Raw genomic sequence first — 565,283 nt, 5'->3', positions numbered from 1 at the left:
TGAACCACTGGCTAAGGGTGTCTTCTTTTTTCTACCATATTGAGACTCATAGAAAGTCACCATATTGTCCAGAGGAAATATGTTGGTAGCTGGGAGTGAAGTGTGGGATGAGGGAAGATAAAGAGGACAGATGTTCTTCTGTATCGGAGGTAAAATGAACAAGACTTGGTGAAGATTTGGGAGGTATTTACATTGGCCTTGGTTTCTAGGTTTTGTAGGGAAGTTTATGAACTCATTTCCCCCAATGTTTTATTATGAAAAATATAAACTAAGAACTCATTTTTGGGCATATTGATTAGGGATGCCTTGAAGTCATCCTAGAGATAGCAAGAAGGCCACTGGATAGTTGAGTTTTGAGATTGGTGGGGAGGTATGGGATACAGATACACATTCCTGAGTCATCTGTGGGAACAGAAGCCAAAGGCTTCTGAGTTTGTTTCCAGCTTGCTTCCTTAAGAAAGCCTTTCCTCCCACTTCTCTATGCCACTCCTGTAAACTAGGTCATGTGCCCCTGTACTAGTATGTTATTGTACCACTTATCACTTGTGTGATTAGTTGTTAATGTCTGTCTTCCCAAATAGAATTTAGTCACTATGAAAGTAGGGACCTTATCTTAGTATAATATCCCAATATATAGCACAATACTTTGTATCTAGTAGAACCTTTTAAATTATTGAATACCGGTAAATAAACGAACCAACCAGTGTCTGGACTGCTTTGGTACATTGGAGCTGACAGCCACTTACATGCTCTGAGGCTCAGGTTTACCCAGGACATTTACGTCCTTTTAGCATCATGGTTAATGATTCTGCTTGGTTGAGGCAGTGTTTTATAATTTAGTGCATTAGACCAATAGTTAAACTAAAAACACAGTTAAGATTTATAGCCAGGATACAAGATTCAAAAGTTAGAAGCTGTATACTGGAATATAAATTAAATGTTGGGAGCATGAGCTCAAGATCTGCCTGGAAAGATTTGAGACTGCCCTGTTGCTTTTCCTCAAGTCATTTGGTGTCTTCTGGAATGATTTCTAATCCCATGATTCTTACATCTTTGGAGATCATATGCAATTTTGAGAGTTTGCTAAAAAGCTTTTTTTCCCCTCAGAAAAATTTTAATGTGCAATATATATATATATATACATATACATACACACACACACACACACACACACACACACACACACACACACTCTAGAGGCCCAGTGCACGATTGAAATCGTGCGAGAAGGCACCTCGCCTCCCGCCATGTGAGGAGGCACCCTGCGGGGGGCCGGGACCCGCACCTGACTTGCACAGCGCCGGCTGCTGTGGGAGTCAGGCCAGACAGTGCCGTGGGAGGCCGGGACCCGTGCCTGACTCGCAGTGTCTCCAGCGCCCCTGCCTATGTCTGCTCCGGGGCTGTAGGGGGCCAGGACCCGCGCCTGACTTGCACAGCGCCGGCTGCCGTGGGAGTCAGGCCGGACAGTGCCGTGGGGGCCGGGACCCGTGCCTGACTCACAGCGTCCCCTGGCCCCCCTGCCTGTGTCTGCTCCGGGGCTGCCCGAGCCCCCGCGCCGGCTTGGGCAGACCCCCCTGCCTCTGTCTCCGTCTCCGCTCTGGGCCTCACCTGCGCATGCAACCTCCTCCTGTCTGGTCGTGACCCGTTACAGAGTCCCGGCCTAATTTGCATATTACCTCTTTATAATATAGCATACATATACATATGTGTGTGTGTGTGTGTGTGTGTGTGTGTGTGTGTGTGTATATATATATATATATATATATATATATATATATATTAGAGGCCTGGTGCATGATATTCGTACACTGGGGGAGTCCCTCAGCCCGGCCTGCACCCTCTCACAGTCTGGGACCCCAAGGGGTCCTAAGCACTTCTGCGGAGGTGGGAGAGGCTCCCACCACCACCACCGCGCTCACCAGCTGTGAGCCCAGCTTCTGGCTGAGTGGTTCTCCCCCTGTGAGAGTGCACTGACCACAAGGGGCAGCTCCTGCGTTGAGCATCTGCCCACTAGTGGTCAGTGCGCGTCATAGCGACCGGTCGTTCTGCCGTTGGGTCTATTTGCATATTAGGGTTTTATTATATAGGATATATAATTTTATCAGAAGCATTCCAGAACCTTTCCAAGGATTTCAGGTTAAGAATCCTATTTTTACCTAATTCAGAACCAGCTTCCCACACTTGAGTGTCCAGCTCCTTCTGTTGCAGGGCCCTGATGATCCTGGAAGTTGTTGGTTAACTAGGGATAGTGAGGTGCCTGGCTGAACAGCATCAAGGAAAGTAAAGCATGGAACACAGAGAAAATGGAATTGAGCCACAATCTTAGCATTTCCCACTGAAACTTTAAAAGAATCTGCAGTGTTCACTTTAGTCAAAATAGCTTAATTTAGGAAAGAAAGAGCCCACTTCTTTTTCTTTATAAAATCCTGATTTTATTGCTTCCTGAATGTTTTTCCCTTTAAAGGAGAAATACAAACCATATGTTACAGGGGCCTCAGCTTGACAGCTTAATTTAGGTCATGCTGGGATTCAGATATTTCTGGTCATGCCAGGAAGACTAGTGGAACGGGTATGACAAGGGTCTATTGGCAGCAATGACTAAGAGAGCCCCTTTGGAATGATCTCATTACAAGGAAGAAAGACTTGGTTTGAGGCAATGTGCCAGGTTTGAGGGTCAAGTGTGCTTTTAATACAGTACAGTGTCAGTCAATTATTGCCCTGACCCAAGTTGAGAAGTGGTAGTGATTAGTACGCTAAAAATTTGTTTCATTAAAATCTCTGTAAGGCATTGCAGCAGATGTTAGTGGTGCCCCAATCCATTTGCTTATTGTGAACACCTATGACTTTCTACCTGAGCACTTTCTTTTCTGGAGCAAAGGAAGCAAGCTCAGGCCATGAGCTGGGTAAGCTGGAAATGCCAGAAAGTAATATCCCTGGATGCAGCCCTCAGTCAAGGACAGATGGAAATTTGGTGAGAACGCAGCCCTTAGCAGATGGTGGAGAGCTCCCTCATCCCTCAGGTTGGGATAATTCTGAGGTGTGTTCTCCACTGTCTCCCTGAGTCCTCCAGAAGACTTGGGTTCCAGGCTTGATAGCACACCCTCTATTAGCTTCCTTCCCATCACTTACTTTTCCTACTCCCTTTCCACTGTTCCTGGGATTGCCTCCCAAATACTAAACTGCTTGCACTTAAATATTTGTTTCAGAGGCTGTTTCTGGGGTATGGAAACTCCATATTAAGATAGGCATTGAGCATACAAGGCAGCACAAATTTGGAGTAAAGCAAAACTGAATTCAAATTCCTTCTCACCAGTGACAATGAACAATTTAATTTATTTAAGACTGTTTCATCTATAAAATGGGGATAATAAATGACCTCATTAGGTCAGGTTATAAAAAAATATTTGAGAATGTATGGGAAGTATTGTGCACTATGGCTTGTACATAGTAAGTGCTTTAATAAATGTTGACTATTGTCAATAATCTATATATATAAAAAGCCAGCAACTGAAATGCTGTAAAGACCAGAATGACTGGTCGCTATGACGCCCACTGCGGCCAGCAAATTGGGGGTGGGGCCAGCTGGCCAACCTCCCGCAGCCCTTCCCCCTGGCCAGCCCTGCCATCCTGATCGGCCTGCAGCCCCTCCCCCACTGGCCCCACCCCTGATCAAGGGGGCGGGGCCAGCAGCCAACTTCCTGCAGCTCCTCCCCCTGCCCGGCCCCACCCCAGATTGGCCCCCCCACCCTGATCAGGGGCAGAACTGGCTTCGGCCCCTCCCCCAAGCTGACCCTGTCCCCAATGGGCCCCCACCACCCCAATCAGCCCGCGGTCCCTCCCCCCAGCCATCTCAACCCTGTTCAGCCCCTCCCATTCCGATCAGGGGCAGGGCTGGCAGCCAACCACCTATGGCCCCTCCCCCAGGCTGCTGGCCCCTGATCGGCCTCCCTACCCTATTTGGGGCCAGCCAGCCCACCACCAACAGCCTCTCCCCAAGGCTGGCCCCACCCCCGATTAGCCCCTACCCCCCTGATCGGCCTGCAGCCCCTCCCCCCAGCCAGCTCTGCCCCTGATCGCCTCCCCCCACACACACACCAATCGGGCTGGGGCTGGCCGGCCAACCTCCCATGGCCCCTACCCTGGCTGCTGACCCAATCGGCCTCCCACCCCATTTGGGGGCGAGGCCCGCCAGCTAATCACCCACGGCCCCTCCCCAAAGCTGGCCTGGCCCTGATTGGGCCCTGATTGGGGCAGGCCGGCCAGCCAACCTCCCACCTTATTCTCCTCCCAACAGGCCCCACCCGGATCTGCCCCAATTGGGGCTGAGCTGGCCGGACCCCACCTGTGCACAAATTCATGCACTGGGCCTCTAGTATATTTATACTATTGTTAATACAGCATAGTGCAGGTTGAGGGCAAAACTGTTTTCCAACCTTGGGATGACTGCTGGAGGAGGTTTGGAAGATGTGCTGTAGAGGCTGGGTGTCTAATGAGCATATGGGGCTTAGCAATATCAATGACTTAGAGCAGTGGTTCCCAACCTTTTTTTGGCCATGCACCACCTAAGCAGCTCTAGAATCCTGATTCCCCCACTGTGACATATACATGTAATTCTTTTTTTTTTTTTTAATATATTTTATTGACTCCTCACAGAGAGGAAAGGAGAGGGACAGAGAGCTAGAAACATCGATGAGAGAGAAACATTGACCAGCTGCCTCTTGCACACACCCTGCCGGGGATGTGCCCGCAACCAATGTACATGCCCCCGACCGGAATCGAACCTGGGACCCTTCAGTCCGCAGACCGACGCTCTATCCACTGAGCCAAACCGGTTTCGGCCATATACATATAACTAGAGGCCCGGTGCACGAAATTCGTGCACGTGTGTGTGTTTGTGTGTGTGTGTGTGTGTGTGTGTGTGTGTGTGTGTGTGTCTCAGCCCAACCTGCACCCTCTCCAATCTGGGACTCCTTGGGGGATGTCCGACTGCCTGTTTAGGCCCGATCCATAGGATCGGGCCTAAACAGGCAGTCGGACATCCCTTTCACAATCTAGGACTGCTGGCTCCCAACTACTCGCCTGCCTGCCTTCCTGATTGCCCCTAACCACTATGCTTGACAGCCTGATCACCCCCTAACCACTTCCCTGCCAGTCCCTGATACCCCGGTCACCCCCAAATGCCCTCCCTTGCATATTCCCTCTTTATTAGATAGGGTTTTTTCTTTAGCATATTGGACAGTCCTGTTTTGGCTCAGCGGATGGATGAAGCATTGGCCTGCAGAATCAAGGGTCCCAGGTTCGATTCTGGTCAAGGGCATGTACCTTGGTTGGGGGCACATACCCAGTGGGGTGTGTGCAGGAGGCAGCTGATCAATGTTTCTCTCTCATAGATGTTTCTAGCTCTCTATCCCTTTCCCTTCCTCTCTGTAAAAAATCAATAAAATATATATTATAAAAAAAAGAAACATTTAAGGTTCCTCCATATCTGCCTGGCTGATGTGACTCAATGGTTGGGACCCCAGGCTGCCACCGCTGGCAGGGGATGGGGCCCTGGCCAGGCTGAGACCCCAGCCCAGGCTGCTGCCTCAGTCCAGCCAAGCTGAGACCCCTGCCCAGGCTGCCATCTCAGCCTGTCTGTGGATAGTCCGGTGGGGGTGTGCGTCTCCAGCCCAGGCTGCCTTCACTGGCCTGAAGATAGCTTGGTGGGGGTGCACCACCCTGCCGTTGCTGCTGGCTGGGTGATCATGCAGTTGGGTGCCTGGCCCTGCAGGAATGAGACCCCAGCCCAGGCAGCCGCCTCGGCCAGGGATCATGCGGCTTGGGTGCCAGGCCCTGGCGGTCTGAGACCCCAGCCCAAGCAGCTCGGCTTGGGGGCGTGGCCCTGGCGGCCTGAGACCCCAGCCCAAGCCTGTGTGGCTTGCCAGCCATCCCGCGGCTTGGGGGCATGGCCCTAGCAGCCTGAGACCCCAGCCCAAACCGGCGGGGCTTGAGAGCCATCGCGCTTGGGGGCCATGCCCTGGCAGCCTGAGACACCCCCAGCCCAAGCTGGCTCGGCTTGGGGGCGAGGCCTGGCGCCCTGAGACCCCAGCCCAAACCGGCGGGGCTTGCGAGCCATCAAGCGGCTTGGGGGCGAGGCCTGGAGGCCTGAGTTACCCCAGCCCAAGCCTGTGTGGCTTGCCAGCCATCCCGCGGCTTGGGGGCGTGGCCCTGGCAGCCTGAGACCCCAGCCCAAACCAGCAGGGCTTGAGAGCCATCGCGCTTGGGGGCCAGGCCCTGGCAGCCTGAGACACCCCCAGCCCAAGCTGGCTCGGCTTGGGGGCGAGGCCTGGCGCCCTGAGACCCCAGCCCAAGCCTGTGCGGCTTGGGGGCGTGGCCCTGGCAGCCTGAGACCCCAGCCCAAACCGGCGGGGCTTGAGAGCCATCGCGCGGCTTGGGGGCAAGGCCTGGAGGCCTGAGTTCCCCCAGACCAAGCCGGTGTGGCTTGCCAGCCATCACGCGGCTTGGGGGCGTGGCCTAACGGCCTGAGACCCCAGCCCAAACCGGCCTGGCTTGAGAGCCATCGCGCTTGGGGGCAGGCCCTGGCAGCCTGAGGCACCCCCAGCCCAAGCTGGCTCGGCTTGGGGGCAAGGCCTGGCGGCCTGAGATCCCCCAGCCCAAGCCAGCTCGGCTTGCCAGGGATCACTTGCGAGTCTCCGCTCCCAGCTCCTCCTGCCAGCGCGATTGGCACACCAAGTCCCGCCCCCGCGCCTCCTGCTGGCCCAATCGTGGGCGTAGCGGAGTGATGTATTTGCATACTTCCCTTTTATTATGTAGGATTCTTATTATTCAAAAGGTGAACTCCTGCCCTGGCCAGTTTGGCTCAGTGGATGGAGCGTTGGCCTACGGACTGTAGGGTACCCGGTTTGATTCCGACCAAGGGCACATGCCCGGGTTGTGGGCTCGATCCCCAATAGGGGGCGTGCAGGAGGCAGCCAATCAATGATTCTCTCTCATCATTGGTGTTTCTATCTCTCTATCCCTCTCCCTTCCTCTCTGAAATCAATAAATATATATATATATTTTTTTTAAAAAAGGTATTCACGTGGAGGAAGCCTAAAAGCCATTAACTTGGTCTAAACAAGCTTCCAAGGAACATAGCATCCATGAAAGAGAAAAATAAAAGGACAGTTGAAGTACTGAGGAAGAAATCACTAAGAAATTGTTAAAAAATAATAATAATATGAAATGATATAAAACATAGCAAATAAAGTTTCAAAACATATAATAGAGAACTGAAATGCATAAATATGCCACAGTTTATATTTATAGACTGTATATGAGGCCCCTAGAACCATAAGAAATGCAAAAAATTCACTGTTAATAACTCATTCTCGAATTGCTCCCCTTAAAAATCAAATTGCCCCCCTGTGCGGCATGTGCCCCAATTGGGAACCACTGACTTAGAGGAAACACTGCCCCAGAAACATTATTAAGTTTATGAACTTAATTTGCTGTCTAAGGGCCTTTCAAATTGGGATTGTTCCCTTTGCTCCCTTTCACTCCCCACTCCCAAGCAAGATCATATTTAATTTAAAAAATATATATTTTTATTGATTTCAGAGATGGAGAGGGAGCGATAGAAACATCAATGATGAGAGAGAATAACTGATCAGCTGCCTACTGCATGCCTCCACTGGGGATTGATCTCACAACCTGCAACCCAGGCATGTGCCCTGACCAGTAATCGAACTGTGACCTCCTGGTTAGTAGGTCAATGCTCAACCACTGAGCCATGCTGGCTGGGCCATATTTAAATGTTTGATCGTAATGAAAGAGAAACTGAGGCAGGTTAAAGGGTTTCATTCATTCTCTCAGCCCGATTAATTACACTGCCAAGGTCATCTGCAGTGAGTCAGCCCTTTCAAACAGCCGAAGGCCCAGGTGGGAATGACGGGCCACTTTGGCTAAGATGGCAGACAGAGGGTGAGTTGTTGCCATGCCCTTGCAGGAGGATCGGGTTGACCTTGGTTATGGAATATGTTTCAGCTCTTTTTATTGTTTTACTCTAGCTCAGAATCAAGGGCCTATGGTGATATCCCCATTACAATCTTCTTTTACTTATTTGGACACTAATTTCTCCCCAATTCAGTAGAGAGATATGTATTTTAAAACGTAAGTAACATGCTTTTTATTCAAAAATAACTTTTAAGAAGGGATAGTATTACAGTTAGAAGGGACCCAGGTGTACTTTGGTACACCTGGGCTTGAGAACAGTAACCACAAGGCCTGTTAATCTCATCTGTTTCATGGGAAAAAGAAAAACCTTTCTGTGACCTTGTCAGCCAGTCTCTTAAGCTCAGGCAGGAGGTATTCCCAAGAGGGTCCCATTTCATCTGTATGTGTTGTCAGAAATCTGTTGACATTGACTAATACTGATCTCTGGGCCATTTGCATTAAAGTGATTGAAGTTCATGTCTTGTCTTAGTGTTAAACTGTGAGCTCCTTGAGGGCAGAATCCAGATATGATTTATTTTTATATGCTCAGAAGCCAGCATAGCTCCTGCCTAGGGTTGCCAAGTTTAGGGGGTGGGGTGGGAAATAAAAATATTATTTGTTTATCCAAAATTCAAAATTAACCAGTGTCCTGTATTTTACCTGGCAATCCTATCCCTGGCATATAGCTCACCTCAGTAAATATTGGTGAGTGAGTGAATGAATGAATCATACCAACAAATGTGGAATTAAACTGGTAAAATCATGGATTGACCATGTAAAAGATACTCATCTAAATTATGCCTAACAATCTCACAATAGCAAAACTGTGGCTGGTTAACATTCTATTTTGAAAGTCTGACAGTCTGGTTTTGATTTGAGATGCATTTCCTATCCATGCTTCCTCAACCCCTGTTACTTAGTATCCATGTGGGAAGAATATTAATCTTCTGTTAATGTGTTTTGTCCCAATAATTTTATGTCTTAATTCCACACACTTCAGATTTCATGTTGGTCTAATTGTTTATTAGTGTGTACCAGTTGTACAAGAAAATGGTAATCGGATGGTGTGTGGGGTTCAGCTATTCGAAGCACAATCATCTCCAAAATTGTGCTTTTACTCCAGCCGAACCCTTGGGTTTTGAGTAAAGTCAATCACCTTGATTAAACCATCAGGACCAATTCTGTTTGGAAAAAATATATATATCTGAGATTAGTCCATTTAACAATTCATCTGAAGAAAGATTACATAAACTTTCCAAATGAATTCTGCTGCGGCTCCCACCCTCATCACCCCCTTTTTCTCTCAACCCTTGACTGTCTGCCCCTCCTCCTCCACTCCTACCCACTGGAGACACCTGAACAGGAGTTGGCATCACTTGGAGGACTTGTAAGATACGGATGCCTGGGCCCTGCCTCCGAATGACTGATTGGGAGGTTCAGGATATAGCCTGAGAAACTGCATTTCTAACAGGTTCTCAGGTGATGCTATGCTGCTGGTCTTGGCAACACTCAGTCACTATCCTATACCAGTGGTCGGCAAACTCATTAGTCAACAGAGCCAAATATCAACAGTACAACTATTGAAATTTCTTTTGAGAGCCAAACTTTTTAAACTTAAACTTCTTCTAACGCCACTTCTTCAAAATAGACTCGCCCAGGCCGTGGTATTTTGTGGAAGAGCCACACTCAAGGGGCCAAAGAGCCGCATGTGGCTCGAGAGCCGCAGTTTGCCGACCATGGTCCTATACTATTCTTCCCTTTCCCTTGCCCCTTCTCTTTTAGATCCTTATCTCTTGTTCTTCACAATATATCTCTGTTCCCAGATCAGTATAATACAGTAACATCAGTATGCCTTGGCCTACTAGATTTACAGTATTTTCCTGGTAGTCTTTCCCCTCCTGTTGGTAAAAGCTTACTTACACTTCCTGTTCAATGTAGTTCAGCATTCGGCTGACGTGTGATGCAGAGATCTCTCCGTCCACTTCAGCAATATATGTGTAGAGAAACTGGAAGGTGCTGAAAGGGATCCGGGCAGGTCCAGTATCATGGTCACTTGATAAAACTTCACATGCTATCTGGAGAGTTTTGGAAATGGTCTATAAAGCCATAAGATTAAATAAGGAGAGAGTCACTGTTCCAGAATAGATTCCTCAGATCAGTTTAGATACAAGAAAGAAAACAAAAATTTTGCTCTTATAAAATGAAGTGGGAATGATATAATATTCTGGCAAGTTTGAATTTTTTACACCCAAATGCTATTTAATTCAATAAAAAAATCTTGGTCTACTGGGTATCTTTATTTATTTTTTTTTAGAGAGAGAGAGATAGAAACATCAATGATGACAGAGAATTATTGATTGGCTGCCTCCTGCATGCCCCCCACTGGGGATCAAGCCACCCGGGCATGTGCCCTGACCAAGAATCAATCATGACTTCCTGGCTCATAGGTCGACACTCAACCACTGAGCCATGCCAGCTGGGCCTGGGTATCTTTTTTTATTTTCCTTTTCTTTCTTTGTTGGAGGGATATTCTCAAGGAATTAAGTTTATAAACTGATGAATACTTAAAAATATTTATTATCATAATACTTTAAAATATTTATTATTTTAATCAGAACTTTATTCAAGAATTTGATTTGCATTTTACAAAATTAAAATGATTATTCTTATTGTTCTCCAATCTTCTCTCCAAGGGGACGAGGTCATTATCAGAGAGATACTTTGAGCAAATGCCACAGGAAGAGAGGAGAACGGAGTAGAAGAGTAATGCCCCAGGGAGATCAGAGTCCCCGATCAGGAAAAATGACACTGACCATCACAGTAAAACTAGTTCTTCTACTAAAACACGTGAGTCCGTATAATCAGAACCACCCAGCACTTTATATGACATAACACTAACCTGGTAGTTGCTGGGAAAAATTAGTAGATGATGAATGCCAGCTACGGCTTACTTTGTCTTTAAATACACCTACCCTTTGAATAAGTTTCACAAGCAAGAGAGTTGTGAAATGATGGGATAAAGGAAAGAAATGATTCAAAGAAAGGATTGCTTAGCTCTGAGTTAGCAAAGACAGGTCAGCATGTTTATCTTGGTGGTTTACTAAAACAGATGATGTGTAGATTCTCCTGACATACTCTCCCCGGATCAGGGAAAAGTTAGTCCCAAGCGGTGAAACGGGGTGAAGGAAGCCGCAGCTGCTATAACTCTCCAAATGGCTGGCCAGCATTGTTCTTCACTTGCAGCTTCTGTTCGCTGTTCTGCTGCCTTCCCCTCCCTGAGTTATTATGAATGTCTAGATGGTGTTCCTTGAACTGTGGCGCGTGTTACCCAGGGATGTAAGTCTGGATGTCGGGAGGTATGTGAAGATGCTGAATAAACTAGGCCCATCTTCCTGGAGTGACAGTTTTACCTGATGCCAGGTAATTTCAACATTATTTGCATTAATTAATTATAATTGATTATTAAATTTTTTTACATTTACAAACATGGCTATTTTATGAAATAAAATCTTCAACCTATATGAGTTTTAAAATGATACACTGCATGATGTAAAAGAAATTTTATGTTTGCAGCAAGCCACTTGCATTTATTCTTCCCTGCCCTTGGGAGTCCTCTTCTAGAAATCGCTGTGAAGCACGGAGTGAGCCAGGCATCACCACGACGGAGGGTGGGAGGCCATGCATGCAAGGAAGTGGGGTGAGAGGCTGTCAGTGAGAATGGAGAGCATGCATGTAGGTGAGGTCAGCATGATAATGGTTTTGGGTAGATTTGCAGGCATATATGCACTGAACTTCATAATTTCCATCCATAGCTCATTCTCTCTGCTTCTCTTTTTTTTTTTTTTTAAAAAAAAGGAAAAACAAAAAACAAACAAAAAAACACCCTACTCCCGTGCTGCCTTTGTCCTGTTGGTCTCTTCCTACAGTCTCATCCAAATTGAGGTGTTGTTATGAGATGAATTGTGTCTCCCCAAAGTTCATATGTTGAAGCCCCAACTCATATTTGGAGACAGGGCCTTTAAAGAGATAATTCAGTTAAAATGAAATCATTAGAGTGGCCCTAATTCCATATGTCTGGTGTCCATATAAGAGGAGGAGGGAGGGAGGGAGGCAGGGAGGGAAGGAGGGAGAGAGAGAGAGAGAGAGAGAGAGAGAGAGAGAGAGAGAGAGAGGATACGTGCATGTACACAGGAACAACCATATGCAGAAAGAGGGAGACATTGGCCATTTACAAGCCAAATGAGACTGACCTCAGACACACCTTGATCTCAGATTTCCAGCCTCCAGAACTGAGAGAAAATAAATTTCTGTTGTTTAAGCCACCCAGTCCATGGTTCTTTGTTATGGCAGCCTTAACAAACTAATATAGATGTTTTCTACCCCAAAGAACCTTCAAATTCTACTGCCCTCATAAGATTTTAAAATATTTAATATATGGATGAATAGAGAAAGAACTCCCTGGACTGGAGCTTTTTGGTAAACTTAAATAAATCTAAAGTCAACAGCAATCTGCATTCCGATGCACAGATCTTTTTGGTCAGATGGAGATCCACTTCATAGAGATAGCCTTTCAGCATCTTATGAGCCTTGTTTTCGAATTTAGAGGTGAAAGTCTGAGAAAGTGAATTATTTGCTAACAAAATATGTCATTCCTTCCAGGAGCACAATTTCACAACCTCTTCTTTTATATAATTGGTCTCAGTGGAACAGGAGGTGGTGTAGGCTATTCTAGAAGAAGGGGGTGCTCAAAGGGAAGAGGAATACATGTCTTCATGTAGCATTTTGAATCGTGTGTGTAGACTCAGAGAGCTCACGACTGAAGTTCCTGCTACCTAAAATCTCTGCCATTAGACTTTTCTATGAGGAGGAAACTGGATTTTCTAGGTGGTACAGAGATCATGGCTGGCTGGTGAGTTGGCAAAGAAAGGAGGGATTTCTGGGCTTGCCTCTAAGGATATATGGATTAACTAGAATGCAAACCCTCCTCTTGCTGGCCACTGACCACTCCCACACTTACGTTCCTAGCAATAGTCTAACATGAAACAAATGGCTATAACAGTATTGGTTCCTGGATTCACACAGTGCCCTTTACTTATGGACTAGACCTTCAGGCTGACTTCTGGATGTCCTTTGACGTAGAAATGATGAGGGGGCAAGTCATCTACCTCAGGACCTCCCAGAATTGGAGAGGTCCATTGCTCTCCAGAGTGAGGCCTGAGTGTCTCAGAGGAAGCAGGGAAGGGGGAATAGAGATGCAAGAATCTCATGGAACATCTAATCTAACGTCATCACTTGGCAGGGAGGTAGAAAGATATAATTCACTTCATGGTTTCCCCTCCCCAATTTGGGAGGCAGCCATATTAAAGTCAACCTAGTAGCTGCACAGTGAGCAGAGCCGAGGGAGGGTTGGAATGTGGCTTTCCAGAGTCTTTCTTGGTTACTGTGAGGTATGTGGACGAGGAGAGGACACAGGCATCTCACGAGGTGGTGAGGGGCTGTGAAGTAGACCAGCAAAGTCAGGGAGCAGGTGAGGGCAATCCGGAAGAGACTCCAGGAGGCCCTGAGCACCAGCAAGAATGTAGATGAGCCAGCGGGGACTGCTGTGCGGTGAGAGAGGCGGGACCAAAGATTTACATTGCAGACAGCTAGCGACCACAAAGATGAGTATTTAGTTCCAGGCAGATCCTCTGATTCAAAGTACCTTTTCATGGTTTTGCCAGAGGGGATCAAGGGTTGTGGGAAGCCTTTCAGCTGGGTGTTCTAAAGTCCTAGAGTTACCCCTTTCCTAATATCCTCAACTGCTATCTTTTTTTTATATAGTCAATTGATTTAATACTTTTTTTTTTCAATTACAGTTGACATTCCATATTATATTAATTCAGGTGCACAGTATAATGGCTAGACATTTATATAACTTATGGAGTGATCCCCCTGATAAGTCTAGTACCCCCTGATACCATACATAGTTATTACAATATTATTGACTATATTCCCTAAGCTGTGCTTTATTTACATCCCAGGGACTATTTAGTAACTGCCAATTTACTGTCATCTTAAAGAGAGGAGCAGTGAGGAGAAGCCCGAGGGACTGGACAATTTACCTTAAAGCTGTTTCAGTTATTGCATCAGACGAAAATTCCAGAATTGGATTGAATCTACTTATTTTCTTACTTCACCCTTTGTGGGTGGTGTAGATCAGGAAAGTTGGAATTGCCTACAGATAAACTAAAATAATTCTCCCCACCCCTGAACATCTCTGAATGTGCTATGAATAAATTTGTGACCCTGTGAGACTTTGATAAAACTGTCAGCTTTTGTATTTCCCCCCTGTGATTTCCCCCAATCCTTGGGGCTGTTTCCACAGAAGTGTGATGGTGCTGAATGGCAACTCACCTGCCCAGCTCACCTGCCCCTGCTGCGTTTCCTCCACTCTCTGGAGGAGAACACTTATTCATTATACAGTGTTGCCATAAAGAACAACGAAGACAAACCACAAATGGCCTCTCCTCTCCTCCTCTCAAAGAAATGGTTAGGAGGAAAGTTGCGGGGAAATCCATAGGAAAAGGTGGACTACAATATTTCTGGTACTTTTCCCCAGAAACAAAAGCGTCAAATATGCATTTCAAGCATATTGGAGAAGAAAGAGTAAAATCGTGCTTAGATACACTGAATGATTCAAACTACCTTTTCATACCATTTGGTTTTGGCAGAGGCAATACTTTTCTCATTAACTTTTAAACTTGTATGTATTTCAGGGATTTTTAAAAACCATGTTTCTGATTAATCTTCATTTAAGTTATAACTTAAATGAAGTGTTTAACAAGAGTGAGTCACATATAAGAGGATACCTAAAGCTTTTAAGTATATATATATACACACTATATGTGAACTGGTTGCAGTATCTTCTTCTTTAAAACAGGAAAATGATTTTTCAAATTGTAAACCAAGTTAAATTTGGAGAAGGCATACATTTGTATGAGCATATTGCATCCATGATGATATCATGACTATAAGTATAGACACAGCCTCATTTTTCCTTTCTTGCTCTCTTATCTCTGATTTTTTATCCAATAATGCTTATCAAATAGTTTTATATAAAGTTGCACCTCTTTTTAACAGTCTCTCGTGTATATCTTCTAGGTGACTGGAACCCACAGCTGGGTCTTGGTTATCTCTAGGAATATGAATGGAGGGGGTAAAGTAGTGATGGAAATAAATCCAAGTGCAAGGATTGACATTCATAAATAATCCAAAAGCCACGTTTTAGTCAACCTCTCCCAAGAGACTGGCGACAGTTTTCCTCCCTTTTTCCTCCTAAGCCCTGCTTCTGGCTGATGAGCCAGGAAGTGACTAGTTGGGACAGGCGAGGGGGTGGACAAGAGGAGGCATGCTCATCACCAGACTGTGTGTACAGATGTATTGCCCGTTCAGGCCCAAAGACAGGCTTTCCCTTAAGGACAAAAAAGCATTAAAGCTAACTTACAACACCAAGAGAGCTGCAAGCAAGGGCTAAAAACTTCAGCCACTCAATCTCCTCCGTGAAGCGGCCCACATTCATCACACTATTAAACAGCTCTGTTGGGAGACTCAGCACCTTCCACATTTGGGCCAGCTCTTCGACATGGACAATCAGTCTGCCACCAACCTGATGGTTGAAGACAGAGAATGAGGGACAGGGTCAGAGCATGCCCTGAGAAATACCTAACCAGCAAAGGCTCTGTGTCCTCCCAGCATCCTAGTAAAAGACAGGGGGTGTCAGGGCATAAAAGGGACTCTGATTGGCAGTTATCCTTGCAAGGGTAGAGAAATATTCAGCCAATGAAGAGCATGCTACGGTAAATTTAATCATTTTAACTTCAGATGTCAGAATTGTGAGAAAAATGTACATTTACATTATATTTTAATTTTTTTCCGATGCTTTTATTATCTGCTATTTCACTCCTAGGTTGTCCCTAGAAGGCAGATAGGGCAGCCTGAAATGAAACCAAGGGGCAGAAGACTGTTTGAGACCCAGATTCGTGGTGAAACTAGGACTAGGTGGTAAGTCTCTTGCTGCTAGACTTCATTCAGTTCTCTGCACTAGACTTCACGTGCACCCCTCACCTTTCCTAGGAATAACATCGGGGTGGTGTCTAGATGCTTCGTGTTGCTTGGCCCCAGTTCCCCCAGATCTCTGCCATGCCCACTGCACAAGGCACTGGGTGGTTAAGAGGAAAAAGGAACAAATGGCCAGTGTTGGCCAACAGTGCGATAAGGGTACAGACGCCCCAGTGAAGTGTCACTATGCCTTCGCAGGCCCTCTGATTCTAGTGAAATGCTAAGCTACGTCAGTCCTGAGTCACCCCGAACTGCTCTGTCCCGGATCCTAAAGCAGGGTCTAGGGTGCTAAACCATACTGCCTCATCCGTTCACCGGACAGCTCCCAGGGTAACGCGGCAGAGAGGAGAGCCAGGGCTGTCCTGAAAGTTAGTCTATGGCCACACCTGAGATATCTGGGAACTACAGTATGCCCCCCTCCCCCACCCCAACCTGCGATGGTCCTCATCTTGTGATCCTGATCAGTAAGGGAGACGCTGTCACGGGGGGGGGGGGGGGGGGGGGGGGGGGACCTGCACTTTCTGGAGAGAAGGGATTAGCACTGCATGGAGCCCCTGGACGGCCCACCAGCTTCAGGGAAATCTGGGATGACCCCACTGACAACTCAGCTTACTGCCCATTTCAACATCATTCCTATTTCCCCCGGGGAAGAGTTGCTTTCAGTGCACGGTTTAGTGAGCTTTAGGGTGCTGCTGAGTGGCCAGCTGACTTGCCAGGGGGACAGTGGGCTTCTATCCGAACCCGCCCAGCCTCGACATTGTCCCCACACTTCCGCTGGGTGCTGCAGCGTGACCCTTACCCTTGCATGCAGGATCTTCAACAGCTCAGGTGTAAGCTCTGCCCAGTTAGACGAAGGGACTGGCTCAGCCCGCTCTCTCACTGAAGGAATCTCTCCGCGGCACATAGCCCCAAAATAACTACAAGAAAAATGTGTTTTCATTGACGGCACATATGCAGGAAACTCTTGCTTGTGATGAATTAGACGTGTATTTTGTGGAGTTCTACGCTCTAAAATGCTGCAGATTTGTAAGTCACATGAAACCATGTGCCAAGAGCTTTCCAGTGTCTGAACAGCGAGTGCTCGTAGGTCACGCTCTCCTTTCTCACTGCAGGGAACTACAAACGGACGCTTCGTGGATCGCTAAAAAGTTTATAGCACACAATACAGTACGGGAGCAAGCAGGCTATAGCAGCGGAGTGTTTTCTTACATAAATGTCAGGGACAATACCAAGGAATGTCATTTTTCTTGCTATAAAACAGCGGCACAAGAATAATAAAATGAGATTCTAAACCGTTGTATAGTATGAAACAAAGCCTGCCTGTGATGCCTAAGAGAAATTAGTTTTCTGACGCTTAGAGGTCATACATAACACGTAGAATGGAGAACCAAACGGGCCTCATTTCTAGCAAAGCAGCCGCCTTTCTGTCTCTTTTTATGAGCACCACTGGCTCCTTCTCCTCCCATTTGTAAAAGCGTCATGGTGGCCTAGCCCAAGGGCACGAGTGCACTGGCTCAGCGCCTCTGGAAGGCTCCTCTTAGATTCTATTTGTGTGCCTTCTCAAGGTGTCCACACCTCTTTCCCGCCACCTGCTCAATTCACCTGCTCAACCTCACCTCCCTCCCCCAACCCACCAGCTCCACTCCACAGCTACTGGCTAGCTACTAGGAGGCCCTGGCACAGCCGGAAAATGGTCTGGGAGGTCTGGTTAGCTCCCAACTCCTGCCTCAAGTGCCAGTTCCCCAGTTTCAAGGAGGCATTTGGTCTAAAAAGCAATTTCAAAGCTGAGAGGCTTTCTGTGTTAAGCTGTTTCAGTCCGGGCCAGCAGCCTCTGTGTAAGCTCCTTCCATTGAGCAGCCTCGGGGGCACCTGCCTGACAGAAGGCACCTGCGTCTGAGGCACGTTTTCAGCCAGGCCAGGTGCTCTCCAGCCCTTATCACTGTTTTACCTAATTTCTCCAGAATGTAATGTGTACTGTATGGATAAGTCAGTTCAAAGAAACACGAAAGAGAATAACATTTTCCCCAGTGACAAAATGCAAAAGGTCACTGGTTGGGGCGAGGAAGCTGTCTCATGAAAGGAGTGGACCAGCTTGGACTAGTCCCACGCTACCCACCGCGTGGGCTGATGGCAGCCCTACCCTCGGTGCACTGCTGCCACCTAGTGGTGAGGCCGGGGAACGAGGCCCTGGTTTACACCTGGTTAGGCCGGCCAAGCTCCCAGATGTTGAATTTTTCTTTTCCCTGGCAGAGGGGTTGGGGTGCAGAGTCCGGGTAGAGTGTGCGTATGCTGATGTGATGTGATAATCTAACATGTTAATTGCCCCAGGAAACTTTGCCTATTGTCCTAACTTCCTATTGTTCAGTCTGGTTCGCTTAAGGGCATTTCATCTTCAGACCCAGTTTGATGGATTTATGTGTGGAGTTTAAAGCACCAAAGCAATGTGAGAGCTGAACATCAAACAGATTATGCTAACCAACTCCCAGGCTGCAGCCATGACAACCTCCTCACAGTTTTCCAAGTCCCTCCCTCCTCCACCCCCCATCTCCACCTCCAACGGGAATGGGTGGCCGAAGGTGAGAAAGGAGCACGTACTCCGCCGCCCATTGGATGAGATCCGGTGGCTGGGTCCGAATCGCGGCTTTGGTAAATTGCTTCAGCAATTCCGGCAGCTCCGGGGGAATGCATATTTGCTTATCGGTCTGAGGCATTGATTGGTTGACCTATTGGCAGACAAAAATAAATAAATAAAATGGTAATCTCTGAGTCACAAAATGACAGGAATCCTGGACAGGAGGGCACCCAGCCTATTGGACACTCTCAATACTGGGGAGTTCACCACCCACAAGACATACATTCTATAGTGACACAACTGAGACTGAAACGTGGTTTACTAACCCTTCTATTTGTTGTTGTAAATAATTCTGTCCTTTAACATAAAAACACGCACAGAATACTTAGTCATTTAAAAAGTAGAGATCAACAAGGAGTAAACAAAATGATGTCACCCCAAAATATTGGATATCTCCTTTCAGAATTTTTTCAATGTAAATAGTATATATTTGTATAAATAAAAATGGGGTCATGCAAAACAACTTATTTACTACACAGCATTTCATGAACGTCTTTCATATCATGCAACTCTTATTGGCCAAGTAAGAGTGTAGCAAAACTTACTGTGTAATTCCTCTGTTATTTGACATTAAGTTATTTCCAAATAAAAATAATCATTAAGCAGGCATTTGATGAACATCTCTCTTTACATCTGTATGTACTTATCTATTCATATTGTAAAAAAAAAAGAAGACATGTACATTTCACTCAAAAAGTTCCAAGACAAATTGAAACAAAATATGAAAATCCATACATGGTATAAAGCTCTATACACAAACAACAGTTTAAAATATTTTGTTTGCTTTTTAGTAGAGAAAGAGTCTAGGTATTCTGAAAAGCCCCTCCTCAAAAAACACCTAGATGTTAGGCAAATCCCGGCAAACTGTACCTTTCAAATTACCTTGTTATGTTGCAGGAAAGCAGGAGAAATTAAGTGCCAAGTGAATAAAGCAGAAACCAGAATGACAAATGACAAAATGAGGGGCAAGTGTAGATGCCAGAAACTTGAAGCTTTCAGACAAATGGCCTAGTAAGTTGGAAATAGACCAGGTCTTGGGCCTACATAATGTAAACAGCTGAACTGAAGGACTCTCTTATCACTGATCCCCTCCCCAACCTGAGACCCTCCAAGGTTCACACACCCTCAGTGTGAAAGGGTGGGATTGAAAACGTCTGCTTACTGGCAGCGGAAGTGACATAGAAATATGTTTCCATTGTTGCTTCTTGTTGAGGGCAAGATAGTCTCCCATGAGTTTGTAGCCACAAACTAGGTCTAAGTTTTAAATTTATTCCATCCACTAGCCTGGTTGGAAAATCCCAAGACAAAAAATTAAAGTGGTCTCAGGTTGGTGGTACTCCATTCTATTTTACTTTACGTTCTTTTATTTGTAGGAAGCGGAATATAAAGATATTTTAGACTTTGTAAAAAGTCAAGTATGCAAGTATGCACAGTAAAATTTCAAGGGTAATTACTAAAAATGTAATATCACCACCAAACCAGTAAAGAAGAGATAGGAATTAAAAACAACAACAGCAAAACAACTTGATCAATAGAAAAGAAGGAGAGAGAAAAGCATAGAAAAAAATGGATAAATAATGCAACAGAAAAGAATCCATATAGTATATCAGTAATTATGATAAAAAGAAACAGTGATAAATGTCCCAGTTAAAATATAAAAATTATCAGACTGGATTTTTAAAAAAATCCTCACCTGAAGATACCTTCCCATTGATTTTCAGAGAGAGTGGAAGAGAGAGGGAAAGACAGAGAGAAATATCGATGTGAGAGAAACACATTGATTGGTCGCCTACTGCATGCACACGGACCAGGGGAGGAGCCTGCAACCACGGTGCATGCCCTTGACCAGAATCGAAACTGGGACTCTTCTGTCCACAGGCTGATGCTCTATCCACTGAGCCAAAGCGGCTAGGGCTATCAGAGTGGATTTTTAGTAACTTTAACTATAGGCACATATGAAATGACATAAGGACACAGGAAGATTGAAGGTAAAAGGATATATGATTAAATAGGCAAATAATAACCAAAAGAAAGTTGATGTAGGCATGTTAATACCAGACAAAAGAAACTTTAAGGCAAAATGCATTATTAGGAATAAAGAGGGCCACTGCAGAGTGGTGAAAGCTTCATTGATTGGAAAGATAGCAGAGATCTCCATGAACATGCTGCAAACGTCACCGTGGGTGAATCTCACGATGCTGGCTGGAAAGGAGATACATTGTTTAGGGTTACATACAGATGTCATAATCCTATATAATAAAAGCCCAGCGACCCAAATGGCAGAACTACCAGAACAACAGAGACCAGAACGACCGCGGACCCTCGCCCCAGCCGGCCCCACCCCCCAGCAGGGACCCCCACCCTGATGGGGGGTGGGTATGGCCAGCATGCAAACTGCCTGCAGCTCAGCTCCCAGCAGGGACCCCCACCCCGATCCGGGTGTGGCCGGCCGACAAACTACCCTAGGCCCCTTGCCCCAGCCAACCCCACTCCCCCAACGGGGAGCCCCACCCTGATCCGGGGCCCCCATCAGGGCAGGCCGGCCAGCCCCCACCTGTGCACCGGCCAGCCCCCACCTGTGCACCGGGCCTCTATAGAAATATGAAACCCTACCCCACCACCACTCCAACCCAACCTGCCCAAGGCTCCTGAAACCATGCAATTAGATCACTGATTCAGGCTAGCAGTTCAAAGTGTAAAGCCTCATTCACACGTGAGGAATTCGCACCTCTCTCCTTCCCCTGGGACTCTGTGTCTCAGAGGAGGCCTGCACGGTATGGATGTGCAAATGAAAGCTCAGAAGAGTCACTCTTTTGGGGTCCTGTGGTGCATCCAGGCAGAGACAAACTGATAACCAACAGCCAAGCACCAGACTCTGTCCCTTCCTCACCCAGCGGCCTCAGCTCCAGACAGGCACTCCCGGGGCAGGATACAAGGAGAGCCCCTTCTCGAATCTTCACAGAGATGGGAATGCTCAGGAAGCCAAGATAACAGAAACCTAAGGACCCAAATGCTGGGGCCCATGCCACCAGGGCCTGCTCAGCCCCAGCTGGCCAGCAAAGCTTCTTTGCTGGGGTGGGATCGCAGGGGGCAGGCTGGGGGAGGGGTGGCCGGCCGAGGCCTCCTGTGGCTATTTGCACACATGTAATTAGCTCTAATTATCCAGGGCTTTCAGTTCACGGAGGACTCCAGGCCTGGGAGCTGCGCCAGGGGTGAAGGTGCCCACGGAGCCACTGCTCCACCAAATGAGCCCTCTCACCGGGCCAGGAAGCTCTATCCCCGTCCACAGCACCCTGTGTCGAGTGTCTGTCTCGCCCTGTGCCTCTCTCTCCCTGTTCCTTGCTCTCTGATCCTATTTCCTCATTCCCCATGTCTCACTGGGCCTTTTGTCTCTGTCTCTCATAGGATCTCTGTCCGTGCCCCCGCAAAGGAACACACACCAGCAGAATCTGCCTTTTCAATAAAAAACGACAAGTGGGAAACAGAGTGAACTGAAAAGCATTAACTTAAAAACAATCCACGTGTCTGCAAATGCGTTCCAAATGGCAGCACTTCCGCGGGGTGGCAGGGGCGGGGCGTGCTGGCCACATGTTCTGGAGCCTCAGACACAAAGTGTAGGGGGCTCAGCACCTCGCTATGGGCCCCTCCCACTAGCCACCTGGGATGGCAGGGTCTGGGGAAGGGACTTAGTCTATACTCACCCTTGCGGACCCCCGCCTGATTCCATAGACCCTTTCCCCTGTTCTGGCATCTGCTGGTCCCCCTTACCCCCCCCCCAGTACCTCCAAACCTTCCTATGCCGACCCCAACTCTCCTTCTGCACCAGCGCCCCCCCCCCCCACACACACACACAGATTTCACCCTCTCCCTCTCCCACCCCCCAGGCTGCTACCCCATACTTCTTCCTGCCCTTCCCCACCTCCATTCTGCCCTCCTGCCTCAGACCACCCAGCAGCCCTGGCTCTGGGGCAAATGGTTAGAACAAAGCTTTCCTTGGCCGTAAGAGACTCTCCAATGAGCTGCATGTGAAAGGTGCTGCCAGTTCTGTACCTGCAACTGTTCTGTCCTGCCAGATGCCAATCAGAAATTGTGTCTCTGGAGACAGAGGGTAGCAGAAGTAGGCTGCTGTCCTTTGAAGCCCCTCATCAGGAGGAAACTCTCCCCGCCCCCCCTCCCCCAAAAAGTTCACCCTTCTGCCACCCTAATCACTTTCACTACACTCCTTTGCCCTTTTCCCTGGAAGTGGAAGGATTGGGGCACATCTACATATATAAAAGAGTAATATGCAAATCGACTGAATGGCAGAACAACCAGAATGACCACTTGACCAGTCGCTATGAGGCACACTGAACACCTCCCGGTCCCTCCCCCCAGGTCAGCAGACTCTGATCCCCCATGGTGAACGGGAAACTGGGGGAGGGTGGCAGCAGGGGGCCGGGCCAGCTGCTGGCAGCTGGGGAAGATGGCCCTAATCACAGGCCAGGCCTAGGGACCGTACCTGCAAATGAATTTTGTGCGCCAGGCCTCTAGTGTTATAATAAAGAACAACAAGTAATAAACCCAGATTCAGAATGGCTGTTATCCTGTGTCAGGGAAGGAGAGGGATGTCATCAGGAAGATGAAATAGGGGTCCTGACACTATTAGCAATGTTCTATATTTTAAGCTCAATAGTGGCTGCCTCGATGTTTGTTTCATTATTTTTATGCCTATATTTACATTATGGATTTTGTATTGTGAAATATTTCATAATTTAAAAAGTTACTAATACAAGTTGATTGTCTGCATATACTGTGGAACCTCGCTTCTCAAACTTAATTCATTCCTGAAGGCTGTTCAAGAAATTATTTGTTTGAAAACCTTATTTTCTCCCAACTAAGAAGGTATATATGCCTTCATCATCCTTATCATCATTATCATCATCATCGTCACTGCTAATAAAACATAATTGATTTTGTTCACTTTTAAAGTTGTGCCTTGATTTATATTTGTTTTTATTCTTGGCTTTTGATGTAAAATATCCAAAATCTGATTCTTAATGGATTTCATAATTATATTACTTATAGAAATAATGTTTTCTTCTAAAATAAAAAAATAATGGAAAATAATTTAATTGGTTTAATAAAGGGGACTTAGGCCTTTAATATATATGGAAAACATTTTTCAAAAATTTTTAACTATATTGAGATAAATAATATTTATATTTTGTGGAAAAGCTAGCATTTCAATTATTAAATTCAATTATAATATTTCCAAAGTTCCCCCTTATCAAATGCTTACTTTTTCAAAAATTTAATGATTTAAAATAGCTTAAGGAAATGAACCTTATTTCCTTGAATATTGATTTGTTGTAGTCAAAAAGGCCTATGTTTCCTTAAGTACTTTAATATGGTATTCATTTTCCCACCATAAAGTATAATTTAAATCTAAATATTAATAATTTTTAAAATATTGAATTATTGTTGAATACCTTTTAGAGATTCACAAGACATATACAGGAGTTAAAAAAATAAAGTCACTTATTAGGTAATATAGTGAAGATTATTTCAAATTTGGATTTGTTTGCCTTGATAATTTTTTTTGTCTGCCTAAATATCTTATTTTCATTGAAAAGGTATCACATGAAAAAAAAAAAAATGGTGCCAGGTAAATTATGCCAGAGCCTTAATAGAAAATATCTGTGTTCTACAGAGCCTCTTAAAACAGTAATTCTTAAAGGTTTTGGCATCAGCACCCTTTTACATTCTTCAGTTATTGAGGACCCTAAAGAACTTTTGTTGATGTGAGTTATATCTATCAATATTTATCCTTTTAGCCCTGACTGGTTTGGTTCAGTGGATAGAGCGTCGGCCTGCGGACTCAAGGGTCCCAGGTTTGATTCCAGTCGAGGGCATGTACCTTGGTTGCAGGCACATCCCCAGTAGGGGGTGTGCAGGAGGCAGCTGATCAGTGTTTCTCTCTCATCGATGTTTCTGACTCTCTGTCCCTCTCCCTTCCTCTCTGTAAAAAATCAATAAAATATATTTTAAAAATATTTATCCTTTTAGAAATTTAAAAATATTTATTAAAAATATAAAGAAATCTTTTACTTGTTACATAAGTAATATAATTTTATGAAAAATGCAATAGTGTCCAGAAACAAAACTCCTTACTGAGACATTGTTTTATATTTTCACTAATCTTTTAATGTCTGGCTTAATAGAAGGCACCTAGATTCTTATATCTGCTTTGCATTCAATCTGATATGATATCACATATCATGTAGCTTTTGGCAAACTCCATTGTACATTCTTAAGAAAAGAGAGAGTGAGAAAGACATATAATGCCTTAGCATTATTACAAAAATAGTTTTAACTTCATAGACTCCTACCCACCCAAAGTCTCAAGGATCCTCAGAAGTCCCTGAAACTACACTTTGAAAACCACTGTTTTATGAAACTGTTTACAACAGTATATACAACTACAAAAAGAGTTTACATCAGATTGGGTCTGGCTTCAAGAAGCTAATTAAAAGGTCACATAATTAAGAACTACAGCCAAAATGACTCTTACAATTACAGAATCACCATTTACCAACCTGCCTGGGAAATTAGCACGTTTGGGACTACATGAAGTGAAGGAATTATAAGTGCCATTCTGGAATATACTATTGGAAGATGCATTGATGACACTCTCTACACGACTAATTAATCACAGCATTTCCTTGCAGAGAAGTGAACCGGCAGATGTCAGTAACAGTGTTCAGGTTAACAGCACTAGTTAGAATCCTTAGAAAGGAATGCTTGGAAGAATATGTTTTGCCAAAAATAGTTTTGCTAATAATACTATTTTGCCAAAAATTACCAAAATAAACTACTCAGGATGAAGTATTTGGAATACTTTATGTACTTTAAAACAAAAAGTTTTCTGGATGAATACAACGGTTTCTGTGCCGATGGGAAAGCTGTGATGGCAGGGAGGTGGGAAGGTTTTACTTGCTATCTGTTCTCCATGTTCTGCACACCTAGGAGGCAACCAAGACATCGTTTGGCTCACATAGAGTTCTCGTCTCTATGTTTGCTTGTAGATGTAAGTTCCACATTAGAGGATGTTACTAACAAAATCCAGGCTGCTATGGTTCTGTCAATCTGTTTTCAGCTTTATGTGGAGAAACAGTCTGATGTTTCCTACCAAGGTATTAGCAAAATAAAAGGTTTTCTGGAGGTTAGGAGCTAAGAGAGGAATTGTTAAAAAAAAAAAAAAAGTCAGTGATCCTTATTGCAGAGTTGGTGAGGAGAATTTATTGTTTTCAGAAAATTGGCTCACTTGACATTTTTGAGCACAGGACTGAATTTAATCAAAATTGCAAGGAATGTGTGAAAACATAATAAAGTATACCAACAATGCTCATGAATTCAAAGGAATGTGAGGTTAGAATTACTTCATTGGGGAGTTTAACTGATATTCTAACTTCAAGTCTAAAGAAGCCTAATAGCAAAACATCTGTTAAGTGTCACATTATTTGGAAATACATGATAGGAAAAGTTTAAGTACAGTGGAAATCCATTCACATTATCACAAGAACTTCAGTGAAAGAAGAAATCACATTATCCAAATTCTGGTTAATAGTGAGAACGGAGTTTCTGCCAATTGGAGAAAAATCAGTAAGTACCCTCTTATCGTTTGCAAAGATCCATCTGTGAGGCCACCTTTCTCACTGATGATGACTAAAAGAAGAGAAGAGAACAGCATTACAATGTTTGCTTTTCAGCTTTACGTGAAAGAACTGCATATAGTCATCTCAACATAAAACAGTATAAAGCAAACTCAGGATAAGAAAGCAAGCTTGATTTCTCCTTTAAAAATTTTGAGGGGGTGGGGGGAGATTTATTTAAACCTAATGTTTAATATCTTCACTCTTACTCTATATTTTACTTTTTATTATAATCCTATATAACAAAAGGCTAATATGCAAATAGACTGAACGGCGGAACAACCAGAACAACCAAACCACCGAACAACTGAACAACTGGTCACTGTGATGTGCGCTGACCACCAAGGGGTGTGCGTGGAACATGGCAGGCGTCGGCCGTGGCGGGATGGTGGAGCAGGTGAGCAGGGGCGCCAGACCAAGGCAGGGTGCCGGACGCTGCCATGGGTCGAGCCTCTGGTAGTTACTGAAAATTATTTGCTCCCACGCACCGCGGTCCCACCTGGTGCTTGCACCTGTTGCCAGTGCTAGCCCCGCTTGTACCCACTGCTGGCGCCTGGCGCCGGCCCCGATCACTTGGTACCATCAGTGGGTGCAAGCGGTGGCTGCTGGCCCCAGTCGCCCCTCAGGGCTTCTCCACCGCCCCCTGCTCCTGAGGGGAGATCGGGGCCGGCAGCTGCCTCTCGCCCCCACTGCCAGCACTGGCCCCACTCACACCCGCAGCCAGCGCCAGAGCCGCCGCTCTCACCCAATGCTGGCGTTCAGTGCTGGTCCCGATCGCTCGGCACCAACAGTGGGTGTGAGCAGCGGCTGCCAGCCCTGATTGTCCCTGAGGGCACTCCACCTCCCCCTGCTCCTGAGGGGCGATCCAGACAGCAGCCACCTCTCACCCGCTGCTGGCGCCGGCCCCAATCACTTGGCGATGGCGGGAGCTGGGCTGCTGGCAGACAGGGGACCGGGGGCTGCGGTGGATGGGGCAGGGAGCGGGTGCGAAGGATGGGCCGAGACCTGCCCCCGTGCTTACTGCAGCCTTGCGGCCCACAGTTCCTTTCAAGGTGCACGAATTCGTGCACTGGGCCCCTAGTTATATAATAAATATATATGTTGACTTTCTTTGTAAGCACCATATATACCATTAATACCCTATAGTTTACTCTGGTGTGCTTTACAAATATTTTCTCTGTGCGCCATGACATGAAAAAGTTGGGGGACATTTTGCTGTGCCAAGTACTTCTGTTGAAAAACAGTTTTGCTTCAACCTTTTAAGATTATGTGTTATAGAAGAGATTCTTGTGGTTATTGAAATCAATTTCCAGTAAAATCTGAGATTCATATAATTTAAAAGGAATATTCATTAGAAAGTGAACTATAAAAAAACTTGTTGTTAAGTGAACAATTAACTTCTAATTTAAATTACTCAACTAAGATATTGATTAGAAGCCAGGAAGAAAGTTTGAGACAAATTAGCAAAGCAGATGAACTTCTTTTTGATTACAGAGAAATTGTGATTGCAGAGTTCATAGAATGTCACACAGGCCAAAGGCACCTGGTACTTTCTAAAGAAGATGGAAGCCAAGAGAAATAAGTAGGAACATCTAGCTAAGAAAGAAATAGCAGTTAGCTAACCACTAACTCTCTTACTGGAGGCAACATGATAAAGGAATGAAACGGTATTAGTTTATAAATAGGAGCTGGGATTCCCTCAGGAGAAATGATGTTGCTTGCTGGGGTTGGTAGAGATGGGGTGGGGGAAGGTGTCTTTAAAATTTCTGATACCTATAAAACACCAAAGCATAAACAAATTTTAAGATGGTCATATGAGTCTAAGATTGAGATAAACTGAGTGAGTTTGAAAGAATCAGAAAAGCAGGCTTATATCAAGTGAGGCTTCACTTAAATGGCAATCATATTTGGATTCAGGTTATTCTTTAGGCCTCATTCTATTTTTAATTTGTAAAACAATAACATAATAGTAATATTTACAGTATCACCCAGTGTAACAAACTCCAACCTTACATCACCTCTACTCTCGTAGTGATCTCTGCCATTCCCCAACAACACAATTCTATTTCTTTCAATTTTATTTTTATTTTTAATCCTCACCTGAGGATATATTTTTATTGATTTTAGAGAGAGAGGAAGGGAGAGAGAGAGAAACAACGATGTGAAAGGACTTAATTTGGCTTAAAATATAGTTCAATATCTTCAATTTACAAATGAGGGAACTGATGTACAGATAAGTGAGGTGTTTGGCACAAGCTAACAGCTTTTGTTAGAGCTGAATCAAGAACTCAGGTCTACCTCATTGCTCTTTCCACACTATGACATACTGCCCCTCTCTGAATAAAGCAATGACACATCTTCATTTCTTCTCTTATCAACATGATGGTCTGACTTTCAAGCTCTCCATAATTTGTCTTATTCATATTATCTTGCCTCTCCAAGTTTATTTCACAGAAGTCTGGATCTTTTTCTATCCTCAGCCAATCTATGATCCAGCAAACCCAGCATTTGGATGCCAACAACAAAATTGCTAAGAGCAGTCCTACCTGACCTTGTTCCTTTTTTTTTTTTTTTTTTTTTTTGAGTAGAGCTTTTGGCTCTGTTATTAGCAAATTTCCCAAAATTGCTTGTATATCATGCTGGTACCATCTCTTGGAAGTTATTGGAAGTTATGAGGTCCACATTTATTATTTAACAAGTGAACCTCTTTCGATTTATCTTAACTTAGGCATGCTTGTATTTCAATGATTTCCTCATGTTCACATCATGGTCCACAAGTCCCAGGCTACCATTTACAGTCTGCCATGTTAACTGTGTTCCCTATAGCTGTGTAGCATGTCCTCTGATCTGGAAATCTGGTATACAAATCTGGGGTCACCTTAACCTTGTCTTTCCTAAGTATATGAGAGTCTTCATTTTTCAGAGTGAAGTGTCAGAATACTCCCACATCATTTCCACCCATTTACTTGTCCTTCCTACTTCTGATTTCATTATAGCATGTCTATGATCCAGGGACTCGAAGTATAAAAGGGCTCTGAGGGGGGGGGGATGCACCATAGTTTTCAATATAAGATCAGGGCTATGTTTTTGTCCTATTTCTGTTACCATTCCTGATGATGCTCAACATTGACTTGTCTTTTTCCAATAGACCCCATAGGGTGGATTAGGCTCTAGTTGAGAAGCTCTCTTGACTATAAGGCAGGACTTTGACTCATTATATGATCCTGGGCAAATATTAATCTAACAAAACTCAAGTGTGAAGAATAGTGCTGAATACTGGGATATAGAAACACACGAGTCACACGACTGCCCTCAGAGAGCTCATAGGCTAGTGGAAGAGCCTAATAGGAAACTCAATGATTACAACAGGGTATGATAAATGTCAACAGGTCTGCACTAGATATTGGTGACTAGAAACTTCTAGATGAGGAGTTTAACCCCTCTGAAGGTAGGAGAAGGAAGTTGAAAAATACTTCCCAAAGGGTTATGATATTTGAACAGAGACTTGAGGAAGCCTGGTTTGTCCATTGCTGTATTCCCATCTCCCAGAACTGTGCCAGGTACAGAGAAGCTACTTAATAAGCATCTGCCTACTGATGAGAGCAAGAAGGGAGTTCTTTGTGGCTATGACTACTACTAGTACAGTACTTAGACAAAGGTGTGGAGGTAGAAGAGAACATGGTGAATTCAGGGAACTATGAGTAAATGTGATGGGCTAGAGGGGACAAAGGGAGAGTGGTTGGGCCTAAGGCTGAATATAGAGCCCAAGATCAGAATATAAAATAGGCCTGGTATGCCCTGGTAAAGCTTTTGAACTTTATATTAAATACAATAGGGTAGAATTTAAGCACTAGAGTCATACATCAGATTTTGGTGTTAGCTTGATGCTCCAAATCCACCCTGCATTGCCTCCTCAGCAAAAACAGAACTAGACCCTTAAAATATTTCTCATTTTGTCAGTGGCCATAATGTACAGCTTCCTCAGTAGAGGGTGCTGGAGGGATCCTGGAGGAGGAAGGGGTTTCTCTGTGGGTTCCACAGATGTATCTTTTTGCTAGGTGCAGGAGTGTGCAGTTTCTCCCGTGCTGGGATCCGGCAGTGCACAGCTTCTCCAGCAGCTGCAGTATGTGACCTCCTAAGTGTCTGACTGCAGTTCCTAGCTTCCCCTGGCATCCATCTCTCTGGGGAAGCTTCGTAGCAGAGTGTAGCCAGTGAGTCTGTCACCTTTCATGAATGGCTTCTCTGGCATCCCAGACAGATTTTTGCCTCCCTGGCATCTCAGCAATTTCTCTGCCATCCAGGGAGATGTGGGCACACCCTCTGCAACAAGCTCTGAGGAGGCTGTCTCTTTCTCTGCGTAATCCATCTCAAGGATTGTGGTTGCTTCTTATATCTCTGTATGCTTTAGATCTCTTTATGTCTTGCCAATCTTCCATTACTCCAATCCCATTATAGTTAAAAATTCTTCATATTGCCCTCTGTTTGTTAGACTTGTTATATGATTTCTTTCTCTTCATTGGACTCTGAAATATTCGTTGATTGACAGCTGTGTAGATGGGCTAAAGGGAGTGGACTGAAGCTTCAGGCAATGATTTCTTTCTCTTCATTGGACTCTGAAATATTCGTTGATGGACAGCTGTGTAGATGGGCTAAAGGGAGTGGACTGAAGGATAATATGGCAGCACTTTTGGCAAGCACTCTTGAGCATCATTGCCTTGAAAAGCAGTTACAATGGGAAGGGATAGGAGAGACAGGAGCTACCAGATTTGGTGACCACTGAGGGAGGAGGATGAGGAGAGAGAATAATTTAGGGTGACTCCCCACTTTTCAATCGTGGGTGACTGGGTAGATGGTAGCATCACAGTAGAAATGGAGAGGACAGAAGGAGGGGCAGGTCAAATTCTTTCATGCTCCCATATACTCGACTTAGAATCATAGGCTCCTTAAGTTGGAGAGGCCCCAAAGCCCAGCCTTTATGCCTTTGAGTAATATGGATCATTTGTTCACATCAGATAAAAGAAGTGGAGAAAGGCCCATTTCACCTTACCATTCCATGATTGCAATGTTTTTGTAACGTTCTTTTCCATTCTTAAAGTATGGTAGGCCCTCCTCAGTGATCCATTCTAGTCCCCTTACCCTCAGCTCTTTAAAATTAAACAGATTTCCCTTTTTAAAAACTCATATCCTTCCCAATGTGGAATTGTGGCCAACACATACATTCTCAGTGCTGAAGAAAATAGGTCTTATCCTATATGGAATAGAGATGGTTCTGGAATCTCTCATTTTGTTTTATTGGTGTGGACTAAACAGGGCTTCAGTTATATAAATGAGGTCTCCAGTTACATGAATGAGAGGATCCAGACACCACAGCCCCAGAGGCAGTTTCTATGAACAGCTCTTGGAACCCAAGACCAGGCAACTGCCTGTACTTGTCTGAGTTTGGAATGGGAGGTGGTGGGTTTTGGACACATGGTTACCTTTGCTTGGAATGTACTCCCCACCTTTCCACCGGTTCTTCAGATCTCAGCTCAGCTCTCCCTCAGCTGTTAGTTTCATTATATCTTCTCAGAGCACCACTTTACCCAACTCTCATTGCCAGCACTTAGCTCTAATTTTACACTATTTGCATGATCATTTGATTAACACCTGTCTCTCCAAATGGACTGTAAACTTGAGGGCAGGAACGATCAGTTTCTGTTCACTATAGAATTCCCACTACCTAGCCTGGTGACTGGAATAGTCAGTGCTCAATAAATATTAGGAAAATGGATCGATGATAGCCGTTTATAAAGTACTAGTCACGCTCATTGGTCCTGATGACAACCCCTCCCTAGATATTCTTATAGCCATGTCACAGAAGAAAAATAAAAGGTTTGGTTAGTCAGTAGGGTCGGGGGCTCTGGTCTCAGAATATGTTGTGTTCCCAAATCACTATCCTCTGTGTAAGAAATCATAAAATAGTAATTCTTGGTACAAAAACATAGATATAGGATGGACAGAGGGCAATAATCACCCATGGTCATATCCTCTTAAAGATCATAGTCCCTTCCTCTTGCTCTGTAGACAGAATTCAGGTGGGCCCATGGGCAGGACTCTTCCCTCAGACCCACGCAGCCATCGGGGAAGCCCCCTCCCTCCACTTCCCCTTCGGGGTTGCTACCTGAGGTTCGCTCCCAGACAAGCTGTCAGGCACCAGGCTGGGAGTGTGGGGAGAGATTCAGGGCCTGGCACCCTTGGAGAGGGAAAGCAGCAGAACTTGGGTGGGGAAGGGCCGTACTGGGCCTTGGCTTGGAGAGATAGGAGAGGTGGAGCAAGACTGGCTTTGTTAGCGCGCAGCCTTCGCCTGGCAACCCTGACGCCGGTTACGCTGCCTGGGCAACCGCGGCGGAGGGGCGGGGCGCTACGTCACAGACCCCACGCCCCGCCCACCCATCTGGCTCCGCCCCCTGGGCCCAACCGCCTGCAATGCAGAGTCGGGGTTCCCAAAGTCCTGCCAGGACGGGGCTGGGAGACTGAAAACAGCTTTGGGGGGTGGGGGGGAGGGGGGTTGCTTGCTGTGGGAGGACCAGCTGTCCTGGCGGTTTAAGGGCGGGATGTATGTGAACCTGGGGGGATGTATGTGAACTTACAACGGGCTTTTGTACATTAGAGAGTGGAAGTGGAGGAACTTAAAATGACCCTTTGGCTTGTGGAAGGTGGACAGATGAGAAACCCTCGGGGGAATAGTTGTAGCAAGCATTCCTGCAGTGCGTTTTGTGTGGGAGCCAAAAAGATTCCTAAGTGCTTGACACATATTAACTCAATCCTTACGACCACCCCATGAGGCAAGTACTACGTGTTGTATCATCTTCATTGACAGCTGAGGAAGCAGCCGAGCGGTCAAGTAACTTGCCCAAGGTTACAGTTAGCAAATGATAGAGTTAGGATTTGAACCCACGTCAGGTGGTTCTAGAGCCCTCACTCTTATTCTCTATAATGCTAAGAAAGGGGACAGAGTTACTGTGGATAGGAATAGAGCTCGAGATGCCTGAAGCAACCGAGAAAGAAGGAAAATATTCACCGTGCAGAATGGCATCAAAGTCTCACAGTAACTCTGGAGGCAGGTATTTAGGTAGGTTGCAGAAATAAGAAACAGGCTCAAAACTTTGAGTAACTTGCCTGTGGAGGAACAGCTGGCAGTAGAGCCAAATAGGACTCCAGGTCTAATGATTTTTAAGATTTTTTCTTTTTCAAGTTCTCAAGGAGGCAAGAAAAGCCCCACCTTTCTCTGGTACACCCTTTGTCACTTTACGCCCATTTTTAAAGATCGCCGCGGCCCCCTCCCTCCACTTCCCCTTCGGGGATGCTACCTGAGGTTCGCTCCCAAACAAGCTGTCAGGCCCATCCAATCTTTCAACCCCTTTATACAGTACTGTGCACTACTCTAAATCAATGAGTTCATCCAGGGTCATCAAAGGTTTCTCTAGTTGTGAGATGAAAGCGGTTGTCTCTCCTTAAAGCAATTTCAAGCATCAGTGAACAAGGGTGGGGGAAGCTGGGTTTTGGGTTTGTGTATGCAGAGGGCTTTTCAGAGCCTGCTGTCATCCATTTGTAAAGGGCCCAGCCTGTTGTCAGGTCAAACTCTGGAGAATTCTGGATGATCTGGGGATGACCACTAACCCACAGGCGATTTGGGGATGAAAGAAATCTAACCCCTGGCCACCAATTGCCTTCCAGCGCCTTCCGTGGAGGTGCCACCAAGTGGTGTAGGCACCTATCCAGCAGGGTGTGCCTTAGGACTAGAGAGGGAGGCTAGAGGTTTGAGGGCTGCAGGTGTATCTTCCAGGAGAAAAAGGCCAGTGGGGTCTGTTCTGTGTGTGCATGAAGGAAGAAGGTATTCTGGTCTCTTCCTGCTTTCATGTAGAGTAAGTGATGCAGGCAGGAATGAATGAATAATAATCTTCACGTAGAAGAAGGGGTGTTTCTGGTACACTAATAGCCAGCTGGAGATGGAAGATGAAAAATACAATCTTAGTGTGGCAGGTTAAATGTGAGAAAGGGATTTCATGATACCGTCTGACCCAAGTGGTCTGATGTCTGTCTGCAGGAGGCCAAGTTGAGGGACAGAGGTGAGGTTATCCTTGATCTACCAGTCAATAAATGCAACAGAATACAACGAAGAGGATAACTTTACAAGAAAATGATAATCACAAAATTTTGAGAGGCAAGGGAGTGGAAAAAGGAGGGGCATAGAGATAGATGTGGTTGGTGGTGATCTAGTTCTTGGTGTGGATGCTGGTTTTGTGGGTATCCATTATGGGTCAGAGCTTATAGATACTCTTTTATATGAGACTAAGAAACCCTCCTCTATGGCTAATCCTCCATGCTTCCTGAATATTATAGTCTGCCTCTTCTTAGGAAAATGTACTCTGCACACATTAGCTGGCTGAAAAATGTTATTTTAGACTTAGACAGCAATAAGTTATTAGACAGAAAAATGTTATTGCCCATTTCCCATACAAACACGTCTTCCTCTGTCCTCCCCCTTCCATTTCTATGCCAAGAAAGCTCCCCTTTCTCTTAAAACCCACAGGAAGGTGTCTAGCCTGTGTGCTAGGCTAGTCTCCATTTGTCCCCCTATGCCCACTCCCCGCTCTTCTCTCTTCTGATCTGTGCCCCCAAACTGCATCTTCTGGTTCCCTTGCCCTCCAGTTTCTGGTTGGGTTTGGCCTGTGGGAGGCATCAGCCAGTGAACAGAAGTTGGGTATTTACCCCCCAACTCTCATCCTAAGCATCCTGCTCTGCCTTTGTAGCCTCAGCTCCTGTCTAGTATCCCCTCTTCCATGGCACCGGCTCTCAGTGGGGCTCCAGTAAAGTCATTCCTTGCCCTGCCTCGTCAGGCCCTGGAGTGGTAGTGTGGTTGTTACAGAATTTACCAGGCGACCGGAAAATACATACACAGGAGTACTTGGAGATACAGGAAAACCCCATTTATTTCCAGATGTACTAGTCCCGTGACTCAGGGGAGCCTGTTTCCAAAATCCTGAGCAAACCAATATGGAGGAACTTTCTCTTTATACCCTTTGGTTTCTTTGACCCCATATATGGATCAGACTTCTGAACCTTTCATGGGCTTTGCAAAAAGCCCCTTGTGTTGGGATGGGGGATGTGAGACCACACCTAAAGGCCTGGCCTGGCGCCAGCGCTGATAACGCCCTCCAGGGGTTGTGTATTGTTCATGGTTTATGGCCTCTGTAAAATGTGAGTATTTAGGTAAATAGGTCTTGCAAGACCAGATAATTAAGGAAGGGGCAGTGACTTGATTATAGGCCAACAAGAAGGTGCATTAGGGATACAGACTAGGTACAGAGTCAGGCTGCTGGTCTCCCCCCAAAAATGTCTTATTTTCCTCACCATGGTAACTGCTTCCCAGTGTTTCTAGTACCCAAATTCACCACTGACAATTAGTTGGCTGAGCTCAGTCAGTATTTTCTTAGTTAAACTCTTTTAGTTAAATCCTTTGAGTGTGCCATCTGCTTCCTGTGGATCCTCAGTGATACATCAGTCACTTGAGGATTCGCCTTTCTCTTGGCTCTCATACAGAGCTTATAGTCTGGACCGCTCCTGTGCCATTTGTCATGTGTATGCCCCGCTACCACTGTGATCCATTTTCATCTAATATTTCCCATGTTTCCCAAACACATTGCAGACTTCTGTGGGTTGGGACTATTTAATGCATCCTTTATACCCTCTTGGCATAGTGGCATGCTCAATATATGTTTGCCAATGACAATTATAAAAAACAATCACCTGATTTTATAAACAAAGTTTTCTGAATTTAAATGGCTTGTTTTATTTTGTACCACAGGTATTTGGGGTGACTTGCACTCAATAACTTTTCCACGATGTTATAAAACTAACTGAGGCATGGGCTTTGGGACTTGAGGTTGGCCACGCAGCTGCATTGTTTTGCTTGCTTCCTGGTACTTGATGGAATTCTGTGTATTTGTGGCTGCTGGACAAAGGACTGGAAGTAAAATTGGGGGTTTCTGTTTTGGGGTCTTCCCTTGAAACCATCATTCTCTTCCTTCAAACTCTTTGCTGCATCATTACTATAATTCTGGTCTGCAGGGACTGAAGGTTCTATTGCTGCCTAAGTCTAAAACTTGGTGCTGCATTGTGTCCAAATATGTGCTTTGTAAATGCCTTTTTGTCCCGCAATTCATTTGGAGTTTTTATTTAAATATTTAATGATGCAAAAACTGTGCCTCCTTAGGGAATCTTGGGAAAGTACAGGGATGTAATCAAATGGTTTGCAATTATACTTATATATTTATGACTCTGATTTGAAAAGAAAGAACCCAAGTTATTAAAGAGGATGTTCACATATTTTTTTAAAATACATATGTTTTTGTTTCAGAGAAAGGAAGGAAGAGGGAGAGAGAGATAGAAACAACAATGATGAGAAAGAATCATTGATCAGCTGCCTCCTGCATGCTGACCAGGAATGAAACTGTGACCTCCTGGTTCATAGGTCAATGCTCAACCATTGAGCCACACTGGCTGGGCGAGGATGTTTACATCTTACAGAAACATTATCCTAAGGAATGAGGGGGTAATCATTCTTTTTTCCCCCAAAATATATTTTTATTGATTTCAGAGAGGAAGGGGGAGAGAGAGAGAGAGGGAGAGAGAGAGAGAGAGAGAAACATCAATGATGAGAATCATCTGTTGGCTGCCTCTTGCATGCCCCCTACTGGGGATTGAGCCTACAACCTTGGCATGTGCCCTTGACTGGAAACGAACCCAGGTCCCTTTAGTCCGCAGGCCGACACTCTATCCACTGAGCCAAACCAGCTAGGGTGAGGGGTAATCATTCTTAAAAAGAAAGAGGGAGCTGATGCCCTGGCTGGGTAGCTCAGTCAGAGCATTGCCCCAATAAACCAAGGTTTCAGTTTCCATCTCCAGTGAGGTTAGGACACATACAAGAAGCAACCAGTGAATACACAAATAAGTGGAACAACAAATCTCTCTCTCTCTCTCTCTCTCTCTCTCTCTCTCTCTCTCTCTCTCTCTCCCTCTCTTTAAAACTCAATAAATAAAAATTTAAAAAGGGGAGTAAATGCCAAGTCATTTCCTAGAGTTATTGCTTCTTATCCTTCCTGTGTTGTAATGGTTGTTTGTGTGGGCAATTAAAAAAGCTATTTCTTTGCTCTCAGCTAAATATGTCTCCAGTTGCCTAGTTCTGCTGTAGGGTCTCAGTGTGACCTCATGGTTCTGGGTATTTTCATGCCAAAAATCCAGACCAAAGTTCCATTTCTTTTGTATTAGAAGGATAAAGAAGATGAATAGAGAGGCGTGGTGGACATTCTGGTCCACAATCACCTTGATAGTTTCATGGAAGGGCTTGGGGATAATGAAGCTGATATAGGCTGAGTAGAGCCACAGTGTGACTTTCATGGATCTGAGGCACTTTTGCTTTTGTAGACCACTTCTTTCACTGCAAATATGAAAACTTATCTATATAATAAAAACCCAGTGGTTGTAACGCCATAACGACCAATGACTGGTCACCAGGAGATGCCATGACGCTGTGTCCTGCGGAGCCAGCAGGACTTGACACTTCGTCCTGCAGCACGCTGGGTCTGGGTCTCACAAGATTTCACGTGCTGGGCCCCTAGTATTTCATAACTGTGTTGACATGTAGCAAATACATTAATATTGCATATTAAAACATTTTTGTGGATCCCTAAACATATTTTGATCCCTAGGCACTGTCTCTCCTCTGCTTAATGTATAAGTCAGCTGTAAATGAACAATGGAAAAAGAAAGTCGCTTGACTTCTTTTCTCAGGGTTTAAAGATACCTGGGTTCCAATCTGTTCTCAATGATGGCTCTGCTGGGGGAGGTTATGATCATAAATAAGGTGAATGAATGGGATGGGAGGATTGTGGAGAATTGACCAGCTGAAGCTCAACCACCTCCCAGATAAAGGCTGCTTATTTATTTATTTATTTATTTATTTATTTATTTATTTATTTATTTTTAGATATATCTTTATTGATTTCAGAGAGGAAGGGAGAGGGAGAGAGATATAGAAACATCAATGATGAGAATCACTGATTGGCTGCCTCCTGCATGCCCCCTACTGGGAATCAAGCCCACAATCCAGGCACGAGCCTTTGACCGGAATTGAACCTGGGACCCTTAAATCCACAGACCGATGCTCTATCCACTGAGCCAAACCGGCTAGGGCTGAGCTGCTTATCTCTTTACCTTCTCTGTGTGATACAGATGGTGTTACGGTCTCGACTCCGGAAGGGTCCAGGGTGATCGTCCCATTTCACAGACGGAGAGCCTCAGGCATTGTGAGAGGAGCCTGGGTGGCTTGCTCTGCTGCAGCGAATTCAGATTCTAATGCCTTCCTGCTTTCTTGGCAGCAGAAAGAAGAAACACTTAAAATGTTCTGACTATGAAAGTCAGAAACATTATATAAAAATGTGAACATAAAGGAAATTGAGGGAAGATTTAAAAAAAACCAACAACCTTTTAAAACCTTAGAGCCAACCAACCACTGTCCACTGCCCCATGAAGGTATGTAAACGGGTGACTCATACCACCCTGGGAGCCGAACCAGGACTACTGGCTGCTGCTGCTATTTCTGCCTGATGTCACCCTCAACTGTAAAATGGCTGGATTTTACTACACCCCCCTTCTCAAGGCTTATAAACTACAATGTTAACCGAAGAGGGCAGATTGCAACATTTGCATACAATATGACCTTAATTGTATAGAAACATGCATACAGATTTGAGGAAAGTAATAGATAATTATGTCAACAGTGGTATTAGTCCAAAGAAGCTCCTGTGTGGGTGAGGGACAGCTTTTTTGGGGGGATGGTAGCTTTTCAGCACCATATAAACCCAGCCCGCAGGCAATTTCCTATGCAATTTCCAGGCTGTTTCCTATGAATAATGTTGCTGCTGTTTATGCTCCTGGAAGAGGGCAAGGGGGATGGTGATCCTTCCATGCCAAAACCCGAACCTTTGGAGGTAGCTGTCCTTCCTCACCTCTTTTTCCCTGTGAGCAGGAAGCAGAGTTTCTGCAGGCTCCCTTTTGTATTTGAGGCTGCCAGTGGGTTTTTGGAGCCATTCCCTTGGGAACACGCTTCCATTCTCTACCTAAAAGCAAGGATACAATTAAAACTACGAATCAGAGAACAATCAAGGGAGCTAACAACTCCACATGACTGTGAAGAGGATGCCATTGAACAGGCAGTTTCTGCAGCAGCCGCTCCTTACTGTGGCCACAGATGCCGAAGAGCAGCTCCTGGTGCCTCTGCAGACCCTCAGAAGCAGAGCCTTCCCAGCAGGCAGGCGTCTGGCTCCTCCCAGAGAGATAGGGATCATCTGCAGACAAAATATTTTGTCTTCCTCAGTGGCCGGGCCCAGTGTCTTACAATGTTTTCCTTAGTTCTAACCTCAATCCTGCCTACTAAGGTTTCCTCCCATATCTGCTTTCCTTGGTGAAGACAGAGAACATTGGCTCCTGTGTCCCCATCTGATAACCTTCTGAGGCTCGATGCTGGGTTTGGCTGGGTGTCTGTGTCAAGCCCTGTATATTAGACTAATACCAGGTTAACAAACTGAGTCTAAATGGCACATTCAATAATGTAATTTAACCAATATTTGGGCACCTACTACATGCCAAGCAGGAAAGAAATAGGCACAGGCTGAACTAGAGGTCGTCATGTGCGACTCAAATACTGTATGCAAAGGCTCCAAATATGCTTTCCGTTTTTTGTGAGCTTCAGGCAGATAGATGGACGTGGGTTGAATCTAATTACTATTTATGTTCCCTAGGGCAAGCTACTCACCTATCTGAGTCTCAGTTTTGTTATCCACAAAATGGGGACAATAAAACCCATTTCAGAGGTTTTGGAATAAATGAAATAATTTAAGCAAAGCATAATTCCTAATAGTGGAAGTCACTTTATAAATGCTGCTCCTTCATTCAGATTTTATAATGATTTGGTGATGGGGACATCAGAGATATTGGGTATAATGTGAAATTGATTTTTTAAATGGTATATATATATATATATGTATATATATATATATATATATATACACATACACACACACATATATATATACACATATATATGTATGTATGTATATATATGTATATAAATATATATATATATATATATATATATATATATAATTTTTCACTATTTGAATTAGCTACAATTCCATATTGGCTTCCTAAAAACTCACTTATGACCTATTATTAATATACCAACATTTATTTACCCAACAAATATTTCTTAAGTATCTTTTATGGTATAGTCAATGTATGCGAAAGGAATAAAAACCCCTGTTAATATAAACGTGGTCCACACATCACCAGGAAGGGAAATCTGCTATGAAGAAAATCCTATGTGGAAGGACTTCCCAGGACAGAGGAAGACGGGCTCAGAGAAGCACAGCTGCCAGCAGGGACACTTCTCAAATGCTGGCAGAGAAACGCCGAACAAGTGCCTGGCTGCAGAAGAATCCCGGGAGCCTGGATTTGCCTCTCATTCTTGAATTGCCTTTATTCTGGGAAGCAAGCAGAGTGCTGTGTCAATCTGCTAAGGAGGAGGCAGAATTATAAATAGGATGTGTGCTGGAAATAGGAAATAAGATGAAAGATGGCATTTAGGGCTTTCTCGGCTCTTCCTTCCTTAAGCAGAGGGAGAAAGCCATCGCCTTTTGGTGGGGACAAGAAATTCAGGAGTCATCATTCCGAGAGACGTGGCAGGGAGAGAGGAAGTGGAAAGTATGAAAATGGTGGAAAGTAGAGAGATGGAAAGAACTGAATGAGACATGAACAGAGGGGTGCGAAGGTAGACTGGCTCCCCATGGCAGATGAGATGAAACCGAGGAGAAAAAGCCAGTGCTAAAACCAAGAATGAAGATTTACCTGGCTGGAGAGATGCTTGAAATAACAAGATGGTAATCACACATGACCAGAAGAGGAATTGGGGAGGAAAATAATTAAAAAGTGTAAGCCATAAAAATGGAATTAGGTGGAAGGCTGATATGAATGAGATGAAAGGCCAGGCCTCCTCAGTAGCATTCCCAGGTAGCTCCATTTACCCCAAAGCTGACATCGACCCTCAGCACTCAAGGTGAGTATCTTCAAAGACATTAGTGAATCCATAATGAGGTGTCTTATTCAGGGGTGGGAAAGGGTCTTCTAACTATGGCTGAGGGAGGCGATAGCAGGGAAAAAGTCTTGTTGAAGATGGGTTTTAGTCCCAGTGTCGCCATTAAGCAGACAGGTAACCTTCCACAAGTCACCAGACTAACCTCTGTGAGCTGGGTTTGAACAGGGACTACCACGAATTGCCTAGTTGATCTTGATCTATTTACTTTCCTTCTCTAGACTTCCTTTTCCTTTTCCAAACAGTGATGGATATCAGGCTCTGTGTCTTAAAAGCTGCTGCCTGCTGTACAATTCTACATTTTTTTCCTTGAAGTATAATGGACATACAACATTATATCATTTCCAGGTGTACAACATAATGATTCAATATTTGAAAATTCTACTTTTTAATACTTGGGTGAATGCTTTGGATGGGAGAGAATAGTGACACCCCTCCCTCCCACTTAATTTGTTCTGCAATAGGAAACAGCTCTCCTGGAGAACATCCAGCCATGGGTGCTAGATCGGGGTGGGGAACGTCTAGCCCGAGAGCCATATAAGGCCCCAGAATCAACTGCAGGAAGGACTTGAAATTCACTAAATCTAGGAGCTTTTTTCACAGCCACATAAATTTATATGAAATACATTATAGTAAGTGAATGATGTTATAAATATCCAAATGGCCCTTGGCAGAAAAAAAGGTTCCCCACCTCTGTGCCAGATGAATGGGTGGCCTTAAATCCTGGGCTAGCCAGAGTCCATCTCCTTCTGTACTGCAGAGATTCATGCCTTCGACCACTTCTCTGCATTGCAGTTTGGATCTATGCTGCTTGTGTCAGGGAGCTCCAGGAGTCAGGCCACGCAAGAGCGTTTTTAGCAACTACCCACCCAAGATAAAGTGGGAAGGAAGCCTATAGATGACATAAAATGAAGGTTCTTCAAGGAGGTCTTGAGAGAAACAGTATACCAGCGCTCTTCAGAGATGAGATGAGATGTACCTAATCTTCCAAGTAGAAGGCATGTAACCGTAGGTATGGTTCTGCTTCACTTACCTGAAGTAACAGGTCTTTCTGAGGCTAAAATAAGAATTTGGGGCCCAGCTATTGAGCATCAACCTATGAAGGTTTCTGGTTCAATTCCTGGTCAGGGCATGTGCCTTGGTTGCGGGCTCCATCCCCAGTGGGGGGCGTGCAGGAGACAGCCAGTTGATGATCCTCTCTCATCACTGATGTTTCTCTCTCTCTCTCCCTCTCCCTTAATCTCTGAAATCAATAAAAAATATATTTATTAAAAGAAAATGAATTTGGGGAAGTCATAGGGACACCAAAGTACATCAGTGTCAGAACTGTACTATGACATGATATTGTCCAAACTCATTAATTAGGAACAGCCATGTGATATATATAGGAATTTGCATTCTTCTTCCTTAAAAATTACATGACAAATTCACCTTGAGGCAACAATGTGTCCTCCCATGAGCATTACTAAGGTTGTCTTGGCCAGAGGTCCCTATAAAGATTATCTAAGTTACTGTAGAGATTCTGTTGCTTCTGCTCTGCCCTCCTGGTCATCTCTTCCCCACCTCCTCATCCCCCCACCCCCACCCCTGAAAAAATTAGTATGCAGAACCCCACCCCATTAGAGAAATAAATTGAATGTTATCAGCCTTTATTACCTTGTCCATTAGGGGAAGTCTGAAATAGCTCAAACCTTATAAATTTCCAACAAAGGTATAAAACCAGGAACTGGGTCACTGGGTCACTCAGTGTTTGGGTGGGTATAAGCCTTGGATGCTGGGAATCCTGGTCCAGTAGACAGGAGACTCATTATTATATCTAAGGTTATAAAAAGTATTCTCCATATCTCTGGGGATGAATGTGGGTCTTGGTCAGAAACTGTCCTCATGGAAAACCAAGACCATTACCAGGAGGCGGATTGTTCCCTCTGCTATGAATGTTTTGTTAGTGACAAAATGTGGTGTTTTGGCAAACTGATTGACTACCATAACTTCTTTGAAGGAGGCAAACGTTTTGTATGGATAAGTTGATGGCAAAGTCAGACTGAGTATTGCTCAGGATTAGAGCTTTATTTGAATTAGGGCCTGGCTCCTCTACCTGCTGCCCTAGACAGGCAGTATCAGCATCTCCTGGGAGCCTGTCGGGACTACAGAGTCTCAGGCCCACACCAGCCCTCCTGGGTCAAAGCTGCATTGACAAGGTTCCAGGGTGACTTGTATGCCCATTCAAGTTTAAGAAGCACTGGGTTGGTGCTCTTTTTAAGAAAAATCTAAATGTCTCTTCCAGAAGGCTACCATAGGCCAGTCATTTACAATGTAATGACTACAGCTTAATCAGACTATTTTTCATTTATCCCTTAGCTAAAACGAGCCAGAATGGGCATCTTGTTTGAAAGGGGAGGGGGAATCATCAAACCCCCCATCCCTGACCCCTACTTAACCTGAGCTCTTACCACAAGGATCTGGCATATAGTAGGACTCAACACATTTTGTTGTTATTATTTAGCTGAATAACAAGTGATTCACAATAATAAAGAATATGTGGTTTTCACTATCTGCCATGCCCTAAAATCCATGTCCTAATCCCTGGAACCTGTGAATATGTTACCTTACCTGGCAAAGGAGAATTAGTCAGCTGATTTTAACACAGGGAGAGTATCCTGGTTTATCCAGGTGAACTCAATATAATCACAAGGGTTCTGGAAAGCGAAAGAAGGAGGCCAAAGAGGTCAGAATCAGAGAAACCAATGTGAGAACTAGAGCTGCCCTTGCTGGCTGTGAAGATGGAGGAAGAGGGCCATTAGTCAAGGAATGTGGAGATGGAAAAGGCAGGAATGGATTCTGCCCTGGAGCCTCCAGAGAGGAATGCAGTCCTGCTGACCCTTGGACTCCCCCCTCCACCCCCGTAAGATCTGGGTTGGACTTTTTACTTAGAGGACTGTATGACAGTAAATTTATGTTATTTTAAGCCATTAAGTTTGTGGTACATTGTTATGGAAGCAATAGGAAACTAATACATGATACTAGCAAACAGTTCATTCATTTTGAATATGAAAAACAGACAAATAAAAAACTTTCTCTAATTTTTAAAATATCCTTTGGAATTCAGGTGCCCACGCTTCAGTTAGTCCCATTCTCAGTTTATGGACTATCAGCGTCTACACATGAAAGAACCCTCTCTCTTTTTCAGAAAAAAAATTTCATGTTATTGTTTTTTTTCTCTTCCCTTTCCTTCCCTGTTTCCTCCACCACTCCCAATCCCATTGCCCTCCTCCCATAGGAATTCACTCTAATATATTTAGTATAGTCCTTTCAATCCATCTGATAGATGCTTATTTAGATATATGGGCACCTGTACAGAAGCATACAAGGCTGTTTTATGTAATACATTGCATTATAAATCTCATTCTTTTTTTTACTTTTCTCTCTCAACTCTGTTTTTTAGATCAATTCAGGTTGCTTATATAAAAATCTAGTTTATTATCCTGTCGTATGCATGCCCCATGTTTTACTTGCACACTCCTTAGAGATGGACACTTAGGTTACCCTCAGCAGTGTGGCACTAAACTTCCCTATGTCCACCTCCTTGTGTTCCCAGAAAGAATTTCCCAGGTGTACACTCAGGGGTCAACTTGCTGGATTTTAAGTACTTGATTGTCCTTCAGAATGGCTTCACCAGCAGTGGATGAGGGTCCTATTTCCTCACTTCCTTGCCAACATTTGGTAATAATATCTGACCCAAAAAGCACATATAGCTGTTGGCAACAACTAGCTGTGAAAGGAAGTATAAGATGACTTAGTGGAAATCATGCTGTGAATGCAGAGTGGGCAGAGAGAAATTAGAAAATAATTCTTCGAGAAAGTGAGTCTTATAAGAAGTGACAGATGGGCTGGGAAGGTGAAAGCTTTCTAGGCAGGATGTGTGCAGGGCTCGCAGGGTCTCAGACTAATCACCACTGAATGGTCCTTACGGACGGGGAGATTTCTGACAATAGCTCTCTGGCACTCAGTCCAGTCTGCTTCCAGCCTCCCACTCACCTTCCCACCCAAGGAAATAAGTCTTTTCTGAATTTCCCTGGGGATCGGAGGGGCTCTTGGCTCCCAACCCTCTCTCTTCTTTAAGTCTCTTTGCCACTTTGTACATTTATACAATTTATAAAATTGATGAGTGTTACCAGATGCATATCCCTAGGACTACTCACCACTGTAATCAACACATAGAACATTTCTTTCATCCCCTAAAGTTTTGGAAATGTTTGCTGTCCATCTTGCCCTCTGCCCCATGGACCACTGGTCAGTTTTCTGTAACTATAAGGAAGTTCATTTTTTTTCCAGAATTCTGCATAAGTAACATTTTATAGTATACTAGGGGCCCAGTGCACGAATTCATGCACCTTGAAAGGAACTGTGGGCTGCAAGGCTGTGGTGGGCATAGGGGTGGGTCTTGGCCCATCCTGCTGTGGCCTCCTGTCCCCTGTCTGCCGGCAGCCCCGCTCCCACCACCACCGCTCCCACATGCTGATGGTGCTGGCCCCCTTGCACCCACTGACAGCACGGAGTGATTGGGGCCAGCACCAGCAGCAGGTGCAAGTGAGGGCTGCTGCCCGATCACCCCACAGGAGCAGGAGAAGGTGGAGAAGCCCTGAGGGGTGATCGGGGCCGGCAGCCACTGCTTGCACTCACTGACAGCACCAAGCGATTGGGGCTGGTGCCAGGCGCCGGCAGCAGGTGCAAGTGCCGGAAGGGACTGCGGAGAGTGGGAGCAAAGAATTTTCAGTAACCACCAGAGGCTTGCCCCAATGACAGTGACCGGCGCTCCACCTTGGTTTGGCACCCCTGCTCACCTGCTCTACCATCCCACCACAGCTGATGCCTGCCATGTTCCACGCTCTGCAGCCTGCCACTGATGCCTGCCATGTTCCGCATGCGCCCCCTGGTGGTCAGCGCACGTCATAGTGAACAGTTGTTTGGTTGTTCAGTTGTTCCACCATTCGGTCTATTTGCATATTGGCCTTTTATTATATAGGATACTGGAAGCCTAGTGCACGAAATTCGTGCACAGGTAGGATGCCTAGCGACTGCCTGCTGCCAGCCGGGGCCTCCCTTCCCGCGGTTGGCTGGCTGGTCCCGCCCCCTGTCAAACTCCTGGTAGAGGGGACAATTTGTATATTAGGCTTTTATTATATAGGATTCTTTTGTGTCTGGCTTTTTTCACTCAGCATAATTATTTTGAGATTCATTCATCTTATAGAAATATCAATAATTTATTCATTTTTATTGCTGAATAGTATTTCCATTGTATGACTTTATCACATTTTGTTTATCTACTTGTTGTGAGACATTTGAGTTGTTTTCTGTTTGGGGCTATTCTGATTAAAGCTGAATATGAATATTCATGAACAAACTTTTGTATTTGCTTTAATTTTCTCCAGTAAATAGGAATTCCATGACTAGATCAAATTACAGGTGTATATTTAACATTTTTTAAAACTGTCACACTCTTTTCCCAAGTGGCTGTACCACTTTACATTCCCAATAGCATTGCAGGAGAGTTTCAGTTGGTTCACATCCTTGACAACAGATATACGGTCAGTCTTTTAAGTTTTTTTTACTATTCTAATGGGTGTGCAATGGCATTTCATTATGATTTTAATTAGCATAATGACTAATGCTCAACATGGTGAGCATTTTTCATGTGCTAATTGGCCATTCATATATCTTCTTTGGTGAAATGTTTCTTCAATATTTTTTGCCCATTTAACATTTATATTGTTTGTATTTTTATTATTCAGCTGTAAGTGTTCTTCATATATTCTGAATATAGGTCCTTTGACAGATATGTGTATTGAAAATATGTTTTCCCATTCTGTGGCATAACTTTTCATTTTTTAAATGGTGTCTTTTCATATATATATATATATAATATTTTTATTGATTTCAGAGAGGAAGGTAGAGGGAGAGAGAGATAGAAACATCAATGATGACAGAGAATCATTAATCGGCTGCCTCCTGCATGCCCCCTACTAGGGATTGAGCCCGCAACCCGCATATGCCCTTGACTAGAATTGAACCCAGGACCCTTCAGTCTGCAGGCCGATACTCTCTCCACTGAACCAAACCAGCTAGGGCTAAATGGTGTCTTTTCAAAGAGCAACCTTTAACATTTTGATTAGATCCAATTTATTAAGTTTTTTATCATTATTTTTTTTTTTTTGTATATTAAGAAATTTTGTATATTTGCCTAACTCAAGGTTGCATGTTTTCTCCAGTGTTTTCTTCTAAAAATTGTATGGTTTAAAATTTTACACCACTTGTGCATAATCAGCTTCCTCCTTTGATCTCTGAGATCCAGGGGTTTTTCTTGGAAAGGTCAAAAGTATCTCTCTTTTTAAGAAAAAAATTTTTAAATTTTTTTTAAAATATTGTTTCTTTTATTTCTTTTTTTAAAAAAATATATTTCATTGATTTTTTACAGAGAGGAAGGGAGAGGGATAGAGAGCTAGAAACATCGATGAGAGAGAAACATCGATCAGCTGCCTCCTGCACACCCCCTACCAGGGATGTGCCCGCAACCAATGTACATGCCCTTGACCGGAATCGAACCTGGAACCTTTCAGTCCGCAGGCCGACGCTCTATCCACTGAGCCAAACCGGTTTCGGCAAATTTTTAAATTTTTAAAAATATTTTTAATTGATTTTAGAGAGGAAGGGAGAGGGAGATAGAAACATCAATGATGAGAAAGAATCATTAATTGGCTGCCTCCTGCATGCCCCCTACTGGGGATCGAGCCCATAACCTGGGCATGTGCCCTTGACCAGAATCGAACCCAGGACCCTTCAGTCCACCTGCCAACGCTCTATCCACTGAGCCAAACCAGCTAGGGCAGGAAATTTATTTTTCAATTACAGTTCACATAAATATTATGTTAGTTTCAGGTGATTAGACATTTATATACTTTACTAAGTGATTACCCTGGTAAGTCTAGTGCCCATAGTGAAATATAGTCAATTTTATTATAATAACATAAGTGTCTCTTTTTATCCATCATGGGAATAAACCTTAAGACCTAGCTGGAGTCCTTTGATTACATGATAGCCATTTGGGCTTACAGCCATACAGACACATAGAAGAAAATTTGGAAATTTTACTGAGTGTTTCTCCCTTAGGTACTGTAATGTAGACTATGACTGGTTGTCCCATCTGGAGCTTAAAGGAGATTCATATCCCTCTGGAGGAAAGTGGGCATGGGTGCTAGGAGCTGATTTGGCTAAAGGAAGTGGGAAGGTGTTTTTGCTCAGGCACCTAGGGAGAAAAGAGGGATCTTGAGAGAGCAAGGTGTCTACTGGGTATTTATAATGAGCCAAGTTCTGTGACTCAAACAGAAATGGAAGGATATGATTTCGCCACTGATGCTGTATGCAGAGGAGCCCAAACAGAGGTGTCACTTTGGCATCTGGGAGAGTGTGTCCTACAGAGGTCTTCTTCTCCACTTCACATCGACTCAGCATGGCTTTAACCAGGGACGACTCTGGGGATTACAGGGCCTCTTGGGCACTATGGGAATCTGTAGTTTTGGAAGCTCCATGGGCCACCCACCTTGGCACAGATGTTAGCATGGTCACAGAACAAAAGAAGTGTGGCTCAGTTGGTTGCAGCATCATCTTGTGCACGGGTTTGATCCCCAGTCAGGGCACAGGCCCAGGTTGAGGGTTCAATGGCCCATCAAGTGTGTACTAGAGGCAACCGCTCAATGTTTCTCTACCACATCAATTTCTCTCTCTCCTTCCTTCTCCCTCCTCTCTCTCTACAATCAATGAGAACATATCCTTGAGTGAGGATTTAAAAAAAAAAGTGGGGGCAGAGATGAAAAACAGGAGAGAAGTTCTTGAGTACATGAGAGACATACCTTGGAAACTCTAAAAAATGCAGAAATGGCCCTTGCTGGGTTTCTCAGTGGTTAGAGCAACAGCCCTGGGACTGAAGGGTTGTGGGTTTGATTCCTGGTCAAGGGCATGTATCTTGGTTGCAGGTTCGATCCCTGGCCCCAGTTGGGGTGCATGCCAGAGGCAACCAATTGATGTGTCTCTCCCTCATATCAATGTTTCTCTCTCTTCCTCTCTTTCTCTCCCTTCCACTCTCTAAAAATCAATGGGAAAAAATATCTTTGAGTGAGAATTTTTAAAAAATGCAGGGGTGGAGGGTTAATGCCAGTAATAAGACTGGAAAGGAGACCTGGGTAAGCTTTAGGTACAGTTACTGTTACTTACAGCCATTAGGAAGGGTGATGGGGGAAAGGGCAGGCATAGCATGTTCTCTGACCATTGCAGCCATGAAAAAGTCAAGGGTAGTTATCTGAAATGCCTTCCTTAAGAGGGTCATGCATTTAGGATGCGACTCCTTGGTTATAGCCTTAGTGTTGCTCTGTCAGTATTGGTTTCACTGAGGAATAACTGGTATTAACGTCTGATGATATTTTAAAAGGTATTCTGCTCTCAAAGTATTATCTCACAAATTATTTAGAAGGGAAAAATGTACTTTATAATCCAGATATCTGGAAGTTACTACTTTAACCAGATGATCAAACTTAGCATCATTTCTAGTAGGACAGCCTGATTTTATAAACCTGCTGGGATACATTATGTAGTACACAGCATTGCCTAGGAGGTATTCTTGCCAAAAGTGAGTTTAATCAAGCTTCCAGACCAGCACTCTCCAACGGAAATATAATGTGAGCCACATGTAATTTTAAAATTTCTAGTAGCTACCAAAAGCACAGGCGACAGAAGAAAATAATAGCTAAATTGGACTACAGCTAAATTAAAAATTTCTGTGCATCAAAGGACAAAATGAACAACGAAAAAATACTAGATTAAAAAAAATGGGCAAAGGATTTGAATAGACATATCACCAAAGAAGATATTCAAATGGTCAATAAGCACATGAAAAGATGCCCAATAATATTAACCATTAGGGAAATGCAAATCAAAACCACAATGAGATCATACCCATTAGAACGGCTATTAGCAACAAGATGGACAATAACAAGTGTTGTTGAGGATTAGAACCATTGCTGATGGGAATGTAAAATGGTACAGCCTCTGCGGAAAACAGTATGGTAATTCCACAAAAAATTAAACATAGAATTATCACATGATCCATTAGTCCCACTTCTGGGTATACACCCAAAAGAATTGAAAACAGGAACTTAAACAGATATTTGTATAACTGTTCAAAGTAATACATTTATATTAAGGTGTACATATTTATAGTGTGGATCTCAAGAAAAAAGGTACATACTAAAAAGGGCTCCCAGTGGCTAACTGGGATCAAATTAAAAACAAAACACAGCCTAACAGTCATTTGTACACAGGGGCCTTTCATGCAAACTGCACCTCAGGGAGAAGCCTGCACTGAACTACCTGCCTGCACTGTGTTTCTGCCAGCTGAGCCAGCCCTTATAAAGGAGCTCCTGAAATCCTATTTCAACCAGTAGGACTGAGGTTTTCCCCATCCAATTGGAGTTGCACAGCTATATCCCCATCAACTTCTTCACCAGCCAGCCAATCATAGCAGCCTCTTTCCTACCAATCAGGATGGTATCTTTTGGACAAATCAAACTGCAAGAATTTGGAGTTCTCATTTGGATGAGGATGGACCAATCAGGGACTAGGGATGAGATCATCTGTCTGTATAAGTCAGCTGCCCTCTGACTCTGGGAGTGCACTTTCCTTTTCCACGAAATACTGCATTTTCCTGGCTGGAGCTAAAACACCAAAGATGTCTGCTGGAGCAGATAAGAGCAGGCCAATGCAGGCCAGAGCAGAGCAGAGCAGAGCAGACCAGACCAGACCAATGAGGAGCAGAGCACAGCTGTCTAGCCAGAGAGGCCTGGCTCTAGGGCAGGCTCACAGCCATGCTGATCATGCTGGCTGTGCTGTATCACAATTGAGCTGTTGTGCACTGAATAAAGTTTCCTTCTTCACTGCACCCCAAATTGTGGATTCCTGTTGGCATTGAATTGGTGCCAACAACCATTGGTTGATATTAGCAACCTTAATCACAGTAGCCAACAGTTAAGTGGATGAATGGATAAACAAAATGTGGCATACATATAACAGAATATTATTCAACCCTAAAAGGAAGGAAATTCTGACTTATGCTACAAAATGGGTGAACCTTGAAGACATTATGCTAAGTGAAATAAGCCAGACATCAAAGGAAAAATATTGTATGATTCCACTTATATGCAGTCCCTAGCATAGCCAAATTCATAGAGACAAAAAGCAGAATGATAGTTGCCAGGAACTGGGGGGAGGAGGGAATGTGAGGTTAGTGTTTAATGGGTATAGTGTTTCAGTGGGGGAAGATGAAAAAGTTCTGGAGATGGATGGTGTGATGGTTACACAATAATATATATGTACTTAATGCCACTGAACTGTACACTTAAAATGGTTAAGATGGTAGATTTTACATCCTATATACACTGAGTGGCCAGATTATTATGATCTCTGAACGCATAATAATCTGGCCACTCAGTATATATATATATATATATATATATATATATATATATATATATATATATATATATATATATATTAGAGGCCCAGTGCATGAATTCGTGCATGGGTAGGGTCCGGCCAGCCTGGCCAGGGGGAGGGGACATGGGCAGTTGGCTGGCCTGCCTGCTGGTTGAACTCCTGGTTGAGGGGACAATTTGCATATTAGCCTTTTATTATAAAGGATATACACTGAGTGGCCAGATTATTATGTGTTCAGAGATCATAATAATCTGGCCACTCAGTGTAATAGAAGGGTAATATGCAAATCGACCAAACAGCAGAGCGACCGGTCGCTATGACGCACACTGACCACCAGGGGGCAGACGTTCAATGCAGGAGCAGCCCCCTGGTGGTCAGTGTGCTCCCACAGGGGGAGCACTGCTCAGCCACAAGCTGGGCTGACGGCTGGTGAGCAGTGGAGGTGGTGGGAGTCTCTCCCACCTCTGCAGCAGCACTAAGGATGTCCGACTGCAAGGGCTCCCTGACTGCTAAAGGGCGCAGGCCGGGCTGAGGGGACTGCCCCTCCCCACCCCCCCAGAGCATGAATGTCATGCACTGGGCCTCTAGTTATGTATATTTTACCACAATAAAAAAAATTTATAAATGGTATTTTTGCCATAATTGGGGATATTTGATATTATGGAATTATTAATTTTTATAGGTGAAATAATGGTATTGTGGTTATAGAAGACCAACATTCTTATACTTTGGAGATGTATTCTGAAGTATTGGGATAAAGTGTCATTATATCTATGACTTATTTTCAAATGGCTCAAAACAATTAAAAAAAACACACCAAAATACACATGCACACACACTACCCATAGAGATAAAGTAAATACGGCAAAATGATAACAATTGGTAAATTAGGAAGAACATATATAGGTATTCATTGCTTTATTCTTATATTTTCCTGTTTGTTTGAAATATTCATAGTAAACATGGGAGCAGGAGAGAGAAAGTGACCAGGAGACCCCAAGAAATGCCCAAATCCCATCCTCAAATAAGGGACATAATCTTCTCTCTCTTTCTCATAAAGTTCCTAAGGAAGATATATGTAAAGGGAGCAATGACAAAGGAAAGTAGCTCTTCTGAGTTTGTGTTTGGAAGCTAGGTGCCTCTTTCTTGGTTAGATGGCCCAGAGCACATGGCCTAGGCCAGAGGCTTACCTATGCCTCTCCTTCCTCTAAGCATCAACCCAAGTTTGGGGACCTTCTTCATGGAACAAGACCACAAAAAGATGAGTGTACAGAAGCAAGCCTCAGAGAAGAAGACTGTAAGCTAGATGCCCTCTTCAGTAATACAAATGGGAGAGAAAGAAAGGAAAGTGGCGGAGAGAGGGATGCCATCCTTTACTAAGCAATTGCCCACACAGTATGCTAGGATCTCTCCATCATATTGACATGATTTCTCCTTGAGCTACAGAGGTGAGGAGTCTGGGGAGAAGTGAAGATGGCTTGAGTTCTTTCTCTTCCCAGGGGCAAAGGTGGGTGGGTGGAGGCTCTTAGATAGTCAATATCTAAAGTTCAGACTTCTGCCCTTGTAAATATCTTTAGCATTATAAATATTACTAGAGGCCTGGTGCACAAAATTCGTGCATGGAGGGGGGGTGTCCCTCAGCCCGGCCTGCACCCTCTCCAATCTGAGACCCCCTCGAGGGATGTCCGACTGCCTGTTTAGGCCCGATCCCAGTGGGCAGTTGGACATCCCTCTCACAATCCAGGACTGCTGGCTCCCAACCGCTAGCCTGCCTGCCTGCCTGCCTGATTGCCCCTAACCACTTCTGCCTGCCAGCCTGATCACTCCCTAACCACGCCCCTGCCAGCCTGATTGATGCCTAACTGCCCTCCCCTGCTGGCCTGGTCACCCCTAACTGCCCTCCCCTGCCAGCCTGGTCACCCCTAACTGTCCTCCCCTGCAGTCCTGGTTGCCCCGAACTGTCCTCCCCTGCTGGCCTGGTCAACCCTAACTGCCCTCCCTTGCCAACCTGGTTGCCCCCAACTGCCCTCCTCTGCCGGCTGGTCACCCCTAACTGCCCTCCCCTGAAGGCCTGATTGCTCCCAACTGCCCTCCCCTACTGGCCTGATTGCCCACAACTGCCCTCCCCTGCAGGCCTGGTCCCCCCCAACTGTCCTCCCCTACAGGCCTGGTCGCCCCCAACTGCCCTACTCTGCTGGCCCAGTCACCCCTAACTGCCATCCCCTGCAGGCCTGATCACCCCCAACTGCCCTCCCCTGCATGCCTGATTGCCCACAACTGCGCTCCCCTGCCGGCCATCTTGTGGTGGTCATCTTGTGTCCACATGGGGGTGGCCATCTTTGACCACATGGGGGCGGCCATCTTGTGATGGTCTATTTGCATATTACTCTTTTATTAGATAGGATTTGTCTATAGAGGAGTTGTGAAAAGGAGAAGTTCAAACCTGGAGAGGTCAGAATTGGGCAAAGCAGTATTGTTGCTGCCTTCCCTAACGCTGTGTCCTGCAACAAACATGTCAACCAGAAGCGAAGATACTTTTGAGTTAAAATGCTTAGGAGCTTGGAGAGAAAATTATAAGCATCAATAGTGACTTTTATTAGGGGCCAAAGAATCATACGATGGAAGAATCATCACTCCTGGTCCTTTCTAAAATGCTCTTTCCTTCTCTTGGGGTTATTTTCTATAACTTGACAAATAGACGTTCAGACCATAGGTATAATTCAGGTCCTGTAATCTGGAGTACTGAGGAGATAACGTAACTGGGTTCCCTTTGGTATAAATTATTAACATTTTACTCCTAATTTAGCCTCATCTGTAAACGTTTTATTAATAGGGATAAATTCATGGAAAGAGGAAGGGAAGCAGGTGAAATTTTGGGGGAAAGGGGAACAGAAAGTAGTAATACCTTGAAGTAGAACAGGGGAACTCTGACTTCCAACTGAACTGGATGCTGAATGATGGTCTCAAGTTGAACTACTGTAAGTGGCTCAATAACCGTAACTTTGCTTTCACCTCCCCTCAAACTCTGGTCTTATGCCAACTTCCTGAAACATTCATACCATCCTTGCTTCAAAGTGAAAACTACTTCTTTCAATGCCTCACTGTATCTTTTCTTACATGTTTAGGAAAAAAGGCAATGCCTTCAGCTGAAATAGTTGCTGTTTCAGAGGCACATTGACTTACTTCATCTGAACAGGAATTAGTCCAACCTATGTGGCTATTACCACTCCTCACAATGACCTAGTATCATGGTGAGGGAGTCAGGCAGTTGCAAATATTTTAAAAGCAGACTTTGTCATTTCTGGATTTCATGCACCACCAATGGGGGAATGTGACTTACGCTCACCTTCAGCTGAGAAATATTACTGATATGGAGCCAGAAAAAAGCCTGACAGCCACCACAAGCAGGGGAAAAGAAGGAGGTGGGGTCACCTGTATCCTCAGATAGTTATCTTGTTGGCATGGGACTATGGACTCAAGGTCATGTTCAGCACAGTCTTGCACCTCAAAAATACCTGGAACAGTAGCTCAGGGGTACACAACTTCCTTCAAACTTAGTTTTCCCATCTGGAAATATGGAGCCAGTATGAGAGACACTGATGCAGAACCATGTCCTTCAGGATTTACTATGTCAGTGTGTTCCAGACATTTTCCAACTGCCAGTATCTGTGTCTTAATGCTGGAGGACTTTACCTGGAACTCTGGAAGATCACTAGGCCAAAGATAATGGAAATTCAGAAGTTCTGGAAAATCAGTGGCCCTGCGCCCTCTCAGCAACCTTGAACCAATGAATGATGGGAGATGATGTATAAATATTTTAGCAACCTCATCCCTTGGGTAGAATAATTCTGAGTTGTGCGTTTTACAGTGTATTAAGCTAGAGTTGTCCACTGTGTAGTTGGCTTAATAATTCACTTTTACTGGCTGTCTTCCCCTCCCTGACTCACTTCCTCATTCTCTTACTGGTATTTCCTTGGATTAACTCCCAAATAAATTATTTGCTCTCAAACTCTTGTTTCAAGGTCAGCTTCTGGAGGACCCCAAGACTAAGACAATTCTCTAGTATAAGTTAGATTCGCTAAACATGCATTGCTAGAGAGCTGCTAAATGAGACACCCTCCTCCTCTTATTCTTCTCATCCAAGGTAGGAGGGCCTGTACCCAGAGATTTGTGGGGTGTGTACTCTCCTCTGTGAAGAGCCTGGTATTATAAAAACATGTTCGCAGGCTTTGGGGAGTATTCTCATTGATATGAATTATTAAATGAAAGAACATTGGTCACAATGGAGAGTGGATCAGATACTGTATTGATGGTGGGTAAAAGAAGCTATCTTTATTGAGAGTAGCATTTCCTAAACTATGTTTCCTGGTTTTCTGGAAGATTCTTAATAGATGGAAACCCCAAAATCAAATTCCTGTAGTCAACTGTTTGGGAATTGCTGGATTGAGCAGAGACTATTTAATGTAAGACTTCCCAGGACCTTCAATAAGACAAAGTACATTGTGATTCTCACATATATGGTATTTTCCAAATCTCTCTGACTATAGACCTTTTGAGGAAACATCTGTACTAATAAAAGGGTAATATGCTAATTAGACCGGGTTGACCGAACATCTCCCGGACGTCTGACTTCCTTCCAGACAAAGCCACGGTGGCGGGGGCTGAGGCAGAGGTGGTTAGGGACAATCAGGCTGGCAGGGGAGCAAGCAGTTAGGGGGCGATCAGGTCAGCAGGGGAGCAGTTAGGGGGCGATCAGGCTGGCAGGCAGAGGTAGTTAGGGGTGATCAGGCAGGCAGAGGCAGTTAGGGTCAATCAGGCAGGCAGGCAGATATGGTTCGGGGCTATCGGGCAGGCAGGCAGGCAGGCAGGCTAGTGGTTAGGAGCCAGTGGTCCCGGATTGTGAGAGGGATGTCCAACTGCCGCAGGGATTGGGCCTAAACCAACAGTTGGACATCCCCCAAGGGGTCCCAGATTGGAGAGGGTGCAGGCCGGGCTGAGGGACACCCCCCCATGCACAAATTTCATGCACCGGGTCTCTAGTCTACTAATAAATAGCCTATTGAAAACAGTTTTGGAAGTGATGGTAGAGAGACATCTATTTTCTTTTTTGACAATTAAAAGTCTTTATTGCAAAGTTACATATATTTTCAAAATAAAATACAGTATTTAAGGAGAGAATAAAATATAAATATTCACTTGGAAGATTAACATATATATGTAAATATATATAACTAGAGGCCCGGTGCACGAAATTCGTGCACGGAGGGGGGTTGTCCCTCAGCCCAGCCTGTACCCTCTCCAATATGGGACCCCTCAAGGGATGTCCGACTGCCCGTTTAGGCCCGATGGGATCGGGCCTAAACGGGCAGTCGAACATCCCTCTCACAATCCAGTACTGCTGGCTCCCAACTGCTTGCCTGCCTGCCTTCCTGATTGCCCCTAACCACTCTGCTGCCAGCCTGTTTGCCCCCAACTTCCCTCCTCTGCCGGCCTGGTCACCCCTAACTGCCCTCTCCTGCAGGGTTGATCACCTCCAACTGCCCTCCCTTGCAGGCCTAGTCCTTCTCAACTGCCCTCCCTTGCAGGCTGGGTGCCTCCCAACTGCCCTCTCCTGCTGGCCATCTTGTGGTGGCCATCTTGTGTACACATGGGGGCAGGATCTTTGACCACATGGGGGCAGCTATATTGTGTGTTGCAGTGATGATCAATCTGTATATTACTCTTTCATTAGATAGGATACCTCCAAAGCACAATGAGTAAGAATCTGAAGGTTTATGTGGCTTCTATTTGGTTTCTAGGACAAAGTTCTTTCCTTTACCCACCACTCACTTCTCTCCTTTTACTCTTGAATGTTAATTTCAACATAATTTTTGTAACACCTCTTGAAAAGGATCCCACCAAGTTTTTGATAGTCCACATGATAAAACTTACAGAATAATACAGCATGAGACTTTCATTCTCTCACTAACTTCTTCATATAACTGTAATTCCTCAGCCTCTAAAGAATGAAAAAGGAAAATAAAAGTGCCTTCTCTCATTCCAAGGCCTTTCTCAGTCAGGCAACCACAAAAAGAAAGAATGAGCCTACAATTCATGTCATGAAATCTCTATCAGGCATAATTCAAATCAAATCCCATCATGCAAAGTCTGGGATACTTAAAATGTATAAGAGAACAGTGGTGACCTGGGGGAGAACTTATGAAACCTTGTCTCCTGCTTTTGCTGACTATTCTTTTCCTTATGCTAGACTCCAAGTCCCTATCGGGGACTTGGTCAGGCGGCTGTGGGTGCTAACCCACGCCACCTGGATCCGTGATCCGGTACCTGGGCAGGCCTCTGCGGGTGCTAACCCATGACGCCTGCTATGGTCTGTGATCCATGATCGTGGACCTGGGCAGCCTGCTGCAGGCTTTAACCCACGCTGCCTGCCCTGCTCTGAGATCGGTGATCACGGACCTGGGCAGCCGGCTGTGGGCTTTAACCCACGCTGCCTGACCTGGTCCATGATCCCTGATAGGGGCTTTAAGTCAGCTGCCACTGGCAATGGCTGACTCGAAGCCCTTATCCAGGACCTGGTCAGGCGGCTGTGGGCGCTAACCCAAGCTGCCTGCCCTCATCCGAGATCGGTGATGGCGGACCTGGGCAGGCAGCTACGGGCGCTAACCCTCGCCGCCTTCCCTGGTCCGTGATCCCTCATCATGGACCTGGGCAGGCGGCTGCAGGCCTTAACCCACGCTGCCTGCCCAGCTCTGAGATCAGTGATGGACCTGGGCAGGCAGCTGTCCTGGTCCGTGATCTGTGATCGTGGACCTGGGCAGCCGGCTGCCGGCCTTAACCCACGCCGCCTGCCCAGGTCCGCGATCGGGGATGGCGGACCTGGGCAGGCGGCTGCCTGCGTGAACCCACGCCGCCTGCCCAGGTCCGCGATCGGGGATGGCGGACCTGGGCAGGCGGCAGCGGGCGTGAACCCACGCCGCCTGCCCTGGTCCGCGATCGGGGATGGCGGACCTGGGCAGGCGGCTGCCGGCCTTAACCCACGCCGCCTGCCCAGGTCCACGATCGGGGATGGCGGACCTGGGCAGGCGGCAGCGGGCGTGAACCCACGCCGCCTGCCCAGGTCCACGATCGGGGATGGCGGACCTGGGCAGGCGGCAGCGGGCGTGAACCCACGCCGCCTGCCCAGGTCCACGATCGGGGATGGCGGACCTGGGCAGGCGGCAGCGGGCGTGAACCCACGCCGCCTGCCCTGGTCCGCGATCGGGGATGGCGGACCTGGGCAGGCGGCTGCCGGCCTTAACCCACGCCGCCTGCCCAGGTCCGCGATCGGGGATGGCGGACCTGGGCAGGCGGCAGCGGGCGTGAACCCACGCCGCCTGCCCTGGTCCGCGATCGGGGATGGCGGACCTGGGCAGGCGGCAGCGGGCGTGAACCCACGCTGCCTGCCCTGGTCCGCGATCGGGGATGGCGGACCTGGGCAGGCGGCTGCCGGCGTGAACCCACGCCGCCTGCCCAGGTCCGCGATCGGGGATGGCGGACCTGGGCAGGCGGCAGCGGGCTTGAACCCACGCCGCCTGCCCAGGTCCACGATCGGGGATGGCGGACCTGGGCAGCCGCCTGCCGGCCTTAACCCACGCCGCCTGCCCAGGTCCACCATCATGGCTTGGATCTCACTGACATGGGTGCTGCCCTTTCCCCCCCGCCATCTTTGCTGGTTTAACGTGTATATTTGCTCCTGGTTGGCCGGTGGGCGTGGCCGGTGGGCGTGGCTTATGGGTGTAGCGAAGGTGCGGTCAATTTGCATATTACTGTTTTATTAGATAGGATGCTCACAAAACACCAAGAAACGTAGTTTGATGAAGATTCAATTTGAGTAAAAGGTGCATCTCTTTTTTTTTTTTTTTGTGGTCTTTATTTTTAATTTTTTTAAAATTTCTTTATTGATTAAGGTATTACATATGTGTCCTCATCCCTCCTTTAACCCCTCAACCCCCTCTCCCCATTCATGCCCTCACCCCTCTGGTGTTCATGTCCATTGGTTAGGCTTATATTCATGCATACAAGTCCTTTGGTTAATCTCTCCTCCTTTCCTCCACCCTTCTCTACCTTCCCTCTGAGGTCTGGCAGTCTGATCGATGCTTCTCTGCCTCTGGATCTGTCCCTGTTCATCAGTTTATGTTGTTTATATTCCACAAATGAGTGAGATCATGTGGTATTTGTCTTTCTCTGACTGGCTTATTTCACTTAGCATAATGCTCTCCAGTTCCATCCATGCTGTTGCAAATGGTAAGAACTCCTTCTTTTTTACTGCAGTGTAGTATTCCATTGTGTAGATGTACCACAGTTTTTTAATCCACTCCTCGGCTGATGGGCACTTAGGCTGTTTCAAAAAAACAAATGCATCTCTTAATTACAGCATTTCTTTCATTGCTGTCAAGAGAGAATCCAAACATTCTGTGATTATAAAGAAGCCCCTCTTTCTTGGTATGTTGTGGGAAGTCTCTTGTTCTTTATACTTGCGGGGATTGTGCCGTGCAGAATTTAACTGCTGTCTTTGGTTTATGAGGAGGAGGAACCCCAGGAACCCCAGCCGGGGGAGAGGGCCCTCCTGCATCCACTGGCCTCAAGGATTGTACTGTGGAGGTGCGGGTAGGCGGCACAGCTGGCAGCTGGAGAGGCCCAAGTGGAGAGGAGGGAGGGAACATTGCTTCTTTAAGACCCAGGTCCACTCCTGAGGAGGGAACCACGAGGGCTTAGCTCTTGGCCTTCTGGAAGCTTTGGAAAAGCAGCTTGTGAAGTAGAGATTTTCACGACCTCTTCCGGGGACTTGAGTGTCTTGAGCATCACCTCCATCCATCTCCTCCTCTAGCCCTGAGCGTTTGGACCTCTCTTCCTTCAGTTCGTGAGCCAGGGAGGTAACTTCCGGTTTCAGCGTCCAGTAGGTCCTAGTCACCTTTCTGTAGGTGTCGCTAAGGCAGGGTATCTTGAATGACGCTCTCTCACGCCTGGCATCATCTCAGGATGACTCGATCCCCGTGCACTCCTCTCCAGCTGCGCTGTACTTGTCAATGACGTGACATTTCGCCTCCATCTGTGTGGCCAGTGTTTTTGCGAGCGGCACTTCACGTCTTACATGACGTCGACTCTGCATCCAACAAACAAGTCTGACTATAAATACGAGACCCACCAAGAAGCCGAGGACAGGTGGACACGCCAGTGTCTCCCACTGGAGGATGTGGGCAGGGAGGCGTGGACTAAGGCCGTCGGGAAGCCGTTCCACCGCCACCTCTCGCCAGCTTCCCAAGGATGGGCCCAAAGCCCAGCTCCGCAGAGGACCGCAGCCCTCCATGGACCATCCGCACAGGGACTGCCTGTCGTCAGGGAGCCTCCGGCCATAGCAGACCGGTGACATCCGACATTCCACCCAGAACCCGGCCGGTAAATGCTACCCTCATTGGTCTTCAGTGATATCGTTGGGGTAGGGGGAGTTTTGTATGTAAACTGTCCTCATCTCCATGACTACCGAATGATCATTCTCCTTCACCTCTATATGTATGTTTTTGTATCAGTATACATTAAAATATAGTGAAAATAGCAATCTTAAGTGTATGACATGATACATTTTTAAAACTTTATGCTTTCCTATGGTATCCACCAACCCTGTCTATGCAGTCATACCTCTCAGATGTGGGTTTGGTTCCACACCAGTGCAACAAAGCCAGTACCACAGTCAAGCCAGTCGTAATTGTTTGCTGGTGGAGAGTCTTGCCTTTAATTGGTAAAAAAGACATCTTCAGAGCACAATAAAGTGAACTTAATAAAACGACTGACGTCTGTACATAGATCTTGTCTAAAAAATATTTTTTTGTTTTTGTTTTTCAATTACAGTTGACATTCATTGTTCTAGTAGTTCAGGTATACAGCATGCTGGTTAGACATTTACTAGTATATAATTTGCTAAGTGATTCTTCCCACATATAAGTCTAATACACACCTAGTACCATACATAGTTATTGCAACATTATTCCCTGTACTGTACTTTACACCCCTGTGACTATTTTGTAATTACTAATTTTTACTTCTTTTTTTAAAAAAACTAAAAATTTTAAATTATCTTTATTTTTCAATTACAGTTTATATTCAATAGTATTCTGTGTTAGTTTTAGGTGTACAGCGCATTGGTTAGACAGTTATGTACTTTACAGAGTGGTCCCCTGATATTTCAAGTACCCACCTGGCCCCCTACATACTAGTTATTCTGATATTATTGACTATATTCCGCATGCTGTAATTTACTTCTCTGTGACTATTCTGTAACTCTCAATTTGTACTTTGTAATCCCTTCACCTTTATCACCCAGTTCCCCAACCCGTCTCCCCTCTGTCAACCATCAGTTTGTTCTCTGTATCTGTGAGTATGTTTCTACTTTATTTTTTCTTTGGTTTCCACATGTAAGTGAAATCATATGGTTTTTGTCTTTCTCTGTCTGACTTATTTCACTTAGTATAATACTCTCTAGGTTCATCCATGCTGTTGCAAAAGGTAAGATTTCATTATGGCCAAGTAGTATTCCATTGTGTATATGTACCACAACTTTTTTATTCACTTGTCTATTGATGGGCACTTGGGCTGCTTCCATATCTTGGCTATTGTAAAGAATGATGCAATAAATATGGGGGTACATCATATTTTCTTTTGGATTAGTGTTTTGGGTTCCTTTGGCTATATTCTCAGAAGTGGAATTTCTGGCTCATAAGGCAATTCCATTTTTAATTTTTTGAGGAATTTCCACAGTGGCTGCACCAATCTGTATTCCCACTAACAATGCACTAGGGTTCCCTTTTCTCCACATCCTCACCACACTTTTTTGTTGATTTATTGATGATAACCATTCTGAAAGGAGTGAGGTTGTGATTTGCATTTGAGAGACATATATTTTCATTCTCCCAAATGCATATCTTTCAATCATGAGTGTTTTGAAATGAGTTTTGTTGTTCATCCCAGTGGTTGAAATGTCTTCTTCCTTCTCTCTTCTATGAAGCTGGACTTTACTGGGGCTACTACTCCTAATTATATTGAAGGTACCATAATAATTATAAACCATCGCCTTGTCTTTGCAGTCTCCAGACTATATTCCAACACATTAGTCCTCATAATAGCCCTTAAGTTAGATCATACAGATCCTTGTTTAATAGGTGAGGAGTCTAAAGTTCAGAGATTTTCCCAGGATCACTTGGTAGTACATTAGTGCAGGAAAATTGTGTTCTGAAGCAAGCAACACAATCAGGGGACTCTTCTTTTCTCTATGTAAACTGAACTTGGAGTAAAGATTCAGTTAATATAGCCACCTTTTTTTTTTTTTTTAAGACTTTGGGGTTTGAAAAGATTGGACCAGGTCAAGAAAGAGGAAGATGAAAACACATCAATTATCAGAGTGTGATACACTAAATTTGTCCAGGTGATCTGTGGGCTGGCTTTACTACATCACAGAAGGTATCCTGGATAACACTGGGTCTTCCAAAGCAAACTCTGGGTTTGAATTTTTGCTCCATAACTTACCAGTTGTGTGATTTGGGGTAAGTTACTTAAACAGTCTGAACCTTAGTTTCCTCCTCATCTGTAAAGCAGAGAGAATATTATTTCTCATGGGGTTATTGTGAGGATGAAATTAGATCATATAACTAAACCTCTTTACACAGGAGATGCCTGGATTATAGTAGGAATGAAAAAGAAAAGGTAGTTATTGTTAGTAGAATAGTATACATAACTTTTACTCTTTGGCATGAATTAATCCTTTAACAAAAACCAGACATCACTTTGTTGGTGCCTTACTACAAACAGTGCTGTTTTCTAATGACTTCTGGCAGTAGTTTTAAAAATTCTTGTTTGTTTTTGGTTTTATTTTATGTAAAAATAGAACTAAATAAGATAGATCTTTGCCATTTTTTTTTCTCTCCAGCTAAATAGCACATTAGCACTCCCTCACACTCCTCCCTACCCTATTGAAAAGAAAAAACACACACACACACACACAAATTGAGAATGTATGGAAGCACAACTCAGAAACTTGAACGTTTTCCATTTCAGCTTTTCTTGGAATAATTTGATGAAAGTCTGTGCTGTGGTTTTAAATGGCATTGGGATGCCCATCTTCTGTCCCTACCCATAAGCTCCTGAACATGATTGATGTTTCTCAATTTTAAGCTAGTGCAGATTTATGAGAATTTAAACACCATAGTTGAAGTTATGAAAGGTTTAAAGGGATTAAACAGGTTCGGCAGCATCTAGAAATATATAGGTGTTGTGTGTTTTTTAAAATCAGCATTTCCATGTTAAAATATTTTCAAGGATTCTCATAGCCTGGGTCAGAATCTATTTATTTTGGGCAGAGGAGTGAATTTTTAGGATTTTTCTTAGATGGAAAAAAGCTCTATCCCTCTATTGCTTCTGCTTTGTTTTCTGGCCTATGCCTCTGCTCTTTACCTCATCTTTCATGCTTAGCTTGCTCTGTCTTCTCTGAGGTTTCCCTTCTCTGTTCCTGTCCTCTCTCAAGTGGTTGATCTCTTAGTGTTTCTCTTATGTTCATGTATTTACAAGCTCAGCCTCTGACCCGTGTTCCTAACAGCAGCTGGAGGGAGCCTGACATTTACTTGCCCTTGGCTTCTTGGTGAGGGGAGCCGAGGGATCCTGCTGGCAGGGGAAGGCTGTGGTAGATGATAGCTGCTTGGGTGGGAATGCCTCATGCCACAAGGGTGACAGATCCCCATGTTTACACCAGAGGGTGCAATGACTCCGTGCTGAGAGGGGATGGTTGGAGTCAGGAGTTTCCAAGAGCCCATTCAAGACAAAGCACACAAAATTCCTAGGCAGTTAGGTTTAGGAGAAGCTGTACTGAGCGACATTGAAAAATAGGTTCAAGGCACAACGTGGGCACACACTCATTGCCATATTCTACCAATGTTTGGAAAAACCAACATTCTTCTCAATGCCAAGAAGTATTCTCATCTGCCTCTGTATGTCGCCTCTCAGGTTTCTTCCAAGTCCTAGCTCTGCCCACCCTGTCAAATCAGTGTGGGTGTGGGGAACATGAATTCATTTTAATATCAGCCTGAACCAGACATCACTGGGAAAGAAATCAGAGAAGCTAATAAAAATAATTTTGGTGAGTACATACCCTATGATTCTACTTATATGAAACCCTAGAAAAGACAAATCTAATCTAGAGTGACAGAAAGCAGACTGGGAGCCACGGTAGGGGAAGATTGACTGCGATGGGGCACAAGAGAACTTTGTGGGATGCTGGAAATGGGCTTTGTCTTGATTATGGTGATGATTGCATAAGTATATAAAATGGTAAAAACTCAATAAAATGTACAATTACAATGGTGTATTTATACATTGATTTTAAAAATACATCTGCTGGGCATCTATACTCCTCATCCCCTCTATTAGCATGGACAATGGAGAGCTGAGTATAAACCTCAGAATGCACCTCAATCTGTGAGTGGTGTTCATCTAGCGGCTAGATTCTAGCCTATACTATGTATCCCTACAGGGCATGGGGATCATCCAAGCAGTGGATAAAATACCTAATTAGTTGTAACTGACTTTGGAATGCCTCCTGTGCCTTTTCATTCCCTGGGTACCACCTGACTGACAGAGACAGTCAATAAATATGGAAAGGAAGCCAGATTAAACACTTATCAGGCAACAAAAAGGTGAATGACCACACAGATGATAAAGAACAGTTGACTTTGTGTGAACTGTGCATCATATCAAAGTGTAAAGTGATTGGTGATGTGCGGCAGATGCTCATTAGAAATTAAACCAACCACACAGAATGATCCTGGCATCTGGATAACAGGGGGTTTTCACAAACGCCATCTTTTCCAAGTCTCTAATTAAATTTTTGATCTTGCTTAAGTCAGGTACAGTGCCCTATTCATTCTGACATCCAAATATTCATTTTAAAGTTGGCCAGGCTACCCAGAGGATGATGTAAATAGATCAAGGCTGGAGCTTAGATTTAGGAAATTGGATATTTCCCCCCTGTTGTGTGACCTTCTGAAAAATCACTTAGTTTGTTTATTTATTTGTTTACTTATTCATTTATTCAATGAAATTACCAAGTACTTGCTACAGATCAGGCAGTTTTCAAGACACTGGGGGTATGACTCTGGGCTTTGCTTTCCTCATTTGTAAATGCTGATTCTTGGATCCCTGCACCACCCTACCACTGTGCTGATAGATAGCATGGGTAGTGAGGTGGTCAGGCTCTGAGATCCTCAATGCTCAAGCTCTGAGATCTTCAATGATAAAGCTACCTAGGTGGTATAACAAAGATATGACTCCGTAACCTCTTTGCTCTTTATTTTTCCAAAAAGTAATTTTAGGCCACATAAAATATCTTTGCAGCTGCTCTGTCTGTGGAGTAGCCTTCTTTCTGTTCCACTGCTTCACTAATAAGCTCTCTTTCACTTTTAACTCTAAAAAAAAAGCATCTTTGTCATAAAAATTTTCATGAAAATGAAATTAGGCATTTTAGTTTTGTTTGTAGAAAAATGCCCGTAAAAAAACTTCTAAGGCAGTTTGAAAATTGATTCCTGGTTGCTTCAAAGCACAAACTCACATACCGTTATAAATTAGAATTGGGTCTAGTGCAGGGCGGCAGACCAAGGCTTTTGTCCAGCATTTCTCCTTAATTTGCAGTGTTCCCAGCCCCACCCACCCCGTCTTTAAGCAAAATCTAGACGTCAATAGACGCAAAATTACTTCTCTTTTTGAAGTCCTTCTTACACTTATCTGTAAGCATACAAGATCTTCTGCCTTTTGGATTATCAAAGCAACTCCCAGAAAGGTCTGATAGAGTTGGATTCAAATTCTACTCTGCCCATTTATAACATGTGATCCAGGAAAAATGATGTGGATCAGTTTCTTCATCTAGAAGTGAAAATGAAAATATCTACTTTAAGTTTTTGTGTAATTTAAATAAGATAATAAATATAAAAATACATATCATGAGCTCGTGCTGGTTTGGCTCAGTGGATAGAGCATTGGCCCGTGGACTGAAGGGTCCCGGGTTTGATTCTGGTCAAGGACATGTACCTTGGTTGCAGGTTCCCCAGCCCTGGTCGGGGTGCGTGCAGGAGGTAACCAATTGATGTGTCTCTCACATCCATGTTTCTCTCTGTCTCTCCCTCTCCCTTCTACTCTCTCTAAAAATCAATGGAAAAATATCCTTGGGTGAGGATTAACAACAACAACAAAATGTATAGCATGGTGTCTAGCCAATCATAGAAAACCAACTAATTGGTGGTTGTTATCAAAGCCTAGCAGAAATTAAGTCTGGGGTTTGCAGAGAAAAAGTCCACCACAGAGTAAAAAGTATTCCTTTGATTCTTGGAATAGAGGAACCTGGAACTTCAGCCTTTGCTGAGTGAATGGCTACTGTTGGGGGATAGCATCTTTAGATTATAAAGTTCAGGAATATAGTATATCTATTTGGGAGAAGGGTTGGAATTTTAAAGGGGAAAATAAACTATATACATGCCCTTGACCCAAGCATGAGAGAGTTTTCTTTATAACCCAACATTCAGCTCTAGGAAGAATTCATCTGGAACAATGATTGAGAAGAAGTCATGTCCCGTCTGGCTCTGATGGCTACATCAGCAGATGCCACAGTCAGATTACCTCTACATTACCCTAGGGAAACATTGACATCTCCTGGCCCTTTTCAAAGTTGACACTGTTCCACACAACAGGTCTTAATCAATATCACAAAGAGAGATGAGAACTTGAAGATAGAGTTTGCCTGCTGTTCCAAGAACAACAGACAACTGGCTCAGGCTGTGATTAAAGCTGGTTGGAATTCACAACCAGTAGAACAATGACCACACTCATGAATTGAACTTCTGCTTACTCTCCTATTCCAATGTCCTTCATCTTTCCTCCTCATGGACAGCCAGCTGTGCTGAGAGATTTGTGGTGTCAGCACCTGGACGTGTTGGGTGGACTTGAATACTGTGCAATAAAATCTAATATGAATGACTTGAAAATATGATTAAAGGATGCAAACCTACTTGTAATGAAGAGCTCCACATAAAGTCCACAATTTATTGTAAGCTCCACATGGGCAGAGTCCATATCTGTCTTTTTACTGATTTATATCCAGTATCAAGCACAGAGCTTCTTGGGTAACCAAACTTTTTGGTTTTCCCAGGATTCCCCTGGTTTTGGCACTAAAAGTCCTGTGTCTCTGGGAACTCCCCAGTCACTGGCAAACTGGAATGGTTGGTCACCCTAGGCCTGGAACATATTAAGTGCTCAGTAAATTTTTGTCAAACAAAATAAATAAATAAGCAGTAGAAGTGTAACTGGAATTATAATGCAACAAGTTGGATTAACTGCTGTGGATAGGGGTATACCTCCAGCAGATACTGATTTCAGGTTGAGCTTGGTGAAACCAGCACATGAGTTTGATGGTATGTAGGACCAGTCTTGGGTTTTAAATACCATCTCATTTCTGTCCCTTCTTCTGACCTTAATTTATATTTCTTGGCCATTAGTCAGAACAAGCTGTACAGTTTCAAAATTGTCAAAGCATGGTCCAAACATGACTAGTATTACTTTTCTTTTTTTCAATTTTTTAAAATTTATTTCAGAGAGAGGAAGGGAGAGAGATAGAAATATCAATGATGAGAGAGATTTGTTGATCGGCTGCCTCCCACACACCCTCCACTGGGGATTGAGCCTACATTGAACCATGCCACACCAGCTGGGCCATGATTAGGATTTCTAAGGTCTCTTTTTTTGCTTGGTAAATTTCCTACCCTTTCTACATAGAAGCTTTGGGTTATATACACTTAGGAAGGGAAGAACATTTCTCTACTCAAAGTAATTCAATAATCTTTTATTGAGTGACTGCTCTGGGCAGTACTGCAGGGCATTCAAAGTGAGTGAAATAGCATCTTTGCCCTTAGCACTGATCAATCTAGTGGGGGTAGGTGTGATTAAACATACATAATTATTTATGACATGAAGTGGGCTTGCTACATGCATGCTAGTTTAATGATTTTAATTGTGCCCTATGGGAGAGAGGGAGATTAATTTTGAGATGTTATGGAATGCCTTATTGAAAGAGGTGGGATTTAAGGTGGGCTTTGAAGAGAGCATAGGACTTCAAAAACTGGCTATGGGAGAGGTGACTTACCAGGTTGAAGAAAGAGTATGGGCATGACAATTAGTTGGATTAGGCTACTCATTACAAACACCTGACTATAAGGGCTCAACTAAATGTAGTCATATTATTCTCACATAACAAGCAGTCTGAGCCTGATGCAGCAGCTTCAAGGTGTCACCAATGTTCCAGGCTTCTTTCCTCTTTCTGTACCTCAGTTCTTAGCTTATGGATTTGTTGCCTCATGCTTTCAAGATGGCTGCCCCACTCAAGTGTTCTGTTTGTGAAGCAGGTGGGGAAAAAGAAGAAAGAAAGGGAGGAAGGAAAGAAAGAAGAACAGAGAAAAAAGAAAGGTATGTGAAAGGGAAAGACAGGATATATATGAGGAGGACAAACACTTTCCCCAACTCCTTACCACACTTTCTCTGAGTCATATATCACGACAACAAGCAAGTTACACGGCCACCCTAGCTGCAAGGGCATCAGGGAATGTGAGCATTTTATCTGGACACATTGCCCTCCTGAATAATATTGCAGTTATTTTAGTAAGGAGGCATGGGAGAATGTATTTTGGGTAGGTAATCACCAGTGTCTGTGCCTTTGAGCACTAGCTTAGGGATGGGAACAGGGCAGGAATTGCTGGATAAATGAGAATGAAGAGCAAAATCTTGTGCGTGGAATGAAATGTGTGTGTGTGTGTGTGTGTGTGTGTGTGTGTGTGTGTGTGTGTGTGTGTAGGCAGGACATGATAGAATGAAATGGCTTTATGGAGTATGGAGAGGAATAAGATGACGAAGATAAGATTGGAAAAAGGTGAGCCAAATGCTAGAGTCATGTGGCTTTCACCTGGCTCTTTAATTTCTCTGAAAAAGCTCAAGAATAGCCTAGATGACTTTTTCATGTTTCACGGGGTGGCATTCATCCTTTACTCCCAGCATTTTCCCTCCTCAGTCTCATGTTATTCAGCACTTTGGATAGGGATATAAAAAACACCACTTTTGAACCTGTACCCTCATGTCAAGATCAGAAGAAGATGATGGAAATACTTAATTCGTTTTATTTCCCTAAATTCACCTGTTGTTCATATTTCAAAATTTTATTGTTATCCTATCTAATAATAGAGTAACATGTAAATTACCATCACTCCGCTATGCCCACGATTGGGCGGTGGGAGGCTGGGGGGCGGGACTCGGGGTGGCCTATCCGGCCATTGAGAGGCACAGATCTGCTGCCACTGAGGGCGGCTACCCTGCTGTTGAGAGGCGCAGGGGGCGGGACTCCCGCCCCCTGCGCCTCTTAACAGCCAGATCCGCAGCCGCTGAGGGGGCCTGCCGCGGACACCCAGCTGCGCCTCTCAACGGCAGAGTAGCCAGGTGTCCGGCAGAGTAGCCAGGTGTCCACGGCAGCCCCCCTCAGCGGCGTGGGGGAGCTGGGTGCCTGTCTGCTCCAGCACCAGGCCTTTCAGAAGCCTCCGCCGAGCCGGAGGCTTCTGAAAGGCCTGGTGCACCAGTGGAAAAGGCACCCAGCTCCACCGCGAAAAGCGAAAGCATGTAGGGGACCCTACACGTGCATGATTCAATCATGCACTGGGCCTCTAGTACATATATATATATATATATATATATATATATATATATATATATAAACTTCATTAATTCCCTTGGGAATTATACATATCAACCTTTTATTATGAAACGATTGTAATTTTAGTATTGCTAAATACTAATCAGAAAAATGCAAATACAGGAACATCTACACTGAGTGGCCAGATTATTATGATCTCTGAACGCATAATAATCTGGCCACTCAGTGTATATCCTGTATAATAAAAGGCTAATATGCAAATTGTCCCCTCGATCAGGAGTTCGACCAGCTGGCAGGCCGGCCAACTGCCCATGTCCCCTCCCCCTGGCCAGGCTGGCCAGACCCCACCCATGCACGAATTCATGCACTGGACCTCTAATATATACTGAGTGGCCAGATTATTATGAGTTCAGAGATCATAATAATCTATAATAATAAAAGGGTAATATGCTAATTAGACTGGACGTCTTCTGGAAGGAAGCCAGCCTGGGTCCTGGGTGCCTGAGGGCGGCCCAGGTCCCGAGTGCCTGCAGGTGGCCAGAAGTAAGCAGCCCAGGTCCCGGGTGCCTGCCAGTGGCCGGAGGAGGGAAGCTGGTGCTGGCAGCCGGGGGAAGGAAGGCCTATTCTTGCATGAATTTCATGCATCAGGCCTCTAGTAATTCTTATAAGAATATACACACATACATATTTCTGTATTTTATACACATACACAAATATATATACACACACATATATTTTTCATCTGTAGGCAACTTTTTGTGAGTCTGATTTGTGTTTTTTTAATTGAATTTATTGGGGTGACATTGGTTAATAAAATTGTATGTTTTAGGGGTACAATTCTATAATACATCATCTGTATATTGTACTATGTGCTAACTACCCTAAGTCCAATATTTTCCATCACCATTTATCCATCCTTTACCCTTTCCTATCTCCCCCCAGAGAGTCACATTTGTTCTTCAGCTTTGTGATTTCTTTTGTATCTTGATGCAATTTTGCTTTGGTCACTCCCTAAGCTGCAGCTCTGACCAATTTTCCCATTGTTTGGCTTTAGCCTTGGTTTCTTTCAAAATAATAGTTTCTGTAGATAACTAAACATAACAAATAACTGAAGAAGTACAAAAAGCTTACTAGTATTAGAGAAAGTTATAATGTTATTATTTTAAGTCAGCAAACCTCTTTTTTGTAAAGGGTCAGATAGTAAATATCTTTAACTTTGCAGGTCATATGGTCTCTGTCACAACTAGTCATCTCTGCCATTGTAACACAAAAGCAGCCATAGACACTAAGTAAATGAAGGGGCATGGCTGTGTTCCAATAAAACTTTACTTACAATCTAAGTGAACAACAGAAAGAGGTTCTTTCTCTTTCTCTACATCTCTCTCTTTCTCTCCCCCTCCCTCCCTCTCCTTATCACCATCTTTCTTCCACTTTTGTCTTTATCCTTATCTCATTTTAAACTCTCTGTTTCTCACCTTTCCCCCCACATTTTTATTCCCCTTTTGTCACTTGCTGCAAGACACATCCCTGAGGGATGCTTGGCAGATCCTCCTAGACTCTTGAGATGGCATTTGAGAGGAAACTTAACTCTTCCTTGAGTCTACTTGGTGACACAGAGAGGCTCTGAGGCTGACTGGATTGTGTGTCTGGTTACTTCTTAAGCACATGTAACTCTTCTTGGGTAGCTTAAGATATACTTTCGTTTCCTAGCTGTGGAATTCTTTCTGGCTTCCTCAGATCTGAATCCCTGAGATGACCAAAGGGATAGTTCTGTCACAATATTAGTGGAAATGAGTTATAATTGGAAGGTCTTAAGTATTTTTGAGTGCCTCCCTATCTTCATGAGAGGCAAGGCTAAGGGGGAAACACGAACGTAGAATCTAGGAGGACAACTTCCTTAGGATCTGGAGGAAATCCATATTACTTTACCTGCTGCAGACTGCCTTATCCAAGCAGGTTTTTTTTTTTTTTTTTTTGCTACCACATGCTATTCCCAAAGACAGGATGAGAGGGAATGGGCTTCAACTGCAGCAGGAAAGATTAAGGGCAGAGGTCAGGAAGAACTTTGGTTCTGTGACAACTATATATCAAGCAAGGCCAAGACCAGGGGATGTTTTGGCATTCCCTTGGAATTGTTAAAAGAACAGGACAGATTACTTCCTATGCTCACTCTAAACAGAAAATAGTGTGACAAAGGAAACAGCTTTGTGTTAGAAATTTCCTGTGCAGTACGAGCTGAGGACTGGGAATTGAGATTTGAGGCCGGAATATCTACCAGCAACTTCCTCTATGCAGACCAACCCTCAGGATGCCAACTGATCAGGGCAACAGGGAAGGCCATCCACCCTTCCAGTTTCTGAGGGATGCTCATAGTTTCCCAGCTTCAGAATTTTCTATCCCTTGCTTTTCCTCTCAGCTTGTCTTTCAACTCTGCATAGCTAGCTCCATTAAAAAAACAAAAAACACAACACAAAATGAAATAAACATTTGGAAACTTGACCATCCTGTCTAGCCACTGTCTTTTCTTCTTCACTGCCAAAAATTGGTGAACAGATGATTCAGTGCCACTGCTTCCATTCTCTCACCACAGGCTCCTGTACTGTTTCCAGTCAGGTTCCACCCTTCACTTCACTCCCTCACCCACATGCTCTCTCCTACAATTGGGGTCCACCTTCCTCTTTCTCTCTCAGGTCCCTTGTAACCTACCTGTCTCCATGTCCCAGTCCGTGTTGCCCCTCACGTCTCTGTGGCATCCTATGGACTCCTAACTGCCTCTGGATATCCTCTTGTCTCTTGTCTCCATGGCCAATATGTTCCTGTGACCGGTCTGTCTCCCTGGCCTATCTTATTTTCCCCAGGCATTGGCTTAATGTCCTCATCTTGCCTGGAGAAGCCAGTTGGCAAGCTGTTCTAGAAGTTCAAGATTACAGCGCTGAAGGCTCCACTAGGATGGCGTCAGAGGGAAAGGGACAATGGATGTCATTTCAAAGGAAAACTTTGGCAACATGGAAATATGAATGCAGGAAGTAGAGGAGGCTGATGAGCCAAGCAACTCTCCCAGGGTTCTAGTGTACGAAACTGGATTAATGAAGTCAGGAAATTCAGCAAGAGGTGCTGGTTCTAAGGCAATTTTATTTGAGTAGAAAGCAGGGCATACAAGTGGATAATATATCTAGAGAGGAAAGTTAATGGAAATGAATAGAAAACCTTTTATCTCATTTGCTCTTGCTGCTTCAGCTGCTCCTAGCTCCTTAATCAATATTTCCAGCTTCCAAGCTCTCCCAGGCTCTGCGATGACAGTTCTGATTGCTGATTGGACATTACCACCTGAATGCCCATCATCACTTCAGACTCCTCAGGTAAGGGTAAATGTGTTACAGGGAAGTAGTATGAAAAACTGGCTTAAGAGTCATGGGTTCTAGGGCCTCTGGTCATCTCTAGACAACTGCTGATCTGCTTTCTGTCAGTATAGATTGCTTTGCATTTCCTAGAATTTTATATAAATGGAGTGATTTAGTATGTATTCTTTTTTTGGTCTGACATTTCATTCAGCATAATTATTTTAAGATGCACTCATGTATTGTTGGTATATCAATAATTCACTCTTTTTTACTACTGAATAGTATTCCATCATACGTATATATCACAATCTGTTTATCCTATCACTTGTTGATGGGTTTTGGATTGCTTCCAGGTTTTGGCTATCTCTCTCTCTATCTATCTAAAAGCCTAAGCGACTGAACAACAGAACGACTGAACGACCAGTCGCTATGACACGCACTGACCACCAGGAGGAAGACGCTCAACACAGAAGCTGCCCCCTGGTGGTCAGTGTGCTCCCACAGCCAACCTCCCCCAAGTTGGCCAGCCCTGATGGGCCCCGATCACTGGCCAGGCCGAGGAACCCTACCCATGCACGAATTTGTGCACAGGCGCTCTAGTTATAAATAAAGCTGTTATGACAATGTGTGTACATGTCACTGCAAGAAAATATGCTTTTATTTCTCAAGAATGGCTAGTACATGCCCTGACTGGGAATTGAACCTGCAACCTTCCAGTGCACGAGACAATGCTCTAACCCACTAGCCGGGCTGAACAAGTCTTTTTCTTTCTGCTCGGGGACAAGGCTCGGGACATGTCTGTCTATTCCACCGCCATTTTTTCGGTCTTCTCTGAACAAGTCTTTTGAATTATAGACATAGATTGTGGTATCTCACTGTGGTTTTAGTTTGTATTTCCCTAATGACTATTGATGTTGAGCATCTTCTCAAGTGTTTATTTGCCAACTATATATATGCTAAGGTGTCTATTTAAATCTTTTGACCAATTTGTAAAAATCAGACTATTTTCCTATTTTAAAAGTTTGAGAGTTCTTTATATATTCAGAGTATAGTCCCTCATCATATATGTGTATCTCCAATATTTTTTCCCCCAATGGCATATCTTTTCATTATCTTAACAATGTCTTTTGAATAGCAGAATTTTAATTTTGAAGTCAAGTTTGTCCTTTTTTTTTTAAATTTATGCTTTAGGTGCCATATCTAAGAAATCTTTGTCTCCCTAAGGTCACAAATATTTTTTTTCAATGTCTTCTATAAATTTTATGGTTTTAGGTTTTACATTTAGGTCTATTGTCTTTTTGGGTTAATGTTTGTATATGGTGTGAGATATTGATCTAAACTCATTTTCTGTTTGCATATGGATATTATGATAGACAGAATTATGCTCTTCTCCAAAGATGGTTATGTCCTGATCCCCAGAACCTATGGCTATGTTAGGTTACATGGCAAATGGGAATTGATGTTTCAGATGGAATTAAGGTTGCTAATCAAATGACTTTAAAAATAGGGAGATTATCCTAGTTTTATCTGAGTGGGCCCATTGTCATCACAAGGGTTCCTAGAGGTGGGAGAGGGGAACTGAAGAGAGATCCAGAGAGATGGCAGTATGAATATTGCTGGGTTTGAAGATGGAGGAAGGGGGACAGAAGCCAAAAACAAGTGCAGGTGGTTGCTAGAAGATAGAAAAAGCAAAGAAACAGATTATTCTTTAGAGTCTCTGAAAAGAATGTATATCTCTGCTAGCACTTTGATTTTAGCTCAGTAAGACCCATTTTGACTTCCAGAATTGCAAGATAATAAAAATTTTGTTATTTTTAAGTCATTAATACTAAGTTTGTGGTAATTTGTTATACCTGCCATAGAAAACTAATACAGATATTTTAGTTATTCAAATACCACATAGAGACTATCCTTTTTACACTGAAACCCCTTTGATCTTGGTTGAAAATCAATTGACCATAAATGTGTGAGTCTGTTTTGGGACTCCATTCTATTCCATTGATCCATTTGTCCATCTTTAAACCAACATCACATTATCTTGATTACTGTAATTTATAATAAGTATTGAAATTGAGTTGCATAAGTCCTCCAACTTGCTTCTTATCTTAGTTATTGGCTTTTCTAGTTTCTTTGCATTGAATCAGCTTGCCAATATCTACAGAAAACCTTCGGGGACCTTCACTGGAATTTTATTGAATCCACAGGTCAATTTGGGGAAAATTGATGCCTTAAAATTGATATCTTCTGATCAATGACCCAGTATATCTCTCTATTTACTTGTCTTCTTTAATTTCTTTCATCAATGTATTGTAGTTTACAATGTATAGGCCTTGTATATGTTTAAGCAGATTTAGCCTTCATATTTCATGTTTTAAGCTTATGTAAATAGTGATTTTTTAAATTTCCATTTCCAAATCTTCATTGCTAGTGTATAAAAATAAAATTTATTTTTTATATTTGTTTTATATTTTGAAATCTTGCTAAACATGATCTTAGTTTTTGTGGCATTTTGGTAGAATTTCTAAAAGGACAAGTATGTTATCTGTGAATAAAGCAGTTTTACCTCTTCTTCTCTAATTTGTATACCTTTAATTTCTTTTTCTTCTCTTATTGTTAAAACATCCAGTATAATGTTGAATAGGAGTGAGAGTGAACATCCCTGCTTTGTTCTTATTTTGGGGGAGAAGAATTGTCTTTCATCATTAAGTATGATATTAGCTATAGGTTTTTTGGTTAGATGCCCTTTATTAAGTTGAGGAAGTTCCTTCTATTTCTAGCTTTCTGAGAATTTTGATCAAAAGTGGATGCTGCATTTTGTCAAGTGCTTATCTTGCATCTACTAAGATGACCATATGGTTTTTCTTTTTAGTATGGTATGTATATTTACTTTCTAGGACTGCTGTAACAAAGTACCACAAACTGGTAGCTTAAAATATATTTATTCTGTCACTGTTCTGGGAGCTGGAGGTCCAGATCAAAGTGTCAGCAGGGCCATTCTCCCTCTACGTCTATGGCTTGAATCCTTTCTTGCTTCTCCCTAGCTTCTGGTGGTTGCTGTTAATCCTGGGTGTTCTTTCGCTTGCAGTAGTATCACTCCAATTTCTGCCTCTGTTGTCACATTGTGTTTTCTCTCTGTCTTAACATGGAGCTTTTCCCTTATTAGGACACAAGTTATATTGGATTAGAGCCCACCCTAATGTCCTCATTCAAAATTAATTACATCTCTAAAGACCTTATTTCCAAATAAGATCACATTCACAGGTACTGCATTTTAGGACTTCAATGCATCTTTTTGGGGGACAAAATTCAGCTCATAACATATTGTACATTACACTGATATATTTTCAAATGTCAAACCAATCCTGCATCCTTGGGATAAGCAACTTGGCCATGAGGTATTATCCTTTTTATATAGTACTAGAGGCCTGATGTATGAAGATTCGTGCAAGAATGGCTCTTCCTTCCCCTGGCTGTTGGCACCGCCTTTGCTCTGGCCCGGAGCCGCCTTTCTACCTTCCTATGCTGCCCAGAGGCCCGGAGCTGCTGGGGCGGTGCGGAATGCTTGCCCTGCCCCCGGCTGCTCAGCGCCTGCATATGCAAACTAACCCGCCATCTTTGTTGGGTTAATTTGAATACTCACTCCTGATTGGCTGGTGGGCATCTCAAAGGTATGGTCAATTTGCATCTTTCTCTTTTCTTAGTGTAGATTGGGTTTGCTTTGCTAAAATTTTATTAAGAATTTTGCATATATGTTTATGAAAGATAGTGGTCTGTAGTTTCTTTTCTCTTAGTTGGCCTTTGTTTAGTTCTAGCATCAGAGTAATGCTGGCCTTATAGAAATAATTGGGCAATAATTCCCTCTTCTTTATTTTTCTGGAATAGTGAGTGTGGATTGCTATTATTTATTATTATTGCCTTAAATGTTTCACAGGATTTACCAATGAAGCCATATGGGTTATGAGAGTCTTTTTAATAGGACGCTTTTAAGCTAAATTTTTTATTTCTTTAATAAATGTATGGCTATTTGAATTATCTATTTCTTCTTGAGTAAGCTTTAGTAGTTTGTCTCTCAAGGAACTTGTCCATTTTATGGAAATTGTCAAATTTATTATAATATCCCCTTATTATTTTTTTACATCTCTATAATCTATAGTGATGCCACCTCTCTCATTCCTGCTAATTATAATTTGATTCTTCTTTCTTGTTGCCTTATTCCAGTCTAACTAGAGATTTATAAATTTTATGGATCTCAAAGAGCTCAGTTTTGGATTCATTGATTTTTCTCTTTTGTTTTTCTGTTATTTCATTGCTTTGGCTCTGCTCCTTAAACATGTTTGTTTTTCTGCTTTGGGCTTAATTTACTCTTAAGATAGAACAGGAAATAATTGATTTGAGACCTTTCTTTTCAAAATATTTAGGAATCAAAATTTCCTTCTAACTGCTGCTTTAGCTATATCTCACAGCTATTCATATGATGTGTTTTCATTTTTATTCACTTTAAATTCTAATATCCCCTTTGAGTTCTTCGTTAACCATGGATTATTTAGAAGTGTGTTATTTAGTTTGCAAATATTTGGAGGGATTTTCCAGATATTTGTTGTTGATTTGTAATTTAATTGTGTTGTGCTCAAGAACATACTTTATATGATTTTTTTAAAAAACAACTGAGGTATAATTTGCATAATACTGTGCATGGTGAATCCTTTTAAATTTACTGAGACTTATTTTATGTCTTAGCATATGGTTTATCTTGAAAAATGTTACCTGTGCACTTGAAAAAAATGTGTACCTGCCACTGTTGAGTGGAGTATTCTATAAATGTCAGTTAGGTTAAGTTGGTTGATATCATTGTTAATATCTTTCTAATTATCTCTCTTCTTATTCTACCAATTATTAAATGAGACAGATATTAAAATCTCTACTATAGTTATAAATTTGTCTATTTCTCCTAGTAGTCCATCAGTTTTGCTTCATATTTTTGAAACTTTTATTAAATGCAAAAACTGTTAGGATTTTGTATGTCCAGTTAATAAATTGAAATGTCCCTGGTAATATTTGCTCTGAAATATATGTCTGATTAATATAGCTAAGAACATTCAAATTTTTAATAGAAATCACCAAATTTCCTCTCAAAAATCAATGTCATTATGTAAGGTTATCCCCCATTCTGGTCCATATTTATTGAGATTTTAATATGAACCTCGCTCTAAACATGTAATGTTCCTTCTCAGTTTGGGATGAGATAGTATTCTTGCCATGACTCTGGTTCTCTATCTGCAGATTAGTGGCAGTTAATAGCAGCTCTGTCATCCTGTGTGTGGGGGTGGCAGCCGTGGGGAGGGGGAGTACAGGCCAGGGTTTTGTCATGGGGTTAATTTAGGGAGGCAAATTTTAGAAAAGACAAATGAGAAGTACTTTCATTGTTAGAGGAGGTGGTAAGTAGGGGGCACTTGACTGCTTTAAGGCAGTTCAAGATATCAGGGCCAGATGAATTAGATCTCATGGCAGTTAACTTGTGATCGGAGTCACTATTAAAATTTTTTAAGAAATGGGGTCTGATAGATATACCCAAGATTGGAGACAGGTAACTGTACAACAAACCAACCAACCAACCAACAAACAAAAATTGTGACACTCAGTAAAGGAAGTGATGAGTCCACGGAGCCAGAAAGGGTTCACTAAAAACTTACTTAATTCATTCTATTTGCTGGTAGAGTTAGCCAGTTGGTAGATTTGGAAAGGTCCCAGGTGCTGTGACCCAGAGAGTGGTAGAAAGAACTAGGTAGGCTGTCCGAGACAAACAGACCCAGAAGGTTCTGGCTGGTGGGTAGCAGGCCATCAACTTTAGACTAGGACCTGGTTTTCCTATTATGTGTGTTTAACACATTAGGTCAGGCCACAGCCTCTCCATTTGCCTGGACAAGGCAGCAGCAACAGCCCCCAACACACCACATTAAGTACTCAGGTTAAAGAGCCTCTATTTTATAGTCTCTGCAGTCACTAGAACTATAAACAGAATACTGGCTAATTATTGTTTAATTATTGCTTAAAAACCAATTGGCACAATACAATCACTGCATTAATTACCCCATACAGCATCTGCTTTCTTTCTTTGCTGTCATCCCCATTCCTCTCCAGCCTTTCTCCCCACTTTAATTGAAATTCAGCTTGCTGTAACACCTCCCTTCTCCTGGCCAACTGGATCTCTCCATTCAAACGAGGAAGAAGAACAAAACAGAGCCCCAGGGATCAGGGAGTTTTGACAGCTGTCCAAGAGAAGCGCTGAGCTACGGGCCGAGCACCGAGGCAGGACAGAGACGAATGGGAGACAGAAGAGTGACGGAGGGAGGGAGGGATAGGCAGGGGGACGTCGCAAGAGGAACGAACTGGACAAAGAGTCACGGAGCCAGGCAGAGATGTGTAAAGGGGCGCTGAAAAGGGGGAAAAGGAAGAAAAAGCTAGAAAAGAACTCTGGGGAGGTCGGGAGGAAAACGCAAGAGGTTCCGGAGGGGAGTAAGACAGGAGAGAGCTTATCGGGAAGGCGGGAGGAAAAGTCCAGCCCCTAGGGACAGGTCAGTCCAGCCCGGGGAGCGGTCTGCAGAGGAGGCGGACTAGCAGCTTGGGGTTCCCCCTCGCACACCTGGAAGCGGGGCGCGGCGCGGAGCCCAGGGCGAGCCCGCGTGCGCCGGGCGGCCCCGCCCCTCCGGCCGCCCCCCGCGCGGGGCTTTCCTGCGGGGGCTCAGGAAGCCGGCCTAGCGCCGCGGGAACAATAGCTCGGGGCGGCTCTCGGCCCCCCGAGAGGCCGGCGCCGGGCCGCGGGGCGAGGAGGCGACCGCGCCGCCGGGGGTCCGCGGCCAGCCCCGGCCCGGGCCGGAGCCTCAGCGGAGCTCGGCGCTGCCCGGTCATTGTTGGCCGGGACTGGGGAGCGGGAGCCGGGGGAGGAGCTGGCAGGCGGCGGCGGCGGCGGGAGCCAGAGGGGGAGCCAGAGAGCGGGCGAGCGAGCGCGGGAGGGAGGAGGTAGAGAGACAGGGAGGGCGGGAGGGAGGAGGAAAAATAAAGAGGAGAGCCGAGCAGGGCTGAACAATAGAGACAGGCAGACGGGCGAGGAGGAGAGCCAGCTGCCGCCGCCGAGCAGGAGCGGGCGCCCAGGCAGCCCGGACCCCGGCCCGGGCCCGGCCCCGGCAGACAGCAGGCGGCCAGCGCCCCCGGGGAGGGGGACCATGGGGGAGCCGGCGGCAGGCGCCCCCAGCCCGCCGCGCGCCTCCGCTTGAGGGAGGCTCGGCGCTCCCTGCCCCAGCCCCGCCGCCCAGCCTCCAGCCCCCGGAGCCCGGAGCCCAACGGGTCTGCGGCCGCAGCCGCTGCGCCCCGCGCCCTCCGCCCACCCGGCTCCGGGCAGCCCTCGGCCCCGGGCTTCGCCGGCCCCCGGCTGCTCGCGGACGCCCTCCCCCAGTCATGAACCCCCCGGAGGGGGCGGCGGAGGAAGGAGGAGCAGCCGACTCGGACGTGGACGCCTTTTTCCGGACAGGTAGGCTGGGCAGGGCGCGGGCGGCCGGGGGCAGGGCCGCTGCCTCGGACGCCGCGTCTCGGACAAGTTTGGGGAAGCAGGGCTGTTGCTGCGGTGTGCATGTCGGGGAGCAGCCCCCCTCGTCGTCCGGGCTGGAGTTGCCGAGATTCCTGTTGTGATGGCAATGCTGGTAGCGTTTCGGGGGGTGAGTGGGGGCTGGGAGCGCGGCGCCCCTCGGTGTCCACCCCACTTGCGGGAGTCTGTGGTGGGGAAGCGGGAGGCGGTGCCCTCGGCTGCCTTCCCCGGAGCGCGGGGATGGGGCGATGGGGGATCACTTTGCAGCGCGCCGCTCGGGCTCCCGGCGTCCCCGGCCCCTCCCTCGGTCGGTCCCCCTTCTCCCAGCGCCTGTCAGCCCGGCTCCGGCCGCCCTGGGCTGGCACCCCTTCCCGTCCAGGGGCCCGGGGTCCCGATGGGCAAAGAGGGCCGTGGGGACCCGGAGTCACGAAGGCTGCAGACTGACAGGCAGGAGCGGGGCGGACCCAGGACGGTCAAGCCGGGTGTGTGCGGGGAGCCAGCGTCTTAGACTTGAGAGGCAGATCGTGTTGGGAGGGCGGTGGGCGCCTCGGACCTCCTCCTTGTCCTCCTCTCTTCCAGTTCTGGAAAGAGATAAGCTTTTCATAAGAACCACTCATTCCTGGAAGTGTGAGTTAGCGTCGTCCTCATACACACCCACTGGATCTTTGCTTGCCCGTGGGTTGTAAAGCCCCCAGATTCGTCTTCCCAGCGTTTGCAGCCTCGCCATCTCCCATCCCCCAGGCCTATAGCTTCTCCTGTTCCTTGGCTACAGAGTCCCTTCCCAGAACAGACACCTACCGCCCTCATTTCCCCACCACCTGTGGCCCTGTTTTTCTGATGGCTAGGGATTCCCCAAGTCCCTTTTACCTGTGGCTTCCACCAACTCGGGAGATAGAGCTCCCCATCTCCCATGTCTGGAACCATTTTGTCTGGAATCTTTGTCCCACGGAGTCCAGTAAGTTATGGGGACTGGCGCTTCTGCCCTCTCCTTCAGTAAGTTGGATTAGAGGTCAGGGATCAGGATAGCTCTGAAGCTCTCTGCACATCCATCTGTTTCCTAACCTCACTGCCTGGCCCTGGAGGTCATCTCTAGGAGTGCTTTGTTGGGGAGGCTTGTGGCTTTAGAAGTCAAGACTTGATTGGCCCATATGTTCATTTTCTAGTGGGTCTGGAAAGGAAAATGCTGGAGTACAGGAGCAGATGCCAGGACGGGGGAAAGCAGAGGGAGCCCCTGTTACCCTATCCTGCTTCCTAGGGATCAGCCTTGCCTCTCTCCCTCCTTCCTTTCCCCCAGAGGTGGATTCTACACACACATTCATATTCATTCATATTCTCTCTCTCTCTCTCTCTCTCTCTCTCTCTCTCTCTCTCTCTCTCTCCCTCCCTCCCTCCCTCCCTCCCTCCCTCCCTCTCTCCCTCTCTCCCCTCTCCCCCTGGGAACCAAAGCATGGATTCTAAAGTGCATGTAGGGAGCCATCATCTCAGACTTGACTTGAGTTTGTAGCCTGCCATCTAGGGTCCGATTTCTGTGAGCTAAATGATACCAGAAAACATTCACCAGGGGGTCTTCCTGAACCCTCTTGCCTCCCATCTGGGGCAAAAGTCTGACTTTTCTTAGCTTGAGGAAAACTCTTGAAGTGGGAGCCTTCCCACTTTTTCTTTTTATTTTTTGGCGTTCACTCCTCCTTTCCCTTTCCAACCACCTAAACACTGGTTCCTGTCTATTCTCTGTCCCAGGCCCTTGGAGCGGAGCTTAGTTTCTGGAGGCTTGCTAATTTCTGACAAATGAATTCACACAGTGTTAATGGTGTTAATGGCCTCTAATGGTCCAATGTGTTACTTTTCCCAGGGCCTTTCAAAACACAACACGGAGCTTACATTGTCTATCCCAGGCTCAAATCACAGAGTGAATAGCAGACTCCTGGGGACTCCTGTTAGGGATATTCTTTCCTCCTTGTGCGGCCTTGTTGAAGGGGGGCTAGGTCTGATGTGCTCTTAGAATCAGAGAAATGTGAAAACCTTAATGCCTATGGCTGGAAATGACTGGTTACCTGTAACAAGTTCCAAAAGGGAGTGCAGGCTGGCCCTCTGTGCTGGCTTCTTGATCTTACCCTTCCCAATCTTTAGCCTGGGCTTTTGCTGGGGATTCTTGAGCCTGGAAAAGGCCATATTTCTTAACCTTTTTCCTTCTGATTCCCCTGTCTATGGGACATAGCACTACACCTGGTAATCAGGACATTATGAATTTATTCAACTGAACAACTGGGAAAACCTTCAAACAAATTCTCCAAAGGCCCCAGTGCCAGGATTACCTCCTTCTTTTTGGTGGAAAATTTTGCATGCACTAAGACCAGACTGGCAATTGCTTTGTCAAAACTATGGCATACTGTGCCTCTAATCAGGCATGTTTCAAAGTATTCTATCATTTTGGTCCCTTACTTGTCATCTTCCAATTATTTTGGTATTTCAGTTCTCTCGACCAACTGATTAAGCTAGAATTCTTAAATCTTACTTCCCTGCATGCATGTGGAGACACACAGACACCACCCCAGCACACTATTCTTACAGACTGGTGGACTCCTTATCAACTACCTGGGAATTCTCTGTTCCAACCTGGGAAAGTGTGTCTCATTAATTTTATTGATCATGGTTATGAGGCAGAGAAGGGGAAATATGGAAACTCAGAACTGGGAATAGGAACGAAATGGAATAGACAGCCAACGAGGATTTTTCAACTCCTAGAAGCCTTTTGCTGTCCAGGATGCTGTGGAATACTAACAAAATATTCAAAGTGCTTTCTGCCCTTGAAGAACTTTAAAAAAGGTGTTTGACAGTTACTTCTCAGAGAATAATTAATTGCTAAACATTATGGTGCTATAAGATAAAAAGTTGACAGAACCGCAGAGGAGTGGAACTGAGGATTACCCTTGGGGAGGGCTGTGGATGGGGAGTGGGAAGAGCAGCGTGGGCACAGGGAGGTTGGGGCATTGACACTGAGGATTTCTGGCTGGCCGAACGGAAGGTGTAGTTTGGGGAGGAAGAGGAAACAGGATTGGTAAGTAGGGCAAGGCCAGATAGGAAGAGCCTTGGGAGCCCAAGAGAAGTGTCTGGATTTGATTCAGGGTCAGTAGGGAGTCATTTAGGTTCTTGAGCAAGGGCATATCCTGAAGAAAGTGATATTTGGAAAGTTTAACCTGGAGGTAATATTACTGATGAAGTGGAGAAGAGAGAGAGAATCCAGGGAGATGCAAAAGTGATCCAGACCCGGGGGTGGGGTGGGCGGCGCCGGAGGCTTGGTGGCAAAAGGATGGGGAATCAGGAACAACACAGAGACATTTTCAAAGGTGGAAATGTGGGGATTTGTTGACAAACTAGCTATAGGGGGAAAAGAAAATTAAGCCCATGAAGAAGCAGAAGTAGCTGGGCTGGCATTGCAGAGGACTGACAGTGTCCCTACTGACGTGGTCTGGTTGAAGACAGGAGCTGGTTTTGCAGGTAGTGATGTTAGCTTCACATGTGGATAATTGGAGGTGATTGAGGGACATCCAAGTGGAGTTGTTTTTGGGAAATGTGGCCTCAAGACAGGAGCATAGGCAGAGGTTAGAGTTGGCAATGTAGGTGTGGAAACTTTCTGCGTCAAGAAATTGGGGAGAAACCCTTATTTAGGAAGTGACAGCAAAGGAGACTTGATCCTGGGGACCCCAGAAAGTCAGCATGGGTTTTGATGTGATGACAGGCTACAGACATATTGAGTAGGAGGAACGCAGGAGCAACTGGATGTCACTGGATGTGATAAAAAGAAGGCCACTGGGAGCTCTTGGGAGTATAGTATTAAAAGAGGAATTTAGAATAGGGACTTGGGATGGTGGGTAGAAAGCAGTTACTTGCAGAGTTTATCCGTGAAAGGAAAAAGAGATTGTATGCTCATCATAAGGGATGTTAGTATCAAGAAGAGCAGTGTGTGTGTGTGTGTGTGTGTGTGTGTGTGTGTGTGTGTGTGTGTTTCAGAGTCAGAACAGGTTTGGAGGTGGAAGGGAGCAAGCTTGTGGATAGGACAAACTGAAGATGTGAGATTGATTGTTGAGTTAGATACCTGAAGAGGTGAAGTAAGAGTGGGTTTTCTAACAAATGTAAGAACTTAGCTTTGGTGACATAGGAGAAAACTATTTCTTTAAGATTCAAGGGTAAAACAAGAAGATAAATGAAAACAGAATGATGTGGAAATATCTTCCACCTCTGTCTTTCTGTTGAGCTTTGTCCTGTGAATCCAGACATTTTTAGCTGGAGTGTTTGCTGTCACTTGGACTTCGGCCAGCCTCAAAATCAGCTGTGTATGTCTTGATAACTCCCCAGACTAGCTCCCAGAAACTTGTGGGGAGTAGCAAGAGGACTTTGTTGTTCTGGAGAGGGAAAGTTGTTAATATTTCTAATATTGCATTTACATCAGCTGTTTCTATATTAGTGTATTTTAGAACGTATCGATGACATCCAGGCGCATCTCCGTAAGATTTTGGAGGCTTTGCTTCTTTCCTTGTTACTTATAGTCTGTGAGGAATCTCTCCTCTGACAAGCCCGATTGAATTGTCTTTCATAGTTAGCCCAGTTGTCCATCTGCAGGGCCTCTTCCCTAGGCCAGGACCCATCATGCCAATCATGGACTCATGTAGTGGCCTTCATTCTTGTCCCTTGGAAACTGATCGCCCCCGCCCCCCTTCAAATTGCCAACCTGCAGGCAGATTGTACTTCACAAAGTAGATTACACTACTTGCATCACATTACTGCTTGGTCTCTGGACCTACAATAACTCCCCAGTGCCTTTAGGGTCAAGTTCTTACAGCTCAGCTCCAGCCTGACTGCTTTTCTCACTATCCAAGGGCATCTTGATTCATGTTCTCCTTGAATCATCCACCCTGGCACCCCCATTCTCCAAATCCTGCCCTAGCCAGTTTGGCTCAGTGGAGCGTTGGCCTGTGGACTGAAGGCTCCTGGGTTTGATCCTGGTCAAGGGCACATACATCCCTGGCCCTGGTTGGGGTGCGTGCGGGAGGCAACCAATTACATTGATGTTTCTCTCTGTATTTCCCTCTCCCTTCCATTCTCTCTAAAAACCAATGGAAAAATATCCTTAGGTGAGGATTAACAACAACAAAAATCCAACTCATTCTTTAAAACTTGAGCCCCACCTTCTTCTGGGAGCTTTTGCCACTCAGAAGAGCAATCCTCGCCTCCAAGTTCCTGAAACACTGACTTGTCTATACTCATTTTCTCATTTCATCAGTGGTGGTATATTGTTGTTTTTTTGCCCTTTCATACATGTAGGGTTGATTTCTACTATTGAAATTCTTTGTTCTTTGGAGGTAAGGAAAAAGAACCTTTAAAAAGCTTGTGATTGATATATCTCCTCCCCCAATATAGATAAAGCAAACATGGCAATATATGAACAGTTGTTGAATCTAGGTGATGGTATATTGGTATTCACTGTACGATTCTTTAAACTTTTCTCTCAGATGATAGCCCCATCCTATTTAGACGGAGGAACTGGACATCATCATGTTCAGATCATAGAGAAGGGAGGTTTGGGAATAACAACCTATGTTTGTGTGCAATTCTTCGACTAAATATGACCACCCTGGCTGTGCATTGCCAGGCACCTAAAGGGGAGGGGTCTCTTACATCCTGAGTGCTCTTCTGCAGCAATAGAAAACACCTTTTTTTGACATTGTGCTGGGTGATCCAGAATGTAAACATGATGCGTAATTAAGTGTTTATTGTTCCTTCTTGATTCTCTTCTACTTCTACTCATCATGAATTGGGCTTTTAGTCACACAATTTTCCAGGAACATGTGGGGAGTAGCGAGAGGACTTTGTTGTTCTGGAGAGGGAAAGTTGTTAATATTTCTAATGTTGCATTCACATCGGTTATTTCTATGTTAGAACGTATCAGTGACACCCAGGCACATCTCCATAAGATTTGGGGGGCTTTGCTTCTTCCTTATGCTACCAAACATCAATAACTTTATTATTGGTACATTCTGTCTAGTTGTATTCAGTCAACTTTTGTGGGATGAAATAGGTCTTGGAATAAACTGAAACTACAGAAAGAAATTAAGTTAGAAGTAAGAAAAGTCTACTGACTGTAAATATCAAAACAAAACATTAGAACAGGTGAAGTAGAGGTCCTTTTTAGATGTTGGAGAATGAACATTTTTACTTTTCAGTGTTCTTTCTGGTTCTGGAACTTGGCAGATTGTTTACTTGTGGAAATAGTCAGTAGGGTATAGTCCAGTGATTCTCAACTGGGGACAATTTTATCCCCCAGGGAACCATTGTAAATGTCTGGAGACATTTTTTTTTCCGATGTTATAATTCAGGGAGGGGGGTTGCTACTGACATCTAGTGGGTAGAGGTCTAGGGTATTGCTAATCATCTTATAGTGCACAGGACAATAAAGAATTATCTAGCCCCAAAATGTTAATAGTGCTGAGGCTGAGAAACCCTGTATACCAGAGATCACGGGCTTTGTTGTGTAAGATAGACTCAGCACTAACTAAGGATGGAATCCTGGGTAAATTATTTAATCCCTCACAACCTCAGTCTTCTGAAAAACTGGACTAATAATAATTTTACAGGAAGAGAGCAATCCGTCTCAGTTTTGTTTTGATAACAATTTGATAATAATTGAGAGGATTAAGAGGGAAAACAATGTGTAAAAAGCATCTAGCGGTTTCTGACACACTTGCAATCCTAGTCTTTGTTGTTCCTGCTGTTTTAGTTATTGAGTGAATGTGATAGCACCAAGGCTGGGGTATCTCTGGAAGGGGTGCTGTGCAGGGCTTTTGACATGGGGTGGGAGAGGATGCCAGAGAGGCAAGCTGATGGAGTACAAGGAGCTTGTCTGTGGAATCAGAAGGCTAGGGTTTGGGCCTCAGTTCTTTCATTCAATCGTTTAATGATTTGTTTGACAAATATTTATCGAGTGCCTACTGCAGCCGTGTACTATGCTATGGGAGTGTATAAAATCATTAAAAGAAAAAATATAGAGCAGGAAGGGAAATGGATATAAATGTATCCCCTCAGGGAGCACTTGGATTTAAGGAATAGGAAAAAGAGAAAAAAGAAGCCCATGAAGTAAGCTTAGAAGGTTAGGCAAGAGAGCAGGAGATGAACACTCCCCTTTGCTCTCTACTTATCTGAATGACTTGGGCAAGTGACTTTAACATCTTTGTAAGATGAGGACAATACCCCCATACTCCCAACAGGACTATTGAGAGACTCAAATAAGATAGTGTGTGTGAACGGTCTTTATACGTTGTACAGTTCTATCCAAATATATGTGGATAGTTCCTTCCAAATTGAATGTTCTATTACTCTAAGTGCCTCTTCTGACAAGTATTATCTTATTTAATCTGACTTCCATGGGACCTTTCCAGCCCAGGAAGAGAGCAATCCTTCTCAGTTTTGTTTCCGGGCACTCCTCTCCTCTCCTCTGCAACAGTATAAAAAAGCCAGCCCCCAGGCTCTGGCACATGGCCCCATGCCATCTGGAGGTGCCCAGCAAGAACGGAGTTATGTCTTCTGCCAAGCCTCAGGTGGGTGCAGTGAATCAGCCCTTCCTGCTCCTTCTCTGTCGGCATGCAGTTCAGACTTCTCCTGCCACTCTTTTGTGTGTGAATGGCAGCAAAATACCTAGGAAATGATTGACAGCCACAGAGCTGTTGGATCAGTAGAGCTGCTTGAAATCGTGTCTGCTGAGGAGTGAGGGAACAGAAAGAATCAGCTGGTAGGACAGAGGAATTAATTCAGAGAAGTAAAGAAGAAAACTGTTGAATTAGCTTTGTCTCCTCCCCTTCTGTCCCATGGCATTATTAGAAGGGAGCTGGACATTAGCTAGAAAATATGGACATGAGGGATACACAAGTAGGAGTGAAAAGTTGTAGTTGAGCTGCGTTCTTGAGGAAGTGGTTACTTCTTAAGCTGAGACTTGAAGGAGGGGTAGGATTTGGATGGGAAAGACAGAAAGTATTGTGTTTCCAGGTTCGACCCATGTTAGAAGGAGGTGCGGACTCTCATGGCATATTTGGGGTAGTAAGAGGTCCAGTTTATGTGACTCAGAATACAGGTGGAGGATTAAAGGGAGATAAAATTCATAAGGGAGTGAGGATCAGGTTGACTGATTGCTTCATTTATCAAACATTTACTGGGCTCCTAGATTATAAAGGGCTTTGAGTCACAGGCCAAGGAGTTTGGTCTTTTCTGCAGTTTGCTTTTGGGAGACACTAAAAGTTTCTGAATGGGTGATGACATGGTCAGGAAGATAAATCTGGCAGTTCTATTGATTAGAATGGGAGAGGTGCTGCTGGCCAGGGCTGGATTGGGAGACCACTGTGATAGGTAAGGAGGGTCTGAACTTGAGATGCCACAGTGGAAATGGAGAGGAGGGGATGGATATGAGGGACCTTGTGGAGGTAGAGTTTATAGGACTTGGCAACTTGGATGTAGACATGTCAAGGAAAAGGCAGGAATCAAAGATTACTCCAAAGCTTAGAGCCTGGATGACTGGCGGGGGGGTGGGGGGTGGGCGGGGAGGGAAGGAATGTAGATACCCTAAATGAAAACAAGGAGTTAGGAAGAGGACAAGCAGCTGTGGGGAGGCAGGAGGAGAGAAAGGATTTGGGAATTTACTTTGGGACATGTTGCATTTCAGGTGTCAGTGAAATAGCTAAGGGAGGTGTTGATTCCGTAGGTGGATAACGGAGAGAGTTGGGAGCTTTGGAGGGAGGCCAGAGCCGGGAAAGTAGATTTGAGAGATATCCTTAAGAAGTTGTGGCTAGATTATCCGAATAGATGAGATAATACATGAAAAGCATATATAGACTTAAGGGCTGAGGGCCAAGGACAGAGCTATAGACTCAAGTAAAAGGCTGGAGGAAAACCAGGAGAGAGCAGTGCTTGCAGAAAAACAGGTTTTCAACAGGGCCTAAAGCTGCAGAGAGGTGGAGGGAGCTCGGGACTGAGCAAACCTCCTTGGTTCTGGACGATGGGAGATTGGTAACCTTTGAAATTATGTATGGGAGTTGGAATCCAAATTGCGAGGGGAATGGGAAAGGAGAGGATGGGGAGGAAGTGGTGGGAGTGCATATAGATGACTCTTTGGAAAGGTTTGGCTGTGAAGGGAAGGTTAAAAATAGTAAGGTAGTTGGAGATGGGTAGCAGAATTGAGGGAAGGCTTTTTTTAGGTGGGGAAGATATGTGAATACCTAGGGGTGGGGAGGAAGGAGAAGGCAGGCATGAGGGAAAGAATGAATATTCAGGAAAGAGAGGAGGAATTGATGGAGGAAAGTCCTCACTGAGCCTGGAGGAGTGGATTTCAATGTCAGCTGCAGGGTGAGCTTTGGGCTAGAGAAGGAGACTGGGAGAAGGTGGACCTTAGTAAAGTAGCTGGCTGTCAAGGGCCTCAGCTGAGGGCACAATGTGCCTGATCAAAGGTCCCAGCAGAGAGCGTATCAGCTGGTTTGGAGATTCAGAGGCTAGTGGTGCCGTGCTTAAGGAGGGTGGTGTGAGCTGAGGGCAGATGTAAAATGGGTGAGCGGGGTTGGCTTGCCATCCTAGAAGGCCAGTGAACAGAAAAGATGGGAAGAAGTCTAGGAGATCCCAAATTAGCAATCCTTTTAGAAATGCTGGTGTTTTTCTTTTGTAGGTCAAGGTAGGATCTGCTGTAGGCTATATAGTCCCACCTGCAGAATCACCTGAACAGAGTGTGAGTCCCAAAGGCAAGTTAGTGGGGTGGATGGTGAGTGGGGAAGGAGAGAGGGGGCGGGGGGACTCAGGCACAAAGATATTGGGGGCTGCTTCTTGGGGAAAGGTCCATGCCTGGCTGTCAGGTACTGGATCTCCCTGGGATGGGACCTGCTCTTGAATTTCCAGAGTTTTCTCAATGCCTCTAGAAGTCCTAGAAGAAAGAGGAAGCATAGAGATTATGGAAGAGCCTCTTACCCGTGCTTCTTCATGAAGACGAACACCTCACACAAGAGCACTCCGATTCTGTTGGCCCTAAAGCACTCCCTCTGACTGGACTCTCCACTCTCCTTTGAGGGACAAACCCAAGAACTTTCATTAAGTTAAAAGCCCCATTTCATTAAAGGCTTCTCAGAGACCTGATGCAGCCCTCCAGAGGGGTGGGGAGTAGGAATCTGAGGGCTGCTATTATTGAAAGGTGGGCTGTGGGGGACTGGGCTTCTGTTTCTTAGAGTAGAAGGAGGTGGGAGTTTCCTTAGATGTAGCTCAGCCCCAGAATCAGTGTTAAAACAGAGTAGGAACTTACTAGCTGTATGACCTTGTGCAAGTTACAACCTCTCTGACCTTCAATTTTCTCATTTGTAAAATGGGTAAAAAAAAAATCCTTACCTCTCAGGATCGCTGGATGTTTGTAGATATATTGTATATTGTTATAGTTATGTTCATATTGTAAATAGTAATAGAAATGCAATTTTATTACTAGTAATGATTATTTTGTAATATATGTAATATATTTGTAACATATGTAATATAACCATATTACTAGATAGATGAGTCTGTTTTCCAAATCATGAAAATTATGATGTTTCAATAGCATGTTTCCCCCTTCTCTCCCCAACCTACCTATCCTCCCTCCCTCCCTCCCTCCAGTTCTTCCTTCCATCTGTAACAGCATAGAGATAGGTATGGGTATGATTTTAAGCTTGTAGTTATAGCTATTCCAGGCCATGGCAGGCAGGGACTGGGAATATGGCTAAAATTCTCCATCTTTTACACTCTTACCCTGCAGCCCAGGAACAATGAGCATCTATGGGTGGGGGTGGGGTGGGGTGGGGAAACAGTACTGAGTTGGCAGCTGGACTGTAGGCCTAGAAGGAGACCCCGGAGACTGGCAGATGGTTAATTGGATATGACAAAAGGGGGCTAGGAGGTGGGGTCTGGGGCTCCTGGGGGATTCCTGACTGAGACTTTTTACTGTCCTGGAAAGGAGACTGTGGGGAGAGGGAGGAGTAGCTTCAGGAACAGTTAAGAAAAAGATTGGCAGGACTCCACGTTGGTGTGTGGCCGTGGAAGGACAGAACACCATTGGGAGTGATGTCACAGCTTTAATTTCGAGGGTAGGTGCAAGATATTAAGTCCCTTCTCTGTACCCCAGTGCACTGGCACATAACAGGCTCAGATACTTGGATGTAAAGAGAGTGCTTAACCAAACATTGGAACAGTACAACTTTCTAGTCATTCTTTCTGATCCCAACCACTGAGTTTTGATAGCTAAATATCATTATTACTTTTGATGAAAACTGGACAAAGAACTGATCAAATTCAGCAGAGTGCTAGATTTCAGTGAGTGGATCTCTTTATTTATTCCTGCACTCATTCATTCAAGTGTCAAACACAAGCTGTGCACATACTAAGTGCCAGGCACTGGGGGGTACACAAACAAGTTAAAAATAATATTTTCCACAAAACAGTCTAGTTGGATTGCCTGACACATAAAGCAAATGATTGCAATGTAATATATTAAGTGCCATAAGAGGATCAAGGATCGACAACCTCATCTGGATGGGTGTGGGGAGAATTCACTCAAGAGGAGTTACTTAGGCTGAAATAGATGAGGAGGTGGTGAAATTGAAGACAGACCACGGTTCAAGAAGCTTGGCAATAAAAATAAGGAGAAATATAAAGTGGTGATTGAAAGGAAATTTTGAGAGTACTGGCAATGTCCTGTTTGTTGACCAGAAGTGTGTTCTGTTTGTGAAGTGTCAGTGAGCTGTAGACTAATATGTGCAATTTTGTGTACACAAATTATACTTTAATAATAATTTTTAAAAAGTCATCAGGTCCAGTGAATTTTTTTTTATTTTCCAGAGAGAGAAAAATATTTGAATGTGTGAAAAAGTCATTGGAGGAGGCAGTGGTGTAGAGACTGAAGGTGTTAGAAGGTGGTATGTGTGTGGGCAGGGTAACGGTGAGCTCTAGCTTCCTCAAAGTCAGAAAAGGATGGGATTCCCAGACACAGAGGTTATCTCTGGGATGGAGGGACAGTTCTTTCTCTGTGGCTGCAGGAAAAGATCAGGTAGTGTTCAGGTCTGATGCTAGAACTTTTATTGAGCTGATTTTAGTCTTCTCTGTGAATGGGAGCCAAGGTCATATGATGGACTGAGGGATGCTGAGAATCTGAAAAGAGAGGAGACAGACTGGATCCATTCTCTGGAGAATGAGTGAGGAATGCATAAAAGAATGATCTGTCTGGTTGAGTTCAGATTGGGCCAGGTATGCAGGCTTCTGAATCTTGCTCAGCCGTGGAGGCTCTGGAGAGGAGGTAGAAACAGTAGACTCTTGAGTGCTAGGGTGTTAACTCTGCCAAGATTTCCATGGGGGAGATGAGATGTGCGCTAGAGTTGTTTGGATGCCAGCCTCTTCCTAAAACCTTACTGAACATTGATGGATCAAAGGCCTATTGGAGGCCCTACTTTGGAAAATGGTCACGTCTGGTTTCCCCAAGTAGGCTGCACGCACTTTTGGTTTGGACTTGTCTGTATTCTTCTTGATAGCCAGGTCAGTGCCTTGAAGAAAATACTTGCTTGATTAGTATTTGTTGGCTTGATTTTTTTAAAGAGCCATTTATTCGTGTGTAAGCCATTTGGGAGTTTTATAATGAAACATTGTGCTAAGGAAATGTTTTTTTGTTGTTGTTGTTGTTGTGGACAGGCAATTCTACCTTAAACAAAAAGACCTTTGAAATCAATACTGACTGTGAAATATAGTGCACAACTCTTGTTGATTCTGGTAAATTAGAGGGGGACCCCTTTTATCATTTGCTTACAAATACTCATATATTTCATAGGCACTGGAAAAGTAAAGATGTACTCTTATTTCAGAAAAACCCATACAGGAAGGTTCAAATATACAAATGGACCAACTAATCAATATTGAGTGAGTGTCTGCCATGTGCCTAGTATTATGCCAGATACTGAGGGGGCTGCTAAAGATGGGTAACAAATGCTTCTTGCTTCTGAAGAGTTTATGGTCTTGTTGCATTGGGAAGGGGGAACTTATATAAATTGGTTAATGGGAGATCAATCAGAAAGGGAGGTTTACTCATTCATTCATTTATTTAATGTGTATTTGTTGTCTATAAGCTAAAAGATAATTTAATTTAAGTAAGTGGTCAACAGGTTTCACTTAGATTCAATTCTCAGTATACTTTCATAGAACATTCATTTTTAATCCTGAAGTTTTTAATTATAAAATTAATGCTGGCTCACTGTAGAGCATTTGGAAAATATGACCAAATATAAAGGATAGAAAAGCCACTGTGATTCCATCACCCAGAGAGAACCCTTGTGTGTTTGAGATATTTCCTTCTGGTCTTATTTTCTATGTGTACAAGCTCCCTTGGTCCATAGTTTGTATTTTGACCATTGAGTTGAGTTGAAAGACAAATTGGGGGAGGAGTATTGACATTTTCTAAATTGAAGCCACTTTTCCCAATTAATTTAAATGTATGATACACCAGTATACACATTTCTATTGAGCAAACTAAGACATTCATAAGCCAAGTGATCTTTTTTAAAAAATATATATTTTATTGATTTTCCACAGAGAGGAAGGGAGAGAGATAGAGAGTTAGAAACATTGATGAGAGAGAAACATCAATCAGCTGCCTTCTGCACACCCGCCACTGGGGATGTGCCCGCAACTAAGGCACATGCCCCTGACCGGAATCGAACCTGGGACCCTTCAGTCCACAGGCTGACACTCTATCCACTGAGCCAAACCGGTTTCGGCAGCCAAGTGATCTTTATATGGGAATAATGTAGGAAGGCAGAGGAGGGGTAAAGCCATTGGTACTTATTGTTAAACAAAATATTTACACAAAACGTAAGTGCAGGATCTGTGGTCCAAAGTGAATGCTCTTTCTCCCCCCTTCCTGATGTTAAGAAAAAGTCAACAGATATATGTACCTGTTGCATGTACATGTTTATCCAAATGTGTGGCTTTCTTTCTTATTTAACAAAAAGAAATGATGCTATACCCATTTTTCTGCAACTTGCTTTTATCAATTTATAATCACGGGCATTTTTCCATGTCAGTACCTCCTTTGATTTGAGTTGTGTTACATTCTGTTGTGGGGATGTGCTATATTTTATTTAACCATTCTCCTAATGATGGATATTTATAACCCAGCTTTTCTGTGCACTAGTGTTTGTTCTGGGACATTATTTGGTCCAAAGAGTAGCAAGAAGGGCCACCTATTATTTGATCCTTTTCAAAGGTGATGTGGGACACTGTAGGTTCAGGATGTTTCCTCTGCTTTTATCCTTAGGAGAGAGGGAGTACAGCCAGTTCCTGTTCTTTGGAGGATAACTTTTTGTGTAATGTTTAAGGATGCTTTTGTTAGTGATGTTTAAATAAATGATAGAGGCCATTCTAGGCTTCTTTTGCTGTGTGTCTTTAAGTGACCTAAGGAGCCAGATTTGCAGTCACAATTAGCCAAAAAAAAGCCACATGTGTTCTGTGGGCTTAAGTGAAAGTTAATTCCAATACCACAGGTATGGAAGCGCTTTAGGTTGAGTGTGCAAAAGCCATAAGTCTGTATTTGGCTAGAATAATCCAAGGATGTGATTCAGGACACCTTGGTTTCCAATTCTACCCACCACTAATTAGCTCTGTGACTTGGCCGAGCCAGTTAACATGTCTGCTTTTACAGATGGGACCTCTCTTTTTCCTCATCTGAAGAACGAGGTAAACATCCTTGCCCTGCCATACCTCATAAGAAGAGTATGAGATAAAGTGTGGTAATGGAAGGAAAATGCTTTGGACAAACAATTGCTGACGAAATGAAAAGAGTTTTTGTCGCTGCCTTTCTCTGGGGTCTCCCTTGGTTTTGAGTTGTGGTTGAAAGCTGAGCTTAGGGGACTCAGATGGAAGTGACCGCCTGAGCTGTGTTTGAGGGCTGTACATTTTTTCATGTCTGGTAGGAAATTGGCAGCACTAGGGATGGAGTGAAGCATTTCATGATAACTTCCATTTGCTTTTGGGAAAGAGTTGTGTGTACGAGAGTGAAAGAGTGGCTCTTCTAACTTCCCAGAAAGGCTGAGGATTTTCTCTGATGGGTGACAGTGGAGCTCAGTTGCCCACTTACTTCTTACTACGCAGACATGCAAAGGAAATGTTGCTTTTATAATTTACTAATGTGAAACTCATCTTTCTCAAAAACCCTCACCCCAACTTGGCTAGTGTATAGTATATCAGGTTTTTTTTTTTTTTTCTGGATCAGTCTTTTTGGATGACTGTATCTTTCAGGTAAATTTCTCAGTCACTCAGATTTTCTCGTGTCTCCCACTTCTCTTCAGAATGGGGTCTGCATAGAGGTCACACATGAACTTGTGGTGGTAGTGGTGGGGTGAGGGGCTTAGAGCTGTGGTATGATGGCTGGATTTCCCTTTACTTCATGGGGGCTGGTCTGATTCTTGTACTGCTGTTTGCAAAGGTGTAGCTAGACCTGTCTTGATTTTGGAGAATAGTGTGCTGATCCCCAGTACTAATACTCATGTCCTGACTATTTGCCTATGAGTCAAAGTCCCTGCACATTGCAGCCTCTTAGTCCTGACCCCTAGGCCTTTGACTGGCCACCGACTCTCTGAGCATCTCTGAGTACTATCATCAGCTCACTCAGTACCAATTGTGAGAAGGAAGAAACTATGCATTTGGCCCACCCAGCTAGATGCCCACTTTGGCCAGTGCTGTGTTTTCATTTCCTAACCTTTGCACCATGTGGATCGTGGGACATGATTGGATGATAGGCATGTTCTTAGAGGCCCACAACCTCCTCAGGAGTGGCCTCAGGGTTCTCAGGTGCCATCACACCTATTGGGATATTATATCTTAAAGCTGCCCTCCCCATTCATCAAACCCTGGTTGGGCCTTGAGGTGGGTATATAGGAGGAGCATGAGACCCTGGTATCTGATCTCCTAGACTGAAAATTTCCCAAGTTCCCCTGATGCTGTAAGGACAGGGCTTTCCCTTCTTCACTCATGGCAAGAATCTCCCTTTTGTCGCATACTGAATACTCTCAGTGGTCAAGTTCACCCAGTCTGGATCTTAATATGTTAATGGGAGCTTGAGAATTCAAGCTGCATACTAAAAATATCTTGAGTGTCGACAGCTGAGCATTGACACTTTCTCTTTACCTGCTACCATAACTATCCTAAACGTCTCTGAGGCAAATAGATGAGAGAGGTTAAATATATGTAAGGACATGCAAAAGAGAAAAGTACATTGTGTTTTAAAAAGTAGTACCTTAGTTAAAACAATAATTTTGGGGGACAAAGGTTTAGAAATGGGGTTTCTAAGATTGCCTTCATTGGAATTCCATTTATATACATGTATGTTTATGTGCATATAAACATGCAAATGGGGCATTGTTGATCTTCCAGAGAGCACTTCTTATATCCCATGCACTGTGGTACAGAGGGGAGTATGGCACAGTCCCTGTCTTCAAGGAGCTCCTAGTCTTAGGAGAGCCATGGGGTGGTAATGAATGTCACACAGAGCTGAACTGCTGAATCCTGCTTTCAGAGAGGTCGTCGTTTAGGTCTGGCAAATGTGACTGACGTTTGAGTTAGAGGCCTTGAATGGACCTGGTTTCCCCCTTATCCTGCTAAGAACTGCTTCCCAAGTCTCTCCTTAGCTTCCTAAAATGAGCAGTTCCAGCAAGTTTTCCTTTTTCCAAATAAAGCTAATTCCTTTAACATCAGTCTAGGTTTTCAGGAATATTTCTATATATTCGATAGAAAGGTCATGGTAAATAAGATAAATTAAAAAAATATATATTTTATTGAGTTTTTACAGAGAGGAAGGGAGAGGGATAGAGAGTTAGAAACATTGATGGGAGAGAAACATCAATCAGCTGCCTCTTGCACACCTCCTACTGGGGATGTGCCCGCAACCAAGGTACGTGCCTTTGACCGGAATCAAACCTGGGACCTTTCAGTCCGCAGGCCGATGCTCTATCCACTGAGCCAAACCAGTTAGGGCAAATAAGATAAATTTAAATCAATAAAAAGTAAATAGATAAATGAAGTCCAGCTTAGGGCAATTGCTCTGCTTTTTCTGTGGTGGAGTTCTGTTTGCTGTTGTTTAAAAATATATTTTTATTGATTTCAGAGAAGAAGGGAGAGGAGAGAGATAGAAACATCAGTGATGAGAGAGAATCATAGATTGGCTGCCTTCTGCACACCCCACACTGGGGATTGAGCCTGAAACCTGGTCATGTGCCCCAACCAGGAATCGACCATGACCTCCTGATTCACAGGTCCATGTTCAACCAGTGAGCCACACCAGCCGGGCTGCTGTTGTGTTTAACCTAAATTCTTTCACCTCTTTTTACACAGGAAAAAATTCTGTATTTTACACACTATCTCACACCAGGGCTCTGGGGCTCAAATAGCCTCAGTAGCTGTGAGCAGTATTTCTAACTAGACCAGGTAAAAGGGGAACACTATTCCCTATGAAGGCGGTGGAAACTGGGAGAAAGGCAAACCAGACAAGTCAGGAAAGTACAAAGCAGAAATCAAGAAGCAGGTAAATGATGGTGCCAGATGGTTGGGTTCAAGTGGAAAGAGCAGTGGGCTGGGCGTAGGGAGAACAGCATTGTTATTGATAAGCTTGGTCAAATCCCTCTCTGAGGCCAACGAGAGACTTGAGCTAGGTGGTCTTGAGTGCATTTTCTACCTAGAACATTCTGAGGTAACTGGACAAGAGTAAAGCAGGGCTAGAAACCAGGTGGTCAGTGGGCTGCACAGACTTTCCATCATTTTGAGGCCTTCTGTCTTTGCAGTATGACACTGATTGGTTAGACCCCCTGATGCCAGAGCTCGTAGAGTGACCCCGCATCCTTGCTTGGTGAAGACAGGCTCTGATTCCCTTTAGAAGAATCATCTTGATGGTCAGCAGTGGCTTCAAACTGTTTTGGCCCTTAGACTATTTTGGAAGAAGGGCCAAGTTTCTGCGGTTTCTGGGCCTGTGTTGAAAGGACTACACTTCCTTGCCTGTTCCTTTGCATCCCAAGTCAGTAATTAGGGATGTGCCTGAACACCCCAGATAATGCCTTCATTGGGGCTCCATCGGAGCTGCTCTGCCAGCTCTCCCAAAGCACAGGGAGGACTCACTTATTGATCTTCCTGCCAGTTCATGTCCTTGAATGTTTCTTATTTTGAGTCAGATAGAGAAGATGGTGAAAGCAATCCAAAAATCTTCAATGTCCTAGGGCATGTGAAAACCCAGCCTGCACATCATCTCCAAAGGAGACATGGGTAATTAAGCAGCTATCTTGGCTGACTTCTACATTTCCTTCTACCCAGAACCCCATCTCCTTTCCCTCACATTTTTTAGACCTTCAGAGAACTCACCTTTTGATAGAGGGAAACAATTATATTTTTTTAAAGTACATGAAAGCATTCCAGGTATATGAAATAACTCCAGTAGTGGAATGCAGAGACATACATGAGGGAGTAGGGAAGCCCAGTTTGGCAAATGTGTTGGTAGTCATAGAGTAGGAGATACTTGAATGGCTTTTGGAAGGTGAGTTCATTATCCGGGGTTATAGGCAGGGAGGGGCATTGCTGGCAGAGAGAGGAGGGCGGGCAAAGGCAGAGAGTTGTGGGCGATCATAGCAAATTAGAGATTGTAGGGTGAGAGAGACAGGAGATGATTGTGAGATCTCAGATTTTCAAAACCCAGGATTTGGATTTTATTCTGTAAGTAGTGGGGAGTTTTAAAGAATTGAAGTGATGGAATGAAAATTATACTAGTAATCTAGAAAGGACAATGTGGTGTTGGAAGGGGTAAAATTGGAGATAAGAATTCGACTTGGAAAACTGCTGAAAGACAGTTGATAACAACAAATGTGATGGCAGTGGAGTCTACAGGATTTCACATCTAGTCATTAGTGGGGGTTGAAGGAGAGGTGATGTCTCAGGTAATCTCCAGTTTTTTTTTACTAGGGTTGTGGGTAAAGGGTGCTTTTGCCAAGACTGGCACCATAAGAATCGCACTGGAGTCAGAAACATTTCACAAGCTACTTTAGCTTTCTACTGTAAAGGGTTTAGCTCTGCTCTATTCTTCAACCTCTTTAAACATTTTGAATATAAAATATAGACAGAGTGACTAAAGGATGGACAATTATATACCCAAACCTCTTTTCCCATGAGGATGGCAAGTGTGCATGCCTGTGCGTGCATATATGTGCTTGTGTGCATGTGTGTAATGTTGCTTATGCTTTAGATGCAAACATGTGTGCTTCGTCCATCATACTGGGTTCTTGACACAGTATCATTTTTCAGCATTAAAATTCCCATCACCTCCCAGAAGCACTCCCTTTAGGATCCATTTCTGCTTGGCTCGGTGTTCACAAACATTCCAGTGGGATTGATTGCTTATGTCAAATTAATTTTCCCCCTTCCCAGGGAGAATGTCTGCCATGTAGGAAACAGGGAAATCCCTGGGCCTCTAGCCAAATGCAATCTCAGATAGACGAGTAATGTCAGGCTTGGGTCAAGAATTGGCCTAGATAACCCACAGAGCGTGCACCTGGATACTTTGGCTACTCTTCCCAGCATGCCTTGTGACTGTTCCTAGGTAACAGGAAAACTTGAGGCTGGATAGAGATGGCTGCATTTAAGACTTGCGTCTTTTCAGCATCGGCTGTTTTACCACTTCCACTTCTATGTCCCATCTTCCTGTTGCTGCTTATTTACAAGGTTGCAGAAGCCTCTGGAAGCAAATGGAGAGCATGCTGACTATCCTTCTCCACCTGCCTGCTCTGAAAGCTTCAGGAAGCACTGGCTTCTTTTCCTTTTAGCTCCAGATTGCTGATGCTTCCCTGCAGGCTCTGGTGGGCTCTCAGAATGGACCTTCAGGCCTTTCCCTAGCAAGTAGCCCCTAGCTTCATGCTGCCCAGACAGTCAGCCTTACCACATTGTGCCTGACTCCAGACCAGGAACACTCAGACGGTATTTCTTACAGTTGGAATCATTGGTCCGCTGACCTGTGTACAGCAGGGTGGTCTAGGCTCTATAGTCCACCGATGAACTAATTTGTATCTTGGCAGTAGAAGCTGTGTGAGCTGTGTGGTAGTCTTCCTGAGAATGGTTATGTATTCTTTCCCTCTAACCGGGAGTTCTGGAAGTCCTGATTAGCATTTACTAACTTTAAGTTCAACTTCGTGGGTTATGATCATCAGTAGTTCCAACCAAGGTTTCTCTAGGAGCTTACTGTCTGTAGTCTAGTTTCATGGTCGGCAAACTGCGGCTCTTTGGCCCCTTGAGTGTGGCTCTTCCACAAAATACCACGGCCTGGATGAGTCTATTTTGAAGAAGTGGCGTTAGAAGAAGTTTAAGTTAAAAAAATTTGGCTCTCAAAAGAAATTTCAATCGTTGTACTGTTGATATTTGGCTCTGTTGACTAATGAGTTTGCCGACCACTGGTCTAGTTGAATTTAGCTCTTTAATTAGTGGGGTTATGGCAAATATCTTAGCTCATCCAGCCTTCAGGACCGTTGGAACTTTAAGAAGAAGATTGGTGAATTCCTCACCCCGAAGGGTAAAATGGAAAACTTTCACGTTATCTGGTGTAACAATTACTTTTGGGGTGGGAGTATTTGAATTCCATTGGCCAAAAACTTTAATATAAGTCGATAATAGAAGTGATATTTAGCATTTCCCAACAGAGTCCGCAAGGCATCACTTCTAGCAGAGGGCACACTTGGTTATGTAATTGACTTCTTTGCAGTTCTCACAGAATCTGATTGTAATATCTGGTTATTGAACCAGGATAAGTGGACTGCTGGAGGGGTGCGGGGTTCACAGAAGTCTGCTAACTGTTGTTAGCCAGAATGTTTCTTGTTCCCTGTTCCTGATGTCACCCATGTCTCTTAAATCCAAAAGCAGGTCATCTAATTTCTTCTCTCTACCCTGGCCCAGTTTCTAAGCTCTGACAGCCATTCACTCTGTTCTACCTAGTTTGTTTTGAAGTATTTATTTGATTTGTTAGGCATAGGGGTAATTCTCTGAAACTTTTTTTCAGCTTCCCCCCGCCCCCCAATTATTGCAGGTAGCATTATGCTAGGTGTTAAATAAGCATATTTGTGATTTCCCCCTTAGGGTTTAGTTTTCCCTGTGAGAAAGACCAAGGCAGCTAGCTCCCCAGATGAGGTCCTCTCTGACAGACCTGTGGCTGAAATGTGTCATAATGTGCTACCTTAGGTTTCCCAGAGGTCCTAGGCCCATAGAACCCTAGATTTGCCAGAACCTGATGACAGAGGTGGCAAGAAATCCAACCCTGAATCTCTTTAGAGCAGAGCAGAAGGGCAATCCCTTTAGGACTCTGTCAAGCACTCCAGGGGGAGAGAGAGGTGGTGCCATTTTTTCCCATGCTAAGACGTTTCTTCAGTTCTTATACATTTAAATGGCTCTGCATCGAGGTACATGTTTTACTCATTCCTTCCAGGACCCTCACTATGGGCACTCCTGAGGCTTTGTTGGCTGGGACTTTTCCATTTCTGGGCTGTTGGATTCAGTTTGATCTCCCCATATAGTAGCTTCAATAGCCTGAGCCTCGCTAATTCCTGGACAGCCTTTGTGGAGGTTAAAAACAAAGGAGGCAATTTATCTCTCCAGGTGTCAGGACTTTTAACCCTGCGTTTGTCATCCTCTCCTTCGGGGTTGACTTCTGCAGCCCCTTGCCTTGTCTGTTATGTGTGTGCTGTAGTTGGGGCTGGATTTTCCAGGCACTTGCTCAGCCCTTAAAAGGAAACTTGTATATGATTGTCTTTTTTTTTTTTAGTGGGGGGAGGACTCCCCAATAATATATATGATCAGTGGAAGTCTGCCCTGCTTTGGATGTCAGTAGAAACCTTCTCAAGTCTGTTGGGCTGTCTGTGGCTCAGCCATGGCTGCAGTGTGGTACAAAGGGGCACATCCCCAGTCCGGAGCTGGGAGCCTTGTGTCCTGTGCTCAGCTCTGTGCTGGCTTCTGTGATCTTGGGCAGGCCACCACACCTCTCTGGGCCTGAGTTCCTTCACTGTAAAGCAAAGGTGCTGAAGTGGATGATTGCTGAAGTTCCTTCAATCTCCAAGTCATTTTGGAAGTCTATGGGGTCTCCTTGAGAATGTACTTAGGAGAAGGTCCTCCTCTGCATATCTCCACTCACTGGGAGAAAATGCCTTAGGGTGGGGGTGTGTCCCCTTTCTCACACAGGATAGGAAATTGCCACGGATTGACATCTGTTGCTAGCCTTCAGAAATCCAGCAATGACAAACCCCTAGTCCTGCCGGTCTCTGGGTTAGCTGCACAGGATAAATTCTGAGCAAGTTACTGTATCCTTAGTTCTTACTTTTATAGGACCGGCCAAATATTTATGAGCTTCCCAAGAAAGTGCAGTCAACAATTTTGGGGTAGCCATAATCTATATATAACAACTACTCTTAAACACGATTTGTTTTCTCTCCTGGTCTGTAAAGAAGATTTTTGAAAGGAGAAAAGTTTTGTTTGAATTTTCTCAGAGCCTCCAACTTCTTTAAATTGGATATTTGGCACATCTTTTCCCCCAGAGATATTCGTCTTGGTTAGCCCTGCCAGATCTTTTCTTTCCCGATTAGAGGGAGTTTTAACTTTCATTGATTTCTCCTTTACCACATTTGGCTTGGTGAAGAGCTTGGCAGGGAGGGTGACCCTCCGAGTGCTTCTTCCTGTGGAGACTAAGCCCCCAGGACTATATCCTGTTCTGTTTCTTAGACCCTCCCCCACCGCACTCCCTCTTTTGCCACTCTGTCTTTAGATATGAGTATTCTTTTGGAAGCTGGGCAGGGGATGAGAAACCGGGATTAAGGAAACACAAGCAAGGTTTAAAGGCCAGGGAGCTCTTAAAGTTTATAGAATGACCAAGAGTGAAAACAAGAAAGGGAAGCCAGGTCAAGAGTGCACCCCAAAGCCAGATTTTGGACAGCAAGGGGCCAGGGACAAGTGAGGTAGATAAAGGCCAAGAAGGTAAAGTGGGAAAAGGTCAGCCAAGGAAAGCAATAAAAGGTCCATTCAACACCCAGGGTATCTGCAGAAACTAAATAAGGGGCAGCAGGAGAGAGGGACTAGGTGTAAGTCCTACAGCAGTCCTTATTGATTGGCCTTATCCCCTGCATGTGCAGGCACCAACCCCCAAGCAGGAGGAGCCCGATCTTGATGTCACCAGTTGCTATCCCCATACCTCTCTCTGGATCAAGTCATCTCACGAGGCTCTGTCATTTCTGCTGCTCATGAGCCCTCTGTCTTCCCTCATTAAATAAGCCTGCCAAGTGTCCAGGCTTGTTCCCTAAGCCTGGGGGTTACAATTTGAAGGTTCAGACTATCTGACTATTAAGAAAGTGAGACGCTGGGCCTCTAAATTTCCCCTAGAGGGTCTTCAGATGTGTAATTTGCACCTTCAGACAGAGTGACCTTTCTTTCCCTGTCTCTTTCCACATGTTTGTGTTCCCAAGTTCATGGGTAGGGCTAGCTAATTTTAGTAGGTGGGCCGGATGCTCTTTCTGGCCATAAGTAAAACAGGTTGCAACCTAACAACCTTACTGTCTTTTGAACCAAACTCTCCTCTCAGTTATTTTTTCCTTCCATCTCAAGCTTGAAAGTTTTGAAGTTACACATCTCCCTATGGTGCCAAAGAGCATCAGGCTTATCTGTGGTCTGCCTTAGCACTGCAGGCGTCATGGCCTTGACCTGCAATTGGATTTTTCTGTGATTTCTTACTGGAATTAAACCGGCCCAATTAAATCATTGAGTTTCCCTCTTGTCTCTGTCTTTGCATCCTTCACCCATTGAGTTAACATTTTCTTCAACTGTCTGCAAATTGGACCATTCATCCTCCAGGCTGAAGATGAAAGGGTCTACATTTATTATGTGTGTGTGTGTTTTTAACATCCATGGTAATGTTTGATATTTGGAAGTGGCTTCTTTAAATGTAATGTGAGAAACGTCACTCTGTGTCAGTTGTTGGTTTATACTTGACCAGTGGCCCGGTGCATGAAATTCATGCACATTAAAAGATAATTAATTAGAGGAAATATTTTAATATTGCTATTTGCCCTTTCTCTATAATAGAAGTGTCAGAGATGAAAGAAAATTAGTAAAATGTATATGAAAATCTCCCTCCTGTCAGAGTCTGGGGCGCACAGTGGGACCCAGAGTCAAGTCCCCGCCCACCCGCATGTGCTTCAAAATCGCAGGAGACCCAGACTCAGCCGGCCCAACCCCATTGGGCGAGACCCAGACCCAGCCAGCCCCACCCCTGTCAAGCCCTGTCGGGCGGGGGGGAGCGCAGCCTCAGGTCCCCCGTCAAGCCCTGCTGAGTAGGGGGTGCAGCCTCAGGTCCCTTGTCAAGTCCTGCCGGGCGGTGGGGGCGGGGAGGGGGCGCAGCCTCAGGTCCCCTGGCCCGGTGCCAGGGTGGGGGCATGGTCTGAGTTTCCCCCGTCAAGCCCCACCAGGTGGGGGGCGCGGCCTGAGGTCCCCCGGCCCGGCCAGGCACCACGCAGCCTCAGGTCCCTGCTGATAAGTCGTTACATGTCATGGCATGACGACCATTTGCATATTAGCCTTTTATTATTATGACTGAATGAAGCTCCGGTTCCACTGGGTATATGCTCCTCACAATCCTTGTTCTTCTCTCCCTTATATAAAATACAAGGACTGTGTAGTGCAGAGGTTCCCAAACTTTCTTGGCTCACAGTACCCTAATGTCTCACTAATTTTTTCAATGGTGCCCTTAGGCCACACAAAACATGTAATAGATCTGCTCATTAAGTTGATAGTTCCAAAAAACGTAATAAGTAATTAGTCCTAATAATGTAGTAGCCATTTGAAAAAAATAATACACATAAATTGAAAGAAAAGTATATTTGTTTCATTCTTAAATAACCATGGTGACTTACTACTGAGATGTATGTGACTGTTGGGCAATGTACAACTTCTCAGACCTTGGATTGGATATTGATCCCTGTTCTATATTGATTTTTGTGTACTATGCTTTCTTTTTATCATAGCAACTGCCCCAAATCCCGTTTTGCAAAGACATGATGTCATTGAAAGGGATGAAGTGTGATTTCATGCTGAAACTGAGAACTATCTAGTGCTAGTAGGCCATGTGGTGTCTGACAGAGGTCAAGCATTATAATTTACTTCCCTCAAAAATTTAAACATCCTGTGGATTGTCTACAAATTTGCTGTGGTGCCTGAGGGTACCTTAGGTACAGAGTTTGGGAACAGGGGGATAGTGGCATAACTGTTGGGAAATCTTTTCTGGGGGTGATTTTACTGCTTTTTATCTCCTTAGGCAGGTTGCCATTCTCTAGGTTGCCAGACATCTCCTGAGAATTCCCTGGCTTCCAGGTGGCCTTGATTCTCAAGGGACTCTTCTTTCCACTCTCCATTGAAGCCGACTGATACTTATTAGAGCCTGCATCAGGGGTTCCTTTCACGAGAAAGGGATAGATCTAACTCTCTCAACATGAGATGAGGGAGAGGTGAAAGTGGCACCAAGCAGAGGATTTGAGGTAGGGCAGCGGGGTGGGGTAAGGACCAGCTCCATAATTTACAGGGCCCAGCGTTAAATGAACACACAAGCCTTTTGCTCAAAAACAGGAAAATGGTGTTAAAATATAAAGCTTTTTTTTCTCTCTCTCAGGATCTCTTGACTTGTCGTGGTGTTTCTAATTTGCTATTTAATGATGTATTCCCTTAGCAAAGGATACCTGGGGGGGGGCAGTGCACATCCTCACAGGTACCTGGCCCCCCTCTTGTGACTTGGTGCACATGACTTGTGGACTGCCGGTATCCCCTTTTGCCAGCTGCAGGACTGACCCCTGGCAGGGGCAGATAAGTTGAGCCAGGTGTCTACTCTTCTCATGGGCTCACTGCCTCAACCCAGAGTAGATAGGCAACCCCTAAGGATATTGCAAGCAAAGGGACATCCTGGCTATCTGGACTGCAGGCAGGAGGCTTGCTCTTGCTAAGTTGCCCATTGAGCATGCTGTGGTGTCACCAGCCTAGGGGAGGGGAGGGGGGGGGCCATCATCCCGTTTTGAGCTGTTGTGATGTGTGTGTGCCTGACCTTGACCACCCCACCTCCAGCCATATTAGTGTCCAAATATGGGGACAGGAGAACTGGGCAAGGCCCGATTCCCACGTGGTGGGAGAATAAGAGGCTGGAGGTGGACTGTGCATAAGCCCAAGCCTCTGGCACATGCTCTATTTTCCCATCAGATTTCACTTCAAAGATTAAATGAAGAATTTTCAGAGAGTGACTACAGAGCATTAAGTTCCAAGCACAGGGCCTTCTCAGGTTCGGGCTCTGTGTGACTATGCGACCATGAAGCTGGGCCTACTGATATTGGGGTGGCTAAGGGTGGGTAACAAGTACCAGGACATGGCTGACCGACCACACTTGCCCTGTCACAGGTCATGTTGCCTGCACTCAAGATGCCCCAAGATGAATGGAAAAGACTGAGGTAGTAACCTTTGTGCATGCCTCTTTTCTCCGGAGGCGGCCTATAAGCCTCGGGAGGCAGGCACAGTAGACAATTCTACCCTGTGACTGATCAAGCTGAATTCCTTAGTGGTTGAGGAATTCACTAAATTGTGGTTCATTGACTGTGTTCACATCTCTGGAAATATATACAGCCGATTTGTATTGAATGCCCATGCTTCATGCATCATGCTAAATGCTTTACCTGTAGTAACTCATTTCATTTTCATAATCACCCCATTTCACTGATGAGGAAACTGAGGTTAAATGACTTGCTCCAAATTCCATGGTATGTAAGTGAAGGAGCCAAGTTTTGAAGCCAAGGAAGTATGTTTCCAGAGTCCACCTCTGAGCCGAGCCAGGATGTAATTCTCTTTCTGGGTGTGATCCAGCTTTTGTTCATAATAATGGTGCTTAAGTACGTCTTTATTTCCTAATTCCAAACAAAACCTTTTGTTTGATTCTACATGTATTTCCTGTCAAGGACATTTATTTTTAATTTGAAAGTTTCTTCAACATGCAGCGGTGTCCTAATTTTCTAAATATGTCTTCAAGGAAAGTACGTGGCAATATCTTCTTTAATCCCCAATTTTCATCATCCCATCATACTTTTCAGCATGGGTGTTTCAGTGACAGAGCTGAAGCTGGAGGTGTGGAAGTCCTTTGTTCTGGGCTCCACCCCTGCTGGCTGTCAACAGGTGATGAGTGGCCCAAATCTGAGTCAGCAATGCAGTAAGTCCACTCACTCCACACAGAGCGGCCAAGGGAACCAGGCTACACTGCTCTCTGCAGCACAAGTGCTCATTGTTAAGAAACGGAGCGTTTATTTCGAACAACAGGAGAGCAGCTATTTTACTTTCGAAAGCCTTGCTACTCAGAGGGAGGGTCATGAACCTGCAGCATTAGCATCACCTGCAGCTTTTTAGAAATACAGGGTCTCAGGCCACCGCCCCCCCCCCCCCAGACTTGCTGAATCACATTCTGCAGAGTAAAAAAGAGCCTCAGTTAATTTATTTGCACATGAAGATTTGGGAAGTACCACTTTGAGTTAGTGTGTGTGCGTATTCCATTTACTTCTATGGGAAAAAGATATCCTTTGTCACTTTATGTTACTTGTGTGGTCTTGGGTACATCTCCTCTGAGCTTCAGTTTTTCTTTGTCAGATGAATAAGTGAGACCATGTAATCTCTGTGGTCTATCCTGGTTCTATGGTTTTAGTAGAAATCCCTGTGCAACAGAGCTTTGTAACAGTTTATTGCTTCTATTTAAAGCCACCTTTGGGCATTTACACATTTTTAGCCCTGTCTGCTTTATCCTGTACTCAACTGCTAAAACCCAATCTTTCCTAGAATGTGACTTATCACTATTTGTATCAGAGTCACTGGACATTATTAAAATGCAGATTCCTTGGCCCTAGCTTAGATTTCCTGAATTAGAGTCTCTGGGGGTGGTGGGTCCTAGAAATCCACATCTTTAACATCTGGTGCCAATGTAGGTGTTAACACTTTCCTGCTACTTTCCAGGTACAGAAGTATCTACTGGTTCTCTTCTCTAATTATTTTCTTTCTTTCTTTTTTAAATTTTACACACACTTCCTTGGTGCCTTAGGACAATGGAAGAAAGGAGGATGAGGGGAAAGAGCTAATTTGGAGACGGATGACATTGAATGTGTAGTGACAGCAGGTGATTAAAATGCAATTGCCTAGAAAACATTTGCAGCTGTGGGGCTTAAGTACATAGGAGAGAAAAGGACTGAGCTTTGGATTGGGGAGTGCCTGATGTAGGTTTGGCAACCAGTGACTTTTGGGCATTGAGAAATGTAAAGGAAAAAGAATGCCGCACATTTAAGTGCAAGAAGGTGTTTTTGCAGAAGGCAGCGGAGTCTCCCAAGAGTGGGAGCGTATAAAGAATGTGGGTAGAGAGCTCACAGGTGACTTTAGGGTTCAACTTTGAGGAAAGCTCCGAGTTAGAGGGTGGGAGGGAAGGAGGAGTTCATGAGACATCCAAGCAGAGTTGGCGAGGCAGAAGGAGAACCAGGACAGCCCAAGGTGAGGACACCAGGAGAGAAGAGCGTGGAAGTGGTTACCAGCCAAACACTGGAGGTCAGTCGGTCTGTCCCCAGAAAGACTCATGCATTTGCTACGAGGGCTCAGTGTCTTTGGTAGCCAGATTTTATGTGATTTAAGAGGGCAGTGAGAAGAGAAGCAGAGAAGTGGAGACAATGGGGTCAGTGACTGGGTGATGGCATTGCTGGCTTTTTTGTAGGGGAAGGGAGCCACTAAGACATTTTGATGGTGGACTTGTCCAGGGTGCAGAGGCGGTGGTCTGGCCTCCTCAGGACCGGGTGGGTATATTTGCCCTTGGTGCAGGCATAGTGCTTATATGGTAGTGTCTGAAGTTGCCAGTTCAGGAAGGAAGGGATGTGGGTGCGAAGGGGGAAGATGGTTGGTAAAGACACAAATATTCTCGGCCAGTTGGCAAACATCGGGAGCGGCAAGCTGGAGGCAAACAGATGTCAGTATTTAGAACAAGATGTTTGGACATTTTGGAAGCAAGAAAGCCCTTCTCTCTGCTCACTTCCAGGATGGATTGGTAATTTTCTTCCTTGCCTGAACTCTGTCAGCTACTTAACATAATTCAAACACACTGTAGCTATATTTGGCAGATGGTCAATTTCTCTAGGGAACTCAGATCATGGACACCATCAGGTCAGTTCAACAAGCATTTCTCGAGGGTGTGCCATATGTGAAGTTCTGACTTTGAGGTAGTGAGGATGGAAGAAGGCTGGGCCGATCCTTTAGGAGTCATGGTATAAAAAGGTGGATGTACAAAAGTAATAAGAGGCAGACTTACATTTCTCCATATACGTAGACACAGGTTTTCTGAAGTGTGGTGTTTTCCAGTTTGCTTTGATTATCAGGCGAGCTACTTGAGAAGCAGTTGGGGATCTTTTATTTTTTAAGTAAAGAAAAAAACAAAGAAACACATTCTAGTGCTGTTAGCAAGACACGGAAGGTGGTTTTGGGAGAAGTACCAGAATTCAGCACCTGTTGACCAATTCTTGTTAACTGACTGATATTTGACGGACCCGGTGCTAAGTGTTGAGGGTACAGAGGTAAATAAGACATGGCTTTGGCCCCAGGAGCTTAGAGTGCAGTGGGGGAGACAAGCAAAGAAACAGGTGATTATAGCTCATGCAGACACACCCCGCAGTCGGGTCCTCACTGGATGCTAAGACAACATAGACGAAGGCACCAAAGGCAGGAGGGGATTTTAATTAAGTCTTAAAGAACAAGTAGGAGTTTAAACTGCTGAGAGATGGAAAGACAAAAAAAAAAAAATCAGTGAATGAAATGATGAGATTCCTCTGGCAGCCCTTTAGAGGCAGGACATATGGTTTTGGTATTCAGAGGTATGTTAGGGACTTGGATGATGCCTTCTTCCTCCATTTCTCCCTTCATCATCTTTCTCTTTCATCAAAGAGGTTTGAAGCAGGAGACAAATCGACAGTAACGATGGTCCCTCTTCTTGTCAACCCCCTAGCACACATACTGTCCACCCAGGGGATGGGAGAAAATCTAAAGCTTTGTGAGTGGGAGCCCGAAGAACATCTGACCGGTGTATGAGCTGATTAGCTGGGCACTCAGGAAAAGAACGTGGTGTGTATATTTAACCCTGCTTTTGATTTGGGGTCCAGAATCCCAAAGGTGACTCTGTGACTGGAAATGACCCAGCCTTGCATTTCCTTCCCATCTGACATCACTTGAGCTATACCACCTTGTTTTCAGAACAAGTGTCCCCAAAGCAAAGACATAGAGAAAATGCGACAATTTCCTCCCTCTGGTGGACACTGCGCACTCCAGAGAGACCTCCATTCCTCTGCTCAGGAGGCCCCTCCCCACTTTTCCCTCTTAGCGGCTCACAGAGGACACAGCAGAAGTACGCTTTGTTGTGCGTGCTGTCTACTGTGTCTCTTACATGGTGACGGTTGCAGTGGGGCAGTAGCTAAATTGGGAAGGTTGTTCTTTTCTATCAAAAAAGAACTGGTTTGCACTACATTTACACAAGAACTGAATGGAAGGGGAACTGGAAAAGAGGGAAGTTTTTTCATTTTTAAGAAGAAAAAACACAGCAAAGAGCAGATAGCATAGTGGTGATGGGGTGGGTATAGCATGTGAACTAAAAGTGGAACAATTCAGGCATGATGAGACCAGCCATGTGCGAGGAGTACATGCAATCACATGAAGAGTTTTTCGGCGACAGTTGGGGAAATTTGAATATGACTGGTTATTAGACAATAAATATTAAGGAATTATTATTAATTTTATTAGGTGTGATAATGGTTTTGTGGATAAGAAAAAGCCCTCATATTTAAGAGTTGCATATTATAATATTTATGGGTGAAATATAATGATTATCTGTAATTCACTTTAAAGTAGTTCTGTTAAAATTGTAAGACAAATATGGGAGTAACTTCATAATTATTAAGTTTAGGTTGTGAGTATATGGAGACTAATCATACTATTCTTTCTAATTTATGGTTAAAACATTTAATAATAAAACACTAAAAAAATGCAGGCTTTGGGGTCAGGCATCCTGGGCCCGAATCCTAGCATGTGGCTTGACCTCTTTATGCCACATTCTCTTCTTTAAAATGTGATGCTATGATAAAGGTACCTACTGCATAGGGTTGTGTGAAGATTGAGTTGTATAACACATCAGATGGTTAGACTGGTGTCTGATACATCAATACTAAATAACTTCTAAATTATTATTATTAAAAAGAAACCAGCTCAAGAAGTTGAGGTGTTAAGCTTCGAGTGGGGCTGAGAGAGAACATAATTTCTCCAGAGACCAAAGGAATTCCTGCCATTTGTGATAACATGGATTTTGAGGGCATTATACTAAGTGAAATAAGCCAGACAAAGATAAATACTGCATGTTATCACTTACATGTGGAATCTAAAAGAAAAGTCAAACTCATAGAAGCATAGAGTAGAAAAGTGGTTGCCAGGGGACGAAGCGTTGGGGAAATAGGTAGAGGTTGGTAAAAGGGTACAAACTTTTAGTGATAAGATGAATAAAGTCTGAGGATCTGATGTATAGCTTGGTGACTATAGTTGATAACACTGTTTTGTATGGTTGAAATATGCTAAAAGAGTAGAACCTAAATGCTCTCACCTACTCCCTCCCCAAAATGAAATATATGTAATATGATGGCTGCATTATCTACATGGGGGAATGCTTTTACAATGTGTATGAATAGAAAACCACCCTGATGTACACTTTAAATATCTTAACAATTTTATGTCAATCAATTATATCTCAATAAAGCTGAACTATATATAAAGAAAATCTCTCCAGAGGACAGACAAAAGCATCCAACTTGGGTCAGTCTGTGGTGAATCCGGGGAGCAGAGGTGAAGCTGAGCTGAATGGGGATCCAGGATTCCTGATAACAATCTTTTCCTTGGAAGGGTGGGCTGAGTGTTGTCAGGGAGAGACTGGTGAGTAGGAAGACATTGCTGTGAGGTCATCTCTAAGGAGAGATGTTGAGTCACCAAGTTGGGTGGAAGAGCATATTCAACAATGGCGTGAGTGTTGTGCTGCTTATCCACCCACAGAACTGAATTTTTTAAGTCATTGTGATGCTTTTTTTTTTCCTAAGTGGAAGGGGGGTGGGGAGGTTTGCAGGTAGGCATGAAGAGGGCTAGTGAGGAAAGAGACAGTTCAGCTTCTGTCTGGAAATTCAGCTGCACCAGAGAAAGTCTGGAGTATGAGTTGCACAGTCATTCAAAGATGGGCCTCAGGAGAACATGGGTTCATTAGGTATACCAGCCAGGGCTCCAGCAGGAAACAGATGAATCGGCCTTGTGGGGTCATCTGAGGGAGGTTTAATGAAGGGGCTTTTCCATAGGTGTGGGCTAGTAATGGGAGGTTTGTTTCCCTAGATCTAATGGAACGAGGAAACAGTAGTTGGTAGAACTTGGAGACAGAGAGTCTGTGTTGAGGTCTACCTCAAAAGGAGGTGTGACTTTAAGTCGGGGAACACAGCCAGCCCATCAGGACCCCACAGGGAGGTTGTGGGGAGGTAGGGCATATCCCAGTCTCACTGCCCTGGCTTCTCCTGACTCTTGCTAGAGCTTTCCAATGGCTGAACTCAGCAGAGTGCCAGAGGGCAAGGGAGCCTTGATACAATCTAAATGGGTCAGCTTCCAGGGCCCAGAGAGGCTGCAGAAGGATGGAGGGTGTAGCTAGAACAGGGTGAAGGGTGGATCTGAAGGGACAAAGAGGAGATATCTAGTCCATTAGAATATGAGGCTTTTAGGAAAAAATATTTTTTTCCCCCCAGCCTCACTCTTAGTTACTGCCCCATTGCTAATGCTGGCATACCTTGTAGGTATTAAAGGTTCCATTCCAGATCACCACAATAAAGCAAGTATTGCAATAAGGCGAGTCATAATCTTTTTGCTGGTGGATGGTCTTGCCTTCAATTTGTAAAAAACATCATATGTGAAGCACAATAAAGAGGTATGGCTATATAGGATCCAGGTGATCTTTGTACTCTACAGTAGCTTTATGCAAATACCACTTTTTAAGGATGCAGAGTTAGCTGTGGTGAAAATGGGAGATCAAAAAGGGGTATTAGAGATAATTTAGCCTAACTGCCTCATTCCTACAGATGAGAAAACCGAGAGGCAAAGTGATTTGTCCACAGCTTCTCAGTGGCAGAGCCAGAAAGAGGACACTTATATCCTGGTTCTCAGAGAAATGATATTTCCTTGAAGCTCTGATTCTACTCTAGCTTCAGACATGAACTTGGTACCTTTTCCCTCTTTCTACATTCTCTGACCTTTTACTCTTCATGGTCACTACCCACCCCTATTGTGATCTGAAATACCTTGATGCAATGGTGGCCTCTAAGTGTGCTTTACACATAGTGAGCACCCTGTCCAGAGGTTGTAGAACTAAAAGCTCACAGCCAAAGATATGGGGTAGGTTTATGCACTTAGGATAGGGTACAAGTGGGTGGAAAGACATCCCTGTCTCCTTTGTTATACTGGGTCATAGGTCCTGTCTGTCTCTCTGTCATGTCAGCCTTCCCCACTAATGCAGTGGTTATGGAAACCAGAAATGAGAGGTGAATGAGAGGGCACAGCAGGCAGAAGGTGCCTGTGGCCAATGCGTACTTGTTTTGGAGAGATGCTGGGGTAGGTAAGCCTGGCTGGAGCGGTCCTGGTAAATAGCTGTGGGTCTTGACTGGGCAGAGCACTCAGGAAGCCTGAATGAGGGTCACCAATGAGCAGTCGATGTTCAGCACGAATGTTAGGTGTCTATTTTGTTCTTTTCCTCCTGGCCTAGCTTCTCTTCAACACTTTATAACTTGTCTCATGAGCTACTTGCTTACTTATTGCCTGTCCTCATGTTTATCTGTCTTCACTTAGTTTGTGTCTCTTGTTTTCTAGAGAAGAATTGAACATTCTTAGAGAGCAAATACACATTATACCTCCCTGTAGTTAGGCTGAATGTTTACATTTTGTACCTTACTTTTTAGACTTTCGAGATTAAAACAACTTTTGAGGCATTTCTCTAATTTCCAAAGATAAAAAGAGCTAGAACGCTCTTAAGTGACTTTTTCCTCACTGAAATTACCTCTCATTGCCCATCTTCATGGATTTCAGAAGTGGATCATTACATATCTCCAACTATGAGATGTGAAGACACAGTCAAGAGGCTCCTTACATGGTCTGCTGACTACCCACATGCCTCCTGATATCCTGCAGGTGTGTCTTCTCCAGACCCGTGCTGTTAGCCCAGTGGTTGGCAGTGGCCTGGAGGAGGCCAGACCACAGGTCTGATGGGATAGTACCCAGCTAGTGTTGCACAGAGGAAAACATGGCTTCCCCTCCACAGGTGGTGCTTCCTTTAACCCTGGGCAGCTATTCTGACTATCTTTCATCAAGAAGATAGGATGATAAAGTTTGGATAATTCAACTCAACCAGATCTCAGTTCTGGGATTGACTAGAAGTCACGGAAGGGGCATGACCTTCTTTCATTAAGGAAACCACCATCTTCATCTGTGGAGCTCAAGGGCCCTCGCATGGGTCCTTGTTTAGCCTCCACCTGGTGTAACCCACCTTTCCACAGGTAGCAGCCTCTGACATTGTGCCTGGTTGCAATACTGAAGTGTTCAATTTACTTTGTGAAATTGGGACTAAAACCAAAAAGGTTGGTTTTCCCAGTGACACCGATAATAACCCAAATTATACTTCCATTATGAGTCACTGGAAGACTCCTTTTCTGAGTGTGTTGTAGAGGTTTAATCTCTAGATTTCATCTAGAACCATCCCTATTTCCACCAATTACACTCAATATTTGTGTTTATATTTGAGACACAAATATGAGGCAACTAGCATAAAACTCGCTTCCCTCTATCACACACTAATAGTTCATTTTTCATTTGAACATTAAGACCCTCCTTCCTCTGCCCTGCTATGTTTGGAGATAGAGAAGATGGTGGATTTTAGGCAATTATTGATTTAGATCCTTTCCCCTAACAGTTGAATAAGGTTTATTGTCAGAAGCATTTGGGACATGTAATACAAAAGGGAAAAAATCTTGGAGCTTGGAGGAATTGGGGAGGGGTGAAGCAAGCTCCCCTCCCCCACGGACGTTTTGGGGAAGCGACAAAGTGGCATTTTCCACTTGGTGTTGAGGGCCAATATGATTTGTGATGTGGAAAGGGCCTCCAGGCCCTGAGCAGTGCCTGTGTTAGACTGTACACTAAGGCTGTAATGTCTGACTTGCTGCTTTTGTCTTTCATGACACGGAAGCATGAATAATAACAAGCTCAGTAATCATCAGTAATCATGCCTAGTATTTATTAAGCACCTTCCATATATTTGGGATAAGGCTGGTCATTGCCATAGATATCTCATTTAATCTTTTTAATCTTTGTGGTTTCCATTTTTAAGGTAAAGAAATATGGTAGACACTCAGAGAGGGTAGGAAGCTCCCTAAAATCACACAGATATTAAATGTCAGAGCTAGGATTTGAACCAAGAAATAGTCTATATGTCTAGTCTACTACCTTAGTCCATTATTTCTATTGCACTACCCCAGGGGAAAATGTATTCATGAGACCTAGTAGGAGGAAGAGGAAGAAATACTGAGGAAACAAAATTTAAATGTCTTGAGAGACTGGGGACCTCCCAGAGCTGAGTCTACGAGTGTGTTTCTCCATCTAGTGTGCAGCCCAGGGGCAGGAGAGAAGCACAAAGAATCTGCTGACCCCACTTTTACTTGTAGCAGAGAAAAGGGTATGCTTGAGGAAAAGCAGGCAGTTTGGACTAGCAGGTGTGTAGGAAGAGCATAGGGAATCAAGTGAGAGGTAAACTGGTAGTAAAGTGAGGGATTCCTTCATTGTGCAGTGGAGAGCCATTGAGTGTTTTTGAGTGAGGAAATGGCATGATAGAGCCACTTAGCTTTAACAACATTTAAAAAATATTGTTTTAGTAGTATTTAGAGTGGATGATAGAGGAATAGGGTAAATGATATGAAAGGGATAGATAGTGCATGCAGTTGAAGCTCAGAGGGGAGGGAGGGGAGCTTTACCTGGGGAAGTTAGGGAATGGTTTGTAGGAAGGTAACATTTGGCATAGGCCTGGAAGGATGAATTTGGGGAGTCTGTGATGGGGGACCAAGATATCTCTGGAGGAGAGACATGCCAGCCTGCCGTGCAAATGGGCTAGACTCTCAGGCATGTATTCAGATACCACCTTGCTTGAAAAAGGAATCACAGCAGCTTATAGGAAATACGCTCTACAGCAAGATAAAATGAGGCGATGAAATAGGGCAGAAGAAAAATAAAGGTAGGAAACCTGAAAGGAAGCTAGTAGCATTGAAGTTAGCACAGTTAGCTAGATTTAATCCCTATTTTTTAGGGATGTGCTCTCCAAAGCTTATGGACAGAGGCTGCCGTAAAAGATAGAGACCGTGAGCACCAAAATAGGGGGACGAGCCTTTGTGGAGACCAGGAATGAAGGCTGCTTCAGTGATGGGTAGCTGACTCCATCACTAGGCCGTGTGTGTGTGTGTGTGTGTGTGTGTGTGTGTGAGAGAGAGAGAGAGAGAGAGAGAGAGAGAGAGAGAGAGAACATGAATGCGTGCTAGCTTACTACTATGGCACTTTTAAAAAATCCTCAAGGTCTCTGCTCTGAGTGCCAACCTCCATGATCTATGGTGCGAGGGCCAGAAAGCAGCCAGGTATGTAGTTACTCAGGCTTGTCTCCTAAACTCTGCTCCTGCTGGAAACTTTGCTGACGGTCCTTTCCATCCTAGCCATGGTTCACCATGTATTTTGTGAGGCTCCAGCATTGTCCCACTTCAGATAGGGAAGAAGTCTTCTGTGATATCACCCTGTTCCTATCTCTGATCTCCTTGAACACATCCCAGGACTTGTCGCCACAGACCTCCTTTCATTATTCCCGTTTCCCATTCCAGGTACTTCCCCCTAGCTAGCTGTTAAGTTTCTGGAGGACAGCTGGGAGCTCTTGTAAGTCTTCGTGACTACCCAATGGTGTTTATGCAGTAGAATCTAAGTAAATATGAACTTGACATCCCCTTTCTCGCGGGTAAGTTGCCTCGCCTTGTGTGTCAGTTTCAGTGGGTTTTCGCAGTGTGGGATAGTGAATAAAGCCCTAGACCCAGTCTTGGTTTTAGGATCGATTTATCGTTGACTTGGATCTGTCTCTTCTCCTTTCTAAGTCTCAGGTTTCCCACCTGTAAAGTGAGAGGGTTGCACTGAATGATTGCTAGGGTCCCTTCTATATATGAAATTGTGTGATTCAAATTGCCTTAATTCGTGTTATTTTTCTGCCTTGCTGTGCTCTCTGTACTACCTTTCCCCCGATGTGTGCTGATGTCTGTCACTGAAGGGTTTAAAACTCTGAACTCAGGAAAGTAGCATTCCCATGTGAGGAATGACCAGGGAGGAGAGAGAGGCAGCGCGTGCCTGGTTAGATGGCATGGGGGCATGGTGTTCCTGCCTATTTATGTTGCATCCTTGGTGGCTTGAGCCCAATCAGGTATTAACCTGGTGGTGACTTCTCTAATGGTAGTGTCCCTTGCAGGTGTCAACTTAGCCAAAAATCTCCCATAATTAAAGCAACCATTGATTAAGCACTTTCCAGATGTCATCTCTAGTCATCCCAACAACTCTGAAAGGTAGTAGTTACTCTCATTTATATCTGAGTGAACAGGCTCAGAAAGATGTTTTGCCAGAAATTGTCAAAATCAGAATCTCACCTCAGGCTGTCTGGCTCGAAGCTTGGGCTCTCTCCATGCACATTGCCTCACAACTCAAACCCAGAAGAGAGCAGAAGACATCCATGCCACATAGGAAGGCCAGAATCCCCCCACTGGCAAGGTGTCTCCTCTGTTGCAGTTTCCCTCAGGCAAACCAGTCCTTGAGCCAGAGGGAGTCCGGAAAGACCTCTTGAAGATTTTTCCAGCTTAAGGAGTCTGTGGTTTGAAAGTCCCAGGCTCCAAGTGTCTTTCTTCTAAGAACTAAAACTGAATGTTCTTCCACTGGCTGTTAAGACACCAGGGAAGAGAAAAAGGATATTGGCCAGGATAAATGTGGCAGAAGAGGAGCTGTTTCTTTTCAAGTACTGGGTATCAATTTTCTAAATACAACCCAGGGACATTTTACACTTCCTTCTGCAAGTCCTTGTAAAGATAGCAGAGACAGCAGCTCAGAGCTCCCTTCTTCCTGGTCTTGTTCTCTTCTGATCTGCTCCTCTTCTCCCTTCTTCCTTCTTCCTCCCTCCTTCCCTCCCTCCCTACTTACCTCTTTCTTCTCCCTCCTGCTCCCTCTCCCTCCAACCAATATTTGAAAAGTGGTCTCTTCCTGTTAATGAAAGCAAATGTTTGCAGCTTCACTTTAGTGAGCTCCTGTTCTACTTGCTGAAGAACCATGAAATAGATGAAGATGTTGGCCTCGGTGAGTTTTGCCCATAAGGTTTCATGGTGGTAACACTGAAGTCTCCCAGGAACCTGAAAATAATGATATGAAGCTGCCTCTGAGGGCTAAATGAGGTCCATCCATATATCCTGCGTGGATGTGATCTACCATCTGCAGCTGTGGATGGGAAGATGTTCTGCAAATTTGCAGAGGAAGAGAAAGGACTCCCATCAGTGTGACCTGGGAATAATCTCAGGGATGCTGGGCTGAATGAAATGTGACTGTAATTTAGTAATCTGAAACCTAATTAATTGAATTGAGTGCAGTCTGGAGAAAGACTGTGTGGAAGGTGCTGGTTAGCTGGAGCACTTCTGAGAGGCAAGCTAAAGAGGCAGAAGCGGGCAGTACCCATTCAGGCTTGGCCACAGACAAGGGAACTTTGGGTTCTCCTCAGGTCTAGCCCTGATCTTGGGGTAGATACATCAGCTTGTAGTTGCCTGCTGCCATTTAGCCAGGAATTGTTCTGTGGACTCCCCTAACCTTGCTTCCATGCTCACTATGCACCTTTTGGATGATGGCTTGGTTTTCTCAGTCCATCAACCTACGCTGACCATGCTGACCTGAGCACTCCTGGCCCTGTGACAGTTGTGTTTTGTTTTTGTTTTTGGCACCCAGTAAGCGGAGCTTCTGGCTTATACATCAGCTTTGTGAGCTTGGTTAATGAGTCCTCACCCTCAGTGCATCTGCTCTCAAAGTGCTGACAAAGTCTAGTTTCAGAGTACACTTCCTCTACTCGTCAGATCCATCAAGGACAGCGTCATATGGGAACCCTCTTGGAAACAGTTAATGGCTCACTGCTGTTCCAACGAGGATTGCTGCGCTGTTTCCATGCAAACTTTAACCCAAGAAGAGGCAGCAGTGCTATTGGCACATGGAGAAGACTTCACAATTTATAAAGCAGCACATAGTTCTAAGCAAATACTGCACAAGAAGATAATAAAGGGACAACTGAGAGCTGAGGGATTATAGAACAAAGAGAGCTATCATTAATCACCTTTTTAAAAAGCAGCCCTTTTAGCTTTTAGATTGAGGAGAAAATCAAGAAAGGAATAGATCTGTTTAGGAAGGCATTGTTAGGACTAGCTAACATTTATCGAGTCCTTATTATGTGCCAGCTACAGTCCCAAGCTGTTTATAAGCATGACCTCAAATTGATCTTCAGAACTGCCCTTTGAGGTAGGTAAGCATTCCTATACCCACTTGAAAATGGGAGTATTGAGCTCTAAGTTCAACTCGTAATTAGGAGAGCCAGGATTTGAACCTAGGCACATGACTGCTATGTTAGAACAAGCTTTAGCATGTGACACAACATGGAACACTTTGGTTTCTGCCTCTCCAACAAGGCATTGACTTCAAAGCCAAAACAATAGAGTAGGTTTCAAGGTTCCACGATGCGGGGGGTGCCTGGGGAGAAGTGGCTTTGCCTCTAGTTTTGAAGGAAGGAATGAATGTGGATAAGAAGGGATGAATGCTGAGAGAGTCTTACTGTGTGGCAGTGCCTCATGTTCGTAGCAGTAGGAGAAGCAGAAAAGGCAGATGGGATGGGTCACAGGGGACAGTGGGGCCTGTTAAGGGATGCTGAGCTCATTCAGGTTTTCATTTCCATGGTCAGCTGTATGCTTAAGATAGAGATGCAATAACAAAAATTAATTCAGAGGAAGAGCTAAATCCAATCTTACTCTCTTGTTTGTTTCAGAATTCTTGGCTCATAGATTGGCTTTTCTATGGATGCCTATTTTGGGGTATAAACCCCAAGTTCTGTGTACTGAACGGGCACTGCAGATGAGGGAAGAGGGGTGTCCCATGGTTGGCCCTGACGAGTCAGGGTTTAACCAAATGCAGCAATTTCCCTGTTAGTCTAGCCCAGTGGTCGGCAAACTCATTAGTCAGCAGAGCCAAATATCAACAGTACAACGATTGAAATTTCTTTTGAGAGCCAAATTTTTTAAACTTAAACTTCTTCTAATGCCACTTCTTCAAAATAGACTCGCCCAGGCCGTGGTATTTTGTGGAAGAGCCACACTCAAGGGGCCAAAGAGCCGCACGTGGCTCGCGAGCCGCAGTTTGCCGACCACGGGTCTAGCCAGAAGTTTTCTGTGAATTAAATCTGGACTTGTTCCGGTTTGCCAGGCATATGTAGGTTCTGGAGCCCCCGATCATAAGAGCCAGGGAATGGAGCCCAGAACGCCTCTTATCTGGAGAGAGGAGGCTGCGGAGCTGTCCTGGGCAGCTAGATCCCATCACACTGAAACTCAGCCGCCTCTTTTCATCAGCTCTCAGAACCCGAAAAGACCTTCCTATCATTTCTTTGGATCAGCAGCTCTTTTTCTCACCTGGAAGAGTGTAAGCCTGTACAGTATCTCTCTAATTCCCTCTGACAGATCATTTATAAGAATGTTATATAAGACCAGTTCTTATATAGGCAGTGTTCATGCCTTAAGAAACCCATTTTTTAACTTCTTAATTTGGGGAAGTGTCAGTTTCTTCTTTCATTTTGTTTCTGGTGTCCAAGTCAGTTTCCTGAAAAAGTGTTTTCCCTATTGTATCATTGTTCAGTTAAAAAAAGTTTTCACTATAATGCCTTGCTTGCAGTTTATTGGAAATGTATGTAAATTACATTCACAGATTCTCTTGAATTCACATTCATGTTTAGTCTTTCAAAAGCTCTTATATACACACTTTGTTTTTATAAGAATCATCCTGCCTTTTCCTCCGATAGGTTGCGCGCACTTGCTTACACGCTCAGCCGCCTGTTCTTCATATATATTCTGCCGCCTTTCCTGGTATGAAAATGAGAATTCTCCCTGGACCCTTTCTTATGAATGGAAGCTACATGAGTACTTGGCAGTTCTAGGGCATGAGTGACTTTGTAATAAGAGGTTACACATTTTGGCTAGCAGTGCCATGATTTCACCCTTGAAGTCCTTTCGGATTCCCAGGTGGATGCCATATGGTCCTGGTGATTTATTTATACCTCATCTGTCAGTCAGGTTTCTGAGCACTTACAACCCTGACCTCACTCCTGTCCATTGAGGAGGGCAAGTTGGGAAGGACTTTTATTCTTCAGGGTACCTCTTGGACTAAGGCATTACCAACTGGCGCCCGCCCCGCCCCCCCCCCCCCCCCCTTTCGTCTCATTGTCTCCCTTTGGTGGAAAAAAATCACCTCTGTGATTGACCTTGGTATTGGCATCCCTCAATTGTATTTTTGGCTAAAGTTCCTGGGTTGCTGTTCTGTGTTTAGGGGCCATTTCTTCCTCTGTCGCCTCTCTGACATTTCTACCCGGTCATTTGGGGATGCTTTCCTCGTGGAAGGTCTGCTATTTGGGGCCTCGCCCCATCTATCGGGAAATTCTAATACTGTATTTTAAAATAGCCTCCGGGTTTCCGTGAACTTATAACTTTATAAACTCTCTTTTTTAGTCTCCCTTTACCAATGTGTGTGTGTGTGTGTGTGTGTGTGTGTGTGTCTGAATTTTGGCATTTGGGGTTTAGGGTGCAGCTCGAGAAAGGCCTTGGGGGCCGGAGCAGGACAAGCTGGGTGAGGGAAGTATTACTGTGCATTCAACCAAGAGGCCCCTAGGTGATGCAGATGGGGAGCTGAGCATACTGTCCTGATTAGGGCAAGCTTAGTTACTGACACTTGTTTTCTGAGTTGGGATCTGTGCCCAGGCTGTCCCAACGCTGCCAGCCTTGTGGACTTACCTTCCTGTCTGCAGTGTGGCCTATGCAGGCTTCCCTTCCACACCCCAGTTCTCAAAGGGCCAGAGAAGTGATTGACATGTGTGCTGTCCAGGCATGCTTCCTGGGATGAGGCCAGAATCTCTGCAGGATAGAACGAAGCGAGAATGGGTTACAGCAGGAGAAACTGATTTTGGACAGGCAGGAGAATTTCCCAGGATCCCAAGTGGGAGATGGAAGGAGAAGGTGCAACCTCTTTGGAGATACTTAGAACATCCATTTGTCTGAGCGAGAGACTCACACCGAGCTGTGGTGAGGGGGGTGGGGGAGAGGACTTCCTGAGGCTTCTAGGTTGAAGCTGCTGCCGCTCAGGATCTCTTCTCTGCTCCAGCGGCAAGTGCCTGACCAGGGCTGTTAAGCTAATTGTTAAATTAGAGTGGCTGGGGAAGCAAATTGCTTCATGATGGGGTTTCTCTGACTGTGTCCAAGGCTGATGTCATCTGCCTTGTTCCTCCTTGGTGGGGTGGGGGTGGGGGATGAGGCGCAGGCCAGACACACGTGTTAATGAACCTTGATCAACTGCAGCAAGCCCTTGCTCCTCTGAGGAGCCCGCATCTGCCATTGTGGGGAGTTCACAGCCAGCTTCTCTGTGCTTCTGTTTACTGTCCCCAATTCCTGTGAACTCGGGTGCCTAGAGAAGCCAGACCATTAGCATGAAAGATAGAGATGGGTCCGGTGCAGATGATGAGTGGGGACTCTCGGGGAGCAGTAAGGGGTGGTGGGGACTGTGGCAGACTGGAGACTGTGGCACCCCATCTAAGGAGGACAGCAGCTTCCCAGCTCCAGCTGATCAATGCCATGTGGGAATGCGAGTTCCTTGTTGCCAGATCTTCTTATTTCAGAGAGGATTCAAATACACATTTTCTTCGTGAAATAGCCTGATTTTTAAGTGTTGAAATGAATTCAATTAAAGGACATTGTGTTAGTCAAGCGAAATCCATTTGCATGGTGAGTTTGGCCTGTCGGTCTCCAGTTTACAACTTCTGATTCTGGCCCATACTGCTTGTCTTACAGATGAGGAAACGGACGTCCAGAGAAGTTAAGCCTCTGGTCCAAGGTTGCAGTAATGAGTTACTGCCTGGGGCCTGTGACTCCTGTTTGGCACCCCTCTGCTTCTTGGTGCTGATTTGGGACCAGGAATTTTCTGTGCTGGGGCAGGCCTGCCAGAGGAGAGGAGACCTGGGTGGACATGATTGTGTGTTGCCTCGTGCCACATTATTGTTCCTGTGTTTTTTGGGGTGTGTGTGTGTGTCTAAGTTGGTGGGACAGCTAGGGGAATTCAAGAGGCTTTTGCAGGTAACAGCAATGCATAGGGAGATGTAAGAGAGGAGTTTTTGGGGAGGATTTAGGCTGCCTCTGATTTGGAGCTCCTGAGGACTTAAAGCTGCCATACTCCCAAGACCCATATCTGCACTCATTCCCACTGACTTCCCTTTTCCACGACACTGCACACATGTGCACACGTGCAGAGGCACTGGATGAGCATGCATATGCCACTGCATCCTTTCCATAACCTAGGTGTTCACCTTGGAATCATCCTCGACTGTCCCCATTCTTCCTTTGGAATTCCTCCACGTGTGAACTGCCTTTCCAGTGTGGCTGCACTCTCCAGCTCAGGAGTTTCATGATGCGACATTGGATCATTGCAGCAGGCTTCAAGCCTGACTGCTCCCAATCCATTCTCCCCATTACTACCTGATAAATCTTCCCAGGCACAAGCTTTGACCTTGGCATGCTCCTGCTCAGAGTGGCTCCCCATTGCCCATTGGATAAAGGAGCAGCTCCTTAACTTGGCGTTTCAGGCTCTAGCACATTATGGCCTTGCTGCTACAGGCACCAGGCTCGCCTGGGTGTGGATCCCAGCTTGACCACTTACGGGCTGTGCCAATTTGAGCAATTTTCTTGGCCTCTCTGAAGGCTCAGGCTTTCCTTCTCTGTAACAGAAGGTTATTACATAGAATTGTTTCAAGAAATAAATGAAATCATGAATAGAAAGCATTTAGCCTGGCATATGCTATTAAAGGTATTATTCAAGGACCTTCAGGCTCTGGTTGCAGTATTACCTGTCCCACAGCCTTCGTTCTAGCCACTTTGAACTGCTTGGTGATCCCTGTGCCTTAGCCTCTGTTCTCCCATCTCCAATACCCATCCTTTTTGGTGTTGTTGTTTCTACTTTGTACTGTAGGTGTTTGTGTCCTCGGCTTGGCTTCCTTCCTCCATGCGTGCTCTTTGATGGCAGGGCCTGGGTTTGACTCATCCTGTACCATTTTGGCACAAGAGACACTCAGGAAATGTTTGTGGAATGGGTGACTATTATCCTCAGTGGAACAGCTGCCGGGACTTGGACTCCACAGTAATTAGTCAATTGATAAGGTGTAGGTTTATAATAGTTTCATGAATATTTATTGAATCCTACTGTCTTGAGGGGATTTAGTGGTGAAAGAAACAGATACAGTGCAAGCCTTCATGGATCCCGCAGAGAAATGGGGAAATGGGCTGGTACAGAGGCCATTGAAGTACATGTGGGCAGGATGGTGGTAGGGCAGGTGTGGGGCTGTGGCTGGGCAGATGCAGGGCTGCGACAAGGCAGGTGCAGGGCTGTGGCAAGGCAGGTGCAGGGCTGTAGTAGGGTAAGTGCAGGGCTATGGCAAGGCAGGTGTGGGACGTGGCTGGGCAGATGCAGGGCTATGGCAAGGCAGGTGTGGGACGTGGCTGGGCAGGTGCATGGCTGTGGCAAGGCAGGTGCTGGGCTATGGCAAGGCAGGTGTAGGGCTATGGTAGGGCAGGTGCTGGGCTGTGACAAGGCAGGTGCATGGCTGTGGCAGGCCTGTGACTGTGCAGGTACTGGGTGATATTGGGGCAGCTAATGTAGTGTTAGGCTTCTGAGGGCTTCCTGGAAGAAGTGTTTCACTTGAAGCCAGAGAGATGAGTAGGACCTTGACTCAGGTCCATGGTTTATTGTGATGAAACTGCTCTAAGTCTTCCATTTTAAGGAAAACCTTGTTTCATTTTTCTTCGCTCACAAGCTCTGACAGAATTACTTTCTGAGAACCAGGTTTTCTGAAGTAATCTGTAACCAAGGCAATGCCAACAGTTTTAGGTTGCTAGGGACTGGGACAAAGGTTGTTGATTGTATTCAAATTTTAAGCAATATTTCCCCACTCTTCCCTCCCTTCACCTCCCCCCTACAGCTGTAGCTTGAGAAGCAAAGTCTCTATTTTCTTTAAGAGCTGGGTGGGAGATTATTCTCTTATAATTACTAAAGGATAATCATATACTTTCACTCTGTCAGGGTGTGGAGACTCAACTACTCCGCCAATTCTGCTTTTGTTTGTTGTGTGCTTGTTTTGTGGCTTCAGCTGTGTGGATAAAGGGACAGGAAAGCTAAGAGCAGGAAATGGCTGGGGTGTTTCTCTGACTGTCCTGTTGGTTCTTCTCCTTGGGGTGGGGAGAAAGACGGGGTCTGCAGCTGCGGAGGAAGCAGGGGGGCGTTTTTGCATTAAGAGGAGACGCAGGGATCTGGAACTGTGTGTAAGTCAGGAAACTTGACACTAGAGAGAGGAGAGAGGAGGCCACAGAAGAAGATAAGGGTGTCTTTGTAGACCCTGTACAAAAGGAACGCACAAAGGAAAGCAAGTGATTAAGAATCACTGTGATGGAATAATCAGAAAAATTATGAAGTGTATTATGTTGCTTTGAAAGGGGTTATTTTTAGGCCCAGTGCACGCATCTGTTCTTTTAGTTATCTATTTTTAATTTAAAAAATATTGGAAAACCACAAATTTCTTTTCTTTTTTTTTTTTTTTTACCACATGTAACATTTAGGACCCAGAGTCCAAGGCATCTACTGCCACCTGGTGGCAGAGTATGTCACCTGTGGGATTTGGAGTTGGTGGGGGTTTGATTGAACATTGATTCTACAGCCAATATATGCAATCATAGACCATCAGAGTTGTTAAAGATCTTAAAGTTTACACAACTTGCTTCTAATAAAATCCAGCACTTTTTTATAGAATCTCTTACTTGAATACCTCCAGTGACAGGGAACTCATGATTTGCCTGATATACTGTTCTGTTATCATTCATTCTTTATTAGCTGGAATATTTTTCTTTTTATTTATTTTTAATTAAAAATCACTGGTAGTTACTAATCTTAGTAGTTACTCCTAAAAAAAACCCCAAATAAGTTTATTGTAGAATCTGCATAATAACCCTGCCAGTCTCCCCATAATCTTCTTGTTTTGAGATTAAATAGTTACTGCTCCACCAGTCATCTTCCTCAGGCCATGCTTTTCAGATTCCCCCACAGGCATTTCTTTTTTTAAAAAATATATTTTTATTGATTTCAGAGAGGAAGGGAGAGGGAGAGAAACATCAATGATGAGAGAGAATCATTGATTGGCTGCCTCCTGCACACCCCCCACTAGGGACCGAGCCCGTAACCTGGGCATATGCCCTGTTGGGGAATACGAACCGGTGACCTCTTGGTTCCTGGGTCAACACTCAACCGCTGAGCTACACCCGGCTGGGCCCCCACAGGCATTTCTTTCCTCCAGTTGTATTTTACTTTGCCAAGGTCCCTGCCTAATTGTGCTGCCAGGATTGGATCCAACACAATGTTGCAGACATGACCGACCAGCTTAGTATTATGATCCTGGTAGTTGCAGGCTACCTGGACATCAAACTTAATGCACTCTGTGTAGTATGAAGTAGCTTTTTATAGTATTTCCACAGTGTTGACCTCTCTTAAGTTTGTGGTAACAGCAAGCCCAAGAATGTGTGCCTTTCCCTATATTTTTGAACTTTTTGTAAAAGCTAAAAGAAAGACTTTAAAGAGAAAGCATAATTACACAAGCTTGGCACAACATATTCTGAATTTCATATGTAACAGGTAAAGGCTTTTTGATTTTATACCAATGTAGTTTCTCCCTGGAGGCAAATCCTTGTATCAGATATTAGGGACCCTTCCAGACCATTCTATTGGTTTACATGTATAGATATATACCTGTAGAAATTTGTAAATTTATATGTGTATAAGTTAGGTTAACATATCCTGTTTTCTATGTCATTTTGCAACTTCTTATTCATACAGTGACACATCTTGAAAATCTTCTGGATAGTATTTCTCATTGTGGATATTCCATACCTGTCTTAGCAATTCTTCTATTGCTGTTTCTGTTTTTCACTTTTATTTTTTACCATTATAAACAGTGCTACGCTGAACATTTGTGAACAAGCATGCACATGCACAAGCATTTCTCTAAAATAGGTAACAAGGAGTGCAATTGCTACAGGAGTGATTGTAGATTTTTAATTTTAAAATGTGGATTTCAGAGTTAAAATAGTTAATTTTGACCTAGTGCTGAAATCTGATGAGATAAATTCACATACTGATTTTGGTCATCTATGAGAGTATTAAGCCCACTGTACTAGTTTTGTATCATCTTCCCATACTATAAGCATGTCTTTCATATTGTTCTTAGGAAATAAATTATTTATTTTTTATTATTGCTTTTAATTGATTTGAGAGAGAGAAATATTGATTTGTTGTTCCACTTATTCATTGATTGCTTCTTGTATGTGCCCTGACCTGGGATCAAACCCGTAACCTTGGCACATTGGACAACACTCTGACCAACTGAGCTACCTGGCCAGGGCAGGAAATAATTTTAAAACTCAGTTACGGGGAGAGCTTTGTGGCCACCACCAGAGAATGCATTCCACCTGAAGCTTACTGTATTCTCCTGATAAACACTCTTTGGGCCCTGCACTCAAATATACTCTTATCCTGTTCATTTGCACCATCTTCTCTGCAGGACTGTTGTGGAGGACACTTGTCAAAGGTTTAGCAGAAATCCAGACATGCACTCGACGACATTCTCCGGACCTCCCACTCCAGCCTGTCAGGGAGGGAAATGAGGAGGGCACCCGATGCCTCAGGGCAGGTGTCATTTAAGATGGGTCCTGTAACAGCGCTTCAGTGAGCCATGTTTTATGTACCTCCATGTAAGAGTGCATTCGATCTCAAAGATATCAGGGGAAAATAAACTATTCCCAAATTACCCTTCTTACCTGTATGTTCCCAAGCCAGTTGGTTCCCAAGTCATCTGTGTCTGAGATGGCAAAATCATAGCTGCCTCAATGACAAGATCAGTGCTAAGCATTATACTTCCAGTTATTCAGGCTAATTTATCCCCCGCTGGTACAATAGAAACGGAGGTATATTCACATAGACACACCCACAGGCCTACGTGCATGTGTATACACCTCCACACATGGCTTTCCGCACAGGTTCTCTCTGTCTTGCACTCAGGATAAAAGGACATTTTCCGGGTTACAGGCCTCACTGGTTTACTCTGCTTTTTCCACAAGAGGGATAGAAATGATGGGGCAGATAATTTCCAGCCCACTTTTATCTGACTTTGAAATTTGTTACAAGATATACCACAGAGGATCCTCAAACCAGTAGTGATGATGGGACCGGAGTCCCAGGGTGAGTGAGGGAGGAGGGAGGAGGTGTGACTTCGAAGATCCTCCCCTGGGACGGCTGTGCAGCCACAGCAGCAGAGGTTGGCGTGCTCCGGTCCTTTGGGAGCATCATTGCCCTTCTGGAGGTGGCCAGGCTCAGACTTTTCATTGAGGGAAAGATCCTATGTTACCTTATTTTTAGGGCAACCAGGATGGAAACCATGACCTCAAGTATCTATGATGTAATCTCCAAGGGAAAAGTTGCTTCAACTTTCTCTTACTATAAGTAGAAATTCTGTTTCCTTTTTTCCCTTCAGTGAGTCTGAGCTATCCACAGCTTCTGGCAAAGTTGCAGCCAAGTAGGTCTCTAAAATCCCACAGCCGTCTGTATTGGGCAGGTGGGGGGGGGGGGGGTGCCGGTTGTGCTTCAGAAGAGAAAAGCGGAAGGATGGCGGATATTCCTTTAACTCCTAATGTTTCTTTTTTCCCCTTCTTTCCCCTTAAGCTAATAAAGCAAACATAAACATAGCGAGAAATGCGAAAGGGAAGAAATGATACAAACGGAGTGAATTGTTCCCATTTGCATCCTGCAGTGTTTCTTTACTCTGGGCACTGTGCTGTGGAGTGGGGTGGGATATGGAAATGCACCAACTATGATTTCTGTCCACAGTTCACAGTCTGGTGAAGTCAATTTGCAGACAGGATGGGTGCAAAGAACTGACCAGTGTTTCTCTTAAGTGTTAGATAGACCATCCTTAGAAAGAAGAGTCCACCTTTTCTTTTTCATAGCTTATGCAAAGCTACATTTAGTTTTCACATGCAGGGATGATAAACAGAGTCTTAGATGAAAGGCTTTTGTTGTTTGATTTAAATTAAACAGACCTGCCTTAGCCAGTGTGGCTAAGTTGGTTGAGCTTCGTCCCAGGCATCGAAAGTTCACCGGTTTGATTCCTGGTTGGGACACATGCCCAAGTTGCAGGTTCAGTCCCCCGGGGTTGGGGTGAATGGGGGAAGCTGCTGATCAATATTTCTCTTTCTCTAAAATCAATAAAAATAAATTAATTAAATAGATCCACTCTAGGCAAACCTGTATTCCTCTATGAAAGCCACCCCTTCCTCTGGTACTACCAGGTGACCTCTTACCTTGGGCAGGACTATACCTACCCCATCTTCTTTATATTTATTTATTTTACTAAAACTTTTTCTAGTTCTCACCTGAGAATATGTTTTTATTGATTTTAGAGAGAGAGGAAGGGAGAGGAACAGAGAGAGAGGAAGAGCGAGAGAGAGCGAGAGAGACATTGATACGAGAGAGAAACATCAATCAGTTGCTTCCTGACCAGGGATTGAACCTACAACTTGGGTATGTGAATACCCAAGCCCTGCCTGGGAATCACACCTGCAGCCCTTCGGAGCACAGGATGATACTCCAACCAGTTGAGCCATACTGGCCAGGGCCACCCCATCTTCTTTTTCAAGTTGCTGCTACAAGGCAGACATTTTGCTATTCAGACTGTGTTGTTGGAGAGCAGCCTGGGTGTTCTGCTCCTTCATGTATTTCCAGGCATAGTCCAGTGTATGCCACAGAATAGTCACCTGGGAAATGCTTGCTGAATGAATGAAAGCTGCCCTTCGTCTATTCCTCATTTATTCATTCAACACATATTTACCAAGTGCCTTCTCTGGGCCAGGCACCTGAGGATATATATACAGCAAGGAACAGGACCTGGTTGAGGAGGTAGACATATAGACAATTGGAATAGAATATGATCCCAAGGAAGTACAGGCTGTGATGGGTGCATCAGGGAAGGCTTCCTCAAGACGTGGAGAATTAGCACAGATAGCCAGATGAAGGCAGGGTGGGAAACCATGTTCCAAAGCACAGGCAGAGCATATGCAGTAGCCCAAAAGGAAGAGCTGGCTTAGGGTGGACAGTGATGGCTGGATCTATAATATTAATGGTAATCATAAACACATAGATAGTACTTAATGTGTGCCAGGCACTGTCCTAAGCCCTTCACATTTATTAATTTACTAGAGACCCGGTGCACGAAATTCGTGCACGGGGTGGGGTGGGGTGGGGGTGGGAGGGGTGTGTGTCCCTCAGCCCAGCCTGCACCCTCTCCAATCTGGGACATCCCTCTCACAATCCAGGTTGCTGGCTACCAACCGCTCTCCTTCCTGCCTGCCTGATTGCCCCTAACTGCTTCTGCCTGACAGCCTGATCACCCCCTAACCACTCCCCTGCCAGCCTGATTGATGCCTAACTGCTCCCCTGCCGGCCCAATTGCCCCCAACTTCCCTCCTCTGCTGGCTTGGTCACCCCTAACTGCCCTCCCCTGCAGGCTTGATCGCCTCCAACTGCCCTCCCTTGCAGGCCTGGTCCCTCCCAACTGCCCTCCCTGGCTGGCCATCTTGTGGTGGCCATCGTGTGTCCACATGGGGGCAGGATCTTTGACCACATGGGGGCAGCCATCTTGTGTGTTGGAGTGATGGTCAATCTGCACATTACTCTTTTATTAGATAGGATAGAGGCCTGGTGCACGGTTGGGGGCCAGCTGGTTTGCCCTGAAGGGTGTCCTGGATCAGGGTGGGGGTTCCCTTGGGGCGTGGGGCGGCCTGGGCGAGGGGCCTGTGGTGGTTTGCAGGCTGGCCACGCCCCCTGGCGACCCAAGCAGAGGCCCTGGTATCTGGGGTTTATTTATCTTCTACAATTGAAACTTTGTAGCCTGGAGCGGAGCCAAGCCTTCTGATTGCTCCAGGGCGGCAGCCATTTCTGTTGAGATTTATGTATCTTCCTTAATTGAAACTTTGTAGCCTTAAGCTGAGGCCTGGGCCAGCCAGGGTGTGCGAAAAGCTTGGCTTCCTCCATTGCTGGGGGCAACCCTAGCCTCCTGCTCTTTCCAGCTCTGTGGCTGCCGCCATTTCTGTTTGGATTTATGTATTTTCTGTCATTGAAACGTTGTAGCCTTGAGTGGAGGCCTAGGCCGGCAAGGGCAGGCGGAAAGCTTGGCTTCCTCCATTGCCGGGGAAACCCAAGCCTCCCTCCTGCTCTCTGTGGCCATAGCCATCTTGGTTGGGTTTATTTGCATATTCGCTCCTGATTGGCTGGTGGGCGTGGTTGGTTTGTGGGTGTAGCGGAGTGATGGTTAATTTGCATATTGCTCTTTTATTAGATAGGAGGATTTAAGTATTATTATTATCATCCTAATATTACAGATAAGAAATGAAAGCACACTAGTAATCGGTAGAATTGGCATAGAAGTCTTGGTGGTGATAAACCATGTAAGACTACGTGTGGAGGGCCCTGATTTCCAGTGGGTTGGTGTTAGCAACCCTCTAGTAGACTGCCTACTAAAGACCGAGGGGGCTTCTGGTCCATCCTGATAGTTGAGTCTGCCTTGGTCAGGCAGATAATGAGACTTTTTCTTTCCTCAGAGGGTGGTTTTGTTGTGTCCTGTTCCTCTGTGAATAGAGTGCAGAGGAGAGCCCCTGGCCTCCTAAGGAGAATGGACTTGGAGCAACAAAGAACAGTTAAACCATGGATGACCAGATTGTATTCCTACTGTGGACTTTCATCCCTGAATGGGGAGAAGAGGAACACTGGGCAATCTGTCCTTTTGCTACGCTGCTGTGTGGTTGTCAGGCTACAGGTTGTGAACGGTGTGGGAGGCAGAAGATCTTGGTGGATTGCTCCCTAGAGAATGAGCCTGAAAGGGGGTAAAGGTTTAGAAAGGAGTCATCCACCCCACGTCATCAATGCCCCTCAAAGGCTTCTGTAGTCCCTCCCAGGGACTGGTCATGGTCTCTGGGCCTTGTCCCCTGTCTTCCCAGTTCCCTCACTTCCTCCAAGCCCCCAACAGGCAGACCCTGCATGGAGGGGTGTCGTCAGCAGCCTCCTCACTGCCTGCTGTCACCCGCTCAGAAAAAGCACAGGCACTGCACAGGAACTGCAAACTGGTGTTTGGAAAAATTAATGCTTTCAAGATGAGCTCCGCACAGCCTTAGCAAGTCTGTCTCTCTCCCACCAGCTGAAAGGAAAGAAGCATTCTTAGACAATTACTCCCCAAGGGAGCCCAAGGACTGGCTTTGTTTATTGAGTGTTTTTAGTTACAACACGTGAAGTGCTGAGATTTTTTTAGCTTCAAGGTTTTTGTGTCCCCCCCGCCCCCTTTCTGTTTTTGGTTGCGGGGATAGGGAAGATGAGTGAACTCCCAATTAACAGGGCACTTGGACATTTCAACATTGTGAAAGGCATGTTCTTACATGTGCATGATTGCTGAATCCTCGGGATAAGGAACTCAGTAAGACCTGACAGATGGAAGCCAGACTCAGGGCTGACCTCAGGCCTGCACTGCAGCTGCTTGAGGCCCCCTCTCCACCTGTTGGGGGCTCCTTCCCCTTCCTCAGACTCTCCACATCTTCATCTTATCTTCTAACAGACATAGCTCATAAGGACACAGTCACAGGGAGCCGTCACCGTCCTTCACTCTCAGCCACCTCTCACCGCCTTCAGCTTCCTCTAACCAAAGTACAACATAGTCGGGAGAGAGGGTGGATTTGAAAGTTTCAGTGTCAGTGAGTCAGAGCCCCCCGTACAAGGGCAGAGATGGCAGACTTCACAGTCTGTGTCTCGGCGCTTCCTGCTGTGTCTTGGCAGGCACTTTAATTGACGATGCCACTCTCTTCCCATCTGTCCTGCCCGTGGCCTCAAAATCTGCCCCCACCCCCTTCATCTCTAAGATATGTATTCATGTAAAGGAAAAGATAGTAACTGTTTAACACCAAGCTCTGGACAATCACTTCCCCTTGGCTAGAATTGGAATTTGAGATGGAACATAGTTGCTGTCTCTAACCAAAGTCCCCCAGGTGTCTAATGGCCCATAAGGGAATGAATGGTCTGAGAAGAATTGGGTTCTACTGAATGCCCTTTAAATTCACGGAGCACCCATTTGATGGTTGTTGTTGCTATAGAGCAAAGTGGGGGGACGAGCTGCAACTGCTGGCCAGTGAACAGGTGCCTAAGACCTGGGAGTTGGTTATTGTGACCCGCGGAGACCATCTCACATTCCAGATCCTCTGAGTGGGAGGAGGAGGGGGAACTTGCTGTCCTAGCCCCGAGGGAGCACCCATCTTTCAGAGAAGGTCTGAGCTGCTACTTCAGTCAGCTTGAATACGTAAGTGCTTTGAAGATTACCAAAGCAATGACTGCTCCTGGTAAAAGGAAGTAGAACGTAAAATTTTATAAACTACAACTCTCTGATAACCTTCCCCCGACCTCCAGGGAAACGCACTGTTAACGGTTTGGTATAGATCCTGCCAGAATTCCTTTTCTATGCACATTGAAATACATACACATGATGTGTATGGCTCTCTTTGTATTTTCACACAAAAAGTGGGATAATACAAATTATTTTCTCCTACCTAACAATGTATCATGGACATCCTTTCATGTCACTACATATAAAACTGCTGGTCTTTTTAAGTGGTTTTAAAGTATAACATACATTATATTATAACTCTCATAATTTATCTTTCTAGTCTCATTGCTGGACACTTAGATTGTCTCCAGTTTTTGCTATTACAGAATACACTGAAATATGTGTATAAGTGCAGTAGGTGAGAGTCTTAGAAGTAGAATTGCTGGGTTGAAGCTATGCCCTTAGAAATGGTACATTCTGCCAAATTGATTTCTAAAAATGTTGTATTAGTTTGCTCTCCTACCAGATTCTATGTTTTTCTCCCCCAATCTGACAGGTAAAATGTGGTGTGCTGTAATTGCTTTAATTTGCATTTCCTTGTTAATTAGTAGAGGTTTGCATCTTTTTATTTTTACCAGCCATTTGTATGTCCTCTCCTGTGCATCGCCTATTCACATTCTTGACTTTTTTATACAGGGTTACTTAACTTTATCTTAAAATTTTTTAGAAGTTTTTGTAAATTAGAGATACTAAACATTTGTGTGATGTATTGTTGCTACCTGGCAAGTATTTGTCTGCTAGATTATCTTTGATATTGTTCATGGTTTTGCAACTTTATCTATTTTTTCTGCAAAGACTTAAAAACCCCACAATTATATGCATTCACATTTTCTCAGAAATTAATACAATATAAAAAGTGCTTTATAAGACAGTTAGAAATTCTGTCTATCCAGGCCCCTGCCCCTCAGGTAACATCAGGGTTAGTTTATTGTGAATCTTTCCAGTGTTTGTTTTTGCAGATATAAGCAAATCTGAATCCATATTTATTTTACCCCTTTCTTATCAAAAGCAGCTCCGGGTCTTGCATTTTCAGCCCAACAATATATCTTGAATATTTTTTTATCAAATCAATTTACAGAAAGCTGCCTTATTCTTTTTTAACAGCTGCAGAGTATTCCATCATTTTGGGTATACCATACATAGTTCAGTGGGATTCAGAATTTTTTGCTTATATATGCCCTAAAACAATATTGAAAACTATATACCCCCTCACACATTTATGTTGAAATTTAACATTTCTTTTACTGTAAGTTTAAATGGTTGCAAGTAATATATTTTCTAGCATATATTGTATACAGGCTTTAAATAATATTTTCTTCAAAATCTTGGAGCTGTACATTTAAATACACACACACACACACACACACACACACACACACACACACACACACAATTGATTTCAGAGAGAAAGAGGGAGAGAGAGATAGAAACATCAATGATGAGAGAGAATCATTGACCGGCTGCCTCCTGCATACCTACTACTGGGGATCGAGCCTGCAACATGGGGAAGTGCCCTTGATGCTCTATCCACTCAGTCAAACTGGCTAGGGCTGGAGTTGTACATTCAATGAATTGGAAAAGATAGCTCTTGTCAAAGCCAGCAGTCAGATCACACATATTTACTTCCTGTTAGAGAAAGTCTGACTATTAAGTTACACCATACACAAGAATAAATACAAATGGGTAAAAGACTTAAATATAAGTCGTGAAACCATAAAAATCCTAGAAGAAAACATAGGCAGTAAAATCTCAGACATCTCATGTAGCAGGCCGATACATCTCCTAGGGCAAGAGAAACAAAGGAAAAAATAAACAAATGGGACTACATCAAACTAAAAAACTTCTGCACAGCCAAAGAAACCATCATCAAAATGAAAAGGGAATCCACTGTATGGGAGAACATATTAACCAATGATATATCTGATAAGGAGTTAATCAATCTCCAAAATATATAAAGAACTTGTACAACTCAACAAAAGGAAGACAAACAGTCCAATAAAAGAACTGGCAAAGGACTTGAATAGACACTTCTCCAAGGAGGCCATACCGATGGCCAATAGAAATGAAAAAATGCTCAATGTCACTAGTCATCAGAGAGATGCAAATTAAAACTACAATGATGTATCACCTTACACCTATCAGAATGACTACCATCAATAAATCAACAAACAAGTGCTGGTGATGAGGTGGAGAAAAGGGAACCATAGTTCACTGCTGGTAGGAATGCAGATTGGTGCAGCCACTATAGAAAAGAGTATGGAGCTTTCTAAAAAAAATAAAAAATGGAACTTCCCTTTGACCCAGCAATCCCACTTCTAGGAGTATATCCTAAGAATCCCAAAACACCAATCAGAAAGAATATATGCACCCCTATGTTCATAGCAGCATTATTTACAATAGCCAAGATCTGGAAACAATCCAAGTGCCTATCAGCAGATGAGTGGATAAAAAAAGCTGTGGGACATTTACACAGTGGAATACGCTGCAGCCATAAAAAAGAAGGAACTCTTACCCTTTGTGACAGCATGGATGGACCTGGAGATTATTATGCTAAGTGAAATAAGCCAGTCAGAGAAAGATAAATATCACATGATCTCACTTATATGTGAAATCTAATGAGCAAAATAAACTGACAAACAAAATTGGTCCAGAGACATGGATGCATAGAACAGATGGACAGATCATAGAGGAGTGGGGACGGGAGGGGCTGGAAGAGATTAACCAAAGAGTGAGTGAGTGTGTGTGTGTGTGTGTGTGTGTGTGTATGTATGCACGCACTAGAGGCCTGGTGCACAAAATTCGTGCACGGGTACGGTCCCTAGGCCTGGCCTAAGATCAGGGCCATCTTCCCTGGCTGCTGGCAGCCGGCCCCGCCCCCCGCCGCCACCCACCCCTGGTTCCCTGTTTGCCATCTTGCACCCCAGGTGGGCCCTGCCAAGCCCCGCTGGGCTGGGGGTGCGGCCTCAGGTCCCCCGGCCCGGCACTGGGGCAGAGGGTGCGGCCTGAGATCCCCTGTCAAGCCCCACTGGGTGGGGGGCGCAGCCTCAGGTCCCTGCTGATTGCTCATTGAGGCTCGGTACGGGAACTCAGCCTTCGCTGTGGGTGCAACTATCTTGTGTTACAGAAACTCCACCTCCGCTGTGGGTGCAGCCATCTTGTGTTATGGACCCCCCCTCCGCTGTGGGTGCCACCATCTTTGTTGCAGTGTGACGGTCAATTTGCATATTCCCTCTTTATTAGATTTGATAGCCAAGGCCTGGCATGGGGCAGGGGCTGGGTGGAGGGGGGCAAAGAGGAGAAAATGGGGGACATTTATAATGCTGTCTGTCAACAATAAAAAAATAAGGAAAAAATAAAAATAAATAAAAAGTTAGGTAATATAGTCCAAAGGTCAAAATTCAAAAGCTGTAAAAAGATATACTGTGAAATGTATTACTTTCACTGCTGTTGTCCAGCATCTGTTCTCTGTAGATGATTTGTATATCCTTCCAGAGGGGAAAAAGATGCATATACAAGCCAATATGTCAAACTTTGTGTCTTGCTTAAGAAAACCTTCCCACCCTAAGACTAAAGAAGTTTTTCTTTTTGAAGTTTTATAGTTCATTGTTTTACATGGATATCTTTAAGCTTTCCTGTGTATATGCTGTGAGGCCAGAATTGATGGACTTTTAGGGCAGCCAAATCATTGGAGTTTCTCATCTCCTCAGTGCTAAGGGTCATCTACATGGTTCATGTGCACAGAGTCAAAGGATTTCTCCTAACTGAATCTCTCTTAGAACTTTCCAGCCTGTGTGAGGGCAGAGGGAGGGAGCCAGATGACTTGGGTAGTAGAGCAAGTAAGATCTAGGACTCTGCCCCAGGCTGAAGTTGGAGAGAAGCTGGGGGAGTTGTAGCCACAATTTGTTCCTAATGGCCACTTGGCTTAGAGCTGCTCTCAGTGGCAGAGCTGATGCTGTGTTTTATTGGTTTGACTGTATACCTAGGTCCAATGAATTGAGAATTTCAACCTGATATGAGCTTGTTTTCTATTGTGAGAGAATGCACTAATTTTATTAAGCAACTGTTACGAATTAGGTACAGTGCTTAGTATTTTATATATGTTATTTTCTTTTTTCCTTATGAGCGTTGTTCAGGTTTAAGGTCAGCTTTATCTTTACCCAAAAGATGAAGAAACTGAGATGTAGGGAAGTTAAGTGGTTTGTCTAAAGTTATTCAGTTAGCTAGGAAAAGATTTGGGATTTGAACCCAGTTGGCCTGATTCCAAAGCTCAAACCCTTTCCCAATAGCTAGAAGGCTTCAACTTAACAGTATAAAGAAATTATAAAGAGACTAGAGGCCCGGTGCATGAAATTCATGCACGGAGGGGTGGTTCCCTCAGCCTAGCCTGCACCCTCTCCAATTGGGGACCCCTTGGGGGATGTCCGACTGCCGGTTTAGGCCCGATCCTGTGGGATCGGGCCTAAACCGGCAGTCGGACATCCCTCTCGCAATCTGGGACCACTGGCTCCTAGCTGCTCACCTGCCTGCCTGCCTGATTGTCCCTGACTGCCTCTGCCTGCCAGCCTGATCACCTCTAACTGCCCTCCCCTGCCAGCCTGGTTGCCCCTAACTGCCTCTGCCTGCCTGCCTGTTCACCCCTAACTGCCCTCCCCGCCAGCCTGGTTGCCCCCAACTGCCCTCCCATGCCGGCCTGATCTTGCCCCCAATGGCCTTCCCCTGCTGGCCTGATCTCGCCCCCAACTGCCCTCCCCTCCCGGCCTGGTTGCTCCCAACTGCCCTCCCCTGTGAGCCTGATCTTGCCCCCAACGGCCCTCCCCTGCCGGCCTGATCTTGCCCCCAATAGCCCTCCCTTGCCAGCCTGATCTCATCCCCAACTGTCCTCCTCTGCTGGCCAATTTGGTTCTGATTGGTCGGTTTCTATGCCAGTCAGCATCAAAAGCTCCACCTCCTAGGCAGCCATTTGCTCCCCACAGCACCCAGATTTGGTTCTGATTGGTCGGTGTCTATGCCAGTCAGCGCCAGAAGCTCCGCCTCCTAGGCAGCCATTGGTTCTTCACAGTACCACATTTGGTTCTGATTGGTCGGTTCCTATGCCAATCAGCATCTCTGTGTCTATCAACGGGGCCTGATCAGAAAGGTGGGGCTGATCAGCAGCCCTGGTGGAGGCCTGGAGAGAAATGGAGGCGTGGCTGCTGGTGAGAATGGGAGACAGAGAGAGAGGCAAGTGCTGATCAAAAGCTGCCTCAGAGGCAATGGATCAGTCCCTCCTTCTTTCTTCAGGCCTCTCTCTGGCCCTGATTCGCAGCCTCCTCAGCAGTGAGTGCTGGGGCACCACCCTGTAGTGGAAGCAGTCAGCACTGGGTTGCCATGGCAACACAGCGCTGCCTGCAGGACTGACTTCTAGTTCCTCGGTGGTTACTGGTCGTTATGACCCAGGGTTTTTATATATTAGGATTATTTATAGAATTTATTGGAGTCAGTTGTTTTTAAGAACCATAAGCAGAATTTATTTGTTGCCAAGTAAAGTGATCATGGTGGCTGATTCTTCACTTTTTGAAAATAAGAGCCAAGGAAGAGAGAATTTAGATTGGCTATGTACAGCCTGTTGTGTATGTGTGGGTGAGGGGGGTCAGGACACTCAGGTGAGTCATAATGGGTTGCCCTATGTAACACACACAAATTAGACATTTTCCAAAGATGGAAGGAACCCCAACAGAACATAGAAAAAATGTTTAGTTCTAAATATATGCTAACCAAAATATAGTATTTATTTGATGGTACAGTGGGCTCTTTTAAGAAATTTTTTATTTAATATGTGTGTGTGTGTGTGTGTGTGTGTTTAAGAGAGAGAAACATCAATTTGTTGTTCCACCTATTCATGCATTCATTGGTTGATCATTATTTTTAAAATATATTTTTATTGATTTCAGAGAGTAAGGGAGAGGGAGAGAGAGATAGAAACATCAATGATGAGAGAGAATCATTGATCAGTTGCGTCCAACATGCCCCACACTGGGGATTGAGCCCACAACCCAGGCACGTGCCCTGACCGGGAATCAAACCATGGCCTCCTGGTTCATAGGTTTGCTCAACCACTGAGTCATGCAGGCTGGGCCAATTGGTTGATTTTTGTATGTGCACTGACCAGCGATTGAACCTGCAACCTTGGCGTATCTGGACGATGTCTAACCAACTGAGCACCCAGCCAGGGCCAGTGGGCTCTTTTTGATCTTGTTAAACTTCCCAGTCATTATTACCAACCCTGGTCATCATTATGGAACCTGGTTTTACAGGGCAGATGTGCTGAGGGGGATTATTTGGAAATGTTTTTGGAGGAAATGGAAAGGGCATGGAAAGAAGAGAGGGGAAGGGAGAGAATTCTCTACAGCAGGGATCCCATGTGCTCAGTGAGGTAGGAGGTTTCATCTGTGCTGACTGACACCTTAAGTTTTCCTGATTCTCTGTTGATGAATTGTGGGAATTGAGAGAGGGGAGAAACAGTTAAGAGAAACCACACCTCAGGGGGGTGAAGCCCTGAGGCTTGAGGGGTCCTTGTGTCCTCGAGTCACACCCGCTCCCCTGATGGCTGGAGGTACTACTCACGGTGGAGGTAGGATGGAGGCACCATCTTCCTGGCTGTGAGGAAAACCCAGGAGGCAATAATGAATTCTCTGGATGACCTAGGCCTCTTGGGTCAGGTTCAGAGGTATCCTCTCCAACGACTTATTAGCTTTTTTCCTTCAAGCACTACTTTGTAATTTAGGTCCTTCGGAGAAGGCAGCCTGCCGGTGGTCATGTACTAAGTAGGAAATGGGTGGTCACGGGGGTGAGTCAGTAAAGGTGTGAGCTGCCTTCATTAGGATGGCCTGACAGGCAAATGCGTCTGAAGGCTTAGGGAAGGGAGTCATGGACCCTCTTTTCAGCCCCCAGTATCCTCCCCACCACTGATTGTCTCCAAGGCCTCGACACCCACACTCCTTCCTTTGACCTAAGGCAGTGGTCGGCAAACTCATTAGTCAACAGAGCCAAATATCAACAGTACAACGATTGAAATTTCTTTTGAGAGCCAAATTTTTTAAACTTAAACTATATAGCTAGGTACATTGTTATTAACTTAATTAGGGTACTCCTAAGCTGGCCTTTGCTCAAAACTCAAGGGGCCAAAGAGCCGCATGTGGCTCGCGAGCCGCAGTTTGCTGACCACGGACCTAAGGCAATGTCTTTTGCCAAAATGTAAATGTTCCCTGAGGGCCTAAATGTTAAGCTCTCATCATGAAAACCTTAGAGGGGGTGAGATTATTGTAATAATCTCACGGGTCCAGGTTGGGTAAGCTTTGAAAAGGCAGAGAAAAGCCCTAGCTTGTTGCTCAGTATTTAGAGCTTCAGCCCACAGACTGAAGGGTTTTGGGTTCGATTCTGGTCAAGGGCATGTACCTTGATTGCAGGCTGGATCCCAGCCCCTGGTCGTGTGGGAGGCAACCAATTGTGATGAGACACACTGATGTTCCTCTCTCTGTCTTTCCCTCTCCCTTCCACTCTCTCTAAAAAATCAATGGAATAAAAAGTATCCCCGGGTGAGGATTAACAGAAAAAATCTCCACAAAAAAAAGCAGAGAAATATGGGAAGAGTCTGACTCTTGGGACCTGGGGAGGGGTGTTGGGGTGGCATGCTGTGTTTGGAGATCCAGAGCAACATGGGGGTCTATAAAGTTGACTGGTGGGGGGACTATAAATGCTTTGGGGAGGGGCCAGAGAGGGATAATGTTTCCCCATTTAACAACTTGGTTTAGAGCCCAGGGCAGGGCATGGTTGTGTGAAGTCTTCATGGGCTGGGGCTCCCTCGGCCAATGGAGAGTTAAAGATCTCAGCAGAGGTTGGAGGTGAGCATGGATGAGGTTGACACAAAAGCCAGGGCAAGGCAAGCTAATTAGCTTCCACCTTTCCCTCCTGCTGCCTGACCTGATATTTGAGGTGACATTTAAAGCCATTGTACAGATGTGCGGTGAGGCCACAGTGGAATGAACACTTTCTGGAGCCTGTGGAGAGATGAGGCTGGCAGCTTCTCAGCATCCCCCCCCCCCCATGAGGGGCCCTCTACTGGGCCTAAAGGGGAGGCAGGACCTCCCTTTACTATTTAGGAGACTCTAGTCTGATTCAGGACCCAGAATCCTCCTCCCTCCTGGACTCTGAGGGTGTGTGGGTGAAATGGGGTACACTCTAGAACTCAACCAGAATAGCTAAATGATGTAAGTGAGTGCTGTGTTTAACAGAAGCGAGCAGGGACAGAAGCAGGTAGATAGAGATCACCGTTTCAGAATCATCTGGGGAGTTTGTTAAAAATGCAGGCCTGGGAGTGGGGCATAGTGATCTGCGTGGGTAACCGACCCTCTAAGGTGATTCTGCTGTCCATTAAACTTTGAGAACCTCTGAGATAGAGAATGAATGAGGTTAGCTTGGAAGAGGCCTCTTGGGAGAGGTGGGCTTGAATTTCAGTGTGTTAGGTGATACTTGCCTTCGGTGCTGTCCTCAGGTGTGGACCGAGGGAGCCTGTTTACCTGGGGACACTAGGCTTTCACAGGAGAGGCTGGCAGGTGCCCATCCCATGCCATCCCATGGATGGTGTGGCTCTGAATGTGTTGCCACAGTCTTCACTTTGCCACTTGGGCGCTAATCGCCAAGGGGACAGAAGTGGGTGTGGGAGGTGGCTGAGGATGGTGTCTGCTGGAGTGTTTGTTTCATGTTGCAACTGAAGCACAGCTTGCAGGGCAAAATGGCAGCCTGTGGATCCCACTTCCTTGGGTGGGGCTGTGGGGGACATCATCTCGGCAGGCAGTCTTTATCTGGCATGCAGTCGCTAGCAACTGTGCTGCCTTCTGTGTGGCCTTTCCTCGTTAGGTAGCTCCCTGTGTCGGAGGAGCCGGCCAGCGCTGCTGCAGGAGTAGTGGTCATTGTTGTCCGAGGAGATGAGAGGGAAAGATCTGGAATGTGATTAGTTCTCTCCTTCCTCCATGCTGCCTGCCTTCTGCTCCATACACGAGTGCTGGCTTTATCTGATCAGGAACACAGTGTTTTCACGTTGGGGCGGGTAGAGAGAGGGAGGAAGAACAGTGCCAAGAAGAAGGAACAGCCAAGGAAAGGGAGCACATCTATGTTGTGACGTGGAGTAACCGGTGATCATCCAGATGGGCCTGATGGATGGAATGGACGGGCTGCCGCTGGCCTGGAGACGCTGCTTGTCCCTGGAGAACATGTCCCTGTAGCCAGCTGGGTGGGCAGGAGGAACCATGCCGGTGGCCTTGCTATGAAGGAAGGAACCACTGCAGAAGCCTTGTTTAAGACAAACAACAACAATCAATAAAGCTCTTTCCTGGCCAATATCCCACCCTTTCTAATTGTACTGCAACTAAATTGCAACTCTGACAGTCTCTTGGGACATTTTATTCAACTTCTAGAGGGGCTGAATTTAAAGTAAGGCTTATGAGGCTCTGTGGGAGGTGGGGAGAGCAGTGGTGGGCTGGGGAGCTCCAAGGAGCCCAGCTTGGTGGGTTGAAGCCAATCTTCAGTAAAATTCCTTGGTTCATCCTGGGCCTGACCCAATGGGTATGCTTAAGTTCTTAGGTTCATAGTTTGTGAGGGAAGTGCTTGTACCAATACTGCTCTTTAACATCTTCATTCTCTTCCTGTCTTTGACAGTGAGGCTGTGGGGGATATTTTGCCCTTGATTACCAGAAGGAAGGGAACAGCTTCTCTTTCCAGCGCCCAAGAATGGGCTGTGGGATAGTAGTCTGAGCACGGTCAGAGTACTGTAGTTCACAGTGTCCACAGCCACTGGGGCTTTCTGTCCCACAGTCAGGCACCCTTCCCACAGGCTCTCCTGTCTTTGTCTCCTGCCTGGTGGGATCCATGCCCCTCCCATGTCAGGTTTCCCCCGAGTTGTGTTAGAAAAGGCATTCTTATTTAGAGATGCTCTCCCCCGGGGTAGCCACAAGTCAGGGCCAGAGGAAAACATGACAGGATGTTAGTAAGTGACCACATGCAGGCTCCGTCCTCAGCCTGTGCCCATGGCATGTCTGCACTGCCCCGGAGACCCTGCCCCGTGGTGAGGGCTTCTGTCACTCTGTGAAAGATGTCTCAGTTCCTCAGAGGACAACTCGGGGCCCCAGGAACTCTCTTTGGGAGGAGACAGATGGCACATACTTCTTTCTCAGCCCAGCCACCTACCAGGCATTTGACCATAAGCAAGTTATTTAATCTCTTGGAACATGGGTTTTCTCTTCTGTCACCTGGGAAAAGTGATTTCCATCCAACAGGCCTTGAAGAGGCCCCAAGTAGAGGGCTGTGAAAGTACTTTGTGAGTGAAAAAGTCCTGTTTATACCTGCATGATTTGGTTATTTAAGAAAGAAAGGGGAGGTGATGGGTCCTGCACTTCTGTCTGGAGAGAGAGGAGTTTGTATTAACTAAACTGTGGATGCTTGTCCAGTTAAGGCTATCCTATCTAATAAAAGAGTAATATGCAAATTGACCAACACTCCAACACACAAGATGGCCGCCCCCATGTGGTCAAAGATGGCTACCCCCATGTGGACACAAGATGGCCAGCAGGGGAGGGCAGTTGGTAGGGACCAGGCCTGCAGGGGAGGGCAGTTGGTAGGGACCCAGGCCTGCAGGGGAGGGCAGTTAGAAGTGACCAGGTTGGCAGAGGAGGGCAGTTGGGGGCAACCAGGCTTACAGGGGAAGGCAGTTGGGGGCAACCAGGCCTGCAGGGGAGGGCAGTTGGGGGGGACCAGGCTGGCAGGGGAGGGCAGTTAGGGGTGACCAGGCCAGCAGGAGAGGGCAGTTAGGGGTGATCAGGCCTGCAGGGGAGGGCAGTTGGGGGCAACCAGGCCTGCAGGGGAGGGCAATTGCGGGGACCAGGCTGGCAGGGGAGGGCAGTTAGAGGTGACCAGGCCGGCAGGGGAGGGCAGTTAGGGGTGACCAGGCCTGCAGGGGAGGGCAGTTAGGGGTGACCAGGTCTGCAGGGGAGGGCAATTAGGGTCAATCGGGCCAGCAGGGGAGCAGTTAGGCATTTGTCAGGCTGGCAGGGGAGTGGTTAGGCGGTGATCAAGCTGGCAGGCAGAAGCAGTTAGGGGCAATCAGGCAGGCGAGCGGTTGGGAGCCAGCAGTCCTGGATTGTGAGATGGATTGAGCCTAAACGGGCAGTCGGACATCCCTCGAGGGGTCCCAGATTGGAGAGGGTGCAAGCTGGGCTGAGGGACACATACACAGCCCGCCCCCCTGTGCACGAATTTCGTGCACCAGATCCCTGGTCCTATACAATAGAGGCTAATATGCAAATCGACCAAACAGTGGAATGACTGGTCGCTATGATGCACACTGACCACTAGGGGGCAGACGCTCAACGCAGGAACTGCCCCCTGGTGGTCACTGAGCTCCTACAGGGGGAGTGCCACTCAGCCAGAAGCCGGGCTCACGTCTGGCGAGCGCAGTGGCGGTGGCGGGAGCCTCCCCGCCTCTGCGGCAGCACTAAGGATGTCTGACTGCAGGCTTAGGCCCACTCCTCCCAAGGGCTCCAGGACTGTGAGAGGGCACAGGCCAGGCTAAGGGACTTCGCCGAGTGCATGAACTTCATGCATCAGGCCTCTAGTAACAAAATAATACTCACAAAGCCTGAGAGGTAGCTTTTGGGCAGTGGTGTCTGCTCAGTCCCAATGCTGCCCTTTAAGAAGGAGCAGTGATACAGTCAGTGGTGGTGCGGGGCAGGGCAGGCCAGTGGAGACTGGCTCTGCTCACTCTCTCCCTCTGCCTTCCAGCTCCTGCCCCTAACCTGCCTCCTCCCCAGTCTGGAGTCTGCCGTCTGTCTCATCTTGGAGGTGTAGGCCCCAGGCAGAGCTGAGGCTGGGAGAGGTCTGCTTCTATCCACTGCCTGGAGGAGACCAGGAGGCCTGGGAAACCAACGTTTCCATTAGGACAGTGAGGCGATACTGCTGGCATGGTCTAGGCTGAAACAAAAGCTGCGATGAATGTGTGCATGGCTGCTGGGTAGTTGTTAGGCTTGGGGTACAAGGTTGTCCCAGGCCTGGGGTCCCCTGGGGTTCCACTTCTGTGAGCAGTTCTCCCAGCCACGAGGGCACAGCCTCACCATGTGGGTGGGCAGTCCACTGTGAAATGGGTCCCCAGCAGGGCATGACGCCCTGTCCATCCTCCTCGAGGCCTTAGGCAGTGCCCAGGGCCTGAGGTCCCCACAGCCCATCCTTTTCCCTGACAAAAACAAAATCCTGTTTTTATGGGCACCCAGACTCATTTGCCTGGCTGGTCGTTCTGTTAGTCAGTACTTGAGCACTTGCAAAGTCCAAGGCACTGTGTGAGGCACTTTGGGGGATACAGGGATGAGTACCCAGTGGACCCTGTCTTCAAGTAAGGGAGCAGAGTCCCATATAAAGGAGGAAGTAAAATGCAGCATAAAGGCGGGGAGACCAGGGAAGGCTTCTGGATTCTGTGGCATTTGAGTTAGACATTAGCAAATTCAGAGGATTTGACCACGGTGAAGTGAGGGTGGGGGAGGATATGCCACTGGGAGGAAGAGCAGGAGCAAAGGCATGGAGGTAGGAAACCATGGGATGTATGGATGCGTGAGAACCAGAATCTGGCAAGAGGGAAGAGGGGTTGGAGGGGAAGGGGGAACGGACACTTGAGTGCTCCTATCTACCGAGAGCGCTTCCAGAAAGGCTCAATTCTTCCTTACCTTGGAGCCTCACCAGAGCTCTGTGAGGCCAGGGCTGTTCTCCCAGTCCAGAGAGGAGGAAGCTGGGGCTTAGGGGGTTGAAGTAACTCGATCGAAGCCCGGCAACTAGTGGTAGCAGGATATGAGCCGTGACTGTGTGACTCCAGGGCCTATGCTGTCTCCACTGGAACAGAGGATCGATCCATGAAGGGACATGGGGAGAAAGGGTCTGTGGCCTTTTTCTGGTCACGTGGGTCTAGCAGCCTTGGGCAGGGAGTGCCTGTGGTTTCCGCAGAGCAAGGCAGAGAGGCTCTGGGTCTTCTGGGCTGGCTTCGGAGTCCAGGATGGCTGAGCTCCTGGCTCCTTCCCCCTCCCTCATCCTATTAGGGGAGTCACTGGCCCCTGGCGTGGGAGGCAGGGGAAGGCAGGACAGCAGGAGATCCTGGAATGAAATTCAAGACTTGACCTTGACTGGATTCCTTCCTAAGGTGGATTCCTTCCTAAGACCACCTCTAGCCTAACCTCTTTGTGAAAGCCCTCCCTGCCTCCCCTCCCCACCGCTGACCTCTCCTTGGGCCCATGCAGGCTCATCTGCACAGGCGGCGGCATTCTGCTCTTGTTCCTTGTTGCTGTGAAACAGGCTCCCGGCACAGTCAGCCTCTGTGTGGGTGGATTGGTGGTTGTCTTCGCAGGCAGGCATTTGCTTAGAACAGGCTGCGTGCGAGCCCCACGTCAAGAAATTCCGGCCTCCTCAGTCAGCGTTAGTGGAACGAGGCTCTGCTGAGGGGACTGGTTGTGAAGGATGAGTTCAGGGTGGGATGACGGACCGCTTCTGGGACCAGTGGTATCTCTGGTATCTCCGCTTGCTCCGGCTGCTGGATCGAGGTACTCCTGAGTGTGTGTGTGTGTGTGTGTGTGTGTGTGTGTGTGTGTGTGTGTTTAAGAGAGACAGAGGAAGGAAGCTATACACACATAGACACAGACAGAGATAGAAACAGAAAGACACAACAGCAAGGTGCGCAGAGAGCAAGAAGGGAGAGGAGAGGGAATGACACCGAGGCCAGTCGCCAACCCATGAGAGTAAGAAAAGGCTGCTTTTCTGGGGACGTTTGTGACCCAGCTGGGAGTCAGGAGCACGGGGCCATGCGGGGCACATCTGTGTATCAGGATCTCATTTCTTGCTCAGGACTGCAGTGGGAGACAAGGTAAGCCCTGTCTCGCAGGGCTGTCGACAGAACACTGAGAAGCAGTGCAGCAAGGAGAATGGTCCCTGCAGCAAGCAGCTGGGGCAAACCGACACAGGCTCACCTCTCAGTTCTGCTGCTCCCCACCCTGTGACCCCCCCGATTGAGGTGGCCTTTCTGAGCTTGTTTCTCCAGCTGTAAATGGGCATGGGAAGACCTATCTGCTAGGGTTGTTGTGGACTTATTACTTATTTCATACCTGTGAAACACACGGCATAATGACTGGTGCACAGTAGGTGCTCTGTAAGTGTTCTTTCCTCCTCCTATGCCTCTCAGCATCCTGGAGCTACAGCACCTGTCCTGAGGACAGCTCCCTTTGTGGGTTGTCTGTGGGGAGAGCCGGTACAGCATTTGCAGTCAATGGAAAGGGAAGGGAAAGTTCCGTTTTATTCCTCAGATTAACTTGACCTTAAGACAGCCCCCCATAAGATATTAATGCAACTTAAATTTCCTGGTCATGTGACACAAATCCAGACATTGCATTGTAAGGAGAAGTATTGGTTTAACAAAATGTTTGGTGTTATTTTTTAAAAGCTCTGGCTCCTTTAAGAGGTTTTGATGAGAATGAGATCAAACCCCTAAGGGAGAAGATGGGGCTGGGGAAGCCCTGCTGCATACCCCAGTGTGCGTTCATCTCCGTCGGGAACGGTCTCAGGTGTTCCAGGAGGTCAGTCCCAGCTGGAAGCAGAGAGCTGCACAGAGCAGGGCTCTTATCGAGGAGAAATCAAAGATGGAGGAAACCAAACCAGCACATGTGAAAAGCAGTCTCTCCCTAGCACTGAGAAACAGGCCAGTGGGAGCCCCGACTTGAGATGAGATGAGAATGTTAGGAGGAGAGCCGGAACTTCCAACTGGTGGAAATCATAGCCCCGGGGCAGGGGAAAGGAGACCACAGGTGTGAATCCCCCTGGTCTGTGTGACCTCAGGCAAATTCTTAACCTCTCTGTGCCTCCTTTCTTCCATTATAAAAGGGGATGGTGGTGATAACAGTAGCACCAACTCAGGAAGTTGCTATAGGGGTTCAGTGAAATACTTATCCTAGAGCCTGGCATGAAGAAAGTGCCCCTTAAATCTTAGTTTTCATTACCAAGACAGCTAATTTTTATTCTCCCACAAACATTTTAGGAAAGAGAGGAACAGGTGGTATGTAATCACCAGGAGCTGAGAAAAGTCCAATTAAGAATTGTTAGAGGCTTAGAGATAATTTATACTTACATGAATTAAAACAAGATTCCAACTGACATATGATGCTAACTATAAGAAGAAACTAGGTGTTAATGTATAAGCTATATTACCAGTAATTAAGTTTTATTTTTTAGAAAATGCTTGAATCCATGACTTACAAACCAAGGTTTAAGCTTTGGCTCTATTACTTTCTAAGTACCCTTGAAAAAATGATTTACCCTCAAACTGACCCTCAGTTTGTTAAACTGAAAAATGGGAATATTAATGACAATATCTATATTATAGAATTTTTGGGAAATTGTGTTAGTGTTTGTAAAAGTGTCAGGCATTCTTAGAAATGTCAGGTTAATGAATTGATGGGTTGAAGGATTAAGCTGTCTCCTTGATTAAGCAGAAGTTGGTGGCCAGAATTGTGTGTTCTTCCATGCATGCTTTGTCATCATGTGTGGCTGTAACTGGAAAGCTGATGGTCTTCCATAAACAATGTCTCTAAGGTTTTCTTTAATGTGAAGCTTTAGACTAGCAGTTTCTGACTGTGTAGGGCAACTTATTTCTGGGGGATTGATTATATTGCCCAGTCTGATGAATGGGTATCACAGTATTACACATGTACATGTGTGCACACCCACATCCATGTTCAAGCAGCATTTTTGGATATAGCACCTTCCCTCTAGTAACTAATGTCAGCTAACATTGTATAGACAAGGGCATGCTTTAACATGGCATGCTAGACTGAGCTAGCTCATAAGAGATGCTCATAAATATTTGTTGAATGAATGGATAAGTGATGAACCGGTCCTTCTGGGCAGTGAGCAAAATTCTCTTAGATCTCTCTTTAGAGTAACAGAATTTAGCTCCCTTCACCTGTTTTAGGATTTTATGTTATTTCACCCAGACATTGTCATGCCTCATGTCATCTTGAAAGTAACAGCCTCAAGAAAGTGAGGAGGGAATAAGAAATGAGTAGAAGTGGGAAATGATGAGTTTAGCCCAGGAAGCTGAAATAATCGACAAGCTGTGTGCCAGCCTGAGTCATTCCCTTGGCTACGACTGGGGGATAAATGGATCTGTGGTTTGACACACCTAGGAAAAGGGAGGATGCATTAGAATACATCATAGAGCAGAAATAAACTTTATGAAAAGATGACAGTGTATGCTTGGTGATTGCAGACCAATCTTTTGTCTTCCCCCCAAATCAAAGGGATTGTTGTCTAGGACTGTAGTTAACTATATGTAAGGTTTTATATGATAATGAACTGCCAGCTTGCTCAGAAACATGACTTATTTCATTAAGAGCAGATGCTGTTTTTACAGTGTTTGTTGCTGGGCGTTTGTCACTCTGCTGGGCGTTCGTTAGTGACTATGGAGATGGTTCCTACGGTGGGATTGCCCATCAGAAGAAAGGAGCTCATATAGATATGCCATATGAGTTGTGTAGGAGAGAAGACAAGTAACATTGCCTTTTGTTGTTGAGTTTTGGGGTATCCATGGGAACCTGACAAGTGAGGTGGAGGCTTATATTTCTTTGTTTACCTGTTTTTATGGTAGTGAAAGGGGAAAAGTGAAAATACTGATGTTCTTTATTCATAAAGCGCCCGGCAGTGTTTCCCAGGTGTGGGAACCTCCGCCCCTCGTAGTGCATGAGGTGTGTTCAGGCAGTTTGCAGGGGTTGCTGGGGGTTCTCCTGCAGGTCACTGCCTGGCACTGTCGGAAGGACAATCTGACCTGCCTGCTGAGCCATCCACCCCCCTGCCCCCATCCCATCCTATCCCATCCCATCCCATCCCATCCCATCCCATCCCATCCCATCCCATCCCAACCAGTGCAGGCCTACCCTTCCCTCAGATCTCCCCTCATTCCCACCTCTTTGCCTCTCTTTTCCCACCAGCCCTACTTGGGCCTCACTCTGCTCTGCCTTCATCTCTGGTCCCCAGATGGCCGCCTCCTCCAGCCTCACTGCTCCTTCAGTCCTTTCTCTCCTTCTGCCCCGAGGGCTCCTTTAAAGGCACAGCTCCATGCTGCCTGTGACCCATTCCCTGGCATTCCTCTCTCATTCTCTAACCCATTGCCAAGCCTCCATCGCTTCCACCCCTATGTGTGGGCCAACTTTGCCGTGTCGGTCCTGGGTTTCCCGCCCTGGGCCTGCCCCTGCCTGACTTCCCCGACTTCTAACTCTGAGTGCTTTTTCTTCCCAGGAGCCAGTCCGTCTCTTCTTTTGCTCCTGCCTGTCATCCCCACTCCACTAGTTTATTTTAAAAATACATTTAAGTAAAAAATGGAGTTGAATTAAAACATTATAAAGGAAATGACTGTAGGAGGTCTGTGAATAAGGTGAAATGGGGACAGAAGTATAAAAATGACTGTGGAAAACTTAAGTGATACGTTGAATTTACAACATAGACTTAAGGCTGCTAATTTCTTCTTGGTCCTTCGTCTACATTCCTGTAGCTACCACAAAGTGCTTTGGATTCTGGGTCAGAAACCAACTGGTTCTCATCTCTGGATGTATATTAGATTCATCTGGGAGCTCTTAGCACAATGTCCTGTTCCTCCCTCCTGACATCTCCCAGCCAATTACATTAGAGTTGCTGGAAAGGAGGCTGGAGATTGGTGTGTTTAAAGAGCTCTGAGGGTGATCCTAATGACAGCGAGGGCTGAGAAGTGCTCCTTGCCATCCTTTACCCTGGATGTCAGAGAGTAGAGGCAAAAATGACTCTTCAGCAAAGTAAAAAAATAAACGAGAGATCAGTCACTGTAGGAGAATAATAAACACAGGCATAAATATAGGACTGTACTAAGAAACAAAATGTAAAAGAACACAATCCTGTGTCTATAATTTATGTAACTGTCTTCAGAAAAAATTTCAACCATTTTCTATCACTACCCAACTTTATATTTTCAGAGAAAAATTTACCTGTGTCCCAGGATGTTGCCTGGCCCCAGCTTGCCTTGGGCTTGTTGCTCTCTGTTCAGGCTGCCTAGGGCTCTGGAGAGTGAGACGGCAGTTTGTCACTGCAGATGTCAAACAACAACAACAACAACAACAACAAAACAGCTTCCCTTACCTGCTTAGTGTAACTCCCATAGGTGGGCACTGTCCGTGTTCAGCTCCAACTAGAGAAAGAAAAATCCCATTTCCCTTCTGGGTAGATGGGCGGTGAGGACAGTAACTCACCTCAAGCCTTCATGGTGTTGGGCTCTTCTTCAGCCAGGAACCCACCTCTGTTTCTCACTGACGTTCGCCTCTCCCTGCGTGGCCATTCTCTGTGCCTCAGCCTTCAAATCTTCCAAAGGTTGTAATCCAAGGATTGACTGCCCAGGGGCAGTGCAGGGTCAGGAGGCAACTGGCCCTCATGCCGTAGCTCTCAGAGCACCATGATCTTTGGTCTCTTCCTTCCCATGCCTGCGGCCTTTTTCCTGGTTCCTGGTTTCCTGTCACTGACAGAGGTCCTGCCTTTGGCTTGCTTGCTGCTCAGATCTGGCCCTGACTGGGTCAGACTTGGTATCTCTGCTTAGTCCATTTCCTAGCCTGCCGGGGACTACCAGGCTGGATACCCATCTTAGTTTAGCTCGTCCTGCTCTTGTTAGCTGTTGCATATATGCGCCTGCATGATGCGTGGCTTCTTTGAACCAGCTGTCCTGGCTTGTTCCTCCCCTCCTGTGGTCAGTAGGAGAAAGGAAAGAAGAGTGTGCAGCATGTGTATGAAAAGTGCATCGGATGGCTCTCCTGTGCTGGGAATCTCCTAACTAGACGAAGTTAGGTTGTAATCACCTTCCCATTTGAGCTGAATATCCATATAATAAATAAAGAAGTTAGTTTAATTTAGCTTTTTAAGTCACAAATAGATATCTCTTACAGTTACTTAATTGACTTTTGGCATGAGTACTTTCCTAAAGGAACCAGGCCTCTTGTCCAATAAACAGGTTGAACACAGCTTGAAACACTATCCCAGAATAATCCCCTGTTGCTCCACATTAGTGCCTCCCCAGCAGCCTTCATATTTTCTGTGCTTCCACTTGAAGTGCTCGAAGTCTCCCCTTTTACGGTTAATCCACATCCTTCCCCTTCCAAACTTCAAAACCCCCATGTCCTCTGGAAAGAGTTCACTTGGTAACTGTACCTGGTTCTCTTCAGAGACCTGCGGGCACTTTGGTGCAAGGCCGGTGTTCCATGATTCTCAGTGTGCTACTGTGGGTAGTAATAGGACACATCTCGTGGGGGTTGTTGTGGGCATTGAAAGAGTTAATATGTGTGGTCAGTGCCTGGAACTGAAACGTGCTCCGTAAGTGTGTGCCATCCTCCCAGACATCTGCTGCTTTTAGGAGCTTATTTGCTTCTAGGGGGTCCTTTCCCTCCACTGAAAGTACAGCTTCCATGAGGGCACATTCTTGTACCACCATCCCTTTGTAGTCTCACCTAGACATGGAGTTTGTAATCTAATAGGAAAATCAATACATAACTTGGCTAATAGAGGGTCTGAACTCCAGTGAATGAAGAAGAGGTACTCATTATCATTGACTTGTTAAGGAGGGGGAAAAAAAGACAACTGTAATGATATGATAATTTCAATGTCTTATCCCTTTTGGCCCACATTATGTCTCTTTGAGATTGGTTACGTTAGCTCCCATTTCACAGATAGAAAACAGGTTTGTAGAGGTTAAATACTGTACCAGAGTCACAGAGCTGCTAGGAGAAGAGTCAGTCCAGGACCCCTGACTCCATCTGGGATGAGTTCTCTCGGATAGCTGCTGTCATCCAGGTGGGGCGATCCCCATCCTTCTCTCTCTCCAGCATGCATGTTAAACTGGGGTGTCTGCCCATTTCCCTGTCATCAGAGAGGAGAGCGTATCAGTGGGATGTCTTGTCTGTGGTGTGAGATCACTAGACAAGATATATCGAGGCCACGTCCTGGGGGAAGGACACCGATCGCTGCTCTGTGAGTTCCTGGTGTGGTGTTTCCATCCAGGGGGCTGGAGGTTACTGTGATGTGAGAACAGTAAAGCAGTACTTCATTGGGTGTGGCGTGGCCTCCCAGGGCCTGGCCTTCTGTTGTAGCATATTCAGCAATTGCTTAGAGCCACGGGGCAGTGGGGCTGCGGGGCAGTTGGGCAGCTGTGTCCCTGGGCGGTCAGGAAGCCAACCGGATTCCAGTGTAAAGGGTGGGTTTGCTCTTCACCTTATGGATGGAGGTGGCTTGTTATCAAAGAAATTGTCAAGGCAATAAATAGTGTCATTATTAGTGGCAGTAGTAATAGTATCCACTAAGGGCCCAGGCATACCAGGGAGTGTTTAAGGAGTAGGATTCCTGCCTTCAGTGAGCTCACAATTCAAACTCCTAAAAGATCAACAACTAGCAGTAACTTCTCTGAGTCTCTGTTGGCCCCTCTATCAAATGATGGATTACTTATAAGGATTCCTTCTAGTTCCATGGATCTATGTGGACAATACCTGCAAAATAATATACCTACAACACCTACAGTATATCTATGTGACCCCACAAGATATTATTTCATGTTAAATTGCTAAATGATTGCTATGAATTCACAAGAGGGATAAATATTTGGGTTTCAATGAAAGTAGGAATGCCCACTCATTCAACAAATACCTTCTAAGTATCTCCTATATGCTATGCCTTGTTCAAGGCTCTGGGAATACAGTTCTGAAGAAGACAGTCTTCATGAAGCTTTAAAGTCTAGTGGGGGAAACAGACGAGGACAAATAACACAGTAAATAATGCAACGGCAGGTAGAATAAAGAGGGGAGAACTAAATTAAGCTTTAGTAGTCCTTAATGATGAGGAGGGAAGTTGTGGAGTATAAACTGTCTAGAGCGCCTATGTGGTCAGAGTTAAGTTTGGGAGGACAGGTTGAGGCCATGTTATGAAGAGTCTTGCTTGCACGTCAGGTTAAAGGCAAATGATGGCAGGATAGCAGCCTTCACTTATAAAAATGTATTGAGCAGTTTCCACATATCAGGCTGTAGAGAAGGTGCTGGGACTACAAAGAAGCATAATGTGTTGTAACGGCAGAACCAAATGCCCAATTCCTTCGTGCAATTGAAGTGGGTCTGTTTCTAGAGAGCAGTTAGGGTAGGAGATAATAGCTGAGGAAGACACTACGGGGGGAAATGTGACTAGTGTAGACTGATCTTAGAAAGTGTGGACACTGGGGGACAGAATCAAAGGAATGGGAAGTGTATTCCTAAGGGTAGGAGGAGAGTGGGCTACTATAAATTCATGAAAGTAGAGGAGAAGGAACAGTTAGGGATCCCCATCTGTAGAGACATGGGGCAAGGTTGATGGGTTTGGTGACAGAAGGCGTTGATGACTACTCACAGCATTGTTTCAGCATCCTCATAGAGGAAAAACCAGATTGCGATGGTAGGAGGTGGTGAGGGTGAGGAAACATTAAGCACATATTATTTGTTTGAGAAATATGTCAGAAAATGCATGGTAAAATAGAATGGTGGTTGGTGGGACATTTTATTAAAGAAGGGAGGCCTGGTTGGTGTGGCTCAGTGGTTGAGCGTGAGCCCTTGAACTAGAAAGGTCATGGTTCGATTATCAGTTGCAGGCTTGATCCCCAGTATGGAACGTGCAGGAGGCAGCCGATAGATGTTTTTCTCTCATTGATGTTTTTATCTCTCCCTCTCCCTTTTTTTCTCTAAAATCAATTTTAAAAAATACATATTTTTAAAGAAACAAGGGGAACTGAATGTGTTTGAGGCTAGGGGAGGAGGCCAATGACAGAACTTTGAAAGTGATGAACAGAAATTGTTTTATTAATTCATTCAATAAATACACATTGAGCACCAACAGTGTCTTCCAGTGCTATTTGGTAGTGTTACAGCATGAATAAGGCATAAAATCTTCATGAAGTTTACATTCTAGTGAGTGAGGCCGACAATGCACATGTCATATAATAAGAGCTTGTGATAAGTGCTGTAAAGTGTCACAGTGACCTGGAGGATGGAGGGATGGGTTGAATAAAGAGTGCAGATGGAAGTGGTAGACTAGAGGAGGGAGAGTGCTTCCTCTGTTGGAAGGAAGGAAGGAAGGGGTGCTTAGAGAGCTATTTTTAAGTAGAAAAAAGGCAGAAAAAAAGAGAGGAAATGTAATTCAGATAGCTTTCATATTCTTAAGCAAAGGACTAGGCAGTGTCCTGGGCTAAGACCTGAGAGGTGGGATAGATAGATCAAGACTTTGGATAGGTCCTTACTTGCTTCATTCAGGCCTCCAACAGCCTTGTGATGTAGAAGGTGTTATTCTCATTAAATAGGTGAGATAATGGAGGAGACTCAGACAGGACCCCCATAGACCCATACTAGGGGCAAGGGGGAGGTCTGTCATCTGGATATTCTGCCATTCAGCTGCTCAGAGGGGACTGTTAATGAGTGAGGAACCAGGAGCCTGTTGGTGTAATCAAGAGATCAGTTCCTCCTCCTCACTCATACAAAACCCTATGCTGGGCCCCGAGGGAAACCCTTGGAGAGGAGATGACATCTGAGCCTGGACTGCGTTAAAAACTGATAAATCAAGCCATCAGCACGTATTTTCTCTCAAGCATACTGTCCTTGTGAGTATTTGGATTTTAAAGGATTTAAATAGAGCAAGGGAAAGGGCATTCAGGGTGAGAGAAGATGCAGTGCAAACACGGTAGTGATTCAGAGTGTAGGTGTAATCAGAGAAGGCTGGCCTTTATCAGATAAAAATGAATTTACTGGTTGGAGAGATGGCATTGGGTCAAAAAAGATCAGTGGTTAGAAGAGGTTTTTATTTAACATTTTATTTGCCTCCATAACTTTACCCCCAGCAAAAGAAGAAAAACACACAGCTGGAAGAGATCTCTCGCATTTAAGAGGTGAGGAAACTGAGCTCAAAGAGATGATTTCACTTTCTAAAGTCATGCAGCTAGTTGTTGGCCGAGCCTACATATGAAGCCAGGGCACAAAAACTCCTAGTTGAGGCTTCTATCCATTACATTCCCCTGTGGTTTCATCTCAGGCCTGCCCCTTTTACGTGCTCAGCAGCCCTGATGCATGATTGCATGTGGAAGAATAGGCAGACTGGAGAATTTATGGGTTTGAAGGGTGTCTAGTTTAGATTTGGCGTTTGAAGGCTCCAGGCAAAATTTCTAAGAAGCCCAAAAGCAGGATTGTATTTCTTTCTCCATCCTCCCTTGTTATTATCATGAAAAATAAACGGAGGAGAGTTGGAAGTGGCACCTCCTGGCTCTCCCAGTCTCAAGAACCCAGCCCAGGGCAAAGGCAGAGGAGTGACTGCCTTCTAAACCCAGCCGAGGAGGAAGAACTGGCATGGGGCTTTTAATCTATGTTCAGACGAAATGAAATCTGTTAGATGGGATAATGAGCTCCATATTTTATAGACTATTTTAAGCCTGTCTCAAAATAAAGTACAGGGTTAGGGGTGGAGGAAGGACGTAAGTCTTGGAGACAAAATGCCATGGCTTACTCAACAGTGTTTTCATTTTAATGATCCCAACCCCAGTACAAGTCCCTCAGTGACACTGTAATGAAAACCACATTTTTCCCCCCTGCTGGAGGTTTCAGGATGAACACAATCAAATGGTTTGAGGCATAATTAAGGTTATAAACTCCCATCCCCAGTAAAACCTAGACCTTTCACCCCAGGGGGCCTCAACTAGAAACAATATGGTTGGAAAGCAGTTGAAGTTATGGAGACATTTCTTCCACAGTCTCTGGCCCACTGCAGCTTCTTTTCTGGGCCTTCCCCTCCCCTTCTCCTTAACCACTGCCCCATTCTTGGGAAGAAATAAAAACACGTAAATAAAGAGCCCTGGTATTGACTCCTTCCGTGCCACAGGGAGCGAATCTCAGTCAGATCTGCTGTGCCTGCAGAGGGCGGGACAGAGCTGGCAGAGGCAGGACACGTGTAGCATGAAGGGCAGCGAAGGGAGCCTGACGATAGATGTGGGATACGGGAACGGGGAGGTGCATGTGTCATCAAGTAGGTATGGGAGGAGGCAGGGAATATTCCGCACATTAAAGACTGGAAAATCTACCTCATAGGAATGTCTTGAGGACCTAAGAGAACAAGATGGCCCCTTTTCTTGTGTTTGGACATCATGGGCTGAGAGCTCTCTCAGTTTGTGTCTCCTTTGCCTTGACAAGCTTTCTGAACACGCAAAGATCAAAGTTAAGAAACTTGGCACAGCCAACTGGATGACGTGAGCTTATTTTCCCCCCATGTTAACCACATCTTGAACACCTGGAAGATATAAGATAGTGGGAACCCTTAGTGCATGTATACAAACTTACTCTCTGGCCAGTTTCAGTCCAGTCTGATCCATGTAGGGAAGGTTCTAGTCAGCACAAGGAACAACAGAAGGACTAGGACAGTGGTCGGCAAACCGCGCCTCGTGAGCCACATGCGGCTCTTTGGCCCCTTGAGTGTGGCTCTTCCACAAAATACCACGTGCGGACGCGCACGTACAGTGCGATTGAAACTTCGTGGCCCATGCGCAGAAGTCGGTTTTCGGCCTGGGCGAGTCTATTTTGAAGAAGTGTCGTTAGAACACTCAAGGGGCCAAAGAGCTGCATGTGGCTCGCGAGCCATGGTTTGCTGACCACTGGACTAGGATATTTGCCCTTGACTGGCTTGGTCCTATACTCTGCCCCTGATGGTAGTGATTCTTGGATAGAACAGGATGAGACACAGCGAGGCTCTCCGCTTGGCTTCTTAGAGATCATATCACTGCTTCATTTCTCTTCTCACTACCCCCATCACCAAAGAGAGTCATGGTCATAATGTCACCTTCAGGAAGATGTATTGATGAATACATTTTCGATTCATCTATCAAGTATGAAATACCTCTCTGAGTCTCACCATCCTCATTTGAAGGATTAGGGTAATATCTATCTGTAATAGTTATAGGAGCCATTAAATATTTCTAGCTGCCGAAACTGGTTTGGCTCAGTGGATAGAGCATCGGCCTGCGGACTGAAAGGTCCCAGGTTTGATTCCGGTCAAGGGCATGTACCTTGGTTGCGGGCACATCCCCAGTAGGGGTTGTGCAGGAAGCAGCTGATCGATGTTTCTCTATCATCGATGTTTCTAACTCTCTATCCCTCGCTATTCCTCTCTGTAAAAAAATCAACAAATATATTTTAAAAAAAGAAAAGAAAAGAAAAGAAGAGCAATCCTCTCCTTTAAAAAAAAATATTTCCAGCTTTCCACCTTACATGGTAAGATTGTACTTCCCTACCCATTTGACCATGTGACTTGCTTTGCCTAATGAAATGTGAACAGAGTTAGGTGTTTCATTTTTAAATGGAAGCTTTAAAAGATGGTATACTATGTAATTCATTGTCCCACTGTTGCATGGATTGTGGAAGTTGTGTTGGAATAAAGCCTCCATCAGCCTGAGCCCCTGAGTGACTATGAGCTTAGCCCTCTGCTGAGCTATGTTGAATGAACAAGAAATATTCATCTTTTCTGTTAAGCTATTGACATTTTGAGTTTTTTTTGGTAGTCATAGTCAATCAAGCCTATATTGATTGATATATTACTTTACAAGGCTTTGTGAAGCATTACACAAAATTAAAGTCTTTATGCAGTACCTGCCAAATAGTAGACGTTGAATAGATGGCAGATAGTTTATTTTTGCTATGAATATCATTTGGGATGCTTTTGGTTGCAGGTAACTGAACCCGAACTCAAAGTGGCTTAAACAATAAATACTTCTCTCTTTCTGCTTCTGCTTCTCTTAACAAAAAGTTCAGAAGTTGAGTCATTCAGTTGGAGACTCAATATTATCACCAAGTTCTCTCTTATTTAGTCTGGTTGGGTACATTAGATTTCTTACATCTATAGATTGTTGCATTTCATTGGTTTTGGAAAATTCTCAGCCATTATCTCTGTTCTTTTTCTTCTTTTCTTTGAAATACCAATTGACTGAAATGAAAGTTTCTTGAATTTGAATCAATTTTCAAATTGTTTGAAATTAAAATTTATCACTGTATGTCTATTTTTCTTATCATTACGTTTACATTTTTCATAACTTTATCTCTCCATGATGCATCCTAGATTGTTTCTTCTGATTTATCTTCTAGTTTATTATTTCTCTATTCAGCACTATTTAATCTGCAATTAAATGGTTCATTGACTTCTTAATTTCAAGTATTTTTCAGTGCTGGAATCTCTGTTTAATTCTTTTTCATCACTTTTAAAAGAAGTTTACTTTAAAAATGTAAGCTTGTCTTTTATTTCTTTAATAGAGGCCTGGTGCACGAAATTCGTACACGGGGATGGGTGTGTCCCTCAGCCCAGCCTGCACCCTCTCCAATCTGGGACCTCTTGAGGGATGTCCGACCACCCGTTTAGGCCTGATCCCACATCGGGCCTAATAGGACAGTTGAGCATCCCTCTCACAATCCAGGGCTGATGGCTCCCAACCACTCACCTGCCTCTGCCTGATTGCCCCTAACCGCTTCTGCCTGCCAGCCTGATCACCCCCTAAGCACTCCCCTGCCAGCCTGATCGACGCTTAACTGCTCCCTGGCTGGCCTGATTTCCCCTAACTGCCCTCCCCTGCTGGCCTGGTCACCCCTAACTACTCTCCCTTGCCAGCCTGGTCTCCTTAACTGCCCTCCCCTGCCAGCCTGGTCGCCCCCAACTGCCCTCTCCTGCTGACCTGGTCTCCCCCAACTGCCCTCCTCTGCTGGCCTGGTCACCCCCAACTGCTCTCCTCTGCTGGCCTGGTCACCCCCAACTGCCCTCCTCTGCTGGCCTGGTCACTCCTAACTGCCCACAACTGCCTCCCCTGCAGGCCATCTTGTGGTGGCCATCTTGTGTCCACCTGGGGGCAGCCATCTTTGACCACATGGGGGCAGCCATCTTGTGTCTTGGAGTGATGGTCAATTTGCATATTACTCTTTTATTAGATAGGATTGTGTTATAGTCTCTGATAATACCAGTATCTGAAGTCTTTGTGGGTGTGTGTCTGTAGTCTGCTCTTTCTGATGGTGCTTGCTCATGGTGTTTTCCCGCTTGTGCTATCTTTGATTGCATCCTGGTCATTATTTTTGAAAAAGACTTTATGAGAATAATGATTTTTTTTTTTTTTTTTGTCAGAGTCCTAGGGATACTACCATCTGGTTCCACTTTAACCAAAGTTGAATGCTTGAGGTTCTTTGGACCCAGATTACAGGTAGCTGTGTTTCAAGTTTCCATGAGAGCTGGTTTGTTTCTAGGTTACCTTTACCTTGAGGCTGATGCACTCCCTGTATGAGGAAGCCCAGCTTAGAATGGGGTGTTATTTATCAGACTCTTTCCCTGGGGCCTGCCCCAAACTTTGATTCCTGCCTCCCTTACACGGTTCAGTTTTGTCACTGTTTCTTGCAACTGGCAAATGCTCTCAGGCCAGAAGCTGCTTTATGTTTTGGGCCAACCTCTCTGGATTCTCACCTTCTCCTAGGATTTGGCCTAATAACTCTTTGTTATTTTTTTGGTTATTTTGCTTTTAACAAGATTTAAAAAATTGACTTTAGTGAGAATGTTGGTCCTAATTGCCCAGACTGCCGTTACAAGAAACAGAGATCACGGACCCTAATTCTCCGCATCTTTCATTCCTTACAGTCAAAAGATGGCTGCCACAACTCCGTGTCACCTGGAGAACCGACAACGGAAAGAGTCTGTTTTTCATGCATGTATTCATGTAGGTCTTTATAAGAGCAAGAAAACCTTTCCTAGTGTCCCTTGGGAGACTTTCCCTCATGTCTCAAAGGGTACATTTTCACCATCAATTTTTAAACAAGTCACCAGAAATGGGATTCAATTTTTCTGATTGAATTAGCACTTACCCTGTAGGGCTGGAAGGTTCTCCACCTCCACTGAAGCACACAAATGCTTGATTTCTGGACAAAATCTAGGTTCTATAAGCAAGGAAGAAGGGGAAAAATGCCTCCTGGGCAGGCAACCAACTGTATCTATCATACTCTGTGCTCAGCTAGAGCTAGGGATTAAGAAGGCATGTTTCTTGTCCTACTTGGGACAAATGTGCTCTGAATGATGTATAAAAATGTAGAGCCAAACCCAAATAGAAAGGATTCAGAAGTATCAGGGCCATGCTCCTTAAAAGCACACTTTGTAACTTAAAACTGTAAAAATTTGAGATGGCCTGTGATAAAAATGTAATGAATTTATTTAATTAAAACTATTCAAAAATAAAATTATATAGTAGAAAGAATGGCCTTATTGGAAATTTATTTTTTTAAATTAAAAGAAAAATCTTTATTGTTCAGATTATTACAGATGTTCCCCTTTCCCCGCCCCCCCCATAGCTCCCCTCTACCCAGTTCCCACCCCACTCCAGGCCTTCCCCCCTGCCCCCGCTGCACTGACCTCGTCCATAGGTGTAAGCTCTTTGTCCAAACTCTTCCAGCACCCCCCACAACCCCTTCCCCCCGAGAATTGTCAGTCAGCTCCCTTTCCATGCCCCTGATTCTATAACATTCACCAGTCTGTTCTATTCATCAGGTTTTTTATTCATTTGATTTTTAGGTTCACTTGTTGATAGATATGTATTTGTTGTCACGTGGTTGTTCATAACTTTTTATCTTTACCTTTTTCTTCTTCTTCCTCTTCTTAAAGAATACCTTTCAGCATTTCATATAATACTGGTTTGGTGGTGATGAACTCCTTTAGTTTTTTCTTGTCTGTGAAGCTCTTTATCTGATCTTCAGTTCTAAATGATAGCTGTGCTGGGTAGAGTAATCTTGGTTGTAGGTTCTTGCTATTCATCACTTTGTAGATTTCTTGTCACTCCCTTCTGGCCTGCATAGTTTCTGTTGAGAAATCAGCTGACAGTCATATGTGTACTTCCTTGTAGGTAACTAACTGTTTTTCTCTTGCTGCTTTTAATATTCTCTCTTTGTCTTTTGCCCTTGGCATTTTAATTATGATGTGTCTTGGTGTGGTCCTCTTTGGATTCCTCTTGTTTGGGGTTCTCTGCGCTTCCTGGACTTGTAAGTCTATTTCTTTCACCAAGTAGGGGAAGTTTTCTGTCATTATTTATTCAAATATGTTTTCAATATCTTGCTCTCTCTCTTCTTCTGGCACCCCCATAATTCAGATGTTGGTACGCTTGAAGTTGTGCCAGAGGCTTCTTACACTATCTTCATATTTTTGGATTCTTTTTTCTTTTTGCTTTTCCAGTTGGGTGTTTTTTGCTTCTTCGTATTTCAAATCTTTGACCTGATTCTTGCGATTCTCTAGTCCGCTGTTGGATCTCTGTATATTATTCTTTATTTCAGTCAGTGTATGCTTAATTTCTGATTGGTCCTTTTTCATATCCTTGATGGTCTTACTAAATTTCTTGGAGGTTTCTAGAAGATTCTTGAGTAACCTTATAACCCTGGTTTTGAACTCTAGATCCAGTATTTTGCTTTCATCCATTTCTTTCATTTGTGACTTGTTTCTTTGTCTCCACATTTTGGCTGCTTCCATGTGTTTGTTTCTGTGTACTGGGTAGCTGCTAAGTCTCCTTGAGTTGATAGAGTGGCCTTGTGTGGTAGGTGTCCTATAGGGCTCAGTGGCTCAGCCTCCCCAGTCACCTGAGGTGGACACTCTTGGTGCACCCGTCTGTGGGCTGTTTGCATAGTCTTGTTGTAGTTAACACTTGATTGCTGTTGGTATCACTGGGAGGAATTGACCTCCAGGCCAATTGGCTGTGATGACCAGCTGTGTCTACACTGGAAGATCTGTTGTGCAGGAGACACCCTTATGGGGTAGGACTTGCTTCAGTGGGGCTTTGGTGCTCACTGAGTCTGCCCCTTGAGTGTGTCTCTTATGGATGTGAAGAGTTGTAATCCGGTATGGTCTCACACTGACCACTGGGTACACTGGCTCTTGGATCTCCAAGGAGGTGCAAGGTCAGCCACTGTCTGGGGTCGCCCAGCAAGAGCTACAGAGACTTCTGCAGGTTCCTCCTCTTTGTATGGGGTTTGGAAGTGCCCAGACGAGGCCCAGCTGTGAAGCAAGGCCGCTGCTCTTGCCAGGCCTTGGGCCTTCTTTTGGAAGCTCTGGGGCTCTCGGACCCTGCTGCAGTTTGACAGGTTTTAGGTGGGAAAAGGACCAGCCATTCATATGCAAAAGCCGCTGAGCACAGCTTGGGTGGGGTTGTAAATTGGGTGGGGCGGGGTCTCCAGGAATCACCAGGGCGGAGCAAACAGCAATGGCTGTCAGTCAGCTCTGTACAGGAGAGGTCCCGGGGTCTCCATGTCCCGCGCCCCCGTGCAGGAACAGTGATCACTGCCAGCACCTCTGATGGAAAGCCGCCCTCGCATTCCTGTCCTGATGCCAGAGAGTCCAGTTTCTCCCCGTATGTATCTGGATCCCCCAGAGTCTCACCTGGAACTGGAGTTCAGAGCAAGCGGGAGCTTGTATCTCCCTCCCAATTAAAAGAGTAGCACATCCAAGTGCCAGCACTTTCCGCGCCTCCACACCTCTTTCCAGTCTCAATGCGCTTTCTTCACCTCTCTAGTTGTGGAACTTCCACTCGACCAGCTTTCCCGTGGTTCTGGGTGGTAGTTGTTCTGCCGTTTAGTTGTAGTTTTGATGTGGTTGTAAGAGGCAGCAAGTATAGGTGTTTACCTATGCCGCCATCTTGGTTCTCCCTTACTGGAAATTTATTCACAAATGTAATTATACTACAAATTCTATAAATGAATATTGCAAACAACAACAACAACAACAACAGAAACAACCCCAAAAAACTAATGCATCTGATGGAGTCATATGGCTTCACTCGTTAGTTGGGCCCTTCCAGGTGTCCCTGGCAGAGGTGGGCTGGAGCTCGCAGAAGAAGGATTTTATTAAGGTTTAAGAATCCTCACAGACCATCACTTCCCTGGTAGGGCTGGAAGGCTATCCTTGCTCAAATATACCTACCCTTATTACTTGGGAGCAGGGTTGGAGGGCACAGAGGTGAGGTATGAGGGTATCCAAGACCGCCTTTCTTGAAGGCTAGCTTGCTCCTTGCCTTAGAGAAACGGGATGGATTCCACATCTTGTCTTTGGGACAAGAGGCCTCAGGGGGAGGAGTATTTATCCCTGTCCCTGACTGGTCCTTCTATAGTTTCTGTCTGAGGAGAGGAGATCCAGTTCCTGAATCAGTGTCTTCCATGGGTTCAGGATCCACTTCCCTCCCTTTCTTTTCCATATACCATGTCTATGGCTTGACTTTATCTTAAGAGTTTCCCTTGTCAGTCCATCACTTGCCACAGGTTGCTAGAAAGTCCCTTGAAGGAGATACCTGAAGGCATGCCAAGCAGGTTGAAAGTGTGCATGGGGTGATACTTTGGGCCATGGGGTGCATGAATATAGCTGGGTTTTTTGGGGAAAGGGAAGGTGGTTTCAAGTGGGGTGAAAGTGAGTTGCAAGTATCCCTACATATAGGTTCTGTCCCCTTTTATCACCACCAATATAATTTTATCCTTTAACTCCACCAGTTCAAGCTATTGATTTGCATGACCAGGCCACTTTAAAATCCAAAGAAAAACCTAAAACTGAATAAAGTTTGGAAGTATCAAGTCCAGTGGCCAGGCTTATTTTACTGATTGGATTGCTTTATAGGCCGTATGCTAAAAAATGTTTTAGTGTGACAAGACTTTGAAATCAAAATGGCCTAATTTAGCTTGCAACTCCACCATTCACTACTGCCAAATATTGACATGTCACAGCCTCTCTAGACCTCAGTTTTCTCATTTAAGATGCTGACGATATCACTATTTACCTCATAGGGTTATTGTATGGATTAAGTAACGGAACATGTTAAAAGCTTAATAAATGTCAGCTATTAATTCTTAATCCATATTGCGTAAAAATCTAACTTTTGGATGAGAAGAGAGTGGTCAAGAGGTGATCAGGGGCTTGGAAGCTTAGGCAGGTTTTGAAGGAGTAGGCGAGATAGAATGTGCCGTGTATTGGGCCTCTGAGAGAGGGCAATCCAGAACGGGGTGTGTGGGAGGGAATCAAAGACCAACCTGCACTTGCCTTGAAGTTTGGCCCAAGACCCTGGAAGAAAACTTCAACCCCAGGCTGCCCAGTGCACCTCTTTGTGCACCTCTCTGTTTCCTATTGGAGTAGAATCATCCATCAGTTGCTCCTGATTCTGAGGCCCTGCCTCCTCACCTTGAGACTACCTGCCAGGGGGCTGAGCTGGACTGCCTCTGAGGGAGCAGTTCCCCTGCTGTCTCCTGCTGGTTCAGCCCACTAGGTCAAGGGTGCTCCCTGCCTCCCCTGGAGTTCCTCTCCATTAAGTAGATTAAGGGCTTGGATGTCTAGGTCCAGAATAATGGATACACTAATTGGCAAGCATCAGAAGGCTTCAGCATTGATAAATTTCAGGCTCTGGGCAGTATCTGCTGAAATCCATTCTTATCGACTACTTGGGGAGAGAAGGATCCAAGGGCAATGGTGAATGTCTGGCTGAGGAAAGGGGATGGGCTGAGGCAGTGGGTCCTCCCTGGGCAGAATCATTAAAAGAAGGAAGGGAAAGAAAAAAAAGGAACAAAAAAAAAGGAGGAGGGAAGCAGAGAAAGGGTTTTCCTTTTTAAATAGGAAAGGTGGTTGTAGTCAGTTCTTTTGTCACCTCAAGTAGAAGGATGAGTGATGAGGCTGTAACAGCAGATTGGAAGAGAGGTTATGTCAGAGGCAAAAGGAGTGTAGTAGCTTCAGTGGCCACTGTGGGCATTTGGATGTGTCCTGGCCATTTTATCAGAGAGGCCAGCAGCTCGTTGGTCCCTGTCTGTGTGATGAGTTTGAGTGGGAGGAAGGGGAAAAAGGGTTTTGGAGAGGTCACATGCTCTTTCTCCGATGTGTGTCTGCAGTCAGCCCCGTGGGCTTGTGTCTGAGCCCCGAGGAGAGGAGCGCCATGCACAAGTTAGAGGAGCTATTCTCACGAGGACTCTGTGTGACATGGGAACAGATGATGCAGATCTTCTGAACAGAGAGTGGGGAAGAGGGACTAGTCTCCCATCAGGGCTTGATCTGGGGGTAGTGAGAACTCCATGGAACTCAGGCTGCTTGGCACTTGGGAGTGTTGGGGATTTGAGAGCCTGGAGCCAAGCACTCTGGGTCAGAGACTGGTGTCCTCAGAGAGGCCACCTCCAGCTGCATTGGGCAGACACAGCAGGAGAGGAAGGGCATGGCACATGTGGTTGATGGACTGTTTGGTGAGCTCAGGGGAGCCTAAGGGATATGTGACTGGGGCTCCTGGACATAATGGGATGAGACTTTTTAGAGCTTAAGATACCAAATGAGAAAGAAAATTAGGCCAAAGCTAGTGAAATTTGAATGGCCTCTGTTAATGGGGGCTTCTTGTCTGGTGAGGACTACAAAATTCAAGTTATAGAAGAAACACCTTGGCATTGAGGTACTCCTTAAATTGAGAAATATTTATTGCATACCTACTCAGAAAAGGTACTCTTATGAGAGTGAGCAAGACAAGCAGTCTCTGTCTTCATGGAAATGGCAGTGAAGGGAAAGGATTTCTGAGTTGGAAAGTGCCATGGGAGCACAGAAGAGAAAGTGAAGGATTCCAGCTATGGATTTGACCTTGAAAGGTCTTGAGGGATGGGTGGAAGCTGGACTTGTGGAGGTGAAGGAGGGCAGCAGAGGAAGGGGCAGAGTGGGACAGTTTGAAGAGTTTGGGAAGTAGTTTTCGTGTGGAGGCCGTGTGTGCATGCTCATTGCAAGTGTGTGTGCATGGGATTTGGGATAATGAGAGAGAGAGAGAGAGAGAGAGAGAGAGAGAGAGAGAGAGAGAGGGGAAGGCTGGCTAAGTTGGCTTTATGTTCTACACTAGAGACTTAGGATTTTATTTAGTAGTTTATGGGCATCAATTGGGAGATTCTGAGCAAGGAGAGTAACTTGATCAATCCTTTCCTGTCTCTAGCTGAGGTCACTTCGTAGCATTGGTGTTAGGCACGGCTTCAGGCCCTGATTGTTTCAATATGTTCTCTTCCTGGCTTTCTCATGGGAGCAGTCTTAGTTTTATTTTTACCCACATCTCTGTTCTGGGTGTGCGTCAGATTAGCAGCTCTGTGCCTCCAGTTGGAGGAGAGCTTCTGTTCAAAGTGCTGTGAGGGTGGAGTCCTTCCGCCTCTGTCCCAGCCCTGCTGCCCCTCCTGGGTGTTGACCTCGGCTGCAGAGGGCGTGGCCCTTGATTTACGGCTGTTTGCTTTCCCTACTTTCTCAGTTCCTTCCTGGTGCTTTTGAATGACCCAGGGTTCCTTCAAGGAGGTGGAACAAGGGCAGCTTGCGGTTTGGGTGCTAGGTGAGGGGCAGCAACTAATAAATGAATGATCCATTATCTCGGGGATGTAGGTCCTTGCTACAGCCAGGTTTACTTCCATTTGATCATAAATATAAGCAGCTTCATAAATTTAAATTGGTTTCCAGAAACAGACCCTGCTTCCAGGAACACTTCTTGTTGAAGAAGACAGGCTTGTCAACAAAGGGGGGTGCATTTTTACAGGGAAGATATATCTACCAGGACACAGTCTACAAAGAAACAAATTTGGTTAAAACTTTTTGCCTGTATTCCAAAGAAGGGTATGGTGCAGATTTATCTTCCAATGGCAGTAATGTTTTAAAATGTCCGTTATGGTGCTGTTAGCTCATTTGGCCTGGACACTATATTCCTAAGCAGCTTTTTAAAAATACATTTTATTGATTTTTTACACAGAGGAAGGTAGAAGGATAGAGAGTTAGAAACATCAATGAGAGAGACACACCGATAGCTGCCTCCTGCACACCCCGTATTGGGGATGTGCCCGCAACCAAGGTACATGCCCTTGACTGGAATCGAACCTGGGACCCTTCAGTCCGCAGGCCGACGCTCTACCCACTGAGCCAAACCAGTTAGGGCCATAAGTAGCTTTTTATTAGTCATGCAAGAACCAGCAAAAACTGTACAGACAAAAAACAAAAATCTAGTCCTTCTATTGGAAAAAGAAGCCAGAGACTATAGCCTGTTGATAATGGTTGTGCTGTAATTTCATGATTTTGCACATTAAGTACTTCCTGTGTGCCAGGAACTGTCCAGGTGTTTATCTCAAAAGTCACAATAGTGTTGTCCCTGTTTGACGGATGAGGACACTGAGGCTCAAAGAAGTTATGTGTCGTGCCCAAGTCATTCAGGTTGTATAATGGTGAGTTAGGATTCTCACCTAGGTTTTTCTTGTTTAAAACTTCATGTTCTTTCCACTCCTCCATCTGGAAACTGTGGTGAGAATATGTATACCCTAGTCGCCTGGAGATAGAGTCAGATGTTGGACCATTCAATGACAACTTGGGGTATCCCCTGGCCACAAGGTTTATTTGGCTATGACTTTAGGCCTCTTCTTTATTTGAAGCAGTTAGCTCTGTCCCATTTGGTGTTGAAGTTAACATCTGCTCATTGCCAGGTGGACCCCTGGAGACCTCACTTGCTCTATCTTCCAGCCTCCGGCCCCCTGCCGAATTGGGGGTGACAGATGGACGATCAAGTGACAGATGGAAGATTAGATTTCAGACATTGAAGGCTTCATTCTGATCTGCAATAACTCAGAGAGAGGGGAGGGGGCACTGGTCAGCGTGGACAATTAGATTCTGTGGACCACTGCCCTGAGCTGGGAGTCTATACTGGGAATGTCTTTTATGAAAAAGAAAAACAGTGGTGATTTTTCCTTGAGGATGTGGGGGGAAAAGATCAGCAAATGATTTGATATTTAAATAACTAAAACATTTATTAAGACTCATCTCTGGGTAAGGCAGAATTGGTGCTAGAAAAGTGCTCCCTGCCCAGAACCGATCTGACCCTGGCCTGCCTTGGTGCCCCAGATGGAGTCACTTATTCTTTGGGGCCAATATCACTCAGCTAATTCTTCCATGAATGTGAAGGTAGAACACTCTGGTGTTAATTTAAGATTCCTTGGCTCCAGAAGAAGTAGCGGAACATGAAGGCTGTGTGTGTGTGTGTGTGTGTGTGTGTGTGTGTGTGTGTGTGGTGGGTTGGTGGTGCCTAGAATGAATGGAGTGACTCAGACATGGTGAGAGATATTCTGGGAATGCTTCCTGGAGGAGAGAAGTATTGAACAGGTATGAAGGCAAGGAGGTTTGTTTTTTTGAAGAGCTGCAGATTGAGGCATTATGAGGCATTCACCAAGTTACTGAACATCAGTTTTTAGTTTCTCAGATAATAGAATTAGCTCTAGTAGTACAAGGTACGAAGCCATTATTCACTTATAATTACTTTACGAGAGCTCCTTTTGCTTCGGCCTAGTAAATCTTTCTTACTAGTAGAGTGCCACTGATTTAGGAAGTTTTTTAAATAACATGTAATTAATGCAAAAGGTAAAATTCCTTTGGGTATCCAGCCACCTTGGGCATCTAGGCATTCTCCCCCACCAGGCCCTTCCTGCCTCCTCTCAGCATCTCCCAGGAAGCCTCCCTGAGGGTGGGCAGGCCTGGGCGGGGGGAGGGAGGAGAGTGCCTTCCCCCAGGTGGCTGCTGCACTTCCCAGGCCCAAGGAGCCTAATGTGGGGATGCAGAGGATGCTTCCCTGTGCTAGGAGCCAGATTTCAGGGATGCTGAGCGGTGAGCGCTCAGCCGGGGTCTGGACAGAGGGACCACACATGGCAACCGGCTCTGGGTACCACTTGGTGGGAGCTCTTCTTGGGGTCCAAGGCGTGGGAGTGGCTTAGACTGATCCCTGAAAAGGAAACTGGAATGCTTTTCTTAGGACCCAGGGACGCTTTAGCACCTGAGTGAGGATTACACCAACTCTGCGTGGGAGAAGAGGAGACGATGAAGGTGTGTGTAAATGTGAACAGTTTAAAAGTCAGCACACAGACACATACAGAAAGCCTTTGCCCCGACAGAGGTCCTGGATGTGACTAAATTCTGTGCATTTACATGTGGGGGGTAACAGCAACATTCACTTAGGTAACGTGGGAAAAAGTTAGGCAGCGGGGCCTGAGTAGTCATGAGCGCCAATAAAAGTAAACACATTTCATTTTTTGTATTTTTATAATAACTATGTCTTATTTGAGCATTTATTATATACCAGGTTTGTCCTAACCACTGGAGATATATCTTTTCATTTAATTGTCACAACAACACTAGGAGGTAGCTATAAATCTTTAGAGTTTACGAAGTACCTCCATCATCTCATTTGATTCTTCCAACTACATATATATTTCCTCATTATATTTCCAGAAGTAGTGGTATTGGAACTTGAACTCAGCTCTTTATGCCAATTCCAGTCTCCTTTCATCATATGCCAGTGTCCAGCACTTTCTCTCATCTCCCCCCCATCCCTCCCTTCTATTCTATGGAGAGTTTCTTGGGATTCTGTGTCTGGGAGAGGCCTCTGAGCAGGGTAAGAGTGTGTATAGGGTTGAGAGATGCAAGGTGAGAGGGACTAGGATTTGGAGACTGACTGGCAGGGCCCTGGGGGATGTGTCAGAGACAGTGTAAGCCTGGCACAGGCTCCCCATGAAGAGGGAGCTGGAAAGGAAAAACTCCTACATTCAGGGAGAACAAGGCTATTCACATCCGGGAGGGGACTGATGATATGAAGGCGCACTGATGAATGGGCAGACATTTTCAGACCCAAGAAGATATTCAAATAAGTGTTTAATTAGGACAAATTATGCTGGGAATCATTAAGACAAACATATATCTCATGAAAAAGGTTTCTCTTATTTCTCTGAATCGCAATGAAATATTCATTGAGGAAAATGAAGTCAGCTCACTGCTTTGCATGACTAAATGCCATTGCTGGCTTCTAAGAGCAGCTTCTTCAGGACCCATGTGGATCACAGGGTGGGGAGGGGGCAGGAACACTTCTGGGCTGACCCAGCGTGACAGGGGGCAGACTGCTCAGATCTGGTAAGAAGACTGAGGCAGAGTTTAGCGTTGTGTCTGGAATAGAAGAGGGAATTTAATTTTTGGTCATTTAGTGTTGATTTTGAAGGTCCTGGGGTACTTTCTAATTTGGGAAATAGAGAGACTGGGCTTCAGGGTAAGTGCCTTTAATTTTCAGATAGTAAATCCTGCGATATCACTTGAGGATGTCCAGACTGTAACTCTCTGATGTGGGTTAAGCCCTTATAGGTGACACACAGACATCCTGATGCCATTCCCAGTCTCCTGGCTGGTGTCCTCGGCCCTTGCTAATGATGTGCCCATCGGTGGTACAGGTGGTAGGGCTCACAGATGCCTCTGGGGATTGGGAGAGCTCCGTCGGGTCACCTGATCTCACCTAGGGTAGTAAAGGATATTGGTCCATCTCCCTCACAGAGGTTAGCTCCAGACACTGATTCCTTAGCTGTAGTATCCCCTAAGAGTAATCAGAGCAGAGCAGGCTAATCCAGGAATGGATTTCAAGAGATAATAAGTATAGGTACTTGGGGCAACAAGGACACTCGGGGTCCCTGTGCTCCCTGGACTGGTTTTGGCTGCAGCTGTACCCCTGACAGGGTGGGTGGCCCTGACTCATGGGTTCATGATCTTTCAGCAGGCAGATCCTGTGTGGATCATATGGTGAATTTTTCCACGGGTGGTTTTGCTGTCCAAAGTTAGGCTTGGTGCTCCAATTTCATGTTGGTTTTCTTCTTGCACTGCACAGGTGGCTTATGCCAGTCTTCATGGATGGACGATAACTGTTTTCCTCCCGCACAAACAGAGTTCTCTGGTCCAGGAGAAAGCTTAGCCTGTATGTGGGGGGTTGTAGGTTACTTAAGACCAACTATATTGTTTTCCTTGGCCTTAGGCTTCCCGTTATCTAAATCTAGGGTGTGATTTACACGATTGGCATGGAATAGGAACCCTCACTGCTAGCAGAATTACTGAGTTCAACTAAGTACGTACCGACGATGCCCAACTTAATCATTGTTCATCGTACAAAACTTGACGATGGTGAGAAAGTAATATGAATTTAGTAGAAACTATACTTCAGATTTTGAATTTTGATCTTTTTCTGGGCTAGGCATATGTGGTACAATACTCTCTCATGAGGCAGAGTAGTGGGAGCAAGCTGCAGCTTCCAGTCAGCCATGTTATCATACTCCACAGTGCATTAAACGGCCAGCATATTGTTGTTGTTAAATCCTCACCCGAAGGCATTTTTCCATTGATTTTTAGAGAGAGTGGAAGGGAGGGGGAGAGACAGAGAGAGAGAGAAACATCGATGTGTGAGATACACTTCAATTGGTTGCCTCCCACACATGCCTTGACCAGGGCCAGGGATTGAGCCTGCAATGTAGGTATGTGCCCTTAACTGGAATTGAACCCATGACCCTTCAGTCTGGAGGCCAATTCTCTATCCACTGAGCCAAACTGGTCAGGGCTGGTCAGCATTTTAAAAATATTATCTTTAGTATTTTTGTATCCCATCATGTATACAAAATGCCTATGTGTGTCTCCTGCTTCTAGTGAGAAGAAGAGGAAGGCATTACTCTTAGATGAAACTCAAGGTAATTGCCCAACTATAAGGTAGGCTAAGTTATGACATTCATTCAGTAAGTTAGGTGTATTGAATGCATTTTAAAAATAATTTAAAAATATTTTTATTGGTTTGAGAGAGGAAGGGAAAGGGAGAGAGAGATAGAAACATCAATGATGAAAGAGAATCATTGATTGGCTGCCTCCTGCACGCCCCGTACTGGGATCGAGCCCGCACCCTGGGCATGTGCCCTTGACTGGAATTGAACCCAGGACCCTTCAGTCCACAGGCCTATGCTCTATCCACTGAGCCAAACAAGCTAGGGCTTGAATGCATTTTTGATTTATGATATTTTCAACTCGTGCGTTTATCAAGATGTAACCCCATCATAAATCAAGAAATATCTGTCTGAGAATGAGCCAGGTATCCAGCACTGGTTTGGGTGCTCTACAAGATGCAGAAGTGTTAACAGAAAAATTCTTGTCTTTGAAGAAACTTATAAGCTAGACAGAAAAATTAAGTATATATGCTTATATAAATATATACATTTATATATTTCATGTAATTAGCTAACTATTCATTCAGCATATATTTACTCAGTACCTTCTCTTAGCGGACCACAAAAGAAATAAGAAATGCTTTTACCCTCAAGCTACTTAAAAAGGTATGTTCATAATTACGTTGTAAAGTGGAGAGTAATATGAGTTCCAGGAAAAATGCTCTCTATGAAAGACTGTACTTGATGCAGGGATATATACACCACTTCTGTTAATAGACCAGAGGATGGAGGCACCAGACAGAGATTTCGACTGTTTATATTGTTCTACCCGCAGAACCTAGCACAGTGCCGGGGACATGTAGATACTCAATAAATAAATGTTGAATAAATGAATGAATGACTTTTGTGAGGCTCACGTGGTGAGAGAAAGCCTCATGGAAGGAGTCCAGCTTGAGTTAGAGATTTAAAACATGATTGAATTTGGGTAACATTGAGGAGGGCATTTCAGGTTGTTCAGGGGAACTCACTGCCACCTCCACAGCACTCTGATACTGATTTCCCTTTCATGCTTATAAAATACTGCACAAGTCACTCATGAGCACTCAGCCATTTCTTAGCCTCCTTTCTCAGACTATCACGGAAGGGCTGACTCTGGTTCCTGTGGTACCTGGTTGTATGATAAAGTGCAAGAAATAGTGATTTGCTTCTACTTGAAGCATTTTTATAGTTTGGGGATGCCTGCGGAGCCCTGTTGAAAGAGGCCGTGGATTGGAGTTCTCCATAAGGCCATTAATTATTGAATTTGCTTTGTTGTAAAACAAAGGAGCTGCTCCTAGGTGTCAGCTGTTGAAGATGCAGAGTTAGAATCACCGTAAGTGCTCCTAATCACAGGCAGACCTGTGAGCAGCCACTCAGCGAAGAAGACAGGGTACTGTCAGCGCACTCCTGCAGGGAAGTTGGGCAATTAGTGGCTTCAGATGTCACAAAGCATCCTTATCCCTTTGCTCTCCTGGGTGCTTTCTGTTGGGCAATCAGAGATTTAAGTTATGATTCTAAAAACAAGTCCCAGGGAGAGAATTCTGGGCTATTAGCTTGCCAATAGGATGAGGTAAGTGGTGCCAGGGAGTTTGGCTGCAGTGGTTGTGATGGACGTTCTGTAGGTCATGGTGCTAAAGAGAAGGAGAAAAAAAATCTGTGGGTATCGTGAGGATAGTTTGCCTTCTGGGCAGTGGCTGGATGTGTGGCCTGCGGTGCTGGAAGAGGTGCCACTTCCGCTGCTGCTGCTGCTTTGTCCTTCAGCAGGCTCTGGGGGCTGGACCTGCTCTCTTGTCTCCTGTCTGGGAGCACATGAAGCCAGGCTGCAGGGTATCTTTACAACGAGAAGCGCATGGAAGCTGGACTTCTCAGCGAACATGGTGAAGCTGGGAGAGGGTCTTTGTTTAGCACTATAGGGACAAGAGGGCCATTTCATCACAGTTAAACCGAATCTGCACTGAGCTCACAGAGGGGGCACAGCCCTAGTTCAGATGCTGGAGTATAAGAAAGAGACATGGTCTCTGCACCACCAACATTAGAAACGGGTTGCTATACAATTTCCAAAAATCTTTCACATGGTCTATTTCACTTGAAATATACAACAGCCTTCTAAGATAGGTAGGGCAAGGATTATGATCATCCTTTTCCAACCAAGGAAACTGAAGCTCAAACAGGTGAAAAGATTTGCCCAAATTGCCCAGCTAGCAAGGAGAAGCCAAGCCTTGAATCCAACACCTCAGATTGTGTGCCTCTTGCTTTGTTCTGTTATTTCGTGTCATCAAATCCTAATCGTGAGGACAGACAACTATACACATGATATGACTCTAAGAAACTAATATTGTAAAGAGGGAGACACAAGGTTCGAGATGGTATAGTGAGTAAGAAAGGGTTCTAGGAGCAGGTGACCTTGAGCTATCATTCAGAGGAGAGGAAGCTGTGATTTTTGGTGGGCAGAGGGTTGCATGTGGTGCTCCTGGAAATGCTGGCAGACATCATTATTCAGGCCCACTCTTCATTACTCCTGGGCATGCAGCGGAGGCTGGGGGGGAGGGGGGCGGGGGAGGGGAGTCAAGGATACTGAGGGCCCAAATAATTGAAATCAGAAGAAACACAAAAATCTCTTTTTAACTTACAGCATAATCCTTCTTTCCTAGAAATGTTTTCCACACATGGCCCACAAACAGCAAGATGCCTAGGAATTAATTTCTTCCACTGTTGTTCTCGATTCACCTGCGAGCAGGGCAATACTTAGGAGAGAAGAGGAGATGTCAAGAATCTGGATTTCCCACAATTAGGCCATCAGCCCCTCTGGTTGATTAGGACTGGGCCTTACTGACCAGATGTTTCCACTGTGAGCAATGGTGGCTCCAGAGTTAAAGCACTCATCTTGGTTTGGATCCTGACTCTGGAGGCAGGTGTTGAGGAAGAGGAGCTGCCTCTACCAGCTTGTACCCAAAAAAACTCAACAGCTCACCTACTAATATTCCCCACTCTGGGGTGCCCTTTAGCATCTCTTCTGCCTCCATGTTTTACCTTGGTGTTCACCGAAGAAATGTTGAATATAAGATCATGGTTTGGGGAATTCCTGGCTAAGAAGTAAAAGAGGTTTCCTTGCTTTTGCCAGGACTTAAAATTAATGGTTCTCTTCTTTCCCCCTCTTTTTAAAAATTAAGTTATAAGTACAAATGTCCAAACTTGGAAGGACATCAGGAGGATTTCCCAGCAGTCCCTTTATATTTTACTCAAAATTATGTTTAAAAATAATCCAATGTTACCGAAACTTAGTTACTGTTGGTGAGGTATGTCTCCTTCAACCATCAAACCATTTCAAAGTCTGAGCAAATATTTGAGACCCCTTCCTGCTCCCCAGCACCGCTCCATCAGTGGACGACGGAGGTTTGTCCGTGGTCGCTGGATATCACCTGGCCACTCCTCTCCTTTGAGGTGATTTACCTCGCTGTTTTAACCTCAAAATGGTGCATGGGGATGCCATGCAATCACAACTTTTCCTTTCTAATTTGAGGACACACTGCCAGATTCTTCTAAGAGAGATAACACAAAGTTGCATGCTTGCAGGAATTTCTCATAATGTACTAGTAAAATAGAATGTAAAGGCTGTTTCCTTGCTGTAATTTAGGTAAATTTTCATGTGGAAATGAAATGGCCTGAGCCCTGCTGTACCATGCCCTCCAAGTGACAGTTTCATCAGATCCATATGTTCACAGATGAAGGAAGTGTTGTCACATGGCAAATGGCCAAGAAAGCCCCGACCCACTTCCGCAGGATTGTCCAAGAGTGCCTGGCACGTTCCACCCCTCAATTACTCCCATCGATTGTGAACAGATGGGCACATACTCTTTAAGTCATAGTAAAGTGCCTTGTATTTGGCCATTATTCAAGGAGAATGAAAGAAGGTACTGTTTGTCCGTCTGGCTCAGCTACATTATGGGATTCATAAATTAATGACCCCTAGTTTGGTAATGACAAGACTCCAAGATTGCCAGGATGGGCACTTTTATGGCGGCAGCTCAGAGACCACCATTCACAAGTTTCAAATTGGTTACAGATTTGTGGGCTAGACTTACCTTGTTTTTGTTGTTGTTGTTGTTTTTTTTTTTCATTTCCAACCCAATGACTTCTCCATATTAGATCAACTCACTAAATGTCTGATAAAATTTTTTCCCATTTCAATTTGATCCAGATTAGGATTACCTGCCAATTTAGGAAGGTCTCAATTTACTCTAAGTAGATGGCTCTGAGAATGCCACATGTGAATCCTAGAGTATCTCTGACACAATTATACAAGGTGATTTTTCTAACCTCCCCCTTACACTTAGTGAGTTTCTGGGTGCCTACACCCATACTCATTGTAGTAACTAGATTAACTTGCCATTCCATGTCACCTTTTTCCCAATGTGACTTCAAATTCTCCCCCTCCAGGAAGTCGGCTTTGGTTGACTCTAACCACTTTTAAACACACACACACACACACACACACACACACACACACACACACACACTAGAGGCCTGGTGCACAAAATTCGTGCATGGGGGTGTGTGTCCCTCAGCCCAGCCAGCACCCTCTCCAAACTGGGACCCCTTGAGGGATGTCCGACTGCCCGTTTAGGCCCGATCCATGTCTGACTGCCCGTTTAGGCCCGATCCCTGTAGGATCGGGCCTAAACAGGTAGCCGGACATCCCTCTCACTATCCAGGACTGCTGGCTCCCAACTGCTTGCCTGCCTGCCTTCCTGATTGCCCCCAACCGCTTCTGCCTGCCAGCCTGATCACCCCCTAACCACTACCCTGCCAGCCTGATTGATGCCTAACTGCTCCCCTGCCAGCCTGATTTCCCCTAACTGCCCTCCCTTGCTGGCCTGGTCACCCCTAACTGCCCTCCCCTGCAGGCATGGTCATCCCTAACTGCCCTCCCCTGCTGGCCTGGTCCCCCCCAACTGCTCTCACCTGCAGGCCTGGGTCCCCCCCAACTGCCCTTCCCTGCAGGCCCGGTCGCCCCCAACTTCCCTCCTCTGCCGGCCTGTTCACCCCTAACTGCCCTCTCTGCAGGCTTGATTGCCCCCAACTGCCCTCCCCTGCAGGCCTGACCCCTCCTAATTGCCCTCCCCTGCTGGCCATCTTGTGGTGGCCATCTTGTGTCCACATGGGGGCAGCCATCTTTGACCACATGGGGGAAGCCATCTTGTGTGTTGGAGTGATGGTCAATTTGCATATTACTCTTTTATTAGATAGGATAGAGGCCTGGTGCACGGGTGGGGGCCAGCTGGTTTGCCCTGAAGGGTGTCCTGGATCAGCGTGGGGTATCCCTTGGGGCGTGGGACAGCCTGGGCAAGGGGCCTGTGGTGGTTTGCAGGCCAGCCACACCCCCCAGCGACCCAAGTGGAGGCCCTGGTATCTGGGATTTATTTATCTTCTATAATTGAAACTTTGTAGCCTTGAGTGGAGTCCAGGGCTGGCCAGGTTGTGCAGGAAGCTTGGCTTCTTCTATTGCTGGGGAAACCCAAGCCTCCTGCTCGCTCCGTGGCTGCAGCCATCTTGGTTGGGTTAATTTGCATACTCACTCCTGATTGGCCTGTGGGTGTGGCCTGTGGGTATAGCGGAGGTATGGTCAAATTGCATATTACTCTTTTATTAGATAGGACACACACACACACACACACACACACACACACACACATACACACACCCACACATATATTGATTTCAGAGAGGAAGGGAGAGGGAGAGACAGATAGAAATATCAATGATGAGACAGAATCATTGATCAGCTGCTTCCTGCATGCCCCACACTGGGGATCGAGCCCCCAATCCCTGCATGTGCCTGACCAGGGATTGAATCATGACCTCCTGATTCATACATAGGTTGATGTTCAACCACTGAGCCACACTAGCAGGGCTACTCCATCCATTTTTGACCACAGAACTATAAATTAGTAGAATCCTAGTTATGGATGAAATCTTGGAGTCCACTGAGTCTAACTTCCACTTGAGGCAGAAATTGCCTCTGGTGCTCTCTGATTGGTGGTGATCTATATCTTTAGTGATAAGGCTCATGACTCCACAAGACAATTCATTTTATTGCTGGACAGAGTCAACTGTTAGTAAATTGTTTTATGTATTTGAAACCTGACTTTATCTATTTTAGACACGTTGATCTTAGTTCAGCCCTCTAGAGTAATGTAGAGCTGTATAATTTTATTTTTACTTGAAATCCTTCAGATAATTGAGGACAGCAATTATTATTACCACTAGTGGCCTGGTGCACAAAATTCGTGCATGGGGGGGTGTCCTTCAGCCCGGCCTGCACCCTCTCCTATCTGGGACCCCTCGGGGGTTGTCCAACTGCCAATTTAGGCCTGATCCCACAGGCCTAAACCGACAGTTGGACATCCCTCTCACAATCCGGGACTGCTAGCTCCTAACCACTCACCTGCCTGTCGGCCTTCTTGCCCCCAACTGCCCTCCCCCCACTGGCCTGATTGCCCCTAACCACCTCTGCCTCGGCCCCGCCGAGGTCAGGGAACATGTCTTACCTTGCTTGGGCACTGTTTTTGGTGGTGAGATGTGGGATGGGTGGCACACTCTGCTTCAGTAACTTGGAAAATGGCACAAAGAGATTATATTATAGCTGGGGAAAAGGAAGGTGGTGGTGGGTGGAGGTCAGGGGAAGAAGGGATAAGGTAGAACTTGACCTTGCCCTAAGGGAAGACTATCGATCACACTATCACCTTCTACCATCCATTCACTCTATCACCATGGCACCATTTGTTCGGAAAGACATCTGGAAGGTCTCCTGGTCTAATTAGCATATTACCCCACCTTTTGTCCGGAAAGACGTCTGGAAGGTCTCCTGGTCTAATTAGCATATTACCCTTTTATTAGTATAGATATTGTCTGTTTGGCAATACTTATACTTTTTGGGTGATCCTTGTGTCTCCTTAATTTTTTCTTTCTCGCATGCTCCATTTGCTTGACTCTTATTCCAGTTTTTTTTTTTTGTAGGCTAATCCTCTCTGTGATTTTGTGTCCCTTAAGAATTTATGCATTTGATGTGTACAATATGTTTTAAATCACTCAATTATTTTTTCTTATTCTCCCTCAATTAATATTTATTAAGTGTTTTTGTGTGCATGCAGGTCTATGGTAAGTGCTAGAAAGACAGCAGTGAATAAGACCAATTAATTCCCCGCCCTCAGGAAGCACTTACCGATGTGTCACCCTCTGACTTTCCCCAAGTCGTTCATATGCCTATAGTCCAAAGTATCAATGGAGTAAGATCAGCCAATGAACAGAGAAAACCAGAGGGTTGGAATGCTGAGATACAGATGCTTTCAACTGCTGTTCTGTTTGTTTAACCGATGGCTGCTCCTCGCCCCTCTCTCCATTTGTTCCCTCCTGTGTACTAAAAGGCATTTGTCCTTAAAAAAGACGTGTTTCCTACAGAGGTTATTTAGATAACAATCACTAATGAGGACAGAAGCCCGAGATGAAATAAATTTTTGGATTGAGAATGGAAGTCTCAGCCCACTCCCGCTATACTGATTCAAAAGTGATAGTTTTGCTTCTGCCCCATCCAGAGGGGAGGTGTTTCCTCTGAGCTGACAATATGGGGAAGCAGAAAAACCAAATGAAAATTTAAAACAAGCGTCAAGAAGTAGATGGTCCCTCATGGTGAAATGAAACTATAGATTCCTGAAAAAAAATAATTTGATGTAGACACCCCCCCCCCCTCAAAGATATTGAAGGGAACTTGATGGAAAGGAGCTTTGTGCTTCAAGAATTGTCTTCATATGGATGGCTCTGTATGGTGCTGCGGCATTCTCACATGTCCCTGCTCAGGAGCTGCCTCTGCCCTCTTCAACCAGTTCTGAAGGGTTCTGGGATCTAATCACCTCATGGATCTGACCCTCCTTGGTTACACCTCTGCACAGGGACAGAAGCAGATTTCCAGGCCAGAAAAGGCATGACATTGTTCTCAGTCATTTGCATTTAACATCTAGGGAACCAAGCCAGAAACTCTGAATTGAGAAATTGAGGCTGTAGAATGCTGGTGAGCAAATTTGTGCATAGCCATACCTGCTTGCTTATGTGAGGTTATTTCTAAGTCTATAAAATTCTCAGTCACTGTGCTTAGGCAGCTTTTGTTTGAGTGAGGAAGTCAGGCTGAATCATATCCCAGCATCATAGTGGTGTGGAAAGTTTATCCTGTCCATTCACAGACTCGAAGGGTCCCCTGTTTCTTCCCACTCCTGTCTTCTATTCTACTAGAGGGCAGAGCACTCTCCACCACGGCTCCACTGCTCGTTCTGAGGTCTTACCTGCTTTTAGGACCAGCTCAAGACCCATCCACTCTTTGCCTGCACATGCCAGTCTGCAATGACTCCTCTTTAGACTCAACCCTGCCTTTGGTGATCATCGTAGGTATGTTCTTGAAGGTTGGTAGGTTCTGTAAGGTCAGGGAACATGTCTTACCTTGCTTGGGCACTGTACTTGGTGGTGAGATGTGGGATGGGTGGCACACTCTGCTTCAGTAACTTGGAAAATGGCACCAAGAGATTATATTATAGCTAGGGAAAAGGAAGGTGGTGGTGGGTGGAGGTCAGGGGAAGAAGGGATAAGGTGGAACTTGACCTTGCCCTAAGGGAAGACTATAGATCACACTATCACCTTCTACCATCCATTCAATCTATCACCATGGCACCATGGGCAGGGGTCTTCACCCCTTTTCCTTTTCCCTCCCAGGCCATGACCATTATTGATTTTTTTAAAACATCATTTAATCTACAAAAGAGGTTGGGTGGGTTAAGTGAGCAAAGGAAGGCAGATGGCAAGATTCCATGTGATTTACCCTAGTGCCTTGTTGATTTTCTTTGTGACTTCCAGAATGCCTAGCTCAGTAACATAAAATATGTGTTTTATAAATGTGTGTTGATTGTTTGATAACTTAGTAACATTTGCCAAGCCACATTAAAACAAATGAAATGAGTAATAACTCACTTATCTATTTATGGGGCAACCTTTACCATTCAGAACATAGAAATAGCCTTACAGCAGCAAAGAAGCCCATGTACAATGAATGAGACCAGAACTTCTTGATCTATGATTGTGCATAATGTTCCTGATTGAACTATCTTTTCCTAGAACCATGATTAGGGGCACATGCTATGGCTGCTGGATACGTGAGTGATGTCTACCCTTGATGGAGGAGACAGTGAAATTCCTCGACATTTAATATAGAAGCAGCCAAATCTCTGCATATTTTAGTATGGTCTTCAGGGGTGAAGTAGTTAACTCTGTTTAAGAAGTAAAACTGTTAGAAGTTTTTTGTTTTGTTTTGTTTTTTAAAAGCTACTTAAAGACTAAAGTAAGTTATGTGGAAACCTACCTGGGCACCTTGTTTCCCAGTGAAACCTTAAAAAGGAGTCTGTACCAATAATGCCAAGTGTTGATGAGGATGTGGAGCTCCTGGAACTCTCTTTGCTGGTGGCTCTGTAGATGGTACAATCACTTTGAAAAAGTTTTGGTGGCATCTCTTATGTGTACTCCATGGCCCTGCGATTCTGCACCTGGATATATCCAACAGATATGAGGGTTTATCTTCATCAAAACATGTACAAGAATGTTCATAATCAGCTCCAAACTGGAAACAACCAAAATGTTTCTATCATCAGTAGAATGGATAAATATATTGTTGTATATTGATGCACCAGAATGTTATACAGCAATGACAAAAAGCACACTCTTGGCACTCTAGCAGCCTAGAGGAATCTTACAAGCAGTATGTTGAGCATAAGAAGTTCAGATATAAAAGAATACATATTCTCTCATTTATATGAAGCTCAAGAACAAGCAATACCTATTGTGTGGGGTAGAGGTCAGATAATGGTTATTCTTGACTGAAAGGTGGATGAGGGAACCTTTTGGATAGCTGTAAATGTTCTAAGTGTGGTCTAGATGAGGGTTAGTTACATCAGTATATACACATACAAAAATTTACCCAGCTTTTCCCTTAAGAGTTGTGTACTTTATTGTGTGCAAATTATTCTTTTTAAAATAGCAAAAAAAAATTAAAATAAAGAAATAGGAGGTATTAATGAAGTATGAAGCTGAGTAGTTTGTCCCAGACTCCGATAACTTCTATTTGTCTGCAGATTAACAGACAGTGTTCTTATGGCTCTTGCTCTGCTGAAGCTTTTTGTGAATTTTAGCTTCTGTCTCCTGCTCCCAGCTTGCTCTGGGAAGAGCATGGGTCTGGGAGTCAGGAGTCCTCTGCCATAGTCTTCAGCCCCCCTTGCCAGCGGTTTACTTATGGGTAAGTTCATGATGGAGGTCTATGAAATAGGCATCTCAATCCCTCCTCCACCTCTAATCCATGGGGTTTGCTGAACATCACATTAGGTACAACATGTCAAAGAGTTTTGGAAAAAATCTAAAGGGCCACCCACATACCAGGAATATTATTATACTTGAACTAGATGAAATTGATAGCAGCTACTGATTTAAAACATATAAGGTGCTGCTAGCAAAAACTATACTGTAATTTCAAACAATTGGGCAGTGATTTATGAATCATTTTGCTACTTGGCCTGGGGCAGTCAGTAGCACATGGGTGACTCGTGTGTAGGAAATACAGTGATTACAGAAGCAGCCACTGCAGGAGGCCTGCAGGGTCCAGGCCATACACTGGTCAGCATCAGGGGGTCAGGATGATGGTTTTTTCCAAGGTGAAGTCCATGGACTTATGTGGCCGAGTGAACAGTGCTCTGCTTAGACAATACAGGCCTACTTCTGCTCTTCTGCCAAATGGCTGTGCGATATGAACAATCACTTTATTTCCCTGGGCCTTAGTGTTCTTGTCTGTAAAATGGGAGCCTAGATGATGTCTTAGGTCCCTCTCAGCTCTAATTTCCTATGCATCTTCCCCGTACAGCCAATTCTCCGTTATTTCTGTATGTGTAATACGTGGTCAATTTTAAATCCTGAATTGGCTTCCTCTTTTTTTGTGGCTGTTTTCTATCCTTCCTGGTCTTTGTATACAGGAAATGCAAATTCATTTTTGAACAAATAGATCTTTTGCAACTCCTCTGTGAAAAATCACGTTGTCTCCTAACAAACTGTATAATTTCTGGATTATTGATTGTCCATCGTTTTCACCATTAATGCAGATGACTGAGCATCGCCCAATGACACAACCATTTCACTGTCCTCCAGCCTCCCTCTGCCCATTGGAGCCCCAGCTCAGCATACCTTGCTGAGCAAAGCTGAGCATGGGTAATGTTCTGTTTTAGGCCATGTTTTCCTAGGGGTTGTGAGGCCAGCTCGAGCAGTGTTTCCAGAGTCCAGGGTCTGGCACCCGAGCCAGTGAGAACGCTGGTGCGAGGAGCAGGAATACAGTGAAGAGAGAGCCACCAGCACCGAGGAGGTGAGCACCGGGCGCAGCACGACACACTGTGGGCTTCTTGCCCGGCCTGAGCATTTTAAGGCTGAATGAAAATGCATTGCCAAGGAGAAAGTATCTCATTCTCCTCTGGCCAGCCTGGGCAGAGGTCTTATTTTGCACGTGGCAGGACTTTGGGAAGGAAGAGGAGGGCTGATGGGGCCAGGCGAGGGTGACTCTGTGTGTCTGGAAAGGAATCAGGCCCTAGTACTCCTGTACAGGGAGTTGGGGAAAAGCTGCGTGGCACTTTTATCTTTGCTGTTCCACTAACGACTGTTTCTGCAGGGAGTTTTGTCCCTGTCTCATGTTCCACATTCTTCTGTGGGGGTTCTGTGGATTGTGGGCAGGACACTAGGCCTGGTGTTGGCCTCTGAGGACACTCTTTCTCCCCTGGCAACCCCACCTCTTTAGAGAGTAGTCCTGGTTCCTGCTTCGGGAGTGTCTAAACCCTTTTCTCTGAAGTCAATTCCCTTCTCTCTGCGCCTCCCCAACACCCTTATTTGATGTGGGAGCTTGGTTTCTGAAGCCCCTTATAGATGACTAGAGGCCCAGTGCATGATTGAATCATGCACGTGTAGGGTCCCCTACACGCTTTGGCTTTTCACGGTGGAGCTGGATGCCTTTTCCGCTGGTGCACCAGGCCTTTCAGAAGCCTCCGGCTCGGTGGAGGCTTCTGAAAGGCCTGGTGCTGGAGCAGACAGGCACCCAGCTCCCACGCTTTTGATGGTCCGCGGCCGCTGAGGGGGGCTACCCTGCTGTTGAGAGGCGCAGGGCGCCCCCTGCACCTCTCAACGGCCGCTGAGGGGGGCTGCCGCGGACACCTGGCTACTCTGCTGGACACCTGGCTACTCTGCTGTTGAGAGGCGCAGCTGGGTGTCCACGGCAGGCCCCCTCAGCAGCCGCGGATCTGGCCGGATCTGGCCGTTGAGAGGCACAGGGGGCGGGAGTCCTGCCCCCTGCGCCTCTCAACAGCAGGGTAGCCCCCCTCAGTGGCAGCGGATCCATGCCTCTCAATGGCCGGATAGGCCGCCCCCCAGCCTCCCACCACCCAATCGTGGGCATAGCGGAGTGATGGTAATTTACATGTTACTCTATTATTAGATAGGATGGCTTGACTGACTCCTGACCAACTGAGGTGGTGCTCCTTTCAAAGCAGGACCCCCGAGGGGAGCCAATGCCAGGGATGCCACCACGTGCCAACCTGGTGGGATCCGTGTTCTGGGAGCAATTTTCCAATCTGGTGGTGCAGGTTGTTTTGCTTTGCTTTCCCTTGACTATCCTTAATGGTGACAGAACTTTGTCCTTTGAATGATAATTTGATTTGTGGAAACAGCCCAACTACGTTTGGGGAAATCTAGAGAAGAGGGAACCAAATCTGGGCAAACTGAGTGATGGTGTTTTTAGTATTTTTTTTTTAAAAAAGGCAAGGTTTGCCCATAAAGTAATGACATAATTTGCTTGTTTTAATTTTAAAATGACAGTGATGGCTGTTCCCAAGAGGAGAAAAAAATGCTTTCAGCATCTGCTGGGCTAAGCATAGAGCCCAAGCATAAGGACAGTTCCCATTTCTCTGTTCAGTGGGGGAGGTCCTGGGGGTTGCTTGTGGGTCTGCGGCATTGTGGGGGACACGGGGGACTCTCTGGGACCGCAGATCCTCTCTTATACCTTGTAGGGAGGGAGGGTTAGGCAGATTTGGAGCTATTGCCAAGAGCCCTATAGACCTGTATTCAGATGTTGCTGGGGAGGGAGATTGAATAATGAAAGCTTCTGTACTAGGGAGGACTGCGTGATGCTGAGAGAGGTCACTCACCCCGAGCCAGTGGACCTGCTTGGACGCACAGGAAAAAGTTTGAGAGGGGGCAGGAACAGAACAGTGTGTTCCTAGTGTAATTCAAGTGGTCCTTATCAAGTTGTTTTTAAAGAGCTGTTTTTTGAAAGAATTGGGGGTGTTAGAGCTGAGGTCTCAGCTGTGAGTGGCCCTCTGGGGACAGCTTGGTTCCCAAGGACCCAGGCTGTCTTTCAGGACAGTGACTGCAGACACTGGGAATATCGAGATAGCTGCTGAAGAGAACCCTTGCCCCAAGCTGTGAACAGCCAGCAGGTTTTTTCCTGGGAGGGGTGCGGTCCTTGGTGTTGAAGGATGCAGGGGCATTCTAAACATTAGTCCAGCTGCTGGGCTCAGAGTCAGCAAGGGGCCTCGTTTGGGGGAGGGAGGAAGCTGATGCAGAGCGAGCACATATTGTGTAGCAGGCGTTTGCGTGCAGCATGTCATCTCATGGAAGGTGGACATTACAATCCCCATTTTACAGATGAGGAAGTGGAGGCACAGATAGGGAAGCCACTCCCCTGATCTCACTGCCTTCTGCCTTTTCAGTTGCCAGCACACTCGTGCCGTCTTTGCACTCAGCACATTGCATTACGAGTATTTGCTCACTCCTAGAGATTTTAATGGAATTGGTCTGGGATGGGGCCAGGTTTTGGTGTTATTTTAAAAGCTCCCCAGGTGATTTTAATGTGCAGCCAACACTGAGAACTGCTGGTCTAGATTGTAGGTTTTTCGTTTTTGTGTTTCCTCAGGGCCCAGATCAGTGGTCCTCAAATTTGAGTGTGCATCAGAATCACTTGGAGAGTGTGTCAAAACACACGTTGCTGAATCAGAAAAAGCTTGAGAGGGGGCAGGAACAGAGTTTCTGATTCAGCAGGTTTAGGGTTTGCTTAAGAATTTGTGTTTCTAACAAGTTTGCTTGTGCTGAGGCTGCTGGCATGAGGGCCACACTTGGAGAGCCCCTGATCCTTTAAAACAAGAGAAGGCCCTCAGTAAATGCTGATTGAATTGGGCACATCAAATTTCCCAAGGGTATGAACCCTAGTCTGCCTGGTATAAAGCCCACCCTTTCCCCATGACACGAGGCTGATGCTCTGGGAGTCTGGGAAGACAAGCGGGGTGGGCCTGATATCTATTTAACTTCAGGGAGGAGGGTAGAGTTCATTGGTCTTTGCGGTCTCCTCACAGGAGAGAGAATACTAGTTTACTGTCTAGAAGCCTAATGGCTGTTGGAGCACAGGATTCGGGGTGGGGGTTCAAGGCAGCTCAGAGGTCCTGGAGTTGTATGTAACCCAGGACACAGACTCCTGGTGCAGGGTGTGACCTGGGGAAGGTGGTCACAGATGTGCACACCCCAGAGTGTTTGTTATAAATAGGTGACAGTTCTAAAGTGACACCTCGTCTGTGCTCCACAGGAAAGTCAGAAGACTCTAATGATGGGATCATGGCTTAGGGATGTCAGCGCAGGGAAGGAGAGTCCTGAGCCATCCCCGGCAGGGTAGGGGAAAGGGTTTGTGTGGTGGAGCAGCTGTGAGAGTTTGGGTAGCCGGAAAGGTTGTTTCAGGCCAGAGCAGGAACAGGGTGGGAGAGAGATGTGATGATGAATATAGCAGCGGATGCAAGGAGGTTCCATTCTTCTGGGGGGGCTGTGCACCTGGCGACTCGAGTCACCTGGTTTTGCTGTACAATGAATAATTTTTTAAAAAATCAGCTTAAAACAAATCTTCACATAAGTGCCTACTGTGTGCACAACACCGTTCTAGATGTGTGGGGCATAAAAAAATCCTATCTAATAAAGAGAGATATGCAAATTGACCATCACAGCATCACATAGATGGCAGTGCCCATAGCCACAAGATGGCAGCTCCCAGTCCCCTCAGCCCTGCCGGAGTCCCCCAGTCCTTTCAGCCCAGCCGGGGGTGGGTGGCAAGTATGCAGTGCGGCGGGACCCACCCTCAGCCCCCCAGCCGCCCAGGGCCGGCCGAGGCACAGGCAATCCTCAGATGGTGGCTGCCCAGCCACCCAGGGCCACCGGAGGCTCAGGTAACCAGGGCCGGCCAAGGCTTGCGTTGCCAGCAGTGGCAGCAGCAGAGGTGTGATGGAGGCGTCGCCTTCCCCTGATCGCCAGGTCACCTCCTGCCCCTGAGGGCCCCCCGACTGTGAGAGGGGGCAGGCCGGGCTGAGGGACCACCCCTCCAGTGCATGAATTATCATGCACCAGGCCTCTAGTTTAATGATAAAATGCCATATGATGTGTTAAATGGTTGGTGCAGATGGCAGGCCTTTAATTTTGGGGGAAGAGTCCTATTGGCTGTGTGGTTGAGGAAGGCTTCGGGGAGGGTGAGTTCGCTGGTCCTGGCAGAAGGAGCGTGAGATGTACAGTGAAAATGGAGTGAGCCAAGGTGCGGCTCCTGATGTGTGAATAGCTCAGTCTAGGTACAATGGATGTTTAAGGGAAGCAACAGTAAGGATGTGGGTGGAAGGGGAAGTGAATGTAAGAAACCTTGTAGACTGTTGTCCTATTTCTCCCTCAAAGCATGAGAGCTGAGATTGTTGGGGACCTCCCCAAGGCCCCCCACCTCCTGACAGTTGGTACTGATTACTTCTTAAAGAGTGTCTTTAAGGAGTCATCACAGGCAAAATTTCATTGTATTCTAACCTTTTCCAGAAGTATTGGAGATTGGAGGCGGAGAAGAAAACTCTTCCCTTTTAGAGATGGGAAGACTGAGGTCAAGGGAAGGGAAAGGGCTAACCATGATGCTCTGGGTGTGGGTTGGGTGCAGGGGATGGCCGAGGTGGCTATCTGAATGGAGTGGTGTCTGCTGTGGGTGGGGGTGAAAGACACAGTCTTCCCTGACTGTGACTGGGACATGGGCTTCAGCCTAGGGTTTTCTGTACAGTTGGTGTCTTTGTGGGTCTGGGTAGGAATTAAGGAGAAGAAGGAAGGTCAAAACAGCCCTAGTCAGAGCATAAGGCCTCAGGCATCTCCCAGTGGCCCCAGAAGGCTGGTATCTCAAGGTCCACAAAGCCTGTCCTGGGTGCGGTGTCTTTGTACTGTGGTTTCTGGAGTCCCCTCCCACAATTCATGGCACTTCCTCCCCTGACTACCTTCTTTCTGCTCCCCCCCCCCCCCGCCCCCTCAACCTCCTCCATCCCCACCTCAGCCCAGTGGGATCAGGACATTTAATCAAACCTGCAAATTCCTCTCTCCCTGCCAGATTGCCTATTAGACCCGTGACTTAGCTGGTCTTTAGAGGGACCCACTCTTTCCCACGCCCCCTGTCGGAGCATTTATGGCTCCTCCAACTTTGAATCAGCCCAATGTAACTGAAGGAGCGGAAGGAGAGGAAGGGATGGGTGTCTGTGCTCTGGCATCACCCACAATTATTTATACCAAAGAGGAGTGTTCTGTTGCCTTGGCAACTTCTTTTCATGGGTTCTGGCACTCAGGATATCTGACAGATCTCCATGTTTCATGCTCAATGGGCAGAGGTGGAGTAGCAGGTCACAGAGTAAATATCAATGATCAGGGCCGGGACCAAATATTAAGAGGGTGACCAGGATAATATATAAGAAATTGCTGAGGTCACAAAGGATTCACCTCAGTTCTTTTCCTCTCCTTCCACCTTTCCTTCTGTATTCCTGTCTCCCCCTTCTGTGAAGTTCCTGGGGCCTCTTGGTTATCTTAGTATATCACTCAGTGTGATTGGGGTGCCCCTATGGGCAGTGTTCTGCTGGGTGCTAAAGGGAAGTGGTGGGTACAAGGGGAAGAGTGAAGGACCAATGAGGGACTCTTCATCATGGCTTTGGTCTTCAGAGACTCCTGCTTGTTGGGGGAGAGCGAGGGCGTCACCACCTCCATGGCACTTCTGCTGGGAGGAAAGGAAGGACGTTGGTGTGAGGGAGCCCAAAGGTTGGGGGTGTGGTGTTCTCTGATGCTGTTCATCTCTTTGTCCGTGATGGTACATAGAATACAGATGAGAGGTGATGGGAAGACTGCATTGCAAAGAAAATGGGTGCAGATTGGCAAAGGTGGGTCAGGGAGGATGCCGGAGAGCCTGCAGTGGGCGGGGCTGGGGAAGCCGGCCCAGAGGAGAAAATTCCCCGTGAGGCAGAGAAGCGCTCTCCTCTCAGGGTTCCCAGCCATGGAACTGTTTCCTATGCGATGTGGTCCTCTGTGAGAACATCTCCGTGGATACGGGGGACAGAGCGATGAGGAGGCAAAGGGCCCTGAGGTTGATGGCACGCTCTCCAAATTGTTCTCTGGAGAAAACATGCTGAACCAGTGCTTGTGTGTCAAAGTCAGGGCGTGTATGTCGAGTAAACGCTTCCTCAGAAACACAGCGGAGTGCTGTGCCTTCTGAAGCTTCCCGTGATGTGACCCTCTTTAGCCGCACTTGGCCAGCATTTTAATGCATTAGCTTCCTTTATTTTGCCTGCAGTTTGTTACGCACTGGCTATGTGCTCGCCTGTGTAATTGAGGCTCTTCAGAATCACTCCTTTCGGCTTGCTGAGAAGGTGGGACAGTGGTCCCTCTGTCTTGTTAGGGTGAGTGCAGAGAGGAGAAAGACAGAGTTTCGGGGGACAGAGGGAAGGAACGTGGGAATGGTCTTACCAGGGCTCCTGGGGTTCTGTCACACAGGGGCTTCAAGAGAGGTGTAGGTATTGGCCTTCAAGCTACCGAGGAGTGAGGTAGAACCTGGGGTTGGAGGTTAGGAGATCTCTGGTTGTCTTTGAAGGACCAGTTTCAGGAGAGCGGTGGGAACACAGGGAACACATTGCTGGGCAACAAGGGGAAATTCCTGCATCATCTGGAAGTGCTTCCTGGCTCTGACCTCAGTCTTTCCTGATGCACCTTGATCCCTTTTATTTTGCTCCCATGGGAAATAGAGAAGGCTTTTCTGTGGTATTTTGTGATGCCCTTTGAAGAAGTACACATTGTATCCCCGAGACCCCACATTATCACATGGTAATTCCAGCCAGCAGGCTTACCTCTTTTATGGAACCGCCCTCCCCCCCACCCCCCCACCACCCTTTCTCCATTCAGTGATCAGGCTGATCCCCCGGTAAAGCTGTGAAACGCATTCTTCTAGGTCCTTTGCTCTCTGGTTTCTAAATCACCAAATAGGACCAGTGATCTTAACTCAAAAATGCTCCCCTCCTCCTCTCCAACACATTAAAACTCTTGCTCCCCAAGACGACTCATAAATTAATGCACATTTTACTACGTATGATTGGTAACAAACAGTTCAATGAGTTATTCCTCTTGGGATATTTGTTATTTAAAAGAAGTTTTTAAGCTAAAGAAATAAGTCTCTAATGGTAGAATTTTTAATGCCACTGAAAGTCAGGTGGAGGTGATATTTTGGGGCCCTGGGGTACATTTATAGAAGAGCAGCTATAGCCCCTCTCTTCAATATATCTGTCCGACATTATCGTGAGGATAGAATCGGTTCAAGGTGCCCCCATCCAGCTTCAGGGGAAACCGATCAACATTTGGCAGGCAGAAGGAGACACTGACTTATTATTTGTGCTATCCCAGAGGGTATAACTAGGCTTTTGGAGTAGATATTAATGAGAAAACTTGCATCTTTGGGAACTGAACATAATGGAAAGGCCTGCTCTGGGGTGGGGGTGGAAGGAACTAACATTTCCTGATGCTGTCTGTATGCCTGCACTAAGCCAGACACTTGTCTTATTTACTCTTCAGAGAGGTTGAGTAACTTGCCCATGCCCATTCAGGTGGGACACTGGGATTCTTACCCAGGTCTCTCTGACTCCAAAATTGTATCCCTTGCCTCTATACGAAGATGCTGGGCAAGGTCCCCTGTGAGTCCCTGTCCCTGGCGAAGGCTGATGATCCCTGACTGGAGCACAGTAGGATTCCTGTTTGGAGAGGGAAGTGAACTCCATTCTTCCAGGCTTGACCCTGTTTGAGAGCCTCACTGGCTCTATTTATGGGAATAATTAAGAGTTGGCTCAGGGATTTCGTTTCCATTCTCCTTGTAACTTCTCTCATCAGGACATACAGTTCCTAAGTCACAGAGCAGCTGTCCTGCCTTCCCTGGGGGGCGTAAGGAGTCGGGGAGGGGACTCATCTCATCCTGGGTGATGGGTGAACCCACCTCTCCCCCCAACCTCAGGTTTCCTTTTCCTGAGTTTGTGGTTCCTGATATTTGCATTTGGATATCCTGGAGGAACCTTACGGAATGTCTAAAATGGAAATGATCAACCTGTCACCACCCTCCCCCTAAGTTTATTTTTTGCTGGGTTTCTCTCGTTCTGAATATGGCACTGTCGTTCTCTGGGTGTGAAGTTTGGGTTAACGTTGATTCCCCCCTTCTGGTGCTCCCCAGTCCGTAGGACTTTTCTGTTCTTCCTGAAATACCCAGGAAACTCGTCCTTCCTTGCCGTCTCAGGGCCATTCCCTCATTCTGACCCTCCCGTCTCAGGCCTTTCGGTCCCTTCCCCGGCCCTCTGAGCACTGCTGGCTTCCTTTACTTAAAGCCCCTTTTAGCCATGTCTTTGTCCTGCTCACGCACAGTCAGTGGTTTCTCAGAGTCTTCGGATTAAGGACCGGCCCCTTCAGTTTATCAGCCCAGGCTCTCCAGTCCTGCCCAATCCAACTGGTCCATGCTGTTTCCCACCGGCTCTCTCTTCTAACACAGAGGGCATAACACCCACCTTTTCTCCCATGGATGAGGTTTTTCCTGTCCCAGATGTCCTTACCTCTTTTCCCCTTCCCCCATCTGTGTGCCCCTAGTCCTTTAAGGCCCACCTCCTCTCCCCTCCCTCCTCAGAATCTCCTGTGGCCACCACAATTGGAAGCAACAGTTTCCCCACTTAAACTGTACTATGATTTATTTTTGTATGCCTTCTTTGGCACTTTTTACAGCATTTCATTAATTGTTAATTTTCACATTTTATCTCCCTGTTTGCAAATTAATTCAGGGCAGGTTCTGTATTATATACGGTTTCGTTCTCACAGCACTTAGCACAGGGCAGAGTGTTGGTTAGAGGACTGCCTGGTGCTCCTTTTTTCCTCTCCTCACCGCACCCTCCGCTCTCTCACAGCCCCGTCCACGCCCCCAGGAATCTTCCCTTGAGAATCCTGGTGGTTTTTCAGGCTGTTGGTGTCTGCCCAGGCTGCTTCCCCAGGCCTGCTCAGACCCCCGTGCCTATCCAAGTCTTACCATCTTAGAGAAGTAGTGGGACCCAGTGGATAGACAGTACACAGGTGTGGAGCCCGGTAGATCTGGGTTTGAGTCTTAGATCTGCTCCTTACTAGCAAGTTACTCAACCTCCCTGAGCACTGGCTTTTCCAATTCTGAAAATTCTTTACCGTTAGGTAATAGGCCCTCAATAAACATTAGCCTCCCTCCCCAACTCCATCCTCATTCCTCCCTCTTCCATGCAGCCCCTCCTGAGTATTCCTTATGGCACTCAACTCTGCTCTCACTGACATCCGGTAGCATTTCTAATGTCAAGGACTCAGGCATGTCAGACCTGGAAGGATTGCTCAGTTTAAGTCTCTCATTTTAAAGATCAGGAGACTGAGGCCCAGAGCCCTCCAGTGACTTGCTGCAGACTTGCCCAGAGCCCATGGGGGGTGGGGGTGGGGGTGGGGGCCAGCCAGGTCTAGCACTCAGACCTGAGTCCCAGCAGGTATCTGTCAGCACACAGCACATGCCCTCCCTCAGCCCCAGGCTGTCTCTGCCCCCACAACATCCTGCACTGTGCAGATTGAGTGTGGAGGATGTGCTTAATAAATACTTGTTGACGGACTGCTTCTATGATTGTATCTTACTGCCTGGGTAGACTGTATGTTCCCCCAGGTGGGAACATGCCAGCCTTTATGCTGTTATTTGTCTTTTTTTTGGCATTCAGTACATACCTGAATTGCAATAACTGAAGGTTAATGTCAGGCCCTAGAACAAGGGTTTTTGCATCCAGGCAGTCTGTTCTCTCTGTGGCTCCTGGGCTATTCCACGCTCTGACTACCTCTGGTGAGCATGATTCTGTGTAGTGCCCGTCTGTGAGCAGCTCCCGGGGGAGGCCTATGTGTGTAGTCCATGCATGTAGCCATGGTGCTCTGTGTGCACCACTTTGCTTCCCCATACGCCCGTCTCCTCCCCCCACCCACTCCCTGCTCAGTGCTGCTGCTCTGCTGGCTCTGGCTAAGAATAAATCATCATGGTTGCATAGCAACGAGTTTGGTTTCCTTTACTCCTCCTTCTCATCCTCTTCCCACAAAAGTCCCTCAGCACTAAATTTAAGGTAGTGTGTCAGAAGATACCATTACCCCACCAATGCCTTTGAACCCCAGCATTGTTCCCATCCAGCTGCTAGCTTTAGAGGGCAGAAACTGACTGCTTTGTTTACTTTTCTATCCCTTGTCCCTACTACAGTTCTTGGCACATAGTAGGTGCTCAATAAACATCTCCTGGATGATGAATGAATGAGTCATTTTCTCAGATTCCCTATAATTGAGAGGTGCTTCTGGGAATAGGAAATATTATGGACTCTGAGATGGTTTATAATTCACCTCTCTTGCTGGACCCCTCCCTCTTCCCTTTCCCCAACCACTTAAGAAGCTGATAGAGCAAGAGAGGGCACATTTTTCTTCATATTTCACTGGCATCAGGATGACAAATATGTTTTCTTCTCTTTTCTGAAAGCTGGTGGTTCAGACCCTCATGGTTTACTGAGCCCAGTGGGAGGTACTAATCTAATGGGGCTTCATGATTCCCGCCTTGGGAAGCTCATAGTATAAAGGACGGGGTAGATTACTCTTTTTTGGTGACAGGAGCATGAGGCTTGCTTTTAGAAGAAATGGTCCTCTGTGAGCTTTGAAGTCACAAAGTACTAGGTTTGAATCCTAGCTTGCTAATTCTAAGCTGTGTGACGAGGGGGGGGGGGGGGGGGGGCGGGGTTAATGGAGCTCTTGGACTGTAATGTTTGTGTGAGAAAATTCCCAAATAGACTAGCAGAGTGCCAGGAATCAGGGGTGCTCGAATAGTGCCCGTTTCCTTTTCTTCTTTTACTGGGGGAGACAGAAACATACCAGAAAATGCTCGTTAATGCTAGTGATGCGATGCTATTCACATGCAGGTGGGCAGGGAAGGGGAGACCCAGGGAGTATCTGCTTTTTGGGGACAGAGGGAGTGCTGCTCTTCCTGGACCCAGTGTATTTATTTTCCTGGCTTAAATAATAAGTATTGGATTTCACAACTTACTTCCCAGATACCCTGTGTTCATCTCCTTCCAAGCATCCTAATGGACTCAGTGTAAACCTCAAGGAGGAGTGGGAGGTTCAGTGTCCAGAGGGAGAATGAAAGTTCAGCTCCTCCCAGGTTATGGAAATAAGTTTTGAAGAGGAGGCTGGGGAGGGGCCTCTGTTCAGCTAAAAATAGCAGCGGAAGCAGCAGCTAAGGGAGCAGCCAGAGGTCAGAAGCTGGGGCAGCCCCAGGCACACATTCTCAGAAGGCAACTTGGAGCTCAGCTAAGCTGTTCCCTGCCCTTTGGGATGCAGTGGATGCTGCCTAATCCTGTGTGTCCTGTTCCTATCCATGGTGGGCAGCCAGCATCTCATTCATGCTTCCAGGCTTGCATATCACTTGGCTCCTCCCACTTCTCCTTCTCCTGCTTCTACCCCCTCTCCTCCCTCCTCTTCCTCCCTCCTCCTTCCTCCTCCTCCCTCCTCCTTCTTCTCCTTCTTCTCCTTCTCCTCCTCCTCCTCCTCCTCCTCCTCCTCCTCCTCCTCCTCCTCCTCCTCCTCCTCCTCCTCCTCTCCTTCCATCATCCTACCCTCCTCTTCTTCCTCCTCTTCCTCTTCCTCCTGTCCTCACACACTGCCATCCTACCTGCCATCTTGCCCTTCTTCAGCCACACAAGAGCATCATACATTAGATGTTTTACAAACCAGTCACTTTGTACTAAGTGTTCTTGGGCCTCTGTCCTCTGGAAGTCTGTAGTCTGAGATAGCATCCTGGACCCATGGACTGCCAGAAAAACAATCAAAGAACAACCATTAAATAATAAACACAAAATAGATAAGATCACATGTTCCCATCCTGTATGAGTTGAGGCCTGTGGTATTCATGAAACCTTCTGGTGTGCATTCGAGGAAGCCCAGGAGTTTCCTGCTTAAAAATGGTGAGGATGAGTTAGCTAAGTTAGTGCTTTCCTGGGGCCAGCGCTCCAGCGGAGCAACAAGCCCTCCTCCTGCCAGCAGGGGGCTGGAAGAGGGATGCTTTCTGGCTGGAGCTTAAGACTGGATCTTGGGAGAAGATGCATACTAGAGCATTTGAGGAGATGGGAGGCAAGACCATATCCACAACTGCCGCAGACACATTCTCATGTATTGATTAATTGATTGATCAGTGAATTGAACCATTGATTGAGCCATTTATCCACTCAACAAAAATTTCAGGAACATCTGCTAATACCAGTGTGGAGGGGAGGATATTCCAAATCAGTGGTTTTTTATCCTAGCTACACATTGGAATTACCTGTGGAACCTAAAAAATACTGATGCTCCAGTTACATCCTAGAATAATTACATTAAAAAATATCTAGGTCCAGGAGCCAGGATAGAAAACCACTGGCCAAATGACCCCAAGGCTCCTTCCTATAACACCGCCACTTATTGTCCCTTTTTGGTTATGGCCGTTCTTGCCTTCTGAGTGACATGACTGAAGATGTGACTTGAGGTCACTGAAATATAGCCGACACTTTATATATAGCCAGTTCATATAAATGTTTATTGAGCAGCTATTATGGGGCCTAGCAATAGAGAGAAAAAGAGGTGAGGATAACATTATCCCCTGAAAGTAACTAAATATATGTATTTCATTTCCTTGAATGTTTTATCTGCTGATGCAAAGCCAACTTTTCTAATGAATGGGATTTTTCTGTGATTTGTCTGATCTTGTCCCTCAGTGGAAGAGAAACAGTGACTATATATGGTGCGTTTCCGTTACATGGAGATGAAACAGACTGTGAAAAAGACACAGAAGTTGGTGGAACACAGGCAAATAGGATGTGATGCTAAGGGGACAAAATGTGTTCATCAGGCAGGTTTTCACAAATGCACTAACAAATTGTCTAAATGGTGAAAAGGTAAAAGTAAGTAATTTGCCTATTTGCTATTTGGGTTACCAGCAAGGATTTGAGCCCTTCTGAGATAGCTGTCCGATGCTGGGTACAGTGGGCAGGCCCCTGACACTCAAAGAACAGGAAATGTGGCTGGGGAATTAAGGTTCATATAAAGAAATAGAGATTTTAAGTACTCAGTCGTGTTATATGACTATACAGTTATTAGGAGTTTGGAGAGAGAAGGTAGGGAGAGATACTACCTAAGGAATGGTCCATGGCACAGTACCAGCAAATGTTTGTTATCAGTCAGTAATGACAAGTACGGAAATGGAAAGGAAGCATTTAGAAACTTTTATAGCAATTTGCCAGAGTAATTTTGTTGTTTGAAAATAAAAATTAAAAAATAGGCCTTATATTTTGTTTTCAAAATTGCATTTCTCTAGAAATTAATTTTTTATTACATTTTAGAAAAGGACTAGTCTTTGACAGGTTGAAATAAAAAACATGAAATACAAAAACAAATGGGTCCTTTGCCATAGATGGTGTGAGAAGCCCTGGTCTGGAGTAGCTGGAAATCTGAGATGTCCTGGAATGCTGGAGAAGTGCCAGCAGGGGGGAAAGGACAGATGTTCTAGCTGATATTGTAAGAGTAAGAGTGTGTCCCTATGAAGACCTAGATCTTACTCATGGAGGCTCTAAGACCACGTGTATTTATGGATTTTTTTTTTGATGGATGTTGGAACTTTATCCATGCTTTTTATATGACCGGTATTAATTATGTCATTGACTCCTGTCACAACCCTATGTGATAATAGTGCTTGTTACCATCTCTGTTTTGTGGAGGCCTGGAGAGGGCAAATAATGCCCAGGTTACCACAGCTGGTGAGTGGCAGGCCTGTATTTTAAAGCCAGGTGTGTTGGACTCCAGAGCCTGATGGTTCTCAGCCCCTCACCTCCACCCCACTTGTCACTCCAGGTGACAAGAAGCATGGCCACAGAGGCAAAGGTAACAGTATCCCCTGGAAATAACTTAATATACACACTCCATTTCCTTGACATTCCAGACATTCCAGAATAGGAATGAGGAGAAGGTCCTACAGATTTAGCTTTCGGAAAGGTAGCCTAACTCCTAGGGAGGGGTAAGGTATGGACCTTTATCTGGCTGTTCTGCCCTCTCTTCTCCTGGATGCTTATTTCCAGAGATATTTCAGTAGATGAGCCTCTACACGATCCTGTCAGTATCTTTTGCCAGTACTATCTCATCCAACCATTTATTTTTAAAGTTTCAATTTTGAAATAAACAGGAAGTTGCTGAGAAACATGCAGGGAGGTTCTGTGCACCCTTCATCCAGCATGCCCACTGTTAACATTTTGTACAACTACAGTACAGTATCAAAACCAGGAAATCAGCATTGGTATAACCCACAGACTCACCCATCTAATTTTTTAAAAAAATATATTTTATTGATTTTTTACAGAGAGGAAGGGAGAGGGATAGAGAGCTAGAAACATCGATGAGAGAGAAACATCGATCAGCTGCCTCCTGCACACCCCCTACCAGGGATGTGCCCGCAACCAAGGTACATGCCCTTGACCGGAATCGAACCTGGGACCCTTCAGTCCGCAGACCGACGCTCTATCCACTGAGCCAAACCGGTTTTGGCCCATCTAATTTTTTCCTATTAAATTTTAAGAAGACTTTTTTTTTAAAAAAAAAAAAACAGGTATTAATTAAGTACGTAAGTAATTATTCTTACTTACGTACCGTATTTTCCGGCGTGTAAGATGACTTTTAACCCAGGAAAATCTTCTATACGCTCAGTCGTCTTATACGCCGGAAAATATGGTACTTAATACCTGTGGATATTTTTTCGATTGATTTTAAGAGAGGGTAGAAGGGGAGAGAGAAAGAGAGAAGGAAGCATCGATGTAAGAGAGACACATAGACTGGTTGCCTCCCACACTTACCTCTCCCAGGGGATCAGACCTGCAACCCAGGTACTCGCACTTGCCCGGGAATTGAACCCACGACCCTCCAGTGTGTGGGCCAACGCTCTAACCACTGAGAAACACCAGCCAGGGCTAGAACTAGAGCAGTTTTAGATTTATAGAAACATTGAGAGGAAGGTACAGAGGTTTCCCGTTTACACATGCACAGCTTCTCTCATTATCAGCATCCCCCACCAGAGTGTTACTAGTACATCTGTGACGATGAACCTACATCGACACATCATAATCCCTCAAATTCATAGTTTACATTAGGGTTCACTCTTGGTGTTGTACATTTCATGTGTTTTGACAAAAGTATAATGATAGGTATTCACCATTACGGCATCATGCAGTTTCATTGCCCTAAAAATCCTCTGTGCTTCTCCTGTTCATCCTTCCCTCCTTGCTAACTCTTGGCAGCCACTGATCTTTTTACTGTTTCATAGTTTTACTTTTTCCAGAATGTCATATAGTTGGAATCCTGTAGTGTGTAGCCTTTACAGATTGGCTTCTTTCACTTAGTAATATCCATTTAAGTTTTTTTTTTTTTCATGGCTTGACAGTTCATTTCTTTTTAGCACTGAATAATATTCCATTGTCTGAATGTGCTACAGTTTATTTATCCACTCATCTACTGAAAGATATCTTGGTTGCTTCCAAGATTTGGCAGTTATGAATAAAGTTACTATAAATATCTGTGTGCAGGTTCTTGTGTGGCCATAAGTTTTCAACTCCTTTGGGTAAATACCAAGAAGCATAATGCAACATCCATTTTTTTTCTTCCATATTCTGGGTATCATGCTTTAAGAGATGCATCAAGTCATAGTATATCTGGAGGAGGTAGAGGATGGGTGGTCTGGAAGCCAAATATACTCAGAGACTAGTGAGAACTTCTTGTTTGTGGATGTCTTGAGTTGTTTAGCTCTCCTGTCTTAGCGCCTAGAGCAGTGTGAGGCACCTCAACAAATGTGTGTGTGTGTGTGTGTGTGTGTGTGTCTGTGTCTGTGTCTGTGTCTGTGTGTGTTTTTAAATTGAATGTTTGATTCAGAGCAAAAAATGTATGTGTAAGCATACTGGCTGCCTTCCATATTGCTGGGCCTCCACTGTGGAGGCAGGGTGCGATTTATGCTCCCTGTTGCTCTTGAGGGCAGAGCTAGGATTAGGTAATGGGGAAAATACATATGGAGAAACACCCAGCTAGATTTATGGGAGAACTTGACTGAGAGTGGGAATAATGCTGCAGGGAATTAGTCAGCTCCCCTGTTCTGGAAGTATTTAGTCAGTAGCAGACCATCAGGGATGCAGTGGAAATTATTCCTGCATTTTATTGATATTGGGCCAAATGGCTTAATGAAAGTCTTTCCAATTTCTTGTTTCTGAGATTCTAAGAACATGCAGGCAAGGACAGAAATAAGGCAATTGAAGCGGGACCAGTGTTTAAGGGTAGAGTGTATTCATGGAGTTTGAGATGACAGCAATACATGTTCATGGAAGAATGTCTGTAGATTTTGTAAAGATTGTATTTGTTTTTTAAAAGGAAAAGTCATAGGAAACCATATATAAAACCCTCTATCACAGCTTCTCTGTGTAACCTGTGGAATTTACCCCAGGCAACATCTGGAGTTAGCCTGGTAATCAGACACTCATCCTGTCAGGCAGCATTTGGCAACATCAGTCCTAGAGATAATTGTGGGAGCTGGGTTCTGACTACAGCTGACCTGTTTTTGTCATGTTAATCACTTATTGAGCTCAAGAGGAAGATTATTGCAATTTCTATTCCAGGAAATGAAGTAGACACTGAATTAATCAGATAACTTCCAGGTGAAAAAGAAAAAAAGTCAAGGTTCTTAAATTAGGCCATCTGAGAAGGTTATTATATATTCATATATGATTATCCTGTAAGGTTTTAATTTAGATGATTTATGTTTTAATTTCATTTTAGCTGCCAAGGAAAGCACAAACTATATATGTCATTTGTTTTTAAAAACTCACAAAAAGAAAACTTTTTTTTTTTAGGTAGGGAGTAAGGAAAGGAACTAATATTTATTGCCTACTATATGTCGGGAACTTTTACATATAATATGTTATTAATTTTCACAATGATTCTGATGGGTCCGTATTATCATCGCTATTTTATGGCCAAGGAAACTGAAACTCAGAGGAGATAAGTAACTTGTTCTGGGACACACATCTAGTAAAAATAGAGCTGGGATTCAAAGACAGATAGATATGTTGGACTCCAAAGCCAGTGTTCTTTATACTGTGTAGTATTGGTGATATGCAAACTCTAGCAGAATCCAAACATACCGTGTTTGTCAATATATTTCAGAACTATATCTTATTTTCAAACCCATAGGTGTCAGTTCCCTGTCTGCAGGAAAGCCTTCCCAGAGAGCATATTCCCACCAGTGCTGACCTTTCTGTAGTAGTCAGACTGAGCCATTTGACCATTGTATACCCCACAGCTGGCTCACTGCCCCCACCCTCCTCCGAGTGCTAGTATGCATGATCCTGAAGGTGTGAACACAGTCCTTGTGCTAAGGGCACAGTTTCCAGCTTGCCTGCTGTCCAATGTCTAATAATCCTAGCCTACGTTTTTTCAAGTCTAGGGTTTATGTTCTCATTCACATAAGCAGACCTGGAGAGAAACTGGGAGACCTCACCGTGCAGGAGACAGCACTGTGCCTAAGGGTGCTTCGTCCTTGCTGTGCAGTTTTCCAGTCCTATGGCTTTACTGAGTCCCTTAGCTGGCTGAGCCTCAGTTTTTCTCACCAGCTAAAAGGAGATAGTAATAACCTCTTCTTCTTCCCCCCCCTTTTTTTTAGGGTGAGCGTGAGACTCAGATGATATCAGAATCTAGGAAACATTGTAAAGCATAGGCATTGTACAAATGTAAGTCTGGTGCATGAAAGAGAATGATCCCATGCCCTGGAAAAGCTCTCCTCTGGAAGGGCCAGAAGCCAGCACTCACATCAGGGTAGGAAAACATGAGCTCCTTCTGGCAGCCAGGCTGTTTCACGAGGGCAGGTTTGTCTCTGTGGCCCCCTCTTTTCTTGAATAGCATAGCTGTGTTTTTTGGCTTGGATTGTTGAGATAATTGCTCCCAATCTTCCCTTCCAATGAGTATGAGGCTATTAGACCTGAGCGATAGCCACTGGCTGAAAGCCTTCCAGTGATTCTGATTGGGTAGACCATGTTCTGCTCAGCATATTTGCTTGCTGGTTATGTAAATATTAGGGTTGTTAATCTTCATTAGAGGGTGTTAGCCAAGAAAAATTGTAGTTTTTAAAAGCCCATATATTAACATGGGAAAGAAAATAAAAATAAACCAAATAAAATTTAACAATTTTAATGTCCTAAAAGGTTCCAATGAACACTAAAAAGCCTCTAGTGTGTATTTGTTCAATAAATAAGACGGTGGCTTCCCATTCTTTTTGAAAGTGGGGCATATATCTAAATGAAAAAAGCAAGTTTCCTAATCTGAACAAGTAGAGACTATAAATGTTGCTGTCATTTAATAGGTTTGGATTTGCAAGGCAGTTTTCATGGATTTATTTTTCCTCACATAGACTTTATGCCTTAAATTTATTTTGTGTTTATATTTTCTTATTATAAACTTTCTACTGAAAATTCACATACATACAGAAAAGTATACAAATCTTAAGTATACAAATGAGTTTTTACCTAGTGAACCAGCATACAGATCAAGAAACAACATTACCAACACCCCAAACCACTTGTCCCCCAGTGTCCCCTTCCACTAAGTAGTCTCTCCACTCAGGGTAATCTCTGGGGTGACTTCTAGCACCATGATATTAGATTGTCTGTTTTGAAGCTTTATATAAATGGAATCTTAAAGTCATAGATTTTGTATCTGTACCTCTTGTTCAACATTATATGTGATAGATTATTCCATGTTGTGTTAGCAATTATATGTCACTTTCATTGTTATGTAATATTCTATTGTATATACGGTTGACCCTTGAATAACAATGAGGTTAGGGGTGCTGACCTTTTCCTGCAGTTGAAAATTTGCATGTAACTTTTGATTCCCCAAAAAGCTTAACTTCTAATAGCCCACTGTTGATTGGCAGCCTTACTGATAACATAAACAATTAACACATATTGTGTATATTCTATTTATTATACAATATATTTTTACAATAAAGGTAGAGAAAAGAAAATGTTCTTAAGAAAATCTTTTCCATGTGTTTACTTAAAAAAATTCACATGTAAGTGGACTTGTGCAGTTCAAACCCATGTTGTTCAAGAGTCCACTGTTTCTATCACAATTTGTTTATCCATTTTACTGTATAAGGAATGTGAGTTGTTTCCAGTTTGGAGCTATTGTGATAAAGCTACAATGAACTCTTTTGTATAAGTCTGTTGATGAGTGTATATATCCAGTCTTGTGGTGTATATACCTAAGAGAGTAATTTACTAAGCTATAGAGCACGAGCATGTTTAACTTTAATAAATGCTGCCAAATGGTTTTCCAAAGTGGTTGTAACAATTTACGTTTCCACCAGCAGGTAGGAGATTTCCAGTTGCTCCACATCTTTGGCAATACTTGGTATTATTTGTCTTTTCCATGTTAGCTTCTGTGGTAGGTACGTGATAGTGCCACATTTTGTGTGTGTGTGTGTTTTTTTTTTTGTTTGTTTTGTTTTGTTTGTTTGTTTGTTTTTACATTTTCCTGATTATGGAGTCAAGAACACTTTCGTATGTTTATTGGCCATCTGGATAATCTGTTTTGTAAAGTGAATCTTCGGCTGTTTTGCTATTGAATCATCTGCCTTTACCTTTTGAATTGTAGGAGTTCTTTATATATTCTGGATATAGGTCCTTTGTTGAATATATGTATTGTGAATATCCTTCAGTCTATGGCTTGGCTCTTCATGCTCTTTCTGATGCATATTGATGTTATTAATTTTAATGTAGTCCAATCTATCAAGTTTTTTTCTTTTACAATTAGTACTTTTTGTGTCCAGTAGAAAAATTTGTCTACTCTAATTTGTTTTACTGAAAGCTTTCTTGTTTTACTTTTCACATGTAGGTAAGCAATCCAGTTAGAAGTGCTTTTTGTGTATGGCAAGGGAAAGATTCTTCTTTATCCTTTCTGTTTTGTCATCTAATTGATGTAGAATTATTTGTTGAAAAGACCATCCTTTCTGCACAGCACAGTGCTTTCACCTTTGTCATAAATCAAGTGACCATATATGTGTGGGTCTGTTTCTAAGCATTGAAATTTGGAGGTGCCACCAAGTAATTAGTACTACTTTGAGTTTGATTGTATTGAATAAGTGGATAGCTAGACTCTTGGCATACGTATGGATGAGTAAGGGAAGCCAGGGCAAGATCAGTGGTCCAGAAAAGTTTCCAGATAGAAAACCCATTGGCTCAAAGACGGTATTTAGATATGCTTCTCCAAATAAAATAACATTAGTAGAATAATAGTATGTATTGGTTAACTGTCCTCTCTGGTAGAAGATAACATAAACAATTATCTATAACAATAAAAGCGTAATATGCTAACAAGACCAGAAGTCCTTCCAGACAACCTTCCGGAGGAAAGCCAGTGCAGGCAGCCGGGGGAAGGAAGGCCTACTCTTGCACGAATTTTGTGCATCGGGCCTCTAGTATACCATAAGAAATGAGATTTAAAGGAATGCAATACCTAGTTTCAAATTAAATACAATTTCTCACAAGAGTCAACTGAAAATGGTTGTTACTTTATCTGATACCAGTTCTCCTCATAATAAGGGATTGCTCTCTCTCTCTCTGAAAACAGGCTCAACTAGTGCCTATTCTTTGGGTCCATTACATCTGCCTGATCTGCGTGCTCAGGAATTAGACACCCGGAGCCTTTAATTGCTTGCTTATTTTAATTACTCTGTGAAGGCCCCTTCGTTTGTGTCCATCTACTTCCAGCACCCTGAAATCTTTCAGGCTTTCTAGATCCTGAGGCAGCTAAGGTGCTGCTAAGGGGTGGTTCCTCAGATGGATGAGCATCCCTTTTCTAAGGGCCCCACCCAACATCAACTATGGAGGCCATAGGCTCTCTGGTAGATGCCCTGCCCATTCTGGGAAGCTCCTTTCCATCAGTGATACCCAGGTGGTCAGTGAAATGGAATCCCCCCTTCTAGGGGACATGGACCTGGTACCAGCATCTTTAAGCTTGGAGAGTCACCCCTCACCCCTGTACCCCTCTCTTAGGGCTGACCTAGAAGTCTGAGCTGCTATGAATGGAAGACAGTGTTCAACAAACAATTAAGCAATAGCTTCTTTCTGTTTCCATGTGGTCAACAAATACAATTGAGCACCTGCTGTATATCAGCATTCAAAATCTATTCCTAGCCCTTAAGGGGCTTAGTTTACTTCTGATTGTGTACAATGATTATCTCAACTTGAACTTGAGGCCTGACAAAAATCTTATTGATGCTTGATCAGGGGACCTCAGCTCTGGCCCCTCCCTGTTCCCTGCCATGGCTAGGTCTAGCTGAGCATTTGGTGATAAATCTCACCTGCCTGTCCCTTTATTGTACCCTCCTTTGTACCTCCATTGTGATTTGAGCTAATCTATGTGATGGAAGGTTTTGCATAGTAACATCCAATCTGGGCAGCTGCTGAAACTCCGATTGCCTTTCCTAAGTTCTTAAGTATCTGGAGATGCTGTTCTGCTGCCCCAGGGTCTGTCATTGAACTGGGGACAGAGTGGTTTCCTTTTCAAGAGATAATTAATCCTTTTCACTTAATGCCATCCACATATTTGGATCTTGGGGTAACTCTGTGCCTAATGGCAAATGGTGTGTAACAGTTATGTAGAGTTAAGATTATGGTATGTCCCCATAATTGTCATGTCTTATTTCAATCAGCAAAGAGTCCTGGTCACCACAAGTCTGTGCTTCCCCAGATGTTGTATAGCTTGGATCTCACCCACCCGTTTTTTTTTTTCTGTGTGCACACAGGATGGCTAGAGATTTTTTTTTTTAGCTTTTTAAACATCTGTTCTTTTAAAATTGGCATTTAAAAAAGATTCCTCTGTTTTGTTTGTTTAAAAATTTTTAAATCAATCTTTGCACATTACAAAACCATTGTATATATAATAGAATAACAGACTTTCAGAACTCAGAGATATTAGATATCATTAGTCCAGTCTTCTCATGACTAAATAATATTGTGTGATTTCTCTCCCTGGAGATATTTTTAAATGTCTTTCACAATCACAGGAAGTCAGAGCTGAAAGAGAATTGAGAACTGTGTGAGGCTATCAATCTCATTTTACAGATGAGAGATGCAAGACCCTGAAGAAGCAAGTGACTTGATCACACAGATAGTGGTGTGATAAGATCCTGGTTGTCCAGATCCCCCACGCTGGCGGGGGGAGGGGGGCGGGGGAGGGAGGCCTTTGCTTGTCTAAACAAGGCTGCTTTTCACTGCCAATTTTGCTTCATAATTGTTACCCAAAGACAGCCAGGAACTTCTCATAGAATCCCTGAATGTGCTTGTCATGCAACATTAATCCATGCCAGCATTTAAGGTAACATAGAAATAGCCCAAATGTACCTTGGGCAAGTGCCATGAATCCCAATGGGGGTGGGCTGGGAGAAGTAGTTATGTTAATAAAACCTTTCCACATAAAAAATGTGAGTCACATTCAATATACGAATCCCACCAAGAAGTTAAACACAGAGGGAGTTTAATTTTAGTTCAAACAGATCGGCCGTTCACATCGCCCTTCAGAAAAAAAGGGGTGGAAGTTGTTACGTCTTTCAAATTAGATAGACTGCTAAAAATGGGAAAATAGGACCTGGCCTGGTAGCTCAGCTGATGAGAGCATCACCCTGATTTGCCAAGGTTGCAGGTTTGATCCCAGATCAGAGCACATGCAAGAGTCAACCAATGGATGCATAAATACTAGTAAGTGGGACAACGGAAATTGATGTTTTTTTTCCCCTTTCTCTCTCTCTCAAATAAATAAAAATAAAAATGGGGAAACATCTGAAGGACCGTCATTTTCCTTGTGGACTGCTGTCCTGTGTACCATCTATTTCTAACGAAGCTTGGCCTTTCAGTCCAATAGAGGAGGAAGTGAAAAGTGTGCCTTTTCTCCCCTTTGCCTTAGCTGCATTCAGTAAATTCCATGCAGGTCCTTAACCCTGAGGGTGCCCCTGCCTCAGGCTCTTTCCTGAGCCCTGTTGCTCTGGGCTGGGCCACAGCTAGGCAAGGGTGGCTATGGTTGTGGAGCTAGTCGGAGCTTCCTGTGATGGTGTACAAATCTTTCCTTAAGGAGAAGAGAAAACAAAGGGGTCAGCTGTCCTCCTGCTCCTTGGAACTCCCCTTCTTCTGCTCATGTTGTCTAGGAAGGCCTAATACAAGAAAAGAGGCTCAAAGATGTGCCTTGTGGATTTCAGAAATTATTTTTTCCCACCGCACTCCCGACTTGTCCTGTCCCCAGTGTATTATCCCACCCTTCCCTCTGCTCCTTAAGTTCCCAAGCAAAGGAGGTTGTGGGTGAATGAGGAAGATGGAGAAAGTGCTCTGTTTCACCTGAGCTTGTGTCTGATGACTGGAAGGACCCAGGACCCAGGCAGAGCCTTATGGGAGAGAGCACCCGCCCTTCCCAGGAAGCTCCAGTAATGGGGAGATGCTACTCACCTGACTGGTGGCCTCCAGTGCAAAGCAGTGCCTGAGCTGGGGCCTCTTTGCTGCCTCCTGGATGCCAGTGCCACTCCTAGGGGACCATGCAGTGGGATGAAGCTGGATCTGAGCTAAGGTGTTGGTTCTGTCCTCTTTGGACAGGCCCTTGCCCATAAGAAGCACGCACTCATGTGTTGATTTGCAAAGCACTCCCGAGCTCCTCTTTGGGGATTTTTGTCTGAAGGGGATCTCCATTCCTGGAATTCACTGAAAGCTCTCCCTGACATGCCCTCTGCAACTCATCACGCTAATGGGAAGGGAGGGCTGGAGGCCCCACTGTGTCGGGATGGCTGTATTGATTGCAGTGTCTGGAGGAAGGTTATGGCAATGGATGGGGATTCACTGATAGTGGAGGAATAAAGCTCTGGCCATGGAGCCTGTCTTTTTAACTGGGCTGCTAGCCAGGGCTTCCTTGCCAGTTCCCTACTCCCCCCCAGTCCATCATGCACACCCAACTAGATCTGGCTTCCCTGAACACCACTTAGTCAAACTTCACAATTGCTTAGAAACCCTTAATGGATCCTTTTGGCCTGGACTCAAGGCCCTGCAGGGTCAGATTCACATCCACAGACAGTTGCTTTTACAACCCTCACTGATCATACCCTCCGCAGCAGAGCCCGCTGTCTGGTCAGATGAAGTCTGCTCACAGTCCCCTGAGGATTCCAGGCTTATCTGAACCTCCATGCCTCTTCCCAGGTTGTTCCTCTGTTCTGTTCTGCTCTGCCACCTGCTCAAATCCAGTCCCTCTTTCAGTACCTGGCTCTGCCTTCTCTACTCATCTAGCCATGCAGTAGCCCATTTATCTAATGTCCACCAAGCCCCTGGAGACGGGAATTCCTGTAGACTCCAGTGCAAGGCAGAATGTGAGGGGCACACACTGCTTCTTGGGTGAATGGGCAGCGATGGGCACTTGAAATAATGAGCCCTCTCTGGACAACTTAGTATTACTTCTTTCTTGGCCTGGTGTTCATGCACTCATTTTATCGTGTAGTCTGGAGATGTTTAATGGGATAGGGGAGGATGAAGGCAGATGCTGCAGAAAGATTTCCAACAAGGCAGTAGTCAAGAGTAGGATTGAAATGAAACAGATGCTAGAGGCAAAAACAAAACAAACAAACAAGGAAAACAAGAAGTTGGATATAACACACCTTGGAGATGGAAGGTGAGTGTATGGGTTAAGTGTCCTCTGAAAGTTCATGTGTATCTGAAACCACAGACTGTGACCTTATTTGGAAATAGTGTCTTTGTAGATATAATTAGTTAACGTTGAGGTGAGGTCATAGTGAATTAGGATGGGCTCTAAATCCAATGAGTGGTGTCCTTATGAGAAGAGCAGAGGACACTTAGAGATGTTGCAAGGAGCCCAGGAATGCCAAGGATTTCCAGGAGCCACCAGAAGCTGGGATGAGGCGAGGAAGCGATCTTCCCTAGAGCTGTAGGTGCTGACACCTTGATTTGGGACTTCGAGCCTGAACTGTGAGAAAATAGGTTTCTATTGTTTTAAGCCATCCACTTGTGGATGAATGAATACAGCGTATTTAGGGCATATATATACATCAGAAATTCAGGGGATCTAATGCTTGGGTGACTATATCTCTCTGTGTTTTCAGTACTGCAACCCCACTGTGGTTCTAATTGTGATAAGAAGTTTGCACTTGTCATTTGTGATGCAGTTTTGCCAAGAACTACCCAAGGGCAAATTGACTCTTGGAAGCTCCTGGTCATCTGGATGGAGGTGGCTGGCCCATGAAGCATGTGGGGCAGGATGGGAAATTGTGGGCAGAGTCATCCTACGAGGCTCAGGAAGGAGAAATCACACCAGGAGGATCTCCAGGTTGTTCCCATTTTTGTGCAGAAGAAATATGGCTAAAGTGATCATCAGGAATAGAGGACGGTGTGCTTGGGAAGAGGGCAGGGAGAGGGGGATGGGGAATGTGTTATGGCGAACTTGGGGACATTGGTTCGCCTTGATACAAGTGAAGGTGGAGAGGGGAGATGGTGCTGAACTACCCACACTGGCTTTTGCAGTGACTGCTGTGTAAGAACTGCCTTCCTTTTTCTGGGCCACTGGGCAGTTCTGGCTGTTTATCTCCAAAGCAGTGAGAATACCACAAAGCAGAGGGTGGACAAGAGGCAGCTCTGCCCTTGGAGGACGTTCTTCCTCCTTCTCAGTGCCGAGGTGGTGAGGTGCAAAGGGGTGCACACTGCAGGCCTCCCCCCGTCACACCCGTGGCCACTGTTCTGTTTGAGCAGGTCTATCCCATTTCTGAGCTTTGATCTTCTCCCCCCTCTTTTTTATTTTTTTTGGTAATCCTCACATGAGGATATTTTTTCATTGCTTTTCAGAGAGAGTGGAAGGGAGGGAGGAGAGAGAGAGAGGGAGAGGGAGAGGGAGAGGGAGAGAGAGAGATAGTGATTGATTGATGTGAGACACATTGACTAGTTACCTCCTGCATGTGTCCCAACCGGGGTCAGAGAGTGAACCCCACCCCAGGTACATGCCCTTGACTGGGAATCGAACCCTCAACCCTTCAGTGCGTTGGCCGGTGCTCTAACCAATGACCCACACCGGCCAGGGCAGGTCTCCCTTTACAGAAGGCATCTGAGGTTTATGTGAACATTGAGGAAGAACATTTTGTAAATCTTAGGATGCTATATACTATTATATTTTAGAGTCTTTCCCAGGAGATAGGTGGAGTCTTCATTCTTTGGGGTGGCTCACAGACTGTGAAAAGAAATGCAGGTTTCAGTTTGGGAAGATGAAAAAGTCCTGAGGATGGAAGGATGCACAACTATGTGAATGTACTTAATGGCTCTGAAGTGTTCACTTAAAATGGGTTAAAATGCTAAATTTTATGTTGTGTGTATTTTACCACAAAAAGAATCATAAGCACCTCCCCACAACAAACAAAGTAGCAAATACTGGACAAAGCTGGACTTCAAGTAAATTTGACCTTCGGGTGTTACAGGGTGGTTATTGCACTTGTGGTGAATGCTCATATTTACAATCATTGTGAGGAATTAGACCCGTTTACTAGGACTCAACAAACACCATATATTATTGTTATTACTTTTGGAAGGCTCTAGAAATTCCTTTGGGAGGGAAATAGATCGTAATAATTGGAATTCCAATAAACTGTAAATTGTACTTAATAACACGTGATCTGAGACCACCTTGCCAGCTCTTCCTCTGCCCCCAGGATGATGCTCCCTCCTCAGCACTGCTCTTTCTTCTTTCTTCCTTCCCTTTGGCTCCCAATTTGCGCTTTATCCCAGGTCAGGGTAGAAACAGATTTGCATCTATAACACAGAAACACGTGCTGAGTCTCAGGTGGCCTCACGCACTTTACCAACAACATCGATGATACCCTCTGGCCCAGACTTGGCTCCCAGAAGTGAGAGCTGTTTGCACACCTCCCAGAGCATTTCATTGTCCAGGACTGTGGGCATCAACATCAAAGCCTGACAGCTTCCCCTCTCTTATAGCGTCACCCAGTTCTCCCCTTTCCCCAGCTGTGAACTGCTTCTGAAGGTCGTAACCACAGGCATCCGTGCTGCCAGATGACCTTTCCATTTCTGACGAGTCCCCAGAGGCTGGAGGCCCAGAAAATGACCAAAAGGGGTTGAAAGATGGACATCTTTTGGATCGAGAAACTGTTTCATTTAAGCATGAAATAAGCTGTTTAAGGTTTCTTGTCCAAATATTGGAAGCTGTATTGTGCCTCCTCTAAATCATATCTGAAAATAATGTAGAACCCTACTTACTGTAGGACGGCCTGTGGTACTGGGTGGCTTGGAGTCGTGCACAGAGCCAGGCCCCTCTCTCAGATGTACTGGCTGCCTGCGTTTGTGCCTTCAGGGCAGGTGGCCAGTCACTGAGAGGGGGCTGGGATGGGAAAATCAGTGTGTTCCTGTGGGCTTCTTCTTGTTGAATTTTGCTCCACAGGTTGGAGGATAAGTTCCAATCCTCCTAACTAGGCCTTAAAAGCTGGGTGGAGTGGATGCTCACTGGAACCTGTGGAGTTTGTAAAACAAGGAGCTCACTGCCTTGCGTGGTCCGGAGAGGCAGGAGTAAGAGCAGGCGTGAAGGCCTGGGAGTTGGAAGGAAGTTGGGAATCAGCTCCTCATGGCCCTTCCCTTTACATTCACCAAAGGAAAAAGAGATGTCTCCTCGCTGAAAGGTAAGAGTTTACATTTATCTAAAATCTGAATGTTAATAGCATCGTTTAGCTCTAGCGGCATAGTTCCGTAATGGATGTAAATTATGTGTGAATTATTGTGAATCCGTGCTCTGAGGCAAAGTCGAACACCCAGTTTTACTCCTGAGGTGGGGCCTTCAGTGCTGGGACATTATTGAAAAAGTGGAGGGGCTGTTATCAGAGTTACATGCCATGGGGGAGAAACTCCAGAAACTAGACAGGTACTAACCATACTTTTGTCCTTTTTCTTCTTAGCAAAATGGAGCCTCCTTTCTGCACACAAAGCCCTTCCCCACTGCAGGTTATTCCAAAGGAGAAGAAACATGACTTCCAAGCGCCACCGGAGGAAACAGGCCTGTTTAAAGGAGACGAGGACGGCTGAGCGCTTGTGCATGCATGGACGTGTGTGCTGCACTAAATAATTCTTCATGATGGGAGAAGCACCAGCACCCCTTTCTAGCACTCCAATTCCCTAATTCCCGCTGCTCCTGTGTCTGAAACCACAGCATCCTCATCAGACCACACCAGCAACGAATGCAAACTGACCACAGTCCTCTTAGATGTATTCAAAACACTTCATAGAGAAGACGACACTTGAAGATGAGAAGGGTTAAAAAAAAAGAGCACCATTCTCCTGGCACGCTGGGACGAGTGCCCGAGAGTGGACGTTGGTCAGGTTCCATGTGCACATCAGCTGGGTCCAGGAGGCATGTGGAAAACCTCTTTAGGGTGAGGGTGTGCCTGGGCAATGGAAGCATCCAGGAAGAGCGAGGATCTTTTGCAGGACTTGCTGATGGGTGGTTGATCACTCACACAGAGGGAAGGAACCATGGACTCCATGACAATGACTCTTCAGCCACCTTTTGTATTTCTAGAGCATTGAAAATAGAACCACCATGTATGGCATATAGGATGTCTTACAGAAAGGAGGTGTGGTCAAGTATTTGTTTTGACAAGTTACCTTGCAAGTGATGTGAAAGCAACTTGGAGAAAAATATCCTCATCTAATGCTGCAGGAGGGCATGCATCCTGTAGCCTAAATTTGTTGATGTCATAAAAATATTTTTAATAGATTTTTATAAGTTGGATGCACTCCAGGAAATAGCTAAGCAAAATAGGATCTAAAACACAAGATTCTAGAATTAGAGCAGCATAGGAAGTAAAAAGAAATTATATAAAGATAGGAGGAATGTATAAATACTACAAAAGGACACTGAACTATGTTAGGACCTTTACTAAGGGATTGAAAGAATTGGATAAGTCTAAAGGTAGAGTAGTGATGTCCTTGTGGGAGTTTAAAACAAAATAAAGAACTTATTCAAGAGAGTAATTATTGAGGATCTCAAAGGAGTGTAAAGTGTAGTTTCACAGCTTAGAAAGATAACTCAGTTCTGGGAGCCCTTATCTCTATTCCAGACATTGGTAGAGTTCTGGATCTATTTGAGAATATCCCAAGACAATTCCAGAGGATTTTGGCTATAGAAAACATACCAATGACTGTCTTGATGAGCTTGGTCCCTTTAAGTCAGAAGTGATCACCTGTGGGCTGGGTTGCCCTTGACCATGGGCCTCATATTTTTTACCTATAGGCTGGCTCTCAGCCAACTTCTAAGCTCTGGGCTCCTCCTTCTAAGCTTCCCTGTACACGGTCTTGTTCCTGGGCCACCTGACTGATGTTTGAATGCCTGAGGATTTGTTTCCATCACTGCATGACCAAGTCTTGGCCAAGCTCCTATTTCTGAAGACTTAGTCTCAACATCTGCCCCTGCTGGGGATGGTCGTAGCTTTCATAGCTGACACACAGTCCGGCTTGAATCCAGTCTCTTCTGTGGTTGTTCTGAGCAGCAGGAAGCACCGTCTTCTGGATTCACTGCAGAACTTAAATGTACGATTTCTGTATCTATTGCTGCATCCAGATTGGACAGTGACCCTGGCTGAGACATCCCTTCTGTTTCAGATAAACTCAGCTGGCATTTAAAATCTCAGTGCACTCTGCCCAATTTGTCCAGAGGAAAAGTACAGTGGAATACTTCAAGACATGCCGAAGAAACACATGGTTGGCTAGTGCTGCTGATTGAATCTTGGCTCTCAAGCTCCAAGGTGGTAGTACAAATGCAGATGGCACTGCTTCTACAGCTGCCTGGCACACCTGTACACTATGCAGCATATTTAAGCCTTCAGTATTGGAATGGTATTTCCAAATATAGACTCAAAGGATCCTCAGGTGCTCGATTCTAGCATAGAGCCAGGGGTCCTGTCTTGCACACGGGCCTGCAGCATGGGGAGAGGACCCATCTTCTGTGACTCTTGCTTCAAACTCTTCTACCTTCAGGAGACCAGAGAGGGATGTGGGTCTACATCTTGAAATATGTGCCTTGAACAAGAATTACTAACCTGTAGAAAACTTGTCTTACTGTGAACAAAGTCTCAGTTTACAGATGCTTATGGAAATATCAAAATAAAGCATCAGAAGAAACAGTCACATTGGAGGTCATTAACTAAGGGGAAAACCTGAAAAATAAAGTTCTATTTGTCAAAAACTGTCTTTGATTAGTTTGGACTCTTATTTCTTATCCTTTTCCTCTTTTACATTTCTCTTCTAAAATTCATTGCTCTTTTGCAATCTACTTAATATTGTGAAAAGTGCCAAGTCCAGGAATTAGGATTCTTATTTGAGTAATAAACAAGTAGCAGCACAGTACGGTGGGAGGAGCTTGTGGGTTCCAGTCTGTCTTTGCTGCTAACTCCAGTAACCTTGGCCTTGCAAAGGCATCTCTCTGGGCCTCTCTTTAAAAATATTTGCAAAATAAGGGGGGCTCTCTGGAGTACCTTCTGGCTCTAAAATCCATCAATTCTGTATTGCTGATAGTTTCTTCTCTTTGAAGTTTCCAGATTTCTTATAAACTGTCATAAGAGCCAGAGGTCAGGAGGAATGGAGACTTGTGACTCTATTTGCAACAGTGTGCAGAACTTTTAAGTGCAAATGTACGTAATTGATTTGTTATCATTGCCTGAATATATTATACTTTAAAAATACTGTATTCTAAAATACCTTTAGGAAAACAAATTTGTTTTGGAAAATAAATAATTGTTACTTCTTGTCTCAGATCCTTTGGTGCCCCTCAATCGTCATCTACAGTGGAGGTTCTTAACTCTGGTCATTCATTTTAAATATACTGCTGCCTGCCCTGCCCCTCAGAAGTTCTAACCTAATTCGTCTGGCATAGGTCTGGATTCCAGTATTTTTAAGAGCCAAGTTAAGAACCAGTAGTCTGCAAAATAAATTCAATTCCTGAGGCTGGTATATAAGGAAGGCCCTCCTATGCATGGTTGGAACCTCAGTGATCTCCATGCTGACCACCTGTGGTCCCTTCCAGGGTGCCATCACGTTTCACGTGTGTCATTTCACATATCCACACCTTTGCATCTGCGGTTATGGCCGAATGCCATCGCCCCAAGAGGCCTAGACTTTTTGCCCCCTTACTACAGTGCAGGTTTCTTTATTAGCATAGTTCTTATAATACTTTGTAATCCTGCTTTGTAGTCATCTTCCTGTATTGTAAATATCCTATCCATAATTGCATGTATTTATATTCGTATATCTGATCATATCTCTCTTGCTTAAAACTCCTTGTGCTTTCTCATTGTACCAGGAATACCCTGCACACCTCCTACCTTAGCCCTAAAGTTGTACATAATCTGAACCTGCCTTTTTCTGAGACCTCTTCTCCTACCACTCACTTCTTACTTTTTCACTTCACTCCAGCCTAACCAGCCTTCTGTTCCTAAAACATGCCAAGCTTGTTCTCATCTCCAGGGCCTTTGCACATGTTGTTCCCTCCACCTGCAGCATCTTCTCTCATCCTCTCATTGCTTCCTTCCCAACATGCAGACCTTAGCCCAAATGTCATTTCTTTAAAGTGGCCTATCCAAAGTGGCACATCCCCCACCCCACCTGACATTCTCTATCCTACTGCTTGTATGTTCTTTTAGGCTTGCACTCTCTGAAATGATATTTTTACTTTGCACACACAATTATTGAAAGCTTCCTGTTACTGGCATGTAAGTTCTATAAAGATAGGCACTTTCCCTGCCTCGTAGGGACTCAATACATATTGAAGGGGTGAATGTTGTCTCCCCTGTGAGATAATGCTCTGCCTAGCATTGTGACTGGAAAGAAGGTGTTCAATAAATGTTTGATGAATTAATGGTTATGTGTCACAGATGTTTCTCCTTAACAGAGTGACCAAAGATCTCTAAATAACACCAACAAAAATTAGGCTGACATGCATTATACATTTGCATTCTTCTTAAATAAATAGAGATGTATTGGACAGAGCAGACATGTGCATTTCTACCACCACAGAAAATTCTATTGGACAGTGCTAGTGTAGAGGGCACCCCTGCTAAGGATGAGAGATATCTGGTTAGATTGCTGCTAAGGCCCCATCCATCTCTTAGGCTAAGTGATTCTGTGGCTTTGTGCTGGGAAGATCACATTTCTGCTCTTCTTCTGCTGAAAGTGTTTTGGTTTCCAAAGGTGCTGAGGCTGGTGGAGAGGGACAAAACAACTCCAAGGAGTTCTGTCTGTCTAAGGGTGTTGCCATTCACTTCAGGATTTGCAGCGAGATTAAGAGATAATGAGAGACTACTGGAAAGCCCTTAGAAAAGCTGAAGAGTTACAGGGGTATAAGGCATGATGATTGTTGTAAGTGAATACGTTAGCTACAAAGGCCACTTGGCCCTGGCTCCTTCTTGACTCTAAACCGACCCAAGTGAAGTTGAGTTTGAAGCAGTGGGATTTAGTTGCCATTGGGAACTGATTCTCTACCTTGTTCAAGCTCTAGGAACCTGGATTAGAATGTGGGAGAGTTAAGGGCATGGAGAGCTGGCTTCTGCTAGGGAGAATTTTGTTTGCCTTGGCTTTAAGGGAGCCCCCAAAGTAGTGGTGAGAATCATGAGGTTCACCTGGATCAGGGACTTAGCCAGGTTTGAAAACCAGGGGAACCCCCCTAGGGAGAGGTTTAGTGGTGTAATCTTTTTTTTCCAGGTGAAGAGTGAGATCATAGAAAAAGTGACTCTCTGTCTAACCTCTCTGCATGTCTCCTGGTCTGGCTTCCCTTCTACTTCCTCTCGTGTCTGCATCATGGTCTTCACTCCTGTTGTGATATGTGGTATGTTAGCTATTGTAGAAAAGGCACCACTTATGCTGAATGTGGTGACTGCATTCACATGCCCTTTGGTTTGGGTTAGGTCTCAGTGGGACTCTGATGGAAGAGAACCCTGGCAATGATTTGGAAGCCAACCCGGTCTGTTACCACTGTCAATGCTACATCCAAACTGACACTGTGCTGGGAGCTGTAGGAAATCAGTTAAGGTACAAGCTCTGTCCTTGGGAAGACAAATACCCAAACACAGACAGGTATATTTAGAATATACACTGAGTGGCCAGATTATTATGATCTCTGAGCGCATAATAATCTGGCCACTCAGTATATATATTAGAGGCCTGGTGCATGAATTCGTGCATGGGTGGGGTCCGGCCAGCCTGGCCAGGGGGAGGGGACATGGGTGGTTGGCCGGCCTGCCTGCTGGTCAAACTCCTGGTCGAGGGGACAATTTGCATATTAGCCTTTTATTATATAGGATATACACTGAGTGGCCAGATTATTATGCATTCAGAGATCATAATAATCTGGCCACTCAGTGTATAATAAGAGTACAACTCTAAATGTTGACTCTTGAGTAGAAAGTCATGGACTTCGCCAAAACCGGTTTGGCTCAGTGGATAGAGCATCGGCCTGCGAACTGAAAGGTCCCAGGTTCGATTCCGGTCAAGGGCATGTATCTTGGTTGCGGGCACAACCCCCGTGGGGGGTGTGCAGGAGGCAGCTGATCAATGTTTCTCTCTCATCGATGTTTCTAGCTCTCTATCCCTCTCCCTTCCTCTCTGTAAAAAAAAAAAAAAAAAAAAAATCAATAAAATATATTAAAAAAAAAAAAAGAAAGTCATGGACTTTGAGCTAAATGGACCTCAATTCACATCCTGTTTATTGACTGTGTTAGCTTGGGTTCTGTTAGCCTCAGTTTATTCATATATAAAATGGAAATAATAACGCATAGGAATGAATGATGAACATGTGCGTAGAGGACCAAACAGAAAGCTTGGAACCCTGAGTCACTTAAGTTGTCTCCACTGCCTTTATGATGGGTCAGTGCTGTGACTTGGATGGGAGAGATGGAGCAACTATAGGGAGTTCATGCTTGGACATTGGGAATCACCCCACTTTGCTTGTGGGCTCTCGAGCTGTTTGAATGGTATGGTGGGGATAGGGATGCATTTGGCTTCCTGGGCCAGGGGATAAGGGCTCACAGGTATGAAAGAGCCTAGTTTTCTTCAATCCTGAGCCAGTGGGTGACATTTTAGCAGCTGTAGCTTCTCCCCAGCTGTGGGCTCTAGTTGGACAGGGATTGATACTTATGGACAATCTACAACTACCCATGCAGTGGAATACCAGAGATTGGTGGTGATGGTGGGGCAGTGTGTGTACTTTTAGGGGGAGGGGAGGAGGATCTCTATGGCTCACCTTCAGTGAAATGCTGTTCCAATCAATGGTATTGATTGGTCTCTGATGGCTATTTAGTTCTGTTAGTTTGGTTTCCCATTTGACTATAGAATGAGTGTATATATGTGTGAGAAATACAGGAAAGGAGTTTAGCAGCGAACTGACTTTCCTGTCAGGAGGGGAACAGTTATGGGAAGAGGAGGGGTTCAGTTCTTTCTAGGACTCTTGGCCTGGATGTGGGGGTGATGCCTTACTGGAATGGAATGTAGGAGAAATTAGGATTAGAGAGTTTTTCCCATTTGAGAAAGTGAAGAGGGAGGTGAGAATAGTCCTAATATGGAGCCAGTGTTCTGAGAAGAAGTGAATGTCTATCGATGGGTGTGAAGTGTGAGGCTTAGAGGAGGGTTGGCTTGTTTAAAACTCAGTCAAGAATGTCTCAGAGTTCCTTTCTCAGCAGATGCCTTGGCACAGCCTTGGTTAGCTGCCTGATTGCTGTGTAGATGTACTTGGGATGTGCAGCAAAAAACAAAAACAAGCACATGATACAGAGATTTAACTCATCACTTTGGTCCCTGACCAAACACATCGGTCTTCAGGATATTCCTTTATCTAGGAATCTTTACCTCTTCCCGAGCATCTCACAAACTGTTCTCTGAAGGGATCTCTCTTCTCCAAATATGATGGAGGGTGTTGAACTATTGGGAAGGAACTTTGCATTTAATTGACATTTACTGTACACCGGGAATAATACTGAGTAATTGATGTCATTTTACTTTCCATAACACCCCCGTGATCTATGCATGTAAAAATCCCAGTTTTAAGATGAAGAAACAGACTGAGCAATGAAGTTCCTGCTCAGGGTGAATAAGTGGCAGTGCTGGGATTGGAATTCCAGATCCGACTTTAGCACCAGATCATGGAGAGCCTCGGAATGTCAGGTTAAGGAGTTTGGAATTCTTTTAGAAGGCAACAGGGAGTTGTTGACTGACCAACAGCTTGATATATGAGATATGAGTACACACAGAGAAGTTGTACATCAATAAAACAGTCTTTAAACCTCTCCCATTTTTATAAGCCCTTGTGAAACCCATGGGCTTGGTTCTTTTTTATTCAGCCAAAACTGTATGTGCTCTCTGGCTCCAGTCTTGGGGTTTCTTGGAGCCTGGAGAGTCTCTCAGGCCATGAGTCACATGGTCTGCCTTATCTGAAATATACTTTACAATCTTCCCCAGTTCCCTCATCCTTTAGGCTAACCCTGCTCTTGTAAGTGATGGATTGGTAATCCTTTGTATTTATTTGGGGAATTGGACCCCAGACTACTTTTCTCTATGTTGGCAATTTAGTCACATTTCTGCCCACCAGGTGCACCTCACATTCCACTTGGTGTTGCTACTGTGGGGGCTTGGCTTATTGACATCTATAATACCATGAGTTCATTGAAGGAAGAGTCCTCAGTTTTCTCATTTGTGAATACCCTGTGCCTGCGAGTGCTGTTCTGGGCTTGTAGGATTCACTGCATAAATACATACAGAGTGAAAGTGATTATCAGGAAGAAACTTCTGAGAGAAGTCCTACACAGGGGTTGCTTAGAACCAAAGGGGATTCCTCACTGGATAGATAGGTAGGTATTGCTGGGAGGAGTAGGTAAGGGAAGTGTTCCCAGAGGCAAAGGAAAGTGTATCAGTTATCTATTGCTGTGTAACAAAATACCCAAACCTTAGTGCCTTAAAACAACTGTGTATTTGCTCACAATTATATGGGTCTGCCATCTGGGATGGGATCAGTTGGTGGTACTTCTACTGCTCTCACCTGGGTACTGGTCTCACCTGGGGTTATTCACATAGCTGTAGTCCGTTGATGCTTGACTGCTGGTCTCAGGTGGCTTCACTCGTGTGTTTGGCAGTTGGTGCTGGCTGTCAGCTGGGTGCCTCTCCTCTTTATCTTGTGGCAACTCATCCACCAAAAGGCCGGACTGAATGTCCTTACCTGATGGTAGAAGTGTTCCAAGAGGGTGAGAGTAGAAGCTGCAAGACTTCTAGAAGTTGAGGCCTAGAAGTCACATGGTGTTTCTTCCTCTGTGTTCTTTTGGTTAAAGCACATCTCAGATTAGCCGATTCAGGGGTTAGAAAGATAGACTCCACCTCTTGATAGAATGAGAGGCAAAGTCACGTTGCGAAGGAGCATGCACACATGGATGGAAGGACTCGCTGGGGCCAGCTTTGTAAATAATCTATCATAAACCGACTTCTGTTTTTCTGACCCTCCCTTAAGTTTGAACTACATGTTCCCTGAGGAATTCCTGCCTGTGGGGATCAAATTAGAACTGGGATTCTCACGAAGATGGTCCAATAACTGCAAGCAGTTGCCATCAGGGTCCCTGAATAAAATAATCTTTCTGGGGGTTCTGGGAAAGATTTGGGTGGATGTTCTAAGCATCCTCCCCCAAAACCTTGTGCTATGTCCATATATTTTTGGACACTCGGAAGGAAGGCAGTTTGGTGGAAAGGAAAAGCATAAGTTTGGGTGTTGCAAGGGCCTGGGCTCAGCCAGTTCAGCTTTAACCTAGACTGGCTATATGGCCTGAATAGGTTACCTGACTTCTCTGAATCTTACTTTCCTCATTTATAATATTGATATGGGTGTATCTATTTGTGTGATTGATGTGAGGTGATGGCTGATGATGTTCCAGGAATAATTAGAATCCATTCCAAGGGCAGAGTGAGCTCAAGCTTCTCATTCAGACCTCCTGAATCAAGCCATGCCCCTTCACCTTGGCACATTGGCCCAAAGGTCACGAGTTTCCACAGGTCTTCCTGTCTTATTCTGCCATGATTGCTGTGAGCAGGGAAGGTCAGGATAGGCCCACCTTCTCTATCATAGCCCCTACAGAAAAGCCCTTGCAGAGGAGGAAGTTTAAGAAAAACAGCCAGAAAGTCTGCTCAAGACAATAAATTCTGCTTGAGTACTGAATGGGGCCACCAGAAATGATGCACAGAACCCGTCACTGCTGAGGAAAGAGATGCAGCAGCCCTGGACCCTAGGCCTTCTAGATCTGAGGTCTTGGGCAAACCTTTTAAACTAGCTTTCCTTCCTGTAGAACGGATCAGAATTTTGTTTTGCAAGTTTGTTGAGAATAGGAGAAGAAATTTGCCAAGCGCCTAGCAGAGTGCCTAGAACGTAGTAGGTGCGCAGTAAGTGGTAGCCCTGTGATTATTCTCAGCCCTCTCAACCCTGCACATCACTGCTCCCTGTGTGCCCGTGCGGCTGCCATCCGCAGGAAGTGATGGAGTAAGACCATTTCACACTCGGAATGACCTACCTCCTGGGATATGATAGCTGCATTTCAGAAAAATAGTGTGTCACGTGGATTTTTGTAAATTGAATCCCATTTCCCGATTGCCTGACCTGGGCATTGATCTCAGTGAAAGAGTGTATTGGAAAGCAGGTGTGATGGGAATGAGCAGAGCTGCCACAGTTAGCTGCCCTCTGCCGTCATGCTAGCCAGGAAGTTGGGCTTTGGGAAATTAAGTAAATAACTTGTCCAAGGTCACACAACTACGTACAGATAGAAAGTGACATAGCTGGGGAACAAGGGGAAAAAAGGAAAAATGCACAGCAAATACACTAGAAGGAAATGCATTAAAAATATCGTAGTTATTATATGGGGAATGGGGTTGAGACATTGTGATTTTATTTCCTATGTCTACTCTATTTTTCAGAATTTCTAGGCTGAACAGGTGTTGCTTTTATAATAACTAAAATAAATTTTATTAAAATAAAAGTAAATTTAGAAGGAGAAGGGCTGGGAGAGCAGAGCCTAAGTAGTGGCCTATGTTTAGATTATGGATGTGGGCGTCCCAAGCTAGAAGGAGATGCAGTGGACAAGGGGCAGGCAGAATTGGGAATGGACACGAACTCTCTCTTGGGCTTTGAGGATGGATCTACCCCGTGGAAGTGGTGCTTAGGTTGACCTGAAGTTTTGGGGGAATGAGGAGGATAAGCAGACCATTGCATTGAAGCTTCATCTACTTCTTTTGTCTTTGCCTTGGCCTCCTGGCCTAGGGATAATTGGGGGTAGGGGCAGTTAGATGGAAGGGGTCAAGGTTTCCTGTTGTTTTGAATGGCTAAGTCTCAGGGCCACCTGGAGAGACCAGGCCAAGGCCTCAGAAGCCCCCAGCCAGGTGGAGATAAAGTTTCTCTAGGAATTTTGGAAGAAAATATGTAAAGTTTGTTATTGGTACCGCGAAGTGCAAAATGCCCACCATTCATCACTGCCAAGGAGTTCCTGGAGTTCCAGCAGCCTTGCTGCAGCACTGAGGCAGCTTTTGGCCCTGGCTGGTGTGGCTCAGTTGGTCGCTAGTTTGCTTACGGGTCAGCAGCGCACATTCCTAGGTTGCCGGTTAGATTCCCGGCCCCTGTCGGGGCGCTGCAGGAGGAATGGATCTATGTTTCTCTCTCACATCAATTTTTTTTTTCTCTCTTTCTTCCCATCTCTCTAAAAATCAATGAAAATGTCCTCAGGTGAGGATTAATATTTAAAAAAAAAAAAAGTACAGCATTTGTCCGTTTTAGGCACAAGGCTTACTTGCTTATTGTTGTTCCCTGCCAGTCTCTCCTCAGGTTTGGGTTGTCTCTCCTGGGCACCTCTGCCAGACACTCCAACATCGGGCTCCGTTGTTGGAGCCATTTGGGCCCTGCTCCACCCCCAGGATGTTAGGCTATTGGGCAAAGTGCCCAGAAGTCCAGAATCGCAGCAAACTCCCTGGAGAAGGGCCCCCACGTATGTGGCCTGGTGCTGGGTCTCTGTCACTTCCCTCCCCCTGCAGAGCAGGCCTGACCCGACCAGGCCCCGGTCCAGGGAGTGCATCCAGAGGCGAGGTTTCCCACAGAGGGAGGGAGGGGTCAGCCTGCAGGTGTGCTGGAGGGCTCCAGCCTGTGCTCTGGGGCAGCGTCCTGGCTGTGAATGCAGGACATCATTGCTGAGGTCTGTGCCAGAGCTGGGGCTTCGGCTTTTGCTCCCTGAAAAAGGAGTGGAATGAACCACCCCAGCACCCCCATCTCATCTGAAGATGCTGATCTCTATATTACCCGCTGGGAAGTAGAGGCTTGTACATTTCTTGGGCATGCTCCACCCTAACCTTCTTTGCTGGCTTCTGGCTCAGACAAAAGGGAAACAGATAGACCTTACCTTAGATGTGTTCCTCAGTGACAGTCTCTGACTAGAAGGTGAATGCACCTGTTTGTCTGAGGAATGTATCAGCATCTAGCTGTCAGCTGGTCTGCGCAGCCCTCTCCACATGCCTTGAAAGAGAGATGCCAGAGTGCTAGTGTCACTGCAAGGGTAGGAATGCAGAGGCTGATAGTGGGACTTCGTACCAGGATCTGGGATGGGGGCAAGTGGGGGATTATAGGAAGGCTATGTGGTTGGGGACCAGAGGTGGGCACTGGCACAGGAGGACCTGTGTGTGTGGCCTCAGCTGCAGGTAGAGGGATTTTGGCCAGAGACGTACCCACCAGGCCTGGAGCCTGGAGCCTGGAGATTCTTGGCTTCCCTTGTGAGTCAGAGCTCTTCTTCCTTTCTTGATTTCCACTCATATAATCCTTGGCAGGGAAGATGTTTGGAGGATGGCTTGGGTGCAGTGAGCTAGTCACCATCTTCAGAATTGAAAAAAACAACAGTGGCAGGACTGCATTCACAGCGGGCTTCCTTTTCTGCCTGGTCAGTCTGCGTGGGGACCTTGTGTTGTCCTCCCAAGAGAAGGGGGCAGCTGGCAGCACCAGTGCCCCATCGCCCTGGACCAGTTTGACTCTTGTTTTCTTGAAAGCTAATGTGGTGGGTGAGACAATGTGCAGGGCCCTGCAGCTGGCAGGCAAGGCCCAGCCCGTGTGTAGCCAGAGGACGATTCAGTGCTGTGCCTCCCTGTGCCCCGTGCTGTGAATGGTGAGGCCTGTGGAATAACAGTGTACCAAATTCCCTGCCCTCCAGATGCTTATAGAATATTAGGAACATAAGACATACACACATCCACACACACACACACACACACACATGCACACACCTGAGGTCTATGCCAGATCTGGGGGCACTGAGCCAAATTCTCTGCCCTAAAGATGTTTACACTCACTCATACACGCAAGCACATGCACACACATGCACACACATGCACACACAGGCACGGAAGCACTGAGCACCCAGCACAGTGTGTGCACGGCTGAGTGTCCGGGCCTGCTCTCCACCGTGGGTGTGGCCGACCTGCTCACATCTTTTGGCTTGGTTCTCTCTTCTAGCTCTCTGCTCTGCGGCCCTATGTGAAATGAACATCCTGTTCAACTTGTCGAATGTTAAACTCAGCCTCTCCTCCCAAGACACTTTGCCCCTCTTTCTCAAGACGTAAAACCTTGAGTTTCTTTATGATTTTCTCCCTTCCATGGCTGCCTTACCTTAGTCTTCGGATCCAGTTGCTGTGTACAGTCTCTCCTTTCCACTCCTCCAACTTTTTACTTCAGGCCTGGGTGCTTCAGAAGCTCCTAACCAGCCTTTCTGGTTCTGCCCTGCCCCTTTCTAGCTCACCCAGCTCAACCTTCCTAAAAGAGTACAACCTTCAGGGGCTGTGCACCTGCCAGAGCAGTGGCAGGATTGTATCAGGATCACCTGGGAGAAGATCGAGCGGGGGTGGGTGATTGGGGTTCCTGAGGGAGCCCCCTATAGCATTCAGTGATCATAACCTCCATGTCGAATACCCGCCCACATTGTGATCCATTTATGGTGATTTTTAAAGTCTGGGCCTGGCTTCTCTTGGCTACTTAACTGTGACCATGGTGCCTGTCCTCACTTTCTGGCTGGTGTGTGCTCAGGATTCCGACTCTTTGGGACATTAACTGGAACCAGATCCCCCGAAGAGGGTAACCAGCTGCTGGTGCAAAAAGTCAAGGGGTACACTGTCAAACCAAAGGTGGCGGACCTGAACAGTGGAGGGGGGCAGAAATAAGAGGCCCACATACAGCCATCAACTATCACCTGGTGTGTAGGTTGCTTCTCCAGTCTGGCCTCAGTTTCTTCAGATGCAAAATAAGGTCCAGTTCTGGATTATTTATACAACTGCTGTCCTCTGTTTTCAAGAGAATTGGGGAGGTGACTGTATTTTCTAACTGTATGTCAATTCCCTCCTTGTATCATGCCAAGAAGGCATCCTCAGGCCTTGGCTGAAAGGAATTAGAGTGTAGCCTTTAGGAGGAACCTTGGAGACCATCTGACTCAAACCTCTACCTTATGGGCACCCACAGTACTCAGAAAGCAAAGGCGACAGCAGATTGATTTCCAGTCAGACCCCTGGGGCAGAGAGGCCCACTGGGCCCCCAGGGCTCAGAGCACTTCCCTGAGAAGAGGTAGCAGCAGTCTCTCTCTTGTTAGAGGTGGACAGAAAGCCCAGGTGGGCACCACTGTGGGGGCAGTTACACTCACTCACTGGCTTCCTTTGTTTTCTCTCCATTCCTTTCCGGGAAACCTGGGAGTTGGGGGGCTCTGCTCGATGCAGATGGACCGTTGTGTTTGTGCTCCCCAGGGGAAAGCCAGCCACCTCCCATGCACTCAGGACAAAGTGCTTGCTTGGCAAGTGTGGACTCCGATAAAGCCCTCATTGCCTCCCTGCAACATTTTAAACTTAATGAATATCCGGGTAACCTTGACCATAACTTGACGTCTAGTAAAAATATCAGGAATGGCAGTTAATAGGGAGCGATACTGGGATGGGGAAAAGTAGGTTAATAATATTAATAATAAAGAATACAATCTATAATAATAAAAGCGTAACGTGCAAATCGACTGAACGACCGAACAGCAGAACAACCGTCCGGACGACCGTGCTATGACATGCACTGGTGCCAGGCCAGCCAAGGAGGGTGTGATGTGATTGGTTGGGGGACCCCACCATCGCCCCATGATCGCCCTGCAGAGGAAGGCCCAGGCCAGCCAAGCGATCGCACCCCATGCCTGTTGCCTGCAGAGGGAGGTGACTGGCTGCAGGGGACAAGGGATGGGGGTGAGGGGGTGGGGACAGCGCCACACCAATGGCAAGTAGTGGCAGCGGTGGGGGCGGGACCTGCTGCCGGCAGCCAGGCAGGGGGAGGGTGAAGGAAAGCCCCGATAGGCCAGGCCTAGGGACCCTACCCGAGGGGGTCCCGGGCTGAGGGACACCCCCCCCCCTCGTTCATGAATTTCATGTACCGGGCCTCTATTAATAAATAAATAAATACTAGTACGTAATGATACAAGAATAAACTTTCACATAATCACAACTGTAAACATACTTATGCCAATACCTGTGTTAGGGAGATGAGGGTCCCAAATGAGTCAGAAGCTTGGGAAGGGGCCATAAGGAGTCAGAAGATGCTTATAAAGTGCTGGTGAGGAGTAGGCTTGAAGTATGCTGGAGGTAACTGCATGTTAGTGGCCAGTTGCCCAGAAATTTCTTCTTATCCTTTACAGTTTTCCCACAGTTTCCGAAACCCAATATCTTGGGGAACAGTCCCAATCTAATCCATATATTGCTGTGTAATAGGTGGGCTTTTCCATAGCCTCTTGGTCCAAGCCAGTGTTGCCTAAAGTGTGGAAACTTGCATCTTATCACCTGGGGGGCTCTTTCACCTGGACATGCAGGTCAGTGGTGTCCAAGTGTTTACCTGAGATAAAAGAAGAGCACCGTTTTTATATCCCTCTGGTTGGGCGCACAATATACCTTTTTAATAAAAGGGTGATGGTTAGACAACATTTAAAAAAAAACAGTAAAAAGAAGGTAATTATTTCAGAGCAAATATTTTAAAGAAACAAATGCCCAAGTATTTTAGCTGTGTCTTCCTCATTAAACCTCATTAAGCCACAGCTTCCCCTTCCTCAGTTTCTCCTAACCATAGTCATATACTCAAACGTTGATCAGGGCAATGCACAGTTCGAGCCCGGGGAACTGGTGGGAGTGAGAGCATTAGACTTTTCTTGGTGTTGTAGCTGTGGCTCCTCTCAGCTGTTGACCTGGCCTTTGTCCTTCTCTGCTAGGGCGGCTCTGTCTCCTCACCTGCCCAGGGAGGTTTGGTGGCTTTTGGAAGGAGTGCCCTGGCTTCCTCTTTCTAGTGCTCCTGGCAGTTCCAGACCCAGCATCTCCAGACCTTCAGCTCCTACCTTGAAGCCTGTAGAGACTTTCTCTGTCAGTTGACTCTTGTGCTTCGGCATTTTCTTCCCACAACTTTCATCAAGAAAAGGGGAACACTCCACCTCCTCCTTTTTCTTTTTAAAAAACTAATTAGTTAGTTTTAAATATGTTTTTATTGATTTCAGAGAGGAAGGGAGAGGGAGAGAGAGATAGAAACATCAATGATGTGAGAGAATCATTGATTGGCTGCCTCCTGCACGCCCCACACTGGTACTAAACCCACAACCCGGGCATGTACCCTTGACCGGAATCGAACCTGGGACCCTTCAGTCCACAGGCTGATGCTCTATCCACTGAGCCAAACCAGCTAGGGCTCCTCCTTTTTCTTAACCTAGAAAAAGAAGGGGGTGGGTGCGAGGAGAAGAAACAAGAAGGTCCTTTCTAGATCTTTATAAAGAACCAGCTTGGAATCTTGGCCCCACCACTTACAAGCTGTGTAACCTTTAGCAGCAGGACGTTTCAACGCTAAGAATAGTCTCCTCATCTGAAAAGTGGCCAGAGAAGATGACCCACCTCACAGGACTGCTCTGAGGTTTTCATACAGTAACAGGAGAAAGCTGTGGCTCGAAGCTCCTCACATATTAGTTACTCAATAAATATCATCCTTCCACTGGTTCCCTCTGCCACATAGTTCACTTCACTCTCTGTTCTTCTTCCTCTCAGTTCTGCTTGGCCCCTTGCCCATTTGCACATTCCCTTAACATTCACCTGCTTTCTTAAAATGAACAACACCCTCCTTTTTCGTATCGACGACCCCAACTTACAAATGGGTTGTATCTAAAAAAGTCATTAACAAGTCAGGTGTCAGAACTGTGCTTTTGTAAAAACCCAACATTTATGCATAATGGTTAAATGTTCTCAGATTAGACTCAAAATAACTTCCCACATAGCACACATTTATAATGAAAAAAAAGTCAAGAACAGCATTGTTTAATAGTAATTATAACAAAAACCTCAGCAAAGAGAAGTCCTATTTTATTTTTTTCTGGAAATCTGCTTATGGTAAAAAAAAGAGGTTAAATTAAATCACAGTGAGGAGGTGGGTGGTTGAAGCTTCCGTAGAGGCTCTGACGTTGATTTTGGGGTGCTTTCAAGGGCTTTGCTGTCTTTGGCTCTTTATTAGCTCTAATGTACTTCAAAACACATGGCTCTGCCTTTTACCTGGTGCAGGTGTAAATCCCTGGCACTGATCTCGCACTTATCAGCCATCACTAGGATTATTTTTGGCTCAAAAATGGAACAGAGCAGAGAGCAGAAAGTAGAGTGGAGGGAGAAAAATATTTTCCTGAGTTGGTTTGGAAAGAATTGGAAATAAAGAAGTGAGACAGACCCAGGAGATATGTATGTGTTGTAAAAATATGTTTATGGTGGAAAGTGAGTCCTCTAATGGACATAGAGGCATAATATTATTTTCTGTGATGGGGAAGAAAGGAAGAAGTAAAAAAGAGAAACCAAGTCAGGTGGGAGAGTAAGTGCCTTCAAGCATTTTAGGAACAGAATCCAGTGGCCTTGTGGCAGATCAGGGATCTCATTACCCATCTAAGTTTCGATATTTCCACATTGCAATTTGTATCCTGGGATTGCCTTTATAGTGACTGCAGTCTTCTGCAGTAGGAAAAATCTATTTGATAGAAATTATATACAAGATAAAATTATCCTAAGAGAATTCAACATAGATGTGGATACTGGAACACATTAATTGGTCAGAAATCAAAACAATAGGATGGCAAATATGTGGGGACTAGAGAGAGGACTTTAGGACAGTGTATTAGTTATCTCTTGCTGTGTAACAAATTATTCCACAACTTAATGGCTTGAAATAACACACATTGATTATCTTGCAGTTTCTGTGGGTCAGGAGTCCAGACACCACTTACTGGGTTGTCTTCCTCATGGTCTTCATGAGGCTGCATTCACAGTGTGGTCTGGGGCGGGGTCTCATGTGAAGACCTGACTGGAGAAAGATGCACTTTCAAGCTCACTTACATGGTTGTTGGCAGATCAAGGGTTGTTGAACTGGGGCTATTGGCTGATCTCAGTTGCTTGCCATGTGGGTCTTGTCCACATGGCAGGGGGAGAGAAAGAGAGAGAGAGAGAGAGAGAGAGAGAGAGAGAGAGAGAGAGAGAGACCGACCTATAGCAAGATGCAGGTCACAGTCTTATATAATCCAATCACAGAAGTGATATCACCTTTGCCATATCCTACTGGTTAATAAGTAGGTCACTAGTCCAGTATACACTCAAGGAGAGGAGATTTCATGAAGGCATGAAAACTAGGAGTTGGGAATCATTGGGCACAATCTTAGCGTCTGCTTGCCCCAGGCAGGGAGCATTAACCAAGACAAGGGCCCAGGAGATTGAGGGATCTGGTGGCCTAATCCCATCTGGTTCCATCTAGTGGCTCTTTAGCCACCTCACTACCACCCTCTAGTCCTGACAGGTATGCTTTCTGCCTGGGTTCCTTGTGCTGTTCTACCATTCTGACAAAAACAGCTTCTTCATAGCTGCTCTTTCTCATTCAAGATTCTTATCCTGAATATAAAACACATAAAAAGAAAAATAAAGTGATGGGGAAGAGGGGCAGAAGAGTTCAAAATATTAAATATTTATATGTACTGGGATGTTATGGGCTAAATTGTGTCCCTCCATATTCATATGTTGAAGCCTTAATCCCAGAACTGATTGTTAAAATGAGGCCAAAACTGGTGTTCTTGTGAAGAGAGACTAGGACAGATGGAGAGACACCAAGGGTGCATGTGCACAGAGGGGCAACCATGCTTAGAAGCAGCAAGAGGGTGGTCATCTGCAAGCAAGGTAGAGGCCTCAGAGGAAACTGACCAGCCAGCTGCTTGTCTCATGCTATGGCAAAAGATTTTCCTGGGAGCCCCTAATTACTCTTGAATTTCTCTCTCTTCTCTGTCAGAAAAGAGACCCACTTGGGCTTTATTTCTTCCCTGCGACTTCTATATTTCTCTCAAAGCTCAGTGGAAACTCCTAATTGCAGGGCTTCTGCATTGTGTCCAATTGACTGTGGTCCTCCCAGCTGAGGCTCTGTCCTTGGAAGGTCTGTCTGGTGCTGGCTCTTGGGTGACTGGTAGTTGCTCCAGTATTTGTTTCTTCCTGTTCCTCTGGTCAGGGTCTCAACACGCGATGCCCCTGGCCCAGGCAGACCTGATGCACAGACAGTGCCAGCTGCCCTGTTCCTTGCTCTGTAACCCTTCTCATAAACCCACTAGGCAGCCAGGGGAGGGGGAGAAGAGGATCCAAGAAAGACCCAAGGCAACCCAAGGGTCATGTGTCAGTCCAGAACACCCTGTCTCAGCCCCAGCATTCAGATGGTGGTAGTGCCCCTCCCCCACTGTCAGCTACCCTTCTGTCTTCCATTTTCAAGTCCACTGGGTATTCAGTTTGACCTGGTTTATGAGCATGTTCAACCGAGAGTTGGGGACAGGTCTGTGGGGTCTGCTCTTGGGCAACGGGAACTGCCCTCTGAGCCAGGATAGAAGGGCAAAGGCATTTTCACATCGTTAGAGTCACACTTCCGTGTCTTCTAGTGGAGTTACCTTACTTGAGGGCCCAGCTTATTTATTGTGGTTGCTTCATCCTCATTCTAGGGACCCCTACTTACTCTTGAATTTCTTTCCCTTCTGTGTCAGAAAAGAGGCCCACTGTGGGAAGATATTCACAAGACCCCGAGGGACCGTTCCTACAGGGAAGATACAGAATGCCTTTGAGCAATAGCAGTACTGTTAACATAATGCTGCCACCCACAGAGTTGCCCTTGAGGAGTACACAGGTCATGGGTATTTGGTGCCTCTGGTCTCTTGAAGATGTTCACCACAGTGGTTAGGTTCTTAGATTTTGGAGCCAGACTTCCTGGGTTCAAATCCTGGTTCTCTTACTTCCCTTCTCTACTCCTAAGCGTTCCTAGTTGTAAAATGGGTAATGGCAGGGGCAAACTCCACAGGATTGTAGTGAAGATTAAATGAGTTAATATATTAAAGGTGATTAGAATCATGCCTCGCAAATGTATAATAGATACTATTTTGAAAGTCCTCTTTCCCCCCCTTTTTTAAAATTGTGGTAAAATACACATCAAAATTTACCGTCTTAACCATTTTTAAGTATACGGTTTTGTGGAATTAAATACATTCATGATGCTGTGCAACCATCACCACTATTCATTTCTGTAACTCTTTCATCTTGTGAAATGGAAACTCTATACCCATTAAACAATAGCTCTCCATTATCTTTTCCTCCCAATCCCTGGCAACTACCATTATACTTTCTTTTGTTGATTTTGGCTACTCTCAGTACCTCATATAAGTAGAGTCATATAGTATTTTCTTTTCTTTTTTTAAAAAATATATTTTATTGATTTTTCACAGAGAGGAAGAGAGAGGGATAGAGAGCTAGAAACATCGATGAGAGAGAAACATCGATCAGCTGCCTCCTGCACACCCCCCACTGGGAATGTGCCCGCAACCAAGGTACATGCCCTTGACCGGAATCGAACCTGGGACCCTTCAGTCCGCAGGCCGACGCTCTATCCACTGAGCCAAACCGGTTAGGGCTAGTATTTTCTTGTGTGATTAGCTTATTTCACTTAGCATAATGTCCTCAAGGTTCATCCATGTTGTAGCATGTGTCAGAATTTCCTTCCTATTTAGGACCAAATAATATTCCAGTATGTATATATCACATTTTGCTTAGCCATTCATCTTTCAGTGGACATTTGGTTGCTTCTACATTTTGCCTATTGTGAATCATGTATCTGTGAACATGGGTGTTCCGTTACCTCTCTGAGACCCTGCTTTTAATTCTTTGGCATATACACTCAGATGTGGAATGGGTGGGTCATATGATAATTCCATTTTTAATTTTTTGAGGGACCACCATACTGTTTTCCCATAGTGACTGTGCTACTTTGCATTCCCACCAACAGTGCCCAAGGGTTTTAAGTCTCTACATCCTTGCCAACATTTGTTTTATGTTTTCTTTCTTTTTGTTTTGATAGTAGCCATTCTAACGAATATGAAGTGGTATCTCATTGTAGTTTATTTACTTATTTAATTAAATCTTTACTATTGAAAGTATTACTTATGTCCCCTTTTTCTCCCATTGACCCCTTATAGCCCGCCCCTGCCCCTCACCCCAATCCTCCACCACCCTATTGTCTGTGTCCATGGGTTATGTATATATGCATACAAGTTTTTTGGTTGATCTCTTCCCACCCACCCACCCATCCACCCACCCATCCTCATGATAGTTTAGATGAGCATTTTTCTTAATGATGTTGAGCATCTTTTTGTGTGCTTATTGGTCATTCCTGCATTTTCCAAAAGTCTTCTCAAGGTGTGATTGCCTTTTGTGGTGGGCTCTGGAGAGAGAGAACTTGTCTTAGACATCACTGAATCCACACAGTACCCAACCAGAGCCTGTTGCAAGCAGGTGCCTGGTTATTTACTGAATGAAATGCTGAGATCTGTAACTTCCCATAGCTTACATCTTCACTAGGCAAGGATGAGGCTGATAAACTTGTTCCTTTTTCCTAAGAATAAAAACCTATCCCCTTATAGAATCTCTTCCTCCAGCTCAACACAGCCCACATTTCAACCATTAAAGTGACTCATTCCTTTGACATAAGATATTTCCCATGCAATGCCTTATCTGTGCTCCAAGCCTGAGCATACCAGATCCCTTCTCAGTGGGGGTTTTGACAGAGGTGACTCTGGGGAGAATATGGGAATATTCTTCTGGGAGGGGGGCATGGCAGAAGAGGAGAATGATGCTGGAGGAAACAGCTCTTAATTTATTATATACACAGATGGAACTTGATGACTTGTCAATGCTGCCCAGAACTCACCTTGGTGGGGGTTGGAATGGGTCTTTCTGAAAGGCACAGCAATTAGGACATGGAATGCGTCCTAATTGGTGTGTTCCATTAAAATTGTGCCACCTTTAATGATGAACTCCTGTATATACTCAAGTATCAGAAGTGAATGTCATAAACTTAGAGACTCTCTGATTCAGTGGTACCCTCAGAAGCAGAGTGAAAGGGAGGTGGGTCTTTCATATCAAACCTCCTGAACTTGGTATCCAGAGGCTGCTACAACCCCCTGTGCACTCACCCAGGCACAGGGCATGTGTGGGGAGGAGAGGCAGGGATCTACAGCAGCTATTCAGACCCCATTTTATTAGCAGAAGTTCCTAAGCCTCTGAAAGAGTATCTTCACCCTGGCTTCTGTTCCCTTGAAGAGTTGGGTGCTGAGAGATGGGGACAGAGAGAGAAGCGTGAAGAATTGACCGTGAATGGCAGAGTAATAAGCCTTGAGAAACCCAGTTGTTTCTAAAGATATCTTTAGCAAGGCACACAGGGGTTGATGGATAGATAACTATAAATGGATTAATTGGAGTGCCAAGGTGGAGTAAAAGAAAGGGAATGGGCCAATTAAGTCTACATTGTGGGGGTAGATTTCTATTGTAAGTTATTATTAGAGAGAATTACAAGGTGGTGGGGGGACTCTTAAGACTTATATTTGAAGCAGGAAAGAACTACATAAGCTTGTTGAAAGGCGGTTAGGATGTTGGAGCAGAGTAATATGGGGAAAAACTCTCCAAATATATGCATTTTCAACTGATTCTTGTTTTCACTAGGGTAGATACACTAGAGGTTTTGAACCCTGACTGCAAATGGAATCTCTTAGGAAAGCATTAAAAAAAACATGTCCAGGCCCCACTCCAGAGAAATTAAGGAGAGTCTCTAGCCTGGAGCCCTGGAGCCCAGGGTTGGGTCCACGGTGTTTAAGATAAGTTGGATTATACAGTAGTGTAGATAAGGGGTTGGGGGACGTAGACATTTATGACATAAATAAACAGCCATGAGAGGTCAGGGATTGTGGAAGAGAAGAGCTCTGTAAGGAAAAAGACATTTTGGAAAAGATATTCCTTCAGAGCAAAAGCTGCTTTAGTTAGTATCATTACTAACTAAATGATCCCCTCAGCATGGCTGGTTCTGACAGAAATTGGTGTCTGACACTTAAATTAGTCACTTTATTACATTTACCTTCAGCTTCTCTGGTCTTGTCCCGGCACAGACAGTGGGATTTGTAATCAATGGTCTGGCAGAAGGAAGTACTTTGGACAAGAAGAATGAGAGAGGCTGGAGTAAGTGTTTTGGAGGGGATGTGTGTGTACTCTATTACCCAGTGTCAAGAACTGTGAAGGGCCTGGGATGTTACCTACTTGCAAGCTAACAAGTTAGCCTGCCATAGTTTCATGGATGCTGGCAAAAGATAAGAGATGCTGGGGTCAGAGACAAAGGATTTAATTACTCATGGCAAAATAGGTAGCATGAGCTTTAGCATATTTTTGTTGGAACCTCTATCCCACGTCCCACAGGGGCCATTTAGTGGGGTCCTGGCTGATCCTGCCTATGTAGTAGGTTTTCATCATACTGGGGAATCCCAACTTTAGGAAACTCCAGGCTTTTGAAGGGGCTGCAAGCAAAGCTGCCCAACCTTTGTCTCAGAGGGAGATGTTATCTTTATTATACGGGTCAGCAAACAAATCTCTTCCCCCTCAGAGGAAGCCCATCTACCTTCCAAAGTTGTTTGGTATATGGACATCCTTGAGAAGGTAGTCTGGCACAAACACTCTCAGGGCCTCTGCTCATAAGATGTGAAGAAATGCAAGAGACCATAGAGAATCGTATACCACCTGACACAATCGTATACCACCTGACACGTAAGGTCTCCCAGCGAGTAGGTGTTGCAATGAGACTATCCCAATCTTCTCACTATATACCACGTGTTCCAGGGAAGGCAGAGCTTTCCGGTTCACCTTGGAGCGGCGTGGAGAGTGTTCTGAGACACTAGGCCCACTACCCATAGTGTTCAAGTCTGAAAGTGTTCAAGTGTCAATAGGTCAGCTCATATCCTTGTAGCATGCAAGGGATTCCAGGAGTTTTGAAAGAGGCACAGGAAGCGAGAGGTAGAAATGCTTCTCTGTGTGATCATCCAGTTCTTGACTCTGGAAAAATCTTACATGCAAGATTGTGTGAAAAGCAACATATAAGAAAAAATACATACATATACTTTTTAAAATAGTGCTTTTAGCCCTAGCTGGTTTGGCTCAGTGGATAGAGTGTCGGCCTGCGGACTCAAGGGTCCCTGGTTCCATTCCGGTCAAGGGCACATGCCCGGGTTGTGGGCTCGATCTCCAATGGGGAGCATTCAGGAGGCAGCCAATCAATGATTTTTCTCTCATCATTGATGTTTCTATCTCTCCCTCGTCCTTCCTCTCTGAAATTAATAAAAATATATTAAAAATAAAATAAGCCGGGACAGGTTTGGCTGAGTGGATAGAGTGTCGGCCTGCGGACTCAGGGGTCCCAGGTTCAATTCCGGTCGGGGGCATGTGCCTTGGTTGCGGGCACATCCCCAGTAAGTAGGGGGTGTGCAGGAGGCAGCTGATCGGTGTTTCTCTCTCATCGATGTTTCTGGCTCTCTATCCCTCTCTCTTCCTCTCTGTAAAAAATCAATAAAATATATTTAAAAATAAAAAATAAAAATAAAATAAAATAAAATAGTGCTTTACAGCACACAAGTACTTTCCCAAACTATCTCATTTTAGTTCATGATGATTTTCCGTGCATGGGCACTGAGAAAATGTAGGAAATTACACTAATTAGAATCAGGTCATTTCCCACTTATTCCTGGAAGCAACTCTTAAACAGAGTTGGAAGGTGGTGTGAAGTGATGGGATGAAGAGAAGCGACAGGAAGAGCACGGAGGGCATTTGGCCAGGCAAAGAGTCTGTGTACAAGTCCAGAGGCTGAAACAAACAGGGAGCTAGGAGTGGTTGGTTCTGCCTATTTTCCTTTTGAACCCTTTCAGGGTCTCTGACTTTCCCCCTTAGTGGTTAGATGTCTGAGCATTTTCATTTCTCAAGATTCTACCTATTCCCTTTTTCACCATCACCAACACTGACACTCATCTGTGGGCAGGTTACTTGGAGCATAGTCCTACTTGAGGAGGCTGGGGAAGAACAGATCACCTCTGAAAACTGCCTGATCACTGGCCAGCTGACCCTAAGACATAATGGCATGAAATAATAACAACAACCATTTTATTCTCCTGATTTTGTGTGTCAAGAATTCAGTCAGCACAGTGGGGGTGGCTTGTCTCTACTCCATAATGCTTGGGGCTTCAGGAGTGGCTCGAATAGTTAGAAATGGCTGGTACAAGTGAATTAGGGCTATATGTTTGGGGCTTCAGTTTTGCCTATAGCTAGATCCACTGGGGCTGGAATGTCTAAGAGGCCTTCACCGATGTCTGATGCCTGAGAGCCATTTTTATCTTTTCATGTGGTCTCTCTACATGGCTAGCTTGGGCTTCCTCACAGCGTGGTGGTCTCAGGGTAGTCATATTTCCTAGGTCATGGTTGGCTTTATCAATGTGAGTGTTTTAAGGGCCCTGAGCAGATGTTACAAGGCCTCCCAGAATGTCCCTTCCACTGCATTCTATTGGTCAAGCAAGTAACGAAGGCCAGCCCAGATTCAAAGGAAGGGGGATTAGACTCTGTCTCATAATGGGAAGACTAGCAAACAAGTTGTCACCATCTTCATTATCTTTTTTTAAAAATAAAAATATTTGTATTGATTTTTAGGAGAGAGAAAAGGAGAGGGAGAGAGAGAATATCGCTGTGAGAGCAATACATCCATTGGCTGCCTCCTGCATGCTCCCTATTGGGGATTGAGCCCACAACCTGGGCATGTGCCCTCACTGGGAATTGAGCTGGCAACCTTTAGGTGCATGGGACAAAGCTCAACCAACCGAGTACCACCGGCCAGGGCATGTCACCATCTTTAATCTACCACACCAGGTCTTTGCAGATAAAATCCGTATGTCCAGGTGAGGAGCCTGGGAACCTGTGTATTGAACAGGTGACTCCAGGGAACTCAAGTTATCGGGAAAGGTTGGGAAATGCTGGTATTGAGAGTTGGTTTAACTAGAAAGGTGTTTGCCTAATACAGTGGTCGGCAAACTCATTAGTCAACAGAGCCAAATATCAACAGTACAACGATTGAAATTTCTTTTGAGAGCTGAAAACCCACTTCTGTGCATGGGCCACGAAGTTTCAATCGCACTGTACGTGTGCGCCCGCACGTGGTATTTTGTGGAAGAGCCACACTCAAGGGGCCAAAGAGCTGCATGTGGCTCGCAAGCCGCAGTCTGAGTTGGGTTTGCAGCTGGCCTAATATAATTGCATGTATATAAAGCTTATGTCCTCCAGAAAATTATTACCATGTATACTTTTATTCTTTATTATCCTGACCTAGAATCTGCTAGATGTTTGATCCAGTTTTTAACCCCTTCATGCTGGTCCTGGAACAGTTTGCCTTCAGATCTCCCCTTCCCCCAACTTCTTCTGCTCTGTCCTGCTTTACATGGCGTCACCCCTTGCAGACCATATTTCCCAGGCGTCATGAGTGTTGGCTCATGGCTGAGTTTGGTTAGTGGAAAGCAATTCCAGGAGGTTCAAAGGTGGAACAAAAGAGGAAACAGGAGTATCTCGCCCTCCCTCTCTGATTACTGCATGTTCTGGGCAAGGAAATGAGGCTCAGCTCTTCATGTTTCAGTTCCTGGCTCCTGATAATCTCTGGGTTTCCATTCCATCTTGTTCGACTTCTTAGCACTTCTATAACTTGGGTAACCAATATCCTGCATTGAGGTCCCTGTTTTTAATTCCTAGAGTGATTTTTGTTTGTCTGGTTGAACTCTGAATGATATATTCTTTTAATATTTTAGCCTAACTTAAGTAATTGCATACACCTTTCCACTCCCAAGCTCACTCCCACAACATCCTCTATACATAGAATCCAATTTAATGTTCATTCTGCAATTTCTTGAGTGTGAAATTTCTGGCATTTCCAAATGAAAGATAGAACACTAAATGGAAAAATAGCAATCTTTCATAGTCTCACTTGCCAGAAATAACCCCTCTTTAACCTTTGGTATATTTCTTTCCAGTATTTATTTTCCTTTAAAAATATATTTTCTCCAATGTTTTTATGCATTAAATATAGTTGAGTTCACACAATATATCTATTTTTGCATGCTATCTCTTTTAGCTTGACACTTTATCAGAAGCATTTTCCCATTTCTTTAGAGATCTTTATAAGCACTACTTTTAACTTGTGAAAGGGACCACAAAAGTAGAATTAGGGAGAATTCTGACTTTTGAAATTCTGTATTCCAAAAGGAAGGTGCCAACCAGGGTTTGCATCTGTATCGCTCAAACTACTTGTTCAGCAGGTATTCCCTGAGTGCTTACAGTGCCCAGGGCGCAGTGGGAGATGTGAGAGAAGTAATGATCTAAGAGTGGGGACTGGTTAGGAAGCCAAGAGGACACATATGAAGCAATTAGCAATAGGAGATTAAGAAAATCCATTGGTAGGGGGAGTACTTCAGATTGTGAGTGTCCTAAAAGAGCAGAGGAAGGAGAGACCAATATGAGCTGGACTGCTCCCTGAAGTCTCCTTCTGTGATGCCATCAGAATAGAGAATCAACATGGGCAGGATTCAGGCAGGTCTGGAGAAGTTGGAAGGAACTCCAGGGGAAGAGGGGTACAGACTAGGGACTCTGGAGTCAGGCAGACCTGGGTCTAGTCCTGGCTCCGTCTCATCTCTACCAGCCATGTGATGATAGGCAGGCTAGGAGCTTCCCTAGTCCCCTGTTTCTTGGTAGTAATGATAGTGCTACCTACTTCTTGGAATGAAATGCAGTATTCGAAAGAGTAACAACCTTATTCTTCCCACCAGGATTCAAACTTTCTTCCAGGTGAGCACAGACATGAATAATCTTCATGCAAGCACTTGCTGTGAGTTGTTATCTGTAGTTAAAACTGCATCTCCGTGTTACCGAAAGTGTAAACGGCCTACAAGATCAGAAGAGTTAGAGTCTGAGTTGGGTTTGCAGCTGTATCTCTCAGTGCACTGAACCCATGGAGCACTGAGCCCTCCTCCAGTGTCTCTTACTAGTATACACCAGGTACTGCCAGAGCCCACCGGTCAGTGTGGCTTCTCAGATTTCATCCTGGCCCTGTTCCCAATAAGAAGTTCCGTGGGAGGAGAGTTGTGTGTTGGGAGTGTATATTTGCTAAGGACATGTGCTTGAGGACCCTGAGCTAGTAGACCTGACTGTCAGGAAGAAAAGTTATGATGGTAGGGTGGGAGATTGGGGGATTGGCAAGCATGAGAACTTGTGTGCATGGTTGTTGCAAAAACTGCAGACTAGCCCTAAGCTGGTTTGGCTCAGTGGATAGAGGGTCAGCCCGGGACTGGAGATCCTGGGTTTGATTTCGGTCAAGGGCACCACCTTGGTTGCAGGCTTGATCTCTGGCCCTGCTTGAGGCTCGTGTGGGAGGCAACCAATCTATGTCTCTCTCTCTCTCATCAACATTTCTCTCTCTGTCTCTCCCCGTCCCTTCCACTCTCTCTAAAAATTACCTTGAGGAAAAATAACCTCAGGTGAAGATTAACAAAACAACAAACAAACAAAACTGCAGACTAATGCAGATGTCTGTGAATCCCAAATGCCTTTAGAATCGGCTTGAATAGTGGCTTATTACTACTAGATGAGACTTGGGGAGAATAATTAGTGAGCTAGTTAAGACTTAGGGAGAAACCATATACACACACTCAGAAGGTGTGAACAAACTTGTACTGTAGCCCCACATTAATTAGCTTCTCTTTTGGAGCTTAGCCAAACCCGTGAGAGACTTCATTCCTCCTCCACAGAGTCATTCACGTTACTCAAGACTTCTTGTGTGACTTACTGCTTGGGATGCTGCCTACTGAAACCCATAGCTGCCCAGGATTAGACTGGTGGCACCATGTAGATGTGCCTTGTCAGTGGCAGGGAGGGGGCCCAAACTTTTTAAGGACTATGATAGAGCATGCTAACATTTTCAGTACCTCCTCTTGGCTCCCCTGTGTGGGCAGGGTAGGAGGATGGAAGAAATCTCTTCATTCTCTCCATCAGGGGCCTTATAGAGCCACCTGTCTTGAACTACTGGGGAAGGTCTTAAAATACAGGGCCTTAATGCATACTTATTCCTGGGCACAGAGCCCCGATCTTTGCGTCCACTCTCATCTACCTCTTGACTCCATTGTTTGGATAACAATGAGGAACTGAGTTTAGCATTGAGTGTGGGGTTCTTTGTCCACGCTTCTGCACAAAAGGACAGCTGCTGAAGCCCGCGGAGCCTGCCAACCTGCCATAAAGCTTATTTCAGACACTTGCATCAAACTCACTGCCCTTGAGTGCACTCCATGGTGGTTTTAGTTCTTGTCAAAAGTGCTCTTTCGCCTTGGGAGGAGGCAGAGTACCATAGAGCCACGGGGAGGGAACTGGGGACCTTTCTTCCATCAGCAGCTGTGTCCTCAGAGCCTGGGACTCTGTCCCCAACTCTCCACTCTGACTAATGGGAATAGGGGGAAAGGGTGAGAGTGTTTTCCATGAATCCACTGATCTTAACCAAAACCCTAGTTGCCCTTCAGTGACGTCTGCACAATGTATGTGGTCCTCCTCCCAACTTGTTTGCCCCGAGTCAGTGTCCTTATTTGCTTAATTCCTGATTCCTATGAGACTCAGACTGTCCTGCCACAGGTGGGGTCCTCCTTTAAAGACTAGTTGGCTTTGTCTTTCTCAGATAGGCTTATTTCATTTGGCATAATATTTTCCAGATCCATCCATGCTGACAAATATCACTTGATCTCGCTTATTTGTACTGACCAACAAAATAAGACCCAAAGCATGGAGGCATGGAACAGACTGACATACCTCGATGTGGGGTTGGGGGAATGAAAAGAGATAAACCAAAGAACTTATCCTATATTATAAAAGGCCTGAGCCGCACAGCTCAGAGGCGGGTCCTGCGGCTCCGCGCAGTGAGGCTTGGGGTCCTGCCAGCATGGCAGGTCTGGGTCTCATGTGATTTCACACGCTGGGCCTCTAGTATACTTATATGCATAGCCCATGGATATGGGCAGTAGGGTAGTGAAGACTTGGGAGGGTGGGTAGGGGCTGGAAAGAGGAGGGTAAAGGAGGAGGGATGGGAGGTATCTGTAATACTATCAATAATAAAAAATTAAAAAAAAAGACCAGTTGGTAAGTGAAGGTCTCTGAAGAAAGGTGGGTGTTATTCCCACGAGAAGAGTTGATAATACTGATACTCATGGAGACTGCTGCTGCCTGTTTCTAAGGTTGAAGAGGCCCACATCCGAGTCCACAGACCAAAGACGAGAGAGAAGGGCAGGGTGGGGGCTGGGATGCAGGGACAGCCAGGGATTTTCTGTAAGCTCGTATCAAAGAAATTCCTCAGGAGCACATTCCCTTAGAGCCTTTTTTGACTTTATTGAAGTTTGCCTTTTTTTTTTTCCTTCTTAATTTCTGAGGGTGAAGTACTTTGCTGTTCTCCTTGGCTACTTATTTCTGAATCTTCATCTGATATCCTAGTCATCTAAATACATACACATATAATAAAAGACATATAAACATAAATATATAAATATATGTGTAACAAAAATAAAGCATACATACTATAATCTGCTTTTTGAACCTAAAACACATTGTTTGGTATCATTGACTAAAAGCATCATTCAATATCATTATATCTCTATAAATTATGTTTAATAACTCAGTAGTATTCTACCTTATTAATGCATCTTGATAATGACAACAATACTACTAGCTAACATTTATTGAATGATTTCTTGCTATACAGATATTTAGGAATACAGGGTGTCCCCAAAAATGTATATACACTTTAAATAATTATCAAGGCAGTGTTTATTAAAATACATTTTATTTTCAAAATGTAATAAAATCAGCTGTTAAAGTGTGTATACATTTTTGGGGATACCCTGTATATCAAGCATTGTGCTAAATTAAAATACCAAGAGACTGGTACTATAATTATGACCATTTACCAGTGAGGAAATGGAAGCTTAAGGAACTTAAAGCAATTTTCAAAAGTTCACACAGTTCTTGAGTAGAGAGCCAGGGTTTAATTTAGGCTGTCTGGTTTCAGGCCCTGCACACATAACACTTATACCATGGTACCATGATTTATTTAACTGCTCTCTTATTGTTGGACATTTAGAATTGTTTTTAATTAAGAAAATAAACATTTGTTTAATCTTTGCATACTTCTATCTCCTGACTCGATTTGGCTTATATCATTCTATCTTTGAAGAAATAATATTCTGCAGAGTCATAACATGTTAAACTTTTTATTAGCATTCTATGTAATAATTTTTTTTTAATTTGGTTTCTGGAACATCCATGATGCTGGATAATGGTACCCACGTCTGCGGGTGCTTTAATCAAGACCAGCCCTCTTGCTTCCCAAGCCCTTGCCTCTGGCCTCTGAAATCAAGCCCTGAGTCCTGGCTGCAAACAGACACCCAGAGTGCAATCTTCTCCTGCTCCCTCATTGGCTCCCAGCCTGTTTCCCTTGATCTTGTCTCCTGGACTCCAGACTGCCAAGCCATGCCTTGACTTCGTCCACATCCCTGACCCTCCCAGCTTGTACCACTCCTCCCACCTGTGGGGGACATCTTTCCTGGATGTCCTCTCCCCGGCTCACCCTCCTGCCCAGCCTCAGCATCTCTTATGAGCTAGAGACAGCATGTGAAGACGGTCCATTCTAAATGCCATTCCCCACCCGCAGCTGGCTCCAGTCCTCCAGCAGGTACCCGACAGGGCGGGGCTTACCCTCTGCCCTGATCCTGGGCGCCTGCCTTACTGTGAACAGGAAGGCATTTACCAGGAATCTTACCTTTCCCCCCTTGCTATGCAGTTTATCTAGGAATGCTCCTTCCATCTGCTAGCTAATTTTCCTTGTTACATCTTCAAAGATGCTCCCCTGCATGCTCTCTCTCCCCACCCTACCCCACCTTTAACTCCTCGCCCTGTTTCCTACTGGAGTTCTCCCTGAACCTCTCTCCCAGTTCACACTCACTGACCGGGTGACACAGTTCCAGGAACTGTCCGGGAAAACAATACTAACAGCCAGAGAAACATGCACAACCACGAGGCATTCTCTTTCAGCTAGATTTCTGATTGTGGAATTAAAGGCTTTGTTCAACATGGATTAATTAGGTGGGCAGATTTTGGAATGCAAAGGGAGCTTTCTTTTGTTTACTCCTAAAGGTAACCTTGCCTTGGGAAGTCTCTAGAGTGTGGTGCTAACAAGAGCAGGCATCGACCCTGGACAAGCCTGGGTTTGATCCACACTCTTTAACTCTTTGTGTGACCACAGCCGATTCCTTAACTTTTTAAAGCCCGATTTCCTCATCAGAAAGGGCACAATACGAACTTCACAAGTTTATGATAAAGAGTAGATTTCCAATGTCAAGTCCTTTGGCTTCCCACAGCTGGCCACACAGTATGGGCTCCGTGTATTTTTCATTAAAGGCTTTTGAGGTGGGAGGAATCAGAGGGACATTTTGTGTTCTCACTGTTCCAAACACTTCCCTATGGAGAGGACAAGCTGAGAGGTGCCTGGCTGACGACTGGGGGCTTCTCCGAGGGAGGGCAACAGCCCTGAAACAAAAGTGGTACACGACCTCCTCTGGGCTAGGAGTGCTTATGCTGTGCCCATGAGTGGGATTCTTGGGAGGTCTATGAAGCTCCTATAATTACAGGAAATGTTGTGATTACTTATGTGCAATTGATGGACAAAAGTCTGTGGCTTTCAGCAGGTTCTCTAGAATGTCATTGACTCCAGAGAGGCTGGGAACTGCTGCTGTAGAGGCTCCGTTGGCTCCTGCATCCTCTTCTCCCCTCAGCAGTGGCTGTGGGCTACAGGGGAAGGGCCTGGGAATGGATTGTGAAGCCTCAGGAAGTCCATGGAAGCAGGGAATCAGTGCTAGGAGAGGGTCAGGGGCAAGGTGGCAGAGGTGCTAGAAGGCAAGGCAAGGCGGTGGGGCAGACTTAAGGAAAGGCCTGAAAGACCAGAGACAGGTGTGTGTGGGGGGAGCTTTGAAGCCAGATGAGGGCTGCCGTGTGACTGTGGCACGGTCTCCCTGAGTGGGGGCCCAGGCGGCGTGTTGGCACTGCGGGGCATGGCTGGCGTTCACTCTTGCTGCTCCAAGACTCAGCTTCTTCCTTTTGCCCTTCTCTGCTTTCCTTGCACCAAGAGTTCTGTCTGCTAGAAGTTCAGAGTCCCCTTTCCTCTTCTCACACACTCCATCCACCCCAGAAATGCAGAAAGATCCCCCCAGTGCCATACCTCAGCCTCCCTGGGCTCTTGCATGCAAAGAGGTTTCTGGGTTTGTGCTGAATGGTCCCCATTCAACCCTCCCTTGGATCTGTGGAGTCCTAATTGGGCACCCACAGGAGTGGCCAGCTGTTTTCTTTTTCCTCTCTGGAGAGGGTAAAAAGAAATGTACGGGCACTATAATAAGAAGGATTGATGCTTTGCATTCATTTATTTGGATATTTTTTTATTAATAACTTACCATGTGCAGGCACCATGCCAGATGCTGGGAAACAGTGTTGAGTTAGATATAGTTCTTTTCCTGAAGGAGGAAAGAGTCGCATGTGGAAGTCAGAGTCGCAGTGGCCAGGCAGTCACCACGCAGTGACGAAAGTGCTCTTCTGGAGGAGTACGTGGCTGTCTGAGCCATGCAGCGTCTGCACGGCAACACGCAGCAGGGGGGTAGTTGGAGACGTGCCAGAGAACTTCAAGGTCAGTCCCGCTGTTGGAGGGGGGCTGACTGAGGGAGATGGAGGGGCTGACCTCTGGAAGGCATCTTCTCTTCTTGGATTTGAATTTTTAAAACCTTGTTTGGGGTAAATTTTGGGACAGCATCCTACCAAGATGCTCGAGCTGTTGGTAACAGGTTCCTTATCTTTCTCAACCTTTTACGTATTTGCCAGATTCCCCATGACCTATCTTCTTCTGCATTAATCTAAATTTTAAAATGGGGAAGGGTCATCATACACAGGAAGGGTAGGGGTTGTGGCAGTAGCAGCCACAGCCAGGCATGCAGTGTGATGCGAACGGCCAGTGGTGTGATGAAAAAAGCACTGGCTTGAGATTAGAAATACGGGTTCAGAACCTGATTCTACCACTGATAAGCCATGGGGCATTTGGCAGGTAACTTAACCTCTCTGTGCCTCTCTATCTGTAAAAGTGGGATGGATCGTCCCTGCCTCAGAGCATTGTAGTGAGTAATGCATGAGAGAATAGATATAAAAATGACTCGGCATGTTAAATGGGAGGGGACAATTTGGGAGCCCGAGAGGCTTTTCGGAGTGTGGGATATATTTTTGCATTGCCCTTCACGTAAGAGAGAGAAGGCAAAGAAGAGGCATCCCACACCATCCCTCTTGGGGATTGTGAATGTCCTTTCGATTTGTAAATCTGGATATGTGGCTCAGCTACTGCAGGTTGTGTACTGAACAGTCATTTCAAAGACCTTCTCTCTTCTTCCTTTATGATAAAGGGTGGAGCGTGAAATACTTAAATATCCAGCTTCCCTGGCCGCGAGGGGAGACCATGTGAGACAGTTCTGACTGTTGATACGTAGGCACAAGTTAATGGGAAGATCTTTTCTTAAGTAGAGAGAACGCCATCCCCAAAGAAAGCTGTGTGCTCTTCACCCTTCTTCCTTCCTGGAATGGGGGCGTGATGGCAGGATGTGTTGCATTCACCTTGTGACCCAGAGGCAGAAGCCACGTGCAGAGATGGTGGATCACAATGACAGCCACCACCCAACTCTGAACTGCCAGCTCCGGACTCCTTGTTGCTTTGGACAAACTAGCACCTTCCTTGCTTAAGCCATTCTAGTTGGGCTTTTGGCTGCTCTCAGCCAAACACAATCATAACTGTGCAAAACTGGGAGGTCTGGGAAGCGTCAGCTGAACTTGGGCTCCGAGGGTGGTGGAGACGCTGTGTGGTGCAGGCCGTCCTTGGTAGCGTGAGGAACAATGGCTTTCCTTGACTCCGGCTGGCTGAGCTCCTGGTCACTCGGGCATGTTGGCATTTGCCAGGGAAGTCTGGAGCCTTGTGTCTGTTTTCTTTTTTAACAGACATTGCTGGTTCTCAGAACTTTTCTCTTCCTGGAGAAGGGTCCTTGGGGGAAACAGGCATTTAAAAATGCCATCCTCATCAAAAAGCTTTGACAAAGTCCGGTGTATGGAGGCTCTGTTGGGGTCTGTGCAGGTCTATGAATTTTTTTTCCAAAGCTCTTGGTGGGAGGACGATGTGTAGAGCTGCCCTTGGGAGCTCCAGACCTGATGGAGGACACCGAACATAAGCAAGCAATAGGCTTGGGAATGTTTACTTTTTGAGAATGTTTAACTTTTAAGGACACGTAAATTAATTTGTTATGAATTAAACCCATGAATGCAGCCCGGGGACTAGCTCCAATAATGTGGCGCCTGTCTCGGGAAGAAGCCGCTTTTACTAAGGCTACATCCTCTTCTCTAGCTAGTCTAGGGCCTTGGAGCTGTGACCGGGAGCTGCTGGAAACGAGGATCATCCAATCAGGCTGGACCCACATAAACATTTGTTGTCACATCTGTATCACTCTCACCCCTCCCACCTCCTACCCCCTTCACTTGCAAGAGAAAACACAGGGGCTTCAGAGCTAGCTCAAGTTGGAAGGACGACACCCCATGTGTTAGATGTACTTCAATTGCATGGACGTGATTTCGAAAATTTAAGTTAGAAAAAAAGTCAGCATGAAGGTGCAGAAATTTTTTCTCTCTGTGTGGAGAAGTGGAGGCTGCATTTTCGCAGGCCCACCTACCCTTCCCCCCTTCACAAGCTTGCCTCCTCCACCTGTGGAGTTTGTTTGTCCCACCTGTGATTACCTCCTGCAACAGATACAACTGGGGTCCTTCCCCCATAGTTTTACATCATCGCCGTTTCCTCTCTGGTAGAAAACAAAGCGCCAGTCCCTTAATTCCTGAGAATCTTCCCGAGTCCCTGGGTCCCTCGGTGCCACTGCAGTCATCTGCGGCTGTCCTGCGGCTCGGCTCATCTTGCTGGCCGTGTCTGTTTCCAGTGTGTGGTGCCAGCTGGCAGACTGGGCTGAGAGCCTTCTCCACCCTTGGCTTTGCTTGTTTCCTGTACTCGCTGACCTGTTCTGGTGGTGGCTCGAGTTCCATTAATGTTTTATCAGCCATGTTTTAACAAGAACCTCGGCTGCATTACTCTGGGGAAGTTCCCATCCTTCCTCCTCCTCCTCAGCTCAGAGCTCTGGGCTGGAGATCATTTTGTTTCCCAGAAACCTGGTGTCATCTGTCCTCGAGCCTTCAATTAGCAGAAGCTCAGTGCAGCAGTTTGGGTGCCAACCGTCTCCCTGACAGGGGAGGGAAGGCTCCTGGGGACAGAGACTGGCTGGCTCATTATCCCTGAGCTGTGTCAGCCTTCACGTTAACTCATTCGCCGGGGCTCTTCATTCGAGCTTCTGGCTGAAACAGGCTCTGTTTGCTTGCGCCCATTGAGCGGGGCTAGACATTAAGGCCAAGGGGAGGAGGCAGGGGGCCTGTTCAAGGTCATGTAGCGAGTTGAAGGCAGAGCCAAGTGAAAGCCTCTCTCTGGCGTTTGACCGATGGTGCAATGACTAGCCTCCTCTGCCATCCTCAGAGGACGTTGGGCTGGGAGCCTGCTGTCCAGCTGCTGAGGGAGAAGGGAGGTCGGGGGTGCCCGGGCGGCAGCTTCTGCATTGCTTTGTGCTTTGGCTTAGGGTAATGTTCCCAAAGCCGGTGAGAAAGAGAAATAATAGGGCCATAACTAATGACGGCTGTGCCAGGAACTGTGGCAGGTGCTTTCCGTTCTCCAACTGTGGGCGATGTTAGGCACCAGTTCCTCCGTTTTACAGACGAGTATTCTGAAGCTCAGAGATGTTAAGTCACTTGTCCTCCCAACATAGCTATTAAGTGGCACAAGCCTTGCCCGTTTACACTCAGAGCCCAGCTAGATCCGATTCCTCTTCAGAAAACCAGAGTCCCCTTCCAGGCCCCCTGTTGTGGTTTTCCCTTCCCCGGCTGGACATGGGTCTGTGGGTCAGCCTTACTTAGGTTTCTGCTTGGGATCCTTTCATAGTCAGAATTATTGTTTTGCAGTTAGGCTTTTATGAGTCTCTCAGTTCTGGCAAACACACAATCTCTTAGACTCACTGAATCTAAATCTAAATATAGACACCAGAGTCTGTATTTTTAAAAATTTTCTCAACCAAATGTGATGATCAGCCAGGTTTGGGAACAACTGCTCTACGCCACAAATAAAAACACCAATTTCTTTATTTTTCACATGGGGATTATTTTCCACACATGGAATGTTAACTTAAAAAGAACGTGAATGCAGGCTGACTGCCCCTAACCGCTCCATACGCTTCTACATTTCTTTCCCCAAATAGCGAATCACTGCATACTCATCTAATTAAGATGCACTTTGATTCCAGAAGGTAAATCATGTGCAATTGATCAAAGAAAATATTCTAGTCGTTTGTCTTGGGCCTTGGAATGCAGCATGTGATTTCATCTTCTGCTTTGGATTATCTGTGCCACTGCCTTAATGTGCTAACTGCACATTCTTTTTCCTTTTAAAAACTAATTCCTGTTTCAGAATTTACCTCAAGAGGATTGTCATGCCGCCGTTATCCCTTAGTCTAAAACTAAATCTCTAAATCTTATTTTTCATAGCAGTTCTCCACATTGCCCCAGAATTTAACTGCCTCCACACCTTAAACTAGTGTTCTTCCTAATTGTTTCTTACCCACCAGCTTGTTAGGAGAACTCTTTATGGAAGTCAGGAGTCAGAAGCGTGGCTAAGGGAGAGACATTCTTCCTCGTTCCTTTGTGTCTTTGTAACATTTGCCTTTACTTTGGTAAGTTTTTGTTTGAAGTCTGCATCCAGACACTCTTTCCTTCTACTTCTTTTTCCCCCCTGAAACTGCAGCATGACACCGTGTTGTCTTGCCCCATGGGTCCACATAGAAAGGTGTAGCTAGTAAATGATGTGCTGGTAAATGTTTCCAAGGAGGATTAAAAGGCCTGATGGTAGCCTTTGTAGCCTTTGCTGATTTCCATTGTGTAAATACTCCTAACAGTGGCAGATTTCAAGCTACCAACCTGTTCAACAACCAGCACAAAAATGCTGAAAATTACAGTTGTCTCTTGGGAGCCAGAACAGACAGGCTCTCCCTCTGCTGGTTGTAGTTAGCGGTTTATGGGAGGATTCCATTCAGCTATGGTGTTCTACACGAATGAGGATCGTTCGTACAGTCCTATTTGCCAGTTGTCTGACTTTCAGCAAATCGTTCGGCTTCCACATCTATGAAATGGAGTTAGTCTCTGACTCAAGAAAGAATAAAGAGGGCTTAATGAGGTAATTACTACAACAGGTCTGGCATTTGTTAGGTGTGAAGCGAATGGTTATTCCCCTCTCCGACCTGACGGAGACACAGAGCTGAGAACGGTGGAAGGTTTTGAACTTTAGGTGCCATCTAAATGGAGAGAAACGCCTGCTGATGGTTGGAGATGCAGCTGGAGTAAGGCAAGTAAGAGACAAGGCCAGGGATTTAGATCTGGGAGTCAGAACAATAATAGTACCTTGTGTTCATGTTCCTCTCTAAAATTTACCCAGTGTTTGTCAGAGGTGTGGAAGTGGGTGAACTCTTTTATTTTTATTCATTTACTGGAGACCCAGTGCATGAAATTCATGCATGGGGGGTGTCCCTCAGCCTGGCCTGCACCCTCTTCAATCTGGGACCCCTCGGGGGATGTCTGACTGCCGCCCAAACTGGCAGTCAGACATCCCTTTCACAATCCGGGACTGCTGGCTCCTAACTGCTCACCTGCCTGCCTGCCTGATTGCCCCTAACTGCTTCTGCCTGCCAGCCTGATCGCTCCCAACTGCCCTTTCCTGCCAGCCTGATCGTCCCCAACTGCCCTCTCCTGCTGGCCTGGTCACCCCCAACTGCCCTCCCCTGCAGGCCATCTTGTGGCAGCCATCTTGTGATGATGTCACAGCGGCCATCTTGCGACAATGTGCGATGCCACCTAGGCTTTTATTATATAGGATTCTTTATTGAGTTTATTGTGGTGATATTGGTTAATAAAATTATATAGGTTTCAGATATACATTTCTATAATATAGTACGTGTGTCTTATATTGTGTGTTCACCACCCAAATTCATGTCTTTCCTTCACCATTTATCCCCCCACCCTTTCTCTTGCCTCTCCTACCCCTCTTGCCCTCTGGTGATGACAATACTGTTGTCTGTTGTGGGTGAACTCTTTTAGAAGAATAGAGAGCCTGGCTGGTATCTAAGTCCTTTTCTCTCCCCTGTTTGTTGTTTTCCTCTTTGAAGCTTTCTCGCAAGTTTTGCAGCCAGGTTATCATATATTCCTTATTACTTTTAAAAGAGACCATGTCTACTCATTTACAGAATACATTAGCACTAGGTGTAAGATTTTGGGATGAAGATAGAAAGTAATTTCTTCAGTCTCTACAGTTTTCCACACTTTCATTTCACCAAAATTTATGTCATCAGTGTCAGTGTTGGTCTGTGCTTATTGGTCATCCAGGTTGACTGCTGTAATCACCTGCAAATATCAGGGGTAACGCAATAGAAGCTTATTTCTTGCTCATGTCACAGGTGATAATCAAGGACCCACGTTCCTTCCATTCAATGACTCTGTTGTCCCTTAGGATCTTGGAGTCCTTTACTGGAATCTCTGCACCCAATCTTTGAGGAGGGGAGAGAGTGTGAAGGACACACAGTGGGACAATTTCACGGGCCGGTCCTGGAAGTAGCATATCATACTTCTGTCCACATGCCATTGGCTGGAGCTCAGTCACGTGGCTCCTTCTGACTGCAGGGGAGGCTGGGAAATGGTGAGTTGTGTCCTTCAGAAGAAAAGGGGATGGCTTGGTGAGCATCTGGCCAGTCTCTGTCCCGTTTTCACATGACTTGGCAGAAACAGTCGCCACCATGGACATAGGTCACTCCAGGTGGCCACAGACTTCTTGTGTTTAGCTCCTAGGGTTTTCTGGGTAGTGTGGCACATGGAGAAGTCCCACAGTCAGACAGAGATTTCATCCAAGTTGGATTTAACAGTTGAATTTTCTATGTTTCATGAGTTCTCTGAACTTTCCAAGACTGGAGTGTTTTGCTATCTGTAGCAGCTGGTTTCAAGTTAACACTTGAGGATGGTAATAATATTTGCTGTTGTGTTTATAATTACCATTAACAGTCAAGGGGGTGGGGAGTTTCTCGGGACTTTTTATTTTAACTTAGCTACTTGTTTTCTAAAATGCTTCAGACAGTCTGTTTTTGGGATGTTTTAGTCACTTGCCTACATGAAGAAAACTGACTTCCCACCTCAGAACAAGATTGGCATTGCCACTTTTGAAGGGGTTGGCAGAATGTCTGGCTGGGAGCCCAGGGACTGCTTAGCTGGCCTGGAAGAGGCGAACGGTCAGCTGTGAAATACATGGGATCCAATGGAGCATCACAAAAGCAAGTTTCCTTCAGGCCAGCATCACCAGCCAAGATGGGAGAGTGGGGGAGGGAGATTTGGGCAGTCCTGGGTAGGGGTGGGGGTGGGGGTGGTGTCTCCAGAGTCTGCAAGAGGTGGGAGACACTGAGTCAGGTGAGCCAGTGGTCCTACTCTGGGGACATCAATCCATTCCTGGCAGCTCCCCTCCTCCCCCGCCCCCAAGGCAGTGACTTAGAAGGCACAGGGACTAAGACATACTTCCTTCTAGTCCCTACCAGGAGAGGGGCATGGCAAGGGATGAGAATGACCCTGAACGGGGTTTCAGATCATAATGGTAGCTGCAGGGTACAAGCTGCAGCACTCAGCAGGAAAACTGAGGCAAAAGCTCAGCAGGCTGGCTGTCCTGTGACTGCATAGAAACTCGGGCTGGGTGCTCATCCCAGGCATGTCTGATATTGTGCCTGGGCTGCACCGAACACAGCTAGATCCCCACCTAAAGGGATTGACCCTCAGATGTGCCTTGACCCAGGTGACTCAGGACTTGATGAGACAGATCCATGTGATAGGAGGGTTTGTGCACAGGCTTTCATATGGGGTAGACCTGAGTTAAATTATGACTCCATCAATTCCTAGCTCTGTGGATTTGGTTAAATTATTTGCTTTCTCTAATATTTAGTTTTTCACCCATACAGTGTGGAAAATAATATGTACCTCATAGGGGTAGTTGTGAGAATTAAACAACATAAAATATATAGGGTACTTAGGGAGGCTGCACCTAAGTAGGAACCTTTAATTAGGGAGACATCTACTGCAAGGTCCACAAAAGCATCAAGAACAACAGCCAGGCAGGTTTGCAAAGGCAGGAGCTGAAATTTGGGCTCTTGTGATACTTGATTTACAAAGCCCATAGTTTGTTTGTTTTTTGTTTTTAATCCTCACCTGAGGATATGTTTTTTTTATTGATTTTGAGAGAGAGAGAGAGAGAGAGAGAGAGAGAGAGAGAGAGAGAGAGAGAGAGAGAGAGAGAGAGAGAGAGAGAGAGAGAGAGAGAGAGAGAGAGAGAGAGAGAGAGAAACATAGATGTGAAGGGAAACGTTGGTTAATTGTCTCCCATACACACCTAGATTGGGGATTGAACCTGCAACCTTTAGTTTTACAGGATGACACTCCAACCAACTGAGCCACCCAGCAAGGGTTACAAAGCGTTTGTTTTGTGAGGTGGGCTGTCACCAGGGTGTCCGGGTGCCTCAGTTATGCTTGCTGATTTCACCAGCTGGGCTTTCCACAGTGTTGTTAAACATGCTCCCCTCCCCCTCCTCCCGCCAGTTAGGTGTGTTTAAAATGGAAAGTAGGACTCTTCAGTCAGCCCACATCCTGGCTACTCAAGTCTCTTTGGCACTTACTTCCTAGCTTGAGGGCCTGCATGCCCTTTCTCCTAGAAGCCTGCAGCATGATTATCACACATTGTCTTCTAACACGAATGTAACTGGAAGCACAAAACCTCTAATGGTTGGAAGGTTGAACATAAATTGCTTTGACCTTGAGCTTCATGTAGCAATGAAGTCTTGAGGGCTGCCTAGCCTTGGCAAGGGGTTGGCCTTCACTTTTAAAGACAAGCAGGATGAATTATGAAAGGAAAGGACTTCTTCAAGAAGCTTTTTTTTTTAAGGCCCTATACAAAAACTTAATGGAAGGGCAGGTAACTGGATTAAAACCAGCAGGAAGCCAGTTTGTGAACAGGGATGATAGAGGAGGGTTTTGGTTTGTTGCTTGGAAAAGCTGGTCTATTGTTAAGGGAGATGGAGAAGCTAAGGATACAAGCCTTTAATTCTGCTTCCACTGTCTTAAGCCAAGAGAATGCATTTCAAATTGTAAAATACAAAATACATCTATACTAATAAAAGGGTAATATGCTAATTAGACCGGGAGACCTTCCGGACATCCTTCCGGACAAAGCCATGGTGATGGGGCCGAGGCAGAGGCGGTTAGGGGAGATCAGGCCAGGAGGGGAGGGCAGTTGGCGGTGATCAGACTGGCGGGGGGTGCAGTTGGGGGTGATCAGGCCGGTGGGGGGAGTCAGTTGTGGGCAAGCAGGCTGGCGGGGGGTGGGCAGTTGGGGGCAATCAGGCCAGCAGGTAGAGTGGTTAGGGGTGATAGGGCAGGCAGGCAGGTGAGCAGTTAGGAGCCAGCAGTCCCGGATTTCGAGAGGGATGTCCGACTGTCGGTTCAGACCACAGGGATCGGGCCTAAACCGGCAGTTGGACATCCCCCTAGGGGTCCCAGATTGGAGAGGATGCAGGCCAGGCTGAGGGACACCCCTCTCCCAGTGCATGAATTTCATGCACCGGGCCACTAGTTATTCATATAATAATGGATGGCCAAGAAGCTGAGACGATAGTAAAAGAACCAAGCTACTCAGTCATCATAGCCATAGCTGCCATTGATCGCCCACCTACTGTGTGCCATTTCACCAGCTGTTTAGATGTGTTATCTCTGTATGAGGTTGGTGTTATTGGCCTCATTTTATATATGAGTTCACAAGGCCCAGAGGAATTAAGCATACTGGGTTTCTAGAAGGAGTAGAGTTGGAACTTGTCTGTCCACCTTCCCACACTGCTTTGAGAATGGCTCTGTCTCAGGCCTGAAAGAACTGTATCCTGGGCTGCTGAAGGAACTTGCCTATGTATCACAGGGAAATCATTAAGAAATCATTGAGTACAGATGGGAAAATGCCTAGAACTTGAAGAGACTGGAATGCACAGATTCAGGAAACTCTAGACTTGTGAGTTTGATCTTATTACCTGGCAAAGTCATAGAATTCTAGCTTTCACACTAATTGGCTGTGTAACCTTGGACAAATGACATAACCCCCTTAGGCTTTAGTTTCTTTGTCTGTAAAATATATGCTTGGATTACCCTTATCTCTAAGGCCTCTTCTAGTTCAAAGTATTTCATCCTAATAAATTCCTTTAAGGTATTCTGACAGTTTTAGTGTTTCAGCCCTATCTCCATCAGAGAACTCATTTTTGCTTTGTATCAAATGCTTCAGCCTTTCTTCAAAGGGTAAAGGGTTAAGAAGATGGAATTTGGAGTGAAAGAGGGGTAGTTCAAATCTCACCTCTTTCACCTGCTAGTTAAATGACAGCAAGCAAGTTCTGTAAACCTTCTGTACTTCAATTTCTTCCCCTGTAAAATGCTGATCTTTTACTCATTTCTATTTGTTTCATAAGGTTGTTTTAGAATTAAGTGAAATAATATAATACTACTATAAAACACTAGCCTCAGTGCCTATAATATTACAAGTGCCAAGGAAATGCTAGTTGCCACATTTCATTGATTCTAAGAGGTCCCTTTCCTCCCACATTTTACCATCTCTGAAATCATTTTATAGCTTCTGGTGTGTAGTACTGTAATTGCAACAGTTTTTTTTTTCTTTCTTACTGTACATAAGCTAATTCTTCATTTCACCATTAATTAAATATGGTATTTCCCCAGCATGATTCTCACCCCAGAGGTTCAGTCATCATTTGTCTGGCTCTTTCATTTTACTGGTGTTGAAAATGAAGGCAAGAAAGGGGAAGAGACTTTGAAAAAGTCACAAGGGGAACTCAGTTCTTCAGATTTCTAGTCTAGTGTTGTTTTCCACGTTAGGACCATAGTTATCCTGACTCAGCTGCTCTTTACATGCCTGGGCCCCTGTCGGATGGTGAACACTTCCAAATCTACCTATGGAATTTGATGGAAGGATTTGAATCCTAGCGTCTCAAAGCTGGAATGATTACATTGCTGGCTACTCATCCCATTTGCACAAACACAGAATCATGACATTTATAGTTTAGGGAAGCATTTTTTCCATGGTTACTGTAATGTTCGCACTTTTGCAGGAGTCTGAATTTACAAGGCATGCTCTCTGGAAACAGTTTACTTTTTTCTAGCTATGTGTCATCAATTCTAGGAGCTGACAGCATGTGGATGATTGTGTCTTAAATTGTCAATGGTTTCTACAATTTGACTGCTTCCATGTTTGTACAGCTGAGCCGGGTGACAAATCAATCATACAGTCTCGACACTATCTATTCACTAATTAACTCATTCATTCCATCACCTAGCCCTGACTGGACACCTGCTGCCTACCAGTCACAAGGCAGGCACATAATCGCAGTTAATTCTCACAGTAGCCTTATGAAGTTAGTGTTACGTTTTGCAGATGGGAAAGCTGATGAACAGTGATGCTCGGTGACATTTTTTTTTTTTGAGGTAGGCATTGATGGATCCTCCATGTGGAAAATGGGCTAGGACCGTGGTCGGCACACTGCGGCTCGTGAGCCACATGCGGCTCTTTGGCCCCTTGCGTGTGGCTCTTCCACAAAATACCACGGCCTGGACGAGTCTATTTTGAAGAAGTGACGTTAGAAGAAGTTTAAGTTTAAAAAATTTGGTTCTCAAAAGAAATTTCAATCGTTGTACTGTTGATATTTGGCTCTGTTGACTAATGAGTTTGCCGACCACTGGGCTAGGACATTGAAAAGCAAGAGAAAACTTTATTGTTATAAGAAAAATGTCTTAAAATTGAAATAGCAATATGAATTATTTTACATTGCAAGATGTGAACAAATACCAAAATATACCCTTAGCCTATAGAAAAGAAATCAAATATTCTTTGAGTAGCTTATTAGCTTCAAACACTAATTACATCAGTCACTGTTAATTGAGCGGATAGATCTCAGTGCTGTTCTCATCCTTGTCTCATACATAGATTGAATGTCAGGTGTTGAAAATATCCAGAGGGCCTGGTCTTTTTCTGGCCTCTGTAACCAGCTAATTTCTCTCCTCTTTGGTCTCATTTTAATGAATGATACTTTATGTGAAAAAGGGTGTTTTTATTAGAGGCTTTCCATCCAGAAATTTCTAAAACTCATTTTTTTATGGGCAGGAATTTTCTTAATCAGGCTGTACCTAAAATTTCAAGTAGAGCAAAGCAAGTCAAACCTGTTTGCTAAGGAGCTTTTTTCATGGCAATGTTCGCCCAGTCTTTTGAGTGACTTCTCACCTTGCCTTGTGTTAGACTGTGGGCTTCAAAGCCACTGGGCAGGTTGGCTTCTTGTTATGTTCGGCAGCTTGATTCCTGGTATGACCATTCAGCTTTTCATTGCCTTGATAGAGAAGGATGGACACTACCAAGTGAGCACACAGGCAAGTTTTCAAATCGCCTCCTGAAAACGTTGCGTCTCCTAGCTTTGTAAAGGTAGTTTCCCATGACGGGGCCCGAGGATTTCCCTCCTCCTTTAGACTTCTTGGCCTTCTGGCACAGCTGCCTCCCCAAGTGGCAGAGGCTCGAAGGCATCTACATCAGGTTTGACTACTAGATATGATAGCCATTAGCTAGTTCAAGTGTGACTAATGTGACTGAGGGACTGAATTTTAAATTTTATTTAATTAATCAAAATTTAAATAGCCTCATGTATCTAATGGATACTGTGTTGATAGCAAAGCTCTGAACTGTCATCTACCCATCCTTGCATTTTAATAGGAATGCATGTGGTTGGAGCAGAGAATGCTTGACTAAGATTGGGTTTCCAGAACCATGATGATGAGACCTTGAGTCCCCCTTCCCCCCCAGACCTCTTGTTTCAGGTTTGACTTCTAGTAACTGAAGACTTTGGTTCCCATTGGAAAATTTGATACAATTTCAAAAAATTAATAGTCACACTTTTGAGGAAATATGATGAGGAGACAGAAGTCACTTATTTCTTCCCCAGGCTCATGTGCTTAGACCAAGGACAGCCATCTCTGTGCCTCCTCTGCATGGCAGATTTGTGTGTTATGAACTCTGGGTCCTTGCTGGCTGAGCCTCTTGCTGGTTGCGTCATGGCTGTTCCTTTACTCATTCAGTATTGGTTATGGCGTATGGAGAACATTCCCTGTACATCCCACAGGAGCACTTGACATAGACCCTACCCTCAGGGAACTTAACCATCTGTGGCATATCTACCCACCTAAATGATTAGCAGGCAGTAGGACTTCTCTGCAATGATGGAAATGTTCTCTGTCTGTGTCTCCAATATGATAGCCATTAGCTAGTCCAAGTGTGACTAATGTGACTGAGGGACTGAATTTTAAATTTTATTTAATTAATCAAAATTTAAATAGCCTCATGTATCTAATGGATACTGTGTTGATAGCAAAGCTCTGAACTGTCATCTACCCATCCTTGCATTTTAATAGGAATGCATGTGTTTGGAGCAGAGAATGCTTGACTAAGATTGGGTTTCTAGACCAATGACGATGAGACCTTGAGTCCCTTCCACTCCCTGGACCTCTTGTTCCATCCTGTAAATGAAGGACTAGCGGCTCTGTAAGGACTTTAGAGCTATGGCATCCCATCTGGTTCTGCCTGGTTCTGGCCCCTGATGGGTCTCCTAGGAAGGGGAACATTTTGTCCAGTGACCTGAGAAGAAAGAAGGCTGTTGTCTGCTCAGCTCACTGGCATGGGCTGTTTGTAAAGCCACTGGGCACATTTAGCAATTCTTCCTGGGTGAGGGTAGTGGGAGGAGGTGAGGTGAAGTAATGCTGTACCTGGGAAACTGGTGAAAATGTGGAGGCTAGAGGCCATAGCCCATTTCTGGGGCAGCCATCCATCACCTTATCGGGGTTGCAAGCATATATATTCAGTCCTCAGAAGAGAAAGAAGGTGGAAGAAGAGTCTATTCTGGGGCGGGGATTTCATGAAGAACTGAGAGTGTCTTTCTAGGTTTTGTTTGTCTGAGTGTCCTAGTGCAGCGGTCGGCAAACTCATTAGTCAACAGAGCCAAATATCAACAGTACAACGATTGAAGTTTCTTTTGAGAGCCAAATTTTTTAAACTTAAACTTCTTCAAAATAGACTCGCCCAGGCTGTGGTATTTTGTGAAAGAGCCACACTCAAGGGGCCAAAGAGCCGCATGTGGCTCGCGAGCCACAGTTTGCCGACCACGGTCCTAGTGGGTGTGCTGAGACATAGGAATTCAGGGAAGTATCTTTGGTTATTTTGACACAGTCCTCACCCCACATTGGGAGTCATGTGCCCTGTTTGCCCTGAATGGGAACATAGCTACCCAATCACCCAACATCTAGCCCCACACTTGCCCTGCAGACCAATGTCTGCCAAGAGCTCAGGGTTACAACCAGCACATCGATGTCCTCAGACCTGAGACATCAGGGCAGGGCAGGTAGGCATGGTATAACCCAGGCTTCCTCTGATCATGGTACAGGGGACTGTCTCACCCCTGAAGTTGGTAGTGAGGTGGGTGGTGGTAGGAGGGTGTTAGCTTGAGCCTAAAAGCACAGATATGCTTCCAGATCAGAAAGGCATAAAATCTGTAATTGCTTCCACAATAAAGCTGCAATAGAGACGTGATAGCTAATACCTTCAGTTTGTATAGGGCTTTGCAGTTTGGAAAATGCTTTACCTTGAATTACTCCTTACTGGGGTAGTATTGACATATCCACTTGAGGAAATAGAGGGCAGAGAGGGTAAGGAGCCTCCTCAAAGTTGCTAAGATGATATGAGTTCAATGCAGGTCACCTGACTCCAAGCCTGGTTTCCTTCCTGCCGCCTCATGAGGCCCAGAAGCTGCATGAGTGGCACCGTCTGGAAGTGCTGAGAAAGGACATGTCACCAAGAGCTTGGAGTCCTCATCATGTTGTGGATGAGGACTTCAACAGACATCCAACAAGAACATAAGATGTCAGGCTGGTGACTACAATAAACGCTCACCACTGTGCTGCTGTAGGCAAGCTGCTGGCTGCTCTCTCCCAAGCCCATGGGCCTTTACCTTCTACCTGTGAGCTCACAGGACAGTCCCAGCTTTCAGGAGTGGCAGTGACATGAGTGGGGAGGATTCTGATGAGGAGGCTGTCTGCCCTCCCTTCGGTGGTACTTCTGCTGACTGTGGTGCTACAGCTGGTCACTTCTGGGCAATAGAAATCTCATGATTTTCCTGCCTGGTCTAGGAAGGCTTCCTGGAGGAAGGGGCACTGACAGCCCAGGTCAGATGTTTCCTAGGGCCCTGCTTCTTATTCTGGGGATTAACCTCAAAGAGCAAATTACAGAATATGCAAATAAATTGCAGGAGAGGAAGATAAAGAACATGGAGATGAGGAGATCAAAGACACAGAGAATTGTAAAATCCAGACAAGAGAGAACAGAGTGGTTAAATATAGATTTGAGTTTGGGGTGTTTTATCATATGGTCTTCATGTAATTATACAGCGTTAAAATTTTAATACATATTCATTGCAGAAAATTTGAAACTATATGCATATATAGAAGAAAATGAAATATTTCCATAATCTCACAACCCAGAAATACATTATAGACATATTTGAGATCATACCAAATGGCTATTTCTGAAGGTAAGAAACCAGCTGAGTCTTGGCAATTTCAAATGATTCAACCTAACATATGTACAGTTTATGTATCATTAGTATCCTAATTTTTACTTAACATATTTTGAGCATTCTTCCATGAAATTATAAATTACTCAAAAATAAAAGTTTTAATGGCTGATTGGTGTTCCATTTACAACTATCTCAAGTTTATCTAACTCGTCCCCTTCTGTTGGACATTTGGGACTGCAATAAAAGCTACTGCTCGAAACCCCTTGTTCTCAAATATTTGTCCTCATTTCCCCCTTAGTTCCTTAGGATAGACATCCAGAAGGGGAACCACTAGGTCACTGGTTATGCACAGTTTTATTGTTCACAATTCATATTCCCAAATGCTTTCTGGAAAGGTTGTAGCAATTTTACTTCCACTTATAGGGCTAAGGGCAGGCAGGACTAACCCTGAACTCTTGCCAGCATGGAGGATTGTTGCCTTTTCAACATCTCTGCAAATTTAATGGAAACATCTCATTGTTTAGTTTGCATGTCCTAGATTACTAATTAGCTAGATTGCTTTTTCTTAATGTTTATTAGCCATTTATCCTTTTTTGAAATGTGTATTTACATTCTTTGCCTGTTTTTCATAGGGAATTGTATTAGTCCTTTCTCTGTCAGGTTTGTTGTAAATATGTTCCCCAGCTTGTCATTTATATTCTAAATTTTGTTTACACTTTGATGTGTAGTTTACAATTTTCCACAGACAAGACCATCAGTATCTTTCTTCTCAATTTCTTTCAATGTGTTCATGCCTAGAGAGCTCTTTCTCATTTGTGGATCAGCTAAATACTCATCCATATTTTCTCTCAAAGTGCTTTACTTTAATGTCATTTTTAAGATTGGATTTCTAGTCTTGCTCAAATTTATTTTGGTGTATGGTATGAAGTTGTGAGGATTAACTTGATTTTTCTTTTCAAATAGTCAATTTTTCCAGTGCCATTTATTGAATAAATGCCTTTTCCCCCCACATTGTTTTAGATTCTTCCCTTATCATATTACTAGGTTCTTAAATATGGCAGGTATGTATTAGGTCTATAAATCAGCCTCCATTCATTTGTATGTTAATTCTTGTGTTTGTTCTACCTTTTAATAATTGTAGTTAAACTTTTTTAAAATATCTGGTAGGGCAGGCCCAACCCATTATTCATCTTTTTTCCAAGAAATTATTTAGTCACTTTCATTCATTAATTCCTCCAAATGGAAGTCTAGTTGAAGATCCCTTTGGCACATAACAGGTACTCAAAGATGAATTCAACAGATATCTGCCATAATATTTATTTTTTTAATCCAATGACATTGATTTTATTTGAATTTTTGTTTTACTTGAATCTTTTTTAATGTCTTGCATTCCTGAGATAAACCCCATTTGCATATCTGGCAAATCCTTAAGTGACATTTAATGAAAAATTAATTTTCTTCTTACAGTTTTTTTGGGACTTCAGTACCTTTAGCTGTAAGTCGATTTTATGTGTGATGAATGGTAGCCATTTTTCATTTGCCATGGAATCACATCACAGAGTGAACAGCTGCGTAACACAGTTGTCCTAAACTTTAAATAAGTTTGCTTTTAAAATGCTGTTTGCAGATGGTATCATATTATAATAACATAATTATTAAATTTTTAAAGTGCATGAATATTATGCAGTGATCCTGTTTATGGAAGATTAATGTACAAAGGAGGGAATTTGCTCTTCTTCAATTATTTCAAGAATAAATAAGAAAAATTAGATCGTGAAAAACATTAAAGAAACATTAACACCATCAGCCAAAATCTTATTTTTCAGAGGCAACCACTGTGTACATGTATGTATGTGGTTTTTATACACACACACAGAAATTTTCCATGGCATTAATTATTCTTGTACAGTGTCATTTTCAATGGCTGGGTAGAGTGGCTCTACCATGGATTATTTTGCCATTCCCCTGTGGTTGAACATTTAGCTTTGGTGTGATTTTGCAGTAGAATAGAGCCATAATAAACATCTTTACTCTTACCTTAACATTATTCTAGTCTGTAGCATATAAACGGTGTTGTGAGTACACATACACACTCATCCCTGGGCAAGGCAACCTGATGACTCCCTGGTCATGGCAAGGGCCCCGCATCTTTTTTTTTTTTAATATATTTTATTGATTTTTTTACAGAGAGGAAGGGAGAGAGAGAGAGAGAGAGAGAGAGAGAGAGAGAGAGAGAGAGAGAGAAACATTGATGAGAGAGAAACATCGATCAGCTGCCTCTTGCACACTACCTACTGGGGATGTGCCCGCAACCAAGGTACATGCCCTTGACCAGAATCGAACCTGGGACCCTTCAGTCCGCAGGCCGATGCTCTATCCACTGAGCCAAACCGGTTTTGGCGCCCCGCGTCTTTAAGGAGCTGGAAAAGAGCCAAGAGGACCTCCTCCTGGAAGTGTTCTGCTCAGATTTCTGCTCAAATTCTAAGTATTGGAGAATTAATGAGAAAACAGTTTCAGAGAGCATGGAACAGAGAATTTCAGCAGCTTAGGGCCCCTTATTGTTTGGTGCAGGTGGATTTGAGGGTCTGACTCACCCTAGTCTGCATTCTTTGCCGCTCGCCTGTGCCTCCACACCTAGCTCTGCAACCTCTCTAGCCTTTCTTCCTCTGTGAACTCCCTCTTCACAATGGCCTAACAGCTCAAGGCCAATCAAAGAAAAGATCCACAGGCACAGACTCTCCTTAGGCCTCCGGTTCTTTCTCCCTACAGGCAGCTGGGTCTCTGCTTGGGACTTTGAAGGTGTTGTCTGCAGGTAGATGTTGGGGCTACTTCATCTCAGCTTGTGGCCCTGTTATCGGATGCATTTTCAGTAGGGGTACTTCTCAGAAATACTACCTGGACCTGGAACCCACCTTTGTCTGGAACCCAGCCACACAAGAGCAGGGTGTGGGGAGAGGAGCCAGGGAAGAAGGAATAGGCCTGCTAGCCCCTGGCCTTAGAGATCAGTGTGGGAAGGGTGCCCATGATCATAGCCCTCCGATGCAGAAGGAGGGTGCTAGTGCTCCGTCAGCTCTCTCAGTAGCTGGTCTGCATCTGGGGAACCTGGCTAGGGCTACAGGAGTGGTTGGAGTGCTCGCCAAACAGCCCAGATTGGGTAGGGGAGAGAAACAATAAAATTCAGAGGAACCACACAGGTGAGTGTGAGCAACGTGGCTTACTGGTATGTAGTGAGAAGGTGAGGAGGCAGTTTTTAGCTGTTGTTTTCTGAATTTACTCCGTTCACTTACTCATTTATTCACTCACTTGTTCATTCACATGATCACTTACCATTGAGCATCTATTTGCCATGCCCTATGCTAAGACTGCCAAGATGAAGAAGGAAGAGGAAGGAGCGTTATGTCAACTTAGCATCAGCTATGTGTCTGATGGCTTCAAATAGATTTTCTCCTTTGATCATCACCTGTGAAGTAGGTGTTGTTATCTTCTAGGAGGCAACAAAGACTCAGAGAGGTTAAGTAAGTTGTCCAAGGGCACACAGCTACTAGTGCTTACTCAGGGCTGTCTCTCAGGATGTGCCTGCCCAGGAAGAGCTTGCCATCTCATGCAGAAAATGGCTTGTTGAGCAAATAGTGGCCAGGCATGCCCAGCTGTGGCTGCCTGACTAGGAACACGAGAACCCCCCTCTTATTCTGCCATGAACCAGCTTCCAAGGGATCTTTTGAAATAAATTTGCAGACCCATTTGGCTGGCTCTGACCCTGATCATAGCTCTCATGGATCCAGAAGATTCAGGTTGTCATTCCTCTGCTGGCAGGGGCTAGAGGCCAGTCTTCAGTTTGGAAGACTGCCAGGAAAGGAACTGCCATGGCCTTTATAAAACTCATTTCACATTTAACCTCAGTTCTCCTGGTCCTCAGGAACTCCACAATGAGAGAGAACAGAACCACCTCTGGTTAAGCTTATCCTTAGAGCATAGCATCCTGTATACAGCCTTCATCTTCCACTGTCTGCCTCAGCTTCCCGTTATCCAAACTAAGGAATCTAAATCATTTCTCTCCTCTAGTTACTTTCTGTACCAGCCCCATCTAAGTATTGGGTCCCAGCTAAACCATGAATGTTAGCAACTGGGCCGTGAGTGAGGTAGGTGCTGGGTGATAGGATCTAGTGGTTAGCACTTGAGACAAATGAAAGGGTCTCATTTTGACTTTGTTTTAGACCAGTGGTTCTCAACCATTTTGAGAGCCATCAACCCCTTTGAAAATGTGATGACTAGAATTACACAGATCATATTCTCTTATCAGAAAAAGAACACATATGGACATACATGAAATAATTTGCATGCAGATTTATGAGATCCATGGCCCTTCCCAACCACACACATTTTTGAGGCAGGGTTAGGAAGCCTGCTTGGCTCACTAGGTGGTCCTGGAATGTGTGGCTTAGTATGTCCTCTGGTGAGCAGAGTTGAGGGTTACATAGGCAACCCTTTGCAGATACCTCCTAGCTCCTTGTTTTCCATAATTCTGGATAAGGATTCTAGTTTCATAAGATATTCGGATTATACTTGGCATTGTTATTGCTTCTTTCTAAGGAAATGGCTTGACGAGTCAGACTCTCTCCTGATCTTGGTTATTTCCTAGTTTATGCTGGCTCTTGGTTATGCTAGGCCCACAGGGGAACTTTGTTACTTCTCTCTGACAAATATGAACTCATCTCTGTGTTACTCTGGAGAGGGTCTGAGTCAGGGGAGGAAAATACCTTGTCTTAGCTACTCTTCTGTGTTTCCCTAAACCCGTGGTCGGCAAACTGCGGCTCACGAGCCACATGCGGCTCTTTGACCCCTTGAGTGTGGCTCTTCCACAAAATACCATGGCCTGGGCGAGTCTATTTTGAAGAAGTGGCATTAGAAGAAGTTTAAGTTTAAAAAATTTGGCTCTCGAAAGAAATTTTAATCGTTGTACTGTTGATATTTGGCTCTGTTAACTAATGAGTTTGCCGACCACTGCCCTAAACCAACTGGAGAGACCCCAATATTTACCAACATCCTGTCCAGTCCAGGACCTTGCTGAGGAAACTATAATCATTTGCCTCTTCTGTAGTTATTGCTCTTTCACTTTTTAGATACTTTCTTAGAGCTCAAGTTTTATTATTCCTTTGGGATTTTCTTGTATGTATTATGTACCTCTATCATTATGTTACTTACATGATATTAAAATTACATGTTGATGTATTTGATTCGACTGGAACTTTGTCTGACACATTGGTGCTCGATAAATATTTATTGAACTGAATAGGGAAATGTTTAGATAACCAAGGTAATAATTTAAGGAGAGATTTAAAAATTGCTTAAAACTCTAGGCCAGTGGTCGGCAAACTCATTAATCAACAGAGCCAAATATCAATAGTACAACGATTGAAATTTCTTTTGAGAGCCAAATTTTTTAAACTTAAACTTCTAACACCACTTCTTTAAAATAGACTTGCCAGGCCATGGTATTTTGTGGAAAAGCCACACTCAAGGGGCCAAAGAGCCGCATGTGGCTCGCAAGCCGCCGTTTGCCGACCACTGCTCTAGGCCAACTCATCTACCTCAGATATAGTGAAGCAGTTTATCCAGAAACTTAAACATGGTATTGGAGTTCATGCTGTCTCATTTCCGTGGCAGGTGTGTTTGTGTGTGTGTGTGTGATGTTCACAGACCTTTCTTTCTTAGTTATTGCAGTTTCTTGGAAACAATACCAGAACAAGTATTTTTATTCTCTACAGTAATCTCTCCATGTCCATGTCTTTCCAACAGTTCTTCACATTTGTGTATCTCCCGGATATATCTTAGTGTCTGTTTTATCTTGGTCTTTCTCATTTGGTTCACATATTGTGGGACAAGCTGGACAGCAGCCACTCCAAGTAGTGACTACACAGCTACTCAGGACCAAGGACAGCGGCACACGTGTCTGAAGTGGGAGAAGGTGCTTTGGTTTCCTAGTTTATTCAGTAATATGACCTTGAGGTGTGGTCCTTCTCATCTGTTGGGTTACAGTTCTGCAATCTTTGTTATTACCTTGGCCCTCAAAGTTCCCTGTTTGTGATGGGCCTGAGCCCGGTATGTCGCTGTGGCATTGCTTCGACTGATGGGCATGGCATGGCAGTGAGACTAGGGCAGGAATGGCACAGCTGTGGAATCAGAAAGCATGGAGTAGAGCAGGGAGAGCTCTGGGCTGGGGTGAGAGAGACTGCTCCAGGAGCTGCCCGTGAGGGTCTCCTGCTCTGAGCTCTGCAGCCAGCCTACGTTGCTGCTGTATGCCACCTACACTTGCATTTCAGGCCATGGGAAATGGGGAGGGGGGAAGGCATTGGGAGGTGCTGGGCCATTGTATGTTTGGATGCCTGCCAGAGTGCCTTTCATAATGAGAGGCACAAAGCTGGCTTTTCACATCCACAATTTCATCTTGAACTGAAGTCATTGTACCCCGATTAAATTAACATTAATTAAAATTAAAATGCTATTGATGGGCACCTGGGGAAGAGGGCAGGGGACTGAGAGTGAGGGTCCCAAGGAGTGAGACTCTTATGTCTCCAGCACATACTTTCTGCCTCTAACTGCCTCTTCATTCTCTCTAAATATGTTACAAAAGCAAATATACAGTTAATGTTCAACAGCTGATTTATATTCGTCACTGACTAATTCATCACTGGCTAATGTTCTGTGTTACTTTGAGGATCCATCTAAGAATAATGCTCAGCATAACAAAAAGACAATAAATCTTTCACCATCACCACCATTCATGAGCACTTTAAATAACCAGGTCAGTTAGCACAGAATCAGTTTAAAAAAGAAGTGATGGGCAGATATAATCACTTCTGAAGTGGCTATTTTCTTGTGTCTAGGGTACACCGAATGATGTCAGCTCTTCAGAGGAGGGAGGGAGGATGAGTGAGCCTGTGTGTATTGCAGCTGAGGTCTCAACTCGAGGTAATATTAAATGTTGTGAAGAATAAACAGAAACGGTTTGCTCATTAGCTGGGCTTAGAGAGGTGTTACCCACATGTGTAAAGTGCTAATTATTAGTGATCTTTAATGGAGCTAATTTAACAATGGTAAGTGTTACATATTTCTGCTCTTCAAAAGTAGCCCATTAACCAGGCCTTTATATCTAATATTGACTTTAGAAAGTTAATATTGAAATTGGCCTCAATTAGAGTTCACCGGGGAGTGTGAGAGAAAGATGGAGAGGGGGGTAGAAGTAGGCACAGGGAGGGACCAGGGGAAGAAGAGGCACAGCAGTTATTGAGCACCTTTTTGTAGAAGGCACCATAGCACTGATGAGTAAGAGTCAGTCCTTGGGCCACTCATTACGCACCAGCTGTCTGCAGGCACTGGAGATGTGGAGATAAGCACCCAGTGCCCTTGGGAGCGTGGAGTCTAGAGAGGGGTCCAGATGCAGCAGTGATGTACCTGCCATGTGACATACAACTGGGGGTGGGGGGAAGGGCTTAGGGAAGGCTCCCTGGGGAAGTGCACAGCTCACTATAGCACAGGGCAGAAAACAGTCACTGTGAAGAGTGATGTTCAGATGCATGTCAGAACTGAGAGGAGACAGACATTGCTTCTCTCTAGAGTAAAGACTGTCCAATCTGGCTGTCATCTCAAATCCCTAGTTACTGCCTCACATCGCACGAGACCTCGTCAGTTTGCTTAGAAAAGCTTAGCAGTTAGCATTTGCCAAAGCGGAGCCCTTGTTTGTTTGTTTTTCCTCTCCCCCTGTGCATTGAAATCAGGTAGCTGAGGTTCATAAATGTCCTCCTCTTAGAAGTCCCATGGCCCAGCGTCAGGGCAGAGAGCTGTGCTCCTCAGGGCGTGTCTCTCCTCCACGGCTGCAGCTCACTCCAGGAAGGAGCACGCTGCCAGGGCTGAGTTGACATTTGTGGCGTCTGTGGTGAGAGACAGATGTGGGAGTTGGCCTCACAGTGCGCGGATGGATCCCCAGGATGCGGAGAGACAGGTGGATCTCCATACTGTGCTGTGTGCTGTGTTGCGGACACAAAGCTGCCCAGTCTCTTTCTCTGCTGGATTTACCCCTTTCTCTTAGCTCACACTTCCTGCCTTGGTAGTAGTTGTTTTAACGAGAGCTCCAAGGGACATGTTTATAGTCACTGGAGGAGTTTTCCAACAGGCAGTTTCCTCAATAGCTCATTAGTGTCTGTAAACAGGAGACATTAACGTGTGTGTGTGTGTGTGTGTGTGTGTGTGTGTGTGTGTGTGTGTGTGTGTTTTCTTTCTCTCCTGCTCTTACCATTTTCCTTTCATTTTTGTCACCTCTCTTTCCTTTTCTTGTGTTAATATAAAAAGAGGGGAAGGAGAGAGGGGAATGAAGATCTTCACCTCTACCCACCGATAGGTTCCCTCCCATCTCCAGCTGCGCTGGCAGTGTCTCCGCCCAAGGGCTTTGCCCATGTAGTCCTTATGGAGAAGGGACCTCAAGTCTCTTTCCCCTGCTATTGAGTTCCGCATTGTATCTTCATGGGGATCTTACATGAACTTCCTGCCTGCTACTGGCCTGGAAGTCTCCCAAGAGGTACCGCACAGCAAACCTTCCTCCTGACTTAGGGAGAAGATAAAAAGAGACAATGATTCAGGGTCCTTGCCCTGTATTCCAGCATCCACCTCAGCAGGAGCCTCGTGTCCCACTCTCCGTCTCCTTGAAAACGGAGCAGGATGTGATGTGCAGGTTGGGGTCAGAGCCTGCTGGGTCCAGCTCTGCCTGGAGTCACAGCCTTGCTCTGGGACCACATTCCACCAGCTCTGGCCCTTGCTCCTGGCTCTCTGAGTTTCCAAAGGCACTTGCAACCACATCTTTGCTGTCACCTTCCTCAGAGCCCACCCTATTAAGAGGTCAGGGTCAGAGTGAGATCACCTCCACGCCCTCCTTTCCGTCACTCCCTAAGTCTGCTTTTCTGTTCAGCCAGTAAGCTCTCTCCATCGCTGGCTTCCGGCTCACTTACCCCTTCCTCTCTGCCTTGGCATGCATTGCTCCCCACCAGAGCACCATTCCTTGGCCCTTCCTTTATTCACAATCCAGTTCAAAGATCACCTCCTTGGGGAAGCAGCCTGATGATTCGCCTCTAACTATCATCCTTACTCCCGTCTTCCTAAGGTCTGTGCGTGCTCCGGTTCAGTTCAGTGTTCCCTGAACCCTTCGTGTGTGACTGGCACTGCACTAGGTGCTTGGGTAGAACAAGGGGCCAGATGTGATCCTACCCTCAAGGTGCCAGGATTAGATAATGGGGAGTAGAATGAAAACACTGGAATGCCTTTCAGGAGTGATGGAGTACAAGGAACAGCCAGGGACATCTCAACTTGACCAGAGGTCAGGGAAACTGCACAGAGGAAATGATGGCTTAGACAGAGTTTTAAGGGGCAGAATCAACAGAACCAAACAACTGAATTGATATTTGGGATGTAGGAGTGGAAGAATCTAGGATGTCGCCCAGGTTTCTGTTTTGGTAACTCAGCGGATGATGGCACCAGCAATCAGGATGTAGAAGATACAGGGCAGCCAGGTTGAGAGCAGGATGGGAGAGTGTTTGTTAGAATCTTAGTATCTTAAGTTGTGTTGTATACAGAGTCTGGTAGCTTCCTAGTGTTGGGGAAATGGGTGCTAGGTATTTTATTAGGTTGGAGACTCTCAGAGGGCAGAGACTGAGTCTCCCCTCTGAGGAGAGAATTGCCTGACATGAGCAGTGTGTTCTCATGTGGAGCTCCCTGTGGTGGGGACACCTCTCCTTCCTCTCTTTTCCTTTCAGTATTGCCCAGCGTCCAGGGCTTTGTACCTGTGGGTGAGAGTGCAGGTGTGATAAAGAGGCATAAACTAACTAGCTCCTCTGTCCTCCAGGGCCAGCTCAGAGATGGCATCTTGGTCTATACCAGTGGTCGGCAAACTGCGGCTCACGAACCACATGCGGCTCTTTGGCCCCTTGAGTGTGGCTCTTCCACAAAATATCTGTGTGATTGAAATGTACAGTGTGATTGAAACTTCGTGGCCCATGTGCAGAAGTCGGTTTTCAGCTCTCAAAAAGAAATTTCAATCGTTGTACTGTTGATATTTGGCCTTGTTGACTAATGAGTTTGCCGACCACTGGTCTATACAAATGATCAGTGACAGTACTTATGGTACTGAGAGCAGTGAGGAAAATGGGTCTGAGGGGTAATGGAGATTTGTTGTGAAATGAAAATATTTGATGCATGAAAGAGTGGATGAAGCTACCCAAATTCTGAGCAGTTTGGACAGGTATTATTCAAAAGCATTTAGACTGCCCCCCCCCAAAAAAAAAACCCACAAAGAAACAAAAACAAGACATGGTCCAGTCTCAGTGCCCTGGTAAGGGAGGTTATCTATCTTCTGAATAGCATTTTTATTCAGGAGCTGAATCTGAGCGATGGGCTACAGGGTAATGGCTGACTCTCTGGGATTCCCATGGAGGAGATGGGAGGGGTGATAAACAGCACAAGATCAGACTCCAGAGGTTCTGTTTAGATGAGGCTAAAGGATGCTTTTATCTATCTCTGCCTCTGAGGCCACTCTGGAATAGAAAAATGTACTTCCGTGTCTAGCACTTCCCCAAAGATAAAATGCATGTGGATCACCTGGGTTTCTAATTAAAATGCAGGTTCCGAGTTGGTAGGTCTTGGGTGGGGCCTGAGATTCTGCATTTATTTTAAAGATATATTTTTATTGATTTCAGAGAGGAAAGGAGAGGGAGAGAGAGATAGAAATATCAGTTATGATGAGGGAATCATTGATTGGCTGTGTCCCGCACACCACCTACTGGGGATAAAGCCTGAAACCTGGCATGTGCCCTGACCGGGAATCAAGTCGTGACCTCTTGGTTGATAGGTTGATGCTCAACCACTTACCCACATGAGCCGGGCAGAGATTCTGCTTTTCTAGCAAGGTTCTCACTGGCCAGTGATGCTTATTACTTTGAGTGGCGAGGCTGTAGGACTCACCTTTAGGAAGTCTTTCTTTTGAGCCCTCTTGTATTCTCCATGGGTGATGCCCTATCTCTGATAACAGCTCATTATCCTTTCTACATACCTGTCTGTCTCTGCCTGCAAGCCCTCTGGAGAGCAGGGTCTATCCCTTATTTGTCTTAGTATCACCAAAGCCTAACATAAGGCCTAGTGCTTAATAAGGAATTGGTGAAAGAATGAATAGAAATAGAATAGAAAACTGTCCAAATTGTGCCCAAATCAAGGTTTGACCTATTGGGCTCTTGGACTTCTCTCTGCACTGTAAGCCAGATTTCTTCCTTGTGGCAGACCAGTCAGTATTTCAGCGCTGCTTTGATGGAGGCTCCATGCTGGACGCCACAAGGACAGAGTGGGAAAAGGAGGCAGAGACCTGAGCACTGGGGAATTCACCATCTCAATGGTGGAACAGGGTTCAGGCCCACTTGAAGCAACGTTAGAAAACTTACACAGTAACTTCTAAATAAGTGCAAATCAAGGGAGTGTGACTGAAAACCGAAGGAAGTAAAGAGCAATCCACGGGTGTCCTGGCAGCTTACACTTCCAAATGCCCAACCTTTAGTTGTTTGCTTCTTCACTTGTTGACATTGGGATTGCTTTCTGGAGGAAGTTAGCATGGCGCACAAGGCACCCAGCTGTCCGGGGGACTCGCTGCCATCCCAGAGCCACAAAACCACGGACAGGGACTGTGACACCAGTCCTGCTGTTGTGCATGGGGCCACAGACAGGCTGGGAGCCCGAGTGAGCATGACTGGCATTGTCTGGCATGGAGAATGGTGACAGGACAATGCCAAGAGGAACAGGCAGCAGCAATGTAAGCGTAACACATTTGGAGCGAGGTGTAGGCAGAAGTGGGGCTTGGAGGAGACCCACGCTGGAGATCCTGGGGCGATGGCAGCGGCAGTCTTGACTTTCCTAATAGATGCAGAGCGTTTCAACTTGGCTAATTAACGGGAACAGCAGGCTGGTGATTCTGCCCGCAGCGGGACACGAATGGTGTGGGATTGGCGCCGAACGCCAGCGGAGCATGCCTTTGTCCTTAAGGGAAAACACAGTCCTCACATTGGGTCAGGTCCATGAGGGTGCCCTCTCGTCCTTTTTATTCCCTTACAGGAACTGGTACCAAGGGGTTAGGGGCTTATATTTCTTTTCAGGCTTTTTTTAGAGGTCGCAAGGGGCCTGCTGTTTCAACAGGCCTTTCTTTAAAGGGGAAGCTGGTGTATGGTTGGTCTAGAGTTTATAACCTGTGCTAGCAAACATCCCTTATATCAGAGGTTGCAATTGCGGTTCAGGTCTGCCTCACAGACGGTCTTCCATCACTAGTCTCCCATTTTGGTAATTTGTGCTTTGAGCATCACAATCCCTAACCTGATTCCTGGGGAAGAATGGGCTGGGAGGCTAGGGAAGAGTTGTTTTATCTTCAGAAAGTACACTGAATCTCATTAGGGAATTTGTTCCCAGTACTTCCTTTCAAAGCTTATTGATCTGATCATCTGAGGATGTTAACGGCTAATGAATATGAAGAAGAGATTTGGAAAGTCTCAATGCTGAGTGGTACTCTGGAGATCATCTGCTCAGATCACCAGCGCTTGGTGTGACAGATGAGGCCATTGACCTTGCGCAAGTCACTTTAGGAAGGGTTAACAATTCATTCACTTATTTATTATTTCATCAAATATTTATTGACCATTTACTACAAGTCCGCCCAGACATGTACCTGATAGTGAAAACATGTCACTATTTGATTGGTCCTGTTTGCGTCAGCCTTCAATGAACTTCCCCTTTATTACAGATTCTGACTGCTGGTTTTACAGTGGCCCTGGGGAAATTGATATGTAGGATCTCCAGCCAGTGCAAATAGGTTTTCTATGTGAGGTCACCAACTTCTGAGCTGCCAGCTAATTAATTTAGCTCCTCTTGGCCTTACCTAATACCTATATTGTTGAAAAGTTATTTGTAATTCAATTCTGGCAAATGAAAAACTAATTTAAACCACTCAGGCAGCTTTTATTTAAAGAGACCCTGGAGCAACTCCTTTTGTAATGTGAAAAATCTTGTTATTGTTGCTGGAAATGATCATCCCCTAGTTAAGGATTTTGTAAATTTGGTCATTTTAGGGTTTCTTATAGTGGTACAGCCTGGCAGATAGCACAGCCATGGTCTGAGCTGGATGGGGAGGACTCTGGCCTGGAAAGAGGAAGCCCTAGGAATCTTAGACCAGCCCATCCCAAGGTACTGATTGCAAGCTACACGGACAAGCTGCTCCCTTCTCTAGGGTCCTGGAGCCTGGAGGGGAGAAGGGAGTGTGGTGGGCATGATGAGTGGGTGTGAAGATGAGATTTGGAGCTTCCTCTCCTTTTCCATGGGTGGGAACGAGGAGGGAGTAGGATGGGGAACCTTTTGCTTCTGTTCCAGCAAATTCCGAACTCTTCCTTAAGGCCTGGGACTGTGTGGAATTAGAGTTCTCTTGTATATTTTAACACAGTAGGGGAGGAGAGGAAGAGCAGTGGAAAAATAGGACAGGAGTTCAGGAGAGAAGAGGATTATGTGGATTATTGTTATACTGTAAAATCTCATTAGTTGGGGCCTTACTACTAGTATTTTTGAACTTGTAAATAATCTGGAAGAAGACAGGGCTGAAGTTTAGATTTTCATATTAAATTTGTTTTCTATATCAGTGATTTTCAACCCTTTCATCTCATGGCACACATAAACTAATTACTAAAATTCTGGGGCACACCAAAAAATGCATTTTTTTTGCTGATCCAACGAAAAGTTGGTATAATTTTGATTCATTCACCCCAGATGCCTATTGTTGTGTTAGCTGCTGTCATTTTCTTATTTGACAACCTAAGGGAAAAGAGGTCAGTGCCCTGACTAAATAGTTAGGTATCTCATGTTTTAAAAATTCTTGTGGCATATCAGTTGAAAATCACTGTTGTATAGAAATGAATAGTGTGTCTATTGATGTAGAGGAGAATGTTTTAAAACTGATGTATAGAAAAACATTTCATATATGAAAATAAGCTATTTTGATGCAGAAGCATTGTTTTACACAAACAATTCATGTATTAATTAAAGATGATCCTTGTCTAGTTGGTAAAGCCTGATAAAATGCTTCCTTACCAAGGAAGCTGAAACTTGTCCTCATTGCATGAGGGTAAAAGCAAACCAACCTGTGTATCTATTTGTTATTTCTATAATAATTTATATTTATCCCAACTGGTTCCTACTAGTGAGGTTTAATAGCTTTTCTGTGTTGGAAGATAAAATCAGAGCCTAAAGATCTATAGAGACTAAGGGTAGAAAGTACAAAACAAGGCTTAGAATTAAACTTTCTTTTTTTATGGTGTTATTTTTTTCTATTGCCTACAGCAATGGTTCTCAACCTTTCTAATGCCGCGACCCTTTAATACAGTTCCTCATGTTGTGGGGACCCCCAACCATAAAATTATTTTCGTTGCTACTTCATAACTGTAATTTTGCTACTGTTATGAATCGTAATGTAAATATCTGTGTTTTCTGATGGTCTTAGGCTCTACAGCAGCAGTTCTCAGGTTGAGAACCGCTAGCAGGGTCCCCACAACATGAGGAACTGTATTAAAGGGTCGCGGCATTAGAAAGGTTGAGAACCACTGGCCTACGGTTTTCTTAAAGTGAGCCTTGCAGTGGGTTCCTCCAGCATCAGGTACTGTGGGCCAACTTGTAAATAGACGCAACTGATGAATGAAAAGGCTGTCTTCATTTAGTGAAAAATGAAAAAGAAGAAATAGGTGAAATTGTCAGAGACACTAGGAACTTTGTTTTGGATTAGGGTGTGACCAGACGACTGGCATTCGGGGTATATATCACTTCTCTTCTATGGTTGAGTGTGCAGTGGGCTCATTTCCCTTCCCTCGGCCAGTGATCTTAATCCTGGTTGTTGTCAAAATTCCCGACAATTTTGGATCTCTTGAACTTGTCAGTGTTTAGGGGTTCAGACAGCCCTGAGTGGGACTGTCCTGCCCAGCATGTTTCTTCCTCTGTAGATTGTCACATTTGCACTGCAGGAGAGTGAGCCAGGAGCAGAAAGGCACGAGGGGGTGTCCGTGGGCTCTAGTTCTGTCTCACTGAGCTCACACAGAGCTGCCTCTCTTCCGGGGTCCCTCTGTGCCATGTCCCCTGAGGTGACACACAGCTGAGACCTGGCTGTGGGCCGGCTTTCCTGGAAACTCCTTTTGGGGTGTTCAGGTTTAATGACAGGAGCACCGTGGGTTGACCTGGGGTTTGGGGGTGTGTGGAAGCTGGTTCCTCCCTTCCCATGCATCTCACCCCTGGCTGGGTTGTCCTTTGCCTCCTGAGGCTACTGTTTCTCCAGGCACATGGTTATCTTCCATTCAGTGTGAGCCCCATGCCTCTCCCTCCAACCCCCTAACAGGAACTCAACTAGACCCCAGAAAGGACTTTTCAACAGAGAAGCGAGATGTAAGCGGAGACGGGAGTACATTTTCTTCGCAGGAGATTGGTGTCTTCCACCTCCTGCTTGTTAAGGGCTGATGATGGCAACATTGAAGGGGAGGGAGAGAGGCATGGAGAAGGGTATCACATTCACCTTCGCTTTCCACGTGGGGATTTTTTTGTGGTTTCCTTTCTCTGTTCGCAGAATGAAGACACATTTGCTGTGCCACATAGAGGAAAGGCAAATAGAATGATTGAGGGCATTGTGGTCCCTCTTGATATTAATGACCCTGTTCAGTAGATATTTGCTGCGTGTTTTCTGTGCACCAGACCCTGGGCTGGTACTAGAAGTGGAACCTCTCCTGTTCCATGGGGCCGGGCAATAGGGCCTGAACAAGACATGACTTTCTGGCCCATGGTGTGGTTTGGAGGCTGAGGGTGGGGCCCAGGGACTCCGCCACCTGGCCTCTTCCACCCTGATTCCTTCTGTCTTGTTGTCCCACAGGTTCTTTTCGGAATGATGGTTTGAAAGCTTCTGATGTCCTTCCCATCCTAAAGGAAAAAGTGGCCTTCGTTTCCGGTGAGTGTCTGTGGAACTTTTCTCTGTGTGTGTGTGTGTGTGTGTATGTGTGTGTGTGTGTGTGTGTATGCGCATGCACATGTGTGGCATTCACTTCTTTGTGGGTTAGTGGGAGAGAAGTGCGGGTGGAATGGATGCTGGAAGCAGCTGCTTCCTCTCTACAGAGGCAGAAAGAGAAGGGGGAGCTCTGGTCCCAGCTGGGTGTTCTGGAGGATGCTTACAACCACAGGTGGGTGCCCCCCACCTCACACCCCACACACACACACCTCACCCTGTCCATGCTCCCAGGCCCATCGGGCCCACAGGAGCCACTGAAGCCCCTTGGAGAGAGGCTCCAGCTGGCGGGGTCTGTCCACGTCATAATTCCCAGAGGTTTTATTTGGTTCATCTCTGAATGGGTCATGGACAGGATATTAAAATTTTCTGTCTCCTTTTTAAAAAACTGTGTTCTATTTATTTTTAGAGAGAGAGGAAGAAAGGGGGGGGAGAGAGAGAGTTAGAGAGAGACAGAGAGAGAGAGATGAGAGAGACACATCTATCAGCTACCTCCTGCGCATCCCCTACTGGGGATTGAGCCCGCAACCCCGGGCATGTGCCCTGCCTGGGAATTGAACCTGGGACCTCTTGGTCCATGGGATGACAATCAATCTGCTGAGCTCTATATCCTTTTTATCTGTCTCCTTCTTATCTCTCCTTCCTGGCAAAGGGAACTCAAGTGAGTGTTTGCATCTATCTATTTATTTTTCTGAATAGTGACTTCCAAATATTTATTTCTGACATCTCTCCAACCCATCTTGTGCACCTGGGCCTTTTAAAGTCTAATTCAGGGGTCAGCAAACTATAGCTTGTAGATCAACCACTTGTTTTTTTCGTAAATAAACTTATTGAAATGCAGCCATGTGAATGTGTTTAGGCAGTGTATTTGTTTCCTTTTGCCATTATAACAAGTTTCCAGAAACTGGATGGCTTACAACAGCAGAAATTTATTCTTTTGCAGTTATGGAGGCCAGAAGTCCAAAATCAGTGTACTGGGCTGAAATCAGGGTATCGGCAGGGCTATGCTACCTCCAGAGCTCGAGGGGAGAGTTTGTGTCTTGCCTCTTCAGCTCTGGTGGCTGTCAGCATTCTTTGACTTGTGGCTGCATCATTCCCACCTCTATCTCCATGTTCACAGTGCCTTCTGCAATTCTGTCTATCTCAGATCTCCCACTGCCTCACAGTGAGGAAACCTGTGATTGCATTTAGGGCCTTCTCAGATAATCCAGGATAATCTTCCCATCGCAAGTTTCTTAACTTAATCACATCTGCAAAGATTATTTTTCCAAATAAGGTAACATGCACAGTTCCCAGGGATTAGGGCCTAGTATGTTTGGGGACAAGCCTAGTGAGAAATAGTTCCAGCAGAGATAGATGGCCATAAGCCTAACATATTTACTATCTGGCCCTTTAAGAAAAAGTGTGGTGACTCCTGATGTAATTGAAGCCAGACTCTAAGGTGCACCAGCATCACTCTGGGTGCCAGTTCTAGGGCTTCATATATGCCTCATGGATCAGAATCTCTGGATGGTTGGGGGATGGCAAAGTGAAGAGCCCAGGATCACAATTAAAGAAACCTGCTCAAGTGCTTAAGCCTTGTGGACTGACTTTGGCTTCTGGATGGTCCTGGTCATCTACAAGGAGTGGCAGCACAATGACAGGGAAAGAGCCAGCACTGTCCCACAGTGCAGGGGTTCCCCGCACAGGCAGTGCTGGTCTGGCTGATGGGTGACTGCCAGAGGGAGGGAAGGGAGTGAGGGGGAGGGTAACCAAGCATCAGGTGTCTCCCACCTGACCAGAGGGAAGAAGCAAGTCCAGTGATTCAGAGTGTCAGGGCGGGGGATGAGGACAGAGTATGAGATGCTAGTATGTAAGCCTTTGCAAGGTACCATGTGCATTCCGTGTTACTATGATTAGTACTAATACTACTACTACCAGGACTTCATTATTGTTTTGCTGGTAGAGGAGCGTTACCAGGAAGCTGCTTGTCCCATCATTGTTAGGTGCTTGTCTGTCTGTTAGGTAGTGAGCCCCTGTCCCTGAAGATGAGTGAAACACAGGCTGATCCCTGGGCAGGATCACGTGGCAGCGATCTTAGCAGGAGTGGAGACGGAGCTAAGACAACCTCCAAAGCCTTTGCAAACTTGTATCTGAGTGCTTGCTGAGCACGAGGGAAGATCTTGAGTAGAAGTCCTGGAGGCCACTGGACAGCACTCGGCCTCTAATTTTGCTGCTGCCCATCATCTGGCCTCCCAGGACAGGGCCCAGAGCCCTCTGGGAAGCCCGATTGGATCTTTTCCTCTTCTTTATGGCCTGAGCCTATAACCTGATGTCCTCCTTGTCCTCTGGGTATCCTCCTAGTCCTCCCATTCTCTCATGCCTGGTGCTTCCTCTACCTGGAGTGCCTTCCCCATACCTTCTTCTAGTCTGAGCCTCTCTTCTCCTTTCCAAGTCAGTTCCCACTTTGCCTCCTCCAGGAGGCCTTCCTGGCTTTAATGCATAGTCTTTGAGCCCCATCTTGTTCCACATCAGTTCAGGGTATATGAATGTGGACATGGTACACTTTGACATGGCAACTCTTGCTTGATTGTTCATGGTTTATTTTTCTCCCATGTGATTCAGCTGGATCTCTGGGTTAGGGCCCAGCCAGCCCTAGAGAAGAGCTGCCCAAGTATAGGGAGTTGTCCTAATGGAGCACCATTAGCAAGGTGCCAGGAAGGCATCTAGTCAGGCGTGAGCAGGACCAAGGCTCTGTACAGCTCACACCCATGTGCCCATGTCGGTCAAGCAGCGTGGAGTAAGTCTTATTCATGCCCATGGGCTTAGGGAACATTGTCCTTCCGTGCCTGGGAAGGATGCTGGGAGCCCCAGGGAGATGACTGTCTGCATCTAAAACACAAAAATAAATAAAAAGGCTCCTTGTACCCTGAGCTTTTAGAAGACAAAACACAAAATAAGACAAATTAAAGAAACCCAGAATTAGATAACGCAGGGTAGCAGTTGTATTTGTTTCTGAGAAGAAAGGACTGCAGCAAGGCAGTGAGCAGAGAAACAAAACTGTTGATTGTGCCCGCCCTCCCGCGCTGGGCCCCCGGCAGGGCCAGGGTACAGGAACGCAGTGCTGCCATGGGAACGCACATTTAGAATAATCCAGTCCAGCCCAGCGGCTTCTGCACGTGGGCGTGTGCACGTGTGTGACGGGATCTGGGACTGCCTCATGGAGCCTTTTTGTCCCAGCCAGGCCCCATCCTGCTCCGTCATTCCTAACCTCCCCCTGGCCCTCCCCCGGGTTTCCTTTGTGTGTTATGCCTCCCACTCACAGTACCTATATCCCTTTTATCCAACCTTCTTGTGCAGGGTCCATTGCATCCTGTTACCTTCCTGTGCGCTCACACTCTCCCCTTGGCCACCTCCTGATGTCCCTCTCTGCCATGGTTCCCAGGGAAGCTGTGCTGCTGTGGCACCGTCTTGTGTGCTCTAGGGCTGTGTCTCTCCAAATGTATTCCATGGAACAACAGTGATCCTCAAAAGAGAAAACGGGGCTCTACTCTCAGATACATTTGGGAAATACTGCATAATGCAGCCCCCCTCTTATTAAAGCACATATCCATGCAGCACATGAGAACATTTCCCACACTGCAGAACAACCTCATCCCCTTAAAATTATTACGATATCCATGAACATCTTGCAGAACTCAAGTTTCGTGGACCAAACTTTAGTATGATTCTTTAGATGTACTTTTCTTGTCTTCCCCCAAAACTACCCTCATCTGCTTGCCCTGACTGGAGCCTGAATCCCCCCCCCCTGCCCCCCCTGCCACCTTGAGAAAAACCAAAGCACCATTCCCCTCCACCTCGGTCAGAGAAGCCTTAACTCTCCCTGCTCCCGCCCCGCCTCCTCCACAGCCCTGACTGGCCCTGCCTCAGTGGAAGGGGGTCAGTGCCGTCTCTAGAACATCAAAGCAACCCTTCCCTCTTTGTTCTCTGCACTCCTGTCCTGCAGCTTCTATCACCAAAGCCTTGCACAAGTAGACAAACAGCAGGTACTTGATAAGCAAGGGAACAGTGCTTTGGAAGCTCCTGCCATCATCTCCATCACCTTTTCAAAACTTGGCCACTTTTGCCTCCCACCCTCTGGGGCCCACTGCCCTAATGCACACTGACTTCAGGAGGGGGGTTCTCATTTTTCATCCCTGCCTTCCCCGTCTGTAACTTTAGCACCCATGTCAGTTATCGATCGAATTCTATAGCTTTGCGGTTGCTCATCCTCCTTGGCAGCAGAGTCCTCCACCTCCCTGCCATGGCCATGCACATCCAAGACCTTGACCCTGACGTATCTGCCTGTGGCCTTCAGCTCTTACCTTTGACCCTTTCTGACAGTCCCCTGTCAGTTGGGAGAATATGGATAGCAGATGAACAAAGCATGCCGTTCCCTCTCCCCTGGGAGCTCATAATCCAGCAGGATGTTTCCTACCCTCAGTGGTCCCGGCTCCACTCACTCCAGGCATTGGCTCCACTCTGCCTTGGCTCATGTTAGAGCCTGGCATGGGCACCACGGCCAGACCTTTCAGCAGAGCCCTCACTACGCCCCCATACCCTGCCACCCTCCCTTAAGCCTGTATCACACCCAGGCTTCATTCTCTGGGACACTTGCCAACCGTGGCCCATTCCACCTCTCTCCCAGCACCTCAAGCCTCCTGACCCTTGGCAGGTGATCTTGTCTCCTGTTTCATTTAAAGAACTGTGTTCCCCATGCAGGCCGAACCCCTCCCTCTCCATACTTTCCTGTTTCCTCCTCCCTCTTTGCATTCCATTAGCCTGCTGCAGGACCCCCAGCCGCCCTTGTACCACCTGCTCTGAGACCTTGCTCCATCCCTTGCCCCACTCTTGCCAGCATAGTGATTCTCTTCCTCTGTGCTTATTCCTCCTCTTCTTCCTATCATCTTGGAAGGTCCTCTCCTTTCTGAAAAATATCTGGCTTGATCCTGCTGCCCCCTCCTGACTCCTTATCTACACTTCCTGAAGGGAGGGGATTGTACTGCCTCACGCTTTCTCCCCTCAGTCCCCTCCCCTGCCATCTGGACCCTTTCCCAGCCATGATTTTGTGAAACTTCTGTCTCCAAGGACAGAACTGGCTCTGGCTCAGGGAGGACACTGCCAACAGCCCTCCAAACTGCTTGGTTAGCCTTTGCCAACCAGACCAGCCTGGCTCCCTTGTTCCCATGGCTCTTCTCTTAAGCTGTCCATGGCAGTCAGGAAGGAAGGCAACAGTTGCCGCCCTTAAAAGCACCACCTGAGTGAAAACCCTGAGTGAGGGCAAAGCTGGAGGGGAAGGTCGAGTGTGTGGGGACCTCCTGGCTCTCAGGAAACCTTCTATTCAGTCCTTTTGCTTCCTTTCCTTTACCTGGAAGGCAGCTGAGGGTGGTTATTTTGCAAAGAACCAGGATGTGCGATATGGAAGGTCTGGAGCTGGGGGCCTGGATTCGACACAAGTCTGCCCTGGTGTGGGGCTGGGGGAGGGGGCAGTGCGGAGACAGTTTTTCCTCAGAGCAAGTTTCTTAGTGGCCCTGATCTTATGTGATCCTTTTCTCCTTGCAGCCTCCTTATTTCCTCTCTTCTGGAATGGATTGGGGTTTTTTTTTTTGTTGTTGAGCCTCCCCTCTGTCTGTGTGACTTCAGGACCCCACAATCACAGGGAAACATTCATGCACTCACACTTGGGCTCTACCTTTGCTTGCAAGAGATCCTTTTTCCAAGGGCTAAGCTTTAAGCTTCTTTCCCTGGGGGTAGGGGTAGGGGCACGGGCATGCCAACCTTCCCTCCCTCTTACATTAGATTCCCTTGTGGGCCCTGCTCTGGAGGATGTGAGAGGCTGCCTGACAAGCATGTGGGGTGGGGGTGGGGGGTCTGTGATCAGGACACAGAGGTTTGCTTTGTGTGATAGTGGGTACCTGTAAAGTCATGGTTGCTGCACCTTAGCTTTGTCCCCATCTAACTCTCCTGAGAAACTTGGCCCTGCTTCCTAATCACACCACCCTTAATGAATTTGAATATTTAAACACATTTTAAAATCATAGAGTAAATAGTGAGTAGGAAGCTTGGAAAAGAGAGGAAAGAAAGGGCAATCATGCAAACCCCAGCTTCTAATAACAGCAGTGCTCATCGTTTCAGTGTACTCCTTCCAGCTTTTTAAAAAATGTGATATGTAGGAAACATTCGTAGTGTGTACAATGCATATGTAGCGGTTAAGACCTTGAGGATCTTGGTTTCTAATAAAGATTCATGTGCTCCTCCAGCAGGAGGGACAGGTGGCACCTCAGGCAGGCAGGCCGGGCGGGTCCTGGATTGTGTAGAAAACAATGTCTTTTCTATGAATCTAAATCCTCCCAGCGGTGATGCCCGGCTGGATGCTTCAGGGGCTCTCACCACGGTAGTCAGTTAATCCCGAGCACTCCCACCTCACAGAGCCCGGTGAGGAGAAGTACGTTGGAGGTGAAATTTCCAAAGACTGTCAAGGGCTTGCTTTCTCAATAAGAATAGTTACACCGCCTTCACTGTTATTTCACATTTGTAAAGAGCTTTATTTTTCAAAGTGCTTCCCCACAAGCCATCATCCGTCCGTACAGCAGCCCTGTAATGTGGTCATTTTTATTTTCATCTGCATTTTGCAGATGAGGCATCAGAGAAGTCAAAAGACTCGCCCAAGGTCACACATGTTACCGCAGCCAAATCCCATGCCCCTGTCCCAGGTGACCAGGCTTCTCTGGGCACCATGCTCCTGCCTGTTTCATCCAGCACACAGATGGAACTCGCCCTCTGCAGCACGCTTTATGGCTGGTTTTCTCATACTCACCCCTCTCTCCCTGCAGGGGGCCGGGATAAACGAGGTGGGCCCATCCTGACCTTCCCTGCTCGCAGCAATCATGACAGAATAAGACAGGAAGACCTTCGGAAACTCGTGACCTATTTGGCCAGCGTGCCAAGGTAAGGTGAAGGGGCATGTCCCGCAGGGGACGGTGGAGGGGGTCTGGGCTGATGCAAGGGAGTTGGAATGAGCCTCCACCCCTGCCAGAGGCCAGGGGTGTTTCTGCCCTTGTAGTGGATTCTAATTATTTCTGGAACATCATCAGCCATTGTTCGTCGCGTTCCCATCAGTCCCATTGTTACTTCTGGGATTCCTGTGAATGGAGTGGGATCTGCGGGCAGAGGTGAAGGTCCCAGGCTCAGAGGACCAGGACTGCACTTGGAACTGGGGAGCGTGGCCTGGGGAGGAAGGCTGGGGACCCTGCAGTTTCCTTTGGGGAAATGGGAACTCTGACTGATTACACTCTGGCTTGTGTATTGGATTATTTTTTAAAACCTGTGGCTTGTGAATATGTTTTTGGCTTTTGGAGTTTGGGTCAAATAACTCCACTTGTATCACTCAAGAGGCAGCCTTCAGCTCAATCTAGGTCATACATTTTCAAGGGAGGTAATAGCGCCACCAAGGGGGATTGGTGCTGGGGGAAGCAAAAAACTTGCTCCTTTATGCATTAAGCACAGCTCTATTGTTCATACAGCGTGTAATCCAGGTGAATGCGTGCTGTGGTCTGCTTAGGAAGCAGGTTGAGATGGGAGAAGGTTGCGTATGGGTGTCAGTGGCAGAGCTGGGCCCAGGACTAGGTCCTCCTGACTGATGCCCCAGGGCTCTCTGCACCCTCACAGAGATGAGAACTCTGTTCTCTGTCTCTTAGTGGGACTGGAGCCTGGCCAGTGTTCGTGTGGCAAATAAGAATTAGTGCCCAGGGCTTTCAGAATCTTCATCTTGTGTCTGTGCATTTTATAGGAGAATTAGTCAGTTACAGAGAGGACCTATATATTCAGCACTGCCTTTGCTGGACAGCCCTGGATACTTCTTGAACACGCTGATTAAGTTCTTGAAGCAGGTGTCAGGCGAGGCAAGCACTACATTTGAAAGAGCCACAGGGGAGGCAGATGTAAAGGGACTGGTGCATGGTGATGGGCGGGTGGTAAAGGGGATTTAAGAGCAGTCATCAAATGCTTGGAAGGATGTTGAATAGAATGAGGAGCCCTGAAGAGCTCCAAGCAGAAGGCTGTGAACAAATAGACATCGAATAGTGTCTATTTTTTTTGCCTTTATGATGTCCGCTGGAGACTAGAAAAATGACAAGAGATCTTAAGCTCCAACAAAAAAAAATTTGGATAATATTCAAAGAAAAACTTCTAAACTTTGTACATAAGACTTTGAGCTGAAGAATAGAATATGAGACTTTTTTTGTGCAGGTCTTTATTCAGTGGAAGTATTCCCATTTGTCTTGGGTAAGGAGATGGGCTAAATAACCCGTGATTGATCTAGGTAATTTAGCCATCTAGGGGCTAAGCAGTTTTAAAAGCACCTTTCCCTGGTACATGAACAGGCATAAAACCAGGCATTTTCTAAATCAATTTACAGGAAAACTTTTCATGGGGACCCGTAATGGACTCTCAGTTCTTTTAGAGCCAGAAAAAATTGGGATCCCTGGGGACATGAAGGTTTCATTTTTTTTCTTTTTGGTATGTTTATCACATCTCTGCAGCTAATGCATGCTCATCTTTTCTTTAGAATAGAAAGTGAGGGAGTTGGAAGAACGCTTTTCTTCATTCTGACTTGTTAAGTAGAGATGGGATAAAATAGATTGGAAGCAATTAAAAAGGCAAAGACTTCTGCTGGGTGAAGAGGAATGAAACCCAAGAGGGGCTGAGAGGAAGGTCATGAAAAAGGAGAAACAGCATATTCCCACTGAAGGAATATGCTAGATGCAGGCTCTTTGCTTCCCAGAGGGTGGTCGCAAGCACGGCACCCTGGGCTCCTGAGAACAGAGAAAGTTCTCCCAGGTTCCGGCAGGTGGGAGGCAGGAGTCCTGTTGCCACTTTCGGTGGGAAGAACTGTTCTGGGATGCTTGCTGCCTCTCCCCCGGGGGCCTGTGCTCACCTGGAGTGTGAGTACCTGGCTGGCTTCAGAGTTTACCAACTAGTCATGCCCACCCTGTCACTTCCTAACTCTGCTGGCTACAAGTTCACACATGAGGACTGTTGGAAACAAAACCTAGAACAGAACTGTTCTGGACACAGTGGAGGCTGTGGAGGGAAACTGAAGAACGGAGCATGTCAGATAGTGTTTGCCACCCTCCTCCTCAGCCGTGGCTTTAGGGAAGAAGGGAAAGTATGAAGTGAATAGCTAGATTAAGTGGATGATACTGATGGAAGAAATGCTCTATTATGGGCCACAGCCCAGGAAACTGAAAGGACAGGCTCCTGTGATAGTGGAGGGTGCTCTACAGAGTGGTATGACCGTCTGTAGGCAACATTTGACATGCATTTATTCATTCTTTATTTAGAGTCTCTATGTGCCAGGCAGCTTGAGGATTCATGGTGAGAAGGAGAGATATTTGAGAAAGTTAGGGGAAACCTGGGTATTTCCCTACCCAGTGCAGACCAGTCACCATAAAGGGCAGTGTAATATATGAATTGATCACATCGGAGATGAACAGGCCAGCAGAAGACAAGCAAATAAGGACCAGGAAGTAGTGAAAGAGGATCCTGGAATCTAAGGAACCATTTATCTTTATTATTATTATTATTATTTTATTTTATCCATAACCATTTATCCCCTCTATGCCCTCTTCCACCACCACCCATCCTTCCCCCCTGCAATCACAACACTGTTGTCCATGTCCGTGAGTTATCTCTTTTTTTCGTTTTGCTCAATCCCTCTATCCCCCAACACCCCTATCCCCACAAGAGCTATCTGCCTGCTCTCTTTCTGTGAGTCTGTATCTATTTTGTTTGGTAGTTTAGTTTGGAACCATTTATCTTGATGGTCAATTTTGGGCACCATTCTAGAATAGATGATTAAACAGATGGTGGTGATAATTTAGAAATGAATGGGAAGAAACAGTCCCACTGTGCTCTGTGAAAGCCAGGCCATGCCGGGACCGCTGCATCCAACTCTGCAGCACTGGACTCTGCCAGCCTATTTTATGAACTGTGACCAGTTAGAGAGTATTGTCAAGGGAACAGCACATTGAGAGATTGCAAACCGCGTCTCTGCAGTGGAAGGATTGAAGGACATTTTCTGGAAGGAGTGAAAAATGGAAGAAAAGTGATTCCTGACTTCAGGTAGCAGGAGAGCTGCCCCCAGGATCAGGGAATAGGCACAGTGTCTGTGGCATGAAGGGGTAGAAGTTAAGAGATCAGGACTGAAGGGAAGGAAGAACCTGCCCATATGGGAGCTGTCCAGCAGCAATGCCGCTGCCTCTGGAGCAAGTGAGCTTCCTGCCACCAGAGACTGGATGACCTTCTGTTAGAGATGCTGCAGAAAGAGTTCCTCCGTGGGGCTGTAGGCTGGATTTCTAGGAAGCTTTCCTGCCCTGAACTGTGTGTTTCTATAATACTGGGGGGGGGGGGGGGACACACCAAAAAATCATAAAATCTAGGACCTCAAAACAGAATATTACTACCCCACCAACATACACTCCTTTCTCATGCTTCCTAAATAAGTAAGGCCTAGAATTTCACTTCAGATCTTGTCTGCGTCTTAAATCCTAAGAGAATTGCTTTCTAGTCTCCTTGGACTCTGGGTGGGAATTTTGGAAAATCACCTGGGACCATCCCAGATCATCCTGGGTGTGACAGTTTGGAACAGTCCTAATTACTTTTTGGGATCTATATTAGCTTGAGATGAGTTCTTTCCAACTTCCCTTTCTTGTTCCTGATAAGTTTGAGCAAATACCTTCTGTGTCTTCTCCAAACTTTCTATCATTTTGTGCTGAGGAATTATAGAATATCAGGGTAGGAAGCCTTAAAAGTCTTCTTTAAATTTTTTTTTTTAATTATTAGTTTCAGAGAGGAAGGGAGAGGGAGAGAGAGATAGAAACATCAGTGATGAGAGAGGATCATCGATTGGCTGCCTTTTGCATGCTTTCTACTGAGGATGGAACCCACAAACCAGGCATGTGACCTGACTGGGAATCCAATAGTGACCTCCTGGTTCGTAGATCGATGCTCAACCACTGAGACACACTGGCCAGGCACCTTAAAAATCTTCTAATTAAATTTCCTAACAACTCTTTTTACTCAATTCAACAAATATTTATTGAGTGCCTATGATAAGCCAGGGCCTGGATAGGAATCTTGAGTTTTCCTGTTATCTTCTCTGACTGTCATCAATCCTATGCTTATCTAGCTTTTTTTTTTTTCTGGCCTGCTATCTGCTTGCAGTTACTTGTACATGAAAGGAGTAGAGAGGAAATACTCAGATACAAGCAGCTGATGAGTGTCCCTAGAGACTGAGAGACAGGATAGAAAATCCAGCCCAAGAGTGAATAATTGCCCAGGCGGAGCTCACAATGTGGGTAAGCTACCCACAATGATTATTGGAGTTGGCCATATGTTTGAGATAGGATTTTCTAAGTATCAAGTAAAGAAATCCTGGGTCATTTTATTGCACTGAATTCCTCCTTTCCATCATCATTGTTATCCTGCTTTGTCATGATCATCTTTCTGCTGCTCCTAAGGGCACCACAAGTTGTTAGTGACTTGATGTATCTGCCATTTAATTCTGTTCTTAGCAGCGCGGCTGAGGTGCTAAGTGTTCTGGCAAGGAATGCAGGTGTCATACTGGTGAGGAAAGATGACAAGAAATTAAGATGGGACATTCTGCAATGCCAGTCAAACCAAGGTGCCAATATGCACAGCTTATTATTTGATAACATTTGCTCTTGTTCTACTGATTTCAGTTAGAGATAGATTGGGCTTATAGCCAGCACTATCTTTGTGCAGCATCACCAGAAAAATAGAAATAAGCAGAGAGCCAGAAAGAAGAACATTGGCCTGCAGACTGAAGGGTCCTGGGTTCGAGTCCAGTCAAGGGCACATGCCTGGGTTATGGGCTCTATCCCCAGTAGGGGGTGTGCAGGAGGCAGCCGATCAACGATTCCCTCTCATCATTGATGTTTCTCTCTCTCCCCTCTCCCTTCCTCTCTGAAATCAATAAAAAAATGTTTAAAAAAATAAATAAGTAAAAGATGAGGAGGTAAAAACTGCAAGGGTTTCCTCCCACTATATTTAGCATGGAAGAGCCCAAGCTATCCACACTGGCATCACTGAATGTGTTTTGTTTTAAGGGCCTATTGAGATTTGTTGTTGGCATCCTGACCTTAAAGGAGGATGTGGGGAGTAGTGATGGAAAGTCCAGAAACAGGACCAATGAGAGCATTGGCCTAAAACATACCTTATTTATTTATTATTTTTTAATCCTCACCCAAGGATATTTTTCCATTGATTTTCAGAGAGGAGTAGGGAGAGAGAGACAGGGAGGGAGAAGGAGGGAGAGAGAGAGAGAGAGAGAGAGAGAGAGAGAGAGAGAGAGAGAGAGAGAGAGGAGAGACAGGAGACAGACAGACATTGAGACACATTGATTGGTTACCTCCCACATGTGGGCCAAGGATAGAACCTGCAACCCAGGTATGTACCCTTGACCAGAATCCAACCCACGACTCTTTGGTGTGTAGGCCGAAGATCTAACTATTGAGCATACCGGGCTAGGGCTAAAACTTATACCTCTTAATATCCATTTTTTATTTATTTTGTTGCTTATGTATAGAGGGCTTATCATTTCTATTACAGTTCCCACATTCTACACAAATTTCTGAGTAATATCAGTTACATCCCTATTGTGGGGTGTGCAGAACACAAGCCCTAAAGAGCAAATAGTGTTCTACTCTGCTGCTAAGGAACACACAATCATAATAACTACTGTTACTAGCGGTCCTCTTCATCGGTGCCATGCACACCCTCCCAGCAAAAGGAAAAGAGGCATCTTAGAATGGCATGACATGGGGGTTCAGGTCACAGCTCCACTCCTTCTGTCAGGGAACACATGGCCATTCAACCTGGGTAATCTCAGAGAGTTTAATAAAGGGACAGTCTACAAGCAAGCATGTCAAACTTGTGGCCAGTGGGCCTCATGCCTGCTGGCCACGAGTTTGACATGCTTGGTCTACAGGGAACAGGGAATTCAACAAGGTTTGGATTTCCAAGTTATCCCACATCTCGAAACAGCAGAGATGGGAGGCAGGACTGCTTCTGGGTCTGAAGGAGCAAAGATGTGAGGAGCGGTGCCTAGAATCTGGAGAGAGAGAGCTGACAGCAGCTGTGGCCTTTGGTGGAGAGATACCAGCCACTCAGGTGATTCCATGATGAGGACCAGGGAAGTTGATACTCTTACTTTTCTGTCCTCCTATTCTCTGACCTCCCATTATTGTTTGTCATTGACCGAATGCAACTGAATCCAAGTGACAGGGTCCCCGTGAGTCAGCCTCCCAGGGCATCATAGAGGGGAGAAGATGGAGAATGGATTTGGAGGGGCAAATGGAAGATCTCTGGCACAAAGATTAGGCATATTATTCAGCACTTCTTAGTCCAGCATTCTGACTTTAATTTGGAAAAAGAATGTGCATCTCATAAGCATGTTGTGAAGAAATTATCTAGCAGTCTCTCTAGCACCCAGGCACTCAGTACTTGCCAGTCTGCCTCTGAAGGAGCTTAATAATAATAATAATAATAATAATAATAATAATAATAATAAGTATATACACACACACATATATAGAGTAATGTTTGCTGTATATGAAGAAACAGGTGGATATGTAAGTTATGAAATATAACACTAAAATGAACACCTGAGACCCCACCCTCCAACTTCGTGAGCAGAATATCACCTCTGCTCTTAAAGCTATCTGGGACTTCTCCCCCAGCTTGATCCTCTTTCCATGCCCCAAAATATCCACTATTCTGAGTTTTGTGTCTACCCTTATTTTATTTTTTGGTATAGTTTATCACATGTTTTCATAAAAATATATTTAGTTTTGCTTGTTTTTGAGCTTTATAAAAATGGTATCATGTCATCTGTAGTTTTCAGTGAGTCGCTTTTTAAAATTATTATGGCATGTAACAACATGGATGAATCTTTAAACATAATTTTGAATGGGGGGAAAAACACTTACTGCTTCCTACTCCTGGAACTGATCTGGCAAGTCATGATTATTATCTTTAACTGACCTCATTGCTCTTTGATAAGTATTTTACATGCATTAACTTAATTCTCACAGCCCTTTGAGGTGGGTATTATTATTCCCATTTTACATATGAGGAAACGAGGCTCAGAGAGGTTAGGTAACTTCTCTATGCACACACAGCCAGTAATTTGGAGCCAGGTGGTCTAGCACCAGAACCTGAGCTTTTATGTGATGAGGAGGTCAGAATGAAGGAGGCAATAGTAATGGAGTGCAGGCGATAGATTTGGGGAGAGTAGGAAGGTAGAGTCTGATGGATGGGCTAAGGATTGGATTGGAAGAGGACCAAAGAGGGTGGTAAGGAGATGAGGGGTCAGACACATGTAATGATGGTGGGCAGCGGCTACCTGTGCATCAGACCTTCTTTCTCTAAGGTTCTCTCAGCACTCTTAAGTGCAAAGGTTGATGCAGGTGGGAAATGCAGGTGGCGATTGCCTCACACCTGGGCTTCTGCTGGCCAAGGCAGCGGTGGTGAATATGGATGTGCAGGACAATGGAGGAGGTGCGGGAAACCCTAGAATTCCTCCCCCAGGTGTTTGTGTTCAGCTTTATACAGGTAAACATTGCTCATTTATGTTCATCTGCAGCTGATAGTCAAGCATGCTTTACTGACCAGAATACATCAAGAGATTTAGAAAAAGCACTTAAGACCGTGGAAACTATTTAAAGAGATGAGTAAAAGGCCGTCAGTAGCAGGGACCTTGATTCCAAAGCCTGGATTAGGGTAGTCGTGGGGTCTCCACTGTATACCAGGGGTGGTCGTCCTGTTCAGTTCAGTTTCTTTCCGTCTGGATGTTTCTTTCACTGAGGCGCCTGCCTGTTTCTACCTCCTGCTCAGCTCTGACATCAGAAGCATAATTCTGGCATTAGTTAGCCGTCAGCTGATCCACATTTGGAAGTTGGTCCACTGCCCTGACCATGCCACTGCTGGACCAGACAGGGCTGTGCCAGCACAGTCTGGATGGGGCTGAGGGTGGAGGGGCTCATAGAAATCCTATGAAAACAACTGTGTGGGGGGATGAAAGAGAGCCAGCACGATGTTTCAAATGCAGAGATAAGCATTTGTGATTCCCTGGAGAACAATAACTTAGACAATGAGAGGCGGAAACCATGTGGTCATGAAGTAACAATGAGAAGCAGCCCTGGTAATTCCAGGAACCAGTAAATGACTTAGGTGATAAATCAAGGGCCCAGCATTGGACACACGGATTCCTGATGGAGAGGGGTTATTGTTTTTCCTTCACACATGTCTTCAATGTGACCTTTAGGAGGGAGTGGAACTGTGAGCTAGTAGAAGAGGAAAGAGGGAGTTTGAGGAAAACTACGGACCCTTGGAAATTATGCAGGGGATTGCACCCCAGAAAGAATGAACCCCAGAATCCCCTGTAGGAGGAAACCTGTGCTTGCTTGCTGACAAATTTGCTCACTTGTAAAAGACATGAAGCTGTTCCCAAACACAGTTGTAGTGAGGATTACATGACAACACATACCCAGCTCAGGACTTGGCGCACAGAAGGGGCCGATGGCGAATGGCAGTTTCTTTCCCTCAACTTGCTTGGAAGTAAGGGTCTTGTTTTGTCACTTGTCTCTCATTGTCCCTAGCACTGCTTCGTCAAACTCAGGGTTAGGGTGATGGTTCAGGTTAGGATTAGAATCTGTAGGAATAAGAGTAATAACAGCAAGCTCAGTAATACCTAGCAGGCTTGTAATAAATAATGAATGAATGAATGAATATGCCTAGTGATGTGATAAAGTCTTCATTTCTTTTAGTGAAGAGTAAAGTATTTCTTTATTATAGAAAACTAGAGGCCCGGTGCATGACATTCGTGCATGGGAGGGGGGCCCTCAGCCCGATCTGCACCCTCTCGCAATCCGGGACCCCTCAGGTCGGGTCCCTAGGCCTGGCTGGTGATCAGGGCCTATCAGGGCTTTCCTTCCCCCGGCTGCCGGCAGCTGGCCCCACCCCCACCGCCACCACTGCTTGCCATCTGTGTAGCACTGCCCCTGCTCCCCTGCCACTGGTCACCTCCCTCTGTGGGTGACAGGCGTGGGGTGGGATTACTTGGCTGACCTGGGCCTCCATCTGTGGGGTGATGGCTGGGGCCTCTCCGACCAATCGCATCACACCCACCTTGGCTGGCCTGGTGCCAGCGCGTGTCAGTGTGTCAGTGTGGTCGTCTGGAAGGTCATCCGGATAGTCGTTCTGCTGTTCGGTCATTTGGTCTATTTGTATATTATGCTTTTATTATTATAGATTAAGTGCAGAAGAATATAAAGAATTTAAAAAATGCTTGTAACTAGCATCTAGAGATAGTTAAATATGTTGACATATTTCCTTCATCTCTTTAGAGCTTTTTACTTTTTCCCCTCTCTGATTATTTTATTGAAAACTTTTCTAAAAAGATAAGAAATGATTCTTATCAGCAATTAATTCTTGTTCAGATAAATTAATCATGACCACCCATGACAAGCCCAGTACATTGCTTTATGAGGAACTAATCCTATTTATTCAAAGACAGTTTAACACCTGGATCCTGATTTGTTTTTCATTAATTTAAAAGTGTATAATATAAAATTTAAAAGTGTATAATGTTTATCCCTTTCTGATACAATACATAGTATATTTACATTGTGGAAAGTTTATTAAATTATGTGTTCATAAAGTTTAATCACATGTATACACATATAACTGCTTGCCTGGTACACGAATTCGTGCATGGGTGGGGTCCCTCGGCCTGGCCAGCGATCAGGGCTAATTGAGGGGTGGGGGGGAGGAAGGGCCTAAGCCGGCAGTCGGACATCCCACTTGCAGTCCAGGACCCCTTGCTCCTTACCGCTGCCACTGCACTCGCCAGCTGTGAGCCTGGCTTCTGGCTGAGTGGCGCTCCCCCTGTGGGAGCGCACTGACCACCAGGGGGCAGCTCCAGCATTGAGCATCTGCCCCCTGGTGGTCAGTGCGCATCATAGCAACTGGTCATTCCTCTGTTTGGTCAATTTGCATATTAGGCTTTTATTATATAGGATTCTTTATTTGTGTTTTTTTTTTAAATTGTTGACTCTATTACAGATGTCTCCATTTCGCCCCCAACCTTTGCCTCCTCTTCACCACATTATTGTCTGTGTCCATGGGCTGCATATATGCATATATATATTCTTTGGTCGGTCTCTTCTCATCCTTCCCACTCTCCTCCCCTCTGAGATCTGTCAGTCTGTTCCATGTATCCATGCCTCTGGTCCTGTTTTGTTTGTCAGTTTATTTTGTTCTTTAGATTCCACATATAAGTGAGATCATGTGATATTTGTCTTTCTCTTTCTGACTTGGTTATTTCCCTTAGCATAATACTATCCATTATTTTTAAAAAATTCTTACAACAGTTCTCTGAGGCAGGTATTGCTATGAGCCCCATTTTTAGAACAGAAAAGCAAGGTTCAGAGAGAATACTAATTGTCCCAAAGCAAGTCAAGTAGAAAGTGGTGAAGTCAGGATTTGGTCCGACGGTCTCTGACACCAAATCTCATTTGTGGAGTCACTGCTATGTCAGTGATGTAGAGGCACCTTTGTTGATATTCTAGTGTCTTTGTTATCCTTGACTTAAAAAAAATACTTAATTGAAATAAAATTTCATTTTGTATTCTGCCTTTTTCCTAGCATAAGAAGCATTTCTTTTGCAAGTCAGTGAAAGATTTTTACATCTCTTTAATTGCTACCTAATTGTTACTCAACCATTCTCCTATTAATGAACTTTTAGGGTCTTTCTAATTTCTTATAAGTAACATCATAAGGGGCATCTTTAAGCATGGATATTTGTATGGACTGATTTTTGAAAATCATGCTGTGGTTTTGAGTTCTTTTTTTTCTTTTTTGATAGGTTAGGGAGGTGAACATATTTTTCAGGTCAAGGTGTCTTTGGATTAAACCATATCTCTATCTTGAACCAATTTCTCAAAGCTGGACTCTTAAAGACACTTGTCTCACCCTCTTTTCTATGCCTACATGTGTTTTCATTTAATTTTTAACACTCAAATGATATTTTTAGAACATCTGAAGTGTGGGCAATCTCATATCATCTATATGTGCAGAAACAAATGAGCAGATCGTCCTAGAAAGCAGAAAGTCTAAACATATTTGACGATTGGCTTTGGATGTGCTCTACAAATTAGAATAGCAATTTCACCTTGTAAATTGGTTTTAGCTAATCATGAAACGATTTTGCCTTCTCCAAGTACTTGCTGGCTCCTAATGGGCAAAGGATTGGAAAGCAAAAAAACAAGCTCATATTGGTGTTTGTCTCCCATCACATAGTTCGTTGCAGTATATTAGAGCTCCCGTAGGCTTGTCTTTATCCTCCACTAGATCAGAAGTTTGGGGAAGCTGTGAATATGCGTCTTAGACACTGTAGTATCCCAGGGCCTTACAATCATATGTGGCATTTGATGGGCATTCAGAAAATTGTGTTAAAAGGAAGCAAACAAGTATGAAAACTCACCATTGATAATCAGGTAAATAAATACTTGGAAAATGACCCATCTCATTTGGAATCATCATAGACTAGAAGACCTTTAACCCATTTTCCAAGTATCCTAAGGGAGGACTTTTCAGAACCATGAGACTTCTGGGCAATGGCTCTCACTGAGGTGGCTCATGAGGTCAGGAGGACAGCCTTTGACTGACAGGCTGAAATGAGTTCAGTCATACTTTTAGGTCACCCTCTTCTGTACACGAATTCTTAGGTGCACTCTGGGAGGGTGCAGCTCAGTCTGATGTGGGGGAAGTCTTCACCGTGGAAAAATGAAAGCTGTTTATTTCTCAGGGGCTGTAAGGTGACTATGCAATGCATGCAGAACAGGTCATCGAGCTCTTCCCCTGCTAGGCGGGGACACTCGGCAACCTCTTGCTACCCGGTAGCATCACTCTGCTATAATTGACGTTGTTGGCCTCTCTTCACTTTTCCCACTTTGCTCTTCATCCCCTGCACTCCTGGCAGGCACAGGTTCCAGAATCCAGGCTTGACATAGAGGATATGGTGGAAAAAATATTAGATGAAATAGCTGCCCTTGCGAATCTGTGTCTGCATAAATGGTTCCTTTTGCCCCCAGCTCACAAGGTGGATCCCAGGATGGAACAGGAAGGGGCTTGAGAAAATAAACCCAGCTCAGTGGTGCTGTGAATGGCACCACCCAATGCCAGGAAGTGGCAAGCTCGCTTGTGAGAAACACGTCTTAGAGAAATGGGCACCATTTTCTCTAGAGTCCATCAGGGTAAAGTACAGTCCAACGTGGATTCAGCGAAGAGCTTAGAACTAAGTGCTGGCACTAAAGCCTTGCTCTCAACGCCCTGCAGTTCCAAAGTTCCAGAACCTTCTCCATGTCAGGCAGTGCTGCCAGGTGGAGGCTTTTGAAAGACCAGGTGGGATTCACAGAGAGGTGTTAGTCCTTATTGCTCTCAGGTCATCTCCCCTTAGATCTCTTCAGAACTTGACATAACTGGCTCCTGGGGGTGTGCCTGCCCCCAGGCCTCCTGGCTCTTGCTCTGGGGCTATTATGCTCTGATTATCATTAATAATTGATCTATACAGCACCTTTGACAAGCCAGCAAGTGCCCTCTGCAGTCGGCGCCCGTGTGGACATACACATCACCTCACTGCAGTCCCAGGTGATTAGCTGCCGCCTCATGGGGGTGGGTGGTGGTGATGGGCACCAGTCACATCTGTGGCCTCTTTATAGCTTTTTATAAACAAAGGTAAATCCTGTTGTTTATTTAATTTTGCTTCTTGTTTTATTCCACTTTGCATTATACCATAATAATACTTTCTTAACATTAAAAGCGTTTTATGTCTAATAGTGTGTCTTGAAATGCACCCTATTTTAATTTTAACCCCATCATTTGATGTCTAAGTTACTTCCAAAACTTCATTGCTATAAATAACTCTCAGTAAACATCTTTGTGTATGAGCTTTTTTCTACCTTTTAGATGGCTTCTTTGGGATAGATTTGTGGCAATCATGGACATGATTTTAAGACTGGTGATAACACATTGCCAAATTGTTTTCCAAATTTCCCAATTTATTTTTCCAGTGTGCCTTTACTAATTTCTCCAAGTTTAAGTTTATTGCTCATCGTTGCCCAGGCCCCACTGCGCAAACAGTGCTATCATGGTCATCGAGAAACCCTGGCGAAGGGCCCCGTGCGCTGCACCTAAACCTGATCCTGGATTTGAAAGAGTAATTGGTCCTCAGGCCTGCCCTGTGGGGTCCGCCAGGTTAGCATTCGTTTTGCTTTCCCTAACTAATTGGCCTCTTAATGGGCACCATACATTAAAGTTCAGATCTAAAATGAAATCTAGATAGACTTAATTGTTTTTTTTACCTGAGTTTTTAATTTTGCCTCTGGGTGTTGTCAGCTTCTGGCTTGGCCCAAAGTTACTTTAACTTCCTCTGAGCTCATCTGGACCGAGGTCCTTATCTGCCTTCCACCAAGAAAGTGAGGCCTCCTTGGAGTTTGTATTCTGGGCAGCAATGTTGAAGGAGCCTCTGAAGCTTAGGTGTAGCGATTTTAATTTGTGTTTTAGGCTCACCAACAGCAGGCTTATTAGGAAGCTGATGTTTCTGGTTCCACTTCGATTAGGTGAACTTCAGCATGTCAGGTGAAATAAGTCCTAGCACATTCAGGCTTTTCTGGAATTCATGCTAGGGCATCAGGGTGATTTAAATTTAGTCCAGACTCGTTTTGCTAGGATGTTGGAAATAAAGTAGTTCCCTGAAGAAAGATGCTAGAGAGACAGCCAAGGATGAGGGAAGAATGGAGTGTTTTTCACTTGGTGGGTTCCAGACTTGGGGCTGTTTCTCCCTTCCCCTTATATGATCATTTTCAGCATGTTTTGTATTTCTCTCTTCACCTGTCATTGGTTAAGTCTTACCAAGTGTCCTTCACTGGTGTTTGGGGTTGTGTATGTTTTTAGCATATATTGGATATTGACCTTTTATATTACAACACTAATTTTGTAGACACACTGCCTTTATTATATACACTTCTGGCAACTTAGATATGCTGCCACCAAGTGGTGGAATACCTTGGCTTAGCTGCCCAAGAAGACATAGGTGGATGTTTGTCAGAGACTTCAAATATTCTGCTCTTTCCTCACTCATTAGACCTTGGAATTTCCAGGTTTTACTTTTTAAAATGTTATTGAAACACTGAAACTTAAGTGACCCTAAGCAACAATCATTTTTCCTAAACCTAAACCACAAAGTGGGTTTCCTATCATGTATCATCAAGAACTGTAGTAAATATCTAATAAAATAACATTTGTGAAAATAGCCTGGGTATTAACTGCCAGTTGAAACTGGGCATTTTATAGTGATGCTATTTTTGGGGAAAACAAATGCCTAAATAATGTGGTATGTTGAAGTCAATTCTCAACTTTCTTTTTAAAAGTCAAATCTTATTATTATTATTATTATTATTATTATTAAAAATTATCCTTCCTGTTGGTTTGTTTGTCCTCAGTCTTGGGTAGATTCGAAGTCACAGTGCCCCGAGCACACTTATCTCTTGGAACTTCTACTTCTCCCTCAATGTTTTCATCAGCCACAAACACTGAAGATAAAAGTCTTTGTCTTTTCAAACCTTCCCTTCCAGACACTATTTTCTTTCTCTGAACATGGAAGATGAGGACAAAAACCACCCAGGCTTTTTGTTGCTGAGAGTGTAACCTTGGTGAATACACTCACTCATTGCAGATAATCTCTGGACCACTTCACCACTGTAGCTTTTACTAAAGGACACCCTCCCCCTCACCCCCCGCCACACACACACACACACACACACACACACACACACACACACTCCTCCAACCTGTTCCACTCGATCTCATTTCTTCTTGGATAAAAAAGACTTCTTAAGAATTTCTTCCTTTTTTAATTATTTTTTAAAATATATTTTATTGATTTTTTACAGAGAGGAAGGGAGAGGGATAGAGAGTTAGAAACATCAATGAGAGAGAAACATTGATCAGCTGCTTCCTGCACACCACCTACTGGGGATGTGCCAGCAACCAAGGTGCATGCCCTTGACCAGAATCGAACCTGGGACCCTTCAGTCTGCAGGCTGACGCTCTATCCACTGAGCCAAACTGGTTAGGGCAAGAATTTCTTTCTTAAAATCCAGCATCACCTAAGTAGCACAAAATAATTTGAACAAAGTTTGGAAAAAACTTCCGAATCTAGAAAATCTTCACACAGTGGTGATGGGCCCAGTGTCTTCTATGAGTTCTGACCCTCCACAAGGCTCTCCTGGATACACAGTGCATTTCATGAGGACCTGGATGGTGGGTCTCATTTGCTGGGGGAGTTTGCAGAACAGCACTTTGCAAGCTGGCCGAACTCAATTAGATTGGGAGCTCCCCAAGGAGGGAGAGCAGTGTCTCACCCCCGACCCCTTGGAGCCAATGCCAGGCTTTTTTCCAGACACAGAGTCACTGAGGCCAGACCCAGGTCTCCTTCCAGATGTCCTCTTTCCTCTGTGAGGGGCTGTGCCCACGGGGAGTGCCCAGCCCGGGGCGGGTGGACTGGCTCGGCGGCGGAGAGAAGGCAGAGCCCTGCCTGAGGATGGAGCACGGAGGAGCATGCCTGGGAGCCTGGAGTGGACTGTCTCACCGAGGAGGCTCATTTCTGTTTCTAAATTGAGCAAGTGTGACAGCCAGCCCCACGTCTCCCAGAACCCAGACGACGGGAGCACATTGTCAGAGCTGTGGTGACTCAGCTAGGACAAATGTTTTCCGGATAATTTACTGACGTAATCCCAGTGTGTCCTGATGGCCCTGCTCCGGATTCCTTTCTCTCAGAGCCTCCCTCTCCCTGCCCCGACTCATTCTAGGTCAGGAGAGCTACCCAAACCCCTAAAACTGATGCGTTTTTCTCCGTCTCGTCTCAGACTGTTCTGTGCTGTCCCGAGCTGGAGTTTCATGTTCCCATCACTAGTAATTCATGTGCCAGGTTTTGCACAGCAACTCCTCTTGGCCTGGTGCCTGAGACAAGGTCTGAACCCTGTGCTGTGACACGCCCCACTCTGGTCCCCTGCCCACGAAGAGAATGACCTCTCATCTCTCGACCACAGGCTGCTTGCCTGTACGGGACGCTTAGGCTTCAGAACTCATTTGCTGAAGAGAAACTCCCTGTTTTGGATGTGGAGGAAGGCAAGAACTACTCCCCCAGCCCTGACCATGGTGGAGCGGCCCATTAGGATGCCTGCACATGGGCCCGGGTTTACTATAATTCTGGGCATACACAGGACACTTGTTTACTTCTTACATACACACCAACTTACAATGGCCAAGTAGCTCCCCAGCTTTCTCACACGCTGCCCCTGGACTTGCAGGCTAATGAGGAGGAACCCTCAGAGCCCTGCCTGGTTAGTCTCTCAGGTGTCCTCCGCCTGGCTCTCCAGGACCACCCTTGCTGCTCTCAGGTTTGCACTAGTGCCTGAGCCATCACACAGTTTTCTCTTCCCTGGCAATCACAGGGCCCGCATCAGCGCCAGGACAACCCTGCCTGGTGTCAGCGGGAAGGAAGGCTGCGGTGGCAAAGCCCGGGGGGTGGGGTGGGGTGCGGGGGTGTGTGCCCACAGGGTAGCTGTGTGGGTGGGTTTGTGGGGCATGTGTCTGTACATGATGTGCGGGCAGATAGCATTGGGCTTTCAAGAACTTGAGGGTTCCTTAAGGTAAGGAGGAGGAGGTGAGAGAGGAAGGTGTTTGCAGGTGAGTTTTGACCAAAGACTATTTCCTGGAGGAAGTGTGTGGTTTTATAAATGAGAACTCCACCTGCCCCGACAGGAAACAGGAGCCCAGCTGCAGGGGAGGGGGTCCTGTGAAGGTGTGAGGAGAGGTGGGGATGCGGCGAGAGGGGAGAAGAGTGATGATGGTGGAATTGTGGTTAGAGTGAACAAAGGAGAGTAACCACTCTGCCTCCTGGCCAGCTGCAGCACAGGCCGGCACCGGCCATACCACCGCAGCGTCTCTCGGCTCAGCCTCTTACAGTCATGGTGACTGAGGCGCTGTGGTTAGACAGGTCACAGTCTTTGGAAGGTGGGCTTGATCTTTGGTTTGCTACTCACAGGTGTCTGAGCAGGGATTATAATGACTTTTTAAAGTTAACAGATGGCTTATTTTCACGCAGCCTAACTGTGGGGAGAGAAGGGGCTATGGCGAAGGCCAGAGGAGCGTGTCCCTGGGGTTTGTCTGGGGGTGCAAAGGCGTGGAGGAAGCTTCTGGCAGGGCTAAGCGGAGAGGTTGTCGTTTGTTTCCAGCTCATTCTTCCTTTCATTCTGCTGCTTTGGTTTCCATTTCATTTCTGCTTCATGTTATGAATGTCCCAGAAGGAAGGGATGAACCGCTCTCTGAGGGAGAGTGGGACGTAGGGCAGGAAGCTGCTCTCGGAAATGGATATTTCATTCTCCGTCCATCACCCCAGAACCCCCCTCTGCCACCTTCCCTCTCTGGCCCCAGACTTCTAGGAGCGATGGCTCCGGCCCTTCTGCAGGAATCTCCACGCTCTCTTCTCTCATCTCCCAGGAGCTCCTTCCAAACCCCTTCCGCAGCCCAGTCTGATGTGGAAAGCAGGTCTGTCCCTTTGGTGAATGGTGGTTGTGTCTCATAGCTTGGGAGATGTCGGGTAACCTGGCTGATTAGCAAACACCCAGGGTTTATGCAGCTCACCCCGCGGGCCCCTCGGAGGCAGCCAGCCTGTGGAAGGCGGCATGGTCTCTCCTTGGTTGTCACCCAGCCATTTCTGGAACTCTCTTTGGCATTCAGCCTGTGGCATGCTTTTCTGTCTCAGGATGGCAAACCTTTGTTCCTTCTGAGCAGACTTGATTTTTAGAAAGTGTATTGTTTAAAGGTGACGTGGAGAAGAGTCCGTTTGCAGGTGGAGGTCCTCTGTGCTTTCAGCCTCCTGTCACTTTATGGCCACACCCGGGGATGCAGGACGTGATCTTGGGGGTCTGTGCTATTTAATACTTCACCGTGCCCTGTGGGGGGCGGAGGAAGAAAGAGCACCAGCCACATTTCTGCCCGGGGCACATTTGCAATGGGAGCCTTTTGTTTGTCAGTTTTTTGTGTGTGTTTAAACAGCTTCATTGGGCTGGAGTTGGGTAGCAGGCTTTAAGCAGGTGAAAAACCAAGAGTCTTTCTCATTTGGCCTCCAGTCGGGGGCTTCCCAGGGACTCTGACTGGGGCCAGAGTTGGTTTTGCTTCTGGCAAAGTCAGGGGTGGGACCTGGCAAAGGGGAGTTTCCAGACCTGGAAATGGGCCAGCAAACCTCCAGAATCGTTTCTGTAGCAGAACTTACCCATGGCTGTACATGCGCGTCATCAGAGACTGGAACTGCTGAGCCAGCCCCAGACCAGTGAGTCAGAACCTCCTCACTGCAGAGGCTTGGATTAGAATAAAGCAGCACCTTTGACTTTGCCCCCAGTCCTGGCCTCACAGGGGACAGGTGCAGGGGCAAAGGATGTGTTGGCAACCGAGTACAATAAACACAAATTCTTTGAAATCATCTTGACCAGGGGAAGTGGACAGAGAGTGTCTTCTTATAAAAACGAAACAGAACAAAAACCAACAAACAAACCCCCTCTGGATGGAGGTGCATGGATCCTGAGGGGCCTTGATGGTGGCTGAATCATGGTGAGAGAGAGCCAGATGTGGACAGTGCTGAGGGGGAAGCGGGCCGGCAGGGGAGCCCTGCCACCTCTCGGAGCTCCTTCCCACCTCTGGGACTTGGAGCCACCCAGGTGCCCCCCACACCACAGTGAAGGACGAGTGTGAGAACCGTCCGACCGCCATCACTCATGCAGGACCCAGCATTCCATGGAGTGCTCATTTCTTTATATGGCACCGCTCCCTCCCTTCTTTTTACTGCTTCTGATTATACAATTAGAAAGCTTAACGCAGGTGCTAATGTGTCTTTAACACTTTTCATTAACGCCTGCGCCTGCTGATTTCTGGTTGTTTAAGAAAGTGGGTGTGGTGTGGTTTGGGGCAATCAGCAAAGCTGCTGTTAGAATAGCAATAAGGGGCAGAAAACAGATTGACACAGATCAGAGTGATGGGCCAAGGGTGGAACCAAAATCTAGCTGCTGCAGCCAGACCCCTGCCACCTGAGAATGGCTGGAGAACCCCGCTCTAGCCGCTCAGGGAAATGGTTTCTTCCTCAGAACTCCAGGCCCTTTCTTCCTCCTTGAATTCTGAGCAGAGGATCTGGCTCCTGAAATGACTTCAGGAAGACCTGGGGACAGCACCGTTCCGGGGGAAAGTGTGAAGTTAGTGATTTGTTGGGCTACTCTTCCTCGTTTCCTGGCTTCTGCTCTCCGAGCTGTCTCCAGGGTAAAGGCTATCCAAGCTCTGTGGGTGAAACCTCGGGCACTGATGGTCCTCCTTGCCCCTGCAGGGCCGGTGCTGTGTGTGGCAGGGCCCGTGCTGCCCTCAGACAGCAGGAAGTCCTTCACGCGACTGCCCTTTGCTCCATCACCCGCTGCTCAGTCTAATCTTCTACCCCAGTGATCAGTTTGTCACCCACCTTCCCTGGACAACTTAGTGATTAGGTCTGATTCGAAGGTTCCTTCTGCTCCATCACAACTCAAGCACTGGGCATTCCTGGACTCCCACCCTACGATTCTGACACCCACATGGCTGACACCCCACACTCCACAACTATCACCAACTGAACAGCCCCAGCAGCCCATACTAAGCAGAAAGTCTTGCTGCCCCCTTGCCTGGTCTGCTGGGGTGGTGCTCATTGCAGATCTCTACTCCCCCATCTGTCATCGTGATGGAGAAATGTTATATTTTTTCCAACAGCTGTTTCAAGTGAGGGTCTTCCAGATGTTCCTAGGTGGCATCACAGTGGAAACCAGGAGCAGGGTGGCCCTCATTCCTGGGAAAGGGGTTTCCGCACTCTAACACAGGATACCCTGGGTCCCCAAACCAGATTACTTGATGTCTAGGAGGATTTTCCTTCCTCTCAGTCCCAGAGTCCTTGTGGCTTAATAGAGGACCTGAAGCAGGGAGATTGATACCTGGATGTCTGGTCCAAATGGCCCAAACATCCACCCAATGGTGTGACCCTGAGCAAGTCACTTCTTTCTGCTGGAACTTGCTGCCCTCAGCACTAAAATGAAGATTAGCAAGAATAAGCATTAAAGTTTCTTCAAGTTCAAGCATCCTGTGTCTCCTTGAGGCAAGGTAGCCTAACAGATCCTGGAATCAAACAGATCAGATTCAAATACTGATTTTACCTCTTCCTGGTGGCTTTACAAAAGTTATTCAACCTCTTTGAACCTCGGTTTCCTTAACTAGAGGGCGGGATAATGATAGCAGTGACTTGGGAGTTTCACATGAGGAATCAATAAGATAATGCATATAAAATGCTTAGCAAAGATAGATTCTCAGGTTCTCAATAAAATTAGCTCTTATCATTAATATGTGTGTATGTCCCATTTTTATAAAAAACAGCTGCTCTGTTTCGTAGTTTGACTCTCATTTTCTATTTCTCTCGCTTGAGGTTTTGAGCTTCTCAAGATTTAGCGCTCCAGCCCCGGGCTGGCTGCTGGTCTCCTGCTTCATTCCTGCACGTCACCACCTCTGCTTCCTTCCTGCAGTGGAGCAGCAGCCAGCATACAGGCTCTTTTCCACCTCAGGGCCTTTGCACAAGCTTCCCCCTCTGCCTGCATTATTCCGTTTTTGTCTCCTTAACTAGCTCCTTCTCATAGTTTTGATCTCTGCTTAAACTGTTAGCTCCTCATAGTGGCCTGTCCTGATGACCTGATAAGTTCTTAAGACTTGTCACAATTTGCACTTATTCTGTTTATCTAGCTACTATCTATGCCCATCTCTCCCCCTAGAATTTAACCTTCATGTTTCTGTCTTGTTTCTATTTATATCCCTAGTTCCTAGCAGCGGGCCAGCCACAAAGTGAGTGCTCAGTAAATATTTGTTGAATGAATAAATTAATTCATGGATAATATGATCTATTTAGATGGCACAATATTATCTATGCAGCACCTTCCTAACTAGGCTCTTATTGAGTCAGATAAATCTCTGTAAGAGGTACAGAGATTGATCAGCCGGAGACTGGCTGTAGTTACCCCATAGGAAAATTGCCACAGGTGGTGGCAGTGCATGGCGAGAACCCTTATCCCATTGGGGATGGAAGGGGATGGAGAGGAAAAGTATCAATAAGAGAAGACTTCTTGGAGGAAGAGGCATGTGAATTGAACTTGAAATGTGAGAAGTTATCTTAAAAAAAAGAGGGAAGATGGGGTTGGGGTGGACAAGCATAAAGACATAGAGGGACGGGAGGGCAAAGTGTAATGCAAAATTGAAATTACTAAAGGCGTTAAAAGAGGTGTGGGTAATAGAGGCTGTGTGTTTTAGTGATGGGGAAAGCACTCTGACAGAGGAAATCAGGAAAGACCCCGGGGAGAAGGAAGCAGTTATATCCAACTCTTTGAACAGATGATAATGGGAGGTATCCAGAGTGGTTCGCTGCTGTGGCTGGGATGGAATCCAGAGGGACCTGGGGAGGCGTTGAGGAAGCCGGCATTGGAAGGAAGTGGCACTGGGCTCCCTGAGGCCAGACCTCCAACCCAGAGGGAAGTCCTGGCCTGGGGTTGTCGCTGGCAGGTGCTCACCCTGCTGTCCAGGTCCCAGAGCGCCCTAAACTAATTGAGAACCCTAATGTGTGACACAGGGCTGGGGTAATCATATCAGCTAAGACAGGAGGGACATTCAAAGGCCAGCACGCAGACCAGTCATGTGAGTGTGGGAATGAGCCAGGAGAGGGTTAAAGAAGGAAGAGTTTCAGCCTTCTCTGAAGATACTTGAAAGCATTGCAAACAAGAACTGTGCCTAATAAAACCACTTTGGGTTCTGTAGTGGGCTGCTGAATTGTTATCTCTGCTAGGCATGGGGGCCACCAGGAGTACAGAGGGTCAGGGTGACCCCTATTCATTGGTTCCTTACTACCCACTACTGAGGCCCCTCACCTGGACCAGTCAGACCCGAGGCAGCCCACCCAGATGTCCCAGGTCAGTGGGTCAGGAGCGGACTCTGGGGCATCAGATGTGGCAGGACCTCTGGGCACCCAGCGGGACATCCAGGACTTCCCCAGAAGTTTTCGATGAGGCTGCCAGGTCAGGAGAATGATAAGAAGCAGAAACTCCATGGTGATTTCATAGCAAGTTAGAAGTAGAGAGGGAAGCCCAGAAAGCAGCTCTCCAGCGGGCGTCTGGCTGAGCTCAGACTGTTTTAGTGGGAGAACAGCTGCCGGGCGATAGGAAAGCCTCCCGAGGCCGAGAGAAGAGGAGCTCCTTTGCAGAAAGAACCAGAGAAACCCGCTGAGCCTGTGCTTACAATGAATGACTCCATTCGAGAGACTGCTGCTCACCTCTTTGACAGGCTCCCGTAAAGCACAGCTGTTGGTTCTCCTTGGAGATGTTGTTCTGATTGTATTTTGTTGTTCTGTCTGATATATTTGTGTGTGACCTGCTATTTGTTAATACCTATTCTAATCTGATTTAGACAGAGTGAGTCCTTATCATTCAACTCTCACAAGCCACACTTAAGAGCGTCTAAGTGTTGTCCTTGGATCACCTGGGGGACTCCTGGGCCTCGTCCCAGACTGATTTTCATCAGAGTATCTGAAAGGGAATCCTCAGATCATCATTTTAAATGTGTCCTACATGGTTAGTGAAAGTCACTAAAGAGGAAAAAACATCGGCATAAAGTCGTGACAATGCTTTTTTGAGATAACACAGGCTCGCTGAGTGCAAACAGCCCCAGTGACATGTAATGAACAAAAGAACAAATGGTCTAGAACTGAGTACAAGAAATATCTGATCAATCATCCGGTCATCCGGCATGTTTACGTTCTGGGCCGAGAGCCCCTGAGGGCCTATGAAAAACAGTTCCCGGCTCAGTTTGAAGGGACTGGAATTTATCACAGAGGGTGAGAAGCTGGCCAAGGGGGCCCAGGTCTCAAGCCCCAGATGGGAAGTGGTGGGGCAGGGTGATGGGGCAGTGGCTGCATTCTCCCTGTGAAGTTGGGGCTCGGAGATGGGAGGGTCACTCACTCTCCTTCCACCTTCTCTGTGGATTTAAAGGCCTTTTGTCCCAAGCTTCACCTTTCTATATCCCCATCCTCACAATACACAGTGCAAAGATTCAGCCCCTGAAAACCTGATTTGGACTACTGTCTTTTAAAAGGTAAATAATCTAAAGGGAAGAGAGGGGTAACCTGTTAGTTATATTTCAGTGTAACTTGCTTTGCTCAAAATGCTTCACATGTGAGCACACTGAGCGAAAGGAAGAGATTTCTGGGGGCGTGGAGGCTTGGGAAAGAGGCAAGTTGGGGAGCCCCTGTAGGGCTTGGGGTCGCCAAAGGGTAGTGCGCAGACCTTGGTTACTTCTGGAGTCAGGGAGACAGGGCCAAAGGATGGGAGTGCACCCAAAACTGCCTCTGGTGACTTTTCCTCCAGTCATCCCAGAGATCAGCTAGGAAGACTGATCCCATCTCCCGCCCAGGTCCTGCCCAGCACCCCACTGTAACTCCCTGACCCCTGACCCCAGGCCTCTCAGGTGCTGGATGCAGTGGTTCTGATCTCAGTTAATGACCTACCTCTCTGCAGTAGTTGACACCTGTTCCTCTTGAAATTCTCCCCTCCCTGGTTTCCTTAACTGCACTCCTCTCTGGGCTTTCTCCAGCCTCTCTGCATGTTTTCCTCAGGCTCATCTACTTTCTTCTCCCACCTCTTAATCATTGATATTCCTTCAGTGTTCTATCCTTGACTCAGAAGATGGTTCATCTGATCTTACTCGTTTTCACTGGGTGATCTCACTCTATTCTGTGCACATCCACTGCCACCATTTGTGTGTTTATTCATTCAGCAAATGTTATTGAGCACCTACTAGGTGCCAAGCACAGTATGACTCCCTGGTCAAGATTTGCAACCCAGCTTTCTTTTTAAATCTCCAGACGGTATATCAAATTACCTTCAGAATTTCATTTATATATGAAATATTAGTTATATTGTCATTATTCTATATAATAAAAGCCTAATATGCAAATCAACCAAATGGCAGAACGACCAGCAGAATGACTGGTCACTATGATGCACACTGACCACCAGGGGGCAGATACTCAATGCAGGAGTTGCCCCCAGCCCACAGGCCCCAGGACAGCCATGGCGGGTGCCAGCAGGGGCCTCCCAATCACCCCTCTGGTCACCCCACAGATTGGCCCTGATTGCCGGCCAGGCCTAGGGAACCTACCCATGCACAAATTTCATGCACCGGGCCTCTAGTTATTAATAATTAATAATACAATAATAAAAATAACTACCTTAGGCTGTGTTTTTTGAGACAGGGCTTTAGGTGCAAATGATTTAGTAAGGGCATTCTCTTCGGGGAAAACTTGTGAGGGAGTAGGGAGTTGGAGAAACAGAGTAGGAAAGAGGAAGGACTGAGCAAGGGTGTGGTCCCATTCTAGTCAAAGGCCTACTGGGAAGGACCAAGCAAGGATGTGGTCTCAGTCTACTCAGAGATCTGGGAGAATGTGGAGGCTCTGGAGCCTAAATCACACTTCAGAGTCACTCTGCATGAAGGTAAAGAGTCTGAGCTTTGGCACCCTTTACAAGACAGGCACTGTCCTCCCTGGGGTGTGGGTATAACCTCCCACTTGTCTCTTGGAGAAATGGAGCCCATCAGCAAGGCCCCAGAGATGGTGCAGGTGTAAGCTGATGGCTGCAATGCTGTCGGAGCTGGGCACAGTGGGCAATAAAGGAGCCCTCGGGGGACACCAACAGTGTCTCCTGCAGCAGCTAAGACTTCCATCGGCCAGACCATGTGCCTGGCACCATTGTAAGTGCTTTACGTATATTAAACTTACCCTTAAAATAACCCTGTGATGTAGTTACTATTATTCATGTTTTACAGTGCAGGAACTGAGGCATAGAGGTTAAAAGTGACTTGCCTAAGTTTCCCAATAAGGAAATGATGGAGCTGGGATTTAGACTGAGGAGGGATGGTTCTAGATTCCATACCCTTAACTGCTGCCTCTGCTTCCTCAGCGTATTGAGTCTCAGCGTATACCAGGCACTGTATTAGCCACTGGGCATCCAGCAATGAATGCACACAAAAACCTCCACCCTCGTGGAGTTTATTTTCTAGTGAGGGAAGATGGACAATACATGAATAAGTAAAATATATGATCCAGATGGTAGTAAATGCTAAGAAAAAATAAGTCTGGGGAGGGAGGCAGGGAGAGCTGGGTGACAGCTGCAGCTTTAGGTGGGGCCGCCCAAGGACATCTGCACTAGGAGGACCTTAACCAAGATCCAGAGGATGTGGCTCCTCTGATTCTGCCATTGCCACTCCCTCTGGCTGAGCCCAGCATAGCCCCCCTCTGCACAGCTGGAGGCAATCTTTCCAAACCCCCCGGTGGTGGTCCCCCAATTGTCCTTAGGATAAATCCAGCACTCCCACCATCCTGATTCTAGACCTGCTTCCATTCCTGCCTCTTCTCTGGAGTACTAATGGAAACACACATACCTTCTGTCTCAGTATTGAAAATTGATATATCCAGCTAACAAACTGTTAAATAAAACACGTTCTATGCTTCTACCTTGACTGATATACCTTCATAGTGACAGAGGAGGCCAGCCTCATACTTGGACTTGTTGGACTCCTGAGTTCCCTGCCAGAACTTGGCAGCACAGGGAGACCAGCCCCAGGCCATGCTCTGCCTCGCTCTGTGCCCACTGCCCAGCTTGTCTTCCACTGTGCAGGGGTAGAGGGAAGGGGGGTCTCACATGCATGTGGACTCCCCAGCTCACACATCCATGTTCTAGCCACACCTTTGCAAATAGCAGCCCTTTGCCACCCCTCAGGCCTAGGCACCCTCATGCTGATGGTGCTACTTAGAGGATTAGACCTGGGGTCCAGCTGCACAAGGGCCCAGGGTGTAGGCTAAGGGCTCTGGGCAGAGAATTTTAGGGCTCAGGTACTAGGAGCTTCATTTACAAGGGGGTGGAGACTTTATCTGGGCAAAGTACAGACTTTATCTGGGCAAGTCTCCTTGGAATAGGGCTGTTGGAAGCACTCAGAGCATCACTCTCTTCCCTACCCTTATGCCTAACCTAGCGTGAATTACTTCAACTTTCTCAGTGTGCCATGCTCCTTGGCTTCTGTGATTCTGTAAATTTGCAGACTGCAGAATAGAGGTCATTCATTTGGACCCCTTGCCACAATTTCCCTCATCTCCTATGAGCTCCCTAACTAATTCCCTCATTGCTGACCCTTAACCCCCACCGCCTATGACCTAAACACCACTCACAGTGGCGATGATGGTGGGATGTAATAAAATATAGTGACCCGAGTGTGGGCTTTACAGTCAACAGCTGTGGTTCTGATTATTTGCTTAGCCACTTGCTAGTCCTGTGACCTTCAGCAGATTCTGTGCCTCAGTTTCATCATCTCTTACATGGAGGTTGCATGCCAAGTTTATAAGGTATTGTGAGGATAGTGCAATATTGTATGTCAAGTGCCCAAGCACAGTCCCTGGCATAGAATAAGCATGTAGTGAGTTCTTTTCCCTCCCCAGCTCTGCTTCTTACTTGAAACCAAACACACAAAGCACCTTGAGAGACCAGGCTGTCTCACAGAGGTGCCAATTACGTTAGCTCCCAGCGCTGGGCCTCTTTCCCCATCTCCTGAGTGAGGGAGAACTTCTAGAGAATGTTAGTACCTATTTCTACTGTAGTTGTCAGAAACCTGCTACCTCACTTAGGTGCTGGGATAGCCACACTCCAGCTCTTGGTAGCAACACCTACTGTTGCTAGGGATGGTGGTTTCTCATGTAAGCACAATTATGGCAACAGGGATGGAGCAGGTGCACAAAGAAGTTGGTCATATCAGCGTCTGACCTAAGTGGGCATGCAGCAGATGTGATTCAAGCTGAACAAAACTAAGCTCAAGGAGAAAAGTCATTAAATCCCAGTAGAAACGTAGATGAAAGAACTGCGTAGGTAAGTCACAGGAGAAATACTTCCGGGCCAATAAGCTCCAGCTAGTAATCAGAGAGGTGCAAATTTAAATGGGCAAATATTTCAGTGCTGATGAGAATATAGTAAGGGGGCGAAGGGGATCTCATGCGCTGCTGGGACTCTCATGCACAACATGTAAGTTGATATGTTTTTCTGCAAGGGAGTAACGAGAATGATTAAATAAGGCATGGTGAAGGTGCAGATGGATGGACTATGTGTCATTCATTGTGCCAGTTTCAAAGAAATTTTAGACAAGGAAAAAACTCTGTTACAGTGAAAAGTAGAACACTCTATGGTATGAAAATTACATGCACAAAGAAGATTGGGGGGAAATAGGACAGAGTGTTATAAATTCCTGCCATTAGCATCTCTATATAAATCTTTGAAGTTTTCTGTATTTAGCAGGTGTTTCTTTTATAATGGGAAAGAAATTCCATCATTTAGGAAAATAGCACATTGCTTTCATACAATAGATCAGAGAAAATTATTTATGGACTCTGGCCACTTGTTGACACCGATTTGGGAGAAACAAAACTCCCCATGCTGAGTCCTGTCCCAGCAGGACTTGTATCAGCAAGAAGAAATGGAAAGTCTCCTGCCTGGGCAGTTCCCCATGTAACTGGGAGGCCCATGGAAGTTGCCTTATGCTTGAGACATTCACACGGGCACAGGGGCTGTGGTCTCTTCACCAGGCTGCGATTTGAGGATGAAGCCTGAAGAGGTATTTTGTTTCCATTTGTGGCTTAATTCTCCCCATGGCGGCCTTACCTCCAGCAGTGGGAAGCGATTGGTTGGTGGAGGCACACATCTGTGGGTCATGTAACATGCACGGTGGTTTACGCAAGTACAATCTAGGGAATAGGAAATTAAGTGAAAGACCCTAAGGAAATTCTACGCCAGTGTTTATATAAGAATGTGAATTACCCAAAGTATAGTTTTAGTTATAAAATAAATGGATAGGTTAAACAAGCCAAGAAGAAGAGAAGACCCTCTAACTACCAAAACCTAAACTTTCTTCCAAGCTAATACGTTGTAACTATTTTGACACCCCCCCCCCCCCGCTTCTGATTCTTAGGAGTTATAAAGTCCAAGTGCTTAAATAAAGTTTGCTCTTTAATAAGTTACATAGCAACATTTTCATTGATTCACTTAGGCTGCTTAGTTTTGGTTTTCAAGATGGTCCCTGTCACTTCTTCTGGCCTTGATTATAGGAGTAGCTTCCCCTCTCTTAACTTCCTGAAGTAAGTCTTTTAATACCCTGACTCTTACAATGGAAGTACACGAGACAACAGACTGTATCCACCTTTTTCATCAGTCCCACATTTGGCCATCTGTGAGTAATCAGCATGACTCAACAATCTGATTTTTTTAAATATATCTCTATATATAATATCTATATATAAAGAGGTAATACACAAATTAGGCCAGGATTCCTTAACGGGTCACCACCAGACAGGAGGAGGTTGTGCGTGCAGGTGAGACCAGGAGCGGAGATGGAGACAGAGGCAAGGGGGCCTGCCCGAGTGGCACGGTGGCTTGGGTGGCCCCAGAGAGGACACAGGCAGGGGGCCGGGGGACGCTGCGAGTCAGGCGTGGATCCCAGCCCCTCCGTGGTGCCAGTCCGGCCTGACTCCTGAGGCAGCAGGCACTGCACAAGTCAGGCGTGGCTCCTGGCCCCCCCGCGGGGCGCCTCCTCACAGGATTTCAATTGCGCACTGGGCCTCTAGTGTGTGTGTGTGTGTGTGTGTGTGTGTGTGTGTGTGTGTGTGTGTTAATTGATTTTAGAGAGGAAGGGAGGAAGAGAGAGAGAGGGGGGGGGGAGGGAGGGAGAGAGGGAGGAGGGAGAGAGGGAAACATCAATGATGAGAGAGAATCACTGATCAGCTGCCTCCCGCACGGAACACACCAGGGATTAAGCCCGCACTCCGGGCATGTGCCCCGACCAGGAATCAAACCGTGACCTTCTGGTCCATAGGTCGATGCTCAATCATTGAGCCACACCGGCCTGGCAACAACCTGATTTTTTATAAGTTAATAAACATTCAAACTACAAGTAATACATCTTAAATACAGTGGTGGCAAATATGCCTTATTCATACTTTGTGTACCACCTCTTATCAACTGATAAAATCAGCTTAGAATCTTTTATTGAAAAGGATTCTTTGGCTCCGTTTGGGTTCATTGGTAAAGTGTACCAGTGACTGCCATTGCCAGGGGCATGGGGAAGGGCAGCCCTCATGCCAAGGATTTTCCATCTCAGCTGTTAGGGCCTCAGGGTCCCTTTTGGTACAGAGCTTGTCTTCAAATAGGGAAAGATTCTTCCCAGGAGTGAGAGAGACAAAAACTAAATGTAAAATCAAACAGAAATTGGAATACCCAAACAGTAAACACCCCATCAAGTGCCAATGACTATAGGGAAGGCTGAGTCATTTGCTGAGTGCTAGGAGCAGGCAGACACCCTCCGGCAGATGGGGTTAAGCCAGGAAGGTTTTCTGAGGCCGTGCATTTTAAGTGGGATTGGAAGGCAGCCAGCAGACCTGGCGTGAAGTTGGAAGGGTGGCCCTGATTAAAAGGAATGCAGATTTCTGGATGCTTTTGGACTGTGCACTTCAAAGTCTCAGCTGCCCAGAGTGACCATGCCGGGCCTCTGACCTCCCACAGCGAGGACGTGTGCAAACGTGGCTTCACCGTCATCATCGACATGCGGGGCTCCAAGTGGGACCTCATCAAGCCCCTCCTCAAGACGCTGCAGGAAGCCTTTCCAGCCGAGATCCATGTGGCCCTCATCATTAAACCCGACAACTTCTGGCAGAAACAGAAGACCAACTTTGGCAGCTCCAAATTCATCTTTGAGGTGAGCCAGACCGCTCTCTGAGCACCCCTTTCCCTCCTGCCACCCACACACTTCTCACTGTGCTTCTCCACCCACCCTGCTGTACCCATGTCTGTGGCTGGTATTTCTGGATTCCTTGGCTTTACTGGTTAGTATCTAGGGAGGAATAAAAGGATCAAGAGATTGTCCTAATTGCACAGTGTCAGTAGGCAATTCTGTGTACTATTGGTGAGTATGTAAATTAGGACAGTTGTTTCTGGGGGCAACTTTGTAATTTGGCTCAAATGCCTTAAAAAGAGTTTATAGCGATTGATTAGTAATTCTTCTTAGAAAATATTTTTAATATAAAAACTAAACAAAACCTCTTGAAAATCTAAGTATAATTATAAACAGATAATGGTCTACAAGGATGTTCATTCATCATAGTGTTTTTTGCAATAATATACACACACATATATAAATATACATATGTATGTATATATATATTCATATACATGCACATACATATAGTTTGTATCTTGACTATCCATTAATTTTGGTAACATTAATACACAAATACATGAAGCCATTAAAATCATATTTAGTTATATGTCAGTTACATCTCAATGCAAATCATATTTAGAAAAATAGTGACTTTGAAAAATGCTTATGATATATTTTAAAAGGGCAGGTTTTTAAACAGTCTGGGCAGTATAATCTGAAATCTGTTTTTTGAGTGCATATATGAAGAAGACTGAGAGACACGTGAAAATGTTAGCAGACTATTAGAGGTGGCTGGATTAAAGGTGATTTTCATTTTCTTCATATTTTCTATTTTCTTTTATACTCAAGGAGAACATGTTATTATTTTCTCTTTAGCTAGGTTTTCCCAGACAGCATATGAGAATTTTTAATGGTAACACAACAGGTTAAGTCAATGATTTAGGAACCTTTGTTCCAGCCAAATCCAAGTTGTTCCCCTTTCCTGGAACCCTAGCCCTCATCTGCAGGCGAATGAACCTGTACGTGTGCCTGTTGGAAAGGCGGAGCTGCACCTAAACTTACAGCAACTTTCCATTCCAGGCCCTGTCCCCCTAGGCCATGAGTGCCTGGGTGTGGCATGGTGGCCCCGGTGGTCTGTGATGGAGCACAGCAACCTGACCATCGGAGCGAAGTGATTCTCACTCTGTTTAAATAACACCAAGAATTTGACTTGGCACCCCTACCCAACATTAGGAGCCCTGTGCTTTAAAAAAAAAAAAAAAAAATATATATATATATATATATATATATATATATACACACACACACACACACACACACACACACACACATATATTGATTTCATAGAAGAAACATCAATGAGAATCATTAATCGGCTGCCTCCTGCATGCCCCCTGCTGGGGATCGAGCCCATAAGCTAGGCATGTGCCCTGACCGGGAATCGAACCGTGACCTCCTGGTTCATAGGTCAACGCTCAACCACTGAGCCACACCAGCTGGGCAGGAGCCCTGTGTTTTGTAGGTTTGGTTTTGGTATACAGAGGTGGTGATAACAAGCCTATATATTTATAACCTGAAAAGAATGAAAGTATTCTTTCCAACAAGTCCTAAAACTGTGTTTCAGTGGCTGCTCAGCCCTTCCCCTCTTCCTTCACCACAAGTTGAGCAAGCTTGTCTTTGCCTCCTAAATAAGAAGTAAGGAGAGAGAGCTGGGACCTCCCACTCAGAAGAGTATTTATAAGGCAGTGCCTTAAGAAAAGCCAATGAAATCCCTCATGCAGGCTGAGAGTACAGGCTTGTTCAATAGCAGATATTAATGACTAATTGGTGCATATAATCATGGGAGACTTCCTGGACGTGATAAACTTGGAGCCAGATTTGAAGGGGAAAGTGCTCTAGAACAGGGCTGCTCAAAGTTTAATGCACAGAGTCCCTGGGGATCTCGTTCAATGTGGATTGTGATTCAGCAGATCTGACTTCTGAGATGCTGCCTTTCCAACAAGCTCCCAGGTGGTCCTGATGCTGCCACAGAGGGCCACACTGAGTCGCAAGGACCTAGATTAGCAGAGATTTGTATCAGTGGCTGCACATTAGAATCACCTGGTGAGCTTTGAAAACTACCCATGCACACACTCCAGTCCAGGCCAACTAAATCGGAGAAGGGTATCTGCTACCAGGAGAGCCTCAGTGTTGGCAGAGGCCCACCCAGCCTGAGGCAGGAAGCTAGACTCAGACCGTTGCAGCCCAAAGTTGACCCACGTTGCTTCATGCAGCCGTGATGATGTCCTGGGTCATGGGCCTGGGTGGGTTTTCAAGCTGTGGAGAACTAGACCCTCAGGCACTCCTGCTTCTAGCATCTGAAGTCCTGCTGTGGTGACTGGGGGGTGGAGAGGAGGAAGATGAAGGCAGCTGAGACTTAAAGGCAGCCTTTCCTGGAATAGCAAGTGGTGGGCAGGGGGAGAGGCTTTTGGAGGCAGTCAGCTGGTCTGTTGAAACTGCTCACCCTGGCTGATTTGTAGCTGATGACCAGCAGGCCACATGCTCACCCACTGGCCCTTTCCTGTGCAGGCTGTGGTCATTATTATGTGGACTTACCTTGGCCTCTCCCCTTGACTTTCTCCCCTCCTGCCTACAGCTGCCCTGGTTTCCCCTCCCTCCCCCGACTTCACTGAGTCACCCTCTCTGTGTCTGCCCTCCAGACGAGCATGGTGTCCGTGGAGGGCCTCACGAAGCTGGTGGACCCCTCCCAGCTGACCGAGGAGTTCGACGGCTCCCTGGACTACAACCACGAGGAGTGGATCGAGCTGCGGCTGTCCCTGGAGGAGTTCTTCAACAGCGCCGTGCACCTGCTCTCGCGCCTGGAGGACTTGCAGGAGATGCTGGCTCGGAAGGAGTTCCCCGTGGACGTGGAGGGCTCTCGGCGGCTCATCGATGAGCACACTCAGCTCAAGAAGAAGGTGCTGAAGGCCCCTGTGGAGGAGCTGGACCGGGAGGGGCAGCGGCTGCTGCAGTGCATCCGCTGCAGCGACGGCTTCTCAGGGCGCAACTGCATCCCCGGCAGCGCTGACTTCCAGAGCCTGGTGCCCAAGATCACCAGCCTCCTGGACAAGCTGCACTCCACCCGGCAGCACCTGCACCAGATGTGGCACGTACGCAAGCTCAAGCTGGACCAGTGCTTCCAGCTGAGGCTCTTCGAGCAGGATGCAGAGAAGGTAGGAGGGGAGCCGGCCCACCTGAGGCTAGGGTTTGGGGGCGGGTGGCCACTGCTTTCAGGGAAACTGATCGAGGTTGCCAGTCCAGCTTTCTGATTAATGACTTTTGTGGAAAGTTTTTTTTTTTAAGTATTTACTGGTTTTAGCTGGTACACATTTATTTTAATCATCTCTGGCCATTGCTCACTGACTCCTTAAAGCTCTCCTTTTATAGTGTTTATTATGCGCCAGGCACTGTTCTGAGCGCTGAGTATAAATTAACTCGTTTTAACCCTCTGAAGTCCTGTAGGTAGGTGTATCATCATTATCCCATTTTACAGGTGAAGAAACAGAGGCTAAATAGCTTGGCCAAACAAGGAAGTGCCGTGCGGCTGCCAAGCCCATGCTTTTCCCCACTGCTGGACGCTGCCCCTCTTAGGACACGTTTGAATGGTTCGAGCCGGCTGAGCAACAAAAATAATGATACTGTTACCAGCCACAGTAACATGACTGAGTGATTAGTGCTGGGCAGTGTACTCGGCTATTGACAAAGCATTTCACATGCAGAGCCTTACTTAACTGCACAGCTTTCCCATCCTTGGAGGTGCGTGGTGCTGCTGAAGTGCAGGGAAATGGAGTGCTCCTTGATCTTGGGGCTACAATGGCAGACTTGACATACGAATCCAGCTTTTTTCAGCTTGAAGTCAGGGCTCTTTGTGCCATGCCACTTCATTCTGAAGGTTTTTCCTCAGCAGCTCAGCCAGCACTTAAGCAGGCCCCCATTTTCTAGCAGTGAATTTTCATAGCTTTCTCCTTATCAGGGGAGATATGAGAAAGGGAAAAAGAAATATATATCATATAGTGCTTCTTTGCTGAGGACACAAATGTATCTCCTCTAGGTTTTTTTCAAGGTAAAGAAGAGAGTTGCTGTTATCTGTGCTTTAGGGGGAGTGAACTGGGCTCTCCTTCTCTCAGTTTTCTGGAAATAACTTATATTTAAATGCATAATGCTACTCTGCAGCTCTCAGTAACCTATGAATTTTACAGACAGTGTCTAATATAATGGTTTTGTGTCTTTTCAGAGCTCATATTGAAAATGTCTCTAGATATTTTTAAGTGATGAAATCAAGATATGAAACTATATAATATGCATAGATGCATAACCCATGGACACAGACAGTAGCATGGGGAAGGCCGGGGATGGAGTAGAGGGGGGCTAAAAGGGGGAAAATGGAGCAAAAAACACAACTTTATATAATGATGATCCTAATTTATGTGAGAGTGCCAGCATAGGTATGACTGGAGGAAAATTCAACACAATGTTAATGGTTTTGATTCTCAGAGGCCAAGCTTATGGTTAATTTTAATTTCTCTGTATAAATTTCATGTACTTTCCAATGTTTTATAATTTTTAATCAGAAGAAAATCAATACATGCCATTTTTAAAGACTGCATAGCCCTTTCTACAACAAAACTTCTGAACTTCATTTAAATCAAGGGACATGGAAAGGGGTTTCTTGTATAACCTTAGGAGTTGCAGGGTTTTCCCTGACTTCCTGAGGGCTCTTTGCCCAGAGGCCTGGCAGCCTGGGTCTGACCCTGGCCTGCTCTGCGAAGGGCCACTTGGACTATGGAATCCTGTCACTGTCCACCACGCTATGAGACACCCGGTCAGGAGCCAGCGGCTCTGGGAAGCCAGTCGCAGGTACTCTGGCTGCTGTGACTAGGGTTAGAAAAGTCTGGAATAGCTCCTTTCTACTCGGGATTCCTTCTGCTCTGGGGCAGGGAACCTGCTTTGCAGCCTGGCCTACGTGGCCATTTCAGTGACAGGGACAGAGGGGGAGGCAGGGGACTAGGTCTGCCTAGATGTATTTCAGAGTTTGAGGCACTTGACAGCATCCCGGAAGCTCACGGGTAAGGGAAGATGGCATGGGGCACAGATGGTGCCTGACCCCAAAACAAGGCGAACCACATACCTTTAGCACCAGAAGACCCCGGTAGGGAAGGCTGACCTAGAGTCAGACAAGTGCCAGTCCACTAGGCAGTAATTGCTGCCACACATACATTTTCTCGATTCATGCTCGCAAGACTCACATGGCATTTTGGTATTCCTCTTTTATAGTGGAGGAAATGGAAGCTCAGAGAGATGGAGTGGCCTGCCCAGGAGCACACTGCCAATTAGACAGAGCCTGTATTTTGTCTGTCTCGAAAGCCCACCCAAGCTCTTATCCAAAAGCCATACTGTCCTCTGCTCCTAGGACCTGCTTCATGCCACCACTGAGCACTGCTTGTTAGTCCCCGAGTCCCCGCCCAGGCCCTGATGACGCTAGGGAAAATCTCAAATCCCACCTCCCCATGCTCACTCAACAGCAGGGCTCAACCGTTCTGTGGACCCCTTCTCAGAGTAATATTTGTAAATGTACAAAATAATATATTCAGGCTTGGAAAACAATTATTGAAATACAGTTAATAAGTTTAAAAATAGCAACAACATGTACTTCTTTAACATGTTAAATAATAAAATCTACTTGAAGTCTCACAATTACCATTGATTTTGAAGTAGCAATGAGCAAAAATGATATTTTAGGACAACTAACCCTGATGTGATATGAAGATGTGTATTCAGAGGTACAGGTATTGCGAACAGTAATGTAGTTTGTTGCCTGCATTCATAATTGAAGAGAATGCTATATTTCAGTTGGAGGTTAGTGAAAATAAAGGCATATATTTTCCCCATCCAAATACATGATCCCTGAATCCGGTACTCTCAGTTTAGGTTCCATGTACCATGGTGTTCTCATGCCTTATAAAAAAGTGTGTGTGTGTGTGTGTGTGTGTGTGTGTGTGTGTGTGTGTGGTGTATGGAGGGGGGAGAAGAGAGAGAATATAATAAACAAAACAGAGGGAGTGAACGGATGATGGGAAGAAAGCAGCCCAGGAATACTTTGTCATTGAGTCAGTGGTGCAAATGCTGCTCAGGCTTGACCCAGCTGCCGCAGAAAATGTGCTGGGAGTAGGGAAGGGGAGAAAAACAGTCCTTTTAAGTTGCTTCAAGATTAATTTAAAATATCTGTGCAGAACTAAGTGCCTCAGCCCTCTACTTATTTGGTGTTTTTGAAAGGGGGTGAGGAGGGTGGTGGTTTGGGTGAGGGCTGTGTGTATGCAGATCCACATCTAAACAAGGGCGTGAGGAAATAGTTACTGCGTGAGCCACGCCGAGCTTCCTTTCTGGTGGGAGGCTTGTTGGAGACCTCTGATTCCAGATCCGGGAAGCTCTTGGCAATCGGAGGAGTCTGGTGCTCACCCAGCTTCTATTTTTGTTAAGGGTGGGCGCAGAGTCTCCCTCTGGTCTGTGGGGTGACAGCTTGGTCCATGCCTTGAGTTATAGGTGGTGTTCCTCATTTGCCAGCTGGCCTTGGAGAGTGAAGCCACCTCTCACCATCCCCATGACCTCTGTGATGACTCCCTGCATTCTTCATCTTGGGGGGAGGGGTGGTGGAGAGGGAGCCATTATCTCTACCAGTGAAGCATTTAGGGAGGAGGGACTCTGCTCTGTATATAATTCATAAAGCAGGGCACCCGTTCATTTAATAAATGTCTGTTGAGCAGCTGTCATGAGCCCAAAACAAGGCACTTGGATAAGGAGGAGTAGGCCAGAATTTTTGCCCTGGAGCAGCAAGCTGTCCTGCTTATTATGATGTGTGACTGCTGTGTGCACCTCACTGTCCTAGGCAAGGCCTCTGCGACTGGGGAGTTTTTAGAGAAAGGTACATTGCAGCTCAGAAATGACAGGAAAGTCTTAGTGAGCAATTTGTGGGAGAGCTGGGTAATTCAAAGGTAATGCCAGTAGCACACAGCGCATCTTGCTGGAGTATGAGCACCGCGGCCTCGGCCCCTGCCCTCTGGTCTGTAACCAATGGGCCTGTCCCCCACTGTATTCACCGAACACAGGCCGGGTCGCTCCTCATTAGCCAGGCACAGATTACGGCTCTCTTTGCAGCCCTATTTCACAGCCAACTGCCCCCTCAGCTGCCGTGGAACCTGTGCTAAGGTGTCTGCCCTGTAATCATGTCCCATTCCCAGAGAGAAGGGAGGTCTCTTTCCCACTAGGGGGCAATTTGTGGTATTAAGGGTTATTAAGTAGACTCATAGATGTCCTCTTGGAAAAGGGAAGGGTGGAGTAGCACCTAGGATCCTCCCCAGTGCCCTCCCCTTTCCTGGGTACCCAGGACAGCTTGAACGGTATAACTGGAAGAGACCCTGATATGGAAAAGTCTACCTCCCACGCACTGTAGGAAACCCAGCCTTACCATCCTGATGGCGGCCATGTGACCTCACTGTGCCCATCTATGTGGTGATGCCAATGATAAGTATCAGAAAATGCTGAAGCTCTGCACTGCCTGCCTTCTGATGTGGGGAAGGCCTACAATCATCAAGTCTTTACAGGGAAGGAGAAGTGCTTAGAGGGGCTCCAGTGCATATCTAGACTTAACTGATGGAGAAACCTTTGTCTACTTTGCTTCTGAATAAAAGAGGCTATACTGATGTCTACCCAGGGGCCCACACCCTAGTTTTGCCCTAAGCCATTCCAGAGGGAGTATATCCCACTTCCTGTGGGAGAATCACCCAAAGCTTGGGCAGAGCTCCCCAGTGGGGTTTCCTGTATTGGAATTGCACTTATTATTGGTTGATGCAGCACACTGTGTTTGTTTCATATGTAAACCTGTGCTTGGGACACCCCCACAGGATCTTTGTCACCACGCTGGGGAAGATATTTAGGTGCCCACCTCCTCCATGAGCAAGGCATCTGCTCATTTGCTTAGGGGAGACTGGCCTCACCACACCGCCTATGGGAAAGCTCCCTTTGAAGAACTTAATTTTAAATGTCTTCCTGCATACTCATTCTTGCATGATGAAATTCTGTTCCAACATGTTCGTGCTGAAATGAAGCTGTATGAGTGGGGATCCATATTTGTCCTGGGATGTCACTTACTGGTTGGGAGACCTTAGGTACATCTTTGACCTCTGACCCCCAATTATATTTTAAAAACAAACAAACACCAAAGATGGAGAATTTGGGCTAGCTCAGTGACTTCTGACTTCTCTTCTGCCTTCACATGCACTGTTCTCATGTCTGATACTCTCTCTTGGGGACAGCATCTTTCAGTGGGAGAAGTGGTGCAGGGCATGTGTGTGATCACGGCAGGGTGGCATTGCCTCTGACGTGGAGAATAGGTTTGTAAGGGGACATAGCAGCATCTCAGCATAGTTTGATAGAGAACCCCACCCGCCTCAACCAAATGTGCCTGCCATCCCTCCTTCTTTGAGACTTGCAGCACCAAATGATACCTACGCCCCTTTACTATGACTCAACAATTCTGTAACAGGTTTTGCTTTTTTGCTATTCATTCTTCCTGTATATCTATAGGAGGCTCTTTTCTCTTCATAGTTGTTACCTTGGGTGGTGATGGAAAATAAGAAATGTTTCTCAGCAAATAGAATCAAAATCTATTGAGTTCCTTTCTTGCTTTAAAAAAAAAAGTCCAAGCTGCTGCCCAAATGGGATGGTATGTATGGAAGTGCCCGGCTCCATGCCCAGCCCAGCATAGCTGCTCCCTGGGCATGGGCTTCCCTTCTCCTGCACTATTTTTATTATGATTTACTCTTCAGTCATCCAGCTCTTGCTGAGACCATGCAGAGTGTCATTGATGCTATCTTCCAAAGGAACTTGCTCCAAATAATTTTCAATGATCCCTAATGGAACAAAATCAATAATTGAAATTATGATGTAGATTCATGGGGGGCCCATAGATCACTAAGTTGCATGGTGTCCCTGGGTGAGACACAAGAGAGGAGCGCCCAGATCAAATTGGGGTCATATTTGATGGGTCAGAGTTGGGGGAGATGCCAGTGGGAAAGGTCTCTGGAAAAACAATGTCTGTCCTTAAAGCAACCACAGAGGCAATTGATTCTGCCCACGGGGGTGTGACTGCTCATCCCCATGCACCAGGTGCTATTGCTGCTGGTGGTCTGGGGTCTACACTCTTGAGAACCACTCCTCTATCCTCAGGTTCAGGGGCTCAATAATTACTGGCCAACTAACAAGAATAGAGCAAAATTTGCCGTGGTTCTCTCCTGAGTAACAGGTCTGCTGTGGCTGCAGGCTGGACCCTGAGCTGAGAGAATGAAAGAACGTGTGCTTGTTGATGACCTACAGATGGTAATAACTTTGACTTTCCAGTTGCCATCTCCTTTACCTTTTGAACCTTGCTGAGAGGGTTATTTTTCTCTCTATTTGTGTGTGTGTTGTTGGTTGTGCATTTAGGCTGTATAAAAAGATATGACCAGACCATGCAGGCTAGGATAAATCACAGCTCACTCCTCTGCACTTTTCAGGGTATAAAGTGAGAGTGGGCAGCAGGGGAATACATTTTCTGGAAACTTCTGAGACACTTGTCACCTTCTGCTTTGCATTGTAGCTAAGAGTGTCTTATTCTTCTACAAACGCGGGGCCAGAAACACTTCCTACAGTCCATCCAAGAGATACATCTATGCATTTTTATACCATTGGAGGTCTGTGCACACAAAATAATGTTACTCTCATTATTTATGGGGCCCACTGGGTGGAGGGCATCACGGTAGGCAGCAGGGCTCAGTGCTGAGGGTTACATGCTTATTGTTCTGCTGTTTGTATGTCCTGTTAACCACATTAGCCATTCAGGACATCCCCAGGATGCCCTGCCACTGGGCAAAGTGTCCACCGCTGTTCCCGACGCTCTCCCTCCAAAGCATAAACAGTTCTGATCACTCCCTAGGGCCCAAAGTAGGGCCCAAAGTCTCATTCTGCCTGGGGTGACGCGAACCAATGGGGCCAGGGTGGAGAAACTGCGCTGCGTCTCCTTCCTGCCGGTCCCTGGCCCACTGCCTCCTCTCTTCGCCAGAGCGCCCCACCCCCATGCCTCTCAAGCCAGCAGTGAGCATGACTCCACAGTCATTTGTCAAACTGAAGTGCCATTGTAGTAATTATAATGCATCGTCTTTTTTGAATGTTGGTTTTTAAAGTGTTCTCACACCCCTGACCTTAAGAGAGTTTCTGGTCCAGCCCTTCCTTTTGCGTAGAAAACTCTGACCCAGAAGCCGAGACCCACCCAAAGTCATCCATCATGGTGGGTCATCGTTTGGTCTCCCTTCTACTTGGTGTGGCAGGCGTGAATGTGAGGGTCATGTTCCAGATGGTGAGTTGGGGAGGTGTGCCTGGGGTAGGGACAGGCAGGTACATGGGAAGGTGTGCACTCTGCTCTGAGGCTGCCCTTCCCCAACACCTCCAACACACCCACCGCCTCCACCACCACCACCAGTTGCCTGAGTCCTTCCTGTTGGGAGGGAGGCTTCAAAGAGCTGCGACCTTTGGGAGCAGGCAGAAGGGCAAGGTGTTTAGGGTCAGTTTATAATTTCCTGCTTTTTTTTGGAGAAAGGCTCCAGTGCCCATTACCTGATTTTTATTTTTTTATTTTTTTTATTTTTTGAGAAAGGCTTTAGGGCTCTCTCAATCCTCCTGCCCTCCCTCCTCCTACGGGCAACAAAACCACCCCCCTCCACCCCCATTGACTGGGCTCTGGGGGAGGAAGTGTGTCTGTATTCCACCCCAACACAGGACACGGTGTCCTGTATTATTTCCAGCCTGCTGGTCCTGGGAATCTCTGCTTACTTTTTCTCATTTCCTCCCCTTGAACATTAGAAACATTAGATTCCAAAAATAATCTAAGTCACAATGTTCTGCAGGCTGCATGTGTGAGTGTTTTCTCCCAAAGCTGTTTTTCTCCTCGATACATCCTTTCTCTCTCTCCCCCTCTCCTGCATTTCCCGCGTCTGCTGTGGTCACTAGGCCTGCACCAGGAGTGTGGGTGTGGGAGCAACTGGAGGAAGGAACGCTTGGCATGGGAGGCCTGGCTCCCTCCCAGGTCTCTCACGAGGGCTGGAAGGGTCCACGACCTGAACGGTTCTATGCGAATAGCCTGCGTATGTGGCCTCTCCTCATGAATCTCTCCTCATGAATGGACCCCATAGAACTGCGGACCATATGGTTGGCCCTTGGAACTGAGGACATGAACACTGTGTTAACAGTACTTTCCAGAACCCAGGTTGTCACACGGGTTCTGTCCACAGCAGTGTAGGTGAGCCAGGAAAGGTAGTGACAGTGAAAGCAGTTGTTTGAGGCCCAGGAAGTAACTGAGAGACGTTTGTCAACATTGAGTGCCTACAATGTGTCAGGTCCTCAGCTAGGTGCTGAGGACCATGTCTCTCCACCCCAGCACTGGGGGGGGGGGGGGGGGGGGGTTGGGGGTCGGGGGGGGGGAGACACTGTGGGGAAAATCAGGTTCAGCATTGATGTGATTCTAATACCTCGTAAGAAAAAGATGGCTTAGAAATAGTAACCCCTCCAGGGGTTAGACCCTGGTTAGATACTAAGGTCTCTGTTCCTTACTCAGCAGGAGTTAGGTTTGGGGGCACTAGTGTATCTGGGGGAGAGAGTGGGAGTTAGTCCAAGAAAAAAGAGAAGCTGACGGCTCTGCCCCAGTAGAGGAAGTGGAGGAAATGTCTTAAGTACCTTTTTGAAGAACGAAAGACAAAAAAAAATTGAGTCTGTGGGGTGGAGCTTTTCAAGATTCCTTTCCAGGCATTTACTTTGAAGAACCCATTTACCTTCCTTCCTTTCACCTTCTGTGCTACCCCACTGCACCCCTCTTCCTTTCCCATTGTGACCTCTCTTCTCCTTGACCTTGCACCTCCCACAGTCTGTACTTACCCGCCCTTTCATGCATCCATTCTCTCTGCACTTGGTGTTTAGCTTCCCTTTTGCAGTCCTGCTTCCTTGGGTGATACTAAAGAAGAGCTCCGTGAGTGGTTCAAGCCTCTCATGGAGGGCAGAGAGAGCACAGGCCAGAAGAGCCAGCAAGGGCTTCTAGAAAGATCACTGGCTTTGCAGTCACAGAGACCTGGGTTTGAATCCCAGCATAGCCACTCCCTAGCTGATAGGCTATCTGTGGCCAGTTCACCTTCTCCGAGCAGTTTCTTTGTCTGTAAAATTTTAACACATGCAGGATTGTTGTATGGATTTAAAAACATGTATAGCTTAGCTGGTGTAGCTCAGTGGTTGAGCATCAAACCAGGAACCAGGAGGTCAAGGTTGGATTCCTGGTCAGGGCACATGCCAGGGTTGTGGGCTCGATCCCCAGTAGGGGACATACAGGAGGCAGCCAGGCGATGATTCTCTCTCATCATTGATGTTTCTAGCCCTGTCTCCTTCTCCCTTCCTCTCTCTGAAATCAATAAAAACATATTTTTTAAAAAAATGTATATGAAGCATTGGTATGCCTAGAACTTAGTAGGTGTTCAATAGACAGTAGGTTTATGGAGACAGATTTGAGCTGAGTCACATAGATGGGATCAGGAGTGGAAGAGAGACCTGGGGAGGCTTCCTTGCCTGGCCTGGGGAGGGAGGGCGAAGAGTACGCCCTCCTTCACCACAAGGATGCCGAGCAGACAGTGGGCAGCATGTGGCAGCAGGGCATGGAGGGGACCTGGTGCCTGGAGAAACCAGGAAGGGACCTTGCGGAGGACCCGTCAGTCAGTATTAGAGACAAGCTCTGCTGCTAGTTGAAGGAAAGGGAAATGGAAGCATGTGACCAGGTTGGCAAGATCTTAGAGCACTGTTGCTGAAGATAAGCCAGTTAAATAAGTGCCGGATATTTTGCTGGGGCCGGGCAATTGGAAGACGAACTGGAGTCAGGCCTTCCCACATTGGAGCATAGGGCACTGGTGAGCAAATAGCTGCTGCGCAGGGCAAGTTCACTGTGGTGCCAGTCACTGCTGTAGGAACATAGATGGTGAGACGTTCAGCCAGAGTTAAAAGTGCGGGGAAACGGAAGAGCATGTGCAAAAGCATGGCAGCCTCCAAGTCCAGGGTGGGCTCTGGGAGCTCCCACTGTCCAGTGTGACTAAGAGGTCAGGCTCCATGGGGAGGAGTACAAGAGGGAAAGTCCTTGACATGCCGATGACCAGGAGTCACAACAAAGAGGGTCAGAAATTCTGACCACTCCCAGGGGGCGACCATGAAAACTGGATTCTGGTGAATGGTTCAGGCCGGTCCAGGAGCATCTGAGAATGCTAGAATCTTTGAATCAGTCAGAGGGTCTAATCCTTAACCCAGGGCAGAGCTCCTCCAGCCACCCTCACTGACATGCATTCTAAGACTCTGATGAGCATTTCTGGCGTTGAGGAAGCCACAGCTTTGTGAGGCAGCCTGTTACACAGCACTATTTGTTAGAAGGTCCTCCTCCCACCAGGCCCGGATCTGCCTTCCTGGAGCTTTTACCATGGGGTCCCAACTCTGTCCTCTGGGGTCCCCCAAAACTAGCCCCTTCCTTCTCCCACAGGATAACCCTCCAATGACTCAGAGGCAGTCCTCATTGACCTTCCTGGTGGTTTCTGCTCCAGGTGAACTCCCATCTGTACTCTTTAATGCGGCCTTCCTGTGATGGGTTTTTCAACTATTAGAATGGATGGGGAAGGATCTACATTTGTTAATCCCACTTTCACAAGTGAGAAAATTATTTTGTGTGTGGGTGCACTTGCTTCTGGTAGCTCAAGTTAGTCAGTCTGAAACGCCAAGATATTTCCACCCAGAGAATTATGTTCTGTCATTCAAATAGAGAGGCACTGTCATACGTGTGAACTCAAGATGATGTCACGTGTACACGTAGATAAACTTCGATATGAACGTGTTGAGTTGACAGGTGTCAGGTGTCCTGAGGTAGGTGTGCCCAGGTCAGCAGTCATTACTCCTCCTCAGGGAACAGTCTCATTCCAGCCCCATCCCTGGTCCATGACTGTCCCTGAGCAAAGCTGAAGTTTCATGGTCTCATCCTGGGGAGAGTCAGAAAACCCATGTAAAACATGCAAAGGAACATTCATTCCCTTGGAGGAAATCTGCCTCTACTTGAATCTCAGAAGGTTTGTTCCCCCACACTCCCATTCTGCGTTCACCAGGAAACCTCTCTTTCTCGCCCTTTGGCTCCCCACCAGCCCCTCCTTAGAGATCCTTTTCTAGGATAAGAAAGGCCCTGCTGTGTGGACAGTTGCTGCTGTGCTGAGAAAAGACATGTTCTTTCTTGGTATAGAAAATACTAGTACAGGTATATTCCGTTTTCTCCACATGAGCAGGTTGACCGACAGGTCATACCTCAGAGTGGCACTTTTCCTGCCCTAGGAGATTATCTTGGGGAGCTGACCCTTGTCATGAGATGCCAAGAGGAGGTGCCATCAGAAGGATGTAGGCTGGAGGTGAGAGTGGACTTGGGCATTCGGCCTCATCATCAGGACGGCCTCTCCTGTGTTTTGCACTGTCCCACCTGCTCCTCCGCTTACCACCGTCCCTCCCACTGTGCCTGCTGAAGCCCTACCCTTGCTGAATGTCCAGTTCAAATGCTCCTCTCTCTGCTCTTCCCTGTGGAAGTTGTTTTTCTCTCCTCCGGGCATTTTCCTATGGCCCTTATCCAGACTGCTCAAAATGACCCTGTTCCAACCCATTGTGTAGTATAGCTTTATGCCAAGTGATGATACATTTATGCTCAAAGGCCTCATTCCACCAATTATATTGCAGATTCCTGGGGGTCAGGGCCAGTGTCTTAGACAACTCTGTGTTCCCCAGAGGCACACAGTCAGTGCCAAATAAAAAAATGGGCTGTGGCATAGTCTGTACTCACTAAGCTGCTTGATGGAACAAACTTTTGTGAGCACTCTGAGCTGGCACAAGAGCACCACCTACTGCTGAGTGGTGGTTTCAAGGGACACCACTCTAACGCTCTCACTTTTTTAGCTAGTTTCATCTTGCACTTTGGAGGCAGGGAATATTCTAACACAAGTGTGAGCAGATGAGGTGGGAGTGGGAAGGAGAGGGGCAAACGCTGGAGACACTAACGGAAAGAAAATGGGCCAGCTTGGCCAGCATGGCTCAGTGGTTGAGCATCAACTTATGAACCAGGAGGTCATGGTTCGATTCCAGGTCAGGCCACATGCCTGGGTTGCAGGCTTGATCCCCAGTAGGGGGCGTGCAGGAGGCAGCCGATCAGTGGTTTTCTCTCATCGCTCATATATATAGAAAATGGACCAGGTGATGGACAGACTGGATGTCAGGGAGGAAGGAGAGCCCAGCTTTAATGGTGACAGTAGGATGGGAGTGGAAGGGACTCCCAAAATATTTGGAAAAAGGATGGATCATTAAATCAAACTCAAATTTTAATTTCTTTTAAGACACAGGAAAGTGAGAGAAGGTTACTAAAAACGTTACCATGCGTTACCTGGTTATTGCATATCCTACTCTTAGGGACAGGGGCCCTGTCTAAACACAGGAATTCACCTTAGTCCTCTGAATAAGATTGTTAATGGAGGGTTTTGAGGAGCGACTGAGCTCTTTATTCCAAAAGTCCTTCTTGAGCTCCTGCAGGGAATGCTCTGCCAGCTGGGGTCTGGAAGCTGGATGCATGACCAAGCACCGCCTCCAGGATGTACCTGAGCCTGACTCCCACGTGGCCCCTCACCTGCTGGGAGCCACTGCTGAAGCTAGTGCTGGAAGAGGAGAGACAATGGAAAGAAGAGTGTGAACTCTCTTCCTCACCTCAAGGTCAAGCCCACCTAGCACAGACCCCCTTCCAACCCTTCCCTCAGAGAGGGACTCCCGAAGGAGGGCCACGTCCTACTTAGCCCAAGTGAAAATTTTTCCCAGATGTGCAAGTGATGGGCACAGCCTATTTTAGGATGCGTGGGAGGACTGGATGTGAACATCCAGCAGACACTCCATTTTTGCAGCAACAATAATAGTTACCATTTACTGAGTGTATCCTGTTTGCCAGGAACAAGCATTAGCTCATCTAAATTAACTTGCCAAGGGCCAGATCTCCATTTATGCCTAAATTTAGCTATGGGATACAGTTGGGCGCTATTTTCTTAGCTTGAATTAACTAGGGTTTGACCTCTTCAATTCTAGATTTTGGGAAGTGAGTGAAGCACATTCCCTCACTCTGTTCCTGAAAATATTTTATCAGCATCTGTGGTTCAGAGGGAAGGAATTTGGGCCCTGGGAGTCAATATCCCGGGGCTGCCTGGGTTGACTCCTGGCTTGGTTGGTCCTGTTTCTCATCTGCTTGACTTGCTGGCTCCTGGATGACCATTTCTTCCCCACAGAGGGATACTGTGTGTATTGCCAGTGCTGCAGGGGATTCAGTCCATCCAGCAAACAGGCTGGAAATGCAACAAAAACAAAAACCCCCAAACACAAAACAACCTTAAACCCCAAAGGCCCACCCTTATTTAAAGTCTGAAAATATTTTGTAATGTTTACTTTACAAAAGTCTCGGTGAGACTTTTCATTACATCACTTAGCATGAGGAGGGCAAGAGCAAGGAAGGAGGCCTTTTAGGCCTAACATAAGCATGTCCTTCTTCAGGCAGAGCTGAGCTGCCGCTCATTTTCAAGGACAGTGTGTGATTTTAGCATGAAGTCTTGCAGCCTGGGTTTCTCTAATCAGAAAGCAGCTCCTTTTGGTGACTGCCAGCTTATCCTGGCATGGAAAGGCATTAACATCATTCAGCATCTATTATGTGTCATACACTGTGCTGGACACCTTTCATGTTATCTCCTCCTTTATATTTATCTTCTCTGCCCCAGACATTGAAGGGTTTGTGAGAAAAAAGAGTGGAGGGGAAGGAGGGGGAGCGGTGGGAGGTGGAGAGCCCCTAGTCGGTGAGAAGTCTGTAATGTGGTAGTTGATTTTGTTTGTGCGATCGGGGCTGGCTTGGACTCCCCTTTGCAATGAAATCAATGTCTGTCTATCTGGGGATCTCAGTGTAGGCATCCAGTTCAGAGTTAAAAGTGAATTGACCAGGTCACAGCCCTTCAGCTGCCTCCCACTGTGGCTGAATAAAGGTGCAGTTCCTCTGCCTTTAGACCTTTGCCCCTTTGTGACCTGGCCCCTCCCTCTCTCTTTCATCCCTTCTCACTGCTCACATCAGGCCCCAGAGCTCTTTGTACCTCCTCACTATTCTAAGTTGTTAGAAGCCTCCAGGCCTTTGCTCAGCTGTTTTCTCTCATTATGATGCCCTTCTCATCGACCCCTTCTTCACCCAAATCCTGTTGTCTCTCAAGTGTTGTTCAGTTGTTGCACCTTCTGGAAGCCATCCATGCTTTTCCCTCCCTCTTCCTCTGCCAAATTGTACCAAGGGCTCCTCTGCTATCAGCTCATAGTATACACTTTTCATAATAGTTTTCACACTTGAAATTGACAGAATATTGAATACATTTGTCTCCTTCACTAGACTTTCATCTTTTATCATCAGTTGCTAATTCAATGTCTGGAATACAGTGGGTACTCAATAAGTGGATAATATATTATGCTAAGCTTCATGAACACGACACTATATTTATGACGACAATGTTTTTGGCTACAAGAAACAGAAAATTAGACTTTGTTGCACTGTTCCATCTTTTAATCCATTTTGTCTCTTTCCTTCCTATTTTTTTAAAGGTGTCAATCCTGGTTATTTTGAAAGTCTTATCTGCTAATTTATAGCCTAATAATCTGTGGGTCTGTTTCTATTGACTATTTTATTTTATGATCAGCAATCACGTTTTTCTGTTTTTCATATATCTAGTAATTTATATTGTACACTGAATATTGTCAATGATTTTTTATAGGCTATTGATTAAGTTATCCTTCTCTAAGTACTGTTAAATATTGTTCTGGGTTGCAGTTAAATTATGGGCAGATCTTGATCATGTTGAGCCTTGGTTTAGTCTTTGCTGTGGTAGATCTACTTCCATCTTTTCATTAATCACAGGGAATAGGCCTTATTCTTAGGATGTGGTTTTTACGCCTACAGCCTGGTCTTTCTGGGTCCCAACTCGATGCCCAGAGTGTTCACCAAAGTCTCTTCACACTAAGAACTCCTAACATTTCTCCAGCACTATAATTTCTGTTTAGCTCTCAGTATCCTCCACCTCCCACAGCTAGATATTCTGGAATGTTGCCTTGCATGTGCACAGCTTAGGATTTTGCCAAGGACCTGAAGGAAATTTTAATGACGATTTTTAAGGCTCCTTTTCTTAGCTCCCTCCTATACTATCACTGAAATTCCAATCACTTTAACCAGCTCTGAGCTTTAATCTCTTTGTGTGTTTTTTTAGACTTATCAAGACTGCTGCTTTCTTAGCTCTTATTCACTTGCTCCACAGTTTGGAAAATACCCTCAAGGAGAAAGCCAGGGTGAAGTGAATATAGGGCTTAATGTGTGCTTACTTTCCTTCAAGGGCCATTGGTCCATGTTGGTTGTTTACCAATGCTTTCAACTAGTTTATAGATGGGTTAAATCTGATACCAGCTACCTGATGTTGGACAGACCTTAAATCTCCACATGCTCTGTTTAAATAAAAATGCAGGTGCATCAAAATTACCTGAAGTGCACTCACCGAATCAGAATCTCAAGGGTAGGGGGAAAGATGTGAGCATAAATATGGGGATGGCAATGGATATGATATGATGTGTTTGCATGGCAGTGAATAGAATATGGCTGGAAAGGATGCTTGGTGCAGGACAGTGGTGTGAAATAATAGGGAAAGGCAGATCTGAACCAGTCGGGGAGGAAGAGGGTACCTTGAATACTGGGATAAGGAGACCGAGTTTTGCATTGTAGATGACAGATAACAACAGTAATAATGTGTGATTTCTATTTATTTTTATTTATTTTTGACCAGGGGAATGACGGTGAAAGCAGTGTACTAGAGCAGAGGACTTGAGGGGGCAGGTGTCTTGGTATAAGGAAGAAATGGATTTAGGGAGATCAGAACATTGCCTGGCACATATTAAGCATTCAGCAATGCAATAATCTAGGCAGGAGGCTTAGGGCTGAGTGGCAGCAGCAGTGGAAAGTAAAGGGTGTATTTCAGCGTTATTTGAGAGGGAAAAAAAAAAAAGAACAAATGGGATGAAGATGTGTGAAGTCAGGAGAAGGTAGTATTTTCATGGAAATGACGTAGTAGTTGGAGATGCTGTGGAACATTGAGTCCATAAGCACCGTGTGACTGGGAATGTCTGAAATGTAGGTGTGTATTTGGGTGATAATTTGATAGTGGACTTTGGAGTTATACAGACCTAGATATGACTTTTCAAAATGCCATTTGAGTTCTCATTATGTGAACTTGGCCAAGTTATTTAATCTCTTTGAATTTGTTTCTTTAACTAGAAAAAGAAGGTGGTGATTGTATCTACTACCTAATAGGGCTGTTTTGAGGATTGAGATAATGTGTGTGAAACTCACTGTGCAGAGCCTGGCACGTATTTATTCTTGTGAGTTATCTGGAAGTTAAGGTTAGAGGGCACCCTGGAACAGAGGAAATTGTATGGGATTGAGGATCAGATGGACACTAGATTCTAAATTTATCTCCATCACTTACAAGCTGTGTGATCTTCGGCAATTTACTTCCCTTTTTGTACAGAGTTTTCAGCATGTTTAAAATGGAATTAGCAATACCTTCTTTGTAGCATTTATAAAGACTACAGGAGATAATCTATGGAGGTACTGGCACGGGGCCTGGAACACATGAAATAGGAAATATTACTTATGTTATTATTCAATATTGTTGAAGCTGTGAGCCCTGTGTATTTTCAAATGGACAGAACTTGATGCAAAAAGGGCAGAGGACTGATGGCCAAGTCTTGAGACTGTCACCATAAGGGAGTGGGGACAGGGAAAGAAGCTGGTAAGAGAAATGGAAGTAAGTTTTACTAAATCAGTAGGAGTGAAGGATTGGTGTTTCTGTTGTTTTTGTCATGCTAAGACTAGACATGGTTTGTTGAGGAAGAAAGTGAAGTGTGTAAAAGCGCTGGTTTTCCTGAGAGCATGTAGTGTTGGTAGATTGTGAAAGCAGGAGGGAAGAGCTCATCATGTCTGCAGCCAGATGGCCTGCCCCTGAAAATGCCCTTGTGAGAGGGCCAGAGAGAGGGTAGAATTGTAGAAAGGGCTGCATCAGGTCAAAGCGAAGGAGAAGTGGCTGAATGAAGAACTCAGAAGGGAGAAGATGATCAGCTTTCACTGTGGTTGCAGACTTAAGAAAGTACTAAAGGCAGGACACATTACAGGCTAAGGAGAAAGTGGATGGAGAGAAAACAAAGCAGCAGGGGCAGAGCACACTTCTGAGAGTTTGCTGATGACGGGAAGGATAGATGGAATGAAGCTCTGAGCACATTGGGTGGAGAAACAGAGTTCAGAGCATTGACATTGGAACAAGGCCTCCTGGGTTTGAACCTCAGCTCTGCCACTTATTAGCTGTGTGGCATTGGGCAAGTTAATTAACCTCTCTGCCTTAGTTTCCCAATCTGTAAAATGAAGAGGATAATATTGGTGGGGGGAGTAATATTAGGGAGATAATTAGGAGATTATTAAGGGGATTAAATGAGTTAACATATGTAAAGTGCCAGAACAATGCCTGGCACATAGTGAGCATTCAACAAACATTAGTTGCTGTCAACGTTATTGTTTTGTTGTGTTTTTTTTTTAAATTTCTTTATTGATTAAGGTATCACATATTTGTCCTCATCCCCCCATTCCCATCCCACCCCCCTCCCCACACATGCCCCCACCCCCCTGTTGTCCTTAACCGCTGGTTAGGGTCATATGCTTGCACACAAGTCCTTTGGTTGATCTCTCTCCTTTACCCCCACCCTTCCCTACCCTCCCTCTGAGGCCCGACAGTCTGATCCATGCCTCCTTGTTTCTGTGTCTGTTCTTGTTCATCAATCTATGTTGTTCATCATTTCCCCTAGATGAGCGAGATCATGTGCTATTAGAAATACACTTATAAGAACCGAAAATGAGATAAGCAATAATGGTTATGGGTTGTCAACGTTATTGTTGTTACCATTTCATCACTGCTGTTATTGCGAGAAATCAAAAATGAGAAAGGAGACTGGAGAAAGGGAAGACAGGGAAAGGTACAGTACTGTTGTACATGTAGTTTGGAGTCTTCTTAGACGCCACTAAGTGTTCTGACTTACCGGACTGCCGTGGGCCACCTTTGGCACCTACCTACTCAGGATGACATGGGACGGAACCATGGCTTACAGGAGGACAGACCTTGCGCAGTCCAGCTTAGGTGCAAGCAGGCAAGATCCATGGAGGCAGAAGCTGCCATGGTTTAAAAACTCCATGTCCCACAGGAGCCAATACCCTTTGTACCAACTGCATTGGCACAGCTTCCGGGTCCCTGCAATGGACCTGCCAGCTATAAGGGTCACCCCACTCAGGGAAGCCCAAGATATTGGGTCAGTACAGGTATTTATGGTTCGCTGTAGTCCTTCCAATCAGATACAGATTACCAATTGGGGGGTTGTTTAGTAATGTGTTGGCACATAATATCTTCATCTGTTCCCAGGAAAACAGAACTAGGATGTTCACTGAAAATCAGATTATCATCAGACGGGGAAAGGGTCTTGGTAACCCCTTGCTGACAGTGGGACGTTTACCTGTTTTGTAGAGAAACTGGGCCAGTTCTAGATGTGAGCAAAACGCTAGGAGGTTAGATCTGAGATTAGGGAATTTGGGTATAGATGGTGTAAGAAACATGGTTGGGGATCCACAGCATATCTACAGATCAGAGACACAGCCTGGCCTGCGAAACTGTTTGGTGACCTGGCTGATTCTGAGCCGCAGTGATGAGGTCTCCCAGGTAACTGGGCTGAGCCATCCTCCTAAAGCAGCCAGTTTATGGTGAAAGAAGAATGGCTTGTCTTTTATACAATATATTAAAGTATGCCAGCTGGCATGCCAAAATCCTAAAGGGAAACAGAGCCCAGAGAATCTTACCTCTGTAGATATTTATTGGCAACTACAGTCTGTCAGGCACAAATCCCAACCACCTTTCCTATCTATAGATACCAGTGGAAAGACGGTTTCTCAGTTCCCTTGGTCTGCAAGCCTTGCAAAATACAGAAGAGGCAAGTGTCACATTCCCTTCAGGCAAGAATTCTAGAAACTAGGTTCACATTTGGGGGTCCTTTATTTTTCCACTCTCTTTACCTCACTTTGGAAAACCAGGAAAGCTAATCTCAGGAGAGGGGATAATTGAAAACCAGGGTTGAAGGGCCTTAAGGGTCCTGGGCAGAACACACACACACACACACACACACACACACACACACACACACACACACACATGGGGTCAGTCAGAGTTCACATGGAAGCAGAATTGTAAAGTGGGGAAATTTGCTTTTGGTTCCCACCCACTTCTCGTTTTAGGGCCTCTCTCCTTCTGTCTAGGACTCCTCCGCCACCCATTTCAGGATCTCATCCCTGGGTTGTGCTCACAAAGGGCCTTGCTTTCCCACTGAGCTATCTCTTACTGAGCTATTTCTGTATTAGGATAAACTAATTCCGGGAGGAGTTGCAGGTGTAATGCTTTTTAATAGGAATCTCTCCTGAGTGAAAAACTGTTGAGAGCCGAAGGGATTGAGTGCCTAATAGTGAAAGGGTTGGGTTGTGTCAGAGAGGATGGGGAAGGGGAGAGTTTGGAAGCAAGGCAGGAGGGAGTGAAATCCCTGGGCAGGCCTCACAGGGAGGGCAGGAGGACACCGTGCCCTCAGGCAAAGCCCTGAGAGAGTGGACGGGTCTCTGAGTTCTGTGTGGCCAAGGGTACCCACACGGCCCCTGAGTGTGTATCAAGATGGAGGCAGTGGGAGGACGCATGGCTGCCCTGGCCTGTGCAGCACCCTGTGGTTGTTCTGGGCATGCATCTCCGAGAGGGTCGGGCTGTGGATGTGTCCATTTGAGCTGCAGGTATGATTCCCATTAGCACGTGGTGATTTCTCAGTAAGGTGAACCTACTGCAACTCTAAATCCACACCTTTCATCTGTTTTGTGCTGTAAATGAAAACATTGGGGAAATGTGTGCAATAGAACATACTCTCTCTGTGGATTTTAAAACCTACCAGGTATGTAGCACTGAACAAAGCATGAAGCCATTGTCTTGTTTGAATCTCACGACTACTCTGCTAAGGTCGAAATAGTGTAAATTGCCATCCCCATTTTACAGATGGGGGACTGAGGTTCAGACCAATAACCTCACGTGTCAAAGTTTATACAGCAGAATCTGCACTAGAACCCAGGTCTCCTGTTTGAAGCCTCTGTTCCTTGACCTCTAAAACACAGAATTTTATTGTGGAGTTGACTGCACATCAAGGTTCCAGACATAGCAAGGTTTGCCGGCAAGGAGGTTGTTAGTACCTACCCTTCAGGGTACAGGCCTGTATGGATAGGTCACTGCAGTGTATATGCAGGGTACAGGGGACACCGGAGATATTGGAATGTCCATAGATAGGCAAAGAAAATCCATTGGTTGTCTTCTGTCCTCTTAGCTCATCAAATCTGAATATGAGCAACTTAAAAACCAATATAATCTGTAATTACAGACAGTAAAAAAATACTAACGATAGGTGGCAAGGTGGTTTGAAAGTTGAAAGTCTAAATCAGATGCTATTGCTAAATTTGGCAAATGAGGACAATAAGCCCAAGATTCTGATTTAATATCTTTGTTCTATGAAATAGTTTATGCTTCACTAAAAACCGAACAGAACAATAATGACCTTTTAGCTATCCCCATCTTTAAAAGAAAAGGGGAAAAGGGTTCCTTGGTATTTTCCTAATTTACATTTAAATAGATTCTTTTTGTCATTTGTTATATAGTAAGAATCAGATTTTTATATTTTCAATGAATTTTAGCCACCATAAAAAAATTATTTAGCTTAGTTAAAAGCTAAACATCTATATATATAAAAGCCTAAGCAACCATTACAACCGGAATGACCAGAACAACCGGTCGCTATGATGCGCACTGACCACCAGGAGGCAGACACCCAACACAGGAGCTGCCCCCTGGTGGTCAGTGCACTCCCACAGCCAACCTCCCCCCTGGCCGGCCAACCTCCTGTGGTCCTTCCCACCCCCACCCCCTTCAGCTGTCAGATCCCGATCTCCTGATCAGAGCTGGGCCCTAGGCTGGGACAGGGAACCAGGGGTGAGTGGTGGCGGATGTGGCCCCTTTCCCAAGGGAGCCGAGAGCCGGTTCCCTCCTCGGGGCCGGCGGCTGACCTCCTGCAGTCCCTTCCCCTGTCCCTCCCCCCGGCTAGCAAACCTCCTGCAGTCTCTCTCCTCACCCCTCCCCCTGGCCAGCAGGTCCTGTCTCTCCCCACAGCCGCAGGCCCTGGTGGCAGCGTGGCAGTGAGGGAAGAAGGAGTTGGGAGGTGGGAAACCATGGGGTGGTGGGGCGCAGATGGTGATGTCAGCGTCCAGCGTCCATCCTTCTGCACCCGGCCCGGTGACCGTCACCTCCTCTCCTAACTCTGCTGGGGCCTTCGGGCTCCTATCGGCCTGGCCCCTATCAGCCCTGATCACCAGCCAGGCCTAGGGACCCCACCCATAAATGAATTTTGTGCACCAGGCCTCTAGTTAAAAATTTAAAAAACCCAAGTAGCTTATATGTAATATCTATCTTCTTAATTAGACAAAACTATGTTGGTTTCCAAACTAAGAGATAAAATTTCATTATTTAGACATGAACTTTCCTCTTAGAGGAATTTTGTTGTTATATTACATTTTGTTGAACCTACCATTTGTAGCTTCTCAAAAAAAAAAAAGATAAAAGTGTTTGAAACCACTGTAGAGACATTTTCTTTAAATCTTTGGGTCAGTCTAGTTCAAGTGTCATCCAGAGGGCCCAATTCAAATAGAATAAATCATAAAATGTTCTAGCTGGAAGGGGTCTTAGAAAGGGTCAGTTTGTCTAGAGATAGCAACCCAGCTCACTCATCATTCATTCATTCACAAGTGTTTATCGAGAGAAGTGGGACTGTTTGAACCAGCTGTGCCCAGGCACTGATGGGGTAGGGGTGAGGGGAGAGGAGGAGGCTGGGTGTTGGAGTTATTAACTCCATGTGAGGAACAGCACCTTACTTCAGCTGGAGCCCCACCGTGTCCAGAGGGCTGCCTGGTGAAGGGTAACTGTCCCATGGAGCCCAGCAGAGTGGAGGGGGTAGGCAGTGTCCCGAGAGCCTGGTTCAACAGGCACTCAGTGAATGTGCATTGGGTGGAATGAATGAATTCTAGGTCCTGGGCTTCACTTCCCTGCCCTTCTTTCCCATATGTAAAGTGGGCCTGATGGATGCAGTGAGATGAAGTATGCAAATGGACATTCTGAACTCTTAACACACCAAACAAGTGTCAGGGCTTTTGATGAAGAAGCTGCCTTTCTCTGGCTATCGGCAAATGTCAGTTTTCCCATTGACATGCTTTTATTCACTTTAAAAATGTAAGGTGCAGTGATGAATATGGGTTTTGATCCAGGAGACTCAATAAAACTATTTTTATGGTGAATGGAAAAAATACATGCTATAGTTCTAAATTGAGCTGATTATCAACTAGGATGCTTAGGATCTCCATTCTGAGAACCACTTACTCCTTGCAAATGAGAAGTCCAGAAATGAAGAGACTTGCCCATAGTCTTGTGGGTAATTAGTGAGAGAGCCAGGCTTGGAACCAGCCATCTTCATCCAACTTGACTGCACACATGCACATGAGTGCACACCCCCCCCCCCACACACACACACACACTCATGCATGCATACATAATCCTCTCTCTGCAGTCAGTTCCACTGAATGCAACAGGAATAAAAATGAGCCTTGCAGACAGCCAAGCTTGCAAGAGTGAGGAATGTATACTATTAAGCAACAGATTCAGGCCCAGAGCAGACTTGAGATAGTCCCTTAGCAAACAGCCATGGTAGAGAGACCCTAGTTCCTGATATCACATGGTACCATCTAGTCCCCAGAGCAGGTCTTTTTCTCTATGCTTTAGACGTGTGTCACCTCTTTGGAACGCTGCCTCCAGCACAGCTGAACTTTCCCAGAATGCCCAGCCCCTGGAGAGCAGCTTGTGTGCTCAAACGCGGAATGCAGAATCGGGTGGAATGGCATGGGCTCAGACCCATTCTGTGAGAAGCCCATTCAAAGAGGTGCACAGTCCCTCTGGTACTCTCCGCTCTGGCATGTCTTTTAACTCACGTTTCTTACTGCTTTCTACTCGTAACTGGCCTGTGTCCAGCTCTCATTGGTCTGCAGTACAGCAGAGACCTGGCTCTGGGCCAGCTAATCATTCTGGAGCTAGCACATTACTCCTCTGCTTATTTGCATATCTAAATAGCATTTAAGAGAAAATTCAGGGAAGGTCACTGTTCGGCCACTGGGATAGCCAAGAATGTATGTGGAGTGAGGGCTTTTCATCACAAATTCCAAGGACTTCAGGCACAGCAGATTTTCATTTACTCTATTGATTCTTTTGTCAGTAAGGAAAAGAGATGAGAAATTATTTTAAAACTAGAGGCCTGGTGCATAACATTCGTGCACTGAGGGTGGGAGGGGGTGGGAGGGGTCCCTCAGCCCGGCCTGTGCCCTCTCGCAGTCCGAGACCCTCGGGGGATGTCCGACTGCCAGCTTAGGCCAGCTCCCCACAGGCTGGCAGTTGGACATCTTCTGAGGGGTCCTTAGTGCTGCTGCAGAGGTGGTCCGCTGCGCTTGCCAGTTGTCAGCCTGGCTTGTGGCTGAGCTGGGCTCCCCCTGTGGGAGTGTACTGACCACCAGGGGGCAGCTCCTGGTGGCCAGTGCGCGTCATAATGACCAGTCATTCCACCATTCAGTCTATTTGCATAGTACCCTTTTATTATATAGGATAGATAGCAGGAAGTGATCCAAGGAATTTGAAAGGGAGAATCATCCCAAATCACGCACCTTTGCCTTCAGAGCTGATGTTTTTATACCTAAGTGTGAGTTGTCACAGCCTCAATGTCTCTCTCCTGACCTCCAGACACGTAAATCTAATTGCTCATGGGGCACCTCCAGGTGAAACTCTCATAAGCCTCTCAAACCCGGCACATCTAACACTCAACCCCCTGCCTCTCCACCCCACCGCACCCCCAGCCTCTTACCCTCCACTTTAGGTAGCACCTGTGGTGGCAACTTTTCTTTGAGGACCCAGGGCACCATGCCAGACACCTGGCTGTTCTCCTAAGCTCTTCCTTGCCCTCCCTCCCCAAACAATAGTGAGTCCTCAAGTCGGCCCACTTTTCTGACTCCACTGCCGCTGCCCTAATCCAGGACTCCAGGTTCTCACCCTCTCTCACCAGGATTGCTGGAACAGCCTCCCAACCATACTCTGCCCCACCTCCCTCCTCCATTCCACCAGACTCACATTACACCTTACTGCTCAACTTAAAACCCACCACCGACAATCTTGCTGCCCACAGAGTATGGTCCAGGTTTTTTTGAAGCCTGTGTCCAGGGCTTTTCATGGTCAGCCATCCCATCCACCTTCCCAGCCAAATCTCCTCCTCATATTAGGTTCCAGAAGCACAGATGCGGTGTTTCAGAGCCCTGGGCACACTGGGCTGCCCCCCAGTCCTGTCTCTTTGATCTCTCCTTTGCCTGGAGCTTCCGTCCTACTCATCTCCACTTGGCTAATTCCTACCTGAGGGAAGGCTCTCTCATGTGTCACCTGCTCTGGGAAGCCTTCTCTATTCATCATCAAGGGTGGGTGCTACCTTTGATAGACCATACTGGCCTTTATCTTGATAGATTTATTTTCCGAGATGGGATTTTAATCAAATCATATGCCAAGTTGTACTAACAATGTTTCTGAGGCCACGTCTGCTTTAAGCCACTTAAACTTAAGAACCACATTGTAGTCATTTTGCCTTTTGTTGACATGGACAGTGCCTGGCGCACAGCGAGTGTCCCTTAAGTGTTGGTTGAATGTAACTGAAAAAGTAAACTCACTTTCCATTTAAAAGGAGGATGTGGAGAAAAGGGAACCCTAGTACTTTGCTGGTGGGAATGCAGACTGGAGCAGCCACTGTGGAAAACAGTATGGAGTTTCCTCAAACAATTAAGAGTGAAACTGTCATTTGACCCAGGAATCCCACTTCTGGGAATATATCCTAAGACTCCTGAAACACCAATCAGAAAGAATATATGCACCCCCTATGTTCGTAGCAGCACAATTTACCATAGCTAAGATCTGGAAATAGCCCAAGTGCTCATCAGTAGATAAATGGATAAAAAAGCTATGGTACGTTTACACAATGAAATACTATGTGGTTGTAAAAAGAAGGAGCTCTTACCCTTTGCAACAGCATGGATGGACCTGGAGATTATTATGCTAAATAAAATAAGCTAGTCAGAGAAAGATAAATATCACATGATCTCACTCATATATGGAATCTAATGAACAAAATAAATTGATGGACAAAATAGGTCCAGAGGTATGGATGCATGGAACAAACTGACAGATCTCAGAGGGGAGGATGTTGGAGGGGATGGGAAGAGATTAACCAAAGAACATATATGCATATATGCATAACCCATGGACACAGACAATAGTGTGGGGAAGGTCTGGGATGGGGTAGGGGTTGGGTGGAAGGGGGCAAAAGGGGAAAACGGGGGACATCTGTAATAATGTCAAAAATAAAAATAAATATCATAGACACAAACAATAGGGTGGTGAAGGCCTTGGGAACAGAGGGGGTAGGAGAGGACAATGGGGAGGAAAAAGGGACATATGTAATACTTTCAACAATAAAGATTTACTTAAAAAATAAGAATAAATAAAATACAAATAAATAAAATAAAAAATAAAAGGAAATAATGAGGCTGTGGTTGTGCTTCCAGGAGAGCTGGCATGGCCTTTGCAGCGTCTCCAGCCTGCACCTGTGCTCAGCTCTGCCGCTGAGCTGCGGCCTTGCCCATCACAAACCACAGAGCGTCCATTCCAGGTAGAGCCGTGCTCTTCTGCAAAGGTGTCATGCCTCTCCTAGCTGTGTCACTTGACTGATCCGGGCAGAAAATGTCAGAAAATCCAACTTAAATAGGCTTGAATCTTAAAGGGGATTTCTTCACTCAGGTCCTAAGGAAGTCCAGGGACAGGGAGGGCTCTGCCTCTGTTTCCTGCCATTATTTTGGCTACACGTTTTCTCTGCCCATTGGCTTCACACTCAAGGGTAGTAATCTGAGGCTCAGGGTCACAGTGACAGTATCAGAGGACGTGAGGTTACAGCTAAAGAACTAGGGTTCTGTTTTCCCAGAAACTTCCAGCAAACTTCCCCTCAGGCTTTATTGTACTGAGTTGGATAACATTCCTATTTCTGAAAAATCCCATTGACCAGGAAATGGTATATACACTGATTGGCTTAGATCTGGTGTCTGAGGAGGGATCCCCCTTAGAATGATCAGGCCCTTCTCTGGAACTGGGTTCTGTTCAGCGACCTTTAAAGCATGTGACTGCCTGAGAGAAACCTAAATGAAAACCAGGGTACAGAGCTAGGGGAAGAGAATAGCTCGATGCCCACTGTGCCAAATGGTACTTACTGTACCCTTAAATTCTCCTTCTGCTTCCTGAAGGGCTACAGTAGGAATGCTATACTTGTGAGTCCATGGAGCTACAAGAAAGTTCAGTTCAGAGTCAATTCTACACAGTGACAGTGTGTGGTTGGTCACTGCCTACGTGACATGTTAGTATTCCCTGTTGCTTTCCATAGGTTTTCTCCCCTCCAGTGGGGCAGTAGGGAATAGGTTAAGTCTCCCAGCTTGCCCCCTCATCACCTGTCCCTAAAGCATGCATGGGGCCTTTTGGCGGCTTTCTAAAAGTTTCTGCAAAGGGGCAGTAAGTAGGGATAGTAAATAGCCTTCGCCCCCATCTCCCTGATTCACTTACTCTTTGTCTGTTAGGCTCTGTAGAGAAATGCAGAGGCCAATGGTGGGCCCTTCGGCTGAAAGTGAAACCAGGAAACCTAGGTAACCGGGCTGTGGACCACCCTACTCTGCAAGGGATGACTCGTTCTCACTGGGAACCAGCAGGAGGGTTTTATTTCTTCCGGTAGTTCTGGAAGTCTTGCCCTCTTGGCCCCATGACCCTTCTGATTAATCTGTATGATCTTGTCTCCTCTAGATGTTCGACTGGATAAGCCACAACAAGGAGTTATTCCTCCAGAGCCATACGGAGATTGGAGTCAGCTACCAGCACGCTCTAGACCTCCAGACGCAGCACAATCACTTTGCCATGAACTCCATGGTGAGTGGGGCACCTCTGGGGGCAGGAGAGTGGTGAGGGAGGGGGCTGGGGGGACGATGAGAAGGGGCAGGAACAGGCTTCCAACCTGAGTAAGAATGAGGAACTCTGAATGTATGGATCCTGTAGCAGCCTGTTTGCCAGGATGGGAACATGTGGCCAGCCAGCTGTTCTGTAGCAGATTATGGCCCCATCTTTGCCTCCAACCTTGCTTTACAAGGTGAAAGCAATGTGCTGGGGTTGTAGAAGGCATTGGCTCAGTGCAAGACTAGAAGGGAGAGTCACCAGCTCCATTCTGCTGACACAACCTACTAGCATGCGTGAGTCACTGAGCCGGGATGGTGAAGGACCTCGGCTGTGGCACATTGAAATGGTTGAGTGAATTGGGACTGTTTAGACCGGAGAAGAGGAGGCTAAAGGGACATGCGATTGCTGCCTTAGATATGTGAAGGACCTCCTTGGAAAGAGAGGGTAGAACTGCTTTGTGTTGGTCTTGGAGGGACAAGGGTCTGGGACATGGCAGTTGGAGAAGGAGGCAGGACATAACTTAGGGGTGGGGTGGGGGTGGGATGCATTGGGAGTTAGTGAGCTCCCCATCATGGGGGGCGTTGTTCAAGCATACCCTGAATTTGGAGAGGGATATTTCCTAGCTGTGTGGCCATAGGGAATTTATCTCTCTGTGTTTTAATTTCTTCGTCTGTAAAATGGAAATAATAGCTACCTTATAGAGTTGTAAGGATTCAGTGAGTTAATTGTGAGGTGGTTAGAGCTGTGACTGGTACATAGTAAGTTATCAGCAATTATTGGTATGATGATGATGATGATGATGATGATGATGATGATGATGATGTAGGAGTCTAGTTCAGATAACACCTGTGATACTTTGGGATATTATTTTTCCCATGTGGTCACTCCAAGAAACTTCATTTCAAAATCTTATCTGCCCCTTGAGCCCATGTATTGTATTTGAAATGCCTGCAACCTAAGTATGCCTCTCTCTCCCCCTTGCCAGCTCTTCCTACTTGTATTACTGATCCATAAGAATAGTGCCGCCATTCATATATCTGAACACCAAGGGCACCATATCATTTCAGCCGGGGATGCTGATAGGGGAGCAAGTGTTAGAAAAACATAAACATAGAGGATCACGGAGGCCAGGAAGGAAGAGAATTTCATTTCCTACCAGGTTGTGTTAAACATGCTCCACACTGGACTTACTGTCCTGAAGAAGAAATAGTTCTGGCCTCGGGTTGTTCAGTGTCTAGCTGGGGAGATAACTCAGACAGTCATGCTACAGCTTGGCATGTGCCAGATGATATGCTGAGTTAACTGAAAACCTTAAAATCTCAGTGGTTTAAGACAATAGAGGTTGATTTCTTGCTCCTACCACATGCCCATCACTGGCTGACGAGAGCTCTGCTCATCACAGTCACTCGGTGACCCAGGCTGATGGAGCAGGCACCGTCTTAGACACTGCCAGTTGTCTCACCAGACAAAATAGCCAAGCCCACGCTGGTTCTGCAACCATCCACCTTGAAGTGGCATGCCACTTTCACTCATATTTCCATAGTCAACTCCAGTCTCATAGCCACATCTCACTTTGTGGATGGAAGTGTATAGTCCTGTCACGTGTTGGGGAGGAGAGAGTGGGATATTTGGGAATATCCCTAATGCCCAGCACAGGGAGCCATTGCAGGATGTAAGGTAGAGATGAACATCATGAGCTTTGCTTAGAAAGATAACTCAGCCTGCAGAATAGGAGGCTTTGAATCCAGGCAGGGAAAAACATCAACATTGATTTTTTTTTTATCAGGTTTGGCCATAACAGTCTTGTGCCTTCATCATAAATGTAAAGACTCATTGCCTTCGAACTAGACTCCTATAATTATGTCTCATCCCTGGCTCACTTGAGTCACAGAGGAGCAAAGCAATTGATCACAGGTGATTAAGGATGTGAACTCAAATCTAGTCGAGTCTGATTGTCTGTGTGCCTTGTGGATTTCCCCTGGTGAATTTTACGGATTCTGTGCCAGAATCTTCGTATCACCCATCTGCCTGGCCCTAAAGTAGACACACTCATTTTAATAAGAAGCAAAGACAGACATAATTAGGGAGGTAAGTCTGCCACTGAGCCCCTCACAACAGTGAACTACAAAGCTAAATAGAAGAGCCTTTGGTTTTGAATGATCCGTGCCACTACGCATTTCTGTTAATGTGGATAGCTGAGAGCTAGTGGCACATCAAAAACCTTTCCTCGGACAAATTTACTTTTGAAGTCTCCATAATCAGAACAAAAATGAGGGAGAAAATTTACTGAAGGGAAACATCTTCTGGAGTTGGGAGAGAAGGAAGAAGAGATTTAATATACATCAGCCAATTAGCCTATTCTAGCCCGTCTCAAAGGCTCCTACCCCCTGAAGAGTGCAGCACTCAGAGGCCTTCACCTGATTAGACTGGATCTCCTCCCTAGCTGCAGGGCAAGGGAAGGGAAGTCCCAGGGTTGTTTGACCAAATTGCCCGGCACCTGTGCTTTATAAACACAGCCCGTGCTGTTGTTACAGGTTTGTTATTAAAAAGAACTTCCACAAAGAGGGATGTCATCATCCCAAACAGGTGAAAGGAGGGAATTACAGACTCCTTTTCTCTGGCCTGAGTGATGGATGTTGCTGCCAAGAAGCAGATGAATACAAACAGCTACTCTTGGAGCCCAGTGACTACAGGAATGACCAGTTAGTCACACAGGGGACATGAGAATGTGGATTGGTCTGTAAATTCACAGAGGCATTTCTGTTTCTGTTCTTAGAAGTTGTGCACACACTGTACACACAGCCACACATCTTTCCACGTAAAGGTATGTGCATGTAGCATACTTTGTTTTAGGCTACATGTGAGTTCTTTGGTATTGAATCCTGTTTTATAACTGAAGTAGGCCAGTGATTTCTTACCTTTTGGGGAGGCCACAGACCCCTTCAAAATCTAATGAAGATGGTGAGTCTTCTCCTCAGAGAACTGTATATATGAACAATATTTTTTAGATAATTTCAGGGACTTCAAGGGAATCCTAAAGCCTATCAATCAGCCCCCTCCCCAATTTAAAGTCCCAAGAACCTAATGGCTTTATTCACATGTTCCACAAATAATTAAGGATCAGACATTGTGCTGGATGTGGGACCTATAGAAGTGAATAAAAGAGATGGTCTATTCCATGGAGATTCCAGTGGGGAGACAGATGTTAAATATATAATCTAATATAAAAATATAATTAAAACCGTAAGTTTTATGTTGGAAGAATAAGGGACGCTATAGTAGAGTATAACTAAAGAGGCTCAATTTAAGAGAGGGGAGGTGTATTTTTCAATCAATAATAAGTACTAATTTGCTCGTTGTTCATTCATTGATAGTATTTTATGATCTGTGAATTAACTATATAATCTACCAAAGCACTTGTAATTTAAAGAAGCCCTGGGTATATTTTTTTGTAAATTAAAATGATCAATTTATAATTTATGTTTTCTAAGATTTGTTTTCATATGTCTAGTATTATATATTGGTTAAAGATGCAACTCCAGTTAAGGTGACCATTACTGAGAAAAAAATTGCATATCATTAAATCATGGAGGAAAAATCAGAAATTTCCTAAATTTTATTCTGAATTGGTACCGATAAAGGCTATCCGTTATTAATATGCCAAGAGTGTGGGAGGGACACCCTACTGACTAAGGTATGTGAGGAACTCTAAAAGAAAAAGGTTAAAATTGGTTGATTTTTGGCTTTTTGTCTAACATATTTTTTTTGCAGCTCCCATTGGGGAATCCTTATCTTTTGATCTTTAAAAAATAAGTAATAATAATAATCCACCTGCTAAACCCAGTAGGAAATAGGAAGATATTCCCTGGCTTCTTATAGTGCCTCAGAAAGCCAGGTTTCTTGAGTTCCCTGGAGCCTCCCTCTTGCTTAATTATGCCTTCTGGTGTGGAAGCCTTTACCACAGATTCTTCTTCTGAGTGTGGCCTTCTCCTCTAATGGGACTGTGGGCAGATGGAATAGGGTTGGGTTGTAATACGCAACAGAACAATCATTTAGCCATCCAGTTCTAGTTCTTTATGAAAGAGTCACAGGAGTACATACAAACATAACCCAGCCTTATTTACAATTTTAATTAGCCAGTTCTTTGGGAAAAATAAATTGTTATGGTTTCTGTCTAGAATTTTAAAATATGAAATAATATTCACTTTCTATTAGTACGACTATGAGGATTCACATTAGTGATAACCATGTGCAGCTAGGAATCCTGTCTGCTGTGGCATATTTGAGAGCCGCTTTAATCCTATTAATTTTCTCACCAGAGGCACATATCGCCACTGGATGGTGTGCAAATCAGCCCAATTGCAGCAAGGCCTGTGGTGCTCTCTCTTTGTTTTGAAGGATGGTTACAAATGGTAGCAGCACCAAGGAGAAGTCAGATCTGGTGCAAGAGAAATAGGATTCTGAGGCAAATTTCCTGACCCCAACCTGAGAAGCCTTGCTCTGGAGTCCTCCATCATCTTTGATGCTTGGCAGCCCTAAACCATGATTCTGAAGCACTTCCCCAACCCCAAATAAGCAGCACTTCCTTTAGAAATAACGAGATTATTTCTAAATTTTGGTGTGTAAACACACACACACACACACACACACACACACACACACACACACACGCACACACTATTGTGATGTTTAAGTAGCCAGCATTTGACCCTGCCATAGTTGCAAAGCTCCATTGTAAATATAGGACCCATCAGAAAAAAAGAGGGCATCAATCTTATCTGACGTGTGTTAGCCTTTTTAGTATAATTTTTTCCAAAGATTCATGTAGTGAGTTTTCTAAATCTGCAGATTTCCTTTTAGCTTCTACCCCAGTCCTAGAAAATTGTAATTTCTGGAGGATAGGTCCCTAGGAACCTAAATTTTTAACAAGCTTCCCAGGGGAAATACACTGAGTGGCCAGATTATTATGATCTCTGAACGCATAATAATCTGGCCACTCAGTACATATATATTAGAGGCTCGGTGCATGAATTTGTGCATGGGTGGGGTCCGGCCAGCCTGGCCAGTGGGTGGGGACATGGGCGGTTGGCCGGCCTGCCTGCCGGTCGAACTCCTCGTCAAGGGGACAATTTGCATATTAGGCTTTTATTATATAGGATATACACTGAGTGGCCAGATTATTATGCGTTCAGAGAGCATAATAATCTGGCCACTCAGTGTTTATGCACATTAAGGTTAGAGAACTATTGTTCTGTGGATATCTATACAGATAAAATAAATTCTCACTAAAATAAAGTATCACAACTTCTAAAAGACAGTCCACTTCTAGCAACACAGTATGAGTAATTCCACAGATCTGCTTGCCAGTGAAACTAGTGAAAATTATTTTAAAATTTTTAAAGTCTCTGGAAATAGTCCTCCGTGCATACAGCAAATGAAGGAATTTATTCAAGAAAATCTACTAAGCCTCAATAAGAACAATGAGTCTGTGGTATTGGAACCAAGACCCATATCCTCCCTCTCCCATCCCAGCTCAGTAACGTGGAAACCCTAGACTGTTGCAACCAAGGACACAGGGTTCTCTTTCTCCCTAAGTTCCCAGTTGAATGACTGCCTTTCCAGATGGGGCATTTCTTATCCTGCTCTAAGCTCCCTGTTGCTACGGCTCAGTTCAGGGTGAGTGTGGCCAAGAGCTGGAAACTCCTTCTGCCTAGTCCCCACTCATGGAACAGAGGCTCTAACATGGGTACAACACTGCTCAGAATTCTAGGGTCCCAGTTGCCTTTGCCCAAGCTTGTAATGCAGAGCCTTGCTGGGAGAGGCAAGGCAAGAAGACCTGAGGCCACTCTCTCCCCTCCTCGGAGAGTTCAGCTCCTGAAGTGGGGATATCACTCAGGGAAGCATGCTACTTTCCCTAATGCCAGCACCAGAGCCATGGCTCAGAGATTTTTGCCTGGAGGTAGAAATAAACTGTAGTACAGAGAGTGCCAAATCTTTTCCCAAAGCTACTACTTCATTTGCACCACAGGGTGGATTAATTCAAACTAAAAGCATCTGAAAAATGCCCATAGGGAGGCCCTGGTGAAAGGCAATTGGGAAAAGATTGGTAGAGTCATTGGAGATATAGGATAAATGGTGAGCATGCTAGTTTGCCACAGAGAACTGGAGAAAGAGACCTCCTGGGACCAGAACAGTTCTCAAGTACTGACCTCAGAAACTATCTCTGTAGCCCTAGCTGGTTTGGCTTAGTGGATAGAGAGTTGGCCTGAGGACTGAAGGGTCTCGGGTTCAATTCCAATTAGGGGCACATGCCCGGGTTGTGGGCTTGATTCCCTGTGTGGGGCATGCAGGAGGCAGCCGATCAATGATTCTCTGTCATCATTGATGTGTCTATCTCTCTCTCTCCCTCTCCCTTCTCTCTCATATATATATGAAAGTATCTCTTCAAAGGAGCCCACATTTGATTGGATAAGACTGTGGAGGAATTTATGTCCCAGGACATCCTTGAAAACAATAATCAGCTGGAAATTGGTGGAATTTAACAGCTGGGGGTCGTCAGGGAAAGAGAAAGTTAAAAGTTAAAGAGAGCACTGCCAAGGCCACTTCACCCCAGGGTGACTCGGCACACCGAAGGCTGCACCCCCTAAGGAGCAACATCATAGGTTGCCACTGAGGGGGCGGAGGTGGAAATAAAACTTCCCTAAAACAATCCAGCCAGTTACTAAACAAATAAGCAAGAAAATAACAAGCCCCGAGGGGAAGGGGGGGGGGGGGGAGAGGACCAGTAATCAGAATTGCTACAATAGAGTATCTAAAATGTCTAGTTTCCATAAAAAAACTATAAGACTTGCAAAGAAACAGGAAAGTATAACAGGCAGTGTGGGGGGCGGGGGAACAGATAAAAGGCAGACAAGACCAAACTGCCTGTGAGAGCCACTAGATGCCAGATTTAACAAGGATGTCAAAGTAGCTATTATAAGTGTTTTTGTTTTGTTTTAAAAAAAAATACTAAAGGAATTCATGATTTAAAAAATAAAGGAAGGTATAATGACAATGTCTTGTCAAACATAGAATATCAGTAAAAAAGATAGAAATGATAAAAAATAACCAAAAGGAAAAATGCAATCATAGAAATAAAAATTCACCAGAGAAGCTCAACAGTAGATTTGAACTGGCAGAAGAAAGAATTCGCAACCTTTAAAATAGATCAATAGAAATCACTCAATCTGAAGAAGATAAAGGAAACAGAATGAGGAAAAATGAACAGTCTTGGAAAAACATGGGACACCATTAAAGGTATTATCATATACGTACTAGGAGTACCAGAAGGAGAGGAGAGAGGGAAAAAGGAACAGAAAAAAATATATTTAAAAAATAATGGCTGAAATCTTCCAAATATATTAGAAAACGTTAATGAATGCAGCTGGGAAACTTAAGGAACTTCAACGAGGATAAATCTAAAGAGATCTATAAACAGACACATCATGGTAAAAACACTGAATGCCAAAGACAGGAGTAAATCTTGAAAGCAGCGAGAGGAAAGTGATTTTTCACAGGGAATCCTAGTAATATTAATAGTTGATTTCTCATCAGAAACAGTGGAGCCCAGAAGGAAGTGGGATATTCAAAGTGCTCGAAAGAAACAAAACAAAACTGTCAACCGAGAGTTTGATAATACAACAAGTTTCTTTCAAATATGAAGTGAAATATGCCTTAGCCAGTTTTTCTCAGTGGTTAGAGTACCAGCCTGTGGACTGAAGGGTCCTGGGTTCGATTCCGGTCAAGAGCACGTACCTTAGTTGCAGGCTTGATCCCTGGCCCTAGTAGGGGTGTATGTGGAAAGCAACTAATCAATGTGTCTCTCTCACATTGATTTTTTTTTCTCTCTCTCTATTTCTTCCCCTCTCTTCAACTCTCTCTAAAACTCAATGGAAAATATCCTCAGGTGAGGATAACAAAAAAACAAGCAAAAATTTTAAGTGAAATAAAGATATTGCCAGATAAACAAATACTGTGAAAATTTGTTGCTAGCAGACACACCTTATAAGAAATAATAGAGGCCACCTTGGAATACAGTCTGATATTTCCTCAAACAGTTAAACATTGACTTCCCTGCGACCCAGTGATTCAACTCCTAGGTATATGCCCAAGAGAAATGAAAAAAAAAAAAAATCTACACAAAATGTTCACACATTGTACATAAATATTTATAGCAACATTATTCATAATAAGTAGAAAGTTGAAGCAACCCAAATGCTCATCAGCTGATGAATGGATAAACAAAAGGTGGCATATCCTTATAATGGAATATTACTTAGCTGTAAAAAGAAATGAAGTACTGACACATACTATAACACCTTGAAAACATTTTACTAAGTGAAAGAAGCTAGTCGCCAAAGACCACATATTTATATGATTTCATTTATATAAAAGTTCAGAATAGGCAAACCTATTGAGACAAAAAGTAGATTAGTTGCTTAGGGTTGGGATGGATGAGAGATAGAGGGAAAATAACAAAAGAGTATAGGGTTTCTTTTTGAGATGATGAAAACATTCTAAATTGGCTGTGGTGTTGGTTGCACATGTCTATATATGAAATACTATATTAAAAACCATTGAGTTGTATACTTTAAATGTGTGAATTATATAGTATGTGAATTATCTATACTAATAAAAGGGTAATATGCTAATTAGGGTGGACGTCTTCCAGATAACCTTCCAGACAACCTTCCAGACATCCTTCTGGACAAAGCCGAAGCAGCTGCGAGGGCCGAGGTGCAGCTGAGAAGGGCCCAGGTTCAGGCCAGCAGTGGCAGCAGCAGTGGGGTAATGGGGGCGGCGCCTTCCCCTGATCCTCAGGTCACCTCCCACAGAGGGAGGCCAGACTGCGGCTTAGGCCGGGGCCGAGACAGAGGCAGTTAGGGGCAATCAGGCCAGCAGGGGAGCAAGTTAGGGTCGATCAGGCTGGTAGAGGGGCAAGTTAGGAGCAATCAGGCCAGCAGGGGGGCAAGTTAGGAACGATCAGGCTGGCAGGGGGGCAAGGTAGGAGCAATCAGGCAGGGGGGCAAGGTAGGGGCAATCAGGCAGGCAGGCGAGTGGTTAGGAGCCAGCGGTCCTGGATTGCAAGAAGGATGTTCAATTGCCGGTTAAGGCCCAATCCCTGTCGGATATCCCCCAAGAGGTCCCAGATTGGAGAGGGTGCAGGCCGGGCTGAGGGACACCCCCCCCCGCCCCCATGCATGAATTTTATGCACCAGGCTAGTCCTATATAATAAAAGGGTAGTATGCAAGTAGACCGAACGGCAGAACAACTGAACAACCAATCAAAGCGTAATATGCTAATGATATGCTAAGGCTGCTCAATAGTTCGAAGACAGTCAACTGGTTGACCAGTCGCTATGACGTGCACTGACCACCAGGGGGCAGATGCTCCAACCAGTAGGTTAGCTTGCTGCTGGGATTCGGCCAATTGGGACTGAGCGAGATGGGCCAGACACGCCCTGGATCCCTCCCACAGTCCCTCCCTGGCCTGATCCCGCAGGCCACTCCCCTTGTGAGGGCACCAGACGCAGGTCTCATTGCTGGCTAGGGCTGCTGTGGCAGTGCGAGCCTCTCCTGATTGAGACTGATTGGGCGCAAGCCCACGACAGGCACAGTGGGGCCAGGATGAGCGGGAGCAGCAGGTAGGAGCTGCAGGTGGTGTTGGACTGTGGGTTTCGGCCCAATCTCTGCAGGCCACCCAGAGGGATCCCACCCATGCACAAATTCGTGCATTGGGCCTCTCGTATCTTAATAAAACTGTTAAGAAAAAGAAGAAAATGACAACAGGGGAGGGAATGATTTTAAGTGGGTTCCCACTAGCTTTAAGATACCACATTCTTAATGGTTGAAGAGCATATCCATGGTAGTGTTAGCAAGGTTGAGGTAGGAGGGTCGGATGTACCACTTGGCATTCACTCATTGGTGTAGTCAACAGACTTTTGTTGTCTGTGCCCTTTGCTAGACGCTGAGAACAGCAGGATTCATAAGACACAAAGATGTCTTCAAGGACCTTGCAATTTAGCCATCCTCAAATTCAGGTACCTAATGCAAAGAGAATTTTGCCCACTAGGATGTAAGCTCCTAAGGGCAGAGCTTTGTGTGTTTCGCTCACACTTGCATCTCCAGGACTATAACAATGTCTGGAACCTAGTAGGTTCCACTTGTTAAGGACAGTAAGCATGCCACAGCGCCCGTCACCAACCCAGAGTTTGGTCAGCCAGGGCACAGAACTGGTAAGGCAGGGCCTTCACTTCTGAGGGAGCTCTATAGGATGTGATTCCAGCAGAGGCTGAACAAGATGGTGAATGAGAGCAGTGATGCACACTAACGTCCAGCAACTATGGGACCAGATGATCTTTCAAGTTCCAGCTGAGCCCGAGCATCTTTGTTCCTTAGTTTCTAACCCTAAACATGGAAGTAAAGCCTCTGACATGTGTCCCTCCCTGACAAGAATGAATGTGGTCCAGTGTTTGCTGTTAACACTGGGATTCCTAAGGCGGGCCTTCTAGGGAAATCTGCACTTGTAAAATACTGCCTGTGCCGCCAGCTAGACCTATTCTTGCTAATCAAGTGGAACAGGATGCAGAGTTTGTATCGCCACAAACAGCTTTGTGGGTGGAACTTCTGTTTTCTTCTAACTTAGTGGGAGGATTAGATTTTATTTTCTGATCTGTTCAGGATCCACTTATGATCCTTGTTCTTGGCACCATTGTCAGCATTAAACTTTCTCCTAAGGAGAGAAGAATGTGCTTTGAGCTAAGCCTGGTAAAGCTGGTGCACATGTCTAAGATAGCAGTCCCCCCCACTTCTTACCCCCCCGGCTGCCCACTAGAGTCACCTGGGCGGCTTTGAAAAAATACCACATGTGGGCCCCACTGCCCAAGACTGGCTTAACTGTGCTGGGGAAATCTGTGCAAGGTGGAGAATCACTGGTCCAGGGTGAAGATAGTAAGCCAAGGGACAATTGCCCTGAGGTCAAGCTCCAACGCTACTGGATAATTAGCCTGTGGACGTGAAGGTGAAGGCTTTCCTTCAAGGTCAGGAGTATCCAGGGAGAAGAAGTATCTGTCTTTACTCTCTGTTCCTTGTTCCCCATCCCAACCTTTCTAGCTGCCCCATTAACCTTTCTATTCAGCCATGTTTTGGGGACTGGCTCCTATTCAAACCAGAAACTTAGAGAAGCTCCTTGGTTTAGGCAGAGGCTCTTTCAGCATCAGTCGGGTATATAATGCTGGCTTCTCTCGCCTGCCGCCAGGTCATCTGGCTTGGGCCCCTTCTGAAGGGCCTCTCTGCGCAGACCAGCAGGGCTTGGCTGACCACTCGGATTTCTAACTCGTGGCTGGCGCTGGCCTGGTACAGCCTCCTCTCTTGACCATACACCACCTTCCTCCTCCCAGATTCCTCTCCTCTTCTCCCTCACTCCTAGTTCTCTGCCCACAGCTCTGGGACCTCTTTTCCTGCTTCACACCACTGCTCTGTGGGGCCTTCTGTCAGCATGCTCCTTGTCCTCAGGTTATTGATTGTGCCCTTTGGATGTGTACCCCCTGAGCCCTGTGGCTCACACTTTTACATGCTCACATGCAGCCAGTGTTTGTTCTCTACTGTCTGCAGCCACCAAGGAGTTAAATGTCTGAAATTCAGCCAAAGCTGACTCATACCTTTGAGGTCTGCTGGAGCTGAATGAAAGGCATGAAATGGTCTATGAAACCTAGCCCATCAGATGAGATAACATACGTGAAAGGGCTCACACTGTAAAACACAACACAAACATGAAGTATTTGTATTGATAAGCAGCAGCATTGCATATGCCATTCTGGGCTATGGGTGGTAGCCAGCCAGGAGTACCAGATAAGGGACAGAGACTGAGCCAGGACATATAGGCAAGATCTTCACAAATAAGGACATTTGAGATATGAGAGGTCAGGACCAGGTAGGGAGGTAGGAAGGGAGCAGCACTTTAAAGCAGAGGTCAGAATTCATGACATAGCCAGAGGCCCAGAAATAGGAAGAACTAAAGGATTTCCATCAGCAAGTCCTTTTGGTTCTATCCTCAAAATATACTCAGAATCTGGCCACTTGCTATCACCTCCACCTCCACCACCCTGGTCCATGCTGCCAACAGCTCCCGCCTGGACTATGGTAGCGGCTTCTACCTGGTCTCCCTGCTTCCACCTTCGTTCCCTTACAGTCCATTCTCAACATAACAGCCTGAGTGATCCTGCCACAAGTAAAGTACATCATATCATGTCACTTCTGCACTCAAAATGCTTTAATGCCTTCCTCTTCTCAGGATAAAAGCTGAAGTCCCTGACCATAGTTTATGAGGCTCTGTGTGGTCTGGACATCAGTTACCTCTTGAATCTCAACCTCTACCACCTACTCATCTGCTCCAGTCAGCCTGGGCTTCTTGCTGTTCTTTGAACCCTCCATGGTTATTCCTGCCCCATGGTCTTTGCCCTTGCTGTTCCCTCCACCTGGAACCTCTTCCTACCTATTCACTCACTTCATTCAGGGCTAAGTTCAGGCGTGTCATCCCTGATCTCATGGGTGAGTCTGCCCTGACTTCTCTATCTTAAGTAGTGCTTGCTAACCCCATCACAATCTCTCTTTAACTCAGCTTTATTTTATAGCACTGAAGAAAGAAAACTTCTTATACATATAAAAGCCTAATATGCAAAGTATCCCCTTGGGAGTTCCACCTACTGGGAGTTCCACTGCTCGCTATGACGTGTGTTGACCACCAGGGGCCAGCGTGGAATGAAGGAAGGCCCAGGCCAGCAGCCAGCAGCCGCTAGGAATTCTACCCGTGCACGAATTCACTGGGCCTCTAGTATATAATAAATATTCATCTATTCTCTGACTCCTCTACTAAAATGTAAACTGCATGAATGTAGAAATTTCGTCTGTCTTGTTCCCTGCTTGCACAGTGCCTTACATTGTTGAATGAATAGTTGAATAAACAAATAGGATAGAGATTTAAGACTCTAGCCATAAGGCAATATATTTATTAAAGGGGCAAAGTATTGCCTTCATCCTTAGCTTTCCAGTGGGTCTGTGGAGACAGGGACCTGTTTGTTCCCCAGGACGACTGGCCTCGGGTTTACAGATGAGATGAAAATTATTGCTCCAAGAGGGAGAAGATAAGAGAAGCCTACCTGCCAGGTTCCTGCTCACTCTGGACCGGGGCTGTGCCCAAAGGCACGCCAAGGGCCCTAATGGGGAGGCCTTGGAGATGTAGAAATTTGTATTGAATTCTCTCTCCACGGGCCCTGTTTCTGTCCAATGTGAGTTTTTAACTCTTTGGGAAGAAATTTCTCATCATCTCTCTTCTCCCTTGAGGAACATCCTTGGCCAGCCCAATTGTTTCACATTTATGGCAAAGTAAAACAGCATTGTGTGAAACAGCAGGGGCACTAGGAGCTAACCGTGGCTCTCCATTTCCTTCCTAGTTGTGCAATCATAGGTAAGTTATTTCGGTTTTTCAGAGTCTCCCCACTGTAAATGGGGAATAATGACTGTGCCTTTTCCAGGGATGTTGTAAGGATGAGATGTGATCATGCATTTTAGGCACAACATTTGGCATGGTGTTATGCTTGGTGAATGTTTGGCTGCTGTTATTGTCAGGGTTGGGAGTGCTAAAAGAAATAGTTCTCCTTGTTCAGGAGGAGCGCCTCAGAGTTCTCCCCTGCAGAACTTCTCCAACTTTAATGTGCACACGTATCACTTGGGGCAATCTTGTTGAAGTGCAGATTCCGATTCAGGATGTTGGGAAGGGGCCTGAGAGTCTGCACTTCTAACCAGCTCCCCGATTATACTGATGCCACAGACGAAGCTCTGCATAGCCAGGCCCCACAAGAGAAAGGGCTGAGGGAAGAAAGTCCTAGTGAATGCATTTTCTTGAAGTCTTATAGCCTCCGATTTCCACCGTAAAGGCAGCCTGAAATTACTACATCACAGCCCAGAAGAGCTGCATTGTTCCCAACCACTCTCTCCTCTGGTGCCCCCAAACCTGATTCCAGCTGCCCCCACCGGCTCCCTGTCATATCAGTCCTGCAGTGGGAATATCTCATGCAAAGGTACTCGCCCCCTCCAAGGAGTTTCACTCAGAACTGAGAAGGAAGAGAAAGAGAGAGTGGCTTCTTTTTAACTTAAATCTGCTCCTGGGTTTCCTGGCCCTGGGACATATGGCCAGGCGCTTGTTTTCATGGCTGCTTAATGGTTTGTAAAGCAATTGCTGGAGGAAACATTGCTGCAGCAAGCCAGGTGAAAGGGACAGTGGGGTTCAGGCCAATGTTATCTTTGCTGAACACTGGGCTGCTCCAGCTCCTTCCCTCTCTCCCCCCGACAGTGACAGATGGCTTCCACATGGTTTGACCTACTGTTTGGCCAGATTTGACCAGAGAGTCATCCATCAACTGCCCTATTTGGCCCCCTAGAGGGTACCCTGTGGTTTGTGGGAGGCAGGAGTTGGAGTGTTCATTTAGAGCTCGTCACATCTCAGCTATTGCAGAAGAGTTTCAAGCATGGACAGCTCTTATCCCAGATGTTACTCTCCCAGTGTCCATATGTTTTGAGGGGGATCAGCAGGTTTACATGGTGAAGTTAAACTAATTAATCATAAGCTGATGCTTTAACAGCTTCAGTACCCAACGTGGGTTTGGTACTAGCAAAGATGTACGCAATACATATGGCATCATCAATCTGGAGAAAGGAAGTGAGGTTCAGCTTTTTCCATTGCTTTGGTACAGTCTCTTTATTTTCTTACTGATGTCAACTGTTACGAAGCCGCTGAAAGCTGTATGGGAAAATCTCCAAATACTTCTCCTTATGACTTTCTTTGAATGTGACAAAACCAGACCTTAAATTAATATAAGCTGCAGGGCATGAGGAAAGGTAGCTATAAGCAGGGGGGTCGTGTAAAGTAAGAATCAGGAGGCCTGGGTCTAGTTCCATTTCGCCTCTCTTTGTGACTTTGAACACATCACTTGATTGATTTCACACATTTTTAAGTATTTACTAGGTGGACTCAAAAAGTGTCTGGGTTTTTTCCCCTAACTGTAAAAAGAAATTGTTACATGAACTTGGCTTCTAAAATACTGTAAATAGTGTGTTTATATTCCTTTCCTTATTAAAGCAGTATTTGCTCATTAAAACTTACCTATTCCACTTGCCTATAAATTATACTTTATTTTTTAAAAAGAAAAGCTCTACCAAAGTATAAAGAGATGGGGAAATTTGAGTAGAATAATTACAGCTTTCATGGAATGCAACCTGACCAAGTCTATTAAAATTAAAGGCCCATCAAAATAATTTTTAAAACTAAAAATACTAAATGTATTAAAATACAAAACCATTTTCACAACCCCTAGCATTATTTGCAGAGAAAACAAAAATTAGAAGTAACCTTTGTGTCTCAATAAAAAGGAGTTTGAGAAAAACAAAAGGTTAAATATAAATTCCCCATTAGCTCCATCACCCATAGACATTTAATGTTTTGGTGGTTCAGCAGGGATGAAAAGGGCTGGAGGATAAAGTACTGTATACATTTTCTGTATGATTTTTAAGAAATTATTTTTGCACATGTATAAATTATTTTTTAAAATCTTCTCTATGTACAAGAGAATTGACATGAGAAAAAGACCCCCCAGAAATTCCCACTACCATGTGTGTATATCTGGTTCAAAATAAACAGTGACTGATAATATGTGTGTGCTTCCTTACTATACACAATGTTTTTCTCAGCTGAGGCTATACTACTTTTATATATTTTGTTCCTCACATTTTGATTCACCATTTGTTTTCATTTGACCTGAATGATTTTTGCTGAGTACCTCGGCCCTTGGACGTTTATTCGCTGGCCTCCCTCCCTTGACTTTTGGGTGTGGGGAGGCAAGGTCTCCAGAGCTTGTTCAGAGGATGGAATCCCTTTCAGGAAAGTGACCCCCACGTGGTTGTTGTGCCTCCCCTTCTCTGATGGTCTGATGGATGACAACCTACATTTTCATCATAATAACTTAAAAGCTGCAGCCCCATTAACTGGAATGGAATTGAGAACCCCTGCCCAGGACTCATTCTTCCCAAAGATGAGACAGCTCTTCACTGTCTCCCCTCCGCCACTCAGGAGATGAAGGTGAGAAACGTTGTCCCTGGACAACAAAACGAAGGGCCCCATGCCAGCCTGGGGAGAAGGTTCTGCTACCTTTGCCAAATGGTCAGGAATAGGAGAAGGATCTGTCCCCTTGTATGAGAACAAGACATTCCCACTTCTGGGTGCTTTGGGCATGGCTAACACAGACCAAGGGAGTGGCGATGCCTTAAGAAGGCTATCCCAAGAGTCATGGAGTTCTGTTTTTCCAGCTTAAGGTATGGAAGAAGGCTGTGTTGAAAGGGCATGGCTCACAGAGCAAGTCACTGGCTGATTCTGAATTCTCTGATCCCTCTGGGCCAAGGAAAGACCTGTGGACAAGTCAGGGCCCCAGACCCTTGAATTCTAGGGGAAGGGCATCTGCCAGCAGGGGGTGTGCTGTGCAGGGCGGGGGCATGACAAACTGCCAGGGCAGCTTCGCCTGCGGCAGGGACTTTTCCCAGGAATAGTAGGGCACACTGTGGCATGCTCTCTGTGAAATACACTGGGACCTTGGACTCTTGTTGGAATCCGTGCCTCTAATTGGAATAGTTGATGTGTTTTTCTTTTTGTTGTACTTTTAGCGAATACTTCAAGTTGGTTTGCATTTAATTTGGAGAGTTAACACCAATCTTCTATAACTGGATGAGGGAAAAGATATGACATTCTTTGAGTTATTGGTTATACGCCAGGCAATGGACTGGATGTTTTATGTCTCATGTAACCCACAGGAGAGAGTGTCTGATTCATAGTGGGAATCTGTGACCACAGGAGTATAAAATTCACCCCTGCTTGTAGGAGTGAAGTGAATGGGATTCAAGTAATACACATATTCAGAAATTATCTGTTCTTATAAACAGTCCCTGACATGGAGCTTAGGGTTACCAGAATGATAACTTGCATCACATGATTATTTCTAGAAGACCAGTATCTCTTTCAGAATATATCACATAAGAAACTTCATCTAAAGAGAAAAGTTATCTGGGTTTTTAAGTAGAAAGTTATCCTCATCTACAAGCAACTCTGCATGTTTTGTAGCCAGTCAGGGCAGCCAGGAGTCAGGTTCAAAGTGAAAGCCTTTGGCAGGGCTGAAAACTCTCTTCAAGATTCTGCCAAGAAGTTCTTTCAGGAGAATGACTCTGCTCCATTGATTTCAGTTCATCACAACAGGAGACAAGTCCTCAGGAGAAGGGGGCCGTCCATCCCGTGATCTCCAATTAATGAACTCAGGAATGAAATGAGAAAACAGAGAATTTTTATAGGCAACAAAGCTGGGGGCAGAGTGTAAACATAGAGGGTATATGAGTTAGCAAGATTTTGCTGGAATTTAGTTGTGTTTTTTTCCCCACTGTGAGCAAATGATGGGAGGAGAGCCTTTGGGGAGAGGTTGGATGGGGCGGATGAAGCAGCAGACAGTGCTGTGGGAGCTTGCATTCTGCAGGGTAGATAGTGTTTACATCTGGACTGTGCAGTACTTTGAATAACGTTAATAATGATAGCACTTGCATATATGTTGGGGGAGGGGATTGAAGTTAAAGCCGTTTTAAAGCAAGGGATTAAGAAGACACTCACTAAACTAGAGTTATTAGTTAGTATATTATTAACTTCTGGCCAAGGAGTCAGGTTAGTCTAGGCAGCTCTGCCCAGGGGAAGGGGCTGAAGAGGAGCGGGGGAGGGGAGGAGCTGGCATGTGGTCACTCAGCTCCAGCTGTGGCCTGCACATGGCAGGGCAGAGAGCAGAGCCAGAGTGCGGGGCTGAGGCAGAGGGACCACCGAGGCTGGGCTGTGTGTACCTCTGTGTGTACTCTTCCCTCACCAGCCCTTTAGGACACAGGGCAGTCTTGAAAGCACAAGTCAGATCACGTTACTCTTTTGTTTAAAACTTTCCCATTGCACATGGACACTTGAAAGTTTGAGTTTCCTTTGTTTCTTCCGTTTATCCCCCACTTCCTCCAAAGAAGAGGTTTTCTAGAGGGGAATAGATTTAGTCATCATTCCCCCAGGCACTGAAGATAAGAAAGAAGAAAACTGTGACCTCCTAAATTCTCTCTACGTTCAATCTGGTGCCCTCCATAAACAGAGAAATGTATAGAGGCCTGGGATGTGGGGAACTGACAGTGCTTTCTCGGAAATGGAATGGCTGAGATCATTTAGCTCAACTCCCTCACTTTATAGATAAGGAAGCTGAGACACAGAAGAGGCAAGTGACATCTTAAGTGAGTGCCAAGGGTGAACCAGCCACTCATGTCTCCTGACTCCTGGCCCAGTGAGTTAGATGCCCTCAACGGATGGACAGCTCTGCAGATGAAGGGGATTGAGGCTGGCAGGCAAGGGTGGCAAGGCCAAGCAGATGGGGGGCGGGGGGGGACTGGGGGTGAGGAGGCAGCTGGTAGGAAATGGAAAGGCTGTGAAGAGTCAAAATACCCATTTCTGCTGGCTGTGTCCCTAGGACAGACTATGTCCCCAAATACTCCTTAACAGAGGCATAAACAGGGACACAGAAGAACCACATGGATGGGTTGCCCAAAGCCCATGACATGTCATTTGTGCCTAAGGAATGAGCATCCCCATTTACTAAGCCTCTTAATCCAGCTCTTTAACCTTGTTCTTCTTTTTTTAGTCATTTGAGACCTTTTCTGCCTTTTTTTTGTTTTTGTTTGGTTTGTGGCTGCAGTTTAGAATCTACCTGCCCATTTGTCTTGGGGTTCTAGACTGAAGGAAAATGAAGATGATGATGATGGTGAACTTGGGCAATGTGACGTGCCTGCAATGTTCTGCGATCCTGAAAAGGAGCATAGAGGGGGAAATTAACAAGTTCATGAGTCAACATTATGTTTGTTCCTCTATTATGAGGAAGACTGCCTCTATTTTGTGAAGCATAATCATTTGTTAGTTTCAGTAAGACATGTATCTGCCCACTGATAAGGAAACAATAAAGGCATTTAGTGTGCTAGTTTCTAGAATGTGAAGTGGAAACTGTGGTCTTTGTTTGTTTGTTTTTAGCTTTCATTTGTGATCACAGGCTTTAGGGCTGAAGGGGGCCTTGGAGGACAGCCAGCCGCACCACCACCCCCTGCGCAGGAGGCCCCGTCCCACCTCCCGGGTCCCTTCCCTCTGCATCCCCACAGCAAGTTGCCTCTACCTCTGTCAAAACACTTACTCATTTTCCTTTAAATTACAGTTATTTGAGGACTTTTCTTAAGCCTCAACTGTGACCCGCTAAGGGCAGGAATCCTGTCTCACTCCTCTTTGATCTCCCACAGCCCCCAACACAGAGACTGGCCAAGTCTCCATAAATATTTGAATGAGTGACAAGGTGTTAACAGGCTCAAGAAGGCAGCACAGTTAGACATTTCTCATAGCTGGAAAGTTCTTCCTGAACATGAGCAGAAATCTGCCTCCCTGGGTTCCCTGTGGGGGAGAATGGAAATAGGCGGTGATGACAGAGGGCCAGCCACGCACGAGGTACAGGAGGGACCCTGGACACAGGCTGGTGCCCGGCTCTTATTGCTTTTCTTGCTTCCTGTCTGGCCAAAGAACACAAGGCCTTTTTCCAAGGACAGGAAAACCCAGCAATCCTAGATAGACCTGGATAAATGTGTGTGGGGGGGCCAGTTCCAGAATTGGAATCCAGGTGGCAGTGCCCCACCCACATCCCCTCAGCCCACCCTAAAGGTCACCTGCACACAGTTCCCCCCACACACTGACAGTTTCCTGGGTTTCTCTGCCCAGGGTCACGCTCTGACCTGCGGAGTGTGCTTGGCCTGTGTAGAAGTCAGGCTGGAAATGCCAGGGAGTTACCCCAGGAGAGACTTGCAACAATGAGTAATGAGCAAACACCCCAGATTCCTCACCTCTCGGTGGGACAGCTCAGAAGAGCGTTCAGGAGGGATGCCCCCCAGTTGCTCATAGCAGTAACCCACTCATGAACACACCCTTTCTTCATTTTTCTCCCTGTCCTCTTTGACTTCCCCACTCCCTCACTGTGCTTCCTGGGATCCCACCCAAGTAAACTACCTGCCCCAACCCTTGTCTCAGGGTCCTCTTTGGGGGAACCCAAATAAGACAAAGACACAGTCAGGAAATGTGGGGGAATCCAAATGTTATTCCCTTAGAAGAAAGGACTTTTAAAATCAGTATATGCCTTTTTTCTTTTCCTTTCTATTTCTAAGTGCAGAGTTGGTTTTTCATTTTCCTGAAATAGTTCTATAAATAGAGTTTAATTTTAAATAGAATCTATGTCCTAACTCAGAAAACAGGGCTGATAATGATTTCTAAATCTCTGAAGGATCGTTATTTCAAACAACAAGTCTGATATTCTTGTCCATGAAGGAAATGTACTATGTCAGAAAGATCTTGGGCCAGACTGAAGAAACGCATGGGGGTCATTAGACATCAGGATGGATTTGTGTCCAAGTGTGACACTTAACCTTTTAAACTTCACGGAGATTTTTAAATCTTCCTGGCTCAGGTTTTGGGATGGAGTGCTTAGGGGAAAGCTAAGATGAATGGATACCATGAGGGATGAGGGAAAGAAAAGTAAAGAGCCTTATTAAACGTACACAGTATTAATGAGCTACCCCTGAGCTACTGGAACCAAGAGAAAATGCTGTTGTTGAAGAATATTATCATTTGAGAAGATTTGTAACAAAGATCAAGGCTGTACAAGCCACCTGCCAACCTTCTTCAGGCAGACACTGTGTGAGTCCGAAGGGCTCTCTGTGGGTGCCACACTATTGCTTGATTGTTTTGACACCTCAGACCATTAATAGGAGGTCGCAGTTAAAAATAACCATGCCCACTGGTCTTATGTTTGTGGAGTTTTTCTTTGGTCTTGTTCCTTCCCGGAGAGTTTTCTGCTAGCTTAGTAGGAAACAGCGCACATGGTGGTCATGAATTTCAACTTGCAAAGAATGATGAGAATGAGTGTGAACAATACCTTAAGATGAAAGGAGTCAGCAGGGCCAGGAGAGCCCACAGATGCCTTTTGGGGTCAGGTGGGGAAATGTCCCTAAGTAGAGATCGGAAAAGGTTCCATCGATCTTATCTTTAGCATGGAAAAATGTCGTGGCTTTAAATGTTCTCTTTATTTAAACCCCGCCTGATGGCCAGCGCCTAGCTCTTTTGGAGGAGGGAGCAGTGTGGGGGCAGCTAAGTCTTCACTTGTGATAGGAAGATGTGGAGCTATGGTGTAACATATGCCCTTTGCCCTCTTTGATGTGCATTGCTGCCCTGTTGTAGGTGGCAGTAATGCCCTGGGTACAGTTCTCTCCTGAGAAAGGGAGGTGCTTTTGCCTCCTTAGTCTGAGCCATTACTTGCAGAGAGTAACTCTTAGAAGTGCCATGCTGTCCCCTTGGCATGACCTCCTAAGATGATAGTGAGGTTTACTGAGGCAGTCCACACAAAGTGACTGCATTGATGTGCATTAGTAGTTGGCACGAAAACTATTCCGGTCTCCAGAATAAAATGCCTCCATTACTGTACCTGCTATCTGTAGAAATTTTATCATAGACAAAGACTTACCGTAGGCCCAAATCGGATATGCTGTTGTGGCCTATACCAGTGGTCGGCAAACTCATTAGTCAACAGAGCCAAATATCAACAGTACAGCGATTGAAATTTCTTTTGAGAGCCAATTTTTTTAAACTTAAACTATGTAGGTAGGTACATTGTTATTAACTTAATTAGGGTACTCCTAAGCTGGCCTTTGCTCAAAACTCAAGGGGCCAAAGAGCCGCATGTGGCTCGTGAGCCGCAGTTTGCCGACCACTGGCCTATACCATCCTCTCACATACTTTTTATTTGGGGTAGCTACCTTCCCCAAATCCTCACCCTAATAGTGCTCAGTGGATGTCTTTCCAGCCTGCCCCACGAAGCGCTCACTCTCCTTTCTTTCCAGAATGCCTATGTCAACATCAACCGCATCATGTCTGTGGCTTCCCGCCTCTCTGAGGCCGGTCATTATGCCTCGCAGCAGATCAAGCAGATCTCCACACAGCTGGACCAGGAGTGGAAGAGCTTCGCGGCTGCCCTGGACGAGCGCAGCACCATCCTCGCCATGTCCGCGGTGTTCCACCAGAAGGCCGAGCAGGTGAGGCCAAGGGAGCTGCTGGGGTTGCGGTGGGTGGGAAGAGAGGACCAGGGGAGGGGAAGGTGGGAGGAGAGGCACCTTGTAGAGAGCCCCGCTCCTCTTTGAAACCCTGAAGGCCCTGCTGAGTCGTTGCAACAGTCACCCAATCTGCCACTGCATGGCCCTGTGTACAGAAAGGAACAGTGGAGGCTGTGCTGATCACCCAGACGAGAAGGACCCAGGGCCTGTTACATTCCCGGGGTAGTTTATCGTTGTGTGTCCTTGTGTGGGCTGACTTTTAGTTTGTGTTCTCTGAGCATAGACCAAAGGGGTGAAAGTATCATAGAATCCTGAGAGCAGGGGACACTGATTTTACATGAAGCATTTGCTATGGGTAATAATAATGTAGCATTAACACTAGAGTAACAATGATTTGTTCTCATTTGCTTACTGGTATTGGCCAGTGACATTACCGACTCCTTTTACAGAGAGGGGCCTTGAAGCTCAGAGAGAGTAAACACCTGCATGAGATCCAGTGGTGTGCTGGAGCTGGCTCTAACCAGATCTTGGAGGTCTAGCTGTTAAAATTCCAGAAATGTTGTGAACTGGTTGTTAAATATAGCCGTTACTTAAAACTAAACTTACATCAAATATGTCATATTAAAAACAAAGCCAACACATACTCAAAACTCATTATGTCCTAATTATTTTGTTACATTTCATTATCTAAGTTCTTGACATTGTTTATTATTTATTTGGAAGTGCCTATCTCTGGTGGAAATACTATATAGTGTGTGCTACCAGTCATCGCTGCCTAACTCTGTTTGGTGAGGTCACTTGAAACAGACCCAGGGAGGGTTTTACAGCCTGGGAATCATCAAATGCTACAAACCACAGCTTGATCTATTGTTTTATTGATTGTCTAGACCAGTGGTTGGCAAACTCATTAGTCAACAGAGCCAAATATCAACAGTACAACGATTGAAATTTCTTTTGAGAGCCAAATTTTTTAAACTTAAACTTCTTCTAACGCCACTTCTTCAAAATAGACTCGCCCAGGCCGTGGTATTTTGTGGAAGAGCCACACTCAAGGGGCCAAAGAGCCGCTTGTGGCTCGCGAGCCGCAGTTTGCCGACCATGGGTCTAGACTCTAGAGTCTTACAAAATGAGGGAGAAAATATTTATAAGTGCAAACTAAACTTAAAATGTGTCTTGTCTGTAGCTTTTACATTGTGAATAGCACACAGAATTGAGGAAATAGTCTTCTGATATTCAGAAATGATTATTCCATTCAGCCAAGAAGCCCCTCTCATCACGGATGAACAAGTAATGCTCTGACATAAGTCTTGAGGTATTTTCCCTTTTGTCTTACACCAAAATTGAAACTGTTAACCAGCTTTCATGTCAAAACTATACAACTGTGTCACATGCAAAAGCACCCTGTGAGAATCAGTTGGCTACATGGAATTTACAATAAAGAACATTGTGTATGTTATTATTCTGTGTATGTTTTGCATATCTTTCATGTTAGTAAAGTTTATAATACGTGTGTGTGTGCACATACATACAGAGTGGCCAGATTATTATGATCTCTGAACGCATAATAATCTGGCCACTCAGTGTATATCCTATATAATAAAAGGCTAATATGCAAATTGTCCCCTCCACCAGGAGTTCGACCAGCAGGCAGGCCAGCCAACAACCCATGTCCCCTCCCCCTGGCCAGGCTGGCCGAACCCCACCCATGCACAAATTCATGCACCAGGCCTCTAATACACACACACACACACACACACACACACTGAGTGGCCAGATTATTATGCATTCAGAGATCATAATAATCTGGCCACTCAGTGTATATATGCTGGTGGTTAAACATTTACTAACATACCACTGTGAAATTCACACAATTTACGGACAACTGGGATTTCAACCCATGTGTGTCTAACATTGAAGTCTGTGGTCTTAACCTCTACATTTCTTTCTTTGTATAACATTTGGTAGCTCACAGATAATGGAGAGTTGGACACAAGATCATAATCTTTCCCTCTGTTACCCACCTAATGTGGAAGGTAATATGGGATCATTGAGAGTCCAGGCTTGGTGAACAGACACATGGAGGTTCCCATTGCAGCCCCGTGATTACATTAGGCAGTTCATCCCACCCGTCTAAGCTTATTTCCTCATCTCTAATGTGGGATAATGCAAACCTCCCAGCACGATGGAGCATGGAAGGTGCCTTGTGTGCTTTTTAAATGGCAGATTCTACTGTGGGTCTTTCTTCGACATACTCTCCTGGTGTTCTGTATTTCCTTCACTGTGCCTGTTTCCACAGGAGACCTTCCAAAGTCTAAAATGTTGTATCACGAGTGGAGGGCAGCCCGTACATTGAGAGCGATCTAGCCACGTGTTTTCTTGTTTGTTTGTTTGTTTTTTAAGATGCTAGTGATAATGGCCGACTGTGGCTGGTTCATTCTAAAGACCATGAGAATATTATTCATATCTAGTCACCTGTTCCGTTTCAACCCTATCCAGATTGGCAAGGGAGACTCCTGCTTCCTTCTCTGTCTGTCTATCTTTCCTGAGCTCCCGTTTTGTGGGATCTGCTATAGGACTCTTGTTAGAGGATTACAGAGAAATCGCAGGGACTTTAAAGAGGTACCCCCCTCCACAATTGACAAGGAATGTCAAGGTGTTGTCAGGCTTCTTTGTAAAATTTTTATTGGTGGAGTAGAGAAGCTTCTGAGATGTTATCAAATACATGCAGTCTGATGCTGGATAGCACCCAGGACTCTTCTAGAATTGTTAAGAGATGTCCTAATGTAATTAAACACACACACACACACACACACACACACACACACACACACACACACACACACAATGAAAAATCAGCCACATAACCAACAGCCCAGGACTGAAAGCTGACGGTGACACCACTACTGGAGCTCAAGCACTTACAGGCTGGAGGAGTCAACTGCTCGCTGTGGTTTCCTTAATTTGGATCAGGAGCCATTTTATTTGTATCTGTTTTTAATGCAGTTTCCTCAGATATTACCACTTCTTCAGGGACACTCATAAACATGATTCTCTTTAGCTAGGGGGAAAAACACACCAAACGGATTCAGGCTGTTTTTTCAATGCATTTGTTTAGGCAGCTCTTTATTGTCCTCACATGGGCTGTTCTAGGCAATGAGGTAAAAAGATTTTTAGGCAGTTAATTTGAATGGTGCTGTGCACCCAGGTGAGAGGAATCACAGACAGAAACATTCCAGGCTGTTGGGTGAAGAATTATTTGCATATTTAAGGTGTATTTTTCCACCCAATAACTCTGAGTGATTTCAGTTGGCTCGCCCTTTGTGCACAGAGACCCATAGTCCTCCACAGTTGTTAATTTTCATTTTTAAATAATTTGATTCCTGTCAAGATCTATATATATCACATTCCAGGAGCCACTGCCACTGTAGGCACAGTACAGTCTGTCCTCCTAGGCCACCCCTCCCCTTCCCATCCCAGGGCTACTGGCCCAGCAGTAGGGATCTTCTTGAGGGTTAATCTCCATCCCTTGTGGGAAACGCCTCTGTAAGTTCCCTGAGGGGCCTGTATGATGTATTCTTCACTCCTCTTCACAACTCAGTGTCCACACTACAAAGTGCCTGTATGGAAACATCCCCTTACATTCAATGTAGCCCCTCCCGTGTGCCTGTGAGTGTGCACGGGACAAGCAGCTCTAATGTATACATGCAATGTAGTGAGCTGTTTGCACACCTATGTTGCATAGTCAGTGTGTGGATATAACCTGTTGAACATGCAGATGGCTCCCACCCCCAGCAGTTTCGTAATAGTTACCTTTGTTTGTGGAAACCACACTTCCTTACTGGGTCTGACTTCTTACCTGGAGTTAATGTTTGTACAATCAAAGGAAAACCTCCCCCCTCTGCAGTGGTCTCTGAAGGCTTCCAGAGGTCCTGATGCTTCTTCCCAAGGCATCTGACCATCTCCACTATATAATCTGCCCATTGCCCAACCCAGTGCCCACACTGACCCAGTTGGCATCTACTTCCAGTTCTTGTCGGGAGTGGACGCCTGGTGCAAGATGTGCAGTGAAGGTGGCCTGCCATCCGAGATGCAGGACCTGGAGCTGGCGATTCACCACCACCAGTCTCTGTATGAGCAGGTGACGCAGGCCTACACAGAGGTGAGAACCCAGCAGGACACCCAAGGGTCCTGACTGTGTGTGTATGGGTGGGTGGCGACAGCACCGGCCTGTACACTGTGGAATATCCTAGGTTGGACTAAGAAGAAGAGGGGCCATTTTCCTCTCTTTGGAGACTCTTTATGATCTTTGGTCTATGAAGGATGGTGTCTCCAGCCAGGAAGCAGAAAAAGTGGGGCCATCAGCAGGGATCACCTGGGTGCATGTGTGTGTATGTGCACACACCCACACACAGTACCGAGGTTGAGAAACCCAGGAGCATGGATCGTGTGTCCACAATCTTAGGGTCCTTCCTTTACTCTGTATATTCTGGAGTGATTGGGATGTCACCACTTTCAGGAGAAAAAAAAATGGTTGTATAGGAGGACAGCAAAAGAAGGATCAATATAGAAGAAAGAAATTGACAAGGAAAGAAAGAAGACAGGCGAGAGAAATGATGATGATGATAAAGATAGAACTGGTAGCCAATCCCAGGTGCTGGGCCCCAGTCTAAGTGCCCTGCATGTGTTAACTCATTTAATCCTCACCATAACCCTAGGTATGCACCATCACTCTCCCCGTGAGTTCCTCAGGCAAGGAAACTGAGGCCAAAGATGTTAGATAACTTTTCTCTGGTCACACATCCAAAAGTTTGGAAGCAGGTAGAGGAAGGTGAAGAAGAAAGAGGGGGAGAGGTTTATGGTGTCGACATATACTCAGCTTCCTTTCTGAAGAGTTCTGCTGCCTGACCTGTCAGTGAGTTAGTCAGAATACTAACCAAGTACTATGTGCCAGGCACTGGGTGCTGCCCTGCAACTCCTCTTCCCCCGACTCCCAGGTGCTCCGTCCTCCCCAGGGCTGCGGGCTGGGCACCACGGCAGTGCTGGCTGGCCCGTTCCTTGATTGTCATCAGTCTGGGTAGGATAGCCACCAATTCTGTCTGTGCCCTGTCTGCCACTCCTCTCCCTTGACATAACCCTCTTCCCTTCCTGCAGGTCAGCCAGGATGGCAAGGCCCTGCTGGATGTGCTGCAGCGTCCCCTGAGCCCTGGGAACTCTGAGTCCCTCACGGCCACAGCCAACTACTCCAAGGCAGTGCACCAGGTGCTGGACGTGGTGCACGAGGTGCTGCACCACCAGCGGCGCCTCGAGAGCATCTGGCAGCACCGCAAGGTGCGGCTGCACCAGCGGCTGCAGCTCTGCGTCTTCCAGCAGGACGTCCAGCAGGTAACAGGTCCCTCAACCCGGCACCCACCCCAGGCAGGCAGGCGGCTGAGTCCCTGACCTGGGTGGTCAGGTCTGGAATCATCTGATTTATGAACAGAAGAGGGCAATTCAGCCCCAGCTGCACCCCCTCTCCCCTCAAAAAAGAACCATCTGGACTTGTTAATTGCATGCTTTTCTCAACTAAGCAGCCCTATAGACTGGACCATCTCACCCTGAGGTTTTGAGAAGGGAGGCAGCCTGAGGAATAGCAATTCCATGCAGTTATATGACATAGTTTTCTTTGGGGAGAGCTTGACCCTCACTCAGGCATGAGCTGTCTGCACAATTCAGAGGCCTGGGCTTATCTGAGCACTGTCAGGGTTGGACCCCACATAAAATGAATTCATTTCTTTATTATGGATGCAGGCAGCCTGCTAGAATGGAGGTTTGGGGTGGGGTACAGGGCCTTCAGGGGATTCTTTGGAAAGATTGGACTTGGGAAAACAGATTTAAAGCATGAGCTGTTGATGACTGTATGTCCCATAATGAGAGGTTGTTTCTAGCTTAATCTGTCTTTTTGCATTATTATACCAGTCGTGGCTTTTTCCTTTACCACAAATAATAAAGATATGGTCATGTTTCTGACTTTAAAAGGACAGCCTTGCCACAAATGTCCTTTGGGATGAAATCACCCATTCTCCTCCCCTCATGCTTTCTCTCTCTGTCTCCCTGGGGACTCCTGGGGCTTTGCTCTGAGGACTGATATATTGGGTGGGGGAGCGGGTTGGGAGCTGAGGATTGGATGGAGGCCCAGCATCTTCTCCCTGCTGGTTCACTGTGAGAGGCAGGGGTGGGGGCACTTGCATTACTAGATCTTTATGTAACCACCACATAATCTCAAGATTATATGTATAAAGTGATATTTCACTCCCCTTCCATACCTTCTATGGTATTGACCACATGTAATCCAAAAATGTATCAAAATATGCAGGGGGGCAAAAGTAGGTTTATAGTTGTGAGTATGCAAAACAATTTATTCTTGTGTTATTATTTATTGATTATTGTATTATTTTTACCATGAACAGATGTAACCTACTTTTGCCCCACCCTGTACATGGAAAATGGAGAGCCAACTGGACGTGTCTTTGGAAGCTGATTCCTTTCACCGCTGTTGTTGGGGGGCCTGGCGGTGGGTGTCCTGAGATAGAGGCAGGATAGAGGGAGAGCAGGGCATCCTGCACTGGCTGAGACCCACTCTGGGTGCAGGGTCACTGTGCAGTGAGTCCCAGAAGTAACCAGGCCTTCAGGAGTGTCCCCCATTTGGGGGATGCCCTAACCTCCTTGCAGCCCTCCCTTCCTCAACCTGGTGGTGATTGAGGCATTAGAGGCAACGCCTGAGCCTCAGGAGAGACGACCCTGCTGATGTGCCGGCCCAGCTCTGAAACTGGGGGCCTGCTGGGAATGGAGGAGCAAGGGAGTCAGTTGCCTGCTCCTGCCATTGGGAGCTATCCAGAGGAATGCATCACCCTGAGCCCCGGAGGGCCCAGGGTCTGCCTGTAACTGAGATGGGGAGGTGCCAGGCTCTGGCATTACTGGTTCAGTGGACTCTGAGGGACCCGTGGAGATCACCAGGCCCATGGATTGTGTAGCTTTCTTGCGTGCTCTTTGCCCTCCTGTTTTCAGGGCTGTTATTCTAGGATGGGCACTGGAAAGGGGAGAGGGGCTGCAAGGAGGGCGGGCAAAGACCTCCCCACCAGGAAGGCAGCATCCAGACCTGGACTATCTGGGAGCTGTTAGACTGTCCTGTGGCCACCGTGGCATCTGCACTAAAGCTGGGAAGAAGTGTGTTAAACTACACCTGTGGCTGTTCTATATCTTGCTCTTAAACAATGAGAGCATTTCTGGAAGTGAAACTCCATTAATTCATCTCTCCTGTACAAATCACATTGTTGGCACCAAGGAAGAGCAAGCGAAAGATTTCGAGGTGGACGTGATGGAGCTTTGGATTTCCCCTGGGAACGGAATTCCCCAGGATGGTTCATTCCATTGTCCTTTTCAGGTTAGGAGACTATCACCTCTGGGAACATCACTTCACTTACCCATTGTCCCACTCACTCTGTCTCACCATGTATCAGACATTGGGACAGATGCACAAGAAAAATGTGCAAGACAAAGGCTACCAAACCTGGCAGTGATCTCAAATGCTTACCTGACACCCAAACAACCATTAGTGTCCGACAGGGTGTCTGAGCTGGTATTTCAGAAGGTGCTGGACATAATGCACTAATGGTTAGAGTGAAGGACTTCTGGTTTCCAGAACTTTTATATAGTTATTGTTTTTTTATTTTTATATATTATATAAAACTTTATATACTTTATATCTTTATTATATAAATCTTATATACTTACCAATTTTGCATGTTTCATCTCTTCTATTCCAGTATTTTTGTGAGAGTAGAAACCCTGGCTTCTATCTCTCTGTGCCCCAAACAGTTCTTGGCTGTGTCTGGCATGAAACTGGGGTTCTCTTTACTTTTGCTCACATGAGCTGAAATTATCATTTGGGGACCCCAGTTTCTGCTTCTGTGAAATGAACCCTCCCTTTGAACACATTTAGTAGTTGTGGGTAAATGGCTGGAGTCTGCCTGCAGGAGTTGCGATGTGGAGGTATTGAGGGTTCCAGGTACTTACAGCCCAGGCGGAGGACACAGAGACACCCTCAGTGCCCATCAGTTACTCAGCAGCTTGAGCCTCTGCAGTTGGCCCAGCCCTTTGCTAGGTCCTGGCAAGATGCCCGGCATAAGACATACACACTTGAAAATGTAAAGGACAGGCTACGAAAGCATGCCAGTCAGCGTGCAGGGCAATAGAGGATTGATGAAACAGTTATAGGCAGTGGCCTGAAGGAGGAGAGAATTGATTGAACCATATAGTCTGGATCTAAGACTCCTGAGCCCATTTGGAGTCCAGAGGTATTTACTCAGCAGCCTACATGGGAACCTGTGAACGAGACTCAGTGGCTGGGGCAATACAGAATCACAGATTATTGGTCATTCAGCAATCATGGGCTGTAGAGTCAGGCAGCCTGGTTTCAATCCTGCTCTGACAGATCTTGGCTGTGTGATCTTGGGCAGGTTGCTTCACCTGTGGTATTTCAGTTGCTTCACCTCTAAGGTAAGCACAGTTATAGCACCCATCTCATCAGACTGAATGATATGCAAGTACTGGGCTTAGCACCGTGCCTGCCTAGCATGTCGTAAATCCTCCACATCCTCTTTGAATGGTACTCGTGCGCCCCCTGGTGCTTGTGCTGTTGGGGACCCCTGATTCTCCTGTTTCTACAACAGCAACTGTTTCGTGGGTCGGCTGAGTTCGGTTCCATTCAGTGATAAATCTCAGAGCTGTCAAGGGCCTGGAAGAGCGTCCAGTCTAACCTACTCTACGATGGAGGGAATTGAGGTCCAAAGATGTAAAGTGACTTGGCCATAACCACACAGCCAGTTAATGATAGTGCTGGGACTAGAAGCTAGGTCTTCGGCTCCCAGTCCCGGAGCCCTACAGAAAAGCCACATGAGAGAGGAGCAAGGAGACAAAGAAGAACCGGAAGAGAGACGGGAAGCACACGTGTATAATTAACACAGAGGGGAGAGTGACAGACAGGCAGACAGATATGCACACAGCCCAAAACAGGGAGGGAGAGGGAGAGACAGAGACAGACAGTGGGGGAAGAGAGAGAAAGGGAGAGAGAAATTTAAAGACAGAGCCAAGAAATAGACATACATTGTATGGGAGGAGAAAGAGAAAGAAACAGAGGGAAAGAGAGAGCTGGCCTGACTCCTAGCCTCATTGCCATATCAGAGGGTGGGTGGTCTTGGCCCAAGTAGGAACCATTTTCCCTTTAAGGGCCCAAAGCAGAGCAAAAGCAGAAAGATGAAAACCAAAGATAGAATGCCAGTGAAAATGAGATTGCAGTTAAGCATCTGGTTTTGAGAGGAACAGTACTGAGCAGCAGCCGAAAGAGCGCTCCCAGGACAGTGTCGCTCCACAGCGCTCTCTCTCGCTTTCCCCTAACCCCTGTAGTTTCCCATGGATCTAAAGGACTCCTTCCAAGCCCAGATAGATCTGACTCTGTGGTGAGAAGAACAAGGAGTAGCTAGATTCTTGATCTTTCTGGTAGATGCAAATTCTATCCCATTATTTTGTAGCCAGAGCAACCATTTTGAACACTCTCTGCAGGCCATTTGTTCTGCTCCTTTTCTTCTCTCTCCGTTTTGTGCAATAATAAATTATAAAGTGTTTTGGAACACCTGCTCTGTGCAAGACCCCATGCTAGGAGCTGGAGGTTTCTGGCCTGAGAGAAGACATGTGCACCTAAGGTCACGTGAATAACACACAACTATCTAGGTTCAGCGCCAAAGAAGCAAAACCACAATAGTCTAGTGGAGTCGAAGCAGGGAAAGTTCCCTGTGGTTGGGCTGGATTTGCACAGGTGCTTGGAGCTCAAGCAGAGGAGATGGGGGAAGGCCAGGAGGCAGAGAGTTAAGTGACAGCCAGGGGACAGGGAAGAGGAAGTCTAACTGGGTGCCTGCTCCCGGCAGTAAAACTGAGAGGTAAGGCTGGGAGGCTTAGGAGTGGTCTCAATGGTATGTGTGGGACAGTGACATGTTTGAAGCTCCAATACCATCCTTTAAAAATAATGCCTGCCCAGCCAGTGTGGCTCGGTTGGTTGAGCATTGTCCTGTGCACTGAAGGGTTGCCGGTTCGATTCCTGGTCAGGGCACATGCCTGGGTTGCAGTTTGATCCCTGGTTGGGGAGTGTATGGAAGGCAACCGATTGATGTTTCTCTCTTCTGTAGATGTTTCTCTCTCTAAGCATTTCCTTGGGTAAGGATTTAAAATCATCATCATCATCATCATCTTTTGCTTTTAAGCAGTCCAATCAGGTAAGCTAGTGAGGTGCAGTAATGGCAGAATTTATCTGGCTCAGTGACTTTCCATTCTGAATGAATATATTAACATTAAAATCCATTGTATTACAAATGAATCTTACTTGTTTCTATCAGTTTTTCTGGAGCCTCATACAGAAAATTACAGCTTTTACTATGTCAGCTCTTGCTTGCCTAAGAATGTATAAAAAGGATTTGAGAGTAATTTTTTTTAACTCCAGAAATCCAATCTTTTACTAGCTACTGACTATAGCCCCTTAATCATACTAGACCAGCTTGGGCATGGTGTGATCCAATTGCCAGCTTTGCATAATAAAAGATGAGTGCTTTGGGTTGCACACAGAATGAAGTGACCAGACTGATGATAGATCTAGAAATTAACTCTTCCTGTGAGAAGGAAGGATCAGAGCATCTAAAGAGGAAAATGCTCAGAGTGTAGTCCCAGATGGATGGGGGGACACACGCAAGGGGGAGCCATTTGAACTTTGAACTGGTTACTTACTGGGTTGAGGAGGGGACTTGGAACACCAGAGAGATGATTTGATTCCAGCCCTGAGATTTTGTTACTAGGATTAAATGTCTATACAAGTTTTATTGTTCAAAGCCCAGGATTCATCATCTTTATGAGTAAATATGATTGAGCATCTATTCTAATCCCTTCACGTGCCTTATTTAATCTTCCAACACTGTAAGCCAGGTGATAGCTTGGTTCTCGTTTTACTGAAGCTTAGAAAGGACAAGTAAACTTGCCTTTACTTTAGCAGAGCAAGAATTCAAACGTCCACCTAACCACGAGATCTGTGCTCTTAGCCTCTCTTACGCCCTGGGCACTCTGCTAGGTGATGGGAATGCAGAGAGGCACAGTCCCTGCCCGTTAGGGGTTTTTAATTTAGTGCTGGAATGTCATTGCTCAGAGGACCCTGGTAGGTTACTTGGTCCGAAAGGTTATATAGCTTCCGACATCTGAGAGTCAGACTCAAAGTGCCTGTCCAGTAAGACCTGCACAGTCATACTAATACCAAATACTCTTTTCCATCTGTCCAGTCATTATAAAATGCCTTCTACAGTTATTTATCTTACACAATAGATAAAACAGACACTACCCATTCTCGTTTGTTTTTCACAATCATAATTATGTTAACTCCTCATTGCTGACACTTTTCCTTGTAGCATATAGCTTGAATAATATCCATTTTTCCATGGTAGTATTCAGCAGTATTAAAATTCTCAGTTAAGTTTTTGATGGTGATAAACCAATCATTCAAATAACATTCAAGTAGCTAATATGTAATTCTTTGGATAGGGTGAATGCCCAGGAAGAGCAGGGGTAAGGCTTAGCTGAATTGGGGGGGGGGGGGAGGAAGGGGAGAAAAGGAGGGCTCACTTGTCAGGGTTGCTTGCTGATTAGAGTGAAGATAAGGAAACTTTCCCATCTGCCTCTTTGGTATCCCTGATTTTAGAGGGAGCACGCTGCCCCTCTCCCCTTCGGAGGAGGCTGGTACTGGAGGCTCTATTCCAGTCCTCTCCATTATCCCTCAGCTAGAATTGACAGGGCGGGAGTGAGCTGCAGAGGCTTGCCTCTGACATTTTCAGCCCCTCCTGCCTGGGAATCTCATGGACTCCTAGTACCCCTCCGCACTCTACACCCCACCTCGCTCCCCTCTGCCCTGCTTTCTGCCTTCCTCTCTTCACTTCCCATCATGGCCTGCATCCTTTGACTTCCTGAATGCAAACTCTATTCTGACTGAAGGGTGCTCCTTCCATAATGAGCACCTTCTGAGGAGCACCTAGCTGCCTCCATCAGGCAGGGTAGGGAGGCAGATACAGCCTGGAAGGCAATGAGAGGAAGTCCCTTTCCAGGAGTTACTGAGCCTGAGGGCTTTCTTGATCCATGGTAATTTTAAACACCTTTAATGTCCTCAATCCCTATTATGTTAACAACTGACAAGACAGTCACCATCCAGTTCTTTAAAAAAAAATATATGGCTAATATGCAAAGGTCCCCTCGGAGTTCAACCGGGAGACCCGGAGTTCAATAGCTTGCTATGACATGCGCTGACCACCAGGGGGTGGCACAGAACAAAGGAAGGCCCCAGCTGGCAGCCAGCAGCCAGGGAAGGGAGGCCCTGGCAGGCAGCCAGAAGGCCTCCATCAGCCCTGATCGCTGGCCAGGCCTAGGGACCATACCCGTGCACAGATTTTGTGCACCAGGCCTCTAGTGTGTATACAGACACACACACACACACACACACACACACACACACACACACACACACACACTTTTTATTGATTTCAGAGAGGAAGGGAGAAGGAGAGAGAGATAGAAATATCAATGATGAGAGAGAACCATTGATCGGCTGCCTCCTGCATGCCCCTTACTGGGGATTAAGTCCACAACCTGGGCATGTACCTGTGACCTCCTGGTTCATAGGCTGATGCTCAACCACTTAGCCACACTGGCTGGGCAGGATCACTTCTTTTAGATAACCCCTATGCTCAGCATGGTCAACATGCAATTTCTGGAACCTTGAATACCAGGCTAAAGGATAAAAGTCTCAAACTTTATGACTAGTGGGAAGCTATTGAAAGATTCTGAGCAGAGGAAATAGGTGAAGGTGTGAGGTATTTTGGTGCCAAAGGGGGACTGGGTTGGAGTGGGAAGATCCTGGGAGCCACGATCCTGGTGTGGCCACAGAGCATGAACTCAGTTGGTGAGGCAAGATTAGGTTTGAGAGCATTTATGAAAAAAATCACTGGAAATGGTTGTCCATTTTGCTATAGAAAACAAGGGAGGTGTCAAGTGTGAATATGAAACTGTCTTTTTCAAAGTGTCATTGGATCCCTGGCATTAAAATATCTGGCCAGAGTGGGGACTTGTTAAAAACACACATTATCGGGCCCTGTTTCATACTTTTTGATTCAGAATCTGTGGGGAAGGGGTACCTCTGTTTTAAACAAACAAACAAACAAACAAAACAGGGATTCTTAAGCATTCTAAAGTTTGAGAGACTTAAGAAGTCCCAGCCTTCGTGGTGAAAAGTAGGGGGACACCGTCAACAGGTGCCAAGGCACCGGGCAAGGAGGTTCGCCCAGGGAGGTGCCAAGGACAAAACAAGTTCTAGTCATGCCAGCTCCCCTGTGTTGGGAAGAGTCAGGAGTGGGATGGCTGGGAGTAGAGGGGCCCAAGGGCGGGAGGCAGCTAAAACTTTGGGTCTTTTGGTCTCTTAGCCAGCTTGCACCCAGCGTGGCATCTGTCGGGCAAAGGGACCACAGTTCACAGTGAAAGGAGAGTCTATACACCTGCTAATGAGTCTCAGCAGAGCCTTCTCAGAAAAATGATGGCTTCTCCCACCATAGCAGGACATTTATTTTGATCATACTTGTTCCAAAGAGGGGACAGAAAATGAATTACTGGTAATTGGGCATTTCGAGTGGCGCCTGCCTGCTCTCCGGTGGCACTGGTAATGTGAGCCTTTCCCCTCCAGCACTAACGCTCAGTGTGCTGTGCGAAGAGACAGGAATAATGACTTGATGGACTGCCCTGGGTACTCTTATACATCGTGTGAGCCTGAACCTTTAACAAAACAAAGTGAGTGGGAGACACCTGATGGTGTGTAAACTCTCCTCCATTGGCCTCAGGAAAAATGGCTTTCTAAACAGCGGGAGGCTGGGGGCTGGGAGGGAGGAGCTGCGAGGGAGGAGTCCTTCCATTTATGTAAAACAAGGAAACATCTTGTTGTTTTACCATAGATCAAATTATGGCACAAATTTAATAATCGATTTCAAATAAGATGATTGATCAGAGAGCCAGATGAGGGAATCAGAGAGTTGGGATTCTGATGCCACAATTGTTTGTAAAACATTTCCATGTCCTTTCATGGTTTCTGCCCTTTACCACACAGGAAATTCTCAGATCAGATTGGTTGATTTCATTCACTCATTTACTCAGCAAATGCTCTCTGAGAACATAGCAGTGACCCAAACAAAGCCCTGCCCAAGTGTTGCTTATGCAGGAGGTAGAGAGAAAACACCACCACTGACAAACATGTAATAGGCCTTATAGTGATAGCCAGTGCAGCAGAGATCTGGCTGGATAGCCACGGGATGTGTTTAGGAGGATGTTCCAGGTGCATGAAATGGGACCCACACTGTTCTTGAGACTCAAATGAGCTGCCTGTGTTCATGAAAATGGGAGATGGCTAGAGTAGAAAAAGGGGGTAAGAAGTTTGGAGAAATGGGCTGGGTCCATGTCAAATTAGGTTTCATAAGGTATGGAGAGAATCTGGGTTTTCTACATGTGATAGGAAACAATTGTGGAGTTTCAATAAGGGGAGTGTCATGATTTGATTTTTGTTTAAAGAAATAGGTCTGGCTCCTGTGTGGATGGGCACGGCAAGAGTAAAAGGAGGGAAACCACTTAGAGGGCTGGTGGGGTGAGTGAACAAAGATGGTGGCTTAGACTAGGAAGGTTGTGGCAGAAACAGTGGACAAGAAAGAGCTAAAATAAGGAAGATTCTCAGGCTTGAGGCTAAGCAGTCAGGGGAAGTGTAGTGTCTTTTGCTAAGACAGGGGAGACAGGAGAGGGAGGGAGTAAGGCAGAAGGGAATGAAGAGTTCTGTTTTGATATGTTAAGTATGAGGTGCCTATTATATGCCAAATTGAAGAAGAGTGAGCAGGCAATTGAGTCTCAATCTCAGGAGAGAAATTAGGGCTGGAGCTGTGCCTATGGAAATTACCAGGACATAGATTATATTGAAAGCCATGGAACTGGATGAGATCATCCAGGGAGGAAGGAAAGAGAAGAGGTCCAGAACCATTCCAAAATGTAGAGCCTTGGCAGCCAAGGAGAATGCAGAATGTAAGACCGCAGTGGATGACAGGGAGCCTGGGTGTTACCAATGAGCATGGTGTCTGAGGAGCTCATGAAGAGATGTTTCTAGAAGGGGGAGGCTCTTCCTCTTAAGTGGGGCTGACCAAGGTAGGCACTCTTCAGGGTGAGGAGCCTCCATGGCTCAGGGATTCAGAGCCCAGATGGCTGAGGATGGCTTTGGTGGGGGCAGCCCGAAGTCCTCAAGGGAGGGTGGTCCCGAGTGAGTAGTGAGAAGGGAGTCCCCGAGCAGGGACAGCCTGGTGCAGGGTGTCAGAGCCCATGCAAGGTGAGCAAAGCATCTATATAAGAGGGTGGCTCAGCACAGGTGCAAAGACTGAGCAGGTTCAGGAGGTCACCCACAAGGGGTGGGGCTTAGTGTCAGAGCCTGGGCCCAGTGAGGAGCACATCCACGCAGGGAGGGCAGCCAAGCTTAGAGGACTGAAGTCTAACAGGGTGTGGAGGTGTCCACACAGGGGCTAGCCAGAGGAAGCATCTTGGAGGTGGTCTTGAAATTGATCCCTGAGGAAGGGAAGGGAAGAGAAGAAGAGGATTAGGCAGAGGGTAAAGTTGAGCTACAATGTCATCTCAAGGGGATTCTCAGCCATCTGTAGGGCATTCTAAAGATTGGGTGACCCATCAGTCCTGTCCCAGGATCAGGAAAGAGAGCTGGGCTGTGTATGTACGGAAGTTCATCATAGACACAGGCCAACCTGGGAAGGGTTGTGGCTTCAGGAGAAGCTGCTATAACCCCCAATGCAGACAAAGGTAATATAACCCCCAATGCAGACTGACAACTGAGGTCCCTCTGCCTGCTAGTGGCACTCCCAACAATTGTAAAAAGTCCTGTATGACACATCACTGAATCCACCACCTACATAGTCTCAAAGAACCTTCCCCAAACACTTCTTAATTGCAAAGGGAATTAGAACGACTTGTGTAGTGAAGGAGGCTGGGAGACCCCATCTTAATCAAGGAATCGAAGTTAACATCACCAGTAATGGAACAAATTGAAAATGTGTCCCACCTGATGGAATGAAACAGGAAGAACAAGAATAATTTCTGTGATGTTCCTGATTCTATTCATGAAGAAACATTAGACAAACCCAAATTAAGGGACATTTTATAAATAGAGGCCCGATGAACAAAATTCGTATAAGAGTAGGCCTTCTTTCCCCGGCTGCTGGCACTGGCTTCCCTCTGGCATCCCAGGACCCAGGCTTCCCTCCAGCTGCTGGCAGGCACCCGGGACCCAGACTTCCCTTGAAGCCCCAGCTTCATCCAGAAGGTCATCTGGAAGGATGTCTGATATAATTAACATATTACACTTTTATTATTAGAGTCTAGAGGCCCGTTGCACAAAGATTTGTGCAAGAATATGCCTTCCTTCCCCTGGCTGCCAGCACCGGTTTTCCTCCGGCACCTGGGACCCAGGCCTTCACTCCGGCCAGAGTCTTTGCTCCGGCCAGAGCGCCCCTCCTGTATCTCCTTCCGCCCCTCCCACCCCCAGCAGGCATCCTGCCCCACCTGGACACTCCACACCTTTGTATGCAAATTAACCCGCCATCTTTGTTGGGTTAATTTGCATACTCACTCCTTATTGGCTGGTGGGCGTCGCAGAGGTACAGTCAAATTACATATTTCTCTTTTATTTGTGTAGATAGCCCTGTAACTGTTAGAAGTGTCAAAGGCAGGAAGGGCAAGGCAAGCCTAAAGAACTGTTCTAGATTAAAGGGACAACTAAACACAGCATGTGCTTCTGCTCTAAAAGTCAGTGTTGGGACAGATGGCAGAACTTGATTGGGGTCTGGGTATTAGATTGTAGTGTTGCTGCCAGAACCACTTGGGTTTGAATCCTGACCCCATTGTTTGATAGCTGTGTAAGCTCAGGCAAGTTAACAAACCTCCCAGAGATTCATTTTCTTTGACAAAGAACAAACCCTCCATAGTCTCTCCTTCCAAAGAGGGAGCTGCCGTACTCTCAATATAATAAAGTCATGCTGTACCCACAATATAATATTCGAGTTTGAAGGAGACTGGGGAGATGGTCTGATCCAGTGTCTTCATTTGAGGCAGTGAGGTCTGGAGGGAAAAAGGCACACACCCAGCAGGGTCACAACTGGATAAGAGCAGAGTAGGGATGAGACCCCAAAGATAGTATCATTAAATTAGGATGATCATGATGGTGCCACAATTTAGTGGTGCTCTATGGACCCAAGACACTTTGGTATGTAAGTAGAGCTTGCATACCAACTTAAAACTTTGTTCTGAAGGTGGTTGTCTCTAAGTGCAGGGGTCTCCTACACTGAGCTGGGAGATGCTTGGGTCTCCTCTAAAACTAAGATCCTATCGTCCTGACCGGTGTGGCTCCGTTGGTTGGGCATTGTCCCATGCACCTAAAGGTAGCCGGTTCTATTCCCCGGTCAGAGCACATGTCCTGGTTGCAGGCTCAATCGCTGATAGGGGTGTGTGTAGGAGGCAGCCAATCCATGTTTGCTCTCACATCAGTGTTTTTTTCTCTCTCTCTCCCTCTTCCCTTCTTTCTCTCTAAAAAATCAATTTAAAAAATCTTTTAAAAATAAATAGAACTAAGATTCTATCAAGTTGGAAGAATAAAAAAATAAAAGTCCTGGGATAGGAGGCAGCTAGATCCCTTGATGTTCTCCCATTCCCTCAGCTGCATTCATGGCCACTGTTCAGAAAATAATCAGTTCTGTGGTTCTCTTCAAAAGGACTTTTTCTCTTCTCCTTAGCAGCTAGAAAGGACTGTCTCTTCCCCTGAAAAGTATTGTCTTGATTTTATGCTGGTTGAAATAAACACAATTAGATGAGAAAGAAAGGGGGTGATTAGGGAATTATGCATAATGGCTATTAGATTGGCTCCCAAATCCGGTTTAGGATGTTAGTGTCTCTCTTGGAAAAAGGATGTTCTGGGAAAGGAGTAATTTCTGTTTGAAGAGTTGGGGCACAAGAACGGAGGCAGAGCTTTACAAGTTGCTTACAAGACTGTCTGCTGGAGTGGCGAGGAGTCCCACGCTTACCTGAGCTATTGTTCCCAATGACAGTGTGAAGGTCAGACCTCTTGATGAATGGGTGGCACAACTTCTCCCAAGACAGTTGGGCAGTAGCCTCAACCATATTTGCACTTGACAGTTCATAGCTATAAACATTCATTGAGTATCTCCTGCATGGCTGCTGGGGGCGGGGGCAGGATGAAAGAATGTGAGAACCCCATACACTGGCAGGAACTACCTACCTGCCAAGAGGGGCAGTGGAGAGGCTGGAGATGGAGAGAAAGAACTTGGAATGCAGACTGTGAGAGATGCTAAGATAGAGTTAACGATAGGAGTGTGGAGCTGTAGACATTCACCTCAAAGTTGTGTGTTAGGGGATGAGTTTGAGTTGAGTAGAGTTCAGCATGTCTTAAGCAAAGCACACTCTGTGCTGAGTACCATGCTGTGTTTGGAAATCACAGGAGGTTGGAGGCTAGTGGGAGAGACAGGCCCATGGGCAATAATTGTGGTTTGGACAGAATCGGAAATGAGTGATCCCACCACAGCCTGGGCGGGTTATTAAAGAGAAAAGGCTGTCTAAAACTAGAGATTTTGAGATGTTGCTTAAAGGATGAGTTGAAAGGAGCCTGGAAAGTGGGTATAGGGAGAAACAAGATGTGGGCATTTTAAGTAAAGTTAAACATAGCGACAGCAAAACTCAGGAGATGAGGAGTAGCTTTGGGGGAATTTAGGGGTGAGGCAGAAACTTACTGGAGGTGGGGTTGAAAGTGGGGTAGGGCTGGCCACAGAGGACTACATGTCAGGTTAAGAGGCTCCTCAAAAACTATATCTCAGTGAAATGCCCTTTCAAGTATGCACAGGTTAATTTCACTTACTAGTAAGCCTAAATTTGTGTTCTTCAAATGGATTTGTTCCTAATTTTTTGTATTCTTAGGATACAGCTATATTAACAATTTATAATTTATTTTTAAACCATAGTGTATAAAATTATTTCCTTGAAACTAAGGGTGCATCTTGCCAGAAGCAGGTTGACAACTATCATTGGGTGCTACTTCCACTCAAGTTCAGAGGCACAACTGTCATTTATCAAAACCACAGCATGAATATGAAAGTTGAAAGAAAACTTAAGAAAAACCTGTCATTTCTGTGCTGTCCCTTGTAACTTGCTTTTGTACCAGTGACCCTGGGGTCAACCTTCCACCTGCCTCTCCATCACCCCCATAACCAATCACCAAACCCTGGCTATTCCTTCCCCTAAATATTACTCATGCCTATCTCTCTGCAGACACTGCCATTGGCCCTGTCTATGCCACCATTGTCTCGTCGGGATTTCTGCAGTAACCTCCTGTTTTCCCACCTCTCTTCTTGTCATCTTCCAACGGACTCTCCACAAAGCAGACAGAACCATAACTTACAAATGCAGATCCCACGATGTCTCCTCCTCCTTGCAGCCCTTCAGTGGCTCTTAGCATGAACGTTGGAAGCTGACTCCACACACCAGGCTCAGCACCATCTGGCTTCTGCCTTCCCTGGGCTCATTTCCTCCTTCCTTCCTACTCAAGCCATGCTGGTCTTTCTAATTCCGAGCTTAACTCCTATTCGCTCTCACATCTCAGCTCAACCTTCCTTCAGAGAGGCCTTCCCTGACCCCCCAGTTAGGAGCCCCTGACTGTTGGCACTTTTCCCCATTGCAATTAATGATGAATTGTGTGACTTTGGGTCTAGTGCAGTGATGGCGAACCTATGACACGCGTGTCAGCACTAACACGCGTAGCCATTTCTGATGACACGCGGCCGCTGAGGCGGCTGCATGCCGAGGATGAAACATTTGCGAAATAATGTTTTTTCCTCAAAGTGACACACTACCCGAGTTATGCTCAGTTTCTTGGCGAAGTTTGACACACCAAGCTCAAAAGGTTGCCCATCACTGGCTAGTGCTCGTTGCTTACCAGTATATAGCTGAGTTTCTGGAGTGAGGGCCACACCTGCCTTGTTTAACATTGTACTCGGGCTGTCCTTGTGCCCAGCTGTAGGGCACAATGAGAGTAATAAATATGTTTGAATGTGTGAATCTTCATATCCACATGTGTTTCTCTGCTTCCTGAAGAGCCCTTACACAAAAACGAAAAGATAAAAAACTTTTGTATTGGGAACAGTTAAATACCAATTCAAAGCCATCAATAGGTATAATTCTGTACTATCCTGATTATCATTGGTAATTGAATATTTAAACTTATATTGTAGATGAGAGAGTTAAACAGGGCTAGCTAATAAGAGGTGCCTTGATAGGTACCTACACTTTGGTAGGTCCAGGGTTTGGCTAGAAATGCAATGTATTCTTCAACCAGTGGTGGTCAGAGTCTGGGTGTCCAGAAGCTGAGGGGTGTGCAGATTTCCAGGGCTGCACATTAATTTATGGCGTGTAATGTAATCGCCAGGCACTTTTCAGAGATGCCTTTCTCTGCTGCCCATTCTGTGTGGGAGGCTGGATTGTACTCCCAGGGTTGGGGTCATGGAATCAGTTAAGAGAACATGTGGTCCAAATGTGTGCATCCAACTATGCTGGCTCTAAATGAACTGTCTGATACAGAACAGCCAGAAATTGGCATTTTACACAATAACTCATCTATTAATTGTGCTTATCTATCCTTGGGTACTTTTTTGGTGTCTGTGTATTACTGAAATAATTTTGTTCACTTCCTAAATCACTTGCTTTTTTGTCTATTAAATTGGTTTCCATGCAGTTCCTGAATCTCACTGATTTTGCACAGGTTTCCCCACAGCTTCAGTTCTAATGGCCGGAGTTGGACGAAGCGGAGGCAATGTAACATCACAGAGCAATCAAAGTTATGTTTAAACTAAGTGAAAGCCTCTCAAATGGGAAGTAAATAGATTTTTAAGTGGTTAAGGTAGAGCTAATTAAGTAAACTGTCACTAACTGAAAATAAATCGAAGCAAGATAACTTAAACAGGAAACAAATTGCTTTTTAATAAAGTTTAAAAGTTGTAAAATCATTCCCAGGGAGTAAAAAACGCTCACCATTTCCAAACTAGTGGATGAAAAGCATTCTTCTTTACCCAATGTGCTTTAGAATAACCAATTTTATTAAAGCTAGAGCTAAAAACTGAAATGCAATAAAATAAAATTCATGAAAACAGTGTGAGACAAGCAAGTCGCACTTAACCGTGCAAAGCTAAATTAAGAAAGAAATCGTAATCTGAAAATCTGTCATAAATTCCAAAGCCTTCATGTACGGCTGCAAGACAGCTCTTTTGTATATAAAAATTATCCCCAAGCTTCAATTCATTCTCAAAAGGGGATTAATAAAAGTTTAGATATGCATAAACATTATAAAACTGTGTGATGGGAAACTTTGTGACTTGAACTATTTATCCTTGACCTTGCATGCTGATGCTCATCCTCCCCTTTATAATAGAGAATTGTGGGACCAAATTGTTGCAAGTCAAGTAAAAATACACTCTCCTGATTTTTCTGTTGTTGAAATTTCACCATACACAATTCCAAGGAAACACAGGCTCTTCTTTCTTCTAAGAAAGGAACATTTAGAGCTACTTTCAATGCTGCCTTTTAGTGTTTGCAGAAGGTAAAAATACAGTTCATTTACTACTGCAATTTCTTTTTGCAGATGTGCCTCCAAAATCTCTACATCCAATGTTTAAAGGCATTTTTTAAAAAACCTTTTTCTTCATTTTAATGGATAATTACCTGACCTTCTGGCTTTGTTAAGTGGTTGTTTGTTAAACCACTTAACAAACATGTTAATATATTCACATGTCCTTTGCTCTGAACTAATACCATCTTTTTTCTTTTAATTTTTATTGTTGAAAGTATTACATAAGTCCCCTTTTCCCCCAATGACCTCTCCCACCCTGACCACCGCCCCGCCCCCCAGGTCTTCACCTCCCTATTGTCTGTGTTCATGGGTTATGCATATACACATATGAGTTCATTGGTTGATCTCTCCCCCTCCCCTCCCCTGCCTTCTCTCTGAGGTTTGACAGTCTGTTCCATGTTTCTATGTGTTCATCAGTTTATGTTATTCAATACCATCTTGTTGTGGGCTTGGTGACACTGTCACTGAAGACGTTGAAGGCTTGTACTTTGCACAGTTGCAGGCATTCATTTATCTCAGGTGCCAGAGGGGGTGACACCGAAGGCTGGATTCTGCAGAGCTGGAACTCCTGTGCCTGCCGGCCATGGAATGATTTTATCTATCTGCTTGCCATAGGGCAATCTGTAGAAGAACCAGAGGAATGGATTAAAACACCCTTTTAAACAGGCCTAGTTCATCTGTCATTTTCCCAAAAGTCCTTTTAAAATCTGAGAAGGCTAATTCATCATTAATCAAATGCTCAGTTAAAGTTTAGTATAGTAGGAGTAGAGTGGGCTCAGTTGAGTTTGGGCCGGATTTGAAACAGGTGTGTCTGCACGATTCTGATTTCATTGTAGCTGCCTGATTTACTGAGTGCCAACTTCTCAGAAACAGAAAATGAACTGCTTCCTTTCTCCCACATTTTTGTTGGGCCACCTGAGCAAATGCAAAAGGGGTGTTAAAGGCTTTGGTCCTCCCTACATTGCAAGATTTTTAAGGGGTTTCCACTCACTTTGTGAAGTACCCCTCAAAACAACATATTTTCTCACTTTCTCAGCATCCCCTCACTCATGTCTCTACTGCTGCAGCCACCTCTGTTCCAGCTTCTCCAAACACTGAGGGAAACGTCTTGAATCACTTGGTCTTAAGCCATTGCTTCCCAAGAGAATCATAGATATTAAGGGCCTTAAGGGTGCAAAGACCTTATTTATCTGGTTGGTCAGTTGGTTGGTTGGTGTTGAGTGGGGGAGAGAGGTGGAAAGAAGCCAGAGAGGCAGTTGTCCTGGTGATTAGCTATCTTGAGCATCACTCGCGTTGGAAACCGACTACTCTGGACTTTACTTCCAAGATTGGGCGAGTCCCAGGCGCACAGTGAGGCAGCATGCCTGTACCATGGTAGAGAGAAAGCCAAGGAACTCCCCGACTTGATACTTTATGTGGTTGGGATAAAGGTGGAGAGGGCGTTAAACTGTGCCTGATGGTCTATGTAGCTTGTTTTTAAAAAGGAACTAATTAAGGTTGAGAAAACTGGAAAAATGAGGTGATATTCTGGAGATAAAAAAGGATGAGCTGCGTTTAGTTAAGGGTGGGGCTGTGGTATTGCCAATGGCTGTAATGAAATCCCCTGTATCTACCGTGATTGAACATTTCCACCTGGACTGCTTGCTGCCTTCTGATTGGGATGGGGACTCTAGGACTTTAGCAGTCGCATATGTTGTCACATGTCTTTCCTTCTGCCCAGAAGTCATTGTTTCTGTCTTACCCCTCTGATAGGTGTTGGACTGGATTGAAAACCATGGTGAGGCCTTTCTCAGCAAACACACGGGGGTTGGGAAGTCCCTGCATCGAGCCCGAGCCCTGCAGAAGCGGCATGACGACTTTGAAGAGGTGGCTCAGGTAAGATGTTGAGCATAGTTGTAGGTGTGTGTGTGTGCACGTGCGTGTGTGGAGCTGGGTGAGAGAGACCAGGGCTGTGACTTTGGTGTCTGGGGAGGCACGTTGGTTGATAGCCCATGGCTTCTGGGATGCCATTCTGCCTAATGCAGGGAGACCTTTGTCTGCTCTTGGGTCCCTACATGAGTGATAAATAGGCCCTCAGTTTACAGTCTTCAAAGAAAATCTTTCTGCCGCATGATCTGTAAATGCCGCATCTACAAGGTGCTGATGGCAGGAGGGAATGACGTTAGGACCATCAAGAGCCCAAAGCCACCCCTGTGGTTGTCACTGCAGTCAAGTGGAGCTAAAAATCAGTGGCCGCTCTGTTTCTAAAGCTGTGTACCTTCCAAGACCTGGAGGAAGAGATGGCACCTGGTCACCACGCCACGCACCAACAAGGCTGAATGTGCCCACAGAAAGTGCCTTTGTATCACTGGTACAGTATTTAGCCTGTAATTTGCACAATATTCAGCCTTTTAGCTGAGCTGCATACCTGTTCCAAAAAAAGGGCACTGCTTTCTAATTTGCCCAGAGAGGCTGTATGAGACCTTAACCGTTTGTCTCAATGGTGGAGTGATATACGAGGGTTTTTGTTCTGAGGCTCCACCCCCAAGATTTTATTTTAACTCCATTATAGTTCTCTTTTGGGAAAATTCCAAATGGATCCTCACAATCTCCATCTTCCAGATGAAATGCGTGGTCAGGTGTGATCGGTTGCAGGGGAAAATAAGACTTTTCAGAACCAGGGAGGAAGGGGCAGCTGGGAAGGGAATCAGTGTGGGACAGAGGGGTGGGTGCTCAGGAGTAGTGCGGATCACAAAGCTGGGTTTCCACATCACAGCTGACCCAAGGCTGGTGCCGATCCCACCATGTGGCCACTCCTCAGTGTGGGCATCATGCTGGGCATTGTGCAAAGCCCCATCCCTCACCCAGGGAGGCCACCAGCCCCAGACAGATATAGCCTGTGGTGCATAAGGAGAGGGCCAAGAACCGAAGGAATCTGCTGGAGGACAGGAAAGCAGTGGGAGCATACCCATCTTGAGGGGAGCTGCAAGTGTATGCTGAAAAGTGGGAGGCCCGGCAGGAGCCAGAAAGATCGTGTCAGCAGCGACCTGAACCCTGCACATGAAGGTAGATTAGACCCAACCTGTGGAATAAAGCCTCACAGTTGTGCATTGCTGGTGGGAATGTAAAATGGTGCAGCCACTGTGAAAACTAAACTAAACCAAACATAGAATTACCGTATGATTCAACAATCCCACTTCTGGGTATATACCCAAAAGAATTAAAAGGTGGGAAGTGATGCCCTAACCGGTTTGGTTCAGTGGATAGAGCATCGGCCTGCGGACTGAAGGGTCCCAGGTTCGATTCCAGTCAAGGGCACAATGTACCTTGGTTGCAGGCACGTACCCAGTAGGGAGTGTGCAGGAGGCAGCTGATCGATGTTTCTCTCTCATCGGTGTTTCTAACTCTCTATCCCTCTCCCTTCCTCTCTGTAAAAAATCAATAAAATATATTTTTAAAAATAAAAATAAAAGATGGGAAGTGAAAAGTATTTTTATACCCATTTTCACAGTAGCCAAAAGTGTGCTAATGTCCATTGATGGATTAATGGATAAATCAAATGTAGTATATACATACAATGGAATATTATTCAGCCTTAAAGAAGGATCCTACAACATGGATGAACTTGAGTACAATATGCTATGTGGAATAAGTCAGTCACAAAAGGACAAATATTGTATGAGTCCAGTTATGTGAAGTAGTCAAATTTATTGAATAGTCAAGTTTATTGAGGCAGAAGATAGGATGGCAGTTGCCTTCTGGATGCCTCTCTAGTCTGTTAGGGGGCAAAGAATGGGAGAGAGCTGGCGGAAAAGGAATGGGAAGTTATTATTTAATAGGCACAGACTTTCAATTTTGCAAAATAAAGAGTTCTGGGGCTAGATGGTGGTGATGGTTGCACAATAATGTGAATCTACTTAATGCCACTGAACTTGACAAGTTTTGTATTATGTATATTTTATCACCTCCACTGGCCACCACCATCACAACAAAAAGAAGCCTCGTAGCTACACAAGGACCTTCTGCAGAACTAGCTGGACTATGCCAGCGTAGTATAGACACAGGGCCAGTGTGCCTTTGTGGGCAAGATGTAGCACAGATCCAAAATATCTGGGTGGCCAGGCATTCTGGGTGCCTCTCCAGTCTGCTAGGGGCAAAGGATGGGAGAGCGCCATTTGGACTCCCTGTCTGCTGAGAATGGGGTGTGGAACCTGGGCTAATCCTTTGGAATGGAGCCATTCCAGAGCTTTGAGGCTCTTGGCTTTTGGCTGTCTTGTACACTGGCCTTTCTTCACTTAGGGAGAACATCCCCAGAGCCACCCCAGCCCTGACCCAGCCCATCCCTTCTGCTCCCTTCCTGCTGCAGCCTCAGAGGCAATGACAGCCTTGGTTACAGGCTCATGAAGGAGCTGTCATTTATGTGTTCTTACAACCAAGCAAGTCTGGCAGCCACCCCAATGTTAACCCATTTCTCCCAGTTGCCCCTTTGCATTCTCACTGGTGCCTGATATGCCTTTCACATGGGACAATGCCTTTCACGTAGTACCAGACACACATTAACTTACATTCATACTAGAGAAAGAATGGACATACTTTTTAAAGTTTTTGTTTTCATTATGTATTTTACATCCCACCAGTCCTGACTGACAGATGGTATTGGCCTTGTTTATGGAAGAGACACTAAGACTCAGAAAGTTCTCAGCGTGCTCAGGTCATTTGGCTTGGTGGGGGTCCTGCTGGGATTCAAACCCAGGACTGTCTGACTCCACAGTCATGTTCTTACCTAACTTCATGCTGTCCCTCCTTTTTGAGGTAAAGGAACTGGGTATAAACTCATTTCCGAGTACCCGTTTGCTCATGAAAAATGCAGAGCACAAAGCAAGAATGGGAGAGGGGGCTGCTGTGGCCATCCCGTTTGACGTGCATTACAACGAGTAATCTCTTGGTATAATCCACGTCTCTCTGCCTCTGGTTCTGATAAGACGGTGAGAAAGCAGAAAGAGTTCTACCTTCCCCAAGGCTCTGCTTTTAGGAGGAATGTTTGCTCTGGGAAGAGGAACAGTAGCTGTGGAATACCTAAGCCAAGGGCCATGAGGTGGCTGCATTGTGCTATATGTAGGGCTCTAGAGATGGGTGGGTCCTATAGTCTAGAAATCAACCCTGTTTTGTTCCCACTCGGCGGGAGGGAGTGGGCAGTGGGGCTGCCTAGCATCCTGGAATTGGCAGTCCACTTGGGAAGACCAATTATGACCACAGCAAAGGCAGATGACCATTGGTAGCTGCCTGCCTCAGCCCTGCATTGTTCTGTGCATGTGATCATCACACTCAGGTGGTGAGGAAGGGGGAGATCCAGGCAGGAAAGGGTGCTCTCTTTCTCTCTTACTTCTGTTATCAGTCAGGTGAGCGCCTCTGGAGGAGAGGAGTGGATCTAACTAGGAATTGGATAATTCTTGAGTTAGAGATCAGTGACAGTGGAGAAGCTTGTTCCTTGTTGTTTTGGGGTGCTGGTATGAGATATGGCCAGGAAGGTGTCACGTGGTATGAAGTAGGAGGCTGGGGCATCACTCCTCAGTGGTCCTGTGGAGGATCATGGTTTAGTGAAGGAACTGCTTTCCGCTTTATGATTCTATGATTATTTGACCCGAGGCTGACATGAGAAAGGAACACTGAGCTCCCGTTCTCTGTTTTCAGATTTTAAAAAATGGACTTGGATCAAAGCAGGAAGAGCTGTAGGCATGTGTTTCAGCTCCTGGAAATTCCCCTCTGCAGGGAGAACCAGACCTTGGGCAGAGATGGCTATGCAGGGGGAGGGCGAGGTGTAGCAGAGAGCCACGGAACACATCCGTCTCCACTCTGAGACAGATGGGGCGGGGCGCACCTGTGGTTCTCACCATTGGTTACCCTTTGGGGTAAAGACATTTAAGGCAGTTATCAAAATAAATATAAATGATAGCTGTGAAGAATGAATGTAGCAATCCATTATCTCTCATTAAACTTTAACTTAAATTTTGTGCTTATTAGCTCTTGAACACATTTGAAACAGACTCTTCGTCTGTCATTTGAAGGAAATGAATTAAGTACTTATTAGTCCTCAGTTCATCCTGTAGAGGGCACTCTTTGAATAGCCTACAAGAAGCTGAGGGGCGGGAAGAGAGGACCAGTCATAATAACCTGACTGAGGAAGCTCCTGACTGGCAGGTGGTGAGGGTCCAGGCCAGGGGATGCACCCAAGGTGTGTCTCTAGGTCTTTCTTCGTCCAGCTACTGAGGTTTTCTGTGCTCAAATAGAAGATCCTGGCACCAGTGGGAACCCCTCCTGGTTCTGGTAGATCCTTGACTCAAGTTGTCCATAATCTCATCAAATGATGTGGGTCATAGAGTAAAAGAGATTTTAAAAAGGTAACTTACTATATTTTTATATACATTTTTGGCATGTTAGGCATCATCAGGAGTATGAACAAGTATAAGATGAAGTTGCTGCCTACAGTAGCATAGCTGTCAGGGGAGAGATGTGCTCATATCTGCCCAGGAGGTAGAATGGGATACCATACTGTTACTTTTTCCCAAGATATTTGCTATTACTTAGTGGGAAAGTACTCAAGTGCCTGTGGTTGAGAGAGCCGCTAGGCATTCTCTATTAGTGGTCTGATTTATCACCTCATTATCTGAAATGCCAGACTTTCTGTAAGCCAGCTTAGTCAAAAATTATCAAGCATTTACATTCAAATATATATTATCCAATGTCTCAAATCCTATTTAAGCAGCTAAGCATATTAAGTAGCATTAGTGTAACATTTTTTGAAAAAACAGACCATTTAAAGAAAAGATGTTTAAGAAATATAAAAACATAGTCATGAATAAGTACTTTATTCAATAACCTCTGGTTAGTTATTTCTCTATCTGACCCTAGCTTTTTTTGGTTCTCAAACTTGACTAGAACACACATAAAAAAATTTTTCATTCTGACTCTTGGGGTCAAAATAGGCAAAAATGGAAGGGAAACATTTGGCAATCCAGTGCATACACCTGCCTCGGGGGTGGCGTGGTGACCTTTGGAATAAGTTACATCTTCCTTTTCATGCCCGAGACCAATTATAGCAGCTGCAAACGCAAGCAGAAGGAAAAGAGCCTAAATAGATGCTTTTTCACACTCCAGCTTCTTAGAGAGGATGAAAGGCTCTTAAGCAGGATGAAAAAATATAGTGAGGAAGAAAGCCAGGAATATGCAGAGAAATTAATGTCATAAAGTGGGCAAGTGGAAGAATGTGAAACAGCAGAAAAATGAAGGGCAGTCTTCGCCTTTGGATCTTGTGCAGCACTGTTCCCGCAGGTGGCTTTAGGACATCCCCTCTGCGGACACAGGCAGACATTATTTCCCGCCATGGTAGCTCCGAACCAAGTGTATGCTTTTGATGTGGAAAATTGAGAGGGAGTCAGAGCCAATATCCAAGATATTATAGAGAGCTTGCCGAGCACCTTGTACCACAACCATGAATTGGCTGCTTCTCAGAAGGTTCTCAAACCCAGTGTGTGAAACGAACGGCACACTCAGGAGAATTTGGACTGCATTCCTTATGACTTTGAAGTTCTGGGTAGCCAACAGAAAGATTTGAAAGCACAGGTGGTGTTTTTATGTCTTGTTTCATGTGATGGCAATGACTATCGAAAGAAGGGAGGCTTTGAGAACAAGTGGCTGCCGATGCTAATGGCGTTTTAAAATGTTTTTCTGGACTGTATCGTATAGAACTAGGACAATGAACTTCTGACAAGGGACAGAGTGCATCCTGTAAAGATTGGGGAGGATGTGCTTTGGCAGAAAACCTTGTTGACCTATCTAGAAGGATTTAGGGAATTTTGAAGTGGAATGGGGAAATTATCCCAGTAAAGCCACAACCAGCTGTGTGAGGCACCAGGTGACTTAAAAGGAAGCACTTTGTGGAGTAAATTCCCTTAGATCTTTTTTTTTTTTTAGCATTTTCTTTTTTTTTTTTTCAATTTTTTTATTAAGGTATTATATGTGTACATATCTTACCATTGCCCCCCCACACACACCCCACTCCCATATATGCCCCCACCCCCCAGAGTTTTGCATCCATTGGTTATGCTTATATGCATGCATACAAGTCCTTTGATTGATCTCTTATCTCCCCCACCTCTCCCTAACCTTCCCCTTGTAATTTGACAGTCTGTTTGATGCTTTACTGTCTCTGTATCTATCTTTTTGTTCAAGTTTATAATGTTCTTTATTATCCATAAATGAGTGAGATCATGTGGTATTTTTCTTTCATTGACTGACTTACTTCACTTAACATAATGTTCTCCAATTCCTCCCAGGTTGCTGCAAATGATGAGAATTCCTTCTTTTTTATGGCAGCATAGTATTCCATTGTGTAGATGTACCACAGTTTTCTGATCCAGTCATCTGCTGAGATCATCACCCTGGTTTTAAATGAAATATCAAGAATATAGATTGCAAACAATATTTATAGCCTCTCTTATATCAACAAAAGGCATGTGTAACAAGTAAGGTATTTTAACACAAGAAGTTAAGTATAATAAATATTCCCAAGACTTAAGGGTATAGAGCTCATAAGTAGAAAGTGGTAATAGAAGAGTATGTTTTGTCTAAAGAACTCTAATAGGAGGGTGAGGCTATATGAGAAAGGCTCACATCCATGTGAGAGCTACAGACCTGAGGTTATTGAACGATATGGAGAAATAATAGAGATAAAAGGAGAGCAAAACAGAAGCCCTGGTGGTTACTGGAGAGGACCGTTGTCTGCTCCGTCAGATGGAGGATATGGAAGATGAGAATGTGATTTCAGTTCTGGCTCAAGGAAAAACATGGTGGTGATGAGAGTCCTCAAATTTTCCTGGCATCTCCTGTAAATTTTGTGACACTAAATAAAATAAGCCACTAAGAGCAAAAGGTTCTACATGGTAGAGAGCGAATCATTGTAGCAAAGCCTGAGTGTAGGTTGTCTAGACTCTCAAGAACCTTGACACTTCAATGATAGGGTTTAGATATCACTCTCAGAGCAAAAGGGAATATTAAAGGCTTTTGAGTAGTAAGATAAACTAAAATATAACCTGTAAACCAGAAGGATAAGAATTTCTCTATATACTGGCTATTTAGATCACATGTGGAATATTGTGCCTAAATCTAGAAAATATATTTTCAAAAGGATCTTGACAAACCATCCTGTGATTATTGGAAAGTTGCCAGGATAGTGAAGTTGAGTAACTGGATATGTTCAGTTCTGAATAATTTTTTTTTTAATTGAAGGCAAGGGAGTGGGTTTGAGAGTTGAAGGCTGCCTGTAGAAGAGATACGTTTGGAAGGTATCGTGAGCCAATTTTAGCTTATTTTAGGTATCACTTCTAACCCACAATTGCTTTTTGAAATGTCTAGCCATGTAATGTGATTCTTATCACAGGAGGTTTTTCCAGTAGAATATAAACTTTTTTCCTTAGAATATAAACTTCTGCAAGTCTTTTCCTTCTTAAAAACAAAGAAAGAAAAAGAAACCAAGACTAACTTTTTGGGGCCCCGCTTTCCTGTTTCTCCTTCCCTTCATACCCCAAGTTCTCAAGACCTCTACTTCCTCACCTCCTAGATGCCCTTGACCCCTGCCACTTGCCTTCTGTTTCCTCTGGCTAACCAAGGTTAATCTTATCCAAGTCTCCATCTGATCGTTTGTGTTGCTAAATCCAAAGGACACTTTTCAGATATTAATTGGTCTTTCTGAAGCAGTTGACCCTGTTGACCAGTTCTTTTTTTATTAAGTTCTCTTCTTCCAAGACTTCCATGATACCATGCTCTTGATTTCCTATGTCTTTCTGTGTGGTCCTTCTTAGACTCTTCTCCCTTTCTCCCAGAATTTGTTCCTCAGATCTTCTCCTCTCACTTTACACTTCCTGCATGATTTTATATTCTTTCCCAGGCTGATGGCTCCCATATCTGTGTGTCGTCTCTGATCTTACCCCTGAGCTCCCTGTTCATAAACCCCTTGGCTTTCTGGATACCTCCACTTAGATTTCCCAGCAGGTTCTCAAACCCAGTGTGTCCAAAATTTATTTTATTTTCTTCTACCCCTTCCCAGTGTGTTCTTCCTCTTGTATTCCTTATGCCAGTGAAGGACACCAATTACTCAGTTGCTCGAGTCAGAAACTTGGAAGTTATTCTTGATTCCCCTCTTGCTCGCACCCTCATGAGTCCACCCCAAAGTCCTACAGATTCTACCTTCTAATATGTCCCTTTCTCTCTATCTCCATTATTTTCCTCATGCTTGGATTATCACAATAATTTCCTGTTTTCCCTGACTCCAATCATGGTCTCCTTAAATCCATCCCACAGATGGCTTCCCACCTGGATAAAGTTCAAACTCTTGATATCACATGCCTTTAATGATCTGGCGACTGCCTTCTGCGGTTTTATTTTTTACTTCTCCTATGCTCCCCCTACCCCTCTACAGGCCTGCTGTCCCAGAGTTGACCTGAGCATGCCATGCTCTCAAGTGTCAGTGCTAGCTCCTCTTTAATCCTTCCCACCTTTTTAACTCTGTCCACTCCTAACCAACTTCTATTCATCTTTTTAAAAAATATATTATTTATTTATTTCAGAGAGGAAGGGAGAGGGAGAGGAAGATAGAAACATCAATGATGAGAGAGAATCATTGATTGGCTGCCTCCTGTACACCCCCCACTAGGGATTGAACCCACAACCCAGGCATGTGCCCTTGACAGGAATCGAACCCGGGACCCTTTAGTCCCTAGGCCGACAATCTATCCACTGAACCAAACTGGCTAGGGCTCTATTCATCTTTAAACATTCATCTCAAGTATCACCTCTTCCAGGAAGCCTTCAGTGTCTTCCGTGGTTTGGATTGATTGCCAGTTTTCTAGGTTACATCCCTATCAGGGTAGTAATTATCACATGGTGTCATCAATTATATGCTAGCCTCACTACCCAGCTGGACTGTTACCTTTCTTAGAGCAGGAATTTATTTTTGTTAGTCTTTTTATCCCAGTGTCTAGCATGATGAGCCCACAGGTGATTGGCATTTGAAAAATAAAGGAATGAATGGTACAGAGGGGATTCCTTTGTTGGGTGTATTTCAGGCCAGATGATCTCTACAGTCCCTTCCAGCTCTGAAAACGATAAATGGAGGAGAGATGGATATTCCTAAGAACACTGGCCCCAGAATCATATAACCTGGGACCTAACTGAGAGCCAACCTGATAGAACTAGAGACTGCACTGCACAAGAGTTAGCCTAGACCCGTGGTCGGCAAACTCATTAGTCAACAGAGCCAAATATCAACAGTACAACGATTGAAATTTCTTTTGAGAGCCAAATTTTTTAAACTTAAACTTCTTCTAATGCCACTTCTTCAAAATAGACTCGCCCAGGCCGTGGTATTTTGGTGGAAGAGCCACACTCAAGGGGCCAAAGAGCCGCATGTGGCTCGCAAGCCGCAGTTTGCCGACCACTTGCCTAGACAGCCCCAGCCCAGGATCTGGCCCTTGGGAAGAGGCATCTTAGAGTCAAAATTTGAATGAGTTCTTTGACTCTTCTGTATTTTTTAATTAAAGAAAAACACCACTAACTAATTATTTCAGATGAAGCCACAGGAAACCAATTTTGACAAAAGGATGTGGTATTCTTTACTCTGTCCACTTCCCCAACCCCATTAAGGTTGCATGTTTTTTCCAGCTGGGATAGTTACCATCACACCGAGCCTGACTTTCAGGGGAGGCTTAATCCTCTCCCTCTGGTGGCTGAAGTGTGGTGAAGTTCTTGTTACCTTTCAGAAATCCTCCTTTGTTAAGGTGAATAAGATTTGGCTTTTTAAAAAGGAATCTTAAAGGCAACAACAAAACAAAAAAGTAAATTAGACAAAAGGAGCATGTTGACTTTATGTTCAGTATATTGATTTTGAATCCAAGACAACTCATTTAGTCAAGCTATTTATTCAGTAGGCCACGTTCATTGATAGGCTCTTTTCCTTCTCCCTGCAGAGGAGATCCTAATGACAGCAATAATGATAACAGTAGCAATAACACTTACCGAGTACTTTGTATTCTTATGTTAACTCAATTCTCATAACATCCCATGAGTTACATATTTCTAATTCGCACTTACAGATAAGGAATCTGAGGCAAAAAGGTTGGATAACCAACTTGATTTGGCAGAACTAATAAGTGCAGAGCTGGGATTCTAACCCAGTAGTCTGGCTCCAGAGCCCAGGCTCTCAACCACCTTGCCATGGAGTCTCTTGACTCAGAAGAACTTTGGATGTCTTTAGGATCAGGCCAGAACCAGTGTGGATCTTCCATGACCCACAGGTTGAAAACCACTAGCAGGGTCGCCTAAGACCATCGGAAAACACAGATATTTACATTACGATTCATTAACAGTAGCACAATTACAGTTATGAAGTAGCAACGAAAATAATTTTATGGTTGGGGGTCACCACAACATGAGGAACTGTATGAAAGGGTCGCGGCATTAGAAAGGTTGAGAACCACTGAATCAGAGGCAGCGTTGCTGGGGCACCAGGGAAGGAAAGGCTGGCTCTTAGGGATGGGACAGGAGTCTGGTTATCAAACCTGGGCAGCAGGGCAGGGTTGGATTGGCTGCCCATGGGACCTGATATGGGGGACCAGTCTGTTAGTAAGATGTGTGAGGCCATCTGATTTCTGCAACTGAACTGGAGCTGGGCCTGCCGTGGAGCCCCAGGGAAGGGAGAAGGAGGGAGAGGGCCTGGGCACCGAGTGAGAGCACTCTCCCTCCTAAAGGGCTCAGAGGGCCTCCTCGGAGGGTACAGCTGCCTGACCACTAGCTTCACAGAGTGACAACGTACTTACCGTGCACAGTGAGCATGCCTGCAGATGGGAAAAATAAAGCTACTTTCGGAGGGAGAGCATTGGCACGGTTGAGAAAGGAAACAGGGAAGCCGTTGCAGAGGAAAGCTTTCTTGTCGGCCCAGTATTGATTCTGAAAGCAAACCATCAATTACCATGTCTTCCAATAATTAGTTTCAACACAGGTCAACCTGCCCAGATTGAAAGAAGCCAAATCGACTTCCTAGCTCTTCCCTCCTTCTCTCATTTCTGTGGCACATTAGGAGCAGGATGGCGCGGGCGTGTGCTGTGCCGTGGGAGCCAGCACTGTCTCAGCTGAAGCAAGAGGGAGCATGTGATGGGTTTTCATGCATGGGAATGTATGCAAATTCCACAATGAAAATATTTATCCAGGATAGGAATGTTTTGAGAAATATCTGCAAGGTTTTAAACCTGTGCTATAAAGGAAAACAAGAACAAGTAATAACTGCCATTTATTTTATACATATCTTTATAAGAAATATCTCCTTTAATTCTTAAAATAACTCTATAGTGTAGGTTTCAATATTATCCTCACTTTTCAGATGAAAAGTCAGTCCTAGAGAGGATCATTCAAATGCAGGAAGCAAGATTTGAACCCAGGCAGTCTGACCCCAGAGCCCACGCTTCCAGCTCACATACATTCCAGAGTAACGGGGAAACACTGAGCTTATTCAACTCTCATTTCTATTTTTTCCCAAATGAAGTTTTATCTTTATTTTTCAAAATTTCAATTATAAAACTATGCACATCAATATAGAAGTGCAGATGAGCAAAAAACCCAAAAATACTCCACCCACTCAGCTGTCGGTGTAACAGTTGCCAATGCTTTCCAGATATTTCTCAATACGTATATGTATATTATTCAACAGCTTTTTTCACTTAATGATATATCCATGGGTAATAGAGATATGTCTACAATGCTACTTATTTTTGCTTGTGAAGTCTTTAATATTTAGAATTCTTACTCTTTTTTCCGATTCTAGTAACTTATAGGCTACTAAAAAGAAGTGCTGTCATAAGGGGGTAAGAAGCAGCAAAATACGCATTGCAAACAGGGCTGGGTTGAAGCCGAGCGTTCAGGATCTTTTCCCAAGAGAAAGCTTCAGAAAATGGGAGTGCACGGTGTCCTCCCAAGCCTTTCCAGTTCCCCACTGTAAGTGCCTAATAAGAGCCCTCTGGACCCCTAAAACTGGCTCCGGTGGGACGCGGTGGCGGTGAGCACTTCAAAACACTAACTTTTGTAGCCTCTTTCCTCCTCTTCTTCCTACCTTCTTCATTCTTTCCTTGTCCTCCTCTTTTTCCTTCATGTCTGTCCCATCTTCTCCTGGAAGGTCCTTTCCTGAAATAGGGGCTCTAATCAGGTTCCAGGCTGCAGCGCTTAGCTCTGGTCCAAGTGAGGTCTCAGGTAGGCAGCGTGTTCCAGGACCCCTACGGGCTCCCGAGGCAAGTGCCCCTTGCTGTGGCATTCAGGGTGATGGCACCAACCAGGAGTGCCTGGGCTGCAGGGCAAGGCTGCTGAGGACGTGTGGGTAGATGAGGCAGCTGGGACAGGTGACGAGTAAACCAGCGCCTAAGAGCCTGAGTGGAAGGGCTTCAGGCTGTAGGTTATGCAAATGGAAAAACAAACACACATCGCCAACAAGAACAACCCACCAAGCAGATTATGTGTCCTTTTTTCCTCTGCCAATGAGCAACTGGAGGCATTTTCATGGACCAGTTTTGTTTGGAATAAATTTTTAACAGGAGGAAAGCTCACTGCCAAATTCTGACAGGAACAAACCACCGCATCTGATTCATTCCACCTGGAAAGCAAGCGAGGTCCAGGGCAGAGGGAGCTGAGCTCTTGCAGCCTCCTGCAGCACCAGGCGACGCCCAGGATTCATCAGGATGGTCGTCTTTATTCACCTTAGGAGGCACAAGGCAAATGCCCAGTCAGCCTGGGTTTCCGTAGAGACTAGTGCAGCTGTCCTACTACATTACAGGAGCCGACAGCACCAAGCAGTGGCAGCCTCAGCTGTAATTACATATCTCCACGGTCTTTCAGGCTGTGGGCTATTTTGTACAATATATCTGAGCCTCGATGATGCCAAGTATGGATTGAACTGTCTCTGGTGGACTTTAGTCCATCACATGCCTAGAATTTGAAAATAACAGGGAGGGACGGGGACATTTAGTCAAGTTAAAAGGGAAATTCCAAGTCCATGTGATGGACACGTTTTCTTCTTCACGAGGCTTGGACTCTGCCTAAATCATGGACTCTTTCATGTCTTGAAGGTCAGGCTCGTTTGCTTAAAAAAACTACAGCTAAAGGAGAGAGGGTTATCTGGATGCAAACCTGGGTCTGACCCACCTGCCGTAGCTGTCACTCTGGTAAAAGTTTTACGAGTTTGTAAAGTTAGAAAGGTTTGAGGTTTACACCAAGAAATCAGATTCCATCCTGGCTTCAGGCGGCCAGGTGATCTGGCACCAGAGGACCTTGGCTTGGGGTAATCTCCTGGATTGCCTCTTTCCTTACCCTATGCCTCACATGAAGGCCACGTCTACAATTAGTGCCATAACCTCCTCATCAACAAAGCCGGAGTTACAGGTCCTCCCTCCCCTCTTCCTTGTGGGAGGTGAGAAGGTGCAGGGACTGGAGCACCTGGGTGGGAAGCCCCGAGTGACTCCAGCTGAATGCACAGGTCACCTGACCTCACCAACCTCGTTTCTGCATCTGCAAAATGGGGAAAATGTTTACTCCATCATAGTTGAGGTAGGCATCCAAAAGACAATGCACTTAAAAGCACTTTTAAGTCTAGGAGCAAATGTAAATTGTCATCATTATTATTCAGGGGATATAGTGACAGTGGATGAGGTCATGTCTGGAACACGGTCAGAAAAGAGGAACTAAAGATTTAGAAAAGATTGATGACATTGCCCCATACAGAGTATTTCCCAAGAGAGAGAATGTGCTGACCAGTCTCTCAGTTTAACTGAACTCTTCATGCCCCGGACTTCTTAGGCTGTTTGAGGGCCAGATTCCCATACATAGCAGGATTAGCTGGGGAAACTTGCCACATTCTAAAGCTAAAGCTAGTGATTGAATAAGCCTTGTTCTGGTGTTTATATAAGTGTGGATCAGTGAGACTTTGGGGTCAAAAGTAGGTTGATGCTCTGTATGTAGACTCCTTTAACCACTTACCTTACACGCCCTTCCAACCAGAGAGAATAGGGAAGCCCAGTCCACATGACCTGCTCAGCAAGTCCTGGGCTCTCTGCAAAGTTACTCATGCCCTGCCAGACCCATATCTTAGCCAGCGTGCTTCCAGTCATTGTGTCACCATTCACTAACCCCATTGCTTAGTTTTCCCTTTGTAGCATTGAGGGTGGGTTTGTACTAAATTCCTCAGGGTTCTTGCTGAGGCTTTCACGACTGGGGGTTATGGGTACAGTCTGTGGTCATGGAAGATAGCTCTTGAACTCTAAGAGTTAGCAACATTCAGGAGCTCCAGATAACGAGGTGAATGATGGGGTGTGAGCCTGAACCTCATGGCTCTTCCCTGTCTCCTGGTCCAATTTCCAGCTATTGGAATTCTGCCCTTTCCCTGGAGGGCCTACATGGGAAGACTTTGATCTCACGCAGCATCTCTGCCCTGAGGAAATGCTCCAATGGGCGAGTCTCTTCACTCAGTCTCCCAAGGAAAGGAAACGGGAGGAACCTGCTGTGCCCTTTCCTCTTTGGAAGTGGGGATCCTAGGACTCGGAGGGCTCTGGGTCTCAGCCAGTGGTCTGCGGTGAGCAGTCCTTGGTGGATATCTGGTGTCTCTGCCCTAGAGTAAATCTCTGAATCCCACCCTGTCTGAGAGAGTGTGCAGGTGGCCTCATTCTTAGCGCACATCTCCTTCCTCTGTCCCTCCTGTCTCTGTCACACATCTCCTTCCCCACCACCCGGCCACTATGTGGGGCTCAGCCCACCGTGAGGGCCAGAGCTGGGTTCTTTGACGCCCAAACTGGGCTTTTCTTCCTGAAGAGCCAATAGCCACTTCTAGTACATGCCCCAACAAGCTTTCCATCACCAACCCACGCTTGAAGGAGAAACCCCAGGCTTGAAGGAGAAACCCCTAGAACTGTACTTCTCTCAGTTCCTTGCCAAGGCAACCTCACATCTTCCTGACTTCCCATCCCAGATCTTTGCCCACGCCATTCTTTTGCTTAGCAGATTCCTGCCCTCTCCCTTTCCGTTTTAGAGTCTTTAAAGTTGGCTCAAAGATGTGCCTCCTAAAAACTTCATCAGGCTTATTCATCTTATTGCACTCTCCGTGGCCTGGTGTGCCCTTGGCATTATGTCACCACTTTGTACTACTGTCATGCCTCCCGCCCTTCTAGTCCTTGGAAAATGAACTGTTTGACGTAATTTAATTTCATCCAGAACCAAGACTTAACCCTAAGCACTTCATGCTGAAATTTTTCAAATTTCATTTTTATTGATGGCAAACTTTCTAAAATACAATTTAAAAATCCCATGCCTTGTATACAAAGTGATCTGGACATAAGTCACCCTTTTTCTTTTTTCCCTTTTCTTTCTTTCTTTTCTTTTTTTTTATTAATGTATTTTATTGATTTTATTTTTTTTTTACAGAGAGGAAGGGAGAGGGATAGAGAGTTAGAAACATCGATGAGAGAGAAACATCGATCAGCTGCCTCCTGCACACTCCCTACTGGGTATGTGCCCGCAACCAAGGTATATGCCCTTGACCAGAATCGAACCTGGGACCCTTCAGTCCGCAGGCCAACGCTCTATCCACTGAGCCAAACTGGTTAGGGCTCTTATCTTTTATTTATTTATTTATTTATTTATTTATTTATTTATTTTTATGCCTCAGGGTACATGGCAATGTTCACTAATTCCAGTCATGAGTAGAGACACCTCCAGGCCACTGCAGAGGCAAAGGTTTTCCTTTCCCTTCAACACTGCAGTGTCCTTCCAGGGCTGGCCTGCCTTCAGGGGGACCTGAGCAGGGATGCCGCCCCACATGTGTCACTCCCTGCAGGCCCTGGAGCAGCCCTGTGGCTAAGATCCGTATTTCAATAGTGATGATGATGATGATGATGATGATGATGATGATGATGATGTCTAAGAGCCATATTTCTATGATAATGAGAAGGAGGAGGAGGATGGTGGTGGTGAGTTTTTTAAAATATATTTTTTATTGATTTTAGAGAGGAAGAAAAAGGGAGAGAGATAGAAACATCAATGATGAGAAAGAATCATTGATAGGCTGCCTCCTGCATGCCCCCCACTGGGGATGGAGCCTGCAGCCCAGGCATGTGCCCTGACTGGAATTGAGCTGTGATCTCCTGGTTCACAGGTCAATGCTCAACCACTGAGCCACAGTGGCCAGGTGATAATGATGGATTTAATGGTATATTGAAGATGATATGTAAGTGACATAGGCTTTCTAAAGCCACTGTAACTCAGTCCTAGAGTGGACCAGTGAGAGTGAAAGAGGGAGGCCAATTCTTCTAGAACTAGATATTGCCTATTATCCCTTTCATGTGTACATCACTCCACCTTTATTTTGCTGATTTGCACTAACCATTTCAGTCCACTGCAGCCTGCCAGTGTCATAAACAGAGGTACCCAAGGACTGGCCCCTGCCTGCCTCTCTGCTGTCAGCTCCCTGCTGTGGGCATTAGGCTCGGATGTTTATGTGATGCTGATGGGGAAGCCTTTGAAGCAAACCATACAGCCCCTTCCAGGCAGAGGCTCCTGGGTGTTCACCATACAACATGCTTGTCCAGCTTTTCAAATTTGACATGTCCTTTACTTCTGACTGCTGCACAAAACAACGCCGGGTCGTGGTAGTTGATGTTGGCATTGTGCCCAGGGAGAACAATTTTTAGGATTTCTTAGGTGATTATTTTTAACTGGAATTATTTTGCATATATATGTCATACCAAGATCATATTCCTTCTAAGCTATGCTGAGCAGTGTCATAAAGTTCAAACTGAGAAAGGTGAAATCTCTGACTGGGGCAACAGAGGATTATTACATACTTTGTGATTATTAAATACTTTGTATTTCACTGTGGTTGGCCAAGCATTAGTGTCTTCAAGAGCCCAGAAGCAGGAAGTGCAGCCATCTTTAAGCTAAATACATTTGTAATGAAACTTTTTTATTTGTATTTCTAAAGGCACTCAACTGACAAAAATAAAGTGGATTATTTTCCTTTAAAAGTTCTTTCTCTGGTGTTTCTCAAATTTTGAAAGATTCCTGTTAGTTGTATTAACAACTGAAACATTGCAAAGACATGTAAATAAAAATGCTAATTATCTCTGCACTCCCACTTCCCAGTCTCTCTCTGTCTCAAGATAATCAGTTATCTTGTGTGTCTTTCTTCTTACACATATAAAAATAGGCAAATATATGTAAATATAAAATTTTTTGTTTATTTTTTACCTGGATATAATTTTTATACTTTAAATGCTTTTTCCATGTTTTTCTGATTATAAAATTAACACATGTTCACCATAGAACATCTAGAAACCATTTAGAAAAATCATCCCTAATATCACTCAGAGATAATTATATATAAACCATTAATATTTATTGGCATATTTCCATTCAGCACAGCAGAATTTAAAGCATGTTTTGCTTGGGGTCAAATAAATGTGAATTCCAGATTGGCCCCTGCCACTCACCAGCTATGTGAGCTCACTCAAGTTCTTTTGCCTTTCCAAGCCTCAGTTTTCTTATCTGTAACATGATAGAATAGCATATCTACCACATGTTGTAATATTTGTAAGTGGATCCAAAACCGACAGCCATCATTATTAGTTTTTTGGGTTTTTTTTAATCCATCAATCAGTTGATAAGTAGAATCAGAACCATAGTTTGGTTTATCCTGGGGCAGGGGCTGGGCCTCACTTTTTCACCTCAAGCTCCTTTACCCTCTCGCCCTATCCCATGAGAACCACAGATTAGGTGATCCCTAACGCCTATGCCACCCGAAGGACCATCAGAAGCAAACGGTACATTGAGGAAGTTGAATGGCCTCCTTCACTGGGGCTTCCTCTGTGGTCTTGTGGTCGAAAGCAGTGGAAGGCAGTTTTGCCCCCCAGGGTCCATTTGGCAATGCCTGGGGACATTTTAGGTTACTACATCTGGGGAAGAGACTGACATCCTGCGGGTAGAGGCCCAGGATGCTGCTGAACATCCTACATACAGTGCACAGAACAGCCCCTGTATAGGTTTCCCAAGGCGACTGTGACAAAGAACCACAACCTGGGTGGCTGGAAACAGCAGGGATGTATTGTCTCACAGTGCTGGGCTCTGAAAGTCTGAGGTCTAGGTGTCAGCAGCTAGTTCCTTCTGAGGGCTCTGAGAAAGAGTCTCTTCCAGGCCTCTCTCCTGACTTTCTGTTGTTTGCTGGCAGTCTCTGGCGTTCCTTTTTATTGTTCTAATCTCGGCCTTTACATTACTCTCTGTGTATCCTCGCATGGCTGACTTTGTATAAGGCCGCCAGTCATGTTGAATTAAAGCCCACCCAGTCCTAGTATGACCTCATCTTAACTAATTACACCTGCAACTGCACTTTTCAAAAGAGGTCAGATTCCCAGATGTTGGGGGTTAAAACTTCAACATACCTTTTTGGAAGGACAGAACTCAACCCACAACAGCCACCCTAAAAGAATGATCCAGCCCAAAATGTTAAACCCCGTTCCACAAAATATGTGAATCAATCCCAGGGAGGTTAGCTAAGGTAAGAACAGGGCAGGTAGGAGGGGGTCCTAGGTCTTTGAAGATGGAAAGTGAGCAGGGATACCATCAGCAAGGAGGGTCAGTGGCCTTGGCTCTTAGGCCAGAGGCAGTGGGCTCCCTGCAGAGCTAAACAGGTTTGGGCAGCCCAGGACCTACAGGGCTATCTGTGGCTCAAAGAAGGTAAAAGGAATCGAGGAGCACTATGCTGACAGGGGCAGAACCAGAGGTGTGGGCTTTGTTCACCTCATTATCTGATCCCCGTTTTCCAGGGTCAGGCCCACCTTTTCCTGTCTGCCCTCTTCAGGGAAGAAACAGAGAAAAAATAAATCTACAATCCCCAAGGTTTTCAGCAGTGTTTTCAAGCCAGCTGCCTTGTCTCTCTAAAGCCCTGCCTCTCCCTCTCTCGCCCACTGCCTCCCACTGACAGCCAAACATAGAATGTGGAAAACAGGAAAAACAGCAACACTGCAACGTTACATCTTTTGCGAGAGAACATTGCTTTGGGTACATCTCCCCCCATAGCTCTTGAATTGCCAGACCCTGCAGCAGGTGGCCCTGCTTGTCTTTGTTCCAGGGGGATGCTGTCTCACCAACTGCTTGTTTCTTTGGCTTTAAGAATTCCACATGAGAATGAACTTCTGCGGGGCCAGGGTGACTGGGCAATCCATGTGTCCCTGTCTGAAAACGTAGGTCTATCTTCTTCACTTGAAAATATCTTTTGTCCACATTCCTCTGTTGTGATTACATGCTCCTGCTCATTACTTTGGGAATTTGAGTAGAATGAGGGGAAGGAGGGAGGAGGAAGGGAGGCCAGGGTGGAGACTGTGTTATCAATTTCCCGGAGTGGTAGGTAGCTTCCCCACAGCGGTATGGATGCCGGCAGCTGCATCTGGGGCCTGCTCAATGGGAAGAAAGTTAAAAGCTTCCCTCCTCAGGGATAGTTAAAGGCTTCAGAGCTTTGTGTCTGCAGGCACTTTCCTGGTTTTTATCTCGGAAAGAAATGAACAGACTTTGGGGCAGCCTGTGGCTCCTGATCTGCTTCCTGTCTGCATCATCTTCTAATTTGTGTTCGAGTCTAAGCACCAGTCCTGGCTCTCACAGGCCTGACTCACAGCCCTGGCTCTGCCTTCAGCTGCTCTCCATGCCCTGGAGCTAGGTGGCGAGGGTCAGAGAGAAAGTCCTCCCTTGCTTTAGGTCTCAGTCCCCTAGTGTGTGTGTGTGGGAGGGGGGATGTCAGTTTCTGGAACCTGACTGATCCGTTCTTACAAGCTTGGAGGACCTGGTATCGTCTGTCAAATCATATCTTGTAACCTATGCAGGCAACTTCTAGGATTGACTCTGCTTTTTGGTCCAGAAACAAGGTGTTTCTATGTTTCCATTCTTATTGTGATAAATAGATAACACCAGTATACTGACAGGTAATGCTCATTATGTATTTATGTTGCTCTGTAGCCTGAGTGACTAGATCTTCAGCTTCCAGCCTGTATCTGAGAGGAAATACATTGACGTTCCTTTAGAGCATAACGTGAGTGAAGAGGGTAAGTGTGGATTAGAAGGAAAGGAAAGGAATCCGTAGAAGAGAGAGCATCCTAGGGAAGAACAACTGCTCTTAGAATTCCTAGGTCTGGGTTCATCTTAAACACACAAAAGTTAGACTGTAGAAAAAGAAAACTTACTTAAAAATTGTCGAGTTCTGAAATTATACCATTTATTATTACTAGGGAAAGGTGCTGAAGCAGTTTAGACGGAGAAAGGAAAACGCTCTCTAGCAAGTAGAGATGTGTATGATGACTGGGTGGTAACTGCAAGTGCAGAAGTGACAAAGCTGGCGATTAGGTTTCCAGAGAGAATCTCAGCACCCAAACTACTTGTGTTGGGAGGTATCAGCTCTGCAGTAATTATTTTTGGTAACAGTCTCAATTAGTAGACCGAAGGTTCATACAGTCTCCAATTCCAGGAGCATCTGAATAGGACTACTCAGTAGACACTCCTTGTTTGGACATGCAAATTACCCTAACAAAGGCAGCTATTGTTTGTTCCCTGATTCGGAAACCTAAGATGTCCATCCAGCAGATGGAACGCGGTGGGCTAACCCATCACTGGTACCAAGTAGTTTCCTCCTTTCCTTCCTACTGCTTCCCACCAAAGCCCACTGTACCAGTGCCCAAGTCCAACCCCTTCCGCCCTCGCGAGACCTGCAGATGGAAGAGCTATGTGTGCCTGGTGCTTCAGGATGAAAACTGAAAGGCATTTTCCTGTATCACCTATTTATAAATTTGGTTGACTGTCCATGATGTGTTATGTCAGTAGTGCCCTGGTATATTTTAAAGATATTATGTGCTCAACTGAATTTCTTTTCTTTCTCCTGGGAATCTAACTCCCATTTACATGGAAAATACATTCCTAGCACTAAGTAAGAAACTTACCAAGGAACCCTTGGGTCACTACTTATTCTTAAACTTGGCTTTACCTTCATTAGAAGATAAGGGAAAGATCCACTTCCAAGCCTCGCTGCTGACAAGATGCTGGGCTGCAGTGTTTTGGTTGCGTGCCTATTGAAAGGAGAGCACTTTGCCTACGAGGTGCATGATGAGTAGTGAAGAGAGAATATAGGAGTAAGATAGGACTCTTGTTTGTGTTATGCTCACTGGAGGATATACTTATTTATTTAAAGAGAGGAAATGAGAGAAAGAGAAACATCGATGTGAGGGAGAAGCGTAGATCAGTTGCCTCCCATTTGTGCCCCAAGTGGAGATCAAACCCACAACCTAGGTATGTGCCCTGACCAGGAATTGAACCTGCAGCCTTTTGGTGCACGGGACAATGCTCCAACCAACTGGCCACTCCAGATTCTTTCCTTCAAGGAGAATACAATCCTCTCTCAAAAGTCAACATGCACTCATTGGAAATGTGTTGCTAAACAAAAATATGGCAGTAGCAAATGAACATTTACAATATCATAATCTAAAAATTAAAGGGTGTCCTAGCTGGTTTGGCTCAGTGGATAGAGCAGCAGCCTGCGGATAGGAGGGTCCTGGGTTCAATTCTAGTCAAGGGCACATACCCGGTTTGCAGGCTCAATCCCCAGTAGGGGGCATGTAAGAGGCAGCCGATCAATGATTCTCTCTCATCATTGATGTTTCTATCTCTCTCTCCCTCTCCCTTCCTCTCTGAAATCAATAAAAATATATTTTTTAAAAATTAAAGGTGTTAAGAGTGACTATAATGCAAAGTAACAGAGATGCAGAGGAGATGGAGACTTTACACTGAGTCTTAGAGAGGTACCTGGTTCAATGAAAAGTACCTGGAATTTACAGAGACATGGTCTGCCATTTTCAAAATATATAACATTCTTCATCATGTTTCTTTATCTCCCTGAGCCTTGGTTTTCTCATTTGTAAAGTGAAACTAATAAAACATTTTATGATTGATCCCCAAACTTAGCGGTAGTGTATTTAAAGAGCCTAACACAAAGTCTAGTACACTGTGGGCACCTGGTAAACTGATATTGCCTTCCTTGACCCTTGGATTATTTAGAAGTATGTTACTTAGTTTCCAACTCTTTGGGGATTTTCCAGAGATATTTATTTCTCTTATTGATTTATGTTTTAATTACATTATGATCAGAGAAAATATTTTGTATGACTCATATCCTTTTAAATTTGTTAAGACTTGTTTTATGGCCCAAATATGGCTTATTTTGGTAAATGTTCTGTGAGCACTTGAAAAAAAAAGTGCGTTCTGCTGTTGTGGGTGTAGTGTTCTCTAAATGTTTATTATGTTACATTGATTGAGAGTTTTCAAATATCCTAAATCCTTATTAATGTCTTGTGTACTTGTTCTGTTAATTATTGAGAGGGGCATTAAATCTCTGGCTGTAGTTGTGTATTTGTCTATTTCTCTTTGCAAATTTATCAGTTTTTGCTTCATGTGTTTTGGTGCATAAACGTTTAGGATTATTATATCCTCTTGATGAATTGACCCCTTTATTATTATGAAACTAGAGGCCCGGTGCACGAAATTCATGCATGGAGGGGGGTTCCTCAGCCCAGCCTGCACCCTCTCCAATCTGGGACCCCTTGGGGGATGTCCGATTGCCTGTGGGATCAGGTCTAAACTGGCAGTTGGACATCCCTCTCGCAATCCGGGACAACTGGCTCCTAACCACTCATCTGTCTGCCTGCCTGATCGCCCCTAACCCCTCTGCCTGCCGGCCTGATGCCCCTAACTGCTCTCTCCTGCCGGCATGATCACACCCCCAACTGCCCTCCTCTGCCAGCCTGATCTCACCCCCAACTGCCTACCCCTGCCGGCCTGATCTCGCCCCCAACTGCCCTCTTCTGCCAGCCTGATCTCACCCCCAACTGTCTCCCCTGCCGGCCTGATCTTGCCCCCAACTGCCCTCCCCTGCTGGCCTGATCACTCCTAACTGCCTCTGCCTCAGCCCCCACCACCATGGCTTTGTCCGGAAGGAAGTCGGACGTCTGGAAGATGGCCGGTCGACCCGGTCTAATTAGCATATTATGCTTTTATTAGTATAGATAGATTATATAGGATAGGATTGCTTAAATGGGGAGGGGGAGCCTTTTTCAGCAGGAGGAGATGCTCTTGGCAGACAAAAACACATAATCCCTATATCTGGACTGATAACCAGCCATATGCACTATACTGCCAAACCGGTCATTAAAAAATTGAATCACCTTCTTACACCTTACACCAAACAGCAGTTACCCTTAAAACCCCTCCTCAGCCCCCACCTTAGGTTCTGCCTTCGCAATTCACCCAGATTTGGTTCTGATTGGTTGTTTTCTATGCCAGTCAGCATCTCCAGGCCTATCTCCAGGCCTGATCATAGAGGCAGTGCTGATCAGCAGCCTCCTCAGGCTGCTGGGAGTGGGCTGAACTGCTGACCTCTGGGAGAGAGAGAGAGGCTTGGCTGCTGGTGAGGCCCGGAGAGAGAAGCAAGTGGGCTGAACTGCTTCTCTCTCTGGGCCTCGCCAGCAGCCACTGCCGCTGTTGATCAGCCCCACCTCCCTCTCTCTCCGAGAGGTCAGCAGTTCAGCCCACTTGCCTGCTGCACATGCAGCCTGGTGTTCAGTTGAGCCTTCGATCGTTTTGGATGTTACAAACCTGGCTCTTTATATATATAGATGATCTTTTTTTTCTGGTAATATTATTTGTCCTGAAGTCTACCATGTTTAATATTAATATAGCTATCCCTGCTTTATTTTGATTTATATCTTGTCTATCATTTTTCTTTTAATCAATTTGTGTCTTTACATTTGAAGTGCATTCCTTGTAAATAGCACATAGTTGGGACTTGCCTTTTTTTCCAATCTGACAATCTCTACCTTTTGTTTGTAGTATTTAGACAATTTATATTTAATGTGATTATTGCTATGTTTAGGTTTAAGTTTATCTTCTTGTATGTTTTTTTCCCTATGTGTTTCATCTCTATTCTTTGTTACTTTTTCCTTTTTTGCGTTAATTGAATATTGTTAGGATTTGATTTTATCTCCTTTATTGGCTTATTACCTATAATTATTTACTTTGTTATTTTAATGATTGTTGTAGGGTTTGTAGAATGTGTCTTTAATTTATCACAGTGATATTATGCTACTATACATATAGCATAAGAACTTTACAACAGTATACTTCTATTTCTCCCTTCCTGGCCTTTGTGCTATTGTTGTCCTATGTTTTATTGATACATGTGCTATAAACCCACACTATTATTATTTTTGTTTAAACATACAACTATCTTTTTTTAATCCTCACCTGAGGATATGTTCATTGATCCCAGAGAGAGGGAGGTGGAGGCAACATCAGTGTGAGATCAGTTGCTTCCTGTGTATACCCCAATCAAACTGCAACCTAGGTATGTGCCCTGACTGGGAATTGAACCTGTGACCTTTTGGTGTGTGGGAGGACACTCCAACCAACTGAGCCACCCAGCCAGGACAACATTCAATTATCTTTTAAAGAGATTTAAATAGTAAGAAAAAATTGTATAGATTTACCCTATAGTTAGAATTTCCAGTGCTTTTCATTCCTGGGTGTGGATCCACATTTCCATTTGTTAAAATTTTTCTTCTTCCTGATGGACTTCTTGTAACATTTCTTGTCATTCAAGCTTGCTAGTGAAGAGTTCTTTTAGCTTTTATATGCCTTGAGATGTCTTTATTTCACCTTTGTTTTTTTGTGTGTTTTTTTTAATGGTGTACTTGGCATAGAATTCTAGGTTGACAGTTTTTGTTATTTTTACTTTAAAGATGTTGCTCCACATTTTTTTGTTTTGCATTGTTTCTTATGAGAAGTCTGCTGTCATGTTTATATTTGTTCCTTAGTATATAGCATTCCATTTTTCCTTTGGTCACTTTTAAGATTTCATTTTTTTCTTTCCCACTTGAGTGAATTAGATTTCTATGTGCCTTGGTGTTTCTTGTGTTGAGGGTTGTCTGAGGTTCTTGGATCTGTGGATTTATAGTTTCATTAAGTTTGGAAGCTTTTGGTCATTTTTTTTCCCCAAATTTCTTTTCCAACTCTCCTCCTCCTCCTTCAGGGATTTTAATTAATATATATTAGCATGCTTAAATATGCTGCTTAAAAACACTGATGCTTCATTTTATAAAATTCTTCTTTTTCTCTCAGCATTTTAGTTTGAATAGTTTCTATTGCTATGTCCCCAAGTTCAGTAATCCTTTCTTCTGTAATGCCTAACCTACTGTTGATACCATCCAGTGTATTTTTCATCTCTTGAAGTGCAAGCTCTTTTATAATCTCTTTTATTTCTCTACTTGAATTTTTGAACATGTGAAATAGTTTTAATAACCATTTTTTATTTTCTGTCTGTTAATGTTAACATCTATGTCAGTTCTGGGTCAGTTTGATTGATTTTTCTCCTCATTATAGGTTACACCTTTTTGCTTCTTTGTATGCCTGTTATTTTTTATTATTTTTTTACTAAATAGTAGACATTATGAATTTTACCTTGTCAGTGGTGTATGTATTTGTGTAGGTATGTTAAGCTTTATTCTGTGGCACAGTTAAATTATTTGAAGAAAGTTTGATCCCTTCAGGTATTTCTTTTGAAATTTGTTAGGCAAGACCAGAGCAGTGCTTGATCCTGGGCTAATTATTTACCCCCCAAAAGGCAAGACTCTTCTGAGTGCTGTACCCAATATCCAGTGAATCATGAGGTTTTCCAGGCTGACTGGTGGGAACAGGCACTGTTCCCAGCCCTGTGTGAGTTCAGGGTGCTGTTATCCCTAACATGTCAGGTGGGTTTTCCCCAGCTTCAGGCAGTTTTCTCACTCACAGATGGATCCTCTGCAGATCTGCCCCTCTTGGGTAAGGAAGGGAGGGGAAAGTGACTTATTTGTCATCTGTAAAGTACTATTCAAATGTAAGGTTTGAGGCATTGCCTTGATTTTTCTGCCATTCACTAATGTGAAGATCCAGAGACGAGCCTGTACCCTCCCCAATTCCTGTGCTTCCATGCCCTTTCCCATTAATGCTTGTGCACTTTTGCTCCTTTCCTCTCACTGCCCATTGGTTCCAGCCATGCCAGCTCGGAAAGATAATCATTAGGTAATCATTAGGAAGGGAGTTCTTTCCTGGTCCTGTGGTAGTCACGTTCTCTGGTCCACACTGCCTCTTTTGAATATTAAGAGGGACTTCTCAGCCTCATTCCTCCTCACCCCCAGAGAACAGAGCCAATGGTTCTAACTCCATATTACCAAGAAATTAGCTCTTGACACCAGAAGTGTTTTCATTCACTGACTCTTCCACCCCTTGCCTTTAACAAGCCCCCCTGCCCCTTGGCTTCAGCCCAGGAGTCTGACACCACACCTGCGTGGTTGGGATGACTGTATTTTTAGAGACAAGTTATTCAGTACGTTCTGTTTCTTTCTTGAGGAGAAAGCAAAAAACTAAAGGGCCAAGGCTGCACCAGGGGAATGGAAGGTACACTTAAGGGCTGAACTATTTAGGCCATTTTACCTGGCTGACATAGGGATGGGGGTTGGGAGGGGAGAGCAGGAACTGCAGCCCAAATCTCTGGCTCCCATAGGCCCTGCTTGAAAGTCTCAAGGGATGAGGGATTGATATCCCAGCACTCATAACCCATTTTTGGCATATCAGTTGGGGAATATTAGTAAGGGGTCAAGTCCAAAGCAGAGGCTAAGAGGCTGGGAAACCAAAGAATGCCTAGGAACTATACACATAATTGAGGTTGAACTCTGGCCCTGGGGCAGAAACTGTTAGTGATTTTGTCAGAAGGTGAGCAGAAGCCTGTTGTGATATTTGTCCCAATTTGAGGCAAAGAGAAGCATCAATGTAGTGCTTTGATAATACTGTAGTTGATATTCTCCAGCCGTATTCCTTTTCAAGACTGTGCCAGGTGGTAGGATAAAGCAAATGGGATTGAAAATTGATCATGATTTCTAGCATATAGGTATTGTGCCAGGTATTTGATGAAGGTCAAGGATTGAATATTAGGATTGTTGGGGATTGGTGTCATCTGTAAGTTATTAATTAATTCACTAACTATTCATGGAGCACTTACTTGGTGCCGGGTACTAAGAGAAAGAGGTGAAAGCCATTTTCTGCACGTAAGCAGATGAGAAAGGCAAACATGTGACAAGTACCATGGTAGGGTCCACACTGCTCACTCTGAGAGCCCAGAGGACGTCACCTAAGCCAGCGTTAGGAGGAAAGTGGATAAGTAGATATGAGGGTGGACTTCCTGGAGGAAGTGATGCCTGGGCTGGGTCTTCAAAGGTTAGTAAGAGACTTGGTCGAGTAGAAAAGTAGGGGAGGGACATCCCAGGCAGAAGCACAGAGTGCAGTGAGTGTCTGGGAGTGTAAACAATTTATTTCACAGGCTGTTTGTAAGGCAGTGGTGTGAGTTGAAGCTGCAAGAAAATAACAGGTGTCAGATGAAGAAGGGCCTTGCATGTCACACTGAGGTATTTTACCCAAAGGCAGTGAGAAGCTACTGAACAATTCTAAAGAGAAGAGATGTATGACAGGGTCTGCATTTTAGAAGCTCTTCCTGGTTGTGATGGGGACGAGGACTGGGCAGTGGATAGAGCAGGAGCCCAGCTTTTAATGCTGACCCCATGGTCCTCCCATGTGCCTTATTGTACCTTTCTCTCTATAAAATGTATTATGTAGCCCTTCCCTTCCTTAACCAATGTATATATTACCACTCTCCAATTTTAGTCAGGTTGACTCAATGTTTCCAAACATGCCATGTTATTCCCATCTCTGAGCCTTTCAGCAAATATTTAGTAAGTGCCTATTATGTACCAGCCACTTTGCCTGACGGAGAACCAAAGGCGAACGAGACATGGAACCTACCTTTCAGGAGCACACAGACCAATAGGAAGATGCCCATGGGAGCACAGTGTGACTGTGAGCATCATAGACAAGCACCAAGGTAGTGCTTTGAAAATACTCTAGGATCATCTGTTTTCCATGAGTTCTCCAGGTGGAGCCAAAGGGTTTTTCAAAGGGCTGTGGTATGGGGTAAGTTGAGTACTGTGGGCAAAATGAGAGAGGGAGAGTCCTATGTCTAAAAAGCCCTCCCCCTTCTCTGCTAAACCCTGCCCATCCTCAGGCTCTGCCTTCACTCTGTACAGAGCCAGGGTGGTGTTTCTATATACTATACACCAGTCATACTCTTCTACTCAAAACTGTTCAGTGGCTTCCCACGACTTTGGAGTAAAACACCTTAGTATGGTATTCCAGACCTTTCTTTACCTGACAAGGTAATGTAATGGTTTGGAGCTTGGGCCCTGAAGCTAGACAACAAGATTTTAATCTTTGTTCTACCACTTTTAAGACATACTATGACCTTGGCCATAAATTCTTGGTGCCTTGGTTTCTTCATCTGTAAAGTGGGGCTGGTGGTAGCTGTGTCGACTTCATAAGGTTATTGCAAACATAGATGAATTAATATGCATTAAGGCTTTAGACTGTTCCTTGAGATGTGAAAAATATTGAATCCTTATTAGTTGTTATTATTATCAATTTTTATTCATTTTCTTCTTAGCACCCATAGCATGTCTAGAATCTTGAAGCCCTAATTACCTATTATTGTATTGCATGCTCTGTTTTTTGTGTTGTCATATTATATTCCAGAATAATTTTGTTCTCCTTTGAGGCAGCATACATTGCACATGTGCCTGTACTCCTGAGATACCCACAGTGTTGGGAGGGGGATGTTAGGGTGACCAGCCATCCCAGTTTTCCCAGGCTTGAAGGCTTTCCAGGATGCTAAAATCAGAAAAGTCCTGGGCAAACCGGGGCAAAGTTGTCTACCTTATAAGCAGTGGGCACTTCAGTTTTGCCTTTTATTTATGTCTTTTGGTCCCAAACTTGAAAGAAAGCTTGCTTTGGCTTTCCTGCAAATTTTTATTTACTGGCTACAAAATACAAAGTTGCACCCTCAGGGTTTCTTTGGGGTCTCCTGAGATTCCCCTGAGGAACTCCTGAAAAACCTGTCTTCCATCAGCTCTGGGTATATTTCCTAGAAATTGTGGACAACTCCATAAGAGCCTTCCTTAACCTGGCCACAGCCCCGGAGATCTCCTCCTGCCTACCACTTCCTATCTCTTTTGGCGTTCTTATCATGACTCTAATCTACATACCCTTGTTTAACTCAGTGACAAAGCCTCCTTCACACAAGAATCATCTGTTTTCCCACGAGTTCCCCAGGTGGAGCCACAGGGTTTCTCTTCCTTTGCAGTCCCAGCTCCACTCCCTCTTGGGACCGTGTTTGCTTGGGCCAGTTGCTTTTCAGACAGCATGTCTTCAGGATCCACTGAGGCCTCTCTTGGTATTCCTGAAAGCCATGACCGTGTTTGCTGAGGGCCTGCCCGTCTTCTCCAATACAACCGAGGCTGGGTCTGCAGCCTCTGAAGGTTTCCACCCCAGCATACTAGTTTATTAGGGCTGCCCTAACGAAGTCCCACAAGCTGGGTAGCTTCCATAACAGAAATGTATTGTCTTGCAGTTCTGGAAGCTAGAAGTCTAAGAGCAAGGTGTTGAGAAGGGCTCTTTCCGGGGAGGCGGTGAGGGAGAATCTGTTCCAGGCCTCTCTCTTGACTTCTGGTGGTTTCCTGGCAGTCTTGGCCATTCCCTGGCTTGTAGATACATCCCCGGATCTCTGCCTTCATCTGGCCATGGCGTTCTGCCTCTCTGTGTGTGTCTGACTCTCCTCATGGCACTCTTTTTGGAAGGACACCGGTCCGATTGAATTAGGAGCCCATCCTACTTCACTGTGGCCTGATCTTAACTAATTACATCTGCAGTGACTCTGTTTCCAAATAAGGTCACATGCAGAGGTACTGAGGGTTGGAACTTGAACTTGTGAGTTTAGAGGGGACACAGTTCAACCCTTAACACCCAGGCCTTGGGGTGAGTCCCAAAACTCCACAGAGGCTGGAGGCCTCTTCTCCATGGGCAACGTCAAGCCCATGCGGTCACTGTCCTAAACCCACTCCAGTTCTCCATTCATTTTGTGTTCATCACTGACTATTTCTGCTGCCAGGTTCACATCGTCATTACTAACCACTGTTCACCACTCTCTAGGACGTTTGTGACTGTAGGGATATTTAGAAATACAATGGGTGCCTGATTCATTCGCTCTAAATTGGTGACTGTCCCATCTTCTTAAAAGGGCAGCCTGCTAAGGAAAAGTTGTAGCCATGGCATATATGCAGTAACTATTACATCCTGACAAGTAATAACTATAAGTTGCTGACTTTTAGGGTGCTCTGGAGAATACCATGGTGTGCACAGACAGGGGTTGGACGAGCGTGTGTGTGTGTGAATGTGGGTGTGCATGAGTGGCTTATAATAAACAAACATTAGCAGACGCTGCCCTAACCTTCCTGCAGGCATTAAGCCCCGGGCATGTAGGGAACAGCCTGCATAGCCTCACTCGGGCTGTGGCTGCCTCATTCTGTCAGCTCCCTGCCTCGCTGACCCCTTCCCCTCCTAAGAGATAGCTCTGTTTCAAAAGATAAACACTAGGAGTCACAAGGAACGTGAGGGAAAAGTCGAGCAAGTCTCCCAGTTATTTTTTCCCCTGGTGTTCTCTCACTAGAAACCCAGACGATCTTTGTGCATGAGGTATTTCCGACTCAGACAGTTACAGCCCGAGATGCAAGGGCAGTGATGGATCTTCATAAGGGTCGGGGGTGGGCCAAGGAGCGGATGGGGAATGGGGACTCCAGCATGTCTCCTCGCCTCTTTCCAGGGCAGCCCTCCTCTGAGAAATCCCAGGGACCGAGGAGGCTCCTAGCTAGTGCCCGCTTATGTGCCAAGCTGCCAGGCAGGCTGCTAGCTTGCTGGGAGGCGGCAGGCAGGCTCCCCGCGCAGCTGCTCCGTGCCAGCTCAGGGAGCTGTCGGCTCAGCGCCCACGCCTTGCGCTCCAGCTCTGGGCAGCCCCGGGTGGGCTGGGGGAAGGCGCGAAGCTCCCTTCGTGACTGCAAGTTGACTTTCTCTCGCTGTTGCTGCCGGCAGAATACATACACCAATGCAGACAAGCTCCTAGAAGCTGCGGAGCAGCTGGCACAGACCGGGGAATGTGACCCCGAGGAGATCTACAAGGCGGCGCGGCACCTGGAGGTGCGCATCCAGGACTTCGTGCGCAGGGTGGAGCAGCGGAAGCTTCTGCTGGACATGTCTGTCTCCTTCCACACGCACACCAAGGAGGTAAGAGCCCGCGGGGCAGGCGCATTGCCTGGATGGGTTTGTTCTGGCAAGGGTCACGTCCGTTTCCTTGCATGATGACCCTCCAGCTATGCCCAGCGTCCTGGGTGGTCTGGAGTTCCCAGCCTCCTAATGTTGATGATATGAACACCTTGCTACTGATAACATGTATGTAGCTCACAAACAATATGGGGCAAAATTTCCTCCTCATCTCCATCGAGGAGGGGGCCACAGAGACAGGTGGTTTCCGGAGACTGCTGGACCTGGAGATATGTGGGAATCCCTGGTATAGAAATAGTCACTATAGGGAGAAATATAAGAGGATCAAGACTCCCTTTCCACCCCACACCCTGTTGCTCCTGGTTGCTGTGCCTGTCAGAAATTAGAGTCCCGCAAGAAACAGAGAGTTTGCAAATGTGTTCTATGTTATTTTATTTTTTAAAAACGGAAGGTTAAGTCTTTATACTGAGTTCTGCCACACGGGGATACTAAAGGAGTTGGTCCTCACTTTGCCTGAGGGTGGAGTGACAGCCAGTGAGGGAAGGGGACTGGGGGACCCTCCACACAGGAGGAAGTTAGCTGGGCTTACGTCTGGCCCAGTCGTTCAGGACGTGGAGACAGGAGAGCGGAGGGTGGGTGATGCTATGTTGTCGGCAGGGCAGAGGGGCCCAGAGAGAGGAGGGTTGCAAACCTGCGATTGCTTTACGTTTCTGATTAGCACGGGGCACTCTGAAATTGAGTAAGTGGCCAGCGAGGAGGCACATTTAGCATCTTCTATAATAACACCCTTGGCAGAGAAATTCATTAGGTACATGCATGCTTGCGTTCCCCCAGGAATTCATTTTAATGGAGTATTAATTAAAGTTTGATCGCTGCTCAGGAGAAAAAAATTAACCCCACTTAATTAAGTTGATTTTTGAAATTTGAAATGCATTAGGAAGCCTGGTTATTACTCCTTCACAGGCTTCCTGACACTCCGTGGGAATGAATGCAAATCATCGCAGCGCCTATCAGAGAAAAACATGAAAAGATAATGTTTTCTAAACGGAGATTCCCCAGGCAGATGCAGGGCTGGCGAGCTCCCCGACGCCGACTCTGCTTCCCCTCCACGGGACCACAACCACGCTCTGACTAGTGTGTCTGTGAAGCAGGGGATTAGCTGTAATCCAGGTTTTCCTGCCTGGTTGTCTGCTTGCTGGTGGCTCACCCCATGCTTAATAATGGTCTCAGAAACCAAAGGGATGCGTTTTCTCCTTTCATTATGAGTCTGCAGATGCTAGAATGGAGCATGGATGAACCAAAGTCATGCTCCCTGTGAGGGCTGTGGGGTGCTGTCTGTACAGGGACAGGGTGGACTAGGTCAGTCTCCATGGAAGGGCCACTCCTGAAAGGGTGACCATGGCTTCCAGGAGCCTTTTCCAGCTCCAGCTCCCACCTTCTGTACATGGAGCCAGGAGGCTCAGGTTCTAGTCCAGATTCTGCTGCTCCAGAGTCATGTGGGCTTGTGCAAATCACTACATCCCTGGCCCTGGGTAGCCTTGTCTATAAAATTATGCAGTTGGGCTCAGAGGCCTTAAAACTCCTTATGATTCCAATGTGAATTCAAGATTTCTTTCCTTTTCTTCCCTTCTTTTTCGTTACTTGATATTGACAAGTATGTTAGCTAGTACTTTTTTTAATTGGGTACCCACTGCTTGCCAGACACATATATCATTACACACAATCCTCATGGTAATCTTATGATACAGATTATTTTTCTTTATTTTATTTTTTTTCCATTAACATTTATCCCCCCTATACCTTCTTGCACTTCCACCCACCCACGCCCTCCCTCACAATCAGCACACTATTGAACATGTCCGTGAATTCTTTCTCTTTTTTTCTTTTTTGATCAATCTCTCCATACCTCCCCCAATATCCCCTCACACCAAGTTACCTGCCTGCTCTCTATCTATGAGTCTGTCTCTATTTTTCTTGTTAGTTCAGTTTGTTCATTAAATTCCACATGAGTGAAATCATATGGTACTTGTCTTTCTCTGACTGGTTTATTTCACTTAGCATAATGTTCTCCAGGTCCATCCATGCAGTCGCAAAGGGTAAGCTTTTCTTCCTTGTAATAGCCGAGTAGTATTACATTGTGCAAATGTGTCGCAGCTTTTTTATCCACTCACCTACTGATGGGCACATGGGCTGCTTCCAGATCTTGGCTTTGTAAATAACACTGCAATAAACATAGGGGTGTGTTTACGCTTCCAAATTAGTGTTTCAGGTTTCTTTGGATAAATTCCCAGAAGTGGAATTGCTGGGTCATAAGGCAGTTCCATTTTGAAGTTTTTTGGGTTTTTTTATTGATTTCAGAGAGGAAGGGAAAGGGAGAGATAGAAACATCAATGATGAGAGAGAATCATTGATTGGCTGCCTCCTACACACCCCACACTGAGGATCGAGCCCACAACCCAGGCATGTGCCCTTGACTGGAATCAAACCTGGGACCCTTCAGTCTGCAGGTGGATGCTCTGTCCACTGAGCCAAACCAGCTAGGGCCATTTTGAAGTTTTTGAGGAGCCTCCATACAGCTTCCCAGAGTGGCTGCACCAGTCTGCATTCCCACCAGCAGTGCATGAGAGTTCCCTTTTCTCCACATCTTCGACAACACTAGTTGTTTATTGATTTATTGATGATAGCCATTCTGACAGGTGTGAGGTGATAGCTCGTTGTGGTTTTAATTGCATTTCTCTGATGATTAGTGATGAGCATCTCTTCAGATGTCTGTTGACCATCTGTATGTCCTCTTTGGAGAAGTGTCAATTTAGGTCCTTTGTCCATTTTTCAATTGGATTGTTTGGTTTTTTGGTGTTGAGTTTTATAAGTTCCTTAAACTTAAAAACTCCTTATTAGATGTGTCAGTGAATATGTTCTCCCATACAGTGGTTTCCCTTTTCATTTTGTTGATGGTTTCCTTTGCTGTGTGATATAGATTGTATTAAACATATTTTCCAGTGAGGGAACTAAGGCTAAGGAAGGAGCTTATGTAAGGTCACAGAGCTAGTCAGCAGTGCAGAGACTGTGCCTGCCTCCCTACACCCTGCGCCCTTGCTCTGAACTGCTACCCACACCCTGCTGTCCTCCCCCCCCCCCCCCCCCCGCCTGCTTATATCTCCTCCTCTCCTCTGCTCTACTTCCTTCTTCCTACTCCTTTTTTTTCCTCTTTACATTTTCAAACCCCAAAGCAGGGGCTTGATGGGGAGAGTAGAACTTAGCTTAGAAATGTAAAGTGTGGCCAGGGGTGCGGGTGTGGGAGATAGGAATAATCATTAACCATTATTTTCCCACAATGTCTCTTAGACCTTGCTAAGCTAGGTCCTGTTTGAACCTGAGACGTGTTTTCACACTGAGGCTCAGCTTGTAACAGGGGTGGGGAACATCCGGCCTGTGAAATCATTTGGTCTGGCCCTGCCAAGGCATTAGGGGTGAGTTAATTAAATGTTTGACCAAATAGAGCAGGCTAATTTTTAAGTTGATAATTGTGTATGGCCTGCGAATGATGTTATAAATATCCAAATGGCCCTTGTCGGAAAAAAGGTTCCCCACCCCTGGCTTATAAAATCCATTCATATGAAATAGTACTGAAGGGGGCAGTGTAATACTGGGGGCAGGTGAAGAAAGAGAACAGGAATGAAAGTGTATTTAACACCTGCTGTGTGCTACGTTATCTATCAAATCAATAGCCATGAGAATTACCATTTTTATTCCAATTTTACGGATCAGAGAAATTCATAATCTGCCCAGGGTTTTGTAGCTAGGATGTGGTAAATGTAGGAATTGACCCCAAATCTTTCTGACTCCAAGCCCCCTGCTTTTTCTCCTGTGCCACACAGACCTTTAATAACGGTCGGAGCATAGAGACTGGGAGGCATTTTCTCCAGCAGGAGAACACAGGAGGCTGGCAGGAAGTAACACAGTCTCTTTCCTCAGGATCCCAAAATACAAGAGAAATTAGGAGCCGTCCTGCCTGGATGCAGAAGGAGGGCTGTGATTTTGAGGATCCTCTAATCAAGAGATCTGTAACTCAGATCAACAAATTCTGACTTTTGCTCAGGATGGAAAGAAAAGCAGTGTTTTGAGTAGCTGTCATGGAGTCCTGGAAGAGTATCTTTAGGGGTCAGCAGGGCTTCCTGTCCGTGTGCTCCCTACCAGCCCCCTTCCCGCCCCAAACCAGTCTGTCTGAGGCCCCCTTTAGGCAGAGGAGAGAGTAAGCCTTGTGTGTATGTACGTACACACCTGTGCATTCTGTGCACAGATGCATGTATATGCACATATACATGTGCACACATAGACACGTATAGGTTTTACACACATACACACATGAAGTACAGCACGATCTTGGATGTCAGGAGATCTAATTTTCATATCTAGATCTTTACTTGGCATGCTGTGTGCTTTTGGGAAAATTACTTAATCTCTATTACTTTGTGATATTTATTATGATTATTACAGAATTGAATGCTACAATACTAACAGCTATATTTTTTCCTGGTAGAAAACTTCCTCCCAAATTTATCCATAGAGCATCTCTGAAGTAGGCTTAATAAGGAACTTAAGGACTCAAATCAGGCTTCATTTTTCCTTGAAATTCTTCCCTGGCGCTTCCAACCTCCCAGCAGACTGGACCGGAACACCATGTACATACCTCCATCGATGGTGCTGGGATCGCACTGAGCTGATTGGCTCTTTATTAAATCCAAAGTGCTCATATATGCAGTATGTTTGGGGGTTTGAATGTGTGGCTATAGAGTCTGCTCTACATTCTGCCACTATGTCTGATCCATAGAGATGCTGAATAAATATGAACAGGTTTACTTGACAATGGGAAGCTAATCATTTCATTTAAAAAAAAAATTTAATGAGGAGAAAAGAGGAGAAAGCTCATTCAATCATGTTTGCTTTACTCCAGTTCTTTTACTGAAACTCTGTAGACAAGGTATCTAAAGGTGAATCTAATATTCTATGGGAACTTTTTTTTCCAGAACCTGTGTAATAAGCAGAAATGCATTATTAGGTAGGCAGAATTGAGCATCCTTGGATAGTTTGGTGAAGAAGGAACTCCTGTGGTTTGATCTTTCCATATTGTATTTAATACCTTTCAAGATCTGCCACCTCTCAAACCCTAGTGTGAGTCCTATTTGATCCTGGGCCTAATAACTTGTAACTCCTTCCTCTTGACTCTATAGGCAAACTTCTGGCTTTTTACTCAAGGCAAGATTATTAGCCAAATCTACAAATCTGTTAGGGAATTTGGAGTTGCTATGGTTGTTTTTCCCTCTTACAGTAAATAGAGTGAATGGGTGATCTTCCACTCAGTTTTACTAAGTGGTCGGAGGTGGTATTGGGGGTGCTGGTAAATATTGTCATAAATCCTTCCTGCCAGGTCATGGTTAAACTCCTTCCTTCTTCCCTCCTTTCTTTTCTTTCTTCCTTCATACCTAACTACAGTTATTTGCTGAGTTTTTCTTGAGTGCCAATGTGTAATAGAATGTCATTGTAGGATGTAATTTTGAAGGAATTAAAGCCCCTTTTATAGGAGATTTCTGAGCAGGAACTGCATATCCATCTCCATAAATGATGTAAAACCTAGACATCCTAGGACTTCCCAGGCTGAAGTTCATAATTTTACTTTTGTCCACTTCCTACATCAGAAGATTTACTCTAGTTAGGATCAGCGAAAAGACCGAAGAAAGATATGAGAAAAATACCCTCCAGTCTCATTTCTTCTGCAGATTGAAGAATCTGCTTGATCTTGTTGGCCCTGCTCTGTGAATTCTTGAGACCATAGGAATCTGGGTGGGGGGTTGAAATCCTCTTAACTGTTTCATTGCAGTGTTATTCATAATCTTGAGTAATTAGAAACCATCTTAATTTTCCATGCTGGGCGATTTATTAAGCAAACCATAGTGCATCTATATAGTGGAACACTATATAGTCATCATAAGTCACCTTGTCAAAGATCATTGTTGGCATGAGGAAGGGCTTGTGTTATAAGACATTAAAAAACTGTATCTCCAACATGACCACACACAGAGAATAAAGACCAGAAGGAAATGCGCAAAGAAGTTATGATATATTCGATTGAAAATCAGAGACAATCTCAGTAAGTGTTATTTTACAAAAATAAAACTTTCCATCCATACTTAGAAGAGCTGTGTGATTTTTAAAAAAAGTGACAAACATGTGCTTTGGACCTTCTTTTGCAACCTGAGCCTCAGCTATTAGTATGTATTGTGCTGAACTTTCAGATGTCTCCTTTTTGCCTGGGGACAAGGGCAATTGGCTGTTGGCTGGTCTGGCGAGTCAGAGAGAATGTAGGAGAAGCATTTACCCACGTCCTCATTTTTTTTTTCTCCTGTGAAAAGACACCTATAGTGTCATCTGCTCTTCAGATATTGTCAAGTCAGAATTCTCTTTCCTTGCTGTGGGTCCATGGAAATACTATAATTGCTGGGCTTTCAAAATATCCATTGTTAGATATTTTTGTAGTAATAATATGAAAGTCAAATAACGAAGGAATGTGGCCAAAATAATCAACATTAGCTGTTTATTAGACTGCTTAATTAAATGCCCATTTCCATTTTTTAACCTAGAGAAATGTGTCCTGCTCAAATAGACACACACACACACACAAATACAAATACCACAGACACTCATACATACACATGTTCTACCCACCCACTCTAGAACCAAAACTAAATCCGTCTTCCACAAGGAATGATGTCCTCAAGGACAACACAGCTTCATTCCCTATTTCTACTGCCCAACTGCCATGGTGTTTATTTAAAAAATAAAAGCTGGTAGTCAATGCCAAAGAAAAACAGTCTCTTCAATATGAGGGCAGGGGAGGTTCATGCTGTGGAATTGGTGCTCCTTCAACATCTCCAGGGGTCAGTCTCGTGGAGCAGCGATGGCGGCCAGAGCTGAGCAGCAGCCAGTCTGCAGGAGAAGTAACATCACCTCTTTTCTTAACCACTCATCCATAAGCCTTGTGGTTTCTATAAACCTCCCTCCCATGTCCCCTGCTTCCTGCCTTTTCAGTGGCCCTTCCCTCAGGCTGCCTCACATGCAAGCATGGACTGGCCCCTCCTGAACTCACTGGTTTCACTCTTAAAGCTAAGCTTCTGCAGGGCATTGAAAGGCTCCCTAAACTCTACCCCCTGCCAAGGCTCTGGAAATTCTCAAATTAGGACCATTCTTTTGGATGCAGATATTTTTGGCCACAACCATCTGTGTTCTCTGAGGGAAACACCACATGAAGCCATCTCAGTGTACATGTCAGCAGGGGCCAAGCAATCATTGCCAAGCAGAGAGCAGAGTCCTGCACGAGTGGGGCACAGCACAGGTGCATTTGATCAAGAAGAGGGGGTCTGGAAACGGCTGAAACAGGAGATTCTTTCTGGGGAGCAGGTGGGTTGATAGAGAAGGTGCAGGGCTAGCAGAGGGTAAATAGGAACCAAATTGGAAAAGAGGAGGAAAAACCGTGTGCTTGCTGCTACCAAGTTCCCTCCCTCACTCCATAATTTTACCTCATTCTGGCAGTTACTAGCTTGTGATGGCTTGAAGTGAGGCTCATTCTGACATGATCTCACTGGTTACCTGCTAATTAGTAAATTATTAATGGAAGTGGCTCTCTGATTTGGATTCTTTTCAAAGCAATCGAGGCATGTTCTCCAGGGATAAGTCAGATGGACACATAAAGGGAAAGAGGCCGATAGGACATTCAGATGGTAGAAAATTACAGCCTAAGAAATGGACAATTGCCGAAACCAGTTTGGCTCAGTGGATAGAGCGTCGGTCTGCGGACTGAAAGGTCCCAGGTTTGATTCCGGTCAAGGGCATGTACATTGGTTGCGGGCACATCTCCGGTAGGGGGTGTGCAAGAGGCAGCTGGTCGATGTTTCTCTCTCATCGATGTTTCTAGCTCTCTGTCCCTCTCCTTTCCTCTCTGTAAAAAATCAATAAAATATATATATATATTTTTAAAAAGAAATGGACAATTGACCCTTACTCATAGTTTAGTGACAATGATGTTTATTTCTGTCCACTTTATGCATCTGAGTCTGCAATTTAACTTTGCTGCCACCAGGGGGTGACTGTGTGCATATGGTCCCCTGGAATTTCAAGTAGCTTTCTACTCAAACTTTCCAGGTTGTCCTAGTGTCTTAACTTGTCAGGGAAGTCTGGTACTCACTGAAGTCTGTTAATAGTGTCTTAAGACAGTTACCCTCAAACTGGTGCTAAACTGTTTAGACTTTGGATGTCTTGATGTCAAAGCCGTGAGTGCAGTTTTTCAGTTTAGGCAGGCATCTCTGTTATTGCCTCCGTCTTTATATCAGCTTTGAAGGGAAACCATAGCATGTGAGAGCTAGAAGAGACCTTAGAGACAAGCTAGAAAACCCACACACATGCACACACTCACTTCATTTTAAATATGAAGTAATTGAAGTAAAGTAGTTTTCCCCGGGTCAGAGAACTACCCAGACAAGGGCAGAATCAAGAATTATCCTCAGAAAATATCAATTCTATTCAAGAACTCCTTTCCCTCTGGGCTTTTAGTTCATTTGTTTTGTTTTGTTTACAGAAGGGAAAATAGAGAAACATGTCAGGGAACCTTTGTCTCTAGTGCCTTCGTCTCCTTCCCTGTCTCTGAATCAAATCGTCTTCCATCACTAGCCATTTTGACATCTTATTCTCTTGAAGGTAGACCTTCCTTTCTTTACCAGTCTGCTAACCACTGGGCTGTGCAACAACTGGTCTTGTACTTGCTTGTTTATCTCTTAGCTGGTTTTCCTCAGCAGAAAGTTTTAACTTCGGGAGACAAGAGTTTCTTTATAATGTAGTGGAATATAGGAACAGAAATCTGAAAAGTTAGTTCCAATTCATTAATCAAAGAATATTTAGAAGGAGGACACTTTTTTCTGATGATACGGACTTGAGGTCAGTAGGTGTTCTCAGATTTCTTTTTGTTTGTAACTCTTGACACCTCGTTGTTGTTGTTTTAGCAGTTTTTGTCTTTGACTGTCCCTACAATTTAGCTGCATGATCACCAGGAGGAGGAGTGTTATTAGTCATGGTGGATTTCCTGAGGACAGAATGACACTTTCTTCCTAGACCTATACCAGAGATGGTCAAGTTTTTATTAAGGAAGGGGAAAGGACCTTCAAGCGATGAAGCCATTAATATAGCTTAAGGATGGTACTGACAACAGAATTACCTTAAATAAAATAAAATCCTCAAGACACTTTTCTGCCTCTTTCCTGTCTCTCTCCTTCCTGTATCAGTGAGTACCAGACTTCCCTGGCCAGTTTTCAGTCTCAGTGCCTGCACTGCATTGAGACATCGAGTTTAGTTTTCTCCTCTTAAATTACCTGCTCCAAATCTACAATTTTCATCCCTCTTCACATTCCCTCCCTCCTTCCTTCCCTTCCCTTTCCTTCCTTCCTTCCTTCCTTCCTTCCTTCCTTCCTTCCTTCCTTCCTTCCTTCCTTCCCTCCTTCCTTCCTTCCTTCTTCCCTCTCTTTATTCTTTTTTTCCCCCATTAGAAATATCTGAACTTTCCAGCCTCTAGGCCAGGGGTGGGGAACCTTTTATCTGCCAAGGGCCATTTGAATATTTATAACATCATTCATGGGCCATACAAAATTACAACTTAAAAATTAGCCTGCTATATTTAGTCAAACATTTAATTAAATCACCCCTAGTGCCTTGGCAGGCCCAGACCAAATGATTTCATGGGCCTTATACAGCCCTCAGGCCGGAAGTTCCCTACCCCTGCTCTAGGCTTTCCTTAGACATCCCAGGACAAAGCAGCAAAAACAGAAAACAGAGGCCCAGCTCAGCCTAGCATATTGAAGAACCAAATCCATTGTTGATCTTTTACCAAATTCAAAATGAAGGAGTATTTCAAACTTTCCCTCTGCCTGCTATTCTCTTGAAGGTAGACCTTCCTTCATACCAGAAAGTATGAAGTAGCATTAAGCTATAGTGACCAATATCCTGAAATCCTGATTTCATACTAATTTGAAATAAATACATTCATCCTTGTAGGAATATGTATCCCAGCTTATATGTTCTGAAAAACTTGTTTTGTGTTTTTATAACAAAAAGCTTATTTGTAAAGAAAATAAATTGAACTAATTACAACCAAATTGCCAGCTGCTAAATGATGGGGGCTCTGAATAATAATAATTTGGTTATAGCTATCATCACAATGCTACAGGCTTATTAATAAGGCTATATGTTTATTAAAAGCATTAATAATAAGTATATCATTCAATCCTAATAATCTTTGAAGTAAGCAGGTTCTTATTCTCCCACTTTGCAGATTATGAAACTGAGGCTCAGAGAGGTTCTCACCTGTCTAGGAAGGACACTCTTTCTATACTGTTATTCTCTACCTCCAGGGCTTAATAATCTTGTTAACTCATCGTTTTCTCTCTCCTGTCTAAAGAACAAATAATAACTTGTCCAAAATCTGAAGACTTATTTTTGTCTATTATTTCTTTTCTCACCTTTTATTACAAAGGCCATACCATGATTTCCCATACTAAACCAAATAGATGAAATAATATTCTCAAAGTGGATATTTATCTATTTTTAATTGATTTCAGAGAGGGGAAGGGGGAAGAGAGAGAGAGAAATATTGATGTGAGAGAGACACATCAATCAGTTGCCTCCCATATGTACCCTGACCGGGGATCGAACCCACAACCTAGGTATATACCCTGAGCAGAAATTGAACCTGCAACCTTTTTTGGTGTAGGGGATAATGCTCCAACCAACTGAGCCACCCGGCCGGGGACTTATCCATGTTTTTAACTTACAGAAGGTTAGAACCAGAAAGTAACTAACGACTTCATTTTATGCTTTTCCTAACCTATTTTACACATAAAGCCATGGCAAGCAAGGGGATAGCAATTTACTCAAAGGCAACACAAGTTATGGGAAGAACGGGAGCCAAAATCTATATCTTTTAACTCCATCTATCAGTTTCTCTCTCTATTGTTTCCCCCCACCCCACACCCACCCCACACCCATCCCCCGGTAGAGCCCTGAGCTTATCTTTCTTGCTAGCCAGCTGAAGTGTCCCTGTTTCTAAGCAAACATCCGACTCATCTTTCCTTCCGTCATTTATGAAAGCGCTCAGCAAGGGTAGTTAGAAGTGGAGCACTGTGGCAGGCCACTGAAGACCTAGTTTCAGTATGAGGAAGAGCTATCAATAAAAGAGTTTCCAGTAATTCAGTTAAACTCTCCATCATTCCCAGTGCGTATTCTGTTCAAAACACTGTACCAAGCTTTTTTTTCTCTCTCTCTCTCGTTAATCCTTACCCAAAGATACTTTTTCCATTGATTTTTTTTTAAATATATATTTCTTTATTGATTTCAGAGAGGAAGGGAGGAGAGAGAGATAGAAACATCAATGATGAGAGAATCATTGATCGGCTGCCTCCTGCACGCCCCCTACTGGGGATCAAGCCCGCAACCCAGGCATGTGCCCTTGGCTGGAATCGAACCTGGGACCCTTCAATCTGCAGGCCGATGCTCTATCCACTGAGCCAAGCTGGCTAGGGCAACCATTGATTTTTTTTTTTTAAGAGAGTAGAAGAGAAGGAGGGAGGGAGAGCAGGAAAGAACAAAACATCCATGTGAGAGAGACACATCAATTGGTTGCCTCCCACATGTACCCCAACGGGGGCCGGGGATCAAACCTGTAACCCAGGCACATGTCCTTGACCGGAAATCGAACAGGAGACCCTTCAGTGTGCAGGCCTATGCTCTAACCACTGAGTGTAGGCTCAGCGGCCAGGGTTACACCTAGCTATTTTAAACTTGTCTGACTAGTAATATTCTGACTGCATTTCATCATCTCGAATATCATGGGGGAAATATACTTATTTAAGATAAGATACCTCTTTTAGCATTCAAATTCCTAACCAACCTAGCAATCCCACAAAGAACAAATTGATTTAACGCAGCATATATTTCCTTAATTAGCCTTCATTTGGTTCTTATTGAGTATCACATTCTTCTTTACATGTTTGCAAAATGGTGATAAATTTCTTGGAATTGACATGTAGCTGCCTGGAGGAAGTGTGTGGAGCCCTCCCTTCCCTCCTTTCTGAAAGATAAAGTAGTATTTGTTCATAACCGTCTCCTGTTCTTCCCAGTCTCTCAAACATGAGTGATCTCCCTGCTCTAAGGCCACCAGTTTCCCTGAACCACAAGGAAGCGAAGCCAGGGGTACCTCCCAGGCTTAGGGAATGCAGCACTAACAGGGTAAACTTAGCAAAGATGGGTAATGTATATCAATGTAGAAGCACAAACCGACCCCTAAGTGTGCTGATGAGGACAGTCTGGCATTGCACTGACTGGGTGAAGGTAGGTTGCGTGGCCCCAGTGCGACTTTCTTGCCCTTGCCCTTGCCCCAGCCCTGGCCTCTCCTGTCTGCCCTGAGTGAAGTCTCTGCCCTCTCCCCACAGTTGTGGACATGGATGGAAGACCTTCAGAAGGAGATGCTGGAGGATGTCTGTGCAGACTCGGTGGATGCGGTCCAGGAACTGATCAAGCAGTTCCAGCAGCAACAGACCGCCACTCTGGACGCCACGCTCAACGTCATCAAGGAAGGCGAAGACCTTATCCAGCAGCTCAGGTCAGCGCCTCCCTCCCTGGGGGAGCCCAGCGAGGCCAGGTCAGCACGGGCGGTGCTTTCCAGTGGGAAATGCCTCAGACTAGACACGAGATAAGTCATGTCCCGGTCTTGGCTCAGCCACAACCAGCTTTGTGGTCGTGTGTGATCTTCAGTGTCTCCATCTGTCCGATATAAAAATGCCTGCACCATATGCAACTTGAGTTTAAAATGAAAAAGTAAACAGAAAAGCGCTCATCTTCTAAAGCATTATTTATCATTCATGATGTTATTCAGCAATCAATAAGTAACATAAGTACAACAGAAATTAGCAAAACTGAACAGAAAAACAAATAGCATCTTCATTAAGAATTATGGCATATTTAGTCACATGGAGAAAGAGCCATCAGCAATATAGTGCTCTTTGGATCCTGATCTCAGGCTGAACTCTGAATTCCAGTGCCCGAGTCGGCAAAATGTGACCCAAAATGGTTGGCTTTGGCCCATGTGGAGTGTGTGGTGGTGTCCTGCTCTGTTCTTCGTTACCCATTTAGCACCTTTCCACCATTCCTTGTTGCCCAGATAACAAAAATCTTCCTGTGTCAACATAAACTAGCATAACTCATAAGAAAATTCTTGTCCAAAACCTCATATTTATTTAGAATCATTCGCACCATTGCCTCCTTTCTGTTGGTGTTAACATCTAGTTTCCTGCTCCTGTCAAGGGCCCTGACTCAGAGACTGTCATGAGGCCTGGAGCAGGCCCTCAGCAGCCAGCGCTGTGCCCAGGTGCTGTCTGAATGGGGTTTGATGGTGCTAATGAGGCCTGCCCGCAGGGACTTGTTCCTATCCCAACATCACTGAGTGCCGGGACCTCTGCCAGCTCTGGACAGAAATAATCTCATCAACAAGTCCCAGCCAAGCCAGGGCCTGAGGGAATGACTTCAAGTGAGAGGGCTTTCCCCCATATCAGTTGTCTAATTAAATAAACAATGAGAACTTACCTTTCAACGTCCCTGGCACGTTTTTCTGTTGGAAATTAATTATTTCTACTCTAAATATGCACACGAGATGCTCTGAATCTTGCAGTTGCATACTAACAAGACAGTCTCTGTCCCTTGATCCCTAGATTCATCTTCATGAATACATAACACATGACAGTTTTGTCTGCTTACCTAGGAAACTCCACTGTTCCTTTTTGTGAAGAAAATTACAAATAGCAGGCAGGCGCTTCACCTCTCTGGGTCTCAGCTGCTTCGTCTGTGTGATTAAGGGGCTCGCTCTAGATCTGTCAACTCTGGGATTTTGTGATGGCTTTGTGTTTTCTCTCCCAATATTTTCACAAGCTTGGCTGACTTCAGTCTCGGTGGGGCTGGGTTTGTGGAGATGCCACTTGCTCTTAACAACTGCCAACTTGCACCATACCTAAGGGCGGAAGGCTACTCAGAGATGGTGGAGGCAATGACGTGGCAGATGCCAGTTCCACAAGTTTAAGTTCCATGGATTTCAGAGAGAATCATAGGCGTGTGAACAAGAACCCCTGGTGACCATCTATTACCCCCTCCCTCCCAGCCTGACACTAGCCTGGGCTCTTCTCCCTGACAGCAAGACCAGGCAAACAGAAAAAGGAGTAAATGGTGCCTAGTGGGCCTTGGCCGGCTGCCTCACACACACCAGGCACACATCTTCTTTAGGCCTGGCACTCGTCACTGAAGTCCCTAAGGCGGCTTCCCATCCTCTCTGTGATTCCCAGTGAGTGTGACACTGACATCGTTGCTGTGCTGAATGGTCAGAAATTATGCTCTTCCTTCTGGAAGGTGTGCAATGTAGAGAGGCTGAGAGGGATTGTCAGAAAGAATGGCCACATCCTCCCAATAGCAAAGCTCTCAACAAGTGCATAATGCATAGTATGAGTACATCTCTATGTGCCTCGTGACTGGGGGTGTCCACGCAATGGTGGGTTTCATGCCCAAATAGGCTAGGGCAGTGGTCGGCAAACTGCAGCTCGAGAGCCATATGCAGCTCTTTGGCCCCTTGAGTGTGGCTCTTCCACAAAATACCACGTGCAGGCACACACGTACAGTGCGATTGAAACTTCGTGGCCCATGCGCAGAAGTTGTTTTTCAGCCTGGGCGAGTCTATTTTGAAGAAGTGGCATTAGAAGAACTGGGGGTGTCGGTCGCATGTGGCTCGTGAGCCACGGTTTGCCGACCACTGGGCTAGAGCTAGGAGGTAGGATTGGGAGCTGTCTGAATGATAGAAGGAGAAGCTCTTGACAAACGTCTTATTCTCCCTTCAGAAGCAGGTAGTCTGAGCTCAGATACCACTGCTTCTGCGACATACACAGACGCAAAGGCCTGGTTTTCAGAAAGCTTGCTGATGAGAGGATTCAGAACTAATGATTTCCCCCTTGTCATCTGACTTCTTAAACTGTATAAGAAAGCAAGACGTTGCAAGATATTGAATGTGACCATTTATTTCAAGTTTTAGGGCTACCCAAGGCCCTATGGGATGTTATACCTTCTTAACCTCCAGTTCTCCTATTACAGTGATCTCTTTGGAGATCTCCACCACCTTTTCTTGGAGCAGGTCAATGTGTTTATCTCATGGTTCCCGTCTACAACCTGTGACCCCCCCCCCCAATACTTCTGTATAAACTCAGAAAGTGTACCCCTCCCATCTTCCTGGCTAGATTCCACCTTCTTCTAACGCCCAAATCAGAACCCATCCTCTTTGGAACCTTGTTGCTGTCTCAGCCTCTTGTGCCCTTCCCTCTACTCTCCCCAGCTGGGCCAGTGCCCCAACCAGCACCTGATATTTCACTTGTGTACTTTCAGGAGTAACAGTAGTCCATACAGCACGTACCTGGTCACAGAACACGCTCACATACACTGTCTTGTTTGACAACAAACTGTGAAGTGAGCAGGGCAGGGATTATTAAGTCCACTTTACAGGAGGCAGCTGGGGTTTGGGGAGGTCATTTCCCAAGGCCACTAGCCCATGTGTGTCAGAGTGGGGACTTACTCCAGGCTTGCAGCCTCCAGTCCCGTGCTAACTACAGCTTGGAGCCTGTAACCTGGCATGGCATTATAAAGTGGGTGAATAATATTGGCAGACATTGTCTTACTTTAACAACAACCCTGGGAAGTAAAATTAGGAAGAGTTTTTTATTCTATGTCTTTAATGTGTCAACTCTTATGCGTTGTGTTTAATGTGTCTACTCTTATGCATGTGTATGTGTGTGTGTGTAAAACTATACATATTAGAGTACACATATGCATGGAATCATTCCATTTCTCCAATGTTTTATGCTCTCCAAGACGAGCTGCTGTGCTGTGAACCCTAAAGAGGATGCATGTGTCTTTGGTTCACCTACTGAGCAGATGGTGCCTGGCTCTCAGCAGGAGTTTGATAAATGGCTGTCACTGAGTAACTCAGCTGATTCCCATCCACCTTGTTCAGAAGAGGAAGGCCCCCTGTCCTGTATCACTTCTAACATGCAAGGCCCCTCCCTCCTCTCCCCCTCTGCCACAGGGACTCAGCCGTGTCCAACAACAAGACCCCCCACAGCAGCTCCATCAGTCACATCGAGTCGGTCCTGCAGCAGCTGGACGACGCGCAGGTGCAGATGGAAGAGCTCTTCCATGAGCGGAAGATCAAGCTGGACATCTTCCTGCAGCTGCGCATCTTTGAGCAGTACACCATCGAGGTAGAGACTGCGGGGGGGGGGGCAGTGGGAGGGGGCCATGGAGAGTGCTGGGAGGCCTGCCATGGCCTGCTGCCTGGCCAAGGGCGCTGCCTCAGGGTCGAGGAAGGACGTGTAGCCTAAGGAGAATGGAAGGATTTTGCATCAAGGATACGTTTATAGAAATCAACAAGTTCTCATTCCGCCTTGTTATCTTCCTCCGTCCCTCTCACCTCCGCTGCCCAGTAGAGCTCCTCTGTTTTACTGTCTGGGGACAACTTCATTGAGGAGGTTTTGGTTGCTGTGCTTTGGACGCTTGGTACTTTGGTTCCTGAAAGGCCATGGAGTTGGCTGTGTGGGGCGTGAGGTAGAGTCCTGGAATTCTTATCGTCATGAGTAGGTAGGTGTTAAAATTAGATCTTCTCAGTTGATGACTGTAGGTCAGAGATAAGCTGACATCTGTGTGACATCCAAGAAGCCAGGAGCCACAGGAAGGAAGACCTGTGTCCTCAGTTTGCTTTCTGCTTATTAAGAAGGTAAGTCTGTGCTCAGGCCATTTGGTGGTCAGCGCACAGCCTCCTCAGTTCATTCTGAAAAGGTCAGAATTGGGTGTTCTGGTATAGTAATGTCCCCTTCGTGATACTTGGTAATAATGTCGGCCCCAAACAATATCCACCATTTATTTGTTTGTTTGTTTGTTTGCTTGCTTTGAGTCAGTAACTGAAGCCAGGGAAGTAAATTTCTGGGGTGTGGAGAGTGCCAGACACTCAGGTGCTTTGTCCTTCTCAGAGGCGGAGGGTTAGATTAAAAGCACTGTCTCCTTTTTGCTTCCAGCTGGTGTGGCAAAAGGGAAATTCAGTTCTCTACCCACCTTTATAAAACTTTGTTTTGCATTTCTACCATCTTTTCCCAGTTCGGGCTTCTGGGTGTCTGGGACTGATCTTTCCAACAATAACTGTGGAAACGTCCTTGGAATGGGTTTGGAAGGAAAATGCCTTTTTTTAAAGTTGAGAGCTGCAATATCCCATCCCACAGAGGACCAGAAAACCGTTCTGGCAACAGCTGCCCCTTTTTTCAATCCTGACCCCAAAAATGTTTATATTTAGAATAGAAACTGTGAAAGACAAGCAGTCCTTCCTGTCACTTCCTCTCTTACCATCTTTCTCTTCTCATAAACCTAGTACTCCTGCCTCCCCAGAAGCCACTGACGTTTCTTACTTCAAGATTTCCTGCTCTAAAGGTTCCTTTTGGGCAGTGTGGGACAAAGGAAAAGACTGAAGTCTTTAAATGTGGATTTAAACTACACTTTCAACTTACTCTATAAATTTAGTTGAACTTATTTATACTTTGTATTTTTCGTTTATTTTGAATCTACACTCAAAAGGATTTCAGGTGTCAAGTAGTATTAAACATATATCGAAAGAACAGTTTAAATGCCAATGGAAGATTAGAGATATTGGCACGCAGCAAAGAGTAAATAGGGTGGACTTCATAGAGGCAGGGTGACAAAGGCAATAAAGACGGGATAGAGGGGTGTGAGTTCTGAGTCTTTGGTGATTGGGAGTGAAACTCACAGAAATAAACAGAGGTGGCGTTCGCTTGCAGTGATGTAGGCCCCAGGCACTCCCATGGTCCCTCCTCAGTGCGTTTCGCCTGTAGAGAGAGTGAACATATCTGAACACATCCAGGGAGGACCACGTTAGCAGGCGTGGTGATTTTGCGGTTGTGTTCTTTATTTACTCTCCTGTCGTTCCAGGCCCACATCAAAAAATGCTTAAGGGGAAGGAAACAATCTGAGAGTTGGGTGTTTACATGTTATTTCATTAGGTGGCTATGGTTTTGAGGTCAGGGTTGCTGATTTATTTCCAGAATGCATTGTTTTCTTCGCTTTGCCAGGGACTTCACACCTGACATCAGCTGGAGGCATCACAAGGATGTGTTTGCCTGCAGTGATTCTGGGAAAATCCATTTTCACTCCTGAAAAAGAACCCAAAGTCTATGCAAAAAAAAAAAAAAATCCTTTAAAAAAACAGCTAGCTATAAATCAAATGGATCTTATTTAAATGTTGCAATAGGGGAGCTTGACATTTAAATTATGGATTTGCATTCATCAGCCTCCGTCTGTACTAAAATCCCCCTCCCACCCTGAATCCCGGACAACTTGGACAGCTGGTTGTGGATGCTGTAGAGAAAAAGGGGAGTCATAGTATGAGGGCCGAATAAAATGAGAAGAGATAAAAATGGTGATGAGGCCCTGCACCCTCTGGATTAGGCAGTGAAGGGGTCTTGTTCCCCATTTGGGATGTGGCCCAAACCTTGGGGAAATGCTGCATTTCATCCTAGATAAAAACGGAAATCCTGCCAAACCTATGGAAAAGCTCTGCTTGGAGTCATCTTGTCAGAAGTGATTTTTAAGGGTGATGAGATTATTTCAAATTCCAGCTAGTGTTTCACTGTGGGGATGAAGAGCAAACATCCAGAGAAGTTTCAGAATGTGAAACCAAGGGTGGTTTCTGTAATGAGACGTGTGGGCGCTGACATAAGGCAGGCAGGGCTGTCACTGCAGGGCCAAAGCTGTGCTTCCCCCCTAAAGGAGGGAATCTATGGACATACTCTGAATTCCTGGGGATTACCCAAGAAAACCAGAGCAGGCCTGCTCCCCCGACATCTGGAGATCTAAGCCAGGCTCCTTAACCATGTCACTGATGGCCGAAATGGGCTAATTAATTTAAGAATTAAGGGTGTATAGAAATTGCTGTACTGGTCTCCTCCTGTCAGTGAGAAAGGTGTGCATGGCTCCCACAATGTAACCTGGGACGAGGCCATAGGGAACCGCCAATAAGCGTGAAACTCTTCCCAAAGGGATTCAGCAAATGCTCAAAAACCAGGACTGCAGCTGCATTCCGGCCATACTTTTTTAGGCACCTATAGATGGTCTATAAAGCCTTTTCCTAGAGGGTCAGCCTCCCTCTATGAAAAGCATTTTATATGAAATGGTTATGACAAAAGAGACGCTTCACCAAATACAAGTAATGTTTGTTTTGTGATGGTAGGAATATGGATAGTATTTTCTTGTTTTTGATGCTTCCGTGCATTGCAAGTGTTCTACAATTAATCAGAATGATCAGAGAGAAATGAAAAATATTTTTAGAAGCAAGAACAGTCCAGTGGTCTCCAAACGCTTTGGATTACGCATTCTCTTAATAAAGTAATTTTGAACTTGTGCCCCCCTATCTATGTATATATAATAATGTATAAATTATACACATCTTACATCACTGACTACTAATCTCAAAACTCAATGTGCCCTTAGGGCGAAGTTCCGCTTCTTCATTATAAATTGTGGTTCCATACTTCAAATCCTCTTCTGGATCATTTCCAGTTATGTGTTTGGCCTGGTTTCTTGACAGATCTGATTAGATTGTCAGTGTTTCTTTACCCCATCATGTGGCCGACAAAGAGTTCAAAGTTCTCTTGTGCTTTCATGATTAGTGTTATCTGCAAGCTGCCATCTTTGAGGAACCTTGTTGAGCCATGTGTCTTTTTGTGAAGGTTAGTTTAGTTAAAACTAGATAGTAGATCATTCCATTTAACTGGACATATGAAAAGAACAATAATTTGAAACGTGATGAAAGCAACTGAGCAAATGAGTCACAGTCAGCCCCTCTGCAGTGGGGCGCTCCTCCCCCCCACCCCATCCCTGAGGAGCCCTCCCCTGTCCCATCATCTGCCAGGTGGTGGGACAGACTCCATCTACCAGTGAAAGTTCAGGGAAATGGCCAATCATTTTTATTGGTTTGATCTAGTGGTATGCAAGCCAATAACATAACATAACACATATATGCATATGTATAGACAGAGAACTTTTCTCGCTGTTATCAATGGATAATCTTGAGCATCTTCTGAGTGGGCTTACCTACATTGGAGAGGACTGGAAATGGCACCAAGAAAGACACTCTACACGAGGGACTTTATGAAAAATGGGTCACAGTTATGGTCTTCCTTTTAAATCTCTGACTCTATAATTACAAAGTTTGCTCAGTGCACCTGAAAATTAATCTGTACAATTAACCTGAGTGAGGAATAGAATAGCCAACTCTAAATCCATAGGTCCACGTTAGGACAAGTTGGGGCCAGGCTGAGGCTGGGGGAAAAAATGGCCTTCAAGAAAGAAAATTCTGGCCCTATCCAGTTCGGCTCAATGGATAGAGCATCTGCCTGCAGACTGAAGGGTCCCAGGTTCAATTCCAATCAAGGGCACATGCCTGGGTTGTGGGCTGGATCCCCAGTAGGGGGCGTGCAGGAGGCAGCCAATCAATGATTCTCTCTCATCATTAATGTTTCAATCTCTCCCTCTCCCTTCCTCTCTCTGAAATCAATAAAAATATATTTAAAAAAGAAAAGAAAATTCTGCCCGGAGGAGAGCAAACTGGTTGCAATTTACTGGTGGTCTCAACTCTTCAACTGGTTGTATGCAGTGGCCCCCTTAGCGTTTTATATTCGAAAGAGATCGCTCAGTCAACCTTTTATCTGATAGAAATTCAACTCAATAAACATTTAGTGAGTGCCTAAAAACTATGTTGGGCATTGAAGATACAGCCCCTGGCATCAGGGGACCAGTTGGGGAGTAACACAGGAACCCAACCATCGTACTATATGATCATTCTGTGAAAGGGAGAGGCTCTCGGTTTGATGGAACATGGTGGCAGGAATGCCTAGCTCTGTCCGGCTGCTCACAGAAGGTTTCCCAAAGAGAACTCACCTAGAGGACAGGTAGGAGTTGGTGGCCAGGATTGGCATCCCTGGAAGATGCCCCCCAACTTCTACCAGATTGTTTCCAGAGCTCAGAGCAGGGGGTGGGGGGAGAGGAGAGACAAGAGGGAGCTCAGGATTTCTTCACCAGAATACACTTTGATCCTGGATCTTCTCTCTGGAAAAACAGGACCAATCTGCTCCGTCTTTTATTTGGCAGCCTGAAAATGTTTAAAAATGGTCATCATAGACCTCTGTTCCTTTATCTGAAAAATGTTGGGATTGTGTAAGTTATTTCTGCAGTCCCCTCCGACTTTAAAACTTCGATGACTGTTTCATCGTCAGCCCTTCTCTCTGGTACATATTTCCAATTTATTTACCTCTTTCTGGATGTGACACAGTTTCCAGACACCTGACTCTCCTGGTCACCTGCTGCCGAAGGGACTCTAGCTAGCTGCGCCTGGCTTACTAGACACACACCTGCATGTGGCGTGTTAGGACACTGGCACCTCCCAGTGTAGCCCAGGAGACAGGAGCCTTTTCAGTGACTTCATCACCAGTCTCGTCTAGGCCTATGCTCTCTTAAAAGCTGCTGGTTGTCTTTTCAAGGTAATTGCTTCGAATATGCTGACTTTCTTACTAACCTAAAGGAAAGCTTTTTATATATTTTCCTTCTCAAATTTTACTTTTTTTTTTTTTTTGCTGGTCCAGTTCTTCAGCCTATCAAAATACATTTAATTTATTATTGCTATAACACTGGCCGTTCGAAATATTGACCAGGTTAGATGGGGCTTCACTGTTCTCCTGTGACACAGAGCCATCGGCCGCACAGCCATTCTGTCGACTGAGTCATCAAAGGGCCACATCATCGAGTCCAGTTTCAGAACCTTTTCTTCCTTGATACAGCATGAGAATCTGCAAAGCCTTGCTGTTCTCTGTGTGGGTAATATACCACAAATCCACCACCATAGTAACTGTATCAAGAGAGAAAACAAGGTCTGATTGTGACCAGTCTTTGTGGATCCCTCCTAGAGATCACTGTAGCATTTTCTAAATGTGCCTCAGATCCTTTGAGAAGGAAATACAGAATAAATACACTAAAGTAAACCAAAATCTGCACAAAACATTTATTTATTTGATAGTCTCCTCTAGACTGTTATCAAATTGATTTTTCAGGATCATTGCGGGGGTTTCCCCTCCCACCTTCATTTTTTTTTAAGGATTCTTCATACAGCTTTATTATTCTGGAAAATCATATGTTTTTAGTAACTTATTAAAGATCCCTGATGGAAACTTTCATATCACTCTGAAATGGGGTGGGTCCAGGGCCAAAGACCTGAAGTCAGGTTACATTACCAAGTTCAGATGCTGTGTGCTTCTCCTTTCTGGTAGGGATGCAGGGCATTCAGCAGAAGGACATGAGGTAAGCTCCAGTACTAGGTGTTTAGCTTACAGGGGAGAAAATAATTCTGACACTGAGGCATTCATAAGCACTGGAATGAGTGAACAATAGATCTTGTAGGAGCTCTTCAACAAAGGGAGGTCTTTAGAAAACAGAATAGATTCCCACAAGCCTCACACTGATGAAGAAGCAAAGATAAAGACAAAATAACCACTCAAGATCAGTCATGATTGTTTTAGAGATCTCAGCTTTAATCATGATGATAATGAAGAAAAGAACATGAAATTGGTCATAAAACTTATTCAGTTATCCAAACGATACAATTGGAATAGAAATTAGGTGGCTGAACATTGGAACTCATCAACTACAGCATGTTGCAATATGTTCTTACATTATGTTGCCAAAAGCGAAAAACAACTGAGTGTATTTCTTTCCTGCCAAGTCCTTTTGCTTTTCCAGAAAATTCTTGTTATATCCCCCAAAGGTCTTCATACAGCTACATAAAGAAATATTTTAACTCTTTAGACGGATTACATATTTCTAAATTAGGGAAAAAGTATGATATACCTTTAAAACAATCTACATTAGAATTCACTGATTTCATCACTAACAGAAAAGAATTTTACATTATATTCTTATACAAGAAGAATAGATGACTATGGCAATTCAGCTTATTTTAGTTTTATAGTGGTAACCTATATCAATATACAAACCCATTATAGATAAATAGTTCTTCCCATGTAATGGACCATTTCTCTCACTGCAATATGTCTTTCCCTACCATCCACAACGTGTAGGTCAGTGCAGAATATTTAGCTCTCAGTTTTTTCATCCTAATAAAAATAATGACATCATAAAACAGAAATATGCTCATTTTGCAGTTGATAGTCCAAGTTTCAGAGCAATCTCACCACAATTAAATGCCTTGGACCCTTTCTCCCAATCTTAGTTGGAATGGGTTTGGACCTTAATGTATGTAACATATGGGATAGATATACACGCATACATATATTACACATATATAAACACACATGCACCATTTGCTGAGAGATATTATGGCTCAGTCATCAAGTATGTAGTGTTTTGAGTTAGCCTGCTTGGGCTTAAACCTATTTCACCAACTTTACTAATTGTGTGACCTTAGACAAGTTACTTAATTTCCTCATCTTAAAAATGGGGATGAGAATAATAATTCCTAGCCCATAGGGTTATTAAGGATTTAATGAGTTAATACGTAGAACATTTTTAGCAAAGCTCCTGGCACTTAATCAACACTTAATACATTGTAATTGTTATTATTATTCACAATATATTTTCATATCTGTATTTGCTTCCATATTCTAAGCAGTTAAATATGCCATCATATTGTTCCCCATTGTTTCTCTCTGACTTGGTTTCCAGGTCACATTGGGCACCCCTGAGTGCTCACACAGCTGCTGTGAGAAGCAAAGACATCGCTCCTGCTCTACCTGGGGCAGGCTACACGTCTGTCTGCTGATTCTCCCCTCCCACCACTCACACCCTAATATCATATTTCAGATGTGTCTCCTGCTCATGAAAAATGCTCCTAAGGGGTCAGAAACTTCTAGATAGGTTAGCATTACCTCTATGCTAAGTGGTCTGGCAGAGCCAGCTTGAAAAAACAAAACAAAACACAAAACATAACCAAACTCTTAAACAAAAATATCCTATTGGGGGAAGGCGGTGTGTTTTCTTGCAAGAGTAAATTATTCCTGGCATTTATAAATGGCCACAAACACAATTTATTGATCTATTCAAGGAACACATGATTAATTTAAAAGGTTCATATGAAATAAAGAAAATGGAGTTATCATGAAGGTTGTTTTTCTTTTAAGAAGAAAACAGGAGAATGATTAAATGGGCACTTCTCTGACATGAGAATAATGAAAAGAAAGTTACCCTCAGAATCAGGTCTTGGACCAGCCTTATTGATATCACACCATGGTCAAGAGCACTGGACTTTGTATGTAGTTGGATGCTCAGCTCTGTGACCATGGGGAAAATGAACTGACTTCTCTGTGTCTTAGTTTCCTGCTAGAGTTGCTATGAGGACTTAATAAAAGAAAGTTAGTCAAATTCTTAACACACTGTCCACACTGGAATACATGCACAAGGTAGAATTTCTTTTTCCATTGTGATCGTTATCATGAGCTGAAGAAAAGGACCACACAGTGAGATTTCCAACTTTGCAGGTGATAACCAAGAGCTGAGCTGATGGGAATAGACCACAGGAAGTGGGAAGAGAAGGGGCAGGTGGGTTTTGATACAGGCAGGCATAGAATAAAACATTGGGAGGGGAGAAGCTAAAGTGTTCTCTACATAGAAATACTGGGAAAGACCCAGAAAATGGGAGGAACCAATGGAGAGGGCTTCCTGAGACCAGAGCCCAAGGCAGCTGCTAAGCCAAGTCCCTGGGGTTAATTTTTGGCAGCAGAATGCTGGATTCAGTGAATCTCGTCTGGCAGGAAAGCCTTGGGCTTCGTTTTGGTGTGAGCCTTCCCATTTCCCACTGCCTCTTACCCTTTATAAATAAATTTCTGTTTAGCTCCTTCTCTGATTTCCCTTATGGCTGTGGCTCTAGAGTAGACAGTTGTTAGAATAGAAATGTTGCCAATGTATCTCTCAAAGAGGTCATTGTACCCTAACACGCCAATTAATTCAGGGGAGCCAGGGAGAGAGAGGCCACTGGAGCCAAGAGTGAGTGGGCCAGGAGCTGAGAAGGAGTTAATTGAGTGGAAGGAGAAAGCAAAATAGGTCGATTAAAAGCTGAATTCCCTGTGGGCACCTTGTGTTCTTTCATTTATTTGGTTCAGGCCCTAGTTTCTGCCCTGAACAAATTCTTCCAGGCTTCTTTTCCAAATGGAGTTAAGTCACCGAATTCATTCCCAGTGCCAGCTTTTCTTTTCAGAGTCTTATCTCTGTATTGGCAAACTAGCCCCTGCCCCATGTGATGAGATAAGCCAGGGATAAACATCTGGTCTGGGGGTCATTTCATGCCATAGAGGTTACTTTGAAGGCAGTGAGAACTTGAACAGACTGAGAGGAGGGGCATTTCAAAGCCACTGGACCAGGGAGGGAGACTGGAGAGGGCAGAGCTAACTCTCAGGGTCAGTGAGGAAAGCAGCTCACTGATCAGTTCATGTAGCAAGTGTATGAGATGAGGCTGGAAAGCTAGCAGTAGGTAAGCGTCAGAGTTGAAAACAAATTTGTTTCTTAAAAAAAATATATGAGTGCCTGTTATATGCCAGCCTTGTACCCCAAAAAGAAAGTAGAGAGGAGGAACTCAATGGAAGAACATTCCTTGAGCAAATAGAAAATACAGGGTATCCCCCCAAAATGTATACACACTTTGAATAATTATTAATTCCAATTGGTTAAATCTGAAAAGAAAGAAACATCAATTGAGCTATTAGCTCAAATGTGTGTATACGTTTTTGGGGACACCTGTAGAAAAGAGACTAATTTAAATTCCAGCAAACATTAGAAATACACAAATCAATCAGGAAAAAGAATTACACAAATCAGACCATTACCGGGCTCTGGGCATCAGTGTGTGGGTGGAATGGGAAGAGAGAGTCAGACACAGAGTAAAGAGCATTTAAGTACAGGAAGGGTGGCTTAGGAGTCAGGCGGAACTGCTGAGTAGTTGCTTGGAATTCATAGTCTTCAGGCCTCATAACAGATTCGAGCCCTCTATTTATTGGTGTCAGGTGGTGAGGGTGGAGGAAGACAGGGAAGGGGAGAAAAAGAATATAGAAACACTGGATATAGAATGTGGACATATTTCACATTTGGTTTAGATGCAGATTCTCAAGATACCAGACCTCTGAGCCTCTCTGTCCCAACAAGCTTCTCTGTTTTGCTCTGCTCCTCCCCGGGACCTCGACCTTTCCCTCCATAGATCCTGGTCCTGGGATCCCTCAGGATCTTCCTACAGCACACAGACCTGTCATAGACTCCGTTTTATGGAAACAAAACAGAAGCCAAAATGGGAAAGGAAGGCAGGCTCTTCCTTTCATGCTTTTTGTCTTAGTTTTATTCCAATTTCTCTTAGTTTGTAGGCAAAGAAATGGACTAAAAATTTTTGGGGGGCTATTTTCAATATATTATCTGATAAAAGGCTTATATCCAGCATCTATTAAAATCTCACAAATCTATAATCAAAACATAATTATCCTAGCTTTTGAAAAATGGGCAAAAGACTTTAAAAACACTTTTAAAAGGTAGATACAAATGGCCAATAGCATATGAAAATGTGCTCACCATCATTAGTCATCCTAAAACCATGAGATAGCACTTCACACACTCCTACATTTAAATAGATTCATAATATCAAGTGATGGTGAGAATGTAGAGCAATTGGAACTTTCATACATGCCCATCGGGAATGCTCAGCAAAGACCTACCCTATGACTCTACAATTGCACTCCTAGGTAACTCTAAGAGAAAGGAAAATCTATGTCCATAGAGGCATTTGTGTAAGAACTTTCACGTCAGCCTGATTCATAATAGCTAAACACAGGAAACAACCCAAAAATCCATCAGCCAGAGACTTGATAAACAAATTGTGGCACATCTATACAATGGACAGCAGTAGCGAGGAATGAACTACCGATACACACAACCTGGATGCATCTAAAATACAATGTGTTGAACACAGGAAGCCAGACCTAAAAGAGTATATACTGTGATTTCATTTGAAATCCAAGAATAGGCTAAGCTACGTCTGTGATGTAAATCATAAAGTGGTACCAGAGTGGGAGAGGGTGGGGCAGGAACTGACAGGAAGGGGGCACAAGTGGACTCCTTAGGGTGATGGAAAGGTTCATATTTTCTTTGGTGATGGCTACATGGATGCATAACATTGTCACAACTCCTAAAACTAATGCTTAAAATACAGGGCGGGGCAAAAGTAGGCTTACACCTTTGAGTACAAAAAACAGATTTAATCTTCTTGTATTATTATTAATTATTGTATTATTTTCCTTGTGAACAACTGTAGACCTACTTTTGCCCCACCCTATATGTGTATTTTATTGTATATAAGTTATAGTTTAACTTTTTACATACAAGAAGAAAAACATTTATAAGCCTAGTAGTCTATGTAAGCCTATTCATTTATAAATCATCTCATAAGTTATGTCATTTATCTGTCTTCTCAGTTTAATTTCTTTCTCTAGTTAGAGAATGAAGTACTTTTCAAAGATGAATACAACAGAAACCTGTTTTGCCTGGCAACCTGACCCTCAAGCTTCCCACGATAAGCAGAGACTAGGTTTGCCTGCTGAGCCCAGTAGATCCCTTCGTTGACCTGAAAAGATGTGGGGGCATGAGGTGGTGTTTTTACCGTTCCCCCACCTCTACGGCAAAGACAGCGGTACACTCCCAAGGAAGAAAGGTCTGACTGTTAGACAAAGAATGGAAACCAGTGTCCCAGAGAGCAGCCCCTGGTTCCTCAGTGCTTGCCTTCCCCCGCCCAGTCGCATGGCCCCAACACAGAGGGAACATCCCGCTGCCTCCAGCTGGGCTTCTCCTCCCCTGTGTCCCCATGTTGCTGGAGCAGCAGCTCTTGGTGATGGGAGGGTATGCCGAGTGCCAGCTGCCGCGAGGCCAGCGTCGTGAAAACCACTAAGCTGGGCTCTGGGGGGTGTGCTTGCGCTGCCCGGGCCAGACTATGGCTGTTCCATCCGGGGTGAGGCTTTCACTTTCTCTTCTGGGAATGGGGTGACAGTCCCTGTGCCATTGCCTTCCTGGGGCTGCTGAGGGGGCAGCACGAGAAAACAGACCTGAAAACCATGTTAGAAAAGTTTCTACCTGCTTCACACACCAGGTGGAACTATCACCCAGTTCGGTACATCTGAGCTCCTGCTCTGGGAATGATGGCAGGATTTGCAAAGGAAGTGTAGGATTTGGACGCTGTGCAATCACCTGTTTGAGAGTAGGTGAGGGGAAGCCACATGAGCAGAGGTGTCAAGCAATAACAGATTAGCAAACTCATATTGAGACAAAGTTTCCATTCATTACATGCTTCCGTGTTTATTAGATTCGTCAGTGCCTTTCGGTAGAGTATAATCTGCTTGGATTCTGTAGCTGGACTACACATTTCCCCTTGTACCGCCACCGTCTCCGGGTGTCAGCCTTTGTAATAGAGGGAGAGAACCCGCACAAAAGAACACGGGAGCTGAGGAAGACTGCAGCTTGGATGGACACCAACTCTCATTGATTGCGTAGCCTCAGGCCACTTACTGGGCTTCTCCAGCCCTCAGTTTCTATTTCTTGAAAAGAGCTAGACGTAATCCTTAAGTTCTGAGGACTCTCCAATGATGAGATGTTTTAGGGTAGTTGTGTGGTGTGGTGGAAAAAGTCTTTGCAGTCAGTAGAAGACCTGAGCTCCAGCCTCGGGTCTGCCCCTTGTGAGCAGGGTGAACTCCGCACGGCATTCCACCTTACTGCGGGAGCAGCTTGGCATTCCATCTTACTGCGGGAGCAGCTTCCTCTTCTCCAGGGCATTGCACTCAAACTGGATGGAGTACTAAACATTTTATAAACCATAATTCATCATACAAACGTCTCCTGCTATTCCACTGCTGCTGCAACACACGCAACACACTTTCAAAGGCATGCAGGCATGAGTGTGTGGCCATGTTGCTTAAATGTAGTTTAAGAGTCAAAGAGATGCAAAGCCGAGACTGATCTGAGAGTCAGGTTAGTTAATAAGGCTTGGGATCCATGAGCTTAGCAGCCTCGTGGACCAGCGAGCCTGGACTGATGGCTGTTCCCTCACAGGTGACGGCAGAGCTAGACGCCTGGAACGAGGACTTGCTCCGGCAGATGAACGACTTCAACACGGAGGACCTGACGCTGGCAGAGCAGCGGCTGCAGCGCCACACGGAGCGGAAGCTGGCCATGAACAACATGACCTTCGAGGTCATCCAGCAGGGCCAGGATCTGCACCAGTACATCATGGAGGTCCAGGCCTCAGGTAGGCAAGCTGTCCCAGCCTTGTTCTCCTGGCGGGGAGGTGATGAAAACAAGAACACCAGCTTGCCTCCAATGCGCCCTTTCACTCTGTTCATTCATTTCATTCCTATGGGTATAAGGAACGATTTTTGCCCCCATTTTAAGAAGAAAAAAACTGAGCGTGAGAGCTGAAATAACTTGTGCGGGGCTGGCCAGTTAGGCTGTGGTCAAGATGGAACTAGGACCAGGCTCTCCTGATTCTGTGGAGAGAATAGGGAAACACCGGTGGTAGAAATTAGCACAGATTTCCCCCCCACCCAAAAAAAAATAAAAAAATGGTGGCCTGGAAAAATAAACCAGGTGGGCTCCAAAAGCAATCAGCCATCCCTGTGAATCTATTAAATGTGTAGACATCTGCTATTCCACCCCTTATAACCCCTACACACACTCTCTCGTGCCCTGTCCTCCACCCCCAGGGCTGGCTCCTTATCTCCAGTCCATGCCTCTCAGAGTCCTGTGTTTTATCACTGGTCTGTGCATGAGTGTAAGAAGTGCTGATAAAAATTTATGGCAAGGTTGTATAATTTTATAACTCCTCAAAAAAACATGGTCGAGTTACCCAGGTTTGACTTCTTTTCCTGCTCGGGATTTATTCACTACCCTAGAAATGCACGCAACCTGACTGTTATACCTCCAGACCGGCCTTTGTTGTTAGAACGGAGGGAACCATCACAGTCCCTAGTCCAACGAGCCTAGAAAAAGTAACCACTCATGTGAGCACATACCATTGGAGTGCTAGAACCCAGGCCTGTACACCCAAACCCACCCATTGCCCTCCTCCCCCCACCCCTTCACCCTTGTTGGCTCAGGTTTCTTACCCTCTTAGAGGGGGCAGACACAGGCTCAGGTCACCAACTCTTTAAAGCACTGTTGGTCCATATCCTTGTTGATCATGAAGAATATTTACATGCATGGGATTGTTAGGCGGATCTTAACAATCAAACTTAACTTTAGGGTACTGTTTCTTTTAATGACCTGGAGGAGTACATACGAGCATTCAAAGGAACTTCCCTTCTAACCAGAGGAGAGGCACCTAGTAAATTCTACTCACTTTGGTCAGCAGGACATTTCCTTGAATTTTCGTTTGTGTTGTGAACAGGTCTGTTTAGAGGTGTGCAGACTGTGCCTCCTCATACAGCCCCAAGACGGGTCATTCACATTGTAGTCTATCTGCTGACTGTTTTATGACAATGCCCAGGCCCCACGCCCAAGCTACTCTGATTTAACAACCTCTGAATGGGCCTTGGGCATCAGCAACAGCTCCTCAGATGATTCCACTGTGCAGCCAGGGCTGAGACCACTGCTTTTCATGCAATGGTTAAATCACAACAGCTGATATCTATGAAATGAATGCCCCAGGAGACCCCCAAATGTGGCTCCCAGATCAGCAGCATCAGCAGCATTTGAGGACTTGTTAGCAATGCAAGCTTAGCCATGGCTGGTGGGCTCAGTTGATTGGGCATCGTCCCATGCACTGAAAGGTTGCTGGTTCGATTCCCTGTCAGGGCACATGCCCAGGTTCAGGCTCCATCCTCACTAGGGGGTGTGTAGAAGGCAGCCAATTGATGTTGTACTCTAACTTCGATGTTTCTCTCTCTTCCTCTTCCTTCCTTTCTCTCTCTCTATACATCAATTAAAAAATATTTTTTTTAAATGCAAGTTTAAAGGCTCTTCCCTAGGACCTATCATATCAGAATCTCTTGGGGTTGGGCCCACCAATCTGTGTTTCAAAGCCCTCCAGATAATTCTGATGTACCGTTGCCAGTCTAGGTCCTTGCTAGTCAAAGTGTGGGTTCTAGACCAGCTGTTGGCATTGTTGAGTGCTGATTAGAAATGCTGAATCCCAGGCCTTATCCCAGACTTAGGAAACTGGATCTGCATGTTAACAAAATCTCCAGGTAAATCGTGTGCACATGACAGTTTGAGAAGCCTGTACCTTTTTAAGGCCTTATCAGGGAATGGGGGAAACTGTGATCCTTCCTCTGGACTCAGGGTTTCACCCTATGGCTTGCCCTCATGATGCTCACAATAGCTGGCTATCCAGCTGAGCCTAGGAAGCGTGAGAGAATGCAGACACAGTGCCTAGGAGAGAGGCCCTAGGAGAGACACCCTACAGGGATGTTCTCTTCATCCCTCAGTATTGATGTGTCTGGCAGGAGGGAGCTTGTCTGCCTGAAAACCTGTGGCACTTAGGACCAGGGTTCTGGCATCACCTGGGGGAAGCCCACTTCTGTGCCAAGAGCCAGGTATCCATGGTAACAGGAAAATCTGCTGGGAGCTGGCAGGCCCTAAAGACTGCTTAAGATGGAGGGGCGGGGGGTAGTTGTACTTGGCGGCCACCTTAACCATGAGGGCTGCGTGGGTGCAAACACCCCAGGCAGATGGGCTGCCCACCCCCACAGCATCCTGTTCTGGAAATGAGCTTTGTCAAAAGAGGCTGCGTTGGCCTGTTCAGGCCTCTCTGCTGGGACTGGCTGTTCCCCTGCTCCTGCCGCATCTAGCTTCTCAGTCTGGCATAGCCCAGGAGGCTTCCCGGGGAATGAATCCAGGGGTTTCAGGGACACTCACTCTGCTGCAGAAAGCCTGGTCCTGCGGAGGAGGCAGCTATCTCCTCTCTGGCTGGGGGGCAGGAGGGCAGGCAGAGTCATGTCAGAGCTGGGAGTGGGGAGGGGGAGGTTGGGGTGGACCCAGCTGGACCCAGGAGGCCAAAGTATGCAGGACTTGAGAGATTCAGGAATGAGGCAATAAGGGGCTTGGGCATTTATGATGTACATCGAATGAACTATGTTTAAATTAAGGATAAAATAAACTGTTACGTTAGAAAAAGGATAATAAGCAAAATTAACAATTTGGTTGATATTTAGCCCTTCTTGCTAAATTAAGGGCTTATACTTTGATTTTGTAGGAGTAAATGGAAGTAGAGAATTTCCATACACTTATTTTCAAGTGTGAAATTTATAACATTGAGCCAGGTTCTACTTAATCCCTCTGGGTGCCAACAACTCTAACCAAAACAGAAGCCTTTGCTTAAATCGGCATCAGCCTTAGGAATAGAAGGCAGAGTAGGAACACTCTCCTCACTTGCTCATTGTGCTTTCCTCACATTAGTGGTGTCTATTTGAGTCTCAAGTTGGGAGGTGTTCGCTGGTAAGAATCAAGGTGGAGGGATATGCTGGCTGAATTCAGGGTCCAGTTCCTCCATCAAAAGTTGGAAGTGCCTTTTTTTCCCCCTCTGTAGACCTTACTTTCTTCTTCTGTCCAGTGTGGCAGGTGGACCTTGATTCCTAAAGTTCTCACTTTCCATGCTGCAGCTCCATCATCACCATTGGTTATGCCACAGGTCTTCTGTCTAATGTAACCTGGCCATGGGACTGTTACACTTGACCTTAGGAATAAGACAAGAGCCATATGCCCTGTGGATATGTTCCTTTTGTGGTTGAATCACAGCTTCAAGTTCTCTCCTTATGCAAGGCGTTGAAGTGAAAACATCTCTGGTGTCTGTGGCAGTGATGCTTAAAATTTACTCCAACCACCGTATTTGAAAATAAATAAATTAAGTGTTTTTTTGGGGGGTCACTCTTCTCCATGAGCATAGAGGTTCAGGTGCAGCGAGGAGAGGCTTGGCATCCCACCCCCACCCCCTACTCCCTGGGTGTCCTTGAGCATGTGACTCACTCTCTAAGCCTCACCATTTTCTGGAAAATACCAATCACGAGAATAACAACCCGAGAGAGTCACTGTGAGGATGCAGTGGGATAATTCCTGAGCATGACCAGGGGTTCGCAGAGCTTGATGATGATCATACATTACTCTAGCATTCCAGCACACAGTGCGTTTGGTTGGGGTCACTGTGTTCCTGTAGCTTCTGCAGCAGCTACAGTGAGGGCAGAGGGTTGTGTCCTGCCCAGAGCAAGTTCTCATTAATAACACTGGCTGAGTCATCAAGATTGAACATCATCGTGGGTGACACAGATGCAGGTAAAAATAATAGGCCACAAATAATTTTACTTAGGTTGTAAAAGGAAGGAAAGGCCTGTGTTTTTCCAAGCTACTCTGGGGTTGATGGGAATGTGGACCTTGGGGGGCAGGTCTGAGAGGAGGGCAGAAGAGAACCTGGTGTAAAACAAGGGTTCTCGAGACTTGGCTGCATATTTAGAATCCCATGGGAACTTCTCTAAAATACGAAGATCTGGGCCCCACCCCTCAGGGATTCTTACTTAATTAGTCTGGAATGGGTCCAGATTTTTAAAAACTTCCCAGGTGATTTCAATGTAGAGCCAAGGTCGATAAGACTGATCTAAAAACCTGATTAAAGGACTGTAATTTCTGAACTGAGTGTAATACTGAGGCAGTGATGTGGAAAGAGAAGTGGAGAGGGGAGAAGAAAAAAAGAAAGGAAAAAAAGGTGTTCTCTATCCAAGGCAGATATATATTTAAAGAACACAAGTCGAAACGCATATTACAAGAATGGGCAGTATAGCCAGGAATCCTCAACTCTTACGCTAGACCATAGATGCCTCTCCTTGAGGAAATTAAAGTGCCCCCCCACCCCCCCGCCGGACCTGGCAGCAAAGGAAAGCGAAGTGAGAGTTTATTACTAACGGTGGCCTTGAGCCCCAAATAAGCACAATGCCAAACCGTCTAGTAACTGTGTGTAACAGAAGAACCATTGTACATCTGATCCAGTGGTTCCCAATCTTGTTTGCATGTTGGACTCACCTGGGGAGCTTTAAGATTTACCGATTCCGGTGTTCTTGGTCTGGGGTGTGGGCATGGAATACTGATTTTTTTAAAAATTTCTGCAGATGAATCTAATGTGAGCCTAGGTTGAGAGCACTGGTCTAAAAGTGTCCAAACTACCATAGTTTCTAATTATATACTTTGAGCAAATACATAAATAGCAATGGTAAGATTTTATGTTTCCATTTTATACAAACCATTTCACAGTCCAATCAGTAATCAATAGCTACTGTGTTAAAATTTCCCTAAGAGAAAGGAAAAAGTGGGAAAATGGGTAATTTTTAGACTACTAAAGCCAGGCACTGTATATACTGGTACTTTATCTCTGAGTCCTCACAACACACCCAGAAGTCTTTCTTGGGATTCCCATTTTACCCAGGCTCAGAGAGGACATGGAGATCAGATACCATGGATAGGTTACAGCCCATGGATTCAAAGTTACATCTGTCCTTCCCCAAAGCTCTCAGGTACTTTCCACCACAGCACATGGCCTGAGTGCCTCCCTAAAGAGGTATTTATTGGGTGTTATGAGTCAAGCACTGGGCTAGGTCCTGAAGATGTGGAGAGGCATAAGACAGACTTGGACCTAGTATCAGAGAGCCTGCATTTCTGCAAGAGCATGGAGAAGTTAATAAGGAACAAGCCTCAGTGCAAGTGTTCTGATGGAGTGATAAGAACAGGGCATTGTGGGAACATCAGAAACTTCAATACAACATTCTATAAAGAGACTGACAAACTATTTTATCAGAAACTAGAGGCCTGATACACGAAATTCGTACATGGGTCGGGTCCCTAAGCCTGGCCGGCGATCAGGGCCAATCTGTGGGGTGACCGGCAGGGCGATGGTGGGACCCCACTGGCACCCACCTTGGCTGGCCTGGGCCTACGGGCTGGGGGCAGCTCCTGCATTGAGCATCTGCCCCCTGGTGGTCAGTGCGCATCATAGCAATTGGTCATTCCCCCAGTTCTGCTGTTGGGTCGATTTGCATATTAGGCTTTTATTATATAGGATACATTTCAATACTTGATACAAAGAACAAACATTCTTGTTGCGGCATTTCTGAGAGCCCCTGAGGAGGCTAATTAAGCCTGATTGGGAGTAATGTCAACACAAGAAAACTATTTGCTGTTGATGGATGGATATGTGCCAACTGATGGGTTTTAACTGGGACCCATTTCAATGTGTTGGAGGCAGTGGGAGAGAGCGGTGAGTTTCTATTCTTTTGGGTGCAGCTGGAATAAGTCTTCCTGTTTTCCCATTCTCCATCCACAACATGATGCGCTACTGAGGAGCGCAGAGATGTCCTAGGCATCGTTCTCACCCATTCCAGTTCCTGTGTTCATCTCTCAGAAAACAATCCAAGCGAGGTAGATGAGAATGAAGGGCAGGCTGCAAGCCTCTTCTGGATGATGTCCTAAGCAGGTGGATGACCCCTTTGATGCATTACTAGGCGTAGAGACCTATTTACCTGCAGTGTGGCAGGGGTGAGCCATGAGCTTCCTGTAGAAAGACACTTTGCCCAAGCCCAGCATCCTAAACGTCAGAGACGCATGCAGAATGAAAACCGAGCTGGAAAAAACCCACATGGTGGCTGGAAGCAGGGAAGAGCATCTACTTCTGCAGATGGATTTTAATTAGATTTTCAGAAGGTAAACATGGGGTTAAGGGTCATCCATTTAGCTGAGCACTGCAGACGTAGAAATGTTGTCTTGCTTCTCATTTTTTATCTCAGTCAAGGAGAGGCTCTATCTCATCCTCTCGGTAATTGAAAATAGTAAGAGGAGGGAGTTGGCTGCCAAAAGGACAGGCTGTTCTTTTCTGTCTCCCGTGGATATTTCAGGAGCGAGGACTGGGAATTATGAAACTGACAGAAAAAAATAAACATGAGAAGATACTGAAATTATTACCATATAACACCAGAAAATTTCTTTCCCACTCTCCCATATTGTCATTATATAAAACACTATTTTTGCCTCTATAGAAATGAATTTCCTTTCGCATGTACAGCTGTCCCCTGTACTACCCCGACTGTATGCTGCAGGTGTACCGGTGGTGGCAGAGGTGAATGTCTGATGGTGTGAGTCAGAGCAATGGGGATGTCTCCCAAAGCAGATTTCTTTTTCAGGCGGCCATCCACTGAGATTGGTGGGCTCCCCAGCTGACCAGCTAACAAGAATGTGCCTTGGGCAGAAGTGCCTGGGACAGGGTCTTTTTGGCCTTATTTTATATTTCCCAGTGTGATCCAGAGGCTGGCTTGTGAATATTCTGGGTGTTGGCAAATCCCCCCTCAGAGACTGCTGGGTGCTGTCTTGTCTGGGGATGGACTTCCAGAGAACCAGCTCTCTATAACACCAGTCGATATAAGAAGCTGACCATCTGTTGAAAACTTAGTCCCAGGCAAAGGACCAGTTAACCCAAAAGAGATGCCATGTTGGAGCATCCCAAACCAAGCCCGTTATGGCAGTCTGTCCGGTTTCACAGAGGGATGCCTAGTAGTTGGGAGGGTGCTGATAATGGCTATTTCTGAATTCCAGCTTTTATATGACTATTGAATGAAATGTAGTCTTTATGGTACTACCTGGTTTTTAATTGTTTATCTTTTAAATCAGGAATTGAGTTAATCTGTGAGAAAGACATTGATCTGGCAGCTCAGGTGCAAGAGCTACTGGAGTTCCTCCACGAGAAGCAGCATGAGCTGGAGCTCAATGCGGAGCAGACGCATAAGCGGCTTGAGCAGTGCCTCCAACTGCGGCACCTCCAGGCTGAGGTCAAGCAGGTGAGCCTGGCTCCTCCACCTTCCACTCGGGCTTCCCACCCGGGCTTCCCAACGGGGCTGGGCCTGCTCCTGGTATGGGGTGAGGCGTACAGAGCCACAGGTGTAACCAGACCTCAGAAATAGATGAGTTAAGGAGTGGTTGTATTAGTTTCTGAAAGCTGGGCTGCCACCTATTGGATCTGACAAACAGGTCTGAGGGTCCAGTGGCCCAAACAAGAAATGCATAATTCCTCGTTCATAACAATCTAAGGAGAGCATTCCTGAGTTGTTCTTAGACACTGAAGGTTTTTCTCTTCCTTTGCATCCCCAATCCTGGCATACAGTTCATGGGAAATACAAATCCTTTATCAATAAGTATATGGAGACTTTAGAGCTCGGTTGATTAATTTGGGGCCCCTGTGTGCCTAGTAATAGTACCTGTCACATAGATGATAGTCAATACGTGGTAGCAGTTGCCATCATTCTTTTCAGCATGGTTCCGATAACATTTTCTTACCACATTAAAGTCAATTTCAAAAAGGGTTCTTATCTATATGAGACATGGTACTAGCCATTTTTCTAAGGACATACCCAGGTCTCCAGGAATCTCTGGGGACATACCATGACCCATGGCACATTTAAAAAATACTACATATTTTACTCTTATGTACACCGACTGCTAGAGCTTTTAGATTTAAATCTATTAATGTACCCCAGGGAACAAAAACATCATATTTGATTTAATGATTGCTTGGTCCCTTGGAGTCAGGGTATTCCTTGCTAATGCCTATGTCTTAGTTATAACATTGTTATTTATTAAAATGGGCAAAAGTATCTTCTGTGCTCCCCTTCTCCCCCAGTCAGTGCTCAGCCAGAGCCCACACATGCTGTGCTAGAGATTCCCCACTGAGCCCCAGGCAAGACCAGATCACAGCGCTGCCATCCAAGTTGTTTTCCGCTTAGTTGCACTGGGATCCCGCGTGGGTCTCTGGAGAGAAATATTATTCACGGGGACATGGTGGGACTCTTAGCAGGCCCGGAGCAGTGAGGAGAATACAAATCAGAAACGCTTGGCAGTAATGATAGTTCTTTCTTTTCGTATGAGAAGTATTTTTTCATTCGTGATATCATTCTAGGTGAAGAAGCCATGGGGGGAAGTGGTGTATGTTTACTGTACAAATGGGGAAACTGAGGTACCATAGGATTAGTGCTCCCAGGGCCTCTTGACCAACTCAAGCTAAAACTTGAACCCAGGCCTCCTAAATCCAGGGTCCTACAATTTGCCTCTGCAAGACCCCACGCCCACCCTGCGGTTTCGAGGGGAACAGAAAGAAGCCCTGCAGCAGCGTGCAGTCCGCGTTTTCTTGGCCTCTGCAGCATTACACTGAATGGCCGGCAGGCGTGGTTTACACCTGGCGGCGAGGTGGCACCTGCCCGCTCACTCAGCGGGCTCCAGAGGTCACGGGGGTCCTCTGCTCTGCATGCTGTTATTCCTGTCAGTGAACAGTGGCAGGGACGACCATCCGAACAAAACAGAGCAGATGAAAATTATCCCTATTTGACTTGGAAATGAATCTACTTTTGCTTTTGTTCCTGTTTTTTTTTACTTATTTATTTTTTTGCTCCAGCATTAACAGTGTAGAGCAAACACCCTAATTATGTTTTTGTGTGTGACTAATATGAAAATGGAAATGAATGTTCATCCTCCAAGTATACATCCTGTATAGAATGGGGAGCTGGGATGATGATAACACAGTTTGTCAAATGGGAAAGTGAAACATCTATCTATGAATAATTCAGGCTTGATGAATATCTATATACATTTCCATTCAGCATTGTATGAGTTGGAGAACCAAAACAGAATCCTCCTATGGGGCTGAGGAAACCCCGTCTCTCCCCAAGCTCAGAATGACACGCAGTGGGATTGGAGTTCCAAATGGGGCTGGATTGCTCGCATCAGAATTTAGGGAAACTGTGAAGGCCTTTGCAAAGGACAGCGGCCTTGGGGGTGACAAGGGACTGCTGTTCGGTCCAGCCACCATGCCTCATTAGACAGACTTGTTTTCCTTGTCAATGTAACACTCTTTCTCTAGAGAGTTGTCTGATCCTGTTCAGAGCAGGCATTTGCGTTTGATGGAAGTTGGTGGAGCAGGAAATATTGATTAGGAAGCTGTCGACCCTTGGAAAGAGGGAGTTAATTTAGATGTCAGTATTGATCAGTGGGGCTACATTTAGACACCAGCTTGAAAACCAGAGTTTTCTTTTTAATATACTCTCAAAAGAAGAAAAGAATAAAAGAAAAAGGACATTTAATGGAAATGCCATCAATGGGGACAGAAAAGGGGAGGACAACAATGTGTTGTTATACCGCTCTGTCGTTAGAGCTCTCAGAGAGGAAAGGTTGAGATGTGGCCATCATAACCTTAAGTGTTGTTACGTCACAGTTACATGAAACTGAAGCTTTGAGGGGGACGATGCCACAGACATTAGACTGAAAATTATTTTCAAGTGTTCAGGACAAAGGAAGTTGCTTAATGCAACTGATTTTTTTCCCCTGAGGGATTACCTAGGACTTTGTATGTAAGATAAATGGCCCAAATACCTCCAGAAAAATGTTGAGTTTTAAAGGGAAACCACTTTCCTGATTACAGCCCGTGGCCCAGGGCTCCAGACCACCCACATGCTCCCTTTCTTCTAGAAAACTTGTTCAGATTATTCTTGAGACCCCACAGAATGCTCTGATTGCTTTCCAGGAAAATTGCTACTCGGGTAAGGATGACCTCACATTTACTAGATAATTTAGGAAGATCTGAATAGCCTATTTAATGGGCATAAAACTAAGTGAATTTCCATATGTATTCCTGAAGAGCAGTGCATTTAGCAGAAAATAGGCCAAAATGGATTTATAAGATTTAGGGGCTCTAAGCAATGGGGAAAGAAACCACATGTATTTGTCTACTAACGATATTGACTTAAATTAGCCCTATGGACCAAATACTGGCCAAAATGTGCATAGTATCAAGGTGGACATTCAAAACAAAGGAGAAAAATATTATCCTGTTCTCATATTCCTGTTGAGAATACTGTGTTCAATTGGGTTCACTATACATAGAACTTAGAAAAGAGTTGGAGTAAATCCAAAAAAGAGGCAACCACTACCCATTTCTATCCATTTCTGTCCAAGTGGAGATCATGAAGAAGACACGTGGTCATGGCCTATAAAACCACGATGGATGAGCCCATACAGTCTCAAAACCATGAATCTTTAGAACTAAGAAACATTGAAAACATGACAGGCTCCCAGTTACCCTCTGAGGGGCTGATGATTTTCCTGTGGCTGGAGTTTCAGAAGTGGCTGTGCCTCGTGATGATATCTGCAGTCGCAGACCTCAGAGTCAGTGGCTTTGAGTGCAGCCTCACAGATTTATTGTCAGCATGACCTAGAGCACACAGCCATATACCAGCAGCTTCCTCAGCCTACGTGGTGGCAGGGTCCACCTGCCCAGCTTGGATGGCTTCATTGTTTGTGGACATCCACATCCAGTTAACTAAACAAGTCTCCTAACCCAGTTAGCTGAGCTTTCTTGGCCTGAGGAAGCAATAGATCTCCATTTCCGTTCCCTCGCTCCGCTCTGACTGAGTCCCCAAGCATCCATACTCTTTCAGTCCCTCCTTTCTGCAAAGCTACGTTCTCTGGTGTACTATGGTTATAGGGGCCAACCCAGAATTTTGAAAGAAGTGTGGAATGTTAGGGTTCAAAGTGACCTTCAAAGATCATCTAACCTATAGGTAAACTGTTGCCTCAATGATTGGTCAACATAAAATGTTCACTTGGTGGATTATATGTTATGGTTTGCAAAGTACTTGTACATTAATTATTTTATTTCATCTTTGCCCTGTGACTTAGGCAAGCAAGGGGTTACCATTTTACAGAAAAGAAAACTGAGCCTCAGAGAGATGAAATGTTTCCAAACTCACACAGCTCAAGATTGGTAGAACCAACACTTTCTCATTTTTATTATAATATTTCTTCTACTACCTTGCACTCAATTGGATGCTCACTGAAGAATAAATAAGCACCTTTATGAACCAGGAACCCTAAGGACTATAGTAATAGAGAATTACACCAACAAGAATTGTCATTAATCAGAGTACAAAGAATGATAACAAAACAGCTAAGACACCTACTTAACATTAGGAGGCCCAGAATATGCCAATAAATGCTACAAATACTGGGACAAAAATTAATACTCCCAGTCTTTCTCTCTTCTCATTGTGAGAGGTACAAATGAAGAATCATAGCATTACCTAGCTTTGCTCCAGAATTAAAAATGAGCACCACCACTATTGTCCTGCTATGTTGCATCAACCCTGATACAGAGAGTGACGGTACTGCTATCCTAACCTTACAGATGAGAAAACTGAGGCTCAGAGGGTTAGTAACAAAGCCAGGTGTGCTGACTTCAGGTTTTGTGCTCTTCTCTACTATCTCAGTTCTGCTTCTAGGACTAACTCAATCATAGGGATCAGTCCCACCCTGACTGAACCTGAGGCATGGCTATAAACTGCCATGGATTTTTTATCTTCCTAAAATCAAGTCTCCCACTTTAAAGTCCTGCAGTGCCTTTATAAATAGTGTTTGGGAAATAAAAGTGAGTAAGGATGTCAAAGATATGGCATGATTTAATGAAAGAGGTAAAGACTGGAGCCCATAATATTTCTAAATGGAAAAGCTGGTAAATGGGGATCCCACAACCACAGCTACAACTGATGCTTCAGTTGGCTGAAACTGGAGAGGAATATCTCCTCAGGAGGCCAGAGGGAATCAAATTGCCCCTCAAGCATTGATTTGTGATGTCTGTGGAGAAAATGTTTCTCTGACACCCTCAGATGAATCTTGAACCAAGCAAAATGCAATGAATCATGGCAGAAGGACTACATAGTTCAGAAATGTACATTGTGAGCTCCATTTTGCAAAAAGATGAAGCATTCGGAGCACACAATGCATGTATGCTTCCACCCAAACTTACATGGCAGCTTTGGGAAGTCATTCGCCCCTCGAGCCAGACAGCCACAGTCCACCAGCAGCATTGGAGATTTCACACATACACTCTGAGCAGTTATTTCCTGCAACTGTTTGCTGTACAATAGTTGTACCTCATCCACAATCTGCCAGACCGGCCATAAATTAACATCTCAATCCAGATAGCCCTGCTTCAGCGGGATTTCTGCCCCCGTGTTACCCATGCACGATATGGCACCAGTCGTTTTCTGCCCGAGGAGGAAATTTGCAAAATGTCTATGAGGGTTATGGCATAGGAGACCAGGCTTAGTATTTTTCTAATTGTTTAACATGAAGAAGTTGAGAGGAGAAAATAATATTCTGAAACAGATTGTGGTGACTTCTGTTTGTGTTGAAGTGACAGATACATGGTATTTACTGATTTTGACATTTCAAAAGAATTTTTTCTCCAGTAAAACTCTCAGATTTCCTAGTAAAGAAAATATTTGGCCATTTGCTGGTGACCAGACACAAGGTAGATTTTCCAGGCCTGATTCTTCTAGTTTGATTATTCGCACTAACACTATTAGCTGGGTAATTGCACATGCCCATGTCACCCAGGACTGTCTAGACGGTGTCAGCTGTTTCTCCTTCTATGCTAAGATTCCCTCGCTGAGAACTAATTAAGGTGACCTATAAATTTTACCCAGCTGAGTCATAGCCTCTAAATCAATTATCACTTACTCTCCCTTTTTCTAATGTTCCCGTGTATGGGTTATTTACACTATTTTGCTTGTTTTCTTTCTCCTTCCTCCTTCCTCCTTCCTCCTTCCTTTGGGTTGCTTACCTGCCAAAGCCCAAGCCTGTCTACCTTGGCTATTTGCAGGGCATAGGCGGTTGGACCCACTCCTTAGGTGTGACCTGGGTGTTTGTCATAGATATTCCCTCACTCTTTCAAAAACATTACTCCATATTGGTCATATGCTGTATACTGTGCTGGGCACTATACGAGATGAAAATGTGACTAATATAATACTCTGCTCTTCTGGAAGTTTACCTTCTACGGGGAGAAAGGAAACGTAGGTCGGAATAATTGACCAAAGGCAGCCTGAGGTGAGAGCCACGAAGGTGGTACATGCAAAACCGTACGGCTGTGCTAGGTGAGCAAGAGGTCCTTTCTCATGGGAGTGATTGGGTTGGTAGATTTCAAGACGTTATTACTATTTAAAATGGGTCTTTCAAAAGGAAAAGGGTACCAACAGAGGGAGTTTGTTTATACCATTCTGTGTTCCAGGAGGAACTTCAGAAATGGACATACAATGCCGTCAGATAAAGTAATGTTTAAATTAAGTGGGTGAGAAAATTGGGACAGAGGCATGATAAAGGTAGGAAAGAATATATGAAGCTGGGAATGAGGTTGGTCCTTAAAGTAAGTGCCCTGTGGCACAGGGTGCCAGGTAAGATGAGGAAGATGACCAATCTAATCACCCAGACCCGGCCTGTGGGTGGCAGATAGTGAGCTCTCTGACTGAAGGGCCCATCAGAGAGGGCCACAGCTCTGGGGAAGTTGCGAAGGCCGTTCACCTGTGCTCCTGTCCCACTCCCTAGGTCCTGGGATGGATCCGAAATGGGGAGTCGATGCTGAATGCCAGCCTGGTCAACGCCAGCTCCTTGTCTGAAGCGGAGCAGCTGCAGCGGGAGCACGAGCAGTTCCAACTGGCCATCGAGGTAACACCCACATCTGGCTGCACCGCCCTCCCCTCCCCTTTCTGTTCTGTGGTTCAAGTGGGACGATTTCTCATATGTGGGTGTCCCTTTATGTAACTAAGCCCTCACTCTTCCAGTGAAATGGTCCAGGGGGCCTCCCTACTCTCCAGGAATTGATGGAGAAGCCAATGCAGGGTTTACGCCCACCCCCCACCCCCTGCCCTCACAAGGAGGCCTGGTTTTAGAACTCAAGTATTCACACTACAAACATTGATTTGCTTTCTTTCTAATTGGTACCTTTGAGCTTCAAGGCCCCTGGTGCATTGAGTTTTTTATTCATTGTGGACTATGCACCATGTGAGAAATGTAAAGGTCACACAGAATTGAGGATGAACAAGTGAAAGAGTCATTAGTAAATTAGGATTCCATGTTAAACGCTTAGTTTACATGTAAGGTTGATTCCATTGTCAGATTCGGCCTTTTTACAAGAACAGTGATCACGGGGGCAGACAGCGCTGGATGGGTTGCTCCACTGAGAGTAGTTGTTCAGTGATGCTGCTTCAAAATAAAACTGCACTTACGATCATCTAATATAAGTCTTATCTTGCTTTAAATAATACCTTTAATGATCTTTTCTGCTAGAACATTATCCTTCCCAAAGAGACTTGAGCTGATTGCTTTAGTGTGATGTCGGGGAAAATAGTAGGAAATGAGACATGGGAACGATATTAAAAATAAAATAAGCTCAGTACCAATGGGAAAAGAGATAAAGAGGGAAAATGTCAAAGACATTCATTACTTGTGGTTCAGTATAAATTTCGACCCACTTCTGAGTGTGTTAGAAATGCAAAGTGTTATCTTCTACAGAAAATTATTGTTATTGAGAATTTTCCACAGCAGTGATACAATTTTAACTGTTCATGCCAATAAGTATATGGTTAATACAGTAATCGAGTTGATTGCCACGCATTTTTAAACTAGTGGTTGATTGATTTCAACCATTTAATTTCCTAAAAACCATCTTATACGTGTAAAAATAGCATGAACGTGAATGGCATGTTTCTGTAAGATTTCTGATATGTTCTCAGGAACAGCTGCTAGTACCAGGATACTGTTTGGGATTTAAGATTGTAAAATATACTGTATGTTACCCACACCGTATGGGCACAGATAATTTTCTGAGGAAGAACTAACCAGAAGAGAGAAGTTTAATTATCATTAGCTGTCTCTGTTGCATTTTACTGGCATGCCCACACACGAGAGGTTGGGAACTATTTACCGTAAAGAAAAAATTAGGACTGGGGCTATAGTCAAGAATCAGGCATCCAGTGGGCAAGGCCCAGGGAGAGGAGCAGTGTGGAGAACGAAGGTTTGCCAGTCAGACCGGAGGAATGCCATCAGGCTGGGAGGCATGCTGGGCAGGAGCAAACAGCTCTTGGCCATACCTCCTCCTTGTTTATATTGCACGTGAAGGTTTATGTGCCTGGCAGGTAATTAAATTTTAAGTCCCTTAATCAGATGTTGGGAAAGTAAAACCGAATGTCATGACACACTTGAGCATCTCAGTGAGCTAGTGGAAAATAGTGGGTAAATGCCTTTGCAACGCTATCTAAATGACTAAATCTGACATGATTTGCATATGCATCATGTGTTAATTTGTGGTAGATGCCACTGCATCCTTACAGAATGAAGGCTCACTAAGCATAGATGTCTCTTAATTGCTTGGGTGCAACTTGGTCAGATGTTCTTGGAATTGATGTTGAGATAGAGGCCCTTGTAGAGTTTGCCTATGGTTTCAGGAGGACATGGCAGAGCAGATAGGATTTCTGGAAGATCTTGGGAATGCAGGATAGGCAGGGTCTGCAGCATGGCTAGAATAATGATGAGAATAGAACCAGAATTTCAACATACACTCCTCCTTCAGGTATCCTTGTGCTTCTCTCTAAACATGTCCGTTTACAGCAGGTTCTGCATGGGGGGAATATGCCATGGATGACTTAAGCACTTTGAAAGCCGATCTAACTAGTCTGGTTTGGCTTAACCCATTCTGTTGGTGTTACTGGAAGCCTTTACAATGATTGCTGATAGGAGCATAATTTGACTTCTTGGGCCCTAAGAAGGAACCCTGGATTCCAGAAAGGAAAAGAAAATAGCTGTGGGTAGGGTGACCATGTAATTTATTGCTAAAAGAGACATTTTTTAGAGTGAAGAAGGGAAATATTTATAACTAAGCCAGAAAACAGGCACATACAGAATTATCCTGGGCAAACCAGGATTTGCTTACCCTTGCCTGGGTGGCCTCATCAGTTGGAAGGTTTTGGTCCCACAAAAGGAGGTCAGAATTTTTACCTGAAGTGGCCTCGGTTTCAGGAACACTCCCCAGAGCCGTTCAGAATGAAGAGTAGTGGACAGTGCCCAGAAGCATAGTTTTATCAGCAAACCTGGATTATTGGGTGTTCGTATCCAAGATGTGTGGCTGATGTGTCTTCAAGGACTGTGAACACCATAAAGAAAAGCTTGATTTTAAATTCCATTTTTATTGGAAATCCTCTTACACATTTCAAGCTTAAGCATTATGACAGACTTACTTAAGTAATAGTGATCCAGTAGTTGTAACTGGTTAATAAATTCAGTTGATATGGTTCCATTTTCTTCCGTGTTCTACTAAATATTAACGTCTTTGATAATCCATGTCTTAAAGATATAGCAACCAATAGGATTTGATAAGAAATAAATGCAAAATAATTACTCAAACCTAGCAATGCAAGGGTTGTCATATGTCATGTACATAAGAGTTTGTCATTTTGGAAATTAAAGGAGGAAGGGGTTCCCAGGACTATTAGATGATAATGAATTTTAGGATAAACAAGAGGATTTATTACATAGCATAAATTACAGGAAAATTCAAGTTATTCCTCCTCTGTCGGAGAAAAAGACATAATAACAGGTTCATGATGACAATTATATGCTGGTTTCATATACTGAGGGGAGGCCAGATAATTATCATAATTGCTGAATGTTCACTTGGTGAACCCTTCCTCTAAATGAGACACTGTAGATGTAGATACTGTTCCGATTGCTCAAGATGTGATGTGATATAGTGGAAAGGACATAGGTTTGGGAATAGATCAAACCTGAATCTTATTTTTGTTTTTATCACTTCCTTGGTTGTACATTTTTGGGCAAGTCATTTAACCAGCCTGAGCCTTAGTTTCTTAATCTGTGAAATGGGAATAGTAAGATTTACCTGTGGTGGTGTCATGAGAACTAGAAAAGAACATGCATAAGCACAGTGCCTAGCACAGAGGACACACCTGGTTAAATGACAACTATTCAGGTGAGTTTTTAAATAGTCCTTGCCTGAGAGTTTCACAGAATAAGTAAGGAGAATCAGCCAAGGGTTAGAGGACTGATATAGTTCAGAAGAGGGTAGTTTTTGGTGAGGCTCAGGCTGTCTGGAAAGGCCTCTTTGAAGGAGGTCAGAGGAGTGTCAAAGAGCGACTGGAACAGAGATGGGGAGAGCCTAAGGCAGGCGTCCTCAAACTACAGCCCGCGGGCCACATGCGGGTGTTTTTGCCGTTTTGTTTTTTTACTTCAAAATAAGATATGTGCAGTGTGCATAGGAATTTGTTCATAGTTTTTCTTAAACTATAGTCCGGCCCTCCAACGGTCTGAGGGACAGTGAACTGGCCCCCTGTTTAAAAAGTTTGGGGACCCCTGGCCTAAGGGGTGTTCATTACAAGCAGGAAGACTGAAGGTAGCAAAAACAAAAAGAGTATGGTGTGTTTTCAAAGCATGTTTGTAAGGAAATAGTAGGTGATAATGGCATGGAAGTTGTTAGAGCCACATTTTGAAGCTTTAAATGACATGGTGGTCCTAGCTGGTTTGGCTCAGTGGATAGAGTGTTGGCCTGTGGACTGAAGGGTCCCAAGTTCGATTCCAGTCAAGGGCACATGGGTTGCAGGCTCGATCCCCAGTAGGGGGTGTGCAGGATGCAGCCAATCAGTGATTCTCTCTCACCACTGATGTTTCTATCTCTCTCCCCCTCTCTCTTCCTCTCTGACATCAATAAAAATAAATAAATAAAAATAAATGACATGGTCTAAAGTTTGGGCTTAAAATTTTCTAGCAATGAAGGAACTACTGAAGACTTTTTAATTGAAAGAAGGGAGATAGGTTTATAGCATAAAATTCGAGTTTTAGAGCTGAAAAGGACATCAGAAGTCACTTAACCCAAGCACTTTCTACTACAAAAAATGAATCTGTCAGCAGTGTCGGGGATGGGTTGAACAGACATGGAAGGCAAGACGACTAGGTGGGTGACCACACAGCAGTCTACTTAGGAGGTTATGAGGGCTGGACTGGGATTCAGGGTGAGGAGCAGCAGACAAGGTGATGATGAGATTGTGATGTTAGGTGGCAGAGAGGAGGGCACCGTCCGCAGAATTGGAAAGTGCCCTGGGAGGCCTGTTTTAGAGGGAGGAGGAGTTTCGTTTAGATGTAGAACTTGAGGAGATGTCTGGGAGGAAGGTGGAGGCTCTGACAGGACAGTGAAAACATTCCCATTTATTGGTGAGGGCTCCTCCTCTCTCTAGGAAGGGAAGCCTCATTCTCCTTCACTGAGAATGCATCTTTGTGGGCGACTAACGAACGTGAGCAGACAGACAGATCCACTGAATCAATCGGTGCTGCTGACCTGGGTGCGAGGCGTGGCAGGCAGCTTCCCCTCAGAGCCAAAGACAAAGATAAGGGTCAGGTGTTGAGGTGAGAGATGTAGGCTGGGGAGTTGTTTACAAAGAGGAGAAATGGAAGTCAAGGAAATAGATAAGAGCTCTGCAGAAGTTAAAAAAAAAAAAAAAAAGAGGATGGGCCTTGGGGTACCTCTACATTTAGGAGACAGGAAAAGAAAATGCTGCCAATAAGTAAAACAGAGAAAGAAACCAGGGATTTATAGCAGGTTGGATTTATAGCGGGTCGTTTCAGCCCATTAGTTTACTTTTTCCAGCTGCGTTCAGCAATTAGGAACCCAAGGGCTGATGTGGTCATCAGGCTTGAAGGCTGGCTCGGTGGCAAAGCAAGGGAATAAGGGCGCCTAGGCTGCTGGAGGAGGTGGTGCTGACATAGCTAACACTGGGTACAGATTTCAGAGCCCAGGAAGGGAAGCCAGGAGGTGACTGATAGACTGGGAAAAATGAATAGCGCTGTGTGGGCTGCCGCGCGTGGGGTGAGGCGAAGGGGGCGTGGAGGTGAAAGGAGGGCGGTTGTCCTCACACTCAGGGAGTGCAGAAAGGGTGTGCTCTTCGGGGCTGTCCCAGCCCTGCTGCCCAAGAAGAAGCGCAGAAATAATTCCAGAGTCAGTTACCGGGCTTCTAGCTGATCATTTTCACTGCCAGCCGAGCCACACTTCCCTAAAAGTGCAAAGGCCAAATTCCTACTGCGACACTGGGATGAAAAAATCCCAGCAGTTGAGGCCACCCAGTCCTCCAGCCTGATCTCCCCACCTCCTACAGTTAATGTAAACTCAGAGAATGCAAACCACATTGAGCCTGAATAAGAACATAAACCTTCTACTGTACACATTACCCTAAAGGCAGACGCACATAATGCAGTAATGTGAGGATCATGTGTGGAGCTGAACTGTCTACGGTACTGCTCGGTTCCCTTGGTGAGGTTGCTAGGGGATGGTGTGAGATGCTACTCTTCTGCTTTATTAATCTGCCAAATTTATTCCTTCTACTGCAGTCCTTTCCAACTGATGTTACTGTTTAAAATGTTTGCATGTTGGCTCAGATTTCTGTTACATGGGGATTTTTTTTTTGAGCTGTGTTTATTCGATCTGTAAAATGGGATGCATTATGATGAACAATTTTATGATTAGATTTGAAAAGGAACTTTAATGTATGAGCCAGTCAGAGAGCAGATTTATACACAACTGTTGTTTCTCTGCTACAGACACTGAAAAAATGTCTTTAAGACCCAGAGTGATGCAAGTAGAAGAGAAAGGAGCAGGGACAGGAGTTAGGGACCTGAGCAATTGGTTAATGAAAATGTATGATTTTTTTTTAATATGCTTTAAACAATGATGTAATTGTCATGGTGACAAAATGTTTGAATCAGTCATTTAAAGCTCTTTAACTTCTCTGCATCTTTCCACTCACGCCTCACTCCACCCCCTCCCATACCACGCCTGGGTCGTTCCCACGGACCTCTCTCTCCTCCCCTTGTGCCCAGTCCCTCTTTCATGCCACTTCCTTGCAGAAGACGCACCAGAGCGCCCTGCAGGTGCAGCAGAAAGCTGAGGCGCTGCTGCAGGCCGGCCACTACGACGCAGACGCCATCCGGGAATGTGCGGAGAAGGTGGCCCTCCACTGGCAGCAGCTCATGCTGAAGATGGAAGACCGGCTGAAACTGGTCAATGCCTCTGTGGCCTTTTACAAAACTTCTGAGCAGGTGAGGGAAAGGGCTGGGGGATGTGTGAGGCTGAGAGTGACAGAGGATTGTTTTCTGCCTCACACTGCAAATCTGCAGTACCTACCACAGCAAGAAGCCAGTCCTCTCAGTACTAACCTTTGAGAAGAGGAGAATGATTTGTTGGCTTCCTTATAATGCTTTCCATTAAGGAAGTGGACCATGTGATTTGCTTCTATAAATTTCTCAGATCCCTTGGATCTAGCTGTTGAAATGGAAATGCTAGATTGGAGTGGAATATTAGTCAGCTATCGCCACAATAATGCTGTGTAACAAATCACCCCAAAACTCAGTGGTATAAAACAATAAGCATTCATTCCTTTTGCATAAGTATCTGGAGCTCAGCTGGTCTTGGCTGAGCTTGGTGGAGCTGGCTCCAAGCTGCAGATTGGGACTCGATCTGTTCCCATGTCTCTTATCCTCCTTGACCAGCAACTACTTGGAACAAATTTAGGGTGAAAGGCAGAAGTGCAAGAGCCCAAAATCTTCTGTGAAAGTGCCCTTCAAGGCTCTGCTTATGTCACATGCTCTAACATCCTTTTGGCCAAAACAAGTCATGTGGCCAAGCCAACATCAATGACGCAGAGAAGTATCTGCCTCCTATGGAAGTTGGGAAAGGACAATTTGCTGAACATAATCTCATCTACCACGATCAGGCACTGTGCACGGCTTGAAAACATAAAGGTTTTACTCACAGGGCTCTCAGTCTAATGGAGGAAACAAGGTTCTCTGTCATTGGGAACTATGAGCCTACTGGCAGGATGGTGTCGCTGTGGGAGAAAAGGCAGGAAATACACAGTATACAGCAGGGTCGTAAAGATGCAGGCCCATTACCATTACATCTGTTCAGCAATATGCACAAGAGCTAAGAGGCTTTTTAAATGATTTGGGTGCTGTTAGGGAATTCTTTCTATGAAATAGAGGTTTCAAGCAGAAGTAATTTTATTCCATGTAAAATACTTTCCCTCATTCCAAGTGCTCCCTGGGAGAAGTAGATCAGAGAAATGTTCTCTTCTGGGTGGCCATGGGAAAGTGTCTAGGAGCAAAGGCAGCCTGTCTGTGAGAGGCCCTGCAGCCAGCGTTTCAGTCTCAGTCCTGCCTTCTGTTGCTTCAGAGAGATGATGCCTTCAGACGTGGGAGCAGCAAAGACGATAAAGAGCTTCCCCAGTTGATCTATAAATTCAACATGGTCCCAATCAGATCCCAGCAAGCATTTTGGTAAAAATTGGTATGCCGATTCTAAGATTTACATGGAAATGCAAAGTACCTAGAGTAGTCATAACAACTTTGAAAAGGAAGAGCACAGTTGAAGGAGTTACACTGGCTGATTTTGAGACTTGCCCTAAAGCTGCAGTGATCAAGCAGAATGGTGCTGGGTGTATGGATAGATGCCATGGAACAGAATAGAGGTTCCAGGAGTAGACCCACATCTATACAGTCAGTTAATTTTTGACAAAGAATTAATTTAGTAAATAAAGTCTTTTTTTAAATTCTTTATTGTTTAAAGTATTACATGAGTCTCCTTTTTCCCCCATTGACCTCTTCCTTGCCACCCCACCCCAAGCACAAGCCCTCACTCCCTAACTGTCTGTGTTGATTGGTTTTGCTCATATGCATGCATACAAGTTCTTTGGTCTTAAACAGATGATTCTGAACAACTGAATATTCATATAAAATGAGGTTAATCCTTCTCTACTATCATACACAAATTTTAATTTGAGACGTATCAAGGTACTAAAGAGGTCAGAGCACTAGATTAAGAATCAGGAAATCTGACCCTGAACTAACGTTGCTAAAGGTCACTTTATCTCTCAAGAATTCTGTTTCTCTGCCTATTAAATTAGAGGATTTATGCTTTATAATCTTTTCAGCTTCCAAACTGATTGGTTTTAAGTCCAATACTATCACAGGACAGGTGTCAAGTACTCTTTTTTCTTAGAGTTTTTGAACATATCATGTTTTCTTTCAAGGTGTGAGCATCCTGAATGTTTTCATGCCTTGCCTAGGCAGAGATGGATGGTGCTGGGGGAGCCAACTCGAGTTCAGCGACAGGGCTCTCACACCTGGGAAGCCTGTTGGCTACAAGGATGTCCTGCCTGGGACATCTTTCAGCTCAGTTCATAACTCAGTAAATGTCCCATCCAATGCCATACTCTGCATCAGAAAGGATGACTTTCTCAGTCAGAGGCAGCCAAGGATAATAGCTGTTCTCGCCTGCTGCCAAAGCCAAGCAAGCAATCAAAGCCTGTTGAAGGGAAGTCCAGGAGCATGAGTTTCTATTTCCCACATCCTTCCTAGGCCCTGACACTAGGCTGCCCGGGTCTCCTAACTTCCCCTCCAAGCTCCATTTGAACGGCTTTTGCTTTTGTGCTTTTGTTCATTTATAAGGTACTTTAGAGCATGGCCTCTCAGCACTTTCCGAACTGAGAAAGCTCCTTAACTTTCTTTGAGATTAACCCACATTTGTATCCCTCTGAAGGAAATACACATTTTGTAATAGAAGGCCTGGAGATGTCATTGTCATATGGTAGTATCGTGAGACATTTTTGCCGTGATGTTTTTCCACGGGGAGGGGAAAGATAACATTCATTTATGGCTCATAAGACACAATATATAGGCAACTTCCTTCTTTACCTCTGCTTGAAACTACTTCCTGCAGGGCAATTTCAGATGGTTGGGCACCCTGAGTATCTTCCCCAAACCTCATTTTCCTGTACAACCTAATTCATAGAGTTATCATAAAGTTATAGCAATACAATATATTTTTTTAAATCCTCAAAAAGTACTAATCCGTCTTTCTTCTACATGATGCCATCAACCCCATAGCTTCGGCCTTTAGCTATTGGTTATCAGAAGATGATTCCAAAATCCATATCTCAGTCTTGGGCTGTCTCCCAAGGTGCAGACGCTGGGTCTCCCTGCCTCCTGGACTTCCCTCAGATCCCCAGGGGCACTGCAGGCCCTCCGCCTACAAACTGAACTTCGAATGAAAAAGTGTGCATCTGTGCAGGGTTCTCTCTGCTAAAGGTGCTCATAAAATACTTCTCAACTGATTAATTTACTGAATCTTTTTCCCCCCACGATTCATTAGGTCTGTAGTGTCCTGGAGAGCTTAGAGCAGGAATACCGGAGAGATGAGGACTGGTGTGGTGGGCGAGATAAACTGGGGCCAGCAGCAGAGATCGACCACGTCATTCCTCTCATCAGTAAACATCTGGAACAAAAGGAGGCCTTTCTTAAGGTCAGAGCACTTTGTCATCCAAGGTCTGGGACTTTAGGCTGTTCTTCCATCTACCTTCTCTCTCTCTCTCCCTTTCTCCCCCTGTCCCTCCTCCTCCTCTTCCTCCTTCTCTCTCTCTTTCTGTCCCACCCACCCCCACTCTCACAAACACTGCTTCACAAGGGCTTCCCATACCCCTGTTTTTTTCTAGCTTCGTATCTGAAAGGGGGTAGTTGTAGAGAAGATATTGGCTGGTTGACTTGAAAGGTCACACTTCAGAATTTTTTTCTCTCAGTACTTTTTGAATAATTAGGCAGTTAGGCGATGCCATTACTGCTGGTGCCAGGTTCAGATATCCTGAAATCCCACTGATGTGAATTGAGAAAAATACATACTTTCCCTCAGTTATGTTTGGTTTATTAAAATATTCTTAATTGAAATATACAAACCTAGATATAAAACCATATTAAAATATAAATAATAATATAAATAATATCACAATGTAAATCTTCTGTAAATGGATAATACAATATTTAGGGCAAGAATTAAAATAAATAAATGTAGACATCTTATTTATTTATCAATTTAAAAGTTATCAATTATTGATCACTGTAACACTGTGTAGTCTGCTGTATGAAGAGAGAAATACCGTATTTTCCGGCGTATAAGACGACTGGGCGTATAGAAGATTTTCCTGGGTTAAAAAGTCGTCTTATACGCTGGAAAATAAGGTACCTTGTTTTGTTTCTTTGTTTCTAATAGAGCTCTAGCTTCCCAGGGAGAAGCGCAGGCCACCCTGAACAGGCTGTCAGTGTGTGGGAAGTCCTCCCAGCCCTCTTCCCTCCAGCCTTTGCTCTTCTCTCCGACGGGTCTTCTGCGCTAAAACATATCTCAAGGCTCCACTTACTCTCTGATGTCTTGCTTTCATGTTCTGCTTCCTCTCAGGTTTCTGAAAGTACAAAAGGGAATTTTTATACCCTGACATATTGCCACTGATTTTCTACAATTCTGTAATTAACTGCCTTTTTTTATTATTCGGAATTTTCTCTACTGGACCACCTCTTGGAGTTTTATTTTTATTCTTTTTTTTTAAGATGGCCTCCCCTGTCCCTCCTCCCATCTAGTTGGTGTCTGCACCTGCATTCAATCAGAACCCCTAGTGATCAGCTCTTACTAATGAGATTCAGTAGGAATTCTTCTATACGGGGCTTACGATGATTTTAAAAGTCTTTCCTGTTATAAAACACAATTTAAAACAAAACAACTTAAGTAGAGCATATGAAAAACTTTAAATAGAGGTATAAAGATAGTTCTTCATAAAATCAAATGCTTCTTTTGAAGAAGGAAAAAAAAATGTCCCGGTTAGATGTTTTCCGAAGTGCCTAAACCTGTAGTTGAGAAACTCCCTGCTGTTGTGGGAAGTGTGTGCCCAGGGGACGGGACATGGAGCTCTCCATTCGTGTGCATTAGTTGGCTATTTTGGACTTCTTAGCTTTGGACCACCCTCCAGCTGTTAAATTCGTGGCCTCTGGACGGACCCACCAGCAGTCTTTGACCAGAGCTCTCAGAAGCCATTGTTGCTCATGCAGCGTTCAGAGTATTTTCTATTATATAATTTGTAGAATAAGATGCTAACTGTACAGTTAAAAATTGTACAGTTTTGTCTAAAGATCATTTAATTCTGAAAACTGTGGATTAAAAATTAGCGGACCACCATGTATTACTTCTACAATCAGGAAAAAAAACCCTGCTTTTTAAAGAAATTCAGAACATCCGTGGTCCTGAGAGAAACGAGAAACACTGCCAGTGGGCCTAGGGTCTAGTCTTGACTTGCTTCATGACTCCTGCCCTTTCAGGCCTCAGTTTCCTCTGTGGGTACAGCAACCTGGGACACGCCTGTCCTCTCTGCCACCCCTGTTAGTGTGGGTCTTACATGGCCAGGATAACCGCTCTTACTCCTTTAGGTAGAGAAGTTTATTAGTGTTACTGAGGTGAGGGTTTGATTTGATGGACAAATAAAATTTTAAACGTGGGTAATATCCATTTAGACTTGAGACGTATGGTCAATAGGTTTGTTTCCCAAATTTGCTTTCTCAAGTCTAAATTCAACTAATGTTAACATGACTTACACCAGTGCTCATGTGCAAGGCATTCTCAGAGGAAAACGAGCTTGAGAGGGAAAGTAATACTGACTCAACTTACACTGGGCCGGGGATGGCTGATTGCTGACTTTTATCTGGGGTGGAGCGGGGAGGGGCGTGGGAAGCAGTTCTTTACTCCATGAGCGGGGGGGCGGGGGGGGCCTCTCTCACTGGGCCTGGGGTGTCCATGAGCCAGGTGGCTGCAGGGCTCTCCTCGCCCCTAGCTTCACAAGCCCTTCTCGGGGATCTTGGGTCCTCTGCACCTGCTGGACCGGGACTTACGTGCGGGCACTTCCCACTTGTCTCCCTCAGGCCTGCACCCTGGCGCGGCGGAATGCGGAGGTGTTTCTCAAGTACATCCACAGGAACAACGTCAGTATGCCCAGCGCCGCCAGCCACACTCGGGGACCCGAGCAGCAAGTGAAAGGTCAGGGTGACACCTGCCGGCCGCCTCCGCAGCACGGACCAGAGGCTGTGCCCTTGGTCTTCGTGCAGCCTCCGATTTCCTGGGTTTTCTCCTTGGATAAGAAAGAGTTAGATGTGGGGTGGCATGGACTGTGATGATTCATGGGGAACGCGTTAAACAGGCATCAAGATTTAGAATGGGAAAATGACGATAAAACTTCACCAAAGCTTTTTCATTTATTTATCTTAGAGTCTAGAGCAGTTCTATCAAATAGAATTTTCCGAAATAACAAAAATGGCCTGTATCTATGCTGCCCAGTCTAGAAGCCACAAGTCGCATATGGCTGTGGAGCGCTTACAATGTGCCCAGAGCAAATGAGGAACTGAATTTTTACTTCTGTTGAATATTAATCAACTTAAATGTAAGTAGCCAAATGTGGCTAACATATCGAACAGCACAGTGCTAGGGTATCTTACAGCCTGGGAATGAGACAAGTTCTAATCCTGGCTTTATTGCTTATGCTTTTAAAACTTCCTGTTCCTTACTTAAAATGTGGTCCCAGACCAGCAGCATCAACATCACGTGGGAGCCATAGGAGCTGACACGGAATCTCAGGCCCCCACTTGGATCTAGTGAGGCAACCTGAATTCTAGCAAGAGCTCCCCATGCCACCCCAACCGGTGATTAGTGTGCACATGAAATTTAGGGACATACTGGTCTAGATAATCCTTAACATCTCTCTGAATTTATAACATTTTTTAGTGTATGAAAAAATCAGTCACCTTTAAAAACTATCTATTAGCTGACCACATTAAGCTTAAATTATCATCGATGGAATTGCTTATTCTGGACCAAATAGAAATTTGCCTTTAAGGAGGTATAGAACTTAACACATGTTGTCTTGACCTAGCAGAGAAATACAACCCTGGAGACAGGCTAGGGAGTGAACCAAAATTGACCTGGAGTGAGGGAGCGGGCAGCGTGGAGAGCTACGGGGTTGCCAGGGGAGAGACGCCGATCTGCTCTAGGAAGAGCCCCTGTCCCTGTCAGAGAGCTCAGAGGCGAGGAGATCAGAGGCCAATGGGAAGAATCAATTTTAGGAATCAAAGTCCTCTACAGAGAAGAGGCGAGCGGGTTCCTTTTCCAGGTGTGCTACCGTTTGTGGTGGAGCAACCCTGTGGGTGGCTGGCGAGATGTCGCCCTCGCCTTCCTGCACAGTGCAGAGTGGATGCTCAGACTTCCAAATGCAGGTGGCAGCCTGCCGGGGGAGACCAGCTGCCTGCCGAGCGCAGACACCCCCCTGTGCCTCAGTGCTGAGAGTGGCAGGCACCCGGAGAGAACCGGATCGCTGCACCTTTGTGGGGGTGAGGACTGGGGGTTGCCCACAGGAAAGCCTTTAAGAAAGGGGTAAAACGGGTCCTGAAACCCTCCAGGCGTTTTGCCTGGTCTGGGTTGTTTCTGTCAGCTGCCACGGAGTGGGCTGCCATGAGCAAAGCTCTGACTAGGAGACAGAAGGACTGAAGAAAGCACAGCTTCTCACTCATCGGCCAGTGGAGGCTTCCGGCTGAGCAGGGACTACACTCACCCCTATATCCATTTCCCTTCCACGGGCTGCCTGCACCCAAAGCAGTGCCACCTGAGTGTTTGTGCAGGAGCAGTGATTGCTGCATATCAGTTCAGTGGAACACAGTTGTGGGCATCTGCTGTTCAGGGGACTGCATGTTGGCTGGGGTCAGCTGTCCGGGCTGGGCTCCGTCGGGCAGTCCTGCTTGAGCTGCAAGTGTGGCTGGTGCGGCCCCTTCCCTGCAGGTCAGGTCCTAGCTGCTCCCCGTGTGTTAATTCTGGGGCCTGGGGGAGGGGCCGCAGTTACCCAGGAGCACGTCTTATGGTGTCGATGGCAGCAGCGAGGAGGGGCAGGGTCAGTGCACAGCACATTTCAAGCCCCGGCTGTGTGGTATCGTAACAACCCATTTGCCAAAGCCAGCCACATGGCCGACCCTGAGGTTGGGGTGAGAAAATACACGTTGTCTCTTTGGGGAGAAACTAAAAAGGTACATGTTGGGTATAGCTAAGGGGAGAGGGGCCTATGAAAGCTCTCCGCCTAGGGGAGGAGGGACAGATTCTGTCCTTAGAAGACCAGACTTCCAGGGAGCATTCAGAGTACACAAAACCAGCAGAAGCCTTTGAGTCTGAGCACGGCGACTTGGGGCGTGTCCTCTGCAGAGCACAGTGACTTGTGCTGAGCAGCCCCAGGAGCCCAGGAGACCAGGTGGCTAAGCACTCAGGGTCTGAAGTAAATAGCTCCCCCCTTTCCATCTGAACGACCCTGGGTGTCACCTACACTCTCTGAACCTCAGGTTCTTCATCATAGAATGGAGATGCAGCCTTGCTGAGTGAGCTCCTGCATCGTGAGGCACCTTGAAAATATAGTGAGGGTTTAATAAATTTAATTAATTTTCCTAAATAGTCCTATTGTGTATTTTGTTGGCATCTAATATAGTTAGCAGCAAGCAGGAGGCAGACATAATACAAATAAATTTGATTGCCTCCAGCAGCATAGGACATACTATTAAAACACTTAGGAAATCTATCCAGGTAGCCAGCTGCTCCCGAAACAACAGAACAGGCTGGGAAGTGACTTGGACAAACACCTTTCCCGGCCCTCTGTGATGCTGTATGCCTTGTTCATATCCCCATGCTTAACATCGTTAGAGGGAACGTGAGACCGGCTCTCAGCGTTTCTTATGATGGGATCCAAACGACGTGGAAGTTTGGTCCTAGAGGTGTGATTCCATGTGGACACGGTTCCCACACAGCTTCCCGTGATTGTTATTTAGACGTTTTAGAGTTGAGGCTCTGCTGTTCACGTGCTGTGTGCACGGCTCATGTGCAGGGCAGGGGTGTGGCCCATGCCTCAGGTTAGCCATGCAGTGCCACCAGCCCTGAGCCACGGCTCCCTGCCCCCCAGCCTAGAACAGCTGGGATTCTGTCAAGTCCATTCCCTCGTGTCGGCTCCGTGAATTGGCTGTGACTTAGGGACTGACACTTCCTTCGGTCTCTTACCATCGAGGACTAGCTTTGGTGTGAAAGAATCGGGGTCACTTTTAGGTCACCCTCGGGACATACTCATCATTAGTTGAGGAACCTCATCAACAGGCTCTCACCCCAGCCTCCCCCATCTGGGAAATACTCTCTGGACCATGCTTTTGCTCCCTTGCTTCTGATGCCTGGATTGGTCCTGTGGGGGGCTTGAAGGTCACAGTATCTGGCACTGGGGATGTAGGGGGGAAGCGGACAGTCAGAGCTGTCAGGGCCTCCCTGTGACCAGAGCGGTCTCCCCGCTGCAGCCATCCTGAGTGAGCTCCTGCAGAGGGAGAATCGCGTCCTGCACTTCTGGACCTTGAAGAAGCGGCGGTTAGACCAGTGCCAGCAATACGTGGTGTTTGAGCGCAGTGCCAAGCAGGTATGTGCAGAGCGTTCCCCGGCTTTGCCTCAGCTCCAGGGACTACACAGAGGCCAAGAGCACCAGCTCCTGGGACGTCCAGAAAAGGGTCGTAGTGACAGGCCAAGCAGGACAGTGGGAGGTGGGGATGAGGAGAGGAAAGGGAAAGGCCGAGTTTGGTGCCGGGAGTGGGGAGGAGGTTCTGGAGGAAGATCACCCCTAATTCACGATGATACTGGGTCAGTCTAATGGACAAGGTACTCTCTTTGTCAGTGGGACGTTCCAGGTCTAACGGGAGGGCTCATGCATAAATCAGCTTTCAAGCTGTGTACTGATGGAGTCATGTTGGAATTTCCTGGGTCCATCACGCCGTCCCAGACCACAGCCTTCATGGTAGCACGGCATGTTTTCCTACTGACCCCTGGCTTTGGGGGGACTGGGTGGGTTGTTTCCTCCCACAGGCGCTGGACTGGATCCAAGAAACAGGTGAATTTTACCTCTCAACGCATACCTCCACCGGAGAGACCCCAGAGGAGACTCAGGAACTGCTGAAGGAATATGGGGAATTCAGGGGGCCTGCCAAGGTAGGAAGCACCCTGGGCCTTCCCCAAATCTACCCAGCACTACCCAGTCTGACCAATTTCACGTTGCGGAAGGGAGAGCAGCCTCTTGCACAAAAATACTTCACCACAGTGGCGAGGGGGGAAGCATAGGTAGTAAGTATTATGTCCTTTGAAACCCGAAGACCCAAAGAATGGCGGCTGCTAGGTAGTCAGCTTCTATGCATGGGGCTTTCAAGTACCCCTCTTCATGCCCCAGGTTCTGGACTCTGCTGTGTTCTTTCAGACCAAATAAGGCAAAGGGATGTATTCATGTGCAATGCACATTGCATGTGTGAGCATCGCACCTAGCCACATGTTCTTGACACTTGAATGGCTTGGAAAATCCACCTTATGGGAAGGGCCAATGGCTATGGGTGGGTTCACAAAACAGGTGAGTTTACTGCCTGTTTAAACCCATTGTTGTTCAAGGGTCAACTGTACTTTCGTCTGGCCTCAGACCTGAAAATGAGCCAGACTGGAGTCTCTGGGAACCCAATCCTGCACTAGTGCACATACCACACCCCTCACACTCCCATTCACACTGAGCAGGGAATGGACAATAGAGGAAATCTCATTTTCATCTGTTTTCACAGCCAGAGTTTGATCTGAGGACCCTTGGGTTTGAATGAAAACTCATCTGTCTGAGTTCCCTCCTTGTAGCCTCCTGTCCCTCACTCTGGGCTCCCTGCCATGCGAACCTTTCTGGGCATCACTCTTACACACGGCAGATGCTCTTCCCAGGGTGAGAGTCAAGGGGGATATAGGAAGGCCCATCCTACCCAGAGATCCCTCTGACACTGTGGTGAATGTTCCTCTAGTTTGCTGTGGCATAATTAGGCCCTTAGTCTCATTCTCGAGCTGACATTTCAGAAGTGGTCACCCACTTGCTGAGCCCTCCCTTTTCAGCCAATGGGAAAAGCTGTTAGTTCAGATAAGAGACTTATTTCAATACCAGCTAGAACAGGCAGCACCAGGGAGGTGGCAGGCACACACTACCCTTTTCAAATCCAAATGAACATGGCTTTGGAATTACCCACTTTGCATCTATCTGCGCCTCTCCAAACAGTGTCAGTAATGAACTGTTAACAAGCCAGATAGTATTCGCTCCCCTGGTGTTCCTACTCATGTAGGATGGGTCGCAGCAGGTACATAGGATGGACCGTAGAACGTCCGAGGACCAGAATCTGTCCATAACCGAAGTGCAAATGCAGAGAATCATTTAGTCAATTTAATCCATTCTTCCTTCACCTCTTCCTCCTCTTTTCTGCTCACATTGTTACTCGGGTTTCATGCTTTGGGCATCCATCAGTTGATAGCTATTTGGGTTGTTTACACTTTTGGGCTACTGTGAATAATACTGCTGGGGACATTTGTGTACACGTTTTGGTGTGAACATATGTTTTCAGTGCTCTTAGGTATATACCTGGGAGTGGAATGACTGGGTCATAGGGTGACTCTCTGCTTAACTTTTTATTTCGCGGGGGGGGGGGGGGGGGGGGGCGGTAGGGTATTTATTTATTTTTTTATTTTTATGCTTAACTTTTAAACTGGCAATTTCACCTCTGAAAGTAAAAGAAGCTATGAGATAAACTGGACTTCATTCTTATTAAGAAAAGAGAATGAAGAGATAAGGAAAGTTACAGGAGTCTTAGCTGAACTAAATTAAGTGTTGGAATTCAGATTGTGAGGAAAGTGAACCCTGGGCATGTCAGACAGGCACTTAGAATGAGAAAAACGGAATCAAACCCGTTCAGAGAAAAGATGGGCATAATTCCGTTTCTGAGACTATAAAGAGAAATAAATATTGCTCACGTGTGAATATTTTTGAAAGGTTTAGTTGTTTATATATAATGACACACTCTCCTCTATGGAATGAATATGAAGATATAGCTCAAGAGAACTGTTTACCCACACAGGGAGCTCAATAGTTTCTTATCAACAACAAAAAAATGTATCAATCAATAAATAAAAATAATATTGACAATGAAAGGCAAATTGGAAGATTATACTGAAATTATAAGAAAAATACCAAAAAGGCTAAATCTTAAAAGATTTATGAAATGTGCTAAAGACACAAAAAGGACTTTTGAGATACTATATTCAGTATAAGGCTCACTGATTGGGGGATGATGGTCAAAGGAAGCAAGGAAAGCAAAGAAAGAAAGAAAGAAAAAGAAAGAAAGAAAGGAAGGAAGGAAGGAAGGAAGGAAGGAAGGAAGGAAGGAAGGAAGGAAGGAAAGAAGGAAAGAAGAAAAGAACTACTGTCTTTCTTTTTTTAACTTTTTTTAGTAGATAACATTGAATTCAAAATGGAAATGGCAGATCATACATTAGGGGACATATCAAGCCCAATATAAGTGAGATGTTAGTTCCAAATTTCTGGGCCCAAATGAATTATATTCCCCCAAAGGTTCCTTTTTGTCCACAAGATCATGTAGGTACTTCTGAACCTAACATTCGAGATCTTCTACAACCTGACCCTCACTGTACCAATCTATATAAGTTACTCTCTCTTGGTGGCAAGATCTAAGCTTCAAACTGGCCCACATTATGAGATAGAAACTATGTCGCTGGACCTCCAGAAGCCCAGAAAATGCTGAATGACTCTACCTTATGGGAAAAACAAGAAACGTGGCTTAGTCTCACCTCTGGAGATAAAAGCTGAAATGTCACCCAAGACTGAGTCAGTTCCAGCAGCCACACTATCTGGTCATCTTATCTCAGGGCATCAGGGATATATCACCACCATCCAGCTTCCCTTCCTTCCTCCTCTCTGCTGTCTGCATTTTCGTTCTCCTCTGCAGCTACCTACCAGTCCCCTGCCTCTGCACTTCACACTCCCAGAGAAACCACCTCCACTGACACAGAATATTGCCACTGTCCCTGTGTAGACAGCTTTTAGGACAGGACAGATCAGAAGTAACTCGCTGCATATTGATGGGCTGCCCTTGCGGGGCAAGTTATAACCTCTGACCTCATGCTGTGGCCAGGCATATGGCAGGTTGCACTAGAGTCACCATGTATAAGAAATCATGTCAGACTGCTCTCACCAGAGCTGTGAGCAGGTTGGTATCCACTTCATGGGCCAAATTTATCATCTAATTCTTCTCAGTATACACCCTCTCGATCTTACTGGTCTGGCTTTACACACCTCTAAACACGAGACTTAGTCATTTGCTCATTCATTTATTCAACATTTATGCTATGCCTACTATTTTCTAGACATTGGAGATGAGTGAATAAGATACAGCACTTACCTTTTCGAAGTTCGTGGACTAATGAAGGAGACATACACATGATTCAATGTGACACATGCTGAAGTAGAGGCATATATGGGCTGCTGGGGGAACCTTGGGAAAGGCATCACCCCTCAGACTGTGTGCGTGTGTGTGCGCGCGCAAAGGGGATATTGGGTTAAAAGCAAGGAGAAGTAGGAGCCACTCATCACAGTAGAGGGGGTTGGGCATGTGAAGTTGGACTTGTTGCAGGTGAGAGGCCATGGAGAGGGTGGAGACAGTCACAGGTGTAGGTGAGGTCACGTGGGGATAGGGCTTGTTGATACTGCTCATTTTATTGTCTATTATTTGCTCGCCCAGATTCCACACATCCCTGGAATACCCTTGGTCACAAGTCATTCTTTTTGTTGACTCTGAATCACAGTTTTGATGTTTCAGGGTAAAATTTCTACTAGTAGGGCTGCTGCCACCAGCTTTCTATAAAACCCCATCTCATGCTAACCTCTCCTTACCAAGAGCAGAGAATAAATATGTATTTCCAGAACTTTACACAAAGACAGATTTCTTGAGTATAGTTGTAAAAATTAATCTCTATTTTAAGTAAATTGTTTTCAGGGGGTTGAGGGGGATCCTAAATGCAAGGAGGTAGAAGTCCTTAGGATACCAGGTATCTTTTCTTACCCAATTCCCAGTGCAGCTATTCTTAGCCTTTCCATGGCTAAGGAGCTGTTTCTCCTGTCCTCATACCCACTTTCTTTCCTTCACACCAAAGCTCTCCGGGCTCCGTGTCTCCCAGTCCTGGGTGCAGCCACTGTCCCTGAGGCAGGAGAGGCTCAGGTATGCTGAGCAAGTTGCTGGCAGGCCAAGTCCTCCCTGCCAGCTTCTTAGGCACTTCCTGGGAGGCTCAGTGACCTGGGAGGGGCTGTGATGAGCCTGGAAAGGCAGGGGAGGGCGACTTAGGCTCCTCTATCTTGTCTGCTCTTCCCCCAGCGATTTTCTGCCTATCTCCCTCGGTTATCTAGATTGCAGCATGACCCAAACTTGGGCCTACTGCCCTCCTGTCCAAAAGATCATTGTACTTCTCAGAGTATTATTTAAATAATGTTTCCTTTCCTTTAAAATCTGCTAGGCTTCCCTGATCGATTTTAGAGTTTCAAAACCCAAATGTAAGATAAAAGATGAGCAAGTGTTTACTTGTTGAACATCCCTTCCATTTCCATGTCTTGCCCGGCATGAAGTCCCACCTCTGAGACCTTTCCTGCCCATGCCAGCCCACTCTTGTTGTTTTCCTGGTTTAGAATTCCTGCAGTGTAACTATACATACTTCTCGTTTTGACATTCAATTACATGATGCCCTGAGTCATGTAACTACTCTCTCTTGACATCTTGTCCCCTCTAGAGATATAGACTATTTTGGGGAAATGAGCATTTTTTTTTCTTCTTTTGTTTAACCCCCTAGACTCCCCCCACAGCCCACTGCACAGTAGTGTGGACAGAGTCGGTGTTGAGCAAACTCTTGCTAGAAATGAAATTAACACAATACATATCAGAGCTCCACCTTCCTCAGCCCTGTGATGGCTTCCAGCTTCATTAATGCTTTTCTCTCTTTCTCTGTGGAAACTGGAGACAGAGCCTGGTGGTGAAAGGGACAATGTTTACCCTTTAATCTGCTGCTTGGATTTCTTTAGATCCTGGCAAGTGCTCCCTTCCCTGGCGCTTAGAAAGCCCACTTCGGGCCAGTACGGTGAAGGGGAGGACTAGCGACTGGGGGGCAGCGGCACACAGGCTGTGTCACTCACAGGCTGTAGGAACTAGGACAAGCCCTGAGCCTCTCAGCCTCAGTGTTTTCATTTCCATCTGTTGCTTCAAAGAAGCCCCCACTTCCTCCCTCCACCTACCTCCCAGGGAGTCTCAGATGTGGCATTAGCATACTCTGTAAACTGATAATCTCTCATGGATGTGAGAGATTCTTACATCAATAATTACAATGACTATCACTAAGGTTTATCGAGTTCCTGCTGTGAGCACTGTTCTCAGTGTTCTGCATCTCCAACTCATGTCATGCTCACAGCAACCTCACAATGTTATGATTCCCATTTTGCAGATAAGGAGCTGAGGCACAGAGGGTTTAAGTGAATTGTTCAAGACCTCCCAGCTGGTCAATGACAGAGCTGAGGTGTAGACCCAGGCAGTCTGTCTGTGAGGTGTCTGTGGCTGCTGTGAGGAAGAAAAAAGTGGGTGGGGTGAGGGCCGTGGGAGTCTATGTCATCTGGTAACTTAAACCCTCCTTTGGGGCAGCAAACAAAGGAGAAGGTGAAGCTTCTGATTCAGCTGGCCGATAGCTTCGTGGAAAAGGGCCACATCCATGCCACAGAGATCAGGAAGTGGGTGACCACGGTGGACAAGCACTACAGAGACTTCTCCCTGCGGATGGGGAAGTACCAGTACTCCCTGGAGAAAGCCCTGGGCGTCAACACAGAGGTAGGTGTGGGCTGCCCAGGTGGGACACCTCCTTTCCCATCTCCCTCAGCGCACTGCTGCCATTGACATGGAAGGAAGCAGGCTTCCAGAGCCGTCTTTCTGAGCTGCAGACCCCTTCAGCACTTGCCTAGTGCGGTTTCCTCATGGGGGGATGGGTCTTACTGAGCCATCCCGCCATTGGCCTCTAGCCTCTCATGATTAGTACTATATATGTTGCAAAAATGGCTGGCCGGGGTTGGTGCCTGTGGCTACAGAACAGAGTTTTTCTGTGTGTAGAGTTTACTGTTGACTTTGAGGACTACCATCTTCTACCCAATTACGTTAATCAGCAAATGATTAGAGTCCCCAGTATGTACAATAGTGCTCTTTCAAGAATAAGGGCCGTAGTTTGTGCAAAGGCCATTTGGCATTTCAACTGAAAAGAGGTCCTATTTGCTATGAAGCAAGGGAAGACTGACTTTTAATCTCTTCTTCATCGTAGGGGTCAGTGACCTGGGAGTTAAGAACTAAACACAGGCTGGCAGTTCAGTCCTAGGATTTCTAATTCTTAAATCTTTATTTATTTTTTTGTTAATCCTCACCTGAGGATATTTTTCCTTAGATTCTTTTTTTTTTTTTTTTTTTTTAGGGAGAGTGGAAGAGAGAGGGAAAGACAGAGAGAAACGTCGATGTGAGAGAAACACATCGATTGGTTGCCTCCTGCACAAGCTCTGACCAGGGCCCAAGCTGGGGAGGAGCCTGCAACCAAGTATGTTCCCTTGACCAGAATCGAACCCAGGACCCTTTGGTCTACAGCCCAACGCTCTATCCACTGAGCCTAACCGGCTAGGGCTAATTCTTAAATCTTTAAATGGGCTCATGCTCTGAAGCAGAGCAGACTAGAGAGTAAAGTGGTCAGATTACTAAAAATGGGAGAATTAATGTCTAACCTGTGAGATTTTTTTTTCTAAAAGTTTCCGTCCTGTATAAATACCAAACATTGGTTGAAAAAAGCAAGGTGGGGCAATTAGAAAAATCAGTAATTGTTTTCTGTTTCCAAGGGAAGTTGCTTGTTTAAATAAAAATATTTGCTTTTATTATTTTCCCTTGACAGATGGAAGTTTTCTTATGTCTTTATGTGTTTCTGCTTCACCTATATTTTAATGTATAGTAATCAATCCTGGACTCATTTTGTGTGTGTGTTTAGATTTAATCAGGACCAAAGTCCCTAGAGAAATATGACACTAATTATCAAATGTATTCATTGTTTTTTCTTGCTGTGGACATTAGCGCTGAACATTTGACCTGAACATTTCATATCTTTCTTATTTGAAAAAAAATGATCACATGAAGAAGAGTGCTTGTGGGTGACTGTGTGGGAGTCCTGATCTTCTCATCCTTCTCCATTATATCTTTCTCTATTTTCACCTCTTCCACCCTCGCCAGCCCTGCTTAGTTGCTTTCCCAAAGTGTCTCCGAGGTGACCTCTGTGCTCTCTCTGTGCAGGACAACAAGGACCTGGAGCTGGACATCATCCCAGCAAGCCTTTCGGATCGTGAGGTCAAGCTGCGGGACGCCAACCACGAAGTCAATGAAGAGAAGCGGAAGTCTGCCCGGAAGAAAGAGTATGTTTGGTGGGAGCTTCCACCCAACTAGCAGGCTCCTCGTGACTATGCTTGGTTTTCACCATCACCTGTCCCTTTTGACAGCTTCATGTGTCCTCATGACCACCTGCAGAGGTTGGAATGGACATACATGACGCTTCCACCCATATGTCATTCTAACCAAGAACTACAGGACATTGGCTTAGTGGAAACAATGGATCATGTCCACATCACAAAGCATTGCCTGATTACTCTGCTCTTTATTTTGGTCTTGCACAGCTACTTATATCCAGAGGTCTTTCAGGGGCTTTGTGAAGACTATTTTGATAGATTCCTTTTGGGTAATGCTGGGGAAAAATAGTGTTTCCCAAGATTAAGAAGCCCTAGGTAGTTGATTTATAAAAATGAAGTAGGACCACAGGTCCCTTGGAGCTGATGCCACTAAAGGAAAGTCAGAGCTTGAATTTCATCTGGGGAATGTTTTAGTTTGTCTGGGCTGCTATACCAAAGTATGACAGATTGGGTGGTTTAAACAATATAAATGTATTGTCTCACAGTTCTGGAGGCTAGAAGTCTGAAATCACGGTGTTGACAGGGTTGATTCCTTCTAAGGGCTGAGAGGGAAGGCTCTGTTCCAGGCATGTTTCCTGGCCTTGTAGACTGCCATCTTCATGTTCACATGGTGTTCTCCCTGAATATATGCATGTGTCCAGATTTCCCCATTTTTCAAGGGCACCAGTCACTTTGGAATAGGGGCCCACCCTATTCCAATATTAACCTAATTTTAACTAATTACATCTACAATGACTATTTCTAAATAAGGTCACATTTTGAGTTACTGAGAGTTGGTATTTTAACATATGAAATTTGGGGGGACATGCTTCAACCCATAACAGGAAGGAGAATGAGACCACACGTGGCCAAATCTTGCTGCTGGGCTCCCTCTGGGACACCAAATAGCCAGAGGGTGGCAAAGGATGCATTGAAAGTAAAACAAAATGGGGTAGAGGATAGAGGAGCTAAATTATGAAAAGACACAAAACTGCAGGAAGCAGGTGGAGAAAAAGGAAGGAGGTACAGAAACCCAATGCAGTAAAATCAAAGACAACTTTCCCAAGCATGTTAGATTATGTTCCTTCTGACTTATTTCTCTCCTTGTTTACTAAGCACCTATAATGTACTAGAAACTTTGCTTACGCAACCCTGTTTAATCCTTGCAGCAATCCTGTGTGATCGGCTGTTTTATTAGTAAGGAGTCTGAGGCTTGGAGAAGCAAGTGCTCCCTCTAGTAAATGACAGTCATAATTCAATTCCTGTTTGACTTCAAAGCTCATGCACTGTCTACTTTACCAATAGAGTAAGAATAGTAAGAGTGACTAATTAATTCTAGCAAAGGGGAATTTATGAAATCAGGACTTTAACATTAACAGAAAGGCCACTACTAGTACAATGTATTGCTTTAAGGAAAATTCTACCATAGCAAAGGTCCAGGAAAAGATGCTGCTCATTTTAATATTTCTTGTGAAATTTTGAACAGGGGACACTTTGGGGATAATCGTTCTCAAAATTTTCCTAGGCTGGAACACTCGGAATTATTCCCAGGAAAAACTAACATTGAAAATCTAAAATAAGCATGAATACATACTCGGTGCCAAATTATATATTACTAGAGGTCTGGTGCATGAAATTTGTGCATGGCAGAGGGGGAAGGTCCCCTCAGCCCAGCCTGCACCCTCTCCAATCCAGGACCCCTTGGGAGATGTCCGACTGCTAGCAATCCGGGACTGCTGGCTCCTAACCGCTTACCTGCCTGCCTGCCTGATCACCCCTAACAGCCTCTGCCTGCCTGCCTGATCGCCCCTAACTGCCCCCCTGCCAGCTTTATCACCCCTAACCACCTCTGCCTGCTGGCCTGATCGCCAGTAACTGCCCCCCCTGCCAGCCTGGTCACCCCTAACTGCCCCCTGCCAGCCTGGTCGCCCCTAACTGCCCCCCCTGCTGGCCTGGTTGCCCCTCACTGCCCCCCCCTGCCAGCCTGGTCACCCCTAACTGCCCCCCCTGCCGGCCTGGTTGCCCCATGCAGCCTGCTATTTGGTCATTTGGTCAGCCTTCACTGCCCCCCCTGCCGGCCTGGTTGCCCCATGCAGCCTGCTGTTCAGTTGTTGCATGAGAGCATTCCAACCAATTTGCATATTCCTCTATTATTAGTATAGGTTATGTATCACCTGCCTGCTGGGAAGCACCATTTCTAATAAAAACTCATGAGAGAAGGAAGTTAGGTGGGTACCCTGCAGTGAAGCTCAGTGCAGCCTACACCTACCTGCTGCCCGCCCACATGGTCATCAGGGCCCAAGGTGGAAGGGCACCCTCTCCCTGCAGACCCGCAGCACCAGCTGCTCTTTATGGGAGGCTGAAGAGCAGTCCCCTAACATCGTCCACACATGCTTTGCTTGTGATCACACATTGCACTTCGTGCACATCAACCTGTGATGCAAACGAGCCCCATTGTAAATAGTGTGAAGTGCACGAGATAATTCAGGCCAGAGGTCAGCAAACTGTGGCCCAGAGACCAAATGTAACCCACCACCTGCTTTTTAAAAAATTAAACGTATTGGGTGGCATTGGTTTATAACCATCTATTTTATATAATCTGTAAGCTAAAGAGCTTTTTTGTATCTATGTATATAAAAGGCTAAGCGACCAGCCAACTGGCTGACTGGCCAGTAGCTATGATGCACACTGACTACCAGGGGGCAGATGCTTAATGCAGGAGCTGCTGAGCGACAACAACTTTGCAGAGTGCCCTCTCGCACTCTGGGACCCCCAAGGGAATGTCAGGCTGGGGAGGGACTGCAGGAGGTTGGCTCCAGGGCGTGTCCAGCCCATCTCAGCCAGTCCCACCCCACCAGCCACCTTCTAATTAATTTCCTTTCAATGTGCACGAATCCGTGCACCGGGCCTCTAGTTTTTAAATTATTGAAAAATATGAAAAGAAGATTAGTGGTGTAAAAATTAAATGAAATTCTTTTGTGTCCATAAAGTTTTATTGGGATACAGCCATACTTACTGGTTTTTTTTTTTTATATACTGTCTGTGGCTCCTTTTACAATACAGCAGCAAAGTGAGTGGTTGTAGCAGAGCCTGAATGGCCCACAAATATAATACCTGGCTCTTTACAGATAAAAGTTTCCTTAACACCCCCCTCCCTCAGTCTCGGTGGTGGTGTCTTAGCATTTGTTTATTTTCAGCTTATAAACCTGGTTTAACTTACAGTACTGTGAATTGTTCTGGTGTAAGTCAACAACTCCACTAAACAGATATCATCATCTGGGGCCTCTAAGGAAAATTTAGGAAGCTGAGCTTGAAGCTATGTAGTTGGTTAGAATGAATATGAAGTGTGCCACATGCTTGTGCACACATGCAAACACAGGTGCAATTGAACACACATACATGTCAGCACAGAATCACTAAATGGAAGAACTGGGATGGAAAAGGGAGAGAGAATGTGGACATGGCTGAGCACAAACCTTCCACAGGGATGGGATACAGAGTAAATGAACAGAGTGAGAGGGACTTGGATGATGCTCAGAGGTGAGGAGTTTTGAAGAAAGGAAGAGATATATTTTGGTAAAGGAGAAAAATAGGACACTAAGTCAGGTCATAAATTCTGGGGTGAGGAAGTGACACTTGCAGGAAGGGAGGTATTAGGTCTCTAACCACTAAACGCCCATGTGTTCCCTTCTAGATTCATCATGGCCGAGCTGCTCCAGACAGAGAAGGCTTACGTAAGGGACTTACACGAGTGCTTAGAGGTGAGTACTGCAGTAGTCAGCCCACAGCTGTATCAGGAAACTGACAGCCTCGACAGCGGCAGGTCCTTGAGGGGAGAGAGCTCTTTGTCTGCTCCTGGAACTTCACAAAAGAAACGCCAGCTGAGGAACTCCTTCTACCCGAGGCATAGTAATTGCATGGCAGGTTCAACTGCTTTTGAAAACAAACTTTTCTCAGACTTGAGCTAGACCCAGCAGAAAAGCTTATAAGACCCTTGAGTTCAAAATAAAAACCATGACACAGTCAGTGAACTAGAGTCTGAAAATCTGCATCCTCACCTCAACAAACACTGGGACATGCACACGTTTAATAAACAAGAATAGTGTGGAGTCTGTGCTCTTGACGAAGGTCAGGGTGTGTTTCCCTAGCAACAGCTCACAATAATGGACCTCCAGTTTTCTTCCTTTCCGTCCTGCTTATTAACCGTCTCACTGTTTCCACTCTGCATGCGTTGCCAGCTGAGTCTCACATCACAGTGTGAAGGCCTGTTTATGTCGTCTGTATTTCATGTGGCAGTTCTTGCCGGTGATGAACTGTTGCTGTCTTACAGACCTACCTGTGGGAAATGACCAGCGGCGTGGAGGAGATCCCCCCTGGGATCCTTAATAAAGAGCATATCATCTTTGGCAACATCCAGGAGATCTACGATTTTCACAACAAGTAGGTTGGTGGAGGGTTTCCACGGAGTACACTTAAGGCCATATATGCCCAACAATAGGGCTTCCCAACAAGAGGATCAAGGCGGCTTGGAAAATCTCGCCTAGTAAATTGTTACCTGTTAAATTTTCTAAGTCGGCTACTGTCAGACTTCTTTCTCCCTCACCCTTATTTCTCCACAATTGTCCAAACTTCCTAGTGGAGGAAAGTACTCAGCAGTGTTCTCCTTAGAGGCCTAACTGGCAGCATCTTTGTGCTCAGTCAGAATGATAACCAGGCTTTGAGGAAATAAAAGTAGCCTTTCCTCATTGAAACTGTGAGGGATCCTGACATTAGAATTCATCTGAGGCTAACTAACTGTTCCATTTTGAGAGCCTTAGATTTCAAATTCCACTGAAGTTTGCGTTCAACTAAATATTTTCTCCCAACTATCCCATCATCTCATCCAAAACAAAGGAGAAAAGATAGGTAGGTAGGTCAGTAGATGGTTAGATAGATAATAAAAATACCCAATGGAACACAGCTCTTGACAGCCTATAGGGGAGAACATCAGTTGGTCCTCTCTGTTTTGTTGAAATAAGTAGAACCATAGGGCCTTAAAGTCTCATGACTCATTCTGTCCAGCTCCCGACTGGATTTAAGTATCTTTTCCACAACATACTAAACCACATGTTCCATCATTAGCAGAAAATCAGCAAGAACATTGGTAACTAGTTACGTAACCTACATAATGGAAATAACTCAGTTTCCAAAATGCCAATAGGGAATCTCAAGACACAAGGAGTTTGATGGTATAAAGTCCTGGAGCTCGCTCAGGACCCTGTTTCAGAGAAGGGGTGAGAGATGGAGGGGCAGTGTTGTTAGTCCTGAGGTCAGGCCACAGGGCTTGCACTGGGATAAGCAGTCATGCTGGAGATAGAACCACAGCTCCCGGAGTTCCCGAGGAGGCCCTGTGCACAGGGGCACAGCCCCGAGGCAGGACTCTAGGCAGCGCTGCCCAGCGGAGCTTCCTGCAGGGATGGGAATGCTGTGTCTGGGCTGTCCCGTGCAGTAGCCCCTACACACATGTGGCTATGGGACACTGGAGTCTGATGAGTACTCCTGAGAACTGAATTTTTAACTTTATTTCATTTGACAAATTTAGATGGCAGGTGGCCACCGTATTGATCAGCACAGCTCTAGAAAGGAGACCTCAGTATGGCCCTTTGCTAAGAATGAGTCGAGGGCAAGCATTGGCTGCAAAAGGACCCTGATTTCTAAAAGGTCTAATACAGGGTGGAGATCACTCCTTTCTTGTCCACTCCTGATGATTAATCCCCTGTTATGTTATCAAATGTCATCCATGTCAAGAGAACATACAAGATGTAGCTCCCATGACGTGTTGACCTCGTCAGATTATGTAAACAGTAAGCTCTATGGGGGGAAACCATCTGACTTTCTGGAGAACTTAATAAAAGTTCCCAGTCTTTTATCACAAATGTTAACACTCCCCTTGCGGTTTGGACATCTTCAGACATAGAAATAGTCTCTCCGCGTGCCTATTAACTAAGACCCCAGGAAAGCCATATTTGACCATTGATTCCAAATTCTGTCCTCTGAGCCCAGCTCAGCATTGCCCCGTCTCCTCCAGGACACCTGAGAAGATGTGGGACTGGTAAGCAGTAACTCATGTTACTTAATTTTTCTGATTGATGATCTCTGGGATTTAGTTAACCAGTCTCCCTTCCTCATATTCTTACCAACTTGACGAAGAATGAAGGAGAGAAATTTGGAGATCACAGCATACACTTCCTGTGAGTCCTGCTTTCGCCAAATCAGTGAATAAAGGGGAAGGATATTTATTTCAAAATGGATCAGGTATAACAAAATATCTAGCACAGCCATGCCCTTGTCTGATTTCATGATGTCACTCTACTAAACCATGGGAAACAGTGTGGTTGTTGTTTAAACAGCTGAAAGCCTCCCTACCAGTGACAAAGTAAATTCTAAGACATGCTTTAAAAAGTCGCATTAAACCGTACAGAATGCTGTGTGCTATGGAGGAATACATTCAATTGTCAAGAACACAGCTACCAAACAAATGTTACCTATTTGTAATATTACAAAGAAACAAGAAGGAATTAAAAGCCAGCCTCTGAGCAACCGAAAGCTATCACAAGATAAAGCCCTACCTTTTCAGAGTCACCTTGGCATCCTCTCTAAAAGCCGCTTTACTCTTAGATTGTTTTGAAGCTCAAGCAATTTAGAAGCATCAAACAAGAATCAAGAACTTGAGCAGGTAGTTCAATACCAGCAGCATAAAGTGAAACCTGATAGGAAAGAAGACAAATGGCAATAAAATAGTCAAAAGAACCCACAAAATTAGAGTGGTCACTGGCTATTCAGCATTGATGCAAACTATTCTATATCCCATCAGAGAGCCTAGCACAGCCACGGTCTCACTGGATAGCATATAATTGATATTAGTCAGAACCCTGAATCATTAGTATATCCTGCATTAAACAACAAGGAAATTCATTTAAAAATGTTTTCAATTATCCACAATTTAAAGGAACGTCTAAAAAAATCAGGCTGTGTATTAATTTCCTACAGGCTCTGGAGGGCTGAGGCTTTATTCATCATGTATGATTTGTACTTACAAATTTTGAATGATGGAGAAAGCATAGCACTTCTACAATTCTCTAATAAATAAGAGATAAAATGGCAGTTAACCCAACTTTGAAAATGCAGGAACTGTGACCTCCACAGAGATCATGTCTTCCACTGCACAACCCAGGACCTGGCACACAGGAAACTTGAATAGTAGTTGGGTGGATGGCTGGATGGGTGGATAAACAATAGAATTTCAGTTTGCCGACTTATGGCTAATGTCATTCAAGTTGTAATTCAGACTTTTGTTTGTCAGAGTCTCACAACAGAGAATACCCTCAGTTATGATTTCCCCCCATCACTACCAGAACCTTCTAGACCAGCAAAGGGATTGAATATCTGAATGAAGGAGCTTCCTGGGAGCTTCTTAATGGGAGGGCCATGCAATGGTCCAGGCATCTGTTTGCTCTTCAGGAATCGTTTTCTGAAATGGTCACTTTTTTAACCTGAGATTTCCAACGGTTCTTTTTAACCCCAACAGTTTGCATCTTTTCAAAGTTACAATTAAGTGCTATCTAACCGAGAACATACTCCTCTCGTTTCTAGTGCATAGCTCAGGTCATCCGCCTAGGCTTCAGAAAGGGAGGGAGGGTGGGAGGGAGGAAGATGGAGAGGTGGAGGGGCAGATGGGTTGCGACTGACACTGCCTGGATAAGCCAATTAGCTGAGTCACTAGGAAATTAGTACCTAGACCAGGGGTGAGATGGTATTGATCCTTTTAAATGGTGTCACTTTGAAAAATTACCACCAAAATTAGGTGTGTGTGTGTGTGTGTGTGTGTGTGTGTGTGTGTGTGTGTGTCTTTCTCAAGGACCTTCATCTGCATAGATACTGAGTGGAGAAATTCCCAAGTACCAAAATTTCTATACAGAAGAACAATTCAATATGTAGAATTTAATACGTACAAGTAGTGGTTTTAACACAAATTGGGGGTTCAAATGGAATGATACTTTGTTTTTACCCTCCAGTCTTTTGCCCTCCATCTCTTTTCTACAGAACTGAATATAAAGGTCATGAAACTTACCTACGCAAGGACTAGATCGAGTGCTATGGCGGACTGCTAAGCATTCCTGGAGCACTCAGATACCATAGTATATTCCATAAATAGATTCCCAGACAGGTGTGGGTGTGTTAATGCAGTCTCCCCACTTTGACTAACCTACAACGTGTGATTCAGGAAAATCATGTATTTGGTTTGCCTTGATTATTAGAATTTCATCTTTGGTAAGGAGGGCTGTTTGTTAAAAATATTCATCCCCTTCCGTTAAGTGTGAACTTTACTTTTTTCTTTTCAGTTATTTGGAGACAGGGCCGTACATGTGAGTCTGAGCAGAAACATCTTCATAAACTCTCTGCTGTCAGGCTCAGGGTCTCCTTCACTGCCAGGCACAGCCATCTCCAAGTGCAGATACAGGCGCTGAGAGGAGAGGAGCCAGTGACTTGCCTAGTGGGTGACACCCCCACCCCTTAGAGATCAGGCAGAGATTCAGGCGTCTGCTCTCTCCCCTCCCCACTCCACAGACTACCACCGGGACTGCCAAAGCTGGTTGGTGGGTTTCATACCTAACCCGCTTTCATGTGGATCCCCACATCTGAGAAACACTTCAGCTCATGTCTTCCATCGGTATGTCATCCAGGTCCCGCACCCTCCCATTGATTGTCTGAAAGAAGTCCGTTTTCAGCAAGACTTGGAAAAGCAAGTTGAGAATCCAACTGCCAGGGCTGGATAGGCCTCTGCACACTCCCTCCCTCCAGGCCTGTCACTCCCAGCCTGGCGGTCACAGGCTCATGGCCGAAGGAGCCAGGGCCAGCGCCATGTGGGACTGAAGTGGGAGCACTGGCCAGGCCAGGGTCAGCCTGCATGGGTAGCAGGTGGCCAGGGTCAGCCAGGAGCAGAGGGCGGCGTGCAGTAGGGGGTGAAGACAAACTGGAGGAAGTGATGGGAAAGGCCAGGGCCACATTTTTGTCATCTTCCCGGAGTTCCTTCTTGGGCCAGCACTGTGCTGGTTTGGAGCGGAGCTGGTACAGTGATGAGTGAAACCCAGTCTCTGCCCTCTGAGTTCCAGGAGTCAGTGAGGCACCTGGGATAGGGTGGAGGTGAGCACAAATGCCGCTCAAAGGAGCAAAGAAGATAGCCTCAATTGGACTAGTAGGAAAAGCTTCACAGAGGAGAGGGCCTTTAAGGTGGAGTTTAAATAAGAGGGTATGTGTAGCTAGAGATGGCTCCCTCAGTGAGGGAGGAAAGTTAGAGCGAAGCCCTCCAAGGGAGGAGAGTGGGGCCTGTAGCAGGGAGGCTGGGAGGGGCAATGGGAGGAGTCCTTGGGGAGAGGTCTGGCTGTCACACCCCCAGTTAGACTGTCTTGTCACATCTGTGTCTGTGAGATTGAGGCGGGGGAAAGGAGAGGTGGTGAGTGGAGGTAGTGAGTTGTGAGGATTAGAAATGGTGGTCTGGGGCCGGGGGGGGGGGGTCCCAAAGGAAGGTGGGAGATACAGTGAAGTGGGAAAGTGGGATAAAATACCTAAATAAGGAGAAGTGAGAGGGAGAGAGAAGTGGGAAGCTAAGGGGAAAGGAGAGATGAGGAGGGAGAAGAGTGAGAGGAGAGGGAGGCAGTAATGGGTGGAAGAGATAGATAAAAGGATAGATAGATAGATAGATAGATAGATAGATAGATAGATGGATGGATGGATGGATGGATGGATGGATGGATGGATGGAGGGAGGGAGGGAGGGAGGGAAGGAAGGAAGGAAGGAAGGAAGGAAGGAAGGAAGGAAGGAAGGAAGGAAGGAAGGAAGGAAGGAAGGAAGGGAGTGGAGGCAGTATTTAGGGGAAGAGGGAGAGAAATGGCTAAAGACCTAGCCCTCCCGGGGGCTAACATCCTATTGCAGGCGCAAGAATCAGCAAGGGGTTTTTCAGACATTTTCGGCGTGAACCAAAGAAAATGATTAAACATTATGTCCTGATATATATGAGAGGGAATTACGTTTCTCAGCATAGCATCCTCACTATGTGTGATGCACGCTGGTATTTTAGGTTAGGTTCCCGTTTTTCCCTCCTCCTCGTCCTCCTTTGTTAATGCTGATTTACACCCCATACAAGGATTTGACAACCCCTTGAAACACAGTGGGTCAATCTGCAGCCACAAGGCGAGGCGCTGGCTCCGCCAGGTGCTGAGACAAAGGACGTGCAGCCCAGGCAGGTCCGCGTGCGGCTGCCGCTGCTGCTCCCTGCCTCTCCCTTCCCAGCACACGCTCCCCTGGCTAAAAGTGTTCTGTGCTTCTCCTCCCCTCCGGATGCCTTTGGTATTAGTTTTATCCCGTTTACAGAAAATCATAAATAACAGAACATAAAAGCCTGCGGGAAAGCCTTTCAAGATCATCTAGTTCTTTTCTGCGCCCTTGTTTTATAGAGACTGGAGCTTATGAAGTTTGTTTGTGACCTTCCCAAACCAGTCAGCAGCACAGCCAAAGAATTCAGTCTTTATGACTCCCTGTTACATCACACTGTCATTTTCTGAAAATCCAGACGTCAAGGAGAGAGGAAAGGGAAGACCTGCTGTGATTTTTCGTGGCCCTAAACCCACACTGGAGGGATAACTGCAGGCCGTGCACAGCCCGTCAGAAAGGCTTTGTAAAAATTGGGCTGCGGTTTTGTTGTTTGATTTTTCTGTATCTGTCAACGTTGGTATTGGTTATGGATACTGGGGAATACCCACGGCAAGACAAAGTCTAGACTTAGGTTTGGACGTGTCAGAGTCATGCTAATATTAGTCCTACACACTAACTGCTTAGCATCCATGCCTAGTGGCTAAACAGCACATTAATGGGTACATATAACATTAAATGTGAGGTTCATTTTTATATCTTATTTTAACATTAAACTTGTTACATGTCTCTGCAAATAGCTCTGGATTCATGGGATCACACAAGTTAAACAAAATTAGGAAATATTAGCAAAACCTACTCAACAGGTAGCAGTGCAGCCTGGTCAACTGCTGCTCCAGGTTGGAGGCTGAGGGTGGGGATGTGGTGAGCAGGAGTCCAGCCCTGCACACCCTTCCCTTCATCCCTAACCCAGGCTGAGCTTCCCGTGTGCAATGAAGGGCAGAGCTGGGTGAGGCTCATGGCTCAGCCTGGGTGACCAGACTGTGCTGAGGCTCTTCCATGAGTAGCCCGACACCTTCTCCATTCATTTAGTAGCTGCGCCAGGATGCTAACCAGCTGTCCTAGCCCCTGCTACCTGGGTTCTGAATCTTCCTGGTCACTGAGGGGTTTTTCAGAAATGATCTCTACCCCTCCTTGTGTGGAAGCAGTAACCCAGCCCTGCTTTGAGAAGGAGGCAATGTCCTGTTCTTGCTGCAAATAAGCCAGCCTGAGACCTCTCTCCCCACCGACCTCCAACTCTATGCATTCTCTTCATTGTTCTTCTCTTCCCCCTGCTCCTCCTGCCCCCCTCCTCCGCTTGTGCCTCAGCCCAGCCTTCATTCCCCTTCTCATCGCCTCTGGCATTCCAATAAGTGCACATGCTTAAAAGCATGTGCATACACACGTGCACACATGCATACACAAGGCCATCAAATACATTCATGCAGACTGCGTCCTTTAAGTGCAGGCTGCAGTCTCGATGTCAAGGTCTGGCTGCTGGACCACATGGGCCCCTCAGAGAGGGACACACTTCTCCAGAAGCACTGAGTCTATAGGCCACATTTGTCTTTGGAGAAAGCAAAATCACTCAGGTACCTTTCAAATGGTGCTGTTTCCATAGTGCTTAATGATAAGCCTCAGAAAGCTTTCTACCAGTAAGTGTTAGCACTTTCATCTCCCGGGATTCTGTACAAAGCCAGAGGGAAGCATCTTCCTCATGAAGCAACTACATCATGTATTGCATTGTAATAATTTAATAGAGAAATGACATTGCTTAGATCTTGACATTTCTTTCGAAAGTTTTATTCATTTCTGAAAGAACCGCACATTCACACATAAACTACTTGCTTTGCTCATTCTCTCATGATTTATTATAGATAATAATTGAAATGGTGTGGACCAAGATGTTACTATAAAACAGATGAGGTGGAATATTCCATCATTTATGAAGAGAGTTCTGACCTTCTGCCTTTCATTTAAACTTATCATGTCTATTTGAAGTAGGTGGAATGATATTGATCAGACTTACATAATATGTCATCTTCATAAGCTTCAAATTAAAAAGCAAAATAGAGTTTAATATTGCCACTTGCCTTCAACAAGTACCTTGAGATTGTAGTGACTGTCTTACTCAAAGTTGTGAATTCATATGCACAGCACAAGATAGTTTCTTTAATTCTTAACTTTTTCATTCAAAATTCAGTCATGTGGCGTCAATGTGGGACCCGCTGAGTGGAGGCACACTGGAATCTCCCACGCAGTCACCTTCACGTGCTGGTCTGTGGACCGGATGAGTAGGATTGCCCAGCGAGCTTCCTAAGCAATGCAGACACTCTGATCCCATCCCGAGGTGGCACAGCCAGGCGTGGGGACCACTAGTGAGGGTTTTCCAGGAGTGTTCCCTCAGACAAAGTCAGATACTCCCTTTGGGAGTGTTCCTCTCACAAAGAAGTCTGGGAAGCACTGCACACTAATCACTTCAGAGACTTACAATGTACCTGATCGGATTGTAGGATTTTGGAAGTCCTGCAGTGAAGAAACCAGCTTACCCCAGCATTTCCCAAATTTAAATGTGTGACCTTGGAATCCAATTCTTGCACTAACACCCAATCAAGATTTTCCAAGGATATGGTTTAGGGGAAGATAATCTACTATAGATTTTTTTTTTTTTTAAACAAGGGCTTAGTCGGGGGAGCTCCCTAAATATGTCTCTATGAGTTGGGGAGAGTGTGAGATACGTATGTTTACCAAAGAGTGTAGTTCTATTAAGATTGGAAAGTACTTATCCTGAGAACTGTTTATTTAGGGCCTACTGTATGCCAGGCACTGTGTCGGGTTCTTTAACTATGTGGTTTTGTTAAATTCTCACAACAACCCCATGAAGGTGTTATTTTCAAGATGAGAAAATGAATCTTAGGAAGACCCCTCACGACTTTAACTAAGTGTGAACTCTGGCTCTTTACCTGGTGCTTGGTTGTGGGAGGAAAGGGAGACATGGGGTCAGTAGAAGGGTGGACTGGGTGTGGTTGCTGTTAAAACCTTCATTTTCCAGAAAGATATTAATTATAGAAACATTTAATTCATTTCATAGTGCTTTTATTGTTAAGGATTTTCAAACTGCATCCTTCCTTGTGATAGGTGCTATCACAGAAATTACTAGGATTTTTAATAAAATTGCTAGCACTGTTTTCAGCATCAGTTATCAATTCTGTGGTTATAATTACCACTATTTGTTTAATATTAACTGTAAGTGACCAGGCCACTAGTTTATTTTGGGTATCCTTGAAACTTCTAAGACAAAAATATATACAGATGACATATTACAGAATTGTATACTTGAAACTTATATAATCTTATTAACCAATGTCACCCCAATAAATTTTTTAAAAATAGAAAACAAATCAACAAAAAACGAGAGCCAAAGAGAAACCCATTCAATCCATAGACTACACCCCAAATTAGTAACTGCAGTTGCTTCTGAGGAGGGGCCAGGAGGACGGGTGGTTTGTTTTTTATCATGTACATCCATGACTCAGAAAAATGATATTAAAAATTATAAAAACTAAAAATACAGCAAAAAATATAATTTTACTAGAGGCCCGTTGCACGAAGAGATTCATGCAATAGGCCTTCCTTCCCTTGGCTTCCAGCACCAGTTTTCCTCCGGCACCCGGGACCCAGGCCTTCGCTCCAGCCTGAGTCTGCTGCCTTTGCTGCAGACTCCAGTCAGAGTCTGCCTTCTTTGGCTTTGCTGCAGGCTCCACCCAGCATCTGCCACCTTCGTATTCGCTGCAGACTCAGGCCGGAGTCTGCGGTCTTCGCCTTCACTACGGCCAGAGTGCCACTCCTGTAGATCCCTTGATCACCACCCCCCACCGCCCTCCCTCTCATAGCAGGTGTCCTGTCCTGCCTGGCCACTCTGCACCTGTAGCAGCTGGGCAGCCACCATATTTGTCCTTCTAATTTGCATATTCCCTCCTGATTGGCTGGTGGGCGTAGCGGAGTGATGGTCAATTTGCATGTTTCTCTTTTATTACTGTAGATATCCTGTGTGGCATGCCATGATTCAGGTGGCTGTACCATTTATTTGATCGCCCTAGGAGGAGAAGAGCCCGTACACCCTGAGAATCAGAGTTTAGGGGCCTGGAGTGAGGTCCTGAGAGAGCTCAGGTGGAGGTTTCCCGAAAGCATTATCCGAGTGCAGGGCCTCCAGGGTCTCCCCTTTCTCCTCTTCCTCTCTTCTTCCAAGTTCTCCCTGCCTCCTGTGCTCTCCTGTCTCCAAGTACATTTTCTGTCACCAGTCCTTGTGCTGGAATGGCTCCTCAGATGTTATTCCCCCACTTCCCAAGCCACTCAGTCCCCATCCCAGGCCCTATTCAGTGTATCATGGCTCAGGGCTGGATTTCCACCTGTTGTCTTCCCTGAGATGTATACTGAAAGCCAACATGAGAAATGACCATGTAAAAACCTCTCAACACCTTTTGGCAAAACTGCTTGTGAAGATATTGTACATTAAACCTTTTAGTGTTCCTCATGGGAAAGAGCTACATAATAAGAGTTTTTCAGAATTCAGTTCCAGAAATAAAAAATACATATTAAAAATAGATTAACATTATAATAATACATTAACATATTGTTATGTTATGGAAATTTTTCAGAATTAACATGATGTATACAGGAATGAGCCAGATTGCTTCTATTTGCAACAAAAAAGGTTGTTTCCATTTTGGTCTTGAAAAAGATTTAATCCTTAATTACATCATTATGTAATATTTTTTCCTGTTTCTATTTTGGAAGTTATATTAAATACATGTGTGTCACCTGCAATTTTTCTAAAAGTAGTAGTAAATATGATTTTCGGAACTTTTCCAGAGTTACTGATTTTTGAGCTCTGCATATTTGCAGTTTAAAAGCTCAAATTGCATCTTAATTTCCACTATTTCATGATTCAGATCAGGATACTCTAAAATTCATATATTAGGGGAAAGATGATTATCACCAAATGGGTACTGCTCAGAGTCCCCACATATTTCAAGTGACTTTTTCTTATAACCAAACTAGAAGCCCGTTGCACGAAGTTTCGTGCAATAGACTTTTCCTTCACCTGGCTGCCGGCACCAATTTTTCTGCCAGCAGCAGTTTTCCTCTAGCCACCCGCCGATCAGAGCGCCTCCAGCCAGCACAATTGGCCACCCCGAGAGGAACTCTGATCGGGAGGCGCTCCGATCGGCGGGTGGCCAGAGGAAAACTGCTGCTGGTGGAAAACTGGTGCCGGCAGCCACACAATCGGCCACCCCGAGTTCCGCCACCAGCGTCTTCCACTGGCCCCATGGATCCTTCCGCAGCGCCGGCCATTTAGGCCGGCGGGAGGAGCGGGGGGTTGGGGACTCGCGAGTCCCCACCCCCGCTCCTACCGCCAGCCAATCGGCCACCCTGAGTCCCGCCCCCCGCGCCTCCAGCCGGCCCAATCGTGAGCGTAGCGGAGTGATGCAATTTGCATATTACCTTTTTATTATGTAGGATACCAATTTATTGTGGAAAATTTAAATTGCAGATAGGTTAAAAAAAATCTATGATTCCACCAATCATTATTAATACTTTAGCTTTCCAAATATGACTTGCCAAATATTTTTAAGTTACATATACGTATTTTTTTAAGCAAAACCAACATTGTTCTGTGTCATGTCATTGAAGAGAGAACACACACAGAACCCATAATCAATGGTAATTATAAGATACTATAAGAATGCTTGGCCAATAGGAGCCAGGTAGAATAAATCAAATCAATAAAATTAATTTTTCCAATGCTGAAGATCAGTTGTAAAATAATTCTGAACTGCTTTAATAATTTTATTTAATTTTTGGATTAATTTTAAAAATCAACATTTAATATAAAGTATAGATTGAGAAGTTCTATCCACCACTATCTCACCCTATCCCTTCACCTGGTTTCCTGTGGTAGAAATTTTTTATTTAAATCATTTTATTGAAGTATGATTAATATGTAAAAAGCTGTACACATTTAACATATACAACTTGATGAATTTGGGGATAAGTATACACCCATGAAACCATCACTGCCATCAAGGCAATAGATATATCCATCACCTCTCAAAACTTTCTCCTGTTATTATTACTGTTGTTATTATTATTAGGCAAGAACATTTAACATAATATCTGTATCTTAGCAAATTTTAAGTATATAATATAGTGTTATTAGTTATAGATACTATGCTATATAGTAGATGTCCAGAATTTGCCTTATATAACTGAAATTGTACCCTTTGACCATTAGTTTCTTGGGTTGGAAATAAGAATATATATTTCCTACATAGACAAAAGGCAGTGTATTATCTACATTCTTCCATACCTTTCTCTTTTCACTTAATAGCCTGCCCTGGAAATCTTCCATATGAAAACATAGAAAGCTTTGTTATTTTTTATAGCTATGTAATATTCAATTCTATGGATGTACCATGGTGTACTTTGTCACCTCAGACTGTCTTTTGCTGTTATAAACAGTGTCACAGTGAATACGCATGTATGTACACCACCTTATGCACATGTGAATTCAACTTTAGGAAATTTTCCGGGATTGAAATTGCAGAGACAAAATATTGATAGAAATTGTCAAATTGTCCTTTGTAAAGATTACACCATCATTTATTTCCATCAGCATGTATCACCACATCCTCATAATTATTTATTTGGAAAACGTTGTGTGATTTAAAAAAAAACAAAAACTAATTCTATTCCAGTGATTCCTGCTTATTAGAGCTTGTATTCTCTGAGCTCAAAGAAAGTAATATCTTACTTTGAAGGTGTTATAGTCAACTCTCTATTATGTATTAGCACAGAAAGGAGCCATGGCACAGATGTCCACAATAGCGGATTATTCAGTAGTAATTCAATTCAACTTTGAAGTGGATTGTAACTTTTTCTGTGTTAACTTTTTTCCAAAATGATGTCTGCATTAGGAAACATTAACTCTTATTTTTTAATACAAATTGGCTATCATGAAAGAAGGCCAATAATTATAAAGAAGTTGTGTAGGATTAAAAAGTTTTCTACTTTACCTCTGGGATTACAGATGATATTAATTTGTTCTTTTTTATATTTATATCTATGTTTTAAATATTATAGAGCACTCAGATGGCTTGTATAAAAATAGGCTTGTAGTTGTTATTAAAATAAAAGGCCCAAAACAAATGTAATATTTCATTACTTTCAGCCTGAGAAGTATAAACCCCCTAAGGTAAACGTTATTATTTTAAGTAGCACTAATTAATCAGTTAATGTACATTTTAATAAAATTAGTTCCAACATATTTAAAACTACTTTTGACCACGTTATAACTTAGTGGAGAAGCCATGTGTAAATAACAGAGAGTTTACAAGGTTGTGTTGGCCTCAGCACAATCCTCTGGGGTGGAGCAGGGGTCAGCAGTACAGAGATGTCTGACTCAGCCTTTCTCTCCCCTCACAGCATCTTCCTCAAAGAGCTGGAGAAGTACGAGCAGCTGCCTGAGGATGTGGGACACTGCTTTGTTACCTGGGTAACTAACCTGAAATCCTGTTCTCCCATCCCCCATGCTTCCCAGGAGTGCAGATGATGCCAGATGGCATCACTGTTCGGTGCCTGACCTGAGAATGTGTCACTGACATTCTAACATAGGACCAGGGACTGTAGAAAAGGGCCATGAGTAGATCTGAGAGAAGCAGACCCTCCCTGAGGAGCAGAGCCCTCCTTGGGAAAAGTCCTTAGACATTGTGTCCAAGTGCCATGCTAAGTTTTCTAGCACTTTCTAAAATTAAGATATCAGAAGATTAGAACAAGACCAGCACCCTTGATAGAGGACTACTCTAGTTCCATCTACTATTTTTGTTTTGTTTGTTTGTTTTTTAAGTGGGTGAGGATTAGGGAATTAGAACTTTAGGAATACATCAAGCCACCAAACCATTGGTTACATTTTCTTCCTTAATAGAGAAGAACACACTCTTTGGGTATCCATCCCAGTTCTGACCTGCAAGATGAGTGTCAGGTCACTCTCTTTCAAGGTGCTATTGTCATGGGCCAAGTCAATGGGCTGAATGTACCAGATTCTAATTACATGAGTGGAAACAGTAGTCTCTATTAGCATCTCCACATCACATTATTTTCAGCTGAGGTTTGTGATATGAATGCAAAGATCTCCGAGAAGGTCACAAAGAACACTAAGTGCAACTAAACATGGAAATTCTTCCCAAAGATCAGGAGTTCTAATATTTAATAATTATTGTCTAATTATAACTTCTCAAAATGGGTGAATACTTTTCAAAATATCTTCATGCTTCAAGAGTTATGGAATAGGCAGGGCTATGGTTATGTTTTATGTTTTACAGATGGATACATTTCAAATGAGCTGGGAGATCGACTAGTCCCCTGGCATAATATCACAGTCAGTTCCACAGTTCAAGTCTTGAGTTACTTTTTTTTCATGAAGCCTTCATGTTTGTTTCCTGGCATTCTCTCATTTCTTAAGGAAGTCTCAGACTGCTATCTTATTTTGTTCTACTACATTTTCTACCTCTTAACTACATGAGCCCAAGCATACTTCACGTTAATGCTCATATGCAATTTATGATTCCTTGCACAGCCAATGTAGAGAAGACAAGATTGGTCAGTAAATGAAGGGATTTTTAAATCTTGTTTCACACAATTTGTGGATTTTCCTGACAATCAACCATAAATATGATTCAGCATCATCTCTTAGGGATGATGAATGCCTTCCAGGTAGTATATTAACCCAAAAACCAGTTTCAGAAATCCTTTGGTGATTGCATAAAACAGGCACATCTTGCCAAGAATTATCCCAAGGTAACTTGAGGTCTTATAACCTTACCTACGAGCGTAGTGCAGGAGTAAATGGTAGAAGAGTTATTTATAATGCATTGAAAGGCTATGACCAAGAAGCCTGAAGTCAGCGTTCCTAGGCTCTACCACTTTGAAACAGTTTTCATTTCTGTAAAATGGGCATGATGATAATGCAACTCATTGCATAGGGTTCTCATGAGGATCAAATGAAACCTGCTACAGGTATAACGCATATCTAGGCTGCTTTCTCAAAGAGGACATCCCAAATGTTCTGTAGGCACCAAGATGGCAGCATTTCACAAAGGGGAAAGTACTTGGTGGCCAAAATACACATACCTTTCCCAGTGGAAAGAGTGGGTAGCATTAACCCAGAGGGTCCTGAGAGAAATAAGAAATGAATTTTCACCAAGCTGTAAGGTTCTTGACTTGAAGTAACAACCAGGTTAGGACTCATTGTTCAGACCCTGGCCCAGAGGGTCCCCCTGCCTCCCTTCCCCCCATCATTGCTTCTGAGAAGTTGGGGATGGCCGCATAGTCACTTGGCACCCCCTGCAAACCACCTCCCATGGAGACCCTTGAAGTACAAGCAGATCTAGCTCTGAGATCATACTTCATTTTCATGCCTTGATTTTTGCTTTCCGAGCAAATGCTGTCATTGTTCAAGATGGGAAGCACAATTGTAGGTAATCCCCAAAAGGGGATAATCTCTAAGTAAATACTGTCCAACTGCAGAATACGTTACTACATGTGAATTGGTTTTTGCTTATTCTTTCCAGCACTGACTAGTATTACAATGAGCTCACGTTCAGTGAGCTTTCTCCTGCTGTTAGGAGAAAGGCATCCCAAAGCTGGGGGAGCATGGACCAGATAAGCCCAGAACATTGGCCGCAGATACTCCTGTGGCACACCCTATCTGTTTCCACAGCCCTGCTGGGCCCTGTGGACACAGTCAACAGAAGGGAGCAACGAATGGATGCTTACCTGTTCTTGTCTTTGTTCTTTTTAGGCAGACAAATTTCAGATGTATGTCACCTACTGTAAAAACAAACCTGATTCCAACCAGCTGATCCTGGAGCATGCAGGCACCTTCTTTGACGTAAGCTGTGATTTTCCATTCTTGAGCCACTGAGGCAGGTGGAAATGCTTCATTACCTTGGGATAATAGGTTACTCACTTTGTTCCTCGCTTTTCTTTACTGGCCACCCCAAACCTCTGTCTCCTGGATAAAGCATGGATCAGTGTTTGTCTTTTGTTTAACCCCATCCCAGCCCAAGTGCTATGATTTTGGACAAGGCATGTTTGCCTCCATGCCTCAACCTCAAACCGAGCTAGCCATAAATCTCATGTGTAGAGGAGCCTGCTAGGATGCAGGGGTTGACTAAGAGGTTTCACTTCTACTTCATATATAGCTCCCTCACATGGAGGGAGTCTCAACGTATGGTCCCCAGACCTGCCACATCATCATCACCTGAGAGCTTGTTAGACGTGCTTAGTTTGGACTCGCCCTCCACCTCTATTGAGTCAGAATCTCCAGGGCTAGAGCCCGACCATCTGAGCTTTAGCTCACCCTCCAGGTGACTCTGATGCCCACTCAAGTTGAAGGATCCCTACTCTAATGCAACTGTTTCAACCTTAGCTACACATAGAGTCACCTGGGGAACTTTGAACAATAGTGATTCTGGGTCCCACCTCTGAGGTTCTGTGAGGATTGGCCTGGGTCTGAGGTGGGCGTTGAGAGTTTTTAAAGTGTCCAGGTGAGAGTAATGTGCAGCCAAGGTCGAGCACGTGTATGGAATAGAAGCCCAGAGAAGGGTCAGAGCTGATGGATCTTGTCAGATCCTTTGGTTTTTAATGAGGAGCCAGTCCTATTGGTGAATGATTGCACAAGTCTGTATAGTCTTGGGGAACAGAGCCAAGTGGGTCACTACAGGATGCAAGGGAAGAGCAAGAGGGAGAGAAGAAATGAAGGGGGAGAGAGGGGGACTGTAGCAATGATGGTCATTCTGGTGGTCATATCAGAAGTGACAAAAACTTGAAATTCAGAATGTTTTATCATCTCACTAGAGGTCTGGTGCACGAAAATTCGTGCACTCGGGGTTCCCTCAGCCCGGCCTGTGCCCTCTTGTAACTCAGAAGTCCTTGGGGGATGTCCACCTGCCAGCTTAGGCCCTTTCCCAAGGGGACCAGGCGAAAGCTGGCAGTCAGACCTCCCTCTGGAAGCCTGGGCGCCCTCGGGGGATGTCCGACTGCGGAGGCGGGAGAGGCTCCCACCACCGCCACTGCACTCGCAGTTGTCAGCACAGCTTGTGGCTGAGCAGAACTCCCACTGTGGAAGCACACTGACCACCAGGGGGCAGCTCCTGCATCTGCACCCTGGTGGTCAGTGTGCATCATAGAGACCGGTTCCCGGTCGTTCAGTCATTACGGTCAATTTGCATATTACCCTTTTATTACATAGGATCAGTCTGTCTTTCTGCCTACCTGCTTTCATTCCTTCCATAAATATCTGAATGTCTACTGTATGTCAGATAGATGGGAAACACAATTTTAGGTAATTGATGGGCCCCCTGGGGGATACAGACATGTAACTACAGTTCCCATACTCAAGTTTACAGAATAAACCTTCTCTGAGCATCTTTCTAGCCCGACACTGCTGTAACAGAAATAATTCTACAAGGATTTATTGCTCAGTGGAGGAATGACACTTGAGTGGGAGAAAGCCAGACAAGAAAAAAAGCACATGTGCTATTTTAATGGAGCATTAACATGGAACTGATTCTAAAGGTCCCGACTGGAATTCTGAGGGTAGACATGATAAAACAAAAAATCCAAGTAAAGCGCTTCCCTAACTTGTTGTCAGAGTTTATGGAATGCTTTATGCCATTATCTTTGCTTAATAATGTGTTTTCCTTAAGATGTTTCTGGTGGACTATTCATCAACAGTATCCAGAAGGGCCTTTTTGACATTGTCAATGCACTGTGCCCTGTCTTGCACTTTGTGTTTTTCTGAACACACACGCCCTGGGCTCTGAGCAGGCCATACACTGTTCTGCTTTCTTATCTTTGCTCACACTGCTTTCTCTGCCTTAAATGGTCCCTCTTTGAACATAGGCATGCTCACGTGTGCACAACCACACAAAGTCACTCTTCAGAATTTTTACTTTAAAGGTCACATGTTGCTTTCTGCAGAAATCCTTCTCTTCCTCTATGTGTACATGATATTTTGTGTTTCTTGTATTGCATTGTTAACCATGTGCCTTTTCATTACTCACACTTCCCCCAACTGTGAGCCCCCTGAGGTTGACTAATGGTTTGCTTGCTTCACTTTGTACACATCACAGAGTCTGGTGCTAAACTGTATTTTCCTTTAGTCCTACATTCCTCATATGCCTGTTTCTAGCCAATTTCTGGACTTTGACTAATAAGTCATTCCCCAAATCTTGCACCCTATCCTCCATTTCCCAGTTAGTTCCTAATTAGCCTCTACCTTAGCTGGGAATGCCAATGGAAGCCAGAACTCCAGTCTGTGGGAGTTCCCAGAGCTGGTCCTGGAGGTGGGGAGGGAAAGCAGTAAACTCTCCTGATTTTTCCCAACGCTTTCTGGAAAGCATCATTTTTGCAACTTTTTCCCCAATCCATCAGAAGGGTTTCCCTAAGTTCTACAACTAGGAACCATCTGCTTTAGGCTCTCATTCTATAAAAGAGATAAACCCTTAATAAAGGTGGTCTATTATCACCCATTATTGTAAAGAGAACACAGAAAATTGAAGTCCTGGAAAGGCTCCCACATTCACATGATCCAGAATTTCCTACTCCAGATGTGAGGCAGCCCCTTCCTCACTGCTGCACAGGCAGCCTTCCCAGAGCTGGGTGTCTTGTCAGAGAGGGAGGACTGTCACAGGTACATTATTGCCTGTGTTGTCTGCCAAGGCCCCAAATTATCTCACAATGTTCATTTGCCCAAGGAGAGTCAGGCTGCCAGCTGTTTTGCCCATCATCCTTGAACAAGTCCTGCTATGACTACACAGCTGTAGGGAAGAGGCAAATGAGTGAGCAAATAGCTACTTTCTGGGGTAATGGCAGGAAATTGAATAATTTATTTTTATCATTCCCTCTTCTTCACCCTCCTCCATGGCCACATAGCAAACCCTAACTTTCAATGTTTCTTTTATTCCTCCTAACACTTTGTTTTCACTAATCTTAGCTTATGGCAAGCCCCCATGTTACACGCCTGAAGATATAGATATAAATAGGTATAAATATATATTATGGCTTTAGTATACTCACAGACGTGTGCAACCATCCCCACAGTCAATGTTAGAATTTTTATATCATCCCCAAAAGCAATCACCCCCCCCCATCTTATCCTCCTCCTTATTCCCCCAGGCCTAAGCAACCAATGACCTGTTTTCTATCTCTTTAAATTTGACTATTTGGATATTTTATAAAAGTGGATCAGATAATATGTGTTCTGTGGTGACTATTTTCACATACCATGATATTTTCAAGATTCATCATGTTGTAGCATGTCTTAGTAATTCATTCCTTTTTACAGCCAAGTAGTATTTCATTGTACAGATACACCACATTCTGTTTCTCCATTCATCAATTGGTTGACATTAGGGTTGTACCCTCCTTTTCCATATTATTAATAATACTGCTGTAAACATTGTATACAAGTTTTTGTGTGGACATATGTTCTCATTTATCTTGGGTATACAGAGTGGCGCAAAGGTAGGTTGTTCATAGTAGTAGTTGTTCATATGGAAAATAATACAATAATATATAATAACACAAGGATAAACTCTGTGTTTTGAGTACTGACAACTGTAAACCTACTTTTGCTCACCCTATATACCGAGGAGTGGAATTACTGGATCACGTGGAAACCTTATGTTTGCACTAAGGCTTGTGCAGTAAACTCAGTCTCCCTGTCTCTATTTACCAACCTCCACCCGCTGTGTTGCTCGTAGGCTTCAATTACTCTTTCTGAAACATTGCTTCCACCATCGTTTCCTTCCATGTAATGTCCACAGTACTTTACATTGAGAAGCTCACCATCAAATCCTAATTCTTTATTCTAGCTCAGCCTCATCAATGCCCTAAAAGCATCTTGTTTATCTAGCTGTATTTTTCACTTTTTCTAGAATCTAGGTGTGCACCCTCTGTACTATTCAGGCATGGTCCTCATTGTCATCTAAATGCATAAGGATTATTTCCTGTGCATTTGGCTTTATATATTTCCTGTTTGTTGAGTACCATTCTTCCAACTTCCCACTTCACCACCCCTCCCTGTCCTCCAAGCCCCAGTGAAAGCGTTATCTGTAAAATTACTCCTGGGGGCAGGGCCTCCTCTCTGGTCTCCCTGGCAGTACCAGTGAAAAGTATTTCTGTCATCCTTGGTTGCTCTCTCTTTCATATGTGTGAGTCTTATCGGCTAGCTAGCATAGAGGTTCTTGAGGGAAGGAACTAAAATTCACCCTTCTCTAATTTTCATAGCACCTAGACCTTGGGGAATAGATCATTTTGGAGGTAGGAGAAAGAGAGGACTAACATGAGAACTAGAGGCATGAACAGCTGAAAGCCATGGTCACAGCCTGGGCATGAATGATGTGGGCATTGTGGCCAGGAAAGATCATCCTCCCCAGGGGTCAGGGATCACAGAGGGAAAACGCTGGAAATGACCCCATGGTTTCCAGCTTAGCAGACGTGAAGAATGAGGGGAGTCTCTACCATTGATCACAGTGAACAAGTTATAAGGAAAAGTGGTGATTCTAGGGTGGGATGTGTGAAATCTGAAGAGAGGAGGAATGGGAAGTGAGATCTGTCCTGTGCAATTCTAAGAGGGAGACTGCAGGCCGACAAAGACTCGGGAGCTGTCAGAATAGAAACCAGAGCTCACTCTCTGCCTTCCCTTTAGTCTCACCTTCCTTTTATCCCCCTCTCATGTCCTCCATTCTGGGCTTATTTCCTTCACTTCTACTTCTTCACCTCTCCTTTGCTCTTCTACCTGTTACTTACCTCATCACTTTCTCTACCTGTGTCTGTATTTCTTAAGTTCCGTTTGTTTCGCAAATCTGCCTTCTTTCCCTAAAATTTCTCCCCTTTTTCCATCTCTCCTCTTGATTTCTGCAGAAATCCTTCCCTTCCTCTATGCGTACATGATATTTTGTGTCTCTCGTATTGCATTGTTAACCATGTGCCTTTCCATTACTCACACCTCCCCCAACTGTGAGCCCCCTGAGGCCAATGGAAGCCAGAACTCCAGTCTGTGGGAGTTCCCTAAAATTTATTTATTTCTGTATGCACCTTAGTCTCTCATAGTTCTCTTTCTCCTTCCCTTTCCCCATCAAAGAAGTTTCTCATAATTGCCTTTTCTCCTTTCACCTCTCTTCTTACCCCAACTGCCTCCTGCCCAGAACACACATACACATGCCCCTCCGTGTCTGATGGTGCTCGTTTCCATCCTGTAGGAGATACAGCAGCGGCACGGTCTGGCCAACTCCATCTCTTCCTACCTGATCAAGCCCGTCCAGAGGATCACCAAGTACCAACTGCTCCTGAAGGTACCTCCCTGCCCTTGGTGTCTCCCCTACCCCCTGCCAGGCCCGGGGGATCCCGCTTTGTCAAGGATGGGAGAGCTTCCACCTGAAGTCCTCTCCTCTGCCCAGACCAGAACTTGAGCAATGAGCCCGTGCTTGCATCGCTGGCCCCAGTCTGCATGTCCCATCCCTTCAAATTCCAGATGCTTATTCATTAGGGGAAAGAGGAACTGGGAGCAGGAACAGGGTGACTATTTTCCCACCTACCCACCACTGCACCACTTTGAGGGATTGCCACCCCAGCCACTGGCCCCCCCCTGTCCCTTCCTCCTGGGGCAGATTCCCTCTCATGGCCCCTGCTTCCGACAGGATCAGGGGCCAAGGTCTTAGGGGCAGTGCCAGTCTGCATGGGCATGGAGGCCCGGGGCAGTACTTGCCATTGTCATAATCTCTGGTTTGTCAGACTAAAGGTTTTTGAGGGAAAGGAGTTGATCAAAGAGTGCGTATTCAAAGCACAATGACACTCGGTGTCTGTAGGATCCCATATACTGAGGTTCTCCTGGAGCCAACCAAGAGATGAGGGTTTCCTCCAAAATCTTTTCTTTAAAAGTCAAATAAAATGATGTAAACTACCAAGTAGTTGGGCTGATTCTTCTCAGAGAAGGATATGCTGACAATCTGAAAATATGACATTTCCCCACAGAAAGCCTGGGAAAATGATATCATAGGCAGTTAAATAACCCCTGTCTATCTGAATTCTTAAGATGTGTAAGTGCAGTTTTCCCTAAGTTTGAATATTTTGCTGGTTGCTCCTCAAATGCAAAGGATAGTGAGAGGGCATGTTATAAGTAGTATAGTTCCAGAGAAAATGTAATGGAAATCAGCTCGTGTTTAGAAATTCAGCTCATGCTTGCAGAATCTCACATATTCTGGCTGCACTAACCCTGAAAACCAGCCTAGTTTCAAATCTGGGTTTCTACTCATGTTAGAGAGTGTGCCCACCGGTCTGGTCCGTGGTCTCTCTGGCTCAGCACTTGTGGTTCCAGGATGAGTAGAGTGGGGGCAGCAGTGAGCCTGGGCCTTGGACCTCTCTTCCCGCTCTGGGCCAGGGCAGGGCCATGCACCATCCTTCCCCTGCAGCCTCCTCCTTCAAACCTCCTTCCTGTCTCCAAGAAGAGACTATGGGCTGCTGCTCCCAGGTGCCCTAGTCATCCGACTCCGCAGAGATGACTTAGAGAATTACACCGCGGCATCGTGCCCATGGCCTTTACCGAGGACCAGTGCCAGATATAGCAATGGGCAGGACATCTCGGCTGTTTTGGCAGAACTGCTGTTGAAGCTGTCATCCTCTTCATGTTTTGGAGTTTCTAATAGAAAGACCCAGGATTTCTCATAAGATCTCAGGGTGGGGCTCGCAGGGGGTGGGGCAGTTCTCCCCTGAAGGACTGGTGTGCTTTCTACCTTCAGGTCCTTCTGTGCCTTTGACTGCCGGATCGTTAGCACTGCGTTCTCCGGTTACTCACGGCAGTTTCTCCTTAGCCCAGGTTTATGTGTGTAATTCTCCCTTTTTCCTATCCCACAGAATGGTTTTTCTTATGCCAAAAGGTTTTTAAAATTTATTTCTGTGTTGTTGTTGTTTTAAATTTAAGTATCCCCAAGCCTTTTCAGGAATTGGGGGTGGGGGGTTAACTCCCCCATCTACACTGACAGTGTCTTAAATCAGTTAAGATGCAGTTCTAAGAGGAAGACAGCTTTCCACCTCTCCCTTTTAAACCCATAAGGCTGAGGTTCCAGGGATTAGTTCTGTGACAGGGAGGAAGTGGGGAACGGATGGCTGTCCTGTGTCTCGCTTTAGGCAGATGGAGGATGGGCTCTGGGCTTTCATTCCGTCTTGAATGTTTTAGGAAGACATGACTGTGTATGTAACTGAGATGGGAAAAAATAAAGTCATGGGAATTGGGTTGTGGAGAAGTGGTAGAGTTATTGGAAAAAACATTTACGATAATTTCGACCTCTTTTAAATGTGCTGGTAGCATAATGCCTGCCAAGTAAAAGAAAAATAGTTTGCTGAGCTTTTCCTATAAATAAATAACATGGGATTTATTTTCTCATTAAAGTCAGTTTTATTCCAAATAAATTGATATTTAATTATCAGTATCCTCTGGGGTTCCTCACAGTAGGTGTAACATGAAAGTAAAAACTATATATCAGTTCGAATGTTCAATATTCTTCGTGTAAATCTGCTGCAGCTGTCCTTTGGGGTGTAAATGAAATGTGGAGACTTCGCCTTATCATAAACTATCGCTGGGATCTGAGTAGAACTTATTGGCTCTGCTGGGTGATTAGTGGGTTTGCCAAATTGCTTTTGGGGTTAAACTAATTGGTGTTTTCTGTTGTGAACTGAAGCATATTTCTTATTTCTCGCTTATGTTTCTGCCTACACGTTCCTTTTGATGATGTATGAAAACAGGGGTTAGATTTAGGAAAGTGGTGGGGAGAATCAGAGAAGTTCAGGTTGGCGGAAGAAAACCAGCTTTGTGAACAATGATGCCATTATACTGAGTGGTACCAAGGACAGAGCTGGGAAGTGGTGCCTTCTACCTCCCAAACATGTGCTCTGGGCAGTTCACCTCTTCTGTGGGCACTCAAAGCTCCCTTCTTCATGTGGAATGTGTCCAAGATAACACAAAGGATTGGATTTTCATACCAGATGCTCACTAATTGGATATCTTGCCAAATGCAAAGCTTTGCCAATACTGTCATGTACTTCCTAATGACACTTTGACCAGCAATAGACGGCATATATGACAGTGGTCCCATGAGATTACAATAGAGCTGAAAAAATTCCCAACACCTAGTGATGTCATAGCCATCATAATGTGGTAGCACAATGCATATGCATGTGCTGTGGTGATGCTGGTGTGAACAAGCCTACTGCACTGCCAGTCGTATAAAAGTACAGCACATACAGTTATGTACAGTTACATTACACCTGATAATGATAATAAATGACTCTTACTGGTTTATGCATTTACTATTCTTTTACTCTTTTAGAGTGTACTCTTTCTACTTATAAAAAAAGTTTCCTGCAAAACAGTATCTCTGTTATCCTGGCAGCAGCCTCATACATATTGTTTACCTCCTCTCTTGATTGCCGCATTTTCTCTTGTGCTTGGTTTAGTCTCATATCGTTTTATATAGTGACATGCTTCACAGGCTTCTAGCCTAGGAGCAATAGGCTATTCCATCCAGGTTTCTGTAAGTGCACTCTATGATACTCACACAATGACAAAATCCCCGAATAACGCATTTCTCAGAATGTATCCCCATAGGTAAGTGGCGCATGGCTGTAGTTCCAAGGATACAAATAATCTAGGGCAGAGGTAAAAGAGAGAAGTCCTGGACTGCCAGCAGCTCCAAGTCCCTTCTGGCAGCGTCAGGATGTGCTGGGGCACGGATCAACATACAAGGTTTCCAAATGATGTATTATATCCCCTGCCCTGAAGAGAGCCATTGTGGTCATGAAGTGTACTCACTTTTTACTTAACTAGTTGCATAGCTTACATGATACTTTCCAGGGAGCCATGCCCATAGAGCCCCAGATTCCAGGTATATTTACCATAAGATGTCCTGGATAAATGGGCCACAACTATTCTACTAAAGGCATTCCAGAGCAAGTGTCATTCATTTATTTGCTAGAAAGTCTGTAGTTCACATGTTTACAAGGCTTGATCTGCTCAACTTCTTTCTTTCCTGAAAGTGCATCCCCACCCATCCACCCATCCCCTGCCTCCCCCCATCCTCAACTCCCCAAGGAGACAGTATGAATTGCAGATCTGTTGCTTAACTGTTTCCTTCCGAGGGTCAAAGTGAGCAAGATACAATAACCCTGATAAGAAAAATCAAAGTCAGCATTTTTCTGATTTGGCCAGAATCATTACAAATGGTCTTTATGATTCCTAGGATAGTTGGAAATTATCTTTCCTCCATCAACCACGTACTCTATATCTTTTTTAGAGATGGTAATGACCTAGTTTCCAGTGAGGAGGTAAGAGAGAGGGTGGGCTCCGGGAAGTCTCAGTGTGGTAAAGACATGAAGGAGATAGGGTTGGCGTGGTGGATGGACCACTGGACTTGGATTTAAGAAACCTGGACTCAATCCCCTGCATTACTTTCCCTCCAATGAATTCTGTAACCTGGGGAGAATCTCTATTCCCCTTAATCAGTTTCCTCATCTGACACTGAAAGGACTAGTACGGAATCCCATCTGTTGGCCCCAGGTTAGGAACTCCTGAGCCATAGGGTCTAAAAGTCTTTTATAACTCTGAAATGCCATAAACCTATGATGTCTGTAGCCCCAGATTGCTCCCAGTACGATGGGAATCAGCATTCAGGCAGTAGAGGTGTGTACATAGAAGTGCGGGTGACAAATGAATGCTGAGCGTTCTTTGCATGCCCTTGTCTTCTCTTCATGGTTCCACAGGACTGCGCCTCTGCTCCTGCGCTTTGCAAGGGACATTCTCTTCTCCAGGAGGGCAGTCAAGTGTCAGAGAACACCCTACCACTTGGGTTGAAATGAGTTGGTTTGGATGAGATTGAGCTGAGGGAGCTTAGTTGCGGGGGGAAATTGTGGTTGAGTTCTTTGGAGCTAATCCCATCCTATCCTACCGCACTTTCCTTATAGCTTAGAGGGAGCCATTGTAGAGAATGACTCTGGCTGTACTTGCCGGAATGGGTTTGGTGCTGAGAGGGTGGGGAAGCTGGGGGAGATGGTTCTAATTGTGTTTGGACTTTCCCCCCAGGAACTTTTAACTTGCTGTGAAGAAGGGAAGGGGGAGCTCAAGGATGGCCTGGAGGTGATGCTCAGCGTCCCAAAGAAAGCCAATGACGCCATGCATGTCAGCATGCTGGAAGGTAGCTGTCCTCTCTGCCTCCTGGGGGAGCCCCCTCCTTCCTTAAGACCAGAGAGCTTGTATCAGGGGAGGGAAGTGGCATGAAGTCAGGCAAGGGGCAAGGCCAGAAGAGAGGAGAAATGGCAAGTGGTTGCCTGGGTCCTCGGGCGGTGTGCAAGGAGCCCCACAGGGTCCAGCTCAGCCAACACCTGCCTCCAGGTAGACCAGCCCGAGCCGTTTCAGGTATGTGGACGGCTTTCTGCCTGTGAGATGGTCTAGGACAGGCCATCACCTTTACTACAGGTGGGCTACAGCTCTGACCCACAGCAGTCCTGTTCATCTACATTCCCCTCCATCACAGTTTCCTCGTCTGACAGTCCCATCTGCTGGCCCCAGGTTGCATTGCATTTGTCAGAAGAATAAGTAGAAATCCTGCAGGCATGAACACACACACACACACACACACACACACACACACACACACACACACACTGTCTTCAGCCCAATGCCCTTCTTTTTTTATTGTAGTAAAAGATGCATAACCTAAGGTTTACCATTATAACCAATTTTAAGTGTACAGTTCAGTGACATTAAGTACATTCACATTGGTGTGCAGCTACACTTATGCCATTCCTAGCCGGTGGAAAAGCCCAGCCAGGTAAACCTGTTTGGACTTCACCGATGTCCATTCAGTCCCCTGGAACCATGTCTTGTCTTGGGATCCAGAAACCTGGTAGAGTGGGGCTCCAATAAAGTGCTCTTAACACCGCAAAACAGATGGGCAGAGCAGCCCTATTGGGGTGGAAGTTCTTAGATGAGTCGACTCATCCCAGTTGGGGCTGGCAAACAGGTGTGGAGGGAGATAAGTGTACTGTGTTGTATATACGTAAACCTGTGGGCTCCTTCTCCCCTGCCACACCCCCCGACCTAAAACACTTGGTCTGGTCTCAATACTTCTAGGTCACCTTTGGCAAGGAAGCCCCATTTCTACACGCAAAGGAGCCCTGGTTACCTTCTCCAGACTAAGCACTAACCATCTGAATATATTCCTATTGTCACAGTTTCTCCACCCCTTTCTTTTCTGTTTGCACCTCCTCCCATCCCGGGGTGTCCCCTTCTCCTCTAGCCTTTTCCCGACATGTACTCTGGATCTAGCTACTCCAAGTATGGTCTGTGGAGCAGCAGCCGCAGCACCTGTGAGCTTATCCAAAGTGCAAATTCATGGGCTCCACCCCACATCTATTGAATCCCACCCTCTTGGGGGGGGTGAGCAGTGGGCAGCAATCTGTGTTCTCACGAGCTCTGTGGGGGATCTGTATACACAGTAAAGTTTCAGAACCTCTGTTAAAGATTTAAAGTGGTATAAATATAAATTTCTGAAGGATTATGCACCACCCTGTATAAGAGCAGTCAAAGGAAATAGTCCTAGGAATGGACCATGAGAACTAGAGCCACACCAAGTAAAGTGGAGTCAAGGGAACCCGATGGGGCAGTGCGTGCGCTCAGCCCCACTCCGAGCTCGAGGCGGGGCAGCGGGAGCTGTGGGTTCGCCCCTGCAGGAGGTCCCAGATGACAGCGGAGCTGTGGGAGGTTGCACAGCAGCTTTGCAGGAGATTCCCTGAGTCCTGGTTGCCTGTGGGAGAGCTAGTGCAGAGGGAGGTCTTATTACAGTTCTGAAGAGCCAGCTACTCACGTGCTCAGGTGTCTTGGGAACCAGCGAGAGAGAAAGTGCAGTGGAGCTGTTGCTCACAGCCAGGGAAGCCTTTCTCCATGAGGGTGGAGCATGGCACCCTGAACGTGGCACTAGAGAAACTCCGCAGGGTGAAATGGGTGTTTTTCAGGGTTCGACGAGAACCTGGACGTGCAGGGGGAGCTGATCCTCCAGGACGCCTTCCAAGTGTGGGACCCCAAGTCTCTGATCCGGAAGGGGCGGGAGCGGCACTTGTTCCTCTTTGAGATCTCCTTGGTTTTCAGCAAGGAGATCAAAGACTCTTCAGGACACACGAAATATGTTTACAAGAACAAGCTACTGGTAGGTGGGGAACGACACGACTCCCTGTTGTCATGGAGCCCTTGGGCAGGAAGGGATCTCGAACCCTTGCTCATCTCTCCCCCAGCGCCACACCAGAATCCTGGACAAATGAAATGGCCTCCTATTTGAAAAGCTCTCCCTCTGACTCCCACCTCTGCATTTTACAGTCCACGGTTCTTCTTCCTGTTGCTTTCACCTTCCCTTCCTGCTACCTGCTAATCAGGCGCAGGCCTGTAGGTCCTTTCTTTCCAGGTAGATGAACAAAACACGCAGTCTATTTGAGTTTGATTGACAGACGCCCCTTCCTCGGCCCTCTCCTCTTTGCTGCCTTTCCCACCCCAGCCCTGAGTTTCCCCACTGCCCTCCCCTCCCCGCCTCTCACAGGCATTTCCTGTCTACAGACCTCAGAGCTGGGTGTGACGGAGCACGTAGAGGGGGACCCCTGCAAATTCGCCCTGTGGTCTGGGCGCACCCCGTCCTCTGACAATAAAACCGTGCTGAAAGTGAGTACTGCCCTCTGCTGGGCTCAAGACCAGGGTTGGGGGTGGGTGGGGGGGATGTGGGCCTCTTACACCTACAGCTAGGCCAACAGACCACAGGCCTGTCTGGGGAAGGGCGGCATCGCCTGGGGGTTGAGAAGCAAATTCTGTCCTGAAAGTAGACTCGACACCTCAAAGACAAGTGGTCTCCTAAGTCCATGCCCCCATAGGAGCGTAGAGTGAAGAAGGCAGGGCGTGGCCTCCTGGGCTTCCTCAACAGGGCCCACTGAAGATGTTCTGTCCTGTGTCCCCTTCAAGTGTCCAGGGCAACCGGTGACCCTTTGACAAAAGTCACCTTGATTTGCTCCACATTCATTTAACATTTTTTCCTGAGAACCTTGTCCACGTAAGGTATTCTGCTCAGTGCTGAGCAGGGCAGTATGTGTAAGGCATGGCCCTTCCTGGGAACATGGACTCTAGGAGCTCTAGTACGTTGGAGAGCATGGGAACGATGCTGATTGGGAGGAATGACAAGAAAGGGCCTTCCCCCAGACGACGGCCGTGAGGAGTCATGTCAGCTCGGCAGGCACGCGCACCGGGGCACCGAGTCAGGGCTCGTGGAAATGTTGGTCTCGCTGGGAAGAGGTGCTGCCCGTGGGCCCCCACCAGCCATGTGCTTGCCTGGCAGTGCCTGTCGCTGCATCGCCAGCACAGCTGCTGCCTGTCGTGAGACAGAATGACCTGAACCCAGTTCCACAGAGACAAGTGGGATTCGTGGGATGGGCGACGCCTCCACTGAGCAGGTTTCCAGGCCGAGAGCCCAGGACTGACTTGCAGCCCCCACAGCCTGCGTGGCCATCCCGGGTGCTGAGCGTCCTGAGCATTATCTGCACCTGCTGGTTGTTAGCCGCTGCCTCCAGGTGCCCGCTTGCTGCCTCTCCCAGTGCTCCCAGACCTTCCGAGTCACCCAAGTGCTCTTCCCTGGCCCAGGGGACCTTCAGGTACTGCCCCAGCCCCAGAACACCCTGCAGGTCATAAATACTTAGAAATCACCCTGCACCCGTCTCCATTGCATCTTGAAGTCATAGCCCTGCTCTAGTTGGAGCAGCGTGGCCCTGGAACTGAAGTCCTGAGAATAAAAGGAGAAATAAGCCCCTCAAACATTCGGTGTCAAACATAATGGATGCGGCCTGCAGGAGGATGGCCTGCAAGAGGCGGGCTGAGAACTGCTTGGGCAGGACGGAGGGAGCTGGGTGCTGACTCTCTCTCCCTGTGGCACTCCAGGCCTCCAACATAGAAACCAAGCAGGAGTGGATCAAGAACATACGGGAGGTGATTCAAGAAAGGATCATTCACCTGAAAGGAGCTTTAAAGGAGCCCATCCAGCTCCCCAAAACACCAGCCAAACTGAGGAACAATAGTAAGAGGTAACCAGCGTCTCCCCGCCTCCTAGTCCTCCCAGTCCTGCTTCCGGGGTGGGGGAGGGGTGAAGCTTTGCCTCCACAGGGGATGTGTTCTGCAGGGGGCTTCCTCCATGAACCCCTCAAGTTCTCCCTGAGATGAGTTAGCTCTCCTAAGCATCTTGCCAGTGACTGGCAGTTCCCTTCAGCAGGCTGCGGTGAGCACTCTTATTTGGCAGACACTCTGCAAGGTGCTATAGGAAAATAAAAGCAAGTGTGAGATGAGCCATTCCGTCCAGAGCCATCTAACAGGCACGTCTCACACATGACAGAGAGACAAAGGAACCGTGGGAAGTGGGGATGGTACATGAGCAGTGGGGTGTTGGGAAGGCTTTGGGTGGGAGGTGGAGCTGGGCCATGAGTGGGGAGCTCCAGGCTTATTAAACAGTAAAAGGGCATTGTGTGCTGTAAGGCAGGGGATGGTCTGATGGGGTTATCATTGCAGCTCTTACTGCCACACCCCTGGAGTCCTCACCTCTATTCATCCGAGAAAACCAATGTGATTGGGCAGAAGAAGACAGATGTTCTTGTACCTTCATCTGTCTGAATCCCAGTTTCCCTTATCCAGGGGTGGGGAGCCTTTTTTCTGCCAAAAGCCATTTGGATATTTATAACATCATTCACAGGCCATACAAAATTATCAACTTAAAAATTAGCCTGCTATATTTGGTCAAATATTTAATTAACTCCCTCCCCATTTGACATCACCGACAAGGACTCTTTTGGAGGGTGCTTCAAAAGAAAGTATACAAGAACGTCATAGGGTGGGTGGGGGGAACAAAACAAAAGGCAGAGATCTGGTGGGGAGGGTCACTGGCTCTCCTCTCCTCCCCTATTCATGAATGGAATAAATCCCAAAGATTTACTTGATGCTTTGGCGCCAACAAGGACACCCAGGCTGGAGCACCACTGCCGGGCCTAGGGAATAGCAGCATTAGTCCAGAGGGAGGTGATAACTGGAAGGAGGGTGTGATGAAGCTGGAAAGAGATACCTCCATGGGGAGAAAGCCCCTCGACCTGCATGGCCAGGATACGGTCACCTTGCTGTGCTGGAGGACAGATCAGGACTGTGCTGAGGGAAGGGTTATTTTTATTTCAGTTACCTTTGTCCCGAGTCCAGGTGAGAGATAGACTTACACACTAGAGACAGGCCCTGCTGCAGGAAAGCCCTACTTTAATAAGAAGATAGAATGGAAATGGCCATAAAGAGCTGAATGTCCAGGACCATGGTAGGCAGGGTCGTTCAGGTGAGGTTGACCAGGAGGACTCCATGAGAGAACCCCTTTTTCCTGCACTAGGAGAGTGGGCATCTCTGGAAATGGGGTGGCATATCCTGAAAATGCCATCCCCTTTTCCTGTCCTTGTTCTGTGATGAGACCGGGAGAAACCTCAGCACACTCTGCAGAGAATAGCCAGGCAATCTGTGATTTCATTAGCTTGTTTTCTGGATGTGGGGACAGAGTTTATGGAGGAGCGGGTCTGCCTGGGAAATACTACCCACACTCCTGGCTGGGCTCCCTCCCTCCCCCGGAGCTGGCTTCATCCGGAGGGGCCAGCAGGCCTGCAATGGGCCGGCAAGTGGGAAGCAGAAAGCACAGCCGGCTCTTAACGCTCCACAACTGGTGGGCGCAGTGGCCGAATATCCACAACAGATGATCTGAAGGTCCTTTATGTTTTGTTTTGAAATGCATCCCATAATTTCTTTTTACAGCAGATTTTCCTTCCTATAAAAGTGGCTTGTGTTATTAAAAATAAGTTGGCTTTTTCCAAGCCCACAAGGAGTGGTAAAAGAGCAGTCGACTTAGAAATAACTTTTTATGACTAACGGACACCATGTATATACCTGTGCATCACATGTATGCCCACATGCACACACATGTCCACATAGACTCACCATTGTCATGTTTAGATTCTGTGAGGCAGCTTCAGTATATGGGGGTTTTGCCTACATGGTACCTTTCTCGGACAGCGAGTTCCCCTTGTCCCTAATGCCCTAAGTTCTCTGTAAGCGGCACTGGGGTTGTGACATTCATAAAAGCCTCCATGGGAAGAGCTGTCGTTCCCTGTGCTAACCTATCCAACCCCTGGCCCACATCTTCTCCAGTGTTTTTTCTGACACAAACCATTTAGCCTTCACCAGTTCCCAAGCATCTAATCCCCTTGGCCCTGGCTGTGGGTTCAGTGCAGGATTGGGTCACAGTTCTGAGGCTGGAGAGTCGAGGGAGCCTGTGGGATTGTGGTATGGTCCCGGGGACAGGAAGGGGTCCGGGTGCCAGGAGTACACTTGGGAGCCTGTCTTATCAGACACCAAGAGCAACACAGCTGTCTCGAAAGCTGCTGTGGAATCTGTGGCTGTTCTCCTATCTCTGAGAAGATGCCTTGGCCTCCTGTGTTTATAAGAAGCCATCATAAGTAAGCAGGAGATCAACAAGACCCACCAAAACGAAGGCAGTAAACTCCTCCATACCCAGGAGTTGAGGGTCCAACATCAGGAACTTCCCAAAGATAATCTCCGTGGAGAAAATATCCCACTCCAGTTTCTGGAACAGATGAAACACAAGTCAAAACAGTATCTTATCAGTTCTGTTTTCTCAGTAGGCCAGCTAGAAACCACCCCCAGCCATTACAGGATGCAGAAAAGCCATGTGAATACCTTGAGTTCTGGGATGGTGGGTGATGGCCCAGTCAGCTGGATAGAAGCCTTGGTCTTAAGTAGGATGTGCCTCTTCCAGTGCCTGCTACAGACCCATTCCCCCTAGAGGTGAATAAACAGTTGCCCCCTCTGCATTGTGGCCCAGAGGAGTTTTGGAGAAGGAGCCATGTTGTGTTCAGTTAGCAACAGAGTGATTATGTGTTTACTAAGTACAAGCGGTTACATCACTGGAAATCCCACAGGGCTGCTCCCTGCAGGGGGATAACTGTAGACAAATCCCTGCTAGGAAGTACCTGGGCCCTGCTCTGCCAGCCCAGCTGGAAATCCTGTGGCTCTACACCCACAGCGGTTCCCCCCACCCCCACCCCTGTTTTTTTTCTCTTCTTCCTGCAGAGATGGAGTGGAGGATGGTGACAGCCAGGGGGATGGGAGCAGCCAGCCAGATACCATCTCCATTGCCTCCAGGACCTCTCAGAACACAGTGGACAGTGACAAGGTAGGACAGCGCCCTCACCTTCCTCCCCCTAAGACTTCTCGTTGGCTGAGCCACCCTAGAGGGTTACCCCCAAAGGAACTTCTCCCCCTGAGGAGCCTGCACTCAGGAGCTGGTGGTCTCTTGGTAGGGCTGCAGGAGGTATGTCACGTGGAGATCTCGTCTGAGGGGACAGAGATCAGGTGGTCAGGCAGACCTCTCGTGTTGCGAGAGTTCAGCAGAGGTGGCGAGGGTGAGGAGTGAGGGTCTCTGCATCTCTCTCCTGTGAGGTGCCCCCTGGCTGCTGGGGCTGCTCGGCCTCCTGGGAGGCTGGACTCAGGGAGCTGAGGCTGGCACAGTTTCCAGAGACCTTAGTGGCTGTGACTGGCTCATATTGACAATGATTTGAATGAGCTCACCTCCGAGTTAGACCAAGACCAGTGATTTGGGAAATGGCCACAGAGATGCTGGTTGGTGGGAGCCTCCTGTCTGATGGGGCTCCTGGCGGAATGTTGCCTTCCTCCGGCCAGATATTGGGGCTCAGTTCCTGAGAGGCGGAGGGCCAGGAAGTGGTGTGTGAAGCAGCATGCAGGGATGTGGTAGTCTTGTGAGAAAGCCTGGTCACTTGCTCTCTTACATTTGGGAGCAAATAAACAAAAGTTAGGAGCTTTCACGGGGAGCGGAAGGAAGGAGACTGTAGCCAAGACTCAGTGCATTTGCTCAGCCAGGGAAGAAGTCAACGGCCTGAATTCGCAGCAGGGACACGGCGAGGTTTCCTCTGACCCTACTCTCACTCGCTTACCTCGGGGTCAGGAGAGTGTGAGATGACCTTGGGTTGCACGTTAGTGATTTTGTTCGGAAGGCGTGGATCTGCAAGACCCTTTGGCCCTAGTTTATCTAGACCTAGTATTTTGGCGTAGTCGGTCTGGCTCAGGCAACAGGCTGTGTCCCTGCTTCATTTTAGTTTTCCAAGTTATGGAGATTATATATATATATATATATATATATATATATATATATATATGATGATGATCTGCATTCATTTTCCCTAATTATTTTTCCTACTTGGGGAAAATGACTTTGCCCCCAAACCTCCTAAGATCACGGTGCTAAATCACACTCTAGACTAGTGTTCAAGGACATTCAAGGTGATTCTGACTGGCATCCTGCCTTCAAGTTACTAAGCCATTTTGACTATCAGAGTGGATGGAAAATTGTTTTTTTCCACTTTGTAAAAACATACAAAGAAAACTATTTCTGTACTTCCCTTTCTCCTCTGATCTGTTGTTTAGAAATACAACCTAGACTATCCTGTGAGTGCACGTGTTGCTGTTTAAGCAGTCAGTGGGTGGTGCGTGCAGCGCAGTGTTTCCCATGTTCAGAAGTAGCCTGTTAGTTTCACGGTGCAGGGAATTCATCCCTTCCCGCCGCTGCTGCTGCCCTCCCCCAGCCCTGACCCGCACAGATCCTTCCATGGAGCTGTGAGCCCTAGGAAGCGTGGGCTCAGCCATCCTTGTCTCAGGCGAGGTAGGTGAGGCTGAAGGAGAACACCTCTGACAGCAGGCATTTTGTTGTTCATGAGGAATCCTGGTGCTCACGTGGTATTCTGTACGTCAGGAAACTGAGGGCCAGAAAGACTAAGTGCCTTGCTCAGGAAAATTCTAGTAGTCAGTGGAAAAGCAGAAACTAGAACCCAGATCTCCCTGATTCACTCTCCCATCTCCCCCTCCCTCTACAAGTCGAAGTGTGGAACCCCACGCTATGATTAACTCGGCTCGTGGGTCTTCCTGCACATTCCACCAAACCCCTGGTCACGTGTCGGGAAGAAGCACCCACCCTGTGCCGAGCTCTGTGCTGGATGCTGTGGAGAGATGTGGACTGTTTGTTGAGTGTATAATTTTATGTGTCCTGTGTGTCTGTGCCAGGCCTTGAAGCCCTGGCGAGGGCATCAGTTACGTCTGTCTGCTTCACTGCTGTACCCCTGGCACACAGCACACCCAGGTGACCAGGGAACACGGAGCGAGTGCACAGAGGGGGCAGTCCCTGATCCCAGGGAGCTCCAGCATTAAGAGGCAGCTTACACCCTGGCTGGCTTGGCTCAGTGGATGGAGCATCAGCCCACGGATTGTAGGGTCCCGGGTTTGATTCCAGTACCTCAGTTGTAGGCTCAATGGGGCATGTGCAGGAGGCAACCAATTGATGTGTCTCTCTCACATGGATGTTTCTTTCTCCCTCTGTCTGTCCCTCACCCTTCTACTCTCTCTAAAAATCAGTGGGAAAATACTCTTGGGTAACGATTAACAACAACAACAACAAAGGTAGCTTAAATAGGTGGTCTGAAAGCAGCCAAACATGTAAACATTGTGTTTTTAAATATAAAAGAAGCCTAGCTGTTTCCTTACCTACCTGCAAAAAGCTTTCGTCGGCTGGAGAGCCTGGCCTGTAAAGAACATGAACCCCAGAGCTACCTCCTCAAGCCTTGGGAAACCTGGGCAGCGGGTCAGATGATGAGAGAGCCTGTGTTCCATACACACCCTGGAAAGCCACTTAGAAAGTCACCATTTCAGAATAAAATAGAGGGTCTGTCTGGACCATGCACTGTCACTTAGAATGTTCTTACCTTTCTAACACAGAAGAGTGATAACCAGACAGCACGTGCCCCTGACCTGCACCCCCCTTCATCAGAGAAACCACTAGTTGGTATCTTTCAATTTTCCCCGATCTGTGTTACCAGAAGCCCAGGAAACTGGTCTCCATTGGTTTCCCAGTGGTCAGGTAAACAGACCCTGAAGAAGAGAAAGAGAACAGAGTGGATTGACTCAGGCGAACGAAGCCATATGCAGCAAGGGCAAGGAGCGTGGCTGTGGGGAGGCGGTGGGACAGACCCCGCGCAGGCATCAGCTCATTTTAGCATTGGGTTTCTAGGAAAGGCCCCATCTTCCTCTTCCAATCCAGCGGAATTAGAGTAGGGGCACTACTGGTCTGGGCAGATGAGGAAAGCTAACCCTTAAAGGGCCCTAGACCTAGTTGAGTGGCACCTTTCTCATCACCCTGCGTGTGCTGTGGGGAGGAAGGGGTTTGGACACACCTGGTTCAGATCCCAGCTCTGGCCCTTAATGTTTGTCCTGCTGCATGAGTTATTGCGCCTTATTTTCCCGACCTGTACGACAGATGTCCATCTCACAGAGGCACTGGGAAGGTTAAGGAAAATACATTTACTTGGCATCGATTAAACATTCAGTGAAGGTTAATTTCCCACCCTTATGACAGGGGAAACAGAAGTTTAGATACTCTGAATAAGAGTGCCCTATTACTTAGCAGACTGTACGGATCTTTGAAAGTTCTAGAGTCCTACCCTCTGGGTTCCTCTTCCATTAACTAATTGTCAGCAGGTTCTTTTCCAGGTGAGACCTAAAGAGATGTAGCCTCGGTTTGCCTGTCTATGCACAGAATAGCCTTTCTTTGCCAGCCCTTGGAATCCCAGGCTTAGACATCTGTGCTTAGCATCAGCTCCTGGGTTATTTTATTATGTAATGGCTTATCACCCATTACTGTCGGGTATTCATTTTAACCCTCAAAGTGCACCGCCTTTGACCAGGAAGGCTTTCTATGTGTGAAGACAGTTGCCTTTTCGTCTTCTCTGTTCAGGTTGGAGGTTCTCAGTTTCTCCAGCTGCTCCTTGTATTAATATTCTTTCAGACCCTCCCATATCCTAGTTGCCTTCCTCTGACTCCAGTATGGAATGATCTGTATGGAATGGGGCATCCGGAATGGTCTGGGACACTGTGGATGTGATCTAACTAATGCGAACTCAGCTCCTCAGTCCAGGGCTACTCTGCCTGCGCTCCCCGAGGGGGTGCACTGAATCTAGGCAGGGTGTGCGCTGTTGTGCCTAACATCTCCACACCTGTGTTCGTGGACTGCCCTTGGTTGGACAGGTGACTTAGGAAGCTGAGTGTCAGACTACTTTATATCTAGTGGGTGTCTCTTATTTGATTATCTCCCAGTATTCCAGCATGTTTTGAATAGAAATTATTTTGTCCAGTATATCAGCTACATCTCCCAGCATTATTGGATACACATACCGTCTGTGGCTTTATCTAAATTCTTGCTCAAGAGACAAGATTGAGGACAGAAGACCAATCCCCGGGCCCTCCCCGTTTCTCACCCAGGTTGCCTTGTCTGACTCTTCCTGCTGGGAAAGGAAACTCCCCACGTTTCTCTGTAGCAGGAGAGCTGGGGTTGCTTACTTATAAGTCCTCCCTCCTTGAGAAGGAATCAGTCTAGTATTCTTAATTTTGCATGAAACGCCAACAAAACCAACATAGGTGCCTCAGTAATGCCATTGCTAACTTCCCCCAAAGTTGCTTTTATTCGGTCCTCACATGGGCCTGTGCAACCGGGTTCTGCCTCACACCTGTCCTACGCAAAAGCGTCATCTCCCTGAAGGCACCCAATGTGCTTATGTTGTTCCACGGTGTCTGAGCCCCTTCCTGTTCTGCCCAGGAACATGCTCACGCTACTCGGGGCATTTCACTGCAAACAGCCTTCTGCCTATAGGTTTATTATTAAGTGATGGGGCTTTGCAACCACATGTCAAGGAAATACAGAATACTGGAATTCTAGGCAAGCAAAGCTGAGTAGCGAGGTGGTAGTGAAGAAGTATCGTGTTGTTTAACATGCTGGATGTCTGCCGAATGATCTCCCGCTGGTGGTGCTGAATCGGTTGTCTGCACCGTGCTGGTCCCCAATAAATGCTTGTGGAATTGCACGTTACAAACATATGCTAGTAGGGACACTCTCCATCCAAAAATCACTATGAATTTCTAGACGTGTCCCGGCTGGCTGAAGGCAGGGACGTTGGTGAGATTCTCTGCAGAAATGTGAGAGGAAGAGCACGGCTGGAACAGGATTCTGATTTGAATGAGGAGTTTCCACCACAAGCTAATGTGATCTGAGATGCAGGATGGGCTGATGATGGCAGTGAGCTGAGGCAGGTGTGGGAGTGCCTGGAGAACCTGGAGATTTCAAGATCTAACTCAGTGATCTTTTTAAAACTCTGGACCGTCACATTAATGCAGTGGGCCATGACCAGAATTTTGTTTTACTAATCAGGAGGGAAAGCTCTGTTCAGAGACGGTGAGGGCTCAACTGAGGGGACAATCAGTGATGCCCACAGCGTTACTCGCCGCAGGCACATGATGCGTTTAACTGGGGGCGAGGCAGCCTGGCTGCTCGACCTCCTGGGCATGGACTTCCGTAGAGCCTCACCTGGTTCCCCAGAACCTGGTAATCCTGCCACCTGCTCTCTGGGAGCATGTAGCACGTGCAGGGCTGTAGTCAGACAGGGTCTAGCCCCTGCCCGGGCGCATTGCTGAGGGCCCTGCCCTGCGTCGGCCTGTTCCAGCTCTTGATTCGTGTGTTGAGGTCCTGCTTATTCCATAGCAGGTGCAGCTCTCAATGCTGGGAGTACAGCAATGAACAAAACAAGACCAAGCCACCCTCTAGGTTCCTTTCATGTCGGGAGGGAAGATAAACTACCAGTAAAAGAAAGGATGGACCCCTGGTCTTCCGCTAACAGCATCAGAGGTAAAAGGTTACTCAGTTTTCTTCTAAGAAAAAGTGGGCTGATGCTGCAATTGGAAGAACTTGAGTTTGACGTAAGAAATTATTTTCCCCTTAGGAATTAGTGCTGGTAGGAGAACAGATGACTTGGGGAGAAGTGAATCTCTTTATTTAAATGGGCTTATAAATTGGGGAGGACACACCTCCTGAGGACAGAGCTGGGGTTAGGATAGGATAGGGGCGCATGGTGCTTGGGAGACTGTGGGAGGGGAGGAAGGAGAGCATCCGGGGTCCGACTGCTTAGAAGCAGAATCTGAGGCCCAGATTCCTGTGCATGTAATTTAAGGGGGGAGATGCTCTCAGGCCAAGGAGCAGGGAAACGGGGTCCAGTGGAGGAGAGAAGGCAAACGTGCACATGGTTGCAGCAGGAGTCTGGCTCAGGCTGACCCCTCCCGGCGCGCTGGCATAATTGCACCCACAGTTTGCTCCACCCTGAGGCAGGGGGGCCAGGCTTTGTGTCAGCTTGAGCTGTTCGTAGCCACCATGCACCAGAGCTGGGGCCTGGGTGCCCTGTGGGGAAGGGCATCGGGTAGGATGCAAGGCGTCTGCTATAGGAAGGAAGGGGGAACGTGGTAGGAAGGGGATGGGTTTTGAGGTCAGGCCTGGATTCAGTCCCTGATTGTTTACCTTGAGTGGGTCATGTCATCATTTGGTGCCTCAGCCTCCTCACTGTACTGTGAGGGCAGTGACCCCCACTTCCCAGGATTCTGAAGGACCAGCCCAGATCCCCTATGAGCAAGGGTCTGAAGCAGAGGAGTCCATGGTTTGGACCCCTTTTCCAGGTGACTGCAGGGCCTTCCCATGCAAAAAAACGGACAGCGTGCTCACTGTTGTTTTCAGGGCCCACAGATCACTGGGCTTTGCCACTGACGAGAAAACCACACATCTTTTATTAGCTCGGCTGTGTCAGGGCTAATAAAAATCCTCTCAGTTCACACTGTGTAATTTTCACCCGACAAATTCTTACAACCCATCAAGATGGGCCACTGTTGTTGTGACATTGTGTTACACTTACCTGGAGTGACCCACCCACTAGCGATCCAGCCCATTCAATGCACTGCGTTAAAAACTGAAGAAAGTGTAAGGGTCAGTCGGAGGCACTCAGCTCTTGTTCCTCAGCCCTTTGTCTCAGTGGGGCCATACCCTCTCTATAGGGAGACATATATGCTGCCTCCCGTCTCATAACAAAACACTTTAACTCTCAAATAAATACCTGAAAAGAGTATATAATTGTACTTCCTATTACCCGGGCTTGGACTTTATAAGCCCGTGTAATCTTGAGTCTCAGTCACACCCTGGCGTGCGGGGTGCCGGAATTCTGTATGAATCTTGGATGGAGGCATTCTGATTTTTCCCACTGATTTCTGATTCTAGTAGTCACTCCAAAGTAGGGGAAAAAATGCCATCTTCGCTTTAAAGTTTTAAGCCCAAATGGTGATTCTTTTTTTCAGTTTTCTGAACAATCCAAGGTCAGGACCAGGTTTGAAAATAGCTTTTTGCTCCTAGTGTGGTGCCTTTGTTCCTTTGATCCACGGCGGCAGCCGTGGCTGGAGGAGGGGAGATGGCGCAGTGGGCAAGAGACAACGCGGGCTGCCTGGCCGTTGAGACGCCAGGGGCTCCCTCCCTGTGGTGGCTCCATCACTCCCAGAAGCACAGCCTCCTCCTCTCCTGAGCGACACAGCACAGTAAAATGTCTGGCTTTTCAGAGCAAAACGACAAAGTGCGAGGAGTTGAGGTTACAGGTTTTCCTGTCATTGAAAGTTTGCCCAAACGACTGGCTTCTAACAGCTGCACACCACCAAAGGGTGTGAGAGACGGGGCACACTCTCCCAGGACCGCATTCCTTTACTTTATATTTTGACTTATACTCAATAGCTTTAATCCCTCCCTTAGCAGACCCACCTTTAAAGTTGCCAGTCATCTGGAAAAGCAATTGAGTTTCATAAAATAAAGTAGCCAGTGAGCAGTTCGCTGCACAGGCAAAGGGGGGACACCTCAGCGAGCTCCCAGGATGCTCAGAGCACGGTGTGCGGTGGCGCAGAATCTCTGTTCCCGGTGCAGCTTTGCACCAGCGTCTGTGACAGGAACAGGGGAACCACGAATGTGACTCCCGGCAGTGAGACCCGTGTGTGAGAGCTGCCGGTGGCCAGAGGCCAGAGTCCCTCGGGCGAGTTTGGGACATGGAAACATAGAAGCTTTGGGAAGGAAAGGGCCTGAAAGATGGATCGTCCAGCCCTCTGCCTTCGCCCTGGTTAAAAGAAACCAAGGGCCTGGCTCAGAGTCCCAAAGCCAGTTAATGGACCTAAGACTCACACCCCAGTCAGTGTCCCGCCTGTTAGTTGGATTAAAAACATAGTACTTTTGAGGTAACCCTGAAGGCTCAGCTTATAGAACCTTGTAGCAAAAAGCGAACATGGTTTGGACCCCTTTTCCAACTGCCTCCGCACCACCCTGTCCCGGCCCGGGGAATCACAGTGACCCAAAGTAAGTGACAAAGTGGCTCTAAAGCCCCGTGCAGGGTCTCCAGGTGGCACAGGGGAAAGATCACTTCTCAAGTATGAATGCCTATCACAGACTCTTCCATACCAAGTCCTGTGACTCATGTAACGGCCTTGGTGGGGGTGTGATTCTGCCCCAGACAGACTTCCAGGCAAATTCCCGGTTGGGCTCTGAGCGCTTGGCAGGGAGCAGGGACGTGTGGCCGGGCTGCTCCTGCCTCTGAGCTGCCTGCAGCCAAGAGTCCCACCACCCGCTCAGCCTGCCACCGCCCGGCGCAGATTTTCATTCTGTTTTTTAAAATCTTGGTGGAAGGAGAAAACAAATCTCAGGGAGAACCAAGATGTCAAAGTGGATTAGCTGGCGACAGCCCAAGGCAAACAAGGCCCAAGTGAGTAGGACAGGTTGGTCCAGATGCGTTCAGCGGGGAGAAAGGGGCTTAAGAAGGGGAGGCGGCAGGGACTGAGCAGGGAGGGCAGAGCGAGGCTCCGAGGCTGCGGCAGAGAAGCGGCAGCTCCCAGGGCAAGGGTCTGCTGGAGGATTCTGCACAGACCGCTTGGCACATTATTTGCCCGTTCTCCTTCGGGGTTGGTTCAAGAGAAGACTCTCTGTTAGTGCAGGGCAGAGTGCCTGAATCCTCCATTAGAGCGGGGGGGGGGGGGGGGGGGGGGAACAGACTGTGGGAGATAGTGTGCTTAACCGGTTGTGCTCCCTGATGACGAGAAGTGATACCAGGAGGATGATAAACATGAGTGGGTTTGAAAATGAACTCTTAACTTCTAAGAGTTGCTAGAAATGGATGTCTGGAACCAATGTCTAGCAACAAATGGATGTCTAGTGACACTAGAAATGGGGGAGGGGAAGGTGACCTTGAGGTGCTGGTCCTGCTTTAGACGGAACCGCCTTGACCCTCTGTGCCGCGCCGTAAACATGGTGTGCGTTGTCTGTGGCCGTCACGGGGGATTCTTGGGGAAAGCCTGTTTGGAGAGACAAGTGAGTAATGTTGCCCTGCTCCTCGAACTTGAGCTTGGATTGAAACCGCTTGCCCGGCTATCACCTGCCTGGCAGCTGGGTGTCACCTCCTCACTGCTGATGCCACTGCCCACTGCCGGCCGCGACCAGGAGCGCAGGAGACGGATGACGGGGAGGGGTGGGTCTGAGAGTTTCTGTCGTTGGGGTGAGACGATGGGGTCCTAGTTCCAGAAAGCAGGGGCTCGTCAAGAGGAGCAAATGGAACATCCTTTGTGGTGGCCTTCCATTGGCAGCGACACTGAGGATGTGACTTTGGTGCAGGGCCTCTCCCGGAGCTGCTGAATAGCGATGCCCTCCAGGGTGCCCTGATGGCTCTTCCTGTGGTGAGAGAACTGATAGCAGGTGAAGACTGTGCAGACCGGGCCCACTGCAGGTGCCCGGTGCCTCCTTCAGCCAGGGCCTGCCCCGAGCAGCCGCCGCGCCCTTCTCCACCGGGTTCCCGTGGTCGGCCCTGGTTGTGCGGGGCAGTCACGTCCTTGTATCCAAGCTGGAGTCAGTTTTCACCTCCTCGTCTGTTCGGGTTTAAAGTCAACTCTTCCAAGTTCAGGATGTGCATGTAGTATCATTTTTTAATGCTCTAGTTGATTCTCTTGGAAATTGCTCATTGCTGAGAGATGGGACGTTGACTAGGAGTTCAGGCGCGCTCTTCCTCTCATCTGCGTGGCCCTGATGCTGGCGCTGGAATGCTGGGTGAAGGCGCCTGCATGCGTTGCTCTCTCCCCTGCACCAGCTGCGAGGGCTGATGCTCCTCTCTGCACTTCATGATGTACTAAAGAGAAAAAGAACAGGCTCTGTGTTTTACTGTCTCTGTTTGGTGTCCTCTCAGCTGCAGGGGTGGGGGGGGGGGGGTAGTGTTGAAAATGTTTTACTTACGCCCATCCAGTGTGGCTCAGTGGTTGAGCATCAACCCATGAACCAGGAGGTCACGGTTAGATTCCCGGTCAGGGCACAACACATGCCCCGGTTGCGGGCTTGATCCCCAGTAGGGGACGTGCAGGAGGCAGCCAATCAGTGATTCTCTCTCATCATTGATGTTTCTGTCTCTCTCTCTCCCTCTCCCTTCCTCTCTCTGAGATCAATATTTTTTTAAAAAAGTTTGACTTCCTGTTTGCTGTTTCTCACTTATACATGGACAACAGATGACTTAGTGAGCACTAGAGGGTATTAAAATTTTATTTCATTTTTTTTCCTTGGTGTCTTGATGTATCTCATTAATTCATCAATCATTTATTGAGTTCCTACCATGTGACAGGCACTGTTTCAGACACAGAGGAGATGGCAGTGAACACAGCAGACAAAGTAACTCGGTGGCCTGCCTAGACCTTTCTCTGTTGTGCTGATGTCAACCCAAACATGCTCAGTTTTAACCCTTTGTACTCGCTTGCTTTTTTCTCGATTCCTTTATTCTAATGCTAACCGTGTCGAGTCACACTCGACATCCGAGTGCAAAAGGTTTAATGCATTTGAAATGTAATATAACTTGCTTCATTTTATTTTCATCTTTACCTCCTCATATGCTCCTGTGATGGACAACATTGCAGCTTTTATTTAAGAAGAACTCAGCAATTCTTTTCAAAAGATCATTTGGGAGCCCTCAAAGGTAGCCCCCATGTTCTTAATTCCCTGGTTCAGGACCATTTCAAACCAGGATGCTAGATTCCAACCCTGTTGTCGTTCTGCTGTAGTTCAAGTTAGCAGATTCCTGATTCAGGAAGGCGACTTTCATGCTAGGTAGACAAAGAAAAAGATCAGGAAGGAATCACATAATGCCAAATGTTATTAAATTTCTTCTCTCTCGTAAAACAGGAATGTCAGAACAATTTAAAAATTGTTCTTAAAAAAAAAGGTAAATTGTTCTAATTTTTTAAAAGGATGTGAGAGGGCGAGGAGTGGGGAGTAGTTTGGCTAAAGGAAAGTGCTTCAAACTGTGGAGTCTGAAATCTGTAATGCAGACTCTATCTTACCTCCCCAACCCACGTCATCTCAAAACCGTCCAAAACAAGAATGGTCACAATTTTTATGCCTTTATACACATGGCTATTGAGAACCTTTATTACATTTATGAAAAAATTCTCAAAAAATCCCAAAAGAAAAAGATTTTTAGGGTATGTTCTCTAACAGTTAAATTTAAGGGAGTATTTCTCACAGGGCTTATAAAGTCCAAACCACTAAGTTGGTTGTTTTATCTAGAGGGCAAACAAGTAGGCACTACCATTAACACATGACCAAGCCGAAAATCTGTTAATGGAGAAGAATAAAATTAGTCATAGGCAGAATAGAAAATTATTTCAAATATATCGGTACACTGAGTTCATTCTTTTATCCAACAGAATTTTATTGAGTGTCCACTGATGACGAGGCACCATGGAGATTCAGGACATATAAGAACAATCTCTGTCCTCGTGCCATTGTCCTCCAACTTGTTACCCAAAGTGTCTCATATGTGATGCCAAGTAGAGTGATTATCTGCATGTTGTAGGTGTTTATGAAAGAGATAGTTATACTCAGTACTGCCTTTATGCCAGTGGCTGTGCTGGGCATCCAAGAAATTACAAAGATGAATGTGTCAGATGAGATACATACTTACCACACAAACAGAAATATACCCACATTGAACACAAATTTAGCCTGGGGACCAGGGAAGACTCTTACACCAGAGTGAAATTTGAACTTGGTCTTAAAGTTCATCTTCCTTTCTATTTCTCATCCTTTGTATCAGTTTTGATCCCAAAATAAGTATTATAATCACAGACAATATGTAAAAGAGCAGTACTGCTGACATATCTGTATATCAAAAGCAGTATTTCATTTTGATGTAGAATTACACTTTTCTTTAGCTCTGATGGGAACTATTCAAAAATTCCCTTAGAATCTTTACCCAAATCTTCTTTTACTTCCTCATAATCATCTAATATTTAAACAAGTAGTAGCATTCAATGAGTACTGTTTTACACTTTTCCTGTGTAACAAATCTGGGAAATTTCATAATGGGATATGTAGAGCTGCTTCTCTCTCTCTCTCTCTCTCTCTCTCTCTCTCTCTCTCTCTCTCTCTCTCTTTCCCCACCCTTTTTGATGGCTACATAATATTCCATTACTTATGGTACCATAATTTATTTTACTAGTCCTCTATTGATGGGTGTATGGGATGTTTCCAGTCTTCTACCATTACAAACAAGGCTATAATCCTTGTACAGGTATAGTGTCTCACACTTACGAATTGTGAGTATATTAATAGGATAACTTCCTAGAAGAAGAGTTAGTGCTTATTAAATTTTAATAGACATTGTCAAATCACCCTCTCCATGTTGGAGCAATTTATACTCCTTCTAGCTGTATGAGTGCCCGTTTCCTACAGTCTTGCAATCTAGTGTATCATTAACATTTTTTATCTTTTCCAATCTGATATCAGATTCCTTAAAAATAATCTTTATTTGTTATTGCTCTTTTATGTTTTTATAACTGGTAATATTATAACTATATTATTTTATATTATTTTTATTGAAATGTACAATATTTAATCTATACTATTACCTACTGAGAGTTATGGGCTCATCTGGTTAACTAACTGTTATTTATACTCTTATTTTTAAGAATAAAATGCATTCCTGATGATAAACATCTTTAATGTAATGGTTTACATTAAAGATTAAAATGTTTAATGTAAAATATACATGTTGAAAATGCATAAAAACTACTGAACGGGTGCGTGGATAATTATAAAGTGGACATACATGTAATAAACATGCAGGTGACGAAAGCCAGACATTGCCCGCTTTCCAGAAGCTTCTGTGTGCCCCTCCCTGTCACAACCCGGCCCTTCTCCCCTAGATGCAACTATTCTCCTGACATTCATAATAACATCCTTACTTTTCTTTATAATCTTACCTCCTATGTATGTGTTCCTAAACAACATAGTTTCACTGTCGCTGTTTTTAAATTTCATATGACTAGAATCATACTGTATGTTTTTGTGTGTGTGTCTTATTTCTGTCTCTCAACACTTATTTTTATGGACTTCATCCATGCTGATGTGTAGAGCTGTTTATTCATTTCCATTTCTGTATAGTATTCCATTGTATGAATATGCCACAGCTGACTTGTCCATTCTGTACCTGGGATGTTTGGGGCTACTGTGAACAGTGCTGCTATGAATATTCTTGTATATATATCTTTGTGCTCTTGTACTTGAGTGTACGGCTAGGAGTGAAATTGCTAGGTGAAAACAGTTTCTAGGTGGAAGAGTATGTTTATATATATCTTCAACTTTATGGATGATGCAAGCTGTTTTTTTAATGCTGGTACCAAATTTACATTCCTCCCAATACATGGGAAGCTGTCCGTGGCTTTATACCCTTGCTTCTACTTGAAATTGCCCGACATCAACATTCTTGCAGGTCTGGTGGGTATGTAGCAATACCGGGTTATGGTTTGCATTTGCATTTCCCTAATTGCTAATGAGGTTGGACAGCTTTTCATGTCCTTATTGGGCCTCAGGATTTTCTCCTTTATGATGTCCCTGTTCAAGCCTTTGCCCCTGTTTCTAGCAAGTTGTCTGTGTTTTGTTTGTTTTCTTTGCAATTTTAGGGGTTTCCATATATTCTAGACATTAGTCCTTTATTGGTTATATATGTGGTAATAACTCTCTCATTCTGTGGCTCGTCTTTTTACTCCCTTTATATTGTCTCAATAAACGTATAATGTGACATTTTAAGGGCAATACATTTGTAAATTAGAGGCTCCTATGATGTAACATATGAGACATTCCTTATATTTAGTATTTTAAAACACAATTCACCATTTATGTTTCCACAGAATAGTATACCACTGTGGAGACTGTATACAATGTAGACTCTGTCAGTCCTAAGTCTGCCTCTGTTCTAATGAAAGAGTACAAACTAGTGGCCTCTTTGGAATGTATCTGTCTGTTGTATTTTATACATTACGTGACAGGTAATACAGCCAAAGCGATGAAATGTGCTGGAAAAAAAGAGGAGGAATACTTTGGATTCGGAACTGGGCTCTCTGACCAACAGATCCCAGGCCTAGGAAGACAGGGGTTGCCTCCACAGACTGACACTGCACTCCCTCCGCATTGATGGAGCGCCTCCCCTCCAGCCACTGTCCTGTTACACGGGACCTATGGAAGAAGCCTCCTAACTGGTCCAGACAGTCCCTCTTACCTCCCTCTCATCTCTCTCCACTCTGCAGCCGGATGCAAGCTCTCCCATCACTCTATGGTGTCCAGCCCTTCAGTAGCACCCCTTTGCTCTTAGGATGAATATCCAAATCCTCAACAAGATGTATAAGGGCTGACAATCGTGGCCTTGGCCCAATCTTCCAGCCTCACTGAGGCCACTCTTCCTTTCGTTTCCTGCCTGGCAACCTCCCTGGCCTTGCTCAGGTCCCTTCCCAGCCCAGGGCCTTGGCAAAGAGACTGTTTCCTCAACCCGGAAATTCTTTCTCCCCGCCATGCCACAGTCCACCCCTTTGCCCTCTCTTCTCCTGATCTCAGCCTGTCCTGTCACTCTCCTCCCTAAGTCATATCTCTCACAACAATACCTAGGACCATCCGTGTAAGCATTCGCATGGTTATCTGACTGCCTTCTGCACCAGACTCTAGGTCCGTGAGGGCAGAGAGATATCTGTTTTATATCCCCCACTGCATCACCGAATCTAAGTACTGATCTAGAGGTGGCACTTGGGAAATATTGGTTAAATGAATAAATGAGGAGCAAATAAACCCAGTGCATTATGGGTAAGAGAGAGACCTGGAAATTGAGACTGAGTATAATTAAGAAAACCAAACTCCTCGTTTGATAAGTTCAGGGGAGTTTCAGCATTGGACTTTACTAAGTGGGCAGAACTTGTCCAGGCAGCATTTGTGTTGGGACAGGGAAGGGAGAAAGGAGAATATAGGACAGTTTGGACCCTGCAGAGTAGATACGCCTGGTTGAAGTTCACGGTTTGTGAGGTGAGCTGTGAGAAATAAAACTGGAATGATTGGTTGTGTCAGATCATGGCAGACCCTGGACATTGCTTAAAGGAATTTAGACTTTACTGATTAGCATCCAAGAAACACTGGAGTGTGTTTTTTAAAGCATGGTGGTTGTGGAATTACTTTTATCTTCATCTGGATGAATCACTGTTCTTTTATTCTCTCATTCTTTCTCTAGACTCAGGATGAGTCTAAGGTTAACCTAACCACAATACTCTGAGTCTCATCCTTTCTACCCGCCTCCAGTATATCAGTTCAGTGCCTCCTCTTTCTCCTGTTGTCAAACAACTCCTTTGCCTCTGCCGTCTGACACATCTGTTACTTCCTGCTCCCAGCAAGATTGAGCTTCTACCCCTGACTCTTCTTCTCCAGATCCACACCGACCTTCAACAATATGTTGCTCTAATTCCATGGAAAAATGCCAAGAGTATATCCTGGAAGTGGCTTCACTCCTGGTGGCAGTTCCATATTTACTCATTCGCTCCCACATGTGTGGAGCACCTGTTTGCCAGGCGCTGTTCCAGGACAGAGAAGCAGCAGTGAGACAGAGCAGGCCAGTTCCTACCCTTACAAACGCTGAGTTCTACTGAGCAACCAGGAAACCAACAAGCAAATATAAGGCCAGCTGGCGACGCCGGGAACACGTTATTGCTGGTGCAGTTATTGTAATTGGTTGCCTGTCTGTTTCCAATTTGACGTTCTGCTTTTCCTCAGTCTCAGCATCAGAAAATTACTTCCTTTTTCTCTCAAACCAGTAACATGGTTTGACTTCCCTTTTGAGGGGGCAGAACAACATGATGTTCCCAGATACACAGGCTTTATCTGTGGATTCCTTTTCGGTTTATTCCCGAGTAGCCAGTCTGTTGGAGTCCTGAGAATGACTCTCTCAGAATTTCTGCCCCCACCCCCACCCCCCACCCAGGCAGCAGGCGTCAATTATCCTTTGTTTAAATCCTAAGTAGCCTCCTATATGCCCCCCTCTGCTTTCTGGGATTTTTCCCCTGCTTTTTATCTTTTCTACTAACACCAGATTCGTCTTCCTAAAACATTTCTTTCAACATCTCACTTGTCTGTTACAAGCCTTCAATAGCACATTTCCTTAGGATAAAGCACAGGCCCATTTCCACAGTGATACGGGTTTCCCTCCTACCCATGATCCTTTAGAGACCCCTATCTGTTATACACTCTGTAATGCACCTACCTTAGATTGAGTCATAAGAAACTGCCAATTTTATGCATCAAAAATGGTCGAATATTGGCAATTTATGTTTCAAGCTAATTGCACTTATCCACATCATTGGCTGCCTGTATGTCTTTCTCCCATGTTACACTGTGATCCCCCTAATGATCATGTCTTGGTCTGACGATGCTTGTCTTCACTGTCTGCGTCAGCATCTGGCACATAGCAGCTGCGGGGGATCCAGTGCCCCCACCCATGTCACACTCTGCTCCCGCTGCTTCCATCTGCTGAAATGCCCACTCACTTTGCCAAATCACACCAGGCCCACCCTCCATGATGCCTGACTCACATCTCCTTCATTGAAATGTTCACTATTTCCCCACATCAACCTCCTACCACTACCTCTGAGCTACCAATATTGCCCCCCCAAATCAAATACATTTGACCCATGAACAACAAAAGGGTTGGGGTGCTGACCCCTTGCACACAAAAAACAATCCATGTATAACTTTAACTCCCCCAAAACTTAACTACTAATAGCCTACTGTTGACTGGAAGCCTTACCAATAACATAAACTGTCTATTAACACACATTTTGTGTGTTATATGCTGTGTTCTTACACTAAAGTATGTCAGAGAAAAGAAATGTTATTAAGAAGCTCATAAGGAAGAGAAAATACATTTACAGCACTTACGTATTTATTTTTTAAAATTTGTGTGTAAGTGGACCTGCATAATGTTGTTCAAGAGTCAACTGTATTGTTTTTTAATGCCCAGGGCATACGTTATATATTTTACTTTATATTTCACACGTTGCTTAGCATAAGATGACTCCTAACCATGAGCTTGAAGATCTGTGTTTCTAGCCCTTACCTTTCCCCCTGGAATCAGTACCACATTTCCAGCTGCCAGTGGCATTACTGCACTTGGGTGGCTCCCTGCACTCTGCTCAGCAGAACTGAGACTGAACTCTCATCTGCCACCTCCCCGAGCTGCTCCTTTTCTGAACCCTCACCCACAGCTCTGCCTCTGAGCCATCTTGGTTTCCCTTCCTTCTCGATCCTTTTCCTGAAGTGGATCCAGTGGATCTCGCCGTGACTGCACGTTCCTCGGCCTGGCCTTAGATTTGCATACACTAATGAAGTCTGTTCCTGGGCGCTTCAAGAGGAGAAGCGTGCCTCCCAAACCACGTAGCATGCTGTACGCCTAGGGCCTCCGACACACAGGCCCCGCCCCAGTCTGCCCCTCTCTGGGTCCTTCGCTGTCTGCAAACCTGTCCTCTAACTTGAGTTTTCTGGTCCTTATGTGCAGTTATCTTCACTAAAATACAATGACACTTCAAATTATAATCGCCTTTGTCTACCCACCATACTGCATCGCTCTGTCCCCGCATTATTGCTTGTCCTGAGAGCTACGTTCCTTATGTTGTTGGACATGTCTTCGCTATTAGAATGACTTCTGGGGCCCCTTCCCGCAGCACTTGGTGAGACAGCATCTCCCTCCAGTTTACTAGTGTCCATGGCTTCGCTTTTGTCTCAGCAACTGAATCCCAAGATCCAGGAAGACAAGGCTCGTGTGTGATACCTTGTGTTGTCTGCAGAGCGCTCAGGTAGAGTTAGGCATTCACAGAAAGTGCTCAGGAAATTCTTGTTTGAATGATACATGTTGTGTGTATAACTTCTGTCTGTGTATATTTATGAATTTGCATGTGTCTCTAGATGTATTTCCCATCCATGCTCTAAGACGTAGTCACCCACGTGGTCTGGGAGGCAGGGATAGTTTGGATATCTTCCCTAACCATCAGGCTCATGACATAATAAACCAGCGAGTCACGTGCTCCAAAGGCTCACGGCTGTGACTAGCACACGTGGAGGGCCTACCTGAGCCTCAGCCTGCAGGTGCTTTTCTTACCCACCTGCTTGGGAAAGAGTCTTCCTTTTCCCTCTAATATTAAAGACTAATTTTTCTGTTAAACATAAATGAGAAATGTGTATGTGTGTGTGCGTGCATGTGCGCTTATATATGTATACACAGGGAGGGGCAAAAGTAGGTTTACAGTTATTCTTATGGAAAACAATACAATAATAAGTAATAACAGAAGAATAAATTCTGTATTTTGTGTACTCACAACTGTAAACCTACTTTTTCCCCACCCTGTACACATGTATATGTATATACATATGTGAATGCATATATGTATATATGAAGGAAATAAACCAAAATATAAATAGTGGTTATTTCTGAATGGTGGCTTTTTCCAAATTTTCTCAGGTAAGAAAATTATTTTTATTTAAAAAAAAACAACACCGTATTTTCCAGCGTATAAGACGACTTTTTAACCCAGGAAAATCTTCTATACGCCCAGTCGTCTTATACGCCGGAAAATACGGTAGATGTTTTTTTAAAGAATAAGAAGGGACACAATGATTAGGTTGTGGCTGAGGTCTATCCTATGTGTAGTCCAAGGACAGGGGATAAGCAGGTGCCTAGGAGGGAACAGGGTGATCAGCTTCTCCATATCTCAAGCTGAGACAGTGTGACCAGAGGGTGATTGGGACCACTGTGCAGGCTGGGCCACGGCTGTGAGCTGCAGAACTGGCAGCTTTGTTTGTGAAGGTCAGGAGCCTTGGTCAGTGAAAGGAGCAAGAAGGCAAGTTTGGTGGGTGATAAGGAGATGAGGAAAGCTTGAAACATACTTTCAAGTTCATGGTAAGGTTTCATGAAGACAGGTGCACTGGGAAAGAGAGAAAGCAGACCTGTTTCCAGTTTGGTTGTAATGCCTTGTGGTTCCAGAGGGAGGGGGTTCCAGGGTGACTCAGTGTCGGGGTACAAGAACCCGGGAGAGGAGGCACAGAGAGCCTTCACTAAGGAAACGGGTGGGCCCTGCGTGGGCAGCAAGGTTTTCAATAGGAGCTGCATCATCACGTTAGGTCAAGACCCATCCCTCCCCCATCTCCACATCCTCCTCACCCCCTCCCCCCGTCTAAGGGCAGAGGGAGTGTTTCTGGTAAGAACTCTTGTTAAAAAGGCAGTGCTTAACCTTTCTGAACGTGAAACAGAACAGTTATACATGAAGCAAGTATTTTCAAGGATGTTTCTCCCACACTGTCTAGTTTCATAGTTCCCTCGGAGGGAGGGTTTCCTGAGCAGAGGGAGAAATGGAAAGAGGAAAAACAGGGATATTGATTCTTCCTCTTTCTCGGGGTGCTGTGCTGGAACGGGGAGCACCCAGCCTGTCACTCGGGAGGGAGCACCTCGGAGATAACTGCACCCTCAAGGCCTCCCTGCTCCTCACTGAGCTGCCCAGCCAGGAACCTCCTCAAAATGCAGGATGAGGAGCCCTGGGCTCTGTGCGAGCAGCAAACACGCATCTAGAAGCCAAAAGGAGGCACCTTGGGCAGAGTAGACAGCATGAAAGAGCAAACAAAATCACAAAATTAACCCTTGGACAAGAGCTGAAATGAAAGGACAGTGCACAGGTTTCATGTCTCCTCCATATGCACAATTACATATTTTTCCTATTCGGTGGCTCAGTCTTTGATGCTGATGGCTGCATCCAGGAAAATTACCAGTCTGGGCTCTAGTTTGAAATTCGCAGTGGAAGAACACCACCAGTACATAAGTCCCCATCAAGGGCCCTCCCACCACCCATCTACCGGGAGACGCAGACCTTTCCCTCAAAGTCCCTGCAAGGAAATGGCCCAGCGTCACCCACTGACAATAACAGCTGCCTCCGGCCTTTTCTACCAAACTCCTCATCTGGCCGGGCATTTCATGCACAGTCTCTCCCAGATCCTCACAACAGCTCATCGAGGTAAGTATCATTATCCTCTTCTTGCAGAAACCTCACTCAGAGAGGGTTAATAACTTGCCCAGGGTCACACAGCCAGAAAGTGGCAGCGCTGCGATTAGAACCCAGGTCTTCCCTTGGCATCCACTATGCACACTGCCTTCCGTTGGCCAAGTCCACTAAAGACAACAATGACATGATTCAGTCAGAAACACACAAAGTGACATTTGGGCCCACCTGGTGTCAGTCCTGTCATTTCCCCCTTCCTGATCCACTGAATGAAACACGCCTGAATTAAAATACTGAGAACATCCTGTGTTCCATGTGTTGTTGCATGTAGCAGTCGCTCAATGCCTTCTGTGCCTAGCACAAGCCAGGAGTCTAGAGGAGGCCACTGGAGTAGTCTCAGCCACTGGAGTAGTCATTAAGGCATATCCCTGCCTCAGTGGTTCCCTAATCCATCAGACAGAAATATCCAGAACATACAGTCAACTGAAGATGCATTTAAAATATATTACAAAATAGTTGCCTTACACTCTTTGTGGAACAAGAAAAAGTATAAATCTATAATATAATAAATATGTTCCCCATTGGTGGCTATTTTTATTTCACTGATGTCTCTTGTGCACCCAGAGATGGTAGACATCTCTCTATAGCTCAGAAAACTCCTATTATGAGTGTCTAGTATTAGAATGGGACCTACAGTATCTATACTAATAAAAGGGTAATATGCTAATTAGACTGGGAGACCTTCCAGACATTCTTCTGGACAAAGCTATGGTGGTGGGGCCGAGGTAAAGGCAGTTAGGGGCCAAGAGGGGAGGGCAGTTGTGGATGATCAGGCCAGGATGAGACGGCAGTTGCGGGTGATCAGGCTGGCAGTGGGGACGGCGGGGGGAAGTTGGGGATGAGCAGGCGGGTGGGGGGGGCAGTGTAGGCAAGCAGGCCAGCAGGTAGAGTAGTTAGGAGCAATCAGGCAGGCAAGCAGGTAAGCGGTTAGGAGCCAGCAGTCCTGGATTATGAGAGGGATGTCTGATTGCCGGTTTAGGCCCAATCCCACAGGGATCGGGGTCGGACATCCCTCAAGGGGTTCCAGATTGGAGAGGGAGATTGGAAATCTCAACACAGGCCCCTCCTCTCAAAAAAAAGAATGCTGGGAGAGCTGGTTAATCAAAGCCACTGTTCTATCAAAGTGGGTCTCACTGATTCTTGCTCTTCGTGGAAAATGCCAAAGCCAAGGGCTGTTGGGTAGTGTGTGCTGGCAGATGTGAAAATGCAGTGGAAACGCTGCAAAGCTTCGGTTTCCCAGTGACGGAATGGTTGGGACACAGATAAGGCCTCTGTGATTAGGATTCCAAATCAGGGAAATTAGAATGACTGGGAAATACTTCAAAAAGCTAATCCCAAGCCCTACCTTGGCCTACTGAATCAGAATGCCAAAGATAGAGGGTGATTGGATATGGATGATATGTGTGAATTCCAAGCTGAGTTATTTTCTTTTTCTTTTTTTTTAAATATATTTTATTGATTTTTTACAGAGAGGAAGGGAGAGGATAGAGAGTTAGAAACATTGATGAGAGAGAAACATCGATCAGCTGCCTCCTGCACACCTCCTACTGGGGATGTGCCCGCAACCAAGGTACATGCCCTTGACCGGAATTGAACCTGGGACTTTTCAGTCATCGGGACGACGCTCTATCCACTGAGCCAAACCGGTTAGGGCCTGAGTTATTTTCTAAATAATAGAAATCATTAGTGTTTAAAAATAATTAATGACTTTTTTTATATACTTGTACTTAAACTTTTCTCACTAGTCCTTTCCTCAGGCCAGATTTTGTATATATATATATATATATATATTGAGATTGTGAATGACTGTCATTTACCTATGCATTGGTGCAAGTTGCTCTTTCAGGGTACCAGCTGGGCTGTGTAAAAATGTCTATATTTTCTCAGGGTTTTAGAGAACAAGTGTTCAGTTTGCCTACACGCACTTATTTCTTACATGTCTCATGTATCAAACCATCATCAGACAGATTTGCAGGTGCACAGAGACAATCACAACTTGAGGTTTAAGAGGGATACACTTTTTATGCAAAATATAATGAATATATATAATAAAGTGACCCAAGCCACTTGTAGCCAGGTCCTCGAGGATAAGATGGATCCTCAAAATATGCAAAGGGTGCTTCCCAAGATGTTTGGAATCCACAAGCATACAACATACATATCTCATCCAGCAGATGGAGTATCCTTTACAAGAGGCAGCATGGCACTGTGGGTAAGGATAGCTTTGGATCAAGCCAATCTCGATACCCACCTAACCACCCCCCACTTCCAGTTGTATGATCCTGGGCAGGACCTCTCATGCTTCAGTCTGCAAAATGGGGGTAATGATATTACCCACCCCTTCAGCTGTGCTGCAAATTATGTGAAATGATGCACGCAAACACACGGCACTTTGCCTGACACATGCTAAGCCCTCAACAAGCATTAGCTGTTAATAGTAAGAATAATAAAAATAATGACATAAATTAGATATTAATAAAATATTTTTAAAAACTGTTCTCCCTTTCAGAATTTTAACAACTATATAAAGATTGTCAAACTCAGTATTTCTAAAACTATTGAATTCTGCCACTAAAATAAATTCTACAGGTCTTATAGCACATCTATACACTAAACTGGAAATGACGGTGGATTACAATTTGGGGGACCAGCTAATCTGGACAGCTGATGCCACCCCCCACCTAATCCCAGGGAGTGTGATATGATGTGAAATTTGACGGACCCCTGTTCCCTGGTAACTGAGCTTGGCGGCCACCACTACCTTCACTAGGAGTTACAAATGCATGTACACTCTTGGCTTCCCTCAGAATCTCATCTCCATTCTAAATCCTCAGTAGCCCCTATCTTCCCCACAACTCAGGGTGACCACCATTTGAACCCGATGCGGAAGTGTTTTCTCTCCCTTAAGGAGCAGTTTTTGCTGGAGTTCTTACTAACTGCTGCTCTCATTTCTGTCAGGCAAGTATGAGGAGCCTTTGACATCACAAACTGAGCCACAGTCACATGTGAGATCAAACTCTTTAATGTATCTTGACCTTTTCTCTTGGCTAGTAGCCATTGCTGTTTCGAATATGTCTCTCCCCCAATTCCACTAGAAGTTGACTTTATTGGAGGGACCACTGTTCTTAGAGGAACAAAGATTCGTTACTTCAGGTGGCCCAATAAAGATGGTGTAACCAGCCTGGACCGTGGGAGCTGGGTTTGCATCATGGCCCAGGTGCGCGCACTCTCTCACTCAAGCACCCGTTCCTTCAACTGGCCTCGCAGCCTGCCCAATGCACCTCATGCCTTGGAAAAGTTACAGATTGTCACCTGTCACAGACCCATGACTGCTAAAGATCTACTACATAAATGGGTACACTGTACTAAGTTTCTTTCCCCCAATTGAATGTCATAACAAGACTTGGTAGGGCATAGGGGCCCTAAAAGGGTTGAAACAAGAAAACAAAGCAAAAAGACATAATAAACACTAATGATCATTGCCACTAGGACTTCACATTTAATTCATCTCTATGTATATTATTCCTGGCTCTGCTGCTTATGGGTCTAGGACACTGGGAAGCCACGGCAGGATTGTCCCACAGGGGACTAATGTGAGGAGCAGTGTGTGGATTTGAACCCTAATAAAGCTGGCAAAAGGGGCCACTCAGCGATCTTCATCTGTGTCCTGGGCCTGGCTGGTCTCGTCTGAATGGTCAGCCCAAGGAACGCCCTCCCAAGCACTGCTCACTCCATCACTCTTCTAAAAACCATTGTGTATTTGCCACATTGCACTCTGTGCACTGGGTCGCTAGAAGTACAGTAGGTTGCACTGATGATTTAGCTCTGTTTTCTATAAAGGGCTACGTGATCTCATGCAAATTTTTGGAAAGTCATATGCAAATCACAGAGCCCCGGCCCTTTTCTTAACAGGATGGCAACCTGGCTCCTCGGTGGCACCTGGGACCTGGAGATCCTTTCTCCACTTACGTTTAGCGCGCAGCCTGGGACTTGTCCCTGCAGCTCTCCGGGTTGCCGTGCCGCCGTTGAGACCTCCCACCTGGACTCCCATCACCCACCTCTCTTGAGACTGCTCTGGCAGGGCTGGTGTGGGCTGCAGCCTCTGCCCAGAGGGCACCATGTTCCAAGCAAAATCTACCCACCTGGGCCATGGGCTCACCCCTCAGGGCTCCCTGCTTCTCTACTGGGTGCAATTCGAGGTTGCCAAGCTTCTCTCCAAAGTCTAAAATGGTGGGACAGTAGGGAACTGTGAGAGGCCTCATCACCCAAGGTACTTCCCCCAGCTCCCAGTCTGGACCCCAGGGACCCCAGGCCCTCGCTGCCCTAGAGGTCCACGGTGTCAATGGACAAGGTCAATAGGTACTTGTCTCTGGAGATTTTCTCCAGCTTGACCGTGTCTATTGTCAGTAGCCCCCAATCTGGAAAATGCCATCTTTCTAATCTGGCCTGCCTCCCCCACATCATGAGAAAGAGCGGGGAGGAAGAGGGATGGTTTATGATAGAGAAGAAGAGGGTTCACTCTAGCTGTCCCCACACATCGGTAAACATCCCCCAGCAAATGTTCTATCTGCTTCAGCCTACCCAGGTTGTGTCAAGATTTTCTCGTTTCTTCCTAACCTCACTCACTCCCAGGGTCTCTGGTTCAGAGACCTTCTTCCCAACCTCCCGCTGCGTCCAGATCACCCTGTCAGGGGGTGGGTGGGAAGTAGGAGAAGAAATAAATGAAACAGTCTGGTGACATGTTGATCATTGTGGAGACTGGGGGATGGGTACGTGGGCGTTCATTATGCCATTCTCTCCACTTTTGTATATGTTTGCAATTTTTCATAATAAAAAGTTAAAGAATAAAAAAAAAAAGTCCTTCAGCTTCTGAGATTTAAGAGAGAGTCCCAACCCCTAACAGTTTTCTGGAAACCCCACAAAAAGGCAAGAGGCAAAGATGATTCCATTACATACATATATATATATTCATTTTCTAATTTTTTTAAGGCCCATTGCTTTATTTTCAATAGACTAAACCTCATTTCTAAGAGGGCCCAAAATTGGGCTTCTTTTCCCCAGCTGGGCTATGGGGGAGGACTGGGTAAAGGGTTCCTTAAAATCCTGAAAGTTTACACTTCCATGTATCTCACAGTCGCATTGTGAGGATGGGGTCTGTTCAGTGTTCTGAACTCTGGGAAACGCGCTCTCAGTGCAGGTCATGCTCTGGAATTGCACCTGGCTCAGGAAAGGACGGTCTTTGTACTTGAATTTAAATCCAATGGAGAACCTTAACACGGGCATTTGCATGACTGAGAATTGCTGCTGTCTTTTTTCCGTATGTCACTTTCTTGAATGTGTTCTAATAAAATGATTCTAAAGCAGGCTGTTGATATACAGTGATTTATAAATACGTTCTGTTGAGTGCTGAGGCCCTTAATTTTTTTTTTACCAAGAATCCACCCTGTCCTACTTCCTGGAAAGATCTATCTAGCTGGGGACAGATGCCCTGAGCATGGGTCTGGCAGGATGGCGGCACCACTACAGTTACCATCACTAATAAGAATTACGTAAACCACAGCAACGTTGCCTTCTAGTTGCCTAGCAGCAGAACTTATTCTCCAAAATGAAGAGGGCCATATGTAGTAGATGAGTGTGGTGAGGAGGTGGAGGAGGCAGGGCAGGAACAGGCCTGTGAATCAGTGGACGGGGGAGGGGCGGGTGGAAGGGGAGACAAAGGCAGCAGATGAGGGAGAGGCAGAGTTCAGACTCGGTCTGTTCAGTGATAAATCTCAGCACATTCAATGGTAATCAATTGTTAAATTTCATTTATAAAATTGCACCATGGCAAGTGACAAACCTAAAAATCTCATTAAGCAAACTGGAAGCTGAAGGAGAAAATAGGTATTTCCAAAGGTAGATATTTTGAAAAACACTTTTTATCCCAATCTTCATTCCCCTTCAGCCAGACAGGTTAGGCCACTGCCATGGCCTAGTGACAAACCTGGGCTAGCTCCTTGGGAAAGGAGGCATTGTTAGCCTTACAAGGAGCAGGGAAGGCAGAACCAGACAAGGAGGCTTCCATTTACAAGCACCTTTCTCATCCCAGAGGCCGGGAAGGCCCTTGATACACGTCATCTCCTCTAATGTTCACAGCCATCCTGAGAGGCAGGCAGTACTGTCTTCATTTTCCAGGTGAAGAGCCTGAAGCTAAGGGAAATAAATAACTTGTGCAAAGTCATAAAGCTGAAAATTGCAGACCTGTGATTCAATTTGGGTCTCTATCCCTAAGCCCATGCTTTCTCAAACCACAGGGCTGATGGCCCACTGCCCAGCCTGGCTCTCCCTTGTACACTGCCATGGCCTTCACTCTAATGAACTGTTCATCTTCTGTCAGCCTTGGGGGCTCCGGGAGAGGTAGAGCCAGCTCAGCTCTTCCTTGAATGGTTGGAGATCCATTCCAGGCCAGCGTCTTTGCAACCACATCTATGTGCCTGTGACTTAATAGTGTAGAGCACAGGCTGTTGAGGCTGAGATCACCATTTGGTTCCCAAAAGAATGTGCTCACTCATCAAATATTTGAATGCCTACAGTGCTAAGCATCATGAATTAGGTGGTCAAATACTTATAGACTCAGCCCCAGTGTTCACAGAGCTTACCAGTAGGACAGACATCAATCAGGTGACACATGAATGTAATTACAGCTGGAAGGCACCTTGGAGATCATTGAGATCAACAGATGACATTGAGACCCGGAAATGCTAAGCAGTTTGCCCAAGACCATATAGCCAGTTAGGGACAGAATAAGGACTGGAACGCAGAACTCCTGATTTTTATTCACAGAAAACTCTTTCCCTATCACATCACAGTCTAATCTATTGCACACCCATGGACTGCCCCCTAACCTTGGTCAGCCATGTAAACATGTTGATCAATCAGTACATTATCCCCAAACCAACTACGGGAAACCAGCCGGCCCATTTGGTAATGCCAAACAGTACAGTGAACCATAGCCCTGACGATGGTATCTACCAAGCCTTGTCTGCAGGAACAGAGAGGCAAGGCTCCCCTGCTGTAGCCACGCTGCCTACGAAGGATGCTTGCAGGTGTTAGGTGTTTTGATCTGACCCCAACATTTTCTCATCTCCCAGGTTCAGCAGTCATTCATGCACTCATTAATTAAGCAAATATTTATTAAGCATCCCCTAGGTGGCAAGCACCGTTCTCAGAGCTGAGTAGGGCACACAGCAGTGAGCAAAATGGGTTGCCCTTGTGGAGTGTACACACTAGCTGGGGGAGACAGACAAATAAGTATATAATACAGCATCTTAGAAGGTGATAAATGCTACAAAAAAAATAAGAAAGGGATGTAGGGAGCACCCAGAAGTAGGGAAGCATTTTTAGGTAGGGGGGTTGGGGGAAATATCTCCCTGAGGAAATGATGTACTGGGGCATCACTATATATATACTTTTATACATACAGCTGTGCAGTGTGATTTGAAAAGCCCCACAAGCCTTCCTCTACCTCCTTCAGAAAAATAAAGGTTTCTCAGTAGCACATCCCAGAGCCCATGTCCCAGCTTTCCTTTCTTCCTTTGCACTAACAGTGGTTCTCACACTCGAGCGTACATCAGAATCACCCAGAGGACTTGTTAAAGCACAGACTGCTGGGCCACACTTCCAGAGTATGTGATTTAGTAGGTCTGGGGTAGATACATGAATTTGCATTTCTAACAATTCCCAAGTAATGCTAATGCTGCTCATCCAGGGACCATACTTTGAGAGTCACTAGGTGAAGCCATATAGCTGTTAGATCCCTGTAAAAAATAAACTATTATCTGAGTCTGGCCGGTGTGGCTCAGTGGTTGAGCATCAACCTATGAATCAGGAGGTCACAGGTCACAGGTCACAGTTCAATTTCCAGTCAGGGCACATGCCCGGATTGCAGGTTCAATCCCCCATGGGGGCGTGCAAGAGGAGCTGATCGTTGATACCCTCTCATAATACATGTTTCTATCTCTTCCTCTCCCTTCCTCTCTGAAATCAATAAAAATATTTTTAATTAAACTATTACCTAGAAAGGACACATCTATTCATTAGGATCTCTGGATCTTATCAAAGTAGCTCTCCCAAGAGCAGGATCCTTGAGAAACGTGACTCTTTCCTAACTGGGGTAAATTTTGGAAGCCACAGCCCAAAACCTCCAGGCATGGAGGAGTCAGGGCCAAGGACAGATCCTGAAGAGGTGGTGACAACAGTATTTTATTGCTAGTCTATTAGCACTCTGCACCTTCATAGCATTCAATACTTTTACAAGCCCTTTGCCCACTCCTCTCTTTGGAGACAGTTAACCTGTTCGGTAGGCAGGACAGGTGTCATTGTTACATTTCATAGAGGAGAAAATTGAGACGCAAAGAGATTACATGGCCTCCCTTGGGCATGAAGAATGAGAACCCCTTGTGGCCTTACACCTTGCCCCTTCTTCTTGAACACTCTTCATGACATAGCTATATCGTTCTCCTAGGGCTTCTCCCCGGGCCGTTAAAATCCAGGACGTAGAGTCACTCTTTGCCTGTCGCTCTGTTCAAAATCCCACTGCTTCAAGTAGATGACTCATATGGGTGATTAATTGCAGCAAACTAGGCCCTGCATGAGTTTTCTCTGCCATAAATGCATCTTTCCTCTTCTACCACCAGGTATTGTTCAGAGAAAATGCTAACTCGTTTTAGCATTAGCCTAAACGAGAACTAATCATTATGAAAGCAAACCTGCCGGGGGGGAAGCACACATAATACTTTCCAAAGACAAATGGAAATGGCATTTTGATTATAGGTACCATTGCTTCCATCCCATTAGTAGAGATAATTGAAAGTTTTCTGTATCACAAAGCACACAGCAACATGAGAGTGGATTTTGTTAATGTGATGGCTGGTGAATCTCATTTGCAGGTATTTAAATATACAAAAAAACCAAAAACATCATGGACATGAAAGATATCTGCCAGTGCTTGCCCTTCTGGTTATTTTCTCCAGTTTGTACTGACTCCCCATAGTGAGTGAAGTCTCCCATTGAAGCTCACAGACAGTGAACCAAGGTTACAAGGAGCTGTCTCTCTTCAGCTTCCATACCGTTTTTGACCATCCAGAAGCTTAAAGTTTTCAAAATTTAAAACTGTTCTCAGGGGCCCTAGCCAGTTTGGCTCAGTGGAAAGAGTATCGACCTGTGGACTGAAGGGTCCTGGGTTCGATTCTGGTCAAGGTCATGTACTTTGGTTGCAGGTTCATTTCCCAGCCCTGGTTGGGGCGTGTGCAAAGGCAACCAATCGATGAGTCTCTCTCATGTCATTGTTTCTCTCTCTGTCTCTCTCTCTCCCTTCCACTCTCTAATACTCAATAGAAAAATATCCTCAGGTGAGAATTTTAAAAAACCAAAACTGTCCTCATTGGTCTCTCAACCCATTGATATTCTGATATCTTCCTTTGGCACTACCATTGGGATCCCTCATTGATGCAGTAAGCATTTATTAAGCACTTAATGTATACCAACCCCTGTAAGAGCCACTGAACAGGCTACAAAAATAAGCTAGATACAATCATATAATACCATATAATAGATTCACTCTGTAAATTATGTGGAATAATCAACATGCAAGTATATTTTAGATGTAGATTATAAACCCTTGTGAGCGTCCTCCCATTTCTATTGTCTGTACTCACTTTGTACTCAGATAAAAGTAATTGATGAGTTATGTTAGCTTCAACACAGAGGAAAGAAAATACCCTTGAGAGGAGAAGAGGGGTGAGGCAGAAGCTCTGCTCTGTGGTTGGAGCACACATGGAGATCTGCGTCAGCCAGGGCATGGTTCACTGGGGCAGCGGGACCCAAACTCTGCTGTAGATGTTGCACATGTGGTGATAGCACATTTAATGTGTGAGGGTCATAGAGCTTGGGGGATTAGAAATTCCATATCGGTGAAAGATCCAGTGTGAATGTGTTTCTGCTGAGTTTTATATTCCAACGTGTGCTGTAAAAATGACCATCCCTTAAAAACAAGTAGCTCACACCCACTGCAACACAGGGGCTGAGCATGTAAGAAAATAGGCTGGGTTGGGGGAGATGGAGTAGGCTGTAGAGGACTCAGTTGTGTCAGTATGAAAGGCTCTATGAGAAGAAGAGATGCAGACGATAACCCAACAATGTGAGTATGTATGTGTGTATGCAGACCTGTACACAAATACACATGCATGTAAAGGTGTTGAAGGCCAGTAAAAAAGACTTTATGAGGGTGTGAACCCTGTAAATAAATTCCAAACTCATAATCCAAACAAAGACAAGTTTAGAAAACGAAAAGCATAGTCAGAAAATAAGGGTAAGATTATAGTTCCAGTGACCAAATGGCTGAAGGAATACCACTGACCCACCTGCCTCCCATGAATGTGCATCAGCTTTCACTCTCCTCCCGCCTGCAGGCAGCGGCTCAGGCTTACACACTCTGCTTTAGGCTGGGCTTTGTGCATGGTGGGATTTCAAGACAGGGACTCAGGGCAGATATGCAGCTGGATCTCCGATGTGTCCTTTGGACCCTATTTCTAGCACCTCTGCAAGGTGGAGAGAATTTTCACAGCACAGGTGCTGTATCCAGGCTTCCCAATGACCATCAAGGGTGCTAGTGGATGGTAACATAGCCAGGTCTACAGTGGGCACGTGTGGTCATGGATAGTGGTAGCCGCAGGGAGAATTTAAAGGGTTCAGAAACAGCAGTGATGGGGAGAGGGTCTCTGTGTATCTGCTTTTGAGTTTTTGGGGTGGTAGAATAAGGATGTTATTCTATTTGTAAGGATGTCCAGGAGTTCTGTTGCCTATTGATAGTGACCTTTTAATGGGCCTTATCCCCAAGCACAGTGTGGAGAGTTTAGATGTGGCTGTGCTAGATTCTGCTGGGTGGTGATGGCGCACATCAGGTGAAAGGAAGTACCACGGTGGGGTGGGCCTGAAACCTCCTTGATGGAGAAGCAGGGTTTAGATTCACTGGTGTGGCCCTTGTGCTCTGAGAGTGACCCCTGTGCATGGCCCTCCAGGTGTTGCTCAGGTATCTCCTAGATTCACGAGGACATGTGTGGGCATCTTGGCCCTGAAAGGAGCAAGTTGGTGATAAAATTGATATGCAGTTAAGTTCTTCAAGGCCGGCTTGAAGTTACCAATGCAAATAGGAGGCTTTGTACTTCCCAGATTCTTCTTGCATTTTCATGTGGTATTGGAAATACTGACATAATGCTTTATATATTTTTTTTTATTGAGGTATTATATGTGTACATATCTTACCATTATATATATTTTATTTGTATTTCTGGGACTATTCAGTCAACAAACTTGTTGGATATAGGCCTCAAGGGCAAGCCATCAAAAATGATCTAAGCATGCTCTGTGTACCCTGAAGGCCACACAGGCATGCTTAGAAATAGAATTGGTCATTAAAGGGGGAGGCCCTTGCAAGGTCTGCTTGATAGGTTGGTATTGCAGAACGTAAGTGGTGGCAGTCCAGCTTAATGGCACAGCACAAGGTCGCTTCTAGGACCAGGCAGGTGCATAGCATAGGAGAGGCCATCAATCAGAGTTTCTAACTTCTGAGGAAGGACTTTTTCAGACATTAAAGTGATAAGGAAATTAGCCCAATAATTCTGATGGTGTTACAAAGATGATTGCTTAGACCACATGCCATTTTCCCATCATGCCCTAGACCTCAGATTTGGCTGTAATTGTCAGAAATCTGGCTAACTGGTTTCTCCTGGATTAAATGTCTTATAAAAGAATGCACATGCCAGCAGAGGTACGGGTAGGGTGCAGAGGGTTGAGAGAGGATAGTATCAATAGTTACATTGGACAATTTGGACTCCAGGGATATCACAGGTTATGTCCAAAGTAATATGGTGATTTGGGTTCTAGAGGGTCCCCTCAACTATCAGAGACTATAGGAAAGGCTAACACATCCTCAGAGATCAATAAGAGGGTCATTCATTCAAAAAACAAGAGAATGGGCATTGTTAATAATAGTGACTGTTATTAATACTAATATCCATCATGTCATTTATTCATAAACAAATATTTATTGAATATATACTATGTGCCAGGCACTATGCTAGGCAGCAACAACAAAAAGACAAGATTTTGACCCCCATGGAGCTTACATCCTCGTGGGAATGTGAGCTACATCCTCGTGGGAATGTAAAATATATAAAATGCCAAATGATGATACATGCTATAAAGAAAAATACAGCTGCAGGGGTGGGGTGAGGGGAGGGCCTGAGTTCCAGTGACAGACATAATCAGGGAAATAGGGCATAATGAAATTAGTCCAAATGATTTCAAGGCTGATAGTGGTAATGAGGCTGTGAGTGTTGGAGGGGCCCACTCCTCTGCTAGGAGCACAGACAAGGTTTTAGAAATCTCTCTTCATTACTCCCCAAGCAACCATGAAGACCTGGGGAGGAGTGGTCTTATCTAGGAGCAGGCAGGAGCTCTCAGGTTAGATGTCTCTCCCCCAAGCTTCATGTCTCCATTGAAGCCAAGAAGGTGCTCAGGAATGTGCCCAAAGTAAAGGGGGACTGCAGACTATTCCCCCAGCCTCTGCCAGGAGTCGAAGGAAGCCCTTCTGGTACAGGATTAGCCAGGTTAGAGGAATCTGGATTTCATTCAGAGTGATGAGGACCTTACCTGGGGTGTGATCCTGCGTCCCTCCTCGTTCACATGGTGAGATTCTTGACAATAAATCCAGGTATGGTCCAAGAATAAAATGAATCTAAGAACCAAGAGTTTAGAGCAGACATTATTCATAAATCTCTGAAAGCTCAAATGGGCATTGCAGATTCTGAGGAGTGTGATGAGGTATTTGTTTTATCTTTAATTGGTTTAAAATATGAATTCCCTTTGGTCACGCCCCCCCCCCGCCCCCTCAATTCCCAGCAGGCTGCAGGGCTGCTCAAGTCCAGCCTGATAAAGGTTCAGAAGCAGCAGGAGGAATAGTGGGCAACCATTCCTGGTTGGGGCAAAACCAAGTCACTAGTACAAGGGCAGAGAGAGTTCCGCTTCTTTATCACAGAGAGCAGAGGGCCCCAGGAGACCCAGTGAAGAGGGGCAAGAATTCATGTCAGAGTCTTGGGCCCTCGTAATAAATATGTTCAGCCCAGACTGCAGGAAGTATGCTTCATTACAGCTGTAGTGTAAATGTAGCTTCCCCATTTCCTCTTCCCAAACCCCACTTAGCACCCATTGAACTTAAGCAGCAGACTTGGGGGTTAAGGAGAAACTGGCTCTCTCTTCCCAGCTGGATCAATGTGTCCTCAAAAGGCAAGCTTTTGAGACTGAAGCCAAATGAGAGAGGAACTCAGAATGCCAGCACATGCGCGCGCGCGCGCGCGCGCGCACACACACACACACACACCCTTCCATTCATTGTGTAATTCGTTGTTTCACCTAATGCTAAGCCATCTCTCTGGAGAGAGACATTGCAACATCAAGGCTCCAAGGCTAATATTCTGTCATCGCTGTATAGGAAAATTAATCTCAAATGGTATTGTAGCTCCTCCAGAAAGGAGCTGGTGGGACAAGTTCATTCCAGCTCAGGTCTTGGTTCAGAAGCCAAGTGTTGTAATGACAAACAAAATCACATTATCCATGTGGCATGAGAAATCAAGAATGGCATTTGGTTATTTTCTATTTTCTTGTGCTCAGAAGGGGTGCTCTGGCCATATTTGGTATAGGTCAATCGTCTTGTGGCCTGTCCTGATAAAAAATTTGGTTTTGAACATGACTCAGACGTCACTTGTAGAATGCAAAACTTTTGAACTTGGATGTAGCTATAAGCTGGGTGAAGACCTAGTAGAGCTCTATGGGATCATGTCAAAGCATACAAATAATTAGATTTGTCATTGCTACAGAGTAAGTTCCATGAGGGCAGGATTTCTTGTCTGCTTTTTTCCCCTGCTATATCCCCACTGCCTATAGTAATGCCAGAAACATACTATGTACTGGAAATACAATTGCACAGTATAAAGAGTAAGTGCAATCTCCTTCATGAGCAGAAATACAAAGAGAAATATTCTTCCAGTTTTAGTGCAACCAGACTGGGAGGCAAGTGTCTTCATTGCACCATTAGGGGGTGGGAAAGAGCCTGCAACACAATGTCATATTTAGCAAAAACAGGGAGCATGTGGCTTGATTTTCAAATAATGCAAGATCGAAGAATGGCTTGATGCATGATCTGATAGACAGAGTTAAAATCTGGAGTCAAGGGCTAAGATTGATACATGGAGAAAGCAACTGAAAACTAAGCAAGTCTTCAAGTTTTTTATCAAGCTGGACTTGAGCGGCCCTGCAGCCTGCTGGGAATTGGGGGAGGGGTGGCGACCAAAGGGAATTCATATTTTAAACCAATGAAAGAAGCAAGTGGACAGTAGAAGCCCAGGTACACAGCCAGATGTAGGAAATGACTGTGTGTGGTTTGGCCACTAACAATTCAAAGAAGTCTAATAAATGATGACTCATCTCTCAACACAGTTTTTATTGTATTCCCCATGGATGAGTCTATTTTTTTAAGTACCTCTTGACTTCTGTAGATCATTTCTAATTAAGAATGACAAATGGGAAGATTGAAAGAGGAAAAGCACCAACCCAACAGAGCACAAGGCCCCCAAAATGAAACAATTGTATGAGAAGTCAAATTTGAAAAATGCCTCTCATTTGGTTTGCTTCAGTGAGTTGGTTGCCAATGAGAATGATTAAAGTTCGAAAGATAGTGTTATTGAAAATGCACTTCTCCTCTCTGCCCTGACCCATCCCATACTCGTAATTCTCATTAAGCATTCCTGAAGCTCCAGGAAATGAAAATGTGAGAATTGTTGCAACTCTTGTAAGTTAGCCCAAGAGCTGGTCAGCAATGGGTTCTGATGCCAATTTCCTGAGAGCAAGTGAAGCTGGCTCTCAGCTTAATTTTATTGAACTTTAAGTCTGTTCATCAAGTACACAAAAGGAATATGAAATATGGTCCTTAACTAAAAGAATTGTATATTCCATTTGGGAGAGAGAAAATATAAATACTCAAAGAAAATTCACACTATATGTGGAAGGAATAGCTATTGCATTAGCCTGAGAGATCCAAAAGCTATAACGATCTCTCCTCCCTCTGTATCTCTATCCAATACCAAGGACGAGTCATAGCATGTAATGGAAGTAATCTTCAGGATTTTGTTTTTTTAAAAATAACTAGTAATAACAATCATGGTAATGGTAGTAACACAGCAATAATAAAATCCAATAGGTCTGCCCAAATTGCATTCAATTTATATATGTCTATATTTGTCGTATGGCCCCATTACATCTCTGTATCTTTCTTTATTTTTCCTACTCTTCTCTCAGTGTTCCTGGCCTCCTACTAATATACATCCCTAAGACAATTTCATCCAGAGAAGAGAATGAAAGCAAATATATCTGTCAGAATAAGCTAGGTTATGCTATAGTAACAAACAACTCTAAAAATATTGTTGGCTTAAAACAGCAAGGATTTATTTCTTGCTAACATAATACTACATGTTTATTATGGGTTGGCAGCAGGCTATGTTCATCATATGGAATCAGGGACTCTGGCTAATGGAACAGTTTCTAAAGTTGCCAATTTCCATTT

General features: G+C 45.4%; 2 protein-coding genes across 5 annotated transcripts; one reads left to right on the top strand and one right to left on the bottom strand.

The window, feature by feature from the left end:
- Window positions 1-9,088: 9,088 nt before the first annotated feature.
- On the bottom strand, window positions 9,089-18,782 carry ROPN1 (rhophilin associated tail protein 1; the record flags this gene model as incomplete). Its single annotated transcript, XM_079767126.1, has 5 exons — window positions 9,089-9,155; window positions 9,895-10,070; window positions 15,458-15,619; window positions 16,871-16,988; window positions 18,667-18,782. 5 exons carry the CDS (start codon window positions 18,780-18,782, stop codon window positions 9,089-9,091), a joined length of 639 nt encoding a protein of 212 aa, XP_079623252.1.
- Window positions 18,783-81,294: 62,512 nt separating this feature from the next.
- On the top strand, window positions 81,295-554,812 carry LOC307096987 (kalirin). 4 transcript variants are annotated; one of them, XM_079766806.1, is made up of 34 exons: window positions 81,295-81,746; window positions 279,449-279,523; window positions 286,429-286,543; window positions 316,426-316,618; window positions 319,279-319,791; window positions 346,867-346,989; window positions 369,079-369,270; window positions 373,316-373,447; window positions 374,440-374,670; window positions 392,864-392,986; window positions 424,253-424,444; window positions 436,969-437,138; window positions 440,649-440,823; window positions 453,761-453,956; window positions 461,345-461,511; window positions 468,101-468,220; window positions 474,458-474,649; window positions 477,759-477,908; window positions 480,341-480,455; window positions 483,782-483,897; window positions 484,338-484,460; window positions 490,013-490,195; window positions 491,681-491,799; window positions 495,524-495,590; window positions 496,160-496,269; window positions 509,542-509,611; window positions 511,916-512,005; window positions 517,383-517,475; window positions 522,254-522,365; window positions 524,185-524,375; window positions 524,777-524,878; window positions 526,139-526,281; window positions 529,361-529,463; window positions 553,541-554,812. In XM_079766806.1, exons 1-34 carry the CDS (start codon window positions 81,674-81,676, stop codon window positions 553,601-553,603), a joined length of 4,932 nt encoding a protein of 1,643 aa, XP_079622932.1. In that variant the 5' UTR covers window positions 81,295-81,673; the 3' UTR covers window positions 553,604-554,812. The 4 variants fall into 4 exon arrangements, with proteins under 4 accessions (XP_079622932.1, XP_079622931.1, XP_079622930.1 ...); XM_079766805.1 differs by having other exon boundaries at window positions 474,431-474,649; XM_079766804.1 differs by having other exon boundaries at window positions 436,969-437,177.
- The last annotated feature ends 10,471 nt before the right edge of the window (window positions 554,813-565,283 follow it).

The sequence above is a fragment of the Cnephaeus nilssonii genome, assembly GCF_951640355.1.
Source record: "Cnephaeus nilssonii genome assembly, chromosome: 3".
Lineage (NCBI taxonomy): Eukaryota > Metazoa > Chordata > Mammalia > Chiroptera > Vespertilionidae > Cnephaeus > Cnephaeus nilssonii.
This window is presented reverse-complemented; position numbering and strand designations above follow the sequence as displayed.

Coding starts and splice junctions, on each gene's coding strand:
- LOC307096987 (XM_079766803.1), top strand. CDS start 81,674: ATGAACCCCCCGGAGGGGGCGGCGGAGGAAGGAGGAGCAGCCGACTCG. Junction 316,619..319,278: donor GCTCCAAATTCATCTTTGAG/GTGAGCCAGACC, acceptor TCTGCCCTCCAG/ACGAGCATGGTGTCCGTGGA. Junction 392,987..424,252: donor ACTTTGAAGAGGTGGCTCAG/GTAAGATGTTGA, acceptor TGCTGCCGGCAG/AATACATACACCAATGCAGA.